Raw genomic sequence first — 576,716 nt, 5'->3', positions numbered from 1 at the left:
GATGAAGTTGTTTCTAGAATATACTGTTGCTTTCTCTGGCATATGCTAGTATGAGACAGAGGAAGGATCTCCATTTTGCTTCCAAATACAATATGGCTAGTCATGTTCCTTGGAAAAATCAGAGCAAATTCTAAGTAAATGCTGAAATTCATTAATAATCGCCAGGGAGAGGGAAATTTAATAACCCAAAGAACAAATTTTAATTTCACAAAAAATTACCGCCTGACTTCTGTGTTTCATAGCTAGTCTGTTTTATTTGAATACTCATGAATAGAAATTACTAAACAACTTTGTAAACTTAAGATCAAAAACTGTTCACATCCCTGATGGTTCTATTGAAAGCATAATGGATGCTGCTGACAGAGTCCTACATATATAAACTGATTGCATTTATTTGCATTTGTCTGGGTTGTTAAAGATTATTTGAAACTACAGTAAAAATTGATTTTAGGGACTGTTCTATGTGCTTCAGTTTCAGGAGAGATCTTGATTTTTTGTTAGCACTTGTTAGCAGATTCTTGGAAAGTAGCCTATTGCAAGTTGAAAGGGAAAAAAAGAAAAACAGGGAAGCTCAACTTTACTGGAAGCACACAGATGAAAGCAGTCTTCTGTTTTGCAAATGCACAGTATTTTCTGAGAGCAATGAATAGCTCTCTGAGAAAACATTTTTGAGAGTGCAAAAAGGTTTATCTTTTTTTTATTATTGCTATGACATTAACATAACAAGATTTAAACACTGGAAGTAGGTTAACAGGATTAACATTTAGTTTTAGGTGATTAACAGCCTATTTGCAGAGCAATCTTATTTCTGGTATGTGAGAAAAATGAAAGTATAATGAAGTCATGCATGAAACTGTTTCTCCTTGAGGAACTGATTTTTCATTAACCATTTAAATAGTAAGTGATGATTAAAATATGGTGCAATTCACTCAAAATTCCCATTTATTTGGTTCAATTAGATTTATATTCAAAAATTAAATTGGTTGCAGAGATCAGCATGGTTATCCCAGTGTCTGGCACCAGATAAAAATCTGAGTACTGGAGAGATTTCTTTGGTTCAAATTCAAAACTGAAATGAATGAGTGTTACTTGCCAAACTTTGTTACAAGAGCCATAAATCAGTCTTGTAGTGAAAGTCTGTTCAGAGTATTTGCTAGGATTTTTGTGTAATCAATACAGATTTACACATGTAAAATATAATACCTTATATGTAAGTAAAATACAAAATGGGAACACTAGATGAAGTAATGTAACTGTTATTAACTTTAAATGGGATAGAGAGGTACAGCATATATTGAAGGCAGCAAAGGAGAAACAGCATGAAAATAATTAGCACTATTTTAAAATAGGTGATTTTTTCCCTTGCACATTTCTATGAATTTTCTTTCCTGCAGTGCTTATGCCATTTATTTCCTTACAGATCTCTTACAAAGCATACCATAGCAATATGAAAGAATTCCCAGTGGTGCACTGAAACTTTTAGTTTTGTACTTTCCTTACCATCTTGAATGAAACAGAATTTGAAATATTTTCCTCATACAATTTAAAAAAATGCAGTTTTTAAAATGTCAACATAATTGTTTCTAGATTATCTGTATCTTCTTTGGGTTTTTCATATAAACTTTTGTCTGCACTTTTTTTTACAACTTAGTGCGAGATACTGTTCTTTTCTTAGAAAAAATAATTAGTCTGCTAAGCCGGTCCCAAAAAAATCATACCCCATTTTTTTTCCAAGAACTGCATTTTAATTGTCTTGAATATCTGTGAATGTCTAGAGCTATAAATGAACAAAAGCCAGATAGAACTGTCAGATACTCACTGTTCCAGCACTTTTTAAAAACTTTTTTTGCTTTGCTTCCCAGACATTTTTAAAATGACCTATACCAGTACAAAGAGCAGCAATTACTGGTCTTTTCATCCCAGTACTGAGGATGTTGCTTAGTTTCCAGACACAAAACTAGCTTTACAAATAAGAAAATAGGAGATCGAAGCTGATTGAAATGGTTGAAATAAGTGATTTTTGACTGAAGCTGATCAAAATTTTATTATGTTTTTTAAAAATTTATGTAAATCCATGATGGAGCAGGCAAAGTGCAGGTGAGGGACCTCCATAACTAACATATTTTCAAATAATGATGCAGATGGGTTCATTACAGGCTAGTTAGGCATTACCTGGAGCAAGTTTCACAGCTGCCATTAGTTATTTCTGTCAAGTTACAGAAAGGGGAAAGTCCAGGAGATTAAAAAAGTAAAGAAAGAATGGGACGGATGTGCCAAATTTTGGCAGCTCTTCTAAGTAGACAGGAGATGTCTGCTCTGAGTGTGAGAACAGCTGATGTCACCTGTGTTTATTGTCTATCACAAAACAGAAAATTTGTAGACAGTAGGAAATATTTAGAAAGTCTAACCTAGTATGCCTTGTATCAGTATAATACGTAAATTTTTGATTTTTATCTTCTGGTTATGCCCAAGATGTCCTTCTTTTTGCCAGTATGACATTTACGTACAAGAATGGAACGTCCTGTATCTATCTTTTTTATGCCTTCATGTGTGTAAGGACATATACCCTCAGCTGCCTAGTGAGTAAGTCCATGAACCCATCCCTCACCATATTTTCTTGACTTTAAATCATTTTCTGATCACACCATTATTCCTTGGTGACTTGTCTGAATGTAGGATTTTTATTGAACCTTAACTTTCCTTAACTGTTGTTTCCATAACTTTCTGTGCTGCTCCAGAGGCAGCCTTTCCATCACTAACCAGAAGAAAAGGATTATGCCATATGTCATTGTGACACAAACCTATTTTAAGTGGCCCACTGTGAGATTTGCCTCTTTCACCATGCTATGATATGTACAAGTTCAAAACTGTTATCAGGCAATCCCTGCTCCAAGACACAGCCCTTAACAGCACAACTTAGTAACTATGTTTTGAACACCATCTAAGTGTGTTTTTTAACACTATTTTCCAGTGATTTCCCATTTTTGCAGGCTTCTTTTAATAAGTTCACATTTTTATGGTAGCTTCTGAATAGCGAGATTCTAAATACTTACTGGAGTCTGAATATTTAAAGAATCCTAAGGCAAATTAGCTCGTCAAAGAAGGAAATCAGATTGCTTTGATGTGATTTCTTCTTTAAAATCCATTTTGACTATTTCCTATACAATTAAACTCCAGATATTAGTCTATAATATGTTTATTATTTGTTCTTATATTGTCAGAAAAATATAGGTTTGTCATTCCAATGTTATTCACTATCTTTCAAAGGTAGATGTGTTAGGATAGATTGCAGTCTAAGCTGTACCTAAATAAAACACTGAATTTTTTTGTGTACCTTGAGAGGTACCTGACTTTCTTATTGTTTGGCTTGCAAGTTTTCAGTATCTAAATTTAGGCAGCCTTGTAAAGTTCCTACCAACTGGAAAAAGGGAAACATAACACCCATTTTTACAAAGAATAAAAGAAAGAGCCAGGGAAGTCCAGACCAGTGAGTCTCACCTCTTTACCCAGCAAGATCAAGGATCAGATCCTCCTGGAACCTGGGCTAAGGCACATAGAAAATTAAGAAGTTGTTGGTGACAGCCCACATGGCTCCATTAAGGGGAAATGGTACCTGACGAAACTGGTGACATTTTATGACAGGGTTACAGCATTGGTTGATAAGGGAAAAGCAACAGATGTCCTTTACCTGGACTTGTGCCAAGCACCTGACATTGTCTAACACAACATCCTTGTCTCTAATCTGGAGAGACCATGATTTTGATGGATGAATCCCTTTGTGGATAAAAAATTGTCTGGATGGTCACAGACATAGTTTCTGGCTACATGTTGAAGTGGAGACCAGTCATGAGTGGTGTTCAGCACTAATCAAGGAACATTTACAACAAAAAGAAAATTATGCTTATTATTTGGAAGAGAAAAATAAGAATTTACTTCCAGGAAATAGTCCTGCAGGGTTACTGTGGCATTGTAAATGTTAGATTTGTGTAAGACCCAATAATTTCAAAGAGGGGCAGAATAAATTCATGGCAAAAAAACTCAGAGAGGACTACTGAACTGATAGAGAGCTGCAGATGACCAGAAGCTCTGAACTGAAAATGCTCACAGATCAGACAGAAGTATCACTTACTCATGCTCTGTGCTGATCCTTTTTCTGAGCCATCTCCTTTGTTTGCCATTAAAGACAAAGAACTTTGGCTAGCAGGATGGATGTTCATCTCAATGTGACTTTCCTGTTTTTCTTGGCTTAAATATTTCTTTGTGTTCAGCACTTAATCTTTTGGTAGCTGTATAAACTCCGTTAAACATGTTGGATCTCAATCTAAATCAGATCTAAGCCCAGGACTAGAATTAGATTTTCATTTTGGGAGCCAGTTAACAATTTTTTTCTCCATTGTGTTTGAATTCTATCTTAATATATCTGACATATAACTGAACAGTATAATTTCAATAAAGATCTAAAAACAGGATGGGAGAAATAAGGTCATAATTTAAAAAATAGCTTCATTAAAGAAAAGGTTTAATTAATTTTCCAATTATCCTTACCTTTTAAACATTCAGTGCTTCAAATCTGAAGAAAGTAAAAACTATCTTGTTTATTTTAAAATCTAAACTAATGCTTGGAGAAATACTTTTTTGGGGAGAATAATTTTTCTAATAACTCTTCTTTTTCAGTATTGAAGAAGCAGATATTCAGTATTTCATTCAGGTCCTTACTCTTTCCAGTTTAATTGACTTTACCTAATGTACTACAAGAAGTATAGCAGAAAAAATGTGAGTAGCATTAGGAGTATTCTTAAAGCTACTTATCATTATCTATAATTTAGAGACATTATGAGTCTCTAAATTATAGATAAGTCTCTAAATTTTGATAGTTGAAAATTAACATGTTTGTTGTAATGTGTCGCTGTTTATAGCCCAGATTTACAACTGTGTCTAACATGCTATAGAAATCAGAACAAAATATAGTCATTGATTTCCCAGGGGTCACAAAATGTGTTCATTAATGAGTATTTTCAGGATGTAAGCTAAAGTATTGAAAAGAAGAAAATAAAGTATATCCTTGCCTAAAGAAAAAGCTTTGCTCTTACAATGAGTTCTGGATACAGTGCAAACACTGTGTAAGTGGGTATGTATGTCTCTAAACATTGTTTTGGACAGACTGCAGTTTGTGCCCACCCCTGTGCTTGTGTTGAACTCCAAGCATGTCCATATGGCTTTGCATCTGCATACAAACCTCTTCTAGAACTCTACTCTTTTCTGCTTGTTGCAGATCAAGTCCAGATATTTATTCCTTACATTTAATGTGCAAAACTACTTATTTTAACATGTAGCATATTCATTAAAAGCTCAAAAAGAAAATAATGTAAAATATTCTTCAATTCAAACCATGTAATAAGTAGGTTCACTCAATTGTGAAATGGTCATTGAGAGCCCTGCCTTAAAGGAGATATTGCTTCTCAGTAATGTCCTGAGCCACCTGTAGCTAATGTAATAAGCAATCTACTCCTTTTCTACCAGAATGAAGATTGACTATAACTAACATTACAGCACTTTTTAGAAAAGTCTGTCAGATATGTACTGCAGTTTAACACGAGAAACAAGCATAGCATGATTTAAGGAAAAGTTTGTATCCGTCACTCTCAATTTATTCATTAATTTAAAAGCTGTGTTTATAGTGTACAGAGAATCTTGCTTGAGCAAAGTCTACAGGGTACTATTCATGTTAAAAAGCAAAAATAATTCAAATAAATAAGATCAAAAATATTTGACTGTATGACTTCATATTTGCTTTCATGATTCCCTTCTTCATATGCAAGCCATGCACATGCAGAATGTTTGGCAAATTCATACTTTGAGTGCATTTATTTTTCATAGGATTGTAGTATCATAAAAGTTTAAGTTCGAGGGAATTTCTCAAGGTCAGCTGGTCCAACACCCCTGCAATGCACAGAGACATCTTCAGCTACATCAGGCTACTTAGAGCCACATCCAACTTTAATCTGAATGTTTTCTACCACCTCTTTGAATAACCTGTTCAAGTGCCTCACCATCACCACTGTAAATTTTCTTCTTTATATCTTGTCTGAATTTACCCTCTTTCCTTTTAAAACCATGATTGTTCTTGTCCTCTTATTATATGACCTTGCAAAAAGTCTCTGTTCAAAAGTCGCAGTTCTTATAGGCTCCCTTCATGTAGAAAGCCACAGTTATGTCACTGCAAAGTCTCTACTTCAGGCTCAGCAATCCTGATTCTCTCAGCCTACCCTCAAAGGAGGGGTGCTCCATCTCTCTGAACATTCTGGTTGCCTCCTCTAGACTGACTCACTCCAACAGGTCCATGTCCTTCCTTTGCTGGAGACTCCAGAGCTGGATGTAGCACTGCAGGTGGGGTCTCACAAGAGAGAAGAGGGATAGAATCCCCTCCCTTGCCCTGCTGCCTACACTGCTTTCGATGCAGCCCAAGATACAACTGTTTTTTGGGCTGCAAGTTCTCACTGTTGGGTCAGTCTCTCCTCCAATATGACCTCCAAGGCCTTCATTGCAGGGCTGATCTTAACTCATTCATTCCCCAGCCTGTAGTGATGCTGAAGGATGACCCAGGTGCAGCACTTGGCCTCGTTAAATCTCATGGGGTTCCCATGGGCCCACTTCTCAAGCTTGTTCAGGTTCATTTGGATGTCATCCTGTTCCTCAGATGTGTCAGCTGCATGACTCAGCTTGGTGTCATGTACAAACTTGCTGAAGGTGCAATCAATCCCACTAGATGGGATTAATGAAGACATTGAACTGCTGGTCCCCATACTGGCCCTTGAAGAGCATCAGTTGTCACTAATCTCCAGCTGGACCTTGAGGTGTTCACCACTACCCTTTGGATGTGACCATTCAAGTAATGGAGCCACAAAATCTGACACAATTTCAAACTTTGACTATTAAGAGGATAGTAATTATTCCCTCCTTAAATAACACACGCAAGCCTGAGCTCCTGCAAGAAGTAATCATTTGTATACTTCATAATTCTGACCTTTTCCTAACACTTTTTAATGCCCTCTTCCTTTGGTTGCCTTTGATAGTACTATTGAAATGTGTAACTAATATTCAGAAATCTGATACTAAGAATACTCTTGAAAAGCAAAAATATTAATGCTTTTCTATCATGCATCATAAATCCTACTTCATCTCTATCTTATTTGGAAGCCGCATGAGAAGTTTTGAAAAGAAAATAAGTGGCAAAAGAAAACTTGATTAGGATAAAGAAATTTTCATTGAGTTAAACTTCAGTATGGGCACAGTTTATATGGCTTGATAGTTTCTTCCAGGTACACCAGAGATTTATAACATGCTTTATTAAAAGAGCAGAAGTAGGTGTGATTCCCTCCTCAGGAACTGACTCTCAATATTTCTGTTACATTTTTCACGGTTCAAGTTTTTTGATGCATTGGGAATATAAAAAGGAGACAGGCATCAACTTGGTCTTAAATTATTGAGTATTGAACACTAATGAATACTTACTTGACTCATGCAGGATGCTAGCTGCAGACATACAGCAGTGTAAACATTTTCTAAATAGCAGCCCAGCTCAGTTTTACTGCTTATTGGAGATGATAGGCAAATATTGAAACTGTCATAGTTCATAATTCCTAAAACAAAAACAAAAAAAGCAGAAGTAAAATGGTTTACATATACATTAACTGACATCCGTCACCCCCTCTCCAAATTTAAAATTTTGGAGTCATTTTGCGGTTGCTAAGTCAAATGTATTTAGTTCTTATTGACATTGATGGTTTTATTGCAACCTTATAATGCTGTCCTCTATTTTATTTCTCAGTAGCTTGTTTCAGACAAGGATTATCTTTTTATTTGAAGTCACTCATGACCACCTCTTCTATTTAACCTTTTTCTCTCTGTGGTAACAGCAGAAGTGAGAGAAAAACTGAATATACTAAAGACAGTAAGCACAGTAATTTGAAAGAAGGGTCTGGGATGAAGTGAGATGGCTCAAGAAGCTCACTCAAAAATTTTCTGCTGATCAAGTGGGTGATAGTAGGACCCCAATCTTTGTGCTTAAATGTAGTACAGGAGCAGTAGCAACGATAATATGACAATCATGCTAGCAGTACTTTCCACTGCATTGTATATGCTAGTGTACATGATTTAAGAATCACATGTGGAAGAAAAGGAATTCATCAAATGTTATTCCCTTAACACCAGCTGATAATCTAGATACAAATTCAGTTCTGATTAGATTTTGTTGGAGACAAAATTCATGGAATGCAAATAAAGATGTGTGCACAGTGAGAATTTAGCCTGATCTCCTACACAGTATAGGCAATAAGGTTTTTCATCAGTTCTTGTTTTGAGTTAGAGCATGCCTTCTGAAGAACACACTATTTCAAGAAAAATATTTATAACATTGGAAAACTTATCATAATTTAACAATCCATATAAAATTGTTTTAAAGCTAAATTATTCTCATATTCATGCCTTAGGTCAAGTTTAAAATTACTTGGCTTTAGTTTTCTGTTTCTGTTCAGTTTTCTGCATAAAATTATTTGCTATTGAAGAATGCAAAATTTCTAAAAGAGAGATTAGTAGGGAAAAATATAATTTTATGAATTCACTTGCAGGTTTATCCATGTAACATCACAATATCATTTTCTCTTCAGCATTTTCTTACTCCATACAACATGAGCTAATATAAAAAGAAAACTTGTAGTTCTTCTTACAGACAATATACCAACTTGAGAAGCAAAAATTCTTTTGTATACCTTTTTTATTTACTTAAAAGTAAAATAAGTTTTCAGCTAACCCTTTGGGTAACCTATTACAAAACAATAAATCTTCCACAAAATGATTAGATGATAATGCCATTCTGTGATCATCTTAATTTGAGGTTTTATGTCAAGAGTGGAAACTACTGCATCAAAAATTCTTCAAGAACACTTCTGTGAAGCTTCTGTATGCTGAATTTCCCTAAAGTAATCCCAGATGAAACCTCTGTTCCTAACAACAGTGGATTTTAGAGAAAGCATGATGTGGTGGTTTTGAGAATAGTATTGACCTATTTCATAACTACTTTAGGTTTTGTTAAATGTTCTAACAGATGCAGTATCTGTCAAGAGTACTTAATTTAAAACTTATTATGCTGAATATATCCAGTTGTACCAATATCGTCATATTTAGACATAGATGATTTGATTTAATACTATTTACTTCATAAAATTAAGCATGCCTTCAGTTTATTAAAATTATTCCATTTTTACTATTTTCTTTTAGTATTAAGTATTTTATATCAGCTATTTAACAAAAAAAGGAAGTAAAAAAAATCAATAAGAAAATGTTAGGTTTCAGGCTAGAATTCACATGAGTTTAATTGTAATTATCAATAATGAATCACTACTCAAAACTTTTGGAAAAGCTGTATAGCAAATTTTAAAAAGATAGTTCTGAGTATTAAGATCTCAGGAATTTAAGTATTAACTCAAATTCTTTAAAGACATCCTGAACACTTGTTCAGGTCTCAGAACAACAAAGTTATTAAGCGTTTTGACAGCAATTTTAATGGATGTAAGAAAAAACTGTCAATTTATGACTCACCTCAAACAATATTAGCGCTGTATTTTAAACTTAAAAATACTAGTTGAACAAGAGAAAACACAAGGTTTAGGAAGAGAAAAGATTAAAGTTCTTGTACTAACAGAATACACATGAACTCATATTACCCAAAAAGTAGACACTGCTACGTGCTTCCAAAGCCAGTAAAAGCAAAACAATCACCTCCAAAACAGATGAAAAATAGATGAGATGGAAGAAATATTATGTCATAATTTAAAATCTAGTGATTGATTTGTGTGAGGAAAATTCACTAGCCAGGCATCTTAGAGACTTCTCAATGTCACCAAAAGCACCAGCTCTCCAAATCCAGAATACCTTCCAGAGCAATACACAGTCTCCAATGGCCAGGAGGATGGTGGGAACAGGAGCGAACAGTGGGCCCTGAGGTATGGAATTAATTACCAACAGAATAAACAAACCAAATTAGACACTGAATAAGTTACCTTCTCGACCATCTGCTGCCATCATCCTCAAACAGCAAATGAATTCAAGAATAAAATACTTGGCAAAAAACCAGCATGTCGATGCAACAGACGAATATTACTAGTACACCTATGTAACTGCTGCAGGACAAGATTTGCCAGGTACTGATTTGTGTCTTGTTTTGTTTATGGCTTTTCCTTTTACTTAAAAAGCAATAAAGAGAAAAATCAACTGTAATTTTACAGCTATTAGGTATCAACCTCTTAAAATGTAACAACAAAACACTCCAGCTGCTCCACCTATAGTAAGATTAGCTGTACACATGCTCAAGGCTGATGTTTAAAGCTGGAGGCTTCTAGATATAGGTATAATGAAAACCTGCAGTTATAGGCAATAAATTATTTCAATGATTTTCTTTCCCTATTATTTTTAAAGCATTGTAACTGGTACAGAAACCTGGACACTGTGAAGTCAAAATTAATATCTACTCTCCTGATTTTTCTGAAAACTCTAAAATATTACATAAATTTGCTGCAGAAGTCATTCTTCAAAGCACAATTAGAAACAAAGTAAAAATGCATAAAATTTGCTTATTTTTGGCAAGAAAAAGGAAAACAATGAGTTGAAGCGAAATATCATTCAAAAAAACCCCAGTGAATATTACATACCATTCTTTTAGATAACTGGTTTTACAAAACTTTATATAACTCTCCCACCCAAAAATCACTCCTCCCCCTCTTATTTCTCCAATTTAAAAAGGAAAATATCTAATTCATCACCATGACATTAGATTCATCATCACATTTTCTATTAAATATTCACTCTTTTTTTGCTACATTGCACAGATAATTATAAAGTCATTACTGAATCAGCAACACCTAAATATAGAGCAAAATTGTTGAAATAACACAGCTGTACATCCATAAAATGATAGATTTTTTCAGTTCTAATAAACATTTAAGAATGATAACAGAATTCTCCAAGTGGACCTAGTGTAAATATAAGAAATATTTTGTCTAAACTGGAAAGAAAGCTCCTGTCTTCCACTCTCCTCTTCCTGAAGGATTAAATATTCATTTAATATTTATTAAATATTAAATTGTTCAGAGCCCATACTGGCTCACATCTTCATTCCAAGGCTATGATTTATCACATTTTCATGACATTAATTTTTACAATTATTTAGATAACATAATAATCTTGGTGTGATTATTCTATTGTGAAGAAATCTTAGCACCAATTAGATCTGTGATAAATATTAAAATTTATTTTTAAGTAAGAGCAATGAAGGGATAAGTTTGCATTTCCAGCCTCATTGCCCAAATTTTAGTTTTGGTACAGTGGAGAATTGGATCCAGTGGAGCAAGGAAAACAAGATGAAATCAAAAGGCATGATATGAAAATACTATAATACTAATGGCTATAGCAAGTTAAAAAACAGATATTGACCAGTGAAGAATTTAATACTGATCTTTTGAATTCTACAGCAGTGAATTGGTCTTGCTATAATTTCTGTTGCTGTAATGAGTTACCTCATCACAGCTTCTTACTTTCTAAGTGCTGCTACTTTCTGAAATATTCTGAGAAAATATGAAGACACTAAAAGAAAGAAAATCTTGGGAAAAGGAAAAGTAAACTATTCTAGAGACTTTTTTCCCATTTTTAGAAGTATTTATAAATAAGGTGCACAGTAACACCATGCATATAGGCCATAATAATAAATACATGCTCATATATTGTCTCTCTTATTTGGAAATGTTTGCTCTACCATGTGGGAGAGTGTTGAGCCATCAAAGTGGAACATTCTAGTTAGATTTTTATCAATATGCTTCAGCACCATAGTTTCTCCACTGAGACTGAATATTTTAGGAATGTGGAGAAAGGCAGAAGTAAATTGACTTTTTATGAGGACAGTAAACTGATATTTAAGAGGGGGAGCTTAGGACACTATTTTCGCTCCTCACCTTTTCCTCATTGTGACATATAACCATTCTGACATTTAATGTAGTGCTTGTCCAAAGCAATTCAACTTCAACAGCATTGCAGAAAAATACCAGTGTGAACTGGAAAATCGTCTGCTGTGAATAATTGGCAACTAGTTGGCACTTGTTTAAAAATATAATTTCCTATATTTCCATTGACACTATTTTCACTCCTATGAGGTTTTATTGAAAATATGAAAATAGCTTTCTAGTTTTCATGCTATTTTCATTCCCATCGTTGACCTGATGAACTGGTCTCATTTCATGGCTTGCTTTTTTCATCGATAGTTAAATTTCTTTTACAAATATTGATCAAATGTATGTGTGTTAACATAAGCCTGGATTTACTTGTGATTCCAGTGGGAGTAGGCCCTAACAGATAAATGAGATTTTGACTCTTACGTTCTAAGTACATACTCTGTTTTTTAAGTAGCAGATGTTTTTTCCAGGGCATGAGACAGTAAACTGTCTCTTGATATAAATTTGCTTGCAGTTTGCCAGGTCAGAGCCAAGAATTTTGAGTGGAGAGAATTTTATTACAATGGTAGCTACTGAAGGGAGATTGCATTTGACCAAGTTAGTCATTGTGGTTACACTTCTGAAATTAAGGTGGACATTTGTAATTTTGGGGTAAATAAAACTCTATAAGAAACAATGACTCAGTTGCTTATAGAAAAAAGACAGCTGAATTCATATTACAGTGTTAAGTAGTGTTTTGTACATTAATTTTAAAAAACATTTTAGCCTGTTAGTGGCAGGTATTTTATGTCAAATATCCCTTTTACCAGATTTACTCCAACTGATGTTTCTCCAAAGTATCTTTCAAATGAAACACAAGGACGTTCTGGGGATAAAAAAAACAATCCACAACTATTTTTTTGATGAACTTTACACTGTGTGAATTTCTTCTTTTTCTCTGGAGGAAACCAAGGAGCAGATAATGTTTCAGATTGTATTGGGTTTGTGTGGCAAGGTTGGGGTTGGGGCTGGGGGGAGAGGAGGCCTTCTGTGAGAAGCCTCCCCTGTGTCTGATGGAGACAATGCCTGCTGACTCCAAGACAGAACCAACAATGGTCAAGGCCAAGCACATCAGTGGTACCATTAGTGTCCCTAAGATGACGTGGGAAGGGAATAAAAATTGCTGGGCAACAGCTGCTGGGAAGAGGAGTGAGGCTATGTAAGAAACAACCCTGCAGACACCAGGGTCAGGGAAAAAGGAGGGGGAGGAGGTGCTCCTGGTAGCAGGGCAGATTCTTCTGCAGCCTGTGGTGAAGGCCATGGTGAAGCAGCTGTGTCTCTGCTGCCCATGGAGGTCAATGATGCAGCAGATGTGCACCTGCAGTCTTCAGAGGACCCTACACCGGAGCAAGAGGATGCATCCAAAAAAGGCTGTGACGCTGTGGGAAAGCCCACACCAGAGCAGGTTCCTACCAGACCCTGCAGACCCATGGAAAGTATAGCCCATGCTGGAGCAGGGTGGCTGGCAGGACTTGTGAACCCGTGGGGGACCTATGCTGGACCAGTGTGTGTCTGAAGCACTGCAGTCCATGGGAAAGACCTGTGCTGGAGCAGCCTGTGAAAAACTGTCTTCCAGAGGAGGCACCCCATGCTGGAACAGGGAAATAGTATGAAGAGAAAGGTGTGGCAGACGATGTGTAATGAACTGATCTCAACTCCCATTCTCCATCCCCCTGCACCACAGGAGGGGAGGGGGTAGAGAAATTGAGAATGCAGTTGAGCCTGGAAAGAAGGGAGGGATGAGAGGGAGGTGTTTGAAGGTTTTGTTTTATTTCTTATTACCCTGCTCAGATTTGATTGGTAATAAATAACGTTTAATTCCCTGAGCTGAGTCTGTTTTGCATGTGATGATAATGGGTGAGTGATGTCCCTCTGCCCTTTATCTTGGCCCAATAGCTTTTGGTTGCATTTTCTCTTCTATTCCCTGCTTAGGAAGTGAGGAATATAACAGTTTGGTGGGCACCTGACATCCAGATGGGGTCAACCCACCACATAGATCAAGTGCAGAAGTGGTTGGAAGGACATGTACGAACCTAAGAGATGTTGACTGTTACTTCTTTGTGCTAAAATTAGTTAATGAACAAGAAAAATTTGTAATATAATTGTGTTACTGCTGTCAGAGAGGACCGATATTTTATAGCCATTCTTTTATAACATTTTCTTCTCAGAAGCATATAAATTCCATTTTAATCATGACCATAAATGCATATTCACATATTTATAAACAATTATAATTCTATATTTAGATATATGCAAAAAAGGAAAAAGACAATTTAAAAACTCCATCTCTTGGCCCCTCTGAGTTATAGCTCTTTCTCTTATATAAGCATACATCTGTAGGGAATGTATTCAATTTTCATTACCACTGATTATTTAAAGCTTAGTTATGGGCAAAAATGGTTGTAACACCTACATTGCTTTCAGGTATTTTAAGAGACAAAAGTTTTCTTATTTCAGTTGAGTCTGTAATGTTATTAATGAGAAAACCTTTAATTGCAAAATACATTGCATACAAATGTTGGATGAACTTGTGATGCTTCTTTGAACTGATATGTTCTGTTAAGAAACTATTGAATTTGAAATTGATAATTCACCCAGAAAAATTGAGAGAAATAATAGGACTGAAAAACATTTATTTTTTAATAACTCTAAAATAATACTTTTGTATCAAAGCAGTTTTTGTTTCAAATATCAGTGTAATGGTCCTGCTGTACTATTTATGGCTCAAAAATTGTTATTTCACTCACATACATTTATAAAGAACTAGAAAAATCTATTCTTGTTTATGCCATAATTGCCTTCTAGTTATTGAACAGCTTTTCCTCAGTATGTGAACATTAAATAAGATAAAATCTTTGCTCACAATTTACAGAGAATGTTTGGATAAAAGAGCGCAATTTAGCATTAACTAAAGAAAATTGGCAGATATGCAAGTGTTTCTTTTCATGTGCCTTTATGCTTGCTGATGGTGGGTGGCACATGGATTTACTTCCTAAGTTTAATCTTTCAGATGTTATGACTTGTGACTTGTATTTTGTCTTTGTTGCATTTGTTCTTTTTATTTTGCAAAGATAATTTTATATACCTACAAGTTTTACAATCCAGGTAATTAAATATATTATACTTAGAATATAGAATATTTTATATTTTATTTAGATATGTTTTATTTTATATTTACAATATAATAAAATGTATTTAGAATGCAGAAAAGTGAAAATTTGAGCTAATTCACAAAATTGCAAGGAAGAAGAAATATTCAAAGAGAGTACTGAAATTTCCATGTAGACATGTAGCCAGGGACACAGTCAAAAAATATAAACCTTCATTAGGGTGATAACTTTGCTCTATGAGATGAAACTAGAATGAAAAATGCACATCCCTTTCAGCAACGTGAACTCACAGCAAGGATTATAACCAAGATAAATTTCATTCCACCCAAGAGACCAATAAAATGTATGTTTTCAAAGAGTTCTTTTTAGAACTCTTTTATAGAAATAGAACTGTTAAAATTCCATGGAAAATTATGCTTTTACAGACTAACTCTTTACTTGGGAACTATGCATTAACAAACTCTCCAGAAGATGACAAATATACGCAAGTGAGTAGGAGAAAAACTGGACTTGGCTGTATACTTATTCAGAATGTTAAATCTATTGTCAACAAATGTATTTCAACATTATCACTGGAAAAGTATTGTCACTGAGAAAAAAAATACTTTTCAGAGTTCAGTTATATGCTATTTTTAGCAGCCAGTTCATATTTTTATAAGCACTCATCAAGTACTCGTTTGCTAGTAAGTCATGTAACACTTCAGGACTGAATGAACAGCAGTGTTGCAACGTACAAACAGGCCTTCATTTCCAAATTCCTGTCTTAATACCTTTCTGAGATCACCTTATTTGCCTTGTTTTCCATCCTCAGAGTACAGGCTGTAGTGATCCTGGCTGGCAGAGCCCTGTGCCTGGAGGAGCGAGCGATCCAGAGCACAGACAACTTGAGCCATGGCAGCAGTGCTGTACCACACGGACTGTGTGCAGCACTGTGCCATGGGACAAGCTCAACCAGCTCACCAAAAAAGGACAGCCCCCAGGCAGCTTCTCCTCAGCACTAGTGATTATACCTCCTCCTTGGTCTTGCCTTTATATAACAGTGCATCAAGAACTTCTTTTGGGGACATCGTTTATGTTTGACTATACAGAGTTTCCTCATAAGAAAATAGTTTGATAGACCAAAATGAGAGAGTTCCTGCTATGAAGAGGGTCTACATGGCTTGCTGCCCCTGGGTCGGTGTCCCATTTGATGTTACACTACTTGGGGCCCCCAGTTCTAAGGGGAAATAAGATTATCCATGCTATTCTCTTCTTCCAGCATTAAATTTAATGAAAAGTCTTTTAAATAAGACTTTAGGTGGTATAAGTGACTTTTTTTACATAGATCACAATGGATCAGCACCTCCTGGGGAAAAACAGGCCCACCTAGACTTTTTTCCTTATAGTGTTTCAAAATGTGAATGCCTGTAGGCTGTCCTTTGTCTTTTCCTGCAAAATTTTGAAAAACCTGGCTCAGTAGAAGATTTTCTGATCAGAGTGCAGGTGAGCAATCTTGGGCTTATTTGGTTTGTAATGATGTCCTGGCAAGGCAGAGCTATTCTTATGCCAGCAATAAAGATGATTGTTTTCATTAAAATTTCCAACTAATTGTTTTTTCTTTTTATAAAACCTTTTCAAAGTCAAAGCTGAACCTGTGCTTGGCATGGGTTATATTCACAAAATAAATAACTGGATAGTTTATCTCATATTCATTACATAAACCCTGTTCCAGGCCTACTTAAAACTGTCATAACTACCTGTTATAAAGTGCATGTACAAAATGATAAACAAACCACAGTGGCCCGGTTTCATCCCACCAAACTCCTGGAATCCCACTGATACTGCTAATTTAAAATTTTGCCAATTTTGACTCCCTTTATAATCAGTGGAGAGAGAACTGAGAGAAAAGACATCTCTTCAGAGGAGAAGACACAGCTTAGGTGGAACGAGACAAAGGTAGTGAGACTAGGAGTTAAGTTCATACCAAGGATGTAGTTACAGTAGTATGAACGGGCAGCTTTCCCTAGAGTACCAGAAATGCCTATGGAACTGGGTACCAACAGGATTCAAAACTATAATCAGATGAAGTACTTCTAGAGTCCATTGGCTAAATTTGTTGCTGTAAAAAAGACTGTCTCCTCCAAGTGGGAGAACCAGTGTTTAGAGAGCTCTGAAGAAGTGAGAAGGCCAGAGATGTCTTGAATAGAGAACCCAGTCCCACATCTCCACCATTCTGCATAGTGCCATAACTATCAACTGTCAGATGTAGAAGGATTGTATATTCAACTATGATTTATAAAGTAGTTATGTTACATATTATTTCTGTGTTTCATGTAAAAAGTAGAATGGAAATGAGGGAGAGAAACAAGTGAATGGGTGGATAGGTGGAATATTTTAATGAAGAAAGGACTTCATTTCAGAATCTGTTCTTAAAAATTGGTTATAAAAATTGATAGATCAAACTGGAAAGTTTGAAATTCTCTCCTTACTGATATCCTTCTGATAAATGAGAATTCAGGTGTTCTTGAGCAGTACCAAAAGTTGTTTTCAGCAGCTTTGGTGATTAATTTAACTATCAACTTGTCTATCTGAAGGTAAAACTAGTCCTTCATGTGGAATCAAAGGAGCAGGAGATGAATAACCATGTATGCTGCATGTTGCACTGCACACCAATGATTTCAGCATTTAATATTCTCTTTCCATACACATAGCTGATATTTACGCTTTTCAAATTAAATAGGTACCAGATTGTAAATTTTTTTTTCCTGTGAAAATTTTAGCAAATGGAAATTTTTTGCTAAAAATATTTATCCAGGGAATTCTCATAGGAAATAAAAATATTCTGGTTTTGTTCACACCAACACATCTCCCCTCCCAGACCATAATAATTAGGAAGCTAGCACGACATACGTGACAACTGTGACTGACTCGTCCATCCCTAAGATGGAATTTGTCTGCATAATGTTGTGGTAAGTGCTCCTGAATTAGATATATATGCAGAAATTGGTGGTGCCCAAGCCATTCATGAACAGGAAAAGGCTAATCATTTTAACTAAAATATTCCTACAGCTGAAGATGTAATTTAATTTTCAGGTTGCTATTTAATTACTGTTACAAACAATTAAGGAAATTCATTTGAAGGATACCATGTGTAAGTCTATTATAGTGGATGGAAAGCATTATATGTATATCTGACTATTCAAAGGTATTGGGAATCTGAAATTTCACTGGAGTGAGTGTACATCCTGAATTAATTCAGTTTCAGTCTGTGTAAATGGATTTACAACTTCTAGATGAATATATGTTGATGTTAAACATCTTTTGTTTTCCAGATAAATTTTAGCTTTGTTCAGGGTCTTGTCACATTTGACTTTTAATTTGAATTCAGAAATTTCCAAGGGAAAAAGAGGGGCAAATTTGTTGATTAATAAAGTACCCTTATTTCTTTGGAGGTGGAAGGAATTTTGTGGAAAATGAGTCTGAGTTGGCTCAGCAAAAACATGAATTGCATCAATTGTACCCTTCCTCTGGATATGTTGTTGCTAATGTGTTTGTTTAGCTCTTCAGAGCAAGACTTTTTAATACTGATGTCTAGAGATGATCCCTGCTCCATAATATATCCAATATTTTGCTGGACTTTCATGCAGTGGCTTCAATAACAAGAATTTTCAGACAATAGCACAATATACTTCATTCATCCAGTTTACCTTATCCTGTCAATTCAGAATTATTTTTGTGGAAGGCACGCCTGGATTTCAATGTAAGCAATTTTTCATAGCATTCTGAGACTGTTGAAAGAAAAACTTTGAAGTACATGAAAAGGGAGGAAAATATTTCCCTTGAGAGGTTACTTCTAGAAGGAAAACATGTTAGGAAGTCTCCAGTCAGAGGCTTTGCCATAATTAATTTTAAGGAAATATCTAGATATTCCTGATGCCACTAAACATCAAGAATTGTTCTCTGTGAACTTCAAAGGATAGGAAGGACAAATCCCAGCAGAAAAACAGAATTGCAGCTGAGGCTATTTACATTTTGACACACAGCGCTAGTGAGGGACTTAGTACAGCTGCTGAAATACCTGATTTCTGAAATATCTGCAGATCTGAGTATTGCAGTGCATTCTGGCTTATTTTTTATGACACCATGGATATATGTAGCAAATTATTCATACAGAGGCAGCATTCTATTTTTTTTACCCTTTTTGCTTTAAAATGTTTTCCTTGCTTGCTGTGCATCATGGGCTTAGGCTTATATATTAAGTCACTGTAGCATTTCTGTCAGTATCCAAAGATGATTAAATTCAAATTGTTTTGGACTTTGGTCTTTACAAGCTTGCTCTTTATCTACGTCTGCTAGAAATTGCTTTTAACTGTTCTGCTGAGCCATTCTTCCTATCAAGTAAACACCTGAAGGGGTTTACTTAAAATAGTCAATAAAAGCAATTGACCTTTTTGCCTGTCTTTAAATGTAATACTTACCTCTTTTTTTGAAAAGACAAAGCTTTCACTACTTAACTTTATTGAATTCTATTTGCTATTGGGGAGACTTAAATAGTTTCTTTCCTCTTACAGTCTGTTATTTTTCATGTGGACAAACAAAGGAGAATGAATTTCTGGTCTTAGTATAGAAGTGATTTCAAGCAAGATTGTCTATCCAACTGTAGCTACCCAACTCTATATTCTATGAATGAATAAATAAATAAGTATGGTGAGTAGACATTAAAGATATCCGTATGGCGTGCCAACTATTGAAGTGCTTAACTCACTGGATTAGAACTTGAAAATCAGAACATTTTGAATTTGAGTTCCCTAGTCACTGGCAAAAAGTGTTCTATCATTTCAAAACGAAACAGCTTCACAGTAGGGAGACTTCCCCACTGAGATAAATTGAATTTTTCAGATACATTGTTTTAATCATACGTACTTCTAGTAAAAAAAAAAAAAAAGTTATATTTAATTTTAATGGGGAAAAAACCCTATAAGGCAAAAAGCCTTCCAATTCCCTTGTGGCACCTCAGCCACTAGTGAGCGACAATTGCATGCTTTCTTATATTTTACTGCTGTATAGTCAATCATCCAGCAGCTTGATACAGATCTCTAGGATCACTATTCATATATTAATATAAGTTGAACTTTAGTTAATGTCCAGATGAATAACTTGACCAGATCAGAAAAATAGAGTGATTATGATAGCTTCATTCCAGTGATCTGATGTCATACACCCAAGTCTAAGTCCTTATCTTCAAAAACAGTTCAGATACTTCACATCTGACCATGGAAGAGGTGGCAGGGAATCCTACTGAAGAGAAGAAACTAGAGTGCTTTTTCTTTGTATATTCTCTGTGATTCTACTGACCCACCAAGGGAACAGGGGGATTGACAAGCATGGGGTTGTTAGACCCTGATTTGGCTTCTTTCTGAAATTAAATTTCTAAAGAAGCTCGAACAGCCCTCACACTGGAATGACAGGAAGGAAAGGGTAGGCCTCTGCCTCCTTGCTGAGTACCTTCTCCCTGGGTCTTTTCTGGTGCAGTACTAAACACCTGCTCACAGCTTGCCCCTGACAAAGTGTCTTGTTCCATTAAAGGCACTTTTGCAGAGCAGAACCTGATGGAAGAACACCTGAGCTGCAGCATAAAAGCTACAAATGGCTATTTCAGAAGTTTGGAACTAACTCTTAAGCCTTACTCAGTTCCACCAGTAGGTAGGAAACAATTTATGTTTGCAAGGTAACTTTTTCTTCAGATTTAGGAATGGTATATCAACATACTTTTTCCTATCTGTCAGATCTTTAAAATTTCATTTAGAAGCATAATCAGAACAGAAAATGGTTCTATTTTCCTTACAACTAACTGTGATGAGAGGTAAAAAAAAAAAAAAAGTGTGAGCTAACTAGCCATAGACTGCAGATTTCTACAAGACTTACTTCAAAACCTTCAAGTCTGGTATACATTCATGCATAGGTAAATTTCTGAATTAGATTTCGAATAAGTTAATATTGTATTCCTTATCTTTATAAGTATATAAAAATCCCTGAATTAAGAACTTAAATTGCTAAATGTGTAGGAAATATTTGGTAGAAAAAATGCAGTGGAAAATTGTTCAGATCTGATAACTGAAATAATGATAAATGGAAATTGATAGTCAAAAGTAACCAAAACAGAGAAGAAAGTTTATTTCAGGCAAGAGAGATCTCTGCAGCTGAAGTCACTCTACAGTTGAGAATCCATATAAACCAAAAATGTTAATTTCATTAATATTATTTAGCTCCTTAATCAAATTTCAATTAAGATGTAATACTTGCATAACTGGAACCAACCAAATTTTAGGAATCCTGAAGTTATCATGGTACCTTACCAAAAGAAGCAATATATCTCAAACTAGAAAGTACTTTTATGCTATATATTTGCTATTCTTTTTAATTTAAATGATTTGGTTTATAGTATTTTTATCCCAGAGAACAATTGCAAAGATGCATGCTGCACTGAAGATTACATAGCTAGCCAGATAACTGAGTTTTGCTATTGGACAAGACATCTGTAAAATTATATCAGTAGATTCTGAAAGCTATAAAGCAGTGCCCATGTGAGTACCCACTAATCTGCATGCTATCTACACACACTTCAGTTCTTCACCACTGTACAGATGTCACACAATCACAGAATCAAGAAATGATTTGGGATGGAAAAGATCTTCAAGACCATTGATTACAACCTTCGACCAAACACCACCATAACAACTGGACCACAGCATAAGATGTCACATCCTTTTGTTTCCTGAACACCTCCAGGGATGGTGATTCCACCACCTCCTTGGGCATTGCATTCCAATATTTAACAGTTCTTGCCAAGAAAAATTCCCCCTGATACCCAATATGAATTTCTCCTGGTACAGTTTGATGCCGTTTCCTCTTGTCCTGTTGCTTGTTGCCTGGGAGAAGAGATCAACTCCCACTTTGCTACAACCCCTTTTCAGGTACTTGTAGAGAGTGATAATGTCACCCTGAGCCTCCTTTTCTCCAGGATAAACAAACCCAGCTCACTCAGCTCTCCTCATAGGACTTTTTCTCCAGGCCCTTCATCAGCTCCTTTGCCCCACTCTGGACATTCCAGCACCTCAATGTCTTTCTGTAATGAGGGGCCCAGAACTGGACACAGGACTCAAATTGTGTGCTTTTTCCCCTGTGATGAATACAGGGAAAAAATGGTCCAGCTGGTCCAGCTGGCCACAGTATTTCTGATACAGGTCAGGATGCTATTGGCCTTCCCAGCCATCTGTGCACACACTGGATCGAGTCTATCTGGCTGTTAACCAGCACCTCCAGGTCCTTTTCTGCTAAGCCACTTTCCCGCCACTCTTTCCCCAGCCTGTAGTGCTACGGGAGGTTGTTGTGACCAATGTGTAGGACTCAAATTTTGGCCTTGTTGAATGTTATACAATTGGCCTCAGCCCATTGATCCAGCTGTCCAGGTCCCTCTGCAGAGCCTTCCTGCCTTCCAGCAGGTCAACACTTCCAGCCAACTAAATGTCACCTGCAGACTTCCTGAGGGTGCAATTGATCCCCGCTTCTAGATCATTCATAAAGATATTAAACAGGACTGCACCCATAACAGAGCCCTGGGGAACACCACTAGTGGCTGCCCACCAGCTGGATGTGTCACCATTCACCATCAGTCTCAAGGTGTTGCCCATCCAGCTGGTTTCAACACAATGAAGAGTGTGTCTGTCCAAGCCATGGACTGCCAGCTTTTCTAGGAACATGGAATATGAGTTGTGTCAGAACATGATTTATAAAGCAATTTTAACCAGGGCACTGCTGCAATTTTATACGAACTTATAACTTGTAATTTTTCCCACTTTGTGAGTGGGATAAGATTCTCTAAGTAAATGCAGTGTGGTAGCTGTTGAAATGCTGCATTTTAGCACGTCAATTAATATTAGTTTGTAAAAAGATACCCTAATTTTGAATCTTAAGGGATATCATTAAGGGATATCATTACTTGAAGGCTACAGAGAAAGAAAACAAAAAGCTTTACAATTGTGGGCAAAAATAGAGAATGTTAATGATTTAAGGTCTAATTCTCAGTGCCAATGAATAGAAGACATTAAAGTCATTTGTGGACTTTAATCATATTCACTTGCTCACAGATGTTATAGCAAAGACTGCATTGATAACAGGCTAACACTGAACAGACTTTTGTTATTAAATTTTTTTTTTCCCTATAGAGTTTAAATATAATATTTAATATTTTATATTGATTTTCTTTTTAAGGTACTTATGAATAAAGCAATTTTTGTGAAAAATTCAGTTTACCTCCATGAGAAAGACTCAGCACGGTAATGCTGTCTTCTTTTTACATGATAGGACACTAACTTTTTGTCAGTGACTAAGATATGTCTGCTGAACATGTATCAGAGATTTCTCAGAGGACCTTCATAATCATGTAAAGATTTGGCCATATCTGTCTTCTAACAAAGGAGTGTGTGCTGGCTTTCAGGATGACCACTAAAAACTAGAATGAGAAACTATGAAAAATTTCTCAGGTACTTTACTTTTTTAATATCATACTAACACGCTTATTTCCTCTCTCTTTTTTTTTTTAATATTATTTCTTAGAAGTAAATAAATAAATTTCTTAGAAGAAATTTCATACTGTTGCTGAAAATTCTTTAAAAAATACAAGTCCAGATAAATTTAGAAAATCTTTAGAAAAATAAAAATAGAGTCTTAAAATAGAAAATTTATGGCAACTTATTCTTTTAGTGTCTTTCCCAGTATCACCTACAGTAATGTAAAGGCAAAGTGTGGGCAGTGTATCAAGCTTTCCTCTTACCCTAACTTTATTTTTGATTCTTCTATAAAATCTCCTATCATGAAGTAGACAAACATTACTACTTGTTAGGCTCAAAATTTCCTTTAAATCTGGAGATTGGCACATTCATGCTTCTCAAATAATTGTGCAGTTTTGACAAGTAGTTTAAAATGCATGTCAATCAACAACAAGACTTTTTTTCTCAGCTACTTCCACTGTGGACATATGGCATGGGAAAAAAAAACGGGGTACTTGTCATAAGGCTGCACCTACTGGTGTTATCTCCTAAGTAACAGAGCCATAGAACATAGCTTTCAAAATACTGTGAACTTTCCTTGTTTCCTTTTTTGGACTTGATGATCAGACAGCTGTCACGCTGTATATTTTACTCAGATTAATTTATACCTAAAATTTGGGTAATAATGTACTAAAGAGAAGGCCCTGACTTTATTAACAAGAAAGAAGCTTTGCCTGTAACTTCAGTAGACTACCTTGAAATTTCATGTTTAATGTTTTGTGAATATCAATTGGGCATCAGAACACAATCCTGCTGCACCTCCACTGAGAGCACAGTAATAAAAGACTTTCCTAAAAAGCTTATAATCTAAATCTGTCCATTATACAAGTGCCTTGCCAAAAAAAATCAGTTTTAATGAGCATGAAACTTCTCATACATATACCTTGGTTTGCAATGATATCTATGGAATAAAAAAAACAAGAAAAACAAAATATAAAAGACTATGCAGCACTAGTATGTATTGGGGACTAAATAATAAATTTTAATTGATTTAATAGGTCATTCCCATTTCGACGACAACTCAGACTTCTTGTTTTGACTGAAAGCATTGCAGGATTTTCAGGAAGGCAGATGATAACATCTGCCACTTGGAAGGAGTCAATACATATTTTTCATTGAGACAAGAAGGAAAAGGACCAAGATGAGTGCAAAGGTATTTATTTCTTTGGCTTCAGAACTGTTGTCAGGACTGAGGGTATAAAGAGGTGGTCAATGTTCTGTGGCTACTCTGAGATACATACATTTTTGCCTATAATTTCAAGGCCCTTAACTTGTAAGTGCAATTTGGTCTAGTTATAACACTGTTTTCATTTGTACTTGAACGCAGGGAGGACAGTGGACTACCTAGCTAAGGCATACATGAAAAGGAAGCTGTTCTTTTCTGTATTTTCATTTTGGTGCCAAATGCAGCTAAACCAGAACAGATACTTTACCTAATTAGATGTATTTAAAGAAATTATTTTCTTTATTAAAAGCTTTAGAGTTAAGCACATAATTAGAGTATGCTGTAGCTAAGCTTCAGTGAGTTATAGATCAGTTTGCCTATAGCTAGGAGAACTAAGAGTATTAATTTCTATATTTTTGCCTGTTTAGTTTTGTGTTTTTTTCTACAGTCAAGTCAGGATTTATTTTCATGTGTAGAGATTTAAGTAGAGAGTCTGAGAAAATAAAGAATTTCTTTGTTGAGTATTTAATTTAATTGAATTGTAATCAGAGTTGTCTGTCTGAAGGACCAGATTCTCAGCTGAACAAATTGAACTCATAATAAACGGACGTCCTTTGACATCAGATAATATTCTGGGTGCTAGGAAATTCTTAGATTAGGTAAATTCTGTTTCATGGGTTATGGGCAACTGCAAAATTATTTTCTGCTATTACATTACTGATTACAGTAGAGGCACAAAAGAAAGGACTCTATCATGTGATCTTGAAGTATTAGAAGTCCTAGGTAACATAAAAAAATAAAAAATATAAGTAACATTTAATATAAAGCATCCACTTCATACTTAATATAGAAGTATTCCTGGAAGCACGGGTCTGATACAAAGTCTTCCAAGGTGGAACCATCAGATTATAAAGTCAAATTTACCCTGCACTTTCTCTCTGATCTAGTATATCTTTCATTCCTATCTGCCTGGGGACTTGTTCAAAAGAGACATGCAGATTTCTTACACTTCAGCAGACTATTGTATGAGTAGGACATGAAGATTGAAGGTGGAATATATTTGAGAGCTTTTAGGAATAGGATGGGACTGAATCTGGGAATCCAACCTACTCAGTGGGTGCAATAATTAGTGTGCCATTCTGCATGAGAAACTAGGGAAAGAATTCTCTTTCTGTGGTCTAAAACGGACCTATTTTAGATTTGTGGGTGAAGAGCATGGTCCTGCCGTGTTCTATGGCCTCTGGAAATGCTTAATGGACTGAGCTTTTGGGGTGATTCAGACTTCATGCCTCCAAGTTTCTCAATCTAACCTGAGCTCAGACATGATCTAAGTGCTGAGCTGCTTAAGCTTGCCAAGCATAGGACAGTTCTGGGCACGTGCAGTGCCTTAATAGGTACTGAAGAGATTTAACATCAAATGTTACAGAGCTTACAGAGATTAGGTGTCTCCAGCTCAGAAAGTGAGTCAGGACTTTGCAATTACAATTTCCCCTCTGCAGCCTCTGCTTTATTCTAGTACCTAAATCTTGCACTTTAATCTGCCTTGAATGCCCTCTATATCTGAAATAAAGCAAACAATATCTATCACTATGAACTAGCAGGGTTCCTTGTTTCTGGTTGTTAACTGCAGAACCCTATAATATTCATCCGTGATCAAAAACCCGTAAGTCACATTTCTGTACTTAAGACTCTCCTGATCTAGGACACAAATATGTATCCATTGCATTTAAGTAGAGAAAAGTCTGAGATAAGTCAATGTTCAGGCACCTTTGAATATCTGGGTTCCTGTTGCTAGAACAAAGTTTAAACAGATGTGTTTTTCTCAGCACACAGGTTCCTAAATTGTCCTAGATCAACAACATGTTGACTAAATTGATTGCATCATATGAGCAGTTCACTTTGGATTATGTGCTTTAAACTACGTTCATTTGCATCCAGTAACATTTGTGATTTTTACAGTTAATGGTATAATATTTTAAAACTTGCTAACTCTTCTTGGAATCTTTTTGTCACAGTGTTAGTTACCTTAGGATCATTCAGATAAACTTTTTTTCCATCCATCCACTGGGAAGGGAAAATGAAGAGTTGAAAAATTAAAAGGATCTGAAAGTAGATAAATGGACATTTTCTTTTTAAAATGTATTTATTTTTGACTCTTTATTTTTAAAATACCTTTATCACAGTCCCTGAGCCACAGGCTATTGAAATTGCTAGCACAAAGATTCACCTGGTGCTGAATAATTGCATACAACTTTGATTCGATCTCTTCAATGTGAAGCTTTTAAGCCAGGCTGCTGAGATCATTGCCTTTTGTGCTGACCAGTACTGTATCCTTGTACTTCTCTGCAAGTCTGCATTCATCTGCTGCCTCTGGTCTTGCCTTATATTCAGTTCTAAACTTTTTTCAGGCAGTGACTGGGTCATGTGCTTCTAATTTATATATATATTTATATGTATACATATATATATCTATATATCTGTTCAAACGGAATTCTTAGTATTACTGTGGTGCAAATACCAATCAGTAGCCATGTAAAATCATGTATATTTATTTAATTGACTTTTTGTAAGAATAAAAAAATATATTTCTATTACGGCACTTAAAAATGATAGCTCTGTATTTGAAGATGATTCCAATTATTAATATTTTAAATAAAATAATCTATTTTAACATTCAGCTTTGTGAGAGTTTGAAGAAAAGGGGTTTCTTTTGCATAAGAGCCTCTCAAAATTGAAATAGTCAAAACCAGAAATCCTTTCCATACTACATGATTCTGGAAAGTGAGTACAATTAAGAAAACAAAAGAACTCAATATTTAATAATTTCTGTTTCTTATATAGTAAAATTTCAAAGGACTATTTTTCTTCAACATATGCCACATGACCTTCATTCTGCCTCTTCCAGACATCATGTAGTCACTTACCCAGTACAATCTATATACTAGAGAAATGCTTCTCCTCGTTTCTGGAAAAAACAAATTTATAGTTAGAGCCTAAAAGCACTGAAAATATATGTAAATGCTAATTGTGGCAGATCAGATTAGAACATGCCAAGTGTTACTGTCTTTGTAAAATAAGATTTGCTTTAATCTTTAAATAAAGCAAATTATTAATTTATGTACTACAAAAGGCTGAGAAGAATTCCTTCTGTTCAAATCATCTGCTATTCAGAGATTTCTCATCAGGTTATAGACACTCCACCAAATGCATCTGGAATTTAGTATCCCAAAGGTTAATTATGCCTGCAAAAAAACCCAACACAGAAGTTATTGAATACTCTCTGCAGAAATTCTGGTGCATGTCTTCTATGTACATGACTATATATCTGCATTAAATGGAATTACAGCCAGCGGAATCTCTTCTAAGCAACTTGCTTTTGTTAGAATAATTAACAACATAAATATTCCAGCATTCACATTATTGTTACACTAAAGACTCTACTGGGATATATAAAGGCACTAAAGGTAAAGTGGATAAGTCAATTTACTGTAATTTTCTCTTTCACATGTTGCATATTAGCTCTTTAAAAGGCTGTGGGTTTACAATCTGCATAAAGACCTAAACCTGCGATCTGCATGCGAGATGTAAACTCAAGCTGAGAATTAGGGAAAGCTGGCTTGCATTAATGCAAAATATTGCAATGTTAAAGAAGTTTGCTGCAAAAGTTTTTATATTGGCTACCTGTGTCATACTTTCTCTCTTATTCTTGTAATTTTCTCTAAGAGAATGGCACTCAGGTGTGAGGGTGTGGGTGACCTTTCTGTTCTCATGGGTGTTCGTACGACTATACATTTCCAACTTAATATGGCTCTCAAAACCAAACCATTCATTGCCTGAAAACTAGCAACTCCATAACTTTTATCTGTGTGCAGAAATGGGTCCAGAAGATGTCAGCTGGCACTAGGAAGCATATATTATTAATATATGCTTTTTATTCAAATGAGAAATAAAAAAAAAATAAATGGAATACCATGACAATTTACCACATAGTTGTACTAAGGAAACAATGGCACTGTAAAACCAGTTAAATAAGTTCAAGAAGAATATTCTAGTAGGGTCATTAGGTGTATTAGTCCTTTTCTTTGCAGCTACACAGTTTATTGAAAAAGGGAGGCTTGGCTGGGGTTTCTGTATCCTGGCACTTACAAAAAGTGAAGGTTTTTATTGGCAGTTAGAAGAAGTGACCTAAGCTGTTCCTTGGATAGGAAAAGAGTAAGACAAAATGAAGGGAAAATGATGCAAAAAAGAAAGCAACTTAATGATTTTTTTTTAATATATTTTGTCCAAACAGCTTCATTCCATCATCATATATTCCATCATTCCATCATCTATTACTCTTTCTTACTTTTTAATTTCATTTTATTTTAAATACCATTTAATTACATATTAGTGTAGCTACTGGTTTTAATTTCTGTCTTACAGTTCTTTAGACATGTTTATTTATTTATAAGTCAAAGCCATTTTGAGTCAGGTGCTTTATTAATCCACATGGTGAGAAGTAGATTTTGATTCTTGTATATCTATATATAACAATGATTGAGGTAAAATGGATGCTGCTTATACTAAGTTAGAAGCAAAGGAAATTCAAACAGCATGGATTTCATATCCTGTGGCTTCAGCCATTTAAAAGGCAGATAATATCTTCTAGGCTTTCTTGGTTGTCAGTGATACTTTAGATAGCAAAGAGAACTTTAATTGCACGTTGCTGCTTGGAAATGGCACTTCGTGGTTGGCATTAGCAGGCAAAATTCTTTTGCATTACCTCAAGCCAGTGAATAAGGAACTCTTCAAACCAGCTAAGGGGTTTTTTCTTGCTTATGGTTCACTCATTATTTTATACAGTGCTGGTGTGCATACAGGATCACTGCTAAATATATTTGATGACTAAATAGTACATTGCAATCCTTGCAATTCATGTCACTGCAAAACATCACTTTAGTAATATAAGCATAGCAAAAAAGCCTTTTAAAAGTACAATGAGATAATAAACAGCACCAATCCTCCTTGTTTGTACTGCAGAATTCAGTGCTTATTACTCTTCTGTGTAAAACGCTAGGAAAACAACCATTTCCAGGCTTCATAAAAGCAATGCAAATATCAGCAGGTGTATTAGTGCTATTACCATGGCTGTAAAAAGCTTATTTTAGCAAAATATTCAGGAAGAAACTCTTATTACTTGGCAATGCCGCTGGACCACAATCTTTATACAAAAGCTGGAGTCACTAACTGAAACCATAACTGCCTTAAAGCAGGTATGTAAACACAAGTGTTCTTAAAAGCTTGGTAAAACACCCTAAAGAGGAGCAGGCATCTTCTGCTCATCAGTTACAATGGAAGTAACAAACCCATACTGGGCAAAGTGGACTTCTTGTGATAAAAGCTACCCCATCGAGCTTCTTGGAGACACAAATAAAGGTGTTTCTGGATTAAAATCCCTTTCAAAAGAAGGCATTTCATAACCTGGAACAGAACTGGAAATGGAAGGAGTAAATCAGGTTCATCAGATAGGTATTGCTACCAGTCTGGACTATTGATTGTCAAACCTATTATTCCTATTGTAATCGATGATAACTGGTCTGCAGATAAAATTTTTCACTGTCTGTATTTATACAGCTGCAACTGGCTATAGTTGAGTAATTCAGACTTGTGTAATTCCACTGGTGATATGTAAGAAGTTCAGACAGAGCAAAAAGGGAGTATAGAGAGAATTGTGAGGAATTTTTTTCACTTGTTTATTTCCTTGAGAAAGATTACCTCAGTAATTAGTGGGCTGAAGGGAAGGAAAGAAGAAAAAAAAAAGGAAAAGAAAAAATTAAACAAATATTCACTAAACATGTACAAATTCTAAAATATCTGGATAAAAATATGAAGATACCACTGTGCTGAAAAATGGAGAAATATATAACACTAATTATACCAACAAGCATATTGGCCATAACTCATAGAGGAGTAAACAACATGGAGAATATGAGACACTGAACACAGATCTTTCCTTTCTGATAGTATAAATAAATGTTCACTTGGTATAAACAATGAATATCTTTTTGGCTTTAATATTTTGACCATTTTTTTTAAGATTAAAAGAAATAAAGAAAATCATATGTTAATGCAAATTGTGAAGTCTTGAACTTTTTTATTTGTTCTGAATAAGTGACGTACTGAATAAACTACTCCTGACTCAATCCTATTCCAAAGGTAAAGAATGGTCAAAGTAGTTAATGTGACTGAGAGATGAACTACATTTTATCTCCCGTTTAAATGTATTAGAATAGCATAATAAATTATAACACTCCTAATACTGTGCAATTAATCTTCAGAAAGAAAGCAGTGACTCTAAAATAGAGTAAAAACTGATTAAGAAAAAGACATTTAAAATCAATTTATGCTTAAATTGTTTTTCATTTACATTGAATATGGAGATTGAACCTTGAACCAAAACTTCAGTATTACTGAGTACAAGTAAAAGGAAATCAGCTGCCAAGAAAAAACTAAAATAAATGAATCATGATGATAATGCCAAGTTTATACTTTGCTTTTGGAAAATAAAAAGGCAACTGAAGGTAATACAGAGTACTTCAAACTGAAATCTGACAAACCACACACAAAAAAAAAAACCACCAAAAACCCTATCACAAAACACTCTGAACTTGCAAACTGGAAATACATCTGTGAACATTAGAGATGATTCACTTTGTTTTGTATTTTTCTAATAAAATAAAAAGTTAAACTACAGTTCACTGAGCAGGACAAATAAAGCAAGTCAATGCCCACTTCCAGGCACAGATTTCTCCACTGCTGCAGTAAAAAGATGTGGTGTCACCTATAATTAAATCAATAATTAGGCAGCTGCAAATTATGATGGAAAACCTGGAAAACTTCATAAGTTAACCCCTAGAAGCATCTCAAAGTTGTTAGTTACTGGATGGCTTCAAGCATTTTAATCCACGAGACTTGACCATGAATTTTACAAGAGCAAGTAATTTTGCAATGGTTGAAGTAATAGAGTATTTTAGAGACAATATTTTCAAGGTCTTCAACCTCTCTGAGTAATGGATTTTAAACTCCAGCCTGAGATCTTGAAAATGGATTTTACTTTTCTTTTTTTTTCTTCCCTCAAATACCCAACAAACAAAAAAATCTCTTGAGTTGTAACCTGAAAACCAATGCTTCTAAATTATTAGAACCACCAGAAAAGCCTTCTACCTAGTGAGAGGTAACATTTAAAAGTAAATGCAAATGGCCCAGAACATTGAATTATTTTTATCATCAGCAAACATTTGAACTTGCAGAACGACAGACCCTTGTCCTCCCTTAGGACTCAAGTAGAACATCTTAAGGTCAAAGCTGCTAAAAATGACATGATTAAGATGTTGCTACATCTTGACCCTCTATACACCAAATTCTTCAAAATACCAGGAGATAATTTTGACATACAATTGCCTTCAAGAGCTTTTCAAGCAGTTAAATGTGGTTAGAAGCCATTTTCTATCATTAAAGCATCCACAGTTCTGAGTTCTGTAAGAATTTGAAAAATAAGACCCTTATGAAATGACAGAATCTAAAAGGATGTTTTGGAACCTCAGCCAAACTTTTACTCAAATTTAATTTTATGAGGAGCTGACACATATCTGTACTGGTTTCATCTGACTTTAATGTGCTAATTTTAATGCAGTCTAATGTGCTTTCTTTACTGATACATCATTCATTTTTTAAAATACCTAATGCAGAGCTCTTGGACCAGAAAAGAAAAAGAAAAAGGGCACATATAGGACATTTCTTTAAGAAGTTGGCTCAAAATATAAGAATTGAACCTATCTGAAGCATATACAGGGTTTTGGTATGTTTTTGTGGGATTAGGGGTTTTTTATGAGTCTTTCGGCTGAGTCTGGCTCATATCTACATCCCCTCAGTGTCCAGAACAGAAGTTAAACAAGACAGATTTCAGGTAGGAAACATATGTATAGAGGAAAATTAGGGAAACAAAAAGTTATTTCCTCTATCTACAGTAAAGATTGACTTTTTCTAGTCAGAAACAGTGGAGGTCTTATTGAGGCAGCCAAAGAAATAGGAGTAGTATCAGTTATTTCCCTGTTAAATGTAAGTATTTAAACAAAACAAAACAAAACAAAAAATTAATGAAAATTAGGTTGGAGAAATTGCTGAAGTTTTTTAGAGATCTGAACAAAAGCCTCTACTCAGATAGGCATGCAGAATATAAGTTCTAGTGACCAGGGGCAATGAAGAACTCATATAATTTTGGCTTACAATAAGATGAACCAATTCAAAACAATTCTGTTTCCTTTATGACAGTAAAACAATCTTTGATGAAAAATGGAAGAAGTATATGTAATACATATTAGATCATATATATGCATACATAAATTTCTATTTATATTTTACATGATGATTTCATAAGAAAACGTTGAGCTGGATGAAAAACTGGTTTGAAAAGGAGTATTTTGATAACAAAATAATTATTTTTACAGCTCATTATGGAATTGGAGTCTCTTATCTGATGATGACCACAGAGATTTGTCTTGGACCAGTATCATTATTGTTAACAAATTTTGACAGGTTTTCAACAGTCAGTATGGAATGTGTTGCAAGCAAATCAAAGAACAAAAATTCAGCAATTCAGAAGCACTGTCCAAATTTCAAAATATTAACAAAATAACAAATGAGAATTATGAGATGTCAAGAAAAAAAAATGACTGTGGGAAATTTGAAAACTGTGTCATCTAGGGGAAAGACAAGGAAAAGCCTACAGAGGACTGAAAGGGCTGATGTTAAACAATTTTTACTTGGTCCAAAGGTCCAGCTAACTTACCATTCCTTTTGCATTTACCACTAGCCAAAAAAAAACTGCTTGGGAAAGACTATATGAAAGGAAGTAAGATGGACTGACTCCTCCCTAGTATATTCTCTGAAAATATACCGAGCCTGAAATTACAGATTTGGGGTAAATGCTAAAAAGAAACTCTTAACAGAGTTCAGGGAAGTTTCAATTCACTATCAGGAGATATTTCTGTAGCAGTAGGTTAGACAAATGTTTATGAGAGATGATAGTTGAACTTCAATATTTGTTCAGGAGATGCCACTTGAATTTAAAATAAAAAGTGAATGAAGCCCTAAGGGGAATTAAATGAGAATTCATATTTGTCTTGGGAACACATCAAAATAGTTTTTTAGGACAAGTTTCGAAGAGAATTATTTTTTCATACAATAAAAAAAGAACTTTCTTCTCCCCATTATTCAGCATATCTCTGTGCATTTTATTGCTTTCTTTCACTTACTATCTCAATAAAATCCCTCATTTTTTTCTCTATGCTGGTCTTCCAGACTCTCAGATGTAGGACCAGATACAGTATGTTTCTCCTGCATCATATGCCTTCTTGCTAATAACTGAATCTTTATCTATTAAATTAGAAATCATTTGTGCAAAGGAAGTCAGCTAAATAAAGTTACATTAATCACATTACAATTATATCATAGATGTTACCTAAGGCATGACTAAAAATATGTGATATATAAACTGAAATTATCAAAACGTTATATAGAACTTTTCTTGAGCAATTTACACACAGACAGACACCAGAGGTACAAACCTCTCAATCTTCTTGTATCAAATCATACAAGGGGCCTGAGAATACTCAAAGAGTTGGCTGATGTCAATGCAAGGCCTTTCTCAGTGATTTTTGAATAGGAATCTGGAAATCATTCGGAATGTCCTGGAAACCTGGAAAAGTTCCAGCTGACTGAAAGCAGGCTAGTGTTGCCTAAATTTTGAAGAAGAGCAAGGATTACCCTTGAACCTACAGGCTTGTCAGTGTCACTGCAGCACACAGCTGGATAATCAAAGGATCACTCATGTGATGGGTGAGGAACTCATGAGTTGGGCACAAAGGGTTACAGCAAATGGGGTGACATCAGACTGAAAACCTGTCAATGGTGTGGTTCCACAGGGCTCTATCTTGTGCTCTGTGCTCCTCAACCTCTTCATAAAAGACTTGGACAAAGGACTTGTAGGATTACTAAATAAATTTGCTTATGAAACTAAATTTTGAGGAGCTGTTGACTCCTTCAAAGGCAGAGAGAACCTGCAGAGAGACTGCAACAAGTTAGGGAGATGGGAAATGAGCAACTGTATGAAATTCAACAAGAGAAAGTGTGGGATTCTGCATCTGAGATGAGGCAATCTTGAATGTATGGACCAACTGGGAAATGAGATGCTGGAAGGCAGAGATGTGGAAAGGGACCTGGGGATACTATTTGATGGAGAATTGAATCTGAGTCAGCAGTGCCCTGGCAGCCAGGAGGGCCAACGGTGTCCTGGGGGCATCAGGAACATCACTGCCAGCTGGGCAAGGGAGGGGACTTTCCTGCTCTGCTCTGGGCTGGGGCAGCCTCACCTTGATTGCTGAGGGCAGTTTTGGGTGCCACAATATAAAACAGATGTTAAACTATTTGAGCGTGTCCAAAGGAGGGCCGTGAGAATGGTGAAGGGCCTTGAGGGAAAGCCACATGAGGAATGGCTGAGGTCACTTGGTCTGTTCAGCCTGGAGGAGACTGAGGGGAGACCTCACTGCAGTTACAATTTCCTCATGAGAGGAAGAGGAGGGGCAGGCACTGATCTCTTTGTGCTGCCCAGTGACCGGACCAGCAGGAACAGTGTGAAGCTGTGTCAGGGGAAGTTTAGGTTGGACATCAGGAAAGTTTCTTCACCCAGAGGATGGTTGTGCACTGAAACAGCCTCTCCAGGGAAGTGGTCACAGCACCAAGCCTGACAGTTTGCATAAAGTTCTCAGGCACATGGTCTGATTCTTACAGGTGTCCTGTGCAGTGTCAGGAGTTGGATTACAATGATCCCTGTGGGTCTCTGAACTCAGCAGACTCTAGGAATTAAAAAGAAAAAAAAAAGAAGATCTTAACCACCTAACATTTTACTTAGAGGAGATTAGCTGTCCTTTACAATTCCATAAAAGATGTTGTGGAATAGTAGCTTACTTTATCTCTCATTACTTCTATAATAGTTTTGTCTCCCTCCCATAATTATGGAAAATCTGATGCCAGAAAAAGTGAACTGAACCCCACCTTGACATTTATACATTGATGCTAATCAAGGCTAATCAGGGCTGTACCTGTAGCACATAGCAACATAATAGTTTTTTCTAAACAGAAGTACACCTTACAGGTCTTAATTCACTCTTTTAGATGCACTGACATGTCAAGGTTCAACTGGTTATTCTTTTATAAGTTTGATTTCCACAAAGTGAAATTTTATAACTGCATAAACTCCATGTTTACCTTAATTGATCTTCACAGAATCAGATAATCACAGAATATTCTTAGTTGGAAAGGACAGAAAAGGATTATTGAGTCTAATTCTCATATTTGCTACTTTTCCTTTGCTTTCCCAACAAGAATAAGAATTTTCCTTGATCATATCATTCATGAAGTATTTTCACTGGTGCAAACTAATTTTTGACATTTTTCCTTTTTCTTCCATGTCTATTATCTACTTTTCGTGTTTACCAGTCCTTAGCCAGCTGACAAGTAATAAGGATTAACACTTTGTCAGACATGTTACATAAGCAACTTTTTGCATATGATGACTGTTTCTTCAAAAAAGTGGTATCTGTTATGAGTCTTAATGTTGATCTTATGGCGACACACACCAGAAGTTCCACCAGGAGGTGAGGTACAACTTCTTTACTGTGCAGGTCACCATGGAAGAGATTGCCCAGAGAGATTGTGGAGTCTCCCTCACTGGAAATGTTAAAGATGATTCGGGATGCAATCCGGTGCCATGTACTCTGTGATGACCCTGCTTGAGCAGGGAGATTGGATCAGATGACCCACAGTGGCCCTTTCCAACCTTAGGCTTACTGGGATTCTGGGATTCTGTGACATAAATTAGTACAGAAATACCCTTGCTTTTCTGAAGCATGGTTTCAGACTTATTTATGCTATTCTTTCTATAGACCCAGATTCAAATGTAAAGTCTGAGGAAAGTGCTTCATGGTACTGCAAGGAAAGTAAGGCTACAGACGTTCCGTGCCTACTATAAGAATTACCTACTCAAATTCACTATGATATATCCTTATCCTATGTGTTAGATACTGATGTTGAGGAGTAGAAAAATTAAAGTGCTTTTAGAAATGTATATATTTGATTTTAAAGAGTGCTTTCATTTCACAAAATGCTTTGAAGAATTTGCAACTATTTTTTTTTCTTTTGAATAACAAGTACATATATTTACATTGATTATCTACAGTAGTTTTGAACATTGCTTAAATTTATTCTATAAATATTTTTCACTGAGATGACTGCAATATAAGTGTAAATGAAACAGCCTCAGTTGATTTCAGAGAAATCTGGAAAGGCTCACACTCTGCTCTGTATTGAGAGCTTAGACATCACTTTCCACGGAACTTATGACAAGGTGGTGGAAAATTTTAGCTATATTTTGGCTGCTGCATCAAGGGAAAAGATTACCATTGCCAAAATCAATTCTTTACCTCCGTTATCTGCACTATTCTGCCTGTTATCTGTTTTCTCTCCCCATTGTTCTGGTTGGCAAGGGAAGTGCAGGTCATTCTGCAGTGGCACCTGAACACAGCTGCACAGGCTGCTCCTTGTACTGACGGGCTAATTACGCAATAGTGAGAAATCTAAACGCACATTTCCTGGTGAGCTGAAAGGTATCACGTTCAACAGAAGGGTAGCTAACTCAAAGGGGTAATAGAATCCTTCACATTCATATCCCTTTGTAAAAGGAACTGTTGCATAAGTTGTATCTAAGGCAAAATTTGTTGAGGTCTGATTATTGAGCAAGCTGACACAATGGGAGGAAAAATGTTTTAATGGATACAAAAAGTATTCTGATCAAATGAAATACAAGCCCCATCAATAATGGCTTGAAAGGGACTGTTTTACTGCCTGCACCAAATGTGTCTGTTTTTTGAAGACGGCTTAGGTAAAGGTGAAATACACCATTCATGCATTTAATGATATATTTTTCCATGCATGACTTGGTGTACATTATAACAGTGGACTGAAAGCACAGTCATAGTGATCTGAGGAATATTTGTTATAATTTTCTAGCTAGATAATTTGAATTTGTTTCCCTAGCAGTCTGTTTCTATGGAAAAGAAAAGCAGAAAATAATTTCTCCAAATTGGAATTGATGAAATGCCTTTCTCTAAGCCACGCATACAAGTTATTACTGATTAAATTATAGATTAAAATAATGAGGGTGAATTATTTTCTCACTGCTTTTGGTTTTTTTCCATGGGTTCACTAATATTTTATAGACAGACTGAGTGATATGCTTCACTCTTGAGTATTATTATCATTCTGCTTAATTGAGCTGTCAACTGGTTAAAGAAATACACCAAAAAATCTTCTAAAAACATCTAAAGCATTTAATATGTAAAAAATTCAACTGAAAGATCACATTTCAGAAAAAAAAAATCCTCTCAAGAATCATATTAAGAGTTTTGTAAGGTAAGTTTTGCAATTTAGCAAAATCAGGTAGGTTAAATAGAAGTGTGTAGGTTCTTGTGCAGCTAACGGTTACAGTGGTTTTTGTTTGACATTCTCCATATCAAATCTGGCTTCATTTTTCCTTTGCCATAAGGTAAAAATATAGATTTGACTGAGGCTTATTATGTCTCCTCCAAGCTGTATGTATATTACAGCTGCAAAACTGTTTACCTGTCAGATGTCTTCATTCATATTTACAGCTTGTTTCAGAAGGGAACCTCTTTGGGATTTTGATTTGTCCAGATATTTCTTATACATTTTTTAATATTTCTTGCCAGCTTAGTTTTGTGATGTCAGTAAGACACAGCAGTTACAGATGTAAAGAGAAAGCTTATTTCCTTCTAAGTCCAGAGAAGATTGTTATGGGAAACTCTTGATATTTTCCAGGCATACAAGTTTCAGAGGTAATATAAAGAAAATAGTATCAAGAAAGCTCTTTTGGGCTTAACTACTCCAATAACGTAAGTGGGCAATTGGTTTGAAGATCCAGGTCCATCATGAAATGAATGATATCCATCTATATCAGAATCAAAACTGGTGTGCTTATCTTGGTCATTGCCCCTGCTTGCGGATGCTAGAGAGAGGGCAGACAGGAAGGTGACATACGTAGGCTTTAAGCCTCAGAGTGAGAATGCTCTGATATGCAGCATGCTTTCAGAGATTATGCAAAAAAAAAAATCTTACTTTTCTTTTTCTTTCTCACATTATCTTTACATATATTTTATAAAAAATATATTTCCTTTTCTTTTTTTACAGTTACTTTATGTTTCTCCCACACAGCCTTGCTTCACATATTCCTTTGTCTTCAGGAGAAAATAGCATGCTGTCCCATAAAATGTCTGGTTAGGATGTGCATTTCAGCTCTTTAAAGTATTGCTTCACACACTTCCCCATGGAGTATAAAGTTTTTCAGTCACTGTGGATCAGAGTCTATCTCTTAGGAAAACTTCATCTTACAGAGGTGGCTAGGAATTCTATTCCAGGTTATGTCACCTAAAATTAGGTGTCTTCAATATGAGCTAATTGATGTCTAATTTACCTTAAAGTGAATAGAACTCTAGGGCTTGGTGCAGTTACCTAGGCATAGGCATACAATATTGCCTGAGGTGCACTAGAGTTTGAAGTCCCACCTGCCCCCTGAAGAAGATCCCTCTTTAGATCTTGTGACTTGCCAGTGTTGTCCTCCTCAAGGGAAGCAACATCCTAGGGTGTCCAAGATGGCGCTACAGCTGGAAGCCTGGGCTCAGGCTACACAATCCACATCCTAAACAATACAGTCACTCTAGTCTCGAAAAAATCTAGGTAATTGATCCCTGCGTATTCACTGGGCTGTGAATTAATTTGTTCTGTAATTTCTGTTCAGATCTTCATAAATGGAAGCTTAGGCATATGAGTATGCATGAGAACATCTACATTAACATGTCTTCATTTCAAACTGATTCCCATCCTGATTATTTGTCAAATACCAACTCTGAGAGGCCTTACTCTGCCTCCCATTTTTCTTTTAAAAGTTTAAATTAAAACTTCTAGAAATAAATATGTGATTTTAGTATGGGGTAGAATTACAAAACCCATTTGCATGCCAGGAGGCAATTTTAGTAGGTGTGACACATTGCCTCAGAAAGATACATCTCACTTACCTTCAGTTTAACTGGTTCTTCTTAGGAGCTGAGAAAATGTGTCTCTCTCCAGGCAGCTAAAAAGCATTATTTGGCTCACAAAGAAAACATTAGCTTGCAGTTCCTCAGTTGTTTTTATCTTGTTTTGAGAAGAGAGGAATCAGGTCATTCCATGGGACATAAAACAATTAGGAATAGAGGGTTGGAGGTTGCTGAAATTCTTCCAATGTGGTAACGTAGCCAAAATTTTTACATTTTTAACAGCTTTCTAAAATAATATACAACTGCAACAGGATTTTTCAATAGATGTTTTGAAATTTAATCTCCTATGGCTGAATCAAAGCACTTAAAAATTTAGATTAAAGTCTCTCTCATTTAAAAGAATTTTTATCTCTTCAAATTCTTACCCGTTGTGGCTAAGTGAAGCATAATAATGAGCAAAATTACTAGAAATTAATGTTAGTATTTTAATCATAAGAAAAAATTAATCTTTAAAGACAAAAATCCTTAAGACAAAAAGTGTAATCCTTAAATTTGCAGAATTCTTAAAAGTGCACAAGGGCTCATTGATCAAGCACTGAAGCTTGATTAGGTGAACATTTGAATCTGCAAAGCATCCAGGCAGACTGTGAAATGTTTAGAGATCATGTAGTGGTGTTTTATTTCAAGTCATGTCTCAGACTCTTACAATGATGTGGAATAGTCTGAGAGAAATCTTTTTCTGTCTTGCAGAGATGATTTTCACAAGGCTGAAACTGGAGATAAAATAGAGTTAAGGGGCATCCTGAAAAGATACTAATTGATCATTGAGTTAATTGGAAGTGTTGAAGCCATTTTAAATGATAGAAAAACTAATCAAGATTTATTAACCATAGGTAACAAATCCATTTGAGAGAGCTCTGGAAAGTAGGATAATCTGATTTGATAATTTATTGGAGAGGAAGACTATTACTCACTAAAAGTTCTTATTTGTGCTCCCCATTGCAATTATTGCAGGTTTGTAGAAGTTCTGTGGTGTGTCAAGCTCCACTGCTTAATCTGGACAATGTAATTCTCAAATTAATTTTCAACGAACAATTTTAATCTAAGTCTGCCAATAGAGAACAGGAATGTTAGACTATTCATATTTGTAAAACTTCTCTTATCCTCTCATTATTGCTGATGATGTGTAACATTTTAATATTCACACATACAGGATTAGTGAAAAGATAATTATAAAAGCTGTTCCAGGAATACTCTCAAAAGACTGCTGCTTCCAGGCCTTTTTCAAAAGGCATTGCTGACACAGGTGACTCTAACCTATTAGTTCCTGTTCCTTCCGTCTGAAGAGAAATGGCTATTTCTTTATCATAGCACACTGTATAGATTGTTATATATTAAAAAGAATTTAAAAATATAGCCATTCAACATTATTCTGTTGTCTATCTCTACTATTACTATTTTTTTTCAATATGATCTATCTGTTCAGTTGCATTATATGACTTGCTCCTGGAAATTCTTTAGACTTCAAGCAGCTTTTTTCCTTCTGCTTTTGTAAGAAGCTTATAAGTTTCAGTTAGGCCTCAGGGCTCCCTTAAAAACCACAGGTATTTGGATAATCCTATAGCCACTATCTCAGGAGTCACAGACAAACATCAACAAGTGAATTGAAGGATCAGCTATGTGGTTCTACTTTACTCAGTGAGAAGTTCCTCATTGGAACTAGACAGTTCTATATAATAAAAATTTATATCTTCAATATTTCAACATCCAAAACAGGTATTTCAAATCATGTTCAAAGATAAGTGTGAGACAGAATGTACAAAAGGGAAAAATTTTGAAGGTTTTTTTCTGGTGTTTCATTCTGGCTTTCATGATCTTCCACACCAATTCAGTGCTTTCTATATTGATAAATCTATTTTAAATATATGATTACTTAAAATAGTAGTTATCAACCATATTAAGAAATTAATCTTGTCTCTACCATGGTGCAGCGACTGTTTTTCAGACAGAGAAGGCAATCTTTTCAGGGAGAGTCTCAGGAGCTACAGACAGACAATCTGCACACTTTCTAAATGGTATTATTATTATTTTTATTACTACTACTACTATTTTAGTAATCTCTGTACACTACTGAGCCTGAGGTGTGTTCATACAGGATGAGCTTGGTCTCAACATATGCATTTAGCATGGCCTAACTTTATCCACTTTTTCAGGAGTAATTTTTTGATGCTTTAAAATTTTTCCTTCTTTTCTGCCTTATAGATTGACTTGCAAACTGTGAACATGACTGCAAGGCTCTTACATAAACTTTCTTGGCAGCTCCTAACAAAATCCCTTTGTGCAAATGTTTATCTTCTTGGAGATGGCATGCACAAGCCATGAATTATAGAATTATTTTTATTTTTTGCATAGCCTTGTGATTTTGGTTGTTTTTTTTTTTTTTTTCCTTTCTGCTGTTTATAGTTTTCTTATAGAACTGCAGAACTGCAGAAGTTCTTTTTGTAGTCAAGTTAAATCATTAAAAAATTGAGAGTTACAGCCAGAAAGTTTGACTTTGGAAGCATCAAGATGTAATAGTCAAGATTATATCACACTGAAGCTACTTAGCCTTAGCACTGATTTACAGAAGCTGCAGACTGAACTTTTAAATTGGAGATCTAAGGAATGGTTTAGCAAACATCAAATGCTGCAGCACACACACAGACACACACCGTGTTTATGTCATTTATTCAATTAAAATATGTTCAGTAGCTAGAAACTTTGAAAGCAAGACTTGGGATATGACAAGTTGAGGAGAAATAATAAAAATTTGACAATGACAAATGACAATGACAAGTTGAGGAGAAAGGATGAAAAAACACGTTCAATGGGACATGTGAAGGGCAAAGTGAAACTAGCAGATTAATTCATCAAGAAAATGACAGAGAGAGCTACCAAAATACAAGTGAAAACAAGGCTAGAGGAATCCATCAGGGATGAAAGATATGGGGAGGATCATAAGTTTTTGATTAGGATTATTAGTAAGTGATTTCTTCTGGGTTTTGAAACATATTATAATCTGTCGAAATTTAGATTAATCTGATCTTTTTCTCTCAATCAGAATTATTCAAAAAATACAGCTACAAAAAGCAGGATGGAGAAATTTGAGGAATGTTTTCTTGCAACAAGATTATGTATCTCATAATGGGGCATATCTTCAATTTACACTTACACAAATTAGGAATATTCTTTCAAGTTCTGAGGAGACAATATCTGATGCCTATTATTCTGAAGCTCTCTTAATAAATATTATGGTATTCCATGTTCTAGATTTTAATATGATTCTAATATATCATACATATTTTTTCAGTATTAAAAAATGTAATTGAATGTCATTGTAGAGATAGCCACATAAATCAAATAATAAAGAGAGATTAAAGCCTAAGTAATACTAACTCTTGCTCATAACTTCTCTTATTGTAAGTAAAGTTATGAGTAATAGTTTAGACAAATAAAATTCCTGTGCATTATAATAGGATGAATTTACAGCTCCAAAATTATGGCTTCTCTTTCCAGCATTTAATTTGTGGAAATCTCTTTAGTCATTACATATGCACATACAATGTACATGGAGTTCTTGAATAACAGCATCTCTGTCTTGGAGAATAAATGTTTGATAATCTGGTTTAAAAATGAGTTGCAGAAGGTAATGAAAAAAGAAATGTGCAAATAAACCAATTGATTGTTGTAATAACTAAGATAGCCGACTGATTTCTGATTGTCAGCCTGCATAATGGTCTTTGTACAATCTGATTCTGGATGTTAGTAAACCAAGGTTTACTAGATTAATTTTTGTAGTCATCAAAAATGTTTGCATTAACCTTGAGGTTTTAACAAGGAAGTTTTTAAAAGTTTTTACAAATAAGATTTCTGGAAGTCTAATTTTGAACAGTCTGAACTTCATTAAACATTTTTTAATATGTCAGTACAGAAAAGACAATGTTATAATTTAAGTCAAGTTAGCCAAGTTAAGCAAGTACTGAGACCTTTAAGCATGTGAGTAGCCCTGACAGATAATAATTAATTCACGACTAAATTAGCTTTGATACACTACAACTATCTGTGGTGAATTTTAAATAGAAATGGAAAAAGAAAAATGGAGAGGCTGGACATAGCTTTCAGATTATGATTTTGCCAGTTTGTACACTTCAGAGAGGGACACTGAAGCTGCAACAAGGATGGTAATCACAACATGAGTGGCTGTAAAATTATTCCAGGTGGCCCAAGAACACAACAAGCACCTGAATAAGAGGAACAGTGTCACATCCATGCTATCACAAGTTCAAGTGGTTTTTGATACATTTTCTAAACTGGCATAAATATTTGAGGCCTAAAAATGAGAAACTGAAATAATGTGAGCCAAGCCATAGGTAAATTTTCTGTTTAACTTGATTTGAAAATTAAAAGACAAGGCATTTCCTTAATTCCCAAATTAAAATTCTATTTTTCACATATTCCTGTCTCAATATGCTGAATAAATACTTATGTTCAGCAGAACCAATATTTTGTCTGAAAGACTACCAAATTTTTTTAGCCAGCCCTAGCTTGGAAATGTCAGACAAAATGACTGATGTGTATCAAAACAGCTTTATTTAAGCCTCATCTCTTTACTGCTTGGTTTCTACTCAGTCTATTGTACCATATAGCAAATTATAGCAAATTATCTTATGGCTGTGTGTGTCTGGGGCTTGACATCATGCACTCTTTCTGCTGCAGTGTGAACACAACAGGATGGCAGCAGGTTCCCTGAAGAAGGGCACTTCAGGAGAGAATATGGTGTGGAGAAGTAGCTTCAGAGCTACTAAGCACCCAGCACTGACCAGTCTAGGTCACTTTTTGCAGTTGTCTAAGACATTGTCATGTTGGATATTACTTTTTAGTATTACTTTTTAGGAGATGCTGAGTGTTCCTTTTAAGCACATAATTTTCTTGACAGTATATACAGATGCATATATCAATGCCTCTACATGTGCAGGAGTTTTCCTCAATTTTTGAGGGATAGAAAAAATGGTAAAAGTTTACTTTTTCAGACATGAAATAGTGCAAGTTTTATCTATAGTTGCTTCCATTTTCCTATTTCCTCACAAGTAGGAAAGCTGCAAATACCTTGACATCATCGTGCACTCTATGCCAAAGGCTTCATTAGCTTATGCAGCCATCCTTTGAAGGGTCGAATGTTCATGGCATCCTTTTCCTGTCCTTATTGTAGGAAGTAGGTGAACATCCTTTTCCTTGTTGTTTCCTGTAAAAGTATTACACCAGAGTAGGCAGCTAGTCTGGCTTTTACAAATTGAAGACATGAAACTCTGCAGCTGCCTGCCCTGCCCAAGCTGCAAACTATCCCCACATCCAGTGTCTGTGGTCTCTGTGAAGTCTCCAGTTGAACGTTTGGTTTCTCTAAACCCATAATATGACAAAATGGTGTATTATCTGTAGCTCAGACTTATCCATACATGTGCTCTTCACAGGCCTGAGAATGTTTGGAAAAATCACAAATTTAATCATCCTATTATTTTTATTCTGTCTTTCATTAGGAGGACAATGAGCACTAATTTCAAAATCTCTAGTAACAAAAGCTCTTTGGTTGACTTGAAAGTATTACCCAATAGCACATGCTACTTAACTCCATGGCAATAAGAACACAAGAAAAATGTAATATCATCCCATACTTCAGGACTGAAACAAATTCATATTACTGTTTGCAAGTGTAAGTAAAAAAATTCTTAACTTTCTGCTGATCATTTCAAGGAGGCTTAATTGAAGACAGATTATCCACATTGAGGGAGTACAGTAATCTAAGCATCCTCAATCTTTGTTTCTCAAAGTGTATTGCAAAATATCTGGAATTCTGGTGATTTCTTCAAGAAAAAAATCACACTTCTCAGAATGGCAAGCACTCTTTTACCTGCATATATTACTATCTTAATTCATTTTTCCCAGTGTTTTTAAATGAATTCTCTAAATATTATAATTTTAAATGATCCAAAATTGGTGCTAATAGTTTCTCACACCAGGATGAAAAAATGCTCTGTAGGGACAATTGAGTCTGTCATTGCATTTGAAACATGTCAGTGAAATTATCAGCTACACCCATGGCAAACTAAAGTGGCCCCATCTCACCTTTTCATCCCCAGTAAAGGGGCAACCACATGTTCTCAGAAAGGAAGCTCCTGTTAGGAGCTCCCTTTTTCAGTCCTTTGAGGTCTCTAGCAAGAGACCTTTAGGAAAGGTCATATATCTCAATAAGTTTATCAAATTTAACCAAGAGGGACTTTTAAATAAATTATAGACACTGTCAATTGTTTAGGAATAGAAGGAAAAAAATTAAAAGTAATGTCATGCATATGATAACGTTCCTAAATTCAAAGCTTTGGAAATCATGTCTATCATACTTGAAAATCAGTGTGTGCACAAGGTATAGCTTCCAGTTTACAGTTTTTTTTTCCTTGAAATCTTAGATATCCCATATTTTTTTTCAGAAAATGTTGGAATTGTGCTGCACAGTAAGCACTTATTTCAAACACTTACTATAGAACTAAAATGTCACAAAAGGCTAGGTAGGAGGAAATTATGTAAGCTGATAACTGAATTCATTTGAGAATGATGTAGTGCTGTGAAGTAAGTCTAATTGGCACTATGTTCATAGTCACAGAAGAACTGTATGTAGAAGAAACATCTCCTAAACTAAATTCTCATAAGGGTAAGGCTGAGAATGCAAGCATAGTGGTGATTCCAAATCATATTATTCAAGTATGTTAGAATTACAGTGTCTATCCTTTGACAATGTCAGAAAAGTAGAAAATGAAACAGTTGACACAGTCTCAAAGTAATCTTGAAGTCACTGAAATGAAAATCCATCAATTTCCATTTTTCACAGAGATAGAACTTAATAATAACCTAAAAAATGTATTTGTTTTAAAAGTTTGACTTTGCTATATCACCTCCTTTTTTCTTTAGGTGCCTTACCAGTGAGTGATGCCACTGCTCTGGGAAATGGCACTAGAAGAATTATCTACTATACGAGATCAAAGGGCCTCATAAGAGCCACACCAAGAACACCTGCCTGTTACTGAGGCCCTTTTAGAACTTCATGGGGATAGGAATGTGGTCTTTTTTAATCTTGAAAAATATGTAAAAATTTCATAAGATCTGCTTTAGATGACTTAAAAAGTCGTAAACAGCAGAAGCACAGCAAGCATTGAGGTATGCCAAGGCTGCAAGCTCTAATGATATAAATCCCTTCGTTACAGACAATATTTTTGTTGGATTATAGATAAAGTTCACAAGCTTTGTTTGAGAAATGCAACCTGAAGTCATGACTTTTGATTTCCTAGCACTTTAGTCCTGATAGTCCTGGGGCCTTCTAAGGCACGAAGTGGCAAGGCTTACAGGTCTGTTCATGGTGTTCTCCTTCTTTGGCTACTTCATGAATTCTGTAGGCACATAATAATCTCTGTTTGAGGAAAACACTGGTCAAAATAAAAAGTAACTTCCCTGCAGAATAGAATGAAATAAAAAATTGCATCTTACGTTCACTAGCAAAAGCAACTGCTGACAGTTTTTTTTTCATTGCATAGAATGTTTTGGAGAAATATGTAATAACACAGAGGCAAATCATTTTAGGCAGGTAAATCACATGAATTGAATTCCACCTCTTATTTGTCAACATCTGTATAACTTGTGTTATCTCTAGTCTTTATAGTAAACAAGTTCACTTGAACTGTTTACAATACCTAATTTAACAAGGTTTTGACTGGATTTATTGCACCTGAAGACTGCTCTCAAGGGCATTTGTTTTAGTCTGGCATGATGTGCTTTTCACCCTGGAGTAATTTGGAAGGAGCCTCCTACTACAGAGCTACAGAGAATGGTAACAATGGAGTTATTTTAGGAAAAAAAAAAAAGTTTGAACTTATTTGTGGTCACTAATGTAAACCAAAACCAGCTACCTCCCAATAAAAATATTTATTGCAGCCTCTTAGATATAAGTTATATTGCTTGATAATTTTTTTTTTCTGAACATAAATTTAGTTCAATGACAACAATAGAACCTGGGGGATGGTTCAAAATATCTCTAAAGCATTTGCATTTCAGAAGCAAGCTAGGATTTTTTTTTTTTTATCAGAAGCTTTTAAGAGACACAAATCCATCCATAGTGACACAAAGGGCAGGGAAAAGATTGTGGGTTTTTCTTTTAGCAAGCTGGACTTTTTTATTTCCAAGTATTTCAGTAGTCCAGTTTCTATCACAATAAAAATCCTTCTTTCTTGAATTTGGAAGATCTTGGATGGGGTTTGACTGGTACACTACATAGGAAATTGCTTTGTTGATTCTCCTTAAAACTCTGGCTGACACCTTCATGGCCCATCACATTACAGTAAATGGTAAAGGTCAGTAAATAAGATTACAAGATTACAAGACTCATTATCCTCATGACAATGAGGATTCCAAAGTATATGATTCCTTTACTTTGTTGAATTTACCATCAGTTCAGGTAGTGGTAGTTTTGCAAATTTCAGATGACCAGTCGTCATGAAAATGTGTCTATGGTAATGAGATATATGAAGAAACTGACTCTATAAAGGACTCAAAGTAGTGACCACTACATGCCATAAAAGAGTATGCAAGAATTTCTGGTCTGTTATATATCACTTCTCAAAAGTCCTTTAGATAGATAAAAATTCTTCTTCCCTCCATCCTGGGAAAAATATAGCTGACATGGTTTTGTCCAAATACTAGCTTTATTGGGAAATGTAATGCTGGAAATGTATAAGAAATGTAGATCATATGTGGGGCTGAACCATATCTTCTTGCTGTAAAAATAAGCACCTGAAGTCAGCTTCATATCAAGATTTCCATATTAAACTTCCTGTCATCTTACAAACTTAATATAGTCATGTAAAATTTCTGTTTGGAAATGCAGCTAAAATACTGATTTGCTGTAAAAGAATATCTTATCTCCCAGCAGATTTTTTCACAGGCTCATTGGTTTCATTGTTTGGTACTGCATATAGAATGCATTTCAGTACTGGATCAAAGATATGTCTCACTTTGGAACAACAAAAATTATGACCTGAATTTCAGATTGAAAAGTGAATATGAATCAAAAAGGTGTAGTGTTTATATGTAGAGAAAATATTTCTATGATTAGCTAATTGTCAAATTTAAGTGAATATGGATGTCAGGGACCAAACAGAATAGTCCAATTTGTAAAATTTTATGCTTCTTAATTTGAAATGCTTTTTAAGTGGTCACTTATTTTAAAACAACAATCAAACAAGAAAATAAGTAAAACTTTTATTAAGAACATAATACTAATTTCAAATGAATTGGAGAAAATATATTCTATTTTATGGCCTATTTTATCCACTCTATCACTTAAAAATCAGAGTAGGTCAGAAAAAAAATCTGTATCAAACCCTTAAAAAGTTCCCTGCTTCTGAAAGGTGAATTTTTTGTTTTGCAGTTATGCATTTTTAATGGTATAATAATATGCAAAAAATCAAAATAAACCCAGGATATTTTGAAAAAAATTCTCAGGAAAATGCAATGCCAAACAGGAAGGTATCAATGTTAAATTTGCCTCTGTCATGTTATGAAGAAAACAGTTTGAAGCCAAAACACCTTGAGATTATAAAGTAAACAACAAGGATTAAAATGTTAATCAGTTACTGTTCTGAAATGAAGCAGGTGGACAAGATCCAAAATAGAAAATAATACTGAAATAACTTTTCATTTATGACATTGAGATAATGTTATTCCTTAATCCTTTTAGACATTTATCCCTAAATTATATCTGCATCTTAGAGTTATCTGCATCTTAGAGTTGTACCTAATGTGCCATAAAAAAATTTTCCTGGGAACAAATACAAAAATATAATAAATATCTGGTGCTGAATTAGAACAAGTGAATCAGAACACTTTGAGAAAGAGAAAAGACAATTTTCTGACAGGACTTTAGGGGCGCTAAGTAATTCAAAAATATATTAAATTACACATAAGAAAATAGCATTGGAGTCAAATGCATCATCAGTGAAATAATATTTTTCTGATTTGATTCTCTCAGTAAGAATGAAGAGATAGAAAGGAGATAAAATTTCATTTTTTTTCAGAAACCAGCCACTGGCTCTCCTTTTGTCACTTGTAACTCCTCTAATTTTTTTTTTTCAAAATGCACCCTTGGTTTAAATCTTCATCTCCAAATAAAACACATGTTCATTCCTCCATGCTTAAACTTTTCAACTTTCATTGACTGTATTAATTTCATATGAGAACTTTCATTTTACTAAGTAAGATGAAATAGGAATTAAAAATAGCCCTAGAATCTATGTAATTTTGGTTAACTCTTTTCTAACTGATATAGCTTGCATTAGGTCAAGTAGCAACTTGCTTAATCCCCAGACAGAACAGTTTGGTAATTGAAGAGAGCCTCATATCTAATCCAACCTTTTGTTCAACCTCCAAGAACACTACAGATGTTCCTCTAGGACATCATGCAAACATTATTTTACTCATTTGGCTCTCTCTTTTACAGCGCTTTATATGAGATCACCTTTTCTTTTCTCTTAAAGATTCCATTGATCTTATTTCCCCATATTTTGTTTACAATTCAGTCTGCCATCATGATCTGTTACCTTTGGCTCTGCCCAAGACAGTGAGGAATGGGCAAGAGGAATGACTAGAGTTGACTTTGTTGTATATATATTTTATAGCAAAGTGAATATAGACACAGTCTAAAAGTTCTGATGTTGGAAGTACCATAAAACTGAAGCAAACTTTGTATGATCTATTTCCATCTGCAGTTTAGAAAAGTGAGAAAGCAGTCAGATGAAACACTTTGGAAAAGTTATAAAGACTTAGAGCCTTGTAATTGAGTAAACCAGTTTGCCATGAGAACACTAGTTCAGACTGATATGGGCTTTTAGTTTAGTAAAGGACACTCTAATCATACTCAGTGTTATTTAGAGATATTATATGAAGCAAGATGGTTCATGATGGTATGGTTCATTCAGATATGCCACTGAGCAATTTCAATATGATTTTGCAGATAGTTAACAATAGTCACATTAGAGTGTTTGCGGGGTGAAAATTATACTTTAATATCCAAAGTGCCTAAAGCCCAATCCTAAATGAGATCTAGGTTATACAGACTATCCGATCACTGCAAATTTTTTAAAGACCAGCACAAACCAGCAAACCAAATCATATCCTGCCTTATTTTCATCACTTGCTCTGTGATTTGATTTGTATATAAAAGTAAATTGCTATATTTTCATTACCAATTTTCTGTTCCAGAAGTATTTTTTTTCTGGACAGCGTAATATCAATTTAAGAAACCCTGCCACCAAATCATCAAATATTAGGGCAAAAGAGTCAATTGCCTTTGAAAATTGCACAAGCTCACTATTAGATCTGGCAACAAAATGTTCTGAATACTTATGCAATCCTCCTTTGGGGGCTTCTTTTGTGCCTATAGAAGTAAATAAGGTACAGGCATGTTATCTATAAAAGAGTTAGAAGGCTAGAGCAGATACAATTACCTCTATTGCCTGACGTACAGATTGAGACTTATTGTAAGCCAACCTTTGGAAAGTTTCCCATCTAACTTAACAGTTTTGGTGTCAGGCACAAATCACTGATAAAAAATTGTTACTCTGTATCTGATGAGAATAATCACTTCTGTAAGGGACAAAGGGTTGGGTTTTTTGGAACATGTTGCTTACCTTTGTCTGCTTTATTTTTTCATCAAGCATGACCTATGTCAGCTGAAGAAAACCAATATCCATGCTTAGGAAAGTGTGTGTGCATCTGTAATTCCTTAGTCATGACCTGTAGCTTTTAAAATATGAGAATAAAGGAATAAATAGGTGTTAACATATTCCTCCGTAATTTAAATGGAACTTTGATATTTTAATTAATTTAATAAATTCTTTGTAATCAGAATTTGTTGAGCCAATGACACAAGGTGTTGCTATTTCACACCCTTCCATTCTGAAATGTCATTGACTATATTTTCACTAGCATATAGTATATTTATCATAAGAATGATTTGTGAAGTATATTTGCTGCTGAGAACCTGATGTGATACTGTTATCTAAGAGTTTAATCTCATTATAGGTATTGAATGTCCATGAGGGATTGGAGTGCATTTATCTGTTGAGTATCACCCCCAAATAATCAAGTCAGTGCAGTCTGGGAATCCTTCATGAAGCAAATCACATCAGCAAGTGGGAAAAGTTGGAATATTCCCTTCAAAATCTCGCTTATCTCCAAATGAGCATGCTTAGGCAGAGAAGCATCTTAACTTTATAATACTCATGGTAAATTAATAATCATGGATCATTCCAACAGGCTGGATTCAACACTACTCATTTAACTTTTAAACAAGATAGCTTAGAAAAACTGAATCTATAGGGAAGAAGTAAGAAGATGAGTAACACAGGTAGAGAAATATATGAATAGACATCTGTTTTTTGGGTTTTTGCATTTCTTTACTGTTAAAACAGATAAAATTAAATGCTTATACTTGTTCATGAATCATTTCTCCATAAGAAACATTTGATCATTTACCTTCAAATTTTTGTAAACTACCCAGAAATACATATGACAATAGAATGCCACCAGAAATAATCTGGTAGAAAATAGCAACTGACATTTCCAATCAAGGTTTTTGATATTTTACTTGCCAAATTATTATTCACTAAGACGACTGATGGTTGAGATTACCCTTATGCATGTTTTCACTACTACTACAAAGTGCAAACTTGATAAAAAGTTTTTGCTTCTAGCCCCAGATTTTTAAAAAAGAGAAGAACAATGTTTCTGAGTCTAAAGACCAGGTGTTTCATTTGATTTACCTCCACACCTGTTCACCTTAGTACTGCTCTGCAGTCTTTCCTTGTTTGCATGAAAACCATATGACCCAAAGCTATATCATAGCATCTCTTCAGGAAACTGCAACACTTACCTTATTTAACCTCATGAAGGAAGCAAGCTTCCTTTTTCCAGGAATCTGTTTTTGTTTGTCTATTCCAACCTCAAGTTTTTTGACAACTCTTCTCATCCCTTGTCTGCTCCAAGAGAGTTTTAAAATACCAAATATTACTTAGATTTGAAACTACTCCACTGTGGTGGGTTGATATTGGCAGACCACCAGGTGCCCACCAAGCCACTCTATGGTACCCCTACTCAGCAGGACAGGACGAAAACAAAATAAAATAGAAAAAACCTTCACAGTTCAAGATGAGAGCAGTTTAATAAATCAAAACCAAAGACCTTGTTCAGAAACAAAGGAAAAAATTATCCTCTACTTCACATCTGCATGTGATATCCAGCCAATTCCTGGGAAAAAGAGCTTGAGAACACATAGCTGTTGCTTCAGAAAACATCATAATAATGAGTGCACACAAGCCCACATCACCCCTTTCCCTTAGCTCACATTACTAAGCAGATGCCACATGGTAAGGAATATCCATTGACAGTAGTCATGTAGTCTTGCCTGTGTCCCCTCCCAAGGTCTTGGCCACCCTCAGCCTGCTGAGGTGAGGGGACAGTGTTGGAGAGACAGCCTTGGTGCTGTGCCAGATGGCTCATCAGTAGCCAAACACTGATGTGTTATCAACATCTTTCCAGCACCAACACCTTTACACTACAGCATTGTGAGGGCTGCTATGAGGAAAATTAACTCTATCTCAACCAGACCAATAGATCCACATACTGACCCATAAAGACTCAGCATCATTCATCACACTCAGAATTTGGCCAGGACAACCTGCAATTTCATGTATGCAAAATATTGTTAAAGCACTGGAGAAGTCAAAACATATTCTTCAAAATGCAGTCACCACTGATGATCTCCAAGAATAAAATGTGAGGAAAGAACCAAGGCATATTACCAAGTATAACAAGGAAAACACGCACTTCTGTACCTATTTTCGAAAAGTTCTCATAGCTTCTTGTCAGAAGCAGTCCAGAAAAGCTATCAGCATTTAGTAGGTTTTGAATTCTTTATCCTGCTTCTCAGAAGAGAGACTTTTCATTGGCTGAGGCTTATTATAATCCTGTGCACATGAGCTAAACATATAAAAATAGAACTACTTTTAGGATTAAAGTTCTCTGCCACAAAGGCAAAGATAAGGTTCAGTGTTATAATAAATATTCCTGATGAATGAGACAGCTTTAAGAGTCCTACAATTTAGTTAATAAAACTTCACAATATTTTAATTTTTAAGTTGCAGTTTGAAGACAAAAATTTTGCAACATGCAATTTCTTTTATTTATTCCCTCTACTTTATGGGAAAGCAGTCATCTAAAATAGGAACAAGAACTGAAATAGTTTCTGTGGGTTTCTTAAATTTCTTTTAGATGGCAAGTGAAGATGAGCCTGAAACTAGCATTATTTGGAAAATTAGTCATTAATAAACAGGCTAGATGACCTCAAAAAGGTTCCTTACCAGACATATTACCAAATTTATGGTAAATAGCCAAATAACTGAAGAAACACATGCTAGACCTAATGAAGGAATCATGTCTCCTTCCCTAAGACCACACTGGTCTGCCAAAGCCATGACAAATTATAATAGGGTAAAACCAGCATGAAATGCCTGTTTGCCACACCTAATTGGAACTTTAGCTATTGTAGAAGAAAATCATCCTATTGTTTCATCTTCCATGCGTTGGTGAGAAGTGGGAGGTGAGGGAGAGAGGGTGTATGAGATTAGTTCTGTCAACAGAGTGTGAATTGGTTGTGCAGCAAATATATGCATTCTATTTACATAATGATTTCCCACAGAGTGACTGCTCAAGTCAACTCTGTAGCACCTGTAGAAGCTATGAAGGCAAGATGTAGGTAGTAGTGTGTCGAAATTTGAATAAATTTGATAATAACTGCTACCACCAAGATTTTTTGATACACTGACAAAACATTGCATTTGTTACACCTAAGGCTGTACTTTTTTCACAGAAAAGTATGCAGCATGACACAGTGAGCAGAATCTGAGCCGAAATTGTTATAATGCTAAAGCTAGGAGTACACATGAAAGATGTTGCTCCCTGTTGAGGCTACATCTGTTTCAGTACAACAAAATCCTTCAGGATTGTTCTCTGACATTGAGGTTACCTTGAATACTTTCACCCACACTCATATATTTCAATTCAGTCATCCTTGCAAAAGGTCATGGTCTTGTTCTAGTTCACAGTTCATTCATTTGGGAAAGAGTTAACTGATTAGGGCCAAGTAGATGATAGCTGAGCAATTTTATGTTATAGAAAAAATGTGACAGTTTTTGATTAAAAATGTCACTCTCATAAAGGAAAATTTATGGAGACAATATGTTTCAAACCCGCAAATGTTAGGGAAACACACGCTGAAGTAAGCTTGCATCCATACTTTCTGCAGTTGCATCTATCTAGAGAAGTACACAATTTCCTGATGTGAAAATTATTTTCAAGTTATTAAGACAGACCTGTAAGATAATTTTATTTCTGAACAACTGCCCACATACTGTTTGAGTCACTTAAATCGTACTTTTATAGTCAGATAAGGCTCCCTCCTCAGGCTGCTCAGGGTCTGACACTGATGATTTTGGCCCAAATCCTACCTTGATTGAGCAGTCTTATAAGCAGAATTTCCAGAAATTGCTACATGTGCTAGGTAGCCCCAGTGAAGCAAAGGAAATCCAAATCAATATATTATCTTTGCTTCAGAAAAAAAAGGAAGAGAAAACATACACTGGACTCAGGAAGTATTGCTGTCTACTTGTAAATTTTCTGATCATAGCATCATCAGTGATATTTGAAGTCAATAATTTTTTCCAGTAGGTTTAGACAAATGTATATTCATTATAAAAAAAAAAATCAAGCTAAGGCTGGTAGATTGAATTAACAGGTTGCCTGTTTCATCATAAATCTTGCTGTTTATCCATTTAGAATGATCTCACAGTCAAAAGAGTTTATTCAATTATAAGCAATTTAATTGTATTAGAGTCTTTATTTATTTATTTTTGTTAATATAAGTCTAAAAGTAATTGTGACTCTCTTCATGTTTTCTTCCCAGGTCCCCTAGAACTGGATCAGACCTGGGGTATTGCATAAGTAAATAAATTGTTTCCCTTCTTGCACCTAAAGGAAATCTACAACCAGAAAAACTAATTTAAACCTACTTCCTTTAAACCTAATTAAATTCAGAGAATTGGATGTTTTTAAAGTACAAACAGAGTTAGGACTTTTCAAATACATGAAAGTGTTTCTCTTTCCTTCGTATTATGACATCAATAGAGATCACCTGAATTCTCATTTCAGTAGAGTAGCCTTGCCACATATCCAGACTAAAATGTCAACATACATGAGGAATATACTTAATATTATAAAAAAAGAAGGCAAAATATTCTAGAGTATACCCCTCCCAAAAAAAGTTACTAATTTGCTTTCGTGTGAAACACAAAGAAATAAAAAGAAGAATTATATATAAGAAATATTATCTGAAGATAATAATCTTAATTTTATCAATCTTCATCAATCTCAGAAAGGTTTTCTCTGAAAATATACTCCTGTCTTAGAAATGTTTCAGATTTCTTGAGTAAGCTAGAGCTACTCAAAGGAATACTCTTTAGGTCTGACCTCATGCATACTGAGTCTTTTGGGTGAAATCAGTTTTCCTCTGCTGATGAATTCATAAACATTTTACCTCATACACAAGTAATTAAGATAATAAGTGTCATGTTTATGATCTAATAGATCAGAGGTAATGCAAGAAGCTAGTATGAATAATGAAAGAACAAACTAATAATCTAATGATGACATTCTTTACCTATATCACCATGATACTGAGCATCTCAAAAGCTGTCTCACTGACAGATTTGCCATGACCTATCTTGTTTCTTTCGCCATTCTATAGGAAGCTACATGCTAATGCAAGTGAGTAAGTATGGACCCATGTTTGGTTAATCCAGAGAGAACAACGAGGCAGATTGACAAAAGGACTCCAGCTTTCAGACAGTCAATGTCTCATTTTTAACAGCAAATATTTCATCAGTGGAAAATATATAGACCTGAGTTAGCACAGTGCTGTTGAGAGCATAAGATCCTTATATGATCACTAGTCATTGTTTCCATTGATTCATTACTGGCAAATACATGTATCAGTCCATTGCTGTTTCAGTCAAAAGAAAACCACTGCCATTCAGAGCAAAGTCTGATCTGGAGACTCCATCACAGCATATGTCTGTAGACTTTTTTTAATTAATACTTTTAGACAGTATGACACAAATGTACAACATACATACAGTTGCAGAAAATATAGCAATTTTGCTAATCAAGCACTTGAGGAAAATGTTCTATAGTCTGTAAGACTGCTGAGGTGGAATGCTTTCAATAGTATTTTATATTATTGTTGGCAGCTGTAAAACATGCAGCCTTTTAGAGAGGACCATCATCTCCCTTTTACTATTTAAACTGCTCAAGTACAAGGAAGGAAATGAAAGAGATGGAAGAGTGTCACTGATGAAATGAGCATTCCCTGAAAGGATCCTTTCTGTGATAAATTCACAAGTATGCGCACTGTACAGACCAGCTTATATTTTCAAGTCAGAAAACCAAAGATGATATGAGGAATTCAATGTGTTTTAGTGTGAGAAAGTAGATAACTAGTGTTGTACTTTTCCAGAAGATATTTTTAAAATATTGTCTAGCTTAATGCTGCTTTTTTTCCCTAAGAAATTTTAATATGAAGGAATAAATAATGGAGAAAGCATATATAGTTCTACAGGGCTACAGTTTCTGCAATTATGAGTAAAAGTACCCTATACTTTTATAAGCATAATTAAAAAATAAAAAAAAAAAGAAGTCCTGAGTGGGAAGGTGAAAACTCAGAGCTAGAGAGAAAGCTATTCAACTTTTATTAGGAGTTTCAAAATAAAAACAAGTTTATTAAAATAATCCTAGTATCTATGGAGCTTCTCAGGTATTCAGCAACCACAGTAATTTAATCAATACTACTGAGAAAAATAAGTGGAGTTTATTCAATACATGCTGCCCATGTAATTAGAAAAGGTTAATCAACTTTACTACATGGTAAGACAGACAGAACAAGGTATTTGGATGAAAACAGGTCTTTATAACTTCAAAAAGCTGCCTCTTAGGGAAACTTAGAGATTCCAAATTTATAAAATTAACTTTTTGCTAAAAATATTATCCCACGACTATGTGCAAATGGAGCAAATTTTCCAAACGATTTTGTATGGAGTATGCATTCTGTTATTCTAACCACTTGTTTTTCTATAATCACTTGCTATTTTCTCATAAAAAGTTTTTCTAACATTCTTTTTTTCATTGACTACTCAAGTTTAGTAAATGACACTTCAAATAAATAAATAAATAATTCTTTTTATACTGTGCGTGATTGAAAAAAATAGCATCAGCTCTAGCAGTGAGGACCTTGTGTGAATTCATTATGACTAGATGAAAAATTTCACAGAAGGCAAATTATGAAAATAATTGAGATCTATTATAATAAAGTAGGAAAAATATCCTAGAATTGTTCTAGAATTTTATAAGCAAAATATACGTATTATAAAGCTTGAAGTGCTCCCTAAATGTATCTCTCTAAATCACAAGCCACATCTGGAGAACAAAAAGCATATGGATCATATTATTCTTCACTTAAACTTATTAAAAATATTTCTAATCCTGGTTTAGAAATTTTAAAAATAAAATACCAAAATAAAGACAAAAAAAAGTTTTTTATTGGTAAAATCCTCATGGTATATTGCATGCAATAATTGCTTCTGGTAAAATTTGACAAGTTGTTCTGATTGCTGAAATTCCACTGCAATAAATTCAATTTAAAATCATATTATCTTTTTTCTTGAGAGGGGAATGTCTATATTCTAGCATCGAAGTACTTAGGTATTAAATAAATATTTTACCACCTAAATTATAGAACTTCATCCTAACTTGAAATTGGTACAGTGTTCTGAGCAATACCAAACAAAATCTCTAGACAACTGATTTATGTCTTAGGCAAAAATAAAGTATTGAAGCTTTTCCTGTCTATATTTAATTTTATATTTACTCAAATGTGCAGCATCTTTTTTTTTTTTTTTTTAAGGTGAAACCAAGCTCCTAGAGCAGGTTAATCGATTTTGCCTTAAGGAAAACAATAAATATTCAATGAGAATTCAAAACTTTGGTATTTTGACTCATGTCTATCTTTTGGTAAAGACCCCTTCCACACAAATTTTCTTTTGGTCTTCTGATTTTGAGATTCATAATGGCTTAGATCACTAATAAATTGATGTTGAAGACAACCAACGCTGTGAAAGGAAACCTTTCCTTACAAGAAGTCATATTAATTAAAAAATATACATGCCAAAGAAGTGGGAGTAGGAAATGGTTAATTAAAAGTAATACCATTTTTCTTTTTTTAAATGGACAAAGTAACAGCTGGCTACAACAGCTGCCAGAGTTCTGGTTTTTGGACAGATGTGTTTTCCATGCAATTTTTAGTTCACAAAGACCAGATGCTTCCCGTGATTGCTTGAAACATTTTCTCCATATACACTATTCTGTGATTTTCTTTGAGCTAAGGCTATAGTTCTGAATTTTCATTGTGTTTATAAAGTTGTAAGGCAAGACAAGAGATATTAGGTTCAAAATGGGATTCACTTTGACATCACACTGCTACTTTTGATGTATTTTCAATTAGTCTCAAAGGTAAAATTATCACACATGGCACTGTACTTGCACGTATATAACGTGTACATACATAGATAAGGTAAAGATATAAAAATCAATGTTTCATGTAAACGCTTCTTAAAATTTAGACATTAATTTGCTTTAGAAAGGTCCAAGGTTCCTGGTTTCAGTCATGTTGAGGAAAATTTGAGTATATCTATTTGCTCTCATGAAGGTTGGACTACTTCCTAGAATTGTACTGGAAAACTGGAAAAGAAAACAAACTACAGGATTGAGTTCTAAAATTTTCTGGACCTAATCTTGATCTTATGAAATGCTGAGCATGCTGTCACTGATCCAAGAAAATAATTAGGCCCAGCAATTACAACGACTGTTTAGCCTCAAGGATGAGAGACATGTCTCCTTGGATTCAGCTGGACAGTTCCAATGTTTTGCTCTGAGTCCAAAAGTAGTTGCTCTGCTGGAAAGAGTTCAGAGCACCCAGCATATTGTTAGATAGACACTTAAATGAACCACAGATTGATCTTGTCCTCATGTTTAGGGCTTTGCAACTTGTTATTTTTCAGCATAGGCTGAAGTGATGACAGACAATTAAAGAGGGGTAATTGCAATGAACTCTCATATTTCATATGTGATGGGACATAAGGAGAAGCTGGGTTCCCAAAGTTTGTTGCCAGAGCCCTGGTATAGAGGTAGTTAAGACAAAAAATGTCAGACCACACCCTTCTCAGTGAGAACAGCACATCCATATAAAATTATTTTGGCTGTGCTGAAAGAAGAATTAAGCACAATCTTTTGCCTACATAGCAAAGGAAATAAAGATTAAACAATTTAATCTTTATGATTTTATGTGTATGTTTTATTTAATTACTCATTCTGTTCAAGAAATTTATAGCATGTATGTCCTCAACTATTAATAATGTCTTATCTCTCTGGTCAAGGAGTAGAATAAGAATAACAGAGAATAATTAAAATACATCAGATTTTAAATATTTAATGGCCATACCCGATGAAGAATACCTGATTCACACTGTTTTCAGAGAAGGACTTTTACACTACTAAAGTAATGGAGCCAATTAATCTTTGTATGGAAAATATATATAAGCTTCTTAGCTTGTCCTCAAGCTATTTTTATTTCTACTGTTTTCATGTACTTTGTCAATTATTAAATGTATTGTAATATATATGCCTGAATTGTATCCCTGTGACCGATATATTGCATACTAATTTTTTCATTTCCTGTTGTCTCCTAGAGGAAACTGTTTATGTGTTTTGTGCCTTCTACTGTCTTTATAGCTTGAAGGAATGGTGTGTCTTATATTTTTAGTCAATTTTTTTGTGTTTCTTGGGGTCTCAAGAATAATATCCAATGTCTATTTAGTCAGTCTGCTGACGCTGATTGGGGACAGAATCAGACAGAGTGCAAAAAAGCAGATTCCTAGCAATAGTCATGAAAAAATTCTGGCTTCCCCCATAGCAGCTTAATTCTGGCCTTAAAAAAATTAAAAATTAATTAAAATTCTGAAAGTCTATATTTTAAAGCTCCTCAAAAATTATGTTCTGCTTCCAGTTCTCTTGCTGCTTTTCATTGCCCTAACTCAAACTTACAGTCCTTGGATATATAAAAACACTTTTTGATATAATACCACTTTTTGGTTCTTCCTTTTTTTAAAATTTTAATGTGAAAGCATATCCAGGTGTTAGGTATGTACTGAGGAACAAAGGATTTATGATCTTTGAATTTTCCTCAGTGACCTTTGTCAAGAGACTTGTTATGCATAATAAGGTCTCCTGGTTAAACCTCTCTATCATTATACCCAACAGTTTTTGTGACACCTCGTTTGGATAGTTCCTGGGAATTTCTTTCACCTCTGTCTTCATTGATATCTGCTCTTCTTTCCAAATTAGTCTAAGGATCATTCCTCGAGCTTCTATTAGAAGTCTTGAGTTGGATTGAACATTTTTCATCTGGTTCTCCAGACAATGTTGTATCATAGCTAATACTTCATACATTGAAAGAACTAGGTAGAAAGTACTTTAGTTACTTTTGCAGAAAGTGCCATTTTTCATAAAAATTCACAAGGCCAAATTAGAAAATAAATAAAAAAAGAGGAAATACTTCTGCTTAAATAAGTAGTATAAGATAAATGTTTTTAAGATAACCTTGTGTCAAGAATTCAGTGTTTCAAAAGCACAATTCTTTCCCCTCAGTTCCTCTCCTGGTTAGACTGTACTGCATAATGAGACAGATTTAAACTCTCTAGAGACACTGGTTCACATAAAAGAATTTAATGATGAGATAGCCACGTTATAAGAAGCAGCAAATCAATAACAAATTTAAATATATGTTGGGGGTTTTTTTGGTTTTGTTTTCTTTCTTTATGTTTTGTTTTGTTTTCATTTACTTTTTTTTGTGGTTTATTTTTTTTTCTTTAAGAAAACCTTTTAATTAGTTTCTATTTATGCATTTTTATAGTGCACATATTTATCCTTATGCATCTAAGAATGCAAGTATAGTGAAAACGTTATTTAATCATAATGGCACCTTGATTGGAGTACAGAACTAAAAACTCGTTTAGGGATCCAAAGAATTTAAGAAAGTGGCATTTAATTTTCAAGTAGTTAAGTAAAGCAATCTAATTACTTTTTCATATCTGACTAATGACAGTAATAAATAGTGGAAGACTGGCAACTCTAGGAACCACAAGCATTGGTCAGATACTAGAATCCAAATAATGGGAGCAAAGGTAAATCCACAAATTTTTGTTAGAAGTTACTGCAGTTTTAATATGATTTTCTAAAATAAAAAAGTACTTTTATTATGTAAATTTTCTGTTCTTATATGCTTTGTTCTTTTTGTAAACAGAACCAGCACCAGAAAATGGAGAAATTTGTGTGCATTTAGAGGAATGAAGGAGTTACAAATTGTATCATTAGTGCTTTTACTTGTAAGTAGGGTCAGTGGTAATTTGAAAATTGCTAAAGGAGTTATAGACATTTCATTAGCTTCAGTTAGGACTATTTCCATGGTACAAACTAGTTGATTCTGCAAATATCTCAGTCCTTCCACCATTCAAGTTTTCCTTTTCACTTTTCATATATCCGTCCTTGATTGCTTTTTTCTTTTCTAGTTTTCTTCTTTCCCTTATCTTTTAGTGTATTAATTGAGAAGAGTTTATTAGACAAGATTAGTTAAATATATTTTGTCTTAAGATGTCTGGCTGTTCTCTGTACTTGAATTGCAACATGCAATTCAACTCTATCTTCTTACAGCACACATTGATGGATTTTACAAGCCCTAAAGAGCATTGAACCAGTAGGTTAATGTTCCCACAGACACAGAACATTAGATTAACGTTTCAAAAAGCATTACCTACCATTTGGTGTGCTCAGACAGCCATGTGTACATAAATTGGTAACTAGTATTTGGCTCAATTTATGTGAAGTAATCAAAACTGGCACATTCAATCCATTTCCTGGCAACTACAATGACTCATTAGTAAATGGTCTGCCTATAAGCACTCCAAAAGCATGGCTTCTTCCCAAAATTGTTTGCATTACCTAGATTACCTTTAAACTTCAATAGGTATTTCATAAAATACTAAGAAATGGAGTCAGGTTTATTAAGTTAATCATATGATAGCACACTTTTATGGATGCATAGTTCAGGGGGACAAATGAATGACTCAATTTATGCAATCTCAGAGAAAAAAAGGGTAGTTCATACAATGTTCTTCCATAAATCTAGAAATCTCTTTCTCTGATAGAATATACATATAATAAAATTGTTCTTTGCTACACTTCCACCTGAAGAGGACTGATAGACATTGATCAGGACACTGATCCCCAGTAGGTTAAAAACTCTGATAAACTTCACTGTCTTAGGAAACATTGTTCCTAAGTGTCAGAGGATTTAATTCTCTGACACTTCATCCTTCACCACAACAAGCTTATACACTGAAAGCAGAATTTATTTGCTCTATATACTTAGATTGAATTAGAATAGTGCTCAGTGGTATGCAGTAACTGTGGTGTGCAGTAACTGTGGAAAATTGGAGGGATTGCAAATAATTAAAGGAAGTGGCCATCAATTATGTAAGGTATAAATGTTAAGACAGCCTATTCAAACACCCTGAAATTACTCCTCAACTGAAGTTTCCTAGATTTTTATCACAATAATATATCAAATCTAGACTTTTTTACACTTATATCTATTTAACTATAGCTATAATTATAAACAGTCTATAATACACAGTCTATAACTATAAACAGTCTATAATACACATAAAATTTTTAAAATTTATATCTATCATCCAAAGCTTATCATTTACTTTGTTTTTTTCTTATTTTTCAGGGTAAGAAAGAGAGAGGAAATCTACTCTTTTGCCCTAGGTTCTAATAAGAACCTTGTGTTGCCTTCTGGGAGGGAGTGCTGCTCCTTGATGGGCTTGGAATCATGCTCTGGCATTGACTGGGAGAGTACATGTGGCCCTGGGCCAAGCATGGGCAGGAACTGTGCACTCAAACAACAGTGGGTTATTTGCACTATGCTAATAGTGATGTCAGTCAGTGCTACTAAGGCATACAGCTACTTGTGTGCAAGTGTTCAAGGCACTTTCCTGGCCCTGATTAGCTTACTAGGCACCCATAATAAACACAGTCAGATATTGGTGTCTGTTTAATTGCTTGCTTGTTTGTGTGTTTTGCTCTTAGATACCAGTGGAGCAACAAATTCTAAACCATTTCAACCTGGCCTTAAACAGAAGATGATGTACTTACACACAGAAAGACTAAATGAGAGAAAGGATAATTCATGACATTGCATGCTTGTGTTTGGGCTTAGAACGTTTTTAATAATTCCCCAGTTCATCAGACCTTCTGTGAGACTACCAAATCACTTGGCTTCTCTGTGTTTCTGTTCCACACCTGCAAAGCTGTACTTTCCATTGCTCCCAGGAGTCCTGTTAAAATTATAAGGCTGGCTGACTTTCTGACAATTGCAACTCTGTCACAGTGCACAAATAAATAGGCAGTGATTGTTCCTAGCTCTGATTGTTAGAACAAATTTAGTCTATAACTGTCTTGATTATTCTGGAGTTCAGTAGTTATTGCCATAGCAACCTGTTTTAATAACTTCCAAAGTGCAGAAAATACACTAGAATTAGGTTAATTCTGTGGTTAGGCACTGTACATAATGCCACTATCTGGATCCCCATAGAGACCACAAGGAATGCACATTCTAAACAGGAGCTTAATCAACAGATCAAAGCATCCTACTTACTAATGAATGAATATTTCTTTGTCTTTTTCTACAAAATGCTTTTATTATCTGAAACTTTTATTTAAAAGGAGATTATTCATGTTAAACTATGATATCTTAGTGAAAGCAGTACTGTGTACAGAAACTTTTGGCGTTAACTGTCCTCTCTGTGGAAAATATTATGCTCCTGGATTAAAAAGTAGATTATTCTTTTTCTACACCTTTATGTCCCACCAAATACCAGAGCACTACAAGAACATGTTCTTTCTGACAATGCTTTAAAAATTTTGCTCATTTACAAAAGGTTAAATTCTTCCATTTCAGCTTTTTTTTTACTGGAGTAGACTTCCTGATAATTGGTTTTTTTTTAAGCCTTTATCTTTTCATTTTGGATCACTGATATTTAAGTCACAAATAGTAATGTATTTGCAACAAATAAGTAATAAGTCACAAATAAGTAATATATTGGGAAGAATTACTTTGATGATTACCTACCATGAGAAATAGACAAAAAATCTCATTTGTTTTCAGTAGATGTCTTTTAAGAATAAGGCAGTAAGACATTTGTAATATAGCACAGTTATTGATTTTCGTGTGAGTTCCATCAAGGTGATTTTACAAGGAAGTAAATATTGCTATGCAGGTCTCCTGAGAGTTGTTGCTTTCAATTCAAAAGTTTGTAGATGATTTTGATTTTTGAACTTTGATGTTCAAACACAGACTGGGAAGAGAAATAGCAGTGTGGGGAGGAAACTCAGAACTGAGTATGAAATACTGGGTTCAATAAAATACAGATATTGAATTATTTTTCAGTAGTAACAGTAACATGTTTAAATGTTAATATTCATCCATCAGAAATACAAACACATATACTGCAGTCACTGGTGTTACTTGAATTTCTTTAAAAATATGCAAAAATTTCCAAGAATAGTCCAGCTGCTGAGGAGAAGGACACCTCTGTACCTGTACCTCTGGCTCATCACAGTGTTTAAATGACACCAAGCACTCAGAGGACAAATCTTGATTTTTGAATCTGTGACCAGGAGGCTAGGAATGCTAGAGAAGGCTAAGACATAAAAGCAGTCATTTTTACACCGACTGCTTCCCATAAAAAAGTGCATCTTCTCTTTTCTTAAATTTGGGCTGAGTTTGCTACTTCAAGGTGCAATTATGAAATCATATTTTTTCTTCTAGTGAGCTTAATCAAGATTTGCATGAAAATACAAGCTTGACAAGCCAGAACAATGCAAAAATTTCCTAAGTTAGTGCACCACCCACTGAGAATATTGTTGTATATCTGAATCAGACATGAGTCAACATCTAACAATTATTTAGAAGGGGATAAGGTAGCATAATGCAAAACAAAGTTCTTTATTTTCAGTAACTACAGAATTAAAAACAATATTTTAGATAATAATTTCCTTTTCACTTTCTTGTGTGATCCCAAGGACTAAGAGATGCAGTGCAATTTTTGTTTATTCTTAATTTCTATCATCAAGCTTAGATGAGCCAACACAATTCACATCATCAGTCAACAATGACCTTGAGGTTTTGTTGCCTCACCCATAGACCTAGGCAGGTGTAGACTAGAATGTTTGTTCTTACCTTTAAAAACACTTCAGGAGGTGATATTGGGCAATTACTGTGACTCTGGCCTGTCCACTGAACTTGTAATCTGCCACCTATCATGAATAAAGAAGAAATACTTCTTCTTCTTCTTAAAATCAGCTCTAACAGTCAGTTTTGGTGCTTTCATAAACGTTTTTTGAAAATGTGTTTGGATCAAGATTTGATTCAGAACAGCTCCTGAAAGAAACAGGAATAGGAAATGAAAGCGTTGATGTGTATTCATAGAACTCAAAAGCTTTTAAATCCTTTCCTACTTTTCATTCTTTCCAAGTACAGACAGGAAGGTAAATGCTTCAAACAACTTTCCCTCTCCTCTGAAGGTGATAAAAAGTTCATATTCATGCTGAGTTGTACCTGTGTTGCAGTTTTGAGCTGAATGTTATCTTATTGTTCCCCACAGATTAGGGAACATACCAATATAACTCTAATATTAATAAACATCTGTTGCCATGACATTTTATCTTTGGCTATGGTACCAAAGATAAAATTAAAAATTAAAAAATTAGGACTTATATAGATGTAAAAAATTATGCTTTCAAAACTAATTTTGATGCAGGTTGTCTGACAAAGCTCTTTGCTTATTTTCTTAGATCCACATATTCTATACTTGAGAATTGTTGACTTGCAGAGTGAGAATATATTAAAATATTTTCTATACTTCTTTTTGAAATAAGTTTTTTTTCTAATACTAGCAATATTTAGGTTATTGCTATGCAGAAAAAAACCCAGAAGTAATGATCACTGGACAGGAGATTAATTCATATGTAAGCAATAGGCTCAAATCCTAAGAAAAATTTGATGAACAAAATCAAGGTAATACATCAAGTAATTTTAAGGACAGACAAGTATGACTTTTTTTTAATTTATTTTAAAACTAGGCTGAACAACAGTTGAAAGAGACCAAAGAAAGGAGAAGTGAAAATTATCAGTTTGTTACTTAGGAGGTTAGAAACAGAGAAAAGTATTTTGCAAAATAAACAGATGAAAGTTGATCAGTGATGCATGCTTCAGGAAATATGAAGACCAAATAAAACAAGAACAGGAAAGAGGCACCAAAGTCTTCAGAACAAAGGATATTGTTACAGGAGACAACCAAGGTAGCTTGTTTGGCTAAACCTATCAGTACAGAAGTGACTAGAATGTGTAATACATATGTATAATGCATATAAAAATATGCAAAATATATGCAATATAAGCATGCAAATATGTATATTCCATATAAAAATATGTGAGACATGCTTAAAAGCTGCAAAAAGAACACAAAAAGAAAGCTATTTAATATTTTCTAAGAGAAAACAAAAAGCAAGATTTATCTCAACATTTTTAAGGATGGAATCCAATTTTGGAAAGCTGTCTTACAACATTCTCTATCAGAATGAGAGATAGGGAGAAAACAGCTGATTTTTAAGAAGAAGCTTGGTGTGTTTATGACATGACCATATGACATGGTACCCTGACATGAGAGTGTGCTAGGCACAATGACCTCTTGTAGCTCTCTGAGATTTTGACCTCCTAATGCTGCTAAGCAACATATTCTGGCATGATTATGATTCATGGTCACTTTGAATTTGAATGGTCCATTGCCAGACATAACCTCAAGATTCAGTAAACACATTTTGTATGAATGTCACCCATCTAATATATGTAACTCAGCAAAACTGTTGAAAGGAAGTAATAATAAAAGCAGAATACAAAGGTCTTAAAACACAATTAAAGCCTCTGTATATGCTATTTCTACAGCATAATACTAATATAAAATTTATATATAAAATTGACATGTTTAAAGTCCTAAGTACCTGCCATATGCATTATTTGCAGAAAAAAAAATAGCAAAGGACAATGTAGTCCCATATAAGTCTTAATTGTTCTGGTCATCTCGAAGGCAATTTGTCTCAAGCAAGGTCATGTCCTTGTCTGAAGGTAGTACCACTGTCTGGCATTAGAGAGAACAAAACTCCCCCAGTCCCTGAAGTTTCTTCCCAAGAGTAAATGCTATTTTTAATTGGTGAAAAATAGAGCATACTAATTCCATCAAATCCGTGAATGAGTTACATATGTGACTATGTTCACTTGATTAGGCTATTGCTTATGAAGACAATTTTGGGAATGGAAATTTATAAAAAAGCATCTAAGGAAATTTTGTCAGGACAGCACTATATACAGAGCAAAATCTGGAGGAATTATAGTCTCCTACCCTTGGAAAGCTTTTTATGTCAGTTTTTAAAAATTCATAAAAAGCTGAAGAGCTTCAAAAACCCTCAACTTTTTCTTAAAAACAACAACAACAAAAAAATAGTATTCCTCCATCAGAAATTGCTAAGAATTGAGAAATTATCTGTTCCACTACTTGTAATTAAAGTAAATACTGGAGATTGTGTTTCAGGACTTTTTGGTAAGGGAATAAAGATAAGATTTCTTTCATTTAAATAGAAAAAAGTAATGGGCATAGGTTAAATTTAAAAAATCCATCAAGAAAAAAATCAAATCAAAACAATATCAAATAAAACCAAAACACAACAAAACATAACCTCCTTAATAAAACAACATCAAATAAATATAAAATTCTCCCTGAAATACAAGAAGACACTATTTTACCATGAGGTTGATTAAAACTGGCACAAGTTATCCTGAGATGCTGTAGAAATTCCCTTCTTGCAGATATTCAAAAGCTATTTGAATTTGGTCAAGGGAACCTATTCTAAGCAGCCCTTTAGCAGGAGGGTTGGACAAGATAATCTCAAGAAGTCCCTGCCAGCCTTAACAATTTTGTCATTATTGTGTCTGTAATAACTCTGTACAGTTTTCTCAGATATCCAGATTGACATTTGCTTGTCTAAATCTTTTGTTTAAAGAGTAGCACGAGGATAAAGTTTGAAATTTTCAGCATACTTTTGGTTAGATTCAGAATAAGTCCTATTTTTCACTTACTAATACCATGCAAAAAGACCATATGAGCAAAAGTTTTATCCTTTATGTCAGTGATATTAGGAAAAAACCCATACCAACAAAAAATGAGGAGAGAAAATGTAAGTCAATTAAAAATACTTCTAGAAGTATAATACAATAGCATAGAACAAGCCATAGTGTCAGCTTATTTCTTCCTTCAACTAATTTGAGGTGCTATGTTTTCTGGTTTCTGAGCAACTCAGTCTCTAAGCTGGCTGCTTAAGTTAATGTGCAAATGGCTATTCATGCTTCAGTGATTCTATATCAGCTTTTACTGAAGGTTGTTTTCAGAACTATTTTTACTATGTTTGCTGACTGATTAATATTTCACTTCTTAGCAGCAATTGAAAGAAAACTTGAGATGATAAAACAAATTAAACAGTAAGCCTTCACCATACTTGGATTTCTGCCCAAGACTTATATAAGTCAAACCAAAGATCAACATATGTGGCAAACTTTATCAGCAAGATAAGTGAGCGTGTTGTGGAAAGAACTTTATTTTAAGTAAATGCCAAGATTTTTATTCATAAGCACAAAATCCCAATAACAGTGTAAGAAGATTTTTTAAGAGCAACATCTATAAAATCAACCATAGATTCAGAAGAAGTTCTGCATTTATAACAGTGCACAGGCTTGCTTTCTTTAACAAACCCAGAAGTTCATAAGAATATGCTTCAAAAGTACTGCTTGCTGCACTGACTGATCTTCACAATAGTGAGCTCTTGAATTTCCAAGTGTTGGGTCTCTGGATCCAAATTTAAAGGCAATGCTTACTTTGGTGAACAATAGGTGAACCATATCAGACACAAACAGGCAAGTCTGCTTCCATTCACAAGGCTTTGGGTGGCTCACTTCATTAAAATATGCAATTATATTGCATCATTTAAAATGCAGAGCAGGATGTAGCTCTAATTTGAATAGGATAAGGAGGGAAGGGTCTTGTGGGTAGAGTTCATTATGTGATTAGTAGCATTCAGTCATTCTGGGCAGTTGCCCCAAAGGGAAAGAAGAAAATCTAGTAGCTGCTTGGAGGTTTTGTCCCCCAGTAAATCACAACATAAGCATTGATTCTTACTAAAAAAGGCTCAAATGACTAAACTAGTAGCTACACAGACAAAAAAAAGGTACACATATGCTATAAAACCCACATATTGACAAATGCAATATCACTTGAGCTATATATTGATATAGATTATGTCCATGCATAATATATACGTGTATAAATTTAGAAGCAAGCATATAAAAGACTGCAGATGAAGATATATGTATGATTTTGAATTACTGTTTCTCTCATACCTGCATTAACAAAACTCTCTTTAGAGGAAGAAAATATATCTTTTCCTCAAAAGTAAGAATGGTGAAATGTCCATAGAACCGATGGAAAGTTCAGGTTCAGACCACTGGCAATCATGCATCAGCTTATTTGTCACACTGATATTTATACTAACTATATTATTACTGATATTCTGAACCTTATCTATGTCTGAGATGATGGACTAAACTGTTCTCTGTGAGGATGAGTATATCAAAGCAGTAATTATTATACAAATCATTCTAGAGTTATCCTTCAAATGAGAAAGGCATTGATAAATTGGTTTATAGAAACATTTTACTTTTTTAATTCAGAGGAAGGAAAGAAGAGCTAATACCAAGAAAATATCTGTGGAGTGGGTCTTTTGCTCTTTGAAGGATGTGATTCAGCTTTTTTTAACTAAATCAATAAAAATTTATAGTTTGGACACAGTTTAAATAGTCACAGTTGAAACTAACATCCTGAAAATCCCTGTTATTCTGACACTGAGCTCTGGAGGAAACTCAAGTCTTTAGAAGATGCAGATTTTTGTCTGAAAATTTCTCAGGCTCCTGAAGTTTTGCTTCTCTAAGTGCCCGGAAATGCTCTGGTTTTTTTAGATTTCAAGAGACAGGGCAAATTTCCCATTAATACCTTACAAGTATCCCAGTCTGGACTGCTCCTTACCTTTGGAGGTCTGCTCCTGCTGAAACCTAGCCACCATAAAGAAACACGGAAGAAACATTAAGCCAGAAAAAAAGAAAGGAAAATAGAGACAGAAGCTCTCACATACAGATGAGAAAATGATAACTTGCAATTCTGGTAGAAACCTAGTTTCAGTGACACTGAAGTGTAGGGCAAGTCAAAGCAGGAATCAGAGACTGATCTCATACTTTCTAACACTGTGCTACAGAGTCCCACTATTTGACTGAATGACTTCCAAGGCTGAAGGCACATTTATACCCCCAGTATTCCATACTAACTAGCTCAGATGAAGACTTTGGGCACTGTATCTACGTGCTTAACTTTTCCTGAGTCCAGTATAAAGACTTGGTGTAAGGTTTCAGGCTCATCTTCAGGGACAGACATAAGGAAGCAGGCATTTTGGTACATCCTGGGATTTCTACAGGGATTGAGACCTTTTGGATCTAATTAATAAGGAAAAGTACCATTTTTATACTGTATGCTTAACATAATAGACAGGCTATGAGACACAACTCAAATGCCCAAATTTATGCAAGTGATCTGAGACACATCTTGACCTGCTATCCAAACTGTCTTGATTTTTTTGTTGTCATTTTTAAAATAAAACAATTAGACAGAATAAAGAAACTGTGCCTATTCCTCTGATGATTTACTATCATTACATTCAAAAGAAATATATTACTGGACTACATTTTAAATACATGTTTATACATTTAGCTCATGACAGAGGCTGACTTTATAAAATCTTAACAGTTGTCTAAACCTTCCTCTGAATTTTTGTTGCTGTTTCTTCCCCTTCTCCCTCAGAAGCAGGCAAAACATCATATTAGGAAACTCTATTTGCACTGTTTTGAACAAAGTATAATAAATTAAATGATAACTGAAGAAACAATGCCTTTAGATTTGTAATTAATCACAAATAAATTAATTACACACCTAACATATATTAAAATGGATACAGTAAATTAAATTTGTGTTGATTGTTCAATCTTCAGATATAAACTAGATGATACGTAACTCATTGGATTCACTTTTCTGTCATCTTTCCCAGTCTTTTTACATAAAGTTAGGATGTGATTGCTATTCTTGTATACATGATTCAAAGGGCAGGAACTATGTACTTATATACTATAAAAAGAAATTTGATTTGAATTCCATTTCTTCCCTAATCTTTCCTATTTCCTACCTTCCATTAGGTTTGCCACAGAACATCAAGTATTTCAGACAGCTCTCTGCAATAGCCTATTTCCAATATCATCCTGATAAAGGAAAATCAAATCTTAGTGTATCCAAGTGCTTCTATTACTTGCCCTGAAAGATTCTAATCTAATATCCAAAACAAAAGCAAAGATATTTTTTACTTTTTTATAACACTTTCCCCTAAAATGAAGTTGAGTCCATGATTTTCTGATTCAAAAACTGAGATACATAGTTATATGTACCATTGAAAATTGTTAGTGATTTTTAATACTAGAAAACCCATAAATAATTTAACTAATTATGGACTTCGTCCATTTTGACTAGCCCATTTCTTTCAATAGTTATTGAAATATTCGTGGCACATCTTGGACAGCACTGCTCCAGCTTGGACAGCTTGAAATTGAATCTCTGCAGAAATAATGTTGTTGAAATTCCAAGCATGGAATTTTGTATTGTATTTGTAATATTTGTATTATAAGGACTGGAGCGATCCACGTTTAGGAATTAAAAATAACACCTTTGGTCCTTGAGCTGAAATTTGTGTTTTCAATGGGCACAGTTTAAATGAAGTGCAATATTTCTAGAGATGGAAAATCTCTATAGGCAATGGAGTAGATTATATATGATGGTTGGCATTAGCAGGTTACATCTTTGGTGACTATCTCCCCTAGAGAAGGTGTTCAGCACAACTGAATGAAAATATGGGATAAAAAAAGTTGTTGAAAGCCATTTTATTAAAAAATATCTATGTAATAAAGACAAGCTGTAAAATCAACAGTGTTAAAGAGGATTAAGAATTTCCCTAATAATAGTTATTTTAAGCCTTCTAGCATTCCTTACTGGAGTTCTATTTTTAATACCTATTAAATAAACTAAGCTGGAAAAAAATAAATAACCATTTTAAGCAGAGGCTCTGACTGAGGGAAGGACACATAAACAGAATCTAAATAAACGTGGAAGAGGAGCTCAGCTGATATAACCCAGGGTGGTTTTACCAATTCAGGAGATTTCAATTAACTGCTGTTTAACTTCTAGCAGAGGGAGTTTATTGAACAGAATATGGTCTCAGCTTTGGGTTTTAGAAGTCGAACATGCTCTCTTGCTCAACAGGTTTCAAACAAGACTTGACTGAAGATCCTTCTAGGGTGATTTATTCTGTTTAGTTCTAAGAAAACTGAATGACCCCAGTTCTAGGAGAAATAATAAGTTGTGATTTCAACAACTCTTAAATTAAGAGAGGTATGAAGGACCGTTATGAATCCTACTGCTTGACCTCTTGTTTAGCAAATACCAGAGAGCTACATCAACTGAAATACACTGAAGTGCAACCTTCATTGCTCTGTATTTAAATGCCTGAGATTCTGGTGTTGTTGAATACTGCAGTTGCCAAGAGTAAAAGCAGATAGTCTGAAGATACAAAACACAGTCACTGAGGATCTTTTCCCTCTTCCACTGTAGTGCATCAGAATTACATATGTTCTGCTGTAAGCCTGGCTCTCTTGGGCAAAAGAAAAGGCATAATTCTTTTGTTTACCTCCCCAGGGTCTTTATTAACTCACATACTTGGAAAACATTATGTTATTAGTTGATTAGTAATGCAGGAATAATTTCCAACATGAACTTGAATTTCACATATGCCAATGATGAGCTTTCATTATTCGCTCCTTATGGTCTTGTCTTTTTAGACAGTTACTTGACAACAATAATGCTTTCCTTTTGAGAAATACTGACAATTTGTTTTGAAAACTTTTCCTGTAAGGAGATACTGTGCAGGGAATCAGCACAACAGTGCATTATGGAAGTAGAGATCATCCCACTGATTTCAGAGGCTGCAGATGGGTTGTGCATATACTGTTGCCTTTCTGACCACAGCCTGATTGGGCAGCCAGCATGAATATATTCTCTAATGCCTGAGATAATCTTCACATTACATTTATAGCTGCCAAGGTGAAAGGAGGGACCAGCGCAAATCCAGAGAGCACTGACCAATACAAAGCTGTTGCCAGCTGCTGTTTCAGCTCTGGAGGACCTATGTAACTTGACTAAATTAGTGCAGTATTTTCTTAAACAGGCCTGAACAGCTCAGACAGCATTTTGAGAGCAGAACACTTGAAAAGGTGAGCTTTCCTCCTCCTCTGTACCTGTGACTATGTTTAAGTATTCCTTAACCATAAATAAGATCTCAGCTGTTTATTTATATATGATTTCTGCCCGAGAGAGTAAACAATCATGGAGTCAAGCCACATAAGAAACCAGATCCTACTTCTGAAACATTTACCTTCGGAGGCAAAGAAAAAAGGGATATGTTGAAAAATTACGCTCAGACAAAAAATATCACATGATCAAAATCCAGACTAAGCATCTCCTGCAGTGTTCTCTATCTGTAACAACCCCCTTATTCTATAGTATGCTAATTTATATCAGGCTGGTTTTAGTTCTCTGGGTTTAATGGAATAGCTCCTAATTGATCCCTGCAGAGAAACTACTGCCTCCATGGTACAGATTTTCATTCCTAGGGTAAAATCCAATTACTCTGAGTAATTTTTGGTTATTCTGTTTATTATCTGTCATCATTCTATGAGTTATTAAATCTGAATTTTTCAATTATTTGCAAAGATTTATTTCAGTATGGTCATATAGTTTCAGCCTATTAATTATTTTTGAGAAAAATGGGAATTTATCTGTTCTTAAAACATATAGTAGTATGAAAAAAGCCTTTTGAGGCAAGTACAAACATACTATGTGAATGACATTTCCCTTTAAATGGTGTGCAGCTCTACTGAGATGACTGTAGTGGTTCTTTGTTTTCCTATTGCAGGCCAACAACCTTCACTTTAGTGAGGATTCTGTGGGAGGCTAGGCCAGTGTTAAATGTAAGACTATCCATTTTGAGAACACAACAGATATCTAATCCTATATTTTTTTCAAATGAAAATATAATCCTAAATTTTTTTCATGCTTTGGATTAACTATTTGCAATATCTTCACTTCTATGGATAAAATAACTTGATATGGGTTGTTTTGAAAAGTGCTGTAAGATTTGTAGCTTTGAAAACCATTTTTTTTTCCATTTTTTATAATTAGACATTTGCAATTGTATAATTAATATGCATTAGGTATTTAGAAATTTTGCATAGGGTATACAAAACTGAATTTATGAATAACCCTTCATGGCCGGCCTATGGGAGAAAGAGATATTCTTAGGCACATTACTTGTGTTAACAGTTCTTCCTATCTGTCTTGTACCATTTTAAATTCATCTTTCCATTCTCTGTTGACTGCTTAGCATCTGATCATTTGATCATGTTTATGAGGTCTCTAGGACATAGCTCAATAATTCAGAATTTCGAAGAGTGATTGTGAGTTTGGATTTCTCAGTTATCAGATGTTCCAATTCCAGCAAGGGGTCCAGATCTTCAGAATCCATCCTCCAAAAATGAGTCTTAAGGGTACCTCAACTCTTGAAATTCCCAAAACAGCCACTACAGTCCAGAAATATTTGATAAATTTCATTTCTTCATCATTTTTAAAACACAAGCCAGAGAGAGAAAAAACTGTTAATTAATTTAAATCATAGACGAGAGTAATTTAAACTCATTATTATTAAATGTTATCACTGAAAACTTTAGCAAGATATTTCAATCATTTTAACCAATACCCTTTTTCCTTTTTTTTAGCCTTTGTTTCTGTAGAGTTTCATGCACTTGAATCATTTAACACAAAAAAACCCCATGTCTTGGTTCCTGATGGGACTTTCCAAATTATAAATCTACCTCTCCATTTGCAGGTACTAATAAGACAGATGTCAGTACCTCATCAAAATTTTGCTGTATACATTGTGGGCACACACAAAGTGGTATTTAATGCCTGTTCTCACTCCCTTCATGCTTATGTTTTCTGCACATAAAATTATTAATGTTGTCTGCCCCATAGTAATCATGTATATTTTTTGGAGCTATCTGATAAAGCTGAGAAATGCTATCAAATTCCACATGAAGATGTTAATTATTTGTTTTCTACAAGATTTATTCCTAAATTTGTTGAAAGCTACCCTGTTGTCATTATACTATCTGTTGTCCATCTGCTCACATTTAAACCAGTGACTTGTAGAATTATTTTTCATGAGAAAGGTAATAAAATACATCAGGCAAAATTACCACTTTTTAAAGATAGATTTCTGTATTTTCTTTATCACACAAATCAGAATTTCCATACAACTACTGATTCTTTGAATTGTTATGCAGAATGTAACTTGCACTATAGCATTTCTCAAAGGTGCTACTTCACTATTTCATCACAGCCCCATTTTGTGCATAGCACCTAGGGATAGGATAAAATAACTCAGAACAAAAAGGCCTTTTAAGCCCCAGAGATTCTGCTCCACAGAGGAGGAACATAAAACTATACAAAGAATGCTGGAAGGGACTTCAAGGCATTGCTTAGTGATTCTTCCTTTCCTCTCAAGCAATTATGTCTGGGGCTAGCTTGAAAGTTGTCTAGTATTAAAATTTTCAATGAGTAATGTTAATCTCTCCTGCTGCAATTTAAGCTCTTCATTTTTTTCTATTGATCATGATCATAAGAAAGGGATTCTTCCCTTCCTCTTTAAGGCAGTTTTTATGTACTTGAATGCCATTACCCTCTTTCTGTTCTGTCTTTGTTTGAAGACTCTAAGAACCCAAGAAGTCCAGTACTTTTAAAAAAATCGTGGCTTTTAAACCCTCAGCCATTCTTGACTATTCTTTCCACTTTTTCCACTTTTTCCACTTTTTCCATTATGCTTGAAGTACAAAGGTTACAGTACAGAGATTACAAATTATATATTACATATGACAGTGAAAATATACTATACGAATGCCTTAAGTATTTAATGCCTTTTTTACTAATGGATGAAAGTGGTCATTCACATGTAACATGTAAATTTAAAAAACAATTTTTACAGGCTATTAGCATCCTTCCCAAACTACTTTTGCTCTGAACTACCACCTAAATGCTGACTACCTGTCTGCACTACCACCTAAATGGAGACCACTTGTCTGTAATAAGTATAGCTTGGTTTCCATGTGTTTATATGTAAATTTGCTCCCAATGAGTAAGTTTGCTCCCAATAAGTAAGTAATTTATTTTAATAATAAAATAAGTTCTCATTAAATAAATATCAGCCAGTATACCTCCTGGACTAATGCCTGTGTAAGGTCGATTCATTGCAAATATTATTCTATCTTGAACCATTTATAGTACTTCTGGATGTGATCATCCAGCTAATTATGGACCCATCACTAAACAATTTATTTAGACTATTCTTACCATTAGAAGATCTTTGGGTGTCAGTTTGGGGTATTTGTGTTTGTTGGTTTGATTTTTATGTCAATATCTTTGTAAGAATTCTTTGTAAGAATTTAGATATAGTTCTGCTACTCTTTGTCCACTGGCCACAGAAGATGCCATGTGACAGCTATTCAGCAACAAGATGGGCCAAACCAGTGCAGGCTCTTATTTTGCCTACATTTTTTGAGGAGTTTACAGCTTGACAAATTTTCAGTATTTTTCCATATTTTTCTTACAGTTTTCTTCTCCTCCCTTGTTCCACTTTTTAAAGGGAGGGAAGTATGTCAAGTCTACAACCTCCAAAAAGCGTTGCTCACTCCTTTGTTCCTCAAAAAAAATAATTATTAACTCTGAGCTTGCTTCAGACATAATTCTGATATTAATTTTATCTAGGTTCTTGATCATAAAGAATTCTGCAGCCTTTTTTATTTTCTCCTGTTCCGGGAAACAAAATTCTGGGTGAGAATTTTATCCTTTTGATTTGTCCTTAATGGCATTAGTCAGACACATAAAACTCTTTGACATCCTCAGCATTATCTACTCCCCATTACCTCTTTACTGATTTTTTCCTTCTGTTTGTATTATTTTATATTTGTCTTCACTGTTTGAGACATGAAGAACTTGTGATTCAGCTTTTCATTTTGATCAAATTGATCTCATCTTAAACTCCTATCTTCTCCTTGTGTTTAAATATCACTTGTCTATAAGAAAATTTTACATATATTTTATGAAGCTTTATTGAACGTAATTAAGGTCCATTTTGAGAATCAAACATTCTTAGTTGGCGACTAAAAAATCTTTGGAAATTCTGTGATCTTTACTGCAAACCAAAGATATCTAACAGATTTCTGAATGCAACCTGAATGCAGGTTCATCCATAGTAACAAATCTCTTTTACTAGTTTTCTTGAACTTTTTCTTTTAATCAGAGAAAAAGTGTTTAGCAATTGAGACAATGCCAAAGAAAACTCACTGCATATCTTAATGTTGAGAGAGATGATTACTATTTCTTCATCATTTGTGTGGTATGGTTTAATTAATTTCATTGAGTGAATAAAAGAAAAATCTGTATGTTTAATATGCTTTCTGAAGCTCAAGAATGACTGGATAATCCTCAGAAAATGACATTACAATTTAAGCAGCTAATTCTGAGGATACTTTAAAATTAAAAAAAAAATTCGAGAAACATGTATTATTGTGTTCAGTATGTTATGTATATCCACTTCAGTTTCAACGTAGGAATTTTCATTAGGATTTCATTTTCTCTTCTCATCCTATATTGGTCATTTCAAGTATTGAGTTGATACTTATAATTTTATGATAAAGCTGATATTACCATCTAGTTTCTAATCTTAACAGTGAACAAGTAACCAAGCATGGTATTAAAACCTTCATTACAGGGGAATAGCATTTTAAAACAACAGTAGTATCACAGTACTAAAATGATGATAATATCCCTTCAGGAACAGTGTGCACAGTGCTGATAACTATCCCACAGGAAGGAAGTTACCTCAGAGAAGGCAGCATGTAATGAAACACAATGCGACATCCCAGAAGCCTTATTTGACTTTCCAAGAGCTGGGACTAAGTTTTCAGAAAGCAGAATAATTATTCAAAGTTATACAAATGTTGTGAATGGCTTGTACATTTTTTTTTATTCATTCATTCTAGTACGAACAGAATACTTGTCATATTAGTGAAGTGTAAGGTGGGAATGAGGTCCCTGATGATCCTATTAGCAAAATTCAGAATTTGCTATATGAGCCAGGTAGAAAAAGAGAAGCTAGAGATCTGTCTAAAAAGATGACTAACAAAGTGCATGCTGCAGCTTAGTAGGGATAATTACTGTAAAGTATATATGCTAATATAAAATATTTTTGTTCACAAATAAGTTTTAATGCATGATGTGGGTTAACTCTTCTTGTGAGGTTTCAATTCAGCATTGCCAGCCACAGGCACTCAAGTTATTTTAGTACCACACCTTGAGCCCACCCCACCCAAAAGATGAGATTTGGAACATAGCATATGTCAGGGTTAATGAGTTTGTTTGGTTTTGTGCCCCACTGGGAATGCTTATCTTGCAATTAATATTCAGTCTGGAAGGCTAGAAACTTTTTTGATTATAAATGAAGGCTGAGGTTTCTTAGCTAATAATCTCTTTTCGGCAGCTCAAATTTCAAGCAATAAAACGAATGAAACCAAGCCCAACAAATAAAACTCCACCTATTATGTGATGGATAAGAAAAAAACCTCATATAAAAACTTTTCCAATTCAACTAATGATTCCATATAGGAAAAAATAGTCAAAACATTTGGGTCTTGCAGATTTCACCAAGTACATGAAGCAAAGATGGTGTTTGCCTTTTCTCTGAAAGCACAAAGCATGGCACAAAAAGGAAGCCACAAAATTTGAAAATTCACACAGAAAAGAGGTATCTGTAAAAGGATTTTGGTATCTGTTTTACCTCCTTGAGAAGAATATGTCAGTGTCCTATGCACTTCTGACAACCCAGGAGGATTGTGCTACATACAGGACCATAAAGAGGGAATAATTGTATTTAGGACAACCCTGTCTGTTTGTTGTCTCTCAAGAATCCCAATCTGAATCTTTTAACTCTTTTGTGAATTATGGATAAGTTGGCTACTCAGCCATAAGTTATAACTTTTATTAAGTGTTGCTGATTTTGGCTGGGGTAGAGTTAATTTTCTTCACAGTAGCTTGTATGGTGCTTGTTTTGGGTTTGTGACCAAAACAGTGTTGATGTCACAGGGATGTTTTAGCTATTGCTGAGGAGTGCTCACAGAGAGTCAAGGTTTTTCTGCCCCTCACACTGCTCCACCAGCGAGGGGGCTGGGGATGCACAAGGATCTGGAAGAGGACACAGCTAAGGTTGCTGACCCCAGCTAACGGTAAGGATATTCCTTACCACATGATGATGTGCTCAAAAAAAAAAAGCACAACATCATATGGTATGGAATATCTGGTGGGGGAAATATGGAGGGGACATAGGGTCAGTGGTGTTTGTCTTCCCAAGTAATGGCTGTGTGTGATGGAACCCTGCTTTCCCAGAAATGGCTGAACACCTGTATGACCATGGGAAGCAGTAAATTTATTCCTTTGTCTTGTACACAGCTTTTGTTTTCCATAGGGTGTTTTTATCTCAAACCCGAAATTTTCATACTTTACCCTGCCAATTCTTTCTCCCATTTCAGTTGTGCGGAATGAGTGAGGGTCTTGACTGTCTGCTGGGGGTTAATCCTTAAAAAAGAATGCAGCCATTCAGCTTCCTATGCAGAAATACTCAGGGTTATCCTAGAGACTGTAGGATATTTGGGAAGTCCAGACAGGAATATGACCTGTAGTGAAAGACAGGGAGAATAACCCTATATATGGGTTTCGATGTCCCTGCATAGGGTATCTAAAATATCAGTAAAATAGTATATTTAAAGCAGTAGAGTCACTTCCTGTGAATTTTGAATCTGGTACATGTTAAGTAAACAAGTATTTTGGTACGATAAAAACATTAGAATATAACGTGAATGTATTTGAAAAACAATCTCATTGCCTACACCATCTGCACTGCACCTACATAAATACCAACATCAGAAGCAGTAACATTAGTTTTGTTGTATTTTAGTACACCCACTTGCTGTTAGCATACTTTGCTTCTAAGGCAAGGGTAATTCATAGTCAGAAGAATCCTTTAAACAGGAGATTGTATAAAGTTTATTTGATTTTTGCCCCATGTCCACTGAGATGGTAATATAAATAGGGTTGAACGAGGCAATACCCAGAATGACCTGGTCTGATTGCTATGGGACTATATCACATTCAGGAATCCCTTCCAGCCTTGAACTCTGTGATTATAACAGTACAGATTCATTCAGAACAATACTAAATTCTTTTGTCCTACTGGTAATTAATCTTATGTTCAGCATAAAAGTAAATGAAGAATTAAGTCAATCAGCCACTCTAACATAAGTGTGTGCCCCTGTACAGGAACATTCAGGTCATAATACATCTGTTCTATTATGTTCTTTGAAAGCTCTTCTCTCTTGCTCATACTATTCAACATACTAAATTGATTCTATGACTGTCTTAGCCTGCTGTCCTGATCTCTGGCTACATGAACCATTTCCAGGCTCTGAGCTTTTGACAGTGTTGCAGCAGAAACAGCATAATGTAGAAATATTTGCCTTGCCTAAAGAAGGGGTAGAAGAAGAAAAAGTCCCAGTGCCTACTTGTGTGCTGTGAGGGCCACCAGAGGTCTGTGGATTGAATTGTACTGTAGCTCCAGAACAGACCTAGCTGCCCCTTCTCTCTTAGCCTGCACAGTCCCACACTTCCCTAAACATCAAGCAAACCACCACTGTTGAACTGTAATTTAATCAACCTGTTTTTGTTTCATCCCTCACCCATTTTTCAGAGCAAAGCTGTAAGGGAAAAGAGCCCTTGAGTGATTTGTGGCATGCATTATTTTTAATTTGCTTTACCTGTAGAGGCATATATGTTAACATCTAATAGATAGCTTGATGATTCACCTTTGCTGCTGAGGGCAAAAAGATTTCTTGCTCAACTGAAGTGAAAATAGCTTGCTCTTTAAAACTTTTTGTGCCCTAAAAGAGCTGTGCTCTTACAGAAATTCTGACATTGTAAGAAATGATCATGCCTGTGATCAAAAAAAGCCCCAGAAATGTAGAAGCATCTAACCCAGCTGATGTATTAAAGATGAGTGAGGGCAAAACTCTACCTGTTACGGCAATTTTTGCTATTGTTGTAATGAGATGTAGTCTGCAAGAAATAGGACCAAAAGTACTTAACAGAATTTTCAAAATTTTTCTTCTGATGAAAGATCAAACTGACCCATTCTTGAGTCCAGGACCTGAATGGTTAATTTAGAAAAAAGGTGTATCAAGATAGAAGTAACTTGATTAACTGAATGCTCCAGAGACAATGGCAGCTGATCTGAACTATTTTTTTCAGTAAAGAATTCTGCAAGCTATATTGATTCTGACACACTGAAGATTACACAAGATGAGCAGTCAACATTTTCTGTTCCTAAATTGCAAGCCTACCAGGGGAAACTAAAAATGGCTGCTATTTGTTGGAGTTTTTTCAGGGGGATGAGAGGGGGCAGGAAGCAGTGTGTGTGGTCTTTGTGGTTTTGTGTCCTTGTGTTCTTCTAAGCACTTGCTGCTCTTTAAATTTTTCTTTAGCATTATTCAAGGAGTGAATATATAAACCAGGCATTAGCAGGTTTATACCCATATTCTGTTCAGATTTTTCATAGCTTTTAAATCTTGTCCAAGGTTATGCACATTTGTGCAGACCTGAAATGCTTTGTAAGATATTGCACTCTGTCAAAAGAGAGAAGCTAGCGGGGACTAATGTCATCTTTGTGCCATTCTTGATGGCAATTTAAAAGGAATCTAGATACAGTGGTGACTGAACACTAAGCCTCTACAAAATTACAAATTTATTCTGAAGTTTATAGTTAAGCATGTATTATGTTGACACATTCTCTTAATTTATTCATTATTTTAGAGATTCATTTTTTGCAAACTTTACTTTTTGTTTCATTCTAAAGAATACAACACTTTTTATTATTTGTTGTTTATTAACTTCAACATAGTTTTGAGAAAGTATGACTTGTCTTCATGTTACAAGATTACCACAAAAATAAAAGGCAGTTATGTAAAATACTTTAGTCTACCCTGTCTCTTTTCAAACAGTGTGTATGTCACTCACAAAGTACATTTAGCTCTCTTGGATTCAAAAAATATTCTTTCAATTTAAACTTGAACATCAAAATTCCTTTTTCAAATATGCAATACTCTAATTGTCCAAAGTTTAGTTATACAATTAGAATGTTATTGTATTAACGACATAGAACTGCATAATTGATTAAATGTGTTTTCATGCAACAAACTTTGGGTTTTTGCAAATTAATAGGAAGTTTGTCTTAGCTAATATAAAGTTTGGGATTCCACTAAAGAGTTCCACCCAAACTGAAATCATATGTACAACAGGAAAGAGTGCAAGAGAAATAAATCACTGTGCATAACATAAATATCAACAGCTTTTAGTAAACAGATACTTAAAAGGAAAAATAAAGCACATTAGGCCCAAGGAAATACAAATCACATTCCATGTTTTTTTAAGACCAGGCTTTAAATAACAGCAGTAAACTGGCTTTGTCTTTATTTCTAGACACAGCATGACAAAATTGTCCCAGGTATCTTTGGAACTGAGCAAACATTCAATAACTGTCTGTGTTTTTCTATACTAGTGATCTTTCTCGCATATTCTATACAATTCTCCCTGACTTCTGTATTCTGCTTAAGCATCACAAAGAGACAGTAAACAACATTCACATCCATTTCACCAAATGAGCTTAGATATGAGCAAGGGAGGACTAGGATTTCATATCTTTTGTTGCATTGCAAAGAAAAATATAATTACTTTGGTTCATTCTTTTCTATCTGTAGTTGTGTAGTTTCAGAAGCTCTTTGAAGAAAGTTGTACTTAAAATTATGAAGCAGTAAGGATACTTGGACTTACATAAAATTACATAGAGGTATGTAAGCATATGCATTTTGTGTGTCAAGCTGCAAGCCGATATCTTGTTATTGAGAAATTTAACATATTTAAGAAGAGAATTTCAGAGATCTTTTGTATGGCCATAGTGGGAACTTCTGTAGATCGGCATTTTTAGCACAGGCATATAAAAAAGTTTATTCTTTTTCTTAAATGAATCTTGGAACTGTTTCATAAAGTTCACTGCTATAAACTGTCAGAGTAACTGAGAATAATGGTACGAAACTAAGAAAAAGTAAATTAAGGCTGAGCATCACAAATGAATGGTGAGGAAATAACTAGAAGTGCCAGTTGGAGAGGATAAACCACTTTCATTTGAGTGATTTAGAACTTGGAAATTCATTTCCATGAAAAATCCAGCTCCTGGAAAAGAATGACCCAGATGAGTATTGGTTTCTTAGAGTCCTTTCTAAGCTGATTGTGTGGTTCACATGGTAGACTATCATTCTATCTATTTACTTCTTACTGCTTCTTTATGATAATGTAGTTGATATTATATAATGTTACAGATTCATCTCTGCAACATTTTTATAGAACTGCTCAGGCAGACAGTTTTTAATAGAGCCATAATCCTAGATGAAGAGAAACCTGATGTGAGTATTGCTCAAAGGGTAAAAGGAATCTGCTAATTATTTATGCAGGCTTTAATATTGTCTTGATATAATATAACAGAGAATATTTATACTGAACTATATCACTGTAATAAATAAGAATATTACTTAATTTGCATTAAATACTTCTCTACTTTTCATTTTAAAATGGTAATATTACATATGGATTCTTTTTATTAAAATAATCTGTAATGAAAGTTAGTATCCCAAATATCTGCACAGAAATCAGGGAACATTCAGATTTTTTTTTTATTTTTTATTTTTAAGACATTTCAAACCCACAGTGAGAATCCAATACTTTGGAACAGCACAGAGCTTCTAAGATTCTGCTTTGGTTATGTTTTGGAGGATAACAAAAACATTGTCTGAAGATTTCATAAATAATCTTTTCATTGTCAAAAAATGGTACACAGATCAAAAGATGCACTGAAAATTCATGGTGAAACAATTCCTTTTCCAGAGTAGCTGAGATGTATTACAGAAAGCTGGTGTTTAAGAGACAGGACTCTGCATTGCAGAGTTTTCTGCATTGCAGGTTCATCTCAGGAACTTCACTTTCCTCAGTTAGATCTCAAGGCTCAACATAATCACTTGCAATTCTTAAAAAAGACCTCCATGTTTCCCTCTCTCCTTGTGTACCAGTATTTCAAAGTCTAGCCAATGGAAACTCTCAGGTAAATCCCTGTAACTGAGAAAAGAGCCGTGATATCCTACAGCTGCTTCTTTAAACTATAAACAATTCAAACAAACAACCCCCAAAAAAAAAGACTTTGAAAAGGAAGATGAAAAACATGTGAACTGGCTTGTTAGATGTGTTTGCAATATTCAAATTTTGTTTTCTTCTCCAAGAAAATGTCAGATTGATAATCACAGACATAATTAATGCTATTTTTTCTCATATTCTTTAAGCTTTTTGCTGTAAAATTTTACTTTGTATAATCAGTCTGTATTACATTACTTTCCAAAAAGTATTATCCAACAGCAGAGAAGAATTATATTTTCAGCACCTGAACAATCAAAGTTTATGCAAACTTACAGATCTGGTTTGGTGTACCTAGAACTTTGGAAAGTTACAGAAAAAGAGAAGTTATTTTCTAAACTATTCTCTTCACATGACAAAAACAAGGATGAAGAAGCCATCACAGAATCATAGAATATTCTGAATTCAAAGGTACCCACAAGGATCATCAAGTCGAGCTCTTAACTGAAGGGTCTATAAAGGGGCCAAACCCACAACCCTGGTATCATTAGCACCAGGCTCTAACTAACTGAGTTACTCTCAGGGTCATGACTGTGATTTTGAAAGCTTTTGGACTCACTGACAATCAGAAATACCAAATGTTCTCTCAGTTAAAATAGATTTGATAAGTAATTTCTTCAAGTACCAGTAACAGATGCTTGGTATGTTGGAGTGAAATAAAGTACATTCTCATTTGCATACTTCTGTGGAATTTAAAAATTCAGAATCAATAGATTTCTGTCACAATTTCTAGGTGCTCTCTGATATATTTTTCCACTCTTTCATGCTATGGCTTGATAACAATACTTAAAAATGATGAAGAAATTGTTGCTTTAAAGGCTAAGCCTTATTTACTTTAATTTTAAAGCCCTTGACTCATCTTCCTCAGAACATCTCCTGAATTAGAGGATTACTAATGGTTTAGTTACAGTTTTTCATCTATGGCTGACCTCTTTCATATTATTTTAATTTCTCAGATATTATTCCACAATTATTTTAGATTTACTGATTAATCCTTATCATATGGATATTGATACATGTACAGCAATTTTCCAGGATCAGACTACACCTGGATTTAGCAAAGCATGAAGATACCTGAAATGTTCATACCTATTTTCATTTTTAAATTCAGTGAAAAAAATAGTAGCAATAACTGCAGTTTGGACTGATGACACAGAAATTAGTTTTTTCACTATACTGTCCATTAACACAGTTTTCATAAAATATCTGTTGGAGAAATCTGAACAAATAAAAATGAATTAGTAATAAAGTGTAAAAGTAGAACTCAAACTGTCTCTTTATTAATTTTATTTCAATAATGCAATATTTGAGTAAACAATATTAAAGAGCTAACCATTTTTCTAACCTCATTCATCTTTTGACGAATGAAAATTAAAATGAAGGTTTGTCCCTTTGAAATATTCATCAGATAAGCAATGCAATACTGAACAGGAAGCAAAGAATTAGAATCAGTGGAGTGTAACTATATTTGTAGCCCTTTACAAATGTAGTTCTTGAGCATTCTTATTTAGCAGAAAGTGTGTATTAGCCACATATTCAATGCTTTAGAGCCTCAACTACCCTCCTATACCTCCATGAAAAATATTTTGCATGATAGCCACCTATTTACTTGTGAGACCTTGCCATTGAAGTTTGAGAACATCATGACAAGAATAAACTGCGTATTTCAGCCTTACCACAATTTCTGAGTTTTTTAATAGGCTTATTCCAGGAGAAAAATATCTTACTGCCATGCGAATGCTTTCACAGTGAGATTCTCTGAAATGCCCTCAAACTGATCGGGTAAAGAATAATGACATTTTTCTCAGAACACTTATGCCTCATTCCAAGGTGGATAAAGCATTCACAGAGCCAGTGAGACCAGCGGGAAGCAGAGAAAAACCCAGCAGGGATCACTTCAGGTAACTTTGCATAAGCTTTCACTTTTGTCCTTTAGACTGCTTTGGTTGCTCTGTACTTTCCAGAACTTTATTGATGCTTTCTGAAAGCTGCAAATTAAGAGATCGGATGTTTTTTAGGACATGAGCTTGGATTCTAGGCCTTGCTTGACCTGTTACTGTTGATTTTTGGAAATAGGTACCATATGAGGGTCTAATTATACAGTACATGGTCTACCAACAAAGCCCCTGTGTTAGCTCCAGAGCCAGCCATTGCTTTGAGATGGAATTCTCTTTTCCCCTCAGTTTCCATGATGTTAACACGCAAAAGGTTTCCTACTTGTATGATTGTTTTTATGTAGAAAATAACACAAATTAAGCTATATCACATAAATAGAAAAAGAAATCAAGAAGTGAATGGGACAAGATTAAATATATGAAAGGATTCACCCCCAACTTCCTTCCTTCTTTCTTCCCCTCCCTCTAGAGCTACTGTGTCTTTATCCCTTTTGCAGTTAATCTTTTAATTGCTTCTGTTATTTGTTGTATCTCCTTTTTGAAGGCTTCTCTCAAGGTAGAGAATCCTTTCCTTGCTATGTCTCTTAGTTGTTTTTGTCTGCACTGCAGAAATTGCTCCAAGCTGAGCACATTCACTTGTTCCCAGGGTATTTTTTCCCTGTCTCCAGGAGACTCTGCTGTGCCCACCCACAGCAGGAACACACAACCTGGCAGCCCTTCTTCCCACCACCCAGCCACACCTTCTTAAACAAAGCATACAGGAAACGACACACACACACAATGGACCAAGAACAAACAGATTTAAAATTTCTAACATCTTTCACATAGTTCACACCCTCCTTTTACCTTAATTGCTGGATTTGGGCCTGGGCCAGTCTGGGGAGGATTTTAAAGAACCTGAAATATATAACATGAACTTGGAGGATTCTTTGTTTCCTATCCACAAAGGGATTTAGGTAACAGATTTAGGCAAATTAGAGTATGACTGGTTGGATTACTAGCATACAATTAATAGTTTGTAAAGTTTCAGCCACTGCAGTTTATCCCTTATTGCTTCCAAGTCTACACCAAGGAAAGTAGATCAATATTTACCCCTTAAAAAAAAAAGTTTAAAAGATATATGTTTGTCTGCTGAATCTTATCACTTCATTTAAACTGAAAAGTAAATAAAATTATACTCAAGAATACTTGACTGGTCTCCAAAATTTTTGAAGATAGTTTGTGAGGCTGGTTGGCTGGTTGTTTTGCTTCAGACTTTGCTTTGGAGGCTTTTAAGATCATATTTCAAAAGCTAAGAATATTTAAATAAAAAATGGGCATTTTCCCAAATGCAAGAGACACCTACTTTCTTCCGATTAGAATAGATTTTTGGCAACTGCTAACACTTGTTAGACTTGTTACCTACAGGTGATACTGCATTGCTCAGCTCACATTTTCAGGTCAATTAAATTGCCCCACAGAAAAAAACCCAAAAAAACAAACAAACAGAAAAAAACCCAAAATAACAAACAAACAAAAAAAAAACCCTGGTGATCTTCTACCGGAAACCAAATGTAATACATGATTAAATCTGTTTGGAACATTTTCTGGAAGAAAACTTTGTTGAAACAGGATTATATCAGAGCTGAAAAACTTACAGTTATACATCTGATCCAGTCAGGTTCTGAATAAGAAAAGTCTAGGTTTGAAACTCATCCAGAAAGCAAAGAAGTGATGCTTGGTCTCAGTATTTTTGCATATAAAGCAAATTCCAAATTGCCAAAAGTTTATACAGACAAGAAAAAGAAATAAGCAAATAACGATTTTTTTATTGTTACAGTATGAAATCAGAAAAAAAGAAAATTAAACTTTGAAAGCTGTTCACAAACTAAATCATCAGTTATTGCAGGGTATTTTTGTATGGATGGGCTAATCTTTCTATGCTGCAGATCAGTAATTGAAATTACAGAAAGGAAATAAATTATAGTTTTAAAAATTTGTATTACATTCAATACTTAGATTTCCATTATATCCAAGCATGTTTTTATGTATTTATAATAAAAAACCATTTTGCCTGCTTTAGTTTCAATTTGTGCACCTGGGTCCTTCCATTAATATTCAGTTAATGTCTGAAATTAGTGGATAAATTTTTAAAGTGATATAAAGGTGAAAGGCTTCTTTCTTATTTTCCATTTAGTTTAAGCACACTACAAGGTATTTTTTAATTATGCTGAAAGATAATTGCTTGTTCCAAAACTAGTGTTCTCATGGAAAACTATGTTCATATGTCTTGAGCTGAACAGAGTGGAATAATTTTACTGCTTTAGCTTTCTTGGAAGCACTGGAGATTCTGGAGATTAAGTATTGTTTCTGTTATATTCCATTCCTTTCACTGTGAACAAATAATTCAATTTCTTTCTGCAGTTTGGCACATTTGAAGCATTTAAAATTGTATTCAACTTTCCCATCTTGTCTAGTTGTCTTGGAAACTATCACAGGAAGGAACCAGAGCTGATTTTTTATATCTATTTTGCTTTTCAAAATTCTCTAGTTTAGCTATCAAGTGAATTACTGAGCACTACTAAAATATTAAAATAAAATACTTACTGGCAGGCAAAAACCGAGGGTCTTTTGCAAGTTGGAAATTAAAAAAAAAACAACTCCAGTCCAAGGAAGAAATAAAGACTCAAAAGAAAACTTGGATGCATTAAGTTTAAAAGCGACAATATTTTGTCAATGGGTTTGTATTAGTACTTCTGATTTTGTTATTTTAAGGACAGTTTAATTGGTAATGCTAATTAGTTAAAATAAATTAGTTCCAATATATAAAACTAAGGAAGCTTCAAAATCAACTTTTCATTAAGAAGTACACTTCTGACAAGTTTGGTCAGTCTGGTATTTTTGTTTAACATACATGTTTTCTAATTTAAAAAGCAGAAATGTTCAATTTCTTAGGAAAAAACTTAATATATTGTTTATTTCCATGCTTTATGCTTATAATTGCCAAGTGGGATAACAGAAATTGTAAAATTATGTACAATTTGACATTTTGCTATCCATTATATGATTTCCCTCTCTTCACTGTCATCACCAAGTCTGGCAAGTTTATTAGCATAAAAAAATAGATAATTACACACATTAGGTGTTTAATTGTGCTAAATGCTACAGCTAGTAGCAAACTGTGACTAATATCACCCAAACAAATGTTTCTGCAGAAGATATTGCAATTTAAAAAAAATAATTTGCATGTACTTTTTAAGTGTCAGGCTCCTGAACACAAGAAGGAAAATAAGGATTGATGATGAAGCTGAATGGCACTACTAAAAGTATGTTCATTGTCTGCCCAGCCTGAACCTTTTAGAAGAAGTGACTGATGTGTATTATGGCTGCTCTCTGAAGAGACAGAGGACTAAATAGTTCTTGAGCACTGCCAGTATTCCTGTGTGTAGAGGACTTCAAACTCTTTTCACAGTGACATGGCACTTACATTAAGTGGTCACAGCTTCTTTTCTTTTTATAAATTTCAGCATTAAATTAATTTTGAATCTTTTAAATTCAGCGTGAGTTTGGGACCCACTGTGTTCAGTATATCACCTCAGTTATACACTCCATCTTTGCAATTTGTAATGAAATGAAATCTAACAGGTAACAACCCAGTAAAGTTGCCAGTGAGTAATATAAGTGAACATACATGTTCACATATAAGTGAACATATATCTGGTCTGAAAGATGACTGCAATATTAAATTTATGAATCAGAAAGCATGTTTTCATAAATATGATTGTGTTTCACACACATACATTCATGAAAATCAATGCAATTACTAGCACATGAACATGTTCCATGTCTGGCTGTCTCTTCCTTTATATGAAGGATAATATTACTGATTCTAGTATTGCCCAGATTCATGTAAAATATTTAAGCAACAATGATCTAAGCACATGTTCATTTCCCCTTCTCAGATGAAGAAATATGCTTGCCTGTAATTCATAGACATTCTTTTGGAAAGGGCATTTGATCAAACCCCTGAAGAATCTCCTTCCTGATATCTGGGATATGAATAAGCCAGTCCATGACAAAGAAGAGCAGAGCATGGAAGTAAGATCTGTACGAACAGGTCCTTCAGAGGACTAGAGGTGGATCACAGAACAAATAAGAAATGAAGAACAGCAGTTTCATATTCTGATAGAAAATATCCAAGTACATAGAAATAGTGTGCTAGTACCAAACTAGTCCAGTGGCCATGGAAGTCATTCTGTACCACCACAAGTAGTTGCCAGGGATGGGAGTGAAGTGCTCTCCCTTCGGAGGAGAAGGGAGTTCCTTCGGTGGGGAGAAAACATGGTGGGGATGAGCTGGTCAGATTTTCTTGGACTTTCCATGTATATAATTTCTTTGTCTTATGCTTATTGTTATTAATACTGTAGCTGTTACTGTTCATTTTCTTATCTCATTGTTATTTCCAGTAAATTGTTCTTATCTCAACCTGTGATCTTTCCCTTTTGTGCTTCCAATTGAAGGTGCAGAGGGAGCAAGCAGTGGCATGATTTTAGCAGGGTTACTAAATTGGAGAATACCATTCCTAAACCATGACATATTTAATAAAATCCATCAGGACAGTCTTGATAAAGGAGTTGGTCTTAACCTATGCTAAGTTGAAACTTATAGATGTAACAAATACATGACACCAGCAACCAATTCCCTTTGTACATTGTGATCAAGACTTATAATATCAGATTCATCTGTAGTGTTTTTCAATATATTTGCATTGTGCTAACACGAGCAGGCTCATACAAGCTTTTGAAAGAGAGAAGAGTTCGAACACACTCCAGGAATGGCACATAAGTGAGATGTGACCTGACAGTACGGGTAATTGGCTTCAAGAGAATTGTGAGATTTGTTCACATAAGAGCACAAAATAAGAAAAGGGGAAAGCTGTGCTCTTCTGTTGAAAAATAATGAGATTTTAAGATCTATCTATCCTGTCTATTTTTCTATTGTGTATTTTTAAATTGACTCTTCATGAAAGAAAGACACTTGGTACTCTGACTCAGTGCACAGTATTATATCCACAGCAGTTAATAGTTTTTCCATCTCACAGTTTTATCACTCTGATTATTGAGTGATTTATTGTTTCCATTTGTGTCATTTTTCTTGTAAGAAAAATAAATCATAGGCTGACCAATTCTGTGGCACAAAGAACTGTGAGTGAGTATGGGCTATCTATGCTACTCAATTTTCCACACTGGCTTTTAGACACTAACTTTTTCTAAGCATGTTACTTATAATAAGTAGTAGAAATATTGATTAGACATCAACCCGGGTAGTACACATTGGTTTTAAAAACCTAATAAAGACAAAGAGTTGGAAAAGAAACATGGATATTCTAGCAGCATTGCTGAGAGTGCGAGTTGAAGATCTCATTAAAAAAATCAAATAAAAATGAGGGTACTTTTGAAGGCCAGTTTAAAACCCCATATCTATCAGATAAGGATCAACCACAGAATGGTTGAGATTGGAAGAAGCCTCTGGAGGACGTCTGGTCCAACCTCCCTGCTCAAGCAGTGCTACTTATAGAAAACTGCTCAGGCATTTGAATGTCTCCAAAGAGGGAGATTCCACGACCCCCCTGGGCAGCCTGTGCCAGTGTACCATCAACCTCACAGTAAAAAAGTGTTTTGTGATGTTCAGACAGAACACTCTGTGTTTCAATTTGTGCCTGTTGCCTCTGCTCCTGTTAGTGGGCACCACTGAAAAGACCCTGACTTGGTCTCCTTTGCACCCTCCCCTCAGGAATTTGTACACATAGATGAGATTTCTCAAAGCCTTCTCTTCTCCAGGCTCTTCTCCAGATCTCTTACTAGTGAATCCATGTCCCTTTTACTGGGGACACCAGAATAGGACACAGTATTACAGGTATGGACTCAACAGTACTGAAATAAGGGAGAAGGATCACCTCCTCAGACTTGCTGACAATGCTTCCCCAATTCAGCCTGGAATACCACTAGCCTTTTTTTGCATTCCTGGCTGTACTGTAACTCCAGAGTCCTTTTCCATTCCCATGTCTTGCTTTCCAATGGGGTGACCCCAGCCTCTGCTGGTGCACAGTCTTTTTCCTCCCCAGACAAAGGGCTTTGCACCTTGTTGAACATCATGAGGCTCCTTTCAGCCCATTTCTCCAGCTTCTCAAGGTGCCTTTGAATGGCAGCACAGTCTTCTGGTGTATCAGCTGCTCTGCTCAGTTTTGTGTCACTTGCTCAGTTTCCAAGAGTACTCTCAGTCCCAGCATTCAGGCCACTAAAAAAAAACTGCACAGGACCAGACCCCGCATTGTTTGTTGGTGCACACTTCCAGCTACTCCCCTCTAGCTAGACTTTATATTACTCATCACCACCCCCTGGATGTAGTCATTCAGCCAGTTTTAAGTTCATCTCACTGCCTGTGCATTTAGCCCATACTTCATCAACCCCTCTGTGAGGATATTCTGAAAGACAGTGTTGAAAATGTTACTGAAGTCAAGGGAGATAATATCCTTTGCTTTCCCTTCATCTATCAAGGGAGTAATTTTATTATAGGAAGTCATCAAGTTGGTCAAATATGATATAAGAATATTTCTTAATACGTCCATCAAAAGTGTCTTTTCATTTTGAGTGCTTAGTTCACATCTCAGAAGTTAAAAACATTAAAATAAGAACCAAAAAAAGTATACCTCATAAACTTTAATGATACAATTAAGCACCACCACTAAATAAACCAAGAAAAACCTTTTTTTCATCTTAATTACAGGAATTGAAATTCAAAACTTCATTTAGAAAACACCATGATAGGAACCTGGTTCTGATATAAATATAAAGCAGAGTTTTCCAGTTTGTGAGTTCTGGTCAGTTCATTGGTAACCTCAAGTCATAATATCTCAAGTATTTAAGGTGTGGAATTTATTTCCTTGCTTTCTTAATTCTCCAGAAATGGTTTGCTGATTCGTCCCCAGTGTTAAGTAAGAAACATTCTTAAGCTTGGATGATGCTGCTTAATATGATTGTTCATTGCTGTTCTCTGTGCTTTTATGTCTACACTTAAAGCCAATCTTATTTATTTTCCCCTAGACATAATTTCAGGCTTGAGCAGTGCTTTGATCAATAGTACTGTCATCTGCAGCACTATAAGTTCAAAGTATAAATTCAGTAATGGAGAAATGCAGTTTTCTGGGTAAGATTGGAGACAATGAGATATAAGTGGAGAAAGGAAGATGAGTGCAAAACAAAACAAAAATCTCAGTGCTGTACTCACTGTATTTGTACTACAGTTATTTTCTTTTAGTTATTTATAAAGCATGGCAGGCCATCAGTCTAGTAATTAATTGTTGTATTTAACTTTTGATGGAGTAATACTCATGAACATCTGATTTCAGTTGTCTAAAAAATTCTACATATGAAGTATTGCTTTGTTTATACTCATTCTAGGTGGTGATGTATGTATTGGGTTTTGTCACATAGCATGCACGTATTTTTGGAGAATGAGTCAGTTCTTGCAATTGCCCCAAATTCTGTGTTTTGTTCTTTCTGTTCTTTCTTCTTGCACACTCTATTATTTTAACCATTGTTTTTTCAATATACTCTTTGTTCCCATTGTCATAGCCAGTTCAGGAAAGTAATGATCAAGATGACTTCTCTTTAGGAGAGGTGCTTTCATTACTCAAAAAATTTAGGAACGTAGTAACTGTAGATGTCAGACTCCAGTTAACAGCATATATTCCATATTTTTACGTTTTTGTATTTTAAGTAATATTTTTTTTCCAGACACATTCTGCTTGTCTTCATTACTGTACTTGACTTTGCAACAGTTTTATTTAAGAGGAAGAATGGGGAAAACAATCTTGCTAAGAGCTTTCAAGAAAGCAGGAAATCAAGCCTGTGTTGTCCAGCCTGAAGACCCTAGCAACTTGTGACACTTTAACAGATGGACTCAATGATCTTAAAGGTCTTTGATTCTATGATTCTATACTTATAATTTCCATTTATCAAATAAAAGAAATCTGAAGACTTTGTTTTTATGGTGAGCCTTTTATAACATCAATTCCTAAATAGTGTCATAACAAACACATATATAGTGTTACTGTGTGTTAAAGTTCTCGTTAGATTATCAAAGCAGCACTACTCCACTAATTTGAAAAGAGGTGAAGCATACATGGTACAGCCCTTCCCTACACTGAGATACCGTCTCAGCCCTTTCATCCAGTCAAAACAAAATATTCTTTGCTTGATTCTTCTTGCTATCCATGAGCAAATCTTATCAGAGTAGAGCATGTTGCATTCCCTGAGACAGTGAAGCAATGTTAGTCTTCTCTAGCATATTTCAGCTCACCTTGTAATTTAGAGAGTTCATTTAATATCCTTGAGACACTACTGAAACCTTTCATTACATGTCTGAGGAGCTGAGGTCAGCAGTATTCTTTAAAATTGCATAGCCGCATTGCAATATCTGGTGACCAATAAAGTCAACACCAGTAAAAATATTTAACATTTTGTCAACTCTTACTTTAATATTTTACAACTCAAAATCATTTTTTTCAGCTGTTAATTTAATATTTTTTGCCCATTTGAGAAGTTTTAAAATTGGCCGCAATTTATTGCAGATGTCTGTTTCTGTTTATCTGCAAATAATGAAAACCTTCTCGAGCTATATCCAGCAAAGGGAGCTTATAGTGTACTATTTTTTTCCATTTTGACCAATGAAGTCAAGTAAAATTGCTTTCTTTACCTCAATTAAGTCTTTCAGGTATTCCTACTAATATCATATTATAAAAATCCCCCTTAAAGAAATTCAGAATGAAAAATCAATGAAAGATCAGTAGCCACGGCATGGTAGGATAAAAAAAGCTCCAAATGCTGTTGAAAAGTTCAATGTGAGGAGGTCTGGAGGCAACAAAATGGAAAAGTAGCTATTAACAAGATAAATTCTACATATGAGAAGGGGATATAAAAAAAAGCCAAAAAAAAAAATCTAAGACATAAAAAATCAGTAGCATCCATTAGATTGTAAGCTAAAGTTTAGAGGTTTTTTTAGCCATTTAATTTATTTCACACAGAACTGAATTTTTTTTTTTTTTCACTTTCCCCCTCTCCCCCCCATAAAATGACACTTCACATTTCTTACCTTTTGGAACTATTATGGTTTTCTTTCTCTTAAGTTTATGTTGGTATGAGCTGCAGTTCAAAAACTTCTATTAGATTTTGAAGTTTGGGCTGACATATTCTACCTGTCTGCATACATGTTCTTAAGACATAAAAAAAGGGAAAGTTCAACCAAATTGCCTTATCCTTTGCCACAGGCTAAAAGGATACACATAGTCAGATACTGTGGCTCCGATGACATTTAATACCTTGAACATTATTCCTACTGAATTAAAAACAAAATTTTACTTGATAGATTTGGAAACTCCTGTAGGTACTCTTAGCTACTGAGACACCATTTAAAGAATTTTCTTGGAATACTAACTGAGCTTTTTGCTACTTACACTCTAAGCATGCAAAGGCTAAAGAAAAAGCATGAATTTGCAAATTTACATACAGTAAGTGGAAAAACAAGTGTTTTAGAATAAATTTTGAAGAAATAAGCACACAAAGCACAGCAATACAGGTTAGCGCATTTCATCTGGGATTACTAAATCACTAAAAGTGCCTTAAATCCAGCACTGTGTTCAAGAGAGGTAGAGGTATTTGAGATATCTCTGTTCTTGGATACCTCAGGCTGAAAGTTTGTCTTTGAGAACATAGTCCTTTATTACTGTCTTTGAAAAATGACACTGATCATTCCTTTTTTTTTTCAAGGCACCACAGCACACTGTTCAAGGCATGGCGTATTGAAGTAGTGGGACATACAAATTCAGCATGTATTTGTCTTATGAATGTTTGTGGCAGAAAGAAAATAATGCTACATAAAATGATCACAGACTTCCTAGAATATCCCCAGGAGAAAAAAACATAGAGCCTGATGGTTAAACTTCTTGAAAAGGTAGAGATATTTAAAACACCTCAGCCCGAGGAAGATGTTGAATGTAGCTGGTGGATACCTTCAGCACTAGTCTTTATCCTCCAGTGCTCTACGGATGCTCCAATGTTATTACATATAACATAATATCCTCTGGCTAATGTGGATAATCTAGGCCATTTTTTTTCCCTTATACAGTCTAAAACCATACTGTATAAGGCCTAACAGAATCTGTGAGTAGGAAAGATGCAAGCAACCTGGGTCCAGTAATCGGACACTCAGATGTGGATCACAAAGCTCCTTTTGATTTGCATAGTTCTCTGTTCTAGTTTTCACCAAACAATGACCTATTTAAATAAGGGGAAAACATTAGGGCAACAGTGTATTTAATATGCTAATCATAAGAGATACTACAAAGGCCCTTCATTAATATATGCCAACACCCAGCACTACCTACCTCATGACTAGTTTACAAGGATCTTGTTCCAGAAACAAGCAACTCTTTCTGATTTAAATGTCAATCAAGCAACATTAGCATATGGTCTTCTTTCATACTTAGATAATTCTGCCAACAGTCTCATGGACACTAGAAATTATTATTTTGGAGAAAATTCCTCTTTAGTTCTCAATTTGAATATCTTCCACAGCATATCAGCCTATTCCAGTTTCTGGTATTAGTTTGACTTCATGCATAGCAATCATATAGAACTGTACCAGTTTTTCTGCATGACTAATGCTCTCAAACGAGCAGAGAGAGAGAGAGAGACGCCACACCAACAACACGCCCACTACCTTTTTGCATAATATGTACTTTACACTCACCAATCTGTTCACATACAGGGATTTTTCTTAAGTCATTGTAACCAAGAATTTTAAAGAGATAATGTAAGGAAAATGACTGTCAGTAAAAAAAAACCAAACAAGCTGGACAAAATACCATTAACCAAATGTACTGAGACCAAATTACTTCTGTTCAGAGCTATTCAAATATTTATTCAAAAAAGGTGTAGACACTTTTCATGTTCACACAGTTGTGCAGTTGCTGACTGTACCAATTTTAAGAGCCCTCAACTTCTGTACCATAAACCAATATATTCGATTCCATCTAATTTAGGATAAACTGATTTTTTTTCCATGTAATTTTAATGATATATGCCACATGATACATAATATACCAAAATTTATGTAGATTATATAAATATATATGTATAATATATTTAGATACATTTTTTTTTATAAAGTGAATAAGCACTCAGCCTTCATGAAGCTCATCAGAGCACATTTTTTGCAATTAAGCACCATGACAGAGAAATTGTATTCACCAGTTATAGACACCCTTCTTTGGAGCAGGAGTTGTGCTATGACTTGGAGAGATTTGTATGACAGACAAGTTGCTCTGCACAACAAGACAAGGGATTGGCCATGCTCTGATTCCAGCTAAAGTTACAGCATATGGCTCTGCAAAGAGAAGTCATAGAGTCACAAAAGTTTTCTGGGAATCTTACAACTTTTTTGAACTTTCTTCTTTAGCTCCAACTACTTTAATTTTATCATTAAAGGAGAGCATCAGAGGAAACCTGTTTAGTGCTATAATTAAATGTATATGGAGTTAATCCATGTTTAATTTGGGCAACATTTACTCTACATCTCATTGTCTTTCCTGGAATACCAGAAAGATAACTTTACCCAACCACCACACTACCATTGTGCACCTTGCTTCATGTTCAGCAAATTCAACCACAGAACAACAAAATATTTTTAATTTATCTCAAGCTGAGGAATTTTAATTTTCATTAGAAATATTTCTTTATTTCAGCCAGCCTGAACTGCAGTACATACCTGGGAAATTGTTGAGGACAGTGCGAAAAAAAATAAAATATTGCTGTGATTGAACATCTCCTGTAGTTGTCTATCTGTGGTCTGATTTTTAGACAGGAGGGAGCAAGATGTGCCCAGAGTGCTAGGGATCATTAAAACTCAAACCCAAGGCACATCCAGTCGTGGGAGAACATAAATCTGGGCTTCAGCCAGGTGAGGTCAGCTTTCATTTGCTGCCTGGTCTGCGCTGGGTGCAATTGAGGTTACCCCTCTGGATGTGCAGATTGCATGTGATTGGGAAACTGTTAAGAGACATTGTTTGAAAGTCAGAGCAAGAAACTTACTGAGGGGGGTGACTGAGGTCTTTCTATTTAAGTGCCTATTCCCTTCTGAGCTTTTGTGATGAACAGAGATAACCATCTGTGCTCAATTGCTAGTTATGGTTTTGTAACATCAGCATCTGCTGATAAAGAAAATAAGGGAATGTGTGCCTGCAATAGCTGAAGCCTCATTTACCACATCAGAAATCACTTTCTAATTGTTCAGTTTTATTTTAGTCAGACTACAGATGTTGTCACTCCTTCTGCCATCAGAAATTATCTAGACTAAGACATCCTTAGAATAGTGTAATTGTTAGTTTTTTGTGCTTGGCTATTTTTTTTCCAATATATTCTGGATCTTTATAGATAAATAAAAAGTTTATATATTTTTTCTTTCTTGTCTCAAATAAATGAAAAGAAAAAAAAAAAGTTGTTTTTCTGTGTAACAACATCTTCTCAATCTAAAATTATAGTTTTAGACAAGGGAGAGATGAAAGTGAATTTTCCTGGAACATCACAGAACATATGTTTCTTTTGTGCCAGCTGTAAAATATTAGTTGAGAATGTCTGCCTGTATGCTACTGAGAATTCTTGACAAATTTTAATATTGCAGCACATGATGTATTAAGTCATAAAAAATCAGCCTCACTCAAGTACGGCTCACAATCACGCACCTGTACTAAACACAGTGTGCACCATTTTGATAGAATGCAACTATTGGATACAAGGTGCTGTATTTCAGACTAAAAATCCCTGTTAGGTTTTGCAGTGAACCTAGTGGAAAATTTAACAGAATACGGTAGGATATGTTCTCAGTGCTTGAAGTATCTTCAGTTGGGGGAGTCCTTTGCCACTGAAACTGCAACAGGGCACTTGCATGACTGGGGAGAGTCGGCCTGGGTCTTCTGGGCTTGCTGGCTGGGGCTCATATCCAGCTATGTCACACTGGAGATGGTTACATGGAGAGTGATTCAGTTGTCTCTGTGTTGTTCTTCCAGGGCCACAGTAACTGAAACACTATGGAAAAAGGCCTGAACTGGCTTGTGTAGACTTGTTAGCTAGAGACCCACATGGCAGCATCTATATTTCTTCAGAGCCCAAATCAGTCATCAAAATGTTGTACCCACACTTGTGCAATGCTGTCTGTAAGCATCTGTACCCCTGTGAGCAGTCCACATGGCACAGTGAGTCTGGAACTGAATAAACTATCAATGGGTTACTGATTTATTTAATGAGAATTTTAAAAATACATTTTACATCAATCATAATCTCACTTTCTCTCCGGTGAAGTCACTTCCCATCAGGTTTTTTTTTGGAAAAATAAACATAAACTAAAGAATAAATTGAATAACTTCATAAATTTAATAGCTTCAGTGGAAAGAGCAGAGACTAGTCCTTAATTATATATTAACTATAAAATTAATTAAATACTTCAGAGATTTTGGAGAGTTATTTTCCACAAAGCTTGAAGATGTGGTGAAATAGACATGGTAACAATGAAGCAAAAGATAGATGTCAGAAGAATATCTTTGTAAAGGCATCAGCAAAAGAAGCAACTGAAGTAGAAACCTAAAATATGATTTCATAAGAGGATTAGTGTAAACAAGAAAAATACAGGATAATTTAGAGTATAACAAGAAAATCCCTTTTTTATATTATGGCATGGGCAGAGCCCTGTGACACTTATTAATGAAAATGAATATTTAAAAAAAATAGTTTGTATAGTGTTAGAAATGAAAATGTATTGAGTTTTCTGTCTCAAAACAGCATTTAAAGGGAAAACTTCAAGTAAAAGGGGTGAATATATTAGGTAATTTTAGCAGACTTTTCACCTCCAGATCTCTGTTTCTAATTACAAGCAAAAAAATCATTACAATATCAAAATTGAAATAAATTAATAAATTTACTTTTCTTTGTCCACTTGTTCCAGGTGAACAATTTTCCACATCACACACTATTTAGAGAGGATCAAACTGACTTGTTCCTGGATTACTTTTTTACTCAAGAAATTTTTTCTCTAGGACAGGATGTATGCTACCTCTATGAATAGAACTCTTCACTTGTGAGTTATCATTAAATATGATCTACAAAAAAAAAGAAAATTGAAAAGACTGGAGGATTGCAATGAAAGTCCAAAAGGAATAAGACTCAATGCATTTCAGTTTAGCACAAGGTAAAGGCTTATAGACAAGAACGAAATTGGTTTCAGGAGCATCTGTAAAAACAGTAGGATAGCTGAAAATAAGGACAAAGAAGATCATGGACACCTTAAGGAAATTTTCTTCTTTTAAAAATGCCACAGAAAAAGTAACTTCCAATGCAATGATATACAGAATTGCAGTAGTTTGGAACATTATAATGGTTTCCATCTTCTATATCCTCAGTTTGGTCTTACCCGGTCTTAGCTTAACTTGATGAAGAGTTCTTCCTTCCGCCCCAATTTAAGGTCTAACAATGAGTGTAACAAAAAAAACCCCTAAACCAAGGTGTGGCATTCCTGCTTGCATATGCATATACTGTCAAAAAAATTTGTTCAACTGAAATATTTCACTGACTGAAGCAACAGGGGAAAACTGTGTGCCACCTTTTAACTCCTTTGTTGACAGCACTTTTTATATTTTAACCCCACGTATTCTTGCAAAAGTTCCATGTAGCATGTCCAAAGAAGGGCAGTGATGCTGGTGAATGGCCTGGAGCACAAGTCTCATGAAGAGCAGCTGAAAGGGTGGGGCTGTTCAGCCTGGAGAAAAGGAGGCTGAGGGGACACCTTATTGCTCTCTACAACTGCCTGAAAGGGGGCTGCAACCAAGTGGGGTTGGTCTCTGCTCCCAGGTTACCAGTGACAAGACAAACTGGAAACTGGCTCAAGGTGTGAAAGGGAAAGTTTAAATTGGATATTAAGTAGTATTTTTTCACTGAAACAGTGGTCAGACATTGAAATAAGCTGCCCTGGGAAATAGTGGAATCATCACCCCTGTGAGTGTTCAAAAGGCATGTGGATGTGGCACTGGGGAATATGGTTTAGCAGTGAACATGGTGGTGCTGGGTTAATGATTGGACACCTCAGTGATCTTAGAGGTCTTTTTCAAGCTTCATGTTTCTATGATTCTATGTTTTAGCTTCATAGATCATTTTAATCCCTAGAAAAATTTGATGTTATAAAAGATGGCTGCATACTTAGAAGTTACATATCTCATTTTAATGTAAGGTAACACCTAAAGAAATATATTTAAATTTGAGTAAGTAGGGAGTTAAGCTATAAAACCCCCCAAAATTTAAATTAATGTCAAAGAATAGTCCTGGAACATAAACAGGATTTTGATAAGGAGTAAATTAAACAAAATCAAAAGAGCATTAGAGAATTCTCAATGCAACTGGAAGGGCATTGAGGAATAATAGTTCTGACCAAAATATACAGAATTTTCAAGAAACAACTCAAAAATCTTTAGCTATGGGTATTTACAAGATGACCACAATAAGTCTTTCCCCCACACACAATATTTTTCTTGATAAATCACCCCTTGATTGTATATCTTCAATAAATATTTTCATAGTACATATGATTGCTGGCTTAGATCAAATAATCCTTTTACGTCTTGTGCTAAACAAATGCTTCATTTGTCCCTTAAACCAGGTTTCTGGTGAAAGCATGCGACTCTGCATTTCAGCATGCATGTGTTCTTACACCAGCACTGGACTACCACTCCTTGTCAGTCTGAATCTCTGCAGCAAGGGGCAGCTGCAGTGCTGTGTTCTGTGTCTCCTCTCTGAAGTGCAACCGAGTTCCACCGAGGCGTAGTGAGATTGCAATGAGCACAGCTGAGAACAGCCCTGCACAGAGCATACCTAGACAAGGTCAAACCTTTGCTTTCATTGTGATGCAGAGACAACTGAAAAGTTTTTACTGATTTTCTGTACAGAAGAAGCCATGCCAAGAAGTGAATGTCAGAATTCTGACAAGACCTTCAGCTACAGCCGAAGAATCATTAGTGTACATCCCAACATCTGCAGGACTTCAAGCTACTTGATATGCTGTTTTATTTAAAGCAGGGAATAGCAAGCATTAGAAACATGCACCCAGCTGCAGAACCATTATAAGCTGAATCTTTTATCCAAGGGATCACAGTGCCACAGCCACTCAGCCACATTTACAGGACTTGCAAAGACCACCCACAAACACACACAATCATAGAAATACATGTAGAGAAAATGGGGAAGTGATTATTAATATAGAGAAAAGTTTCAAATGGATAGTGAGAAGGCTTCAAAATAAAAGTAACAATTTTTTTTAAGAATTGTCATTTAGATACATCCTGAGATTAAGATCTCTTGTCTCTGATGAGGGCTAGGGTGGAAGTACTAAAATACAACACATGAAGAAGATGAAACTAAAGAAATTAGTCTGAGATTGTGGCCCAAGTTTGAAAATTAAGAGCTTAGTGTGAATACAGAAATGCTAATACTCACCTCTGCTTCTCATTCTATACAATTAATCCTTTCTTATAACCAACTCCATAAAACAGTCTGGAAATAAGAGATTCTGAGATACAAGGGGCCTGTTGGTTTTTAAAGTTCGAGCATGGGCTGTTGAATTCGTGTCAGCACATGAACATGTACACTTGGCTGAAAATTTGTAATATCTTAAAATATGTTTTCTGAGGATACTTTAGATATGTGAGAAGTGGCATAGGACAGAGTGCAGCGACCTTCTGCATTATTTACCATAAGCTAAAGTCTAAACCTGACTTCAGTTTGGGTTTATGAGCTATTTTAAATTGTCCAGCAGCCTTAGAAAGGTTGAGAATACTTTCCTTCATAGCACCCTGAAAAATTCCTTATTCTTTTGCCTTCCCCCAACTTCCTTTTAAAAATGTTTGTAGAATTTACAGATTTTGTTTTGTTCCAAGAAATAGGAATCTGAGTATTGACCAAAAAAAGGCCAATAATTTTTTGTGAATCACAGTTATTATAATTTTCTTCTTTCTTTTAGCAATTTGGTAATTAATTTTAATTCAATTTATTAATGAAATTGTACAACAATATTTCTCAAATAGTTTTTATAATCCTTACTGTTCAAAAACTTTGAATGTGATTCTTCAGAATCACTCATTTATACCATGAATTATTATTCCTATTCTGAAATTTTTGTTTTTTATTGTTTTGAATAGAAAACTGCTTAAGAAAAAACCTGGTATTTACATTTCTATCGAAATTTCTTAAACTTTCAGGCTTATCTATGACTTGTATGACAATATCTAGTCATGAGTGTTAAGGCTAAAATCTATAGGCAAAAGTGGATTTCTTACAGCTTTTTATGAATACAATAGTTTTATCAAAAGTAACCAAAATATGACTGGAGGAACTCTGAATTAAGCTTCTTTTAATTATTACTACAGCTAGGGCAGAAAAGACAGCTTTTGGATTTGTAATGTTTCAGTAAGAATTTACAAATTTCAAATTTATAATAGGATGAGGCTGAAAAAATATTTTTCCCTGGGGAAAAAGGTAGAAACTAATAATTCCTGCTTCACTGTATTTTTCTTTCCAAATATTTAATTTTTTTACATGAGAAGCTAAAAGAGTACAAAATGTGTTTTGATAAAGTTCGACATTTTGCTTTCAAAGTTTGGTTAAAATTATTTTAGCCATCAGTAGGAGTACAAATGTCTCTAAGGTGAAGAAATATGTATAGTTATTATATAGCATTATCTTACTACTGTAGCTGGTAAAACATACATGTTCTAGACATTGATGAGGAAATTTTATTCTGGAGATGATGACATGGTTAAATTCAAAGGAAAACTGTTTCAAATACACTTCGACACAGGCAGATCTGAAAATTAAGCATGGGCTTACAAGACATCTTAAGCAGGGCCTGAGATTTTTATATGGTGTTTGCCCTAGTCTTTATCTTTTTAATTTCCTCAGAAATATGACATGCCCACAAAAAATATTTTTGTAGAGCATTGATACATATCATCAGCAACTACAAAGTAAAATATACTTGCAAATGAAAATGATGAAAGCAAAATTGTACGCTTCTATATGATTTGCCTTGGGATATGCTTATAGGATTCTGGAATTCAGACTTCTATCTATCACACTACTTTTTGGCAAGGCTGAGGAACAACGTGGATATTAAGAGTATTATTTTTAAGTATGCTTTTCCACCCCTGTTCTTTTCAGTAATAGCTATAGGCTCAGATAAAGACCTGTGTTTATGCCCAAAGGTGTGTGATACTATGATACTGGCTTCCACAACATCTAAAAGTTTGACAGACATATAAAGGATTGAGATCATAAATATCCAAATCCTGAGATATGCGCAGGGAAATCACACTGACATAAGACAATTGTTGAAGTAAGAACTTCGGGTTTTTAAGGTTGTTACAGTGCCAAAAGGATAATACAGGGCCTTTGCAGATGAAAAAAACCCCAGGTCCCTTTCTGGAGTATGCCACTCCTAACTACCTTGGCTCTGCAAAGTTAGATTTATGTGCATACATATGCAATAGGAATATGAAAGCCTTTGGATAAGGCACCTTAGAAAATGCTATACTATTAAACTATAACAGCTGGTGCCTTCCTCTCATTTTATCTATGACATATTTCCTTGCAATTAGCAATGTTTCAAAAAAAACCCAAAAGCCTAATAACAAAACTCCAACATAGTACAGCTATTCTGGTATCACATTTTGATGGGAAAATCACACATAAATCAGATTGGTGTCAATATTCCTAATGTGGATATTCACCATAATTCAGTAATGTAATCTGCTAATCTAAATATTGAATTGTGCCTTTTGTTTGGTCTAAAATCCATACTTGAAATAATCACATACCTAGCCAGTGTACTGCTCTGATGTAGGGTGTACATGAATGAATCCCAAACTCATTCTGTGTGCAGTGATCTTCAGAGATAATTTATGGTAAATGTCAACTGCTACTTCAGGGTGAAATAAGATTTTGAGAGCAGGCAGTACATTCCACTTTATTTGTTTCAAGACATTGATTTTATAGCAATCTTTCATTACATTAATCTTTCTTGTCTACATTATTTGCCAGTACATTGGTTTTTCTGGTTTAAAGGGAAGACATGGATGACAAAGCTAAAACAGAATTGCAACGTCTTCCTCAAAATTCTACAGCAGTCATTATGTTCACTAACCTAAACCTGAAAAATCCATGTGAAGACTGAAAATATATTTGCATCTGCCAGTAATCTTTATTGAATAATTGTGGTCTTTTTTGTTTCCACAATCAGAGAGCAAGCTTTAATATTGTGCAACGTATATGATCATTGTGCAACAAATTTAATTTTTTTTTTAAGTCTGGAAAGCCAAGTAATTAAATATTTGTATCAGAGTTATAATTAAAGGTGAGAAGTGTAGTTATGCCCACCACTGATTGCTGAAGAGATTGTATAAATTAAGCAATAGGGACTTCTGGATGGAGGTTCCACTTCTAGACTGAATATTGCAAGTATTTGGAAAAGAACCAAGAAAGATGTTTAGTCTGTGTCTGCTTTGAATGCAAGTTTTAGTTCAACAATAATGCTTTGAAACAGTTTTGATTGGATGAGACAGAAAAGAGAACACATAATTAGTGGAACAAACATATAATTTATGGAAGAGAGAGAGAACCTATGAGGAAGCAGCATGTACAAATGAGATATCCAGCAGTAAAAGGGATCAGGGAGCGATGAAGTTTTGCCAGATATGGTAGCAGGTAAAGCTAATTATTTTTAAATAGTCAGCAAATCTATATGCTAAGAAAGTAATGAGTAATCTACACACCTGAGGTTTTAGTTTAGCAGTCCTCTGTAACACACTTAATCTATGTTAATCTCATTTTCTTAGTCAAATGCCTCAGGCTTTCACTTAATCCAAAATTCCAGTTAATCTAAGGGACCACGAAGATAGCATCAGGGTGGGAAAAGCTTGGCAGGGATCTAGTTAAACATGATATGAGCTGCATACATTAATGAGTCAGCAGCAAACTTACCAGCTAGATAAAACATGTAATACTGACAGGTAGGAATGGAAAATGAGTCGTGGATCTCCGTGTTAGTACATTATCACAAATTACTGATTTAGCTCAGAAAATGGCCAAATCATTTTGCAAATCGGAGGAATACAGTAGCTTCCTTGAAATTTTTATAGACTAAGAGACATGTTAGAAAACACCCTCATCACACACACCCAACCACAGCCCCCCATTTAAAAGTTTTGAATGTAGATATATGGTATATTGTAATTAACTGAAAGAATAAAAAAAGATAGGAAAAAATTCAGAACCGTTGCCTAGAGAAAGGCCGAAGGAAGATGGAGGAGAAAGTAAATTGTCTTCTGCATAGAGGCCGTAGTGAAGTAGTATCTGAAAATGAGTGTGACAGAAGAGAAATAGAGGAGCAATTAGTTTTACAGTACAACCTCAACATAATAGTAAAAAGACTACATTACATTCTGCTGTAACAAATATATAAAATCTATGAAATAAAAACATATGAATTAAAAACTTCAGTATAACTATCAGTCTATATATACATAGCAGTAAAACTTCAGTATATAACTATCATCTTTTTCATAACCAACTCCTTGAAGTTGTTCTACTTTGGATTGATAGGTTTGGACAAGAAGCATCTAATGGAGTGAAAACTGTGAGTGTCCTCTTTTCCTCTTTCCTCATTACTCCTCCTGCCTGAACGTCTTAGATATGTGGACTTAGATTTTCCACTGCAAAACAGCATCTGTAGGCTAGAAGAACTCCTTTGTGGATGATGTAAAAGTAGGATTTCTAGTAAAATTATTTTAGATAAATCATCCCATCTGTAACCTGGAAGTCTATTTCTACCTTCAAGAGAGGATGAGATTTTACCTGTAACTTTACAACAATCAGCACTTTAGATTCAGCAGAAGCTGTTTGGCAAGTAGGGATAAAGAGGTAAAAGACAGAGTCATCTTTTCTCTGTCTTTGTAACCACCTTGAAAAGGTAATTAAGGATGTTGCTATGTTTATAGTGCTTTTGTAAATGAGATGTGTGAGAGCTGCTGTTATTCTGCTGTTCCTCCTGACTTGGTGAGGTGAAGTGACTTGGTCTAGCACGTAAATATAAACGCTGTGATGTGTGAGACATGCAGAAGGGGAGTTGGGGGATTTATTTGTTTTTAACCAACATAATGGCAGACAAATAGCATTCCTTCAAATTGCAGCTGTTCTGGACACGAGGAAGACACTTCAGGTTGAGCATTTAAATGCCTACTTTTACATGTGATCTTTTTTCTGCAGGGAAAATGGCAGGGGTTTGTTAGACCCAGTTTTCCTTGGCAGTGAGGATGGCTGCAGCAAAAGTGCACCATGACTGTGACTACTGGCCTTGGCTGGAAGGAAGTCAAGCAGTGACATTGTTGTGGCTGTGTGGGAGAGTTGCCTGGCTGGAGCTGAGCTTTCAGGGAATAACCTTGGAGACCTGCCAAGTAAAGGGCCTTTTCCTCATGCTGACTGCAGATAGCACTGGCAGGGAGAAGCAGGGCTGGACATCTGCCAGAGCAGGGGGTGCCAAAGGGTGCTGCCTCACAGAGCCTTTTTCTTAAAGCACAGCCCTTGTCTCCTCCTGAAAATCTGTCCTTTGGTGATGAAAATGTCATCACTGTCACTAGACACTCACCAAAGCTCCCATTGGGTGACACACACCAGGATTTGCTGAAAGCTGCGGCCAGGAAGAAGCATTGGAGAATAGTCTGTCAAGTGTTTTATCAATCTCAGCTTCAGAAAGCAATGCGGAAGAAGAATCATAATTTTTATCTTTTCCTGCCAGGATTCCTGTGTTAGAATAAAAGCACACGTTTACATGATATTAACAGGTACATACTTAGTACTAACAGAATATCTAGATCAGAAACACTGTCAGAAACACTGATTCATCTAAATGTTGTGTCAACACACTGAGTGAACTGACTGGCTCACAGCCTTCATACAGGGGGCCTTTATTACAAACTCAGGTTTCCTTAGGTCCCATTTTATCTGGTAGTGGCACTCTGCTCACCAAAGTTCTGACCCAGTGGTGTGAAGCTCTTCAAGAAGCAAAACACTCTTTTCTCTCCTAGCGTAGCCTGTTTGGAAATATGGAACCTTCTGCTCCCATGGTCATCTATCTGTATCTACAATTTCTTTCACTTCATGATAGGTAGGAACAGTAAAACTAAGAGGAATTATAAAAGAAATACTTTGGAAAATGAGACTGGGAACTTTATAGCAGTTCCAGTAAAAGGTGAGGTTATCTGGGGCTTAGTTGGGTTGGAGAGGTTAAGATGACTTCCTTGAGCAAGGTAAGAAGAGAATCTCTTATTGCAGTATTTATCCACATCACTTTCAGGACCACTGCACAGATTAAAATTTTTTGGTTGTTGTTATATGGGGAATAAAACTCATTTTCATGCCCCATGTGTTAGAATATTGCTCCTCACAAGATTCCAGACGTTGGTGATTTCCACACCTTTGTGGACCTAGTTTGTGTCATTTATCTTGACAGGCGACACAGAATTGGATAAAGTTAAGCAATTAATTTTGAAAAACATTTTTCAGATTTTATGTTTCACTTCATCAACAGCAATACAACAATCCATTATTGTTTCTCTTGTATATAATGCTACAGGAATCCTCTCTTGCCTAGACAAGTGGTTGCATTTGCATAACTGAAGTCTGAAAATTAGGCCTCTTGAGAGTTTTAGAAGAGTATGATGCAAAAGTAGCATCATATATTATATGTAATATAATATTTTTCGGTATTTTGGATATTAATTTCAGACACATTAATTTCTCATAATAATTGGCACTTAGATAAAGTCCTCTTTTTAATAATTCTTATAATTCATCATGCATATAAACAGTTCCAGGAAGTTCTATCACATCTTCTAAGAAAAGTTTATTATCTGAAGTGCTTCAATGATCTTCTGCTTTAGGTAAATTAAATTCAAATTTGAAATTCTTTTTATCACAGAGTCACAATTTAACTCCTATTAAACTAATTAACTAAGACTGAAAATCAGACTTTTAGGTAGAAGTCACCTTTATTTTAACTGAAACTAACAAAAATATTTAAGAATTAAGATTATTATTTCATCTTTGTTTTAGGAATAATGTACTGATAATGAAAAATGTTCTGTTTGATTACAAAAGAAAATGGAAATTAATTATTCAAGAAACATAAAATCTTTCAAAAGTTTTTTTGAAGGTATATTTCTTTGCTGGATTTTCTCTGCTAATGCTTGATTCCTTCTGCAATTTTAACTACAAGTATAGAATGTAATATTTCTCAGAGGAAACACTAACTAGGAAATGGTCAGAATACTGATTTTGAAAACAATCTATTTTATGAATATTACAAACACGGATCAATAAAACTTTAGATCAGATTGCTTTTAACACTACCCAGGCTACTTCAGTCATCCAGAAGGCAAAAGGCTCAGCAAGAGAGACAAACTTAGCACATGGAACTTCCACTGCCTTGAACACAGCTTTTTTTCTAATTAAAGTTTTCCACAAACAGTAAAATCTCTATCTACTATGTCCATATGCTACAACTAAGCAAAGGTGCAAAGTTCTAGCAAAAACCATAAGCATGAAATGATGCCACCATTATTTTTATGACTTTTTGTGTGACATACTGGCATCAGTTAACATTCTTTGTATCAAGTTACATTTCATTTCTGAAAGCATTTTTTGAAACACATGTATTTACACTTACACTCATGTCTTATGACATGGAAGAGGAAAGGATTCATAAGGAGAGTTAGAAGGATGGTTTCTTGGAAACACCAAATCTTTTTTTCAAGAGGCCTTCTGATTTTCTTTGTGTGATGGTAGAAAATTATTTCAGTCAGCTGAAAGTTTCTACTCTTCTTTGCAGAAGGAAACCATGGGGTTTTCAGGGTGCACATTTACTACTGCACTTATCTTGTGCAGGATATAAGAGCCTTAGGTTATCTAATCACTTCCATTTGCAATATTACAACACTGTATTTGTCCCTTACCACAGACATATTAGTCCACTGTGGTGTGCAAGACTTCCTGGATTTGACAGTCTTCTGGGAGAATATCTCAAAAATTTGAATGCCTCACTAAACAAAGTACTCATGAGCTGGTGCACAAAGGCATTGAGTGATAGCAAGTCTGTTCTTCCCAGACTAATAAATGGATTTGGATCATTGCTGCTTATATCTCAGGCACTCCCAGCTCTGAATATGTAGATAAAAAGCTTGCATCCTCTGGGAAATAGCTCTTTGAGTCTGATTTGTATTTGGAATTAGTATGTTAATTGATTAAAGGTTAATCTCCATGAAAACTAAGAGTTAGAGGAGCACTGACAGGCAGAGCACAGAAATGTAACTTTGAACAGGAGATTTATTCAGCAATGCCAAATAAAATTTACCAGCAGGAGATAGGAGGAGCTACCTTTGAAGCAAAAGTCAGCTCATGGAGAAGAGGTTTTCCAGCCTGAAGGAGGGTTGCCAGCAGCACAACAGCTAGCAGTGATCCTCTGTTTGCACACATAATTCCATGTTAGTTTCAATTTTTAATTTTTGCAAATGCTTTACATGGAATACCTATTTTGAAAATTAGAAAAAATTTTTACAGAGGATTGTGTCAAATTCATCTGACAAAAAGTATCTTTTTGTAACTGTTCAGCAAGAAAATACTGCAATGTAATTATATATGCAGTCTTGAGAGATGAATAATCTCCCTCATGCCTCAGCATAGGAAAACAAACTATGATCCTGAAGCATCTGGCAGGCATGAACAGTCATAAGAGAGTGCTGATGTGCTTTACACATGTGAAGGAAAACTAGATGCTTTGAAGGAAAGTGAGGTGTATAAACATTACATAACATGTCCTAGACAGCTAAATATGGCCATTTCTCAATGACTGGTATCAAGAAACTGCTGACTGCAACCCTAGCCCATATAATCAGAAAATGCTGGAAGAAAATCAGACATTGTGGAGAGGAGAGGGATTTTTGGTATCTATGATTACCTTGGAAGGTGATTTAATTAAAAAAAAGGAGAATTTTTGATTAAAAGAAACAATAGAATATATGAGAAGCTTCATACATTAACCAAATCTCTGAAGGGTGATAATTAAATAATTCTTAGAAACAGTATTAGCAGGCTAGACTTTCATCTTCCATTACAGTTCACATCTTTGAAAGACAGAGATGATGAAACTGCAGTATATGCTTTATATCTCATTAAGGAAAAAGAAGACTCATGTCTTGTTTTGCTACAAGATTAAGGCCATGATTTAATATATTGCTTATCTTGTATAATCCTCTCCTGTGTATTGTTTTACATTCAAATTTGTTAGTATATACAGGTCAAAGAGAATTATGTTTCACAATATATTTTATTTATATATATGTATATAAACTGTTCAAAAATACAGTTGCAACAAAACCATCTTCAAATATTCTTAGACATTGTTGCAGTATCATTTTAGTCAAGTTCCCAAAGTGCTAATCTACATGCAGTGTAAGAAAATGAAATTTTTCCTTTTTCAGGGCATGGAAAAGATGCATCAGGTAGGGTGAAAAGCTGTGTAGATCAGGACAAAAGGAAGATTAGTCACGTCAAGAGACAATGCCTTCTGAGTCTACGTTCTTGCCTCACCTTGGCTGATGAATAAAGGCAGGTCAGGTTGCTAAAGGGAGATAGAACATGTTCAGTTGTGACATACACATCTTTCACTGGCAGCAACGCTGGGAGCTGCCCTCACTGAGCCACTTCCAGGGTAACCACTGTGTGCTTTCCTGGGAAGGCCCCCTCTGCTAGGGATGACCAGTGACCAGAACATGGTTGCTCTGAACCAGTGGAAATCACCCGGAAGATCTTTATGGGATGAAGTATAGGTAGCCACACTTTCACTGGCTCTATAGATTTCATGATAATTAGGAATGGAGCTCACAAATCAGGACTGTTCTTTATACATTGAAATCCTAAAGTGAGAATGTGGTGTTAGGCACAACACATGCCTAGCTGTCCATTTGAGTCTGGTGTTCAAATGGGGATGGGGTATAGACAACACACACAGTAAATCTGTAAGAACAAGATCTGGCAGTGTTCCCTGATGATAGTCTTTTTATCCCAGGGCTAAAATTGTAACCCTTATGTCCTTAACGACAGGACCATAGACACCCTAAGAAAGAGACTTGAATAATATAAAAAAAATAAAACCAAAATCATAAACTGAGAATTCTAGTTAAAATTTTAGCTCCCTAGGAATTTCTGAATTAGACTGTATTAAAGAAAGTATTAGCTCAAAGTTTTCTATTTCACTTTCACTTGAGAAAGCTTGGGGTTTTTTTACTGTGCTCTGGAGAGAATTATTGGGCTACATTTTCACTGGGGAGAGGAATTGCAGACAAAGCCAGATGTCCTTCCATAAAGATTAAAAGTAAAGTTTTTTTCCTATAATCAGTGATGCAAGGTTGAAAGTGCAGTATGACTTTCAAACAAATGGCAAGTTCCAGGGGTTTCAAAATGTATTTTTAGAAGAAACATATGCTAATCAAGATATGCCCCACATAGTTCAAACAGCATGATTCACAAGGGAACTTCATTAGCCTCAAAGATGAATAGTGCTACAACTCTTGGGAGATCCAATAAAAGAGGTGATTTAAAAAAAACCAAAAACCCTGCATTCTCCTAGTTAATCCCCATGGACTTCCAAGAGGATTGGAGGTTTTTTTTCTCTTCTTCCATTACTATTTTGCTGTCACACAGAATGTAGATTGCCATCTCAAAATAAAACTGCATTACTTTCCATTCTGCCTGGAATGGACAGACAGATCATTAATGCTGTATAATAGCAGGTTGAGCATGTCCTGTCTTCAGCAAAACTGACAGGTGAGCAACTCATCATCCAAAGGGGGCTGGACAGGTAGGGTCAAAAAATGCCCCAAAACCATAAACCCAGCAGATTTAGTAGAATAAAAGTAGTCATTAATTGGTAGGTAATTTAGAATATTATGCCTTGATAAAATAATGTCTGCTATCTCTGAACTATGATAAATAGAGAAAAATGAAAATATAGAATATTAAGATTATTTTTTCTCATAATCCATTGTAAAAAGAGCAATCATTGCCAATTTATGTGATGCAACATCTATTGTATTCTTTTTTACACACAATTATGAATGAGATTTTAAAATATTCTTTCTGCTTTTTTTTCTTTCTGTATAGGAAGCTATTTTTCGAAAATGAAAATGACATGGAAAGCAACAACAGGCAGAAAAAATTCAGCATTGTGCCAGACTTTGTACATCTTGTGAATTTTTTCTTGAACAGAGAAGCCAAAGGGCAAAGCCGCTGCTGCTATATTGCTGGCTTCATTTAAATCCTAAATCAGCCTCTCCTCTGTGGCAGGAACAAATTCTGAGATACCAGAACAAATTCACTCCTGGAAAAGTTTCACAGAAGAGCCTCGGGGCTCTTGTGATATTTCATTCCTGCACCTGAACTGTGAGTAAGGACACATGAAAGCTATTCAGGAATGACTGGGAGTAGGATGAAGTCACTGTGTCTTCACTGTCAGGTCTGAAGTCAAACTGACTGACTGTCCATAACCCATTTACCTTCCACACCTCACTAAGGCCAGGCTGGAGAATATTAACAACTCTTGGCTTTCTCTAGCACACCCCTGGGCCATAGCAGAGAGGATTTGATCTGAAGGCTCTTGTGGGTGTGAGAGGCCAGTGGAGCTGGTCCCTGGCTGCTTGCTGGGCTTTGGGCCAGGATCCCCCAGTGAAGGAATGCTACAGCTGAAATCAGTTTGGCTTCTGGCAGCAAGAAATTAGCATCCGTGCATGGACCATTAGTCTCATTAATCCCATTCTCCTCAGCAGTAACTGAAGAATTTCTCTATTCTTGGACATTAAGGTACCTTTTTGGTGTTTCTGTTAGAGAATTAGCAAGGCCTTTCCCTTTAAAATAATTAGTAATAATTAGTAGGACCTACAAAGGCTTTTAAGTTTCTGCATGGCTGCTTCTTAAAATGTATATGGACATTTTTCCATGAAAACAGTTTGCAGCTGGAACCCAAACTGAAACCTTTTTGCTAATGGTAGGCATTTTTCCTGTGGTTGCTCTCCAGTGCTCTGTGATTTGAATCTTTCCATCTATAACCAGCTTGCATTAAATTTTGAAATTAGAGGCAGACAGCCATGCTACTTCTTTTTCCTCTCTTTGTTTTTCTGGAAATCAAAAGATTGCAGAATAAAACTTGTACATTTTGCTTACTAAGTGCAGAAATAATGACAATTTACACTGTCCATTGCTCTTTACCTGAGAGTTATTTTGCAGTGTTACATGTAGGTTTTCTTGTCCAGTGACTCCAAACACCTTCTCTCTAACACACATTTTGTCTGGCTTCCATTTCAACTGGCATTCTATTTCAACTGGCCTTAGCATGTCTAGTTCCTACTGATTTTCATCTTTGACTGTGTTGGCAGCTTCTGAGTACCACTTCACGCTAGTGTGGAACTTAGAAGTGCTTCAGTATTAACTATTAAAAATAAATATCACATGTTATACCTACAACTAAATGGGCTTTGCAATAGTTAAATGTACAAAAACACTAAGTATTCTCGTCCTTTAACCTGGTTATTTCACTTAGAGATAATTTTGATACAGCACATTACTAATAAAATATCTCTTGAAAGAACAGTTACTAAAAGTGTTTGCTTGTGTTTGTATGAATTTACTATGGCTGTGCACATAAACTGCAATTTTAAGACATAGAACAGCTAAATATTGGAATGAACAAATCTGAAAAGGTGTCCCTTGAAGACCCGGGCCGGGGCATGAAGAGGCAGGTGTAACACAGCACACAACAAAGCAAGGTGCTGACAACTTTGGCTCTAATCCATCAAAGCACTTAAGCACATGTTTAATTTTAAGCACATGAGTAATTCTATCAAATTTAATAGGGCTACTCATGGTTTAAGTACTGTTATAGATGATTCTACTACTAAAAGTGTAGAACTAAGAGAAGAAAATTATTGCATTGAAACTTGAAAAAGAACTTGTAAGGACAATAAAGCTTATTGGTGAAATGCGACTCATTGCAGGATATTAGAGCTCTATGGCTTGAAGAACCTTATCCAATAATCAGGTTGTTTAGAAGAGCCAGAATTTATAATCAGAAAACATCCTAAAACACACATACTTCTCAAAATGCAATTAATGAACACAAGCTAGTCCACAGCGTATAACTTCTAACCATCCATGTTGTAGGGTTTAAAAAAAATTTAAAACAGAGCAGAAACGAGTAGTTGTATTGATTTTCCCCCTGGTGGCATTAAACTTTTTATTGCAGTACTATTTTCCTTAACATTGCTGTGTGACTGAAGATTTGTTTGGAAAATTTTGGGTTAAAAGACTGTTGAGAAGTTAGCCCCATGAGCTGCCGATAACAGCAGCTGCTGCTCTGTTTACTTGTGCGTTGAAATAAAGGATGGAGTTTCCTGCTGTAGATCATGTAAAGTCCAACCATTGTTAATCAAAGGAAGCTCCTTTCCCTGATATCTGGATTGAGATCTGATTGAAATATTCCAGAGAGTTACAAAGGTTGGACAGAGTTTTAATGACAGTAATTTTTGGCAGATTTCCTCAAAGGCTCCTGAAAAATATTAATCTTCAAGGAGGAGAGTTTGCAAAGGCTGGAGAGCTCCCAGCTCACTCAGAGTGCTGCAGTTCCCCAGCTCTGAGCAGCTCCCCCGAGTCCATCAGCTTACAGCTCATTCAGGAAAGCCAGAAAGCACCAAGGGGGCTGCACCCAGGCTGCTTTGTCCCATGGAAAAGGCCACATATACCAACACCTCATCAACATTAACAATTCATCATAAAAACAACAACAATTTATGAATATATTAAGAAATGTACATATATAATATATATTGTATATTCTATATATTGTATATTAATATATATATATTTACACTAACTTTTCTAGAAGAGGAAGTATTGACTGTTTTTCTCCATATTTGTACAGACAATAAGTATCTTGTAACCCAACATCAGGAAATTGCATGTGCTACTTCTCACTCTTTTATACATGAATGTCACAGGAAGGGCAAAACAATGCCAGAGTGGTCTGAATTTAATCTACTGACTTTCCAGGAATTCTTCAGCTGTAACAGAGCTGAAAACAATTCTAAACCAGGATTTTATTCTTTTTGTTTTAGTTACTGCAGTCAGAACTTACATTTATAATGTTAAAATGATAACTCAAGAAAAGTAGAATTACATGATGCTGTTCTTGAGACCGCATACCAGTACCACAAAACACTTACTTCCATATATAAGAAATACTCTATGCAAACAGTATAAATATTCATATCAAACTGTAAAGTTAGGATGATGTTTAACATCAGTTAAATTTTATTGTGAAATAGTGAACTGTATGGGTGATTTTTAGGTATATATAAAGAAAAATAACTGTCAGACTATGAATTCACTTGGCCAATAATTGAAATCATTATTGAATCATTTAAATGCATATTGCCAATTCCTGTTTTATTTTAAATAACTTGCTAAAATAAATTTCATTTGGAAGCCCATTTTTCTTGAGATATAGATTTCTCATTTCTTCATCTTTCTCTTCTTTTTTTGCAGTTTTCTCTTCTCTCTTAATATATTCACATTTGTGACACTTTCATTTAATATATTCCTCTCCCTTTCAACTGTTTCAACTTCAGACAATGCAGTATAACATCAGAATACAACACCAAGGACTGGTGATATGCTGTGTTTATTGACACAAAATAAAGAGCTTTATTATAAAGCGCTTTATTGCCAACTTTTTTTTTAAATTTAACGAGAGACTAATAAACATATATATATATATATGCAAGTGTGTGTGTATATGTATATATATTTTTTTTTTTAAACAACATGACTGGCTTGTAGAACATGTAAAAAAAACCTCAGACCTGCCAGGTAAATGAGCTGAACAGAGGCTGCAATTGACGGAAGTGTGGGGGCTCTATAGGTAGGAAAGGGTTCATTCTTTGACGAGAGAATACACATATAAACACATCACCTTTTCTCACTGAAGAATTTTAAACTTTCTTCTGTTTTTCTTCCCTTGGTTTTCTGCCCATGGTACCTCATACAATGATTCTAGGTTAGTTATATATTTATTTTTCAGTCTTTATTTGTTTTTAGTCCTGACATATAACCAAGATCAAACAAGGTCCAGACCCAAATTTGTATCCTCTCTATATAGCAAATTTTCATTATATCATTAAGAGTCTTCCTAATTTACAAATTTAGAGTTAAAAAATATTTTTAAAGCTTTAGAAATCTAATAGAAAAAATGTGGGTTTTTTTTTTTTTGTTTATTTCCTTGTTTGTTTTTTCTGGAGTATTTTATTTTTCCTCACCAGAAAATATCTCTAATAAGGATCATGCTAAAACAGATATTAAAATCTGAAGGTATTTCAAATTCCCATTGAGAGAAAAATTATGCAGATGTTTCTGTTTTCACCTGAATGACATTACTTTGATGTTTTCCACACTCATCTTTGCAGTGCTATCCTGCTAAAACTGGGAGTTTCTTAAAGGATATGCTCTCTCTCGGCCTGTGCTTCCTAGCTCTGCCTGTCTGACGGGTCTGCATGTACCTGATTATGTATAGATGGCTGAAACTGTTTGGAAATGTAGGATATGTGTCATACAAACTCATAGTCCGTGCTTCCTAGAGGTTTATGCATTGAAACTGGAGGCAGCTGCATATGTAAGCACATAGTAGTTAGCCTAAACAGTATTTTAGGGCCTTATCTCCATCAGTTTAACTCTCTAAATATCTTTCTGGACTTTGAAGGATCTAGGCTTTGAAGACTTCAAATTTGTTTTGCTTCCTTACTTTCTTAAGAATCTCAGGTGTGTACTACTGTGAGGTCAAGTTTTCTGTCCTTCCAAGCAATAAATACTTTTAATAGAGTAACTTACTAGAGGATTTACATTATTTTCTACCTTTCTAAAATTCTAATATTAAATACAGCTTTTGAGTGATCTATGTGTGCCATGTTGGCCTTTTGCTTCTAGAGATGTGAATTTAAGAACCCTGGTTGGCTTCATTTGATGCTAGAACTAATGCGTATGCACAGCAGGCCAAAGGGAAGGTGCCTCCCCAATATCTATCCCAAAGCATGTATTCTCTGCCTATTGGCACTGCAATAAATGTCCCGCAGATTTATGGGACACTACATATGAAATAAATTTCTATATATTTGCCTGCATTTTTGTTGCTATATTTTGATATTTATATTTCCTTATTGAGTTATTGTATAATATAATATGAGTAAAGATTTTCATTTAAAATTGCCATGAGAATGATTTGATTGTTTTTATCTGTTGCTTAGACAAACTTTCCTTAACAGATGTAAGAAGCACTTATGTTTCCCTCATGTGATCAGAAGGCAGCATTATTCCTGCAAGATAAAAATGTAAGGAAGGCAGGCCTCTTCCTATTCAGAATAAGATATATGCAGAATCACAGTAATATGAGAAGATCATAATGCCTGGGAAAAATCTTCAGGGCAAAAAAAATGGGTGGAGAGAGGAGAGAGCAAAGAAATGAACTGGGAGGGGTCTAGGGTTTTGGTTTGGGTTTTTTTAAACTACTTCATTTAATTCTACCACAGAGGCAAATGATGACTGAAAAGTCTTGCCAAAAATCTGTGGCTGTCTAAACACTGTTGGGAACAATGCTAAAAGTGAGCACTTTTGAATCCCAATAGGGCCTTTCCAAAGAAGAAAAGAACATTGTGCAACTTTGGACCAGATACCTTCTGAGTGGAGCTATTACATGGCTAGGAAAATAATTTGAAGCCTATTACAGAACAAGAAAGCAATTGTTTGTGGGAATATGAAAGTACTGGCAATAATAAAAAAAACCCTCAAAACAGAACAGAGGAAACAGTCCTTTAAAAAAACAAGAAGGAAATTTACATATATTAAAAAAATATGTGCAAATTACAGAAATCACTTGGTCAGTTTGGAGAAGGTAGCTTGTAATCCAATTTGTACTCTGATACTTGTGAAACCAGAATAAGAAAATGAATTTACAATTTGTCCATTATAGTTCGGTCAACTTAACCTGGAAACAATTTCTTTTGGCAGGAAATAATGAACTAATATTTTATTGAGAGCTCTGGAGAGAATTGGGTTCTGATTAATGAGAAACTGAGACACTCAACAAGCAGCAAAGGCTTTGGATCTAGTTATGATTTTAATTACACCAATAGGAATAAGACTAATCTTTCTAATGCATTTTCCAGAGAGAAAGTCACATCACAAACAAGTCATTCAACCTTCAAGATCTACCTGGAAGAAGTCAACAGTGAACAGTAAAGAAAATTACTTACACTCACAAATTATACTACTTAGAAGAATTACTATGGAATTTATAATAAAGAATGAAGACAGTTCATTATTTCCAAAGGGCAGCAGAGAAACTGAGTTTCCTAGCAAATTAAAATTTAAATTAAAATTTTAAAAAGGATTAGATACTATTTGCACTGTTTCCATGCTCATGTAATATATTTCTCATGGATACCTTGATTATGACATCTTAACTTTCATAAATAAAATAATTATACCTGAGGTAAATGTGATAGAATAAAAATTAAGATGGTGTTTGTTTTACTCTTTATTTTTTCTTTTTTTTAAACTGGAAAGTTCCAAAACAGCCTGAAGTGATGTGGCTCAGGATGATTTTCTGGATAATATAGCCAAACTCCATAGATAGCACAGCTGGAGAACTCATAACTCTATTAAAAAGAGGGAAATTGTCACTATATTAAACATGGCCTGTGAGTTAGTTTGGGAAATATGATATGTAGAGGGGATTGTAGGGTTTTGAGTGATTTATCATCAAAAGGAGACTGCATCTTCATAATACATGAGACACACACAGCTCTTCCTTCATTGTTTTGAACTCTGAAAAAGTCTGGATGTCACAACTTTATGACGTGTTGCCAATGCCTTTTTTATTTCCCCCAGCCTCATCAGTTATTTTCTTCACATTTGTTTTTTTTCTGTGAGATCTTGTATCCTGGCCATATTGCCAAAGGCTACTAGACTGTAACATGCCCTGCATAAGAATTTCAAAGCATTGTACTCCATAGGAGAACATGAAAGAGTCCTTCATGTTCTTTGGAATAATAAACGAAAACAAAGGAAAAGATCATGCTCTTCTCTCCCGTGCTACTTTGAACACATGCTCAAAATGCTTACAAAATGAAATACTGCTGCCCAAAGGAGCCACAACAAAGAGCTGTAGTGGAACATTTACAGAAATGATGCAGAAACATCAGTTTATCAATTTTCTTCATTTTCCATGAGCTTCAAAGTCCAGCCCCTGTGACCACATTGCTCAACAAATAATTTCAAGGAGAAAGTTTACAGATTTCATTGGATACATTCATAAAACGGAAGTGAAAGTAGTAAATGAAAATAATGTATTCATGTTCATAGTAACTTGAAGTACATTCTCATTTTTAATTGCTGTTCAATCCACAAAAACATTTTCAGCATGTGCCTACTTGATTACTGTATTAAAGTTTTAAAATTAATGGTCTCATTGGGGTTTTTTAACATTGACTTCAAAGGGAAACAGATTAGGATTTATACAGATTTGGCTAGTAGTGCTGCTTGTTATTAAAACCCTTCTTTCATGTTGCATAAAAGTTTGCCAGATTTTAACCATTTAGGCTGAAATTCCGTATGCTTCATAGCTGCCTCAGGCTGAATTCTTCTGGAAAAATCCAAACAAAACTATTTAGCTCTTTTCAAGATTGAAGACTGACTTGGCAAGAAGACTGGGACAGGTAAGCCAGGGAATGTGAGTGGGACTGGGAATGTATGGAAGTGAAAACTCAGACTGGCAGTGGCCAAAATACTCTTGGACTACAAAGAAAAGCTGAGAGAGAGAATCAAGAAATTGATGTCTTTAAAAAAGGACAAGCCTGAGGAGCTGGAGATAAAATATTATGGACAGGACAATATGACTGGTACAAGAAACCATGAGTGGAAAAGATGCAGAACTGGGAAAGAGAGAACCTGGGACATAAGGATGGACAATAATGCTGGAATAGCCTGTGCTTTCACAGCATCACCTTCTCTGGAGCTTGGAGCAGAGCCCTGAGCTCCATAAACTCATAGTTCATTTCTCTTGTGGGCAAATGGCCATAAAAGACACTAGCAAAATTTCTCATTCCTCTCTATGATTTGCCCATGAAGATATTTCATCAACTTTGGTAAGCTTAAGACCTGTTTCTTATTCCATTGGTTAAAATAAAGGATTTAAATATTTTAACTTGAGTGACCCATACACATATCCATAGGAAACCACACCACAAAACTCATTTCCCCCAATTTCTTGTTCAAAAAATTTTCACTGTCCTCCTGACTCCTTTGATAAAAAGAACATTATTTTGCCTGTGAAATATCAGATTCAGCGGCAGATATTGGAAACTGTTCCCTCTTGACCATGCAATTCCTGCTGCCACCTAAACTTTTTCTGGTGAGGAATAGGAATTGTATACTAATCAGAGACCAACAGTAAAAAAACAATACAAGAGACTTTTTGCAAACCAAGCAGGAAAACTCAGGAAAATTACAGAGAACTGAAATTTCAGAGAGCAACCCAGATTATTCCTAGAAGTTCTGACAAGACTGAAGAAAGTGTGTATTATTTATTTGCTCTCAACTTGCATGCCTTCTTCCCTATCATAGAGGGTGAGGGAGACGGCAGAGAGAAGCAGAATAAGAAAGAGGAAAACCAGCAAGGAGCTGGGAGCATAAACCACTAGTAAAGATCAGAGAATGGATGTCACTAAGGTAATGGAAAGAGAAAATACCTAGGGACCAGCAGGGAGAGGTCATTTACGGCATGACTGACTGGCAGACAGACAGGAGGACCTGTCTTTAGGGACACAGTGGACAAGTAAATGTGACTTTTTTCGTTAGTATTCTTTTTCTAATTCTTTTTAACTGCATTGTAATGCCTAGTCCAAAATTAGCTACAGATCTGATAGGGTTGCTTTGATAGATTTGATTGGTTAGATTTCTTTTTTTTTTTTTTCACTTTAAAAACCTTGGGTTGCTCACCATAAGCAAATGATCTAAGCCATTGGATGAAGGATAAGAAAATCTGGAGTTCTGATATGATGATGAAATAGATGTTTCAGGGGAAATGAGTGATCTTGCATTCCTTGACTCCCAGACAGATAGAGATTCTGTAGGTGGCAGCTTGACACGTCTTCTGTCTTTCTGACAAACAGGACCATCCCATGTCATCCCTGTGCTGTGCATCACGTGTGGTTGCACTGCTGAAGCTGCATTCCTTCCCTCCCCCCCCAGATGGACCATTTTTGCTCCTGACAACCTAATGCCTGAGACTCATTGAAATGTAAATTAAATCACTGGAGGTCAGAATTTTGAACATGTACCTTGTTTCATTGACTTTGTATCAATGAGGGCTGTACATTACTGCTATGAGTTAAGTGCTGAACTCATGTTTAACGTGCCACACTAATAGAAATATTTGACCTTAAACTCCTTCTGCTTCAGCTTCCCCTCTTCCAAGAGTGACTTTAAGAACAAATTTGTAATTTCTTGTGAATCTTATGTGTCTTTGATTCCATGGATGCTTCCCACAATGAAAGGAAGGGGAATGAATAAATTTTGTAATTGTCTGCATAGTGTGCAATGCATAGAGCAGGCAGCTAGAGAGGGAAGACTAGAGAATAATACCTAAAACAGAAGTACATTATATGGTAAGAACTTTACCTGCACTCCGTAAAGGAAGGTCCTGCTGAAAAATATTATGTTAATGTGATTGATGCCTGCATATTATAATGGAAGAAGTCAAAGGAAGTGAATTCATTTTGTGAAAGGAAACTAACCCTGGCATGCTTAATTTTTCAGCAAAATTACATGGTTTGAAGGACGTTTCTTGAATAGTTTATTTTAAAATAAAAATTATGCCTCCATAATCCCCATGCAGATATAACAAAAATATGAAAAAATAGGAAACTATTTTAATTTACCAAATGTTAATCATTGAAAAAGTATTTTTTTATCTTACTTGAAAATTCATAAATCTTCTTTCATATATAGTATCTGCATACGGATAAAATGGAAAGACAGCACTGTATTTTTTTCCATATAAATGTTATAAATTATCATTTAACATAGGTTTGATGCTAAAAATGGATAAAATAATTTTACTATTAAAAAAAGGAAGTTTTAGCTTTGAAAGGCTGGGTTTCTGTACAAGTAATTGTTTGCTACTTTATACAATCCCAGAAATCTCCAAAAGGTGTTGTTCTATTTGCCATTTACTGTGTTGCCTGGATTAGATGGAAGAAAATCTTCCTGAAAGAAGGCAGAGTTAAAAACAGCTGGTCCCAGCAATAACTATTACTGAGGATCTTTTCATTCATCTAAATGGGAATGGACAGAGAATAATGAAAAGAAGACTCCTCTAGAACTATGTGTTCCGTTTAAAAATTCCAATTCTCTCACTGACTGAATGACTAAGTGATCCTAGCCAACTCCATTTTCTTCTTCTGCCTAGCTTTACCTAGGAAACAGTAATACTAACATGTTCCATACAGTATTGTAAGGCCTCAAGATGAAAGCCATTAGAAGAGCTATGCTTTCCTAAAAGCTGTCACTCAAATGGTTAGATGCAATTAAAATGCTGCTGCATGTTATGAAATTCAGACATTCACATTTTTACTTTTTTTTTTCCTTATTCATCCTCCCCAGTACACACCCACACATTATTTTTCTGTGTCTAAAACCATTCTTATGAATCTATCCCACATTCCTGTGGGTCCAATATGGGTCCCAGTGTGTACCTGCAAAAGATCTCAGCCCTCTCAGCAGGCACTTGAACATGGATTTTCTGTTCAGCTAGCATATAAGAAGGGAAGTTTTCAGAACATACCCCTAGTCACTGCTTAAAAGACCCAAGTCATGGTCACAAGTGTCAATGGCTCTGACATTAGTACCTTTCTCTCTTGCTTTTGATTTGAAAATGTTTCATGATGTGATCCTATGTTGATAACGAATGCCATGAGCACCTATTATATTTGAAAGTAATGGCAGATTCTCCTTAATTTGTTGCCACAGCCATGCATTATCTGACCATGCCCCAGATAATACATCATAAGGCAGAAAATTTAAAGTAAATGCTACATGCTCTTCCTACCTCAATACTCACAGCTCCTTTTCAGTACACAACTAAACAGAACTACAAATGTAGTAGAGAGGCTGTTGCATAACCTCTGTGCTCTTGGCAAAACCTCTGCTATTGTGTTTGAAAAACAACAGTTGGTAAACACTGGGAATTTTTGTGCAACAGAGACTTCTGCATGAGGAAGCAACAACCGGCTGTAAATCTGAGGGTTGTTTTATTCCACATGTAATCAATTCTCAGTGGTCAGCTTACCTGGGGTCCCTGACCAGCCACAGAGCAAGTACAAGTCTCCACAGATGGAGAAATGCCAGCTTGAGCTCTAAAAGGAAACCAGACCAGGGAGTGATATTCCTCCTGGTCATTGGATTGCCAGCCACATTACACAATTTTTCACCCTCTTGTGAGCTGAGAGAGCCCTTTTCTCCCTTCCCCTCCCAGTCCTAGTGATAGCATGAGAGTATGGAGGGAATTTCAGTACTGGTGCACCTTAATTTCTACTCATTTCTTTGTGGTACAAAATCCATTCTCAAAGAGTTCAAAGGAGACCTGCTCTGTTGGATGCCCGGATTGCAACAGATTTTGTAATGTAAAACTTTGCACAGTACCTTCTTATTAAAAAAATTTCCTTCTGTGGGTTGAGATTGATATGTCTAAAGTGAGTAGCAGCTGAGGAGATTAGGCAGATTTTAAGACTGAGTATTTTTCAGTATCGTACCATTTTTTCTTCTCACCCTTGTAAAATGTTGTTTTCTTAGAAATCTGCATTGCCATAACTAGTTTTGGATAGTTATTCCCAGATCAGTTTTCTCTCTAGCACTTTCATCCTTTGATGTATTTATAAAATACCTTATGCTCTTTAATTCTTTCCCCTGACAGAAATAGTTTGCTACAAATTACTTCACTGTCAATGTTCCTGCAAAATTTTACACTTCTAAGTCACATGCAAATTTTCTGAAATTTATTAAAAAAAACCCCTAGCAGCCTATGCAAAGAGAAGGAGCCCATTATTAAAATAAAAAAAAAATGTTTGGGGGAAGCTACCAGAATTTTTCCATTTTTAGTAAAAGGTCCATAGCATAGGCCTGCAAATTACACAATTTCATAAATTACTTGCTCTGGACTACTTGCATCCTCAACTGGGAGAGCATTATGCTGCATCCTGTATAAACACATGATTCTTTCACACAGAATAGCAGAGAAATTGCTTCTTGGTGTTTGTAGCATCATATAGCATTTAATCATTACCATATTTGCTGCATCAAACTTGAAATTTCTTGAAGATTCAATATAATCTTTGCTGAAATGTCAGTCCTGCCTATTTTAGAACTAAGTGTACCAAGTTCCCTGCCAGTTACATGAAGTTAAATCATGTTTCCACACTGACAACCCCTGAGCAAACCTTTCATTTTTTCAATATCTCATGGCTTTTGCAGGCTTCATGGTACAGTTTCTAAGTACATCTAGGCTTTGGCAGACTATCAAAGCAGCAATCCCAGTTCTTCTTTTGGTCTTTACTTGTCTTTTTCCAAGAATATTGTATCATTTACCAAGTTGGGTAAGGAAAGGTGTATTTAAATAGTGAGAAAAGTCATAAAAATCTGTATAAAATAGCTATTCTGTAAGTAATAAATTGAGCTTAAATTGCAGATGTTCTGCTTTCACATGTAATTTGCTTCTCAGCATGGGTGTGTATATTCAGAGATCCACAGTTCTGCAGGAAAGCAGGCTGTTTCCAATAGAGTTTATTTAATAAAAGGCTATTTGAAAAATTACTTTCCAGAGGGTGCTATCAAAAAAGCACACTTGCACCAATAATCGAACAATTTTGTTGTATAGTAAATTATCCAATTTCCATTACAACTGATGGAGTGCAGCAATTAGAGGATGTCTCATATGGGATGATATGAATTTTATTAGCTGTTATCTTTGCTGAAACTAAAGCAGAAAAATTCACAGGAGCATTCTTACTTATTGTGACCTCACACCTTAAATGAGATCCTTCATCTTACTTTTGTCAATCAGAGTAAACACAATTATACTGAACTTTCTGAGACTGAACTGTCATTGTATTGAGTCCTTCATGTGTTAAAACCTGAATAATCCATGATGAATTGCAGTTCAGTGCACCTGAACCTGCCATCCCAATGAAGTTCTGTAGAAAATTTAAAGATGGATAGGCTCTGGTAACACCTGTTTTTTGAGGTCAAAAAAGTTATACTTTTATGGAAAAGCTTTTGTTTTCTTTTGCTTCACTTTGACTCTTTAAACTAAATTCTCTTTTCTTCCAGTACAGATATTAGAAGTATCAGTAAATAAGATAAAGAAAGTGAGATCAGATATTGATGCTAAATGAGTTGCAGTTAAGTAACTGCCGGTGAAATAATTCTCCCAAAATGCTTTGCAAACCATGAGTGAGGAATATCATGAAGGAGGGAATATTTCTGTTAAAATAAATTGAGAGATCAATCCTTAATCTTTTCCTTTTCCTGGCTAACATGCGTTGTCCACAGTCCCGTCAAGCATCTTAAAGCATGATTTTGGGGTTGTTAAAATTTCATGCTTTGGTGACTAGAGATAATCAAACACCCCAGATTTCTCATCTTATATTGCTTTTTCAAATATTTTACCATACCCAGGTAGTATTAGGTCAGATATATTTTTTTATTTTTTCTGATCTATCACTTTTCTTATTCAGGGATAAGTCTTCACATGCTATTCTTCTGAGAAATACCTTAGGTCTTTTCCAGCCATGACCAGTGTGTGATGTAGAGAGAGCTGAAAGGAACAAGGGACAGAAAGATGTTTTTCCTACAGTTTTCTGGGGTGGGGTCATCTGAAGGATCCACTGTATATAAACTTCTGGAAACATTATGAAAAAGATGAAGAACTCATTTTCCCTTGCCGACAAAAAGTTTCTTTTTTTCTGTGCAAACGCAAGAGAGCAGATCAATACTTTGTGATATAAAAGGGTATAAAAAGGTATATGTCAATGCTGTGACAGCGTGTTCTCATGTTTTTGACATTTGTTCCAAGTACACGTAATGTACCTCTTATTCCATAACCTTACAAACAACTTCTGAGGATTTACTAAGCTGTGTAACTGGAAGTTCAAGTCAAACATCAGTGCACCATTTCTTTTCCTGTGCTTCATGACTTAAAGTGAATGCATAAAGGAAAAAATGCAAAGTCCTCTTTGCAGCTACAGTTTTAAGAAATGAGTTAAAGCAACTTCACTATGAATACATGAAAGAAAATTTATATAGATTGAATCAGATTTCAACCCTAATCAAATAAAACCAAGCAGCAGATCTGTCCCAAACCTAAACAGAAATAGTGAATGGAGAATTAAAAATTAAAGTTGCACTGGTTGGAAAATTTACAATTCATTGTAAAGACGATGAGGTGTACAGCTAAAAGCTAAAGCAGAAGATAGAATGAATAGCTTTTGGCTTTGGTATTTGCTTTCTCTATCTTTTGCACTGGTTCAGAAAAGAGGCAGAAATTGCTTCCCTTCTCTTATTTCATATGGTAAATTATATTCCCTTTGCATTCGTCCATTCCCCCATCTTCTATTTGGCTGTTTTAAAGTGAATACTCCTACTCTCTGAGCCCTGTGTAGTATCACAGTTCCAGTAAGAGGAAGCAGAAAAGATTTACTGTGTGCCAGGACTTTGACAGTCTAGTTCCCTAGGACCTTTTTTCTTCTCTTCCTCTCTTAAAATGCTTCATGATGAGCATTTCTGTGAGACAGAATGGCAAAAACTGGATAGGAGGGAGTGCCTTAACACTAGTAGCATGATAGATTCATGCCTAGTTCTATTTATTCCCTGGCTCTGCCAGAAACTTCACAGCTTTGAGTGACTCAATCGTCCTGAAAGTAGTTTCTTATATGTGAGAAGACACTATTTCTTTGTCTGCACAGACAGTCATTGCACAGGCAGGTAAATCTCTACATGGCTTGACATGAGTGATGCACACTGCGGAGGTGTAGGCAATATTTCTTTCAACTGCCAGAAGAGAAAGTAGTAGAGAATTCACAGATTGCTTTTTTTGTGTTGATGAAATTTTCAGTTAGGCCCTGTCCATGAACAAGTCTGGGGATGTAAAAGCTCCAAACAGACAGAAATGCCTTATGTTCTTGGAAACAATGGTGCTTTATTATAAGGAAAACATTTCAGATTGGTGTTTCAGTCCTCCTCTATCTCTTCATTATTTTGCTTAGAAGGGGTATTTTGAGCAGCTGTAAATTTTAAGGACATAAGATTTTAAGACATAAGGATCATTTGGTTTGATCTTTGCCCAACATAGGTCATAAAATTTCACCAATAATTCCTGTAGTGGAACATACCATCTTCCCTTAAATTGTAAGTGAATACTGTCAAGCCCAATAACTTGTGGTTTACTAGAGCATAAAAACATCCTGTCTCAATTTAAGGAATTCTGGAGATGATGAATTTCCTTCTTCCTTGGCAATGCATGATTACTGTCACTGCAAATCATTTGTTTCTAATTATTGTTCTGAACCAAAACCAAATACAGGGCTGCCATATGATACTGTTGAGCATGGCCTGAGAGTTTGTCACACCCACAACGAGGAACAGAGGAACAGAATATTCTGCTTTCTATCTCTGCATATGTCCTTTGTCTGCTGGCCTTTTGTAACTATGTTATATGGGTTTTATGCTGTGGTTGGCTCCAGTTCAACCCTTACTTTACTTTTACCCTATTTAATGCTAAACCACACTTAAATTTACTCCTTTCTCAGGCCTCACAAAAGTGGTCCCAGATCACAGAAAAGAGAAGGCAGGAATTATCTGGTATGTTATGGGATGCAGCAGACAGTGCACTGTGTGATGAAGGTCCTTTTTACTCATAGAAGATTATGTTTTAGGAGAAAAACCATGGCAGCACAAGGCAGCTATCTGCCTTTTGAGCCAAGCATCTGCCAAACATAAACTTACTGACTTCTGCATAAAGTACACTGGGACTTCAATTTCCAGGCACAAATTGTCATTTCTGAGCCTGCCTGACTGAATCAGATTTAGGGGATCAAAGAGCAGCACTGTCCCAACAGGCTGGATTCCAGAAATATTAGTGTTGCAATAGTGAAACTTTAAATTGAAAAAGATACATCCAAATGCAACAGTCACAACAAGTCCTTTCCCCATGTGTCTGTTTCCATACTCTTGATTCTTAAGGAAAGGAACAAATCCCCTAACCTCTCCCACCATGAAATCCTACAGATAGGGTTCCTTTATTCTCTTTATGAGTTGGTGATTTTCCATTTTCATTGTTAATCTATCTGTAATTGTCAAAATCATGTACTTGCCTCAGAAATAGATGCTTGAAAGTACAGCTACAAAGTCTGTATCAACAGTGTAGTAGCTGCATTAACAAATCAATGTGTCTAAATCTGTGTGTATTGATGAGAGTCAAAATAGTATTTTGGGAGAGTCAAAGTCTAAACAGAAGAAAAACTAAATGTTAATTAACAAAGCACATATTGAAAAAAATGGTAAGATTATTACTTACCAACATAAATATTGGTCAATATATAGTGTATAAACCACTATATTATGTTTAAGAAAAGAAAATGGAAGTAAGGTAGCTAATGCTATTAAATTCTGGAAAATGAAGAGGAAATCACAACCAAGTGTTGTGCTTTTATGGAGAAATATCAAGATATTAATCTACTCTTACAAAACAGATGAAAATATTCTTTCCTTCTTTGTCCACTGAGTTTGCTTATAGCAGAAATGTGAACTACTGCATCACTCTTTCAATATATGAAGGAGTGCAACACTTACTGAGGAATTTACAGCACTGAAACAGTTACTCAAGCACAGGACTTGGCCTTTCTCTAAATGCCTATGTTGCATAGCTCAAATATTGACTTAACTATAAACACCCTCAGACTGTAATTTTAGACATCAAAACCAAATATATGAAATATGTCTTGGAAAAGAATACTGAAGACAGCAATAGTACATAAGTGACTACTCTGTACAGCAAGGAATAATAGTATTTTTAAAGAACACTCGAGCTAAAATTCATTTCTATAATTTTGCTTTTTCAGAAAAAAGAGAAATGGAAAACAACTCAAGGTCTGCTTGTTAATGCTAAGTCCTTCCCAAAGAAAAGGGGGAACCGAATTTTTTGCATAGTAAAATAATCATCCAGATGGCAAAAACAACCCACCCTGAAAATAGTGAATGTTAAGATGCAGGCTATGTTTCTTGAGGTTATCATCAGTAACAGTTTCATAACAACTCTTACAAGCTCTCAGCTGTGAGGATACCAAAACAGTTTAGTGAACTTTGGCCAAACTGCATTTCTAATCTATTATTCTAGAAATGTGTGACTGCAATACAGTCCTGGGTTTATGATTGACCTGGCCCTGTTTGACATGAAAATACCAGAAAAGAAATAGCAGTTTATTTTTTTTTTCCATAGAACTCCTCTGCTTTCAGAATTCATTATTACATAAATATAGATAATGTTGGAAATATTTTAATGAAGACATTCCTATGTTACATAAAATCATATTCTGATTCACATTACTTTTTTCATACATAAAGAAGAGCAAAAGTTAGGGCAATTTACTATATACAAACTACTAAAAGGTTAATCACCTTGGTGAACTGAGATTTAAGTAGCAACCTCCTTCTTCAAGATAGTATGTACATCTATTTTGTGACCATTTGAGCAAAATAAAATATGAAGCCATTTAATCTACAGTTTAAAAAATGCATGAACTCAGAAGCAAGAACTTGAAATATAGCTGTTCTGAAGCAAAATAAGAATTGACGTAATATAAAAAGCATGATATTTGATACTGGAAAACATTATTAATAAAATCTGATCTGACCACTGAATAACTCAAAAAATTGCAGATATGAACATAATGAAATGTGTGGAGTTGAAAATACATAAGATAGGCAATTATTTAACATAATTTATGGAGAAAAATCAAATCAGAATGGGAAAAATGGGCAAATAAGGTTTATGTTCATGCAATCAGTGGCAATTTGCAAAAGAATTAAAATTACCATGTGTATTTTTCTGGCACTATAGTCTAATACAAAAGGAGTCCCCATTACTTCTAGGTCATGAATGACAAAAGCTCTCTACATCAGAAGGTCCCTCTCTGTGCCTAGCAAAACTTCTGAATACAGAGAGAAAGGTATTAACAACTACTTCCTTAGAGTAAACAACTTCCTAAGTAACTCTCTCCCCCTATAATCTGTGACAGAGTTGCTGGCAGGTATTATTCCTAAGAATGCACTGGTAAAGGGCTCAGTTACTTTTGGATCTTGTATACTCCAACTTTTTGCATTGTGGAACAGTTTTACATTGTGGAACAATCATCGAACAAGTGACTGCATTACTTTCTCCATAGTTAATATATGATTTATCCAGCCTCAATACCTGGGATTACACTGTATTTATAGATTAAACTGAACTTCTTGTACCAGCTAATACCACTTTATTTTAAGTGCATCCTAGCAAGACAATCACTGTGTTGTTCTTGACAAAATAATTCCCCCTTACCCAGAATTGTTACCTCCTGAAAAATGGGTGTTGGGGAATGAATTGAACATCATGAGTTTTCAAATATTTTAAAATTTCAACCAACAAGCTAGTAGAGCAAAACATGCATATAGTCATTGTATAAGCAAAACCCTGCATTTGCATGCACAAAGATTACATTTTCCCACTCTTATGTGGATTCAACTGACAAGAACAGCAAATTCCAAATTCTTGCTGTAAATATTTTTGAAAATTTAACTATATGCTTTGTTGTTAACAAAAAATTGATGCAAATCCCCTTAAATTCTAGATGAATCATAGAAAACTGACTGGAATACTAGTCGGATTTTTTCAACCTGAAAAATATATGCAGCAAAAAATGTAAGCATATCATTCATAATTTAAAAAAGCAATACACCACCCAGACATAAGTAGTTAGAGGTTCTTGTGAAGGTTTCTTGAACTAAATCTGAAGGTTTGTAAAACATATGCACAGCTCCCATTAAAATTAGTGACTGGATTCCAGTTGGACTTGTTCTGCCAGCAATGCAAGGCAGCAACAAATCTAATGTCAGAAAATCAGTCTGTAATCATCTGTCTGAAATGCTATATTTGATGTAAGGCATATTAACTATATATTAGAATCGCTTAAGTATTAGGAAGAAAATCTTGATGTTTGTACTTTAAACACTGGCAGTCCTCTCTTTGGAAGATAATGACTTCAGTCATGGACAGTTTTGTTTGAGATTTTGACATAGTATAATATATTCTGCGTTGCTTATTAAATTTAAATAAAAAGAAACAAACATCAGTAGCAAACTTCAGAATGAGACTATTACATTTTACAAAATATTATATCACAAAGACAGTATAATCTAACCCTTATACTCATTTCAAATCCTTTCAGGAAAAATTAATGGGTTTAATATATGGAAAGATCATTCTATTATAGACATTGAAAATTTAGTAGTATTTTTTTTGAACTGTGTTTATGTTGTCAGATAGAGCCCTGAGAAAGATAGCAAGTAGCAATTTATTTTTGGAAGTTATAAAGGGCAAAATAGTGTAGATGTCTTTTAAATGACATAGTAAAATACCCAGAAGGATAAACAGCACAACTGTAGGAAAAGAAAAATACTCTGTGTGTAATAATTTTGAGCATGCCACTGTTGAAAAAATACAGTCATTTATGTTCAAGGTAATTAAACTGGTGAGACAGGAAGAGATAGTCTAAGGCAAGTTTAGAGAAAAAGTCCTTTGGATTAGAAATTTCTGTTCTAAAATGCATGTTTGACTTGCACTGTAAATGAAAATGCTTATCATTACCAAAGATCTTTTGTTTTACAAAACCAGAGTTTCATGGGATGAAAATTGCAATTAATAAATTTTGGATTTTTTGTTGGTTTTGTTTGTTAGTTTGTTTGTTTTTAGCAGAATGAACAGTCACAAGAATATTAGAAATTTAACAAAGAATGCTCAGATAGGATTAAAGAAAATATATGCCACACTGTGTTGCATTGATCTTGGCTGGACACTAGCTGCTCAAAGTTTCTCTATCCCTCCTCTTAGCTGAGCTTGGGAGTGAAAACACAGCCAAAGGCTCTTGGTTTGGAAGAAAGACAAGAGCTTTCTGTTGTGGACAAAACAGAGTCAACTCATGGAAATTAATTTAATTTATTAAGTAAAATATTAATCAAATCCTAGTAGAGTAATGAGAAGTAAAACCTACACCTTAAAACACCTGCCTCCCACCCTCCCTTGTTCCCAGGCCCAGCGTCTCTCCTGATTTGGCTCTGCCTCCTGTCCCAGCAGTGCAAGGGGTCAGGGAATGGGGGTTGCAGGCAGTTTATCACATGTTGTTTCTACTTGTCCTTCTCTCATTCTTCCCCTGCTTCAGCATGGTCTCTCCCTTGGGAAGACTCCTCCACATGGGAGACTTCTCCAGTTTGGTCACAACCTTCCACAGGTTGCAGTCACTCAGAAAGAGCCTGCTGCAGCACGGGTCCCCCAATGTTCCCAAGCCCTACCAGCACAGGGCCACAGGTCCTGCCAGATGCCTGATCCAGACCCTCCAGGGAGACACTGCCTTCTTCGGATGCATCCACTCACTCTCTAACGAGGTCCTGCATGGGCTGCAGGGGAGTATCTGCTCCACTATGGACCCTCCCACGGGCTGCAGGGGAATCTGTGCTCCAGCACATGGAGCACCTCCTCCCCTCTTTCTCCCCTGACCTTGGCATCTGCAGGGCTGTTTCTCTCAGATATTCTCATTCCTCTGTCCAGCTGCTGTTGCCTAGCAGTTTTTTCCCCCTTCTTAAATGTTATCCCAGAGGCCTTGGGAGCCATGCCTTGTAGCAATCCTGGAAACAGCTGGAATAGGCTTTGTTGAACATGGTGGAAGCTTCTTGCAGTTTGTCACTGAAGCCACCCTTGTACTCCCGTCACTGCCAAAGTTTTGCAAAGCAAACTTAATGCAATCACACCAAATTATTCAAATTACTATTTGCTTAACACTAGATATAGCAGTACTTTGCTGGATTAGGTGCATGGATCTGAATCTTTCTCCAAAGTAAAGATTAGGCAATCAGAAATAGAAATTACATTACTTTGAAATACTGATTTGTTAAATTTCATTTATTTATATCCTTAAACAGTTGAAAATATGCAGAAAATAATGATTCTGAACAAGCAGAGGAATGTAAAGCCGATCTTAGCAATCTAAAGTTGCAAGTTGAAGCTCTAAACTATGAATTTCAATGTATCATATGACTGAATCTGTGTTAGTAATATGTATGTATGAATGTATGTATGTGTGCATGTATGTATGCATGTATAGAAAACATGTCAGCCAGAAGAACAACTGCTGAATGCACAATCTGAAGACAAATATATAGTCTAAGAATTTGAAGCGATAAAAGCTCTTAGGGAGTCCTCACTTCTGCAGGAAAAGAAAGACAATAATTTTCTAATTATGCAGTAATTTTTATGAACATAAATGGATAGTAAATACTGCAAATTTCTACATGACCAAGTGATAATTATGTTTTATATTTGAAATAGTCATCAAGGAACTGAAGCAGGTAATTAAATTGACTCATCTGCTTTCATCAAATTTGTAAAAGTACATAATAAAGTCAGTCAGAAACATGAATTTGGGGTATACACTGTTCCCTGGAAATTGCTGAAATGATATTGTTTATAAATATATGTGAGACAATTCGTGCTGGCAGAATCCAGAGAACTTTGTGTTAGGCAAGTCCATTCATTTCAGCAATGTTGGCCCAGATGACAGTCGTTGAAGGTCTCTGCCTAGGTTTATATGATGAACTAGCCTATGCCACCCCAAACCAGTCATACTACAGGCGGAGTCTGGCACCTTTCACCACAATATTCCTCTAATGCTGGAAAAACAGGAATGCTGTGACCAGGGCAGACAAACGGGGCATAGCACAGTGGCATGTGTGTGGAAGGACATTTCTTTGAAGAGGAAGCATTCCACTGACTGGGTGGAGAGACTTTTGAAGTCCACATAACCCAGCAAATGGGCACCCTTCTGTAACCAACTGCACAGGCCAAGGGCACTACCTGGCCCTTAAGGCTCTGCTCTAGCTGGAAGGGCTGCACTGCCTACCCGGTGGTGGCCAATGCCTGCCCTCAGATGGAGCTGCTGAAAGGAGAGGGTGCCTTGCAGATCTCAGACTCTAGGAAAAAGATGCTTCTGCTGGGTTGGGGACTGACAGCAGACCTGCCTGCAAAAGTTGTGCGCAGGCTGGGGGACTGTGGTTTCACCAGGGATACAGCCTGGAGTGCTCTGAGTATCAATGATGGATTACAGAGCTCTGGGAATGGTGCTAAAGTAATCTGGAGTACAGGCACTTTTCTCCTCCATTCTCCCAAGGGTGTGAAAGGGACAATCAAATGTGGGGAACCAACAGTGCTAGAGGACTGGTGCCATAGCCAGGGCTCAGCCACTTATACCACGGCACCAGCTTTGAGAAAACTGGGCTGCTGAGGGCTGATGGGGAACATTAGTCAGAGAAGTGGAAGATCACCTTTGGTCGTAGGCTTGCCAAGCTGGTGAAGAGGGCTTTAAAGTAAAGTTGTGGCAGGAGAGGAACCTCAACCCACCCCATCAACATCAGTTTGATGTCAGTGCCAGCAAGAGATGCCCAGAGCTTGGAAAGGGATCACAGGTTGGGCAGGAGAGCAGCACAAAGGAATTTCTGCCTCTTCAGTCAGAAAATAGTCTTCATCTAGAGCTCAACTTATATGCCTGTATGCAAGTGCATGTAGTGTGGGAAATAAGAGTAGCTAGAGATGTGTGCTTTGACCTTATTGGCATCACAAAGATGTGATGGGATGGCTCTTATGGCTGGACCATTGGAATGGAAAGATACAGGCTCTTTAGGAAGGTCTGGCAGGGGAAACAAGGAGGGGACGTCGTGCTCTATGTCAGTGACCAGCTGGAATTCATAGAGCTCTGATTGCCCTTGGACAGATGGGAAGTTGACCAAGAGATACCAAGCTCTGGTGCAGTGCACATGCTGGAGGGAAGGAATGACATCCAGAGGAGCCTTGACAGACTGGACAGCTGGGCCCATGTGAATCTCATCAAGCTGAACAAGGCCAAGTGTGCATGGTCCTGCATCCAAGCTGGGTCAATCCCATGCACAAATACAGGCTGGGCAAAGAATGGATCAAGAGTAGCCATGGAAAGAAGGACTTGGTGGGAGTGGTGGATGAGAAGCTCAAATTGACCTGGCAACGTGCAATCACAGCCCAGAAAGCCCACCACATCATGGGCTGCATCACAAAGAGGTGACCAGCAGGTAAAGGGAGGGGATTTTTCTCCTTTGCTCTTGTGAGATCCCACTTAGCGTGCTGCATCCAGCTCAGGGCTGAACACAGGCTGAGTTGGGGCTGTTCATCCTGGGGACGAGAAGGCTCTGGGGAGACCCTATAGCACCTTCCAGAACCTTATGGGAGCCTACAGAGAACTGCAGAGGCACTTTTTACAAGGGCATGGAGTGACAGGATAAGGAGGTATGGATTCAAACTGTAAGAAGGTAGGTTTCCGTTAGATATTAGGAAGAAGTTCTTTACTGTGATAGTGGTGAGACACTGGAATAAGTTGCCCAGAGAATCTGTGGATACCCCATCCCTGGAAATGTTCAAGGCCAAGCTGGATGCAACCTTTGTGCTACCTGGTGCAATGAAAGGCATCCCTACTCGTGGCAGAGGGTTAAACAAGATGATCTTTAACGTCCCTTCCAACCCAAACAATGTTATGATTCTATGAAATAACCGCCCTTCTGATTTTTGTTTCATTTTACTTTGAAATTTCACATTTCAGCTTCCTGGGTAGAATTTGTCTCTCCTCTTATGCAGGATTTACTTGAGCTGCCTTTTGTCAGTAAGTGTTACATAGTCCATATAAAATTTTATAAATTAAAACCAAATTTGAAGATGGATATGCCAACTGGCTTAATGGAATGCCAGGAAATGATCCAAAGATTTTTATTGAGTATTTTAAATTGTGGGAATTTTAAACTAAAATAAAATATTAGCTGTGACAAAGGAGGAAGTAAGGAGCATAAACGTTCATAAAGAATACTTTTAGCATCCTAAAACCAGGTCAAACAAATATATGGAAAGTGTAGAAGCAGATAAACAGCAAAGAGTGCACACAGTCTTTAATCATCTTGAACATTCTAAATTGTGAAAGAAAAAAAGTTTATTTGAGATATCAAAGTACAAACTTTAAATAAATGCTTCAAAACACTGGATTTTTAATATTGTTTTATTTTTTTAAGAAATACTCTCTCTCAACCTATTTTACCTATTTTCTTCTTAAAACACAGTGATACTCTTAAGACCTAGAAGTTGCAGGGAAGGTACAATCAACCACCAAGTGTGGATAAAGATCAGTTGAGAGAATCTGCACAAGTTCCTATGAGCAAAATAAATCTAGTAGAGTATGAGTGGAAATTAATTTTTTGCCCCACGGGTCTTGTACTAGCCTGCACAGCTGTGTATATTACTCTGTTTCAATTCTCTATCCTCTATGTAATTATATATATAAAAAAATGACTCAATAGAAATTGTAGCTATTGGTAACTAAACTCATAAGAACTCATAGAATACATTAGTCTACTCTCAGCATTCAGAGCTCTGGGCTTAACTACTTTAAAGAGTGATACCACAGAGGTCAACAGATGCAGAGTTGCGTTAATAAATTATTACAAAGATAAGATAATATATTTCATACATCATGTTTCCATCAGAAGCTGATGAGTCTAAATATTACACATTATTATTGAAGCATTCAAATAAAATTGCTTGAAAAAAATACAAAACAAAATATATTAAGGCAACTAGCATGCTTTGCTGAAAGAGAAACTATTTATAAGAGCCAGGATTAGGAAAAAAACCCACAACAAATAAACCACAAAAATTTTCTCTTTTTCTTTTTTTTTTTTTCTCTGCATTAAATATGTGCTAATCAGCAGTCCTAGCACTTTGGTCATTTTAGAAAACACATGGTTTACAAACAGGAGAAGAAAATTAAAGGAAAAGAAAGCAGTGTATCTGAAAGAATTTTACACCTTCTAGGTACTGTCTATTTTCTTACTTTGCAGGCTGTTAATTCCATTATTGCTTTGAATTTTGCAGAACTGAACTTTATTCAGAAATACTGTAATTATTTCTCCATTCAATTCTTTTAATCAAAAGTATTAAACAGATTGATCTGCAAAATATGAACATGACAACCCAGATATTATGCATGTGGTCTCCATTAGCATAGCCTCTAGCAGAGAGTTAGAAATCTTATTTAGTAACTGAGACAATTAAATTCTACAGCTTTGTTTTGGACTTATAGCAATATGCTGGAGAAGGGTTTGAGATAAACTACTATATCTTAAAGGAAAAAAATTGATTTAACCACATAGATTTAAAATTCTTATATTTTGCATTCCTTTTTTTTTTTATTTTACCTGGAGCCCAATATTTTATTAACTATATGAAGGGGATCAGTTTTAGTTGTATCCCAAAGTCCCCACTGAGGAAGCAGGATTTACAGGTTCCTGCACCAAAACAGTACAAGATGGGATTTGAAAACCTACTTGCTATATGAAAATAGTTGCTAGCTAGCTATTGGGAAACAATGTCTAGCCAGAGACTAAAATGTCTGGTTCCTACCTGTTGCTTCTGCTATACTTTTTTTTGGTAGTCATGATTTCAGGAGGCTTAAGACACTGGATCCAACCGGTGAGATAGGCAGGAGAAAGTCTTGCTGAAAATGCCCCTAGGGTTAGGTGTGAGCCTGGGATTTCAGCGTCTCGCATAAGCAGGACATAAGCAGTCCTGACATGCCTGCTGGCAGGAACTCTGTGGACTTAAACATCACTGGGGCAACTACAGGGTAACAACAGATAAGTAGGGGGTTTAAGACTCTTAAAAGCAGATAAAAGCTGCTGAAAGAGAATCAAAATTAAAAACCCATATGTGGAAGGTAACTTTTAAAATGGGACTTAGGTGTTTTTAAAAATATCATCCTGATATTATATATAAACTAAATTTAAAAATACAGCATAAATGCAATTATATTTCTTCTGTTCTACATTATCATAAAAACTATTTTTAACAAATTAAATGCTCAAGTATAACATCTTTTACAGCAGCTTCATAGCAAGGAACTCCATCTGTATAAAGCTAATGTAACAGAGCAGAAAATCAAGCTCTTGGTCTAGTTTTCTCTAGTCTCTACTTCACGTTCCTAAAAAGTTAGGGAGATGTAGGAACAGACCCAAAGACCAAAGGATACAAAATCTCCAAACTTTTGGTCCAAGAAAGTCAGAATGCTCCCATTTCACCGAGTATCAACATTACAAAGTCTAAACAGTCTGTCTTGATGTAGCAAAGTCAACAACTTTGCACCTTTTACCAGTTAACCCATTCTAGCACATAGCATTCTAGCACAAGTACACTATTAAGGACATAAATAGACACCCTTTACTTTGCTAAAGCAGTGCCACAGCTTTAATACCTTGAAGAGCTTAACTTTCAAGACAACAGGTTTACTAATTCTTATAAATATCCTCCAAAATAAAATTTTAAAAAATGCGTAACTGTTTTCAACTATGTTGACAACAGTACCATGTCCCCTGCAGTTATTTCAGAGTCCTGACTGTGTGTGGAGCTGATTCCAGTGTCAGAGTCTGTATCGTTTATGTCCAGATTAGTCAGTCTATGAACAAAGTCAGGAACAGCAATGCTGTTACTGGAGATGCCACTGCCCTTGGATGGCTCTTCATTTAAATGAAGCCTAGTTTCAACGTTGTCCTTAACATGTAGTAAATTAAATTCTTCTGTAAGAAGTTCATATTCTTTTTCCTTCTTTTGAAGCAGTGAGTCCCTGTATGTAAGTTCTTTCTGAATGCAGCTCAGGTATGAGTTGATTCTCAGACCATCTTTCATACTTTTTTCCAGCTCGTATTTTACACTTTCCAAATCTGAGGTTTCCAGTTCAGCATTAGCTGCTCCTTCTGTGCGAACAGACTCTCCATTTTTTTCCATGCATATACCATGTACTTCTCTTTCAATTTCAGCACACAGGTTCTCTATTAATTGTTTGTGGTGTTTCAGTCTCTCTTCAACCTGTAAAATTCCCTCACTTTTGCTCAAATAGTCATGCATCTCTTTTTGATCATCTGGCCTACTCCCCTGCTGCTCAGTCTCACTTGTATTGATCATTAAATACGAGTCCTGCACATAATTTTCTCCATCATTTGCCACACGATCTAGATGGAATTTTGCTTCACATTTTTCAATTTCCATATCTAGTTCCTTCATTCTAAGGACTTGTTGATGAATGGTATGATCTTGAGAAATGATCAGATGAATCAGTGTCTCCATATTATCTCTCTCTTGCTGAACACTGTCCTGCTTAAGCTTGGCCAGTTTCCGGAAAGTCTTCCTCACAATTTTCTTTTGCTTGTCTATTGGCAACATCTTCATGTAGTTTGCTGGACTGAGGTCCCACTGCTTTTCTACATTTTGTACTACCTTGGCTTCAGCTGTCTTCCACAATGGAAACGAGAGGAAAGCATCTGACTTTACCAATACAAAATTCAAATTAGCCTGCTCTTCCCCCCAGGCCTTCCAAAGTCTCAGAATCTTTGTCAAGGGAGGCAGTACTCGCTCCGAGCCTCTCCATTTTTCTACAATGCAGTAATCACTAGGTTTTCCAAAAAGGACCTTTTTCTCTCCAAATGTTGTCTGATGTTCCTCAAGCAGTGCTTGAATCACCTCTGAGCAAGTTGTGCGCTTTGTCAGGCCACATACAATCTTCTCCTCCTGGCAAACCCAAACCACAATCTCTCTTTCATTTGATGCCATGTCCTTGCTGGGAGATCTGGAAAGCAAGAAGAGACCAAGTATAAATTACATATCAATGGCAGAGACAGTATGAATAATTGCTATAATTTTGATATGACTAACACATTGTAAAACTCCTGTATTGTTGTACAAGGCAATATACTTGCTTAAATTGCATGAAGAAATGTCTTTGGATTAAGTAATAGCTTTAATTGACTACTGCTTTAATATTATTACTAGTCCAGCTGAATGAGAATCTCACAAAATGTCTTTTATCAAATCTTGGTTTTGTATACCTAGTAAGAGTGCATTAAAGTGCATTAAAATGCAAACTGCATTACACTTTCAGACTGACCTGGGACAGCATAGCTTTCAGACCTTCATATTTGTTCTCATTACAAAGACTGCCCAGACATTTCTAAGCTATTAGAAATGGCTTCTGAAGGGAAGAATGCATTCAACATAGATGGACTGAGGAAAGACGACTGAACACCACCAATGAATCTGACAACAGGATAAATCTATAGCTCTTCTGCCACACTTGCACCTACACAAGCATAAAAAAATTGTTTTCCTTTTTTTTCACTAATAAGCGTCAAGAAATTTGTTGCTCTTCCTGAAGTACCAAATAGCCTGAATTCCAGTGAATTGTGAGAGAATATCAGCTGCAAAAGAATACATACACTGGTCTGCATTTTATTTTGATATTTGAAATTATACAGAAATGAAAGAAAAGGAAAAAAGTTATTTTATTTAGTTGTTTATTTACTTGTTTATGAATTACAATGAATGTGTTATTAACCTGGTACTTCCTTATACACTGAGATATCTAACTCCAGGTGTCTGAGATCCCATTATGGTTTCTGTAGCTCCAGTGCCTAGACAGCAATTCAGTTGACCAAAGGCTGAAGTTCACTTCACAGCTAATTCTTCGGTTTACCCCCATCTGGTCCTGGACTGCTGTGGGCCAGTGTTGGCAGAGTTGCCTGGATATTCCTGACCTCAAGACTCCACTTGAATAGTTTTCTTCTTGCCCAGACCTGATGATTTCACCTCTTGCATAAAATGATAAAACAGTAAATTCCCTGAGGAAAACATGTCTTTGGATTTTCTAGCGTGCCTTGCAGTTAATTTGAATGAATGAGGTTTCACCTAGTCTGACAGAGAAAGCCTGAAAAGGAAAATAACTATTCAGACCATATTCAAAGGGTGCAATAGAGCATGTTTCCATCTAGGACTACTTATCACAGAACTTTTTTTAGTCCTCCTTGTAATAAGCATGGAGTTTTATTTGCCTTAATTACAGCTACACCCTATGATTAGTAAAGCAATCCAGCTTGTTCGTTTTTCCTAATTATTACACAACATGACAGACACACTGCAATCCAATAAATTGAACTCAGCTCTAGGTGCCACTCTGACCAGGAGGCAAAAATCCTTAAAAGAAAGGAAACTGCAAATGAATACTAATAAAACTGACAAGTGTAAGTTTATTAGTATTATTGCACAGGAGAGCTCTGTCCAAGTACATTGCTTCAGGTCTTGGAACATTCTCTGAAAATGTGTGTTTTGGTAGATGACTCTGAGTAATAGCATCATTTTCCCTCTCCAATAGCTCCCCCTCACAGATCAGCATTTTACAATAATTATTTTTTGAAACTGGTGCTCAAAAAGTTAATAATGTTTTCATAGGCTACTTTTCAAGATATGAAAGCACATATCACAGGCACAGAAAATGGCAAAGTGGCACTAAGAAAGAGTAATATTCAAGTCTAAGGGGGGGGAAGGAATGGAGAATGATATTAGATTAAATGGCATTACTGTGAAGTATGTCACACACTAAAAAATCAATATCTGTAAGTCCTCTGAGATTTACAATTTGCAGGATGCTATATTTTTTCTGTTAACAGATTGGCAGTTAAGCAAAATTCAGGTAAATGGCCAGTTGCAACGTAAGTCAGCTGTGACTAAAAATAACTCATTATTTGCTTTACGCTACAGATATGAAAAGGAAAAAAACAACAAATAATTTATTATGCATAAAATTATGCAAAATTAATCATGAAAACTACAGTGCCTCAAACCACGTTCACTACTGATGCCTAAATAATTGATTTACAAATTCAACTGTATTACTAGTCATTGAATTTAAATTTACAGAAGGACTGAAAATAAAAAGAAAAGAGGCATAAAAATATAAAAACCACCATACTGGGGACTCTGAGGCAGTAAATTCTGTCTGTATCTTTCCTGATTTCTTTTGCAATTAGGAAATACATTTCAGGAAATGAATGTTGTCTCTTCTAACATTCTTCTGAGTCTCTTAGGCAATTTATTTTTAAATCAAAACTATTCCTATTTTTTTTTTCTTGTTTTTGTTTGATTGGCATATTTTCTCCTACTCAGTATTTTCAGTATGTAACTGATTATGTGGATTAAGCAGAAGCCTACTGTCTCTTCTGGCTCCTTTAAAGTTTTCTTATGAAGCCAGTTTCTCTCTGTGCTATTAGCAAATATTCAGATAAATCTGCAGACCCCCTAGACATCCCATCATTACTGTACTGAGAAATTCTTCCACTATACTTTCTTATACAGAATTCCCAGAGAGTTCAGCGGGAGTTAAACAAACTTCTGATGGAAACACTGTATATTGTAAAGCAATCTCCACAGGATCCCTGAAAACAATATGGATGTAGAAATAAGATCTTTAAATTACTGTTTTCAACACTTTTCTAGCTGTTTATCGCCCCCTGTAATTTTTTCAGTTATGATGCCCAGAGTCTACATTCAGCTTTCTTGGGGAAGGATTGTTCTTTATTTTGCCTATAAAATGTAACTTAGTTGCACAATTGGATAATGTATGCACATGCAGGTACACAAAGAAATCAAGTAGCTTATACATGAAAATAAGTACTTACAAATATATAAGTATATAATATATATACCTACATCTTTTAATTATGTGGTCCATTTCCCACAGAAAAGGAGAGAAGAAATTAAAAGAATTTCTGAACATTTCTGTAATTCTTGGATCAAAGCAACATGGTAAAATATAAATTCTTTCCTTAATTCTTCTATGTGTTTGTCTCAATAGATATTATCTTAATTTTTATTCAGTCACTCCACTGAATTTTTGATCTTTACTTCTAAGCAAAAATAATTAGCCAGACATTTATAATCTTACATTGCCATGGAATTCTAATATATTCTAAAATATCAAAAGTGGTTCTTTATTATCTTCCACCAAAAATGGTAAACTGGAATCTTACCATGGACCTTTCAAGTAAAATGTATTGTATAATTCTTTTTTCATAGTTAATTCAGGTAGTTCCAAACAAAAATGAAGAGTTGTTGTGTCAGTCACAGAATACCGATTACCAAAAACTTGCTTTCAGTATGCAAGAAGATGCCAGTACCAGGAAATATCTTTTGTTAAACTGCACATTCCTCATAGAAAGTGAAGAGCAGATTCTGCATTTATGAAGTGGAATTCATCTGAAAGTTATTATTTTAGTATAAATTCAACATCGAAATTCCTCTTCATTAAGAGAAGAGAGAAGACTTCCAAGAAGAATCCCTACTGCCTAGCCCATCTTTGATCATTGGGGACGATCATCAGAGGAAACTATTTCTCTCTTTCATTAACTACAAGAGACTTATGTGGCCACCTTCAATCAAATAGCTCACTTTCAGGTAGTTGAAATCAGGTGAGATCAACCCAATCAGATTCATTCAGGTGAGATTAATTCAGATTCTGGTTTATCTGAGAGAAATGTTAAAAAAATGGTTACAGCAGCAGTTGATTTAGTACGGACAACTAAATGTGGGACCTACACATCATAATTTCACAACTTAGTTTAGACCTTCACTGTTCAATTTAGCCAGTAATATATAAGAAATCCATTAATTCATTTCAATACTAAGAAAGAGATCTTGAATAAATTTTGGTCATTGACAGGAATTCTTTTTTTTTTTTTTCTGAGATTCAATACTAAAAGTTTTAATCTTCAGGAACAAGATCTGCTTTTAAACAGTCATTTTAACAGAGAGGAAACCTCCTCATATTTACAGGTTCCTTGAATTTCCTGTCCTGCAGTTTTGTAAAGGACACAAAAGAACTAGCATTTTTAATAACCTAGCAGTTAATAGGAATGTAACAGCCAAAGTGTTTTTCCAGTTTAAATGTTTGGCTTTCCTGACGACCACAATAGCAATTTCTTCAAAACTAGCTAGGCAACTTATATTTTTCCAAAAATATAATGCTGCAGTAAACAGGCTTCGTAGCTTTCAGCTCTGTTTTGAAGTCTGTTTCTTTGAATTGATCACTGAAGCGTTCTGCTTATACATCTAAGATTATAAAGTCTTAATGATAACAACATGCAAGTCTATATTTTTTTTTACAAAGCCACTAATTACTTAGGACCCGATGGGAATTTAAACTTAATAATGGTCAAAACTACATTTCCCATGTTTTTGTTTGCTTGGTTTGATTACTATTTTCATGCCTTCTGCTCCTTGTTTCTCTTCAAGATGACCCAAAGCCCCATCCCAAATCACGCTCTAGACCTCACACAGTCTTAATTACATCAGCACAACCTGAGTGTTATGTGTCAGATATATAATTTGTTAATTTATTCTTCAGGCCTAGGGGAAGGTAATACATTCCAGCAATGTATAGACAAAACAAAAACATTTACTTATGTCACACAAAGTCAAAATATGAGATAGCTTAAATGCTGGAAGGGGCACTTTTGATATTCACTGACTTTAAGGTATGTCTGGTCCAAAAATATAAATATCAAACATAATTGTTTGCCTTCCTGAAACTGTCTCCCTAAATATGTAATATATCAGTTTTACAACCAATCATACCAATCAAATAAAGGGATCCCCCTACTTTTTATTGTTTCACCTTCATGTGTACAAGATGCTTTTTTTTCTAGTCAAATTTCTGCAAACATTCTATTGGAACTAGATCACTTCCATATCATATGGTTAGCAACTTAATGCAGTGTTTCTGAAATATAATGGACACTAAAAGAATATTTTCCCTTTGTTGAAAAAAAAGCATAGATAACCTTGACTCCCCTCACTGTAATAAATTATTTCTAGACTTCCCCTCCAAAAAAAAAAATTAATTCCTTTTTCTATATTACCATATTTCTTGACATACTTTCTGTGAAAATAAATCAAACTGATTAACTGATTTTAAAATACTTTGGAAACAAATTCAAACATGAGATTATGTTTATGACCAAAACTTTTACTAGTTGTCTCCTCCCAGTCATTGAAATAATTTATATGGAATAAATGTCAGTTGGTGAAAATAGATCACTCACCAAGCAATATATTAACCTTTTCCTTGAAAATGCTTAGAACTCCTAATCATTTATAAATTTTCCATCAAAGAGCTCATGCTAGAAAGTAATTTGTGTAAAATATCTTAGTCATTCTTTCACTGATTTTTTGGGAAAATCATGTTTTATTGTATGACAGCCTAAGCCCTCTCAAACAGCACATACAGTCTAATCTGCAACAAATCAGATGATAATTGTGTTTTATAACTGACAGACTGCTGTGGTGGGGTCCTCAGCTGACCAGAATATGTAGGTATGCTGCTGTTGTGACCTTCCCAGAGTGAGATCAAAATGCTTCTAAACTTTAAGCAAACCCTACATTATGCCAAGATACCACCAAGAACTGGAGAACACAAAAATGCTCTAAGAGACAATCTTGCTGCTGCCTGCTGTGTTCTTGCAATGGAGCCCTTGCCAAGAGATTCAGGATCTGCCATCTAGGTGCTTTCCTGGAGTCCACTAAGAAATGTAACACTTTCAGGTAGACCCAGGCAGGGCTCTGCTCCCCGTATTGTTCAGCAGTCCCTCTGTTCTTCCCTGAGCCGCACGCTCCCAGCTCCTCAGCAAGAGGTTTGTGCTGCATCTCCCACCTGCCATGCTGCACAGGGCCTCCCAGCCAGGGCCTCCCAGCCAGGCCTGCTCAGTGCCTGAGATACTTGCTCTCCTTTGAAAATGTTGTGACACAATGGCACATCTCATCCTGAGAAAACAAGACACACTAAGTATTTAATAACCTAGTGTTTTCAAGGAGATGGTCTTTGAGCATGCTGCTGGGGCACATACATATGCCTACTGGGAAGTATGTGTCCGTGCTATGGTCTTTGTTCAACATCCACAGATGCTTCTTCCATGTGAAGGGCTCAGAAAAAAACTTGTCTTGTTTTCCTGCAATTTCTAAAAACCTTGTTATCTCAGTGCCAAGATTATTAATCTCTGTTATCTCTTAGATCTGAGCTATAACTATCATCAAAGATAAGGTATCAATCAAAAATGTAATGGTTCTTAATTATATATCTACTTGCTGGAAATAATAAGCCAATATTACAATATTACCTACTTCACACAAACGGCCTATATTTGTAGCATAGGGCACATGTTACATGCAATTTGAGAGCTTCTGATACCAGTGACTCCTATGTGTCAGGGTATATAAGGGCAAACTTCAGCCACAGAATCACAGAATATCTCAAATTGAAAGAGACTCAAAGGGATCATTGACTCCAACACTCTGCTCCTCACAGAACTACCTAAGATTAAACCATGTAACTAAGAGCATCATCCAGAAGCTCCTTGAGCTCTGACAGGCTTGGTGCCATGAACAATCCTTGGAGAGACTGTCCTCGTACCCAACCCCACCCTCAGTGAAGAAACTTTTCCTAATGTCCAATGATTTTGTGGAAATGGTGTGGTAATGCTCTTTCTACCAAACCTCTGACCTAATATGAAGTCAATAACCAAATATGAAGTCAAAGCATAGAAAATACATACAATATCACATACCATTTAGATAACACTGCTTTTATTGTTTTTATTGTATGTATTGCTTTTATTGCATTGCTTCTATTGTTTCTTTTCCAAAATCTCAGCATGTTATCATATATATGTGTATTCATATTAGAATATGAGATAATAGATGAGAATTATGAGAGAAAAGATCAAAATATATTTTGGCTTTTTGTGATTTTTATCTGTGAAATTTGCAAAAATGTAAAGCTGTTGGGGCTGTGTTGCAGCTCTTGTGTGGAAGAAACTAACTTGATCCAAAGAGATTTTTGGAGGTGAATTTGAACATTAAAGGTATAGAGAATACACAGTCCATATGAAAGCTAGGGTCAGAAGTATATTAACCTTTCAGGAATAAATGGCTCATGTTGGAAGTACATATTATGTTTATTCAGACCATCTACATTTAAACACCTTTTCTCTTAACTTTCTGCCCCCTTCTGTAAAGTTATTCAAAAGGCAATAAAGGCCAAATCTTATACTTGGTATGCCTCCTGCCTAAGTACATTACACACTTGTGAGTTTCCTAAGGGCAGCAACAAGGAAGTAGCTACTCTCTCACTACCCATTGAAGCTGGAATTACTCCAAAGCCTTAGGGATTCAAATGAGCCTATTAACCAACTGCATTACCATTCCCCTTCACAAGTCCCTAAAAACAATATTAATGGAGGCACAGTTAATATCCATGTCATTGAGGACACAGAAATTCCATACATGACGTGTCAGAAACTTGCTTCTTCTTCCCTTTTGCATCATGTGAAAGTCAGGGAAAAGGTCACCTGAAGGGTATCATGGCAAGACAGAACCAGTACTTTAACTGTGAGAATAAAGCTCTCAATACAGATAATCAGTGTAGTCCCAATGCCACAGGAAGACTTGGAAAGAACACCACAGAACTTCTGAAAACAAAGTAATTATTATTTATAGAGAGAAATAAACTTCTCTCTGCCATCTGCTTCTGTATCCATTTAATCTTGCTCTATGATAAAACTTCCTCCTTTACAGAACTGTACACAGGCATTTACTAAAAATAACAGAAAATTAGGCATCTTGTGAGCCAGTGATATTTTTCAAACATACACATATACATGGTAGTTTGGATGCTCTAATTGAAATACTTCAGGTATTTGAAAAAAGAAAAAAAATAAAGAAAGACTATTTTCATAACTAGCTAGTTATAACACTTTTTTCCTGGTATAAATTTAATGTTAATTTTTCTGTTCTTTTTTAAAGGCATAAATTTTTAATTCAGCAAAATACACATACTGTCTGGAAGGTTCTATGAAGCATTTTAATTAGCAACAGCTGTTGCAAATTATGTCCAACATGAATTAAAATTTATTCATATAAATTGTATGTAAAATGTACTTAAAACTACAAGTAGGTCCTTCATCTCTTCTGCATAGAAATGCCATCATCTTAGCTACTGTACAAAATTGCATAACATTACAATTCAGCAACGATCTGTGGTTGAAACTCCTGTTCACCTAAACACTTTATACTACATTGATGCTCTATGTCAAATTTCAGTGGAATAACTTGGAATTGCAATGGGATAGTATTATTTTTTTATAGAATGAAAACATGAAAGGTATGACAGTTTAAAGAAAATAATTCTGATAGTTATTTTACTGCAAATAACTCATTCACACCAGACTGCTGCTGACTTGAGATGTCAGACTTTGGTAAAAATCCCATGGGAAATCATGTGCTTCATTCTAATAACTGTACTGCTTGGAAACAGGGGTCTGAACAAGGACCAACTGTTAAGAAAAATAAAAAAAAGGAAAAAAGCCCTGATAGTATTTTAAACAGATAAAAAGGAAAATAAGCAGCCAAGAAGAAGGACCAACAAGGGCTGACAACAATAATTCTATCATCTGCTAAGTGGATGGATAGCAGAGTTTGTACTACATAGAAAATAAGCCAAGAAATTGCACCAACTCAGGATACTGCACTAACAGAAGACAGCAGTAAGAGACACTGTAAGAGGAATTATACACTTTGTTCACTAGATAAGAGCGGTAGTTATGATGGATTAACCTGAACACTCCCTGCTGCTCTTTTGAATAATGACAGGACTCTGTGTCTTTGCTACAATGGCCAATATTATTTTGCAAAACCTCATTTGCAAGGGCTGAGTGCAGATGTTCAGCAAAACTGACCAAAATTTTACTAGGTCCTCCCCTTCACTTATTAGCTCTGCCCCGTACCATGTTTACACTTCCAATCACAGGCAAGTGCAAAGGCTGCAGTGGACACTGCATTTGCTCTTGCCCTTTCCTCCTGTCTTACCTCTGAAATTTTCCTCTGCCCCTAAGGGTGCACATTCTCTATAAATTACACCTGCTTTAAATCTGCCTTCCTGTCAGACTAATCATCATTTCTCCATTGTATAGTCAAAGTCATAAGGTTGGTGAGTGGATATTAGTCAAAAAAATGTTTGGAATTCCAACAAGCGTGGTGTGTGCACAAAATGTCATGACAGGTAACACGTTTATCATACCAGGCCTGTATTTGGAGTAGCATAACATAGTGGAGGGGGTGGTTTGAGAAACGAAGAGGAGAACAAGCTGGGCACCAAAATATTTTCCAAGATGAGTAACAATAACATCAACAATTTACTTTACTGGGAAAACATGCTTTGATGTGTATGGTTCAACTGCTACTGAGGAAGCAGCTGTTATACAGGAATGGAAGATCCAGGAAAAACTCCAGAGCCAAAAAAAACACTGACATATTTAGAGATAGTAATTCTTTAGATCATGATGAGGGGGATGGGAAGACAGGCATTTTCAAATTCCTCAGTGTCAATGAACAACATGAGAAGTTTAGAAATATCAATACAGTAAATGATACATTTTAATTTTGAGCAGTGGGTAGTTCTCACTAGTGAACACATGAAAATGTCACTGGTACTTTTCATCTACCACAAGAACTTTGCTACATTGCAAAAACACATTCCTTTAAATTGTTCCTGTGTTTAATTTAAGTGCCTATGCATATTTAAGCATTGGCTACACTATACAAACTTTATGGAGCTCCTATTAATAATGTACAGAATGTGTTTAAAACTCCATCAATTTCAGTAGTTTAGAGGAAGCAGAATAATTTACAGCTCATTTGGAACACAGGCTTCTAAACGATAGAGTTGCTGTTAAGTTAATAGAAATTTGTGTTATCTAACTTCTCCCATTAGATTTTTTATAACAGCCTTTTAGAAGCACCCTGCTTGTTTATGAGCTTTTGAGATCAAAGAAGTTAGGGGAATTCCAAGCATTGAGAGTATGAAGGGGTTTTTTGTTTGGTTTGGTTTTTGGTTGGGTTTGTTGTTTTTTTTTTTCTTTTTTTTTTGTGGTTCCATGAAATTTAGTTCAGGTTTTGTTGAAAGGCAAGAGTGTACTGCTTCCCTCCCCTGCCTTTGTTGACATTTTCCTCAGTGAAAAACAAACACAAAATATTCAGAGGTTGGGTCTGAGCTGCCAAAACATGAACAAAGCATACTATATGTAGACAGATGATAACAAGGCAAGTTAAATAATGGAATGAGATACAGACAAGGAAATAATAAGACTTCATGCTATTTTTCCAATACTCCCTGATCTGAAGGAGGCTGGGATAGTTACCTTCTTATGAATCCTTATACGCCGTGCATGTTTTGCACCTCTTCTCTGCTTCTGGTGGCATTCATTGCGAATGCAATGTCCTTGGTTTCTTTTTGCCAATCCTAAGGTTAAACTCAGGTTCGGGCAACAAAATAAGAAAAATACTCATTTGGGTTTTATGGTGTCAAGCAAGAATAGCAGCAATGCAAAGGAAATGGCAGAGAATGGCCAGGAGCCTGGAAAGGGGACTTAGGATTGCTCTTTGTGCTACAGCAAGCCTTTAGAGCTGTTCAGCAACTTCATCAATCATTACCCTTTCCTAACTTCTCAAAATCTAATGATTTGTCAACATGGCTTTTTTGTATATCATAAGAACCAGTTTAAGTATCTCTCTAAATTTGCTCGGAGGAAGAAAGACAGGATGGCCTTTAATATTCTCCTATATGTATCACATTCAATTTTACAGAGTGAACCACCCCACTCTGAAACTACATTGCATGATCTTTCTCATTTCATTTGCTTGCAATAAATAATTTTGAAAAACATCACCTCAAAGGATGTTCTATCAAGACTTAATTTACAATAAATTCTTTCTTTTTTTTTTTTTTTTAAATTTCTGCCTCAAACTTTCTGAAAAACAATTCAGTGACAAATGTGTTCCATTACTTACAGTATTTGAAGAGCTGAAAGGAAAAAAAGATGAGATAATGAAGTGGACTCTTATATAAATGTTCATTCTAAAGAGCTAAATTGAGTACTAGATAAATAATTATGCTAACGAGAAGAGTGGACATAATTTTTTTTAAAAGAAACCTGAAGCATTTTTGATGTCCATTATCAGACTGAGAGATTTGTGCAGCTCATGCTTTCAAGTAATTTTCTAAAATTGCCTATCAATGAATGCTTCAATATGTAGTTAGTCAGGCACAGGCTGATAGGGTCTCTGAAATATAACCACATCGTCTCTAAAGAAGCTACTGAACAAATGAAATAAATTGTTAACCTCACCAACTGTGCTCTTCCCAAGCAATGGATATGCAAAATGAGGGCATAGGAGATTGCAAAACTAGCTCTAGCCAGCTGACCAATACAGGTAGGAAAGGCAAAAAGGGATGAATTGCTACCTGGAAGCAAGTTTAAAGCTGGAGCATAATGATTACCAAGAGTAATGAGAAATTTATTAAATTAATGCAAAGAAGAAAGGTGTAGACAAGAAAGACATACAGAGAATGATGTCTTGTAGCCCCTCCACCCCATCCCAATTTTTAGCTGTAAGAAGATGAAGGAAGATGAGTGCAGAGGAAAGACATTCCATGTGATTCAGATAAAAAGCTATGTGAATCCTAAAATATTTGAACAATTGTGACTTAAGCCTAAAACCTGTTCTATGACAGACATAATGGGTTCAGATAATGTGTTTCCACCTGGGTCTATATGAAGAGGCTCATAACCATGTCAGTCGTCCATCACAACCCTCCCACTGGAGCTGAGCTTCTTGTCTGATCTCCAATGAGTCATGATGAATTAAGCCATAAAGATAAAAGCCTTGTTAAACCATCTAAGATAGCCATCCAAATGTGAGTGAACAGTTTAGGAAGAAACTTCAAAAATTTAATGCAGCTGAAAAGGTGCTAGCTTCTGGTGAGAGAACTGTGATGAACAGGGAGTGTAGATGCAGGCCCAAAATCTGCAGTGGGCACAGTGAAGCTAAGCACGGCTACATGACTGTGACCAAAGACCAAGGCAGGACTGAGAAATAATGGTGCCAGTCTTGTAAGACACATCTATGGCAGCATAGTGATTACCCCAAGCAGGCTGTGACACCAGGAAGACACTACAAACTACTTGTTGTCATTAGTTCACAGAAAGTCACAGTGAGTCAACATTCAAATTAATCCTATGTTTCCTTATTTCACATATCCAAATGTCTTTGCAGGTGGGGATCCTGTCAACATATGAGTAACTCAGATGGCTTCACAGTACAAGGAGGATAAAAAAGCCTTTTAACAAGGTACTTCATAAGCTGAGTGGTTATCACAGTGACAGGTGGATGAAGGCATGCTTTCCTCTGCCATGTGAACAGCTCTGTCATGTTGGGAGAAATACACATTTTTAGCTTTCTTTTGTGACACGTGCACATTCTGTTTGTCACTTCTGACAGGCTGGTGTGTACTCAGGTTTGTAATATGTAGATGCATAAATATACCATCTACGGAAGTGGCTATTTTTACATTTATTGATTATAAATACAATAATTTAGGGTTTCTAATATATTTTACTGTATGTATGTGACAGTACATGAGCTATACACATGCATTCTGTGATCACATCTAACACAAGCTGTCATAAATTCATTTTATGCTGAATATATGCCTACCAGGCACAAATGCTTTAGCACAAAGAAATATGTTTAGCATGCATCCAAGTACTGAAAAATTTCAGATACTGCTACTTAAGTTCAACAAAAATTAATTTGATTCAGTGTATCCATAGAAAGATTCATACACTGGTCACTTGCCTCACTTAAATCCATATAAGACACAGTACTCAGTTTTGTCAAGACACAGAAGGTACTAAGGCATTGCAGACATCAAATATTATAACTTTCAAGTATCTCCTTTGCTGCTGTAATTCATAATGCTCACTTGGACATCTTGACTTCCACAGAAAGTACTACGAAAGAGTTGAACTCCTAACAATGGGGTTTGCTGACACCAGCAAGTTCATCAGGAACTGATCTAAAGCAGTCAGAAACATGAACAAAAGGGCAGGACTTAGATGCTGTTAGATCATTTCCAAGTGTTCGCTGCATAAAAAACCAGAAATATTAATTAGTACAGCAACCCAAAACCTGATTCCCTTCTCTCCCTGAAGCTTTCAACACTAATCCTTGTCCTTGTGTTACTGTAACTTAAGCCAGTAGAAAAATGAAGCAGTTTCAAGATGAAATACTGAGAGAATTTCCATTTAGAATAACTTCACAAGACTTTCCTGAATAATGCATAATGAGGGAAGCACAAACTGCACGGTGTTCAAGACCAGTGTAAGACATGATAGAAGAACAGGGGTCTGAGGAATGTTACCAGTCAGAATTAACAAATCCAAAGTTCTTAAAAATTGTCTTAGGTGACTGGAATTTCATTTAGGCACCTTCTTAAAACTAGTCCTTATTACTTGCATTTGTTCAATATGTGCACATTTTTTATTTGTATCTTTTCTCCTAGGTATGGTACAAGCCTTTTAGAGGACACTTTTCAAAATTCAAACTTTTGATATATGTCCTTTACCATCTTGTATTCAATTGCTTTTCAGGCTGACATTACAGAATTTATCTCCACATACTCTGGTAGGGAAAGAACTCCCTTTTACAAACCAAAGCTATCCACTCATTTAAGTTCTCATTCTAACTGAATTGATATCCACAGATGTGCAAAGCAAGATATCCATAAACTTCCTTTGCTCAGCCCTTATGTAAAAAGAGTTTACAGGACACTGAACTAGCAAATGATGAGCACACAGTGAATATAACCAGTTCTGAAAACTCTGGTTTATATGTCTTGCCCAAAACTAGGTAGGAATTTTGTGGCAGGGTCAGGGAAGACATCCATGCTATTAGGATGGTTCTCCCTTAATCATAGATATCTACCTATAATTCACCTCTCCGTTCATGTTTCCCTTTTTAATTTCTAAAATGAGTGGTGCAAAAGATGGTTAATAACCTGCTCTACAAATCTGAGCATGCTCCATGAAGTGATTGGGTGGTGTCATATCATCTACCTTAAGCTATTTAAAAATGTAGATGTGCAGTCAAAGATAATTTTCTGACCTTCCTCTGTAATCAGTGGCATAAAATAGGCACCTCCAAAAGGGTGACTAATCCCATACTGACAGCCTGTCTAAGAGTAAATGAATTGCCCTCCAGAAGTGTTTAGATGTATCCATTAACTACAAAGAGTACCTAGATGACAAGATACCTAAATTTTCAGTAGGCTTAAGGAGAGTAAGATGGAGCCTGACATTTGTGTTTCTCTGTGTACTTGAATCTCAGGAGCAGTAGGAGTGTCAGCAAAAGTACTATGACCATCCACAACTGCAGTTCCAAAAATATCTTAGATCTTTGTCAGACACCTGTAGGGACTTCCATGGGTAAACAAACACTATTAGTTATCTATCTAATCCTTAAAGTACCAGGAGTCTGGGAAAGTGCAGTAAAGTCAATACCAATCCTATACTGTCGTTAGGAAACTGAATTTGTGCAGGGCTTTTCAGTAAAGTGGGATGTTAACAACAAAGTGGCCCCAAGAGATACAGGCAATAATCAGGTTAAAAAAGTATACCCAGTGCCTTAGCAATCAGTCCAGAGGAAGTCTGTCAACAGCTAATGTCCAAACAAAACAGCAGTTCAGAACATCAGTTTACCAACCAAAACAGCAGCAGATGAACAAGATCAACACAAGATCTCACATTTATAAATATCACCAAACCACTCTTTGATCAGTGAGCAAAATCTGGTAACTTCCTATGGGAGATGAGGTATACTTTAGGTCATCAAAATGGTGTCCCAGCTGTTACTCTGAAAAATGTTGTAGCTTTAAAGTGCTTTCACAGTGGAAAATACCCTCTGTAGAAAGAATTCCTTTGAATTGAAGGAGGTTGGGGAAAGCAACGTAAGATGTTCTACATGGATGATGGAACCTATTAACACAAAGCAAATTGCACGTTCAAGACCCAAGGGCAGACTCTCTTAAAAATTAGTAGTCTTCACTCAACTGCATTATTCCAGTGAGGTCATACACCCTTACAAGCTAAAGTAAAGTAAGCACATTTATATCTGACCAAAAAAAAAGGTCTATTAGAATATTAAATTTTCATAAACCTGATTTTTTCCTTGAACATGAGAATATTATGCTTTTGCATATTTATTTTAAGCTTCAATATTTTTGTGTTATTAAAAGGAGGAAAAAATAAAATCTTCTGCTTTTTAATAGAGATGATTCTATTTACCATTATGATGGAAAATCTGTAACTCAGAACTCTTTACATCAATGAAAGAGAGCAAATAAGGGTGAAGAATAAAGAAAGCAACTTAATCAGATTCATGATTTTGACCTTCGATATAAAGAAATTATATATTATATCCACAGCAAACACTGTCTCCATAAACACGTTTTTCTCCTATGATTATTCTGCAACTTACTAATTAATGTGGAAAAAAGTCATAAAAAAGCAACCACAACCCAGAAAAACAGAGGTTTACATCACCTCCAAGATTACAACATAGCCTGGCTTCTTCTAATGCTGGTGCTCAAAAATGCATGTCTAGGAACCATCTAAACTACAATTTAAATGTCTCAAACTGACATTGGAAAAAATGCACTTGCACTCAGGCATACAGGAGTGGGAATGAAACAAGAAAGTTGGTGAAAGAGAAACTTCTTCAAATAAACATCTTCAAATAAAGGGTATAAATAAAGTGCATAAGAGATGTACCAAACATATACTAAAATTTTTTCTTTCAAGTTTGATGTCTTTTGCTCATTAACACATTACATGACACATTATTATCATATTATTACATACAATTACATGACAATTTATTATCATTACCATCAAGAACCTTCCTTTCTGGTTTTTTTTTTTTTTTTTTTTGTTTCTGCAGGTAATTTTCTTTTCTTTTGTTCACTTCACAAAACCACCTCAAAATATATTAAGATGCCCATGGCATTTCTTTATTTATTTCTTTCTCTTTCTGGGACATTAAAAGCCTCCTTACAAGACATTTTTAACATTATGGAAAATTTTAAACCATTGAAAAATTCCTCAGAAAGATCACATAAAAGCAAACCTAAACAACCCACAGTGTATTCTCACTTTCCTGCATGGCATCTATGTTTAGTGGACTGCGGAAGGACTAGAATAAAAGAACTCATAGATTCTATTCTTACTTCTCCCACTAACTGGCTTTCACAGTCTCCACTTCTACACATTTTACACTGTCTAGTCATGTCCTATTTATTTTCCTGAGGCATGTAAATATTAACACCCAAATTACTGCTAAGGAAAACTATGTAAGCTTATCGGGTGTTTGAGGTCACAAAAAAATTGGTATTATCACTATTGCAACACCTGCACCGTAAGTGTATTTCTGGCTAGGTTAAACCAGGAAAAGGCAATGTGGTTAATCCCGGAGCCTATTTGAATCAAGTTCCAAAAACGTGCTCAAAAAAGTATTCTTTTGGACAAGGCTTCCTGAAACTCTCTTATCTGTTTTGTCCTGTGTGATACCTGAGGAATTGGTAGCACGGAAACACTGTACAGAAGAAGACAGAAAGTCATCATCTCGAGAGTACCATAACATGTAAGAGAAATAACAGAAGTAACAATAATAGCCCAGTTACCTATGCACACAACTGGGTCCCAGCATGTCCAACATTCAGTCCTAGGCTTTACCTAATGTGTGGTCTTAACATTTTTATATTGCATCATCCTTTCTGCCACTATTAATAAGGATTTACCAACATACTAAATATAGAAGCTGGATGGACTAATTAAGGCTTGTACAGAATATGAGATGTTAATGTTTTCAAATAATAGTGTTTCAGACCAGAGTTTTAAATTGTTATTATTACTCATATAAAACAAACAAAAAACTTTTTTTCTGAGCATAGGTAAATCAGAAGGTACTACTCTGTGATTATCACTGACTTTCATTAAAGTTAATAGAATTTTAAAAAATGCCCAACTCTGAGAATTTACTTCTGTCTACTGAATTAATGACATATTTAGCAATGTGTCTTTCTTCATGCACAATACCAGTTTTTCAACAGTAAAACAGGAAATGACCACTCACCAGCAAGATTTTTCCTATTTTTAATCTTTCACTAAAAGAAAATGGGAGTTTTGTCCGAAATGTATCTCTCAGCCTGACTCTACACTATATTAGTGTTTCAGATTAGCTTCAATTTAACTGAAGTCATGCTCTTAGGTGGTGTAGTATTACACTTCTATTACTCGTTTTATTTACTCCTTCAGGATGAAATTGCTGTCTGCCCTCCTGGAATAGTAGATAATTAACTCTTTAGAAATAAGGTTAGTGTTTTGCTAGACGAAAAGCTCTTCCTGAAAGTGAAATGAACAAATATGTACAAAGATTATTAGAAAATGTGTGCAACCATTTTGACCCCTGAGACAAAGGTTCTAAGGAAGACCAGAAAATAAATTATAATGTATGAAATCTGGCTCAAAAAAGAACAACTTTTAGAATTATTTGATAGTTCACTAATACATCTCATACTAAGAGAAAAGTTAAAAAAATAGGTAAAAAAGAATGCATTCTACCATTACAAAACAAGCACCATATTTTCAGTCTAAAAATTTAACACACCACTGATTCCAAAACTTTTATCTACCCTCTCCAACATACATACCAAATACCTTGTAGTTTTGTATCAAAAAGCACCTTTAGAGCTTCATATAGACTTTTATCCAGGTGTGCTCATCCAAGAGAAGTATTAGACATCTCACATGATCCCATGAGACTTACAGTGTGGGTCATACACAGTTCATTCAGACAAGCAGCTGATCTCCAAGAGCTTTACCAGTCCAAACCTCAATGCTGAGCATTTTCAGTTTTACTTCATCAAGGTTTAAAATGTACAGCAGCGTACTCAACCGTAGGTAGAGCAGAAGAGATGTTCAGAGCAATACACAAATCACCAGGCTAACTAGATGCAATGAGAAACTACTGGAGGGAGGGAGGGAGGGAGGGAGAAAGGGAGGGATCATGGAAATGCTAAGTCAGTATCAGATAGATGAAGTCTCTAATCTAATTCATTACCCCACACTGTAATATATAAACTGAGAGAATAATTGAATGTGTCTCTCACTGGGGAGGGACCTCGGACTGTCAGGACAGGAAGAACTCCCTCTTCTATCCATAACATGGGATGGGGATACATGGTCTTTCTTTCTACCTCTGAACCAGAGATGAGCTGATTAAAGAAAAGCAGAATTAAAGACTAGGCAAGGTAAGTCTTTCCCTCCTACAGAGAAATACTAACTTCTGTGGCAGTGAGTAAAAATGGAAAACGGTGACAATAGTAAACAATAAAAGGTAGAAAAAAATACAGGAAGGAAAAGCAAAACCAGTAAACACATTTAAATATTAACAGATTTGTAACACAGTTGTTTAATCATGAAACACTACTCCAGGTTCAGAATTGTTGCATGCCAACAGAGCGTACAAACTTTTGTAGTAAACGTAGGACCATCATGAAGTACAATGGCAAAATGTATTTCTCAAGCTGTTGAACATGACAGGACAGCCCTACAGCATCAAGATGGACTATGTGTACCCTCTCCCTTTCAGGATCCCAGCTACAACACAAATGAAACAGTAGAGATTCAACAATTTTGTCTGAGGCTTATGTGCAAAACCCAAGGAAGTGGGTGTGATGAAAGAAATAGCAATGAGGTCAGTTTTTGCACTATGGCATAGATCCTTGAAGTATTTAAATAAACCTAATGACCCATTTTCAAAAGTGATCAAATCTAGCACCAAGAGCAGAGAAGTCTTAATCCTACTGAAAATCAGTGCAGTATAAATTCCTGTTCTGCTTAGGAACCAGGAAATCGAATACAATGTGAAACCCTGGTATCCAAACACTGCAAGCATCTGTGTTCTGTATTTCTCAAATTTGGATAGGGAGCTGTTTTGTCTCTGTGCAGAGAAATGTGTTAGATCAATACTAGACCTTATGAGCAAAGAACTCAGAGCCTTTTCTCTTCCTCCACCCTCAGCTAAGCACTTCCTGCCCTCACTGCACTTCTGAAGTGTGATGTGAGCTGAGCATTCCTCTCACTCTCAAAGTAAGCATCTTTAAGAGATCTGCATAAAAATAAATCTCCTTGAGTTTATTCATGTTGCAGAGCCTTAGTCCTGCAGGAAACTTTCACTTTTCCTTTGTTGCCTTAGAGGGTACAACCTGTCCCTGCTGCGCACATTTGGGTTTGTAAGTGGGTGGGGTGTCTTGGAAGTATTGTTCTCCTGGGGGCATAGTGACAAGCACATACACATTCTGGGGACTGTGATTACTTCTGGTCGTCACAGAAGGACAAAGAATACTGTAAAAACTACTTATAGCTTTTTAAAAAGATATCAAAATATCACTATTGTCTTTCTTGCCAAGAAACATATGCTGGAGTCACAATCCTAGCGGTCACTCCCCTGAAATCAAACAAGGGCTTAAGTGGTCTACTGGCTACATGGGCTTTGTGCTGTCTCTGTGTTAGTGACATTTCAGAAGCCCAAGAGAGTAATACTGACTGAAGATCTTTCAAATACTAACAGTAGTTCAGCACAGGCTTTGTCTTTCTGAGGTTTAATCTCAGTTTCGTTCTCTAAAGACTGGTGGCATAATGGACAACGTCCCTTGCCTCTTGCTCAGACAAAGACTCAGTTAGTGTAACCTCTTTGTTTAAACTCTAAGGTCTTAGGGGCAGAGACTGACAATTTACAATCTAGATGTGAAGAGCCTACTATTAAACAGGGACCTGATCTGGAACCTCTGGGCAATGCTGCAAGACAAGCACTAATTACAGTGGTGTCATCTTGTTATCTGAGCAAATGACTGTAACGCCTTCATTTTCCTTCTGGCTCTCCTTCCACCTACCTTTGTTACCTCAACTTAGCTTTATGTCCTCATGTAAACAGAGATTTTATTCCCCGTTTGCTTATCTTACAACTTTCAGGAGTTATATTTGCATGTAGCAAATGGTTGTTGAGAACTTCCAGAGAAAAAGAAAAAAGCTGAGTTTCCCAGAAATGTGAATGAGCACTAGGCCTATTTTACAAAGCAGCTGCATAAAGATATACATTTCTGTATGCCCCTTTTTGGTCCTTCTTTACAGGTAGTTAGACAAAGTAGTGAGCCACAAGTTTTGACTCTCCAACTACTGGCCTAAACACAGTGAAGGATTTTAAGCTCCCTTCTCAATGTTTCAAATGAGTTGACCAAGATACAATTAAAATAAGAAATAATTATTACATAGCTCTTCAGTCATACTGCAAAACCATTTTACTAACTGCATAAACAAAGTTTCATTCTCAAAAGTCAGTATCAAAGCTAACATTAAATATGCAGAAATTTAAATATCTGAATAGGTAACGACACATCTTAAGAAGTATGTAGTTTGCTTTGTTCTTGACCCCCTCCCCCTACACTCCTCTGGTCACACAGGCCCCTTCTTATTGCCACAAAGCCTCTCAGCCATTAGAGGTATTTATTTATTTCTGGGGATGTGAGGATAAAATGAATAGAAAGTCCTAGATGAACCAGTAAAGGTTCTTTTGGTATTTTAATTTTTATTGCCTATTTAAAGCTTTGGATTATGACTTTCTTTTCCTGAGGAATAAAATGTCACATCAGCAAACATAATGAGATTGATGCAATTAGTGTGAAGATATTGTAAATACCCAAAAGAGAAACAATTTCACCGTTGAACACAGTGGAACTGTGCTTTGTGATTTAATCCTTATTCACGTAAGTGATTACAGAAACAAAACTTCTACTTTAAGACTAATATATTTACAGCTCTATGGGAAAGCAATTTCATAGAAAAGTTCATGTCCACCTTTCTAGATCTTCTACACAAAAAATGGCCACATGAGAATTATATCAAAGTTTTACTGTTTTCAGGCACATTACCAAAATAAGCTGTTTAATCAGTGAACTGCAATATTAATAATTCTAAAATAGTATCCAATTTTTAAACATTGACTATTACAATCTTTCTAATTTATATTCAATATAATACACTAACTTAATATTTTTACACAATCCCAGCAAATACAAGCCCCCCCCCCCCCCCAATAATTTTCAATATATCAAATGTGAAAACCAAAAGCCAAACATGGAAATGGGACGTTTTTATAAGACTATTTAGAGTTCAATTATATTCCCCATAGAAAAGTTCATCCTTTGCATTCCTTTAAATACAAAGTAAATCTTGGTGAGAAGCACTAGGCAAAATGGGGATGAGATTACAAGTGATTTTAAGAGTTTCTCATTGAGTCAGTGTAGCAGCTTGAATTCCAATCTGCTACAAGGCAAAATTCCAGTGACCTGTTTCTGTTCAACTTTAGCTAGATGGGATCAACCACTGTATATTCCATAAGGGTCTAAGCAAATTCCCTCCTTAAAAATCTAGTACCACCCTAGCACCTAACATGATTACATAACCTTCCTTCTTTTTGCAGCCCGCGTGTGGGGCATGTGGAAGCATGTACGGCGTAAGGGGCAAAGTCCCCATAAAGAAACTTCACAGTAGCAGACCAAAGGACCACAGCAGTCCCTCTGAAGAATTTTCTCAGCAAAAAAAAAAAATTTATATATATACAGTACAAGTCTATACTGGACTAAAGGCTAAACAAAACAAAACAAAACACACAAACAAACAAAAAACCCCCCAAAAATCATCATCCCCCCGCCTCCCCACGCTGAGAGCTCGATGCTCTCCTACCTCCCCGGCTGACAGCGAGCGGACAAGATAAGGCACGGGTTTGATTCGAAGGGATTGCAGGCTGCCGGTCAACCTCCCAGGTCAACGGGGCTAAGGCGCGGGGCCGACAGCCCGGCCCTCCCGTGAGAAACTCGGGGAGTTTTGTCCCGGGGCGGGGGAAGAGCTCCAGGCTCCCCCGGCCACCGGCGGGACGCGGACGCGGGGCTGCAGCCGGTTCTCCCGGCCCCGGCGAGCCTCACCTTCCCAGCGCGGGGCACCGCCGCTGCTCGCCTCGCTGCAGCCGGGGAGGGCTCCCCGTCCGGAAGAGCTACCTCCCGCTCAGGGAAAATACTGCCCAGGAGTCAAAAGAGCCAGAGCGAAGAGGGGCATGGCAGGTCCGGGGGAAGGGGGCCAGGGAAAAGCCCCTTGCCGGATGCCGCTCCCCTCCGCTCCCCCGGGCCGGCTGCCGCTCGCAGGTGAGCCCCGGAGTTCAGCTGCCCGGAACGGCACGGTCCGGATAACACATCCTGCCCCCAGAACCAAACAAAAAGTGTAAAAAATAATTCATCCATAGCGCCCTACCTTTTCCTTCGCATACCCACGCACTTTACCTGTTTTTATGCCGGGTTTTTAATAAATTCCTTCCAAAAGGAGCCATGATCCCAACGGCATAACATCAGCGATCCCAAAACAATTCGAGGGTGTTCCCTTCTCCCCTATTTTTTTGCCTGAGCGCCTTCCAGCTTGTTAATAGTCACCAAGCGTAGCGATGAGCTGGAAGTTGTGCAATTTACTGCTAACTTTGAACTCCAGCTTGTTGCTGCTGCTGCACCTTTGGAGTCCTGCCCAACTGCGAACTTGAAGGAGGTGTTTAGAAGCAGGAAAAAGAAAGGGGAGGGGGGGAATACGCACTTGCTCCTGTGATGTGGAGTTATGCACAGAACTTGCTAAACTTTCAGCCTTGTCACCCTCAGGGCAGCAGGCAGCAAATGGGAAAGAGGGGGCTTTGCTCCCGTGTGGAACTCCGTAAAGGCGCACACACACACACACACACACACACACACACGCACAAAAGCTCTGAAAACTTTCCCCGGGAGGCTCCAGCCACTTCAGGTCAAGTCGCTCAGCTTAAACGCACGTTAATGAAGGGCAAGCTACAGTTGCCACACCAGTTCTCAGTGCATAATAACCTGCCTTCTCAGTACCTCAGTACTTCTTCACAAGGTGTTGAACGAGTACGGGGAAAATGAAGGGAAAAAGACCGCTGTGGCCCCTCTGTTCTTCCTGGACTTTTAAGTAAACGAGCTATTTGCATGGAAGCCTTTACAGATTAAATGCACCTTCGAAAATGTGGCCTAGCAGAGAACAAGTGAGGCAGCAACACGAAAGACTGGATTCGGACTAAGCTGTTCCACGACCTTTTTTGTTATTATTTTAAACTGGCTTTGCCAGAAGGGAAGTGAACACACGCCATGGTTCCTGTTCACAGCAACCCTCTGGGAATGAGAGATTTGGAGTAGAGCTTCAGAAGGAAAAATCTTTTATTCCCCTCCCGCCCAGCCCACCAATTTGGAGCAGAGCAGGGGAAAGAGGAGCCATTGTGCCCAAAAGGCTGATGCCAGCGGGTGGAGATCCCAGGGCAGGTGGGAAGTCCTGTGCACAGTCCTAGCACACCGTAGCCCTCTCCTTTCTGGAGTAATTTAACAGGTACTTATTAGATGTAAGTAATTCCTTTTTCTTTTTTTTTTTTTTTCCTCTCACAGGGCAGATTCTTTGTGTGGCTGCCCAAAGGTACAGCACAATAGGGAATTGTTTTATCAGCCAGTGGCAATGATTAAATAGGAGCCTACCAGAGTAAGAGCTTATCTGAAAAAAGTATTTTTCTAAATTTCCCCCTTCCTCCCTTGTTTGAAAATTCAATTTTGCTGAAGAAAACAAAGCGAAGGCCCGTTTCATGGTTTACCTATTACTGGCAGCTCTAGGAATACCCCACATATTTTCAGTTCAGTCCCACGCCTCTGAATTCTCTGAACTGTAACTACAAAGAGAAGTACCGGAGCCTCTTAAAAGCCTTGTTTGTGTATTCATTCAAATAAGACAAAAAATAGGGAACCTGAAATAAAATAACTTTCAGCTTTCTTATCCTGCTGTCAGAGTAGGCTTGAAATAGTCTGATTTCAGTGTTATGAACATAAGCACACATTAAGTCCATAGAAGTCTTTCTTTTTTTCTTTGAATCAGGTTATATATGGCACAAAGAGGGAATTTTCCTATATCCAAAGGCCTGGGAAAATTTTTCAGTACCTAAGAGAGGTTTAGGCATATTTGGCATAAAAATCAAATCAATGTAGAACTTGCAAGGGAATAATTAGTATTCAAGTAATTATTTCTATTGGGAAGTTAAAATGAAATAGCTTTATCTACAAAATAATATTCACTTTAATTATGAAAATAAATGGGAATTCAAAGATATCTGTAGCTGGTTTTATTACTTATGAAGAATCATCTCACAATTTTAATTTATTCAAAAATTAAAATACCATGTAAATTGCTCCTCTTCCTCTAGCAAATGCAAAATCAATTTCAACCAAATATATGCAATGTGGGTCCCTCTACACAAGTAAATCAAAATGTTTGTTACATTCATGTAGTTATGCAAAGCATTGTAGAAAGGACTCCAGCAGAATAAGTAAACATTTTCCACAACTGAGGGAGAAAGAGGCCTTTCAGTCTATGCGCTTTCAAAATTAGGCTAGCCAAAACCAGGAAAAAGTACATGAGTGCATGATAAAGTCTTACAGAGTAATAAAGGAGAGAATCTTAAGAATGAGGAACATAGCCCTTTCCTGAAAAAACAAGAGCAAAGGATGTTTAGTACACCATGAAGGAGTATGTATCTACATGCACTTTCTTCCAATATTCAATTAATCTGTAGAACGCAAAGAGAAGTAACATAGGGGGCAAAAAGACCTACTTAGTTTATAGAAAAACATACAAAACCACATGAAAATGCATGGATATTGCTCTTACTAAAAGAAGGGACTTGAATTTCCATTCCCCAGCACCTAAGCTAGTTTCTGGATAGAGTAGAAATAATAGCAAAACTTTGCAGAGAGACAGGTTAATTTTGTAGGCAGTGTTGACACAACACTTCAGTTAGCTTGTCCTTAACCTTCCAAAGTGCCTCAAATTATCTGTATCTGTATGTACATGTCCTTAGTTTTCTTTAAACTGCAGCTCTGATCTTCCAGGAATATTGTACTAACATTCCAGACCAGGGCCCTGGCACTTCCCAGCATGCCACGTTGACTTAAAAGCAACAACCACTCAAGTTTTGGGTATGATCACCTTCTAATCATACTTTCTGCATGCAAAGAGCTAAAAGGTGACTAGCTGGTAACATCACATTTTTTACCCGCAAGCTCACCAAATTGTTCTCTGAAAAAAATACATATATATGAATCTTGAGATCTTCAGAAAGTCATGCCAACAATTCATTCTTGTATTTAAAGTAGAAGGAAAGGGAATTATAAGCACTAGTGTATTACCCGCCATCTTCCAAAGCAAGTCACTCTGAGTATTTTATTCTTCTCTGTGAAAATACTGCAGCACGTAAGTGCTTTAAACCCCACCTTTAATTCAGATTTAGAACCCAGCTTTAACCATACCAGTCCATAGGTATAGTTTCAAATTAACATCTTAAAGGTAACGAGGAATGGGAGTTCTAGTGCTCCCTCTTGCCCTTTCTCACCTCTCTTACCCACCACTCAGCTCCAGTGTTTATCTTAAACAGTCTCCAGGATCTCATCTGATCTCCTTGTAAGCTGATGCAATCTATGCAAATTGGAACCCAGCAAAAAAAATTTGTTTATTTTGCTTTGGCTGATTGCTGAGATGAGTTGACTTACCCCAGGATCTGAAAAGTTCAGTCAGGCAGTGTGATTTCCAGAGCTGATGCAAGGAAGGAATACTAAGACAAAAAAGAGAGGAAACAAAGGAGAACTTGGAAATAGGGGGAAGAAGGAAGACTTCCTTTGGCTGAATGGTTATGTAGCTTGGCAGCTTAGCCTGTTCTAAGAGGGGGTTCACAAGAAAGGACTTCTTCTCGTCTAATGGCTCACTGTCTTTAAAACTGAGGAGGTCTTACTACTTTCTCCAGCTACAGACTCCTGACCCTTTCCTTGTGCCAAATCAGGTTTTCAACAGGCTTTGTGCTCACACCATTCAGCTTTTTAAATGGATGGAAAACAGACTTGACACAGGAAACGAATAAACAGCTTTTTGTGGGCTAGGTAGTTAAATTGGCTTTTTGAGGTATCAGACAGTTGGCAGATCTGGTATGTGAAGACAGAAACAGGACGATGAGGCCAAGAATGTGGGAAGAGAGATGTGGGAGGAAGATGTCTTGTCTGAGCAGCCCCAAGCGGCTGGATTGGCTCAGCCACATTGTCTAACTTCATTCTGGCTGCAGCAGTGAGCAATGGAGACAGCAAAAGGTACCTTAGGAATAGGACAATTGCCCATTCCTTGCTCCGTGCATAGGGTGATTTGGGTACCTTGGCTTCCTCGTTTTAAACCTCATAAATATTGTGTCTGCTTGAATCAGCCAAATGTATGAATGAAAGACACTAGACCAGATGGTCCAGTAGTGTAAGAGGGAAAGGTCAATATTGGGATTATAATCCACTGAAAGTCAGAAAAGTTGGTGATCAGTATTCAGAGAGGTTTAATATTTGCCCTGCTCAATTTACTTGAGAAGATTTCCATAAGGAACTCAAGAGGACTAGTGGTTGATAATAAAATAGCAGATAAGGGTCATGTTGATGAGTTTGGAGCAATCTACTCAGAAGGAAATCTAAACAAACCTTTAAATTAACTGTCACATCTTGGAAATGTAATTTATTTGGAACAATTCATTAAAAGCCTTAGGTTAATGTTCTATACTGTTAAAAGCAAAGCTAAACCAAAACAAACAAAAAAGAGAGAGTTAACAATTAATGAGAAAGGAATGCAGAATGAGTTGGAAAAGGTTGTTATGCCACTGCAAACTTTCACTCTGAATCTACATTTTGAATAACAGAGCCCATCTAAAGGAAGACATTGAGTGCATGGCAGGAGGAGTCTTGACATACAGAATAGTTTCATATGTGAAAGTACCGAGATAAGACTCTTGGCTCAGAAGGAATGTGAATATCTGATTAATTTAAAAGAGCTCTATGATAATCATCGTCATGAAGAAAATAAACATGAAACAATTATTTCTCACAGTGTAAATATAAGGACCTGCTGAAAGAAACAATCATAAAGCAAAGTTAAAATAAATACACATAAAAAGATTGTACTTTTAAGTAAATGGCTTGAAGATAGAAGTGCTATCTGACTACAAATAATGACAGAACTGCCATCTGACTGCAAATTTTGGAAAGGAAGAAAGTAGGAATAGTTAAAAAGAGAGATTAGCAAAACCATGGATCCTATGACCAAAAGAATTCAGAAAAATTGCTGTATTCTGTGTCTTTATCACCTCAGTCCAGCTGTATCTCAAACTTCTTTTTCTTTTCCCTTCCTTTTCCTACAGCACACTAGCTACTGGCATGGCCTAAATACAGTAAACCTCACAGGTTACTTTTGACTTGCAGATTGGATCCACATGAAGCATCACCTGGGCTGCTCTGCCCTCTTGGCAGCTCTGTCCTCTTGTAGAGGACTTCCACGTAAAGGTTTTCCTGTGCTTGAATAAAACAGTGAACAAAACTGTCATCTTGATCCCCTGTAAGCAGGTTTTCATCCAGTGTTGCAGATACAAAACTAGTTTTTTATATTCCACAAGCCCTAAGTACTCCTAAGCACAGGCAAGGAGAAAACCCTCAGATATGAAGGAGTCAAGTTCTTTCTCTGCACAACCACAGTGGGCCCATTATTTATCCAGCCCCAAATCTCTTTCTCTCCCTGTGTTCATTAGGTGCTGGGACAATGTCCTGTGACTGGATTTACCATTTTTTTATTTCCAAAACTCTCCTCCCTTATGTATTCCTACTTTTTCTGTAGTGGTGTAAATTTTTGTCAGTTAGGTACTTGAAGAGTCTGCAATAAAAGGCTGAAGGAAATTAAGTGAGCAGAATATCTGTAGTGGGGTTTGTTAAATATAATGGTCCAAATAAGCTTTCAGGTCTAAATCTTTGAATTGCTGATTACCTGATGCTAGGAGTGAAAAAGCCTACCTGATATTTGCCTTGCTTTTGCACTCTTCTCTAAACATCAAACGCTCTTCTCTGCTAATGTCCACCTGTCAGAGACAGGACATGATGCCAGCAAGGTACTTGAGATGATCTCCTACAGCAGCTTTTCTGTTAAAGATTGGATGTAACGTGAAAATTAACATTAAATTATTTTTACTTTTGTCCCTTCTCCAGCTCTCCAGCAGATCCTTTTTTCCTGACTGTCATTTTGATAAAAGTGAGTTAAGATACATTAACTAAATTCTCAGCTCCTACATATTTGCATGTTTATCTTGGAAACAGCAGTCAGGGTTAAATGATTTACCTATACCGTATTTTACTTTTTTTTTTTTTTAATCCTCCTGTGAAGTACATAATACTATTACTTGTCATAATAGTTTTTGCTGCATGTTGCAATAGTATTTTGTGGCTGTATTCTTTGGTTCTAACTGCCTGACTTGTGGCATCTAAGTCAAATAGAGCAGTTTATATGAACTTCTGTGTTCCAAGCTACTGGGTCAGCAATGCTTGGTGACCAAGATTTGGTTTTATCACCAAACCTAAAACTGATCTGAGTACACTTCCAACAGCCCTAGCTCAAACTGCATCCATTGAGAAAGACACATTGAAAACATACTGGCTACATCAAAGAAACTTTCTATGCCTGGAAGGTTTTAGAAGTTGAAGAGACACAAAATATTTTTCTTTTTTCAGAATTGTGACAAAAATACTTTCCTGATACAAATATAGTGTAGGGTTTTGAATATCTTTAATAAAGTTTTTTCTATATAAAAATATTTTTCTTTCAAAAGTCGTATACTAAGTTTGCATAATGTGCTATAACCTACTGAAAAAAAAGCCACTTATGCTACCTACATCCAAAGATAATCAGTGTGAGTTCTTGCAGCACTAGAGGAAATATGATCACAGGACTTGTAGATAAGCAAGCTTTAAGAAGGACTAGGACCCCCTATCAACCAGACAGCCTCCAAGATAAGAGCCTTCACAAACCATGTATAGAATTTACTTCTCTTCTTGAAAGATATATTTTTAAATTGCTTCTTATCATTGTCACTGGAATTAAAGATAAACTGTTGGCACACTCACGGTCAGATACAATTCCTTAAATACACACATAGAAAGAGGGAACATTTTTCTTGTGGCTGTTTTGCAGAAGCTTTTGTTCAATTGAGCTGGATCCATTGATTCATTATTTAACTTTGGGTCATTATTTAATCTTTCACAAGAGGAACTAATTTTTAGATAATATAAGTAGATTTTACAGTATTTAGAGGAACTGACCTTTTCAATTGAAAATGATTTTCAGAAAGAAACAAGACTCTGAGTGTGCTCATCTGTTAAAAGAGAACATCTTTTAGAGGCAAACATCTGAAACAAATGTCCCCTGGAGGTGTACACTATTCCAGTCATTACAGAGGGAGTACTCATGTTCTTATTTAATGCCGGTCCCTTGGATCCTGTCAGTACCTGCACCCATTAAGCCTATCACTTTGCAACTTTACACCAAAATCCTTGATAATGTTTTCCTGTGTAAGCTTCCAGCATGCCTGTTCTCGTCTTCCTGCACAGAGAGACAGAGATCTCCCCATGTCGTCTCTCAAAAGGGCCAGACACACATTAACACACCAGCCCCCTTCCTTTGCTAGATTCCAGCCATGCATGCAAAATACTCAAACCCTACTTAAATGGTAGAATTAATCCATCCCTCCAGCCTGTTTTTCAGAGGAACAGAAACAGATTTTTGTTTCTGTTTTTTGCACTCATTTTTTCTCATCTAGGAAAGTGTGGAAACATCATTGAAAATTCCACAGTGGCAAAATGCTGCTGTTTCCTAATCTCATACTGGCTCTATAACGGTTCATTAATTACTTTTAAAGGTGATAAGGGCATAATGAAGAATAAGGAATCGTCTAATACACAACATATGATAAATTCTAGGCTGAAGCAGCTTCTAAATCATATCTCTCACTCCATTTCTAATAATAAAATCCTAAAACCAGTACGGTAGAAATCTGCACATTATGTAATACCTGGAGACAATTAAATTAATATTTTTTGTGCTTTAGTTGAAGCTTTTTCATTGAAACCAATGAGGGTTTTGCCTGATCAATATCTTCTTGCACAAATGAACAACTGCAAATGTGCTAGGAAAAACTGATATCTGGGGCAGTGAATCACAAATGGTTTGTCATCTTTAGAAGTAAATAAAAGAAAAACCAACCATAATTTCTTGAGATGGTTTTTTAATTCCTATCCAAATGAATTTCTTACTTTTTTTCTAACCAGAAAGCAGATTTATTGCATGGAACAATAACTTAAGAATAAACGTGGTTTTAACTTCAGAATGAAACAATTAAAATAAAAACAAATCGAGACACAGAAATGAAAAAAAAAGCAACCAAAAAACAAAAAACAAACAAAAACCAAAAAAAACCCCAACCAAACAAAAAGTATATTGTGCTTACTCTCCAGACAGGGAAAATATTTTATATAGCATTTTCTAACATCTTTGTCTATTTCAAGTCCAGTGATACAATCAAACTGAGTCCTTCCGAAATATGCTCTTTCACAGATTTAACTTTTAGCTCCAGTAAGGAAACCTAGGTCTCTAATGAAAGTTTCAGGCGGATTTCAGATGCCTTAATATTTCTGACACAGATGTCAGAGTTGGCATTTCAGACCAACTATAATCAGCAATATTTTCAAAGGGCAGAAAACCATGTGGGCTGCATGTTTGCATCTGACACCAACACAAAGCAGGAGAATGGGATGGTGTACACAGCAGAGGTACACATGCCAAGGCATATTTCTTCTCTTGAAGATATTCTTCTGTGTTGGACTGGGATATAATACCTCACAGTGAAGGATACTTGCTCCTGTGAAACTCTTCTGTGCCTCTTGGTCAAGTACATGTTTTTTCACTGCTAAATTGTTAATTATGACTTCAGCAAGATAATTCCCTGAGGCCCAGGCACCTAAACTCTAGAGAATAAAAGGAATGTACTCCACTGGCTTCTTCTCTGTTCTGCTAGCTGATAGTATCCTCATTCCTGAAGCAGTATAAAGGAAACAGTTATTTAGTAAAAGGCATAAAGACTTTTGACTTAGTATTGACTCAGTCCAAATCCACAAAGTTGTTTAGATAATTACCTCCCACTGATTTTAATATGTATGGGTACTATGACTTACTATCTGTGCTAAAAGATGTAGCACTGGATAGGAGCCAGGCAGTCCCTGACTGTGACTGTGGCTTATTGTGCAGGCTTGTGTGGTGGCTTCAAGGCCTTACTCCAAAAGGACCTAGTTGGCTGGGAGCATAAACCTATGACTAGAACCACTATAAAATCAGCTAAATAATCACAAAGATTATGATCTGGCAAGAAACTGCTGCTATTGAATTTTATATGCAAAAGGACATATAGCAAATTTGGATGATACCTAGCAGTAAAGTGTTGTGGAAGGGGGAAATGGAATGGTTGCTATGCATGACAGAGGAATGTCATGTTCTCCTCTTGCCTCAATTGCTGTTAGAAACACACACAGTCTTACCCTGGTGCCAGGGCTGTAGGCTGTCTTGTTAATGATGCTGGTGTCTGCACACTGTAAGAATTTCAAAACACAACTGTCCTATCACATGAAAAGATGGTGACCAGGATCACCCAGCACAAGCTATCAGATGAAATCAGAATTATATCAAAACTAGATGTTATAAACAAATGTGTAAATAATAGCCAATTCCTTATCTCTGGTCAGTATTTCTCAGGTCAGTATGTGCTGGTGTTCGCTGGGATAGGGTTAATTTTCCTCACAGAAAGAAGAATTTTCTTCACAGGCTGGTATGGGGCTGTTTTGGATTTGTGTTAAATAGGGTTGATAATATAGACATGTTGTTACTGCTGAGCAGGGTTTACATAGAACGAAGGCCTTTTCTGCTTTCTGTACTGTCATGTTAGGGAGGAAGTTGGGGATGCATGGGAGGCTGGGAGGAGACACAGCCAGGACAGGTGACCCCAATTAATCAAAGGGTTATTCCAGACCACATATTAAGGTATATAAAGTGGGGGAAGGAGGGGGACATTTGGAGTGATGGTCTTTGTCTTCTCAAGTCACCGTTATATGTGATGGGGCCCTGCTCTCCTGAGAATGGCTGAACACCTGCCTGCCCATGGGAAGCAGTGAATTAATTTCTTGTTTTGCTTTGCTTGCATGTGTAGTGTTTGCTTTCCCTATTAATCTGTCTTTATCTCAATCCATGAGTTTTCCAGCATTTTCCTTTCTGATTCTCTCCCCGGTCCCAACTCCCCAAACGAGGAGTGAGTGAAGGGCTGGATGAGGCTTGGCTGCTGGCTGGGTTTAAACCATGACACCAGATTCCTGAGAAACTTTGTTGAGTGGTAAACTCTGTCAGCGTTTACTTGTACTTAACACACCTCAAGTAATGCGTTTAGTTTTGGGCCCCTCACTACCAAAGGACATTGAGGTGCTGGAGCATGTTGAGAGAAGGGCAACAAAGCTGATGAAGGTCTGGAGCACAAGTCTTACAAGAAGCAGCTGAGGGAGCTGAGGCTGTTTAGCCTTGAGAAAATGAGACTCATTGCTCTCTACAACCACCCAAAAGGAGGTTGTAGCCAGGTGAGTGTAGTAAACCCCATGGACCTGGGTAAGGCCCCAGGGAGAATTGAATAGTAGGAACTGCTGAGACAGCAACATAAGTTCCTATCTCTCTGACCCCCACCCCAAAGCTTATCTCTGTAACCCTATAGGCTATGTTACCTAACCCTTACTATTGGTCAAGTTTGGATGCCACTTAACCCTATAAAAGAGGCATACTTTAGCCCATTCGACAGAAGAAGAGCTGTCGCTGGGACCCTTCACAGACTCCCCCAATAAACATCGCTGTGGAACGCCAGGACCTCTCCTTCTCCTCTCTTGCATCTGCTGCAGTCTCAGCCGAGGGCACCCTACCTAGCAAGCAAGAGCTGAGATCCTAAGAGAGCTTGCAATCACTAAAGAGCTGATAATCACCAAGCTTGCTAAGGGGGTTGGCCCACGGCATCGGCCTCGAGCTAGCCGAGCTTTGGGGCACCCTGTCTCCCTGAGGACTGGGCTCCCGGGCTATCTTGCACTGCTTGATAATAAGGCCAGAATAAAAGCTTTATTATAGGTGAGTGTCAGCCTCCTCTCTCAGGTAACAAGAATCAGGGTGAGAGGAAACAGCTTTAAGTTGTGCCATGGAAGGTTTAGGGTGGATATTAGCAAAAATTTCTTCATGGAAAGTTTGTCAAGCATTGACACATGTTACCCAAGGAAGTGATGGAGTCACCATCCCTAGGGGTATTTAAAAGATGTGTGGATATGGGACATGGCTTAGTGGCTGACATAGCAGTGCCAAGCTGATGTTTGGACTTGATATTGTCTTGACTTGACTTTTCCAACCTAAAAGATTCCAGGATTCCAGTAAGAGTTGAGTCTCTGAAGGGAGGCATTGTTGTGGTGGGCAGCCCCCTTCTGAAGCTTTAGACTGTAGGGAGTTACTGCTCTCTGATGGATCTGTGTAGGCCTGCCAGAGGCCATATACCATATCTCTTATTTTTTTAACTCCTTCTCACCTTCTAAATCCCCTTAGGTACATACAGGTGGTCTCTAACATTATTCTTTCTGCATCAAGACCTCAGCTGGTTATTCACACAGCAAAGGGGTCTCATCTATGTAAATAAACCTTTTTCTTTCTGTGATATTCACTGAAATAGGGTCAGAGATGTTCACTTCCCATGTTTCACCTTACTCCTAAAGGTATAGCCCTATGGAGAGAGACCGTTGTAGCTATATGAACACAAAGGTACCATTTACTTCTTAGCCCTAACAGTGGATGTCAAACTGTCTCATCAGTTACAATGAATACAGCTGGACCACTTGTTCATCCAAGGGAGACTGGTGACAATGAGGAGAAAAGCTGGAAGAAACTGAAGTTTGTGTCTGCACTAAGTATTTATTCCTGATTTTGAAAAATTTTAGTTTTACCTAAATCAACAATATGAAATGCTACAGGGTACCTTCAGGTCAGTATAATGCTCTTCAAACCCGCTTGTAATCTTTGATTGCTAAATATTTTCAGTTGAAGCCCAAAGTATTCCATAGGTATCTTGACTAAAACCAAGAGTTAGAATTCAGGCCTCACTGTTTAAATCAACAATCCATGTTCCCCTTCGTATGGGTACATGAAATTTACAGATACAGACAAGCTTAAGTTTTAGCATTTGAGTCATGCTGCTCATCTTCTTAAAATTAGGCATGTATGGAGGTGTTTTCAGGATCGGGGCTACATCATCGAGTGATTAGAAAACAGTCCCCTCTGGGTCTCAATTAAACATGGCTCCAGCAGCACAAATCAATGCACTGGGATAGTGATTTGAAGCTGAGATCATGTCTACAGCACAAGGCATGGCTGACATCAGCGTGCTAATCTGGGGTGTGAGCATTCTGTGCTCTCTGAATCCCTCTGCTTACCTGCAGTTACAACAGTGCAACTGTTCTCTTGCCAGTACAACATATTTCTGCTGGGAGGGGGGCAGGGCAGAGAGGGAGAGGAGTGAGTGCACCAAGGCTTGATGCCGTTATGATATGGATGGTGATCACAGATGTGGAACTGCTGTCAGGACTTATACCCAGGAGGATGCACTGCTCTGGATGGCTTTGATAAGGGATAAACACTGCAGCTCTTCAGCATTGCCTGAGATAAGCCTTAACAGTACAATCTAGGCTGCTGTAGGCTGCCACAGATGACAAACTTTTCTTTCTAGAGCAGTGTGTATTTATAAGCTGCATTCTAGTTTAGACATGGCTATAGTTAATTCATGTTTATGAAGCACTGAAATTGAAAGGTGTTATGCAAATGCAAAATATTCTTCAGATGCAAAGCCTCTTTTTATTTTTTAGAAAGGGTGTTTTCTTTATTTGTCAGTGATGTTTTTGCTTATGTTGTAAATGATTGGTTGCCTGTGTTTGCTGTTGTAACATGTATTCTTATTACCACTTTGTTTGTCTTTATTGGGATGTCTGCTTCTCAATCTCCAAGGAATTTCTTAAATACTATGCATGCAAATTTCAGTTCACAGATGTGCAAATCACATAAACGCTTTCCATCCCTCTTAGGTAAAAAAGCTGGAAGTTGCAGAAGTGGTATATACTTGGTATGTGCGTGCTGGCACAGTCCTGAAACCACAGTTCTTTGAATCCATATTTTGTTTCTGACTATCACTCCTAAATCCAGAACAATTAGGTTTAATGATTTCTAAATTATTTACTCATAAATGGTCAAGCAAAAAACTTTGTATATTAAGAATTAATTTAAAACTGGTGATTTGGCCCTGCTTAATGAAATTTTCTGAAGAAGAAAATTACCTAACAAACTGAAAAAGGAAAAAACACTTCTAAGTGATTCTTTGTAGTTTCTTATGTTGCAGTGGAAGAACTGTGGAAGGGTGTCCATGACTCTTTGAGGCTATCTTTATTAAAAAAAAAAAGAAGAAAAAGAATAAAAAAGAGAATAAAAAGGAAAGGCTACTGGTTGTTAGGAAATCTCTTAAGGACTCCTGGGGAAGAGCTCTTATCTGATCAAGTTGAAGGTCTCCCCATATTCTCAGTGATTTAGAGTACTAATCATATATTGCCTCTTTACTGTGCACAGAGAAAATATTCCTCAGTATTTTTAATTCAAAATCTCTTAGTGGCTGAATGATTTTAAATAAATACTTAAAGTAAATTCTCTTTTGGGTACAAGGGAAAAGCACAATTCTTCGAGAAATTTGTATAGGAGGCAGGAGAGACGATTTCAAAAGTTTCAGAGTGTGGAGTCCAATTCCTATTTATATGGCATAATTGAACCAGTGTAATATAACAGTGCATATTTATGTCTTTGGTTACATGTTCCACAGAATGCTGAAGAATAATTGCTGACAAAAACTGAATATCATGGGACAAAGAGAGTCAACCCTCTGAAATCAATTTAATTTTACTCCTTCAGGAATTGTCAGTAGTCATTGTTATCAGTCCAACAGTAACAGTATTAAGACAATAATTTTGCAACTTTTAACTATTTCATCAATTTAACACAAAATTTCAAAGCATGTTTAGTCTGATGAACAGTGGATTACATGAATATTCAATACTCAACAAAGTTATATCAGGCTTTTCACCCATGTCACTGTATATATTATACCCTGGAACCTAAATTAAAATATTCATAGCTCACTGGAGAGAAATTAAAAATTGATTAACTTAGGTATTTGGGGAAAATGTGTAATCAGAGAAATGAGAAAGATTCAGCCTAACCTGGGAATGAATTGCTGAGAAGTGAGAGTAAGGAGGAGGTGCCCGAAGCATAACTCCCATGACACACTGTGGTGGCACTACTAACTGCACTGTTTGCTTTCTCATATAAAAGGATTTTAGTAAAAGGGAAAACAAATAAAAGGAAATGGAAATTTGGAGTAGGAGTTAAGATTGTTTTCTTATGGCCTATTTTCTATTAAACAATTTCCAAATAGTTATAGATATGTGTGTTTGTGTCCTAAAATTTTGTATTTTCAGTTGTTTTAACTGTTGGTGTATTGATGCATACATGTTGTGTTTACTTTATAGTAATGTAAATATAGAATCTATTTTTTCATGAGAAGAGTTAAGAGAATTCCAAAGTTTTGGAAATATAACGGTGGTGCTTTAATGGGAAAAAAAATAAAAAGAGAAATGATACTTCAGATTATTCTGTTAAAATGCTACTTTAAAGCTTTCTGTGATTTGAGGATCATGATTCCCCAGGGTACTGAGATGGTGTTGCTATTTTGAACTCCAAAGCATCAAAAAAAAATCTCTGCCATACATGTATACCTCATATGGAGAAGATGCACAGAATGCCACTTTCACAGTTTTAGACCCCAGAACTTTAAAGCACAAAGGGTGAGCTCATTGGACATCCAGGAAGTTTCAACAGATTTCTGGCTCCTTAAAATGTGTCAGAAATTTGTTGCTTATTAAGAAATTCTTCTGATTCAGCCAATAATGTAGTTGCTGCTGTGTTTGGGTTTCTTTCTGTATCAGTAAGCTCTTTGGTACTACTCAGTCAACTTCTCAAGGATTTCTTAAAGTGCACAACCTCACAAATCTAAAAAATTGAGTCCTTGAATGACTAAAGGAGATTAGCTTTGAAGTAGAGAGGATGCTCAAAATGATCTAATGGGTAAAGCACCATCTGCCTTTTATTTTTGAATTCTTTTCTGATATCCTTTGCAGCAGAGGTGGTCTCCAGGACTTTGAACAGTTGAATACACCATCAGGTTTTGAGCATCACTGTGCTGACCAAACACAATAAACCCCCTTGACTTATTTTTAATCTCAGGAAAAGAGATGATGAGAATTCACAATGCCTGGGAAATTCTGCTGCAGTGTCTGACTACATTCATGATTTAAATGTGCTTTGAATTCCCTTGCCTGTCTGTCCTTCTGCTTTGCTTGAGCTTGTCCCTTAACCTGACATGATAGAAATTGAGTTATCAGTTTTCTGCCCAGCATGTTAACCTAAACTGCTGATGGCCAAACTGTTGTAGGGATAAAGCAGATTAATCACCATATCTAAAATCAAATTTAAGATTTTGAGTATCTTTAGCCAGTTTGCTATCTGAAACATTTTCTGGATGACCACCCCCAGAATTATTCCTCTTGGAGTTTTCATCCTTGTATAACTACTGCTAGGTTTAGCTAAAAAAAAAAATTAAAAAAACATAAAAAAATTCTGAGACATAAATATATTTAATGGCAAGATTGAGCATCTTGAATTTTCTTAAATTCATTTTGTGTTTATTTCTATTCCAAAGACATAAGACTGATAACTGTAATACTGAGAGTTCCTTATTATACTCCCCAGTACCTTGTACTGCAGGAACATTAGCAGAATTGTTCTCTCCTTCTGTTTGGTGATTACAGCTTTTGTGTTCGGTGTTATCCATATGCTATGATGGTAGTTTTATGACAAAGTAAATAGAGGTTTATGTATCTGTTCTTCCATGAATCTGCCATTTACCTGATTGTTTTGTTATCTCCAGTGCCTCACAGTTGTGAATGACCTGATTTATAGGCCTGGACAGGCCGTCTAATTCACATGCTGAGAGCAAGTAAAGATAAACTGAGCTTCCGAAATTGACTTGCACTAATGAATAGTTATAAATATTTTCTTTAGCTAAGAATGTTTAAAAATAAAAGGGAGAGAGAGACAGATCTGCAAAGAGGTTGGCTTTTCTCCTTATAGCAGCTTCTCTTCTGCATTGGGGGAAATGTGATATGAAGATGACTTGAAGTTGAGGTGATTTAGGAAATTAACTGTTGAAAGGGTTAAAATTCCTATTATACAATTCTTTGTGAAGCAGTACAAGGTACACATGTAGGAAAGAGGTAGAAAAAGTAAGTAAAGGAGTATCTGAGAAACAGATGACAGCTGAGTTCTACTGAAAAAAATATAATTATCCAAGCTCAGTTGAGCCTGATCCAGGGAACTTGAAGATAATACATCAGGAACATAAAACATGGTAAGAAAGCAAAGAAGATTTTCAACACTGAAGTTTCTGCCTTGTCAGTTTCCAAGAAAAAGAAAATGGAAACAGACAAATGGCAAAAAAATATGGTTCAAAACATACCATATATTTGTCCCTTTCATATTACCTCTGGGGAAAAAAAAAAAAAAGAAAACAAAAAAGGCAGCAATTAGGTGATCGCAGATTTTAATGGCAGGAAAAATGGCAAATAGTCTCTTCCTGAGGAAAAAAAAATATCAGTCCTTTAAATTCCAGTTACATAAGAATATGGGTAATTAGACTACTGAAGAACTCTGTGACAGAAAGTGGGCACTAGAAAATATCTATGAAATATGATTCTCATTCATAGAGCTTTCTGAACTATTGAACACCCACAGAGCAAAATTAGCTCCAGACTGGGTTTTCTATATCATGGAAATAATAGAAAATAGGACTAGAGGGAAGTGCAAGTGTCTACCTCATGTAACCTGGGTTCTCAGGCATATGAATGAGAGCTGAAACTTTCTGGTAGACTAGCACAGCCCATAAAAGTTGATAAACATGTTTGGGGGATTTGGGGGTTTTGTTTATTTTTATTTTCTCTCTCAGTAGTACAGAAGGATGTGTTCCCAACTACATGCAAAAATCCGTGTTCTTAAAACATCTAATACCACCACAGTGCACTCTATTTCATTTTTGTGTGCATTTATTTCAGCATAAACCAATGCAGCATTTGAATTTAAATTCTGTTGCACAGCAAAAGTTGTTTCAGGGAGGAAAGAATTCAGTTAATTAAACTTTTCTCACCAGGTGTTCGTTATGGCAGGATTTCGAAAATTTTGCTTGTTTCTGCGACACCTATTCAATCACAGAGGGTATGGGAGGAAAACAACATCCATCTCTGCTCTTTGCATTTTAGAGGAACATTTCTGCGGTGAGGGGAACATCCACGACAGAAGAATCTGCTCGCAGCGTGTGTTCCTGCTAAGTGTGACACGTGGATCTGTCCTTAAATGTATTCAGAGAGACAGAAATGTTCTGCATTGTATCTCTATCTGTATTCAACATATGGAGCATTTGTCTGTATCTGAGTAGAGAAAAACAAAAAAAAAAAAAAAAAAAAAAAGCCCCTCACAACAAAAGCAGTAGCGCGATGGGGGCTGACGCCAGTCTTCAGCTTTGCGTTTTTATACTCACACGTTGGAGGTTACCCTGCCCTCACCTTCGGGTCATTTTTCTGGGCTTTACGGCTCAGGAGCTGTGAGAGGTGGGAGGCAGAGAGCCCGGAGCGGATGCGGGCTCCCGGGCAGCCACGGAGGGCAGGGCATGCGGGGCAGAGACGGGGACGGGGACCCCGCGCCCCGCCGGGGGCAGAGCGCGCCCGTCCCGCCGCCGCCCGGGGTCCCGGCGTGTCCTGCTCCCTTCCGACCTTGCGGCGCTGGCACGGAGCCTGGTCCGTGCTAGTCGTTGAGGAAGGATACCTAGTGGAAAAATCAACAGGGAAAAGTACATCCCGAGAGATATGTCTCTGAGGAACGCTCGCTCTCTTGAAACCGCAGCGGGTGGCTGTGGCAAGCGCTCTTCAGAAGTAATAGGGAGTCTCGCCTGGTCGGGTCTCAATTTTTTGCGCATCTATGAAGCACTCTGTCAAGTGGCTTTTCCTGTTATCTTGCTCCATCTCTCACACATTCAGACTTCCCTTTTTGTTTCTTCCCCTCTTTCTTCTGCTACCCGTGCCCGATGCAACGCTCCTACCCACGGCCAGGGCAATATCCCTGCCGTGCCTCATGTCAGGCATTCCTGCCCATCCCCGGTTTAACATCCCTGCCGTCACCGGTGCGCGGTTCTTTCCCTTGCTGTAGGGAAAGGTTTATACAGATGAAAGAAAAAGGGCGTCAACCGCACGAGGACGGCGGCGCGGTCGCTCCCCACCCCTGGCCCCGCGCCGGGGGACGGAGCACCTGCGGAAACTTTTTTTAGAAATAATAATGGCAATAATAATAAAATGCCGGGATAGTCCCCTTTCGGGAAAAGCCGTGCCGGGCGCGCCCCGCGGCCGTGGGTGCGGGGGTTCGCTGCGCGCCCCGCGGGGCTCCGAGTGCGTCAGGCGGCGAGTGGCGTCAGCGGGCGCGGAGCGGCGGGGAGGGGGCAGCGGGACGGGGGGGGGAAAGAGAGAGGGAGGGAGGGAGGGAGCTTCGTCAGGAGGCGATGGCGGTACCGCCGTGACATCACCCCGCGGCTTATATAGCTGGGGAAGGGTCTGGGTCCCCCGTCTGGTGCCTGCAGCCGCCCGTCAGCACGCGTGCGGAGGGCGAGGAGCGGCGGGGCTCTGTCTGTCTCTGTCTCTCTGTCTCTGTCTCTTTCTCTCTCTCCGTCTCTCCCTAGGATTTATGGACTTTACTTTCTAGAGGGCGGCGCGGCAAGGATGAGAGTCCAGCTGGTGTGCGTGGTGCTGCTGGCCCTGGCCTCCTGCAGCCTCTGCTCAGGTAAGTGCCCGCTCCGCCCGGCCCCGCGGCCCCTCTGAGCGCTCGGCGCGGAGCCGCTCCCGCAGCCGTGAGCGGGACCTACAGCCGCGAGGTGAAGCCGCTTCGCGTCCGCCGGCTGTCCCCATTAGGCGCCCGGGAGCCGCCTCTGATAACGGGCTCTGGCCAGCATCACTGTTTTTTTATACCACTCCTCTAACTTTCTCCATTCCTCCTCTCAGCATCTATACCACGGCAAATAGTGTAGACTAGTCATTGGAAATACGAATCAGTGCAGACCATCTGCTTGGTTGTCATGTATTTTCATTGTCATGTATTGTCATTGAATGTCATGTATTTCCAAATTAAGATACAAATTGCAATTTCTGCAACTCATGAATAGCTGCTGTAATCCAAATCAACATGAATATGTATGCCCTTCAGTTGCTTTTTAGAAAGAGAAATACAATTTTATTATCTAGAGAAAAAGTTGAAAAACAAATCTGAAATTATTACAAAAAAAAAAAAAACGCTGAAGCACAGGCAGATCACACAGTAAGAGGTTGATGTAAATGCATCTCTTCTCCAAAGAAACTGCTTTAAAAAGATCAAAAGGAGGACAATATATTAAGATGCATTTCTTGCTTCTTTGAAAAATGACACATCTTAAGCATCTGCCATTTATGTCTAAAGTTTAGGACCAAATAGCGATAGTTAAAAAGGTGTATGCACGTAGATATGCAGCAGAATAGCCTGCAAAATCCAATCTTAATTAACTTGAAAATTGATTTTTAACTCCTCTAAATTGCGGGGTAAATTTACAGGTAACTTTATTTTTCAACTTTAGTGTTCAGAGGGACTCAGAATTCCTAATTCTCACTCTAGATGGAAGTTTGCAGTTTGTATTCCCCTGCAGAAAAAAAATGTAAACCATCTGATACCTGCATTTTATTAGAGTTTAAATATAACTGTTCTGTATATTATAGAGAATGCATGATCTCAGTGACAAAGCTTAACATTTTTTTTCTCCCCATATATTTCTAAGCTTTTTAAACAAGTTCCTCACTAGTATTTTCAGTGAAGCAGTTTCAAATTCAACTCGTTATAGAGCCTTAATGAAAGACTACTAAAGTAAAAATAAATTAAGTGGGAACTAAAACAGGTTCATAAAAAATGCCCCAGAAGCCAAACTGTGTGGGGAACTGACGCAATGGTTTATTTGCTTGAAAGTTTGAAATTATTTGTAAATGAGAAACGACACAGAAAAGCTTGTGTGATGGGGTTCAAATAATCTGTAACTAATATGGACAGTTATACTATTTTAAAAAAATATTTTTTTTGAAAATGTTTGCCCTCAGGTGTAAGTATGTACCTGTAGAAGGTAATTATTCCTTTAAAATGTGAATATATGAGTAGAAACTTTTTTTCTTGTCAGTGGAGTCAAGAATACATCAAACGGTGTGAATTTCTCTCTGATTTTAACAATAATGTGTAACCAGCCTTTTTATACATTGCTCTCTGAGAGTCTGTTCTTTTTATGCTTTTGCTCCTCATCCATCTCTTTTGACTCTGGAATTACGTGAACATGCTTCCTTCTCTCCCTCCAAGCCTTGTTTTATTCTTCACTCAGGGAATCTTGACTCCTAAATAATGTCCTCTAGATTTCTTTTTTTCCAATCCAAACGCTTCTTAATACCTTCCTTCCCATCTTTTATGCCTGCAGCTATCTTCCAGACTTGATATGTGGAAGCTACTTTCCATCCTTTAGAGAAACAAAGGTGCTAACCAGGCACGAGTGCTTTTATTGTTCTCAGCTCGTGTGATCCAGGAGCCCACAAATCATGATGCTGTCATTGTGTGTGCTCACCTGCTCACAGGAGATGCTATCATTGACAGAAATTCAACTGAGGTGATCTTGTGCTGCTAGCAGAACTTTGGCTAATGGTAAAGCTGGCAAAACTGACTACTATTCCTGCTCAAGGGGCTGAAAGGCATTAGGTTGGAAATCAGTGGTTAGAGACTTGCTGACTGGTCTACAACTAGTCCTATTTATTTTGAAAATTTTAAACATTGAATGAGACTGGTTGTAGATCAGCATTACAGCAAGTCACTTAAATGCCATTGCTTTGATGCTAAAAATAATGAATGAATCTATTGTGTTGGTAATGCAAAGGTGAACAGGAGCATCCCTACAGAGGAAGGGGATATTTGTGACACATGGAAGTTTTTGATGACCTAAATAATAGGAATAAGAAGCAGTGCAACAATACAAAATGCAGTGGCTTAGGAAATAATAGAAATTCCTCTTAGAATATCCTTTTTAAGAAAAGCGCAACTGTTGGAAATCTGAGGAATAAAAGACTATCTTGTTATCTAACCTGGTTTTTGGGGTTTTTCAGCCACAAAAGACAAACAAAACCAAAAGACATGTAAGACAGCTGCCCTCTGAAGCTAATGCTAAGCATTAAGGTGATTAAGTATTGAGGCTGCTGGACCAAACTGTGCTATGCTGTTCTCCCTTGAGAACACATCAGGGACAGAAGAGAGCTGCTCTGATGAGTTGGGGAATACAAGGCTTTTGCAAGGAAGGAGAATAGGTGAGAGTTCAATAAATCTGGGAATAGCCTTTCAATGAAGCATTTGTGGGATTTCCAGAGTGATGGTTTTTGACCAAAAGGACACAGTGATCTTGCACTTGTTTCCTAATCTTGTAAGGACACACAAAAGCACTAAGCTTGGAAGAGCAATGATTCCTCTCAATAAATACATGATGGGTAAATATTGCAAATAGAAAGGTATTATTTATAGTGTAGGAATTTATTGCAAACCATGGATACATTTGTAATTAGAAATAAATTGGACTTGAAATCAGAAGCAAGTGAATAAGCACTGATATTTAGGAGAGCTTCCTAAAGAAGAAACAAAGTGATAGTAATTGTGATATTCATTGAGATTGAATATGACTGATTTTTAAGAACATTGTAATGAGTGGCTTCTGTGCTGATAGAAACCTGTGGCACATTAGCACATTCTTGTGGTCCCTTACATGTTCTGTGAAAGGTAGTGACACAACATGGTGATGATCCCTGAAAAGAAGGCATGGGCCGAATCTATCCCCATATTCAGTGGTAGGGTCTTACATGCCAACAGCATTGATTATTGAAAGTGAGATATTACCTAAATGAATATGGAATATATTTTGGTTTAGTATGGTTTGAAATGTTAGTGCATTGTTTGGTTTTGGACTGTTGGTATTCCAGGAAAGGTAAAAGCTATGTGGAACTGTATTTCACCTAAAGGCTTAACTGATTCCTTACATTTTTTCTCTTTGAGCTGTGATTGCTGCAACCAAGGCACCAGATCTTCATTGCGATTCTCATCTTCATCTTGTGATGCTGTGTGTAGAAATGTGTCTGTGTTTTTTCTCTTTCCACAGCAATTTTTACCCTATTTATCAAATCATAAGTCTTGCAAGTCTACTGAGCTATCAAAGGTCGATTAAATCAGTAAAGAAAATCCATAGACTTCCAGTCAGAATACTTTCTTTTTGTATATACATTGTCAAGAGCTTGTATCCTAAACTGGTCAAGCTCAGTTCCCTCATATCAGTAAAAATGCCATTAATTTAATTAAGTATTCTTTATTAATAATAAAGAATATTGATTATTAGTCAAGCAATCATAACTGCAATTTACATAAATAATTACTGCTTAAATAAATATTATTTGAAAAAATATTCAATTTTTTTTCAAGGTAAGTAAAGGTTACAAATATTTATTATGAAAATAATGAAGAATATTGAAGGTTTTTAATACCGAAGGAATTGCAGGTTAATGAGCCTTTCTGCTATGAAGCTGAGATTAATGAACAGTTCCATTCAGTTCAATAAGCTTGATATGCTTTAAAAATGTGTTGAGTATTTATTTTTATATAATGTTGCTGTTAACTGAAGACTCGCGACAGTCCCTCTAGGTCACTGGTGTTTGTGTTTGTTGTTTATTTTTAAAAACCATTTAAATATCTAAGTTCTGTATACTGAATTGAAATGTCCATGATTTATGATCAAATAATAAACATATGTTTCTGGTTTATTCCCAGATTCAGAAGAGGAAATGAAAGCATTAGAAGCAGATTTATTGACCAATATGTACACATCAAAGGTAATTATTTTTCTTCCTTTACCTGACAGGGAGGGAGCAAATGAATTCTCATTACAAACCCAAAAGTCTTTGCACAAAGTAATAACCTATGGTCTAGACATAAAAGTTCAGTGTTAGGTTTTACTTTGGTGCAAGATTTTCTCCAGTTCAAAGGGAATATAAAGGTGTTGATGTGACACACTAAACATGTTTCTCTGCTGTAACACTGGTACTTTCATTAAACTGTCAAAACTGTGTTATGTACAGAGATGTAAATTTATGTGAGGAAATGTGTTTCCAATAAGATTATGCCCGATGAAAGCTAAATTAACCTTGAGTCAAATCTGTAAGTGCTATTTTTATGCAGAACCCTTCCTATATGCATATAAAATTAAGACAATCATAAAGCAAAACCAGTCAATACATATGCCAATTTTGGTTTAGGATTTTGATCATAGTGCCAGTACAGGAACATGGGGTCATGACTGTGAAAATACTAACTTTGTAAATGGCATTTCCGTGACAGGTTTCCAGACTGTGAATAATGTTTATGTTATTTAATATGAATATATAAAAATTCAGTGAAAACCTCATATTGACAGGGTGAAGCAGATAGTGTTGCACGTATGTATTGGACAGGCTGATAGACACTTTCTCAACACAATTAATTTCCATAAATGATCTAAGAAACACATGTGTCTGATATATCTTCAACAACATACAAAGAACTAACTCTGAAACAAATGCTATGGGTTTAAGGTGAATATTTTAATTTGTTAGTCCAATAAAGTTTAAGTCGTTATTTAAATGTAATGAAAAATAAAATGGGAAATGAAAAATTTCTCCCCCAAAAAAGAAATTTACATAAGCCAATGACTAGTTGAAGGTTAAAGACAAAACCTGCCAGAATGACTTCTGCATCTATTGCATTTAAGTATATGTGGCCTTTTTCACAGGATTATTTGATAGACTAGAAGTATGAAGCCAGAAAATGCATTTTCTTTAACTGGTCTGGCAGTTCTTAGATCTCATTCTTTACTGGCATGATAAGTTAACCTCAGATTACAAATAAACCCATTGGCCACTCACTTTTCTAAGGTTCAGAAAGATTTAATAACTTCTCCTTTTCTGAAATGTATTTAATGTAAGAGGCTGACAAAAATAGATTTTTTGCTCTGTGGCAAGGCATATGATGCCCTGGAATAAAACCCTTCAGCTATTGGTATTTCTGCTGCTGAGTTTAGTGGATCTGTGAACATAATTTCCATCTTTTCCTCCCTCTCACCACAGAACACAAGCTCAGGTAACTCCAAAAGCACAAATATATTGCACCAGTTAATAGTGTCACATAATGTTTGCCATAATACGTTTTTTGATGTTATGTAGCTTGCTGTTTAGCTCCCTTAGGGTATTTACCACAGTCAACTGACACTTGAAGTTGACAGAAGCAGTAGATTCATGTTGGAGACATTGCTTTCATTGCTTTAATTCTGCATTATACTGCCTTAAATCACCATCTAAAGTTCATTAGTTGAATTTATGTTGTCTCTTGGCATCAAAGCAAAACATGGTAGAAACACTAAAAACTGTGTATCAAGTCTTCTACAAGAGTAATATCACAATCCTATTAATTACTGAAATTACTTTTTTTCTGTTGTCCACTACCAGATTTTAACCCTCATTACAACAAATTATGGTTCTGGTGATAGACAAATTTGAAGACAGTATGTGTAATACCTGTCTTGTGTTGTGCCTGAGATCTGGTTCCATTTATGGGCAATTACTGCTAAATTTCACAGACTGTATTTGACACTTACTTGGTAATCAGCAAAGGAAATCCTAACAATTTCAACAGCATTAAGATGGGAAAATAATTACTGTTTATGAAAGCTGAGATCTGAAAGTGCAGCAAAATGGATTATCACTTGTGGGTTTAGTATTTGATAGAACAAAAATCTGCCTAAGTAGGCACTTGTGGACTACAGTATCAAGACTACAACCAGGGCTTAAACACACCTTTTGCAATATTCAGTAGTCTATCCAGTATTATGGGAAGAATTGCCTTATGCCTTTAACTTCACAGACTGTTGTCCAGTGCCTGCTGCCCCTTTTCAAGTTGCTCTTAAAGTCACCTATATGCTAAATCACTCTCAATCCTTAAAGAATTAGTTCATGCTTATTGCAATCTGTCTTCAACACTTAATACAGTTTGTCACCCTTCCCTGCTGTTACATCTGAACCAAGATACAAGGATCAAACGAGTCCTTAAAACGCTCTGTCTTTTTCCTAAGATAAAATCCAAAAAGCCATTTTGAAGGTCAGGTAAAAGAACAAAACCTGACTTGTCAAAATATGTGGACAGTTATCTCCCATCTCTCTTGTTTTAAATAAAAAAACTCTATTTATAGCAAAGAGATAACTGTTTCTAGCTTCCTAAACACTTGCCTGAAACCACTAGTTGCACGAAGAATATTTTTTGAACTCAAAAAGATTGACACTATGTTATTTAGAGGGGGGAAAAAGGTAAAATGAAAGTATTCCTTGGAGAATATATCAACCCTAGAATATACTCCACCTTTGGGATCCCACCCAACATCAATTTTCTGAAGCCATGGACCCATGGAGTTTTCATTGTTGTGGGATGCCTATTTATGAGTGCATTTTCCCAGAGAGTCTAGCCTCCTTGTGTGACGAGCTGTCTAGAAGTAGGAAGAACCTACAGCTATCTAGGAGCTAGTGACTTCCTGACTCAGTCATTGCATAAAAATTAATTAGGTTTACAGGCATTAATATGCACCATGGAAGAAATTCTTCTTTAACAGAATTCACTGGTATATCTGATTAACTATATTATTTCTATGGTTACAATCTGAACAAAATTCAACTGCTATCATGGAAAAGAACCATAGAGATCCTACACTAACTAGGGATTTTTACTTTGTGATGAATTTGCTTTTTATCTGCTTTTACTAGATAAAGACAAGAATGTAAAAAGCAGATATAATTTTCCCTAATGAAAAATAGCATTTGGGATGTATGGATGGATTGTAACAAAAGAAGTATCTTAGGCAAACTATCAGGGGTATCATTCAACCAGATATGGAAATAAAATACCATATAAATTGTAACTTGGAAATCTCTTTTGTCTTGCATAGGACAAGCCTCTTGTCAAAGAAGAAAATACACTTATTTCAGTTTCTTAGATGATCTTAAATTCTCTTTCAAGATCCATGAAGTGGGAGAAGTTATATATCTGATTCTTATTTATAAGCATGTTCAATGGTGGAAATACATACATTATATTCACTTCAGTATTCATATACCTTTTTAATTCTAGTTCATACTTCAATCTCCTTTTTCTCTTCAGATTATTCCCAGATATTTTTCAAGTTACTCTTAAAAAAATTTGTTCTACCTTGGCAGATAAGGGTTACTTGTTTTATTGTGTAGGTGTTTTCCAAACCATGTGTTGAGCTACTGTACTTGATATTGATTAGATCTGTGCGGAAAATACATACAAATATATCCCACATTATGAATTAATCTTAAAATTTGGATTATCATCATCTTAGACTGTTTTTTTACATATACCTTTAGGATAACTGCCTCAGATATTTTCCATAACTCAGAAAAGCAAAGTGGTTTGATTTTAATGCTTGATGTGATAGCTGAGCAGAAAAATAACATTACTGCCTTGTTTAGTGACTGGACATGACCTGGAAAACTCCACATTCAATTAAAATAACCCAAAATTCACTCTGACTGAATTGTTAATGGTAGCAGTAAGTCAGAAGCAGTATCCAAGTAAAAATACTGTGAGGTGATATATTCATGGCATTAATAGGAATGAGACTCCCTTAACAAATGAAATATTAATTAGAAGCTTGCAGTCAGCAGTGCAAATTTGTTTTCTCCTCATCTCATAAGTAGGAGCTAAGAAAATTTTCACCTAAACAAATCTGCTATTTAAGTACTTTACTAATACACAGAGGAAAGTTCCTTTATACATAGATGTGCAGAATGACGTGAAGCAGTAACTTTAGATCAAAAAGTTTCTATAAATTATGCAAGAAGGCATGAAAAATTACCCTATCCTTTACTCTTCTGTTTCTATCCACTGGAATATTTTTGGTTCTCAACTCAGAAATCTCACTTGCTCACATAGCACTACCTCTAGATTCTATGCTCCATTGCAATTTAGCTGTTGCAGTGCCAGCTCACATTTCTTTTGCATACCCAGGAGAGAGCAGTGAACTGGAGAAGCCTCCTCATTTTTCATGGAAAGCTACATGTTTTTATATTTCAAAAATATATTAAAATAGACCAAAGAATATTTTGAAATTGCCTTGGGTATTTGATCTTTTCCCTAGTTTAACTTCTGTTGATAAAATTAGATATTCTGCAAAGAGAATAATTTTATCTTGAAACTGTCACATCTTTTTAAGTAATTTGATAGACTAACTAGGGTACTTCAATGAGAAAACAGATGAGCTCAAAGTAAAGAGTGCAGAACCAATTACAAGCTTCCAAATACGATTTCAGATTTGATTTCTTAGCCTCAAAACAATCTTTTTTTTTTGTTTAACATTGTCAGGAATCTCAGAATGCACAGCAGTTTTATTAAAAGGCTAAATCATTCTTATTTTGAAGGGCACCTATTTATCAGATCTATGTTGGAGTAATGATCATGGACAAAAGAAAACTTTTTGTAACTAATGCTAAAAGTGATGCCAAATTTTCTTGTTTCTTCCTCATTTCTCTGAACTTTTTTTTCCCTCAAAAAATAGTCAAGTGTGATGAATATACATAAATCTTGCACGAAAAGCCCCTTTGTTAGGAAGGAGCCCTAAAGAAACAGGTTATGTGATTACCTGGTGTTCAGCCAAGTAAACACTACATCCACACTCAATCAGTGCTTCCAAGTATGTGTGAAAGGCAATGTCTGTGTTAGTGTCATACCTGTATTTAACTTCATGCATACAGGAAAAGAAGCAACTACATTTCAGCTCATAGGTAAGGTATAATCCTAATGTGCATAGCAAGGAAATTCTTGCAAGGAATACCTAGGAATTTGCTATTTGGCTTTCTGTTGGAGATTGCTATGTCACCAGTTCTAGTTGAAGGAAACTCAATTCTATACTCAGCACTGAAAGGAATACAGTGCAGAAGAAATAATTAGTAGTGGGAGAATGAAGAAAATGGCAAAATAATGAAAAGCAGTAGATGAGATAGGAATTAAGTTTTAAACTTACATTTTTGCAATTGATAATCAAAATGGAAGACTGCTGCTGCAACTGCTTGGAAAAAACAATACCAGTAGAAAAGTAAAAATCATGCTTATCAGCATTTCTTTAAAATGGTTTAAGAACTCATTCATAATGCAATATATTGGAAAAAGCAAAATTTGAGACAAACCATGGTGAAATTTCCTTTTTTTATCTTTCTATAACAGGTTCATGATGGGCCACATAAATACAGTTGGTCTCAGTTTTTCAGTCCAGTTACCAAATCAGGAGTACTTTGTTTTCACAGCTATGTTTTGTCTTTGCTCCATCTCCCTAAGCCTATAGATCTTCAATTAACATCTCCCAGGCTCTTCACTTTCCAGCATCCAAAACTCCTGGGGCTTACAGATTCTGTAACTTCAGACCCAGACTCATCAGATGGCTTGCCCTAAAAAAGGGATTCCTTTTCTCAGGGAATTTTGGGATGACTGGTATTTGTGCTGAACTAGGGAGGAGTGTCTAGTCAACCAAGGCATCCAGCTTGGATTCCTGAGCTGGGAATTTATCCAGTGGGTTTGATTCATTGTCCTTATTTACACCTGTGAATTTATATTATATTAATTTCCATCTGTGTTTTTGTTTGCACCTGTGCAGAATGACTATGAAATGCTGTCATTCTGGTTTGGTAGCAGCTGAGCTTTTTCATCATTTATATCTACCTGGGGGGCAAGGCTGCAAGGAAGCCGACTTGGCGTGTGTAATAAATGAGTTGTCCTAAGTTCTGCACTCTAATTATTGTCTAAAAGTTGACCAGATGAAAAGCACTTCAGAAACATAAACTTGTTTCTAACAAACGTTTGAATGTAGCACATGGATACAAAAAACCCAAAATACATTAAATGGTGGGTGTCTTTATTTTCAGATTAACAGAGCAAAACTTCCTTACTGGAAAGTGACCCTGCTAAATGTCTGCAATCTTGTCAACAACATAAACAACCAAATGGGGGAAACAGTAGAGGTAGATGAGGAGGATCTGGTTCCAGGAAGACAGTTCCCTGCCGCTCTGGATGGCTTCAGCTTGGAAGCAATGCTGACAGTATATCAACTCCAAAAAGTTTGCCACAGCAGAGCTTTTCAGCATTGGGAGGTAACACAAACGATCACAAATGCATATTTCTACTGCTATTAAACTCTCAGGCTCTGTTTTTAGTGATGTTTTAAAATCCATATCCATGTGACCTCTATCACATTGTCTGAGCTTTCCTTCCATTTTTTATATTCTCTAGTACCTCTAATATGCCTCTTTCAGTATGAGCAGTGAATTAGTGCAGTTTCTGATGACCTGAGTGTATGTTTCTTACAAAAACCCATGGATAAATGAGAACTTTTCTTAACTACATACTTTCTTCACTCTTTGTAGCCATTTCAGGTAACCAAGCAAACATATGAAAGTCATCACTATGCCACAAAATATAATTAATATCTGCCTAACAGACATGAGGTTATTATAGATCTATTGAAGCATAAATAAATATACCCAGTGTTTCTGTTTGAAGACCCTAAGGCAAACTGGATTCAAAATGCAGGGATACATGCCCAGGTGTACATACCATTTTACTAGGTATTCTGGTTTTCTTATCATTGCTAGGAAACTGGCAACAAGGTAACTCCTGCTTTGGTTTCCCTACACCTAAAGAGGGCCCTGGAAGTTGACATTGTGATTGTACGAAGATTGCTGCTCTTAAACAGTGATTGTTTATAGGCCATTTCTGATATTTAGTTTAGTACAATGATTACAGTGACTACACAGAAGCACACTAGCCACAATCCATTTACATTGTTAGATATTACACTAAAAGCTGCTTTGTGTAGTGAAACAAGATAACCCAGTGTCACTTCCCACTTTCCAGTAAAGCAAATTTCTTCATCTATCTCAGGTTCATGTACAATCTAGATGAATCCAGATATTTTTTGGTTGTTTTTTGGTTTTGTTTGTTTGGGGTTTTGTTTGTTTTGTTTTGCTTTGCTGTCATAGCTCTTTATATTCCCAATCCTCATGTTAGCTGGGGTGGTCCATGCAAAGGACTGCAACCTCTTTGAGAACCAGAGTTTTCTGAAGATCCTCTTCTTCAGTGCATTTATTGCTGGAAAGGAACTACCCTAGAACCAAATATGCAAAAACCCATATGTCTTAATCACAGTTCCCTGCTTTGCAGGAAATTATAGAATAAAATATTTCTCAACAACTGAAACCAGCAAGCAGTGCATGTAGGTGTTTAACCTAAACGTGTGATAACAGAGTGATAGTCATTAGAAAACTTTCAGTCTATTTGAGTTTTGGTCTAAGGAGAATAAACCAGCTTTCCCCTCTAGTCAAAACCAGTTATCTAATCTGTTGAAGTGGAATTTAAAAATCACTTCTGTAAGGCTCAGCTCATCTTTAGCCTGATTTTAGTTTTGCGTCTTGAGTTTCATATATTTTTTTAATTAATGCTGCAGCTACAGATTTTATTGGTGGCAAAAAAAAAAATGTTAATATTTTATTAAAATTTGGAGGAGATTATAATCTTCCTTACCAAAAAAAGTAGATAACAGTGTGTCTCTTCTTGCATCCTACAGTTACTACAGCAAGATGCTTTTGATCTGGAGAACTCAAGCCAAGAAAAAGAAATCATGAAGAGAAAAAATCCCTATATTCTGAAACGGCAGCTACATGTGAACAAAGCTAGAAGACCATACATACTCAAGAGAAGTTCATATTACTGATGCAGCAGAAGAAAACAATGTATATTTAGTTCATAGGTAACTGTGCATTATGGTTATCTTATCTAAATCTAAAATCATACTTGTGTGAAAATATACTCTGGAAAATCAAGATGATAACATAGCTGTGTCTTTTTTGCAATTGCTGTTTCTTGATTGTGGATTTTTCCTACTTGAGATAATTGGACTAATACATTTGTGAATAAAATTAGTTTTTAAGCATGATGCATTGTACAAAACTGAGATTTCGACATGCTTTCAAACAATCTTGTAGTCTTTTGCAGTTTTATAAAGCACACCAACATAACACCAAGTAAATTGATATTGTCCATAAATCCTACTGAGAATCATACAGCTTCTTAATGCAACACCTCAAACATGTAAATGTTTACAAATTTCTTGAATAATAGTAAGAAGTGCCACAGTATTTTATGTTTTGACTAGTTTAATTTATTAGGAATAGGTCTAAGGAAGAAAAGGATTAACTATTAAATGGCAATTTCAAAATGAATATTTTAAATAGTTTGCTTGTAAGTGAATTCTGAATTTTTGATTTCTAATCAATGAATGCTCAGGAAAAACAAAAAACAACAAGAAACTTGGTGAAGTGTTTGAAAGATTAATTGAAAGTAGAACATCTTAAAATTACTATTAAAAGGCATTTCCTTTCCCTCCTTCCACAAATTTGTATAAAACAGGAAGTTTCAGAGTTGAAAACAGTCTTGGAAGCTAACAGAGAGGGAGGGTCACACCATGGGAAAAAATGTTTTCAAGCCATGAGGAATCAACTGTTGCCTGAAAGTTACACATTTTCCAGTTCCATGTTTTGTGATGTGTGCATGAGATTTGGGATCTCAATGATTCTGGGTTCCAGTTTGGAGGAAAAGTCTGAATGGGCTGGGGCCCACAACAACCATAAAAGTTGAGGGGTAGTCCAAGACCTGTGAAGCCTGGATGCTCAGACCAGAAGGCAAAAGTGGGACAGACATTGTTTTTGAAAACTTACCTGTTTCCTGTTTGATGTATTTCCTCAAAGCAATTCTCCTCCAACAAATAGCCACACCATCACCCCCCCCAAAAAAAAAAAACTGCCCCCAAACAACCAAGAGCCCAACAGAAAACCCAAACACTTGGAGAATTTTCAAATCCTCTCACAAGTTTGTTACACTTTGTTTCATGGGGAGGGATGGAGTTTTTAAAGCAAAATGTATTTTAACTATATTGAAGCTAATTATATTTCCTTTTCTCACTGCAAATATTATTAATCAGTTTATTCATTCAATAACCCTTAAATGCATGCACTGACAAGAAATAACTGAGCACAAACTAATTATTACAATAATCATGACTCAAATACAGCAAAGCAATTAAGTACATTCAGTCTCAATGTTTTAAATGCTTAATGTGCTTAAGGGCTTTGCTTAAATAACTAAACTCACACCCCTTGCTTTTTTTACAAAACACATTGAATTAGACTGTAGACCCAGCATGCTCTCAAGTGATTAAGAAATACCTTCTTTCCAACAAACCTGTAAGATCCCTAGTCCTGTTATCGATATTTGCATTCTAAAATGTCTTTTGCTCTTAAATAACAAAACAGAGCAGTTTGTTCCAAAATTTGCTGCTTGCAGAACCTGAGGAAAAAAAAAAAAGAAACTTCATTTTTTCATGGGAAAACCAGAAAAATAAGAAAAAAAAAATCATTATATTTCTCTTATGTTAAGTTTAACAATATAAAAGCTAAAAAAAAAAGGGTAAGGTAATGTGGTTGTCATCTGATAGAGAACGTAATTTTTTCAGAAACAAACACCCTTCCCTGTCTCATTTTTGAGGTAATTTAGACAGTCATGGTAATGGCATATGACCTCAAATGATGATACTCCCTGTTCCATCCCCATCTAGTGTTCCACACTACCTTGTGACCATGTACTTGTTCTTTGCAGTGCAGAGCTAACAGATTAGTCAGACTGGCTGGAAATGGCATTAAATAACCCATTTCCTTTCAGCAGACTGTGAATCCACACACAGACAGCTACTTTGTGTCACTGGTGGAGACAGTTTAAAGTATGGCTGGAAAGTACTGCTTGTCAGTTGTCCCTAGCCTCTGATGAAGGTGTCAGAGGAATGTCATTCAGTGTGATAGTCTGAACTAGATGAGGAAACAAAAACTGTAATTGCAATATGGTCAGTTAAGTTAAAAAAGCCAGTGCTGGCTTTTTATTTTATTAGTCATTCATGAAAAGCGAGCATAGCAATATTAAAATACTAGAAAACACAAACCATAAAATTAAGCCAGGTGCTCAGAGCTGTTAAAGGAAATATTGAAGTCTGGGAGACTTCCTTGCTTGAAATCTCTTCTCTCTTCTAACTGTTGCTACCTCCTGATGGCCTCACTGCTGTGGAATGGCAGCCTCTCTTTAGCCTTCATTTTTGGATGACGGCAGAAATCTTATAGGCTTAGGTGTATTTGTCTCTATTTTGCACATTCTTTCAGTGAGAGCCACAGGGTACCTGCCTCACCCGTAACTGTGCATTGCCTTCAATATCCATGCTGCTATATTTGCAGCAGGAATGAGTGCTGGATGAAGTTCAGGTCAGAGAAAGCTATCACAATATGTGAACTTACTAATTCAGAAACTTAGACAGTTCCCTTCCCTTCCCTTCCCTTCCCTTCCCTTCCCTTCCCTTCCCTTCCCTTCCCTTCCCTTCCCTTCCCTTCCCTTCCCTTCCCTTCCCTTCCCTTCCCTTCCCTTCCCTTCCCTTCCCTTCCCTTCCCTTCCCTTCCCTTCCCTTCCCTTCCCTTCCCTTCCCTTCCCTTCCCTTCCCTTCCCTTCCCTTCCCTTCCCTTCCCTTCCCTTCCCTTCCCTTCCCATTTAAAAATACTATTTTGAAGACCGTTAATTTAGACTGCTACCTTTTCTTAAAGAACTCCCTTTCATATGGGCAATTTTGTTTTATAAAAGCAAATATTAGGAGATGCTCTGTCTCTTTCTATGTCTTCAAGAGAACCACATTTTTCTTATAAATTACATTACTGACTTTTAAATTAAGTTCATAGATTAATAATTACACCAATTATTCAGAAACTTCATACTTAACTATTTCTTAGAATCCTAAAATATTGGATATAGTCATACAGTTATTGCAGAAACCTGTCAGTACTTTCTAATGAAGAATTAAATGGAACTAGATTTACTTTGATTTTATATATTTTTAAGTTATCATCCATAATATTTCAAATGGCCTATGCAGAAAAAGTAAAACACAGATATATGAATAATTTTATCATCTCTGAAGCATATATTTGTTACTTTGTCTTTAAAAGAAACATTATAATATAATAGTTGCTGTTATCAATTAACAGGTTAAAGGCAGTGCTGATAAAATAAGTCTTTAGTTCTTAAATCTTGCTTGTGGTACAAGTTTTAATATTTTCTGTATTTTCTATTAGAAATTAAAATTTTGTTTTATGTTTTAGGTAGGGGTTTAATGGATGTGCTGTAAACCACAGGATGAAATGTGAATGAAATGTTGACTTTTCAGATTAAGAGAGATTTAATTTTGAAATGTATGATATTGGCTATGTCTCATACCCAACTATTAGTGAACACAAAACGTAGAAAAAAATGGTCTTGAACTTTATTATTTTCCCCCAAGATTAGTTATCAATTTGCACTGTAGAGTTTCAAATTGAAGATACAAGCTACCACTACAATAATTTCATGTTGGAGGGCAGAAAGAAGAGCAGGTTTTTATTAAATTGCCTAAGGTTCTAGATTGATCATTGATGTCCTCCACATCCAAAATCCTGGTCTGACTGCAAGCAGTGAGAAAACAAGAGTTTCAAATAATCTGCAAAATAAACTGTGCTGACTTCTGTGGTATGACAAGTCAGCACCTGGATCTCACTCCCCATGAAACAAAAAAAAGTGGAAGAGAGGGGCTGACCTCTGCAAGGAACCTGGAGAATGAGATTTTAATTGCTGCCAAATGCAAGCATTCAGAATTCAAGAGTGAGGCTGCAAAACCCTGAAAATAGATAGATAGATAGATAGATAGATAGAGTAAATATCCCTGGCCTAAATGAAGTAATAAATATATGTCAAATGATTTCAATTTCTTTCCGCTTACCAGATTTCCAGAGAGCATAAGAATCATATATCTAAGCTTTGTAAAAAAGAAGAGCTTAAACATATTTGCTTGTTAATATTAATTTTTACTGACATTCTCATCCAGCCTCTTGAATCCAGCGGGCGTCATATTACAGCACACACGAAAGCACAATACTCATGACCAGATTTCAAAATCATCTAAATCCAGGATACTTGGATGGGTCTGCCAGACCAGTCAATCAGACAGTGGAATAAAAGAACCCCGTGGTACCTCATTAGCAGGCAAGCTTTGTCTGACTGAATGATTCCTCTGAGGTAGCAATATGGGGAAATGACATGGGAGCCACCCAGTAATTTTTGGAGGCTGTCAGCTATTAAGAAACAAAGCCTTCAGGAACTCTTGTTTGCCCAATGGTCACTTGCTTTTTCCAAGCAGACGAGAGTGTACAGCTCATATCTCAGGAATTGCATCACATTCCATTGTACAGAAGGAAAAGAGGGACTATACAAAACTGGACTTGAATTACCAAGGACTAGCATTTTTCTGTTTGAGCTCCTAACGGGTTAAGTACCAGTCTGTTTTGTCACAGAAGTTACAGTGCACTGTTAGTCTGGAAACATTTTCTATTTTGCTTTTGCAAATCAGTTGTAGGAAGCTTTTGCAGGATATATTTCTCTTATGGATAGATTAAGGGCTACTCAGGTGGTCTATACATTAATTTTTAAATGACTGGCAGCAACACAAAGACCTCATCCAGGTGAAGTGTCCCAGCTGCTTAATAAAGTGTTAATATTATTAAGAGTGGATTTGTGCACCAGTGAAACTAATAGACTGGAAACATCCTAAATGACAATCTTGAAATCATTATTGTAGCTTTTTTGGATTTAAAAGTCCAAGCTGTATAACAGATTTTGTAATGCAGTATTCTAGAATTTAAGATTATTTTATCTTGTATAGGCATTTATCTCAAGGTCTAGAAAATGTGAGAAAAGAAAGAAAGAAAGAAAGAAAGAAAGAAAGAAAGAAAGAAAGAAAGAAAGAAAGAAAGAAAGAAAGAAAGAAAGAAAGAAAGAAAGAAAGAACCTAATATGTGCTCTATTGTGCATTATTTTCTTAAAGTTTTTACAAAGCAATATAACCTGGGAATAATTTTATCTGGAATGAATGGCATTGTTCCTCCAATTTTCTTTTTCAAATCTATTGTTTATATGTATTTAAAAACAACTGTTCCTCTAATATAATATTTTAAATACTTTTATTGGGATGCAAAAAGACAAATTTTTTGAATGAATAAACTCTATGCTTAAAACACAATCATTCTTGTCCTAGGAAAAAAAAAATCCTACTTTTTGACAGATATAGAGATCTTAGAAATAGTTTACTCAATAGCTCTTTCATGAATGAAATCTCTTGATTATTTTTGTGTACTACCAAATCCTTAAAGTAGTTGTATAATCATATACTGTAGAAGTTGTTGTGTTTTGGTATCTTATTTAATGATCTTTACAATAAAGAGCTGTTTGGAAAAGACAACTTGCCTTTTGTTCTGCTTAAAAGAAGGGATCAAAAAAATAACACCACACAGAGCAAAGTTACATGAGTATATACCCACAAATGAAGGGTTTATTCAAATCATTCTGAATTTTGCTGCATTTAAAGTATAACTTTGAGGGATATGTAACTGCAGAATATTATAGCACCACGTTATTATAGTATTCTACATCTGCTTGTTCCAAAAATAGACAACAATAACACAAATTTTTAAAGTATTGTTTTTAATATGGAAAGGCACTGAAGTGCTGAAACCGCAGCTATTTTGAAGATGAAATCCTTGGCAAATACTTCTGTTCTCAAAAGTTCATTTGCTGATGGTAGATTTTTCAATTTTTTTTTTGATAGTGAAGTTAAGAGTTACTATTAGAGCGAGGGAGTTGTGAAAGTTAAAATTTGGGGTTTTTTATAAATATCCCATGCCCCTCGGCTTTACCTCTGTGGTTTTAGGTTCCTGTGTTAGTGCTGAACTGAAAGGAGCTGTAAGGGAACAGCAAATGGGAAGCAAAATGAGGATAGGTAAGGGACTTAATGAAAAAAGGTGCTAAGATGTTAACTGGATATTCCTTCTGTCTGGCTCCAACCAAAGATTGCCAGAGCTGGCTGAGGCATGGGTTTATGTATATGTAGGGAGGAAAAAAGTGAGGGAAAAGTCAGGGAAAAAGAGCAAAGGGAATATAATACTGAGTTGTGTTTTGCTTTTGTAGTGTTGGTTAAGAACTAAAGTGTAGGTAGCTTAGTATAAACTAAGATGCAGAATATTCTGAAAAAAGGAGATGAGTCCCCATCAGTGTATGGGAAGGGCAATCATCTGGCTGGCATTCCCAGCACTTCCCTTGAATCAAGAAAAACAGATTTGAGCTGAGATATTTCAAATTGAAAGTTTATAGGGAGAAACTGAAACAACTAAAGAAAGCTTATCAAGAAAAGGCGGGAGTGCGTGGCAAGGGTCAAGACATACACAAATCAGAGTCAGTTGGATCATTCAGTAAGCCTGGACTGTCAGTACAAGACAGAAATACAGATTGCTGTTCATAGCTTGGGATAATCAACACCAATCTGTACAGGTTTGAGAAACCTTGCTGTTTGAACCCATGTCTCAAGCAAGTTAACACTATTTCATCACACTGGTCTCAGAGTTAGGAGACATCCCATTGTGCAGACAATAGGACCACCTTTTTAGGGGAGATGAAAAAAGAACCAAGGAAAGCTTAGAGCCAAAGTGAATGCCTTATCATAAAGCAGGAGTTCATTTCAGTCTTGAAAGGTAATAAGAAACCTACATTTGTAGGTAGCTTTTTTAGATTGTTTTCTCAGATAAAAGTTCAGAGATAAACTCCAGAAATTCATATTGTCAGAAAGAAAGTAATCTGGAACCGGTCTTAAAAAAATTAGATTTCCTTCATGTGTCTAGCATAGTTGTGGCAAATCAAACATTCTACTTCAATGCATGGTACACTGACCTCCACCTGAAATCCAGGTTTCTGTGAAATGGATGGATGTAGATTATAAGTAAGATCTCTTCTGAACATTCAGCAAGGCAGAAGGCATAAGAAGTAATGCTGTGCTAAAAGATTTTTGATGCCTTATTAGCAGCTTTCAGTAGTGTGTGAAGAAACATAATGTACTATTTGCAACACTTTCCAAGGCATATCTTGATGTGAAAGGAATTGACGTGTACTGTGATAAGTCTTTATTTAGATAGAGAGAGTGTTAAAATATCTGTAGCACGGTGCTTAAAAACCTGATTTCTGTTCACTTAAACACTTCAGTGCTTTTCTGCTAGGAGTGCATCTGACTCTTTGGCAACAGGTGTGTATAAGAAAGGATTGCTCAAATTCACCATTATAGATAGTCCTAGAGATTAATAATATATAAAGCTAAATGCTATTTAAACGGTCTAGCGTTGTGCAACCAGTTGAAATAGTTTGGGAAAACAGGGAAAAAGTCAAATAAATGGACAGTATTTCTCCTGCTTATATATAGGTACACACACACAGAGGAATAAATTCCTTACTGGGAGGATGGGGAGACACTGGAACAGATGACCCAGAGAAGCTGTGTGTGCCCCATCCTTGTAAGGGCTCAAGACCAGGCTGGTTGGGGCTCTGAGCATTGAGGTCTAATGGAAGGTGTCCCTGTCCATGGCAGGAGTAGTTGCAACTAGATGCTCTTTGCAACTAGGGCCCTTCTAACACAAACCATTTTAAGAAATTCATTCTTTTGATACACACAAGCACACATTTGTATATGGAGACACTGCTCTCTTGCCTTATCTCTCCTAGGATGCATCTCATTAAAAGAAGAGTTTTGCAGGGGTGTTACTTGATTTTCATGGCCAGAAAAATGAATTTTTTGCTTGTTTTGAGTAAAAAGATAACTTTGAAAAGTTACTATTTCATAATTCTTGCTTGTGTTATCAGATCTGGCCAAAACAATGATCCATTGCTTATCTTGTCTGGTTTGGGGTGAGCTGCACAACTGGATGCCTGATGGTCACCTTCCAACATTCAGAAAATTAATTCTGTGTCCTGTACAGTTACACTGGTCCTGAACTGAACACACACAATTTGAAGTGAGAGAAGAGGAAATGATTTGGTGATGGAGAAGCTTCAGTCTTCTAAGGGAGCAGAAGACATATTATAACCCTCAGATATTGCAAAATGTGATAGGAGGGAACCCTTCTGTAAGCTGGAAATGATGGTTGGGAAAAATAGCATAAGAAACAAATAAATGGTCACTGTTTGGTCACCACTACATGAAGAAAACCAGAACAGAGAGAAAGATGCCATGTTTTCCCCCATATAACATTTGGGCGGGCAGTCACAATATTCCTTCTAATAAGGTTTGTGACTACTACTGATTTTTTGGATCAGATTTTATACACTATCAATAGAAAATTTAGGATTTGATTTAATTCTGGAACTGGGGACTGAAATTTTATAATGTACTGTTTATGAGATGTGTAGTCCTCCTTTAAATCTTTAACATAAAAAAGGGCCCAATGGTGAGGCAGAGAACAGCCTGGAGAGAAGGAGAAGACAAGAAAGAAAGAAAGTGAATAGACAGACTGTCAGAGTAGTGCCCTTTTTCTTCTTTTACAGCAACTTTGTAAGCAGCTCTAAGTAAGTCTTAGACCTTATTGTTGCAAGACACAGCTTGACCTGTTGTAAAGTAGGGAATCCATTTTTCTCTAGTTACTAATAGGGCTGCATGTCTGGTTTGTACTTTGTCGATTAAGACTGCTTTTTAGAACATTGTACTTTCTGCATGCTGCTATTTACTCAAACAATTTCAAGTATTCCAGTTACAAATCAAGGCAGTGCATAAACTGTAAATTCCCACTTGAAATTTTTTCATTTTTTTAATTAAATTCCCTGCTTTAGTAAGGTTTTAGGCCCCATTTCAGATGTAAATAAAGCTATGAGTTAATTTAAAAAAAAAAAAAATTCTATGACCCAAGCTGTGAGGAACACTTGATTTTAAAAGAAAAAACTCATGTATTTTCCCTTCACCTTCTTTTTGGGTGGGGTAGATTAGTTTCTACAGTAGACTTGAGGAGAGGAGTGGCAATAGAAGAAGTGTTGTAGAGAATGCTACGAGTTCAGCCATACCATGGCACATAGCAGACAATTTGTAATCCAAAGTAAGGAGACCAAATGAATAGCTGTTGCTCATAATCAGTACTCTTATGGGTTTCTGCATTATTGGTGAGCACATAGATGAGGAGGCAGCAGTCAACACAGCAAAGAATAATTTGGCAGAGTACAGATGACAGACCTGGGAATTTGGGCTGCTTCATGTTTGGTACCACGGGGTAGAATAACTGTTTTAATTACATTTAGCTTCTGAGACTTTGACTTTCACATGAAGAGATGATAATTAGAAAACAGTCCTGCTTCAGGCTTGAAGCCTGTTTTTCAAATCCACGCAGCTTAGGGTGGAGTGTCAGGACTTGTGTTGAACATCATATTCCCAGGGGCCCCAAGCTCAGCCTCTGGAACTTAAGGATTAGCAAATTGAACCCTTTTGCTCATGAGTGAATATCAAGGCACTGCCTCGAGAGACACAGTGAATAAAGTACAGACAGCAGCATTATATTTTGCCTTTTAAGTTTTCCCTTTGTTAAAACCAGTAACACAGAGCCTCCATTCAGTTCAGATGCTGAAATAACAGTTTCTCAGTGGAAGAAAACATTTCTCTATTCTCAGAAGCAAATAAAAAAATTTTAATGAGGAGACCTTTAGCAATTTTTTTTTTTGCTTGTAAGTGCCTATATGTCTACATATACAGATTCTAATACAATACCACAATACTTGGAGAAGAAGTGTAAGAGTATTAATTACCTAAAATAAATCTTGAAACATCACAGCTCACATCACTCCCTGCCACCAATATCCATGGCATGTGCATGGCAAAAGCATTCATACCCTGTAAGGACTTCAAAATCCAGTGTTTCTACAGAGTTACTCAGTTGGAGGGGGCAGCAGGAACGCTGATGTGGCTTTATGCACACACCTGTCTGTTAGCTGAAGCAGTGGTTTCAGAATCAGTGGGAGTCTTCTTGTGTTGAAGCCAAGGACAATCTTTAAGCCAAAGTTAAGTCTTCCTTGACCTGATGTCAAAGTGTGTGGAACATTCAAGAGTTGCATCACGATACCTTACTAAGGTTTAAATATTTGCCTTGGAGTGCCCAGGGCCTTGCACTTTACCCTCCAGAAAGATGCATGGGTATTGCAGGTGAGACAGAGAGCAAAATACAATTAGCAAATTCTTCTAAGAAAAAAATTGATGAAAAGAGTGTGGTGAGGAATCACTGCTGAAATGGAATGGAAAAACATTACAAGACTTGATTAAAACATAATAACTGTGAATAACTATCTCTCCTACTCCATCTATTGAAAATAAAGCAGTCTAGCAGCTTAAATAATAAAGAAGAGACTAGAAGAAAAGTCATATTCCTCCTACCTACAGAAATCTGGATGGGGTCAGGTATAACTTTAAAAAAATTAGGACTTTGTTTCTGTAAAATCTGTATTGTCTCATAGGGATTCGATGTGTTCTTTTTACCTGATGATGACATTTTCTTTTTAGGCTTTGAAAGGAAAAAGTCTTCAGGAGTTGGGTTTTTTTTGCAATACACCACCATCTGGTGGAAGTAAAGAGAAAGACAAAGATTAGGAAAGTTAACCTGTCTTCATAATTGAGAGGCTTTAGTTTCTTAGTACTAATTGTCTTCAATGGGCTCTTGAGGATTTAGAGCACCAAATCACTTTAAACCATGTAATTTTCACATTTCTCTATTCAATTTATTTCCTTCAATTATTTATTTTTAAGGGCCCCGAGGATATTCTTAAAACTAAATACACACTTCATTATTTCTTAATACATCTGATCTGTAATTCAAGACAGAATTTTCCATATGGTGACATAAAATGCTTCAAAATATTTTTCTAAATATCAAGCTAGATTTATCATATAAACTATACACTACTGCTGTATATTTTAGGTATTGGTAAAATATAATTTGTTTGCTTTCAAAAAAATTGTTAGCATGATTACCTTCTTTGTTCTATTAGGGCTTTTTTTCCCCACAAATTTTTGATTAAAATCTTAGGAGAAAAGTTCTAATCTTACTGTCTCTCTACTTTGGAAGCTAAATTTCATTTTATACTGCAATGAAAATTCACAGGTTAGCAGAGTTTGCAATATATGCTGATAATATCTGTGCTCCCTGTGGTCACCATATTCTTTCTGTGACGTCACTAATAAATGTTGCTAAATATTGTGGACACAATAAGATGGGAAGTAAAATACATATCTAGAAAAATATAGGCATAAAAAAGCACCAATCAACTATGTTGATAGTTGTTTTACATTACATTAGAATTAAATATTCTGCTCTAGAAATGTTTGCCAGGATCTTCAGTGTCTCCCCTATTTTTTTTTTTTTGTCACCTGCTAGGCTCACAACCTAAATACTCAGGCATCCCAAATATCCACTGGGCAGTTATTTGGGGAATTGAGGTATGTTACCTGCCACCAGATGTTGGGGAATTTGCAGCAGAAGGACCTAAGCAGACTTAAAGAGAGGCGTCTTACACAGTCTTGGCCACCAGCAAGTCAGCAAAAGCTTTCCAGGGAATTAAGTCTTGCTGAGCTCAGTGACACGATCACAGCCAAGGGTCAGCCTGTCTGCCAGTTTCTGCTGGAGTTTTGGTAAGATCAGCCAGGAGTGTGCCAGGCCAGACAACTGCCATTTTTTTTAAATGGGAAAATGTTTTCCTATCATATTTTAACCAGCCCTAATAGCGCACTGTGGACACAGCTGCGTCATTGGCATTGTAACAGCTGCCTTTCATGTACTTGATAGAAGGATTCTCTCTGATCTCTAGAAAGCTAGAGGGAATGCAGCTGTCAGGGGAAGATCTCTGATGGTGCAGAGCTGCTGAACCCTTCCAGCATGCCAGGGAGAAAGAGATCTCAACAGTTGTATCAGGAAAATGTTGAATGTGGCATATGCTGTCAGTGATTGCCACATGGTGGGAGAGGATCTCTTTGTCTTGCCTGCTGTTTCCAGTGAGGTTGTGCTCAGGATGACCCAGTGCTTGCAGGTACCTGGCTGCTGCCCTTTGCGTGAATAGGGGCTACCTGCTAAACATGGTTCAATATCCACAGCTCTTCTCCTACCTGAGACATTCTAGATGGAGTCAGACATAACTTTTAAAAAGTTGGGACTGTGTTTTTGTAAAAACCTTTATTTTGGATAGATTATAAGTGGGAATTTTTAAGAATTTATTTTTTGTAATTTCAATTTAATTTTGAAAGACACAACTAGAATAATTTAATTGTACTATATCAAACAGATATCCCTTTTGTATTGCAATTAACCATGTGGGACAAGGACTCCAATTTTCTGGGAACAGAAGTTCATGTTTAAGCCATATTGCTGAAGAAAAAATGGGAAACCTAGGTCCAGAGGAAAGTGAAGTTAAAATGACTCAGAAGAACATACAATTTTAATGCCACAGTTATTTATGAACACAACATGAGATCGATCATACTTATAGTAATTTTGAATGGCTTTTTTAATGATTGATATTGCCAGTTTTGTAAGGAGCTGTTCATTCTTTTTCAATCACTAGATGATGAGTGTCACAAATTAATTGTGTCTTGAAACACAAATCCATTCTTGATATTTTTCAGCAGGGTAGATTTAATTTTTGTTTTTAACCTATGTTAGCTTCTAGGGAGTGAAAAACAGCATCATTGTTTGAGTGTCCTTTTTTACAAATATTCTACATTTCAACAAGTCCTCTTTTCTTTCTAAAACTATCATAACATGGCTGTATTGCTCCATTACCTTAAGCTCTGTTATGCCAGAGAAATGCTTTCTTTCTCTAAGAGATTCCTGCAGCCCACAATACTTCTAAAATTATCTCCTGGCTTTTTCAGTTCTCTCCAGGTAAACACCAAACAGCCCTCATTCAGTCCACAGTGAAGTGGGATGGGGGAACAAAAAAACAACATTAAAACAAAACAAAAAATAAAACAAAAAAAACCCCCTGGGTGTTTAAACATTAATTTAAAAAAATAATAAACCAAGGATAAATCGAAGAAGAGAGAAAGCAAACAAAACAAGTGATGCAAAGGCAATCACACTGCTTCCCTCAGATAGACCAATGTCAAACCAATTCCTCTTTTCCCTTTTTTTTTGGCTGACCATGGTGTTATATGGCATGGACTATCTCTTTGGTTTGTTTGGGTTGTCTTCCTTTCCTTCTTGAACTATTTCACACCTCCAACCTAATCCGACTTGGGGTAGAGTGAGAAATAGAGGTGGTCTTGGTGCTGTGCAGACACTGTTCATCAATGCCTGTGACATCAGTGTGTCATCAGTATTGTTTTGATCACAAATATAAACTGTAGCACTGATTGGGCTGTTATGAGGAAAGTTAAGTCTATCCTATCAGGCCATTAGTGTTGGATATGACTGATACTCCCCAAAAGTTCTGTACTATGTACAGCATCAAAAGCAGTTTCATACACAGCCTTCACCACAATAAAAATTTATTTGAGAAAAGACATGACACCTTCCATTCTGTTCTTCACCTGAAGGGAGTGCACAATTAGTCTGCAAACTCCTTTGTCGCTGCTACAAAGCTGATTTCATTTGTCTTATTTTGAAGCAAAGGTTTAGTTTCCCCTGCTTAAGGTCACAAAATTAATAAACATACCTAGCAGTCCATGATTTTATTGAAAATACCTAGCAGTCCATGAGTTTTATTGAAAATAAAACCCTACAAACACCAGCACAATGCCCCAGATTCTGGGTGGCTCAGACTAAGCATGTAAAAGGGAACTTTCAGCAATTTGGCCTTAGATGTGAGACTGGAAAAGATCAGTGGTTTTTCATCAGTAGTGTGAATGTGCTGAATGAGAAGAGTGACTGCAGAGTTTCTCCTGACCCAGCCTAGATCACCCTGCTCTTGACATGCTCAGGATTTCATCATCTATCTGTGGACCCTTGCTGCTCCTAAATGGAGCTCCACCTCTTTCTCCTCTCTTTTCTGCTTCACATGCTGGCAGGGAATGAAGTCTTCAGAGGCAGAAAATGTGCCTAGTGGGGTCAGACCCCCAGGCTGAAAATCATGAGTAAGAAGATTTTATTACCTCCTATATCCTTAAAAGAGACAGAGAGATAAGAACATATTTTTTTTACATTTCTTTGTAGGAAAGCATGTGATTCTGGAGACTGTTATGCCTCATACTAAAGAAATCCAGCTGTTCCTTTATATATGACTGTTTGCCTGCATTAATAAAACTATACACTAAAGCAAGAACAGTTGGCCTCCTGCATACAAATTTTTTTATATTTATTGATATATGTATATAAAACAAAAAGACAATTTGATTAAATCCACATGGCCAGAATGGTAGAAAATGATGGGAAATTAAGTTGTTTTAATGAACAGGGTAGCAATAAGCGCCACTGAGCAGAAGACAAAGATATGTTCAGGTAACTTCACAAAAACCTGATGGCCAGTAGGTGGTACCCTTATTCCAGATAACAAACAGAGCAGGGGGGTGGGGGGGAGAGGATAGAACCAAAAAGATGATATTTTGCTCAGTGCTGTGAATATTTTCCTCCCCTATTAGCCACTTCATCATACACTCTGTAAAGATCACTGGGCAAGCCTAATGAGAGTTTGGGCAAGGTACCTGTATGTGAACTGTGAAAGTGTCAGATTCTGTCATCAATGGTCTTGTATTGCTGGAATTAGACACTGTAGTTTTCCACACAGAATACTTTAACCACATTGTAATCAAGCTCTTATGCATTTATGAACTTGATAGTCACAATTAGTACATAAACCTCTGACCTGCAGGTTATACCACTGATTAATATAATTAACTCAATAATGCTAAAATATGTCTTAAACTTTTTGTTTAGTTCGTGAGAACATTGCAACTTTTTTTTTTTTTTCCTGAAGCAAGTTTGTTTACCAGTTTAAGCAATTCTTAGACCGTGGAAGGATGTTATGAACAAAATTATCTTACTAAATAACATAGGAAATATTTCTTTATTTAAAGGTCTGTGAAGCTGGAAGAAGTTTCCCAGGGATGTAGTCAAGTCACCACCTGTGCAGATATTTAAGATGTGTAGGTGCAGCATTTAGGAACATGCTCTTTTTTTTTTTTAAAGTACAGACACAACCATCTTCAGTTTGAAATATCAGGCTGAATACCCTTTGGGGAGGAGGTGTGGGAGGAAATTGAGCTAACAGACAAAGCTGTAGGATACACGTCTCTCCACCAGTGCACTTAACACTGAAAGTCTTGTCTGAGCATTTTGATCATCCTCTTCCCATTACATCCTCCTGTGACAGGAGTACCCTGAGAGGTACCACCTACCTTTGGCACTTAACCTAGAATGCAATGAACTGCCCTCTGGAGACCCCCTGTCTCTGTCCTGGCTATAGGTGCACCTACACTGACTACCTTAAGCCAGATACCTCTGCCTTTGGTTGCTCCAACACTGATTTCTATTATTGATTTTTATTTTAAGAAATATTTGGCCACCAGTTGTCACTTTGGAAGGCTTTATTACCTAAGATCCCTTACCCTATAGATTAATTCTGGATTTCAGATATCTCCAATACCAAATAATACCTAATAATGCCTGAAATGGTACTGAACATCAATACACCTGAAGATAGCAATTGCAAACAATTACAACATTTACTGTCTCTTATTCCCAGTTATACAACTACAACCAAGTTGAATTCATTTGAAAATGATGAAATGTTACCTTTTCATTTCTTTTTTCCAGTACCTTCTCTTAATTTTCTTAACTTTTGATTTAAACCAGAAGCATTGCAAATATTAGATATTGGGAGTCCAAAACCCTCTGAAATGTTTACACTAATATGAAACAGATATATAAGAAATCTTAATTTAAAAAAGGGACAGTAGGCTCATAACACCCAAAGAGACCAGCTTCAATAGAAAATATCTTCTGGCCCAAACTCAACTTTAGGCCTTTGATGATGCACAAAACTCAGAATTCAGCCTTCACACTGAAAATCTACAATTAATACTAGTAGAGATTTGGCATCTCCAAATCTAACTTCATTATTTTCTATTCTAGCACTAAACCAAACCAAACACCAAAACAGAAAAAAAAAACAACCCAGGAAATATATTTTTTTTCTGAATTGTTGGCTTTTTAAAATGACAGCTCTGGGAAAATTATTCATGTGAGCACAAATTTTATTGGTCCTCATTCTTCATCTCTATTTTCTGTATTTTCACCTGCCCTCCTGTATGTCCCTCCAATATCCATCCAATATTGGTCTATGCTATGATACTCTGACATCTCTGTCTCTTCTCACCTCCCAATGGGCTTGGCTGCACTAGAAGCCCTTTTTCCCACCCTTGTAATTTCTTTTTTAAATGCTTTACTAAAGGTCATAAGTTATGTGTCCAACCCTGTATAAAATGGAAAGGAATTGATGTAGTTTTATTCTTTCCAGCCTTCGAATTCTTCTCATACTATAACAAAATTTTTCCAATACCATTATTTCAAAAGCTGAAAGCTCCTTTTCATCTTGCAAACAAAAAATAACAAATGGTTTTGTTATTTTACAAAACCATGCAGCTCCAAATGTCCTTTGCAATCTTAAAAAAAAAATAAAAATCAGTGATTGTGGAAATTACATTAGAAAATTATACAAGACAATTCCAATAGAATTCTGTTTTCTATCCCTCGGTTTAAAACTATTCTAAAAAAACACTCCTCTTTTTTCATTCCCACAACATTCCTTCCACAGTGCCCTGAATTTGCATGCTCTTGCTGTGAAACTTGTTTACTGGCAATGAAGTCTGCCTCCACAGTTGTCTCCTGATTGAACCCTTTGGTGCCTTGGGTGAAGCAGGAGCCTTCACACAGCAGTGGAAACTGTGAGATATGCTGAAGGTAGACATCTAAACACTGGGATAACTCTGAGGTCCTGCAGTACTGCCAGTGCCTGTTCCCCACAACCTCATCCATTTTATTGACATTTATCAATGACATGCCATGTACATTTAATTACATTTATGCTGTTATCATGTATTGAAAATATGCATAAGCTTAGGAATTTTGGAAAAGAATTTACAGACATGTCAGCTCTAATTTGGAGACTTTTTTAATACAACCAGAAGATTATTCCTAGGTTTTCTGGTTTTAGCTTTCTTTTAATTTCTTTATTACTCATTATGCTCCTGGTTGATATTCAGTTACCTTTACCAGTCTGCTAGCAAGAGCATTCACCTCTTTGGCTACGAAGACTTAAAATACATATCTGTTATTCAAATAAGTCTTATTTATGGATTTTAAGCAGAAGTTAAATCAGTATGACTTTACAGTGTTGAAAATCTTTATATATTTTACAATACTTAGCAAAAATGTAAAAGGAATTATTAATTAAATTTCAGAGAATTTATTTACAGGAATTGATTTTTAAGTTAGATAATCTAATAGGCAATGATTATATTGAGAGGGCTTGTCTTATGGCCATGAGATTATATTTTACATAAAATTAAGCCAAAGAACTAAAATCAGAACAACAGATTTGCAGCCAAACAATGAGAACACATTGAGGTCTGGGCCCAGCTTGTGGCTCTGAAATAATTTTAATTTATGGTCTTGGTTACTCAGTATTTTTCTCCTTTATTTCATCTTCTTGGATTAATTAATTTTTATTTCTCTCCCTTAATTTGTCCTTTCAAAGTCTTTAGATCTGAGACAATAAGAAGATTATTGTATGTGCTAATACAGACACTAAAGAAAAGGGTTTAGAAATATCTCTGTGTCTGCAAACAGCTGCTCAGTCATTAACTACACAGTGTCTTCTTTCCATCTAACTGAATTGTGTTAGCTCCAGTCCCTCAACTATGCCAGTACAAATGCAAATATGGCCCAATTGTGACTGAACTAACATCACAGTTTTTGTTTCCTTCTTGATTATAATCCGTATTATATTTCTCTATTTGATTCACTATCTGATTCACTGGGTACTTGTAACAGCATAGTTCATGGAGTGGGTGGAAAGGCAGGACAGAAAAGGAGCAGCACCACTAAACCCCTATTTTCAGTGCAGGGGATATAATGGTGAATAAATTTTAATTAAATTCTGCAGAACTCTGAACACAATTTCTTTAAAAACTTCAATACCAATAGTGCTTGGTTTTCATGGCAATTGACTCAAAATGCCTTTACTAAGACTAGTTGAATTATCAGAAATAATTTCTAAATTAGGATGTGATCAAACTTCTTGAAATGAAGATGTGCAATCCTTTTGATTTCAGTGGTCTTTGGATTTTTTGGAATATTTTTAGTTACAGAATATTTTGGGATGGGAACACTAGAAACATCCGAGTCATCCTTTGCTTTGGTACCAGCTTGTCCACTTGTGACATCTGATTCCTTTCCAGTTACTATGGAATTTCTATCTTCAGCCTCAATAAATACTTTTAGCTAAGACAATTTCCCTGCTTTATCTGATTAGATGGTATGCAGGGTGCCACCCTGGACTCTCACTGCCAAAGCATGGTAGGGCATTCCAAAAGAAAGTGTTGCAGGGCTCAGAAATTTAGTCCCACTTCTTGTTGTATCCTTTCTTTTGTAGTAGTAAAAAAGAGAGAAAAAAAAAAAGTTAAATTTACCTGATGAATTGTTTCTTACAAATAGTACCCATCCTGTCTAAAAATAAAATTAAAATTAAAAAAAAAAAACACCTCAAAAAGAAGCTATTAGGATGTCCTCATTTGAATTCCAGTACAGTTGAAAAACGAAAAAAAAAAGCCAAACACAAAATATCACCTTGGGTTCATAACAGAAAATGATTGTTTAGACACTAGAGAAAACTAAAAAAAGCAGCTGAATTAGCATTTAGGAATACATATTAGCTCTGTTCTGAGGTGCTATATGGGGAAAAATATCTGTTTTCCAACAAAAGAGATTGAAAAGAAACAATTTTTCTGAAGGCTATAAATATTTTTCTGTTTCTTTGTGTCTCTCACATTTTTGTCTGAAAACTGCAGTGAACTGAAGAAAACAGTAAGAGTAGAAATAATTCCTGATTTTCAAATTTTATGTCATTAAAGACTGAAACCTGCAAACTGAGTCTGCTAATGTAATTGCATGAAACACTTAAGCTACTGTGAATGCAGTATTTTAGAACAGTGGGACAAGCAGGAGAAGCTCCCACAAGAGTTCTAATACATGCACACCCCATTTATGAAATTATTAATTTTATCCTTTGGAATTTACAGTGTTTTGGAAGAAAGGTACTTTTCTATAGCTCATGCTGAGGTAAGGAAAGAGGAAAGAGGCCCTCTGTTCCAAGTTCCTGAGATTCAAAAGCTCAAATTCTTGGGGAATCTGCTGTAGCACTCCCTTTTGTGCGAGAGAAGGAACCTTAAACTGCTGACTTCTTACTCAAAGTTTAATTAAAGATCCTTTTACCCTTAAAAGACTTTTGAGGCTATTTTAATAATCTTGGTCTATTTAATTACTATATTAAATTGAAGGAGAGAAAATAAAGAAGGAAAAAACCCAACCAAACTTTTGCTTTTTCATTAGTATTGAAAGTGCTTATTCACAGCAGTGTAATTCAGATAAGCATCTGGCTCACAAACTATGCTGGCACAGACAAAGGTTTGTTTTCTTTTTTCAGAACTAGGAATTTTTCCAAGATGTCCTGACTACTGGGAGCAGAACGTCTGACCAAAGTATGCTCACCAGATGGTAGATGTTTCCATGTGGGTAAATATTAAAAAAGTTCTAAATCTATGCAAACTGTGAAGCAAGGGTGGGAAAAGTTTGATCTTGTTTTTCAGTTTTAGCTGCCTCTGCAACTCATAAACACAAGAGAAAAAAAAAAACCTCAAACTGCAAAACAAAGCTAATTTGAGTGGAAAAAAATGATCAGTATCTTGTAATTTTTACTGTATATGAGCTATCTTTAATGACTAATTTCAGAAACTTTAGGGTTGACATCTTTCTTTTATTTTTTTTTCTTTTATTTCCTTAACTTCTTTATTACTTTGCTATTAGAAAAACCAAAAAACCAACAACCAAAAAAAACCCTTGCTGCTCCAAAATGTAGTAGCTCCACTAAAAATGTAAAGCAAAATAGTTTTTATAGGGAAGGATATGTGGGAGAAATAAACCCCAAAAAGTCTGTTTTTAAGGGCCAGCTGAAGGTTTAATTCAATCAGCTCCTTGCCTACTGGGCAGGAGCAGAGAGCAGTGTGGGGCACTGCCTCTGGCATGCCAGGTCCTCACCCTCTTGGAATAGTTAAAATACTAATAGCAAAGACACTGCATTGAGCATTTCTTCTGGCTGCACTGTGGGTGTGGAACTTGAAGCAAAGCGAGGAGAGGGGAATACCACAAGAGCTGGCTGGTGGTAGGGTTTAAACCGCTCCAGCTGTCGGCTGGCTGGATGCGAGGCACAGGCCCATGGTGCAATAATGCATGCCCAAGCAGTCCTCTAGGTGATGTAGCATGCCAGGTTTGGCTCTAGCACCCGGTCTCAGCAGGAACACAGACCTCTCTAACTTAAACAGCTGCAAAAATGTTTGCTGGGTTAATAATTTGTCCCAGATTTAAAACCACATAGACAGCTAGAGGGTGCATTTGACACCACACGGTGTAGCTCAAGGAGAAAGCAAGCTGGCTTACATGGAAAAAGATTTATAGCTGAAGTGGAATAGCAAAGAAGTGCAAAGTTATTAGAAAATTTCCAATTAAATGCAGTGAACTTCAGATTCCATATCCACAGAGACACATGAAACAGAAGAAATGTCCCAGTCAAAAGGCAGGGCAGCAGAGGCAAATGTTCTTTCTTGTTCTTGTAGTGAACTTTAAATAGCTCAGTCAGCTTCTAACTCTCTCTGATGCTCCCCTCTCTACCAGAAACCTATTGCTTACAATGCCTTTCCATTTATTTGTGTTTTCACTGTGCCTTCAGTGAGCACAGTGCTCATGAGCATGTGCCTTCAATGAGCAAGTGAGTAGTGAAATGGGGATGTGAAGGTGATGCAGAAATGCAATCATTTTCACTCTTGAAGAAAGGTATGTCTATGAAGATAAATAAATAAAAGCAAATATTATCAAAAAACTATCAAAACAAAGAGAAACATTAACCAGAATTTTACAATATTTTTGCTTTAGGAAAGCAAGATAAATGCTCAATCTTTAATAAGTATAAATAGATAAATGTTGATTAACTAATTGCATACAATCCTAGTGGGGATCTGACCATAAATCAGAACTAAAGAAATGCAATGCCTTGATGCTGGCAGAAGAAAGGAATGTTTGGGAAAGGGAATTTTTTCCAGTCATATGGTCTTAAATGGGAAATTTTTTATCACAGGGTCCTGAAAAAATGATATTCTATGTTTCTTTGGAACAGATAAATGCTTAAATATACTTTTATGGCTTAGATACCTTTTATCAAATATTATATTAAGGAAACAGTTTATTTCAGTTTCATACCAGATTAAACATATGACTCCTATTCCCTTGATCTATAATTTTTATGCTAAAGCCATTGAAAAAAACCAAATATATTTCTTCAGTTTAAAACAGAAAAAAATGAGCTTTCAAATACCAAAACAATAAATGTAATCAATAGTTTGTGGCCAGGGTAAATATATTAATTATAATCAATACTCAAGAAAAGAAGCATCTGTTTACAAAACAACTTGGCAAGTGATATAACCCAAGAGATTATATGCTATGAAATTGGCTTTAGATCAGAAGAAAGAGTGATTAACAATATAAAAGTTAATATCCAAATTATATCTAAAACAGTGGTTTCTCTCCTAAGCGAGAACGTTTAAAGTCTTTGGTACAGAAGACAGTAGATGTGGGGGATTGCAATATTTTTATTAATGAATTTATGTATGCAAATGCCACACTTACTTACCTAAAACTCCTTTCCTGACTTGTTTATTTGTTTGTTTTTCTGTGAGGAGCAGTTATCACAAATATGCTTGAGTAAACATATTTTCTACTTTGAATAAATATATTGCATATCAAACTATGAATGCAATATGTTGAACAAAACAAAATCTTGCGCAACAGAAAAGAAAGGCTTACAAACACTCCAATCAAATATGATCGAATGAAATGCAATTGAAAAAATCCCAAAAAAACCCAGAAAAAAAGGAGATTTAGTGACAACAAGAAAATGGTCTGGGAGGAAATTAGGTGCAGCGCAAAGGACCAAAACATGCCAAAAGTAACCTCACAACTGTTGCAAAAGCACAGGAAAAAGTCAAGGAGGAAGACACAACTTGGAGGGGAAGACATCAGGGACATGGCATGGATACTTAAAAAACCAAACAAACAAACAAAAAATCACCAAAATGAAAGCCATCAAAAGGCATGGCATGCCATCAAGTGCAGGGACATGGACCAAAACTTGCCAAAATTGATCCCCATTAAAATCCTGTGAATCAGAAAAGAAAGGCTTACAAACACTCTGGAAAGGAGATATGATCAAATGAAATGCAATTGAAAAAAACCCAAACAACCAGAAAATCGGGAGATTTAGTGACTACAAGAAAATGGTCTGGGAGGAAATCAGGTGCAGAGCAAAGCACCAAAACATACCAAAAGTAACCTCACAACTGTTGCAAAAGCAGGGGAAAAAGTCAAGGAGGAAGACACAACTTGCAGGGGAAGACATCAGGGACATGGCATGTATACTTAAAAAAAAAAAAAAAAAAAAACCAACAAAAAATGAGAAAAAAATCCTTCCCAAAGTCAAAGCCATCAAAAGGCATGGCATGCCATCAAGTGCAGGGACATGGACCAAAGCTTGCCAAAACTGATCCCCATTAAAATACTGCGCATCAGAAAAGAAGGACTTACAAACACTCTAGAAAGTAGATACCATCAAAGGAAAAGCAATTCAAGGAAAAAAAATTGGAAAATTTAGTGACTACAGGAAAATGGACAGGGATTACATCAGGTGCAGTGCAAAAAATCAAAACTTGCCAAAAGTAACCTCACAACTGTTGCAAAAACAGCAGAAAGCACCAAAAATATCTTCACCAAAGTGAAACCCATCATGGACATGGACCTTTGAAAAAATTTGTTGGCCATGTTGTGTCATTTTTTCCCCAAATTTTAAGAATTTCTGTATAAACTAAAACTACAACTACCCCTTTCCAAAAGAATACTATGAGTGTACAGATGGGAGTGAGTTGAGTAGGACCTCTTGATGATTTTAATATGCAATTTTGAGTGAGAGAAGAGAGGAAACATACAGAAGAAACTGTATATTTGAAAGGTAGCAGACAACCACTAGAGAGAAGACCTGTTTGGGATTTTTTTTTTCTTTTTTCCTGCCTTGAAAGTTGCTATTCAGCTATTTGGAAGAGAGAAACCTGGCTCATTTTGCAAATGCAAAGCCAGGTTTCTGCCAGGAACCATTTGCAGGAGTGATTAACAAAAACTGTTTGCTTTATGGGATTTCCATGGAGGTAAAACGGTATGCATATAATTTTGACACAATCAGATAATGCACTCTTAGAATTAGATGGCAAAAAAAAGAAAAAGAATTAGTAGGTCTCTTTTAAAAGGGTGTCTCATTAGAGCATGCTAATTGTCTTCTCAGCAGATGTGGCATTTAAATGTAGTGAGCAATGGCCAAAAGCAGGAAGTAATTCTGAGAAATAAATGGCAGTAACCATCCCAGTTTCCTGAACGGAGGTGAAAGTGGTTTGGCAATATTCACACAAGATGATGTTCATTTATGCAGTATTGAAATTAAAGAGAGAAGAAAGGAGTGGCTGTGTGTGCTGGTGAAAATGTAACATGAAAATAGAATAGATTCTAAAGTTGCAAATGAACTGAACCCAGGTGGCACGAGCGCACTGCAAGAGACATTCGGCAGCAGCAAAGGCTGGTGTAAGGGTTTAACTTACACCTTTATATCTCTGCTCTTAGTGGCGCATGATATACTAAAGAAATAAAAGCCAGAATACTTTAAATTTTTGCTCCAGAATTCAGTCTGGCAACAGTAAAACCAACATTAACGGGTAAATAGCAATAAAGAAGAAAGGCAGCTATTTCATAGTCTGAACAGAGGAAATGAACATCAGCTTTTGATGTTCAGCTTTACTTGTTAAATGTGAAATTCTTACCTAAGCCCAGCCAAGGGTTGACAAAGGGTTTAATCAGCAATATAATCCTACTTAAAGTACTTTCAAGTTCTACGTGGAATTTTAAGAACCTTTTTACAACTATCAGAGCAAAGTGGAATTTTATTTGAGAACCGTATTAGGTAGCATGACAGTTAAAAAACATCTATAAATGTGGCTGAAAAATAGTTGAATATCTGCCCAGCTGCCAATTCCATTTCATGGCAATTTAACAGCAGACTACTATTATGGATATGGTATTGAAATTATTCTTTCTATGTATTTAATTTCATTGTTAAACTTACATGCAATAAATAATTCTTTGGATTGAGGTGGAGATATATATTCCATTTTTTGAAGCTCAAAAAATTATTCTCATTTCAAGATAGTATTTATGAGGAAGACACTGAACATCCCTTCTGGGAAGAATGGTGTTGCTGATAGGAAATTACCCGTAAAAGTTACTATAAATCATGTAGTTTTATATAGATTTATGCATATTATATGTATTCATACAAAAATAGATCTATATCTTTAATTATCTAGGAGATGAATGTGCAGGACAAACCTCTTGCATGGCCTCCCATCATCATGAAGGACTCGAGCAGAAGGACTCAGATCTTAGACAAGTGTCGTACAGACTCTGGACATGGTCCCATTTCTCTTCTTTTACAGCAAAAACAGCAATGTAGCCTTCCTTTACATGCCTGACTGTTCTGCCAAAGGGCAAGCATACCTAAGTGACACAGTATGTATTTGCTGTGGCAAAACTAGTAAAAGAGGCAAGATATTGGAAAATGCCATCTGAAGATACCAAAATACACCCATATGGAGAATATCTTCATTTCAGTCTTCCAGGGTGGCTAAAACTAAAATAAAGACGATAAGACAAATATTTCTGTATGTGTACATATATAATTATTTTGCAAAACCACCCTTTCAGTTTTCTATGATATATAGGTCAACACAGTTTTGATTAAAGGGAGTATAAATTTAATAATTTTTGTCTTCAAGGACTAAGGATTGAAAAACAAAAATTAAGCCCCTTATTTTGCTTTATCTGAAAAGCTTATGGAGTGGTGGAGATGCTCTAATTAATTTGTCTTTGTATATAGCATATGACATAAAAATCATCTGTTTTCATTATGATACATGTGTATTTTCCACTTGTTTTTACAAAATGTTATACTTTACCATTTGAGGGTATGACACTGCTAGAGCTCATGACACATGATCTGTATTACAGCTCATAATTTAATACTTATTTAAATGTAGTCTAACAGAATTGCAAATTTAACTAGAGAGCAGTAAGAACTATCATTTCCATCAAATTGCCTGAAATGCTTCACAATGAAAACTGATGTCATCTGCAGTTTTTAAGATAGTTAGATATTGGGTTTGTTGCTTTAATAAGTTTCCAGAATGAAATCTTCTCTAAGGTGTCATAGTTTCCTCTTTATTTAACTTGTAGAAATTCAATAATGAACAGGTTTCCAATGTCCTTTTATAAAAGCGAAAACATTAGTGTCTTACATAGGAGAATACTGACCAGACAGTAAAACAGAGCACCAGAGCACCATATCAGATTGATCTAAAAAATATTACATTTGTATAGAATCTTAGTGAATTACCCATATCATAGTAGTTATCTTAAATATTCTAAAACTGGTGGTCCTGAAAATTGCCATGTCCTGGATTTGTTTATTCTCCAGTAAGGGCTCATTTCTTCTTTTAATTTGAAGTGAAAAATATTTTACTTCCCAAGAATTCCCTATGTTATACAATCAGCAATCCCAAAAGGTGTTAGTAGGAACAATACATGTAGTTAAGTTCAGAACAGATGCATCACTGTCCGGACCACAGTGCAATATTTTCAGTATTTGTGGAAAGTGTCAGTCTCACTTCAGTGCCTGGTAATGTTATGATGATTATTCAGGTGAAAAACACCCAAAAGATGACTCAGTCATTGGACACAGCCACTACAGCTTCATGAGAGGGAAGTCCAGGTTAACAAACCTGATTTCCCTTTATGACAAGGTAACCCATCTAGTTCATCAAGGGAAGGTGGTTGATGTGATCTTGGATTTCAGCTAAGTTTTTGATAGTGTCTCTCACAGGATTCTTCTGGAAAATAATCCAACACACAGCTGGATAAACACATCATGTGATGTGATGGGATAGCAACTGGCTCACAAAGAGTTATAATGAAAGAGGTGACATTGGACTCGGGTGACATTGGACTCGGGTCCTGTCGTTTAGTGGGGTTCCACAGGGCTCCGTTCTCAATCTTGTGTTCTTCAACATCTTCAGAAACGACTCAAAATGCAGGACTGGAAGGGATACCAAGTGAGTTTGCAATTGATGCAGAACTGGGAGGATGTGTTAACTCCCAGAACGGCCCTGCAGAGAGATCTCAAAAAGTTAGAGAGGTGGGCAGTGACTGACCAAATGGGGTTCAACAAGGGCAAGTGCAGGATTCTGCACCTGGGATGGGGCAGCCCTGGATATATGGACAGACTGGAGAATGAGATGCTGCAAAGAAGAGCTGTGGAAAGGGACCTGGGGTTTACAGTTGATAGCAAGTTGAACACGAGTCAGCAGTGCCCTGACAGCCAGAAGGGCCAACCCTGCCCTGGGGGATATCAGGGACAGCATCACCAGCTGGGCAAGGGAGTAGGTCCCACTCTGCTCTGCGCTGGGGCAGCCTCACCTTGAGTGCTGGGCCAGTTTTGGGTGCCACAAAAAGATATTTTATGGCTTCTTTTTTTTTCTCTCTTCCAGAATCTGGTAACCATTTTTTTGTGAATATGATGGATAAGATATGTGTTCAGTGAAGGAGAAGCTGGATGCCCTACAGTGAGTGCTCAAAACATTAGCTTTTATAACTGAATTGTAGGATTTGCTGGAATAAATGTATTAATTATTTCTTCAAAGCCAGGTCAAATTCAACAGTAAGAATGGTGCATGCCTCTCATTCCTAGCACTTACTAGTATTCAAAGCCAAGGAAAGCTTTCTCTGAGGGCATTTTTGGGTGTGATCTCCTAAAAGTGGTAAAAACCAGATGAGAGATCTTGCTGCTAAGCCATTGTGCCAAAGATGAGATCCATTACAAGTGTTATTTTGAAAAGAAGAGCAGTTTTGTTCAGCTTGTAATTAAAAAATACCATTTAGATTGCTTAGGCTTATGTTGAGAACATTTAATTTGTACTAGCCATTCACATTGTCTATGGTTTTGATTGCAAGAATATTTGAAATCTTGGGATTGAGTGTATTTTCTAATTTAGAAAACTGCTTCAGACATATTGCATTTCTGAATAAAAGTAAAGATTCCTGCTTAACCTAGTGTGGTGGTTTGACAGGAAATGTGTTTTTTGAGATGCTGTGTTTTTGGCCAATGGATATTCAGACTTTAATATTGGCATTTAACCTGACCATTGAGACATGGACACGCTTCTGAGAACACTCTGGGGTTAAAAGCAGAGCTCTCCCCTGGGAGGGCCCTCTTGGGTTTCCAGCGGGAAAGAGTTCGGGTCTCTCCCCCGGCCCAGCTGCTGGCTGGGCAGGGGGAGGGGAAAGCCATGAGGCCGAGAGAGGTAGGCCTGAGCCCGGGGGTGGAAGGGTGGAAGAAAGAGAGAAAGAGAGACACCGGGAGCCATCGGGCAGCCCCCCCTGAGAGACACAGAGAGAGAGAGAGAGAGAGAGAGAGACACCGGGAGCCATCGGGCAGCCCCCCCTGAGAGACACAGAGAGAGAGAGAGAGAGAGAGAGCCGCTGCCTGGGACTGTAACCTTGAGACTTGATAAACATGGGCCTGCGCCGGCAGCACGGCTGGGACGGAGAAGAAGGGGGGAGATTCAGCCGGCCGCTTGTAAGAGCTTTTAACCCCTTTTTAGAGAATGAGAACTTTACAGAACATTGACCTTTTCTAGAAGATAGAGTAGAAGATGAAGAAAGAAATGGGCCAGTGTGAGAGAGGTCTGGGCGAGTGAGAGATAGTAGAAGAATAGAGAAGAATCCTAGTGGGAAGAGATGATAGAGTGGCTTTTGCTAGACTCTTTTTGTATAGCCATGGACAGAACCATGTTCCTTGTGATACAGAGACTGCATTCTAGAGGGAAGCAATGGCCTCAGAACCAAGAGGGTTCAGTGTTGATGCCCCTCGGCCCCAGGGGGTGAAAATATGGGGGGGACAGGTGTCCCAAAAGAGAGATTGTTTGTGATACAGAGACTGCTCAGTGTTGATGCCCCTCGGCCCCAGGGGGCGAAAAAATTTGGGGGGGACAGGTGTCCCAAAGGAGAGATTGTAGGGACAGGTGTCCCAAAAGAGAGACTGTGCCTTTTTTGGATCGGGACAGAGCATCCTTAAAAGACAACCCTAGAAGCAGTTCTAGTCCGTGTTCAGTGGTGAGAGCACTGGACATGAAAAGGAAGAAGTCACGACGGCAGATGTACTCCAGGCGGTGCCACGAGTGACACAGAAACACAAGAGGCTTCAGCTGTGTTTCCAGGAGAAGCCCATAGTACAAGAAAGACTCCTCTCCTCTTGATGAACTGAAGATTGATTGTCTAAAAGGTGCTGCTAGACTGAGAGTTGGTGATTTGAAGAACAAATGTATTGGGTTGGAAATTTGGTAGGAGAGGAAGAAATACATTTGTGAAGTTTTCATTTTCCCTGTGTGTGTGTTCCTTTTTATCTGTAGTTGTAGAGTAGTTAATAAAGTTCTGGTTCTTTTTTCCCTAAGTAAGAGCCTGCTTTACTTATTCCTGGTCACATCTCACAGCAGAAACCAGGGAGAAGGTATCTTCATGGGGGCACTGGCATTGTGCCAGTGTCAAACCATGACACCTAGTAATGTTTGTTTTGGCCCTAATAGTTAGGGATCAAGGAAAATTAATGAATTACATGTTAATGATCAAGTGGATACAGAGGAGAGCTACGAAAATGATTGGAGGGCTGGAGCACTTCTGCTATGATTAAAGGCTCAGAGTTGGGGTTGTTCAGCTGCAGAACAGAAGGCTCTGTGGAGATCTTATAGCACCTAAAGAGACCCTACAAGAGAGCTGGAAAAGGACTTTTTACCAGGGCATGTAGTGGCAGGACAAGGGGGAATGGCTTGAAGCTGGAAGTAGGTTTAGAATAGATATTGGGAAGAAATTCTTTATTGTGGTAACAGCAAGGCACTGGAACAGGTTGTCCAGAGGAGTTGTGAATGCCCCATCCCTGGAGGTGTTCAATACTGGTCTGGATGTGGCTCTGTGTGACCTGATCCAGTGGAAGAAATCTCTGTCCATGGCAGGGGGGTTGGAACTAGATGATCTTTAAGGTCCTTTTAAACCCAAACCATTCTGTGATTCTATAGAAGACTGACAGCTTATTTTAAAAAAAAATGGGGATTGACTAATAACTAATTACCAGCTAATTATTTTTGAAATGTGGAATATCAATATTAAAAAGTCCTTCATAAGTATTTATAATAATTTAAAATTAGTATGTATTTCCCTTTTTTTAAAGAGAGCTTTAATTTTCCTTTTCCAGTTGAACACGTATGACACTTTAAATTTATTTTATTGAAGATATGTATGTAAAAAACTAGAGATTTAGGTATACATTAAGGAACAAAGAAGCAAAGACTTTCTTTGAGAAAAAGATCTTTTTCTGAATTAGATAGAAGCATATATCAGAAGATTTATTTGACAATATACCTTACCTCTGTATTGGACGATTTGCCAAAGCTAGACTCCAGATTTATGAACCAGGAAAATCAATTGCATTGATGTTTTGTGTAGATTTTAAAAATAATTTATCCTTCTGAAATAGACATCTTAGGTTTGTATGTACTCATCCAGTAGCTAGTTCAGTCTTTGTCAGTGCAAGCATGAAATTCTTGAAATTTAATTCTTGCCTTCCAGGTTTAACTAAACCCCCTAAATGCAATCAGATGATAAGCACAGCTTTCATGAGATTGACAGTAGAATGTTCATCTCTGTCACACTTGCAACTCATGTATTTCTTAGTGTGTCTACTGAGACAATCTAGGGAATTTCTTAGAGGAATAAAACCCCATAGATTCTCTAAATCTAAATCTATGCATATAGTGTAAATCATATGCTATATAGATTCCCTGTGTGATCCACTGGAAGCCCAGAGCTAACACTGAAGTCATATGGACTGGAGGAACCTTTCTGCTTATTGTCTAAAGCCAGGCAAAATATATTTATAGGAAATAACCAGAGGCAGTGGGAAGATGTCTACGATACTAATACAATCAGAATTAAAAAATTTAAAAAAAACCCCAAACACCCAAAACCCTCCTAATTAAGAAATATATTAATTTCTCATTGTATTAGGATTCTTAATTTTGTTTCTCTTCTGTTGACTACAGATCATCCAGGACAGACTGGAGATTACATTCACCCCCAACTGATTAACCCAGCACATTTTGCATTTGTATCATGCATGGGCAGGTAGATATGGAAGGTATGACAACCCTTGGAAACCATGCTGTAGTATTCAGCTGTCTGCAAATTTCTCAGAGGGAGTTCTCCATATCGTGAAGGAACAAAACATGTTGAAGCTGAGATCTCTTGAGATGCCTCTCTAAGAGACATATGCTGCTCTTGAGGTACCTGGGTTTGATACTGACCTTGGTAGTCAAGCAGAAGGCTTGCTTGGTGTGAGGCAATTTGAACAAGTAAGGAGAATAAATTGGTCCCTTACGTAATATAGAATCCAAGTAGTGCTCATTTCAGTGAAAGGAGCCAGGAAAAAGAACAAAGGATATTTGTTGAGACAGAAAAACAGATGCAATTATCTATTTTTTACATAATTGTCATGTCAGATTTATAATTTTATACATTCCCTTTTGACAAGAAGTTGCAATGACTAGCCACATTATTTTCTTACAGTGCTCAGAAGTAAGCTGCCAGTTTCAGGACAGATCTTGTCACAACTGCCTGGAAAAGAAACACATTACCAACTACAGTACAAATGCATACTACCATAGGATTTAAAATTTTTATGTGCATAAGGTGCAACCCAATTTCTTTTCACAACATAATGGGCATAGATTTAAACCTTTTGGCAGTTATAAGACAGATTTTTTTTTGTTCTGTATAGTCCACAAGATCTCTCTTACAGAGAAATAATAATAAAAAAAGGGTTTAAAGATCTCAAGAGAGGTTTGAGAACCTTTTGTTTTCTATAAAATTCGAAATTTTCAACAAATAAATGTTTGTATATTGCCTGACCAAACTGGTAAAAAATAAATTGCTTTACTTGTTTTGTGATTTCCCCAGATATTCTGTGTCTCTAGTGCAGAGCTGAAGTGTTTGTTTTTCTGGGGAGTGGCACCAGTTGTGACCCAGTTGATTGTATGCACCCTGTACCTTCTCAGGTCGCTCACTCTATTGATTTGGTGTTTGAGAAGTCCAGACGCTAATGCTCCTAATGATCAGCCATTCTTTTTGACTTTTAGTAACAAGTATTCTCATGCAGTTAATATCAAACAGAACTTTGTGCTCTACATCTGTTATTTCAAAATTCCCATTTTTGAACTCCCCTAGTCTCAAGTAAGTTGTACATTGTCTTCCTTTTTTACTGCCTACAATCTTTTCACCTACTTCCAGGGCCCCGTGATGTAAAATGTCATTTTGCCGATCTTCAGTTCCAGTGACAACTTTAATTTTACTGATTTTAATGGGCTTTTCAAATACAATCCCATAGAAGTCTCCAGTAGAAGGAGCTTTGCCCCAGAAGTACTCATCAATGCTGCTGTAAGCCTTGCTTGCCTCATAGTTTTCAAATACATTCATATTGGTGTGCAAGTTTGCAGGTGGGTTGTCTGGGATATCAAAGGATTCCTCTTCAAAATCATCATCCTTTAACTTATTTTCAGCTCCTTTGTAAGATGAGTAGTATCCCATGTGCTGGAAGAGAGATGGCTTAAAACGTATCACTTCCTTTTGAGCTAACAGCCCACGAAAGTGGATGAGCAACCAATCGCAAGGCATTTCTTGGTAAAACATCAATAGAAAATGGGCCAGGCGTGGTAGGTCATGGGAATGGTAAAGCTTTCCAATGTACCCCAGCTTGGAGAATTCCAATGTCACCCAGTAGGATCCTTCTCGTGAGGTAATTACTTTCTTAACAGCAGTCAAAAAATTCTTTGAGCAGCGAACATCATCCTCCAGCATCACATAATAGTCAGAAAGATTAGCACAAAAGTTTAGAAGGAAAGCATAATCTACATTTTGTTTTGATCGGAACTTCACGCGGTCCTCAGGGTCATTGTAATTTCTCTTAAGGCCATCCAGTACAGGATAGTAATCCTCAGGGACGTGAATAACTATTAATCTGCCCGCAATTATGTGATGCGCAAATTTCTGTGAAATATCCTGGACCATGCCTTCACACCAGGCTGAGTCAAAATCTGCCAGCTGTACTACCACTGCAATTTCTTTGAGTTCCTCATAGCTTGACTGCTCAAATATGGACTTGATGGTCTCAAGCAAGTAGTTTCCCTTTCTCCGTTTTACAGAGGATAGTCCAATTGTAAGATACCCTGTACAAAAGACAGTTCAAACAGAAACTGAGAATCTGATATTGGAAGCAATTTTATCACAAAGATATTCTCCAGAGCTGTGTTTATATTAAATAAACCTTGTGAATGGTGAAGACTGAGAAATTTGGTATGTGAGTTTATGGAGCTGCATGCGACAAAGGACATTTATTGCCTTTTCATTAGGAGGTGTGATATTGCGAGCATAATGGACATATGGAGACTATTGTGTTAAACATTCACTTGTTTACAGCCAGGAGTAGCACTCTGGGGACAAATGCCAAAGCAGTGTGTATGTTTATGTCTTGTAGACAAAACCACATATGCAATGATAAGGCTGTAAATCTGCCAAAAGAAAGGGGATTGTGAGGGGATTATTCACACCATATTTGGAAAGCAAGGAACTACCAAATGCAGCATTTCTATCATTTTAAGCCCTCTAAAAGTCTAGTTACGTCTCTGCATAACTTTGCAGTTTTATGAATTTTGCATGGATAGTGATTTCTCAGTGTGTTCATTTTTAGGTGAATTTGTCTAGTTTTTCCTTGCTGGTAGTTTTTCTTCTAACCCTTTTTCAGGAGTCATCAAGCATTTTAAAGGGAACACCATTCAATTTAGACATTATTTTAAAGTAGAACTTCTCTCCTTGCTTGTACAAATATTTTTTTAATGCTCTTATGTTCTTTCTAGACAGAGATATATCTTATAAAACATGAAATTTCATTTCTGGTGTTTTGTAGTCACTGTCATTGTATTCTTACCAGCATTCCAAATCAGAATTTTTTTTCAGATGTTTGCTAATATATCTCTATTTTTGTAGCTTCTGATGAAAAAATGTTAAGACTGTGTAATTGACAATGTGTACCTAAGTTGAACCTACCCCAACTTTCTTAAAATGTAGTCATTTGTAAAAGACTGCTCTGATAGTGATTCAGGGTTTCCCTTGAGGCTTAAGTCTGCTCAAATGAAGTGGTACAGTGAAGCACAACCCCCAGAAGTAATTTACACTGCATACAGAGCCATTAGATTTTTCAAATCTAATTTGAACAGACTTTATAGCTTTCTGCAACTCACGTACTATTTTATTTTACCTTCTGGGCTTGGACTTCAGGGTTTTGTTTATGTATGTGAAATGGTTGATTTGGAACCCAAAGGACACCTAGGTATGGCCATATTTCCCTTTTAGAGGAAAGTCTTGAACCATGTGTGAAGAATAACTAAATAGTCCATCTGCAGATGGCTGTGAGAGGAATCCTCCTTTACTGTCCTGATAAGAGCACAATTCTCCTTTTTAGCCCAGCTAAAGGAGCAAGGAGGTCCATTTGCAGCTACTGGGCTGGCAGGGTAATGGACCTGAGGGGTGCATCTGTGTTATGCCAAGCATACTTAAGATTGGGTTTACCAATTATACAGAGATGGTCTCAGAGGGTGGTTGCAGAACACCACCAGCATGTGCCTTGCTTCTGCTTCCTAAATCACCTTCCTCTTGCCTGGGAGGAGATCCATGGAATTATGCTCCCACAGACCATCTGGAGGCTGCCTGCAGGGCATCTACAAGTCAGGCAGAAGGTAATCAGGCTGCTAGGTCTGGACTAGAGGCCACACAAGAATGGCCACTAACTCTCTTGAGACTGTCACTGCTTAACTCAGCCCCTCTTGCATAGAAATACCACAGGGACTATATGGATTTCACACCTTTTTAGATTGCCTCATTTTGCAATATTCAAATTGCAGTTACTTACTTTTCCTTGGCAAAGGTGTTCCAGCTAGGTAGCGATAGGAAATGTTTATAGATCCTGAGAAATTAGACAAATCTTTAAAACTGTGAACATAACGCTCTGGGTTGAGCTGGTGTGTGGCTGTCTCTCTGATTAATTGCTTGTCCCCTTCCTATTAGCAGGAAAACAAAAATAACAAAAAAAGGGAGAGAGAGAGAGAAACACATTTGTGAATGTCAGTTAGAGAGGAAACATGGACAGGAAGGTTTCCAAGAATAACATTTTTCAGTTTCAGCTTTCATGAAAGCATGTAGATGTCACCTCATTTAAAACAAAAACAAACAAGAAAACAAAAACCCCGCAAACGAACAGACATTGCTGAATATCATACATTTTGACTACAGAAAATCTACCATAAACCTTCAGATTACAATAAAAGAAAAAGAAAAAAAAATACTTTGCATAAAACTCTGGAAAGGTAGCAAATATTAAATTACTGGCCAAAAAATGCTGTGGTATTCAAAAGAGGGATAAGAAAATATCACTCAGCAACAGATAGGATAACTTTCACAGATGTAAAAAAAAAGAAGATTTTTAAAAAATGTTTCTGTGATTAAAAAATATACCAAAACTGCTGCAAAGGAAAGACAAATCTAGATCCTGGTATCTGGCTCATTTTGAGAACTTTTCTCATTTTTCTGAGAAGCTTTGACTCAGATTTGCGATAAGAAGAAAGGCATGTGATCATGCAGACAGTAAAAGTTTCTTTGAATTTGGAGAACATTTTTGATGGCTTAGTCAAAATGTACATTTATCACCACACCTCCTCTTCATTCCTCCTTCTTCAGTCCTCTTCCAAGAGGCTTCCCTAGTGATGGTAAAGGCACAGTAGGGAAAGAGTGGCTTCATCAGTAGTGCCCTACCCATAATGTACCTTGGGCCTCAGGGAAAGTCTGCTCCTCAGTCCTTAAGAAAAGAGAAAATATCTAACAGCTTATGAAGACTGTATTTAAATGTAGGAATGCTTATTTAATTTATGTGGTTTGATTTTAGTCTGATGACAGGCACGTGAATGAATGAGTTTGTTTCTTCTGATGTATGCAATATGTTAATGCACTAAAACTTTGGGATCTGTCATTAAATGAGAGCATTGTGCAGTAATAGTACTGCTGCTAACTGAAACAACCACAGAAACAGTAAACAGTGCTCATATTTAATGGCATAAATATTAAAAAATGTGTCAAAGCTATATTTTATAGCACAAATAAATCTTTCTGTAAACTGATCTTACATCCATTTATAGTTCATTGTTTTTCTTGCACAGAAGTAGTAAAAAAATCCACTTCTGAGCTTAGTAAAGATCTTTGGCAGACATCCAGGGGCATCTACCTGCACTGTTATGCTCTCTTGATCTTCAGTGTCTCTTAAGTAATTTCTCTCAAGTGCTTATGTACCACTTTGCATTTGCTCATAAATTATGAGAGGAAATTTGATGATCAAGTTCAAGATTAAAATGTAACTCGATGATCTTGAAAGAAAATACACCAAAACTTGAGGAGATTTTCCATTAAAAATGTCAGGTGGAAAAGAAAAAAGGCTGGTCCAAAAACTTTCTTTTTTCAAAACCTTTCTTTAATATCTGAGAAGCAAACAAAACATTGTGTCATGGGTTCCAGAATGGAGCACCGAAATTCCTTGTTTCATAAGGTCTTGGAATGGAAGCTTATTCTGCTGGCTGAGGTTTTGCTACATAAAATTTTTAGAAATAGACAATGTCAGAAGAAAATGTTTTGATTTTAACAAGCAAAATATCTGAACTGACCACAAAAATTTTCCTTTTTGCCCTCTCTTTAATAAATGGCTTTTGTGGCTAACATTTCTTTTTAATAGCTGCTCTTTCATTCTTTTGTTGAATGATGGGCAAAACAGATATCTGGATTTTTTTCAAAAGATTAAAATCTGTTTCTTCTTTCTCTGATTATGTAGAGGTCAGTGAAGCTGAGTAGCTTGATTAACTCTTCTTGGTTTTCTTCTCTAGATTTTCCTAGAATGGTTTTGGCTTTCTTCTGTTAACTAAACTCTTACTTGCATTCCAGTGTTTGCTGGGAGATTCATGTGGGTGCCAAAGGATGAAGTGCCACAGTTCTCCACCCTTTATGAAGATGCCCTGCTCTGCTTAGGATGCTGTGTCAATTACAATAGTGTAATTCTTTGCATATTGCCCAAAACAGTGATTAGTATTCATAGAAGAGCACAGAACACATGCTTCACTTACAATCCACTTACAACTCTGAGTAGGTAGAAGACTCCCTTGTGAATATAGTGATATCTGGTATATTTTAGCTTAATATGTCTTCAAAATGCTTGATCAAATGCAGTTCATACATTGCAGATGAAACACCTTAAACTGCTTTTCTAATACACATGTATCAGCACTGCATAACTGCATGTCCTCCACCCAAAATACTTCAGTTATTTTGCCACATGGGCCCTCACTTTCCATTTCTGCAGCAAATGCCCTGCAGAAAACAGTGAAGGGATTCTCTGGATATGTGAGACCCTTTGAGGAAAACCAGAAAGTTTCTCTTCTCCCTTCTTAGGGTTTACCAAAATGAATGTCATTTTAATACTCTAACTCTTTGAAAAAGACACTTGTGGTACATCTGGTGCCAGAGACACCAGCACCACAAGCCCTTGCACAGCCTGAGACTGTGAGGAGGAACTCTGGCTCAGTTGTCTTCCCTCTAACAGTTACCTTCGTCCAGCAGGAGATTGGCTGCAGTTTAGGGCTCTGAGGACTTTCAGATTTTCGTTCCCTGAGGGAAACTGGTTAGCCTGCTGTGCTCAAAAGCTTTTCCCAAGTATATTTCTCTTCACCACAAACAGTGAAATTGCTCATCTTTTACCTCAGCAGAGAAAACACACCAGACAGGGTGTGTTTGGAGCTGTCAGACAGGGTCAGGAAGCTTGGGAATAAAACTAAATAAATAAGTTGAAAAGTCAACATCCTAACACACTTGAAAAACACTTGATGGACCATAAAGGTATCAAGAGACCTGGAAGAACTCTCAGGAGACTTGGCAAGAGACTTGGCTGAGAGCTGCATGAATGCAAACATGCCAGAACTGTGATGAGAGAAGCAATGAAAGAGAGTGAATTTATAAAAGGTGGCAGGGAGGGGGAAAGAGAAATTAAGAAAAAGACATGGAGCCATCTGGGGAGCTGGCAAATAGGCAGGAAGATTTCAAAAACAAGCCAAGAGGAACACCATTAGCAATGATAATAAAAACACTTTCAGAAACATCTGGGAGACTTTGAAGCAATTAGTGAACAGAGAAGAAACATTAGGGAAAATGCCACTAGGAAAAAAAAGTGATAAGTCAGGTCAAATTTTATCATAACCAAGAAAAGTTAAATAAATAAAAAAGTGAAATACCTTTGTGGTACACAAAGAAATACATCTGTAATGGAGTAACATGCTACAAGAATGGGCTATCTTTTCAATGGCCTAAAAAAGTACTAGCATAATATTCATATTGTAATTATTTACAGTACTGTTATAACTAATTTTATAATTATAATATTTTAAATTAAAGTAATGATGACTGTATATATGGTTCTGATAATAACATAAGGATTTTACTGCTTGTGTATTACACTTTTTGACATACTATTATGTTTCTTTTCAGATGCAAATGAGATCAGAATTCACACTTCAAAATATTGGAAAATCCATACTGTCCCCATTCAATTCAAGATAAAGACAGCACTATCTAGTCATATCACAATATAACAAATTCTGTTTAGCCATTTTACTACTTGCAAGATTCAGTTTTCCACCACTATGATTTTTTACTGGGCCCAGTCCAATCTCCAAAGAACTGGAAATTCAATCCATTAATTGAGTCTCCAGGGCTCACTTGGCATTCAGCACTGAAACACCCCTAGGTTACACATAAACCATAGAGTTGCGCTATGTTGCCAGTAGCTTATTTGTTGAAATTCCTAACATAAATATTTCCAGAATTTTTTCCAAAATCATAAACTTACATTAGGTTTCATTTGTCTAATTTTTAATGTTGTAGTACTGAACCCATCAGACTAAAATCTGAGTTACAAAAAGTAGGAAACACAAAAAATAAACTCACTAAAATGAAATTATTTATGCAAAGAGCTTAAAGTAGATAAAATGGGTGTAAATTTTCTTTTATAATTTTATTTCTATAATAGCATTTAATGCAGTGTTCAGAGGTGAGATTTGCAGCGTATACAAAACATGTTGAAAAACAGCTCACACAAATAGTTCAGATGTAGTTTATCCTCAACAATTTACCGTTTTACTAGGGGTATTTTACTGTTTTGTTTTTTCAGGATCACTTCTTTGCAACTTACCAAAACATAGCTATCCTCAATGTACAAGTTCATGAAGAGCAAGCAAACAACAAGGATTCCTAAGAACGACACTGCTGATCGTTTCCGCAAGCATCTCATTTTATCAAAATATTTCAAGTTGTGTCTCGTGAAGAACTGCATATGGTAGTGTCACCTATAAATAAAACCACAGTATTACAAGAATGGTCCACCTGATAAGCAACCTGATAAGCATGACAAAAACTAAACTTACCTTCAGATAAATCAAATCCCTTCAAACTTACATAGACTGCACTTTCAGGCAGAATCAACTTCATTTAAGCATTGTCATCCTAAGGTTGACAATGCTTAAATGAACTAAGCTTCCCTTTTTCTTTTTTTTTTTTTTATTGGTGTCAGTAAAGAAAGAACACATACCCACTGTCATACCCATTTTAAAGTAGTCTTATGATGGATGTCACTGTGGCAGGAGTGCATCAACAGTTTAGTTTGCTATGCTTAACTGTCAGATCCCAGCTTGGTGGCTAGAGATGATGCTGCACATTGTTCCCCCATGTACTTGTGTCTCCTCCCAACAACAGGCCAGGTCAACCGGCAAGGAGGAAATTATTGCATGACTCAGTGTTGTTACCAGTAGAAGAATTCTGTATGCCAGAGCTTCCAGGCACAAAAAAGGTACTTTCCCTGAAGTGAAAAAGTACTAGTAAGACTGTACAATATCTCTTAGAATTTTTCCATCAAAGTACAGAGGCCCAAGGTTAAGTGGAGGTATTATTTCCATCTTCAGAAGAAAAGTGGGTCTCCACCTCCATGAGACACATCTAAGCAGAGTATTGAGAAATCCTTTCCAACCCAATTAGATAAATTAAATAAGGGTGGCACAGAGATCATGAAGCCCCTCAATATTTCTGGTAAAGATCAAGAAAGAGGACTGTCTAGTCATATTCTAATGTTGCATATTCATTTTAGTTATTTTACTCTGGAAAACAAGATAAATGCTGTTCTTGTCCACCAAATTGTAGCACTAACCTGTGTAGGACTGTATGTGTTTGAACAAGATTTGGCCCTAAATTAAAGATCTCACTGCCCAAACTCTGAGGGACTATTAACAAAACAGCAGACTACAAACTTATTATTTATCTATTATGTTCTTACTCATAATTTGATTATTTTCCACAGCAATTCATGATTTTTCAATTGAATTTAATGTATAGAAATTATATACAAATGAAGACTTTAAAGCTAGGCTATGTGAAGTCGTAAAAAACACGACACGTGCAATGGTTAAAATCTGCACTTAAATACCTTCATTTTTGAAAGTGTTGAACATCTACACTGATACAAAATAGGAGATATTAGGAGTTCCATAAATGATTTGTCAAGTCATATAGAAAATTTTCTGTCCTAATAACAAAAAATCTAGCAAGCACAAAATCCAATGTATATTTGTTTTGCCAAACTGAATAAACACATTTAACAGTATAAAATATGAGTCCATTATACTCCAGAGAACCAGGAGGTAAATATATAAAATATTTGTAATGCAATTGGTAATTGCAAGGAATCTATAGATTTGAAATGAACTGCAGTAAATGGAGGCTGGTTGTACACAGAATGCTTTTATATTCACTATGTTGAGAGTAAAACCAGTTTACAGGCTGCATGAAGAAAAAAAAGAATTCAGTAACAATATATATTTTGGCCCTTTGTTTAGGGTGAGATGAATTAAAAAACCCTGATTATTCTGAAGCTGAAAACCCCAGCGCAGATATTTTTTAAAGCTACAGCAAAGATTTCATTTTTCTTAATATCTAAGGACATTGAAAATAAACCTCAGGAAGGAGGTGCTGAGGACATAAATTTCTAAACGCTTAGCCTCCCTGTACCCCTGCAACTCCCTGTGACAGCACAGTTGTTGCAAGTTGTCTGTGGATCCAGCAGGCTGTTGTGGAAATCAAAGGTTGCCCCCGTTTTAGAAAAGACTGTGTTACACATATGATTTGGTTTTCATTTTTATTTCATTAGTTTTTTTGGTTTTTTTTTGTTTCCTTCTCCCTTGCCCCCTCCCTTCTTCTCACAATACAATGACTGATTTTCAAACCACTACACTCTTTTAAAAACCAGTCAGAGGATCACTGGATAGTTTAAATACTGACACTTCTCATATTAGTGGCATTAACTGTTCTGACTATTGAAAATGCAGTTAGTCTGGGTTAGAGTGCTTGCAGTTGCTGTCAGCATATTACATTTCCCTTGGGTTAAAAAAACCAAACCAAACCAAACCAAAAAAAACCAACAAATCTTGGAAATAAATAAATAAATGTGTGTTTTTTTCAGTCAGGGGATGAATATATGTGGCATATTTGCTCTCTGGACTGTGGTGTTACACAGGCACCCCCTCAGGTGCCCTGAGCCACCTGTCTGAAGTCCCCAAGGGTGTGGAAGGGGCTTAGAACTATATTTCCTGGTCATACTGTATGAGATCATTCCAATGTTGGGTTGGGAATAAATATAGAGGGAATTACATAGGTGAGGCTAGAGGAAGTGTCATGACTAGAGGGGATGTGCAGAGAGAGGAGGGCACAGTACAGTCAGCGCTCAGAGCACACCCCCATTGCTAGTGCTGGTGGCACACGAAGCCTTCACATCTCTGTTTGCACGTGGAAACATCTGGAAGCACAACATCGTGCCAGGGGGGATCTTTGTTCATCCGATCTCTGGGTAGGTCCATGCCAGGTAAAGGCAGGGAAGGCAGGAGGCCCCAGGGAGGGCGGGTGCCGTCAGGGGGAGGCTGTGGCACCGCTGGTGACAACACCAGGTGGCAGCGCAGGCTCGCCCGCGCCAGCCCAGCCTGCTGCTCGCCGCTGTGCCCAGCCGGGGCTGGGCTGCAGGTGCTGCTTCACGTCCTTGCACCGTCAGCCCTTGGCTAAGAACGCGCCCAGGATTGTCCATCTGTACATGCAGGATTCCTTACATCTTCCTCTAGCATCTCTGTATCCAGTCTGTGCGTTGCATTTCTTCTTTTTTTCTTTTTTTTTTTTTTTTTCAGGTAATGTCATTCACCTTTTCAAAAATAGTCTCAGGATTTCCTGCAGTGAGACCTCTGATTTTCTTTAAGAGCATTTGAGCAGAACGTTCACCATTACTAAAAATCTTTGATATTGAAAAAAGGTTCCAATTCATAATTCAATTCTGAAGGCACAGCTTTGCTTGAAGATTTTATGCCTTCATTATTCATGCATAATTAAATAGCTATCAGAATGGTATAAATGCAATTTGTTTCATAAAGCTGGCATGAAGCAGTTAAACAAAATAATTAATAAACATGCATAAATTATAAATCTTTTCCTTTCTAGATGAGATATGTGGCTTTTCTCAGTCTCTAGAGAGGGAACTTGTAAGATCACAGATCTCTATGTACATGTATGAGCTGCTATCAGACACACATATGCAGTTTTACATGGTAATGTGAAATTATAATTCCTTTGACTTTCTAAAACAACACACAGTGAAGAGGTGGTGAGCCAAAAAATGCAATGACATACTTTTACAGTGGGTAGATGCTGTTCTTTATAGGATCTACAAAGGTGTGAAATCTGTGTAAAAGGTCAAGAATTGATTTTCACATGACACCGTGAGGTTTTCTCTTGCAGAATTTGTGACACTCAGAAGAATTTTAACTTTTTTTTAAAAAAAAGTAAATCCCAAATGACCATCCAGAAGGACTGTTTTTAATAAGGCAAGTCATTGAAACCAAAAATTGAAATGAAAATATTTAAATTTATGTCTATTAAAATTTTAAGATAAATTTTAATTTGGATTTTAATATGGCTATTCCCAAGAGGAAAAAATTACATAAAGCGAGTTTTTTTTCTCCTTATTTTTCTTTCTTCAGAGAAAAAGACTTTTTGCCATTCATAGAATAATTTCACTAATTCATGTACATTCATTCTGGTAAAAAATTTTGCATTTGATCCACTCTAATTCTTCATCACTTTCTGGTAATACTAAGGATTTGTGCTTTGTCCTGCTTTTAGAGATTATCACTTACTTTCCTTATATATTTCCTCCATAAACAGATACAAAAAAAGGCTCTGTGATGTTACTTTACCCTTAAGGATACCTACACAAGTTAAGGACTTAGCCTTACCCCTAACCAGTACAGTTAATCTGCTTGTATCTACAGCTGTACAGGCTGTAGAGCAACAAGGTCATCTTTGTATTATACTCTGGTCTGCTTGAGTGCTGTGCCCCAGCAGCTCAAAACAAGTTGCTTATTTAGAGAGGCACTGGTGGCTGTGAGAAATGGCAACTGAATTATTTTAATATTTTAACATTTTAAAATGAGACATGTAGATTTACCTGTCACTGTAGAGTCCATTTTCCAGGAGGTGGAGCTGATCTAGTGCCACATGTATTATATTAGATAATACAAAAATATCTTTGGATTATTAAAACCCTTGTGAACTTTATTGCAATCCCTGATTTGACAGAGACACGCAGAAGCCGGAGCTTTATTCCTCGGTTTTGTGATATAACATTCTATCACTTACTGAACTGCTTTACTTGCAGTTCTTAATGCTTGTCCAATGTGTTTTTCATTTTTTCTTTTTGGAAGGCTGCACACAATACCTCAAGAATTACATTCAGTTATCTTTATAAAGTCACAAAGGAAACACTTCTAAAAAAAAGAAAGGGAAAAGCCCCAAAACAAATCAGATTTTTTACATGGTTATTATTAAATTTTGCAAGTACCGTGATTTTCTTATGCAAGAATAACAAAAATGAACCCTAAATTGTGATGTAGAATTGAGCTGCAGAGGATAGTGTACTAGAGCATTGCAATGGATAGGTTATTCCATAGGGCTTAGATAGACTCCCAGGCAGATTCACTGCCTTACTGAAAGCCTGAATGTACACATAAAAATGTTTAAGGCTGACAGGCAGGATGTTCGCTGCCACTGGCAGCAGGGTAATAAAAACTAGTTTGAAGGAAAGGAAAGTTTAACTCAGAATGAGGCTAACAAATCCAGAGGAGTTCAGGTTCTAAACTAATCATAAATAGATTGTGTGGGTACACATGCTTAAATAAATGGTTTAAAGATGATTATATCGTCTGAAATCTGTGTTCTAGATACAGGAGGTTAAAAAGTGTCGCTATATTAGTAGGCAGATTACTCAAAAGTGGCACTGAAGAAAGGATGGGCTAAAGAAGTAGGTTTTAGAAGAGAATTTGAAAGGCATAATTATCCTTGATCCACAGAAATGGAAACATTATTTCAAACACTAATGTAGCGTATAGATATATACAGACCCCAACAGTTTTGGAAAAGGGATCAGAGTTTAGGAGGAGACAGATGATTCAGCTGAGTCAAGTTACTGAACAATGAAGAAAAGCAAAAAGCTTAAATTCAAAGCAGGTGTTGGTGGATGAAGTGTCTTTCCTGTCTGACAGCTTCAGAATGATATAAAATGGAGTAAAAAACTCTGGCTGTAACATTCTGAGCAAAATGTAATTCATTTCTTCTGGCATGGAATAGTCAAGTCTAATCAAGGGGAAGAGATGACTAAGAAGTATGAAGTTGCATTGACTTACGTGGTAAAGCATTATCTAATCTATCATTGGATGGATGGCTGTATACCACTGGATTTATTTTATCAAGTACTTGTAGTGTAAAATATGAGTTTTAGAAAAACTATATAGACAGTGAGTTAATGGCATGTGGAAAAAGCCTGGAAGATAAGAAAAACATAACAAAGAAATCTGAAATAACCCTGAATTTCTGCTCCACAGAGACAAAGCAAAGAGTCAAATAAAACAGCATTGGTATGAAGAGAGAAGGAGCAGGTAACTGTGACATCCAGGGAGAGTGAGATTAGAAGCTTTTAGAGATACAGGAGTGGGGTATAAGTCTGCATCAGAAATACAGGGAGAAATGCTGTGCATTGAAAATAGCACTGGGCATAAGTCAGAGGAGAGAATTTTTAGAAAGGTGAGGATAGACATTGTTACAAATATAGCCAATAGATTTTATCCATTGTCTCATCAATTAATGAAAGGAGTACATGGATGCAAGTATTGATAGATTCAACAGAAGATAAAATTTTAATGAATAGCTCTCACACAGTACATTTGTACAGTATGAGAGTACTGGGATTATGAGAAGCTACAGGCTATCAGATAAACTAAATTCCTTGAGTCTATTAGGGACCAGCAAGAATAAACTAGAGGGACAGTATCTTCACACCCTCCTCCTGGTGTGAAGATACTTCAGCTCTAGGTCCTTCACCAAAGCACAGACTCCATGAGCTGATGTGTCAGCAACACTTCCACCATGTGTTAACTTATGCCTCAGTGTCCCACAGCCTTCAAAGTTTAGAGTTGAGAGCTTCTAAAGTGCCATGGACAACCCTGTTTTAACAGAATTGCACTGAGACAGAGACAAACATCTTTTGGGGACAAAAAAAGAACAGAAATGTTTGACCAAAGCTGACTAATCTTGATGGAAAGAGTTTCACCTGATGAAAAGAGATTCTGATGAAATCAGTTCATGGTTTTCTCATCAGCGCACTTTGTAGCCTCACATACTAGAGACGTGAGTGCTTTTTCAGAGAACTGCAAAATCACAGAACGGTTCAGGCTGAAAGGACTTTTAGAAGTCATGTGTTCCACTTTCCTTGTCTGTGAAGTGCCACCTGGAACCAGGTGGCCTCGGCGGTGTCCAGACAGCTTCTGAATATAGGCAAGGAGTGAGATCCACACATTCTCTGGGCAGCATGTGCCAGTGCTCATGATGTTCAGAGGGAACTTCCTGTGTTTCAATTTGTGTCCATTAACTCTGTCCTGTCACTGCTGGCTCTTTTTTCTATTATCTATTCAGGTATTCACATACAGGGTAAGGTTCCCTCTGAGCCTCATCTTCTCCAGACTTAACTGTCCCAGCTGTCTCAGTCTTTTCCTACAGCAAAGATGCTCCAGTCCCTTAAACATCCTTGGGGGCCTTCCTTGGACTCTGTTTGGCATGTCCAGGTCTCTGCTTTAGTGAGGAGCCTGGAACTGGGTACCAGAGCCAAGTGCAGTACAACCCTTGACCTGCTGGCAGTGCTTTGTGTGAGGAGCCCAGGATACCTTTTACCTTTGTGTGAGTCAGCACAGGCAGGATGCAGGAACAAACATAAAAATCTTAACAAAATGCAAAGAGTACATTTATTTTTGTTGTTCCACCATCTGGGGGTCCTCAAAACAGGACCCAGGCAAACAAACAGAGCTGCAGGCACTGTAGAGCTTGGTCCATGCTAGAGGGTCACTGATCCTGCTGGTTTTGCCTGTGTATCAGGGGTTTGCACAGGCATAGTTTACCACTGTGCTTGATCTTTCTTGCAGCAGAGAATAAATCTCCAGAATGTTTGATAGGGTGTCTCTAAGCCTATCACAGACCTATATTATCTAAACACAGATGTTCTGCTTGTCAAACACACAAGGCTAAGCAACAATTAATATGATATATGTGTTTTTTGACACCCCAGCTGTAAGTCACTTGAGTGTGTGTTTATAATACTCCTTGCCAATTTTCTGTTATTTCCCCACAGTCTTTGCTGCAAGGGCATATTACTGGCTCTTCTTCAAATTCATGTCAGCTGTGGCTGCCAGGTCCTCTTCTGCTAAGCTGCTTTCCAGCTGGGTGGTGCCCAGCATATATTGGTGTAAGGAGTTGTTATTGGTGCAGGAGTTTGAACTTTTCCTTGTTGACGCTCAAGGTTTCTGTCAGCCCAATTCTCCAGCATTTCAGTTGTAGTACAACTCTGTGGCATATCAGCCACTCCTCCCAGTTTTGTGTCACCTACAATCATTTAGTTACTTGTAAACATGATGTGGAGCAAAACCCCTCAATTAAAAAAACCCAAAGAGCCTCCATGCATTTGCATATATGTGTGACTAATTTCAACCTATCATTAATGTAACCTTAACCCTAAAGGGGGACCTAGGCACTGAATTGTGACAATAATTCTCCATCCTTTTCCTGTTTCACAGTGTTTGTGGCTTGTAAGAATGAGCATCAACTTCCTGGTCAATAAAATAACTCATTTTATATAAAAGGTCAATAAAATAACTCATTTTATATAAAACTTAGAAAACTATGGATAGGTGTGTGATCAACAGTTCTTCAGTAAATTTTGATGAATAACCATATATAAGATGAAACAAATTCTTTACATAATGCTATCATTGTCTTTTCTTTTAATGCTTTGTGTCTTCATCTATTGTCACATCCAAAAACATATTTTTTTATAGTTTATTTTCAACAGAAGCAATCCAGTGTGTGGACAAAATACATCCAAAATTTTTCATCTTCTCCTTTGATTCTGCAGCTAGAATAACTAGCAGAAACCCAACTTAGATCTCTGAAACTGTTCATGAGTTCAAAACCCAGTAGTCTTGATTGCAGTAGTTTGGTTTTTAGCAAGAAAGAACTAAAATTATTTTTGCTGTTGAGTGCTGTTATTTATGGAATAGTCTGGTCTTGATCAATTACATTAATTGATGTTGACTGTGTAAGGAAGGAAGATTGTGGTATTTTCAGGGTCCCCCATGGCAGGAAGGAAATGATGAATCTGACTCCATGTTCTTAGAAGGCTAATTTATTATTTTATGATATCATATTATATTAAAGAATGCTATACTAAAACTATACTAAAGAATAAAGAAAAGATACTTACAGAATGCTTAACAAGATACTAATGAAAAACTTGTGACTCGCCAGAGTCCCAACACAGCTGGACTGTGATTGGTCATTAAGTAAAAACAATTCACATTAAACCAATCAAACAACCACTTGTTGGATAAACAATCTCCAAACCACATTCCAAAGCAGCAAACACTGGAGAAGCAAATGAGATAATATTGTTTTTCCTTTTTCTCTGAGGCTTTTCTGCTTCCCAGGAGAAGAAATCCTGGCAAAGGGATTTTTCCAGAAAATATGACAGTGACAGAAGATGGTTTTAGAGGTACCTAAAATCTGCGATGTTATCTTGTAGTCTAAGGCAATTTGATCATGGAAGCTAAGCAGGATCTCTAGTGGGAGGGGTAAATATCTCTGTTACCATTATCAGCACTGCTTTTGCCTTCTAAGTTAATATTAGTTTAGAGACCTTGTGAATAAATCCTTCAAAGAAAAGGGGCAGACCAGGTGCACTAGCAGCTTCCAATTGCAATGATGATGAATTCAACTTTAATCATCAGATTTCCCACAGACTTCATAAAAGTGGCTCTAGGCAGAGTGAAAAGAGCCCTTGGATGAATAGCTTCATGCCAAGCTAACAGGCATTTCAGATCCATGAAGCTGAGTAGCATGGGATCTCTGCAAGCACACCAACTTATCTAAAGCTGCTTTCAGTGAGCACGGCCATGCTACCCTTTATCTCTGTGACCTGTCAAGTAAAACTAGTTCCGTTTGAGAAGGAACATCTCTCCAAATCCTGTGCCTGTGGAAATCTCTGCTATTCAGTGAGCAGCTGAAGCCTGATTTCATTGAACTGATGCACCATTATTCAAAGGAATGGCAGAGAGGGAGAGGGTGTTACTACCTCTCTCTTGCAACAGATTAGTTTCCCATTTTTCTAGAAGATGTTTAATTCATTTTACTTCTAGCTTCAATTTATGTTTTAGTAGCATTATGTTTGGTGGTATCTATTAGGTTGTGCCAGGGATAATTTTCTAACCTAATTAAAAAACTTTCTCTCTTTCCTTTCTTGAAAACAAAACAAAGCAAAACTGAAGAAAAAAAAATCAACAAAATAGCTGGATGATAAAGCCAACCTGTCAGGTGAGCCAAATAGGTTTTTTATCCTTACCACATGTCAAACCTGATGATCAATAAAGGTTTAAATTACTTTTCCTACTATTCTATATTTCAGTTATTATAAATAAACTCAAGCCATGGCAATAAAATACTGTTAGTTACTGAGGTTTCTATTACAAAAAATATTTTAATTCCTTATTTTTCCAAATAATTTGTTAAATAATCAAAGCCTAGTAGCAGAGGCTGAATAAATCTTTAACAAAAATGTTTAAAGTTTTTTTCTTGAGTGTTTTAAGGTAAACTTCCAATCCACTTTTCCTCTGAAGAAGCTATTAAATATTTTCCCACATTAGTGACTGAAGACCCTTTCATGTGTCTTAAATCATATCAATATATAAAAATAAGATTAATAAATAAACTAGTTATTTCAATTAAATTCAATAAATGGACAGGAAGGGATTTCTCACTATATGGTCAAAAATAACATCAATAAATCTAAATGTGCACTTTCAACATCTGTTTTATTTCATTTTCCAATGCCAGCAGCTACAGTGTCATTTGGAAAGAAAAGAGAATTTTAGTTTGAAGAAATGAAAGTACTATAAAAGAGTTTCTCACTAAAAGAAATTACATTTCTTTGCAAGTAAAGTTCAAACAAGACCAACTGGTAAGTTAAACTTTTATTTGGACCTGTGTACTAGGAGCAAAGTGTAGCATTTTTAGAGAACAAAAGCAACAAGAATATCCACAGTATCTTAAAAAAAAAAAAAGAACAGAAATAAAATCTCCATGGGCAGTTAAAAAATAATTTCTTTTTATTCTATATTTTACATCACTTCTTAGATTTGCCCCTTGTAGGTACACTAGCTCTCTTGTTTTTGAATAGCTCCTGAAATGCAGAAATTAGTTTAATGGTGAGTCTTATGTAATGACCTGTTCCACTTTGCTCAAACTGGTTCCTTTAGAACACCAACCTTGCAATATCCTTCTGAATCACCTTTTGTAGAGGCTTCTCACCACCAGTCAGAGCTCAGGGAAAATGGAGAGCTCAGGGAAAACAAAAGTCTAACTCAGCACTGGCAAGAAACACTGTTGTAAACGCTCATAAAATCTCAGTACCCTATGTTTTTCTAATGAGTTACAATGTAAATAGATTTAGTGAGCCTCAAGGAAAAGAGAGATGGCATCTTTTCAAGTAAGGCTTTCAGGAATGACAACAGAACATATAATAACCTTATTGACAGATGCACAATGATCCTGAGGTGATACTTTTAGGCCACTGCTCCACTACTGATTGTTGGGTGATATGTCTATTGGATGTATGCCCCATTGTTTGAGAGCTCATTGGAGTTGTGCTTCATTGTTTTTTTAAAATGACATTTGCTTGGCCAAACACATACACCTAAGCTAGTCACACTTTGTCTCTGTTTGTAGCCAATGAAGAAAAGTGTTTCTAAACCGTGATGCATCTCACTAAAAGATTATTTTCTAAAATACATCAGATGAGTTGTGCCCCCAAAATGCCCATTTCTATTCACTGGCAACAAAAACAGTCTGAGATGTCATAGTCAGTTATAGATTCACAAAGGGAGGAATACCTTTCATGTTCCCTTAGAAATTTCTTTTGCTTCCTTTTTAAGCAGAGCACATAATCAATAAGCCACTGTCTCTATCTCCAAAACATGAAACTACAGCACAGACTTACATCTATCCTCAGAAATGTCTGAATTCTGCAATAACACAAGGCCACATTCTCCATCATCCCCATCTGTGGCACTATAGCTGGCACAGCTTGTCTGCAGCAGATTGCTACAAGTTTCCCTCCAGTAAAAATCTCAAGTGTAGTTGTCTATCCCAAGATAGTTCCCTTTGTGTATTTCACAAACCAGTTCTCTGACTTCAGGTATCAGACTCTGCAGCTTCCCCCCATGGCTCTACCCAGAACATGTTTTTGCTGCTTCTAGAGTTTCCATTGACTAGATTAATCACAGTGCAGCACACAGTACACAGACTATTAGCTGTATGACTATCAGCTGTATGGTATTAGGTACCTAATAGCTTTACTGCAGGTATATGAAAGTTGAAAGAGATACCCATTGAAGGGCTTAACAGCAACAGTGAACCCATGCCCTTAATTTGTGTTAATGGGGGAACTTATTTGAGGTGGAATAAGTTTTCTGAATGGAAGGACAGTAAGTCAGAGAGCTTTTTCCTTTCAGCGCATTATGGGGTATTCAACCCACGTACTGGTTCTGGCTGAGATGGAGTTCATCTTCCCACAGCAGCCCTCACGGTGCTGTTCTTTGCATTGCTAGCTAGAAAGGTGCTGATAACACACCAGTGTTTTTTGGCTACTGCTGAGCAGCACTGGCACAGCACCAAGGCTGTCTCTCAACATTCAGTAGGATGGGGGGGGGAGGGGGGGGGCAAAATCCTGGGAAAGGACACAACTAGGCCAACTGACCCAAACAGATCAAAGGGATATTCTGTACCATGTGATGTCAGCTCAGATATAAAAGGTAAGGGAAGGAGGAAGAGGAGGAACATTCATTATTTACAATGTTTGCCTTCTGGAACAAGTGATATGCTCCTGCATGCTGAAGCCCCGTTTTCTGGCTGCAAGCTGTGTGAGAATATGCTTTTTGATGGAAGCTCTAGAGACTATGGATGCATCTTCATCAACTGCAGGCACAATGTCCTTGGGAAAGAAATTATTCTCAGTATTGCTGATGATCAATATTTTTCAACTGTAAATATTTAGCAACTAAGTTTTATGACAGGATATTCTGTGTGTGGATTAGGGAAGTGGGACTAAACTATCTGCAAATGCAGCCAAGCAAGCACAGAGTGACTTGCTGATTTGTATATTGGAAATATGTGACTCAGACATATAACTATAGTAAATTAAAGGAAAATGACTGAATTGACTGCAAGTGGAAAATCAGACAGATATTTTGCTTCTTTTGTTTTAAGTTTACAGTTGTTAATTTTATATGAATCCTTAATGCAGATAATAAGCACAGGAAGAAAAATGAAGGGGAAAAACCAAAAATTCTGGCTTAGTTGCCAATCTTTGATTAAAATAAATATGGTAGTAAGAGAGGGTCATGTACTAGAAAGTATTTAGAATTCTTTGCTGGCAAAATTTCTGCATGTTTGTGCTTGGGGTAATTTTAATGCTTCACCATGAGTTTTGGAAGTAGACACTTCAAGAAGAGCTGTGAAGTTACAAGGAGAATTATGTGATTGCTTCCCGCTCTTCCTGGTGACTTCCAGAGCATGAAGTCAAAAGCCAGAATGCAGCTATGTTTTCAGGGCCCATCAGCTCTCAGTATGACATAGTATCTAATAGCTACTCAGGATGTATGCAGTGTATTTTTTAAACTTGGGTTTAGGAGGAGAAGTAGAAGAATTTCAATATTATTAAAATTTTTATACCAGTGAATGCTTCAGCTCTAATGACCATTGAGACTGTACTATAAAACTAACATTTTCTGCATCAGTTTCTAATACATCTGGACTGTAGCTATCAGCCTAGGCTTTTAATGTTCTTTTGACCTCTGACTGTACAAATCCCATAACATCAACGTGATATAACCTTGTAGCATCATTAGGTGAAATGACATCTTTCTGTGATTCCACTGAGCTATGTCAATACATTACTTTAACATGATACTTGAAAAGTTGGTTTGTTGCCTAAAAGAAGGGTATTCCAGCAAGTTTGTGTGCAGTAAAGAGCCTAGTTATTTTTTTTAGTCTATCTACAGAAAAGAAGATGATCAGAAATAAATTGCATATTATACATTACCTGAATTTTTCTGCTTATTTTGCATGAATATTTCATGTTCTGTAGCTTGGTAAGTACACAGTGATTTTCTATTGCTTGTTTCTGTTAAACTACATGACAATGCAGTTTGTGTTTTTATACTGGCTTAGAGTGCGCAACAACTTGTAAAGAAGTGCAAAAATATAAAATATTTTAATAATTAGATGAAATTACTGCCATGGGAAGGCACACCTTTCACTAGACCAGGCTACTCAGAGTTCTATCCAACCTGGCCTTGAATATTTCCAGGAATGAGGCATCCAAAGCTTCTCTGGCAACTTGTTTCAGTGCCTCACCAACCTCATAGTAAATAATTTCTTCCTAATATCTAACCTAAACCTGCCCTATTTCAGTTTGAGTCCATTTCCCCTAGTTCTGTCACTACATGTTCTCTCTTTAGATTATTTGTAGGCTTTTCTAAGTTTATGTAAGTTAAAAATATGGAAACACACATGCATGAGGTAATAATTAATTAATTCAGCAAAAATATTGATAAAAAATCAGCCAGCAGATCACTTAGGCTGACTATTTGGCAATTACTCTCTTCCATGTAGTTAAGTTGAAATACATTATTCTACTTCCTTAAGTGGATACAAGAGAGAAAAAAAATTGCTCTGCTGGAGAAAACTATATTTTTCAAAGAATTTGCACTTTTTAAAATTACTTTATTAAACAGACAATTCTTTCAGAGATTTTTACCTGATCTCTTTTTGCTTTGAGATCTGTATATGTTGGCTTGTAAGCCTCCTCTTTGAACATCACTTTCTTTATAAATGACTCCCTATTTTTATAGGAGACAATGACAAATATTACAACCTAAGAAATGCTTAAGAATTTGAAACATTGTGGAAAATGAAGAGAAAATCTGCAGGTGATATGTGAACTCAGTTTTCCGTTTGATGAAGTTCTATTGTATACTTAAGCAGCAATTATGTCTCCTTTACAAAAAGACATTCCTACAATGAATAACTGTTGATTTTGAATGAAAAGCAGAACATCTTTATTAGTGCATATGATTTCAACCAAGAAAAATGTCTCATGGGAGTTATTTTTCTATCATACTAGAACTGCTGTTTTAATTCAGAAATATTAGAATTAAAATAGGCTTTACACTTCTCTGCTATCTTACAGTGTAGCTTAAAATTTTGATAGCTGTGAATCAGGGATTTGATCTTAGTATTTCAAAGGCAAGATCTAGACCACAAAGTAAATGATAAGAAGTAAAGGGAAAAAAAAACATGCAATAGATTTAAGATGGAGGGAAGCAGAAAATGTTCTTTGATTAACTGAAAGGTTAATTACTGAAAGACTTCCTCCACATAACATACCGTTAATTAGAAAGTCTGAGCAATGTGTGATTTAATTTAACACTATGCAAAAGGCCAACATGGCATAGTAAACTTCTTGATTCTTCTTGTGTTTGTGAAACATATAACTTGGTGTTTCATTCTACTCTAGACTAAAAGAAAGCTGCTTTTCCTTTTTTCTTTATTTTAATAGATGAAAGACAAGGTTAAAAAAATGAGACTTTGGTAGAGCTGACACCAATTATATACCATGGATTAGTGTTTTTACCCATCACTGCCACCTCAGCTCTGATCTGTTAAGCACATTGGACACGGAACAGAACTGTTTTGTACAACAGGGTTTCTGGTCATCTCAAGAGGAATATTAGGGTGTCTTCCAGAAAGCAGCAAGTCTTGAAACTCACATTCCTTTTCTAACATTTTGAGAAAAGTCTTCTCATAATAATGGAAAGTATACTGCTAAAAGTGTTCCACAACAATGGAACTCCCAGTAGAGTGCCAGACTGTCCTGCTTATGTCTCACCAGAAGCTCCTGACTCCTTATGACTTTTGGAAATACTCTAAGCAAACCATCAGCAGCACACATGTGAAGGTACTGACAATAAGCAAAATGTATGGGAAGCCCAGAAATGTAATCAAATTTGGCATCTCCTGGGTGTGCCTCAGGGACTGAAGGACTGTCGAATTCCTGATTTACAAGGAACTATAGAAATGGATAGATTGGACACAATATTGGATAGTAAATTTGAGGGAGTCTGGGACAGACATCACAAGATTTGAGTCCCTGTTGTTGGTGGATATATACATTTAACAAGGAAATTTGTGGGAAAATTTTTTATAGGATAATCAAAAAGACAGACTGGGGTTACTATTGTAGTACCAGGCCTAGACAAGGCATAAACCCAAGAATTAATTATTGTGACACTGTCTCCCACACTTTGTGCTGTGAAGGCAGTACCTTGAAGCTGGTTGATAGTACTGTGAGCAGAAACAGCAACACTTTCAACCATTACAAAAGAATTCATCCTCTGGTTTTCGTCACCTACGCATTAGTCATAATCCATGCTGCTTACACAGGTACTCATTTTAAAGTAATCAAATGTATGCTGAGATAGCTGTTTCAGAAAGGTGCTCTGAATAGGTAAACTCTTTCCATTTACTCCACTTTTTCAAGAGTAAAGTTAGGTAAGATGACTCCTGTCTTAAGATATTGCTGTAGATTTTGAGAAGTCTAGAAATGTAGAGGCGTTTTCTCCAAATTTTATTTGAAGCAGAGTGGTAGAATCCCATCACAGTAGTGAGTAAAGGAGAAATAACAAATGCATGACAAGCGCATGAGTCAAGTAGGAGGAAAAATGCAAATTCTTCCTAGTGCTATACAATTAATTTTCAAGGATGTAAAAATCCACATTGTCACAGACTAATAATTAGAGACAGCTTATTGTCATTCAAGGACTTTTAACATGACCTGTTCTTGTGTAAAGACTTTATTGTTCATTGCAGAGTCAGGATACCCATTTCCATTTATGTTGCTTTATGGATAATTCATTAAAATCTACCCAGCACAGGCTAATATTAATTTGAAAAAAAATGGTCGCCTCTTCAGACTTAGAGTTATTTCTATTTAACTAATCCATGTTAATAGGAGTTAAATGAAGAAGAACTAAACCAAGAAATACAAGCAGTGTAACAAGGAAGATAAAACGTGTCTCAACCAAAGAAAAGGTCCACTCAATCCTCCCTGTTTGGGACAGAAGTTTTGATAGCTTTTAGTTTAATGTAAGCAAGCCCCAAACACATAGGTTAAAAAGAGTATTGGAAAGGAAGAGGGAGTGATCACTTCCTATCAATCCCCAAATAACAGGGCCTAGTCAAAAACTAGAGGTCTCTCAACAGCTTCTGTAACACACATTGTACCCACCATGGCAACTACCTGGTTAAGTACCTTTTCCCTATAGTGGCATAAGTTTACAAAGGAAGTTATAATTTTCTTTCTCCATACTTCTGTCCTTTTTTCTAGCTCCATGTGATCTGCAAGATAGTGTCATAATTGGAAAAATCAAAGCAAATGGCATACTGGCAATCAGGTCTGCTTTTGACAACAAAACTCTAAAGCACGTGTAAAAATCTTAAATAAACTTGGAGCATTGAATAAAAAAATCAAACCTTTTTTCTGGTCTGAAAAACCACATGTATTTTAATCTGAACTGACATAATACCTTTTACAGTACATCATTTCTGTTGGAGTTAAAAAGAGAAATAGTTTAGACTGAGAAAGATTTGCCAACAAGACAAACCTACAGTCACAGACATCTAATTCTCAAAGCTTTCATGATTAATATTTTATGGCCCTCACTGATCTGCCCAATCTTGAGGAAAAATGTGGCACAGCTAAAGAATTTATCTATATCAAACAGGAGGTAAAATGCAAAGTACAATAGAGATGTCATAGTAAAGTATTGAGTTTGCTCACTGTTAGCTGAAACACTGCATGGAGTGCTTTATTTGAACAGCAGGAACAACATTAGCATACACAAGCATGATGGCATACCCACTAAGAGAAAAATATCATAAATGCTATTTTAAGGGGCTTTTTTAACTCTACCTAAGCATTTCATTTTATACAGTCATTCTATAAAGTTACAACTGTACCCTTTGCTGCAGATTTCTGTAAGTATTTAAAATTTAGCCTATCAACATTTTTGATTTATCAGCATTAGGAAAAATATAAAAAGGAAGTTATTCTTTTTCTGCATTCACTGATGAACCTCAATAAGACATCATGGACCACCGACTGCGGTAAAGACTTTTGAGGAGACCACACAATTCAAATAATTTTGTTAGTGAGTCAGTTTGCCTTAGTGAAATGTGAAATAGTGAAATGTGAGAACAGAAGGACTGTACTGTTCTCTGTAATAACTTTATGAGTTATGCTGAGGTGTAGCCGGTATAACACATTTGGCTACAGCAAAGAGGAAACAATGAATTTACATAGATAAAGATACTGGTTATAATTCAATTAATACCTGCCAGTTACAAAAGGCTGTCCATGAATCACCATTTGATGATAATGTAGTTATGTATGAGGTTTAAAGACTGGCTGAAAAATTCCTAGGTTAAGTTCCTTGTTTGTCCTGCCTAGACTGTGCTGTGTGACTCAGGTCAGGAGGACACAGCTATGTAATTTGCAAACAATCCAGAGTAAGTGTTGGTGCAACTCCTTGTCAGACTAACATAAGCTATGAAAATGCGGCTCTGGTTTGTGATACACTTCTCTGTACTGTGTCAACTACATAAGAGTAGTGACCAGCTTCATCATCATCCCTTCTAATCATAGGATGTTGGTGTGATATTGAGCAGATCCTGAAAATTGACAAGTCCAAGGACACTAATTCTCCAGGAAGGTTATCCTTATATACAACCCTTGTGACAGTGGCTGTTTTAAGGAGTCACAGCATTTCCACTTCCAAGACAGAAGTGCTGGTTGAGGGGGTGGTCAATGGAGTTCATACAGGTCAATTCCTACATGGAGTCGGGCTATAACCAACACTAGAAAAGGCCAGCTCTGGCTTTGTCAAGCCAAAACTTGAAAATCTCCAAGGACATTTAACAACCTTCTTGGTACCCTGTTGCAGTGCTGCCCTGCCCTTCCAGTAGATTTTTCTTGCCCAGTGTCTAATATGAAACTCTCAGGATGTAACCTCTGACATTGGTAGGGAACTAAAGGTACAGTTCCACTACCTAGTATTAAATGTGAAAATTAAAGATGAAAAAAAAAGTCATAAAAGCACTTACAACATTTCATTTGTGCCACCAGATGCAGGAACTGAAAACTTCAGTGCAAAGTCATCTCACAACAGCTCATAAGAAAGACATGAAAACTCTCCTAGTAGAATGCCTTACTATTTGGAGATCCAAGTGAGAAACTGAAAGACAAGAAATGAAAATACATTTTTCAAATCTCACCAACTTTATTAGGAACAGCTATGGTAATTACTACCAGTGTAGATCAATGGGAAAGTTATTATATTATCTATACAACAATTAAAATGCAGGTGATATTCAGTCATCTGTACTTCAGAATCTGACAGTTAATATTACCAATTTTCAAGTAAACCCACATCCTCATAGCACACCCTCAACAGTAGTTCAAAATTCATATCCAGGAAGAAATAAGAAGTGCAAAGGGGAAGATAGAAGGAAGGCAAATCACAGCTTGAAGTGTGTTATCTCTTAAAATGCCTTATCTAAATGAATATAGCCAGCTGAAAATCTTCCTGTGAATCTCCAATGAACCAGTAATGTTTTCACCAAAAGTAAATCAGATTGCCCTAATTCCTAAAGCATTATTGAACGACTGTAAGAAGGAGAGAGTGCTACAATAAGTGGCATATTAGGAATATGAGAACATATTTCTGATTGTCCCAGAAGTTGTTCTACAATCTGCAGAAGAAAACGCTTTTAAAAGGATGTCTAGGGAAGGGTGTCTAGGGAAGGGAAGGGAAGGGAAGGGAAGGGAAGGGAAGGGAAGGGAAGGGAAGGGAAGGGAAGGGAAGGGAAGGGAAGGGAAGGGAAGGGAAGGGAAGGGAAGGGAAGGGAAGGGAAGGGAAGGGAAGGGAAGGGAAGGGAAGGGAAGGGAAGGAAAGGAAAGGAAAGGAAAGGAAAGGAAAGGAAAGGAAAGGAAAGGAAAGGAAAGGAAAGGAAAGGAAAGGAAAGGAAAGGAAAGGAAAGGAAAGGAAAGGAAAGGAAAGGAAAGGAAAGGAAAGACATTGGTTCAGGAGACTACAGATCTAGCTACAGGTGAGTAAAGAACACAGTACATTTGACAAACTGTTAATCCCTTAACCTTGGACAATGTTACAACATACAGTTTCCTACTCATTAAGACCACTATAATTCTGCTGCTAAAATGAAATGAAACAAGAAGTTTTTATCCTGTGCTGAAATGAGAAATTACAGTCTCACTTATAATTTTAGTTTTATAACTTCCCTGTGTTAGTATGAAAACAGCACAGGGATGCAGTACCAAGATAAATGATTCAGCTTGTCCTTTGCCATTAAATCCTTAGTGATGTTACCTGTTAAATACAAAATTTGAGTAGACAGATCGATTGCTTATGTGATTCCTACACATACTAAAGCACACCATGGTCTTCAGAACAAAATGAAACCTGAGTAGATAGAATAAAACTCCCTTTACAAATAGCCAAGAAAACTGCTGAAATGATAAATTCTTTTATTACTGTAGACATAAATGATGGTCAATGGTGTATTTGCTTAGACTGTGGGGAATTTAACACAACTATAAAACGAGAGCTGTTAAAATATAGATGATGATGATGATAATAATAATAACAATAATAATAATAATGCTACAACAAAGAGAGCATGTCAAACTGCCAAAAGAAAAAAAATATCAGAGCATAACTTGGAAAAGCAGAACTCATGTCTAAATGGTATGCATCCTCAGGCTTCCAACAATGAAAATCATCTCAGCACTAAGCATTGTTGGGAGTAAAGATTCTTACAGTGTCAGCTAGTAATAGCCTCATGTCTGGCCGTTTATCATGAGGCTGTGCGTGTGCACACTGGAAAAAAAAGGGAAAAAAAGCTCAAAAAAGTCCAAATCTAGAGAAGCCTCATCCTAATCACTGAAAAATAATTAATATATAATTTCGTTTTAATGTTTGACATTTTTATATTGTATTGCTTCTATTATATTACAGTAATAGTCTCCTCAGATAATAACAATTCTAGCTCCTGCTCAGGTCTTAGAAAGAAGTGATTTCTTACTGAAGAGTTTCTGCTTGTGATAGAGGAGTAGGAGCAACACAAACAAAACTGATCAAAAAGTGAATAGATAAAAATTATTCTGCCTCCTCCTTTTTTTTTTAAATTCTTTTATTGAGAAGGCTGAAAGAATGATCCCTGGTTTATGCAAATTGCCACAGGTCTACTGAAATTGAAATCACCTTTTTCTGCCCTCTCAGAAATTTTTCTTCAGTTTAAGTTTCTCTCCCCTAGAGTTATTTTTCATATCAATAGACAAAGAAAAGGAAGGTAAACCATGAATGCTGTTTCTTAATTTCTCTCCAGTTAGAGATCAAAAGCTGTTGCTGATTCTTTTTTTGATGTGTATAAGCTACTGAAAATACTTACTCAAAATCATGCCTGGAAATTATTCTTAAATATTTTTTCAAATGGCTTCAATTTTCATATGTTGCATATCCATAATATATTGTCCCTATATTTCTTTGTGCTAAGGGCAGGATTTTATGATTGACATATTATGGCACTCTAGAACAGTACTGGAAGGGAAGTCACACCAATGTTCTTTCTAACCTATTAAATAATCATAAAGGAGATTTTCCTCTTTCTAGTAGTCCTCATGGATGATAGGCAAGCCCGTCTCTGTGCCACATTCTTCCAGTCCTTATTCTTTAATCCCTTGAAACTATCAAAAGGCTGTTTTCATGGCACACATCTCCTTTTGTTGTGTGCCAGGAACGACTCCTGGCAGCTGCTCTGAAGGCCATTGATTGAACCTGCACCATTCCCAGAGCAAAGCTGTGCTAGACGTGAGGGACACTGTGCCACGTCAGCCCGTCTTTGTACAGGCATCACTGCTCTTGTGCCCAGTGGGAACCTCGAGGGCTGCCTAAGGATTTAAGGAAGAAAAGCAGGGGATGGAAAAGGGCTGTTTTTACATAGACTCATCTCTTCTAGCAAAGGCAGTTTCTGATGTGTAAAGAAGGGGATATTTTCCAGAGGGATCAATTACAACTGTTACAGGAATTTATATAAGCTTTCTCCATTTCAGCAGAAATACAAACAAGATTATCTGTCTGTCTATCTATCTATCTATCTATCTATCTATCTATCTATCTATCTATCTATCTACATATCTTTCTATCTAATCATTCAGTAGCTATGTTTATAGAACGAGCTGCTCTTTCTTATTTACTGGGGTGGGAGAAATGATTGCTTCCTGAAGACTGGTAATGTTATTTCAGTGTTAGTCTTGTGTAAATGTCAGAAGTACCTTCCTGGGAAGTGGGGTGTCTGAGAAAATCAGAAACCACTACAAACCCAATTGGTTTTTTTCAAAGTCAATAGGTAGAGCCAAGTGAAGAGCCGTAGTGTTCTGCAGTGCCATGCATCTACACATGTTTAAGCAACTCTCATCTTGACATATTGTGCTGGGAAAAGTGCCAGAAACACCGTGTAAAAATAGGTTGGTCCTAAATGAGATTTTTAATTCTCACTCACCTCATGGATGTATTGCTTTCCCCTAATTTTAAAATTATTTAAAATGGAACTGCATAAAAAATACAAATGTAACAGTACTACACAATTGCAGTTAGCAATTATTAAACAGCCAATGAGATATAACAATTTTTTTCATGCATCCTGTAAAAAGGGAAATCTTCATAAACATAGTCCACAGTAATGGAAGCCTACCATCGAATGGATAAATATAACATCTAACTCTTTTGATTTTTGTTTGTTTCCTAAACATTTGTACATACAGAAAAGAATGGCAGAGGGAAGGAAGAGGGAAAGAACATTTAAAGTTCAGAGAATGATAGAATTGTACTCAGGTTTTACTTAATTCCATTTATGCTGGGATCCATTTACACTGGGACAACTAATAATGCTCCACTAAGGCTGGGAGTAGAAAAGAAACACAACCAAGAATTTATAATTCACAGTTTTGAATTCATGGTAAGCAAAGTGCAAAAATAAGCCTTTGGGTGCTAGCTTACCATCATAAAATATAAAAGCAAATTTATATCAAGCATGGAAGAAGTATATGCTCTGCATATAATTATGGGGTTTTAAAATGTTTAATGGCAGAGTGGAATAGCTTCATATTCTTCCCTTACAAAGTTGCATACTATAGTATTACAGTATCTATTCAGATATGGTAGTAATTAATTTTAAAAACAATTAAATATGAAAGCACATATTACAAGACAATTCAGACACTTCTCAGTACTTATTATATCTGGAGAGAAATTAATTTAGTGTTACTGAATATCTGAAATGGTTTTTCACAATTTCACATTTTACAGTGTAACTTTAAAGTTGTAATATTTTCCATTTGATTCTTAAAAGCTCTCAGTCACATCAATTAAAGTAGTAAACATATTTACATTGACAAAATGTCACTGAAAATTCTTTTACTGAATGATAGCACTTAAAGTTCAGCTTCCTTTGTTTATAAATTATTTTATGTTTTATTTTCATAGTCCTTATAAAAATAAAAGTGAAAATAATTTTGTGAGAATAAAGACAGGCAGATTAAATTTAGAAGTACCATTGACAGAATAGGAGAGTTTTCATGTGTGTTAGAATTTTAGAGCTATTGATATAGCTAAATTGTAGCATTATAAAAATAATTTAATTTGATGATTTACTTAGTGATATATTTGTGGTATAATTATGATGTACAGTTTAAATAGGCAAAAAGCTTTTCAGTACTAGTGCATAAAGACTTTTGAACTGAACTTCTAGAAATTGAAAATGTTCTTTCAATGTATTGACTTTAGTAGATTGAAAGAAACCTATAACCACGGGAGGACATGCTAAGAATAAAGTACAACTCATATAAAAGATTAATGACTTGCTTTTTAATATTTTATCAATCTCTAGAAAATGTGTTGAAAGCTTACAGGTTGTAATTTTCATTGAAAGAGAGCCAAAAAAAAGTTTATAATAGTTTTAAAGCAATCTTGGTTTCCAGAATCTCATAAAAGAAAGTGTTTCTTATAATATTTTGACATTTTTGACTAAAATTCTTTCACATATAAACACTAGGTTCTCAAAAAAATGACCAGTGCATCATTTTTACATTATCACTTCAGAAGAAAAGTGAAGCAGCTTGGTAAGGAATATTTTCTTTGTATTCTCTTATGTGGCTTTCTGTTAAACTCTTGCAGTAGGAATATATTCAAAACTAAGTATTTTTTTGTTGCCTGAACCAGCTGGACATTTAATGCATCCCTTGACAAAAGAGTATATTGAGCAAAATATAAATTTTTACTGTCTACTGATGAGCCACCTTTGAATGGTTGGTTAGGCTTCAGATAAAAGTTCTTGCCATTTTTCTATTTGTAGGCAGTTCATTTCACTTTTAAAGACTTCTCCGCACTGTGCAGTCCCCAGATAGTAGCACAAAGATTTTAGCTCAAAGGTAGCTATGATTGGATCTCTTGTACAGGACACCATCTTTGAGACATTTGCACCAAAAACTTTCTTTAATTTTTTTTTTGAAGTCAATACTTAGAGCCAAGTGAACAGCTATAGTGCTCTGCAGTGTCATACGTCTAGAAGCATTTAAGCAACTGACACCTGACATGCTTTTTTCCACTATGCCCCCTTCCTCACAACCTTGACTATTCCCTCTCCAGGAAAGCTTTGGAAAAGTGGTCTTTGCTCATTTTCTATATCCCCATGGAATATCAGACACTTAGAACAGCACTGACATTCTCTCAGTGAATTTTCCCTCTCAGGCTCTTCATATAAGAGAGAAGATGGAGGGGCATCCCTGTCCCCAGCAAGGAGACCTGCTGAACGATACTGCTCTGCAAAATCCCACTCCATTGAGAGGACTGGTTCTTTGGGAGGCTTAGCACCAGGCACATCCCACACTGCCAGCTTGCTCTGTGAGATGGGCTTGCAGCCCACGTTTCATGGTGAGTTGTTCATTCCTGTCCTCATGCTGCAAAGCTGCTCTCCTAGCACAGCAAAGGTGGAAGGGCTTGGAGGGCAAAGCACAGTATATACTGTGCAGAATAGGAAAGAAGGAGAAATGCAGGGAAGATGAGGAGCTGGCAAACACCACGCATGCTGAATGCCCTGTGGGGTTTGCACAATATGTATCCACAGAGGGCAGTCACTTAGATTTGTCGGTCTCTACAGGCACAGACTGGGGTTCTTCTTTCACCTCCAGTTTGGGCTTCTCACTACAACAAAGGCATTGAGGTGGAAGAGCCTGTCCATCAAAGGACAATGATGCTGGCAAAGGGTCTCTAGCACAAGTCCAATGAGGAGGTGCTGATGGAGCTGAGGTTGTTTAGCCTGAAGAAAATAGGCTCAGGAGAGCCTATTATTGCTCTCTACAATTGCCTGAAAGGAGGGTGTAACCAGGTGGGTGCCAGTCTCTTCTTCCAAGTAGTAAGAAACAGAAAAAGAGGAAAGAGTATCAGGTTGCTCCAGGGGAGATTTTGATTGAGTATTAAGAAACATTGAGTATAAGAAACTTTAGTGTTATCTTTTCTCTGGGAAAAATACTTGGCAGCCCTGTATCTCTTACCTTTCTCTTTTCCAAAAGATATGTTAATGAAGGAAACTATACCTGTGGACACTAATTACCATTAGCAGGCCAGAAGCACAAATTCCACATTTCCTTTATGGAAAGTTCAGTATGGTCTTTTCTTGCCTTCAGAACCCTGCACATCCAACACCTCACACTGCCCTGCACCAGCACACAGCAAGAAGAAAGCACACTGGGGAGTCTACCTTCAAGCATTAGCAAAATTAAAATGTTCACCATCTTCATGAACTTTCTGTCTCTCTCTCAGCCCAGGAAAAGTCTCTCTCCAATCTAAACTTCTTAGGGTGGAGAACTCTGGCATATCAGGCATCATCCTGAGTCACCTTTAGTCCTTTGTGAACCCAGCAGCTCGGAGAGGAAACAGAGTTCACTCAGTAGCAGATCACAGTCTGCTGATGCATAGTCTTTTTAGTGGGCCTAGCAACTGAACCACGAAAGAGAGTCCAGGAGTTTGCATTTCTCTCTCGTGTCCAAAAAGACACAACAAATAGGTGTCTGGTATCTACAGATGCTAGAGATGTAATGGATGATAAATCTCCAGATGTTAGGCAGCATGGCCCTTCCTTGTCTCTGAGTGGTGTCCTCTTTAGTGCTCAGTGGATAGATGGTAGGATCTGGAGTTACAGCACTGGAACCTCAGAGCTGAATCTGTGTCCAATGGAGATATTGTGTAAACACTCTCGAGTTGGGGCACTGTACCCTGTAGCTGCATGCTGGAACCTAGGGGACAGAAGACTCCTCTGTAAAATGAGAGAGATTATTAACTTGATCTTTATACCTTCAGGCACATCATGCACTGCAATGAATAGAAAAGATCTATTCTTAATGTGCTCAGACACATAAATGAGAATGATAGGATGCCACTTGGGACTGGCAGGTTACCTCTGTCCCTCAGGAAGAGTGCCTGAGCATCAGGCAGGACAAGAGCTGGTGGGATGTGAAGGAACAGGCAAACATCAGCCAGGTCCTGCTGTGCAGAGCCATGAACCTGGAGATTAGAGAGCTACATGCAGCCAAACAGGCATAGGACAGAGAAGAAAACAGACAAGAAGGCCCAGGGCAGAGAAGAAAACAGTTTCTGAGCTCTTTCTACATAATGGGCACCAAATCCTCACCTTCTTATAAAAAGCCTCTTTTACTGTCTCAGGCAGGACAGTAGTAGGGAAGTTTTTATTCCTGAGACTCCTATCACTGCCTAGCGGACATGATTACTGAGGTCATTGCTGCAGAGACCAACACAAAGGCTCTCAATCCAGTGCCACTGCTGTCTCAATGTCAAAAAAAGCAGGACCACAATTAAAGCTGAAAAGGACTTCAAGCCTGCAGGCTCATTAGAAATAGCGTCGCTAGGACAAACAGCAGAGCTAACTGCTGCTCCAGAAACGCCTTCAGATTAGTCCTTCTGATATCACTGATACATAAGTGCATCATGAATGTCATTAAACATTCAGTCTGTCAGACAGACTCCTGAATAAGGGCTATTAACATGCACAAGAGGTGGCATATTCTGATTCATCCTGCAGTTCACAGAGTATTTGTGCTAAACTGTCTTTTCAATGTAAATATGTGCTTCATACTGGAGTTAGAAAATATAATTATTGTGGTATCCAAAATTAAGTATATCAGTATAAAACTTTTTGTAGGTGTTTCAAATTTCTGAATGCACCTTTAACAATGGAATCAATAGTTTAGTTAGTGATCCAATAGCTAGCATAGATATTTCTAAATAGCAAATATGTTGATACTCCAGATACAATTATTTTTCCTACTTTTATTACTTTTATTTTCTTTCTTACTTTAAGACACAAATAGGACTGAAGTGATTTCTCAAGGTTGGGAATATGTCTGGTCCCAACAGTCAGTAATTTACTCCATTTATATAGACAACAGGCAAGTAAGCCACTGCCATATTTCTTGACCCACTGCCATATTGCCTTTCTTGTCCAGATGTGGGGAGCCAGTAGACGTGGTATGCTTTTATTTCTGGCCGACAAATATGTAGGGAAGTCCCCTATAAGTCCCAGAGGCCCAGAGAGATGGTATTCCTGTGTGTCAACATCCAGCTGGGTCCTGTGGCTAGGACTGGATACCACAATGCAGACCTGTGTTATGAAGAGTTTTGACTAAATTATTATTTCGGACTACTTTCAAACTTAATTTCAGACAAAACCAGAAAATCCATTAATCCTGATATACATGATTTGCACATAGTTTATATTGTACTGATTAATATTTGGTCAGATATTATAGTGCTAATTTATACCAATTTCTTAAGTAGATGACACAATAATATATTATCATTGCAGATATTTCACTTAATGAGGATCATGTAGAGTCTTGCAGTTCCCAAATAACTCTCAGTGAACAGCATAATGATCTAACAACTTTCCACTAATTTCTAAGTATGAATAATTATCTATTTAGAAAGTCAAAATGCTAAATGCTTACTGCTTGAAGATAGATCTCCCTACCATTGTGAGATAGCTTTACAATTGCATTAAATTCAGAAAAAAATAATGAAAGCAATGCTATGATTGATGGAAATTGTAAGTGAAAAGTTATTTAATTGTTAGGTAAAGATCACTGAAATATATATATTTTTTTTATAAGTCCTTTTATGTGCATCACAGAGCTTCATGTTAGGAGTCTACAGTGGACTATTATCCATTTTAGTCAAATATTTAAAGGCAAGAGCTAAATAATTGATAGGAAATGATGTTAATATAATCAAAAATTTGGTAGTATTTACAGTAAAAAATTGAAGGCTTCTTGATGAGTTTCTCTAAGGAAAAAGAGATGTTATTTCTATATATAAACTGAAAATCTCCCATGTGTTTACATTAAATAAAATATATATGAGTCTTAAACCCGAGTATTTTTATTAGATAGGCGTTCTTTTAATAACAAGACAGCAAACTATCAGAGCTGATACCCATCTTGGGAAAACTGGTTTCAACAGTTATTGTCTACAAATAATCAGTGTCAGCTGGGTCAAGACACTTTACTCTGCTTCCCAGTTCCAGGGTAACCAAGGTTTTAAAGGAATCCTCTGGGTTGTTGACCTAATGCTTTACAACCATACAGCAGGCATGAGATCCAAAAGAATCCACAAGCAGCTTCACATTCTCTGTGCATCAGAAAGCACTTCTCCCATCTTAGAAAACTTAGATTTATAGGTCAGAATGGGAATATAAACTTCACAGAATGACAATATAGACTTCCTTAAGAGGAAGTGGGGGGAGATCAAAGGCACTGGTCAGCATGCTGCAACTCTGGATGGATTGATTTAGTCTCAGATACTACCAGCTGCACCTCAAATTACAGATGCAACTAACTTAAACAAATAAAGCTGCCAGATATAACTGTAAGGAGAAAAATCCTTCTTCACCTATTACCACCTTGAAAACTTGACCTTTTTGTCTCTGTTAAATCCTTTTGTTGGAAACTTATGTTGATCAGGGGTCAGAGCTCTGCAAGCAATCAGAAGCTCTAAGCCTCACAGGGGAAATATTCGTGGAATTTGAAGGGTCATGGCAGTTAGAAGGCATGCAGGCTCTTATTGTAACCTTTAGACCTTCAACACCATTTCTGAGCATAACATCACCCTCAAAAGTAGTTAGGTGCCAACATTTTGTGAAATTAAACCCTTAAGACCCCTTATGAAGCAGAACAAAATATTGAATTTTCAAGTTTATAGAAATTTCTATTTCTACAGAAAAAGAAAGAATCACTATTCCTTAGAGTTGCTGGGGGACTTACTAGGTCATGGTCAAACTAACATACAATAGAATGACTAGGTGGGTTTTTTAAAGCAAACCCAAGAGTTTTTCTATTTAACTTTCACTTTGTTTAAAGAGAGTTTTAGGTTTTAGTTTATTTTAAAATTTATTCTGGTGCAGTTAAATATGTGCATATGCATTAAATTATGCATATACATATGCATCATATGTGAGTTATGTATATGCACATGCACTTATTAGAAAAATAGGAGACAGAATTTAAGATAAAAAGCCCTTGTTTTTCAGTGCTTTCAAAGTTAATCTTTAATTAGAAATATTCTGTGTTGGATTTTTCACAAATTTTTAGTGAAAGCATTTCAGAATGCAGTCTATTATAACTGCCATGTCAGAAAATTTGAGTAAATTATCCATAATTCAAAGCCATAGTACATAATTGTCCAAGTTTCTTACAAAGAATGCTGAAATAGACTGTGATTTTTTCAGTCATTTTAGAGAATATCAGACTTCTCTGTACACTTTATCTTTCTTATAGAATATTAATGTAATTCAACAAAAAGCATCCAAATAAAAAGTTTTGTGAAATCTCAGAGAGAAATACCAATAGAGCAGAAGAATCTTACATAATTCAAAACTGCCACCATCTGTGATTAAGATACCGGAGCATTGCACTGAATAATCTAGTTGTAAAAAATATCAATATGGCTCACAGAAACAGTTACTGTATTTATGACAGGAGAATACAAAAACAAATTCTGCTAAGATGTGCACAGGGACTGTGTTTTAATCTGTTTGTACTGGTGTTGTTTCCCTGGAATATTCTAGCTAGTCTATTGAATCCAGGCATAGAATTGGAAACTAAGTTTTCCCATTGTGAAAGATTTTTCTTTTTTCCCTCTAGGTAATGCCATTGTTGTGTTTACCTAAACCTAGGCTGTGTTGCCTATCTAATTTCTACATGACAAGAAGTTTTGGAGTCATGTATTGATCTAGTATTTCCTGATGAATCTGTCCTTTTCCCCTTCATTCTCACCACTAAATTCTGATAGCATCTTGCCTGTATGAAAGTTGTTTTGAAAGAAAGAAATCAAGAATGCCTGTCTCTGTCAGTGTCTCATGGGCTGGGAGGAATTCAGCTCCATAGAGCTGTCTAGTGGAAGAAAGGTTTGTTTCTACCTCCTCTGCACAGAGAGGCCTTGTGACAACAAACTTTTCTGCTCAGTGAACCCACACTGTGTCTCCATGGTCTGTCAAGAGTCTAGCTCCACTGGGAACATTCAGTGATTTCGGCAGGAATTCTTGAAGGAATATTGGTGAGAAAGGGTAAAAAACCATATTTAATGTTATATACAGTTCACTAAATCTGAGCAGACTCTCACAAGAGACATTAAAATCACTGCTTCTAGAAGAAAAGTCACTTGATAAATCATAACATTTTTCTAATTGTACAGAGGAAATTTTGTAATAATAATCTGTAACAGAAAACACTTGACATGTTAAATATAAGTGTATGTTTTTTTAAATGTGATGAAATTTAGATGTGATTTACAGTTATGAAAACAAGGTTTAGCTAGCTTTGAATCACAAGATTATTATATTCCATGTAGCAGTGGGCCCTAAATATATATGTATGTATGTATGTATGTATATGTATATGCAGCAATTCCCTTTTAGAAACATATTATTCTTTTGTCCACAGAAACGCGTATTAAATATATATGTTGTAGCACTTCCATCTTTTTCAGTATTATTCATTCTACATAGCAATAGCTGTAAAAGAAGGGAGATTTATCCTTAGAAAACTTTAAAAAGTGACAAAAATACATTTCACTAAAACACTTGTTGTAAATGAAAAGAATACTTAAATTAAAACTGGAATACAACCTTGGCATGTGCAACAATTCTGGTATGATCAAAGACTTAACACTCCCTACTCAGGTAAAGAAATGAAAGCTCATATACAGTGTAATAGTTAGCTACACTTGAAGCTGAGAACTACTTAGCAAATGATGATAAGAAAAAAGGCTCTGAAATTTTAAGCCATCAGAATTCAAATGCCAGAATAAGTTAAACAAGTTCCTTCCTTACTGAAGGAAATAGCTGACATATAAAAGAAATAGGAATGCTACAGCACTCTAGAGATAAAAGAGGAAAAACAAATAAAAGGAGTTTGGTTCTGATTTGATTCTCAGCCTCTAAAGGATAGCTAATAGTCCCATAGGCAAGTTAAATAGTCCAATTTCTAAATATTATTAACAAAATTGCATTAAAGGTCAGTACTAGTGCTGAAAGCCAAGCAGTCAAATATTAGGAAATACCTCAACTGTCTCTTCACTCTCTTTACAACTTTGTGTTCGCCCTCAGCCTGGCCCCTGGGATAGAACTCATTCATACAATAGCAATAAAGGCACAAGTTATTTTGTTTCCATTTATCCTGAAGAAACATCAAGTCACTCTTTAATTCCATAATTGTTGAACAAGATGCCATCATGTTCTGCTGCAGATAGGAAGACTAAGTATTTCCCATGAGGAAAAATGAACATGATCACCTAAAGTATACTGCACATTAGTTTCAGTCATGAAACAGGAGCATACTATAGGATTAGTGAAGTAGTGTGATTGCTCCATCTGCTCAGTCCTTGCTTCTGTTTTGATAGTGCCACATTTGAGTACTTACCAAGTCTTACTAAGAGTTTGGGTAGGACCAGAATTTAATTTAATTTCATTAAAAAAAACATTTATTGGTTAGAAATGCTGTTTAAACATATAACTTTAAGTAGAACTAGCAACAAAAAAAACCTCAAAAGAGTCTCTAGGACTTTAGCCCAGACCACTCACTTCCTGAATCAATAAACATAGTATGGTTTAGTTTTAACTCTACACTTATTCAAAACAAACTACATGAAGATAATCAACACCCTTCATTTAATTCTTGATGCTGAGCACATACAATTGCTGATAGATGCAAATTATTGAGTTACCTTCATATTTTTGCTTAGTTTTGAAACAACTTAACGTTAGATGAACACTGAAATGAAAAAAGAAAATCAGGCAATTTTTCAAGTGATGTAGTTAGTGGTCTAGAGATATCTCAGTCTTGAAAATTGTGTTCAACTTATTTTTATCATTCTAAAGGTACTTGGAACATACAATAAATTCAACTGACATAATAACCACGTTTTTCATCTCTACAATCCCATGTAATTGACCGTTAAAATCCCATCACATCGGAAGAGACACGGAGATGGGTGTTTCAATGTTACTTCAAAAAGTATTGAGCACCCAGAGTGAAGAAAGAAAAATATTAGGTTTTACATCTATAGTCACATCTTAGCATCTGCAAACCTACCAATGCTAGCATTACTGTCACAAGCTGATATTAATGCCATATTAGAGCTAATGAGCAGCACCATGGCTTCTCATGGAAGCAGGATACAAAAAGTATTCATCACCACTGCTGTGTGGTTTAGTGTGACACTTCATGCTGTGCTTTCCCCAAATGCTACTGTAAAACACAATTCTTCTAAAATTTACCATTTTGTCTTTGATAGCCACTCATGAAAACAAGCACCAGTGAATATAAGCATGACTACTAATCAATGGTTAACAATGGTTGTCTCTGATTACTTATGTGGCACAGCTTTAGAACACTAAACCTCCAATTACACTGCCAGAGGATGGTACAGTCAGGCTCAAGCATGCTAAGTCTCATGATCATACTTTTGTCTATTCACCTTTTTGATTTGGCCTAAACATAGTGTGAACTCACAGTTTTACTGCTGGTAAGAAAGGTCTTGGGAAATTTTCCTTAATTTAATTTGTAACCAGCTTTTAATTACTGACTCATGTATTGAGAAACAAAGGCATAAGTTAAGTCCCCTTCTTCTTGCCCCACATTGCGCTCAGTCCCTTCAAACTCCTCTGACCCTGCCATTTGTGCCCACTACAAGACTTTAAAAGCCTCTGCTGTGTACTGGGCTGCAGCTGCCTTTGCTTAGGCCTGTTCCATGCAGTGCTCCTGAAAGAATACTGGAGCTGGCATTAAGGTCCTGACAGTTTTTCCTCACTCTGAAGTGGTCTGGAGCTCAGAACACAAGGCAGTGCGGACCAACACTGAACTGATAAAGAGAAGATATTCTTGTGTAGTTATTTGGTCTCAGCAAGGAAAGTTGAAGTCCCATGGGCTGAAAAAACAGTCTAAATTTTCTTCCCAATTTTTCCCCTGGATTTCCCAGGAATACTATCTTGTGAGCAAACCATATACATTTTAGACAACCCACCATTTTCTAGAAATTGCTCAGAGAAAGACAATAATTATGAACCATTATTAAAGGTGAAAGTTTTGTCTGGAAAACATATGTTTGATTCTGACTCCACTAAAGGCAGTTTTCCAAAATGCAAAATAGTAATTGCTATTTAGAAGTTTAAACTGAGGATGCATGTTAAGTGCTTATTCTTGAGCAGTATAGAGTCATTTTCAGATTCTAGGAGATAAAATATTGTCCAATATTTATGTGTTTGTTTGTTTTGTGCTAGGCTGCTTGACAGAAAAAATAACTTGGTTGTTGAGGTCTTTTTCAGCTGGTGTGAAAGAGATGCTAATGTAATCTTCTCACAGGTGCAACTTGAGTGAAAACTTAGACAGTTGAATTAAAATGTAAGTAAAAACACTGCTATTTGTATTTTTTAATTTAATGCTAAATACTTTCCTTTTTTCATTTAGTACCTAATGTCATACAGGGATTTTTATCCCTGTAGTTACTGTAGTTATGTAAGCTAATAAATCAAATTTTATTCTCTAGTCACCCCAGTCATATATATTAAATGCAAGAAATTAATGTACTAGCATTTTCCATCATGATTGTTGGAGAATTGGAAAATCTTTATCTGAAATGACCCTAAAAGTCCCTCCACTCATTAGTGGATAAATTCTATGAGACATTTGATCACAGAAACACCCATGCAAATGTGGAACAGATGCAAGGGGGCTAATGAATTTAATGACAAGAAGATGACCCTGACTGCAGCAAAAGATTCAAGTACTACCAAACCCCTGATCTTAAACTCCTTTAAAAATGGGAATGTAACTTCAGACTTGAATTCCATCTTCTTGTTGATTCAAGCCTACTTCTAGAGATACAAGATGATACAAATACAAATCTTGGGAGCCTAGCTGGAACCAATATTTAAATGTTTTTTGAAAAATGCAGTAGAATAAACAGCTCAGTATATTGTTAAAATGCGTTGATAATAATTTTTTAAGGGAATAAGGAAGCAACATGAAGGACAAAAACAAATAGAAAGAAGAATGAAACTGGCACAAGAATTTAATGCATACAGTAAGCACAGCTGGGTTATAAATTACAAAAAGGTAAGGTTTAAAACAAATTTCTCATATGAAGCCGTTCAAGATTGAGATGGACCAGTTTAGATCAGTAGTTGTAAGGCTTGTCAAGTGAAATATACTGAATTCACTGACATGGGAAATTCTTTGTAATTTAACATTTCAGTTCAGTGAGTAAAGCCAATTATAACGAGATAATATCAGCTAAATTGGTTTTCTTCTGATTTAAAAATGGATGAATATAAGAACCTGAAGACTGAAAGTTATTTTTATGAAAGGACTTAGTTAGAAAAAGGGTTGAAAAGGAAAATAATGCGCTTTGAAAAGCTGACCTCAGTAAGTCAAATATTTAATTTCTCTTAGGAAAAAATTATGCAGCAAAAACGGAATACAGTTAGCTGACACTCACTAAAAAGTTTTATGACTACAAAAGCTAATGAATTCAGCCCACAGAAAAGAGTAAACCATAAGATGAAGTATATTTGACTGTTTCAGTAGTAATTTGATGGCACTGAAATCAAAAAGGTCATTCACAAAATAGAAGTAATCATATATTACTGAAGAGAAGTATGAAGATATAGGGCAAGTAGTCATGTAAGGATAAAGTCAGAAAGGTTAAGGAGAGAAAAGAGCTACAGTTTTCTGAAAACATTAAAGCCATAGAGGTTAGAAATGATAATAGAGTGCATGCTAAGAAGAAGAGAAAAATGAAGTCTAGCTCTATTGCCTATCAGGGAGGAACAGCATTCAAGCAGACTACTCTGAAGAGCAAAAAAATTACAGGAACACTTTTCCCATAATTTTCTACAGAAAATGTTATGACCACATACTCATCAAATTCACAAATTAAAAAAAAAAAAAGAGAAACATAGTTGAAAGAATAGAAATAATTTAAAAAATAGGTTTAATCCAATTCCAATCAATTATTTTAAGATAAGGGTCCTATTTTGCCCATAAATCCTGGAGAAAAAAAAGACCCAAATTATCTTTGAATTTTTATTCTAAGGCCTTATGGAGATTAGAAAGATCCTTGAAAGAAAGAAAACACTGAGATAAGGTAAAGAAAAGACAGTATCTCTCAATAAAGGGAGGAAAACCAGCACCTGGACAATTATAGCTAAAACAATCTAGTTCTGATTTTTGAGAATATGCTAGGAAAAGTGTTTAGACATTATTTATATATTTACTTATGGGATAATAAAACTCTAAATATGGAATATATATTTCTTTATAAACAGAGATTTTGGAAAAATCTAATTCCCAACTTTGTGAGGATAGTTATCTTTATAGGTAGAAAAGGAATAACAAGTGCTACAATCCATTGACTTTTCATAATCTTGTAATATTGTCTTTTTGTAAGCAAACAGTTAAGAATTAATAGCTTGATAATAACCCCCTAATTAAAATATTTTCTTGAAGAGCACCTGTCACTGTTTTGAGCTTAATTATAAATATGGCATTATTGGAGTCTTGTCTGGCTACCTGGATTCCCTAGTAGACTTTTTTGTGTCCTTTAATTTCTGATAATTGAGGAAATCTAGTAGACTTTTTGTGTCAGCAAGTTAAGCACATATTCTATTTGTAAAAAAAAATAAAATTCTTTTTTCCCATCTGAAAAAATCATTCAGAAGGAATCCATACCTTAATTTTTCTTATGATTCATAGAGAAAAAAAGAGCAATAATTGTGTTGCATAAAAAAATTCTTGACTCTTTTAACACTATATTATGTAGGACTCAACACACACTTTGTTTGAAGATCAAATAATCATTTGGTCTTGGTTAGTTCTTACTACTAACATTCAGAATGATATGTATTCTTATTTATATAATTTCTAATTGCTCTAGAATGAGAATTTCTTTTGAATGGTTGTAGGAATAAAGTTGATAAATGTACTAATCTGAAGAGTCCAAAATTTTTTTCTTCCCTTGTTGCTCAGTCTTCAGCCTCTTTAGATTTGCCACTAAAATTGCCAGTTATGCTCTGTATATCTGTCCATGGGGGAGGCAACTGTGACTGACAAGAACTGAATATTGGACTGCATGGGGCTATTTATAAACTGCTGATATTCTAATACTTCTGAACATTGACAGGCAGCCTTGGATAAATGACATCAGACATAATTGTCATGGTCCTGAGCAATGCAATGCCAAATGATTCCTTAAAGTTGTGTGTGTCACAATATTAAATAATGTTTTCTATTCCTGAATACTGACATATCTAACCCTGCTGTTATGTGCTGGGATTTCATCTCATAGAGAAATCAATGGTTTTATTATGTACCAAAATATAGTCTCTATGGAGGGACTTCCTGCTACCCCAGAAAATTATGTGAGGTGGTATGGAATAACCTCCAGGTCCTAGCCATGCCCCCTCTGGGTTACTGAAAATAATGTAAGGACAAGCTCTGGACAGAACCAGGACACCCAGTAACAGAAATGAGACAATAAAATCACTTCAGACAGAATCCATATCCAAACACTTGACTCCTTTGTAACAGATGACATTCCTGACTGTCTGTCCAGAGATGAGGCTCCTTGTGTGTTTGTTTTCTTTGTTCTTTTATTTATTATTTCTTCTAGCCTATATATGTTGCATTGTTTATTACAGCTTTCCAGATCAATTAGGAAAGATGGAAAATTATTCAATACACTTTAAACTATAATCTAACAATAAGAAATTTGAGGAAATATTTCTGGATTAAAAAATAATACTTTTAATACTTGCTGTAGCAAGTAATAAAAAATATTACTTGCAACAGCTCTGTTACATCTCTTGTTTTGTCAATATGTTCTAAATTCTCCTAAAGAAATACCTCTGTCAAGGTTTTGGATCTCACACACTGCTGGCTAGTTTAGCTTCCAGCATGCTTGGGTTTGGTTTGCTCCAGACTTACATGCAGATGGAATTGCACTTCCATGGAGCTTGTAGGTCAAATGAGACCCGCCTACTGAGTTTAGACACTTACATGATCAGGTCATCAATAAGCTAAAAGAGATCAGTGCTTTGTATTTAGGCAACTGTTATCTGCCTGCATTCTGTTTTAGCAGTTTAAATCCTTTCCTCAGTTTTGAATATTAATCCTTATCTGTGCAATGCTTATCTGTCTAACTGGGTTATTTTTCTCTGAATTAATGGAAAAACTAAATTGTTGTGCTGCAAATGTACCCTGTTGCATATTGTGAGACCACTGGGAGGATTTTTTAATCTTTTGCTATAGAAGAATTATCACAGATAATTCTGAATTATTCTATGCATGGGAGAAAGTCATGTGAGTTCATCTAATTAACTGTAACATGGGTAAGAAGATGAGAATGTGTTACAGAAAGCCTAAACGTTTTCAACCTCTCTTTTGAAAGATTAGCAATCACATCTCCATGTGAGAAAAACAATTCAGGGTGAGACAAACCCTGAAGAGCTCTTGAATACCTAAAAAGACAGGAAATCAATAAGGCCCGTAATTATCGGCATGTAGATTTAATGAAGTGTAAAACTTTGGTGTTAAAACAAATTAAAACTCCATTAATGTCCATGGATAATGAAGAACAGAAAATTATTAAGAAAAAAACTACAATCTTTTATTTTCTCATACACTTAATTCAGATTTATTTTACTGTAAGAAATGGCTCAAGGAGACTTAAAACAGCAATTTAATGTGAATGTAGGACTTATTATGAAGCAAACCTAAGCACTTTTTAATACTTCCCAAATGAATACAGAATTTTAAACTAGCAACAGGCTTCACTGAAAAATCTTGTAATTTAATATGAAATGTATTACAAGAAGGTTAATCGGGTTCATTTCATGAAAGTGTATTCTAAATTAGCTAAACAATCTTATTTTTTTCTTGACAAAATAAAAGGTGTGAAGTTACTGCCATTGAGCTTGATTCTGAGATGTAGAAGAATCTGACTAATAGCAATGGGAAGTGGGAAGCTGGTAGTTTACACATGGATCACAGAGAATTCTCAAAAGCATTTGTTGTCCATGGAGAATGGATCAGACAGCTTTGACAAATATTTGCAGTAGAATGAATGTCATTCTTGTCTTACTCTATGATTACTGCTGGATAAATCTTAAATTTATTAAAGATCTTTTCTGTTTTCATATAAACTCAGCTTCAGAGAGAGATAATATTATTTCTTGTGATACTGTAACATGTTTCCCTTTTATTGCACTAAAATTTTGCTAATTAATTTAGTTGGATGCATGTTAACACATTGTAGAGTGAAAGCTACTAATTTTGAATAGAATATTAGTCACAAATTTATTTATCCATGCATCTCCTCTATACAAACAATCAGTCTGCATGCACAATGATACCTAAATATTGTAGAATTTAATTAGATAAAGCAATCTGGTACATTGAATTAGTTACAGACCTTAGATTATCTAAATACTATCTAAGAAGAGAATGGCACAATCAAAAGACATGCACATTTAGCTATCAATTTAAGCATATTGCAATGCTAGGGAAACATTAGTATTTGTGTCTAGGTAGAAAATATAAGCTCTTAGAATAAAGAATATGAAAACCCTCAGTATTTAAGAAATAGGTTCTAGAGGGTCTGCATAGACTTCACATAGGAATGTCACCTCTAAATAGTTAATCTATGTCCTCAATTTTGATTCAGGACACTTTCCTCAATTATCATTCCCCCATGTGCTGAGAAATGCCCTCCTGGTGATGGCTGCTGTCCATGTCTTTCTCAGTAACTGCTTGCTAAGCCCTTGGCAAAAGAAGCTTATTTGCCCATTGGAGGCTTGATTTTCTGTCAGGCTTTAAAACAAAGCAAAAGAAAGCATCACTTGGGCAGCTATTTTCCTTTACACATGGGAAAAAGGCAGAGAGAGAGATAAAAATGACGATGAGCTGAAGCTGATCTAAAGCCAGGCTGGAACATGTGTTTGATGGTCTTCCAAGTATATTGAGAAGATGGCAACTAAACACTGTAATTATAAAGATCAATGTTCTTAGAATATCTTTTTAGTTATATGCCATATTTTTGACATTTTAAATACCTAAAATAATTTAAATGCAGAACCAGAAATCACAATAAAATGTTTGAGGATATATATAGAGAAGCCATTCTTCTTCCACCACCTCTTAATCAACATCTTCTGTGGGGTTAAAACTATTTGATTCTGACAGAATCCTGAGGGATATAAGAGATGGGAGAGAAGCCATGCCACAGGAATGAACCACTGCTGATCCGAACAAAAATCTATTCCTGTGACAAACTTAACTTTTTTTTCCCCAGAAACATAGGCTTTGTGGATGGAAATTGCCAAACCAAAGGGATGTAAACTCTAAAGTTATACATTGTGCAATTCCTATCAGATTTAAAATAGGAATAGTCTTTTTCTTGTTTAGTTGGAATATTCACAATAAACATAAGTCTGTTACTTTTCTGAAGCTTTTTACTCCAGAGATAGCATTGGATATCTCTATATTCTATACTATGGTAGGCCTCATAATATAATTTATATTGATTTCATAGTGTAGAAATGCCAAAAGATTTTTTGGTTGCAGTTGTTATTGTTGTTATATTTCATCATTCTCAACAAACAATTTATGGCAAACTACAGCTCAAGAAAAATTTGAAATGGCAGACTCAGACAGCAACTGCCTATTATCTAGAAACAATAAAAAAATAGACTTTATATTTAGTTATTTGAAAAACTTATTAAATGAAACAATTTATTCCCAGAATTTTGCTGGAGAAAGGGGGCACTTGTCATATGTTAGATAATCTGTCACTATGCATTTCATTCAGAAATTATAGGTAATTTTATGGAATGTAATTTGATAAAAAAAATTAAGGATTCAGAACAATCAATAATATTGCTATTTAGATAAACATATAAAATAAGAATAGAGCTGTGTCTGATTAACAACAAAGGGATTGGATGAATATAAAAAAATTATCCAGCATAAAACATAAGAAAGTATCTGTCAAAAAGTGTCTGACTCTGAACACATCCTGACCAGTCTTTTCTCTCTGACAGACAGAGAAAGTTCTGACAAGTCCATCAATAGTTATTTTTCTGCAGGAAAAATGAAACCATTTCAAATCTTAGCTTATTTTTTCACATTCATATTATTTATCCTAATATTCCTGGCTTTAATTTTTTTTTTCCCAACAAGCATGAAAACTAAATATTCCTATTTGTTTTCCAAAAAAAAGGGGCTTTCCTTCTATTTCTCTCATCCTCATGGGTATTATAATTACAAAGTATACCAGGGAAGATGTTCTAGCTATTTATCTGCCATTAATAAAATACAATTATATTAAAGAATAAAAAAGTACAGAGCAAGTCAGTTTGGAAGCCAAGAGAGTTTTGGAAGAACAAACACTAAGGTTCATAGATGTTCTTTGCCAGAAGTTTTGTATGTTTTCTTTCTCCTTTATTTTGTCTTCATTGTGTTTGAGACATTTGCTTCCATGTGGGGTCATGAAGAAGCACATTCATTTCCTAGCACATACAGATGCATTTTTAATTGATTTAAAAGCAACCACCACTTATTCGCCTTCAGTTATTTTGGTTGATTCCTATGTAAATATTTTATTGCTGTTTTCCTTTTTAATATACTAATCATAAAAAGAGAACTTGTTTTTTGTTCCTAGGCTGCCTGTGAGCTTCATCACTACATCTTTCTCAGTCCCACCATTTTTATAGCTGTTCAAGTTTTGCTATGTATTGTCCTGGGTGCATGGCACTGGCACTGGAAGCTGTGGAGGCCTTTGTGAGGAGAAAACTGAGGTGGAAGCTCCTCAGGGAAATGTATTTAGGTTTTTATGTAGAAATAACAGTAAACCATTGTAGGATCTGTTTGGAGACAGCCTCTAAATATATAGTTATTTTCCCATTGATATTCACAAGTCCATAGGATAGTTTTATAGTCCATAGTCTATTATTTTTTGAAATAACTATCTGCTAATATATTTGCACCAAATTGTTCTGTGATTCTAATGGGGAGAAAGATGTGAAGTCCAGTTCAATAGCATGCTTTGCTAGCATACAGCAACATAAATAGGTCAGACAGTGGAAATTTTAATTTAATATATTACCAGACATTGAGATCAAGGGAAGTTTTATCTGAAAAAGGCGAATGGGATTATGTTCTTAAAATAATTTTTTTTATATGGGTTTTCAAATGATGAAGCTTAATAGGTGATCCATAATAAATTTTCATTGTAAAGCATACAATTCTAAATAGGATATTCTTTTCTTTCAGAGTTTAGTCTATAGTTTACTACCTGTCAATTTCTGACTGCTTCTGAAATGCCATGCTGTTAACTTGCCTTTCCCCAGATACAAAATATGCTAATCTTGACCTATTCCTAGTTAACTTTAATAGTTTCTTCCCATTACTCAGTTTTACCTTTTCTTCATAATTCCTGTACAATTGCACACTACCCTATTGCAACATTAAAAATGAAGTAATCAAATACATTTCTACATCTGCATTAAGAAAAATTTCTCATTGTTTTTTTTCTTGATGATAACATATCCTTCTCTTCCTTGTTTTTTCTTCATATAAAAGTAAAATAAGTGGAAAAAAAAAATAGGCTTCTTCCCTGTCAGATTATCATTACCATCAGTGACATAACTGGAAGTTAGCTACACAACCAGTGGCAATATTTCATGACATTCCTGGAAGTGGATGACAGCTATTTCTCCACAGTCTTTTCGATACAACTCATGATCAACCAGACTTCCCATTTTTTATTAGGAAACCCCCAGGGCACAGACAGAAACATTAAAAAAAAAAAAAGTATTCTGAATACTTTCAAATAGCAAGTAAAGAAATAAACTAATTAAGTCAATGTGCTCATTTCAGACACACTTTTTAATATTATTATCCTAAGATTATACAAGTGAATTTTTAATAGGGTTCTTTCTGCCATTGTGAATATTGTACTTCAGTAAATGTTACCTTTATTTTTACAGACTACCATAAAACAATTGAACGGAAAATTGCAACAGTCACAGAAGAATCTGATTGATACTTATTTGGAAACACACCTGTAAGGCACATTCTTTCTTTTATAACCCTTCCTAGATTGTTAATGCTACCACCAGTACATTGCTAATGTACTACCACCAGAAAAAAAATCTGCAGAGTTGTAGCAGGTTATGACTATTCACACTTTTTTACCTTTGCATTGTATAGCAGATCCAGGATGACTTTAGGAATAAATAAGCAAATTTATTCCTGCACATACAGACTTAGTATCAAGACAGCCCAGGCGAGACTAAAAACGAAATCAAGCATATAAATTGAAGTCAGAGATTTAACTCATTACAACTGAACTGGAAACCATAAGCAAGTTTTTAAAGGTAGAGGTCTTCATTTAACACAAATTTTCACATGAAGGCAGCTGATACTGCTTTTAGTCCAACCATTTGGTAACATGAAAAAATTATTTTCCATAAATGCAAATAAAATAGGATATAGTTATTATTTTCAAATGGTAAACTTCAAGACATCAAGAATGAAAACATGACATTCTTTACACTGTATTAAAGCAATATTTTACCAAAGAATACACAAGATATGTTTCAGGCAACGGATCAGCTTGGTGTGAGAGTAGGAAAAGGGCTCTCCTGTTCAATAACTTTGAATCCTCTCCTCTCAATTTAAACATTCTCTGACAACATTCAGTAAAACCTTTATTCAATTTTACTTGCAAAATATCATCATATATGTATATATTTAGTAAATGATTATTAAATGATTTATCAATATGTTATTTTTAAAATCAGAGTAGCATATAATTGTATAATTCTTTTAAAGGACTGAGCTTCTTAAAGCTTATATTAAAAATATACAAAATTCTTCCTGTTTTTAATCTATTTATCAATGTTACTTTATCATTTTGTATCAGAATTGATTCAGAATTCTTTAAGTAGTAAATTTTCCAAGGAGCAGACAAACAATGACCAGCTTGATTTATTTTTTAAAAAGTCATCATAAAAGATCCATTCCCTCTTTTGTGCATATACTGCACTGCCAGAATGGCTAATGGGAATTATTCATGTTCATACCAAGAAGAATATTCCCTAAAGCATTTTAGCCTTCTTTTATGGAAGTACATAAAAAAGACTTGACTCTTGCAACCTTTTTTTAAAAGATGACTCTTTGAACCTTCCCAGAGCTACCATGCTCACACTAATAACCTACTAGCATGCCAAAAAAAAAAAAAAAACCCACAAATAAATGAAAAAAATATATCTATTGAATAGTTACATAATTGCCACTGAATGGCAATGCTAGGTACCTGGAGCTAACTGTAGATTTTGCCATTCATTTTGTGTGCTGTTATTAAATTTTTAAAATAATCATTGCTATAAAAATTTCAAACACAGAGGAGCTGTAACTTCCTATTGAGATTTTTAGTCATGTCTCAGAATACACATTACTCTTTGAATAAAAGACCATTTTAATATAAAGAAAAAAGTATATTTTAGGCATTGTACTTTTTTTTTCAACTTTTACAGGTAGTTGCATTTCCCTTCATTTTATAGCAGTGCCCCATGGCTTCAGGTGTAGTGAAGGAAAAAAGGATTTTCTGGGAAGTATGTAGGTAGATATTTTGATCATGATAAAGTGTCTTGTTTAAAAACTGTTGCTTTTTAGTTTGAATGGTAACCATCTCCAGTTTCAGAGAAAATTTATATACAGATATTTGAGACCACTTAAAAAATTATTGTATAGTTGTTTTAATTCATGAATTTATTGCAAATTTGTTATAAAAATTTACTAAAATCAAGTCATGCTTAATTCTAAAACATTGTTCAGCACTAATTTTTGTTCTTTTTATTCAAATCCTGCCTAACTAAGTCATTCCTAAAATACCTCAGCTGGACAAACTTAGTAGAATTAATCAGCAGTTAATAGATTTTATCAAGATTGTGTAAAATTCATTAAAATATTGGTTACATATATTACATACTTTCATAAACATTTTGTGATCCCAGACTATATTTTTCTTTTCCCAGCAGTCTTCAGGTGTCAGCCTCTTTTCACTATTCCACTAACAATGGAAGTCCAGTATAGGAAAACCAGAGTACTTTTGGATCTTCTCTGACCACATAAAGGAAAGAGAATTTTTATTCCACTTAAAATAGAATGTAAAATTAACTGTCTCATGACACATCATTTCCTGTGGCAGCCAGGTTTCCAATTACGATATAGATAGGTGTCATAAAAATAAGTTATATCTCATCTAACAGAAAAAAAAAGATGGCTAATCATAGGCAAAAATTGTATTTGGAGGCCTAAAATATTTATTACAGTATTGATCAAACTTCTTCATAACTTGAAGTTTTTCTGGTGTAAGAAAAATATACTGGGTTTAGCTCTTAGTCCACTTGCTTAAATTAAGTGCAGGAAAATGCCCTTAGGGAGTGCTTGGGCATCCTGGAATGCAGAGGGATCTCTCTGGGGCTGTAAAGATGATATTGAAAATTTTTCATGACATGTCAGTTCTAGTTGTTTCTGGAACAAATGCCAGAGGTGAAGAAAGGCAAGGTCTCAGTAGCCCTTCAGCTGGTATAAATTAGAAACCATCTCAGAACTGGATCAAGTTGAAGAGTTGGAAAAGTCAGAAAAGTTGAAAGTTTTCTTTACTGCTATCTCTGACTTTGTGTTTATTTAAGTGGCACCAAGAAAGTCTTTAGCATCGAGAAAACGTTGGGGCATGTCTTCAGAGGTTACTTAATACTTTTATTAATTAGTAAGTTTAAGCATTTCTATCCTGGCCATAGCACTGTGGGTTAGAAATCATTAATGCTATCAAGTACCGACCTTTACTGTGAGAGTTAAACTGCAGTCTGATTGTTTGGTGTTTTCTGATCCCAGAGACTGGACAAAAAGGGTAAGATTTTGCTACATGTACTATCCAGCTCCTACATGAAAATAATGAAATTCTAGTCCACAATAATTATATATATATATATATACATATGATATTATTAAAATAAGATTTGTGTTTATGCTGTACCATGTAATCCCTTTGCCCACTCAAAAATTCTGCTCATCATTTCATGTACAATAATAAAACATCCCATAGCTGCCTGCTATGGTTTCCAAAGTCCTTTAGGAATAATGTCAGAGGGCATTACCATTTGATTGATGTTGCTAGAAAAACATTGCTCCTTTTTGACAGTGTTTAATGATTCAGGTCACTAGCCTGTGCCATACTCAGTAGCTTTATCAAGTACACAAAACCTTGCTTCAAAGAGAGTATAAAAATGTAGGCTATTTCTTTTGAAGGAAAATAGGAATCCATCTCATGCACTTATTTTTCATACCTGCACAGGCCTATATCAAAACAAAATAAACCTACAATAATCAATTCAAAACTGCTTTTTTTATTTGTACTCATAAATGTTCTATAAAAGAAACAAGCAAATAATGCACTCAGGGGAATATGAAGAAAACATCATAAAAAAGAAGAATTCACTACAAATCTTTTATGAATTAATTTTTACTGAGGTTCTACAGTTGAACACATAGAGCTATATTATTAAGAGTAAATGCCATTATTATGAGTGGAGAGTTATCGAGGTATTTCTACAATTATTAGAAAATCAACAAACCCTAATTGCAAAATTAGCTATTTCTTTCTCTCTTAAATAGTAAAATGTAAATATCTTGCTTTCTAAAAAATATTATTTCATAATTGAAATTACTATCTTTTGCTTTCTACATTTTGAAGAATTAACTAGTTTAAAACAATTCTGAGGCAGGTCTTTCCAAGAAAGATTTTGCACTCCTGAAAGATTAAAAAACTATGTTTTTGTATGCAAAAGGTGTTAAAAGAGTTAAGTGAAAGACAATTCAATTTTTTTCTCTTGAATTTTAAGGATAATTGATTCTGCCATATGACAGATTACATTTTTTAGTGTCACAGAATACAGATTCAGACAACACTGAGTGCTTTTGTCACAGCTCAGTCAGCTCCCATATGATCTAAATCAGTATCAAAAACACTAAAGCTACGTGTATTTACATCTGCTAAAGATCACATCTTTTTACTCACCAGGATGTCTGTCCCGTTTTCTAAGCACAGCTGCCTTCACCTCAGGTAAAGGAATTCCATACAAATTCACATATTAAAAAAAAGTCTACTCCAAAAAGCTCATGACACTGAGATTTTTCTTACAGATGAAGATGTCTGTGTGGATATATTCACATGGGAATGAGAGATCAGCTCCTTTGTACATTAGCTAAATACTGTCAACTGAAAATCACTCAAGAATCTTTCCACCTGCCATGCTGTTGGGGTTTTGCTCTTCTACAGGTTCTGCACTGCGTTTGCATCCAGGAAGACATTGCAGATAACTTAGAGCACCTACAATGACACAAGGTGCCTTCTTGAAGGGAAGATGTCCACATGATATTCAACATAATCAGTGATGGTTAAGGAGCAGTTCAGCCAGCAACAGTTCAGCAGTTCAGTTCAGTAAAAATCAATTTATGATATTCCAGGTATTACAATTTGGTTCCATCTTTGACCCTTTGAGAAATGTGAATCATGCTTATGTGGCTAAAAGATTAAATGTTAAACCTACAGACTCTCATCTTTTTGAAATGAAGAGTTAATTGGGGCCCAAGAGCATGCCTCATAGTGCTTACAATGACAGCAGATGCCTCTGGGAAATTCAGTCCTGTGTTTGAGTGGCTGATCAGCTAAACAGCTTTTGAGATTCTGCTTGCAACATTGACAATATTGACTAGATAAGTAGATATCCATTTGTGTCCCAATCTGTGTGCAAATCCTACCCTGAGTGATGATAGTAATTTAGCCATCATTTTTTCAAAACACTTTTGACTGCTTTAAAATATTTTTATTCTGGATAATAGGCAAACTCCATAGCCATTCACAGTTCTCTGACTATTGCACTTTTTATTTGTGAGGGACATGATCTCTAAACATGTATGGGACCTCAGCTAATCTGCACTGGCAGTACTCTGCTTATTTTCAACCTCAGGTCTTAACTGAAGGCCAGGGATACCTGAGTAGGCAGTTCATGTGATCTTTTTCATGTGACGATAAGAAAATATTTTGAATATCCAGAAAATCAGCTATTTCCATGGTTCAAAACAGAAACATCTGTGCAAAAAGGGATGTGAGGCATAAAGATTTCTTAGAAATATGTTTTAGAAAGTGTGCCATTGAGGTGTGGCAAGCTACCATCCCTCTGTTCTGCAGAATCACTGCATTCAGTGTTTCTCCTTAAGAGGTGTTCATCCTTCTACAGCTGAGCTATGGCTTGGTAGCTGCAAATAACTGGCAAACACAAAGTCAAGTATTCTTGTTAACATGTTTCATTTAAGTAAGTGAGCTGTGGTTTGGTTATGTGGAAGACCAACACAAAACTGTATTCAGAATAACCCATCTGTTTGCAAATGCAGGTAATCCATTTATCTGTTGTTAAAAAGCGTGAGTGTGGGGAATCACAGGGCAGTCTTTCATCTTCATAGTTATGATCTTTACAACTATTGAAGAAATATTGCAAGAGGCAACTCAAAGGTCAGATAACACGAAATGAAAATTTTTCTCACAGGAATTCTTCTGACAAAGCCAAGTTTCACTAAAAAAATAGTGTTTCATTAAACTCCAGAATATTTTGTCTAAACCTTCTGCTGAATTTAAGGCAGCATTTTGAGATTTTGTGTAGGCTATGTACGGAACTGTCTCAGAGTAGGGGATTCTGGAGGATGTCTGTTAATAGCACAGGGTTTTTTGTATCCAGCACAAAAGTGAGCACCTTCAACACACCACAGCTTGTATGTGGAAATAACATTTTACAGTCATTTGGCTAACAGCAGCTAGCCAGTTGCTGGGATGAAATGAAATTAGTCAAAATGGTCTAAGAAAATTCCAACTTTGGAAATCTGGAAGAAAAATAATTGTATGTAGCTTTAACCCACTTTGGACCCTCTGCATCCCCAAGTATTTCTTATATATCAAACCCCCTGTTTTTCAGCTGAAATAAATGCAATAAAGAATAATGTGAAATTTAACCAGAAATGCATGTTTGTCTTTAAATAAAGAAGAAAATACCAAATGTCCTTTTTTTAATATCATTACAAGTATCCCCCTTTCTTTTAACCAACAATGTACCTGAAGACAACATAGTGCATAGATATAAAGGCCCAGTTGTCAAAAGCAAAATAAATTTTATATTGGCAATCTTGTATGCATTAACAGTTGTTGACACAAATTACAGCATTTAAATATGTAGCTGGATGACTGAACCTGAAAATTAACTATCTCAACAGTTGCAATGAATACAATCTTATGCTTTGCAATTATGTGGCTATCCTGTTGATTCTGGAAATGACTGCAGGTGCAAAATTGAAGCCTGGGTTATGTCTCCTTTTAAAGCATGGTTCTTAATGTGATTTGCCTTTTAATATGCATTTGCAGCATATATTGTAATTGTTTCTCTAGAGCTCATATCTATGATTTGAATATATAATATCCATAGCAAAAATTGTGTATTTCAGCTCCAGAATATCAATCGTAGCTTAAAATGCCTATTGATTGGAAAGTCATAATTTGTATGCGACACGCAGAAGCTACTGAAATGTTTTGGCATTATTTTTGCATTATAAAGTTTAGTCATTTGTATTATACATCATCCTTACTAAAGTTAACTTTAATGAATATCACAGAAAAACAGGAAAGTGCATCCTAAAATTCTTTTGCAGATATAGCATTTTTTAAAAAATAGTTTCCCTTCTTCCTAAGTGTTTTCAATTTTCCATCCATAATCTATAACGTTTTTATAAACTTCATCTTTACCAAGCTGCATTTAAACCATGTGATGTTACAGTACTGTAAATTTCTTACCAGTTTCCTTACTACCAGAGCCTAAGTTTTTTGGTAAGAAACAGAATACCTGACAGTACTATTATTAATAGGACAGGTAAAAATAAATCAGTTCCAGTGGAAAGAATATGTGTCTATTTGGGCAAAGTGTGCTGCAAGTGTAATGACTGAGGTTTTGTTGCAGATGAATAAAGGAAGCAGAATATTTCTTAGGTTTTCACTGAGGATTGGCCTTTTATTTGTAAGAAACAGTTGCTTTTGACATCTGTAATGTGCCTTTTCACGAGCTATCATGGCACTATCAGGTCTACTCACAATTTAACTATCAAAGAATTAATTTCCTAGACATAAAGTTTAGTTCCAGTGCATAAATATTAGAGTCTGCTTGAAAAATCAAACTGCAGTTACAATGAAAAAAAAAATCAATGAAGAATATTATGGGGGAAAAAAACCCCAAACACTATGATAAACCAAATGGGAACGCAGTTCTTTAACGAATGGCAAATTAAAATTTTTATTTTAGCTTCACAGCTATATTGATGGAAAAATCTTAATCCAATATAAAGCAGTATGGATTAGGTATGCAAATGTGTATTTCCATTACATTTATGGCCATGTCTGCAACACCACTGCAGAGCAAAAATAACTTTATAATCTATTAGTATATTTATAAGACTTAAAAAATACTGCTTCTGACTGTCTCTGGCTACTTAATAACATAAGAGCCTTGAGGTTAACTTTTGAAAAACAGTTTTGTAGACAGAAACTCATTAAAATTTTTTAATTGCCAGTCTGGATAATTTCTGAAGTATATATTTGTGCCATTATTGTCTAAATAATTTGAAAATATCTATGCTTCTTCAGCAATCTAAATTATGTAGAATTTAAAGTACTGTTTGCCAAATACAACCAAAATGTAACCCAAACTTATAATTGCTTATTTAGATAAATATCAGTAAAGAGTTCAGAGTGTAAGCTCAGTATATAAATTGTGAATTAACAGTAGAAAAGTAGGAAAAATATCAAGGGAGGGAGGGAAGTCGTTTGAGATAAAATGGAAAAATGGTGGCTTTTTAAACATTGTTAATAATTATCAGCATATGCAGACTATAAATAGATGTACCATGTGAAAACAGGGACCCCTTCAATATCATATGTCACAGCATGAAATCTGGGTGTCTGGTCACTGAATTCTGATATTCAGTATTTTCATTCAAATATCTCTAAGGTTGATGTGACCTTTTTCTGCCAACACTACATGCAGCTATAACTAGTGAAGATAGGTGAAGACCTTGAGACACACCAAGCACCCTGAAGAACAAGTACTGAGTTTTATTAAAGTTTGGTTCACTTTTTGTCACTCTTTGTTGCTGTCAGGGATCATTGAGACCACAAACACCAGACAAACAAAGAAATCTATTTCTTGCACAGCCTCCAGGATGTGGTTGAAGTTCAGTGCAGCACTGGTCACTAAGGACCAGCCTGTGTCTTACAAATGTACATCCAGTGCCCTGTGTTTCACAGCTGAGAGTAGGAACAGGCTGGAGTCAAAGCTCAACTCTGTGTTACATTTCTCTCTGAAGACAGGCTCACAAGGGAAGTCAGAAAGGGACAATACCATTACAAAACCTCTTATGTGTTCATTTTGTTTTTCAGTTTTCAGTTCAGTGAGAGTTGAAAATTTCTCCTGGTTGCCCAGAAATACATTTTCAACTGATGTGTTAGAACCCAGTTCATTTTATTGGAGAGAAAAAAGAGCAAGTGAATGTTGACTCAATTGTCTTTTACAATGAAAGAGTTGATGAGACCAAATGAGCTTTTTTCATTGCTGCACTTTGTAATATTTAGTGACATAGTGACATTTATTTATAGCTACCTGTTTAATCATTACTTTCTGGGGTTTTTAGTACTGATAAAACTGTACATGATTATATAAGGCATGTATGATAATTACTTAAACAAAAGCCAAAAGAAAGATTAAGGCATTGATATGGTCATTTCATTTTTATATATGCATACATATACAAAACTTGCTCCTGAAAAAACATGAAAATAAAATAGGTTTTACACCCCATCTCCCCTCAACCCCATGAACTTTTGTGTTCAGTGACTCCTTTTAGGAACCAAGTTTCAGTAAGGTCTCACTAATGATTTTTTTTTTTCTTGCTTAGTTTTGAAAATCAAAAATCAGGTAAAAATGGACAGAATAGTTTAAAGTGGGTCAACAAGTGTGTTGCTATGGGAAACTGAAATACTAAAAAATCTCTCTATTTTTACTACTTGAGAAAAATATAAGTTGTTTTTTTGTGTGCCTCCCATGAGGCTTTTCCTGAAGTGACATACCTTAAATTACATTTTATTTTTCAAGACAAGATGCCTGACAGGGGATATAAATATATATCATTTATTAGTATGGAAAAAATGTTTACAAAATGAGGGACTGCTGTTTGAAAAATAGTAATTTTTAAACCCAGTTCAGTTACTACTAGCTGTAAATGAAAAGTATACTGGTTATTTGGCTCCTCTATTAAAAATATTCATTTATCTTTTACATAATGGCTTCTAGAAATATGGGTTTTACAAGGTGAATTACCTTAAATGTGGACAACCATCTTTATGGGCAGTGGAAGTCGAATACAAAAGCCCTTTTTACTTCCTTTTTCTTTCCACACACCCTGCCCAGAGCATGGTGGAGAAAGGGAGAAAGGATAATTGCAAGAATAATGATATCAATAATCTTGATAGTTTAGAACACTGTTTTTAAAGAATTGGTTTGTAGAGCATATACCATATGTGTGAACACTTTATAAAAGTGTGTCGGGTTTTGTTATTGATCTACTTTGCCATTTTTCCAATTTTTGAGGCTTAAAAAGGAATTTAAATTTAGTTTTAAATTACTAACCATTTTATGGATGTATGTGTTTGATGTCCTTATACACATTATAAATGACAGTAGAAAACTGTCAATTGATCTATTAAGCCTCAGAGAAGTTATATGCTTATAAATTTGCTTTAGATATATTCTCGGTCTTGATGCTTTCTGAAGTAGTTTCTTGCTAGAACATGAATACTTTGAGTTTAGACTTTTATAGACAGATGTCTGTCTGCATTGACCTGCCTTCAGGCATGTTAGTACAATCTTTTGCCTCGAAGGCAGTCATATTGACTACTGCTGCTGGGAACAGCAAAGTAGGAACTTTCATATCGTTCATGGACAAGCTGTTCTGGTTATGTGCCTGAAGGCTTAAGCTGTCTGCTAAGTACCTCTGTATTAACTTCTCTGGGAGGCTTTTTCAGAGTCAAATTACATTTCCTTGTATGTAGCTTCAGAGTTCTCCCCAGCAGGTCTGAATTGATCCTTCATGGTAGAAAGTTTGACTGACTGCTTCCCAAGAATAGTAAAACTTTAAGATTCCCTTAAAATTTAATGAGAAAACACTAAATACAAGTTTTCAGGGAATTAATCAGAGTGCAGTCAATGAGTACATGTAGTACATAAAGTGTACCAAGGTGTTTGTTAAGACAGTACATTCGGGTCACTGCCTTCTCTTCCTACTTGTGCTATGTGTCCTTAGAGAAAAATCAGCAAGTCACTTTGGGAATATGCATTTGTATTTTGAATGATACATTGGATTGCAATGAAATACTAACCTTGCTTTCCTTGCCTTCCTCCTCTCCTCCTTTGCTGCCTCCCACCATGAGTTTCAGCATTTATGGACCATACTTTACAGGCATGACCCCAGAGGGTTACAACCTTATGAAGAAGAACTAGGGTCATAACTCCTTTTTTTCTTTTTCTAATAGTTTTTTTATTATTATTATGGGGAAAAAAATAATTATGATGATATTTCCCATGAAGAAGGAAATTATTTGATGTATATCCAGCCTTGCTGTTTTTCAGGCACATGGATCAGGAAAAATGATGTGAACCATCATGCTGGACTTTTGCTTTAATTAGGGTTTATGAACTCAATGAAAGCAGATAAGAGGTGTTGAAAACCTAGAAATTTCCTGGCAGACACAGAAGAAATGTATTATTCTGCTTCTTTGCATTTCAGCTGCATTAATGAAAGCAGTAATAGTTGCCGACCCCATGCCATTTTGCCATGTAGTCATGATTCATCCTTTCACAAAAGAAAATCAGAAAACTGCTGAGTATTAGAAATATTAATGGTTGTTAGAAAAGTGTAATAAAGGTCTCTTCTTCTAAAGCACTGCCAGGCTTTTATGTCATTATTCATGAGTGCCTAGTGCATTCACAGGATAGTAGCTCTGATATCCAAGGTAGCAATGATGAGCAGCAGGAAAAAAGGGTGAAAGAAAAGGAATTTTTCATGTGACTCAAATAACAGGGCTGCTATATATGAGTTGTACAATAGTGAAAATTAATTATTTTTCATGAATATTAGGAGTAGCACATCATTTGGAAAGAGAGAAAGGTCAAACCTGTATAGTAGTTTAAGTATCTGAGGGTGAGGGATTGGAACAGGAGAGAAAAGTAGAAATAGACCAGAAAATAACAGACCAGACTAGCATTTGGAAAAAGCAAAGTAACATAAAAGCATTCTTATATTTTGAGCTATATTGATGGTACTTACTATTTAAGCTCACAATAATATCACATTATTTCACACCATATTTAACAGTGTTTTAGAAGGATATTACAACAGAAGACATAAGCATCAATAATTCAAGCATAAGAGAAAAAGTTAAAAAGGGGTGTTTCATGATTTATTAGCTAGACAATTGTTGAACTGTGTTTGTTTAATTACTTCATAAATCACCAAATATGTTCCAAAAATCACAGTCCCCATTCACTACTGTGAAATAGCTGGGAAATTATGTTGAAATGAGCACCTAATTGTGTGCCAGTGATTGCTTCTCTTCCTTATGCTATCAGATGAGATGAGACATAGTTTCTATTATAAATAATTTTAGATTATAAAGTAAAAAACAAAATCAATCAAACAAGCCCTAAAAATTAAATAAAAGAAAAAATAACACATTTTCATTCAACCTTCATTTCCTAAAAATATATAGGATTAAAAGTCACACTTAGTTACATTAAATAAGCATTCTTGCATTTTTTAATTTAGTTCTTAATCTAAACTCATGTAAAGTAATCCGTGTATTTAGGTATTTGGAATCTATTTGTATCATTATGATTTTCATAAGGTCAAACTGATAATATGAAGAATATGTAAAGACCATAGTCTAGAGTGAACTTCTTTTTCTGATTAATAAGAATTATCTTTGTTATATTTTATTTAAAAAAATAAAAAACATTTTTTATTAAAAACAATAAAATATTCCCTTAGCATACTGTCAAAGGACAAGAAAGGCTATTACAAATATACATAATGCTAAAGTTGGAACATTTTGTCAAATTCATATTTATACAAGGAAGAAATATTCTTGCATGTCTTTCAAAAGGACACTTTCCAGCTAGATAATACTGAATGTGAAAAAAAATGTATATGAAAGACATGAGAATATTTTAATAAACATTATGTAAAACCATCTAATGTTATTAGTGTGAATGTTTAGATGTATTTTCTTCATTCATCTTTCATTCTTTTTTTAAGCCTGTTTTTTCCAACACATTTAACTGATAGTTTATCAGAAAGTAATGTTTAAAGGTGGAGGCACAAATTTGTAAACAAGTAATCTGTTAGGCAGTCTCTGGGGGTAAAATTAGATATGGAACTTTTCTGGCTATCAGAAAACTTTATTGTCAGTACAGAGTGCAACATATGCATTGTGTAATGTGTTACTTAATGAAATCACCAGTTTATTAGTCAAGGAAGGAATTACAATCCAGAACATTCTGTAAAGGGTTCAAATGGCCCCCTGTCCTGTCTAGTTCAAGAATGCCCAAATGTAAGGGACAAATGCTGAAGCCATCTTCACTAGTAAACATTTTCAATAGGAAGCAAGAAATTTAGATTTAATGCTGAAAAACTTTTTAAATAAAAAAAATTTTTGATTTAAAAAAATTAAAGCTCCAATCAAGAAATACAGGTCTTTAGAGAATGACACAAATCTACTAAAAGCACTTTGGTTCCTTTTTTGGAGGTTTCTCCTTGGAGGCACCAGCCCAGGCTGTTTTTGTGTTACTGTAGTCTGAATAAATGACACATCTCAGACTTTGATATGGAAAACCCGGGGTTAAACTGCTCAGGAAACCTGGTGTGACTGTGAGTAGGGTGTGTGGGGCACCTGTGGTTTCATTGGAGCTGTGGAGGGGCTTTGGTCCCAGCAGTGAAAGGCTCTGGTGCTGGGAGTGTGACTGACAGAGAATCTCATGAATGCTCTGACTGGGAAGTTTCCTTAACACTTTAAATATATGTTGGAATCTCCTGTTTTCATGACTTTATGTTTAAATGATGAAGGTGTATCAGCTAAGTTGTACATCTATTTCCACAACCATCAAGAGGTTTTTTTATTTTTCAGGACTCTTCATTTTTCTCTCACTGATCCTTTTTACTCACAGAATAATTCATAGCATGTACCAAACTGTTTTGCTGATGGAATGGCTGACCAGTTCTATCTGTATTTGCTTTCATTTTATAATATTTTGTCTTATTTGCTTTTGATCTTTTTTTTTCTTTTGGTTATGGTGGTTTTTTTTACCCATATAGCAGTGTAAGTGGTGGTAATCTGTATACATAGACTCTAGGCTGAGAATAATTTCTTATCACAAAGGTCACTGCATGGTAGAAGCTGCTGTGGCATTGTTTACAGGAATTTCACTGCTGTTTAGAATCAGAATTATGTCTATTTGCTGTTTGAAACTAAAACCACTGCATTATTAATACCAGTAAATGCCACATATTGATGTCCAAATGGGACTTTTCTGGTTATATATTACATGTCCTCTCAAAGTTGTCACATTGATGATGTACTACATAACACTAATAGCTGCTACTCCAATGATGTATACCAAGTGCCATCACTCCAGCTAAATATTTCATCATAGCAACAGAATTTGTGCTAAAATACTTCAACAGCATGGCTGTAAATACAAAATACATGAACAGACCAATCATTCTGAAATGTTCTAGAGAATTATTTATCCTATATATGCAAGAGTGTGTGTGTGCATAAGCATGTGCTACTGTAATCAGAGAGTTTTCTGTTTTTAGGATATGCACATTGTTCTTATTTATTAAAAGCCTGATGCCAAATTTAATACCTTTAACATAGCCAAAATCTCTAACCATATTCTTGCTTTGAATTTTATTGATCATATGTTTCTATGACTTTGGAAAAACAGTTTTCCATACCTGGAGTCTCACTCCAATACCCTGGGTTATCAAGTATCAGTGTTGCACTTAATTAGTTGCCCTTTCTTAATTATGTCCTTTCTCAATTATTTCACTTGTCTTCCCTTTTATATTTCCAACTGCTCTTTTTCTTTAGGTCTTTTCAACTCCACCAACTTTCAAAATTAAGTTTCACTATTCAGACCTGTCCCTAGTATTTAACGACCTGCCAAGTAAATAGTGGTTTCAACCCAAAAGAAAATGAGCAAGTGCCAAAAATCATTAAAAAAACCCACCCCCAAACTAAGACAATGTAGAAAATGCCCCCATAACTAAACAACCAGAACCAGAAGAAATCAGCTAAAACACTATCACAATCCACACTTTTATTTCCCTAGCTCGAGTCATGGCCTGACAACAAGAAATGCAGCAATTAAACTCAAATCACTCCTCCGTTGTTGCCTGGAATAAAACACAAACCTTTCCAAACATTGTTAAAATGATAATATAGAAACAAGTCTTTAAATGAAAGATTTCAGGTGCACAATATGGCAATATGCAGTGATATTTCAAGACTTTTATAAGGTTAGGTAATTAATATATCTAGCAAATATTGTCCAAGCAGAAGAGCAGCTGGTTAGGAAATTTCCCCCAAGGTTCTGCTCCACTGGAGGCCCCCCCACCCTGATCTTTCAGCTGCACACTTTATTGTGTGTATGATGTGTGGTGCAAACCAAATTGCCTTGCTAGACTCAAGGCAAGACTAAACAGGATTTAAGTATGTATTGGTAAGAGTTTGGTAAACTATGGAGAAGGCAGGAAAAATACCATAAGTTATAACTATATATGAGCAGTCTGCAAAGTTAAAAGCATATGAAAAATGTATAAAACCAAAAAATCTCTAGGCATCACCTTCACAATTACACTAAGTGATTTTTTGGAAATGCTACTACTTTCTTCCTAGGATTCTTCCTTAAAAATATGGGAAGAAAAACAGAAGCAGAATAAAGTTTATATGTAGAGTCTATTCCCAGGATAATTCAGGCATGAGGGCCTCACAAAGTCCCTAATCCAATCTACTGCTCAAAGAAGGGTCAGCTCTGAGGTCAGACCAGGCTGCTTAGGGCTGTATCCAGCTGGGTGTTGACTGCTCACCTCTCTGTGGAACCTGTTTCCTTGTTTGACAGGAAGACTTTCTCTTCACTTCTGGTAAGAGCACCCCTCAATTCTTTTATACCCATTGTCTCTTGTCCTCCCACCATGCACTGTGGAAGCTCTTTTTCCTCATACACCTCATGGAGAACCGCCAATAAATTCTTTCAAAACCTTTTGTTCTCCAGAAAAAACCAACCTCAGTCCCTCAACTTAGGGTGCCCCAACTCTCAGGTCAGGTGCCCCAACTGCTTGATAGTTTTGGTGGCTTCACGGAACTCATTCAGTCTGTCAATACCTTTCTTGTAATGAGGAGGCCTGAAATCTGGACATTATTATTATTATTATTATTATATCAAATAATACCTATTAAAAGAGAATAATTAAGGCAGTCTAGGATGCCACTGGTCTTTTCTGCTATCAGGACACACATCTGGCTCATATACAGCTTTCTGTCTGCCACAAGCCCCAGGGACTTTTCAGCAGAGTTTCTCGCCATCCAGTCCTTTTGTCTGCCACTGGAAGCTGTTATTCCTTCCTCCAGGCAGAGGATTTGCCATTTTTCTCTTCTTTTACTCTACCACACAAGCTCTCAAGAAGTTGTCATCTGTCCTACAAAGGTGCTCCACACATCCAACCTGCTCCTTCTGTCTGAAAACTTCTTTATATTAGATGGTATCAAGCTCAGGAGGAACTTGGGTTCTGTCGCAGCGGTGCCCTCCCTTCTGCTAATTCAGAGCAAGAGTTTTCTACTCCTGTTCAATGTTCTGGCCTCCCTTCCCCTGAGGGAAAAACTGGAGGAATGCTCTTCAATTAAATAATTAGCTAGTCTAGCTTTTGTCACTCTTGACTACACACCCTGCCAAATCATATTGAATGCATTTCATTGTTTTGCACTATTTTTTTACAGAGCTCTGAAGTCTTCCTTAGATCTTTCTCATTTGTCATTTTTCTATGTTTCAAAAAACTTGCTTCAGTATTCTTAATATTTTTAAATATAGTTGTCTGTCTTTCTATTTATTAAGTGATGAGTTCTCATTTCTTACAGATACTGACATCGTAGCATTTAAAGTGTCAGTAGAGTTATAGTGTATAGTCTTTTTAACCTAAAAATTGTCTGCAGGACAATAAAGTAAATTTCCACTATAATCATGCTTTCTTATTAGGTTGTTAGTAATAAATCGTACTCAAAGATATTTAAATTTTCCAAATTGTTGCCATCTACTGTAGATAATTCCTGTAGACAGAATAGAACAGATTACTGAGAGTTGCAAATCTTATTCTGTCCTATAGTCATTTTTATGATATAAATATGTATAAATATAATTCTATTGATTGCACTGAGGTAAGATGCTTTACAGTGCTTTTTGCATCATTTTTTTAACTTTTAGTTTTTTATGGTTTTTTTCAGTATTTCAAAATACTAAACTAAAATGCAAAGCATTTTCTGGTTTATCCTTTCTTGCCTTGAATAATTTATCAAGAATGCTGTAAAATATTAAGCTTTCTGTTCTCATTACTTTTAAAATTCTTCAATTTTTTTAATCCTGTTCACAAATCAGATCAGCATCTGAAAGCATTATTTCAAAGCTTATATTTGTATAATTTCTGTTTCTGGAATTGCAGTTTCTGTGACTTAAAGATTTGTAATTTTTTTCTTTGGGAAATTCATTCATATTTGATAGTCACTCTTATTTATATTGAGACTCCTACAAATCCCTCCCAAATAATTAGTATTTCATTCTGTATTCTTTTTCTTCACCAAACCATAAAATATTTCCTTTTGAGATATCTTACTAGTCTCTCATTTTTGATCTCTTTTTTATTTTCACATTCCTCAAGACATGACTGATTCTATAAACATGTAGCTTGCAATTCATTTTACAGACAGGAAGCTGTAGAATTGTATCCTCAAATAATCCAACTCTTCATTTTCATGGTCTCTGGTGTCTCTTTTCAGTATACGCCTGAACATGTCACATATCAGCAACATCTGAAATCTCCACTGTAGCCTTCTAAACCCTTACTTTCAGCCTAATATTCCTTTCTGTATTTTAGCTTTCACAAAGGTTCTGAGTTTTACCTGTAGCTCATCTGTTTCCCTTAGCTCTCCGTCACAGAGAGTTTTTTAACACCCTTCTAAGGCAGTGGTCTAAGCATAAACTTCCCCTGAGGTTCATCTTGTTCCTGATATTACTCTAATGTCAGAAACCAGTAAATGCATGATTAAACTGCTTGATAGCAACAAGTTTATGAAATACATTTCCCTTTACAGCCATAACTTTATATATGCTTAATTATTCTCCTTATTCTTCCTTTCATTATGTTATAACAACACTCGTTAATTATAATTTGCTTTATGTGGAACCACTTTTTCAGTCACCACCAGTCATTTCAATGTTTCAGTGAGGCATATTACCTCACTGAATTTGTTATTTGTTACTGCTCTTCATAAAATACTTTGTATTTCAACTTCTTTTCACAAAATATCCTACACTTCATTTTCTGTTCTTCCAGAAGGAGCCTTTAAGATCTCTACTTTACCATTTTCTTTTTATCCTTTGATAAAGAATTTCTTCCCTGATATTGTCAAAACCAATAACTGCTGGTAATAGGGTATCATTTATCATGAAGCCTAGTCCTATTTCATGCCTGACAGTCCTTTCTCTCCTATAAAACAATGTGCATTCACTAACTCAAAAGATTCACATCCCAGGTATCTTGTGAGGGTGTGACGTGTATGCAATGCTTTGAAAGCAAATGGCAGGGTCAAAGTTCTATTTATGCTCTAAATATTCCATGTTCCAGTTCCCTGTCCTTTTTCTATGTCTTCTAATTCTATCCACCTGTTTACTTTTGAGTTCAAAGTTGAGATTTTTAGAAGGCTTGCTTGGGATATTTAAGGAAAGGAATAAACTTTAAACTTTAATAAAAAAGGCTGTTGATGCAGGTCAGCAAACAAATGAAATATTCTGCCAACAGTAGCTGCATCTCAAGCCACTTGGTCACTGCAGAACCGCAGCCACTTTAGGCTGTGTGCACATTTCTTGAAGACTATAAACTGTAAGATTTCAGTTAGCTTTCAGTCAGATTCCTGACTGAAATGTCAGGAAAAGATACGTTTTAGTAATGGTACTGAAATACCTGAGAATGATAAATGAGGCAATCTTTGATGATATTTCCTAATTTTGAAGGCAAAACATCTCTAAGCTGAATATACATTGGCCTCAAAAAGTTAGAACATTACCTTTAAATGATAGGTAAATTTATTCCTGATAATAAGAAATATCATAAACTCAAAAATATGCATCATTTAGGTTAGCAGGGAAAAAATGCCTGAATGCATAACCAGAGTAATAGGATAAAAATAAGTATAATGGGTACACTTAAACATCCAAACCAAATAAAAGAAAAACACAGGCTTTTGTTTTGTGGCTCTGAAATAATATTTTGACAAAATACATAACAGCTGGATCCCTACAAATTTATGGGGCTTGCTGGGATTCATCCAAGAATCCTCAAAAATCTAGCTGTTGTCATCACAAAGCTGCTCTTAATCAGCTCTTTTTGAGTGGTCTTGGGAACCTGAAGAGGTCCCAGCTGACTGGAAGCTGGTGAATGTTGTCTTAATTTTAAAGAAGGGCAAGAAGGAGGACCTCAGAAACGACAGGCTTGTGAATCTCACTTCAGTGCCCAGTAAAATTATGCTTAAGATCATTCTGGGAGGTATTAGAAACACTTGGAGGACAATGCAGTCATTGGTCACAGCCAGCACAGCTCCATGAGGGGGAAGTCCTGTGTGTAAAACCTGGTTTCTTCCTGTGACAGGGTATCCTAGGCTGCTGGTCTAGGAAAGTCAATAGATGTAATCCTTTTGGAACTTCAGCAAAGATTTTGATAATGCCTCTCACAGTATCCTTCTGGACAAAATATCCAATGCCCAGCTGGATAACCAGGTTACATGATGGGTGAGCAGCTGGCTCGCAGGTCAAACACAATTATAGTGCAAGGGATGACACCAGGTTCCTACCTGGGCACTAGTGGGGTTCCAGAGGTGTCCATCCTCAGCTCTGTGCACTTTAACATCTTCATTAACACCCTGAATGTGGGACTCAAAGGAATATGAACTAAGTTTGATAACAACACTGAACTGGGAGGAGCTGTCAACTCCCTCAAGGGCAGAGAGGCCCTGCAGAGAGACTTCAATGACTTAGAGAAGCAGGCAGTCACCCATCATGTGTAGTTTAATGAAAGCAAGTGCCAGATACTGCACCTGGAATGGGGCAATTCTTGTTGTATGCGTAAACTGGGGAATGGAGAGCAGCACTGTTGAAAGAGACCCGGGGGTCCTGGTATATGTCAAGTTGAACATGTTCCAGCAGTGCCCTGGCAGCCCGGAAGGCCAGCCCTGTCCCGGAGTGCATCAGGCCCAGCATCACCAGCTGGGAAAGGGAGGGGATTGTCCCACTCTGCTCTGCACTGGGGTGACCTCATCTCGAGTGCTGCAGGCAGTTTTGGGGGCCACAATGTAACCAAGACTATTAGAGAGTGTCCAAAGGAGGGCCATGAGGATGGTGAAGGGTCTGGAGGGGAAGCCACAAGAGAAGCAACTAAGACACTTGGTTTGTTCAGCCTGGAGGATACTGAGGGGAGAACTTATTGTGGTCTTCAACATCCTCACAAAGCAGGCACAGATCTCTTCACTCGAGTGACCGGTGACAGGACTCAAGGGAGAGCCATGACATTGTGTCAGGGGAGGTTTAGATTGGATACTAGAAAAAGATTTCTCACACAGATGGTGGCTGGACACTGCAAAAGGCTCCACAGAGAAGTGGTCACAGCGCCAAGCCTGACAGAGCTCAGGAAATATTTGGGCAATGCTCTCAGGCACATGGTGTTACTCTTGGGGTGTCCTGTGCAGGGCGAGGAGTTGGACTTGATGATCCTGATGGGTCCCTTCCAACTCAGAGTATTTTTCTGTGCCTCTATCAAGGCCATATCTCTCACCTCTTACAAATTTATATTTTGAATTAGTAAATTTTAAATCATGATTTTACACAAAAAGTATTAAAGGATGTCCAGGAACACTTAACAGAATCTGGGAAAGGGAGCAAATGAAGAAAACATTGTCACTCATACAACAGAAATAATTGTGAATGTATAATTCTGCAATAAGTGAAAGAAATATTTCTTTTCTGAAATGTTGGGAAGAGATACCAGCATTACTCCATGGCAGGAGTTCCACATAGATATGGCCTGAAAAATAAATGCAACCTATTCAATAAGAGACAGAAAAAAGCATACATCAGGAACTAAAAAATCAGATTCAGAAATTCAAGAAATTTTTAAAAATAGTAATAGTATCACTTCATAATCACTGTGGAAAGTAGGTGATTTCAAGTTAATGGAGTATTTTTAATTTAATAAGCCTAAGGGAACATTTTTATTTATGCAGGGAAAGTTGAAGGAAGTCTTTGAATTTGGCATTCAGGGGGAATTCAGAAGCAGTATCTAACAGAACAAAGAAGAAGCCAGCTAAAAAACTGATTATATTTTTAGTAAAAATATTCATTAGGAGCTGATACAGAGTGCCATTTGATGATATAATCACAGTTAATTATAAGCTTCAGGGGATGATCCTAAAACTGTTATGTTAGATTATTACATTTTCTGGTTTTAGTGGTTTTTAGCATTTCAGGTATACATTACATTGAAATTTATCATGGTGCATCCAATTAGAAATTATTTGCATGAAAAAATAATTTTCATTTATATTTTTTGTCTGACTTTATGTGAATTTAACTCATTAAGATAAAAAATTTGCATTACATTCTAGTTTTAGAAATGGATTCTCTTATGCTATTAACAAGTATGTTAAAGCAGGTCATAATGAATAAAAATCTAACAGAAGAATGTATTTAAGTTAATAATAACATCATTCCACTCACCACCTTATTAAGATGTGACTTCATTAGCAAAATTGACAATTTATTTGAAACCATTCCTCTTGTAAACTTCAAAGCAGAAGAGAATCTTCATAAGAAAATCAGAAATGGATATTAGCTGTTCTTCTTTGCAATCATGTTGTAAATCTCCACAGACAAGTAGTTAATTATGGACAATCAGATGAAAAACATATGCTTTTTAGTACATGTTTTTTCATATATTTAGTATTTTATATAAATAAGGTGTTATATTCACAGTGAAAAATATTAATAAATAGTCAATATATAAATACATCCATTTATAAATAATTACACAATAACAATATTTATGCAAATACTAATATGACTATATTGTGTATGTGCAAGCAACTACAAATTTATTCTTATTTTGTTAATATGGATACTTGAATATTTATTTATGTAAATATAAATATATTTCATATTACTAGCCTCAGAGTACTCTTAGAAGTCTAACTATTTCTTTTCAAAAATGGGTTGATGCACATGGAAGCTATACAAATTCACATAAAAAAATAAGTAAGAAAATGGACTGATGAAGGCATATAGGCCAAGTCCTAAAAAATAACTCACATCATGGAAGGATCCTTCTTTTCTTACTAACTCAGAACATAGACAGGATGCTCTCCCAGGGAAAACTCTGAGCAGAAAATATTTCAATGATAAAAAAATACTGAACAGCAAATCCTCTAGGGATAAATTGTTATATGTTGTTCTATCTATACGTGTGAATCAGAAATTCTGTCCTTGGATCTATTTTTCTGTATCTGGTTCAAATTAATCTGCTTCCTTGGATGAATGGTGACTGTGACATCTGTTATTGCTTTGCTTTCCTTATAATCATTCATATTTTGATTGCTGTAGAAGTAAGTTTAAAAAATTAGCTTGGCCTACTTTTGGTCTCTAAAAATTTTAAAATATTTTCAATGGCAGGATATAAAACATTAATAGGTACGACCTAACAGCTAAGTGCTTCTCCTATATCAATAATCTATCTCAAACATCTCCTAGGAATGCCAAAAAAATTACCCACTTTTCTTCAATGTTCCTTGGAATTGTTGTCTTATTCTATCTGAAAGATTAAATGCCTCTAGTGATTTAAGCATTGTTGCCCTCAGCATGGAGGGCAGATTCAATAAACAATTACCTTGCACTGTAGCAGCTCTGACAAAGAACCCTTCCAGTCATCAAAAGAAAGTTAACACAAAGAGGCACCTGCCACTATAAACAGAGAGACAGGGGAAGATGTGTCCTTTTCTTCCCCATTCATCCAGAGCTCTGAGTAAATAATTTCCACAACTGAAATGTTCTGTACGCATTTTCTTCCATTTTACTCCTCATCAACTGCCAACAATCAAACAAAACTCAGCATTTCCTAGGGCTTGGGGGACACATGCTGAAGGCATGTGAACACTCTTCCCACTCTGTTTTTACTGACACACACTCTGCCTTAACAGCTGCGTACCATTCCACAGGGAAATTTTTATACTAGTGACAGACTGAAGAAATCACAGTCTCACAGACTTTCAAGATGTTTTCACTTTTTTGTTGATGACCTAATATCTGCTGCCTTCACCCTCTCCCTTCTGCTCTGTGGCAGACTGGACAGGGCTTGGGAGAGTTCTGAGAGGCTGAAAAACTTGTATATCAGGACTGTTTGTCTCCCCTCACCCTAGATTCTATTTTCTTTCACTATCTGTGACATGACTGCATGACAAAATTGTTGGGGCTCGGATTTCCTCTTAGGGTCCAGTTTTTCTGTTAGCTCGCAGCCACCACAAAGTCTCTGTTCCAGCATATCTTGGCTTCTGAGTGATTCCACAGTCTAAAGTTTAGGGGTCACCTGCAAGATATTTACATCCAGTAATCACACTAGAAATTTGTGCAGGCCCTGATGGCTTTGATATGGGGAAGTGGAAAAAAATTCTGCATCTGATATATTGAAGAGGAGATTATGGACTATAAAAAAATCCATATAATCCATCTGAATGAAAGAATATCTGTGTTTAAAATATTTAAGTCAATTGAATATTGCAGAAAAAAAGGACTACTGATCACTAAGAAAACATCCAGTTTGACAAAAAAGCCCTGACAAGGAATGGAGGAATATATTCACAAGGAATTGGAAAAAAATCCTGGTATGGGACTTGTTGCAACATATCCTATTTCAAGCAGGACAAATAAAAAGGACTGTGTTAGAGCACAACAAGACAAATAGTTATTAACAATTCAATATCATACACAAACTATGTACTGGTCACACATTTCATATACAATGAAGGGAGTTACCTTAGTAAATGTAATGGCACCTGTAAAAGGGAGAGATGTTACAGGCTTGAGACAGTAATGAGAGAAAATGTTTGCATGCAAATTACCTAATCTGAATGAAATTGTTTGTGTTTCAATGCTATTCTGACAGTAATGCTGTTCCTATTGTTCTATCCTTGCTTTCTTGAATTTTCTTAGAAATAAGAAAAAAATTGATAATTGGAAGGGTAAAGTGCATCTTGTACTCTGCCAACACATCAGCTTATAAATGCTTGTTTCTAAGTGAAAACTTCTACTAAAGTCCATCAAAGACATATGAAATTATTTATCTTATTAGCAATTTTAATGCAGTTTAAAATATTTAAATGCATATTTGATTTGAAATATTGACATGTCAAAAGGATAGGGAGTTGACAGACTTCACATTCAGAGGGATTAGACACCAGTAACTATAATTTTTTTCCATATTAAGAGAATCTCTTTGCATTTTACTTAGCTTTTTGTATTCCATTATAAAGAAATAAAGAAGCTGAAGTTGTGCCTGTCTTCATCTACATTTGGTTTCTAAACATTGAGCTTAATATTTCTGCAAATGGTACTTCACCTCTTCAGAAAAGATGAAGAGTATTTAATGTATTTGCTTTCTGTGCAGTTGTTTCTTAAATCTAATATAAGAACACAGGAAAAGCATTTTCTTTATTCCATCAGATATGAGATGTCATTCTCCCATATTTAAAGGAATAAGTGCCAGGTGTTGTGCAGGCTCTAAACACTAGAGAAAACAAGGGCTATCCATTAAGTCTCTTGTTTGTGTGGTGCCATAGCAGCAGGGTTTTCTCTTTGCAGAAGATAACAACAGTATCTGTGAAATGCAAGTAGTAAGGCCAAGAAGATATTAAATTGACATTCTAGTACTTCCAGATTTTCTCCCCAAGCTCAGTATGGAAATCCTGTGAATTAGCTTAATAAAAAGGTGGAAAAAAGGAAATGACCTTGCTGGAATTATTGTAGGGAATGAAAATCATTTTAAGAGACCAACAAGTTATAAGGAGGAAAGGAAATTAGGAAGTCTATAATTTAAAAATTGTGAGATAGCTTTCATTTAACCTTTGAGAAGAAAACAAAAAAAACCAAAAAAACCCAACATAAAACTGTGCATTAATTGCAGTTCTTAAAGGACTGTGTTCTAAAAGAAAAAAGTGAGCAAGATGCTGATGATTTAACTCTTCTACCATCTTAAGATGATTGAAGGTGAAGTTAAATATGTCAATTAAATGATTCTACAAAATAGGAAATATTAATAAAAAACCCACCATCTTCACTTGTTACTAGCCAGCTATGAGAAGGAGTTCTATTACATAGGACAACTTGTAATTATAAGGCAGAATCATCTCAACTCTAAATATCCAAAATGTCAAACCAGAAATCTAAACTCTAATCAATGGTTAAAGATGCTACTTCACCATCTTGCCCTGGAAATTGAGAAGATTATCTCCTTGCCTTCCTGTTTGCAGAGGTGTGATGAAAGATTTCTGATGCTTTCTGCAGAAGTTATGTTTTAGCATTTTTTGGCCTGTAGTAAGAATCAATGAATACGCTTTTGATTTCCAGAGCTAATTATCATTGGCTTACACAAAATATCAACAAAATGATGTTTGTATTCTTGTGTCATCCAATTACTAAGACATGAGAAAAAAAAATTCATATTATTTCTACTAAATTTTTTATAAGATCAGGGTCAAAACCTTCTATAGTAGCATATAGGTGGAACAAAGCAAAGTTTTACATCTTTATCTTTTTACCCTGTTGAAGCAGTATGTAAATGCAATATGTAGGAAACATGTCATAGAAAGAAAAAATTAGAGCTGACTAGTGGAACACTTCAAGGAAGTTGCCTATTTTATTTTTCAGTTGTATGTACAATTAGTTGTATATTTTCCTTTCAGCTTTTATGTTCACTTTTCTGCTTTTGCACTGTTTGGAATTCTATTGGTAGATACAGAAAAAGACAGATGCGGGAATTATTTCAGGATTTATGGAGTAGGGCTTAAGCAGAAATCCTCTCCAGGACGGTGGTAGAAATCTACTTTGAGATTCATCAAGTTGCATAGTGCTGAAAGACATCAGACAACTGGAAAAAAATTGGCCTTAATGGGACATTATAAGGCAAAATAAAGAAGCAAAAAGGTACCTGCAAAAGTATTGTCATTCTGGCTAACTGAAAAAGTTTAAGGCAAATTTTTGAGGAGTGACCTGATTTTGAGTTACTGAGTTTTGTAGAAGACAAACTTAAATTCCTGTTTCTTGATTATTGTTTGGATAATGGCGTGGGTAACTCTTAAAGACCTAAGGGGCCATTTCTCTTCTTAGCACCCTGGAAAATGTAGACTTGTGCTAGGTCTTGTGATACAGCCATGAGGACTGAATGAATCAAGGTACAACTATGAAAAGTTATTCTACAATAATGTTTAGATTTTGTTATTTCACTGCTCAGGTGTTTACAAGTACTTTTCTTCTAGTGATGTCCCACTAGAAAAAAATAAAGAAAACCAAAGTGAACATAAACCCAAACCAAAAATCCACTCACTCAAGAACAACAACAAAAAAGATCACAATAAATACTCAGCATGAGTTAGGAGGATTATATCACATTATTTCTCTCATAAGAATTTGTGAGAGAAAAATTTATGAAAAGCTGGCATGTTCCAATGATCTTTGTTACCTTATGATTTCTTTCTACTACAACTTTTGGTCTTAGTAAATTAATTTAACAGAGAATAAAGAAGAAATTTTATAAAGATCACTAGATTTTAATTTTTGTGGAAGAAAAAAAAAAGCTATTTCAGGTTTATTGTAGTACCTGAAAATAAAAAACATACATGGAGAATCCATGCTGTTCACAGAAATCTATTGCAACACAGAAAATGACATTTATACAATTGATCAACAGGGCTACCGGGTATGCTTCAATGCAGGAGCTGCTGATCATGGGGGTAGTGTCTAACAGTGTGCATGTGGAAGAGATGCTGTTATATCAGGCCACTGAGGCTCATTCCTCTCCATGTTGCTAAACCAGTGCCTTTTTTCTCTACATAAACTCAGTTCTGTGACTCTTCCTTAAGAAACTCTAGATCTACCTGTCCTTTCAGCACAGATTTCCCTTGATGCCTCTGATGGGCTTTCACCACAGAGCCCTGGAAAATCCTTCCCTGTGAATTAGATTAAAGGAAACATAAACCAACTGAATAACTTCACATTTAGCAACAAAAATGCATAAATGAAGAAAGAATTTCAAAATTTTTGTGATATCGGGATTTTTGCCCTGCATCATGCAATTTGGCCTGGAAATGTGAAAACTACAAAGTAATAAAGTGTTATAGAATTGCCAACATAGGAGCTCTTTCTAGGCATTACCTAAAATCTAAGGTGAAGACTAAATCTAGAAACATTTGTGCTGACAGTATGATGTAACCCTTGGTCCAAAATTTTTGATAGCATGCAGTCAGATACCCTTCCAGTTAAGAGACTACCATTTTTTTTAATGATAGAGTTTCCAACAGCATCTATTCTTCATCAAATTGGAATCAAATGACCCATGTCTTCTGGAGATAGAACAAAGGTCACAAAATCTCGTTTCTTCCATACATAACACAATTCTATTTCCCCTTATTGAAATTAATATACTTAAACCCTTTCTATATATGTTGTTTAGAAAGTTATTGGTATTATAACAAATACATGTTAACACTTAGAGTTGACACCATAAAAAATTTCTGTATTACAATATATACTACGAATTTTCTATATTCTAATTATTTTATTATTACTAAAATAAATGATTATAAAATACAATGCCTGCTTCCAAAACTATTTCTATTGCCAATATAACTACAAGGATTTTCTTATAAAAACAATGTTCTTCATTTATTTTTAGAGATAAAAGAGGTAATATCTTAATATTGTTTTATTCTACAAACAAGAACACACGATAAGATTTGCATAAAGTAAAGTAATTGAGCACATTCTTCAACTACTCATTGAATCTGGGGAGAACAGATGCTGCTTACTCTCAGAGGTGTGCAGAAAAAAGGGGAAGAATACATTATACGCTCAAATATGACCCTCTTATTATTACAATTTATTATGTCAGATTGCAATTGCTTCTTTTCATTTTTAGAAGAAAAAAACTTGCAGTTTTTTCTTACAGTAAAAATTACTGTAAATTACAGTAAAAATTACTAGGAATTAGAATTTCACTCTGATTTAATATTTACATGACTTTGGATGTGGTTTTTTGTGAGGGTTTTAGGTGTTGGGTGTTTTGTTTGGTTGTTTTTTTCAGTTATTCAAACTATTTCCTATGCCAATAAAAGCAGCTACAGTAAATCACCTTTCTCGCTAATTGGTTGAGAGGGTTCCATGTGAATTTAAGCCCCATGGGTAAATGGATGAATGAGATCTAACTGCATTTATCTTTAGATGTCTATCCAGTGAGCCTTTTTAAAAGGTTGTTCTTTTTTTTCAGGCTTTCACATGTATATAGAGATATAATTTTAGAGTCTATGGATATCTTCAGACTGCGTGTTTCTTATTCCAGGCACGCATGACACTCGATCGACTGCCTACTTTCAAAAAAATAACAAAACTGCAGTGGAAAAGGTTTCAATCTTGCCTTGTCACAGAAAAGACAGGTATTAGAGGACAATGTTGTCATTCTGATGAAATTTCATCATAAATGAAAGTCCACAGTACATAAATCTTTGTAGTATGGAAAATCAGAGATCATTACTCTATTAATTCGCATAGACATTAAATATTTTGTATGCATAATTTCTGTAATTACATTAATATGGAAGATGACCAAATCCTGAATATTAGCACTGCAAGAATGGGTTGCTATGGTATAAATTAGCCACAGTTTCACAATAAACTTCCAACATTATGTCAAATGAATTTGATTATCCAAACAGCGGAGCAAGTAGATGCAAACAAGCTCAACATAAGACTAAGTGGTGTGAAATCAATGATCCAGGTAATGGATATGTATTTTATGTGTGCCCAGTTATTTACAGCCCATGGTAAGCAAGTCCATATGCATATTCATGGCATCTCGTTATTTAAATTTCTAACTTATTTTGTTTAAAGTCACTTCCCCCTTTTAGAAATGTATTCCCAGAAAATTCTTATTGAACTGCTCAAAACATCAAGGGTAGTTCTCAAAGAGAAAAGCCTAAAACAAGGTAATAATTTTACCTGTGGTTTGAAATCCCAGGGTCAGAAATCAGACAACTACAAAATAATGTATTCTAATAAAACATCTCTCCCCTGGGAAAGTGTAACACATTCTTGCTTTCAATATTCTACTCATAATTCAAAAGCTTCGATTTTTAAGTCAAAAGGTATCATTGTCATCTTGCTGCAGAAAATTAGCAGCAGTTAAAACGTACAATGTTAGACCTTGATTCCATACACATATCAGAAGAATTCTTCTGCCTAGTTAAAACCTATAATGTTTGAGCTTTATGTTCCACTATATGTCTGAAAATCTCACTTAATGCTCTCCATAAAAATAATACAAATAACCCAAGCAGAAGAATTCTACTCCTTTGTGAACTTAAGTGCAGTTGGCAACTAGCAAAAAGTGTTTAAAATTGGGGAAAAACACAACTTAGATATATCTTTATTAGTATATTAACCCACAACCTTGGCAGGTCCATACATCTTCAGCTGATGGATCACTAAGCCTCTCTTCCAGTTTAGTTCTAATTACACTCTCTTCTGGCAATCAATTTCAAGGGATTACATTATAACAATAATGTAAAAATATAAAAATACCTCACTTGTACCACATACCACATGTCTCTTATGATATTTTCAGCATATGCTATTCAGAAGGTAGAGCAATACATGACAGTATGAAGCCATGACTTTGGTACTGAATTTACTGAAACTTTCCATACACTTCAGACTAAAAAGTATCTCTAGATCATATTAAAACAAACAACGCCCCCAAAAAACCACAAAAAAAAACCAAAACAAAAACCCCAAACAAACAAACAAGAACCTAAAAGAAACAAACAAACACTAGCAGAAAAATAAATTTTAAAGAAATCCCGATTTTTCTGACATTTAAAGTCATCAAAACTCCTTTTTTTACTGCACCCTTCCAGAAAAGAAATGCTAACCCTGAAGTGAGGAATAAACTCCAAAATGAGAAACTAAAAATTAACCTGTTGCAGAGGAGAATTATAAAAAACAACTAATAAATTTGATTGTAGAAGGAAAGAAAGGTGGAGAGAACCACAATGTTAAAAGTTTACATGGCAGTTATTCCACACTCTGAGTTATTTTACTGCGTAAACAAGATTTATGTAATTAAATTCTCTGCATGAAAAAGAGATGTAACTTCCCTATGGACTACTGAACTCCAGACTGAATATTCATGAAATATAAGGTTTTTTTTTCTGAAGAGTAGTTCTACTTTTTACCAGAATGACACAAATATTACTGAGAAATATAGTCAAATGGGGTATTGGCAATATACATTTCTCCACAGTATGTAATGTACCTATTTCTCCTACACCTTTTCTCAAAATCTTGTTCTATAAGTGTAGTCCTGCTGTGCCATATTTCTTTGTGGCAAATTCAGACTACTGATATGATATATATAAGGGCAAGAAAATAGTTGATGTTGTAAAGACAGAAACTGAGGAAGAGGAAAACACATTTCAGTTTGCTCACCCTCTGGTTCAGCATGGCAATCAGAATTTGACTCTGACACCCAGCACAAGGCAGATCAGTAATATGGTTGAAAACCTTAATACTTAGTTGACTAAATATTACTCCCCTTAATGTTTGTAATTCTCATCATCATCTTACAACTTTGAGATTTCAGTATTTGATCAGTAATATAATTATTTTCTACTCCTGGAATTACTACATCTCTGCCAAAATAAATTAAGCTTAATCAGCTTTGGACTGCAACGTGAAACAACAAAATCTGGAATATAAAGCACCATAAATAAAGACATTTAATAGCTAAGGTAGTGTGCAGTATTCAACACGATTTTTTTAAAAGGGTGTTTTTCTAACTATTGTTCCTTTGTATTTATCTTGATATCTAGTAGTCACGGTTATGTCAGAATTGAAACAACTTGCTTTGGACTGCTTAAGTTTTGCCCTTTGGGGAAGCTATTAGTATATGACATCAGATTACATGAAGGATGGCAGTCAGAGAAGAATTTAGGAATCTAAAACATATGTAGTTAACTAAAACCTGCAGATGAAGAGGTATAATAGGTTCAAATAAACTTAATCTGTTCATTAATTTATTTCCTGAAATTCAGAGACATGTCAAAAACAGGAAAGAAGAAACTGTGTCACTTAGAGGAGACCAGTCATGTAAAAAAGCCAAAGTCAAAATGCCATAACTATGGTTTTATTTTGAGATGCCTCGTTCATGAAAGTGCTGTGGAGACTGTTGCAGACATCTTTTATGAAAAATCCTTTCCTTGGGATTTTTTCTCCTGAGAAGCTGAGAGGCCTCAGGAATAGAATGTAGACATTGATTATCTGCTGCTGTGGAATGCAACAGGTGGATCTTTGATTGGCCCATGTTGGGTGTTTGTGATTAACGACCAATCACAGCCCAGCTGGCTCGGACAGAGAGCCCGAGCCACAAACCTTTGTTATCACTCGTTCCTATTCTATTCTTAGCTAGCCTCCTGATGAAACCTTTTCTGCTATTCTTTTAGTATAGTTTTAATGTAATATATATTATAAAATAATAAATCAAGCCTTCTGAAACATGGAGTCAGATCCTTGTCTCTTCCCCCATCCAAGAACCCCTGTGAACACCATCACAGGAGACATGGGATGTATTGTCTGCTTTTGCACATGTTTATTGTATGATATTTTTCTTTACTAGGATTTATTATTGCAGAGGGAAAGATGATTTATTTGCCTTTTCCTGACACTTGATCTGTGGGTCTTCCTGGGCCACAGAGGCAGAGTGAAAGCAGATATGACTGAGTGGCGTGGTGGTGACCTGGGAAACTATACCACTGAGGGGCTGAGGGGCTGAGGGGCTCCTGAGAAGCTTAAGGAGAGATCTACGTGTCCTGCAAGTTTGAAAAACTGTTTGCAGGCACCTGGAAAGGTTCATGCCAAACTTTTCACAATTTACACAACCATCGAAAAGATTCTGGTCCAAGGAAGAAATCTGGGTTAAAGGATGCTCATTTCAAGAGCACAGTAGGCAGATGACAACAGAGTACAGAACGCTGGCTTTTAACTCAATGTCTCCTCTCCTTTAACTAAAAATATCTTGACATAACTTGTAGCCTGATAGAACCTAATTTCAAAGGTGCACAACACTTCTGGTGTGTGTAGGGTTGTCACTGCACATGAACCTCCCCCTCTGCTTTCTCTCTCTCTCATGTCCCTTCTAAAGGTTACATATTTATTGTAAAATTGGTCTTCTGCAGAAAGAGTACCTGGGAAGCAGTAGGCCTAGATTTAACCCTCCTCTATCAAACGATTTTCACATCCAAATCTATGTTTTGTTTTTACAAAGGAAAGTCTGAAAAGCATGCAAAACACATAGTTTGATTTTTCATGCAATAGCTGTGCCACTGGTAATTTCCAGGAAACTGAGAAAATGATGCAACTAATTTCAAAAGCTAACCCCAGAACTATACTAAAATACTGTCACAGATATGTCCATTATGCAGCAGAGAACAAAGTATATTATAGACTGAACTTGGAGAGAAGTTCCTGGATTCCAGTACCTGCTTATGCATTTTATTAATTAATTGCTTGATATAAAGAAAGTAAAAAACTTTTATATTGCACATGTAACACCATAATCAGACAATGCTCCCATACTTCTTCCCTAATTTCTAGAGGTCACTGAGAAGAAAAAATTATATGTCTTGGATACTGGGTAAATTTTCATAGTAGTCCATTATTCAAAGGTTTCATGTGACTTAACAGAACATGTATGCCTTTTCTTCCAAGAAAGCTTGCTTTTGAGTTTTACAGCTGCCTCTCAACACTAGTGGAAATTGAAGTCTTCAAGAAAGGAATACTGTACTGTCCTCAGGAGTCATAATTACTTACATGTCAACAAATTTTGATGGGGGAAGTCTCAATAAGAACTATAGCATGATATCTTCTAACAGCTCAGAGAGGAAAATGATTCCTGCTTGCAGGAACACCCATAAACATTTCTTTATGAGCTTAGGAAGCTTTGGATACATCAACAGAAGTTCTGTCGCATCACTCCTCCCCTGCTTCCTAAAATTTCTATATGAAAAAGTTCCTCAGTCTCTTTGTCAGATATATTTCCTGCTATAATTGTACCAGTGTAATTTGTGTTATTAGTGAAATAGCTGAACAGTGTTTTCAATAATCAACTGGTAAGCTGTGTTATATATAATTGTGAAAGAGCTCAAACGGTGCAGACACAAAAGAAAATATACTTTAAAAAATATGAGGATGAACGAACCTCAGAGAATCAAACTCTAAGGCAAATTTAATACAAGCTATAATTATTTTGGAAAATAGTTTTACTTACTAAGGCTTCACCTACAAAATGTGGTTTATATATTACTTATTTCCAGAAGCATAATAAAATACCATCTCTATCCTGAGAGGTTCCAAACTCTGCTATTTAGGATAATAAAAGACCATACATTAAACAAACTATTATTTTGATGATCAGGAAAGTGTATTTTGCAGTGTAATTAATAATCTGTAAAAAGGATTTCTTTTTAAACCCTGTGATTAGAGCCTCTTTAGAAATACCTCTTTCCTCCACAGTTTTCTACATTCTGTTAATTGTATCTATTTGAATCGCTCTCTGCAATTTTCCTGCTTATCAGAAAATATGTGTAATGCATTGTGATTAGCCCATTGGATTGATATTCATGATTTACATTTTATGAAAGAGATTCACGCTGTTCTAAACAGTTCTTCCTTTATTATATTTTCAGAGTATGCTAATAAAAAAAGAGACACTGTGTATCTATTCTTGTCACTGAATAAATGCACCACATTGCTATGTGAAATGTGATAGAGCAGGTAGCCTTAAGCAGAGGTATATAAACCAGCCAAAACTGGATCAAAAATACACAAGCAAAGGCCTAACAAAAATCTGCAAGATGGATAGGTTCATACAGGTTGCTGAAGATCACCCAGAGTGAAAAGGCACTTTCTATTCAGCCTTGTATGTAGAACTTTACCATTAAATGTACATAAGAAGCTTTCTTTCACTTTCTGAAAAAAAAATATTCCCTTGCTTCTTTCAATCAACAGAGATAAGCAATGTGTTTTTTACCCATATGACTTACCTATTTTTTTAACTACATAAGTATTAAATACATTAATTTTATTTTCACCCCAAATTTCCAAAATGTTTTGTTTTTCCCACGCAGCTTTCTCTTCAGACTTAAAAAAAAGGAGTGGCTCAGCAGAAAAGTTTCAGGAAAACTCACCTGGAGAGAATATATACTACATTTGTACTGCACAAAAAATAAGATGTGCTGCACGGCATTTCAAAAAAATTATTTAATTATTACATATTCATTGTGTATTTCATCATATATCAACCATATTAAAGTATATGATACCAATATTTTATCGCAGGACTGGTAGCCACTTGTGAATTGCATTGATTTCCCCCTTTTCCTTCAGATATTTAATTTTTACTTTAAGTTTATAGAATGTTGTGAAGAAATAATGACTATTATGGGGGAGAGGGGTGAATCAGTTATCATATACTCCAGAAGTGAGATATGTTTGCCTTCAGTCACCTTGTGCTGCCACATGCAGATTTCAATTTATCATCTGAGCACTGGATTAATTTTAACTAATTGTGAATTGTTCCAATATTGCAAAGTCTATATTTTTTTTTATTTTTTCCCTCAATTTACTAGATGTTGATATACCTGTGCAACCGAGCAAAAGCAAAATGCAAATGCTCACTGATACTCATAGCCCAAGCATCAGAATTAGATAAGCACTAGAAATGCTTTGTGGTCAGGAATAAGATATTTTGTTTAGGTGGTATTTGTTTTGTTTTGCATTTAAGTTGAATACAAGAGTTTTCATTATTATTTTAATAATTCAAAGTAAAAGTAAACGGAAAATCCTCCCACAAGAACATTCTGAAAACTCTTAGGAAACTGGGTTCATGCAGAGTCAGGAATATGGGGTCATCACGAAAAGTTTAGATGTTAGACATCTGCTTCTATGCTGTAGCAGCCATGAGTTTTATTGGCAATTTCCTTGTTTGTTTTATAACTTAAAGATGAAAAATAGAAACATTGATAGGAGTTAAACTGAATAAGTTCCATATTTTGTGGGTTTTTCCCCCGTGACATTTTATCCTTTTTTTTTTATTTTTAATTTTTATCAGGGTATTCCCAAAACCCATTTTCCTTGTCAACCTGAAAGTTATCTTCCCAAAAGGAACCAGAGGGAAAAATGTCGCTGTAAAGTATTTCATTTCCAAGTTGAGGAGCAAGTAAAATGCCAGCAGCCAAAGTGCAGATGACACTTTGCTGCAAACAATGAATTTGTTTTCCAATTTATTTCTCAAATTTTCCTCCAGAGATTCTCACCTGAATTTCCTTACTCCTCTCTAGCTTGGGAATAAATGTAATGTCAGGAAATCTATTTCACAAATCTTAATCCCAGTAGATATATATATATATATATATATATATATATTTGAAGGCTCCTTTTCAATCACAATGCTAGGGCAAAAAACGTAAACATGCTGCTGGATTGCTGTGTGAATAGCTTGATGTCCTCTTACAACAAATCAAGAATTAAAGCTACAGAATTATTACAAGGTGACATTTATAACTTTTGGTCCCTAAATTTCACTACCAGAACAATACTCTTTGGCATAGGAGGTGTATGATTTTGATACAAGGTAAGTTGAACACTGAAAAAAAAGGTGAAATGTTTGATTTTTTTTTCCAACTGGTGATGAAAGAATACTGGAAATACAGAGTATTACTGTTCATCTACAATTTTTTGGGATCCTGTGAGCAGCCGTGTTGCTTATGGTACTTAAAATATTTGTGCATTGCAAAACCCTGGAATTACGTGGTCTCCTTGGTTTTGAGTATTGATGCAGTAAAAGTTAATGCTCAATTCTCTCAATTTCAATGTGTTTAAGATAAAAAATATAGAGGAGTTTCAGAAAAAAACAGTATGAAGAGTGGAAGACTCTGGAATAATCTTGCTGTAGAAGTCATATGACTTTGGAGCATTATAAACATACCAAAGTTTGCTTATTATATAATACAGTGGAAATCTAGCTGGTGGAAATTTGATCAAAAGTGAGGCTCTGTGATTTAGAAATAATTTCCTGGCACACTGTGATAACAGAATAAGAGGCAACTGTCACACCTGACAACACATTTCTGTTTTTTTTATTTGAAGCATCTCTATAAACACACACTTCTAAAACATTTATAGTTTTCTTAATACACCAGATACGTGGTTTTGGTTTTCTGTTGCATCAAAAAATGTAGAAGAAGAGGACTTCCTGAAGAGAAACACACATCATCTAGACTAAATCCATTTAGCAAAATGATGATGGGCAGTGACTGGAGTATAGGCTATTTATTCAAGCATAGCAATAACTCTCTGGAGGGAGAAAAACAGGAGTAAAAATTGGATATGTTGTGATATATTTGATATATAAGGGCAAAATACAAAAGAAAATGTTTACCACAGATTTTAAATCTCCTAATGTTGGAAAACACTACTTCTTCACTGCCTTTGTAGTGAAAGGCAAAACACATGGGAAATCCTTACTATGTAAATAATTTGGAGATCACTCTAAACATGCAGTAGCATAGGTGACCTTTCAAAACATGAGTTAATTCAAAAACATATGAAATAAGATTACTGATTAAGTGAAAATAAGCTACCTGAATAATATTTAAGTTGTATATGTGGATTTATAAACAAAAAGGGCCCATACACATATATTCCAGGTTCAGTTCTGTGTAGATTAATTTTGTCTATGTAAAAAAGTCCACAGTATGATGCCAACATTTTAGGAATAAATAGTTATTTGTGGAGGGATAGAATGTAAGAGAATAGTGCAGAAGGCAATCTCACCACTGAGGAGTTACAGCTGTACTAATCACCAAAGATAAGGACCAGGCCTGCCCTTAATAGGCCATAGCTGTGTCCAATAAGAGGACAAGTGCTACAAAAGAGTGGGTTAGGTGGGTGGGAACATAGTTGGAGTTTGTTGGCTGTGCTGTGAAGAAGGAGTCAGTGTTGTGAGGAGCTGCACATGAGAAGGTATGGGACTCTTGCAATAAGATGACAACAGTTATTGTGGCAGTCGTGGAAAGAAGAAGCAAAGGGAGAGAAGTAGAAAGAGCAAGGGCAGATAAAAATATTTCATTGTCTTAGTAGGTCTTGAATTCTCTCTCTCTCTCTCTCAGCAGCATTACTACAATTTTCAAGGAATGAAATTTTTTCTAGGAACAGAGAAGCTCAGCCACACAATAGCAATAATGCATTTCCAGTGGCTACATGCCTGGAAAAAATTTTTCAGAATGAGTAAAAAAAAAAACTTATGGGGAAGACAGTTTCGGGACAAAAAAATATACAAAGATAGCAAAGAAAGATTAAAAAGTGAAGCTATGAAGGAAGCACTAAGACAAAACCCAATGACAATGATTCAGTATTTTTTTCTGTAAACTTCCTTGCTTGAGTTATTACACTTCAGATGACTGAAGCCACTGTTTTCAGATCTATTTAAAAACTACATGATTTTTATAAACAAAAAGGCATAAACCTGATGCTATAAATACAAATTCACTATTACATAAATTCTATCAGATGGACTAAAATACTCAACTTGCTTAAGCCACAGAATATCTATAAATGAAGAGAAACAATTGTCTTCCTCCATAGGAAATATTTAAAAATATTTTCTTGAAACATATGTATGCAAAATTAAACAGTTTTATAGATGAAATAATCAGAACATTAAGATGATTTAGTCTTTAAGAATTAGAAGGTCTCATATTCCCTCTAGAGAGAATATAGTTAAAGTAATGGCTGAAGATCTGTTCTTGAATGACAAACTAATGTGGCCGTACAGGCAGAGTTATCCATTGCCTCTTCTGCTGATTCTATCATGATCATGCAGTAAGTGGCCAAAGAATAACCTTTGTTAATTTACCAGCTAGGGCACCCACTCCTTCCTAAATGTAGCTGTTAATTATATCCTGTTATGAAGAGTGGGATTTTATATCACCACTTTTAGGTTATTGCAACAAACAATTAAGTCAGACCTTTGATCTCTTATATGAGCCTGAAATCAGTGATAGAAACACTGAAGTACACTTTACAACAGGGCGGAAAAATCAGATTAGTTCTGGTGAAATTTGGTAATCAGTTGTCATTTTGTTCCCTTCAAATAATAAGGCTCAAGCATTTAATATATAAAAGCTATATAGTTTGGGATAATTTGGGGATAGCCACACATGGAAGAATTCAGAGCTGATTCAAGTGGCATTAGTCATGGGCTACAGATCAAACAGAGGTTTAAAGAATTGTTAATGTAGCTGGGTTTGATTTAATTGAAAAGAAGCAGGATCAAGACAGTAAACTGTTATCAGCATCTTGGATAAAGTCATGGAGGAGCTTGACTTTGTCAGCTTAAATATTTAGCCTCTGCTCAACAAAAAAACATGTGCCAAGAGGATAGTGAACATTAGTTTATTGCCTGAAACAGCAGCAGTTTTAATTGATTGACAAATGAACAGAAAAAAAAAGTAAATGAAAACACTGCAAGAATGGGCAGTTTTGTAATTGGAAATTGTAAAGGTCACTGAACATGGCTTATTGCTATCTGTTTGAATGGAATAATTGCTTTGTGGCAATCTTGATGTGGAGCCTGGATATGGGCAATATTGAGTTTCATAAAATAGGGGTGCTTTTTATTAATACTTTGAGCATGAGTGGACATAGCAAATATGGAGTCATGATGATTCTGTAAAAGTGTCAAAACATTTATACACCAGTACTAATGTGCACTTTTGATTCAGTCTGAGATTACGCAAAATATTTCTGGGGGATATTGTTAATCTGGGTAACAAGAAATGAAAAAGAAAAAATAGGAGATTAGGAATAAATCTATTAATTTAATTGAAAAATTACCTTTTTACAAATAAAATAGACATTTATTGGTCCTGCCTGACCAATTTATATGCATTCTAATATGGAGTCACTAACTAAATCAGGGAACAAGGGAAGGGCTACACATGTCATTTATCTGGACTTTTGTAAACTCTTTGACCCAGTCATCCATATCATCCTCCACTTTCAATTGAAGAAAGATGGATTCAAATGGCAGACTGTTATGTGAATCAGGAACTGGTGGGATGGTCACATCCAGAGAGTCCCCGTGGGTGGCAGTAACAAGTGGTGTCCCTCCAGGGTCCATATTGAGATATTAATCTTTATTAATGACATAGGCAAAGGGATTGAGAGCACCAAACTGAGTGGTGCTGTTGACACACCTGAAGGATGGGATGTCATCCAGAGGAAGCCAGACAAAGACAAGAAGGAAGTCAATGGGAACTTCATTCAGTCTAACAAGAGCAAGCAGAAGGTCCTCTACCTGAGTCAGGGCAACCCTCATTACCAGTACAGGTTGGGGGATGGACAGATGGACAGCAGCCCTGCTGAGAAGGACTTGGGGGTGCAGGTGGATGAGAGGCTGGACATGACCCAGCAATGGCACTCACAGCCCAGAAAGCCAAAGGTGTCCTGGGCTGCATCCAAAGCAGCGTGGGCAGCAGAGGAGGGAGGGGATTCTGCCCCTCTGCTCCTGTGAGACCCCACCTGCAGGGCTGCATCCAGCTCTGGGGTGCCAGCAGAGGAGCTGTTGGAGAGAGTCCAGAGGAGGACATCAAGATGATTAGAGGGATGGAAAACCTCTCCTACCAGGAGAGGCTGAGAGAATTAGGATTGTTCAGTCTGGAAAAGAGAAGGCCTAACTAGAGCCTTCCAGAACCTGAAGGGACCCTATAGGAATATGGAGAGGAACAATTTACAAGAGCATAGCAAGGATAAGGGGGAATGGTTTCAAACTGAAAGAGTAAGTTTAGACAAGATATTAGGAGAAATTCTTTACTGTGAGGCACTGGAATTGGTTGCCCAGAGGAGTTGTGTATGTCCCATCTGTGGAAGTGTTCAAGTCCGTGTTGGATGAGGCTTTAAACAACCTGAAATATTGGAAAGTGTCCCTGGCCATGGCAGAGAGGTTGGAACTGGATCATCTTTAAGGACCCTTTCCAACCCAAACTACTCTATGATTATATGATTTATTATATAAAATGAAAAAAAAAAAAGGTGACTTGCATAAATTTGTAACCTAAAATCCCCCTTTCAGTGCTTCTGATATTAGCAATATACTATAAATATCCAAAACACCACTGTTTAGATCATTATTGCCCCAAACCTGACATCAATACATGAAATTATTTTCATTGGGAAAGCATTCAAGTTCTTCAATCTCCTTCTGAAGTAGAGATATGATTCTCCACTCTATTTTGGTATGAGTGTATATACAGACATATATGTAAGCATAAAAAAAACTCTTCAGGAGTTAGGAAAACCCCCTTCTTTTTGGGGTTAATCTTCAGCTAAAGACATACCTTTTTTTCAGATCTTTCTTTTTTTCCTGATATCTAGAACATTTGTTTCAATCCATAGCCTAAGAGCAGATGATAGATAAGATAGCAGATGGTAGGTATTCTTTCTGCTTACACATTTCTCAAGAAAGAAATCTATCCTTTTCCCCCAAACACCATACTTTTGATAATTAAGATGTGATGTAGTAGTTTAAATTTAACCTAGTTTATTTGTTTGAAAACTTTCAGTGAAGCTTCTTTCCACTGATTCAAATTTTATTATTCTGTTCTGACTCTGTCATCTTATATGACAGTGAAATCACCACATCCTATTGGAGTAGTTTGAAAAATGATTCAATATGCAATTTAAAATGCTGACTGTTCATTGCAAATTGAGAAACCATGTCAGAGAAAACCACTGTTTGAATGAGAACAGTGTATGAAAACTAAATAAAATCTTTTCAGTCACAATTTTGGAGTTCTGTCACTTTATCTTTTGTAACGTTAACAGAAGCTAAACTAAGCTTTCACAACAGAAAGTTGCCATGAATTATCTTTAGCTTGCCTCTTGAGGGATAATTATTTTATATCACTTGTGTGTCAAAGATGGAAGGTTTCAAATCAATCCTGAAATTGGTTGTTCTTCCTAATGAAGTAACATTTGCAGGGTTCATTACCCTGTTACGCGTTTCTCCTAAACCATACTGAAGGTTTAAAAGAACAGCCCAACAAGTAATTTGTTTTTGTACTATATGAAATGCTTTCTGTCATTTTAATACATTGCAATGTTTTTCTTTTTTTCTGCTGTCCTACAGCTAGTTTTGACTTCACAGGAGTGGAAGAGAAATAAGCTTTCTGAAAATAAGTTTTCTATTAAAAAAATTGAGAATCATTTCACCAAACACTTCACAGAGTAGATATTTACATTGGCCCTGGTGCTCCAAATTTTTTTAGTGTTATTGGGGAAGATGGCACATAAATCACTTTTAAAGGAGTGCCTATTTTGTCCACTTTAGATTTAAAGGGAGTTCAGATGTTCAGTACTCTTGTTCAGCACACAGATAGCCAATGCATGGAGGTACTCTCAAGTACCCCACTTTGCCTCCCTCCAGAAGACCCCAGGTTCAGCATCCAATATTTCAGGCCTGTCCCAGATATCTTAGGGTAACTCACGTGCTTTTGTGCTGTCACAATTTCACAATTTATGCCGTGATCCAATAAAGCAGCTCAAAGTAGCTCCATGTATGGCTACCTGGAGTGGGATGCAGTTCAAGATTATCAGCTCTCAATGTAGGTTCACTGTGTGCATGTGAGCTCTTTTGTAGGCTTCGTCATAGTCAGAGGTGATCTATGGCATTATATGATTCCCACAGAGGAAGCTAGTGCCTTTTGAGGTTACCCTGAGGTATTCTAGGGTATCTGAGAAGTCTTCAAAGGGCTACAAACTAGGATAAATTCTTCTTTTATGTTCCTCTGGATTGGCAGGTAAAGGCCAGCTCCTCAGAGATGGCTCAGGATATCTCAGGTATCCTTGGGTGCCCAACTGATTTGTACTTAGGAAAAGCAATGCATCTTTCTGAACAGAGAATCTGCTCAGACTGTTGTAGACACCTGGTGTCTTCTCACTTGAATAGTTTCCTAAGCTTAATTGAATGAGGGCTTATAATTTTGTCTAAACATAACTCTATAGTGACATTTGAAATTACCTAGTAGTTCTTGTCCAAGGGTACGCATAACATTATAATTCACTACCACCCTCTAAAAAACCTCAACATAAAGGTTTTATTTTTGTGAGATATTCAAACTTTTTTCTGAATTGTGAAGGTGAAAGTCATTGTAAGAGTCCCTTACTAATTCTATGCTGTTAATTTAATCTATTTTATTATGTTTTCTCTAATACTAATTTTACCATTGAACAGTCATAAGAAACTTTTATGTTTATTTTTAAGTCATACTCTTATTTGTCTGGAAAATAATTGATGCATATGCTTGTCAATAGCCTACTTTTCAATCCCTGTAATATTCCCTTTCCTCTCTCCTTCAGTCTCTCAGAGGTCCTTTTAGTTTTCACATTTTGCCAGTGTTCTTCCCCACTGTGAAATATTGCAGAATTTGGACTGTTTTAATGAGCTACCTACCATATTAAACAGCTGTAACTGTTTAATACCTCACTATACTGTGGGGACATTACTTAAATTTAAGTATGTGAAAGTATAACAGTGACCTCAAATAGCTATTTCTATTTTTATTTCTTAACTTCAAATTTTATGGGTCTTTGATATATTTTCAGCCGTGTACTGTTTCACTCAATTGAACATACTCCTTAGACACTGAGTTTACTCCCATCACCCTCCTTTTACACTTAATTAACTTGATTAAATATTTATACTGCTGTCACAGCCTATGTCCCTATCAAGATTGAGGTCCTGTTCTGTTAACTGCTAGGTACAGTACAAACACAGAAGTCCATCATATTAGTTACTTATGAAAAATATTGTTAGCTTTCCATGAAGAATTACTTGCTATAGGAAATATTATTCATTTTTTTTATTAGAAAATAACCTTCCTTAAATAAAGTACTTTAATTTGAAGGAAAAATGATATCTTTTTTTAAACTTAAGAATTAAGATGGCTGTCTGATTATAGCAGCAGTAATATCTTGACTAAATTATAATTATGAATATTATCGTTGTTTTCAATCAACATGACCATCAGTACTTACTGCAAGGTATGCATAAATGACAAATACAAATAGCTTTATAGAAAGTAGCAATTCATATGCATTGTTAGTGGCAAAATAGACCATAAAGCAGACGTTTGCATTCACAGGAAGGAAGAGTAAATATGGAGCTCATACATTAGTTTCTAAAGGAGCTCATACATAATGTATCTCACATCTCTCAGAAGCAAAGCAGCAAAAAAACAAGTTATCTAAGAATGCACACAAGAGAAAATTCTAATCCTTATGCATATTCCACTACATATACTAAGCCTGTATTATTTATGACTAAGTTACTGAGATGGCAAACCAAATGAATAAGTTCATAGCAGGGACTGGTAGGGCAGGATAATAGTCTAAGCATGGCAAAATTCCCAGTTTTACCAAATTAACAGAAACAGCAATAATCTTGATACAATCCAAATTTAAGGTTGCACAGTTTTTATTTAGACTTGCAAGAAAATGAGAAAGAGTACCTGACAGTTATTTAAGTGGTAATTACAGATCCTATAATATTTCAGAAATTAAATATGCTAGTGTGTTCAGAGAACAGTTTATATGAGATGCCAAAGAATTATGACTACTCTGACCATCACCTTGTAAGAAGCACATGCTCATAAAACCTCTTGGTATCACAAATTTTGGTCGCAAATCTCCTCAGATATTTATACTCTGAGTTGCCTCAGATTCAGGAACCTATTGCCATTTGCAAATGTGTTTGTAAATTCTGCCTGTACACCTAGGTGCACTCAATCCATAAGGTATACTCTTCCTATTTAAAAATAAGACCAGTGCACATCCTAAGCCCATCTGAGACAGAATGGGTATAGGAACTGTAATGGAATATGTTTAAGCCTCAAACATGACTAATATATCTTGAGCAGAATTAACAGATTTGGATCCTATAAAGGTTATGTGAGTGTGACCAATTAACATTCATTGATAGACTGAGATTACATGATACGTCTCTACTACAAGGTTTCTAAAGATAGGATAATAATTATTTCAAGGATCTCCTCAAATGGAAAAAGAGCAATAAATAGGGCTACTGGATAGAACTTAAAAGGGAGGGATAAGTTTTTGTGTATGTGAATATACCATCAAACAGTATGCAACCAGTGTAAAACAGCAGCACACAGTATTTTTGGCATCAGTCACAAATTAGTAATTTTCAGCATTTACCTCTGTTTAGTAAGTAAATAGCTACTATATCTGTTGGAAAGTAGCATGGGGACCAGAGCTATTAAGACTTCCAAGCTGAGATACATTTATAAAAAGCATGTATCCCCAGTGTAGTGACAAGGTTAAATAAGTATGTGTTCCCTTAGCTATTCTGAGATCTGGATAAAACTAAATACCTCATCCAAGATGATAAGTAAATAGATTACTTTTGAAATTGTCTGTATTTAATGAATTCCCTGCTTAAGTAAGGTAAAACAAAACACAATTAATATAAATCAATCTTCAAGTGAAGAGCTTAAATGTCATGTTACTTTTGGGAGAAACAAAAAGCATTGCTAGCTACAAAATTCTGCTTTGCAAATATTTCTTGATGTCCTGATTTTTATGTTTTTTAAAAGTGAAATATTCACCATACAAAACTGAAATAAAACTATAATAATAGTCAATTTGTAAAATATTCAGAAGGGCTTTGAGACATAAGAGACAAAATGTCTTCCACTGTCAGTGTTGTACAGATTTGAAAGACCAACCCTTCATCTTCAGATATTAGGAAAAATTTTTTTCTTTTAATATTGCTGAAGCGTGTCACTTAGAAAAGGGAGAATTCCCCATTCAGCCTCCTATCTGAAGATGCATATGTCTGGCAAAACAGGGAAAGACTGTTTAATTTCTGAATGGGTTAGAAATGCTTCCTACAGACAGGGATGTCTATCAGGATGATGTGGCACCTGTTTTCTTTCTCAACTGCTAGGCCTTCAGTCTATCTGTTCTTTGCACTAGATCGAAAGAGAAATTTGCAGCTGAAGGACATCTTTGGCATTTGCTTGAGATTTTCTGATAGCCTTGCTCCTCTAGTATCCAACTTTACTAATCCAAACTGACAGATCAGTCAGGTTACAGAAATGTGTGGTCACATTGCTCTGGCCCGCAGTGAGCTGAGGCCATGCAGCACCTCTGTGTAAGCTGCCTGCTGCCCCCCCATGGGATACCTTGCTGGGCCTGAAGATGAGGCTTAGCAGTTCCTGCCTTTTGGGTAGACACCACCTACCTAAATTTCTCCAAGGTTTTCAATTGTTTCCCACAGACTCCTCCCAAAAACAACAGATGCATTATGGTCCAGGTAGGTGGGGATCTGTCTGTCCTGGGGCATCCAGAAGGGTAGTTGTAAACTGTTCCTTTTTAAATGGCATTCTGCCACTAGTGGAGACCACCAGTATAGGACCCAGTGCTGTTCCATATCTTAAGAAGTGATCTGGAATGGGATTTAATGGATCCTGATGAAGTTCGCTAATGTCAGTAAACTGTGCAGGGCAGCGGCCACTCGGAAAGAGAGAGTCACTCAGCACTAAGACATGAATAGTCTCTGGAAGAGCAGGCTAACAAGACCCTTATGAAGCCCAACAAGGAGAAATGAAAGGTCCTGCAACTGAAAAACATAATCAAGGAATAGAGCATCTACCCACCTGGGAAACAGCTCCATGGAAGGGGAACTGGGAGTGCTGGTGGACAAGCTCAGTGGGAGAGATGCGGTACAGAAAGCCAGCAAGGTGCTGGGCTGCATCAACAAAGGCATCACCAGCAGAGATCATCAAATCCCCATCAGATCAGATGATCCCACTCTATTCAGCGCTTGTCAGGTGACACCTGCAACAATGTGTTCAGGTTTTGATCCCTGCTATTCAAAATAATTGTGGTCATGCCAGAAGGGATCCAGATAAAGGCCACAAAGATGATCTGGGAAGCCTGCCATGGGAGGAAAGGCTAGAGAACAGCATTAGCTCAGCCTTGAGGAAAGAAGTCTGAACACTATGTTCTAGTATTTAAAGGGTCTCTAGAAAAAAGATGGAGACTCCCTTTTTAGATGGAATCACATAGGAAAGGTGATGGAAAATGGGTACAAGTTACTCCTGAGGAGATTATGATTTTTCACAATGAGGACAATCAGATATTGAAATAATGTCCCCAGGAAAGTAGTGGATTTCTCAACATTGGACACTTTTAACCTGGAGAAGGTGCAGGCTCATCTTGTCTAGACCATGCTTTTTTCTAAGAAAGTGAACCACATGATCCTTAAGTAACTTCCAACCTGTTATTCAATGAGTCTATGATTCTATTAACAATTATTTGGATAGTCCCAGTAGAGAAGAAGCTGGAATGGTATGGGGGTGCATGATACCAGGTATGTGTATATATATATATGTATAGTATGTATCTATATATAAATATGTGAATATGTATGGCATATATGGTATATATGCTCTCTTTCATCCAAAGATATTAAAGGTGAAACAACAAATGGAATGGCTGGTGTTATCAGACTACTTATAAAATTTTATTGCTAAATTTTACTTAATTTTCTGAATTACAAATAAATAATCTAAATAGTTTCCTCAAATATTCTGAAGTACTTTCTGGTCTAGGTTATGTATTAATAGTGCATTTCAGTTTAATTTTCAATATTTGTGCACAATCCAGAGCAGATTGCTCCCAGCTTTCAGCTTTTCTTTCATTGTAATTTGACTCTAGCTGACTTTAGAACTCTGTGCACATTAATATTTTGGGTTTATATTAAAGATGTTTTGAGATTCACTGCAGTAAATTGACACTTCTTAATTCCTAATGTGATTTTCAATTTGCAGAGAGCCCCTCTGGAATGAGGAGAGGGGATAGAGCAAATCATCTAATTTTAGAAGTTTCTCCATCAAAAGTAGAGAAAAAAGAATAACTGAGACTCTACATATAATAAAAACATTATAATATGATTTATACATTATATAATACACAAAAACCGGACATGGTTAAATGAAAAGATTTTTATTTCGCATTATTTCCTCTTTATCTAAGGTGGAATCTCTTGTCTATGTATTTTGTTGGCCATTCAACAGTAGTAGTGAATTTTCACCGTTGATTTGATTCAGCTAACTCCAGTTCTAAGAAGACACTACAATAATACCTAAAATGAGAATATCTTTACATTGTGCAGTGATGTTTACTGTTCTTGCTTCTGTCTCAGAAAATGGCAGTACATCTCATTATCCAAGTACATTATTTATATTTATTTCAGAATCAGCATATTTCTTGTCCTGACTACACAAAATATTTATGACAAAAAAAAAGTAAGTATTGATATATATGTAGCTGTCAAATGTAAACCCTTCAAGCCATTCAATTTCAGTGACAACCCTAATAGCTCTTTTTCTCTAATGCCTTATCAGCCCATACTCAGATAAGAATCTGCAGTACATGAAGATCTGCAGCATTCAAGAAAGAGTCTACAATTACATTTTTATAAACATCATCACCTGCTCCAGACAGGCAAAAATTTATACCTTCTGCCCAGGAAAGTGGTAGAGTCACCATCCCTGGAAGAGGTCAAAAGGTGTGCAGATTTGGCACTTGAGGATATGGGTTTGTGGTGAGAACAGTCATTCTGGGTTAATGGCTGGACTTGCTGATCTTAGACATCTTTTACAACTTAACTATTCTTTGCTTCTGTGAGTCAATGATTTGTAACTATGACTCACAATCACTTAGCAAAAGAAAACAAATACCTTAAATTTTTTGCTGAACCTTTTACTGTTCTAGCAGACCACTGAAACTTACATTCCTAAAAAATTCAACTGCAGATTTTATCAGACACAACTGAGTAACAAGATACAATTTTACCTTGTTTAGACTGCTGTGATGAGAAGACTGGAGAATTTACTCATGAGACTTCACTGAAAGAATTATGTAACAGAATATAATTTCTTTTTAAGACACATAATTGTTCTGTACAAAAATTATCCTACTTCATGTTTGCATACAAGATCAGATTAGACATGTCTCAGTATTTATAAATTCACTGGTGTTAAGGGAATTCATTCTTGTTAGGATCAGCAAAGTCAAGCTAGACAAACAGATTCTGTGGACTGGGTCCCCAAGGAGCTGTCTCCAGCCAGCATGAGAACACTATCTGCAATTTTCAAAGATGTTGTAAAGGAAATATGAACTGTGCCTTCTTATGGCTGGAGTGATCATGAGATGCATTTGGACATGCTAGATAAATAAATGACTATGCACTTTTAAAATCACGGTTTTATGCATTTTAAAATAATATTCAAAGTATTAGTATTTTACATTTATGGAGATAATTGGGCAGAAGATGTCAATTGTGCTACATTGCTACAGTACTACTTGGAAAAATTTGCATAAAAATTTAATATCCACTATTTTTACATTTAAGAAGTATAATTTCACAATAAAATGTAAAATAAAAGACTCATGTCTTTAAAAAAAGGGACTTTAGAAAATTAATATATTTTGAGGTAAGAAAATCCTAATTTTCATTTTTTGAAATAAAAAATTTTCCTTTCTCAAAAAAAAATAAATAAGAATGTGTAGTATAAGTTTACATGCTTTCTTTCAACATTAGTGTGACAAGTGTTTGTCTGATCATCAATTTTAAAAAATGTAAAATTAAGTCATTTATAGAAAAACATTGACATGGAAGAATAAACATCTCTATGACCTTCCTGGTCTTTTAGCAATGGAATGCTGATGTGCATTATTTAAAATCATATAATGTGGGAAGTATTTCAAAGGCTTCCTGTAGAATATGCTTCAGAAGAATCATATATTCCAGTATTGACTGAAAATATAATTATGGATAAAAAAGGAATTTAAATCAATTGTTTTCATATAATGTAATATTTGAAGGGACCTTTTCGCTCATTGAACCCTGCTCCATACTAAGAAATCTACACTGTTAAACTGCTGCTAGACATTTTTCAAGCTTTTTTGTTTTGCTGAGGGGTTTGTTCAGCCTTTTCCCTTAACACAGAGAAGTTCTTTCTACATTTGCTTTCTGTGCTGCTTATGAAAACAAACATTGCTTACAACTGTGCTTGTAAATCCTTGTACTGTTCTATTAATTCACTTTTTTGCCAACTTGCCCTTTACTTCAATCCAAGCACTGATGCCTTAATATCTTTACAGAGAGGGACTACCAAACTTCTTATCCTTTGGTTTTGGGCAATATAATGTCCTGTTTTGAGGGCACACAAATGATTAGGACTCATGTTTGCAGAGCTGTGAGGTTGGGAAAAATGGAGAAGGGCAGATTTTTTTAGCACAGGCTGAATACATACCTCAGCTACACTTCAGTTTGAGAAAAAAACAAACCAAAACTCTATACAGAACTCTAAATTTTTGAACTATTTGGAGAAGTCAAAGTTGTTCCCACAGTATGTGTACCTTAAAACCTGTGTTTGACAAGACTATGGAATTCCAACATTATCACTGTAGCGTACTCCATCAAGTACACCATGATTGTTCTCAGTTCTTCCTATAAGGACCAAATAAATGTACATTGTAACACCAAAGGCAGATTGTTGCTGAAATAGTTTTTGATAATATGCACATGCACAGTGGTAGAACACAGGTTTGAAGTTTATATTTCATGGTTTTATATACACTGACCAAAGTCAAGGTTTACTACTGTTTGTTCAGAACCAAACAATATATTTTTGATAAAGAATTAAAGTACAATTGAATTCTGTGATTTTTAGGTATCATAAAAACAAACAATGGTCCTCTCCTTTGTCATTTGACAAGTAAAACCCAGAAACATGGGCAGCACAAGGTAATTGTAAACTTTGTACAGTAACATTTGAGGAGCATGCTGGAAAAAGAATACAGCCCTGTTTTCAACAATTGCATTTTACACAAGCTTTTTAAAAACATTCTGAGAGATCATTGTTTCTTTTTTCTACAAGCAATGTTGATAAACTAAAATAATTTTTTCTTAAGGTTGAATTGATTTCTTGTCTATTAAATAGGGTATGAATAAACTTTTTTATAATAAAATTTTATTTATAAAGTATGATCTATCAAACTAAAATATTCCAGTAAAGCAAAACCATTTTTATTATATAGTATTGTGTTATATTTTTTTTTTATTCATATACTAAACAGGAAAGTTAAAAATCATTAGTTTCAGTATTGTCAAGATACAGCTGGATTCTAATACTTCTTAGAGTTGGATTATAAGATTTCAAACATTGACATGATTTAGGTTTGAAGTTGATGTGAATTTCAGAATCTCAGAGAAGTTATCCTACCAAACAGAGATATATATTAAAGAAAAAGTCACAGGAAGCACTACTGCATGAATATTTTTACCTTAAGATTTGGGAGAGAACTCTTCCATTTTGGAAATGGCAGGTCAGAAAGATACATCAATCCCATTTCAAGTGACAGATATCTACAGCTGTCTTAGAATGCTCTTGAAAGCAGATCTTAAACTCTTTAAAGTAAAATCAATAAATTCCTGATTGCATCAGGGAAATGCTTCTTATCAAAATTATCATGCCTTCCTGATCAGATTTTTTTTACCCATAATAAAAGCATTAAGCATAAATCAACCTACTACGTTATCTCTCTCTCTTTGACACCTTAGAGCCTTAGAATCTCCACTAGCAGAAATTGGACCAAGCAGACACACTCTGGGCAGCTTGCGAGATGAAGCAAAAAGGAGTAGGGCCATCACTCCTGCTACATTTGTACTACTTTTGTAGTAAAGGACATCACTGGAAAGTATACCTGTATCAAATAATTGCCTTTCTACTCTGATTTTCCTTCCTTAATTAGTGTGTGAAGTGAGGAGAATGTATTAGACTATGGGGGAGATTATTTTCTCTCTTGAATGTGTTTGCACAGTAAGCAGTGTCATTATGGGTAAAGAGCACCAGCATCTCTGTTATACTGAATACCTCTGAAGAAACAAAAGAATATCTAATGATCTAACTTAAAGTTTTTAGTGCTTCAGATAGCCATATTAATTAGGTCTAATACATTAGGTATCTGGGTTGCTTATAAAGCAGATCATTCCCCCAGAAGCATTTTAATTTATTCTCTTTGTGAATAATTTGTTCAGGAACCAGGAAGGAATTATGCTTCTGACATAATGGATTAATAAGACAGTATTCAAACAACAGAGGAAATTAAGTACAAAGGATAGTAACCAAGGATGAAACAAATTTTTAAAAATACATAACCCATTTCTCTGAATTTCTACTGTACTTAATAAAATTTCCCTGAATCCCTGTGACTCCCTGTGATGAACTAGTGTTTTCTTGAATACTGCAGGAGGCTTTTTGTTGAACAAAGATAAACTTTACATATAATTTATGCATAAATATATGTATACATGCATATTTACTGAAGTATAAGAGTTGCTTTAGGAATAGGTGATTCTTCTGTATAAGGTTATGTTTGGCTGTTTGTCGGTAGGTGTGTACAAGTGCACACACTAAAGGAATAATTTGTAGAGAAAAAAAAAAAAGATTAATTCAATTTTGATGAATATCCAGGAGATTAAAACTTTGTTCAAGTTTAATGCATATATTTTCAGCCTGGAAATGATTGGTCCCTACTAAGTGTCTTTTACACAGGTTAATTTCTTCATTTACTGGAAGAAAAAATAGAGCATGGGAAAACTATTAGGAAAAAAATCAAAATACCACAGCTTTTGATTAGAGATTGTTTTGAGGGCTGTTTATGAATAACATACTGTTTACATCCAACATGAACGATGGAAAGACCTCAAGGTACTTGGAGACATTAGACTTTTTCCGTAGCTGGGAAGGAATTCACCTATTTTAGTTCTGTGGAAAAAAAAAATGTATGTTAAACAAAAGTGTTGGATGTAGTTTGCAACATTCTCTGCAGCTCTGCCTAGTTTTTGTTTTGTTTTTTCCAGATGCTGGAGTATAGGAGGAGCAGTCATGCAATAATGAGAGAACTGACAAATATCTCTTTTTGGTTCTGTTCTAAATGAGCTACTGACAAAATATCTGTGGTTCACTCTACAATTGGAAAGGAAGATTGATTTCTATTCAGTATTGAAAAAAATCTGCTGGTTTCTAGTTCCCATGAGGTTTTGCAATACCATGACAGTTAATTTTCATTAATTCTAACAAAATATTTCACCCCTAGCTTATCATCATACTTTAATAATCAGAAATAATTAAAATTACTTTTACATTAAAACTTTCATAAATACATAGAAACCTGTTAATCGATTCATAGTGAGATAAATGAGGACAGAAAGTCTCTTTTTGTTCTGCATAGCAGAGAACGAAACTCATTTGGAGTCTATCATGGGACTCCTGGGCTCTATCAAAACACAACAAATAAATTATAACAGTAGAGGAATGCAAATTCTACAGCTACAAGTCTGTGTTGTAATTTTTAATGATGTGTGTGAGCCTGCTGCACTGCTCATAACAAATATTCTCACACAGTCTTATGCCCATGTACTCATCCTGTTTACAATGTTTCTTTCCCTCTTGTGATTAAAAAAAAAAAATCATTATCAGTTTGTTTCAATCCTATTTCATTTTCTGAAGTTTGTAAAATCAGTTTAAAACCATTGATACAAATCAATGAGTCAAGTTTATTTGGTTAGGGGTGGAGAGGAAGAGTGTTGCAGTATTTCAGGAACTCCCAGTGGGTTTCTCAGTCATCTGAATGACTGAGGTTTTCTGGTTATAACAAAACAGCAACATGGTCTGCTAGTTAAGACAGCAATCACACTGAAGTGGAGCTCTGCTTCTTGGTATTATCAGAATGCAAGTTGTTCTTCACTCTGGTCCCTGGAAGACTCAGGCAAGAACTCAGATGACATAGATGATACTCAGAGTCACAAAATACAAAGAAATGGCAATGAAAACAAGGACTAAGAGGTTGCATTTCTACTTTTCCCTGGCAATAAGTGGTCCCTCTGTATCTGATTGATCTTTTTAGAGTAAAGGGAAAGTCTCTGCATCACCACCACATCAGTTGCATAAGGCTTTCACCAAAACTCTGGTGATACATACATTGGTGCATTCCCCTCACACAAGTTCAAGCAACAAATCAGATCAGTTAAAATATATATATATAATCTCTCCAGTGTTTAACCATTTGGAAGTACAGTTTAAAACATTTCCCATTAAGTTGGTAATTCAAATCTTTTTTTCCCACCATTGATTTTTGTTGGGGGTTTTAATTTGTGTTTTATAAAGAAAATTACTTCATAATCTATTTGCTAGCAAATATTAGGTAAATCTTAAATTCACAAATGTCACACAACTGAAGTAAAAGTTTGAAAACCTGGGCTTGGTGTGTCCTTCAGAAAATTGCCAACCTTCTGGACACTCAGCAAAGCAAGTAACCAAAAGTAATTTAGCTAGAATTTCAGAGACAGACTTTAATCCTTACTTCTCTATTTTGTGATGTAATATGGCCAAAGAGAAACACCATTTTTTATTACAGAGAACCTTCTTTTTGTGTTTCTCAGAACATTTCTCAGACATTTTTTAGTCCTTAAAATATCCACATAAATCAAGAGTATTATCTCCACTTTATTCAAAAAACATCAGTAGGTCACACACCAAGTTTAGTCAACTACCAAGTGATATAATTGATTTTTGGACTGATAAGGACTAGAACAAAAACCCAAGCTCTCCTGAATAAGGCCTAGTGGAAGTTGGTGTTGGCACACATGAAAGACATAATTGATTTAATTAATAAAGAACAGTGTATTTCTATATCATTGTAGTACAAAATGGGTCTGTAAATATGACACTCAGAAAATCAGTTTACAAAATTCTCAGGACAAATAACTATGCTATTTTTCTGTTTCAAAAGACAGAATGAAGATTCCTTCTTCCTCTATTACCCCCACCAAAGTTTTCATTAATGTGAATACTACACAGAATAGTGAGGTAAGAAAACTATGGTCTCTTTTGATCCATTCAATTAACTGTTTTCTTTGATTATGTGAAAAGATTTAGAAACACATCAGCAGAAAATTTTAAGGCAAAACCCAATCATATTCTCATCCAAGCTATCATTTATTCCAGCAATATCAGTTGTGCTTTTACTACAGCAGGTCACATGTTCATGCCTTGAATGTTTGTTTGGGTTTCACTTTTCCATGTTCATTTTAGACTTAATGAATTCATTAAGGCATATCTTTTGGATTTCAAAGTATTAAAAAAAATTTGTTGTACTGTAAAGTTCTTTTAAGTAATAATTATTGTGCTGGTTTTATTTGTCAGCTATATATTTATGTTTTAAAAGGAAAACAATGTGATGTTACAGAAGCCATTACAATTTGAAATGTCAGTTCTGCATGGGATTAAGCCTCCATGGCAGAAATTCACTCTCTGCTTTTTGTCAGGTATTAGATGAATATATCCATGTTTGAAAAACAGCTAATGTCTATTTTTTGTTACCTAGTAGCAGAACAAAAAATTATTTTAAAGTGTTTGTATTGAGTTAGACAGAAAGAAACTGTTCCTCTACATGTATTTGTAGATAGTGAAAGAGCATAAAGGACCATTAGGCATTTCTGAGGTATTCTTTTTTCTTGTATGATGTTTTTGACAATAAAAATTATGGAAACTAAAACAGATAATGAAGTGATCCACACTCAGCAGAGGAGAAGAATAGAAAGAATTCCTACATTCAAACTCAATTCTTGTTTAAATAGCTTCATTAGTAATGTGAAATTGAATAACCCAACTCCTAAATTGAGGTTAAATCAATGGAAATGTGTTAGCTAATGAGATACTGGCTACATAAGCATTATAGGTTCATTTCTAGATCTCTCTTTCAAAGACAACGTCTAACTGATATATCCGAAATTAATTTTCTTGCAAAATGACATTCTAAACTAAAAGTTCCTTAGAAGCATGTCCTTATTATCCACATAATCTATAATATTTGTGCTAGAATATCCTACAGCCCCTAAACATTTAATTATTAGACTAAAAATAATGTTTGCAGGACTCAGAGTCAGAAATATAACAAAAATACACAACTTACAACTCTAGTAAGAAAGCAAACTATACTACTAAATGGAAAATTCATTGATGCAAGAACTTCAACTTGCAGTCAATACCCTGTATACCACAATTTATTTCACTGCATTTAATCTGTGAAGAAGGTCAGAGAAATATGTTCTTGAACTTCTCTGCTATATAGAAAAATGCCTTCTACAGAAAAAAACCCAAAAAACCAACAATCCTGCGCTGAAGTTCATTTCCAATGGAAACAGAATTCAATTTTATTTTCAGCTTGTTCTGATAAGGAGATGAAATCTTCCCATTCAAATAGAGTTTATGGCCTCTAATTCATATTTCAACATTAATGGAATACATATTCTGCTTTCATTTGGCTGGCATAATGAATCTAATATTCAGGAGTCAGAAAAGAACTCAGTTCAATACTATGTTCAAAAAATGGAAATGCATTAATTTATTTTTTAGCGCATGGTTTAGTAATATCTCAGTTCTTAAACCTTCAAAATAAAAAATGTTCATATTCATTGGGACACTTTGAAAAATTATACTCTTACAAAATTTTCAGCTTCATATAATTTTAAGAGTCACTCTGGATGGCAGAAGATCAGATTTCCCTTCACTATTTGCAATGTGTTACAAATGTCTAAAAGTTCAGTCTGGTTGTGAAATGTGATAGAAGTGAATTTTGAAAAGTTTGAGTTTTCCTGAAACAGGTTTTTCAATCACTAGTGAATTAGAGATGAGTTTAAAGTTCTGTTATCAAATCAGTGCAGCTGAATACTACTAGTTATGGTACAATGGTTAGGGCTTAAGAAAGCAAGGATTTTCATCTTACCTGATGAATGGAAAAAAAAGTCCCTTAGGTACATAATGTGAATCTAGTCTAAATTGTATAAAATGCACAAAATTTATAAAATTAGTATAAAATACTTTATTTCATTTCTGTCTCAAGGTATGCTAATGTAATATTAAATTTTGCCACTATCCTGTGAAATTATTTGTGGTTATTTAATCTAGACAAAATTTGACACTTGTTTTAAAAATATTTTGCTTTATCACTACTTAGGATAGGATCTTGTGTAGGACTAGGAGACTAAACTGGTCAGAATAGCAGTAATATAAATAGTATATTAAAAGAAAAATATAGCTATATCATATTACAATAACCTTATGTATATTCTAGATTAAAAAAAAATTGTTTTACCTTTTCTGATTATAAAAATTTGCTGCAAGTAACTGATTACCACTAAATGTTAGAATAAAAATATATATTGAGGTAGAGGGATGATTTTTTTCCTTGAATCTAGATGGCACTCCCCATCTTTCAAAATAGTCTTTTCTCACACATACAGCTACACAACTAATCTTCTCACCCTGAACTCATGTACAATAGCTGCTAACTTAACTCCCAAGGTCTACCATATGCTTAAAATATCCATAAATTCTATGTTAAGCTTTCTATTTTTCAGTTTGTAGCTGCATTTTCAATCTGTGATATTACTATAATTAAAACTGGCAAAAAGTTTTGAATTGCTGTTCTAGACTTCAAGGTTTGCAATCACTACAGGAAAAAACCCAAATCCTGTGGACCTGGACATTCACTCTTTATTGACTCTTTATAGTTATTGGACTAAAATGTCAGTATATAGCAAATAATAATACTGTATAAAGTATTTATAGTGCATAAATGCAACCTAAAGTATTTCTATGGGTTCAAAACCATGCCATAGAAATTTCCTGATCCCTTGAGCAGCAGCTATACAAATATGTCTTTCTTTTAGAAGATTAAAAAAAGTAAACCTGCCCTTAGCTGAACATGTTCCTGTCTTTGAGCAGTGCACTGCCATGTCACATGCTAAGCATTGAGTTCACTGTTTTGATCAGGATCTTAGGTGTGCTGCCAGGAATCTGGTTTCCTGCACTGATTTTATGCTGCTGCATTTCCACTATTCCTTATCACCTTTTTAATCTACTACAAAACCAAATGTATTCATTAAAAATTAATTTTAAATTTAATAATTTCTCAATTTGTAAGTATTATTGTATCCACCTGGCCTTGTATCAAGTAAAAATCTGTAATCCACTTTGCAATGGCTCAGCTGTATGAGATCCAAGGATTAGTTTAGTGCAGTGCAGCTGAATAAACTTTAATTTTTCAGAGAAAATTTTTACTAAACTAAGATATAGCATATGGAGCACCAGCAGCCTCATGTCTGTCAAGCTGTTGGAGTCTACACCAAGAGCAATGGGTGGTGGCACCTTCAAACTCCAGAATACATTTTTAGCAGAGGCCACCTGGGTAGTCAACACCAGAGGATCTGCCAGTCAGGCTGACCCTGCCTAATCAAAATACTACATACCATAGAAACAGATAAAGTTCCCATAGGGCACATTAAAATTATGCTGGGCAAAAAGGTTTGGTAAAAAGGATTATTCCTGCCTCAGGCAAAGGTAAACCCATCCATAGGATTACTTTTGCTCAAGGACTTGGGTGCACTTCGTGGGAAATGCAGGAAAAAGGGAAAGTCCAAGGTGTGCCTCAATGGGTTTTGATTTTGGGGGAAAATAGCCAATGAATTAAACTGTAATTAATAGCTATAGTTAATAACTACTCCATACTGTGTATTACTGCTTCTGTGATGGCTATATGTCCATCATCTCACAGCATTGATCTTAACCTCAAGGGTTCGGCGGGTCTGAGCCTGACTTTCATTTGACAATCACACTCTCACTAACAAAGAATGAACTGTGGTAAAACTGAAGAAGTGCAGCAGTACTGAAGTTGGAACTAACTCAAATGTGCAGCATGCAACAATCCAACACCTCACACCACCTCTCCTCCTTGAAAGACCATATTATCATCCACAACTATTACTGTATTTTACTTTCAGTTATTAAAGTTTGATTATCTTAACGTAGAAGTTTTACTTTGATTCTCCTCCCCATTTCACTGGGGTGGGGAGCAGAGAGAAAGGGGGCTTGAGTGAGAGGCTGTGTGGTGTTTAATTTCCAGAGGGACTTAAACCACAACAACAAAACAGATTAATTGAGAATAAAATTAAAGAGTATATAATCTGAAAACCACATAAGCTTGAAGCTATTACTCTTATCTACTGTTTTTTACTTTCAACACTAGTAAGTTGCACTGCAGGAAGATGCAAGTTCAGTCTTCTTGCAACATTGCAGGAAAGCAGGATGAGAACCAGCTGAATGCCAAAACCAAATCACCACGTTGGGATGGCTATATCTTGCCTGTTGTAATAGAAACCTTGTGATAGAAATTATTACCCAGCACCAAGAAAGCCACCTGTCTTTTGCTTAGTTTATAGCATAATATAATGAGTCCTGCAGGGACATGTCAAATTTCTCTTAGCCTGCAAAACCATAATGTAACTGAGGCATTAAATAATAAAAAATAATAATGAAAAATCAGATGGAGCAGATCTCATTTAAAATTTTCAATCAAAATATTAAAACCTGAGCCCTGGTAGTTTAAAACACAGGAAGAGGATCCACATGTGATTCTGTCTTGTATTACATATTCTTTGATAGATGGAACATAGAGGGGATATTAGAAATTCATCCAGAACACTGTAACTTATAACAGGATGAGTGCAAACTATTTATCTAGTGCCCTGGAAGACTGCTAACACATGAGATTAAAAAATGGTATCTGTAATTGGAGGTCAGACAGAATCCTCAATAAAAATTGTACAAGGATAAAAAAAACCCCAGGAAATTACATACAAAGCACACTGACAACCATGTTTATGACAGTCTCTGCTTTGCTTCTTTGTGTAAATGTGTCTGACTAAAGAAAACAACTCAGCACCTCATTTACCATTTTCCCCTATCTTGAAACACCTGTGGTCCACACGCTCCAAGATGACAAACACTAGAATAATCTGAAGACCTGATCATGAGACAGAACAGAAGGAATAGAGACAAGTAAGACTAAGTTAATAGAAAAAAAAGTTAATAGAGTTAAAAGTCAATAGAGAAGGAGTAAAGAGAAGAGAAGTGCATTTGAAAATGAGAAAAAGAGAAGGGAAGTGCATTTGAAAAAGAAGTGCAAATGAAAAGAAATAAGCTTAAAATAACCACAGATTAGTAGGAATAGTTAGCAGGAAAAACTTGTTTTCAGAACAGATGAAAAACTTTCTTATAGATGTGTATCTTTTTTTTTCCTAAGCCATCTCCACATGAAGTGGACACTTGTGACATCATTGCTAGCCATGAGGCAGACGGAAGCTTTAGGAACCCCACGTCACCAGCCAATCTGCATGTGCCAATTGTGCATCTGGCTTCTGCCAGTCCACGTACAATGAGATTCTTCTGCCTTTCAGAACCTCTGCATTCTGTAATTTCTTTTAACAGAACTTGAAATGTTCTTATCTAAACTTTGGCTTTCTCTATCATGCTAGGTAAAAAGTTCAAAATTATGAGGAGGTGGGGAAGAGAGTGGGCATTTGTCATAAAAAGAAGCCAAGTAATACTTGTTCTCTTTGAGGAAGGAGATGAATTACAAATAGCTTACTTGGAGTACCTTAGACATCAATTAAATGTTTTTCATTGTTTGTAGCTGAATACTGAATTTTGAAAGTTAAGACAATGTAAGGTTGAAATTAAAAGTTTGTAGATATGACTGAGGGAAGTGAGATTCATGAATGAATAACTGATTAATTTCAGAAAGGAGTATGCAAGTCTGTGCCTCTGGGCATGTTAAATTGAATTTACCCACACTTCTACTTTACACAGTTGGAAATTCACATTTGTACAAAAGTTGGCATTACATAGGCAATATTTTCAGGTGACCAAATTATTTTTGTAAACCTGAAGCTATATTGCAATGATACATGTGATGAGATTGGAATATCTTATACCTTATAAATTCTATCAAAACTTGCTGCTGCAAAAGTCGACAGTGCAGTGCTTCAGAAATACATAACCATATTACAGAAGTTGGTCCTTACTGGGCCATCAGAGTGCTTTCACATCTGCAATCTGGCACTGAACTGGAAAGCAACATCAACAAAACTCTTTCAAGACTGCCTGAATTACCTCACTAATCTTTACCAGAACCACTACACAAGTTTTCATAGCCATAACATTTCTATATTATAAAACATACAATAGTCTATATGATGTTATAGTCTCATTAATGCTTAAATCAAATTGCTTTAAAGAAACTAAATTATATTTACCAGTCATTGTCCTTCCCTTTTTTATTGTATTCTGCATGTTAACAGATTTTTTTAATCATAAAGAAAACCACAAAGTTTTAGCAAATGTGAACAAAATGAGAAAAATGTAGGCGAACCGTGAATTTAGGAAGAATTTGTATATTTGTAGTCAGTCAGTGTACAAGACAAAAGTTTGGCTCACACAGTGCTGCTGAGAGCACAAGTACTACATGAAGCAAGTGTCTGTCGAGTTCTTGGCTCTGAGTGACAGTTCTGTATCAGTGAATCTAAAATTATATTGACTCTAAGTAATGAGTAGCACTTCCAGGCTGCATATGGATGCATCCCTGATGAAACCTAGACAAAGGGAAAGCCATGCCATGAAAGAAACACCAGGTGTGTTTGTCATTCCCCTGTTCTAAATGGTCAGGGAAAGGGGATCACCTCTTGCATGTTGACACTGATCCATCTAGCCAATATTAATTCCTGATCTCTAAGCCTACAGAATCAATGTGCTTTATACAGCTGCCGGAGGCAAACCATAGAGCTTGAAGCAGTGTAGCTTTGATAGACACTGGCCTGAAATTCTACCAGTCTAAGGTATTACAGAATGACAGAATGGGTAAGGTAACCCACCACACTGGGTTGTCTGGTCCCATCTCAATTTTTCACGCTCAATAATTTTTATTATATTTCTAGTTTGTTTGGCCTGAGCAAAAAGTAACACTGGTACTGATGGGTCCTCAAAAGATTAAGGACCACAAAACGACATAAGAATTCGGGTTGGAAGAGACACCTGGATGTTCAACCACCCTGTTTACGCAGAGCCATTTGAAACTGATTTCTCAGGATCATGTCCAAATGGCATTTGAATATCTCCAAAAAGGGAGAGTCACAAACGCTCTGGGAAGTACCAACGCTCAGTCACTTTCACAGTAAAAAGGGTCTCCTGATGTTCAAAGGGAACCTCCCACATTTTGATTTGTGCCTGTTGCCTCTGGTCCTGTCACTGGACACCACTGAATAAAAGACCTTTTCTCTGTTCTCTTTATACCTTTCCTTCTGGTACTTATATATACTGATGAGATCACCCCAAGCCTTCTCTTTCCCAGGCTGAACAGTCCCAGCTCTTCAGTCTTTCCTCACAGGAGAGATGTTCCATTACATTAATCACCCTTGTGGCCCCTCATCAGACTCTGTCCAGTATGTTCATGTCTCTCATATCTGATAGCCCAGAACTGGACACAGTATTTCAGGCATGGCCGTACCGGTGCCTGAGAATCCCCTCATAGCACCTCCTGCTGTGGCTATGCCAGTAGGTAAACATTCTAATCATGATTTTGCAATTGATTTAACATCTTGCAGAAATACTTGCAACATTTTGTTAATATTGTGGAATGAGTGTAACACACAATTATTTTTAAAAATCCTGAAAAACCCAAAAAACACTTACACACGTGTTGGTGGTGGTGCACTAAAATATGTGATTTTAAAGCTGTTCATTTCGGTTTATGCCCTTAATCCAATGGACTTTCATTGAGGAAGGCAGAAACATTCAGTAGACTTATGAAAACATGCAATGGTTTGGGCTGAAAGGACCCTTTGAAGATCACTTAGTCCAAACCTCCTGTCACAGGAAGAGACATTGTTCAATAGATCACATTGCCCAGAGAAGTTCCAGAGAACTTCTGGTTGCTCCACAGTCCTAAAAGCATTCAGAGCCAAGTTGGATTGTGCTTTGATCAATCTCTTCCAGTGTTTTACCACAGTTAATGTAAAGAACTTCCTTATGTTCAGTCTAAATCTATTCTCTCTCCATTTACAAATGTTGCCCCATGTTTCATCACTACAGACCTTGCTAAAAATTCTTGCTATCCTTCTCATAAGCTCTCTTTATGTACTGGAAGGCTGCAATGAGTTCTCCCCAAAGTCTTATTTTCTCCAGGCTCAATAACCCCAGTGCTCCCAGCCTCTCTTCATACAGGAAGTGCTCTAGCCCTTCAGTCGTCTTCTGTACCCATTCAAATAGGTCCATATCTTTCCATGTTCTGGCACCCCAGAGCTGGATGCAGCACTCCAGGCAGGATTCTCATAAGAGCAGAGTAGAGGGAGGAAAAACCAAAGTAACATCCCTTGACCTATCTTCTTTTTATGTAGGATTCAATTGGTTTTCTAGGCTGGAAATAAACTTTTAGTCAATACAAAACCTATACAGAAATCAACAGGGAATTTTAAAAGTCAATTTGAACTCTATAATTCTCAAGAATCTGAGTTTCTATACTGACAAATTTTGCCCACGGCAGCGCAAAGATATCGATATTAAGGAAATACATACATTGACTTTTGTCAGAGAAGCATTGGTCAGAGGGCAAAAGTGGTTTCATATTGCAGAAAGAGGATGTTGCTTTTTGTAGTCTATAACTTCAAAAAAGGTGAAATCAGGTGAAGCAAAAAGAATTTTTTTTTTCCCTCATAACCCAGCACCAATTTGTTTGTACCTAAAAACCTGACTACAGAGAAATATGACCACTTTAGAAAGCATTCCCCATTAGTATATCCCCAGCCAATTTCTCTCTGAAGAGACCAATATATTTTAGGACATCTTTACACTTAGCTAGAACTTACAGGTTTTTCTCTGACAATAGTTGCTTAAGAAAATGTATGAGAACTAATGGTGGTTCCTAATGTGTGCCAAAGGCTCTTCCCTGTTCCAGTCTGAATAGTGTAACCACAAATCCTTATTCAGGGAAAGACACCAAATCAGATATCTTCAAACAGTCTTAGTTTACTCTGTCCTTCATAGAATAATTTTACTAATTTATTTTAAGATTTAAAGAGTATTGAAGTAGACCTATAGGCAAGGAAAACAGACCACCATAGGAGAACTTACACCAAATAAACTACTAAAACTATTTTTTTGTAATTTAAGCAAAGACTTTAAAAGTGACATCAAAACATTGAAAAATGAGGATGAGCAGTATGTTCTCTGAGTAACATTTCTTATCGTTCATAAGGTCAAAATCAGGCAGTCTATTTTAGCCAGAAAAATTAAGTATTAGACCACATAAAACATAGGTGGTTTGTGAGCAATAATGCTTACCTATCTTAGATGCTCTGTCTATACCAGTTAAGTGTCTTTGAGTGATTGTTAAGGAAGGCTGTGTGCTGAACACAGGTCCACATCAGGCTTTCTGCAAACACTACCCATGGGGCAGTCTGTGTTTTGCATCACTGTCCTAGCTCCCAGTTACCCAGATCCAAATAACTATTGTAGCACACAGTGGAACACAGTCTTTCCTCCAGTGGGGAATGAAGGATGCAGAGGTCTCTCATCCCAATGTGGACAGAGGACATAGCCATGATGTGCACACAAAACCTATGCTGTGCCCCAGGCAATGCATCTGTAATGCAGTGTGTTCTTTGGAACATAATTGCCCTGGTTCTGCAGCCAACTCTGAATTGTCTGTATGTTTTGTACTAAGCAGCCCCTGAATAAAACTCAAAAATAATCCAGAATTTGTCATTAATCACAGTACTACAGCTGTAAAGCTACTTGACTTCCTACATAACCAGCATACCTAATTTCATGGATTGCTGTGGTTGCACAGTATCCCAGATTCAACTGGCTGGGTGAGAAGAGGTTTGTGTCTGCTGGTGAGTGCTTGTGATATGATCCCACAAATGCAACTACATAGATTTCAGCTCCTTCAGACTGAAGTTTGCCTAGAACTCAGGTGTTTAACATGTGATTTAATTTCAGGATTCCTGTCATCATGTTTGAGTAAAAGAACATAACTGCTTAAAAAGCTTTAACTTCAAATGCATACTGTCCCTGGGATATACCATAGAGCACATTATATAAGAATGTGAAAAAGAAAAGAAAAAAGAAAAAAAAGAAATATTTATTCATTTATGGAATGCTTAATTAAAAAAAAAATCCAAGACATTAAAAGTAATGCACTTTCTAGTGCAACCAAATAACTGAAAATAAGTAAGGCTGTGCCAAGAAGAGGATTGATTCCAGTACAAATGCATGGAGTTTTAGTCTCTGAATCCCTCTGGAGAAATGGAGCATGTGGAACCTAGTCAATTAGCTCCTCTTATCAGTGTGATTAGAGTATGGTTGTTCATATAAATGATGATACAGTTGTCTGTCACAATTTTTTGTGACTCTTGAATTTCTGAAACTCTTAGCAAAGTCACTGTAGCTATTTCTTTTAGTGGAGCTCTCCTGGAGCTCTGAGAATGTACTGCAGTGCCAGGGTGGAACACTGGAAGGCTCAGAAAAAAATTCACTGCAGGTGTGCAAGAAACAGATCCCTCCTTTCTGTGTCTGTCACAGGAAGGAAGTTAACAAGTCTTAAGAGGATTTTGGTCTGTTTATTCTGTTCTCTACTTCTAACAGAATCAACTTAGAGGTCTCTATCAGATATTAGGGAGAAATAATTATGCAGCTGGGAATGACAGACTTAAGTTTTAGAATTTTTTGGCTAAACCAAACATAGAAATTCACCTTTTTAGAGAACCACAACCTTCAGAAGTTTTATTGCTCTGGAATGATTTCAATGAATTACTAGTACTTCTGAGAACCTGTAGAAGAGGATTTGATAGATAGCCTACTTCAATGTCTTACTAAATCATACTCCCACAAGCTAAATTAGTACATAGGAAAGAGTAACTGTAAAAATTCAAAAGATATACTACAGCACAGATGAAATGTTTAGCATGCGTCTGGACATGCTTTACAGGCTGTGTCCCCATAACACAATGTCAATGAAAAGTAATGCTTCTATGGTTCATCCTACATGGCTTTTCTAAAACCTACAAATTTCCAGTTGCTTCCCAGCACCCCTGTGGAAGAGGGCAGATCCATTTTCCCATGACATCCTCAACTGATAAAAGTGGTCAGAGCTTTAGTAACACAGTGTTAATGTCCATACATTTAAGAAACCTAGTGTTTTCTTGAGAAAATAGGCCTACTCTTCCCCCCACAGAACTTTGAATGTAGTAGCAGACACCAAAAGTAGACATCTGGGGGGCAATTCTGTAGTGCCAATTAAAGCAGTTCAGATTAAGCCATCTCTTAGTCCCCGTGCTCTGTGTTGAGGAAAACCAAAAGACAGTGAGAAAACAGCTCTCCTGGCATGCTAGAGACAGTGTTTGATTCTATCAAGTTGGCACAAGTCAGTACTTGCTTGTCCTGCAGGGAGAAGAATGGCTTAATTTTTACAAGCATACGGAGAGATAAAAAGAAATCTTAGTATAAATCACTTAAGTAGTTAATTAATTAAGGGACACAAACCCATAGGAAATCAAGCACTCTTTCCAGGGATCATTAATGTACTTAGCTGTTGCTGTTGTTTTTTTCCTCCCCATGGTTCTATGAGAATTAAAAGATGAAATAATGAAGCAAAATGCTTTAATTCCTACTGTTCTTTACACATTGGTTACAGCAACCATGAGAACTGTGGCATTAAATAGATTTCTTGATACTTTTGGAGCTATGCTAATATTCAGATATACTTTCAGAGATGAATAAAATTTAGGCAATCTCCTAAATAGTCTAATGTTATTACCTTGAGAAGGAATCTTCTTAGATATTTTATATTTTTAATAGTACATAATGGGGTTTTTTTAGGTTCAAAATTAAAACAAACTAGACACTACACATTTTAGAATCTGGATTTGTAAACAAAATGAGGACTTGGAAGTAAACCAGTCTTTTCAGAAGTGATGCAGCATTTCTAAAGCATTTAGATAAAAATTGAAAACTGCATTTTGCTAATACAGTAATTCATGGCAAGTTTTAATCCCATGTACAACTGGTTTTGTTAAGTTAAACTTTGCTTTCTTGAGATGTTGCTAAGCCTGCTTTCACTTTACCATGTGATTCAAATTGACCTTCTAGAAACTAGATCAAAATAAAATGCTACTTTCCCGTAGATCAAAAAACATCCACAGATATTAAAAAAAACCCACAACAAAACCCCCAATCCTATTAAAATCTTCCACCACTGAAAATCATGACCTCTTTGTGCTATTATTTTCTGTCTAGTCACTGAAAGATAAGATCGAGATGTCTGTTCTGCCTTATAACAGAAAACAAGAGTAACTGAGAGAATGACTTCCACACACCTCTTGTCAGTGCTACAGACCATTAGCAATACTATAAATAGCATGATCAAATCCCAAATTGCAGATTCAGTCATAAAAGTGTCTACATTTCATGCTGATTCAGAGGGGCAGCAGCACTAACTGCAATCATCAAGGAATGTGACATCTCCACAGTATTTTCTACAGCTCACTGGACTGGTGACAGGACAATTGTTACAAATTAATGGGGACCATCAGACGTGGTTAAGTACAGCTTGGCAACTATGAAAGCTGCACTTCTCATTTGAAAGTGATAATGTAATATTATTCTATGAGGATAGATTGTAATAGATTATGCTTCATTCAGGTAACACTCTTCTGAATCTTTGAAATTTTGGCCAAATTATTTTGTTAAATTGTTAAGTTTATAAGGAATAGGAAGAGAGAAGATGTTTTACGTTGTTTTCTTTCCCAAGTAAAAAAGTACTCTTCACCTTCTGGTTTTGCATTATAATCCTTTACTTCTCAATTAGTTAACATTCTAAGAAATTCAAGATCCTAAAACACAAGGTTTATTAAAAGATTGATTGTGGTAGTTAAGAAAAGATTTAAAGCTGTATCCAGTAATTCCCAGATACATGTCTGAATTTAAAAGCCATGGCACAAGTTTGAAATCTTATTATTTTGCATGCCTGTATTTTTAAATTGCAACCAGGTATTCAACCAAAATCATGGGCCCAACGAATGATTATTAAATACATTGTGTTGGTTTTTTTTGCATCAGAGCAGAGTAAATTGTTACACTGTTCAGAAGATTCTTAAGAACCCCTGCTTAGAGGCTGAACCAAAAAGGATGGACTGACAACTGAAAGGATAAACTTGTGACCATTTGTTCTGAAATTATTAGATTCTAGACACCTGATGGTGTTGTCAAAAATAAGGCTAGACAAGTGACATTTTTTTTGTCTATGCTCAATACTGTGAATGTCTGAGGAGTCCTAATGTTAGTATTGAATTATTCAATTAGGGAATTGAAGATTTTCAGCAGAAAAAACTTGTGTGCGCCTTCTTTTAGGAAGAGGGAAAAAAATTATCAAGTTGTAATACTTCAAAAATGTGCAGTGCATGTGAGAAATAGCTAGAGTCTCCAGTTATTTTGACAGAAAGTAAGGAAATGATCAGGGAGAGGAATTATAAATTCTAAGCATGGGAGACAATGCTTGAATGAATGTAAGAATGGAGCATGCTCCCCCTGTTGTTAGCCATAGATGTGCATTTCCCAAACCTCTACATTTCTTGCAAATACCAATGGACAAGATCACCAGCAAATACCTGTAGAACCTCAAAGTCCTGCACCGAGTGCTCTGGTCAGCACCCTGCCACTGCAGAGATTAAGTCCAGAGTCCATCTATTGCAGAAATCAGTAACTGTGACTCCTATGTGCCACAAATAACAAGTATAGTTATTTGTTCATTTATGATTTATGTTATTTGTGGAATTGAATATTACTCAAATCTAGGAGACCTTAATTAGTCAATATTTAAAAATCAGAAAGTTCAACAAATAATTGAAAGTTTGAGTAAGTTGTCTATATGCAGTGAATTTTCCCCTCCAGAGAGTGATTCAGCTCATATATCTGAAATAAATATCTTAATTATGAGATAGATTTGTTTTTGGAGATGCCTCTTTCTCTCCACAGATTAGAAGAGGAAACTTCCTGGATAAAATTAGCCAAAACTGTTATCACTAAACCATGTAGGATTGACTCAATGCATTCACAATGTCATACTTGTGTGGATATACACAAATTATGGAAAAAAAAAAAGCACCATGCTATATGTAAGCAAAAGATCAAGACTAAAGTTGCACAACTACTTTAAAATCTGAGTTTTAAGTCCTTGATCATAATCATATTTTAGCACAATCTTTATTAGGTATCAGGGCATCCACTGGTCTTAATTTAAGATTCAAAACAAAAGTGAAAAGGAAAAAGTTGTGTCTGTACTGTGTCACAAGCGTGTGACGTACATTACTGCTCCTTTCATCATCCAGACAGGTGTCCTGTTGGAGGATATCCAAGGTGTGTTCTCCACATCTGTCCATCTGGATTTCTTTCCAAAGGAAAACAATGACTTGGAGGAAGAGATACAAATCTGCATCTCACTTTTTCCTCTTCAGAAATACTCTGTGTAATCTCTGTTGCTTTTGAATTTATTAAGAGAAAAATCTAAAAGAAGAAAAAAAAAATCTCCTCATCACTACCTAGATGAAAAGGATTTTTTTTTTCTTTTTTTATCTTGGGTAGTGGAATATAAGGATAAAAATCTAAGTGAACAAAATAGACTTTCAGGTCTCTTTTGGCACACTTACACATAAAGGACCTCACTGATGAACAAGGAGGATGGCCGCAGCACAAGGTTTTAAGACAGTTTTTATAATTTGGAAGATCCTAGAGAAGTGTCCTTGTACTCTGTCTTAGACCAAAATGCTAACCCATGTACCAAAGTTTGGAGTACGAAAGAACTCCTCTGTCTCCTGTACTTATTGAAAATGGATAGAAAAAGAATGTGCTATTTCAATACTACTTTAATTTGTATTTTTCTAGGGATAATGCTTTCCCAGTTATAGAGGGAGAAGGATTCTTCTCAATTTGTATTTTTACTACTAGAGGTGTGGATAGTTTTTGAGAAATTGATGTTATTATCATATTTCTGCTTAGCTGGCACCTTTATTATCTCTAAGAAATACTAAATGCATTGAATTTTTGCAAAAAAACCCAAAAACTCCTTTTGTCAATTTTTCTCAAAATTACCTGACAAGAGAAGAGAGTATCTTGTGTAGGAGCAATGACTCAAATCTTCATTGTGAGGGCTATTACCTGATTTCATTGTCAAAATGTTCGAGTTGACTCATTCACAGAGAATCAAGCAAAAAAAATGGCCTATGCATACAATCAAGCAACCTCATGCTAATTCTTCTTTTAATACAGCAGGCCATTGATATAATATGGACTTTAGGGAATAAAACCAAGGAGAAGACTAGAGGGATTCTTTTCCAAAGAGTCATGGTCAATCTGCTAGGCAGTCCTTGGGCTAGCATTACCACTCTTATCTTTATTATTTTAAGGGAAAAAAAAAATCACAACACTATTTTTTCCCCCAAAAAAAAGTTTTTCTACAATTTTTTTCTAATAAATTTAGATTCTAATTAAAAAGAAGAAAAAAACTTTATATTTTTTCCATAAAATGGTGTACCAGAAATTATTTCTCTTCCTTTTGAAAGGTTAAGCTAAAGAAGAAAGTCTCATTTCCTAAAAGAAGCTGATTGCTATCTGTTTGGATTATCATATCATTAAGTTTCCTTGGCTTGCTTAGTTCCATGATTACTATCTAATAAAACAATGTGCATTGATACATAAAAGAACACACTTATTAAAAACAGTCTTTGAATGCTTTGGATCAGAACATTGTGAGTGTGTAACAAATCAGGCTTACATCTATGTTATATGCATCACACTTTATTTTAGCAGGAATAACTGATAATTTGTTTATATTTCATACTAAACTGAGTAGGAACAGAAATATTGGGAGATCTGATATTAAGCCTGGTAATGATGCATTGATAAATTACATGGACCTGTGCAATGGGTAGGTATGTAACTGAGGGACAGGTGAAAACACTTTTTCTTTAAATTAAAAAGTATTAAAAGCATAGCTGCAAGATTAGCATAAGATAAATTCAAGTTGAATAATTATCTAAGCAATAAGGGCAGAGTAGTAAAATGCTAAATACTGCTCTCCCTTATAGGCCATGGTCATCTCACCTAGGAAAATTTGCTAGTAAAAAGACAAGAAAGAATAATAAAGGCTTCATCTTAACAAAAATATGTTCTTCTAACAGCACCCATATTATAGACATGTCATTTAATAAAAGCCTGGGATTGTTTGTCGCATTATTATCCAGAGCTGAATTAACAATGGTAAGTACCAGAAACAGCACAGACAGGACTGAACTAGTAAAGAGCACAAAAGTGTAATACAGCTGAGAAGCCCTACTGTCTTAAGTGGTGTTTGAGATGAAAATAACTATTCTGACAGTGACTAGAGCAGAGATAGTCATAGCTAAATTGAATGACAATATATCTCAATTTTGCAAGCACTTGTAATACTCACTACGTATGTCATTATTTTAAACTTTGTATTGTAGAATCATGGATTGTATAATCATGGATTACTGAAAAGATAGAGTTCTTAAGTGACCTAGTGAATTCTAATCACTATAAAGTAATTATCATCAAGCTTTTAAATTAACTGGAACCTGCTATTTATTATTTCCTATTAGGTACACTATTTGACTAGTTAAACTGGTTATTGGATTCTTCTTACAGTAGCCCCTGAACTCCTTCAGTCAATTAAATTCTTTATTGAATCTGATTTGTCAATGTCAGTGTCACTTCTAATCTCTTAAATCCACATTGGTTCAGAAGCTTTAAAATGTACTTATTCAGTTGCAAAACTAGAAAGTTACACAGACAGAATCCTTCCCCTCTCCCTCCTCTCTCTGTGCAAGCCATGAACCTGCCAACAGTACAAAAGATATAAACACTTGTACATACACACTTATGTAGCTACAGAATGAGCTGCTTTTTAAAATGAGCTACAGAGCATAAACAGGAAAAACATATAAACAAAAAACTCTATTGGGTGTTTTGATACCAGCATGTTGTATATTGAACACTTTTATCTTTGACTCAATTTCTTATCACTTTAGATTACAGAAATTAGCAGAACAAAGTAACTATAGCTAATTCCAGAACTGGGAACTTTAAAACCTTGGTAATACTCTTCACAGGTTCTGATTGATATCTGCAAAAGTAGTCCAGAGCATTTTTAAACCTGTTAAAAAATTAAATTCCCTCTTCTTAAATCTCCCCGATTCTCTGCTCATCAACAAAAGCTAGATTTCAAAGGAAAAACACAGGTGGCGAAGGAAAAGAAAGGAAAAATACAAGTATTAAATAACTGATCTGACCGATGTTCTTGTCAGCCTAGTAACTCTTTGGTTCACCTGAAGAGCAGCACAAACATGCAGGCTATTTATTTCCATATTGCAAAGTAGAGTTTGCCTGACACAGACTTCTTTTTCCTTTAAAACCATTCCCTTTCTAAAGGATCTCCTTTTTGCCACTAAAAAAATCTGCTTTTTACATATTGTAGGCATATAAGCCTCTGAACTATGAAAGCAATTCCCCTCCCAGGTTAGGCGCATCACCTTTATTCTGAAAGAGAAGGCAAAGCACACCAGGCTCTTACCAGACACAGGGAAAACAATTGCTTCAGCTGGATCCAGCGGCGCCGTGTGCGAGCAGGCAGCCTGAGCGATCCCTGGGCCTCACACAAAAGCGAGATAATTGGCTTTGGCGGAGGAGCGGTAAACATCCATCACGGCGGGCTGGGGCTGGGGCTGGGGCTGGGCGGCGGCGGGCGCTGCCCCGGCCGGCCGGGCTGGGCGCTCCCCGGCGGGATGATGTCAGGCACAGCCCCGGGCGGGCGCTCATTGGCTTCCCTCACCTGGACCGGCCCTTAACCCTAAACTGCCGGCCGCCCACTGAAAGGTGGCTCTAATCCTTGCAGACATACGCACAGGTGGGAGCTTTCTGGTTTTCCTCTTTTTTTTTTTTTTTTTTTCTCCCATTTTTTTCACCTTTCATTTATTCTCTTTCTTCTTTTTTTTTTTTTTTTTACCTTTCCCCCCCTCTCTTCCCTTTTTTTTTTTTTTTTTTCCCTTGGAGGAAATGAAATTGCACAAGAAGCTCCTGCTTTGGGGATCAGGTGCTTGTTGTGGTTTAGCTATTGAATGTAGCAATTAAATAAATTCTAAAAACTAATTTGCCTAAATTATTAAACAAGACCCTCAGGTAACTGCATTTTCATCATCTGTTTGCTAAATGACAGTAATCATCAAAATATTGTACAGAAAAGGTATTAAAGGAAAGGTTAATGCATGCAGCACCTGGAAAACTCATATTTTTAATGATTTTGCATTGCATCCTCTTCAGGCATGAGATTAATAAAGGCACATGCTGGAAAAAGGGTGTAAACTCAAGAATATTTCACTATTGCAATGTTAGGTTGATTCTTGTGTCTTTTTAGGTATTTAAAACTAACAGAAAAAAGTATAGGGATGCAAAAATGTACATGCAGAGTTATTCCTTGAATGCTAAGTAGCAGTCCAGATATTCTGTAGTAAATGAGGCATGAAACACATTGCCCAATGTATGATGTCCTAAATATAGTGACACTAAGTATTTAGCTATGTTAATGGCAATATCATAAATCATGAGAACTCTAAAATGAGTCCAAATCAGTGCTTAAATAATTGCTTTTTCCATAAATGAGTATTTTGATGTCTCATCTTTGAGTGGCAAAAAATCCTTTTACTCTATAGAAAAATGAAAAAAAAAAAACCTGATCTACCACATATTGTATTTGTATTTTTTGTTCTATGTCAACTTTTTTTAATCTTGGGAAACTCATACTTTCTTGAAATGGATAGGAACCCGATCCCAAATGTATTTACAGTAAATGATATAACACACCAGTCTATTTTTGGTCTGCTATCCCTCAAAAAAAAAGAAAATATTATTGCTCAGTTTTTTTCTCTGGGGGGAAAAACAAGACCAAAGAACCAACTACACCAAGCCAAAAAAACCCAGGAAAAATGAAACATAATCAAACACAATCTAACTTAATCTAAAAGATATGTAAGGTAAGATTTCAAGAATAAACTTGATAAAGAGCTCTGTCATTTTCTTGTGGTTCTTTCACGAGTTTTAGAGACTCAGGAGATTAAATTCTGGGGACTTAATAACACCAGTTTTGTGTGGGGATCTGGAGGTTAACCTATTAGTCAAAACACTCTTTAGTCCAAAATGAAAGCCTTTGTTCACTTATTTCTGCTCAGAAAACATGGTAGTTCAGATGGAAATAACTATAAAAAAGATTCATTGCTATGCAAAGTGACAAAACTGAATTCCAGGTCAGAAAAGACTAATTTGGACAATGGGAATGTCAGCTTTGCTTTTGTAGGATTAATGATAAAGGTAAGACGTAGTATCATGAGTTATAAGGAAAAGAACTATTGATGAGATAAATTATGCTTAAATGTATCATATGCAAAAGTTATATTCTCCTGAATATTTAATGGTACATATAGTCTAGACCAAACTGACACATTGTTGCCAAAATGTTACTACACTGGTTGATTCAGCATGAAAAACACCTGGATTTCCCATATCTAGTTAATCTTAAAATGATGAATTAAAGTTCTATGCATTTTTTATTCTTGTGTAGAGTACACTTTATACCTTTAAAGAGTGTATCACTCACAGACAACCTGCTAGACCATCTTTAATGGGAGAGTGCCATACTTTTACAAAGTTCTCACTGTTCACAAAGTTTGTTATTCTCCAGTGATAATGGAGAACCTATGCTTTATGAGCTAAGCAGTAACTTAGAAAATTTACTTAGTGAAGTATCAATGCTAATTTGAAATATTAGTGTAGAATACTTTTTTAGTAAATGACCTGCAAAATTTGACATTTTCTTTACAAAAATCTTTTTTCTACAGTAATATGTAATTAATGAATGTCTTGAAATTGAACTATTTATGAATTTATTGATAAATTACCAATTTTTCCATGCTCCTTGTTTCAAAAATTGTCTATTACCCATATATTTAAAACCATGGAAGAATTTGGAGATCCAGGCTAAACAAAGTTAAGAGTTGTAGATAACAGAGCAGTTCCATGATCCTAATCACGTCACACAGCATTTTAAACCCTTTGATATGCTGTCACACATGGGTTATAACCAGTTTGAAATACAAATAATGAAAATATATGATAGTATTTAAATCACACCCTTTAAATATGCAATAGTAGCAAGTCACTTCAGGAAAAAAAAGAATAAGCTGTACGGCCATTTCTTTAAAAGAAAAATCTCTTCAATGAAATAAACATAGGTTACAAGAGCTCAAAGCAGACTGTGTATGAAACCCAGGAACACAGAATTCATACACTTCTATCACTGTGCCATGAGTTCCATATCTGAAAATATTGGCTTGTCCCACCTAGCACAGACAATAAAGGTGCCGTTGGCAGTGTTATTTCTTGGCATTTTTTAGTTGCAAGTTCAAATCACTCAGAAAAAGAAAGAAAAGAACAAGAAAATAAAGGAGAAGTGACTAATGATTTTCAATATCAATCTGTTTTTCTTTCTATAACCTAATATTAATTGATGTATGAATAATGTTGAAAAATCTAACTAGAGGGGATATTTTAGTCCTTGTGCAAAGTGAAACTCAGGTTTATTAGTATATATTTCCCATGAGCTGAAATCATTATTGCATTTAATTGCTTGACAATTATTTCTGTCACATCAATTTAATGGTTAAACCAATTATTTATATTACAAAACATAGTTCTGCACCAAATTCTAATTGAAAAACACAAATGGTTTTTCAGTGTTGCTTAACCTATACATTACAAATATTGGAAGGGCTAGGTTTAAAGATTTTTGGGGAAATTAGAATCAGTCAGATGATGAGTTTTTAGAGATTGATTGTGTAAAGTCAAAATTACATCTCTCATAATCCTGTACATGAGATGAATATCAAGTCAGGTAGACCTGATGACTATTATAAACATTTTTTTTCCTCCGCATTCAGACAACAAGAGCTACCAGCTCTTAGGAGATTTTTATCCACAAGATGGCAGCTCTGTTTGTGTGGTCACTCCTTTTAGCAATGTTCAACTTGAAAATCGTGGTATTTTTTTTTAATTTTATAGCAGAGATGATTTTCTCTCCCCATAGGAATTTTAAAAATATCCCACAATAGATATACATTGATTACCCAAATATCAAGGTAAAATTTGCTAAGTTAAGAATAAGAAGAACATTCAACAGTGCAATCTTTAGTTTTAGAGTTTTTTAAGAATCTCCATTAAGACCCATGTTTTTCATGCTTTAATTTCCAGGCCATCAAACTCAGCATTACCTTTAACAGATTAAATTTAAATAGTATGAAAGTTTTTACTGATAGAAAAGGAAGTTCTTGTTTGCCTAAAGGAAACATAGGTTAATAGGTTTCCTCTCTGGGTAATTGTTGTGGTGTGAAGTATATACCAATAGATAATGATCTATTTTAGTTTGCTTTATACCTAAACTCATCAAGAATACTTATTTATGTTACTAAAATCAAATAGATATCTTTATTTCTATGTTAAGAAATGCTGAGATATTTATGTATGGATCAACCACAGACATTTAATAACCATGTGTGCCTTGTGAAATGGATAAAGTACAGAAAAACATAAATAACAGGGTCTAGCTCTTTCCAGGGGGTTCACTCACAGCTGAAATTATTAGCAAGAATAGATGTGAAAGCATTTTCTCCATCAATGAGACCCAGTAAATTAAATGAAGCTTTACTGAAACAATGCATAATTTAACATGGAAACAGTTTGCCCATGGGATAGCCATTTCAAAGGAAATTATTTGGCCTAGCTTCCTGTCTGCATGCAGTCTTTGATGGCACTTCTGGAGTGGAATCACTGATCCCTCAGACAGGAGTAAGGAATTTTGAGTTTCCTAAAATTTATCATTGCCCAAGACCCTTTACGCATACAATTATAAATCAGTGCGCAGGAGCTTACAGGCTTGTAGAAAATGCAGAATTGATTGATGTAGCTTCCATCTTAATGAAAAAGAGATGAACTCTTTTTCAGTAGAGGGGGGCAGCAGTACATGCATGAATGGTTTCGATGCATCAGCTAATGGGCAGTAACTTGTTAACAAGGCAGCAAGGCCAAGATCCATGGCTTAAAGGCACATACCTGCTCTCTCAGTGTTTTACACAATGGAAAAAACACAACTCTGAGATGTGAAATTCCAGAGGACACAATCATGTTTGGCAACCTAGCTCACATCAGCATTGCCTGGGTTGAGGTGAGCAGCAGAAGAGAAGCAGATTAAAAGAGTCTAAAGAGAAAAGGTGATCTGATAGAAGGAAAAAGGCCATTGGAGATCGTTTAGGCTGCTGTGAAGGTAAGGCAAGCTGCCCAATGCACAACATGAGCCTGAACTCAGTTATGTCAGAGCAGATGATTCAGTACAAATTACAACCCCAGAGTGAGTGGTTCATATAGCCAACTGTAACAGCACACTACTTGTCAGAGTATTGTCACAGCAGAAGTGCCAGTCTTTCATCAGAGAATGTCAAAATACATTTATGTCACAAAGTTACCTGTTCATTCCATATACTCAACTGCAAAAAGTGTCAGGAGAAAATACTTTCAACTTTTCTGTGCATGCATATGTGGAGGTGATGTTCTATGTCAGCATAAGTCGGCTGTTATTTTGGATCTACGGTGTGAGGGTCTATTTTAATACACTTTTAAAAAAACCCAAAACCAAACAATTTTATATGGATTAGATTGATGTAATAAAGCTACCTGAGCAGTATTCTCAATAAGAAAACATGAATGTGAAGTTTGAATTTTTACACTGAATAGATAAATTTTCAGAAAAAAAGCTACTGAAATGTGGAAATATTTTCTACTTCTCTGATGATCACATCACTGCAATACTTCAGCTGGTCACAAGGTGGTCACAAGCATCTCCTTGTTAACTGGCTACAATTTTTCTCCAACTGGAACTTTCAGAGAAACATTTTACAAATCTGATTCTAGAGCTGAATGGTATTTATACAAAAACTCTGATGAATTTTCAGATCTCAGAACTATTGGATCTCTGGGAAAAAAGTCTAAGACAAAACTGATGAGAACACAGTTGCACAAATTTTCTACATAAAATAGGATAATTTTGTAAACCACCCGCTTAGCACCTAGTTTCCATAATTGCTTTGGAAATGTTTTGAATATTAGTCTATTATATTTTGATAATTAATTACTTCATTATTGATGGCTAAATAAGGCATTTAAAGTATCAAAGTTGAAATATTATTTGTTAAGGGCAAACAGTAGAGAAGAAACTCATAATTGCTTCATACACAAGAATATAACCTGAGTTATAAAATACAAACTTCACAGATTTTTTTTAAATTTAAATTTCCCTTTTGATAACATTACCTGTGAGTGTAACCCCAAATAGAAAGATCAAAAGTACTGCTGGAAGCTGTGATTGCTTTGTAATATAGTTTACCCAAATTAAGGGTCACAGGGGTAAAATAATGAGTAGAACTTCCCGAAAATTGTGGTTTGAATACTAATGTTCATTTCAACATCTTGACCTGTAAGATAGTTGACCATTTTGGAGCAGAATTTTCTGACACTACTGTAGCGAGGGAAGCTCTGTTAACATTTAAATCATCAGACAAAGGCAATTTTTGTAGACCCAAGTCTGAAATGCTGGTCTTTGAGAGCACCTCTCATGATCACTACAAAATATGATACAGGCATCCACTTCTTGAAGTTTTCCAACATTGGGCATGCCAAATTCCAGTTTGCAAGGGATACTAAAGGTACTCAATATTAATGACAGTCTACAAAAGACATAAATTATGTCATAAATTCATCACATGAGATAATAATTTACTAGCTGTACAACCCTTTCTCCTTCACACTGGGATTCAACTTGTTCCTGAGTTTCATTCTCACATGACAACTTTTTCAGCTGTTCAGTTGAAAGCTTATCAAAGAGGAAATTATTCAGAATAAATATGTCAGTGTTTGGTGTTTTACCAGGAGATTTTGAACCAGTATGAAATGAAGAGCTTGTTTCTGCAGCTAGCATGACAGTGTACAAAACCATGTCACACTAAAAAGGCAGAGGTGAATGATTGAGGTACAGTGTTCTGCTGACTGACCAAACAACCTTTCTGATGTGCTAAATGTTGAGATAAATTTAAACTGACAAATAACTACATTTTTGTTATTTATACACAAAAAAGGTTATTTTCAAAAACATTTATAGCAATATCTAATACAGTCATTACATTATTAAAATAAGCATTAAAAATACATAAAAATACAGAGAAAAAATTTAAAGAGGATACTAAACAAGGTATTCATCTTCAGTGTTGATTGTTAAGGGAATACTAAATACAAGATGAAGATCTTGAGGACATTGACATATGAAGTGATTTAGTCTTGAAGACATTATCTTCATCCTGACATTGGCTTGAGAAACAGAAGTGAAAAAGACAGCTTGCTGTCAGAGGTCTCTGCTGGTGACTGGTGAGATGCATTTAAAAATTGCTGTTATATTCATATTAATATATAAAGTTATATATGGTGTATGTGGCATGTCATGAAATGCATTTAGGCATATTTTAAAGTAGAGTTTCTGAAGGTAATAAAAGAAAATAAGAAAAAAATATTAATAATACAAGTTTTCAATAAAACTTGCTTAATAAAACTAATTCCAGGGGACAGTAGTAGTGATAGGAGAAGAAAAATATTTTTGAACTAAAATATGGTAGACTTGGATTGTGTATAAGGAAGAAATGATTGTGGTGAGAAGCACATTGCCCTGAGATGCTGTGAATGCCCAATCATTGGAAGTATTCAAAGTCAGCTTGGATAGTTTGATTAATGTGACCTGTTGAAAGTTGTCCCTATCCATGGCTAGGTGATCTCTGAAGTCCCTTCCAAACCGAAACATTCTATGATTCCATGACTTTTTGACAAAATCATAATTATCTGCCATCACAGATAGTGTTTTGAATGTTACAACACTGAGATGCAATTTGAATTATTATTCAGTAAAGCACATATGCAGTTTCCTGTAGATTGAAAAGCACATACAAGATACAATACTAACCACTACTTTATTAAGCACAATCTATTAAAATGATAATATCTTAGGTTTTAGAACAGCTTTAGTAATTAAAGCTGGTCAAACCATTCTGCACAAAATAGCTGAATTTTGGGGGGAATGTTCAATTAGCCTGCTAGATTAAATCTTTCTTGGTTTAAATCTGTCTGCATGATTTAAATTAGGAAATCTCTGCTATATATGGAGTTCAGTTTTAATTTAAAACTCACAAGTTCAGGTATCTACACGTGGGTTATGTATCTTATCTCACTTTATAACCATGCAGAGCTAATCAATGCAAGCATTGGAGCCTAGAAATAATTTCATTTTGCTTTAAACTAGGTATCTTTGGACAGATACAGTTGCCTAAACACAACAGTTGTTCTAAATAATGTTTAATATTTTTTGAGATGGCCAAGGGTATCTGAATCATCAACATGCTGCAGTACTTCAGCTGGTCACAAGGCGATCACAAGCAACCTAGCTCACATCAGCTAATTCAGCCACTACATGCCAGTGCAGCTGAATTCTCCGTTCTGAAAAGTGAAGGGTAGACACAGGAGTTACAGGAAACCTGCACCCTCCTCATCCAAGGTCTCCAGGCCAGGCAACTAAACAGCAATTTGCAAAAAACCAAAAACCAGTTTTGCAAAGAATGTACGTTTTACTTGTTTTCCCTTTTGATGTGTACTTGAAAAAACTAAACTGTGAGGTAAAATAAACCCATTTATTGTAATTCTATGGAGTGTGAGCATAAATTGCATATACATCTTGCACTTTTAAATGAAGCACAGGAAGAATGGTGATCAATATTATGTTTTATTGTCTCAATATTACCTAAAATACACCAAGGATGGAAAACCAAAAGTATATGGCTATTTTCATCAGCAGGATTGTGAGAGTACATGTGCTCTCTGAGGTAGGACTTCTCCATTATGTGTTTGCTTTTCAATTGTGAGGCTGAGATTTTAATAGATTTATTTTTGTGATTTTTTTTTCTGAAGTAGACATTAGGATATCTAGAGGAGAGTGTTTGTTGAATCATTCTGCATAAAACTGACATTCAATGTTCTCAAAAGAAAAATCTGAGCAATACGAACATGAAAATGTAGGAGTTGCATCCTATGCTAGACCTTTGCTGTAAGTTTTTTCTCTTGTTGCTTAGTTCTGAAAGTTACATCAAGGAATTATATGTGTACACTACCACCTGTTAGCACAATATCTCACTGCATTTGCAAATTTGTAACACTTTCTTTGGTTAAATGAAATTATATAATCCACTGCTTCTATATTAATTCTATTGTGTTTCTCTTGCTTGTAATTAATTTCAGGAAGTAGATTTTTTCGTTTGTTTGTGTCTAGTGAATTGACCCTATCTGTATGCCAGGCACCCAAAAAGACCATTCTATTACTCCCCTCCAGAAACTGACAGGGGAGAAAAAATATAACAAATGGCTCATGGGTCAAGGTAAGGACAGGGAGAGATCACTCACCAATTGCTTTCCTTCGCAAAACAGTCTCAGCTTGGGGATATTAAATGAATTTATCACTAACAAAATCAGAGCAGGGTAATGAGAAGTAAAATAAATCTTAAAAACACCTTCCCCCAACCTGTTCCTCCTTCTTGGGCTCTACCTCCTCTCCCAGCAGCACAGGGAGACAGAAAATGGGAATTATGGTCAGTTCATCACAGGTTGTTGTTTCCACTGCTCAGGCAGAGGAGACTTTCCCCTGCCTCAGCTTGGGATCCCTCCTGTGGGAGACATGACCAGTGTAAGTCCATCCCAAGGGAAACAGTTCTTCACAAACTGCTGCAATGTGTTCATTACCCATGGGGGCACAAGTCCCAGCAGGAAATCTGCTCCAGCGTGGGCTCCTCTCTCCAGAGGTCTGCAGGTCCTTGACGGAAGCCTGTTCCAGCATGGGTTTCAGAGCCTCCTTTCATGCATTCAGCTGCTCTGGCGTGGGTGTTCCCCATGGGCTGCAGGTGGGTCTCTGCCCCGCCGTGGACATCCATGGGCTGCAGGGGCACAGCTGCTTCACCGTGGCAGCATGGACCACGGTGGAATATCACCTCTGCCACCTGGAGCACCCCCTCCCCCTCCTTCTCCACTGACCTTGGTGTCTGCGGAGCTGGTCCTCTCACGTATTCGCACCTGCTCTTCTCTGGCCACAGTTATATCTGAGTAATAGCTTTTTTTTTTTGCCTTCCTAAATGTGTCATCACATTCCCATCATTGTTGATTGTCCCAGCCTTGGCCAGCAGCAGGTCCATCTTGGAGCCACTGAGGCTCAGCATGACATGGAGGAAGGTTCTGGCAGCTTCTCAGAGAAGCCATCCCTGCAGCTCCCTTCTGCCACTACCCAAATAAAGAATTCCCGCCACACAAAGCCAATAAACTCTGTAAAGCATTTCTTTCTTAGATATAAACATTTTTTACAGTCCTCTCTATATATTGCTTGGTCAGTGAATCTTCCGCTTTTAGAGGATATGATAACTATGTCACAATGACAAGTTTTCTTCCTATTTAAAGTGCATGACAGAGGAGTTGCTTCAAATGATACCAAAACAGACCACTATTTGACTGTGCTGACTTCATGGGTAGAGGCTTTCCCCCACCACCCCTGCTAAACCAAAACAAAGACTCATGTTTTCCACAGTACCCTTCTTTTAATCTAAAAAATTCCCAAAATTTATTCGAAAGTATACCTTGTGACATAAGCTTGCTTTGGATTCAATTAATAATTAGTCCCTTTTTTGATTATTTTCTGTCTTACTTTAAGTTACAAAATTATATAAATATTATCTGTTCTGAGTTTTCTTACTGAAGTTAATGACTCATATATTTCACTTCATCTGCTTAATAAAGTTTGAATCCTATTTTATCTTTTCTTTTCTGAAATTAATAATCTGTATGACCTTTGCAACCTTTCTTTGACTTAATATTAAATCTTCATATCTATTTTTGCTTTCTGTGTCTTGAATTGATGAATCTAGTTTTGTTTCATTCAATAAAATTTTTTCCTTTAATCAGTTGATCTTAATTTTTATTTAGATGAGAGGATCCTTTATTACAATTTCCTTGCCATAATTTCTTCATTTCCATGAAAGGTATAAAAAAATAACATATCAAGAAATATTATTTTAAACAATTAATCTATTGCTTTAGTACAGAGTTTCTTTCACCTCTGTATCCTCTTCCCATCCCCTATGTGTTTTTTTAGTTTTTACCAATTTTATGTTTTATTTTTATTTCTTAAACTTTGTTTCTGTTTTGTCTCAGTAAGGTGCACTCTGAGCCTCTTGCAGCACAGCTTTCCTCCCACATGCTCTCTATGCACAATCAAATTTGCAGTCTGGCTGTAATTCATCCATGTGGCAAAAGGTAGCAACAAAGTCCATGAATTGTCTAAGTCCAACGGCAGCCTTGAAATAGACTGTATATTATCACTGTGCATACAAATGAGACTTGTGATTAGAGTTTCCTCTGTCAATTTATTTGCTACTATTAGATATGTACAGCCCAAAAGAAGCCCTCTGGGGAAAAAAAAACCAAAACAATGAAAACCAGCAATCTGAACATAAACCAATCAAAACCATGACTTTTATGAACTTTCAAAGTTGATATAAATGATATCTCTTATAAAAAAATTAATTTTCACATTATCAGCATTCTTATTGACAAGATGGATGTTTGAGGGTTTTTTCCCTTTATGTATTCAATTGGCTTGGAATTATTAACATGAACAGAACTTGACAGCTGAAATAAATGTCCTTTATGGACTCACCAAAAACTGAAGGTGAGTTCTGTTTTGTAGGCTGGTTGAAATGTTTACTTACTTCATATTCAAAACTCCAAGATATCATTTCAGACCTTTGGTTAACCTCCATGCTTAGGATCTTTTCATCAGTCATTATTTCTGTTGCCATGTGATCCCTAAGCTGTGATTGAAGTTTACATTTTTAAAATCACATTTTACATAAAAATAATTTTAAAACTACATTACCTAGATGTTTCCTAAATAGTTAAGAATCAGAGAATCACAGACTAATAGGATCACAAATGAGTAAGGTTGGAAAGGACCACAGTGGGTCATCTAGTCCAACCTCAAAAATAGCAAGTACTACATGAGAATCATGGAATCATATAATATCCTAATCATCAATGTCCAACTCCTGACCCTGTACAGAGTGACCACAAGAATCACACCATGCACTTGAGAGGATTCTCCAGATCTTCAAACTCTGTCAGGGCTGGTGCTGTGACCACTTCCCTGGGGAGCCTGTTCCCATGCCCAACCACCCTCTGGGTGAAGAACCTTTTTCTAATATCCAACCTAAACACAACTTCACGCCATTCTCTCAGTCCCTGTCATTGTCACCACAGAGAAGAGATCAGTGCCTGCCCCTCTTCCCCTCACAAGGAAGTTTAGACTGTGATGAAGTCTCCCCTCAGATTCCTCCAGGCTGAACGGACCAAGTGACCTCAGACACTCCTCATGTGGCTTTCCTTCTAGACCCTTCACCATCGTCACAGCTCTTTAGAAGTTCTCTAATGCCTTAACATCATTTTTGCACTGTGGTACCCAAAACTGCACACAGGACTCAAGGGGAAGCTGCACCAGTGCACAGCAGAGTGGGATGCTGGTGAAAAAAAAGTTAGAAAGAAGGTCTACCAAATGAAGGCCTGCTTCTAAATCTATAAAACTAGTATAAAATACACTAGTATACTAATATAGAAATTCTCAACCTTTTTATTTAGCTTTACCTCAATGTGATAGGGAACACATAATCAATAACAAAATGTTAGTTATTGCCTTCAAGTTAGGTGAGGCTGAATATCCAGCAGATTTATTTAAACTAGTGCAACTTTTAATTGTTGAAATTCAGTTGCGTCTGTAGATTAAATGAGGCTGTGCCAAAATTTCATTTGAAACTTTCACTGTGTACCAAAACATCTCTTATGAGTGAAATGTCTCTGTGGGTTAATTTGGGGTCATTTAGAAGAAATTTAAAGGAAGATATTTCTAAATTCTTAATCACAAAAAATATGTTAATGAAATGATCCTGTTCATTAAGAAAAGTTCTTTGGGATGTTATCAGGGAGGAATGATAACTACTTTTAATTATAACACCCTGTCTAGTCTGAATAATTTAACCACAGAGCATTTTGTGTTACAATGAGTCATTGCTGCAGCCTGTGATCCTTCATTCTCTCAAGCAGCTCTTTTAGACCCCTCACTCTCATTCTCCTTCTGTTTGCATTATTCAACACCTTGAAGCACTAGTTAGAAACACTCATAAAGAGGCAATGATTGTGCTTCAAAAGCTTAAAAAGAAGGGAGTTCTTCTTGGTATTTCTTATTTTCCATTGTGAAACACTGTTTTGTACTTGGAAGTAGCCTTGCTTTGTATTTAAAGAACTGTTCATCAAGATTATTGTGTTCAAGGATGATATTTTTTGTGCACAGTAACTTTCAATGATAAATAATTTATTTCAGCTGCGTTCAAGAACCCCACTCACAGACATGCAGGAAAACAGTAATTCCCTGTGATGGCCAGGAGTGAGTACTGCTGATACCAAGAGAGGAAACATGTTCCAGTATCCTTTAAAATGAAAAATATCTTCCTTGCAGTCCCCTGCTGGTTAAGCAGAATGACTGTTTACTCAAAGATGACTGCATGCAGATGAGGAGAGATATCATGGTTTAGATATGATCTCTCAGTAAAGAGATGAAAATGCCATCATTTTTTAATAAGTAATTTGAAATATTTAAAGTCAGATTGTTTGTTTTGTTTTGGTTTGGTTTTTTTTTTAATTCCTTTAGCAAAATTTCAACAGCTTCTCATTCAGAATGAAAATAATTTGCATGATAGAAAACAGAAATCAGAACATTCATTTCCTTCAAAAAGTCTCTTAGAATATATATATTATTTTCCACTACATGTAATTTCCTACAGTGTGTCTTTCAGATTGACAGTAGTGAGGGACAGCTGCTGAGAGGAAACATGCATTTTCCATTGTAAAACTGGATTTTAGACCTAGTTAGAACATATTTCTTACAGATGTGTTAAGTCCTCCTTGACTTGTTATCCTCCTTGTAGCTTCAGGGATAGCAAATGTTGAAAATTCATGATGTTCTTTCTTTACACAAACAACACCCAAGAAAACAGTTTTTTAAAAAAAAGATGTAATTTCTACTTACACAGTTAAAATAAAAATAAAAATTTCCATCTGGGTCTTTTGTTCTCAGATGGAAAAGAGCAAAATGCATCTAGAGAAGTCATTGTAAGAGACTACCTAAAAATAATTAATAAGAAGATGTGTAGAAACTGTCATATATACATATGATTTAAAATAAATTAATAGAGGTTTACATTGCTTTCATTGTTCTCCAGAATGAGTGCTATTCAATTCTATTTGACCTTAATTAGTGTAATTGATAGTAGTTTTAGAGCTGCATGCCATTTTAATAATGTAGTTACAGCTTTCATGACAGAAGAAAAATGAAATAGCAGCTGGGAGTTATCTATTATTAGTGAGAGAGCAGAAAGGTAAAAGGAAAGACTCTTCTCTTGTAGGACTGCAGGGCTTTTATGGTGTTAGTAATGAATGACTAATGTATTCTAAGAGGAGCACACTGACCCCCAAGGATGTAATGAAGGGCATTAGGAGGTAGGATCAATATGAGTTAGAAATTTTATATCATTAGGAAATCACATGGCTACAAGAGTACACAGATAGAGCAGTAAAAATGCCAAAGCTTGTGAATACAAACCATGTGTATACATGCATGTATGAATGGAATTACCTGGGCCTGTGCATTTGGGGCTCAGACTGTGTCAGAGAGAGTGCTTAAAAGTTTTTTTGGGAAAACATGCAGTGTTAAATCTGGTCACAAGGTTAGAGAGAACAACAGGACAATCAAAAATTACTTTGGGATGGATTTGAAATAAGACCAGGGTATAATGAAAAAAAAAAGACAATGAATGAGAGCTTCTAAGTTGTGAGCAAAGCATTCTAAATGAGTAGGTGCATTCATTAGCTTCAAGTGGCAATTTTTTTCTTGAAGGTTTCTCCTATCACTGTTAATGACACTCAGTTTCTGAAGCTTGGAGGCTTTACAAGGAAAGAAAACTTGTTCTACTCTCTCTTTCTCACAGATATGTTTAAAAAAAGCAGCATAAAACAAAATAAACCTCTACCAGTGGTACTTAGTGCATATTATACTGCAAGAAGAAGCAAGCATGTCGAGCTAACTGCCAATTGTATCTAAATCTGTATTCCACTAAATTCCTCTCTGGCACTACAGTTTGGCACAGTACTTATACAAAAAAAGTTACAGTATATAATGACTTCATTCACAGAGGCTTACTATATTTTTTATTCTAACAATTATTTTTATTTCTTTAAAATAAAAAGAAAAACATGAACACAGAGTTAATCAAAAAATATGGCAAAAGATGGCTGAATGGAAAATGAAAGACTCTGGGGACATGTACTAGTTTGTAACTGTACATGTAACTAGCAAAGAACTTAGTTCACTTTAGGAAGACTAGCTTGCTCATGAAAATAAATAACAAAACATAGCTCTTATAACTTCAGCAGAATCATACCGATTTCAAAGACCAAGCAAAAACATCTGAAGTGAGGTAATGACTACGTTATTGATAAAATATTTTTGAAGTTTCTGTCATGATGGAATTTATATACAAACACACTCATTCTTGCAGACATGTGAACACCCAGATGTAAGAAAGAAAAATATTTCTAAAGATTTGTAAAATAAATTCTCATCCAGCTTTTTTTCTAGTCTTGCAGAATGATTGTCTTATTTTTTTTCCCTTGTGTTTTTGCTGTCCTGTATTCTTAAACAACAAAATGAACTTTGATAATAGGGATTTTAAAACTTTCATTATCTAGGAAAAATGAAAAACATTCACCCTGTTGTTAACTCTGTTGTTGTTCCAGCTAAGGGTATATTGTGGCTACATGATGGACAAAGTTCTTTTTTTAGATCAATCAGTGCAAAGAAGGAGGCACTTTCTTTTTCTGTGTATATTGTTATGACATATTTTAATATTGGTATTAATACTTAAGGGTCAATTAGATCCAGAAAACAATGAACTCAAGGTTAGACACAGGATTCTACCTTTGATATGAAAAAATATGCACAACAATTGCTTTTTTTACATAGTTTTATGAAATGGATGCAGTATTAGATGACTTTTCCAAAAATTTTAACTGTGCATATTTAGTCTTGCACTACTTAATTACTAAACATGCAAACATTATTTGCTTTCTATATCTTCTCCTCTGTTTTAACTCGAGTCCTTTAGCTGTAGCCACTATGCACTTTAGAAAGTGAAACCTTTCAATAAAAGGACAATGTACAAGAGAATAAGAGGTGATATTTGAAATCAGGTCTCAGCTCTGATGAGGCACAGCACCTTGATTTCATTATGGTTTTCCCTTCACAATTATATAAATCATGAAAAATAATTAGCATTTTTGATTCTTCCTTTGTCTTATACACTGCTCACAGTCCAAGTACAAATTAAAACTTCAGAGATTTACCTAAAATTTATTTTCTGAGTTTCTTCTAGGTATTCAACTCTACTTATTAATCAGTGAAAAGCATAGCATTCACTCTCTGAAAAAATGGAAACCTCTTTTTTTGATTCAAAGCCTCATTTTGGTCTAGGTGATTTAATTTACTGGGGGAATTGTAGCAACATCAGTATCATCCTCCAATCAATAAAACCAGAACCATCACAAATCCCCAAGCATTTTTATCTATATAATACTTAACCATCATCTGTAAATGTTTCTCTGAATGAAACAGTGTGAGTATCCTCATGGATAGTTATGCTGTTATGTTCTTGACTACTCTGTGTATTGAATCATAAATTGAACTGTGCAACAAAATCTGCTTAGCATGAACAGGTTTGTAAACTCACCCACAAACTCCCTAATTTACTCTACTTTCTCCTTCTGGTTAAGGATGGAATTATCTTGTAGGGACTTGAAAAAATGATTGTGGCAGGGTATTTGCTATTTTATCCTGAAATAATCATGAGCCACTTTAGACATGTAAATCCTGGACTTAAGCTCCTTTGGGTTTTCAGAACATCTTGGTGACTGAATTAACTAAAGCTTAGAAACACAAGATTTTTAGCTTGTGAGTATAAAATAGGTCAATTCATATTTCATCTTTCATATATGAGGACATTTATTACAACAGTGGTATTTTTTTACAACACCTCGTACTGTGGCAAGCTGGGGTTGTCTGAGACTGACTTATCAACTTACACGGCAACATGAACAGGATTTTAGCTTGTCATTGAGAAAGTGAAAGTTATGTAAAGAATTTGAATTTTTTGTTGTTTTTTTTGTTTGTTTGTTTATTTGTTTTAATTGGCTGTCTATAGTAATCACGAAATATTTTTTCTCTGAAAGGTCACATGAAGTATTTGTTTGCACAGTACATCAAGTGGCTGTTCCTGAAAATGTATTTCAGCCTTTCCTGAGTGTAATATATGAGGATAAATACTCTCAAATATATAATACTACGTTCTTAACTTAGCCTTCTTAAGCAGTAATTACATCAGAAGATTGGGGTGAACAAGAAGCAGAGTAAGCAAATAATCCATTTCTAAGATAAATATTTCATATAACTTGTGTTAAAAAAAAAAGCTAAAACACACCCTTAGACATAGAATAAAATCAAAGTTTTCCATTTTCAATCTTCAGTTTCAATTTACTGAACAAACAGTTTGGACATCTTTCTTTCTTTTTTACTTTCTGGCCTGACTCCATTTTTATCAAACATTAAGTGATTTGTAAAAACCCCTCATATTTACATAGTAATAAAGAAATGACATTTTTTTCCATCTTACATCTAAAAAACTTCTAATTTTATGTCTCAGGTTGCAAATGCGAGATGTGGCCGGGGGTATGTATTCTTCCACCACTGCCATCTGTTAGAGGTGGGGCAGTTATCTTCTGTTAATGGGCCACCTGTTAAAATCAGGTGGGGCAGTTTTCTTTATCTCTTCCACAACCCATCCTCCCTCTGAGAAATATCTCCTGTTCATGGGCCCTTGAGTCCTGCTGCATGACTGATAAAATTACATCACCCCGTTGTGGGATGCTCTGCCCAGGGGGAGGAGCCAAGCATTTTCCTGACTATAATCTGAGATTTGGAACACCACAGGCAGCCTTTTCCCACTGGATTCCCAGAGGAAGATAAGGCCCATCTGCACCACCACTGGACCTTCAGAGTAAAATTACACCCTTCTTCAGATCACTGCTTCAACAGAACCACATTTGCCACGCCAGGAGGACTGCAGCCACCATTCAATTGGACTACTACCAGCACTCTGACCCACAGGGTGTCAGGTCACATTCTGACTCTGTCAGTGTTGTTTTGTATTACTGCATTTTTTTTTTTATTTTTCCTAATAAAGAACTGCTATTCCTACTCCCATATCTTTGCCTGAGAGACCCTTAATTTCAAAATTATAATAATTCAGAGGGAAGGGTTTACATTTTCAAGAGAGACTCTTGCCTTACTTAGTAGACACCTATCTATTCAAACCAAGACACTTTACTATACTATATATCTATATATCTGTATAGATATACATCACTGACTTTGTTATTGAGGATAAGAAATTGACAACTGCTTCACACTAGGAATCTAAATATAATGATCATATTTGGCCAAAGAAAAACCCAGTTTCTTCTAATAAAAGAAAAAGGGAAGTAGAAAATTGCAGTCTGTAAATGATATTTTATGATACAAGTTATAACACCAGTAAACCAGAAATTAAGAGTTTCTGGTGCTTGGCCAAGTGTAGAAGTATTGCCTTCAAAAATAAAAAAATCCACTCCAAATTATTTTGTCTGGTACACACAATATTAGCCATCTGAATAACACATTTTCCTAGAAACAGAGATTTGGATCCACCCAATGATTCAACATGTTTAAAAATTCTCTCATTATCTCTTTTAACTGAACAATCGATAGAAGGAGTTATAGACACTCACTGCTGTTGAAAACCCCTTCACCCTGATTGTTAGATAAAGATTCCACATTTGGAGCTGGGCATGTTAAGAGATGTAGTTAGCAGCATAGACCAAAAAAAGTATTTTTACATACTTTTATATGTATTTTATATATATAGAGAGAGTTATATCTGTATCTTCCTTGCCTCTCTTTCCATCAGTATTTTACTTTCTTTACAGGTTCTTCCATATGAAACCAAATGAACAAACTTTTGCAAGTCTGAATACAGCATGTTCCTAAATTTCTTTTTTTCATTACATTTTTGACATCTACAATTTAAATGAAGAACTGAGTGAAAGATGTTTAGTTTTGTTTTTTTTTTTTGTAGACAACATATGTTGTCTGTGTTGGCTATGTTTCATTATTTCATGATATTCTAAGTCCCATGTTTTAATTATTTTTTGAACAGCAAGTTGTCACATTTTGATGTAAAGACTTGACTGGTTTAAAATGTCCCAGAGAAAATTTATAACATTTAATGATAAAATATGTAGCTAAACTCATAATTAAAAGAGAACAAGAGGCAAATGGACATAAACACAGGAGACTCCACTCCATCTTAACATGAATGGAATCAGATGGAAAACCCACTTGTTTTACTGTGTAGTGATTCTACACTGGCACACACTGCTCAGAGCATTTGTGGAGTCTTCATCCTTGGAGATCTTCACAAACCAGCTGGACATGGTCCTGAGCAACTGACCTTATGTGGCCCTGCTTGAGCAGCAGGGTGGGATCAGGTGGCCTGCAGAGGTCCCTTCCAAACTCAACAATTCTGCATGATTCAGTGAAATCAGTGCACAGCTACAATTTTAGCTTAGTAAACATTTGAGCCATTTGGCTGCTTAGAGTAAGGGACTGTATCTTTCTATTGTCAGTTCAGTCACTGCAGAGTTAGGTTTTTTTACACTTCTGTGTAGATACCATCTGGAGTGGTGACTTTCTGCTTTTGAAGTTGTTGGTTTACTCCAAAAATGCTGTGACTGTCAAGTCAGTCTCTGAGGATTCTTCATGTGAAATATTAAACAAGCCAGGTCCAAACTGCTGCATTGTGGTGTTAAGAAGCAATCCAGTTCTCAGCATTGTCTGCATTTTGTGTAGATGTTTCTTTTAACCCTTTCATATCGCAAACCAGTCTTCTTCCCCTTCTTAAAGAACAGGTTTTTTGCAAAGCATCAAGATTCCATTTTGGTATTTCTGATTTTAATCATAAATCACTAAACATTCCTCTTATTCTCCAGTGAGCATATTTCTAGAGGAAATGTGATAGGGCACATGTTATGAAAAAGACATGGCATGTGTGTGTACATTAGCAAGAGCAGAGCATTTTTCCTGGGGACTAGTGTATAACGATATTAGACCTTGTGTTTGTAACAGCTTTGTTTTGAAGTACCTCATAGGCATGAACATCAGACAAAGTACCTCCTTGATTTCAGAGACTTATAGTGACTACTGCTGAAAACTATTGTGGGGAGCAATACATCACCTAGTAGGTATCATAATCAGAGTTCTTTGAAAGACAAAAAGTACCTTTACCCCTCTTTCTATGAAAAAAGTCCAGCTGGTGATTTTACAAGAGGAATGTGTTTTGGGCATGTTTTTTTCAGAGTTTGGCAGGGGGGTGGAGGGGTGGGGAGTTTCCCCTTTAATTTCCTTTTTGTTTTTCTCTCTCCTATACACTTGTAGTTTCTCTCAGGAAATGGAGTCTGCTCAATCCAGATTATCAGAGTTTAAACTAAATTGCCACATAAATTTTCTAAAACACTCTTCTGCTTCTTTTCACATCACTATGATGACAGCTAGTCATCCTTCTAAGGAACTTACATATTCTTCATGCTCTAGATCTCCCTGTCTAAATATGTTAGGGATAGATGGATGATTTTCCCTAACTTTTCTTCCGTTTGAACCTGCTTGGTCCTCCCTTGTGGAATTGAAAAACTGGTATCATTTGTTAGATCCTCCATGCTTTCTTTAGTCTGGATGTTAGTAGAGAGTTAATTAAGTGCTCTATTGAATTCATGAAACAGGTTTTACTTTTGATTCCAAGCAGGCAGAAAAACATCACAAAGTCATTGCATTTCCTAGTAAATTGAAGAAAGAAGATAGGCAAATGGTATCTTCTTAGCAAAAAGACTTGGAAAAACTATACATTTCTAGATTTTATTAAAAAAAGAAAAAAAAATTAAAAATAGAGTTTAGTCTTATAAAGTATGCTGTTTACTACATAAATAAATAAACCATCATAGAAACAACATTTCACTTGTTTGAAGTTCAGACAATTCAAAGACCCTTGCACAGTATTATTTCAGTAGTCTTTGGTAGATGCTTTGTAATGTGACCCTTAGCTACATGACTGCAGTCTTATTATAGCTTTAGCATGTTCAGATCCAATGTCTTAGTTGTTGCCTTCTGATGAAGTTTTCAATCAGTTTAGTTTCCAAACTTGCCTCTCTCCTAGTTACTGCTGCATACTTGCCCATGCCCTATCATATAGGCTGACTCTATAAATCAGACTCATTCTCCCTGCTGAGAATAGAAAACTCTCCTAAATTTCAGAAACTTATGTTCACATTCAAAATAATTTCTTCTCTTAATTTAGAGACATAGCAAAAACGGGCTTCTCTTAAAAAAAAAAAACAAAACCCAAAAACTTGACAAAGGAGGACAAATATTTCCATACACACCGTTGAAGCAAGAAGAGATCCCACAACTGATGGATTACCTAGAAATTTTATATTAAATGCAAAAACCTATGTTAATTCTATATTAAGCATGCACCATTAAATCTCAAAGTCAACCAGTTCAAAGGTGAAGAGTTTCACGCATCAATAGCATTAACAGAATATATTTAATAGAAAATTGAATTAAAAAAATGAAGCACGCAGAATAGAATCTCCAACAGAGAATATATGGAACACGTGGCATAATAAGGTAGAGAAATCAAATAAAAAAAGTAACTATATGAAAGAGCAATTATATCGCTTTGAAACAATAAAATAAAATTTTAAAAATGTACTAAACTGTTGAAGTTAAAGAAGAAACATCAAATAAAATAAAATTAGTATTATCAACAAATTCTGCAAGAAATTTCTTTTCATTCTCTAGCAATGGGAATATGTGACCACATATACATCATTCTTATGGACTCCTCAGATTCTTCAGAAACATTTTACTTAAAAGAATGGCTTCAGGATACAAAGGCAATTATCCTAACAGCTGAAAACTTTAGTTTTCAGTGTTGATCATAAAGTTTGGAAAATGTAGCAAACTCAAAGCTGAAACCTTCTTTGTATTTTCTGCTTTATATTTTAAAAAATCCTACCATTTAAATGCACTTGTAGTTTGCATATAACTATGTTTATATATTAGCTTCAATATTGTGACACTGTGACTGCTTTTATAATAGAGAACATATGTCTGATATTTCTCCAGTAGGCAGTAGAATTGCAATATGTGATGCCCCAATTTGTTTAAGTCTCAAAGTATATTTAGATTAAGTAATTAAAGCTAACACTTGACTATTGATAAGGTTTTCATGAATTCAGGCCATTTTGGTAAGAAATGTTTGACGTATGCTGTATGTTAAAGTAGTAACATTAATGGGACTATAATGCAAACAGAAATCAAACAGCACTGAATAGATACAATAAAGATTTTGTGACCCCCAAATTTGTTTGTTGTATCACAGATGCCATAAATAGATTCTTAATCTATATGTAAATTAGATTATTTCATACTAGGAAACTGCATTAAACAACTGCTGGAGTGTCTTTAAAACAGCATTTGGGTGCCTGTAAAAATAGATGGCTTTTGTACATGAGCTATGAACCACAAGACAAAACTTTCTCTTTCTCTTTAGTCTGGTTTAAACTTTCTCATGTTATTCATATTGGGATATAACTATAGACTTTAGGTCCTCTGAATGTTCTTAATGAAATAATGCTTGCGTCTGTGTTTCAAGACTCACAGATCTGAAATATCTGCTGTCACGCCTAAGCATCTACCTTTAGAAACACATGAACGCTTTTGCATTATCAGTGAAACCACTACTGTACTTCACTGGTATTTCAGAAATTGTTTTTATAGTGATTAACAGGCTTTTACAACGGTAGAAGCACACAACAAGCAACAAATTGTAATCCATTCTTTCTACTGTGAAGCAAACTGTCCCTCGCTACTGCCTGCATTTCCTTCAGCTTGCTTTTCAAGCTAGACTCATCAGTAATGACCAGGCCAATCTCTCTAACTTTCCTCATGTATAATACAAATATCACCTTCTAGCCTCCTGCCACAAAGGTGCTAAAAGGAAGTAAAATCTTTAACTGCTCACCAGTCCTCCTGTGGTTTTCCACTGCATATCTGAATCTAGCCGTGGGGAGCTGCTGAAAAATATAGACTGCATTGCATTAGTTGTACTACAAAGTTCAACTCTTGATTCTTTGTTTTTCAGCACATAAAAGAGGAGAAATTTTGTCAGTTACAACTGAGCAGATGTAATCTAACCCTCCCCTGTCCGAGTGGTGATTTCAGGTAACTTCTCCCCTAGACAGGCATTTCTGCTACTTACAGATATATCTGGTGTACTGAGCTTCTGAAAATTGAGTACTTTCCTCCTGCTATGGGAGCCCTTTGAGCCTGCTGAACACTTATGGGTCACATTCAAATGAATGTGTTTGCTCTTAAACTATTTGAACCATGTCCCCCATACAGGCCATCCTGTCAGTGTTAGGCTGGAGATTCAGGGTAATATTTTTAAAGGACAAAATATTTATATATCAGTTGCATTCAGTCATTCACAGAGCAACATTAACAGTAAAGAACTGTGTTTGTTAGAACTGTAAGCCAAACAGGATAGATTGCAAAGAAAAAAAAGGTACAGCAGTGTTTTTTCAAATTTCCGAAGCTAAACAGGGCTGAATTTTTTAAGCACAGTTGGTTAAACATTGTGCATGGACAGAGGACAGACAATCTACTTATATTACAGAGTGTGTTAATGACTGAGTACTTAAAAACAGAGAGACAAACCACACGTGAATACCCCTCCAGCAAACTCTTCTATGTCTAAAAGAGGACTGAAAAAAACCCAAACAAAAAAATCCAAAAAACCAACAGCCAAAAAATTACTCTTAAGATCTGGCATGACAGCAACATGAATTCTAATTTGAGATCTAATTTTGCTATTTGCATGTATGCATTTGCAAGAAAGCATCAGAGGAAACAGGCATAACTGTCTGAGTTATAGTTTAATTTGCCAGTTATTTCTAATCACATCTTTCTTGGTAGGTAAAAATTGTCATTGAGAACCTGCACATGTACCAACCTTAACTGATTGTTAGTCAGCACTGACAGTTTGCCTGCACAAATGAAGCCTGAAGTTGACCTGTATTACTTCTGCAATACTATCAACATGCCACATACCAGAAACTCTTCTATAGCTATATATTTTAGACAGTAATATTTCAAAAGGCAATGAAACAGCAAAACAACAAAAGATGAAATTAGAACTGATTACTTAACTTCACATGTAAATATTTTAACAAGATTTCTATTCAAACACTATGAAGTTTTCCATATATAGATTAAGGCTTTATTTTAACTTCTGACAGAGAAAGTAATCAAGATATCATCATGCACCTATACAGAAAACCACTAGCCTTGGATTACACCTGTGGCCAAGGAAAGAAACAAAACTGATAGATGAGTCTGCCAAAGCTAGCCTAGCTTATTGAAAATAACCCATCTGAACATAAATTTAGAAATATACAGAAATAGGGTGATATAAGACTTTTACAATAGATGTTTTCAGTAAATGGTGCATTTTTGGAGCCATACATTTCCATTCTACAGTTAATTTTAGTTTTTTTCTCCAATACATCTAAGGGCTGTCTGCCTGGGTTGTATATTTTATTCTACTATTTCTTCCTCCAATCACAAAGATATGTAGAATATAAAGTATATTGAATATTAGGGATATAAAGCTTTCAAGATTTCAGCTTCCATTATAAATTACAAAGGTAAAAAAACATAAATGTAAGTTTAAGTTCTATAGAGTTGAGAGAAATATATTCTCTTTTGAATAATCCTTGCCCTAAGGAGGGCATAGACTACCTAGATATTATTTTAGTTTTTTGGTATAGATAAAAGAAATAAACAAACTTCCTTATATACATGTTCAATTACAAATTACATGATCTCATTTAAAATATTATATGAAATCATTTAAATTACTTTTATTGTAAATGGAAATAATCCTACATGTCTTGAATGTATCTTTTATACACGTGTATTGAATAGAATATATAAAGAAATAAGTAGCTACATATACCTAGTGGTATACCAGAAGAGCAGGGCAGTAGAAAAGATGCAAAATGTTGTTACCCTTACATCAACAGTAGCATGGTATGTGTTCTGTGTCCACCAAAATTGGTGAATTTATGAATCAAGAGTAACCAGAGAGCTGCATTATAAAACCTCAAATCTAACAATGGTCTTGGAATGATCACTGTTTTTTTTAATAGTAATTTTGTGAAACATAAATAACTAGAAAGCTTCAAAGAGCCCAGATGAACTCCATTTACCTTTTCCAACCCTTTCCTATCATATCTTAGTCTAAAAATCATTCCAGTCTACGCTGTTATGTTGACAACTATTTCTAGTCACTGCAAAAACTAGATAACCATGCAGCTTAATAATATATTCCATATTTGGGGACCAGCAATGTAAACAACATATATCCACATTTATGATCTAAAGTCCTTCCACTGCATTGTTCTTCTCTCCATAGTATTTTCTTCAATTAATATAAAATATCATAATTAAATTTATTGAATTTTTCTACCAATCCACATTTGTGAAAATGGATACAAGGAGAAAAAGATGGTCTTACACCTGAATGACAACTTCAAGTACTATTAGATCTATTAGATTTTTGAGTAAAAATCATTGGTAGACATTGTAGGCATATTCCAGGTGAAATTTGCTTTCATTATATATAGATAGAAGTACCAGAAAAGTGGTCAAACAGGATAAAAGGCAGGACTTCAATTACATTTCAAGGCAAACTATGTTCATGAATATCAGTATCTGCCTTTCATGAAAATATTATGTCATTAAAAATTGCTGGAGAACAAACCCCCAACACAAAAAACAGATGAGAGATGTCCAGCACTCTGACAACTCCCTCAAGAGAACAGATATTAAAATGAAGCCTAAGTCATATTATTAATTACTTTGTAATTTCAGTAAGTGATTCATGGTATGATTTGATCTTCACAAATTCCTTAGAGCAAAAATTATGACTTTGTTCAGTTCCAGGAAGTAAATGATTTTGCTATTGAAAAGGAAATTGTTTCAATTAAGAACAATTTCCCAGGCTGAGCTACTCAGCACAGACTTTCAATTGTTATTATTTAGCTCCGTTTTCTTTTATACCTGATTTAATAGATTGACCTAAAAATTCAGATTTATTTTTTCATTTGAATGCAATTTCTTCTGCTTTTTAATGACAGAAGATTGTCTCCTGTTCTGTACAACAACTTTTTAAGTAACTTTACTAAACTTCTTAGTTTAGTAAAATGGCAGGAATGTAAAAAATATTTATAAATACACATGTAATAGAATAAAATTAGAATAGAATTCAGATTAAGATTGATTCCACAGCATTAACCCTCCATTTATGATCAATCATAAAGGTCATTTATAAAAAATATTTCATTCTTTAATGTTTTGATTTTGTGAACATTACTGGGAATATTTTCATTTTAATATCCAAACACCCTGAGAATATTAAATATGGTTCCCATTACCAGCATGTGTGTAAAACCCTCTTGTATTTATAATGCTATTGGAGATATTTGTAGATATCTTGCCTTTAAAGGTAGCTACTTTGTAATGTAGTTATCGATAAACACAGAAATTTCTTAGAGCTTGTATGTCATAGGTAAAATGAAGAATATCTCGTAGGATGGGAATACTTATATATACTTACGCCCTTTTCTCTTTGGCTTTCATTTGTTAAAAAAGTGATATTTTGTTGGATTTTTTTCTTTTTCTGTTATGCACAATTATTTATACAATTAGTAAGCAAAACCAAAGATGTACTGTATTTCTATGCAACATAGAAACATGGTCATATTCACAGATATATTTTCATCTTCCTTAAATGTTTTGGGTTTTTTTCACAAATATCTGATTTCCATTGTTTGCAGCACTTATTCCTAAGAGCAAAAATCAAAACATTTTGTGTTTATAGTACCACCCATTATTCACAATTTGTATGCAATCGAATAATTAGCTGCAAATTCAGAAATTGACGCCAGCTACAGGAAAACTCAACAAAACATGTCATGTGTAGAAGACAGCTGCTTTAGTGTATGTGAGTCAGAAATGTGTCACTGGATCTTTAGTTCTGCACCTTTCCCTCTGATTTGTTTCTTTACTTACTCATTTAAGATGCTCGATGTTTTTGAAACAATTTTATACAATGAAGCATTTATTTTTGTTTCATCAGCTTCCTTGCTAAAAATAAATAAACATTGCCTCTTCATATTCTCCAAATAAATTTGACTTTTTAATGAAACCAAAACATTGTGAGCATCAAGAGGTGATTTCATGATAAGAAGTGTTTGGTGGAAATACCAACTGAAACTATTCCATGTCCTTTTTGTAATGAGGACAGAAGGTGGGATTACTCATTTTAAAACCTGAATCAGTTTGCTGTTCCCACTCACCAAATGACTCTACCAGTAGCTGCTGCCAACAAATTGTGGCTGGTTAAGGAGCCACAAGCCGTATGGATGGAACAGCAAACAACAGTGGTGTGGAATGGAAAGAAAAAGTGGGAGCATCTTAAACCAGGATTACTGGATACTTCGGACCAAGTAATTACAGCAGACAACATTTGATATTGTGAACAGAACAAAAAATATTTGGGGTGCAAGAGAGGAAAAAAAGCTACTAAGGTTTTCCATGAGTACTTTGATATAGAGTTTGGAAATGTCTGACTCAGCCTTGTTTTCTGTGTATGATGAAGCCAGATAAGTAACTGCGCTTTTCCACTGGAGTTCATGGTTTGTAAAGCTGTCACCGCTGACACTTGCCTGATAGCACTGGGGAAATGACCGCTCACAGCACAACAAGAATGCAGATTGAATTGCTTTGACTATGGGTGTCTTGGGACCTTGCTAAACATTTTATCCAGGAACCAAGTCCTGTCAGTTCTTAAAACAACTGGAAAAACTGCCCCATGATACAGATCCTACTCTCCATATCTTTTAGACTACTAATCTCAATGCCATTTGACAAAAACAATGGCATCCAAACCGACAGCTCTACTTGCTGAAAGTATTCTTAAATTAATTTGCATTATGCATAATTCAGTGTTGGAAAAGACAAAACTTGATTCTAGAATTAGTTGAATTAATGTGTAGAAAATAATTAAGAAATAATGAACTTCATATCTAATTTTAGCTTTAGTTTGAATGACCTTTTGCACATAAAGACTTCTTTGGAAATTTTAGAACAAGTTAAACCAAGTTAGAAAGACTCACACTGTTCCCTAAAATATAAGTATTTAGTGTTTGCATGTTGTTAGCCCAAAATTGGAGGAAGGTTTCTGAAAATTTAAGTATGCACTGGAAATTAAATCTTCTGGTTCTCCATAATGTTAAAAATTCACAGTCAGAATATTTTTATAGTGATTGCCTGTAGAGAATATCCACAGAGTAGATGTCTGAGAGACTGAAATGTTATGGTTCATGGCTTAAACATTGGTGTGAAGAACTTTTGAAATCTTTATAAAGAAGCTGTGACCACTGAAGCCCACCTGGAACCTAAAGATGCCTCCTGAGTGAAACTTTGGACTGTGAGTTAAGACATCTAAGGGAACTTAGGGTAAAGGTGACACTATTCAATCATTTCAGGTCTAAGAAAAAGCAAACAAGGCTGAGGGAGAAAAATGTATCCACAAGAAAGCCAAACCTGTAGCTGCTCTGAAAATCAGGTCTAGCTGAGTTCAGAGTGGGGGAGGCCATAGCCTACAGACTCATCTGCTGAGGCCAGGTTTGCACGCACTCCCACCAACCAAGGCGGGGAGAGGAGAATTTTGGATGTGTGTCGTAACCACTGATCAGAGGCAGTGAACACTCATCCTCCCTCACACAAACTGTCTGAGCTGTATACCTTGCTCCACCCCAGGAAGGCCATATCCACGGGACATTCACAACAGAGGCAGCATAGGAGGTGTCATAACCCATCAGAGACCCCTCCATGTGCTTCTAGATTCCAGAGACCTTGCAGCACAGGACTGTGCATGATACAAAGTGAAAAAACAGATCTGCTTCAGAAGTCTGCTGCAGGAGACTGTGTCAAAATTACTCCCCCTCAGGAAAGGTATCTGGGCATTCCCACCTGGCTTATTAATATGTATATTAATCCATTGGCCTCTGTGGGTTTTTTTTTTTACCCTCACTGCCAAGAAGACCAGACAGAGAGGATCCACAGGACATCACTGGGATGCACTGAATGGTGATATTTTCCTTAGTCTGTCCTGTCACTATTTTTCTTTCCCCTTATCTCTTTTCTATTTCTTTCTCTTCCTCGCCCTCCCTCCCCCCCCCCCCCACCCCGTCTCTCATTTATTAAAGTTTTAGTTCTCTTTTTTAACTTTCAAAGAAATGCATGGGAAAATCATCACTTCTAAATCTCAAATAATTAAATAATTTTAAAATATTCTTTTTGGATAGAGGATCAAAGCAAAATATCTACCAGAATTAGAACTAAAATGGGTTTGAATTCTGTAGTCCCTCCACAAAACTACTTATTTGACTTTGATTATATTAAAATAAAAAGTATGCAACTCACTTTTATATGATCTAATTGAATAAATTATAAATAAAGGAAAGAAAAAAGGAAAAAATCTAACAGTATCTCAGGGATATATGCACGTCTGTGGTGATGGTGTATTCCTTTGATCCATCCCCCGGTTTGGATTTATAATGGCAGTTGCCCTGACCCAGGTGTAGCTCATTGCACTTGGTCTTATTAAATCTCAAAAGATTCCCATGGACACATTTTTCAAGCCTGTCCAGGTCTTTGAATGGTATCCAGTCCTTCAGGTGTGTCAACATTACTCAGCTTGGTGTCATCTACAAACTTGCTGACGATGCACTCAGTCCCTTCATCTATGTAATCAATAAACATATTAAATAATACTGGTGTGTAGGTGTATATATACACACACACAAAATAAAAGAAGCAAACAAAACCAAAACCAAACCCTCAATAAAATAAAGAAATTATACAGTTCATTGAGAAGACACTGACATATAGTTATCACTAGTGCTTTCCAAAAGTGAGAAATTGCTCAATATTATGCTCAAAAAGTTAGACGTCATTTCAATGAGCGACTTAGAAAAACAATTCTTAACAATTTTTCTCGAACAATCCACTTCCCAGTCAAATGTAGCAATGTGCAGAATGATGTAATACACAAAACTAAATGTCATATTTTTTTAGATTTTCATATACCAGCTTTATTCTGATTAAATAATACAACTTCTTAAAGTAGAAGCTTCCATTTTTATTATTTTTAATGAGTTCATGCAGAAAGATGAAAAAAAATAGATTTTACTCCTTGGTGATTATACTCACAGAATGTTATTTATATTATAACAATTTTTTTCTAAGGTAAAAAAAGGAAAGGGGGAATAATTGGTCATCTAATCGGACTTTGCATTTATATTTCACATAATATAATGTGTGAAATATTACCAGAGTACCTGAAAGGTAGATAAGCAGACAAGTGCAGAAAAGTGCAAATTCAAGTCTATAGTTGAAAGATTTTTTGATATCTCAATGGTATAAAATGCAGTAAAAATGTGAAAAAGAAATCAAGCATTTTTAGTATTACAGATTATGAATAGATATATTTGACTGTGGGAACCTGAATGAAAGTTATGGGCCATTTGAAACCCACTTGATTTTGAATCAAAGTCAGATCAGTGGTGCCGTGATATGCTATTTAAGAATGGGGTAACTAACGTGAAGAGTAAAAGTTTTAAAGTGTTTTCATGTAGCTTTGAAGAAAGATGAATGTTTGCTTCAGGTTTGGATCTATTACTAAAAATAAGATACTTCTAGCACCTGCTGATATGATAGAGCTAGGATTGTCATACCTGCCATACTCAGTCATTTATCAAACACTACATTATGTATGAGAACAGCTGATTGCTTCGGGGTTACAGAGAATACATGGAAACATGGAAAAATGCATGGAGAAGCCTTTGAATAGTGATCTAATTCAATGTTTTACTATGGGTAGTATAAACAGAGTTAAAATACAAACAACGTAAAAGCACATGATTTTTCATGTTTTTAATTCAGTACTACATAAACCTGTATATCCATAATATGTAAAAGAAGTTGGACAACAGGATCTGGTTCCTTGCATATGAAGAGTTTATTCTGAGTATAAGAGTAGACTTTGAGAATTTAGGGAGATAAAAGAAGATTAATCATTTTGATTCTTTATATACAAAATGGGAAGACAAAATCAGGGCAAGACAAAGCTATAATGACACAAAAGAAAGAAAAAAAATCTTCAGTTTTTCCTCACAGATGATGTTATATGACCAAATATGCAAAGTAGGAGGTTCTCATAGAATAAAAATCATTGTGAGTGTGAAAAAAAAATATTGTGAAAGTTAGAGTTTCCAATAAAGAATTTCAACAAATTCTTCCAGGACTGGGGCAGTAGCATCACAGGGAGAGCTGGTAATGAGAGCTGAAAGGACATGGGAACTTGGGCCTTCAGTCATATCTGTAAGGAATTATGAATGTCTTTTCAGAATGTGGTATCAGAATGCCAAACTGACTGTCCAGGGCTACTTAACATTTTGGAAAGGAATAAGTAATCTAAAAGAACATATGGATTATCTGGCACAGTATAATGTACTCAGGTGGTTATGTCATGGAGGTCAAGCACAGGCACTGATAGTGAGATTTTTAAATAACATTAAGAGAAGACTCCTTTATTACTTGCTAATTTATTGTTAAATGTTAATTTCATATTTGAAACTACATTATATACAGTATAGCCACAGAATTTAAGTGTATTATTTTGATAAAGTACGGCTAAAATAAAGATTATTCTATTCTATTAAGTCAAGTTGGTAAGAACTTTTATATGGTATCTATGATTATATCCAGCAACTCACTTAAAAGTTACAGTTGCCAAAAAGAAAAGTTATTAATTTCTTGTGAGCTAGGTCTAAAGAACATTAATCCTACTTGGAAGTTATCACCAGGGAAAATTTAAGACATTTATGTTCAGGTCATGATCAATATCCTTGATTTAACTAACAGAGACAAACTCTGGCTCCCCAGAGTTGTCTTCTTTGCCAAGGAACTTAACCTAGAGAAAAAGACAAACCTTACTCTCTCATTTTTTACAATTATAACATGGTTTAAAAAAAGTTTTAAATGCGAGGCTAATAACCAAGGGAAAAAGTAATTTTACCTAATGATTTATAAATCCCAAGGTAAAGGTAATAAGAGTCACCGTTCTTAATTGTCGACTGAATATACATGTAAATGTTGACATGCATAAAGAAATGATTTGGAAGACCTGAGAAGTAACTGAAAAATTATCATAAAAGTCAGGTTCAGTAGCTCTTCCTCTCTGAGGATTTGTTTATTGAGACAGTTTTCTTTAATGAAATTAGGGTTGATTTGCCCTGAATTTTTGTTACAGTTAAATTTAATCATCAGCTGAGGAGGAACTTTTAATGTTTAGAAGTCCATTTTCATTTGTGCTTCCTAATGCCTATCTATAAAATATTTCTTCACCTTTTTTTTTTCTGTACTATATTATTCTCTTGCTGTATGTTTTTGTAAAGAGGATAGGAGGTGAAGGCTACTTTTAATAAGTAGAGAGAGGCATGATCAGACTTAGAATACTACAAAAATATACTCCTTTATGCAAAGCTAAAATACTATGGACTTAAGTGAGGTTAGAATTATCCCTGTTTGAAAAAATTCACGTGTCATGAGAAAATAAATACTAAGAGGGGTGGCACAAATTGCATTGCTAAATGTAACTTCAGACATGAACACACCTCAATAATGAATAATAGATGCACATAGAATCCCATTTATTTCTACAACTTCAAAACAACTATGGAATAGTATGAATTCATACAAAAGAGGTTGGAAAAAATCAAAAACACACATGCACACATCCTCTTTAATTCATGTTCCTTCCAACGATGTCACATTTGCCACAAATTATGTAGCTATAATAAACAGGTAATTTTCCTTCACTCCATTGGACAGCATGTGCAACATACCCTTACCGTCCTGTCAGGAGGTATAAACTTAAATATCTCCATTAATCAAACTTATTGTCAAATTTAATAGTGTTGATCAGGTTCACTCTGCAGTACTGTCAGCTGTAAGTTACATGCACACTGTAAGTTTCAGTGCAAGAGATTTCACAGCAAATAATGAGAAAATTTTTGTTTCTCACGCGTAAATTAGACCTTGGGTCTTCTAGTGTTTATGATCATCTTGTTTATGATAATTCAAAAACTTCAGTACTTCAAGAGCAAAAGCATTTTACAGAAGTGGATAGTATTTGTACAAAGTCTTTGTGATAGTACTAATGTCCATCAGGTCATTTCTGTTCACCTTTTTCATGAACAGGTATCCAAAAAATTGTGAAGAATCTTTTAGGTATGCTAAATGTTACATCAGATGGTTTAAGTAGACACTGTTAAGGAAGAAGCTACAAACACTCACAACAGCATCTTGTCTTCTACTCACTGAATGTCAGCTATGATCTCTGAGTTGAACCAAAATCTATCAAGTGCCATTAAAATATAGTATATGTGGCTCTATACTGAAACATACTGCACTCTAGTAAAGCGCAGCTCCTGCCAAGCAAATAGCAACTGGGAATTTCTTCAAGACACTATCATTAGCATTACTTGTCTTACCAACCTTCTTCATTGTCTTAAGAAAATTGGAATGTAACTGATGGGAATACCAGTGAGTCCAAACATTTTCGTTCAATCCCTTTCAGCTGATGACCAGTCTACTTATGGAACTTATTGCAATAGCCCTGTCGCAGACATCTTTTCACTAAAAATCCTTTCTTTAGGATTTTTCCTTCTGAGAAGCTAAGAGGCCTCAGAGACAGAATGTATACAATGGTTATCTGCTGCTGTGGAATGCAACAGGTCCACCTGTGATTGGCCCATCTTGGATGTTTATAATTAATGGCCAATCGAGGACCGAGCTATCTCGGACAGAGTCTGACAGAGCTGCCTTTGTTATCATTCTCTGCTTTTCTATTCTTAGCTTCTGAGAAAACCTGTCCTTCATTTTCTTTTTTGTATAGTTGTAATGTAATATATCTATATCATAAAATAATAAATCAAGCCTTCTGAACATGGAGTCAACATTCTCGTCTCTTCCCTCATCCAAGAACCCCTGTGAACACGGTCACATAGCACTGATTGTAGGGCTACATAAACAGACTGCTTTGGGTCTCCTTCTCACTAAACTGCCTATGGGTTGGGTAGCAATGCTTGGCTCTTAAATTGTTCCATGTTCCTGTTTCCAATAGATTAGAGTGTAGATTCAGGCAATTGCTTATCTACCACCAGACACCTTTGCTCTGTGATTCTCCTTTGAATTCGTCTTCAATATGTATGTGGTGCAACAAGGAGGGAGAGAGGAAAAATAAATGGAAAGTTGTGTCAGCAGAGATGTGAACTAGGCTGAGTTATGCCATTTTTTAGACTAAAGTGTCTTGATTTATGGATGCGTTGCTGAGAGTGAGGGTTTGGCTGAGGGCAATGGTTTCTATAACTATAATAGAAAAGAGAATTTTATTATAAGAACATTGAATTAAACCTTTGGATGGATAGAAAGGATTGAGAGGGTCTTTATTATTTTCTTATACCCTCTTACATATCCATTACTCTTACTGGCTTCAGCTAAAAATTTTCCTTTTCTATCTCATGTTAGCTTTGTAAAATTTCTGCAAGTCTCATGATAAGCAAAAGATCTAGAAAATAAATTTCTTGAATGGGCATTAATCACATACATTTATATTTTTTCTAAATTCTTTAGCAGTTTGACATATAACTTAACTAGATGAGGCCATGCAACTCAAAAATTGTTGTGTCACCTAGTCATTTCAAAAAGGAATAAACTCTTAATATGACATCAATGCTTAGTGAGTAGTTCTCTGAATTATTTTAGGCAGAAGAAACAGACATTTTCATTGCAATCTAGGACTTCTTCAAGTCCTGCCAGCATTACCATAATTTGTTTTATAGTAAGAAGCCAACCTCTTGAAAAAAATTTCCAGGAATGCATTAATTTAAAGAATTATAGCCAGTAGTACTGTGTGTTAGAGGCATATCAATATTACAATAGCCTAGAGATGGATGAGAATTTGATTGGCATCAGTAATGAGAATTAGGAAATTGGAAAGTACACAATAGATGATAAGTAGGGAAAAACAACTACTTAGGGAATCTACCTATTAGCTTACAAGAGCTTTGACACAAAATCAAAACAATCACAGCAAACTTGCATGTTTCCTGTTATAATGTTCATTTAGTCACTCAGTCCACAGCCAGTGAGACTTCAGGCACACTGGGCTCAATGCTGAAGTGTGAGTGCTTTGCTCACACATAGTGGCCAAACACAGTGACTTCTGGAAGATGCCTGCAGCAGCCTGGGAAGAAGTTACACAGAAATCTCTGTCTGCATCCATAATCATACCAGCACGACAATGGATTATTGGCTTTTACTGACCAGAAATATGGAGTTAATCACATCAGACCAGTTATTCTATGTAGCAGAATGATACAGAACTCTACCAAGTGTTATCCAAATCACTAGAAATTCTCCAAATCACTCTCTTCAGTATATTTGCTTATTAACCTATATTAACAGGTAGCTATTATACAGGATGGATTGGCAAAATAACACAGAATTAGCACTTTATAAAAAATGTTCATCACAAAGAGAATTAATACTCACATTAAAATGTATTAGTAGTTCACATCATTGACACATTAATGTAATGCTTCCTCCCTGTATTATTTGGACTATTCCTTCTGGCATTTTGCATTGTCAAGCAGTATGTTCTATGCCCAAAACACTGTTGTCAATTTTAGTAATCTAAATAGATATCTGAAGAGCCTGTATTGAAAATTACTCCCTGGAGAAGATAGTGTTTATCAGTGATGATGAAAGATGTGACAACACTATATATTTCACTAGTTTGGCAATAAGCATAGTATAGAATTTGCATATCAATGATTTTCAATATTTGCTTATCATTCATGCAGGGCTTGTGTTATCAAATTAATACATGCATTGGAATTGGTTTTTTTTTCTAAGTTTTCTTCTACGGTTTCAACAATTTTAAATGAATGCTTTTATATATCATCCTTGTTATTACCTCTCTGAACTGTATATATATATATATATATTTATATATATGCAACTTAGTGACCTGTAAGTATGAGTCACTAAGCCAATGCATCCACATGATACAAATCAATGAGGTTTCCCCCATGTGTAAAAATCATATTTATATTAATATATCTATCTCTCTCTATATAATTGTTTTAATAAATAAAATAATCACAATTCTCCCCGAAGTACATTGAAAAATATTATAACCTACATTTAAATTGAAAAAACCTTCTAGCTTGAATCTATAATTATTGGTTTTATATGAGGGTGTCTACTGACTGTAAATTTACTGAATCACATAGGTAGAAAGCAAAATACTTCATTTTGGTAATTTAAAATGTAGTTACAAGAAAAAAGATTAATTTCTATTGGACATTGATTTCTAGGCACTTGCAAACTTAAAATCTTAAAATATATTTTGGGATTAGAGAACTATATAATCAATACATTTCAGGATATATTCATCCTTACAAGAAGCCTTTTTTGAATGACCATGAAATTTGAAGTCAACAGCACATTCATTAACTCGCTGTTTGCCCATCAAGACAGCTAAAATTTATCTCATTATAGCTTCCAAAAATATTGAAATGCCTAAATATAGCAATGTATTAATTTTGATAAGCAAAAGTGTTAATATCTCTTTAAGTTAAGGTGTATTTTTGGAAGTACATTCTGACCTAATTTATGAGGTGTTGTTCTAGTAAGATGTACACTTGCCCAGTTGAAATAGAGATCTTCTAAATCAGGCAGTAAGTATGTGCTACCACATTGAACAGTTAGCACCTGGCTGAAGAAGAATAAACCAAGAACTGGAATAAATAGTTGTTTTAACATTCCTTGGTGACCTTTCAGGGAATCTGTGCTTTTTAATATAATCCTAGATGTATGATCTGGAAAAGGTATTAAACAATGATGTATACATGATTATATTAAAATTATTTAGAAAGGTTAAAGTTGACAGCAAAGAATTGCAGAATTGGTTTATGATACTAAGTAACTGAACTATAAAATGGCAGAAGAAATTCAGTGTAATCAGTGTAAAGAAAAAATATGGGGAAAGTTTTTTGTGCATATATTTGAAAATGGGTCCTCAACTCATGTCTTAGAAAACGCATTAAGGTTATTAAGGTTAATGTTATGAAAACAGTTCCTAGCAGCAATCAAAATTGTGACAAGAAAAAATATACAAGAAAATTATAAAGCATTACTGCAATGTTTCACAATTGTGTAATTCCTGTGTATCTTAAATGCTGAAGATCTTTCAGGTCTCCCTAACTAAAAGAAAAAAGTATAAGTAAAAAAGAAGCATGAAAAGACTTGTGTATGAAGAGATACTAAATCAACTGGGATTCTGGAAAAAAAAATTTATTGGAGAAGAATATAAGATTGCAGCCGAGAGAAATAAGTGTTATTCATCATTTCCCACAATATTAAACTAAAAAATAATCAAAAGAAGTATTCAAGAACTAGTCTTGAACTAACTGAAATTTGTTTTGGTTTTTTTTTTACTCAATGTGTAAATGACTTGTGAAACTTTATTGGCAACATGCTGTGCCAATATAACTGCTGTTGCAGTTATTAAGTGATATCAAACAGAAGGATGTAGAGACAAATTCCAGTTTAGAAGGTATTAAACTACAGGATGTCAGTAGATGTGAGGTTAAACAGAGTGAAGCATTAATTTATTCTTGCATCCACAATTGACCACTATCTAACACAAGATCTTGAAGTAGAAGTCTTTCATCTTGCCCATTATCGTTGCTTTTATGACCATTTCACAGTCTGATCAGTTTCTTGAAGTAAGAAAGTTAAGTATTTGACTTGTGCATTTTTGATATGGTCCTGTGCATGAGTAAAATTAATGAACTGAAACCCAGTAAATTTGGATGGCTCTATCTAGAGACACGCAAAGAACTTGTATCTTGTTTTGGCTATTGTTAATTGGATGAGAATCCTAAATAGTCATAGTGCTGTAGACAGTGATAAATAGAGATAAGAATGAAAGACAAGGCCACATAAATGATTAGCAAAATCCTTCCCTTTAGTAACAATCTGAGTGCAAAATCTTGATTTTCTTAATATATGCCATTCAAAAATTGCATATATTGTTGTGGTAAGTACTTTATTCTGGTTTACATTTTAAGAATATCACAAAGCTATTGAGCTAGGAGAAATTCAAATTTCTAGAAGTGGTAGATTTTTTTTTTCTTCCCAAAACTTGCAGAAGAATGACAAAGTACAGCTTCAGAGTTTCCTGTGACTCTATTCAAAGAATTCCTGCATGTTTGAAAGGTTTCAGCCTGTGTAGCTGAGAAAGATAAACTAGTATAGACTCAGGTATTCTGTAAGAAAAGGGAGAAGTAAAAGACCTATAAGATTGCTATGGCATTTATTCCAGCAGTGCAGAATTGTTGCCTGATGCGTATTTCAGGCATTGGACTAGTTTGCCTTGAAAGACTGAGCAATAAGTTGATGTGCTGCTTATTACAGCAAATACTATTTTATGGTTTAAAACCATTACCCTAATTTACAGTACCATTTCAGTCACATTTCTCTTGGAAATCCCTCCTTGCATGTTCATCAAAACCATACAGATTGCTATTCTGGAGGAAAAGAACAGCAACAGATATTTTAAAAAAAATTAAATGTTTCCTGTATCTTTATATACTTCTCAACTCTTAACCTTTTAGGAGGAGTTTTAACACATTATCTTCCTTTTCACTCCTTGTGCATAAGGGATTATGAAATTGAATTTTAAGTTAAGTTCTCTTAGTATTTATCTTACAGTTATTAAATCTGGTTGAAGAGGTACAGGAGTATAATGTTTTGCTTTTTTTTTTTAAGCTAAAGAACAAAAAATGATGCTTATATTATTAAATTTATATGTGCCAATCTGATTGCTATATCTTCCCCAGATTGATGAACACCAGAACACCAACTGGTTCTAGCCTATTGCACCTTGCTCTTCTTCACATGCTGATCTGATAAGAGAAAGTAGGCTTCATATATAATAAAGTCAATCTTTTGTGGGTCTCTTTTCCTATAAACAGCCCAAGACAGAATTTAATTTTAAAAAATCAATCATCCAGAATAATAGAACTCCTGATTCCCAAGGACCTGATCTAGATGAGACAAATCAATAAACCAGTATTTCCTCCAGCAGCATGGAAGACAATAATAGTCACGGTCTTTTCATAAGCAATGGTGTGTTCAGTGAACAGATCTTTCATATGATTTCTGGGTTTGACATCAGATCTGTAAAGTTAAATTTTATCAAAGGTTGTAGTTTAAAAAATTTTGTGGATTTTCAAATTATTATTATTTTCACATCTTCCTTTGTAACACAAATATGAAAATTTCCCTCAGTAGAAATATGTTAAACTTCATTTTGGTTTAATACATTTTCTGCAGATTTCCTTTGGTACATGTGGATTTTGAGATGCAGCCAGTGCCTCAGACAAGAAAAGTACTTTTCAAAAAACCTTTAAGTCTTCTATAGGAAGATATCTGTGTTTCAGTTTGCATAGAGCAGCAATAGAGCAAAGTACTTTTTACAGTGGCATATAGTTATAGATCAATTATTTTCCAATATATTATAGAATAGTTATACATACAACAATTCAGAATTGTTACACATACAACAATTTGGAATAGTTTTATAATGGAACTTCAAATTAAAAAATGCTCTTAACTACTGTCCTTGAAAGATCAAAGAGGGTCACAGAATAATATAATTTGAAGACAACTTCATGGTTGTAAGCCATGCAAAAGATAGCACTGAATTGAGATATATGTACATAATGGTTGGATTCAATGATCTTGGAGGTTTTTTCTAATCTTAATAATTATAAGATTACTTCCAATCCTTATGATTATTGAACATTAATTCTGGCATTCCCAATAGCCCATGAGATCTGGATAAATTTTCTTCTGGATCTAAATTCCTTGTTAAGAGACAGTGTAAGTATTGTGCTTTTTATTAATGATCTCTCTTCAACACATCCATAGGCTGTCACCTAGAGATGTGCATTGCACTGTGCTGCTTGCATTAAGAGTGTCTTCAAGAGTTAATAATTAATGGGTTCAGGCACAAACATTTTCTGCAGTTTTCACCTTATGCCCAGACTATTCAGTTTTCTGCCAGTTTTAAAAAAGTTCATACACCAAAAAAAAAAAAAAAAAAAATCAATATGGTGTAAGATGCTGAATTCATTAATGCATATTTAGAGGATATATGGAATAAATAAATATGTTCATCAATGGCCTGTGAAAAATCCAGATTTTATTTACTTATTGGAGTCTTATTTATTCCACACCTAAAAATTCAACATACAAATTCTAGGCATGCAGAATTCTTCAGAGAATTCTTAAAATGCTATATAGTTTGCACAGCATATCTTTGTCTATACAAATACTGATTTTCAGATCAAACAGAAGGGAGAAAATTTTTTAAGCTGACTTTATTGCCATGCCAAAACCCTCATCTCCAAGGCCTTGTATAAAGCTGAACTAGTCAATTTGTAATTAAATCTTATAGGATACAGCAGTGATACTCATTAAAGAAAAGGCCTTTTATAGTCTGCATTCTTATTTTCAACTAACAGGATGACACAAAAGTCACATTTCACAGAAGTTTTATGTCTGTTATTTCATGCTGGAATAATGCTGCACAAACTAATTAGCCAGTATAATAATGTCAGGGTATACTCAGAGAAAAAAATGGATCTGGCAAAATACCTCTGACTTTCTAATATTTATAATGACCTGTGTATTACTGAGACAATATTCTTACACTTGAAGGGTTAGTCTTTTGCAGTGATAAGAAATAAATCTTATTTAGTCTAAGGCACTCAAAATCTCTCAGTCTAAGGCACTTAGATTATACATAATTAATGTAGGATGGTGTAGCTACCATTTCACAAATCAATTTTTTTTTACCATTAGAAACAATGGTCACAGTTCTGGAAAAACCAAAGCTGGAAAAAAGCTAGTAAAATTAAAGACAAATATCATTACAACATAAGTCCTTCAGTTAATTCATCCATTGAGGTAAATAGAATGCAAGAAATGAGATAACACGATAAGTTTTTCAAGCAATTGAATTAAAGCAGCAATGCACTACGAGTAGCAAGAAGGTTTTTCATATCTGTTGAATGCTTTTAAGCATGGCATGTATTTTTTGGTGGGGTTTTTTTTTGCTGTTGTTATTTGGGGTTTTGTTTTTTGATTTTTGGTTTTTTTGGGGTTTTTTTGTGAGTTCTTTTGTTTTGATTTGATTTGGTTTAGTTGTTTTTTGGGGGGGGTTTAGGGTTTTTTTTGGGGTTATGTTTATTGGGTTTTTTTTGTATTTTTGTTTGAAAGACAACTCATTGAGGAATATCACAGAAAAAGGTAGGAAAATGGAAAAGAAAGAAGATTGAAAGAGTAATGAAGGATTTGAAGGCAGGTGAATTTACTGCTTTAAATTTATCACAGAGTTCTAACTCCCAGAAAACCTTTTTCTTCAGATTCTTGTAGATTTGCAGGTAGCTAAGATATGTATAAACTTTTAGAGGCATGATGAATCTTTGTAAAGCACATCTATCATTCAAATAAATGAATAAAAATGCTACTGGATTCTCAGAAAACCACCAATTCTTTCAAGATCTACTAAAATGAAGTCATAATATTGGTACATTTTTACAATAGCAAGTGAGTTTCAAAAATTAGAAAACTAAATAAAATGTCTAGGAAACTGTCACATGTAAATATTTGTCCTGTGACTACATGACTTTTCTAGGGAGTTGCAAAGCTCTTCATGTTGCTGCATCCCTGTAAGCAATCTCAGTATCTGTAAGTATGAATGGAAAAAAAATTCACACAGATCCTGACTACTAGCTCCTCTTTTGTAGTCAGTGTGGAGAACATTTTCAGTCCAAATCTGTATATCATTTGGATATTTATATTGTTGCTCTCTTATCGTGATGAGGAACTTTAGACTTTTATCAAAATATCAACATATTTATATGACAATTTCTGCTACTAGAGAGCAGTGGCAACTTTTCCCTTTTTAGATATCTGATACTGTTTTAACTGGATGACTATTCCAGATTCACATTTAAAAAAGCTGTATTTTTTAAGCGTTCAGAAAACATAGCCAGGCATATTAATTAATATCAAAGAAGATTTACAGCAGGATATAAATGTTCTTTTCAACAGAGGCCAACAAAAGAAGATGTAAAAAAGAAAAAAAAATATAGCTGTTTTTAACTATAGAATTATGAATTATGGAGTAGGCATTTTACTTCATTCAGCAGGAGGTTAACATCTTCATGTCTTTCCTTTCTTAAAAAAAAAAAAAATCAGGCTTAAAGAAATTAGAAAATTGAAATATTGCTGTGAAATTACCAGACAGCCCATCTTTCTAAAAGCTTATGGAGCACAAGAAGAAAATTGAAATTAGTCAGTGAAACATTAATTTCTACAACTAGGACTGAAATTGTAATTTCCAAATCTACTGCTGATGTTCTAAAGTGCTCAGAAAATCATGTACATGTTTTAGCTTAAGTAGTAATGTAGTTAGAACAGATTAACTCCCTTTGCCTTGTGCCCAGTTTGCTTTACTTTTCATGTATTACATGAAAATTAACACAGCTGGAATAAAAAAAACAACAAACCATCAATGAAAGAGAGAAGCATTGAAATAATATCTGTGATATTTAGGTAACATGCCCCAGATTAAAAATGGAAGTAAAAATGTTAGCCAAAAATGTTTTCATCTTAGAAGGAAAAACATTATGAATTACTGTGTATAGATTTTTTAGTATTCAGGAAGTTTATAATCTTTAGCAATACATGCTCAAAAGTCAACTAAGACAGAATGCATAATATCTCTAAAGGAGAAAAAATGTTGGCTTTTCATGTGATGCAATTTCCTGTTCATGTTTGACTTGCAAATCTCTAACTGGAGACGTTTCAGTTTTGTGTTCTTGAAAAAGAATTATGAATTTAACAATTTAAAAATAATTATGTCTCTATAAATGCTTTTAAATTTGTCACCAGTACTTATTAGATAGAAACAGAAGGTTGAAGTTCTAGTTTAACTTACAGATTTTTCATTTAAATACTGTGAATTCTAAATTATTGATTTAATAATCTATCTTTCATAAGGCTTTGATAAGTACTGATATATAAAAATATTATAATTTAACTGTGGAAGTGATGGGGAAAGAATAATTCTTAATCCATGCAGTGTAAGGTTTTTCATTTGGTCTACAATATACTGTTATTTTAAAGTGGAAAGAAACTACTTCCATTTGGTTTGTGCTTCATCCCTGTATAGAGCATGAACTTCTCGACTGAAAAAACCAATTAATTTCTGGACATATTTTGCAGCTATAAAGACTGTAATAAAAAATCATAATAAAAACCCCCAAACAAACAAAAAAAACCCCAGAAATATTGATCTTATAATATATTTTACTTGTCCTTTATTGCATTAATTTCATATCATAAGTTGGGAAATAGAAGCAAAATAAAGCATTTTCTAATACCCCCACTAGGAGAAAAAAAGTAATTTGCAACAAAAAATATATTTTGAGTCAATGTAACCTTTATCCATTGAGAGCATGCTGATTAACTTATAGGAAAAAAATGAATTATTTTCAAATTAAAAGATTATTCACTTCCAGGGATCAGGACTTCAGGAAGTTTTTAGAACAGATTTCAGCTTGAATAAGTCTACACCAAAAGGAGTAGATTTATCTCTGCGGCTCTGTAGCACATCCCCCTGACCCCAAAAAGAGGGCCTAGTGACAAAGCAAGAAATTGAGTCTATCTTTAATATATAGTAATTGCTACAAAAAAGCTTTGCTAGCGGATACAAAAAAATTCATTAGGAGTCTTGACGGAATAATTACTGGGTATTCAGTGGCTGCATCAGAGGTAGAATTAAACTATCCATTGAATGACTTTTATCTATCTACATGATATTAAATAAAGATCAGCTTTTCCAGAATAATATTAGAAAAGATAATCTGGTATAAAATCTCCTGAATAGCTGGAGATTTCAGATACCAAGTTCTTGATAGAAACAGCCTGTCTGAATCAAGCATGTTCCACCCAGGAACATGGTTCTGATGACCCCTGAATATGACCTACTCCCAGTGGAAAGCAATTTAATGCTCTACTGCACACAGAACAGTATATACCAATACTGGGGGGTTGGGGGAAAGCCCAAACAGATTAATTACTGACAGGTACATTTGAATGTGACTGCTTCTTAGCCACTTGTCTGTAGCCAGGCAAGATTGTTTCACCTCAGTTAGAGAAACATGGCAGGCTGCCTCTGCAAGCTCTCATTAGGCAAACGGCCTCCATTGTCCATTAGAGGAAAAATCCCCCTATTATTTAAGGAAATGTGACAACAGTGGAGCTGAAGGTTTGGCAGGAAATTCATCAGTGCATTACAAAGCTTTTTGCCTTCTACAACTTTCACCAGCCTCTTTCCACTCTTTTATCTGACAGCTCAAACGCCTCAGGGTTGTGGTCATGGCAAAGGTCAAGAACATAACAGCAGGACTGTAAAAAGATTCTTTCAGGGGGAGCAGCTGCCATACGCAAACAAGGTTATTGAGCACAAGACAATGAGATGAAAGTTCACATCTCAAAAATATATCTAATTAGTTACCATTACTTCTGAAAACCCATTAGGAATATTACAAAATTATTTAGAGTTCTTACATACTCTCTGAAACCTAATACAAGTAAGGAATATGAAATTATCCATTATAACATAAATATTGGAAAGCCTCATGTGTTGGGAACAATTGTAAACATGCATAAATAATAAGTAGTCTGAGTTTAGAAAAAAACCCGACACTTGCAAACTATTAATTTAAAATATTAATAAAATAATGTGTTCCTTATACCATGATCACTTAATTCATATACAATTGTGTGTTTTACTGAAGACTAATTTACTTCAGCATGCTGCTTAATTAAATAAGAACCTGAAAATGTGTATTAAAGTAATTTGCAATGTTATAGTGGTTGAGTTTAAAGCTAAGAAGTTTGCTATGTCTTTAATTATTTATCATCAGGGGTAGCAATGAGGTGAATTTGAATTACATGTCACAATGTCCAGTTGTACTCTTTTCAGGTCAAGGAGCAGGTTGACTATCTGTTTAAAAAAGCCACAAAGACAAAAGAGAATCTTAACTTCCTATTCTATCAAACATTAATTTTTAAACATCCACATATTCAGTGTGTGCAAGGAATAAAGGAATTTAACAAGTATGAAATAGTTTTCGTATGTACATTCATTCAGATATGAATTTGACAATGGACCAAAGTGTCTATCATCAGTACCTGTTTCCTATTAAAATGCACACCTCAAATAAAAACATACTTGAAAGCAACTCACCCAGTAAAAATTGTTAGGCACAAACACCAATGGTTTTAGGTAGAGGTGTAGTTATACCAACATCTTCCATTCTCCAGATTGTATAATAAAATGTGTGATTCAAACAAGAATGAACTGACCTCAGAGAGATAAATAGTCTTTATTTTTAAACTGGTTTTATATGATTCATTTTTCCAATTAATCCCCACACATATAGATACCTACCAAATATACTGCTGGATGAGATAAATAACATCACATTTAGAGACCTGGGATTCTTCTGATCTTCATTTTTGGATTTCATACAGGTATTCTAGTCCAGGTGAAATGTTTAAATTGGGAAGCTTGGATGAAAAATGATGTATGATTTTATAAACATACATCTGTATTGTTCTGTATTGTTATGACTGATATTAAGGAGACCATCTATGGAGTATATCCCATTATTCCATCTTTATCTAGTCTACATTCAGAGCACAGATAATAATAATAATAATAATAATAATAATAATAATAATAATAATAATAATAATAATAATAATAATAATAATAATAATAATAATAATAATAATGGTTTTTTAACTATTAACAATGACTCTAAAGTTTGAAATATTGTCATAAGCTATTTCAGGCAAAATAGCTGATTTTGCAGAGAGAAACGGAATTATTTATCTTGAAATTTATTAGCAAGAATTGATTTCTACTGCATTGTCTGCAAAATTTGTTACCTTAATTTGATATGTAATGCTTCAATATCTGTACAATCTAAATGAAACTCTTGGAGAGCAGCAGAGATACCATTACTGTTAGAATTTGCTGAAAAAATGCTTATCAAAAATTTAGTTACCTTAGACTTTACCATCACTGATGGCACTGTGCAGATTGATTAGGCCTATCTAGTTGTAAAACTTACAAATTCATGTTGCTTTCAGTGCATTTATCTCACCTGAAATATCTTACAAAAATTTTTTCACCACTTTAATTTTTTTGTGGAGCTGATCCTTTCTATGAAATACTTGAATAAAACACAACACTAATACATGTTCAGAAATTCCTGGAAATGTACTTCAGACATTTCAATATTCTAAAATTAAAAAATTCATGATGTACCTTGCTTGCCCTTGAGTTTCATTAATCTATTTTCACAGTACACATTTTATGCTGAATAGACTAAAATGTGTTTAAAGGACAAAGTATAAATGTTTATATTTGTTAGCATTTGTACATATAATACAGATATTTATATATCCCTTAAACAGATTTTATTTTGCCATATGTGTCATATAACACACCTTCTTACATTATATAAGTGAGATCCTTAGTTTTATGCCATGAAATATTTTGGGAGTATTCCACACTAATAAATGCAGGATATTTTCCAGCAGATATTGTATATTATGTGCATTTCTGTATCTGTGAATTGTTCTACCTCTGTTTTTCTATCTTTATATTTGTGCATGTAGAAACATAGGTATGTATGTAACTAATTTCAACAGGATGTGCAAAAAGCAAGGGAGTAGGTCCTTTTCCTGTCATCATTAACATGACTCAGAATGGCACACAGTTTCCTGATGTGCACTCTATGCACACTCACTCCACTCACTGAAGGTACTATTACCAGCTTTGGAGATGCCTGAAGCTGATTTCTTTGGGCATCACTACATACTTATGTGGGTTAAGCTAACATGCCCTAAATCACTCTTTTATGTGGCCAACGGAGAGCAGATAGCCTACACTGTCACTGACTCAAGAATTTGAATATTTCCCCCTAAATCTTGGGTTACCAGAAGACAAGAAAACAATAGACAAGACAGTTTTTTCAAAGGTAATCAGCAAAATGGAAAAAATGGCAAGCAAAAAACTGAGAATCAAGAAGGGTTCTCCTGGAAAGAGAACATGAAGGAAAAGGCAGCAGAGAGGAGAGCTGGCAGGGAACCTGATCCCCTGACTACCTCCAGCATAAATGCAAGGAGAACTGGTCTTCACATCTCGAAGATAACAATTTCTGATATCTTATATTAGTGATGCAATGAACTATCCTTCTAACATATCCACCAAAGGAAAAAGTAAAATTACAAAAATAACAAAATAAATGCCTGTAAACATCCTCAGTCCCAGTGAAGGGAAAATACACCTAAACCTCTAAAACGTAACTTCTATTTGAGCAGTCCTACACCAGACAGAAGCATTTACAGTTTGTAGAGAAGTGTCATTTCAAGGACAGAAAGTGTTTATTTTATTAAAATAAAACAAACATAGTCTAAGTATTTACAATATTATGCTTTCATGACTAATGCTGAAAGCATGGCTAACTGTAATACGTACTCTAAAAAAGGGTTAATTCAAACTTAAAAGTCATTTAGGAAATATTATTTAGATCAAAATTAAGACTTAAAGAATAAATCATCATTAAAGTGACAACAAATTGTATGATATAGTGAGGTAATTCTCCAGTGATTTTAACATGTCCAATAATACACTGCAACTAAAAATAAGACTCAATTATGAGAAGAACTGCTATTTGTAGGGAAACTTTGAGCCTATTTGAAGATGCTTTAGTACAATTTTTAGAAAAAATTAAAGATGACAGAGTCATAAAATACATAAGCTCTGGCAATTTGTTGGAAGAGCCACAATTTTTTATAATTGTCAAATCTTTATTTATATTTCTGGCAATACCATCAATCATAAAGATTCAGTTTGGTATATTTACACATGAATAGGACTTGTTATCACAATTATTTTCCATTTTCTGCTAGCTGTTAAAAATTAATTTTGGATAAATGTTGTAAGAAACATGTATAACAATACATAAACCAAGATGAAATCTAATTTTGATGCATTTAAGGTGTTGCAGGAAGTCACATAAGTCTCTGCCTAACAGGACGTCATTCCTTAACTAGGAATAAGATTTTTTTCTATTTCTCAAAAATAAAAACCTAATTTTATATTTGAAAAACATAGATAAAAACTAAAACTGGAACCAACATATCCCTGAAAACATAATTCTAGGGTAAAAAGGAACTGAACTAGATTCTGTATTGTTGGAAAAATATGGTAGTAGAAGTATTTAATTTGGGGAAAAAAAGCCAATGTGCTGGATTAAATTTTTTTATGGATAAATATGGGAGATGCCAAGGACATCATGTTAATTAAACTTCACAGACTAATAATCCATGGCTTCATGTTGGTGAACACTCTTGTTATAATACATGAGGTATCCATCTGCAAGAGGATGTGAAACTTTTCTTAATATCAACTAAAGAGCTGCTGATACTTTGGTTTCAAAGGTCTGAATCTTATCAAAAAGCATACTAGAAGGTTGTGATAACAGATGAAATTTAAGCTTTATGATGATGCTTCTCAGGGAACAAGAACAACAGCACAAATTTGTGCACATTAAGAAGTATTACTGTTCTCTATCTTTCATACCCTTGTATCTTGTAAATTCTTGATAGTGCTAAAAGAGTTCAGAAAGAGGTCTTGAGGGTATGAAGAAGCATAACTCAATTTCTCACTTACGTGAATTCTAATATAAATTTAAAACATCTCAATTTCAAAGTTCAAAAAATAAATGAGGCTATTTCAAGAAATCTAAACAAAAAGCAGCAAATAGGTAAAATGCATATCTTTTACTCTCTCCCAGGCACTATATTCTGCTGATATATTATGAGAAATTTATTTTGTCTTCAGATAAAGTTGTAAAGTCAACTAATTGTCACATCGCTTTTTTATTCTTACACATCTGAATAAAAGTTTGAGAAGAATGACTGAAGAGTAGCATTTCTCACACAGGAAAGTAGAAGAAATATAGGCCTTCCTCCCCTGATTTCATTGCTAAAATTTGGAAGACGTAAAGCAGAACAATGGACTGTCATTTTTACAAAAATCATCGTTCAAAGATAGATTGGTCTAGTCAGTCTAAGCAAATTACAAGAAACTTGATAGTGTTAAAATGACAAGAGAAATTACTTCTGAAGATCTCAAAGTGGGTGATCAGGCTAACTATACTTATCACAGTTCTTTCTTGAACTATCTGACTGACAAATTAGTTTTGGCTTCATATAGAGCATTTCAAATATGATGATGTTTCTCAGTGGTTTGAAAGCTTTATTTTTGTATGAGTGCTTTGTAAACACTGATGTAAGCCGCACAATCCCAGTATTTCGGGTTCCCCTCTCTGCACTACATGAAAAAATAGTGTTCTGCTGGAGTGGGTTTTCCAGTTAATTTTACTCTGAAAGTAATCTTGCTTTGACTTGGCAGTCACAACCAAACACAATAAATGAGGAAGTTCAGAGGGGTTGTTTCAGAATTGCACTACTGCTCTAAACCAAAATGCTAATGAAGATTGATCTTGTGTCAAGTATAAATGTGGGGAAAACTAGAACAAGTGCTAGACAAACATCCTCATCAACATGACTTTTCCCTGCATTTCTTGTAGGGCTGTCCCTAGAGAAACTGTGGACTCTGATCATCTTCTAAGAGCATGGAACTTCCATGCTGTATTCAAGTAGTAGCAACAGATACTGTCTCAAACTCATGAAACTTGGAGAGCACAAACAAAGAATATTCAAAATCAGGAGACCTTAATGTCTTATCAGATACCATAGAACTAGATCATTTAAGTTCAGAATGAGATGAATGCAAAGGGACATAAATGATCTCAAATATATTAAAGAAGAAATAAGTGATTACCCAGATAGGAAAGTTGCAAAATTGAGACCAAAAAATGCAGTAACTTTAAAAAAAACTATCTTATCCACACAATGAGATGTATTTCCTATTCTTCCTATTCTTTTGCTACTATTCAGTTTTATGTCAGCAGCATATTTATTTATGAATTTGCATTATGAGTAGCATACATATGAAGAAAAATTACTGTTTCTCTAACCTTTTTCTTTCCACTTTCTGATAACAGAGCAAGACATCTACCAGGATAGTAATTTTTAAAAATAGCAGGTCTTTTTTTTAAAAAAAACAGAAGCACAGATCTATAAACCTAGCACTTATAGAACTACAGACAGGGGGTTTTCTTAGTGATTGAGTATGAAAAAGGCCCACTTCTGTATGCTTTATATCATTTCTGAAAAATATGTATTTAGCTGAATATGAGACACTTTCTTTTCCCTGAAAAACATGAGGTAGTTATCTAAGGAAGTACAGACCTACCACTCCTTGACAGTAAAGCACAAGCAGATATATATATATTCTTATTAAAAATTAGGAGAAATCTCATAAATAATAAAGACAGTGTGGCTTTTTGAATGTCATTCCCATAGTTCCATAAGAGAAATTATATCTTGAAAATTCATACACTGGCTATTTAAATGTTTGAGGTTACTTTACTTCAATTTCTCTCTGAAAACTTTCTCTTCTGCTCCTCTGCCCAATAGTTAAGTATATGTGGGGGGACAGTGGTTGGAAATGGAAAATTGGTGAGAAGAAAGAGAATTAAGCTGGTTTTAGAATTTTTTGTGCTGAAATAGATACCCTGCATCTGGGAGAAGCTAAAAATACTCACTGTGGAAAATTTCACATGTGTGTGTTTGCTTTGGGTTGTTTTCTGCTGAAAATAAATGGAAGTCTCTCAAATCAGATAGCAGGATGCTGTTAGAGACTTACAAGCATTTTTCCCATAGACTTGGCCCTCCTTGTAAGGAAGGAAAAGAGATGAGAAGTTTGGAGATTGTAAAACACAGACTTGTGAAGGATTGTGCTTGTGTCAGACCTTTATTTTAACGTGAGGTTGGGCAGAGTGCTCGCACTTTTGGCCCCTGCTAAGTTTGAGTTAACTTAGCAGTGCATGTGTCCCCAATCTGCCAGTGTAGTGATGGAATAAACCTACTTTTTACACTTCAGGTGTGGATTTTGCCTTTCTTTGTTACCTGCAAATATTTGGATCACACAGTATATTTTATATTTTGTTACAAAGATTGTGGCTTTTTAGAATTGGATTACACAATAATCAGCATTCTGCTTCATGTACATTTGAAAAATATTTTGCAATGAAAAATGTTTTCAACGTGGGAAATAATATACAGGTGATTGCCTAATGATTTTTAGAAGACAACGGTATCAGGCACAGTGTTATGTATTTCCTAATCAGAAACAGAAAGAAGAACATGGCTTTTTATCACTGTCTCCATTGTCCCTTATTGTTTCTAATGATCCCCTCTTGTGTTAGTTATGACGTCTAACAGAAAATGTAATTTAAATATGTAACACTGATCAAAGATGGATCCACAGGTGTCTTACTTCACCACCAATAGGTGTAAAAATCTATTTTTACATGGAACTCAATGTTTTCAAAATCTTGGTGTTCTGAAGGGAACAATAGTAGTGCTCTGTGCTTTCTGATGCATCTCTGAGAATCTTTAAAAAGTCTTATAATTGTAATTTCAGTTAATGGCTTCTTGAAAAACTCTTTTTGTATTACTTAAATTACGTAATAACAATATTCCTAGTTTAAATGTTAGAAAATGAGTTGTCCATACTGTGGTAAAATTTGAACCAAAATATTATTTTTCTGAATCTAAAAAAAAATTTCTTTGTTGCCTAGCTGAAAAATGCAGGGAATTTTTATAATAGAGGGATCATATGCAGGTATTTGTTTTACCTGTCTATTTACAGTACTATCTTTTCTGTTCAGATTTCCAATGGACAAAGAAAGATGTAATTTTAAAAATTCTACTGAGCAAATAATTTTAGCCAGTTGCATGAGGGAGGGGGAGTGAAAAATGTCAATAACAATAATACTTGTGTAGATACCAAGAAAGATTGTAAATTAAGTAAAAAAATGTTCATCTTTAAATATATCTATTTAGAGACAGTACAAACATTCTGATTCTAAGTATTTTACTTTTTCCATTAATAAACTAGATGTCTGTCCTTATATTTGGAATAATTTTTCATTTTAAAATTATTTTAATATCTAAAGCACATTAGTTATTTTTAGATCAAAAATAAATAAACAAAAATATAATATTTTTTCTGTTCTCCAAAACTGCCAGCAAATTGATAGATGGAAGCAGAACTAGCCACAGAAATTCAAGAAAAACTACTACAGAACAGGTGCTTTGAAATAATTTTATGAGATACTCACTTTTTTGAGAATGACTTTTGCCTAAGGAAATGTCTGCTTTTCAGCCTGGGGTTAACTACGACTTTAAACAGACTCTTGTGCTTAATGTTGCTCATTAATTAACTCCAGGCATACCCTGTGGGAATATTAGGTACCTAGACTCTCATTAGTCAACAGAGCGAGGGTAGAGTATTTGGTCTTCAAACTGTTTTGCAAAGGAGGCTACTTCTCTTCCCAGAGCAAGATTATTGCCTGCCTACAAAGAACATCTGCTTTCTAACAGAGTATACAGTTCCCTAATGTCAAACTTTTGAAACCTAAAATAGAATACAGCTTCCTTTATACTGCTGAAAATTGAGAAAATTTAACATTTTCGTATTGAATTGCCTGTACTTTTCAGAAACATCAAAAATCTTTTCCCACTCATCAAATTTATTCTGCAATATTAGTGTATACAGAAAAGATTTATTAACATCCAATCCCAGTCAAATATACTTGTAGGGTTTCAGCCAAGCTGATGGAATATACAGATTTGTCTATATTGCAGACAATTTTTCAAAATCCTCAAAAATTATCTAAACAAGAATTACAGGTATTAACAAAAAATATGTGCAGATAATTCAGAGATGATGGCTGTATTTCTGTACATCACTAGCACATTTTCTTATAAACCGTTAATGTTCTAAATTAATTAAAGACTCATTTTGTTAGTTTTATTTCTGTATAAGAAGCTTTTTGTATTCTGTATTCAAATCCCAGATGGAACAGAAGAAATTCTTAAATCTCAAAGCTTACTGGACATGAAGAGAAAATAGCACATCTCACACAACCAACTAGAATGATGTGGATGTATTTATGCAAGTAGACACAGATGATTAAATATATTTATCTATCTAGACATCAGCTTCATCTCACATACTTCCAACATTTTAATTGGAATCAAGACACATGAGACTGTGCCTTATTGATTCATTAACAATTGCATCAAGAGTTCTGTCAAGCATAAGGCTAAAGTTGGCATACTTCTAGCCTCCTGAGAGATTTATTTTTCAATCACTTCTAAAAAACTCAGTGTAGGTCATTATTACAATATGGCATAGAATTATTGCATACATCCTAGAGAAATAACACATAGCAACAACTTTGGAAAGTCTTCCAATCATTGAAAACAATCCTCAGAGTGGAAGATGGCAAAGGATAGAAAAAGTCAGGTGACTGGACACTCAGAGACACAGAGCTGGCAGCCCCCAGGTTTTAACAGGCTTAGATTGTGAGGGTTAAAAACCACATGGCCTTCCCTAAAGCTCTGCCTGGGATTTTGTAAAGATCTATCACTAACTAACTGTGGACTTTTGGACTCTGCCATTATTTCTGTTATCCCCTGATGTCTAATATGTTTATGTCTCCCTGTGTTCTCATTTAACACTCCCCTATTTACTTATTACTCCCTTTTGCATTAAAAAAGCTCATCAGTATCAGACAACCTCAATGAAGCAGATTCCTTCACCTATAACATTATTTTACAGCCTTTTTTACTGAATTCCAGATTACCCATCTGCCCTTTTGACTTCCACCTATTAAAAAAAAGCTCAACACAAAGCCACAAAAGGAAAATAATTTTTTTGTTCAGCAGAGGAGACAATTGCTTCTGTCTCTTCATGAAAAACTAATGACCCCATGACCATCCACCCAGTTATTGTTCCTGTTTTACTACCTCTCCACAGTTCATTATTGCTTTCTCAATACTCATACCCAACAGACATATAGTCTGTTAGGCTTTCAATCTGTTATGCAAACACTGACATTTATCATTGGCTAACTTACTTGAAAAACAAAGAAAGCACCATTTTTCTCTATTTCTATAGATACTTTCTTATATCCCGTTAACAAGCTAATTCCTTCTGGATGCCTAAGGATCAGACTTAACAATTTCAGTTTTCTGCCTAGAGTTCCTTTGTGCCTTTTTCCCTTCACATGTGTCAACCATGGGCTCACTTAACGAACCCCTTCTTTACCTTATGTCATCCAGACTTTGTATCGCCTTTCTGAATCCAAGACTTCTGCTTGAAATTTCCTTCACTTTTTGAAATATTTTTATCTAATACTTTCTCAAATTACCTTACCCTTAATTTTTTTCTTTCCAACAGGAAGGATGTTTAGAGAATACCACATATAATCCATGAATTAATGCAACAAAATACACTTTGCAGAAGAGGTATTTTGATTTAGTTATCTTTCAGTAGACTATTGTCTGTTTTATTAATGCTGTCTTTTTTACTCTACTGATTTTACAGGAAAGCCATTTCTCTCATTGATTTGACAAATCAGTCTTGAAACAATGCTTTTAATTACTCTGTTTGAAAGAAAAAAAACCTAAAGTGTCTTTATGCAATAACACAGTAGAAGCAACACGTTGAACGATAGTAAAAAAAAAAGTAAAATCACTGAAACACTGTTTGTATAAGGAGGTAACTGTATAGCTAACATGAAAGTAATTTTGTATTAGGAATTGCAAAATTAGGAATGCCCTGAGTAAGGCATTCTGAAATTCATATCTTAAGTTATTGTAGAATGATTTCTCTTGTTGACATGCCCCAGTTTCATATCTTTGCTTAGGAAGAGCTCCAGGGCTTGCTTTGTTTTACTTCTTTTTAACATCAACAGCTACCATAAGAATGATAGTTCAGCTAACCATGTTCATTCATTTCTAGGTCTGGGAGAAGGAAAGGATATTTATGCATCTGGATCCTTTCTGTTATTTCTTCCAATCTTGGTTTTATTCATCCCATCAGACCTCTGTTAATCAAACACAACATCCATCTGGGTAGCATACTGAAATTCTCTTTCTATGGCACCTCACATATAAAAAAGTAGGATACCATGGGTACAGCTTACTTGTTGCAGAGTAAGAATGGCAGCCAACCTTTATTCACTTAGCTCATGTGAAGTGAAAGTCAGAAATAATCCTAAATCCTGCAGCTAACTGTAGTTTTAGAGTTTTACTTCTCAAATTCCTTAGCTGAAAAGATATAATAAATAATATTTTCCTCCTTAACATTAAAATTTTATGAACACAAAAAGATTATAAAACATTTGTTAACAAAAAATTGACGGAGTCAAATGTAATATTTTTGATACTGTTTTATAGATATTCATGTTGGGCTGGACATATGACATCCAGAGAAGTTTTTATTTTATCAGTAATAACATATGGATTTCAGACCAGGCGAGCATTTATAATGTTGCTAGATACGTCCATACAGTCAAGGATATTGCACTCAGTGTCTCATGGATCAGATGTCATAGTCACACATGGTTGAGAACACAAGTGTTCCTATAAAATTGGAGCTTAAGAAAAAAAAAAAACAAGCATGGAGTTTAAGAAAAAAATTGGTTTTTATTTATTATTTTTTGAGGCAAAGGAGTAAAACTAAGGAAACACTCTGATCATTCTTATGTGCACAAATATTCCTGAGCATGCACAATTAAATATTCTTATCAATAAAACATGTTACTCAAGTCACTGAATATACTACATTCAGCAGTACTGCAGTCAATAATCATAGATATGATTCACAGTTATTGTCTAAAATTTTGACAAAATTGTGAACTAGAGACATCAAGACAAAATTAATGTGCTGTTTTGTTAATATTACTTATTTCTCTACTAAAATTATGCCAACCATTACTTGATCAACTACTCTAGCTTTCTAAACTGTGTTGCACACTTTATTATAAATAGTATAGATTTTTTATATAGCTCTTTAAATTTTCTGTAATCCCATTTCCAAATGAAAACTGCAAATCTCTCTCTGCTTTGAAACTTGAATATGCTTTCAAATCAAAGTCAGAAGTCATAGTAATGCAAAACTCAGATTTGACATTTTCACACTACAAAATGTGTATTTGTTAAAGCTTTCCTTGCCCTGTCATAGGTCAATACCAAGGAACTTCTAAAGACTATCAATTTTAATGTCAAGAAATGGTCTCTTAATATTCAGGAAAATATAAAGTTATAGAACCAAAATTCCATATTTTATTTGCATATTCAATCAGGAATTTGAGTCATAATCTTCTTAAGAACAACAGTTACTATGTAATCTGATTAGCTTCTGTTTGTTTGTTGGGGTTTTTTTAAGTTTTCATTTTTAGGATTTGGAAGAATACTCTGATCTTTATTTCCAAATAATCCATGAAAAAACAATCACAGCAATGAAAGATGCAGTAAAAATCCATTTGGCTAATCCTTCCACAATCCTGGCATTGTTAATAAAATCCATCAGTTGCTTGTCTAAGATACCAACTGGGTAATAATAATAAAAGTTCAGCATTTGGTCTGAGTGCTGTATTACCACATCAGCATAATGATTCTTGCTAGTCATGACAGAAAATATGAATCACTAGAATAAAGGAATAAGCATAGTATTTATAAGTAAGATGAGGTTACTTCAAAGAATGGAACTTACAGTTTCCATTTCACCTGTTGTGACACTTCACATAACACTTTGAAGAGATAAGGAAAAATAACTCATTTTCACACATATGCCAGTAGAATTTAAATGGTTAGCATTGAAATTTTTCTTCAGATTTTCTCTTTTGTCAGAATTATATTCAATAGGGATAAAAGGGTCAGGTTAAATTAGAATAAACTGTTTTTTCCCTCCCCATCCAAGAAGGTCTAAGTCTTAATATTTCTCTATATCCTTTGATATATATCCTATTTAGAAGCACTGCTTCTTAAGAATCTGATGCACTAAGGTTTTGTAAGGTAGATATAAGTGGTGAAAGCAGAAGAAACACCTCAAAATATAAGCATTTATGTAAGGATTTTATTAAATCTTATAAATATGAGAGTTACTGTACTCTACATCACCTCAGAAACCTTATCAATGGTTTGGAGTTTTTTCTGGAGAGGAAAAAAATGTTTTAAGATGACTGTGGCATAGTTGGTAATATCTGTACTGAGGTTGCAGCACAGTTTTGAGGCAGAAATGTCAATGGGCTTTATGCAGATATGCAGATATGTATGTGCATGTATACATACCTATAGATATCTTGGTATATGTACACATGTTTCATTATAGACATATAGAGACATGTATAGGGTTTTGTTTTTGTTTTAGGGATTTTGAAGTCTTCAGATGTTTTCATGTGTGGCAGTTCGGTTTGGGTTTTTTTGGGGGATGGGGGGAATTTGTGGGGTTTTTATATTGTTAATTGGCTTCTTTTTCAAATAAGTGAAATTGTGTACATAGTGATCCAGAGCTGCATTTAGTGACTTTAATGAGGTTGTCAGATTTACTGGGTGATACAATGAAAAAAAGGACCTTAAGAATTTTTTCTGAAATGCAAGAGAGGCTGCTATGATAAGACAGTCACAGTCAGGACAATGTGACTGTTATAAAGAAAATTGATAATAAAGGCTTGGTCTTAACTTTCTGTTCTCACAGCTTACTAAATGGATACCAATAAGAATAGGGACCAATGAAGTGGGAGGCAATACTCCAATGTTAATGATGCCATAATTTGCAAATACAGGATAGAGGATTTATGCTGGTTCTATTTTGCTTGTAAGTGCATCTGATTGACCCCAAAATATATGGTTATCAGATACCTAATGGTCACCAGAGACTTGACAACCTAAATTGCTTAGTTCTAATGAAGATAAATAGCATTCTAGACACAAATACATACTACATACTGAAGGGAAAATGACACAGATGTTGTTGCTAGGCAACTCATCAACTTATCTCCCCATGTAAAACATACATTTCCTATGATTTTACTGTATATGTAGCCAGAAAAAGATGGGGATGGAGGGCAGGGGATACACTAGTATCCTCTTTCACTGAATTACTACTGCACAGTAAAATATCAGAAGAAAAAATATATTCACTAATTTTACTGTGTTCTTAAATATAAGACATTAATTCCTTTTTATGGCTTTTGTATATAAAACAGAATAAGAAAGCACAGTCACTGCTTATTAGTTTTAAAAAGTTATATTGTACATTTTTAATTGAATAATGATGCTCTCTTTAACAATTTTTGTTGGTAGCAATTGATACAGCGCCAATGATTTTCTGTAGTTGGATGAAATTGCATTTTGTCTCAGTTCAAACAGTAAGAATAAAGGATTCAGCTTTATCACCATTTATTCTGTATGCAGCCAATTTACGACAGATTTTTGTATTCTGTTTTACCCTCTTTCTCCTCTTATAGAAGAGGTCTTTGATTGTTCTTGTTACACAGAGGTTTTCTAAGTGCTATACAAGTACTGCATAAGCTTCATAATTGAGATTTGTTTCCAAAAAAGCAAAATTGAATTACCATTAGGAGAAGTGTCCAGAGCTAAATGATATTCTAGTAAAGCTCAGAAACCTATCCCATGACAATCATTTTTCTAAGAACCTGCTCTCTAAGATTTTCTCTGTCGCCGATTAATGCAGAAGTAGAATGAAGATTGTTTACAGTAAAAGAAAATGCCATTTTGCAATTCATTCCACTTTGATTCTTTGTTTTAGAAACCACTTTAATGTACTTTGCTCCTGCATTCTCACATAGCTACTTGGTGACAAGAATAAAGCTATAGAAAGATATCAGCACGCTTACTATAGTGTAACAAATACAGTGAATTTAAAATTAGTTCAGCAGTGTACTTGATACAAAGCTGCATGTTCTTTGATACTGGCCCTGACTGTCTTCTAGAGAGTCTTCTATGGCAGCTATAATAAATATTCAACATTTTTAAGATGCAGGAGGAATGTTTCTTATTTTTACATAAACCAGACTCAGACTCGGTTTTCCTCACAGCTAATGCTGGGATAGGTAATTGGGAAAATCCTAATTTAGTAGCCTCCAGATCAAGCAATGATACCACCCACATGCAGTTATATTTTCAAGAATCTTAAACCTAAAACTGAGATCAAGCATTCAAAGAATTATTATTTTTTGATTCATTTTTACATTCATTGCTTGTCATCATTTAGGTGACTGAACAATTAAAATTTTATAATCACTTTAAAAATAAAATACTGATCAAAGTTTGATTTAATGCCGTATCCAACACTGAACAGGAGAATATGTAGAACCTGCTGTAACTTAAGTCTCAAGGCTATACATTGTGATATGGCTCTCTAAGATAACTAATTTTTTTCCACTTTTAATATGAAAAATATAACATTCTCTATGTTTTTTTCTGTGATTTTTTCCCCTCTTTTGCATCTGGCTTGGAACTGTGTTTAATAATGTAACTATAACTTCTTATGCTACATTTTGCTGCAATGCACAATGCCCTTTATAGCATGCTTTATAGCAGTGCTGTAGTGATCAGAGAAGTAGAATAAATTATCCTTGTAGGTCCCTCCCATCTGGAACTATTCAAATAACACACATATTGCATTGAAATGCCATAAAAAAGTTTATCCACTAAAGTTTATCCACTAAAGCCATAGGTTCTGCATCAGAACTAAAGGAAAATATGGGGAAAACATGGTGTATTGCATTGACTCTTCCAAGCTGAAAGCTGTACGTATTTCTTTCGTTTCTCTGCTGCTTTCAAATAGAATTCTTACTGCCCTGCTTAGGAGTTACCCAGGGCTCAAAATGGAAATGATATTTTTTTCAGTTGTCTGATTCCATTCTTCTGTAAAATATATTTCGGCTTTGGACACTAAACTCAGATTGAGTCAGGTATACAATATCTGTCACAAAGAAGATTCAGAGGGTCAATTTTTTTCTTAGTTAGTGCATTTCAGAGAGTTAAGGCAATGGAGGTGGAGTTGGTTCCCCCTATGCCAGTGAAGGCAGGAAATCTATGCCCCTTTACTTTGGTGGAACAGGGCCTTTTTGAAGGCATGAGTTCTTTTGTTTTACTCAGTTTTACACAATGGAAAGAAATACATTTTGACAGGATTCTCTGCTGCCTTTTGCTGAGGACAACATGAGGAATACTTAGTGCTTTTCCAATATCTCAGTTTTCATACCAGAGAATATGTCTCAATGTAGCAGAAAGGCAAGATGGGCAAAGCTGAAGAGCAAAGAGGTTAACACACTTTAATCCAGTAAAGATTACTTTCAACTGTAAAAAAAGGTCCCATCATCCTGGACTTAGTCCTAGTATGAAGTGGTCACTGGATACAATACAAACAGAGTATCCTACAAGTAATGCCTTTTCCTCAAAATATTCAGTGCTATTAATTTCTTTAAAAATTCCTTAGCTTTTGATTTTATCCTTATAACATATGCTGATGAAATTTGTTGAAAATTTTGCATAGTGGGGTGCAGGCTTCATCATATGATAATCTTTTATTTCTAATATGCATTTATAATCAATGAGATTATTTAAAGTTAAAATTCACAATTATTACTGGAACCACTAGGTTCCAGTACTGGGTACCACTAAGATTAAAGATCAGGGGTTTTGAATTATGTTGTATTACAAGTAATTCAAGAATTTACCAATGGCTCTATCTGCTTTCTTTTGCTGGCTAACTTAACAATAAAACAGGAATTAAGAAGAGCTACTTAGAAGTGAAGTGATTAGAGTGTCTTTTAAATATTTTCATGCTTAATTAAATATATCAAGAATGTTCAGATATTAAAGGAATAGTCACATATATTTCTGCTTTATAATATTGACATGAACTACAGCACACCAATACAATGGAATTTATACACTGAAGAATGGCACAGAAGAAAGAATGCAGAAAACCTGAAACTTCTGTATCTTTGAATTTAGAGCTAGGCTTTGTGGTTTTAGGTGGATTTCAGCTGTACCTTCAGAAAAAGCTTATTCTTTCTGTAGTAGGAGATAGCAAGAGTAATTATACAGGAATAAGATATTTTTAACATTTTTATTGCTGAGGCAAGTAGGTGACATAGTTATGTTAAACAATGTAACAGTACTGTGGAGAAAAGACTTTGTGAAAAACTGCTTCATTTCTGTGCCCACGTATGATAATGGCCCTCTGGAGGCTACAGCCTTACAGGCAACAAAAGATTTGGCACATATAAATTCATAACATGGTAGATATATAGTCAAAAGTACAACTTTAATAAAATATTTCCCATATGAAAGATTTTCATAAAACCTAGGTTTAATTTATTGTATTGGTATTGTGGTGAAGCAATGTAATTCATAACTAAATATTTTTTTTAAATATTTTTTTCTTTTGTCTTCTGCCTAACATGTAATTTGCTAAAAGTTATCTTATAAAGTAGCTATAAATATTCCAAAATAAAAAAATAGATCATCAGTATGTTAAGTATATTATTACCATTGCACTATTATTTAATTCTTTAATTTTTAAAAATTTAAAATGTCAAGTATTTCTCAGAAATGGTAAAGAAAATAGTATGGTGGTATCATAAAGAGGCTTGGACTGTTAGGCATATTTTTATAATAATTTTTAATAAAACAGTCTTTAGAACATCTGTAAGGTCTTAACAGATATTTAGCCACTGAAGGTTTTAACAATTTTCTTGTAGAAAGTTGAAATGGAAAGTTTATATTATACCCTATACTCATTCCCTTTTCTGTAAACATATCCTCTCACCCCCATGCATTGAAATCACACATTTTTCTCTTTAAGTCTTCCAAGAACTGTTTCTAGGAGGAAAAAATTAAAGTGAAAAAATCTCTTGAACTGTATTTTAATAGGGATCAGTGTTTCTGACACGGGAAAACATGTTTTCTAAATATGCTGCTTTAATGTTCCAAAATCAGTTCAACTGGAACTACAAGAAAATAAAATGCCTTGTAGCACAGTTTCACATTGGCAATTGCAATTGCCTAATTGTTGACAAAAAAATTATTTTTAGAGGCAGACACATGAACCAATTAGGACACAAAAGAAGATAAGCCATTCCATGAATTTTACTGAAAAGAGAATTCAGATCAACAAGTAAGACAATAATTTGCTATTCAGTTACAACCAAAGATATGTAGATGCTGATGTCATTAACACTGCAGTGTGCAGTGTATCCTAAATTATTCAGCAAGTTTTAAGAATGATTTTGAGTCTGGGGGGAAAGCCTTGGTCTCACACTATGTATCCTAAGTTCAAATATTTGAAACTACCTTCCTTTTATTAGACTTTGCTTGCTTGTATGTTTGTTTGTTTTAATTGGAAGAGAAGGCTTAATCTCAAGTAATTCATAAAACTTCTACTTGAAAAAAATGTGACGTTCCTTCTCTACTGGTATGCTGTTTCTTAATGGGGGCTATGTAGCCTTAAATATTATATGAACTGTCCCATTGGAGGATTCAAAAACATCACTTTGAGCACAAGACCCAGTCTTCAACAATTACAAGGGAATAAAACATATGGAGGGTCTTCAGCTGGATTCTTTGTGGGAAAATCTATATTGCCAAGGGGATGCTTGTAACTTGATGATCATAGACTAAAATAAGCAAGCTAAATATCCTTTTAGTTTACTCAATATTTCTTCTGCTTGTGTTAATAGAATTTGTCTTCCCTTCATCAAAGCTTATGTGCCAGAAATCCTTCACTGAGGCATGCTTTACAGATAAATTCTACAGCTTATATCTGTATAATGTTAAAACAATCTATTTGGAGTCTGTTGTTGAATCCCATCATGTAATTGTCCACATTTTCCTTAAAATTGCTCCAGGGTTAAGGTTCCCTGCTTTGTTGAGGGTGTAGAAATCTGTGTTGTCAGAGAGATTTCCAGTAAGCAAACTTAGACGTATTAGAACTCTTCCAGCTGCCCAGTAATCACAGATCCTTGAGCATAGAAAAACCCAAGAATTTTCTTTTCCTCCATTGTGACCACTGAACATAATGTCTTCCTGATGCAATTGGCTGGACTAGGCATGATTTCTGCTACTGAAACTCCAACCTTTTTCACTGCAGGCTCATTCCTAGTTAAAGAATTATGAGAATGAATTTTGTCGGTCACTAAGAGATCCTATATATACAATTAATGAACAGGCCAGTAATTAATATTTAAACTTTCAGCCATAGGAGATATTGCAGAGTCAAGAATAATCTGAAACATATAGCTTATGTGTTTGCAATAACTATGTAAAACTAATTACAATATTTCAGATATTCTTACAGAATCTATTCCAGCTTTAATAAACCTTAAATTTGTTTTGTTCCATGATTTTAATGCTTGAATTTAAAGTATTGCTTGATGGCAAAACACTATGCAAATACCATTGTGCAATATACATTACAACTTTGTTTGTCTAAAGTTGACATCACTACATCTTTCAAATGGCAATTCATCATACTGACATTTCATAAGACATTAACAATTCAAAAACTACTGTATGGCTCACAAGTGAAATGCATGCTCGACTGATGGCTTTGTAAGAGATGCAAAGGCCTATTCTTCACTGTGATGATAACAAGAAATAGAAAAAGTTTGTGTCATCAGTAACTAATTGAATCAGCCACAAAAATTATTCTTACAGCTATTGTAAAAAATATCACCTTAAGAATTCTGTAAAATTCTGCTTGGTTTATAAATAATATTTTTTCTATTATATTCTATGTCTGTTTGTATACAACATTCCAAATATCATTTGTTTGTACTGCTTCTCTGATATTTTATTCATTTTAACCTGTATGTATTTAATTCTGTCATATTTTGTAAATACAGTATACCAAAACAAGTTAAAAGTCAACAGTTAAAACCAAAACAATTAAAAGAAAATTAAATGCTTGCACTAGAGGCAAAATTTTTAGTTGTCTTTAAATCAATATTTATGGACTTGCCTAGTGTGATACCAGTTTAGACCACATAGAGACTTTTGAGAAATAAATAAATCACATGATGATGGCTATATAAAGCTTGATTTTCAACTTATTTCTGGAGAATCTGGTTTCATTCCCTTCCCCTTTCAAACTTAGTTAAAAACCTTCTCAATCAGCTCTTCAACACACAGGCTAGAATACTTTTGTCCTTCCTAGACAGATGAAGCCCATCCAACCCTAGCAGGCCTAGTGCTGTAAAAAATTGCCCCATGATGAAAGAAACCAAAATTTCACTGGTGGCACCAGCCCTTAAGTCACTTACTGATAATGTGGGTTTGTTTTCCTGGTCCTTTCATGATTCATCCCTGCTGCCAAAGAAGCTGAGCAGAAGAGCACCTGTGCTCCTGTGCCAATCAACACAGGGCCTTGAAGTCCTTTTAATTACTCTGGTACCCTTCTTGTCAATCTCATCATGGCCAACCTGGACAACCAGCAGTGGGTAATAATCAGAGGGATGAATTAGTTCAGGGAGTGTCCTGGTAAGATCTCATACCCCAAGAGGGCAAGCGCTGCTCGATCAGCTCCTTTAAATCACCTCTAAATGACCCTCTGACCATCCCCATATCACCTGAATGGCTGGCAAGAGGGTGGATACGAAATAATTTTCACAAATATATAAAAACTCTAACAGTTTCCATGGAATCAAGCCATCTTCAATGATGAAAGAAAACATTCTGAAAAATTTCTGCATTCAAGTATTGGGAAATGGCATCAAAGCTAAAGGTGATTTTTAAGAAGGAGCAACTTTAGCCCTTGCAAATGTTTTAATAATGAAGACCCATGACCACAGCAATAGCAACAGCTGGTATACATGGCATAAGAACACTGCAGAAGTGTGGGTCTGATAACTTGGAGCAAATGAGTACTAACAAAATTTGTTAAGTAGCTTTCTTTTAAATTGTCACATGTTCTTAAAAAAATTATGATTTGGATTTCCATGGTTATTGTCTATCATTGACAAGTATAAAGGGACAATATAAAATATATTGCATATGTAAAATCAGAGTTGATCCTATCAACATAAAGAACATTTAATTCAATTAATGTGTTCAAAGAACATCCTTATTGACAGGCCAAAAATACACAATTGCATATATTGCTCTTTCCATTGTTTTTCTAGTTATTCAATGGAAAGGAAGATATTAATAGTGCATGATTGTGAATTATTCAATGCAATAATGACATCTGCTAAGAATCCAGTTGCAGTATCTCAGTACTTAAGGATTCCTGAACAATCTCTTTGCTAGTTTTGTTACTAACTAAAGCTCATTCTGTACTAAAGAAATTATTTATGGACCTAATTGCTAATGCATAAAGCCACATCTTTTTTCATTTACTTCAATGAGTAATAGATGTTTGCATTTTGGGCTTTGACATTGTATGGGAAGATTAGCAGAAGTGTTGACTTTCACAAATCATATCTATTAAGCTTTAACTTAAAGAACCAACTGTATTATGTCTACTGCAACAAGTCCATCCTGAGCTCTGTTTATGGAAAGTAATATAGAAACTAACTTCAAAAGAAATACAATCGCGTATCACGTATCCATCTGAATTTCTAATTGTTTTCCAATGTCTTTTTTTCAAGTTTTTATTGCTTGTGCTAACTTAGGTCCAATCTGTTCTAAAGATATTATCTGTGGACCTAACTAACATTTAAGCAGTTTAAAAATTTATATTTTAAACATTGATCATTTATAACAGGGCAATTTTGAAATATTTACAAAGGCTTCTCCCACAAGCCCCACAAAAGCAGCAACAGAGATAGACAATCCCATTGTTTGTGCTTTCCCAGCATACAAAATTAATTAGGTAACTGAACACTGGTTTTCTGTGCTTTCAAAGTGTTTATGTGGTGTAGAATCTAGGAATTACCTTTCACAGAATTATAGAAACAATTTTCAACTGAATTTGAATCTGTTTTTTAATTCATTACTTTGAAATTTAATCAGTAAAGAAAGCAAATTTTTCCAATTTAAAGTTCCTATTTTTATTCTGAATTAGGAGTTTCCAATTGAATTTTGTATAAATTTTAAACACAATTACAGCCATGACAATTCCATTATTTAGAAAATGCATCCAGAAATGTAACATTTACTTGGATAGCTGTAGCACAGCAGAGAATTCAAGAGAATCTCAGGATATGCTGAGTTGGATGGGACCCACAAGGACTCCAGGAGTCCAAGAGCAAGTTCCATTGCCTAACAAGCCTCTGGTGAAAAGCCTTTTTCTAATATCCAACATAAACCTCCCATGACATAACTTCAGGCAGATTGATTGAGACTACTTTCAGTAAACCCGTTCTTGGAAATTACAAAATATCATCCAAGTTAGATTGAAAATAGAAACAAAAACACTGCCTCAATTACTTTAGTAGAATTAAGTGCTTCTCTAATCTGATACTCTTCTCTAGTCTGACGTTCTTATCGACTCATATTCTAGCCTATATTAATTTTCTTCTGCATTGTTAATGCTTCATCTAGGTTTATTATATTTTAAATAAATCTTCAGACAAAGACAGAAAAAAAAAATATGAAACCACAGCCAAAACTGGATATTTAGTGTAGTTTTTCCCCTGTTCTTATATCAGTTACCAAACCTGAATTCAGGACATAGAGAGAATTCTGAGGAAGAATATCATGTTGACAGCAGAATCTGGAAAATCCATCACTTCTAAGTTTCCTGAACTTTATTGCATTGCTAGGATTTTTTTTAAAGCTTGATTTTTTCTCAAAAGCTCCAGCATAGCAGCCTGAAATAAGTTTTGAAGAAAATTTAGCTCTGTAACATTGCAGCTTAAGTATCATCAAAATCACTGACAGTTTCAAATAATTTTCTCCAGATAGTTTTCTTGGAATCAATTTCATTTTTCCAAGGGGCTACAAGTGCAATAATTATTGAACTGAAAAATGAGGAGGAAAATGTGAGATCAGTCAGGAGAATTTATGTTAAAGATATGAAACACTCATATTTCCTATGGTGGAAGAGAAAACTTAAGCCAGGTTTTTCCCCATGCTAGATGCCTAAGTTTTAAGGAATGTGACAAAGGCAATGATTGCAGTTCTAGTCATTCTTCTATTTTTCATTTCCTCTATTGTTTTACTTTGGATATTCCACTAAACCTACAGGAAAACAGGGGAAAAAATAAACCTAGATATATTTATTTGACTCTCTTTTAATCAAAAGCAAAATCTTCCACTCTTTTTTTTGTATGCAAACTCAAGAGAGGATTTAAAAATAATATAAAAATGTAAAAGTTCAACTAAAATGAAATGCTGAAACCCACATTTTGTATTCTTTAAAAAAAAATTATTCCACTATTACACACATAAAAATACAAACTTATAATCTGAGTGCATGTAGATATTTTCACACTGTTTTAAACTCAGATTCTGTAAAGTATCATATATCTTTTGCATGACACCTCTGTTTGTAAACCCTATAAAAATGTTAACTTTTGTTTCCCATCATTTACCTTGAATGAATAATTTACTAAGAAAAATGTTCTTTGGATAGATAAAATCTTTTGCTAGCGCACTTAAAGCATTATATGTCCCATATTATATGCCTTTCATAAAAAAAAAGAAAAAAAAGAAAAAAAAAGAACCCTTATAAAATTCCTTTTGCAAAAGCAGGGGCGTATATTATGTATTGTGACCATGAAACATCTTTACAGAAGTTATCAACAGAGGCAGCACCTTTCATGGATGTATGGCAATACAGAGGTTTTTTTCCAAAAAATTATAACTTGAAGTGAAAGCAAATAAATTACTGGTGTTTCCTAGAAATAAAATATGTTTTGAGAGACCAATTAATTTACTGTGACAAATAATCTTCCATTACTTCGTTTAGTATGAGAACCACAGTGGTTTCGAAGATGTGTTCCTATAAAATAGTTCAGATTTTTCCTCTAACCTATTTTAGGTTCATCTTGGCCAATATACTAGTAAGACTAGAAAACAGCAGACCAAAAGTACCATAACTTGAGTAAACTGTCTGGATCTGACATATTTAGGACATACTGAATAAAAGTATTTGAAAATTGAATCTATACTCTGACAAGAACCATCAAAAGTCACTTTTAATATTCTTCATTTGGTTCAGATATTTTGTATTTCCTGCCCTGTAATATGCTCTTCATTTTTAGAAGAAGTTTTAAAGAAAACATATAGGAGAATAGAAAAAAATCAAATTAATATAAACTAGTACTTTTTCTTATTATGGCTAATAAGAGATACTTTTTGTGCTTAATGAATAGAATCACCTTTCACCCATAAATGCACTCACTGACTACCAATGCATCACTGATAATTTATCTATGGCACAATAACTGTGACAATCCAGTTTGCTAACTGAAGACATGAGAATTCGATGGCTACTTCTTCATCATCAAAACAGGTCTTTTTAGGTTCTCCCAACTAAAGCAGATCCATTCCAAATTTCTTTTTGCCTCTAAGTGAAGGCCCTTTATTGAAGCATTACAGTCTTCTAATACTCAAAAATGGAAGACTGACATATTTTTATTTATTTTGTAGCCTTGTTAAAGATTTTGTAAGTCTTATGGCAAGACTCCCCCTCTAAGCTTCTGAGTTTTTAATCATTAAATTTGATTAAAAGTTGACCCCTCACACAAAGTTGACAAGATACTCACAGACCATATTTAAAAAGAATCAGAACACTCACTTTCAAAAAAGAGAAAATCAATAAAATATGTAAAAGAATCTATATGCAAATAAAAAATGTGTTACTCATTATCCTAATATAACATGAATGATTAAATTCTAAAAGGCATAAATATGTAAAAAGATATAAAAATAGAAATAAATGTGGATATTTTTCCAAACCCAGTGAAACATTAGTATTCATCTTAATTTAAAGCTGTGCTACCAGAAAGTTATTTAAAACTAAGCTGAATTTCAGCAGCAGTCCGAGAAATGGAAGGAATTAGAATGAGCTGTTAAAACTTGAAAATCAAGTATTAGATGCCAGTTTCCTCACTGACATGCAGAAGACAATGCAATAGGAACTAGGAGGCAGAGTAAAAATTTCAATTAAATATAAAAAAAAGACTGGATGTGGCACTGAGTGTCATGGTTTAGTTGATGAGGAGATCTGAGATTGTAGGTTGGACTTTATGATCTCAAAGGTCTTTTCCAACCTTTCATGCTGTGATTCTGTAAAGAAAAACCTCTTTACACCATGAGTCATTAAATATGGACCGGTCTCTCCAGAGATGGAGTGAAATCTTGCCCTTAAAAAACTGAAAGTTCAGCCGAAAAAGACCAAGGGAAATCTGGCTCTAGCTCTGAATTCAGCCCTTCTTTGGGCAAAAGGTTGGCCTAGATGATCCCCCAAATACAACAGCAAGATGTATCTGCCTGCCATAGTATTTTTATGGTTCTAGACCTAAAATGGTGAGGTTAATCCTATCTCAGTAATATTTTTTATTCAAAATGTAAAGCTATTGTCTGTTTCAGAAAAGCTGATTTTAATCAAATTGCACCTAAGCTAAAAGAGATCCAAACAAAGCTGTAACTCATGCATTTGTCAGACAGATTGGAAAAAAAATAACTTGTTGCAATGATTTATTGATGTTGTTTTTGGGAATAACAAAACTGGAATCAAAAAGATGGGTTCAGAAGAACAGATAAACACTATGAAAACACCAAATTCTCAGAAGGAGAAAAAAAGTTTAAGATTTTATGAACTCCAAAAGAGATTATATGAGGTTCAGAAACTGTAAGCCCATGTGCATTTGACTTTGATCATATACTAGATTCTGCTCAAATGTATTTGCTTGTATCTACATAAAATCATAACAAAGTGCAGTGCACATCAAACAGATTTCGACCTTCAGTTCACCTGCACCTGCTATGCAACAAAGTGCTTTTTCAGCAGCTTGCAAATCCAGATTTTTTCCAAAGATTTCAACAATGCTTCATGTGCTGAAGAAAGAGACAGACAGTCATGTGTGTATAGGATGCAAAAGGCCTACAATCTTAAAAATTTGGTGTAAAAATTAGAGCCCTAAAGACTGCATTAATTATTCATTCATTTCCCCATCCAGAACCAGGCATGATCTCAGGGATGAAAAGTGTAGTACAAAATTTAGACACATCTTTCAAGTAGGAAATATCTGCGCACATGTAAGAATTTAAGGCAACTTTAAAATCACAAAATCTAGTGTGACTCAAGGTTTTAAATGCAGTGCTGAAATAGAGATGCTAATTTCAGCTCATAAGTGACCTCTTGCTAACATACATCAAAGTTTGATTATGGCCCTGGATCACAGCACGTTGTACCTGGACACCTTATATAATCACATCACTCTTGAATTTATCAGCTCTTCCTCCCTGTCAAGTTCTAAGCAGTTCACTTTATTTTTTTTTCAGTATTTTCTCAAAAGCATTTAGGACAGTGGAAAGTTAAAAAATAGCTTTGATTTGTCACTTCTCTTTTAGTGAACAATGAAGCAAATTGAACTATTTTCCCAGGGATTTGTGTTTCTACCTACGACACATCTGCTTTGTGGCGTCTTGTTTACCACTTTGCTTCTTGCCTACCTTGTGTGTATTTCTGGTTCTTCCTATGCCCTTTTCCCACCTATCACCTTGGCAGGAGTGAACAGGAATTGCCAGGGTTCAAGTCAACCAAAGTCATCCTAGAATTCAGAAAGAATAAATAATTCCTGAGCTTCTGAAGAAGCTTTTCTTTCAATATGGTATACATTTTTCTTTCTACTTATTTGTGAATTTTAAAAACTCAGAACCATATATTTGTTTTGAGCTCTGTAGTTCTGTGTCAAATTTAGTTTAAACTGACCAGCAGGTAAAGGGTTATTAGAGAAAAGGGAAAGACAGATGGATAAGTGGTTGCACAAACTCTTCTTAATGAAATTGGACTAAAAAGAAGAAAAGATAAAAAAACCTCTACATTTTGTGGACATTCAAAATCATATCTTCAGCACTCAAACTCCTAGATACTTTGTAAAATGTCTTTTAAAATTATCTTTGAATAAGAAATACCCCCTTTCAAGCCATCTAAAACAGTCCCAGAGGACAGAATTCAGTTTTATGAATTTCTGTTGTCTGAGAAATTCAAGCATGGTTTGCCTGCAATTGCTCTGAGAGTAGGGTCTTTTAAAATCTTTTCAAAGTAAAAAAGGAGAAGACATGGGAAATTAATATTATCTTTAAAATATTTTTTATAAATGTGGAATTGGTTCTGACTTACAGTTTTGAGTTTTGAGGGTAAAAATTCAGTGGTTTTTCCTGCAAAGATGAACTGAAGAAAGAAAATAGGTAAAAGTAGGTAATGAACTCAATTCAAATCCAATACTAAAGATACTAAACCTGATAAATGTCAAATTTGGATGCAAAGTAAGCAATTTTCTTATGCAAAAATTCCCAGTAAAAGTTTCAAATTAACATAAATTTAAGTCATCACTTTTAGAGTCCTTTTCTTCTTGGAATCAGGCAATGTTCACTCCTAACACTGCCTTTCTCCATTTTTTGGAAGTTGATATTTGAATTAGAGTGCTTCTATAAATTCATGGAGTTTGGAGTTGTACGTACTAATCAAGGATGGATTGTCTTAAGCTCTGAAGATGAGAACATACAGAGGACCTTCAGGCAATAATTTAATGCAACTACTATTCCCATTCCAAAATGTGATTCTGCTGAACTGAGATATTTCTCTGAAAAAGGAGAATTCTACACATCTTTGTCCAATACAGAGGAAATTCTTCAATTACTACAGATCTCCAGTTTAAGATTCATAAATGTCATGGATATACCCAGAAGCTTATTAGCAGCTGTATAGGACTAACATGAAACTAAATTCTACCAGAGATAAAGCACATTGTTGAATACATTTATTAATCTTCCATGAAGATAACTGCACTACCCAAAAGCAATAAAAAAGTTATTGAATGCTATAGTTAGTTTGACTAAAATCCTATTTAAGAAAAAGTTTTATCTTACTTGTCTGCTGTTTTTATAAATTGAATTTGAAAATGTCCTAGACAGAAGTAGAAAAATCTTCCAGACTAATTGCTGCACCTCCACTTTAAGGTCAAGCTCTGGAGAATATAGGCATCTTATTTTGTCACAATTTCTTTTCAATCATATCTAGTCAAATACTGCCATAACTTCAAAGAGAAAGAAAATGATATGTTAATTTATTCCATCACAGACATACTGGACAGAGGTTTCAGACTCTAGAGGTTCTTCCTGGTGATGAAGCTGTCAAAACCTTGCTAGAGTTTCTTCACTCCTAAAGGAATGAAGATGTCTGATAAAATCAAAACATATTTGTAACTGTATAAACTTTGTTAAGGAAGAAGAAATGTTGGTGTTTTTTTCAAATTTCCATCTCATCATTCTTTGTGAAGAGGTATGCAATTATTTGTTTGAATATTTATTAGCTCCCAAAATAATTGAAAGAAAGTCCAAATTGGATATGAAAAAGAAATCCAGCTTTGAAAACTTGGAAATAGCAAAGTAGGTCTGTCAATCACTGTCTTCAAGTTCGTTAAAAATACAGTACAAAAGTCAACAGTGGCTGCTTTTCATCTAAGAAAAATTTTTTTCCAGCACTTACCTGGCTCTGAACTTCTAACCAAAGAATTAACTCAGTACCAGAACTATTTCTTAGCTTTTATTTGACTTATAAAATCTGGGAAGCAGCACAATTCTGTGATAACTCCGGCTGAAGAGAAAAAAAAGAAATAAACCCCCCAAAATCCTGAATAACTACAAGACATAAAAAACCCAGATGAAAAGAACAATAACAAAACCAAAACCTGATTCTTTGGTCATGCCTCTGACAATAAGAAGACATGAACTCTCTGTTTTGCACAACAAGCTATGGTTTTGTATGTGCACACATCACACAGCTACTCATTCTGTTTAGAAATTAGAATGCAACCAATATTTAGATAAATATCATAGGTTTGCTGGCATCTTTCTCAGGCTGTAAAAGGTTATTAACATCAGTAATAGTACAACATATACATGTAAAAAGTGTATGTAAAAATGCAAAAACCTTTTTCTACTCTTTTGTTTTCCAATGCTGATTCTAATTTGCTTCCTTTTTTACTGTGCTGCCCCTAAACCATTGGTTAATATTCCCTATAATTACAAATACTGTGTCCTTCACTTTTTTGAATACACCAGAGGAAAACCAAAACTCTATAATCAAACATAAATATATAAGTGTATGAAGAAAATTTGCAAAGCTTAAGCAGCCTTGTTAGGCACATGTCATTAAAATGCTAATCTAAAAGAAATGGTGAAGTTAGGATTAAATGAAGTTGCTTAAAGCATGAATTATGCAGTTTGTCAAAGTCACTGTAAAGTTAAGAAATTTCACAGGAGTCGGTTTGAATTATTAATAGTATATACTTGACTTCAGCAGTTGTCCAGGGAAATAGTGGTTTTGGTCTGAATGATTCTGACTGTAATTTATGGGTTTCAGAAGCAGACTGTCCTCAGCATATTCTGAAGTTACTGACTTATATAATACATCTAGGAGGGTGTTCAAAAATCTTAAAGGCAGTGTATATGTTCTATGGCTGTTGTTGATCTACTGGAAATAGCAGGGATATTAAAAAAATATCTTCAGTAATGGCATTCAAAGTCTGTCTATTCTTTTCATTAAAAATCCATGTATGTAAATCAGAAGTTTTAGAAAGACTGATAAAAGTAAAATGTCAGGTTTGCACATTTTTTTACAGACAGTCCTTTGGAAGAATGAGGATTTCAAAGATGATAAATGATGACTATTATGAATATGGGGTTGTATGGTGAATTTCCTGACGAAAATTAATTTCCCGGATGATAGTTACTGTAAATGAGTAGCATAAACTGTGCATCTTCAGAAATATGACTTCAAGGTGTGCATGAAATTAGGAAGGAGTTTTATGCACATTTGGAGTAATAGGACAGTGCATGCTATTTATGCCTTTCTCAAGAGGCAAAGACACAATTTTAACTTACAGGAAAGTATCATCACAATAGCAAATGAAAAAAAAACATTGAGGACTTGAGGTTAGCCAAATTATAGTCTCACATGTAAGTTATGTCACAGACAGTACCTTTCCTGGTTGAAAACTTTTATTACTTTATCATCTACACATTCTCAATAATGTTACTATCTCAAATGAAATGCTTTGTGAAAAATGCTACATTAGTAAACTTTGTGATTAACACCCATCTACTCAGAAAAAAACCAAATTCTGCAATATTAACTTAATTTCAGAAATGATAATGCCATTGAAGTGAACTGTCACGGGTTTACACTTTTAAGTTTTGTCACCAGCCCCCTGTTGGAAAACTGTTGACTAGAAGTCTCAGACTGAAGATGGGATATAGGTGATTCATGAAGGAATCAGAAATACAGCTGCGTGGCAATCAGTCAGCCAAAGAAACAACCAAACAGATAGTAAAGCAGCAAAAAATACTGCAGTTAAACTTTTAAAATGAATTTCAAATATTTCCCTGTTAAAATGAAAATTATTGAGATGGAGAGGTATTTTTATTTTTAATCAAAAGAGCAGGGAACTGAATCTTTTGTGATCACACTGAGCTGTCTTTCAATCATTTCTTTCTTTGGGTGTAAGCATATTTTCCTGTTGCTAACTCATGTAACTCGAGATTCTTAGTTGCATTCCAAAGTTGTCTAATATACAGCAGTATTTATGTATTTATACCTTATTCCTTAAGGCTGCTGGGTGATGGGGCTCCTTTTCATTCAGACTGAATAGAACAGATGGTGATACACTTAGATTTATTTTATTTTGGCTTTTAAATGACCTCAGTATAATAGCAGTTTAGTTTACTAGGAAGTGAATTTATGATGCATTCAAATTAATTGCTAAATATACGTATTTCTGTTCTCAATAGATAAAATTTTCAGTAGGTTTTTTTTTCCTTTAAGTAAAAATTTTGAGGATTTCAGCTATTTAAATTAATGGGAGTGATTCAGAAAAAGGCACTAATGTATTCTCTTGCCTGAAGCATGGCTCCACATTATGAAATGATTGACCAAAGTTCCAGCTTAATGCATTCTTGCTACTCTCAGTCTCTGTTATGAGACTGCTGTCTGAGAAGCACTTGCCTCCATAGGTTTTTTTTCAGTCTGCCTTTTAGTTGTGTACTTGCTTGAAAAACCCTGGAAACGTGACATTCCACAGATAGTACTAGCATATTTCTCTAGGGAAAAAGAAAAGCCCCAAACCAGACATACTGAAGCCCAAGTACTCTTAATTCATTGTTTTCCCAAACAAGGATGCTTGCTATTCACCTCTCAACAATGCTATCTAGCCAGGAAAGCAAATAAGGAGGCTGAAAGGAAGAAAAACAATACTGTGCAAAAATACTAGACATATTTATGATTGCAATGTGGAGACAGGATCAAGTGGAGGTGAAGGAGATAGAAGGTTTTGTGTTCCTTCCTAAGGTCGGTTCCAAGCTTATTTCGGCATTTTTTGTTAGACACCACAAGAAAAAGAATAGAAACAAAAAATTGGTTTCTAAGTGAATGAATATCGCATCAGTAATTTCAGAGTGACCTTATTTTAACAAAATGATACTTTCAGGGAGTGGTGGCTTTTAATTTGAGAATAGTAGGGTCCCTACCCACTAGATCTTCAAGTATAAATCTTATTTTATACCTCTATTAAGAATAGCTAAAGCAGATATTGGCACCAAGCCTGTCACCACAACACTGAAACACAAAGCTTTAACTGAAATATAAAATCTGCTGCACCTCTCTGTTGAGATTCTCATCAGATTAAAGTGACTTTAGTAGTTGCTGGCTTGATTATTGAGATGTTAACTATTTTACTGACTTAATTTTAATATATATTAATATATTAAATATATAAATTATATAATTCAAACATATAAAAATAAATTTAAATATACTATAGACATATTAATATATTTCATATATTTAAATAATATAAATATAAATATATAAAATAAACATATTATATAAATATATAGGGATATAAATATAAAGTAAATATAAAATAAAGAAATATATAGATATATTTAATATATATTAATATCCCATCAAATGAATGAAAGTTACAGAATAGCTCATGTTACCTTATAGAAGCAGCAGAATTAAACTGCCTTATCTTACTGGTTTTTCAGGTAGACAGTGAATTGAAAAAAGTCATCTTAATTAAAGACAGATCTGAAATACACAAGAACAAAAGAAACAAAATGCTAGTACTTTCAATTTCAATTGGTGAGTATTTCTGAGATAGGAAACTATTAAAAAAAATTAACTTGTGGAAGATTGACAGAATCACAATGGGAAGAACACATTTTTTTCCTTAATGCTGTAAATAATATCATTATTTCCTCCTTTTTTAAATTGTGTTTTTGACTGAAGAAGTGGCAAAGCCCCTCCCAGCTACTAACACATATTGCTTCACTTTAGGGCAGACTGAAATTAGATATGTTTCTTCGGTAAACAGGACAGGACACAGAGAGAAAGGCATTTCCCTCTTGGATAGAATTAATTAAGTATCCAAGTTATAGATATGCAGACATTTCTCTGGGGAGATTTATGTTGATCTCCAAGTCACATGAAAGACAAAAGTTCTCTATCTTTGTTCAGAGAATGCAGTTGCTCACATTTGCTCATGTCTGAAAGCTCAAGTTAAGAACACCTAGGAAAAATGCAAATGCTTAAACTGTTATCATAACAGTAAAGTTACTTCATAGGACCATGTTCCTGTGTTAAAGAGAGTCTTCTGATTAAGCAGCATGCAGAATGCCCTACTTCTTAATTCTTAGTAAAAATGTGTGTGTACGGTGTGTCCCTCTCTCTGTCACAAACAGGAAGGTAGACATGCATCATTTGAGAATTTATATCATTCATGGAGAAAGAACAGTGAAAAAAATCATTATGTACTGTAATGTCTCTTGCTGGTTTGTGTTAGGGAAATGCTGAGAGACAAATAGAACACAATATTTATAAATAATTCCTCAATGCTTATTTTTATTTTATTTTATGGTAGATGTTCTAAGACATTCCAGGCAGAATTGGACTATATGCTGCTAGGTATTCGATAGATTTATGACAAAGAGCCTTCCCTGTTGAAATTTACAATCTAATTATGAGAGAAAATAGATGGGTACACTGTCCTGAAACAAGTAAATTGTGGTTACACAACTATGGATCTTGTTTTATTATGCCTCCTGTCATAATAGGTTTCATATTTTTTCTCAACTACATGTCTTAAAAGAAATAAAGTTGTAATTACCCTGGCACAAAGCTACTATTTAAGAGAAAGGACAGAATATTAATATGCAGCTTCTTGTTTTGATTTGTTCTGCTTTAGTATCAAATTTAATAAAAAAGAAATAAAGAATTAAGAAAGGTAAAGGAAAACATAGGAAAAGGAGGGATTCCTTGAATGAATATGTGATTCAAAATCAAAGGGTATGCTAAGAAAAATAAATGTTCCAGGAATTTCTACTGGGAGAAGAAAAGACACATAAAAGTTTATTTTGGATCAAAAATAGATCTAATTTTGCTTTCCTTTATGACATTATCAAAATTCAACAGCCTTCTTCATATATCATTTCAGCATGGATTGTTCACCAGTCACTGTCTTAAAAATTATAAACCCAAATCCAAAATAATCCCTTATTTTTTAATAAAAGACACAAAAATTTATTCTTAATAAAAGACAATCATGGACTAGCTAAAATATTATCATGTTACCTATTCTTGTTTGCAACCTGCATAATCAATTGAAAATTTTAGGCAAACTCACATAAAGTAAAGGTTTTTTGATGCAGGATAGCATTCCTATATAGAATATAGAGCTTTGGAACTGGAAGAACACCTTTTAAAATGGACTGTTTTATGGTTTCATATGATAGTTATTGACCTTGGGAATAAAAAAGGCAGCAAAAATATAAGTCTAACACCAGAAAATAAGGGGTTGAGTGTGTATAAAAACCCCTTATTATTAAAGGATTTCTGTAATAATTCCTTTACTTCCTTTTCTCTCATATTTGATCTGGAGTAATATTTTTGTTGGTGCTGTATTTTTGGTTTTTTTTTTTTTTCCCAACATGTAGGCTACCTTCTAGTTTACAATGTACAATGGAATTTATGTTTGCAGTCCACATATGTTTTGCAAGAGAGTAATTACTATTTTTGTATCCTTAACAATATATTCAGTACAAACATGGAAAGGGAAATGGAATATAACACATCAAACACCACTTCTGTGAAATGGAGAAAAGAAGACAAGTACTGAATTAAAATGGACTTATAGATCAATCAAAACTTTATGTGTACAATTTTATACAACAATGTATATTGACAACTTGTAAAAATATTCAAGATATCCAAAATGGAAGTAGAATAAGAAAAGGGTTTGTTACAAAAAAAGAATGAAGATTCTTATTAGAATAATATGTATTAAAAAATTAATATTATTTAGAAAACTATATGTAAATTATCTAGATAAAAGGAAAAAAGTAAGACACTTTATTCTTATAGGAAAATATCATAGATATATTTGGTCTTTTATGAAATTCTCAATTCTCACCAGCCTCTTTCATATGATTTGTTCTTTCTATGGTATTTTAGTTGTCCTCTAAAAGTTTTAATCTAAATATCTAATTTGCATTCAATTTCATTGAATTGAAGAGTGATTGCAATTGAAAACAGTGCAAATGGTCTTCTTCCTTTTCAATGTTATTAGGTTTTGTGATGATAATAATAAAGATATAGAACTGTCAGTTTCAATGAGATTTTTACTTAGATTTCAGGATACAATGATCCAGTGATGATGTTTAACTGAAGAACTACCCATATAGACTGTTCTGTAGTAGTATTATTTCTACATTATAAAGTTTTCAAAACATTTCCAGAGAATTTTTCATTTAAAAAATGTATTCTATTATGATTCTTCTAATTAAAAAATATTCACAACCCTCCTTCTACGACATAAGAATTTTCTTCTGTGACAGAAGATTTTTCTTTCTAGTTATTTTAGGAGGTACTAAAGACACAGCTCAGCCTGCTTTCTACAGCATTATGGGTAACATTCAGAGAATGTCAGTTGGGACATCTAAATTTGCCCACAAAAAAAAAAATATGAGAAAGAAAGGTACTAATGAGCTTTACAAAAATGACCAATATGTAACCAATGTACAAGATAGATCCTACAATAAAAGAAGAATATGAAGAGTATCATTTTTTTTTTTCCAAACAGTAACAAAATAACCAATGTTTTTTGTGCTGGATAAAGCACTGAATAACCATTTTATTTTTACTGAATGACCAATTATTTAACCTGGACCAGCACTAGATTCTCTGCAAATGAAAATGCAAAATTACTTATTACATTCTTTGAACAACTGTGTGACATGCATTTTTATAAACCAGATCATTAGAGGGAATATAGTTTTAGACATGTAGATTAATCTTATATTAACAGTGTTTTTTAAATGTTTATAAAAGTACTTGAGAATTTGGAAAGGCTAGCAATGGAGAATATTAAATTTAAAATGGATTAGCTTTTAGTAATTACAAATGAGACTGTTTGCAGACAATTAGGTACTCTGAACTTCAGGGAAAAGTGTATAAACCAAAGATGGTTGAGTTGCAGTCCTCTCTATGATGAAAACTTTTAAAAATCACTGCTTAATCTAAAACATCCATGTTAGTGTATACAAAACAATAATTGGATCATCTAATGCAGAGACAATGAAAACAGCAACATAAACAAAGGTAATCTGTCTTCCAAACTGTATAATTACCAAGAATGTCAGTGCTTGAGGTTTGAATTTATCAGTGATTGCACTTTGTCTCTCATTCATGGCCAAATGATGCAGAGAACCTGTTTACTGAGAAAATTATTGAAGTAAGTGAAATGAAAACTTTATTCCAGCTATTTTGCAATAGGAAGCACATACCACTGTAGTTTTTCTAAACTTAAAAAGCACTCAGGTTTATAATTCAATCATTCTCCTAGATGAATGGAAAATGAGACATGCAATATTCTGGTTTATAAATTTAGGTTTTCCCCATATGCTAAGCAATCCCCTGCTCTATGAATTCAGAGATTCATAATTCTTTTATTATTCATAACTATTCAGAGGTCTAGATCTATAAATCACAGCATGTTGATCCATCATCATATGGCTCCATCTAGACTTGCATTGCCTCTCTTGTTGGCAGCACTGCACCATTGCCTTTCTGGTGTTCCATTGAGAGCTTTCATAAGGTGCAGGGGAAATTGTCTCCTTAATATAAAACTGATTGCAGAATAAAGATGATATAAAATCAGCTGAAAAATTTTTGACAAGAGTTTCAGAAAGAGATTAAATGGTCCATAGAACTAAAGCAGAATTGCAGTGCTCCTTGCATCACAGAAATTTCTGAGCCAGTTCTCTCTTCTGTCATCCTTCATCTTACCTTTCTGACTTGTATTTTCTACTAGGATAATGAGTGCTGTGTGCATTCTAAGGTGTTTGGGATGTACTCATTAGAGTAAGACCTTTCAAAATATTAAAACCTTTTGAAACCTTTCTATCTGAAATCTCTGTACTCTGTCAGCCTTCCCAAACAGTCAGAAAGAAAGCTAGACAGGAGATCATCATGATTGCTTTGCCTGCCATGCAAAATGTAGATTAGTGTTTTAGTTCATACCAGGAGTGAGGTATTGCAGTAGTCATACCCACTTAGTGTATATTGGTTCAAATTTCAGATGTGGATATAAAGCCTGGATTTTGAGTTTGGTTTTGATAATGCAGAACCAGATTATGTTTTCTAAAAGCACAGCTAATGATGTCAAAACTCTCATTTAGTCAAGAGGAGTAAACAAAATACAATATAAACTAAAACCACGCAACATGTATGTAGTAGTGACCTCACCTCCATCTCCCAAAAGAGCCATTTTATTGGGCTGAAGTAGAGCACCTTGCAAGTACTTTGATGAGAAGGAATAATTTCAGACTGAATTTTAATTAAAAAACTGTCCTGGTTGAAGTGATATTGTGGAATGATTTATGGCAAAAGCAGTATGTCCCTTCAGTTAAAAATATATTTCCATAACATATGTAACATACTGGAATATAAAGAAAAGCATTATTTTACACCTTATTATTTTAAGATGATCAGAGACACAATTCTCAGTTCACATATTGGATGGTTTCAAGTTGTGGAATTAATTATCAAATTATGTCAAACAGCATAGATATAACTCTCAGTTTTACTTTATCTAAAATCCACTTACAAACTTTAAAATAAGCATGATCACTTGAGCATGATTGGTTTTTTAACCAATCAGGGTTTAATTTCTTCAGTAATCTATATTTTGCACAGGCAGCTAGTCACCAAAGGGAAAGGAAGTTAATTAACAAGAATTGTTCCCAGAGCTCCACAGATATAATTAATAATGTAGGTATTCACAGACACAAATGATGAAGAGGAGTACTGAATTGTCTTATATGAAAAATGAGGGGTACAACCCTTCAGTAACAGTAGTTTTGGCAGAGAGCATCCTACTTTGTAAAAGAAGCTCTTAATACTTTTACACCCAGGAGAAAACATACAATGCTCTATTCAGGTTTTGGAAAGTTATTCTCACACCCACACAATTCAAAGAATGGCACTTAGAATAAGGTAATGGTTTTGAACATTAGCTTGTAAGTCTTTGCATCGGGTAAACTACAGGATAGTAATTGAACCTTCAATAGCTATTGATCTGTGTCTAGCGCTTGTCCACACACAGAATTCTACTCTCCCTCATCATTTAAGTGTTGTATTAGGTAAAGATGGATGAGGCAGTTCATCTGAGATCTGGACACTGCTTACTCTTTAAATCACTTCCTATTCCTGGTAAGAAATCTGAAACTCAATATATGCCTTATGGGGTACTTGGGTTTTTTTTCACTTCTGTAATAATTATGCCAGAAGTATTCTTTACTTTAAATAGCACAAAGTGCTTTAAATGAACAGTCTTAGGTAAGTGGGTTTGCTAGTCTCACTAGGCTAGTGAGCTAAGGCATAAGCAGTGCTGATTATAAATCAACCTTTCAAACAGCAGCAGGAAAGCATTAGCAGGTGCATGTATGTGAACACATTGCAGCCAAGACAGAGTAGATCATGTGGTGCTATTGCTCCTGAAATGATAAAGCACTGGAGTGATGCTCCATTACAAGCATCAGACTAAGATATAACCTCAATCATCTGAGCAGCTACTCAATCCAAAAGATATAAAACATACCTTGTGCAAAATGCAAGCTATTCCAGAAAATGTGGGGGTGCTGTTGTTATTGAGCATCAAAATTGGCAGCATATTAAGTAGTACTAGTATTTCAAATTCTTTCTTATTCTGAATTGCAAGGAGAGCAATTTAAAATGTGTGATACTTACAGGTAACTGCTCATGAAGGTTAAATTAGAGAATTGGAATAGAATGTGTCCCCAGAAAGGGGCCAACCTCTGATATATCTGCTGACATCATACAAAAGATCTGTAGCTTGAAATCTGGAGGTAAAAGAAAAGCCATTTATACAGGAAATGAATATATAAGTGACATGACAGCAATCTCTTCAGGAGAGCCATGTCATTAAGGTAACAGAAGTGACCTTGGCTGTAGGTATAATAGAAGGAAGACATGGAACTGCTAAGGCTCCAGCCTGTTCAGTTTTATGTCTACATTTTGGACAAAAGGGGAGAAATTTCAGGAGAAAGAAAACCAGAGTAAGATTTCAAGAAAGTAAAAATTGTCCCTTGTCAATAGGAAACTGCAACCAAGTAAAATCAGAGCTAGATATGAGGAATCTGTAGGTCAGAAATTTTGGAAAAAACCAAAACTTTATCGTTTCTATGCATCTTATAAAGAAAATGGATCTACTGAGATATTGCCAAAATTATTTAACTTTGCCTGCACAACTGAGACGGCATATGAAAATTAAAAGTAAGCATTTTTAATTGAGATCATGAAATTTTCAAAGGTGAAGGAATTTTAAAAGTATGAAATACAATCTAAATTTTTAATGTTCAAACTTTTAAAATTGATTTCTGATATTACAGAAAGAAAATTGGCTAGACAAAGAAAAAAATCTATAGGAAATATATAGCAAGAGCAATGTGTGAAGCATAAGACAATCTTATCTTCAGCCTGTGATAAGTAACTTCGTATTCATGGACCAAAGCTAAAAAATTATATATTGTTGAAGTAACGCAGTACTCAAGCCACACCAGAGGTGTTCAAGGTTTATTGGAAGATATCAGAGAGGAAGGTTTAACTAATTTACAGGATATTATGGATGCTTTGTATCAAATAAAGGGTGAAATATATTTCCATCAAGAGTCAGGAGAGAAAATGTCTTGCCTACAAATAATAATAATAAAAAAAATCAGACACAATTAAGCTACACAAATAAGTTATATTGCTACCACATCTATTGAAAAACAAGAATCACCTAGATCTAGCTTTTCCACACAGGTGATGTACACTCTAAGAGTTTACAAGTCCTGTTAACTTATCATTCCTTTTACACTAAATAAGTACCTCCTTTTAGGTTATCCGATTTATCCCTTAAGCACAGCAACAGCATCCTTATGACAGGTTTGACACATCTCCAGTTATAGGACCTGAGGGAATGGCAAGAATCTGTGCCAGGAGAGGTTTAGGTTAGATGTCAACATAAATCAGAAAATGGTTCTTCACCCACAGGGTGGCTGGACACTGGCACAGGGTCTACAGAGAAATTGTTACTGCCCCATCCTGACCGAGTTCAAGAAGTGTTTGGACAATGCTGTCAGGCACAGGGTGTGACCCTTGGGGCGTCCTGTGCAGGGCCAGGAACTGGACTCAATTATCATTGTGGGTCCCTTTTAACACAGGATATTCTATAAGTTATTCAGTGTAACAAATATGCCAGGGTCTAAAAGAGAGGCCTTGCTGAACAGGTTTAGAAATACCATATTGTAGGGAAGATGTCAAGATTGTCAAAAAACAGCTCAGGATCAGGAAGAACTTATTCCTTGTATTGAGTCTTTTTTATTTGCAGAAATGAAAATACATTGACATAAAACAATTTCTCAAATGTACCCAGGCAGAATGAGGACTTAGGTTTCAAATATTGTAGAAAATTGTACATGTGGTAGCATTATATTTATGGTCATGTACAATATACACAAACAACATGGGTACAATGTGGTTGGTTACACCCAAAGAGGAAGAGGACTCAGACCTTGGTGGTATGTAAATCATGGCATGTCATTCCATATAAACATACTGCATTAGAGTTTGATGTAATAATCTATCCATAATAAAGACATTATATATTGCCTTATATGGTTGCTGGATCAGAGCACAGGAATAAGAATTTCTTGAATGCTGCAAACAATTTCTAAATTTCACTAACTTCTTGAAGCACGCGTATTGATCTGAGTTAGATATTGCTTCGGCCTTCCATAGTAATAGTATTGTAGGCTGCTCTGCTATTATTTGTCGGGTTCGGCTGTCTGTCTCTGCCCCGACACGGGTAGTGTGGTTCTTGGGTGGCACGCGTTTCAAAGGACGAGTCTGGACTCTTCAGCTTTTCGATCTTCAGATTGTTTATTATTTCTTATCTACAAAATTTTCTGTCTGCCCAACAGAGGTCTGATCTGCAAGCAGTCACAGGCACTCTCTGCCCACCCACGGGGCGGTCATGTCTTTTTATACTAATATCTACGTACACAATATTTACCTTTATTTTCCAATACTTTTCACCCATGTTGGCAAGTGCACCTTCTCCATAAACCAATCCCCAAGTGCCAACATCACCACAGGAGATGGAAGACAAGAAGAAGAAAGAAGAAGGACGAGACACGCCCTGATCCCTCCATCTTGTCTCCATAACCCCCCTGTACCAAAAACCTTAAAGTCTATATTTCACCCTCTAAATGTGTCCCTTTTACACCCTTCACTCTAAAGTGATTCTCTTGTCCTCAAACTCTTGTTATTTCTGTGGATGGATCAAAATCAAGCCACCAAACACTTCTGGCAACATTCCAGGATTTTAGAGACCCCCAAGTGTTCTCCTGGCATCTCTGGACATCGGGAACGATGTGCTGAGATCCCACAATTATTCTATTTTATTTTTAGAAACTTAACCCCACAGGAATAAAGGAAACTTCATTAGGATAAAATTGCAGTGAAAACATAGATTTTATTGATCAAAATATCTCAAGATACTTTTTTTTGTTTAATAATGAGGAGTAGAAGAATATTATATCCTTCCTATTATGTTGGTTTTGAATAAGACAGTAGAGGAAATTTTTCTTTCAATTGGAGTGGTGAGAAAAATTCTAAAGAAGAGAAACCAGAACACAGTTCTAGACATATTGAGAGGAGAAAAAGAGAGAGATATGTAGTGAATCACAAATCATTGTCATTGACTGGCATAGCCGGTTATTGATGCAACACTAGTTCAATGGAATGAAAGCATTTGAAAAATAGAGGAAAATGAACAATTTTACCAATAGAAATTGTGAAGTACTAGAAGATAACAGTGAAGGAAAGGTCAGAATTAGAAAAAAAAGAAAGTCAGAAACTATGTCAAAGAAGTGGATCTATAGGAAAGATGGGTGAACAACAATGCTAAAAGAGGTAGAAATAAACAATAGCAAGTATGAAATAGAGCTGAAAGAAAAGTAGGCATTTATTTTGTTTCAGCACTTCAGTTTACCTTAAAACATTTAGCATTCTACTTCAATGTAATGCCTGACAGCAACAATAAAATAAAATGTCATTGACCCACATTAATTGACATAATCCAGTACAGCTGTTCTGTCAGCAATGCAACCACTATGATTCGTACCTGTGTAGGGTGACTAAAAAATGAAAGGAGAAAGCTTCAGCCTGCCTGTCACAATATTAAAAATATGCATTTCTACCCTGCCTTCCTTACTTTCCCCACCCTCTCTCTCAGAGAAATTATGTTCCAAGATTTTATTAGGTCTCTTCAGGTAATCCAAATGTAATGAAATAAACAGAAAAAAGATGTACAATATGTGTTTTAATCATGTATCAATCGAGATAGTAGATATTTTTGTCGGGTATTTATAAATCTGCTTTTTCTATTAATCCTTTTCTGATCATAAAACTTATTCAAATACATTTATAGAAGCACCGTGGCTGTACTTAATGCGAAAGATTATTTCATCAAACTGTAACGTGCACTTTGCTGCCCACTGCAACCTAGATGATTGAAAAGAACAAAAACTTTAATGGACTAGAACTAAGAAGGATTTTGTACCACAGTCATGTTCTTAAGGACATGTTATCCTTATTTCTCTTGATCAAGCTGCAAATAGATTACATATATTTCTAAAATTTTGTAGACTGTCCTTTCAGCTGTTTACATCTTGAGGGCTAGATCTTGCTTAAAGATAACTGGTCACATATGCCCCTATATCAGTATTCTGTTGGTATTCTCAGGGGATTTTTTTATTCTTCTATTTTTATTTTTATTGTTTAGTATTCTAAAGCTATTGTGATATGAGCATTTCTCAACACAAAAATGAACTCACATCAGAAGAAAGAAACTGGGAAAAAAAGCCAAAGAGCAACAGGAAGAGCAGTAGGCAATCCAACCACACATACACACACAAAATGTCCAAATTATTTTTGCAAATAAAATCATGTTCTCGGCCATACAGTGAAGTCTGGGATCCCTTAAAACTTAATTTTCAAAATTTAAGAGCGGTTGTTTGGTTTTTCGTTTGTTTTTTTTTTTTTTTTTCATTTCTATTGGAAAAAAAATACAAAATTCACAGCTATAGTCTCATTTCTTTAAGCTGACTTCATTTTGAAAAGAAAAATAAAATTCCTTCATACATAAATGGAAGGACTTTGCAATATAATTTTTTAACCTTCCAGTAAAAGTGCCACAAGCTGAAGTTAAGGGATTTTCTTATTTGTAAACTTTTCATATTTAAGTGCAAAATACATCAGTAATAAAAAGGTATCATAAGAACATCAAATTCTTTCTTTTCAAATATCCTTGACTATAGGACATTAGTGTAAGGGAGATTAATTTACTGCATTTAAATTATTCACATTATTTTCGCTGAATGGACTGGATTAAATCTAAGAGAAAAGAAAACTTTCAGTATGATAATGAAATAAAAGAGCAATACATATTGGAAGCACAGTGTTTAAACTGAAGACTTAATAATAATGTTTGATAAACTGCAGTCATGATGGATTTTCTGAAGTATTAAATAATTTCCTTTTGAGTCAATCAGATCAAGATATGGATGTACAGAGATTTGAAATATGATGGTTAAGACCCAAGGTGAAGCTCAAACACTATGTCCAATCTTGAAGAAATTAAAAATAAAATAAAATTAAGTTAACAACAACAAAAATCAGAAAGTGTGAGAAGTTAAGCTACTGTTGATTTAATCAAACCTTATTTATTTCCACTGGGGAGTAAGGCAGAAGATGAACTGATGCAAACTTCAAATATTTTCATGTAAATTATTATGCAAATTACCTGTAGCCCTCTAGTCCCTGAAAAATTGCCAGTGTGGCTTTTTGTATGATGGAGATTGTCATCCATTGATCTAGGCAACAGGAGAAGACCACAGTTTAAGTAAAAGCCAGAAAGAGCATTTCAGCAATTAAAACCAAACAAATTAGAGAAACAACAGCATCAGAAATGTCCTCTAGATAGGCATATTTTTTCTTTCATTTCCTCATTATGCTCCTCAGTTTTTTCTGAAGCACTCAAGTGACACTAGAATTAGGCATTAGCTCCTCATTCTGTTTAGGTCTTTGTATACTGACAGAAGTTTCTTATGAAGAAATTAGTCAGATTTTATCATTACATTGAAGTATTTCGGCAAGACTAACAGCATACACTTGGCTCTTTCTTCACCATAGTTGTTGTACCTTTTCTTAACCCCGAATAGAAAATTGTTCCCATGCTATTGTCAGTTAAGTCAATTGCATTCCTGCCCTTTAATTACCTTTATTAAAAAAAAAAGAAAGAAAAATGTGTATATATTTTTGCTTCCTTCTTTCTTTTGTGCTTATAAAACACATTATAAATCAGTGAAAAGGATTTCTTGCTGCAGTTTATCTCACCTCAACCTACTTCCTCCCTTATCCATGTGCATGAAGGCACATGCTCCTTCACACGCCCATTTCCCAGCCAGTTAGTCATGAGGAAGAAGATGAAACTGAACTAGAGCAGAAGAGAGGGCAAGGATGGAAATGTGAAGCCAGAATGTGTAACTGGAAAGCTAGCAACCAGCTGAACATGCACACAAGTTATGTCACTGATCCTGCTACCTGAAGATACCCCTGCCTCTGAGACTCACCACTGACAAAGCAAATGGTCATAAAAGGTTCATTGTCTGTTCATGAATTTCTGTGTGCTGGGCATGAAACAGAGACTTTGCTTTTGTGGTTATGGCAGTTACTACATGTGGTCCCCCTGGATGATTTGGCCTGAACTTGCTGATTGTACTTTTATGTCAATAGAAGGATACAGATAGTAATTTTCTGAGTCTTTGCCTCATTAGATTTGGACTTTCTATGACCAGAGTATGATCCCTGGAAACAACTTCATCAACAGATTGGTTTAATTTCCTTCTCTTTGGAAAGAGACAGCCTCTACCAGCTCTTGAACCTTCAAATGCAGAAGGGCGTGGTTGAAGCCTTCTGATATAATTATTTTATACAATTTTGCGCAGCTTTATTTTAAATAGGAGTCTTTAAGGATCTTTTAAATGTAGAGGAAAAAAATGACTAGGTGGAGCTTTTAATCCCCCACTAGCTATCAATTAATGAATGATCAGTTAGAGAGGACACCTTACAGATTTCCTCCTTGATAAACTATTTGAGAGATATTGATGACACCATCCAAATATGGAAAGCATATCTCCTCTCATTGCTCATCTCTTTTCTTCTCTGTGCTTTCCTGGTGTGGGGGTGGTGTTGACAAGCTCCAAATTTCAGTGATGAGCCCACTCCAGGATATCAATGATTGCATAAAGCACAGTTTTTGAAAGGCTTCCCAGAAAGAATGCAAAACAGCTGAGTTCTGTTACTTTGCCCCAGAATCAAAGGAGATGATGACACCTTTCTCACAAACATTTTCATCCCCAGTATCAACTTGTTTAGGGGAGATACTATACTCCAGCAGCACTGATGATAGAACAGATGATGATAGAACATATTGTGACATTTATTTGCATGTCACATGGCTGTAAAACATGATTTTGATTGCCCAAGCGCAAAGTGACTTCACATAACAGATCAGACACCAGCATTTTCAGTATTTTCTAATTATGGGTGCCAGATGTTTCGTGCACAGTCTCTGGTGAAATTTTCTATTCAGACCAGAAGTGTAAGGACCCAGTTTTCTCAGGAGCTATATGGTCAGATATCCACATAATCTGCAAGGAGTCAGGGTGCCTAGAATAGCACTCCATTAAGTGTGCTTTCAAAACAAGAAATAATCTGTGTGTTAAGGAGATTAAATAGGATGAAAGTAATGTAGCTGTACATCAATGTCTTTGGATTTTTTTTCTTTCGATAAAGATTGATGAGCAACATGTTCCATTTCCTTGGAGTCCTGTGACATCACAGTAGAATGTCTTTTTGAAAACATCAAAAGGGGAGATCAGGGACAAACAATCCTTTCAAGAAGGGGCAACTGAACATAGGGCATGTAAAGACAAAAAAGAATACTGAGACAAGAGGAAGATGGGATCGATGAGGAAAGAACAAGAGGAGTTACTAAGGAAATTGAGTGCAACAGCAAATATAAAAATGTATGAGATGTGTTTTATATCACATAAGATGAACTCCAAAGTGTGGGCTGAGATCCTAATTTGTTCAAAACTTTCTGTCAGCACATATGAGCTAGTGCATTCTGGAAAATTGTGCCCAATCATTGATCCATTTTTTCCCCCATTAAAGAAACTCCTGATTAGCTCTCACCCTCTGTTTTCAGTCAGGGGAATCTACTCACCTGCACAAAGCCCACCCACAACCCAGAAAGTGGACATGAAAATGGGTCCACTACAAAAGCATACTACTCTGGAAATGCATTGACACCAAGCACAATAACTGCTAGAAATTTTACATATCAGGAAAATATTTACATAGGAGTAAATGACATATAGCAAAATATAGAAAAAGTCAAATGGCACATTTTTTACACATGAAATTCATTGAAGTAACTGGTCTTTTAAAATCTAAATGGAGAAATAAGTTTATGAAATATTGGCAACTTTACTTTCTAACACAAATAATTAAGATGCCCTAAAATTAGTCTGACTTACACACTTGTGGCAACAGATACTCATTCACTTTTGAGACCAAGGATGCTTATCTTAAGTCTGAGCTAAAGTGCTAGATAAGGAATATATTCAAGCAATGCTTAGAAATTATTTGAGTTAGTAACACTAGCTGAGAGAGAACTCATATAGCATACAATTAGTAAATGCAATTTTCAACAGCTTGATTTGTTATGAACACTAAATTTACATAACTTCAAAAAAAGTCTTGCCTTGAAAGAAAGTACGTTAAAAAAAAACTTATATAGTAGTCTTTCCTTTTAGTGACACAAGCAGATGAACTAAAATTTATTTAAAGTGCACAAGGCAGTCTAAATATCATGTTTAAACTACAAAAAAACCCCGCCTTGCAGTGAGTAATAGTAATTACCCTTTAGGTATAAATCACATTAAGAAAGTAATTGATTATTTTTGTTTTATGTCAAGTGTTGTTTTCTGGTTTGTTTTGTTTTGTTGTTTTTTGGGGTTTTTTTCTGCTGGGGTCAATTATTTATTCACAGTGGAGAAACTAAAATTTGTGCATGACTTGAAAAGATTTGTGGTCTTTCTAGATGAAAAATAAATTATTGTTTACTTCTACATAAGCAAAATTTCACTTTTTTCTGCATTACTTCATGTGTTAATATTTCATACTTTAAAAAATATTCTTTAACTGAAACAATAGTTTTCCCATTACTTATCTATCTTATATAATGAAATTGGGCAGAGATCCTTTAAATTCCAGTTGCAATAGTGGTGGAAAAAAGGTTGGGGAATAAACTTTAAAGGTATTTTTATGAAATCTAGTTCAAATGCAAACATTCTAAGGCATAGAGATATCCAATGAAAGAACAACAGTTTGTCCCTACATCACAGGAGCAGTGAATGATTTGGGGTGTTAGGGAACATAACGATCATCTACTTCGAATCCTTCTTCTGTGGACAGGGATGCCACCCACCAGACCAGGTTGCTCAGAGCCCCATCCAACCTGGTCTTGAACACTTCCAGCAATGGGGCACCCACACCTTCTCTGGGCAACTTGTTTGACTGCCTCATCAACCTCACAGTAAAGAATTTCTTCCTAATATATAATCTAAGCCTACTTTCTTTCAATTTGAAGCCATTTCCCCTTGTCCTGTCACTACATACCCTTGAAAAAGTCTCTCTCTACCTTTCTTGTAGGTTTCCTTTAGGTAGTTGAAGACTGCCAACTAGGTGACCTTGAAGCCTTTTTTCTTTTCCAGGCTGAACAACCCAAATTCTCACGGCCTGTTGTCATAGGAGAGGTGCTCCATCCCTCTGAACACCTTCACAACCTTCTCCTTGACCTGCTTTAACAGATTCATGTCTTTCTCCTGCTGAGGATGCAGTACCCCAAACAGGGTCTCACAAGGGCAGAGCAGAGGGGCAGAATCCCCTCTCAACCTGCCGGCCACTCTTTGGCTACAGCCCAGGATGTGCCTGGCTTCCTGGGCTGTGAGTGCACACTGTTGGCTTTTGTTCAGCTGTTCATCTACCAGAACACCCAAGTCCTTCTTTACAGGGCTGCTCTCAGTGAATTTTCCCATTCTGTGTGCATGTCTGGTATTGCCCAGAAGCAGGTGAAGCACCTTGTAATTGGACTTGTTAAACTTCGCAAGACTCTTATGAAGTAGCTGCCTTTGTTTCCCTGTTCATCTAACCTAGTTAGCTGTTCTCGTTTGTGATTGGTCTGTAGATTAGGGTTAGAGCATGTCCATTTCTGATTATACAATAGTGGTAAAAACCCCTGTTTGGATTTTATTTTAAAGGAGGAAAAGAAAGGTTAAATGTATCAAACTTCAAATACCTCTGGTTTTCTTTTTGAGATTTAATCTGACTATTTTTCAGCTCATCTCATGTTGGTCTCCCACTATGTATTTAAGAAAACAGTGCATTAATCTTTCTTTTCAGAATGGTCACAATAAAGCTAAGGAGATTAGATTATAAATGAGGAAAGAGAGGGAAAAATTGACATTGCCTGGCAAAATCTTTTTATTTTCCTGAGAAAAACCTTGCAAATTCATTTTCTTGCCAGCTTGAATGATTTTTTAATGCCCATGTCCAGATCTTGTTTTTGAAGGCCTGGGAAAAACAGATGAGTTCACAAAATACTAAGGTACACAGGAGACAGTGCTGGGTGCTCAAGCCTGTCTGATCTCTACCCATGAGATTTACTATGATGAAACGACCTAAGAAAGAATTTATTGCTGCATACTGTAGCATTCTATGTATTTTAGAAAAAAAGGAGAATAAACCAAAACATTTTGCTATCTCAAGATATGAAAGAAGTCTGATATTTTAAACAGTCTTTGGAATGAAAGTACATGTAAAAATTTAAATAAAATGATACCTTCAGTTTGTTAAATTGCCCTTCACTCGTTCACTAAGTTATCTGTGAGAACACTCAGAGATTTATCTCAGAAACACAATGATATTTTATTTACATTTTTATTAAATGTGTCATTTCTCAAAGATATTTCTAAATTCATAGAGAAACAGACAGCCTATCTTGTAATTTACCCCCCTCAACATACAAGGTTGATGAGGTTATTTATCTTTCCATGAAAAAAAAAATAAAATATTAGTCTGTGTGTAGTGTTGCCACCATTTGTGGTGAATGATTTCAAATATGACCTAAAAAATATCAGAGATAGAAAAATGAAAGATTATGCAAAGTTAGGAGGATATATGATACATTGCAGCTGGTTGTCAGAGGGCTCGGTATGCACAGTCCATCTCACCTGCACTATTCTTTTTGGAATAAGATTATCCCTGCAAAGAATGCACTGCAACGTTATATAAAAGAAGTAGTAGCATTTTAGGGATGCATGTGATTTAAGTGTTTTGGACTGTGATAATACATTTAAAACTGTGCAATATCCAGGCTAGTCTGTGCCATTCTAAAATCCTCAGTGATACAATACTGGTGTCAAACAGGTCTGAGTAACTCACAGAAATTCTAAATATCATCTATTCCACAGAAGTCTGCAAAACCTAGATAGCCAATATCCATTATGTTTCAGCCATTCATTTTTGACAGAGTAGTCCTACAACAGAACATGAATTTATTCATTCCAGAAAGTAGAAATAACAAAGTATAAAAATGGAAAATCAAAGTATTTTTCCATATGTTCAAGTAGAAATATCTTTAAAGGAAACATTGGTGCTGACCCAAGGAATATGAATAAGCATTCCCTTTTCCAACAGGAATTTGGAATGCAAGACTTATTTAAAGTCCATTTTATATACTTGTGTCTTTAAAATTTTAAAGACCAATCAGGTTTTTTTTTACCTAAAATAATAATTTTTAAAAAGTTTAATACCAAATTTAATGTTTAGAAGAATCTTAAATTTTGTCTAGGTATATATTTTGACATTCTAAAATATCCAAAGGAAAGATCCCTTAGTTTTAGACTCTCTTTGTGTGTCTTGATTTTGTCAAAATCAGACATTAACAGACAACAGTTATACCATGAAAGGGATGGAAAGTAAAAACTATCACCTACAACACTGACAATGACTAGATATCTTCTAAAACACCTATTTTTAACCCCTTTTTTCCAGGAACTCAGTTAGTTTTCTAATTAAACTCTTAAATACAGAGATATGGATAAGGATAGCCAATGTCCCAAGTATTGATTTTATTATGTACTATGTATTAAGAAGCTACTTGTATGAAGCCCATTTAAAAACTTTTTAAAATGTACTTAATGTATGGACTGATATAAAATACTGTCAATGTAGTCAAGTTATACTGAAAAGTACTGCTTGAGTTGCTTATGAAGGACCACTTGTCGAGTCTAGAAATTGTTATGCTAAAGTCAAGATCAGAAGCTGTAATCTCCTCTGACAAAGGAGTATTTTTATATGTATACCTAAAAGCATGAAACAAGACTTAATTTGGTTCTTTCTTTGAAAAAGTATAGATGCAGATGTGCTTGGGGGAGAAAAAAATACACTGGATTGGCAGAAAAGTGTGAAATATATTTCTGTGGTTTTTTAGAGGACTCCAAAAAGTATGTAAGCTGTGCAAACAAACTTCCTCCTGTAGAAGAAAAGTGTATCTGATATCATCTGATATGTGGGATATATGTACAGAGAGGATCCATGGTGAGGTGTTTGTCAGAGAATAATTTATCATTAATTAGTTGGTTTTAACAGAATAAGACTTTACAGTTTTAAATCAAATGTAAATAGATGGAGTGCTTTTCCTCCTATGTTTTTATGTATTTTATAAATATATCAGCTTACGCATATTTTGATAAGTGCTCTTACATGTCTGTAATCTTAATTAGCTGAAGTTAAAAGTCAATTACAGCCTAATAAAAATTGTTGACAATGTCTACAGGGACATGTTTTCTAGTGGAAGGTGTCCCTGCCCATGGGCAGGTGGGTTGGACTTGATAATTTGGAAGCTCCTTTTCAAACCAGATCATTCTGTGCTGCTTTATAAGGACTCTGCATAAGTATCACTGCATATCTAGAATGTTTTCTTATCTTCTCACTATACAAAAATGTGAAGAGGAGAGAATGAGATTGTTTTGACCTACTATACCTATGTTTTGATATTATCATACAGTTGCTGACTTGATAACCTCAGGGAAAAGGCTGCCTTAAGTGTTGATTTTGGAAAGATTTTTGAGAATTCCGTATCTGTAAGGAATTTGCTATTTTCTTCTAAATAAGTAGCCATCTTTCCTATAATAGGATTTCTGCCCTTTAGTTTAAATATCCTTTTTATCTCCTCAAATCATGTTTTCAGATATCAAAAATCCACCCTGCTGTTTTATATAGAGCAGCCATGATTCAAGACAAGACAAGAAAATTAAAAATTCCAATAAACCCACTCAGAAGTAAATTGGAGAGATTATTCACAAACAGACTTTTGGAAACAAGTAGGGCCAACATAAATTGTGCACACATGATCTGTTTGAACAGAGTGCTTGCAATATTGAGAAGGTGAGCTAATTTGCAATTAGTTTAACTGAAATACTTTTTTTCTGGAGGCTAGAAGTAAAAAAAATAAAACATAGTAAAGAGAAAGCCAGTCTCCTGCCCTTTGTTTAACAAAAACTAACTCTCTTAATTTCCTCACTGCATTCTATGTAAATTTTTATGAAAATAGGTAACCATATATTTTTTTCAGATTAAAGTGGCAGTAATGCAAATTACGCACATTTGTGTATTCTTTAAATGCACTGCATTTGTTCATTATTTTAATTTAATTTGGTAATGGCCACACACTAAAAAACTGGTATTTAGAAATAATTACCTCTACAGAAAAGCTCATTAACTGAAAAATTTGCCTTGTTTTTGCTGTAGCAATATTCTCAAAAAGGTTTAAGTGGTTTAAGTGGAGTAGCAACTTAGATAAATTGCAACATAAGAAGTCTATTAAAATGACAGATGCTTAATTAATGTAGGAAGTCAATATTTCCACCATATATAAAGGAAAGTAATAGCATTTATAAGAAAAATTCAGTGTAATGATTGTGTTTTGTATACTAATTATGCATCTAATTATCTTACAGTAACATATTGCTGTTACTACTTACAGGGATATCTTTATGCAAAAGTTGTAAAAATAATCTTAACTCTGTAAAATAATCTGAATATAATTATCTACTTTTGAAAAGTTCAATTGCCTTGAATACCAGTTTTGACTAGAATAGAATTTTTGACATAGTTCTACCATCATTCAAAGCAAGGATTCTATGGTATGTTCATTTCTTAAATGATTTCATCCCCCACTCTAGTCAACCTAGAAAATCTCTCCAATAATTTAATTATTTTTGGCACAAGATTTGTCCTAAATACATTCTCCCAACATCTTTATTCTATCTAAGATACAGCTCTGATGGGAAGAGTTGTAAGCTTTGAGCTACAATATTCTACTCCTCTATCTTCCTGTGTCTTGAGACCAACAAATTGGAAATGATTGCTAAAATCAAGCCATGTAATTAGACAGCATAACATCTAATATACTCCTTTTGTCAGCTGGCCAGAAAGAGAATTTCAGTAAATGATACATTACACCGTGAAAAAACTCTTTCAAACAAGCCTGTTAATGATGATAAATAAAGAACTTGTGCAAAACCAAGCAATTAATCCTTTGGAAGCTTTCTATTGAAGTTGCTATTAAGGCATCAAGTAATGCAAGCACATTACATAAACAAATCCTGTGGGATTATTCCACTTTAGGTTAGTGCATTTTCATGAAAACCCATCTGTAGTTAACTTCTTCAATAGAATTTCTTATTCACTAAAATATTGTCTTTATTTTAATAAAGGAATGATCAACTGCCATTCATAGTGGGAAGAATCAGTTAAAAAATACATCACAAGATGTAAGAATTTTAAATGTTCAGAGACATTGCATTTTATTTTCAGAGAAACAATATTGATTTATTTACTTGTGAAACAAGGGTATTTTTTAGTTTTCTACAGAGACAGAGCAGATTGCAATATTCTGGCATTAATAATGCATTGGAAATAAAGGGGAATGGTAAGCGAAAATTTATTCTGCAGCTTGTAAAAAATGTGAAGTGTCAAAAGGTTATGGAGAAATCCTCCCAGTAAACACTATTTCAAATTACAATCTTGTAAAGCAGTTTCTCAGGATGCAGGCAACTAAGTAGATCAATGTCTCAGTACATGAGAGGATGGTGTACATTGGTGTTCTCAGTATTTTTTTTTCCTAGGTCCACCAAATTATTCCCTATTCATATTATGAGCTCTGGCTAGAAGCATAAAAGAAAGTAAAGAATGGTTTAGCAATTTTTTACTCTGTAAACACAGAACTGTTCAGATTCCATCTTATTATTAAATATGTGGAAAATCCTTTGTATGTTTGGTTTCAGTATAAATCCCATAAAATTAAAAAAAAAAAAAAACAGACGTGAGTATCACAATGAACTATGGAGGATTTTTGCTATGTCTAGCCTAAGAGAGATATGGATATCAGACAGAGAGGAGTGGGGCTTTTTTTTTTGTTTTGTTTTTGTTTGTTTGGGTTTTTTGTTTGTTTTTTTGTTTGTTTGCTTTTTTACCAAAATAAACTGTAAGCTTATTCTAACAAATGTAATTTTAAGTTAAAATGTAAACACTTTTTCAGGAATGGATTGTATCAGTAGCCTGTCATTGACTGTTTGCAGTTTAAGACTATTTTCTTCATTTACAAGATACCTTTCAAATAAAGAGAAATGCTAAACCTGGTGTTTTTTCCAAATTAAATAAAGAACAGTAAGAACAAAATAGATAAATTGGTCAGTTCTATTATATTGCAGCAGGAGTTGTAGCAAAACCATAATAAAAGTACTTAGAAGAGGACATTGGTCATGACCATTGGAGATTTCCTCTTATCTGTAAAGACTGATAATGGAGAATATGGACATTGAATAATTATTTTTCTCTAAAGAATGCAATTGTGTAGCAAAAAAAATAACAGTGAAAATTCCTGAAAACACTGACTCAAAAAATCATCATATTGCAGACTGGTTGAAGTTGGAAGACACCTCTGGAGGTCATTTAGTCTAAACCCCCTGGCTCAAGCATGGCCATCCAGAGCCAGTTTCCCAGGACCATATCCAGGCAGCTTTTGACAAGAAGAATAAGACTCCATTCTGGTCAGCCCTTGCCAGTGTTCAGTTACCTTTGCAGCAATATTTTCCTGATATTCATGGTGACCCTTAAGTGTTTTTCTTTGTCTTTTGCCTCCTGCCTTCTCACTCTGTCTTCTTTGAATTCTTTTAAATATTCAGTGGAAAGCTGAACATGAATCAACAGAACCATCCCATCCAGGAGGGCCACACAGGTCCTGGGGGACATCAGGCACAGCTTTGCCAGCCGGGCAAGGAAGGGGATTGTCCCACTCTACTCGAGTGCTAGGGGCAGTTTTGGGCACCACAATATGAGAAAGAATATTAAAGTATTCTAGAGCATACAACAGAGGGAAAAAAAGATGGTGAAGGGACTAGAGGGGATGAGGCATGAGAAGTGTCTGAGGTCACTTGGTCTGTTCAGCCTGGAGAAAAGGAGACTGAGGGGAGACCTCAATGCAGTCTGCAACTTTCTCAAGAGTGGAAGAGAAGGAGAAGACACTGATCTCTTTTCTCTGGTGACCAGACTGGAAGGAATGGCCTGAAGTTATGTCAGGGGAGGTTTATTTTGGATATTAGAAAAGATTCTTCACCCAGGGTTGGTTGGAATAGGCTCCCCAGGGAAGTGATCCCATTATTCACAGAGTTCAAAAAATGTTTGGACAATGCTCCCTGGTACATGGTGTGACTCTTGGGGATGGTGTTGTGCAGAGCTGGGAGCAAGACTTAATGATCCTTCTGGGTCCCATCAGCTTATTCTGTGATTCTGGGATTCAGACATTTCAGGCTAAGATCTCTCTTGAGCCTTCTCTTCTCCAGATCAAATCATTCCAGCTTCTTAAGCCTCATCTTATAGGAGAGATGCTCCAGTCCCTTAATCATCTTTGTGACTTTCTTGCTTCACTTTGTCAGTCTCTTTTGTACTGGGGAATTCAATACTGGATACAGTACTCCAGATATCTCTTCAGATCCAGTGCTTAGTACAGTGGATGGATCCCCTCCCTCAACCTGCTGGCAGGACTCCCAAAAATATTATGCAGTCCAAGCTAATGTTAGCCTCCTTTGTGGAAAATAAGTATTACTGGCTTCTGACAAATTTGGTGACACTAGGATTTATGGGTCATCTTCTTCCTCTTTTTAGTTATCAAATGTAAGATATTTATTGCTATTTTAACACTGCTTTCTATTGGTATCTTGTGGTGACTGAGATGCTGCTATATAGTAAGATGTGGGTCAACTAAGTGCCATTGTGAAATACATGACCTCTGTCTGCCTAGATGGAAACCATTATAAGGTAGCTGTTATTTTCTGTAAATATTATTCATTTAGTGTAGCTAGACTAGAAGAAGGAAAGTCACTAAGTGGAGAGTATCATAATGTATTCACTCAATGAAATATCTGTTAATACACATTTAATTATCCAAATGATTAATAAAGTCAATATTTATTCTCTTTGTTTTTATTAAGAGACCAATCTTCCTGACACATCTCTTACACAGACTGATACATACAAAATTAAATTCCTAACACACTAAAATTGTAAATAATATTAAACCATTTCTAACCAGGGAGCTGTACTGTTGTGCTTAAATCTGTCTTAATATATTATGCTAGTTTGCATTTAAGAGAAATGGCTTAAATAGAACAAAAGCAAAAAGAAGACATCTCATCATGTTCTGTACTACATAGCCACAAGCATAAAATCTGAGTGCCTGCAGAATCTACTGTGAAAAAAATATACCATGCTGTGTCAAGAGGGGATGAGTGTGTGCAGAATCTACTGGGAAAGATATATACTATGCTGTGTCAAGGTGGGGGGGATCGAAACAGTGGAAATAAAAGTGTTTAAATTTGAAGGGGAGAAATATTTTTGCTCTGACTCTAAATTCAGTAAATTTTATTGGTAAAAGGAGGCTGAGGGAGAGAGGGAGATTCACATTAAAAAAAAAAAGTGTGGAAGTAAAGCTATGTCATCCTTGTCCTTTTTTTTCTTTTTTGGTGCATGGAGTAATGACTAGCCTTTCTACCCTCTTTCCACAGTAAATGCAGAAAAGTACTTAGCAGCCATCATGCTTCTGTACAAGACTATTTTAACCACTCTTTTTTCTGCCAAGAAGTAATATTTTTCTTCACAGTCTATAGGCAGATTTATTGGGAGTATTTTCTTTCTCAAACAACTGTTTTAACACCTGGTCAAATGACAAATGTATTCTCCCAATACAAGTACTTCAGCTGAGAAAGGACTACAGACTGGAAAGTTTAACCCTCAGTGGGGATTGATTTAGACACTCTGTCTTTCAAGTTTTTATTATGTCTGTGAGATAACTACTCATCTTGGGCTATTGTGAGGAATTCCATGTTTGGGGCTCAAAAAAAAAAGCAGCCAGTCAATTGTTTTCATATATCAGAAATAACCTAGAGGGGTTGACTCATTTTGGCAAGGATGATCTGCTGGGGATTGCAACAGAAATTCAATCTGCTTGGCAGAAATAAGAGACATGGTTTACCTTTAGGGCCCATATCACAACATTTATCACTTTGAAAAAAATAGAAAAAGTTTTACTGTGATTGTTGCACATCCTCACTCATTATTATAAACTCTGAAAAACTATGATAAACCTAGGATGCCTGACTGGTGTTTCCAAAAATAAGATTCCAGTTATTAACATTGTCTCTGGAAGGGGAAAAAGATGCTGATCTTGATGCTGACTTTGTGATAAGTCTTAGAAGACTTGTGTTTCCTGATTATATAGAATAGTAAAGACACAGATTTTTTCTTTAAATAGGAGTCCACTATCCCTCTCTGATCCCAGCTCACCACCATTTTGACTTGTTCTTTTTTTCTTGAAGAATAAACCAAGAAGAGTCATTTGAAAGGTAAACAGAAACTCCTCCTAATCACATAGATGTTTTCTACTTTCCATTTCTACTGGGGAAGTGATTTAACATCTGATTCTCTGGACCTTTGATGTACATTTTCCATAAGACATTAGTGTATATTAATGCTTTTTATCTCTAAATTTGCATTTTCTACAAGCAAACACCCTACATTTGCACGGATAATGGTCTACATACAATACATATCCACACAATGTGGGTGAAAATGTGCATTTTACTTTACTGGGTTCAATCTGTTTAGATAGTTCTAATCTTTCTGGATGAATTTTCCAAGAAGGTCCATGATTCCTTTTCATTGTCATTTTATTGAAGTATTTCTTTGAATGCATGAGGGTATTCATTTAATTTAATTTTTGCAAACTTACACTCAAAATATAATCATTACCTTTTCATTCCAATGTATAACCTTGAGGATAAGTTTACAATAGTACATGCTTCCAGAAATTCTGTCTGGTGGAGGCTGAACTAATTTACATTTTTTGTCTCAGCTGAGTGAAATCAGTGTCAATTTTAATGTTACTTTTATGTCAGGGAGGAGATGCTAGCCCTATCTGAGAATTTTCCTACTAATACAGTTATGGAAATCAAGGATCTTCTAAGAGCAAACTATCATTTAGACTTATAGTTTCTTCAGGAATTTAGATAATTATGTGAAGACAAACATACTGGACAGCATGAGAATAAAATACACAGAAAATTACTATTAAATACACTGAGAATCTATAATAAGAAAGATCTTAGATATCCCTCAGTTCTTCACTTCAATGCTTCCTAAATGTATGATGTCAAAATGCAAGTACGAGGCTGAAAGGATATGTAGAAGTGTCTCTTAGGATAATTTTGAGTGTCATCTGGATTTCCCTGAAAACCAGTCTCTGAAAGTGTACTCATTTTGCTTTTCTTTCTTCATTACTTGATCTACCTAACATTTTTCTTAGGGAGATCCAGAGCTTGCAGATTGCAGTGCAATTAGCACAGAAAACAATGCATATCTGGACAATTCTTCAGATGCAGATTAATTTACTTCCAAAGCCACAAATTTTGTCCTAGCTAAAACCCATACAGGAGACAATTTCTTGCAAATAGCAGATGCTTTTTTTGGTCTTTTGGGGGTTTTTGACATTTCACTAAACACACTCGTAGCTTAAAAAGAAATTATACTTTTTTTGATTAATGGATAATAAATTTTTCATTTATTTCATTGACAAAAGGCTTTTCACTAATAAAAAGCTTTTATTAATTACACGTCTGTATATAACCAGATGCATCTTATTTTTCTATCATGTTTTTCCCTTTATCTTCTAGTTATTAATTTCTTCTAGTGAACTATTTATACATTAATTTTTCAAAGTATTTTGTTTTACAATCAGAAGCATTTTATAGGGTTGTTTTTGTGTGGAGATTCCTTCCCTGTTACATGAAAGGACAAACAAAAAAACCACACTAATGGGTGTTTTGGATTGTTTAGTCATTTTCAGTCTCAATGGCATGTTAAATGAAAGGAGAAAAAGAAAGAAAAAAAAGGTAAAATTTCTAGTTCATGAGAAATTGCACAATTCTCTCTTGACAGAAGATGAGATTAAGGAGTTCCTGCCCTTCTGCAGTGCTTAGAGACACTCATAGGTTTCTACCAGAGATTTCACTTAAAAAATTATGTATTGTCAGTAATTGTATTAGCTATGTGTGAGAGAGAAATTATTTGGATGAAAAAAGAGCAGTAATAGGACTAAAGCATTGTTCCTAACTTGTGCCATGCTTAACCTTTTTGAGACAGTCCATCTACTGTGCCAAGTCCATGATACCTTAACTTAAATTCTTTTTCAGTTTTGTTGCCTTTGGAGAATAAAAATTAAATAAAATTAAAACCAAATATCTAGTGGCATACTTGTACTTTCTGTTTTCTGTTTTCAAATGTGTTCATGGCTTACCATGCTCTAATGCTGTATATGAAGTTAAGAAATTATAAAATTCCCCATGTATATCAACTAGTCCAAATATTTGTGCATTTAAGTTGTGCCTCATCTTGCAAATAATTCTAGACTTTATGGTCTGACAAACTCTCTAAGTGGGGAAAGATTCCAAATACATGCACAGTTTCCAGATTCCAGAGGGAAAGGCCTGGGGGCTTTTATTGTCCTTCAGTAACCATTCCTGAAAGCCAAGAGACCTTGACCATGACTGAATTTAAGGGATTTAAGATGGAAAAACAATTGGATGGCAGACTACCTCTATTTTAAGAAATTATGCCACCGATTACATTTTCTCTTTCCAGGGCTCATTAAGTTGGAAAAGATAAGTCACAGTGGTGTCACTATGGGTGGAGTTGTATCTACACCCATATCATACAATTACTGCCATTTGATAAGTGAGTAGGAACAATATCAGTACTTTGTGACTAATTCTGGTATCATTTGCAGTTCTTCATTAAACATTTAATTTGTAAACTCTACTGTAGAAGAAGCCTTCCAATGAATCTAGAATGGGGTTTGATGCACATAAAAAAATATATCTTGAATCATATTTTTGTTGCTCTAATTATTCCATTTATATGAGTTAGATAACTAGATTTTATCCCAATTTAAAAGCACATGTTATCTTTGTAATATGGGCAGGTATAAAAGAATATAAAATATTACATCTTTGAGAAAATATCTAATTAATCATGTATATATGAATGAAAATTTGCCATGGTTCCATTACGAACATATGTCTTAGTTACATTCTTTTACTGTCACGTGGATAGAAGTTGGTATTTCAATTTTAATTTTATTTTAAAAATAATTCTGAAGTCAATGATAACTCTACTATTCCTTTTTACTAAGCCTGCACAAATATTTTTGTGCTTGTGTTGATATTGCATTTATACTTCAAGATACTCTGAAATAAAGATAGAATATGAATGTATCAAGTAAAGATTTCACATTGTAGCTTTAAGTATAGAGCAAATCCTTGACACATATGGTAATTTTCTAAAGATTATTTAGTACTATAATAATACATTCTTATATCTAAGTATGTTGTCAGTGTGGGTTGAATGGCTTTCATCCAATCTGGCAATTATATGTGATGTTGACGCTCTATACTTTTACAATATTTCTCCCTTCTTTCATGTACTAACATTTACAGAGACTATAAAACGATTTTGTATAAAAAATTTACATTTTTAAAAATAGATTGGTATTGTTTGTGCCTGTGTTAAGCTTATTATAAAGTAACCCTTAGCCTCAGAACAGATAATTGAAAGGGTAATAAATGCACTAAATTGTGACTAAAGCATGTGAGAAGTTCTGAGTGAATTAATTTACAAATGTTGTACACTACCCATCCTGCCATAAACTGCAACCCATGGTGTTCATATAGTTAGGAGTAAAAGAATATGACAGCAATTATAAACCTCTTGATATAACATATCTTATTAAACACATGCCTTATGAGAATATAAAAACATACATAATATCTTTTCATAGATATTTAATTAAATTGGAGAAAATTACATACATTTGTGGGAAAAGAGTGGCTTTTAAGAAGGGTTTATCAAGTGAATGATGCTATTATTTAGACTGTTTAATGGAAAGAGAATTCTAAAAACTTCACAGACTTTATTTATGCTGTTAAAATTTTTGGTATTTGTCTTTTGGCAGTCAAATAGAATTTAAAGGAATAGTAGATTAACTCAAAATCTAAAGGACAACAATATTTTACAAGTATTTATTTTATTTTAATATCAAGCAAAAAAAAAGGTATTTCATTGTTTGGGAATAGAAATTTCAGTACTTGTTAATATAAAAGTTAAAGTGCTCTCCCTTTTTCTCTTTTGAAGGTGATGTGAATCTTCAGGCTGAATTTAAACCTATTACACTGCGGTTTTTTGGCTTAGAAGTATTTTTTCAATTTGATAAAGCATTTTTTAAACAGCTTTATAAAAAATTTTAATTGGCAAAGCTCAAATTAATAATCTTATCTTTTAGATAATTGAATCAAAGTCCTTAGATTTCTCAAACCTCTGATTTTAAGTAGAGTGAGATGATGTGCTAAAGAACAAATACATTTGTCTGTACATCACTTTTTTCTTCAATTAGATGACTTTTGCTGAATTATTTGTGACTGCTCTTCAAACACTAGCCAGTTTTAATGAGCACAAATTGGGTATTTTTTCTTGTTTATTCCCTGCTGTCAAGCTTGAAAAATTTGTACTTAAGTGCTGAAAGAGTATTTCAGATATTTTCAAGTGCTATATAAATACTTGTGTTCTAAATGGACTATTCTGCACTACTTGATAACATCTGGAAATAAATAAGGTCTTTAGGGAATGAAACATGGAAAAAGAAACTTCAAAGAAATATATATATAAAATAAAAAGATAAGAAAATATTGGCATATGGATAAGTTTTTATAGATTGATCCTGAATTTGTGCAGCTGAGACATCCTTGTTTGCATTGATCAAGTTTAATTTTATATTTTTTGCATCAAGTTTTAAAATCTTCTTTGATAACGGATGTTGGTTTAAAATCAATAATCATGGAAGCAGTGGAAGTCTTGAGGCATATGTTTTCAGTTTACAGCTGGAGCCCCTGTATTAATATCTCCAGAACTCACCAACAGTCTCACTAACAAAGTTCAGTAACCTGCAAACCCTCACCTGGTTTTGATGGCTGTTTTCCATCTTCTCATACAATTCAGTATATTGTGATAAAGTCTTTAGAAGCTGTTTAATGTTTTAAGGTAAGGAGGATTTTAACCTCGTGATGATGGGAGAGGAAGACAGTTGAGAACAGCGCTGTGCGAGAGAGGCAGACAGGATTGCTGAGCAGAGGGTCTGAAATGATGTGAATGGAAGGGAATGAAAAATCAGCCAGAGATCAGGAGAGGTCACCTGCAGCATTTGCATGCAAACAAGTCACCATTACAGAAAATGTGCCAACCAGATTGCCTCTGGGAAATCAACAGACTGAGCTGTCTCTCTCAAATGCATAAACTTTACCCCCAACTAAAATCTAATTCAACCACACCTGGAGCACAAAATCTAAACTGGATTAATTTTAAACATTTAACATAAAATAGAAAGAGAAGTTATCAGAGGTATTGTTATATTATTTAGCAGACCACCCTCAGTCATGAGTAAACATGTAATATTACTTCATATTGCAGAACAAATATATATTAAAGACATAATTGTTCAAAGCACTAAACCTGCCTTTTATGACGTTAAAGAAGTTAGAAAAATATGTCTCTGTGCCTACTAGACAATAATATTCCTTTAACAAAAATGATAATCACCACTTGATTACAGAAACATTATAAAGTTAGCTTTTTTTTCCCCACTGACTGCACTTATTTGTAGATCTTATATGAATATACAGCCATTGAATAATAGTTGACCTTATCTGTGAAAGTGTAAGAATCTGAAATGAGCTTCTCCTTTTCAGTGTGTAATCCAACCATTTTGCTTTTGCTGGTTTCTAAGCTTACACAAGTTTAAAAGTTTTGGAATTTTTTAAGTTATTCCTCAATTTAGAGCGCTGTATTTAGTCTGTTAAAATATTAAATTGTGTTCTCTGTTAAGGCTGGCTGCAGTTGAAGCCTTAGTAAATGGTCTTCTTTCATGTGAAGAAGGGAGAAGAAAGAAAGAGTGCTCTAAATTGTAAGGTAATGGAGCATAAAATGTTCATTATTTAGTACTCTGAATGATAAAAGATTAGTCATCGTAATTCCATATTTTTATATTGTCCTACAACCTCAGAAAGACAAACTCTTTATAATGCACTCTTAAAGATTATTTGAAAATGGGCTTTCACTTAAACAAGTCTCATATAGTGCCTTTTGAAAATCAGATTTCTTCAGCATATTGAATACCAGCATTATTCTTTTTGGTAATATACACAACTACATGGAAGCAGAAACAATAATACTGTTTCATCTTAAAACAATGGAATAAAAACTTTTCCATTGAAAATGAGAATAAGTTTTGGAGAAAGAGGCATTATTTTAAAATAATTATCATATATAATTGAGAAATGCATAATTTTTTACACTCTCAATATCTGAAAACACAGTAATTTCTCCCTTCATCAAATATTTGCTTTTATTTACAATGTCAGTCTATTTATCATGGAAAAACCTTGATGCTCTTTGTATGTTTTATGACTAAGAATTATCAGATTCAGACTCAGATTATTTCAGAAGAAGTAATTAACTTGGTTAACAACTTTTAACCAAATTACCAATTAATAACTTCATTAACTGGGTTAACCTTTCAATTTCTGTGGGACAAGATTGAATTAGAAGTGTAAAAATAACAGTAAAAAAAAAATCAAAAGAAACAAATACTTGAGTTTTCCCATCCCAAAGTTTCTGTACTTCACTGGTAATTAGCAATACAGAACTAGTAAATGCCATGCTTATTCTAAATTGATGGAACACTTTTTAAATTTACAACAGAACTTACACATTTATTTTTAAGACTTTATGACTAGCCTAACAGCCAAGCAAGATAATTTTCCTTGCTTCTCCAAGCAGCCACATGAAGACTGTTGCACCATAGGCTCCAGGGCTCTAATTCTACAATACAAATCTCATTCACAGAAAACCCATCGGTAAGAAGGAGGTAGAAAATAACATAATTAAATTAAACATAGGGATATTTATATAACCATAGAATGGTCTGGTTCCAATACTGGAACTTTCATCTACTTCCAGAGCCCCTGCCATGGGCAGAGGTGCCAACCACTAGAGCAGGTTGCTCAAAGCCCATCCAGCCTGGCCTTGAAAACTTCCAGGAATGGAGCAAGTTCTCTGGACATGTTACTAGTATAAGAATACTGTAGTTGGGTATAGTTTGCAGGCATAACCCACATTGGTTATGAGAACCCTTTGGAGGTGGATGATGCATCAAGCAGAATTTGTGATGGTTCTAGATCTGTTCAATATTTTAATAAAATACTTGTATAATGTAAGAAGAAATATCCTATTTACAGACAATTTAAAACAATGAAGCATGTTTTAGGGCATGTGAGGAGACAAAATAGTTTTCAAATATGTTATAGGCCAATAAGGAAAAATAAAAAAATAGCCTTCTTTGTAACTGAGATTAATAGAAAAAGAACTAATATGTGGATTAAAAAGTTTCAAAATGTGAGATTGTTCTTATTTAAAAAAAAATCCACTCAAAGGAGGTCTACTCTTTAAAACTGTAACAGAGAGGTACAATAGTTGGCAGACAAAACCTTCATGTAATCTTAGAACGATTCACTCATTATTAAATGTATGATCTCCTTTATAGTTTGATGGTACTAGCCAGATCTTCAACAGTTACTAGTTAGTAACCAGTACAATACATCTGAAAATTGCCACCTTTATCTTAAAGACAATTTGTTAATCCCAATGCACCAAACCCAGTCAGTCGTTACACTTTGTGTACAGGTATTCTGGGTTCTGGAGCTCAAGTTTTCACACTTTTTTACTCTGTTTTGGTGGTGTTTTGGTTTGGTTGGTTGGTTGAGTTTCTTTGTATTTCTTCCTGATTTGCAAGTTTTATTCCATGCTCTAATCAAAATTAAATTTTTGCCAGGTCACTTGGAAGGCCCATTTTCATGTCACTTTACTAAGCCTTATTGTTTAAAATACAAGATAACATTTCTAAATTAAGTTCAATGATTTCAAAAGAAAATTTCTCCCAGCAAGGAAGGTAGACTCAAAGTCCTATGCATATATTAGTACAAAAACTCTGAAAAACCTAATGCTGCTTTTCTGCTGGAGTTCTAACTAGTGCTATAACATTTATTAATTAAAACTCACTACTTAAGTGAGAATAGTTGTTCGTTTTATCAACTATTGAAAATATATGCAGATCTTAGTGATCTATTTCTTTTAATAAAATATTTTTGTCCTTTCACAGCTAGGCATAAATGCACTTCAGAAATTAGAACAATCGAGGAAGAACTTTGGAAAATTGAAATGAGAAAGCATAATATAAACAAAATACATTTTAAAGATCAAATTAGAGATAGTAATACTTTACTGAATAAGTAATTTCCATTTAAATTAAAATATTAATGAGAACTTCCCCAGGGACAAACTTTCAAGAATTTTGAAATAATTGTAGGCAAGGGGTGATAATGATGATGGTGTGGTGGTGATCTTTGTCTTTATTATTTAGGGAAACATACATCTACAGGCATGGTAACAGCTGAAATTTTATTTACTTGCACAATTGATTATTGATTAATATCTCTTCCACTTCCCAGATTAGTTCACAATTAATATCTCTTCCACTTCTCAGATTCCATTTTCATTGATATATCTTGATGAAATAGAAATCATCATGAAGGCAATTGATAGAAATAATAAAATTATAAAATGAAATTTTTTAGATCTTCAGTAAGTATTCAAGTCAACAAAACAGTAGTACAGTATTGTCTGAGGCAGAAAATTCTAGTAGTGTATATGTTTAGTGACTTAGTGAATATTTGCTATTTTGCACTAGTAGCACATTTCCATAGCACATGAATAGATGTAATAATTACTAGGAAAAAAAATGAAATACATTATTACATTTTTGTTGTTGTTGCTAAAAAAATCATGATTAAACAATAGTCATGTTATGAAACTCTGAAAATGTAGGCTGTTCTTAGTATATTAGAACGACTGGAATTTCAGGAAAGCCAAAGGCTGCTTAATCTAGCATTGAAACAAAATATATTCGTTTGACAGAGTTGAGGAAAAAAATCGTCAAAAAACCCAACAAAAACCATCCAAACAATGAAACAATCAAAAAAACCCAAACAAACTCCCTCACAAAAAATGAATTGGTGGTGCATTCCAGTGTTAAATACGTTTAGTCCTAATGGTTGTTGCAAAACAAGCAATTCTCACATCTTTCCCATTCCTCTTCCTCCCCGCTCCTGCCATAGTGTTGCCTCCTCAATTCTGTCATTAGAGTGACCCCTCTGAGATCTGAATATGCAGGAAATTTTTATTTCTTTTTCCCCCTATGGTATGATCTAGGCTTACTAGGCAGAATTAATTTGTGAAGGGATAATATGTGCACATTATGGAGCAACAGAGCTAGAAGTAATATTCAGCTGAGAATAGAAAAGGAAGTAAGGAAAAGGGACTGATATGTTGAGATTTCCTCAGCTATATCACCACTATGCAATCAGGTAACTTTGGGGGGTCTCTGTGTGTGTGTATATATATGTGTGTATATATGTGTGTGTATATATATATGCATAGCTTGATTTTATGCTTGATATTAATGGAGGTTGTATATGACATCAAAGAGGGACAATAAGCATTTTAAAGCCATTAGTTATTGCTTTTGTTATTGCTTTTAGAGGTATTTAATCTATATTGGCTGTCTGTGATAAAGAGAATAGAAAAACAACAAGAGAACTTTCAAAAATATTTAAATCCTTTTTAAGAGATTTTTTTTTCTTTCTAAAGAAAGAAAAAAATAATCTTTTATTCTTGTATATTTTGAAAACCCTCCAATGCACCACCAGGAAAGTGCTCATCTCCTCAGTAGGCAAAAAGAACCTTACGATTACAAGTTGTCTTTTTTCTAAGAGGAGCTTTAACTTCTTCATTTCTTCCTTATTTCTACAGTTCCACACAATTATTTTGGAAACAGAAAGCTCCCCAGAGTTCCAATTCTTTTTATAGAATCTGAGAGCACAAAGCCAACAGTAAGAGCCACAGAATATTAAAAATAAAAAGTGACAAAGATATTAAAAGCCAGAACTGGACACCAAATTTATGACAGTTATGAAGATGCAAACTGCAGAGAGAATATTTCTTGCTCAGATTAGGAAGCTGAAAAAATTGCCATTAGACAATTATGCTGGCAGTTGTTCTACCATATTCAGAGTTTGGTAAACTTAGCCTGATTTATGTCAAAGCCTTTCTAATATATCAGAAATTATGCAGTTGCAATTTACCCATTACATTTCACCCTTTCTTTGCAATTTCCATCATAGTATCAGCAATTAACCTAATTGTACAATCACTGCCAATTTTCATTCATATGTAATAGTTACAGGCCAGGAAGGTCAGGCTCTTTCTACATAGTCATAGAAATTAATAAAGCTATGCCATTCCCTTCATTTTTGAATTATCACAATCTACTTTCTAGATCTTTGGTTGTTTTTTCTTTCACATAGATGTTGTTCTCTCCTCTTGGAGAGATAGCTTTTTTATATTATCTGTAATAAAAATACACGTACCCGCTAAGAAATACACTCTAAACCCCACGTTTTATGATCACTTAGTCTTTAATTTCTTTCACCCTTAAGAATGTTTCTGTTACTGTCTTCATCTACTGTCAACTTGTTCCATGTTACTTATCTCTTCACTCCAGCAGACCAAGATACGCCATTCTAGGTTTCAAGGGTGTAGTCCTCTAGCAAGGAGAGTTCTTGCTCAGGACATAAGCATGGCCATATAACTCCAGGTATCATAGAGGAAAAAAAAAATCTTGCTGATTTTTACTTATGCAAGATAGCATTTTTACTTTAAAAATAGCATTTTTAAAGATAGCATTTTTAAAAGTTACTTTGCCATATGATGACACACAGCATATCAAAAAATCAACTGAGACTGAACTGAATATTCAATTACTTTTTCAATTTAAAAAAAGTTATAAAGAAAGTTCCTGTAGGCAGGCAACCATTTTGCAGAGTATTACTGTTCTTTGCAAGAAAAGTATTATACATATTTTTCTCTGCTCATTGAATGCATTTTCCTGCCACTAAATAACTCAGCTTAATTTCTCAATGTCAAATCATTGCTGATCCTGCATTCCTTGCCAGCTTTCAAAGCAGACTATTTGTTTTGCAGAAGCTGTGTACAATATTTTACTGAAAGGGCAGGTTTGTTATTCTTTCTACCAAATTCAAAAAATTAAAATATTTTTAAAGTAATAATGCAACATCTCTTTATGCAACATCTGTTAAATAGAAAATTATCTTTTGGTAACATTTCCCTTTCTCTCTGACACATTTTAAGAAAACAATTCTTCACTTCCTAGTCTGCTGTATCTAGTGACAATTACTCCAAGAAATTTATGTCCTTCTACTAATTTATAAGTGTAGGTGTGGTAAAGTTCACATTTATTGCTTGTTTTGTATGTGATAAAATGTCTAAAACTTACTCTGAGATCTTACAGCCAAAGAATCATGTTAACAGATAAGATATTTTGGGGTAATTTCCCTTCCCTAAATAATTCTTGCAATGCAATTCTTTAATAAAAAGCCCTAGTAAACAGTTAATAAAAATCGAATCTGCAAAACACAGACACAAAAGTATTTAAGACAATTAAATTGACTTCTGTCTTGTTTGTCTCCTTGAATACTAAGTAAACAACCGAAGAACTAAAAAAAAACAAATTAGCATTACTAGTACTGTAAGATTTGAAATATGAGATTAGATCCTGATCTCAGAATTTCCATGTGTTCTCATGCAATTTTTCCATAGCACTTCTATAATTTCTCATCTCTATCAATTCTTTTATTATAAAGTTGCAGATTGTTTTTTTAAATAGCAGATATCATCCAAAATAGTATAAAGGAGTTTACATTTGCATAGGGAGTTTTAGGTTGGGGATTCCATCTGCACACAAGTTGCATTCAGTAGTTGTAGCAAATTCTCTGCAAACTCTACACCTGAAGCAGATGGAAGAAGATTGCATCAGGAGATCAACCCTTACAAATTACAATACTTTGTGCTGCTCATCTGCATTTTAATCAGATATAAAAGATTTACTCCTGACATACATCAAGAAACACTATTTTCACCTCCTGAAATACATCGGAGAGTTTATAGTCAATCAAGGAAAATATCTTGTGCATTTTTACTTTCTATATCTTCTTCTCTTAGGTATACAGTATTACATGCATGTAGGTTTCAATGATTTTATTAGCAACTATATATAAGCTCATCAAAATAGAAACCAAGAAGTGACTGCATATGTCAAATCCTCTTTGTTAAGGATTTGACTTCTGAGCTCAACAAAAAAAGATTAATTTATGGTTGCATTAGAAACATTTTATTTTCTGCAAAATGCAGTGCAATGCAATACCATGAGACAGATAAAGCAGACCACGGTAGTTAGACATTAGGAACACTGTTTGGTTTGAAGGTATAGAGAATATAGACTTGTCATGTTTCTTCTTGTGACCAGAGGAAGCATAAATTGCAATTAGTTTTGTCAGGTACAAGGACTGAACTGCAAAATTCATCATCTGAATAAGTTTATCTCACATTCTTGACAAATAAGTACCAAACAGATATTGCTAAAATATTCTTATACTGACAATTATTTAACGAAAATAGTTTTCTCTATTAAATTATAACTTTTTTAATTAATAAAAAATAGTAAGTCAAATTCCAGTGAAATTCAATGAACTACATAAACTGCGTGTCAGCATATTGCTAATAGTGATATTTAATTCAAGTATTGAAGAAAAAATTTTATCAATATTAAGAATGTATTTTCTAACAATATTATCTGAAGAATGTGCTACTAATAATAAAAATGAAGCTTTTTTTTGAGAAGTAATACAGAGTAAAAACTTGTTGCCATCACCTCATTAAAAAATTACCTGTATTGGTGGCCACAGGCACTAGAGGTGGAATCACTGATGATACCCATTAATCCCTAATGTATGCTTGGTTCCTAAGTGATCCTTACCTTTTCTTAATCTAGCAAATTATTTTCCACTTATTAGCTTGTTTTATTTTTCTGGACCATAAATATAATGATTTAAAAGTCTTATTAGCTTCTGGGCTCAGTTCTGACAGGAGTTTTTAACATGTACTTCAAAAAAGATATGAAGGTAAGTGGAATAATTAATTTACAGTAGTCTGGATGGAAAAACAAGCATCATTGTATAGATCTTCCATTAGAATTTCCTAATATTTTGATACAGTAGGAATAATATTTTTCTTTAGAGACTTTTCCCCAGAATTTATCGACAATAATATTAATGTACAATTAGTCCTTTTATTATTCTAGGCTTTAGTATGTCATTATGATGATTTTTACTCTGCTTATGAGATTCAGACAAAAAACTTGTTTGATTATATTCCCTAAAATTCCAAGTATAAACTCTCTTTCCAGACACACAAGAGAAATATAGAGTGCTTTTTGTTGGAAGGGACCTTACGAGACCTTCTAGTAAACCTACCTGCCATGAGCAGAGATATCTTTCACTAGGTCACATTGCTTGAAGCTCCTCCTTCTTGACCCTGAATATTTCCAGGGATGGGGCATCTACAACTCCTCTGGGCAATCTGCTTCAATGTCCCACAACCCTCAATATAAAAATTTTTTTCAGTATGTCCAATGTAAACCTACACTCTTTCAATGAAAGTCATTGCCTCTTGTCCTTTCTGTGCAAGAGCTGGTTAAAAACCTCTCTCCATCTTTCTTAGAACTGTTCCTCTATATATATATTAAAAGACTGTGATAAGGTGCCCCTTAAGTCTTTTCTTCTACAGACTGAACAACTGCAACTCTCTTAGCCTGTCTTCACAGGTCAGGTGTTCCCTGACCTGCATTATTTTTGTGACCCTCTTCTGCACACTCTCGAAAAGATCCATGTCCTTCCCAAATACAAGAGAAAAGCCTTCTTTTAATAAGCAATATTCCCTGGAATATGTTGCATGTAACTAGCCCTGAAAGCACGTCTTACTGCTCTCATCAGAAGCAAAAATGGTGATTCGTAAATTATTCATAACCTCCTTTCTCCTTCAGGCAATATCTGACCCACAAATATGTAAGGGATGAAAAATGTCTCTCTTAGAGATAAAAGAAATGCTGATTTATATAGCATTCATTTAATTCCCCTTGATTTAAATTAATGTTTTAAGTGAGCATTTTACATATTATGTTTAATGTAAAGAACTGATTAAATAGATATGCTTTCTCTACTCTGTCTAGTAAAATAGCAGAATAGGTATTCTTGATGACACTGCTTTTACTGAATCTTATTTCACAAAAGACATTCAGCATCATGTAAATGACCAAGACTTGACAAGTCAGCTTTGTTTCCTGTGTGCTTAATTAACTCTTTCCATTCCACTTGATTATTTCAGTTACACTTGGCCAGTTGTTTTTTTTTCTGCTTTAGAAGAAGAAAAAAGAAAAACACTAAAATCCCCAAACAAACAAAAACATCAACAGTTAATTACATTTGTCTAATATGTACATGACAGTTTTTATACCCTTTTTTCACTTGCCCTCATGTCACACCTTGATTTGAAAACCTGAATTTTTGTTTTAATGATACCAAGTTAAATAGAAGACAATATGTTTGCAATTTCACTTCCTTATTTCCTTCATGTAGGTGTTTTATTTTAAACTTATAACTTAAAAACTACCATGAGAAATTTTAAAAAAGCAATAAATTTTGAAAGAGACTGCAAAGAGCCCCTTACAGTACGGATGTCATTCATGTTAATGCCTAATATTAATAACAATGCCTACTAAATACTGGGGCTTCTGTTTTCTTATAGTGATTCACTTTAATAATAAATATTTAGCATTAAATATTTCACTTACCTTTGCCAAATATAGTAGCTATCTGAAGAGCTTGACACTAAGGTGTAAGGTCACACAATGAAATCCAATCTATGGCTGCTTCACTTAAAATAATCTGTAGAGAAAAAAGAAATCCATGTAAATATTTCGGAATATCTTTTCTTTGTTTTTCTTTTTTACACAGTGGTTTACTTTATAAAATCATCCTATTGCGTACAAAATAGCTAATCACCTTTCTTAGGGTGACATTCCTTACTTTTTATGGGTTGGTCCACACACTGACTGTGTAATTCTTGAGGGGAAAAACTTTCCAGAGATAAATGGATATTCTAAGGACAGAACCACAGAATTTGCATTCCTTACATGTAGTGACTGTTCGGGGAGAATTCATACACATAGTCTCATAGACATTTCCATATGCAAAAGTGCAAGGCAAAATTTGAATGAGCCTTTTTTCAAGCTAGAATAGAGAAGAACAACAGTTTCTCATCTGTGTGATGAAGTATTTCAGTAGTGTAGTGGAAAAGCAGTTGTACACAGTCCATTTAGAATGACAGAATTAGGATTCTGACTTATGAATAGTTTGGGTTAGAAGGGACCTTCAAAAACCTTCTGGTTATTTCTTGGCAAATTGCCAAATTTTAGTTTGCTTTTAGAATTAGAAATTACATTTGAGATGGGTTTTGTGGACAAAAAATACTTCTGCTGTATTGTAGAGAAGGACTTGGATTCTGGAGTCAAAAAGTTGTCACAGAAAGTTATGAATTAAGCTGCTCTTAAGCGCTTCTCATATATCAGTAGTTGTATGTCTACTGAAACAAGATTGCTTAAGTTAAATATATCATGCAAGCATACCATAAATAATGCCATACAGAAGCCATGGAGCATCACCATCTTCTCTTTTATAAATGTTTTCTAAATTACAGGGTTTGGAAACTGTATTGAAAGTTGGGGGTGTAATGCACAGAAACTTCATTCCATAAGATGGCATGCAATTCAGGGAGAAATGCTTTTATTTCCTATCAGAAAATTCAGCAAAAATATTTAGCTAAAATATTATAGTTCAGCCTACTACCTCCAGTGATTGGACACATCTAGTTCTATTTTTCCTTTTGGGAACTCTTAACTGAATAACATTGATTTAGCTATAAAAGTGTACTTCTAAACGTATAACAAAATAATTTCTGTAAATATAATTTTTAGAGGAAATATCCCTTTATATTGCACTTAGATATGTCTTTTTATGAGATGAAAATTCACCATCCAGCAATGAAAAAAATCTAAAATAAACAGACACTAAAATATAGATAAGTGATATAACAAAATTGACAGAAGGTTTTAGTACTATAATCAATCTATCCTATTCTCTGTGACAGAGTGCTCTAGGTTGGTATTTAAAGTCTAGTTAAAATTTTTGTTATGCATAACAAGAGAAACTTGTAGGAAAAATGTCTCAAAGCTTGTAAAAGACAAGTTAGAGATAATTCATCAATTCACAGTTTCTGAGGTACTTTGAATTTGGGTTTCTCACAAATTCTCTTAGAAAGTAAGAGGGAGAATTTTGGTGGAGAACTTAAAGCTCTTATTCCCTGTTGGAGCTAACAATTGATACAATGCGCACAATAGACAGAAGCACTTTCAGCAGTTCCACTATATATCTGTAATAAAACAACATGGATGATTTGTTAGCTTTCAGTTCTTCTGTTATGTCCTTTGTTCAGCTTGCATATTTGATATTCTGTTTCAGAGAAGAGATGTAGTAAACACTCCTGAATACCTGATAAATTAACAGGAACCATTATTGTTTGAGTATGCCTGCGCTTAGCCCCTTCTTATACTCTCTCAGATTGTGGGGAATATAAAGTCACTTACCTAATATAGGAACTGTTACCAGAAAACAAGGCAAAATAACTGATTGTGAAGATGATGTGTATCAAAACCAAGCATTTATTACTGCAACACACTAGTGGAATGTGTGCATAATTCAATTGTTTGTTTCATGTTTAAACATGCATAAAATCCCTGACACTTTCTCTGTCCTACAGCTTCCTGAACTTGTGGAAGAGACAAAGAACTTCAGACTTTTACTTCTGCTGTGACAAAAGTTACATAAGGTGTTCCTCTTGACCTGCTCAGCTGAAATTTTTTTGAATAGTACCTTACTATTTTTGTCTCCACAAAAATAGAACAGGTCAAATTTGTCCAGCATTCACTCACCCATTAGTTCTGAACATAACATTTTGTGTAGAAAATATCCTTGGAAATAACAGACATGGGCTCATGTGACAGTATCAAATAATATAAGCTGCTACACATTTCTTATCAAAGTATACAGCACAGAGAAGGATCACCAGGTAATATGACAAACGCTACGTAGTACTAAGGCAATCATGGTGTTGGAGTTTTGTCTTTTTTTTGGTTAAAGTACAGGAAAGAAAAGGGACATGGTCAAAGTGAAGACAAATTCAAAACAAAAACAGTATGGGAGTCTCTCAAAGAAACAGCCTATACTTGTACCAGTCCTAATACAAGTTTATCTACAAAGGAAAAATTTCCCCTCTGAAACAAGATATTATGTTCAAGTTCAAGATTTGTGAGCAAAACAAAACTATGATCTTTTTCTGGATGAAGCTGCATTAAAACCAGAACTCTCCATATTCTTCAAAACATCTCTCTCTGTATGTATGTCTATACAAAAAATAGCAACAGGCCAACTTAGGTAAAGTGTCTCTGTGTCACTTGAACTTCTCAAGTTTTGAGGGATATAAACAACTCCACATGCTTTAATTTATAGCAGTGTGCTGGTTTTAGCATGGAACTTCCAGTGAAAGGATTTAAGCTTTTTTTGTTAAGACACTTAAGAAAACATATGCATTAAAAATTCACATTATACACAATACTTACTAGATTTCCAAAAATAAAAAAGGCACACAAACTAAAAAACACTGAAAACTGCCTTACCACTTTCTTTGCAGTGGAATACTGTGAGGGAAGTATTAGTATATATAAAGTCAGAAAATACACTGAAGAAAATCTTTGAAAATATTAGACCAACTCTATCTACTAGCTGTAATAATTTCTATGACTGTAAGGAAAGAAAATATAAGTTGGAATGAAAGAAATCATATATATGAAGTACAGACGGATAAATTAACATTAAAAATCTTTCTTTCTACAAAATAGGTAGGAAATAGGGTTTATAGAAATAGGTTTATTCTGACTATGGAGAAACCTATACATTTAGAAAATATATAATATAGCACCTACTAGGCCAGGTACTCTTGCAAGAGATGTACCATACTAGTAACTTAACCAACACTGCAAAGAAGCTAATGCTAATATAGGTGTTTGTTTAGCAACATTTGTCCTTCAATCACATATGAAAGAAGTTCTAGTTATCCAATACTGAATTATCATCAAAGAACAGAATTTTTGATACTAAAATAGCACTCAGAAATAACAAAAACTTAAGTAGAAAACAGGGATTGTTCATGGCAATGTCTGCACAGAACAAGAGGGTTTTTTGTTGCTGTCACTGAACCGCTGCTCATCTGGAGACATGATTGCCAGCCACCTGGTTCAGAAATTTAGAGACATATGGTACAGTTATTAATACTGACCCAAAGTTATTCCAGTGAGCATATTCCAAGTTTGAAAAAAAAACCCTGATAAATATTCATTTAAATATGTAAATAAATGTATTCTATTATAAATTCCATTCTATAAACACACATGCTTTCAGTGCCAAATAAATATCTCCTAAATGCTAGGAGTTCACAATAGTTTTTGGATATCCAATAAAATTAAGTCTTAAGGAGAGCAGTAAAATAAAAATATAACAACATGCTGATCAGCATTCAAATGCAAAATGTGGCTAAGATGTGAATTAGCATAGCTGATTTGCAAATACAGCTATAAATCTTATCGTGGTCTTAAGCAACAAGCCAAAATTAATGAATGAATGTATTAGGGAAAAAATGGTAGAGATTGCAATCCTACTGATCAGAAAAGGAAAACCCAGAACTAAATAACAGTTAGAAAAACAACTCAGTTGTCTCTTATGCTTATTCCATTTAAATCTCATTCCATATTTTCCATTCTGTGCATGAGTGCATTTTTTCAATAAGAGTTTCCCGAAACAAATCATTTTATTGAAATGCTTGTACAATTTTCAGCTGTGCTTAAATTATACAGTTAACTATTTTAATAAAGTTACAGGCAGAATTATGCATCAAAGGTGGGAAAATAAATAAATGGGATTGGTCTGAGCAGGGGGCATAAAGTACCAGTAAGGATTATGAGCCACATGCAGGTATTAAGTTCTTTCTTTTCAGGTATTTGATTTTGGTTCAAATGAAAGGAAGAATGTCTCTCTCAAACTTCGCATGATGAAAAATATCTTAGGCTTTTCCAGTTGCTCTTTCTTCTAGATTTTTGCCCAAACCAACAGATTTTCCAGGTTAAAGTGTATAGCTCTTCATCAAGAACCACTAAAATTGTTATCATTTTTCCTTCTGCATATATTGGTGCCAGCCCAAGTTGCAAAAGCAGGTGCTCCAATATGAACACATGATGGGAGAGTATGGAACAGAGAGTCATACTCTCCTCAGTGGTGCCCAGCAGCAGGACAAGAAGCATTAGACACAAACTGAATTCCATTTAAGTATGAGAAGTGACTTAACTGTAAGAATGGTCAGGCACTGGACCAGGTTACTGAGAGAGCTTAGCCTGTGGTGTGTCTGTCCTTGGAGATATTGGAAGCCTGTTATCTGAAGCCCTGAAGAACCTGTTCTTACTGACTCTGATATGAGCAGTGGGGCTGGACTAGAAGATGCCCAGAGATCAGTGCCATTCCCTGCTGTTCTGTGATTTCATGGAACAGACCTAGAAGTCCTATAACATGGTCAGTGCACCCAAACTGTGGCCCTTGTAATCCTGAGAGTTATGCTAGGAGGCAGTTATTGCACACCATGGCCAGGATTCCATTCTCTACAGGGAGGCTCCTCAATTTCTGGCAAGGCATCCGGTGGTCCAGGAAGAGTGGCCTGTCTAAATGTTATTCTGAATTTAAGTACTCTGCAAATCATTTTGGGTGAAACTCTTCAAAGATGAAACCAAACCAAATTAAACCACATCCTAAACTGCTACACTTTAGTTTAAACTTCAGTTAATGAAGCTGGTATGTTGTTTTGCAAATAGCAACTATGTAGGAATAAAGACAGAACCATACGTTTCGTAAAACTAATCAAACTGAAAAATATTTTGGAAAACCCAAAACACTTTTCCTCCAACCATCTGCACTGCCCTTTAAAGAGTACTTTATTATTTAGTAAAATGTATTCCACAATATAGATCAGTGACGTGATTTGATTTATGCTATCATGCTTTTCTCAAGAGCCAAAACAAAACTCGTATGTCCTGCATACAAGTTTCTCAAGTACATTAACAGGTAATCAACAGACAACCTGTTTTAAAAAGAAAACAGCATCTTAACCTTTTATATTCAGTACAAAAAATTAGAAATATTTCACATGAGTTAATGTGAATGTGTGTGCTCATTTATAACCAGTATTTTTGGGGGTAATGTTTGTGGAAGAAATACATCATCTTGTAGGAGATAATTTAGTTTTCAAACTACACAGCTGAAACATATCAAGGTCCTATAATCCTAAATTATACCTTTTTAATAGCCAAACTGCATGTAAACTGACAAGCAATGCAGAATTCCATATTTTACTTTTCACTCTTCTCTTTTTAATCTGTCCTGCTACTCCTTTTCTTATTAGCATAACTGCTTAACTTTACATATTTCAGCAAAGATAACTTAGTCTAATAAGCCTATTACAGACTCATTAATGTCAGGCCTCTAAGGAAAGATGTGTATCACTTGTCTTTTATCATTCTCCTTTCAGTTTCTTTCTTATTCTACCTCAAAACTCTTTTGTTAGGGTGAGAGACTGCATGAGCACTTTATTCATTTGCTGCCTGTCCACTGACCCCTACCATCTTACTTTTTAGACTCTTGCTTTCCCAGCTCTGTTACAGGTCAGCTTTATCTTCTATCCTTCACTTATCTTGGAGATATTCTTTTGTTTCATGAAAAGTTTTTATACAAGATATTTAACTTCTGCTAAATATTTCTAATCAACCCATATCTTCCCCATTGTGAAAGTTATGTCACTTTTTTTGCTGCAACTGTCATAAGATTTTGAGCATCAGCCCCCTCCTACATGATGTTCTCTCTGATCCTGAGAGAATGCATTCAGTTTTGATGCAAACAAAAACTGGCAAAAATCTTCCTTTGAATTCTTTACAGACTATGCTCTTCCTATCACACTGTAGCCCAAAAAAACTGGTGGATAGATATTTGTGCATCAAAACACCAACCTGTCTATTCTTCACATGGATCATGCCAAGTGTATGAAAATGTCAACATGGTTCATAAAAATAAGAGGTCTCTGAAACCCTCAAATAAAAGTGCTGTAGTTATAACACGTTAGAGTGCCTAAATGACCTTTATATCTTATTTCTTTTATATGCAAAAGTATGGCCCTAATTTAAGTTTGGAGCTCAGTGCCATTTTTATTTCATTGTATTTCTACATCTGAGGGTGCCTAGATGATTCACAATGTTAAAGCTTTCCTAATGGGTCCCAGAGAGCAAGGCTGATAAAGGTACACATTTATCAAAAATTCTACTTTAGCCACCTGCATGTTCATCAGAGATGACAATACATTTCTAGTAGGGGCTCTCAGGAATTCTGGATGCTCATTAAATGCACTACTGAATGACAATTGTATAATGAAAGAAAAAGGTCACCTCTTTGTTAATTTGTTGTCTATTTTGCATTAGAAATGTTTACATATCTTTCACCACACTAAGTGCCAGTCAGCAAAAGTGAAACATTTATCTGGATCCACACTGTTGATTAGCTAGAGATAGGTATAGATAAATACCTTGTGTTAAAATATCATATAAAGATGCAAATCAAGATAGGAAACAAAAATTATGCTCATAGAAAATATTTTCTTTTGGTATACATGAAGTGTTTTGAAATTTTAAAAATTTACCTTGGAAGGACATGTGAAAGTCTTTTAGTGAAAAGGAATACTAAATTTATTAAAGAAATAGTAAAATAGGGTTTAGCATATTTAGGAAAAAATTGCCCACAACAGTAAAGGAATTAATTTGATAATAAATAAGAATCCTTCAGTGCATTAGTGTTCCAACATCTACTATACAACATAACCTGTTTTGTAAGCAGATCCTCACCAGCAAAAGATGAGATCTTACATTCTAAAACTCTGATAACTCTGTAAGGGTCTTAGAACTGGGCATAAGATTCAAAAAGGTTTTTACATTCTGACTCTTCACTGCAACAGAAAAACAAAGCCAAGATCCCTTCCTTGCCAAGGGCTTGCTGAAGAAAGACAATCCTGATGCCTGGCAACATAGTGTGAGTTTCCTGGTTTTAAATTATTTGCATTTGATACAGTGATCATTATTAAAATATTACGGTTATACTCATAATCAACTTCAATACTTTAATTTTTGCTTTGATGCCAGTACATTTAACACAAAGAGAGCTATATGACCAGACCAAAAAAGGTACTTAAAGGTGCCAGCAGAGGAGTATAAACAAAGCATCTCACAGAGTTAGTTTAGTCAGCTAAATCAGGCTTCCTTTGTGCCCTACAATTGCTGAGGAGCTGAGCTTAGTAAATCTGCAGTAAGCTTTGTTACAATTGCATGTTCAGAGTGTCAGATATCTTTTCATAAAGATCTACAGTTAGTGATGGTGGTTTTAGACATTTCATGGTCCTATCCCTAATGCAGCACAGATCAAGGCAAAGAAAACAACAGAGAAATAACTACAATAACCTGACACATGTTTGAATACATTACATTCAAGTGTTGCACTAATACAACACTTTTTTGCATCAAAATAATTTGACTAATATTAGGTCCTGGGAAACACCTTGAGTTAGATGCTTCAGGTTTATTGATCTCTGATTCATTATCTCTCCAAGGTCTAAATCCTCTTTTCCAAGAGTTAAATAAAGGCTTAATATTAGCAATACACTATTAATATATAAAAATGACCTACATACTTAAAGACCAGGAAAAAAGAAAAAAAAAAAGGAAAACAAAATTCCATAAAGAAGTACTTAGGCCATCAAAACAATAAATTTTCTTTTCCCTTCACTGAGTTAGTTGAGGAGATCTAGTCATAAAAAGATGTTCATACAAAGAATTTTAAATATTCTTAGAAGAAAGTCAGTCATGCATACTTGACAAGCTGCTTGTCATCCAACAACAAGTAAACAGGATGCTTTATGCATAAACATTGGCATATAATGAAAATACATTGCTGAAATAGCATGCTGAAAAATTTCCATTATCCTAGAAATCTATATTGCAGTGTAATGAAACAAATAAACAAAACCTAAAGCAATTATTTTTGTAAACATCAATTATAGATCACAGACTATTTAACAAAATAATCACTAAAAAGGAAAGACATTCACTGTGCTACACAGGCTGTGAGATGTGAAATTAGAGAAAATGGGACATGACGAAAAACAATGACACTAAAACAAAACCAGGTTTGGTGACATTTCTGGGAAAACAAAAAAGAATATCAAGTTGTTAAAAGACAGAGGGTTTGTATCTTAATTCTTAGATAAGCTGCAGTAATTATTTCGATACTAACAAAGTTTTCATTACATGGCACATTTGTTTACTCGTGTCTTCATGTCATAAATTATATGAGAAGCAAAATTTTCTGTTTATTAGAAATATGAACAAATCTGAAAGTCTTTGGAAGAACATTCAATTTCATGCTCTCAATGATATCACAAGTCTTCCTAGTTTTACTACAAATTATATATACTAGACAAGGATAAATTCTTGTCTGTTAAATCCCCATAGATATATAAGGTAATAACATTATTTTTACAGGTTTTTTTTTTCAAAATCAAGACCTAGCTCCCGTGCATGTTTCAGGTTTTCATGTTGCTGGAAACATTTCACATTGTAAACTACTCCAAGAATAAGTAAGGCAGAAAAAATAATAAAATAAAAAAATAGGCTCTTCAACACATTAACCTATGTAGGGGTAGTTAAGCAATAAAATACAAAACAATTACAAGTTTTATCAAAGTGTAATTTTATATATTCATCTTAAACTTTTATATGTAAAAGAATATACATATAAAAACAAAATATAAAGAGATTTATGTTTGAAAAGATAGGGGAAACAAGAAAAAAAAATTAATTTTTCATCAAATTCTTGTTATCTATATGCAACTTCTTTCTGACATAAGTCCTAATAATGGAAACTTCCTTTTGACATGTTTAGAATAATTTCAAAGCTGTGAAGTTTCATAAACCCAAAGTTACTGACAGTAACGGTTGGTGACACCTTTTATGGATATTTCTCTTTTGTATGTTTACTTTCTAGATGCTGTGTCTCTTTGGTGTTTTAATGAAAGTCAGTCATGAATTCACTCTGAAGAAAGTGAGCCATATCATATCTGAAGCTTGAATGAATTGATCCTTAAAGCTTTGGTAAAATCCATATCAAAATTTCAGTAGTTCTCACAGTTCATGAAACCCTGTATTTCTGTAAAAAATCTTAACGCTCCTAAATTGAGGGTGTACAAGTTATTCATAAAACCAAAACCAGAAACACAGTTCCAAAGTTTTGAAACTTTACATCAAGAATTTTCTCCTGGTTGGGCTCACATGTTCACTCATCAACACATGCCACAGCAGGATTTGGATAAACAGTGCACCCTGTAGTTTCTCAAAAGCATTTAAAAATAGACACACATACACAAACACTCCCCTTATTACGGAATTGCCTAAAATGTAGTCTTAAACTGCCTTAGATGTCTTTAAAATTGTTTTTGATGCATGAAACTATTGAAACAACAGTCCAGATGTACTAGAATGATTTAGAAAAAAATCACAGCAGTCCTGGGAATGATTTTGGGATTATTTGAGCATCTGTGTTCTCAGAGTACACTATGTGGTGAAAAAACAAAGTAAAAAGAAAATAAGAAATTTGATTCATCATCAACTATGTTTCTCTGTGACTTGGGGAATGGAGTGGTGGTCAGTCACCCCTCAGACTGACAGGTTTTTGAACCCCCCATCATTCAGTGATTGACACCAGTCCCAAAAGTGAAATCTTCAAGAAAAGAAAATTGGTCTATTTCCTGAAAATTAGGGGGGAAAAACTCAACATCCAACAAACCCTACTTTAAGGTGTCTTCGTCATAGATCCCATAGATCCCTCAGCACCTTGTCATGTAGATACCATGGAACAATCATAGCAAGGAAAGTTTAATGGAGAAGCTAAAAGAAATAATTTAGTTTCTTTTCCTATACTTTTCCTCTCTAGAACTTCATTGGGTGTAAATTATGAAGTCTGAAGGGTACCAAGAAAATCTATGTTCATATTGCCACAGAATTACTGAAAATCACCACTGAAAAAATAAGTATCCCCGAGTGTATTTGGGTTTTATTTTATTTACTTAACTTCTCTTCCACATTATTCAAAAGTTTCTGCAAGAAGCTGAGCAATTCTTTGGACTTTTAATGATGGTAAAAGTACTCAAGTCACAAAATTCAAACCCCAGTGTCTTTCATAGATTCATCAGGATTTATAGAGGAAGATCTCCAAGACATTAAAAGAGAACAAAGCACACAAACTTGAAATACATTAAAAACCAAAAATGTTTTAAGTCAGTGTCACAAGATTTGCCCATCTGCTCCTTAGTCATCAGACTGGAAAATTGAAAAAGGCAGTCTCTGATAAGAGCTATATCTGAGGACAAAATTTTAATTAAACTATGCTTTTGAGCTTTAAACTTTAAAATATGCTTTCTGTGTTTTGTATTTTAAAATTCTGTACACAGATGTGATGAAAATCAGATTTTTGAGTTACCTTCTCAACAATGATAAAGGCAAGGATTTCCCAACACCAAAACTAACACTGTAGCAAATACTAAGTGACTACACTTTACATTTAGGAAAAAAGAGACAGAGATTGACTTTTTAGTAATCCCAGACAAGATGCATTTTGGTAGCAAAAGGGATTTACCGAAACAGGAAAGGTAGCATAACTGTATTTGTAGGACTTTCATTAATATGTTTTGCGATATTTCAAGTTATTTTTAAATTGGTAACAATCTTTGTCAGCTCTGGAGAAAAAAAACCTACAAGTATCCGTAAGACAAGACTCAAGCCTACCAGGCTGTGTAACACCACTCACAAAAAGACAGATACACTCACAAATACAAATTGATACTTCCATGGAATTATGGCCTGGCTCTTAGTGCCTGAAAACCTTGCAACTGAATGAATTTCTAATACCAGACACTCTTCTGAGACTTCCCTTTTAGCTCATACCAAATCCCTGTTAGACTTGATTCCAAAAAAAAGTTTAAATGCCAGCAAAGCCTGCAGACTTTATTGACACTTGAAATAACAAGACTGATTTAATATCACTTTAAGTTTCTACCATCTATGAGAGAACTCTTAAAATTATTTTCAGTGATTGCTAGTATTTTGCTAAGGGGGTAATAAGAAGCACTGGGCATTTAGGGGATTTTGAGAAGTGTAATATTAGCAACTGAATCAGCTTTTGATGTTTTCCTTTAAGTAGATTAGGTACATTTTCCATTTAGTTTGTGGGTTTAAGGGTCAGAAAACTAAAACTCAGTTAAGAGACCACATTGAGTGAAAAGTGAGAAGAGTTACATTTTAGGCAAGTAATTCTTTCTTCAATACAATGAAATCATAAAGCCTATAAAGGCAACCAGTACTAATATATTACACAGTCTGACCAGCTTGGATTTTGCAAAACCTTGTAAAGGGAAATATTAAAACATCTACTTGCTTTTATAAAAAGTTTTACATCTACAATAAAAGTCTCCAGTACCAAAGTGATTTAAATCTATCATAAATTTCTGAAGCTGAATTGTATAAAGCCCTCTTTACTCTTGTCCTAGGAAACCTTTTTTATCAAATAGAAGAAAAAATGAGTTAATTTATTGCCTGTTTGTTCATGGTTTTTTAGTTTTGATTTCCAGAGAAGTAGCAGCAAGTGCATTACCTTCCCAAAAGAAAAGCTTGCCTATATTTTTTTTTTAAACCTTTGTGTTTAAAATAAAGCTGTCATGATGTACAAGGCTTGTGTAGTGTGTAATGCGAGGTTCAGCATGTACAGACACAACGCTTTCTGTGTGCAAAGCAAATCTTTTGTTTTCCTCAACCCTCTTCCTGTCAGATAAAAGGTCTATTATATTTCCAAAGGTCTTGACTGGAGGAAGGTGAACTTGGTGTTGTTTTTCAAAGTCTTAATCCTGAGGTAAATTGATCTTCATTAGAACAGACACCTGTATTTCCTTTGAGCTTACTGTGGATGTTTTCCTCAATTCAAGGATACACAGCTGCTGAGGTAGCTAACATCCAATCAGACAAGATATCAGTGGTAACAGAGTGCTGGATGAGACAAAGAAAAAAGTGGTTTACTGGAAAAGAGTGATATCAGTTCATCTAATGCTCCTGCACAGCCCATGGAATTCCTACTTATGGCAAATACTTCCTTTGGAGAGTCAAGCCATCAAGCCATCAAAAGTAAAATTTTCACTGAGTATAATCTATTTTTAAAAAAAACCCAAATCCTTACAAATTGCTATTTTTCATATGCAACCTAATTATGCAGGGTAAAAATGAAAGAAGTAACTTACCTGGAGCAGAGACATGAGTGCTATTTCTGGCTACATGTAACCACTTCAGAATTGGGTTAGATGTTCATTTTTTTGGGGTGAATTGATTAAAAGAAAATGAGGCAACTAGATGTGTTATTTAGCTTTTAACTTTCAGCATAAGTTACTGGACTACAATGGCTCCTGGTGTCACTCTAAGCAGGAACATATTCACATGTTTCAGCTTTGGGCTTCTACCACTTCTTTAAAAAGTTATGTGTATGCAATGCTGTAGAATAATCATCAGCCATTAAGTATGACAACTAAATTATCTTTTATATCTGGTGTATTGAATACATGCTACAGTTCAAAGAAGGCAGTTTATCTTCCTTAGTGAAAAAAATCTACATAAAATAACCTATTCATTATTTTTTTGTACTATGAGCTACAAACCCATAAGCACAGCAAGGAACATGTGATTGAACACTCCTGGTGCTTCTATATAGGATAAGAAAAAACGTGAGATGGTTTGTAGGACTTCAGAGTGAGTGAAGGGTGAAATGATAGACAAGATGCCTCCAGCACTAAAAAACCCTCTGAATGCTTTCAATAATTAGTAATATAATATTATAGTAATATAGTATATTACTACATATTACTATAATGTAATATTATAGTAATGTGTAGTAATATAATAATGATATAAACAGAAACATATAAATATTTGCTAGCCTGCAACAGAATACATTTCTTCAGAATAACTTCATTCCAGTTGAAAGACAAAAACTGACTGCTAGATTACAATCAGTAATTTCTTACCCACAAGGGATCCCGTCCAATTTGTATTAAGTTCATGAGATGTAATGAATATTACTTTAAAATTACTATTTATGGACTCACCACTGGCCAAGCCCATGAGTGATAGTGGCAGTGCCTCAGTGATAATAGATTTTAGAAAGGGTTAAAAAATCCTAAGGCATTGGAAGCGGAGAGGTGAGTGAGAACATGTGGGAGACACACCCTGCAGACACCAAGATGGGTGAAGAAGGAGGGGCAGAATGTGGTCTGGGAGCCGGAGCAAGGGATTCCCCTGCAGCCCTGAAGACTGTGGAGGGGCAGCTGTGCCCCAGGGACCTTTGGCTGTATCTTCTCTCACCTCCCAGCAGAGGAGGGGAGTGACAGATTTGGTGAGCACCTGATGTCCAGCCATGGTCAACCATGAAGTTACTTTCTTCACCAGTGTCGTGGTTTAGGGCAAATTTGGAGGAGAATTTCCAAATTAGGGCTCCTCCAGTAAGCAAACCCACACGGCCCCTCCCCCCAACCGGTTCGGGAAGGATTCCTCGGAGAGGAGTGGAAAGAACCTGTTTATTTAACAAGCACAGCACCCCCCAGCACACAAAATGAACAATACCGGATGACACCGCTCTGAAAAAAGGTGACAAATTCAGAAAGTCTCTCTTGGGGGGTGGTCGCTCTGTTCTCAGTCCCTCCGGCGCTGGGGCTGCTGCTGCAGGCCGCAAGGTGCAGGATCTTGGTGTTTCTCAGGTCCCAGTCCGGAGCAGGTTTGCAATGGTCAGAAAAAGGAAAGGAGAAACCGTCCAGGAAGAAATTGAACAGTTTAGCTAAACTAGCTAAAGAGCAAAAGCAAGCAGAAGCGAAGCAAGCAAGAGCGAGAGAGCAAAAGCAAAAAGCAAAAGCTGCAGTCTCTGTGTCCCGCCAGGCTGATAAGAAAACCCAAACAAAACTTTCCCTCTTCAGAGCCGGTCTTAAAGGCACAGAACATAATATCCAACATTAACAGAACACATGAATGGGGATACAAGCATCATAACGTCACCCTAGGACAACCAGTGACATGATTATTGCACAGAGTGTGTCTGTCTAGGCTGCAAAAAAATTGCAAAAAACTGCAAAATACTGAGGAGTATTCAAACACATGTATAAGTAGCATTAAAAATTGAATATATATATATATATATATATATAGTTTATTATTATATATATATAGTTATTATAGTTTAAGTTTGTTTACTATTCAAGTCCAGTTTCAAGGAACTCAGTCAACTCGGTGTATCAGGAGCAATTTCATGCAGTCTTTAAATACCTCTCTAGGGAAGAGAAATTTCCCAATAGGGAGCTCCCAATCTATCATATAAAGTTATGATAAAGCATCAAGCTGGAGTAAACTACAAATACTGCAAATAAAAGAGTTTTTATAGACAATAGAAGGTCATTTTTCTTCAGAACAATTAAGTAAGGCTGAGCTAAATTCTTCACAATGGGAATTTTTTAGATCAAGATTTTTTTAGATTATTCAAAAGCAGTATGAAACATATAACAATAATATGGTCTTTGTCTCATTATGCAAGAAATAAGGTTACATGATAAGCATGAAGTTTTATGACTCCATGAAGCCACTGAGAAAAAAAATAAAATTCTAAAAATAGACAAAAATTCATCAATTCAGCATTAACAAATGCAGACTGCATGGTAATTTTTTCATAATATCTCATCTTTAACATAATGCTTACCTTTTTTTTTTTATGATGTATTTTTAAAGATAATTAATTAGAAAATATGAGATATATGTATGTTTGCATTGGGTGAACCTTCCAGTAAATGAAAACAGGAAAATCTTGTCATAGGAATTACGCTAAATGCAATCAAAACTGTTGTATCAGGACCTAAACAATGCACAGACAGGATGTTATCAGTTGGAAGGGCCCTTAAACAATCATTGTGTCCAACCCTAAAGTGAGCAGCCTGTACAGGGATTGAACCCATAACCCTGCTGTTTTCAGCACCATGCTGTAATCAACTGAGCTAATCTCAGGGATTTAGTTCTGTGGTGGTTTACTATAAAAATAATTCTTTTTCTAGCCAATTAGAGAGAAAAAATTGCTAAAATCTTGACTTTCATGTGATTTAATTTTATATGTAGTAGGAGAGGTGACTTAAAATACAAGGCTACTGAAGAAACAGTCCAATGCAGTTCTGAAAGGTTCCCCCTCCTATATGTTAAATTCTAGTTTGTTCTTATCAATGCCCTTTCAGCTCCAACTATTTTATAGGAGAGCAGGGAAAACAGAAAGAAAAAATGATGTTACCCATACTAGTATTTTATTTTGCAGCCTTTAGGTGGAAGTGGAAAAAAGCATTGCTTGCTATCTATACTCCTTATATTTTAGAAGAGGTGAATTTTTACAGCTGTGCCAAAAGCAATGAAAATGTTCTATGTTCTATAAACACTTTGCTAGTCATTTTACAGCTGTTAGGCCTTAGCTTAATAAACTCCTTTTTCCACAAAAATGGAAATGCTCATAAGCAAAAACTCACTGGGGAGTTGCTACATAATACTGAATTTATTTAAATTTTGTTTACATTTAGAAAAGTGTTCTGCCTGGTCAGCAACTTTCACCACTGCTTATATTTAGATATAAACCCAACATATAAGGGTAGCTTTGGAGCCTCTTTGACTGTTATTTTTTTAAAACAAAAAACTTTCACCTCTTCCCTCAAGTTCCATAGCAGTCCTCCTTACTTTAGCTAAGATTTTGACATGTCAATTTCTACACACCCACCTTTTTTTCTGCCATTTTTACTGCTGTCCATCGTATACATAAACGCACTCTGGGAATATCTCAATCAGTCTCTGCCTGAATTCTAAGTTTCCTTCAGAAGTTTCATTTTCTCTCATTTCTCAAACTTCTTCTAAAAAACAAAACTAATAGCTATGGAACAATAGCAATATCATCCTATAGACAGATCCTAAACACTACAGAAATTTTAGTGGCATATATAATAAATGCCAGAAATGTTTAATATCACTTTATACAAGCACAGTATGTAACAATAGAATTTCATTCAGATTTTACTGCTGTTTAAATTATATATCAAATGCATAATTAGATGAGATATTTTTCATCCCATTTGATGTTAGAAATATGTATTTTCACTTGGTAGAAATCAAGACTGTCCTCTCCCACTATATCTCAGAAGAAGATATAAGCTAGTAATTATTAGCATAATATAACTATATAGGTATACCTATAATTTTTATTAGTATAATTTTACCCTCCAGGCAACACTAAAAAGCATAATTTCAAATTTAGCTTAAAGGCAATCATCTAATTCATTTTCAGTCATATGTTCATTAATAAAATGATCTGGAATTAAACCTTCACACATTTCAAGTGCATATTGAATAATTAAAATCAATATTTAATTGCTGCTTATGATGTGTTGGAAAAATCACGGTTTGCACCTAACTTTTTTTTCTCACTTTTAGCAACACTTGCACATCCAGAATGTAAATCTAGTTAAAAGTTCTACTTTGTTTTCCTCTCTGCTATCCCTTTTTCTTCATGTATATATAGAGAGAAAATATCGAAAAGGTTTGTGAAGCAATCATTGGATAAACAATGGTTGTTCATCTCATGCTGGCAGATCTTCAGTCAGATGAAATACTATTCATATAATCACATTGAGACTCCAGCCAAGAAGTTCTGAAAGTCCTGATTATAGGGGAAAATTAAATTATATCTCCTGGGAATGACTGCTTCAGAGGAAAACAGGCAAATGGGACTGAAGATGAAACTATTTCATCTGAAATAAAACAAACAAAAAAATCCTGAACACGAAGGAAAAAAACCCAGACAAAACCCAACAGATCACACATCTGAATTCTAAGGTGCTATGAAGCTACAATTGGAGTTTTAAAGAAGTTTCCTCTTAATCTATTAATAGGATTTCGTGGCCGTCTTCAATTCCAAATGAAAAGATGCATATCCAAGAAAAGATGATGTCTGAAGAAGCTTGTAATCCTCCCTCAGGATCTACAGGACTTTCATTGCTGTGATCTTTTCAAAACAGAGAAAGCTGATTACTGGACAGGCTTATTTTGGTAACATCAAAATTAATTTCCTTGAAATGACAACTAACATAATTATATAAAATTTTTTAATGAAACTTTTAGATATAATTCTGATTATCTTTCCATAATGCTGGCATTCCATGAGCTCCAAAGCTGAAATAATCTCTAGACTGTGTCTGTGTGAACAGAGGTAAGAATGTTGACTCTTTTTTCTCCTGCCATTTGTCAAAGATTCTAAATAATTTTGTTTTCTGAAAGCAGTTCTAGTTACAGAATACTTTACTGACATTAGAGATTTGTCTAGAGAGGATTAAGAAAAAAAGTTATAGGAGATCATTACATTATTTGGTTAAGCAGCTGAAAAAATTCAGGCAACTCACATTAACACTTGAAACACATGAAACACATGAAAATTCAGGGTACTTTGGAATCTCAGCCTGACAGTTGCTCTGCTGCCAAAACACATACTTCTGTTTACCTTTTCTTTTTCATTAAAAAATGTCTGCCAGTATAAGAAAAACATGGAATGTAAGAAACCAGGATTAATTGCAGAAAGCATAGCTCTGTCTTAAGTCCCTACCAGAAACATCAGATATGTTCTGCCTCTTGCAAGAGCGACAAGGGTGTTGTATTATTAATTGATATCTTTGTTTCTTTAGAATATCTGACAACAGAAGTGATATTTGCAATTTAACAATAGCAAGTCATATTAATAACACTAGTGGATTAATAGTGATTGGTCATTGGATTTGATTAAGGAAGGTACATTTAATTTAAACTTACAAAAAGGCATTTTTCTAGGGCAGAGATATATTCTTGTATTTTTTTCCACTTAAAGGGAATCTATAACTAAACTTTAGAATACTTACTTTATTAAAATGAGTTAATAAATATAAGACATTTATACTGATTAGATAAAGCCAGAATTTATTTAGCTTTCGTAAGTTTTCACTTAGCTCTTGTTACAGAATATTAGACATGAATAACTGATCATTCAAATTCTTTCATCCCATAAGAAATCTGAAATTATTGCACCTCTCTCTTCAAAAGTTAGGGATGAAACTAGTCTTATTAAAATAATTTTATGAATGATAAAGACAATAATAATAACAAATTTTACAGTCTGATTCCTTTAAATTTAAAGAATATATCTTGCATTTCTAAGTAAAATAACCCAGACTTTTCAAAAGACTTCAATGAGCAAAAATCACACATTTTCATTTATTGAGACATCTGGTTAAGAGAGACTCCTGGTATTCAAACCAAACATGTCCAATAAGATAGTGATTTCTGGCAATGCAATCCTTCCGAGAAGTATTATTATGTTTTACAAGTTCAAAGAAAGAAGAAACAATAAATTCTTATGTAGCTATACTTCATGCCTTATACATGCCAGCAAATTGTGTTAACAATAGAAAGTGTTTGCCCATGATCATTTTATTAAGAGAAGCTGAAGAACAATTTACTGATCTATAGTGTAGGAAATGCCTATTTACTGCTTTCAATTTTAGTAATGCCTGACTCAAACCAGGTGAAACTGGCAATGAGATTGCCTTCCACACTCCTCAAGTGTATTATGGCTCAGGCCCACAGGAACTCATGCCTCTGTGGAAAAATATTCCTCATGGCACCCTGGGCAGGGGAGTGCCCTAAGAGAGAAAACCTTCTTCATGGAAAAACTGGCCGCTCTGTAAATGGCTTCTTACAATCTACCAATTTACACCATATAGCCAAAATGATGGAAAGTTTTTGGATTTTCGGGTCAAAAGAACATTTTTCATTGGGTTTCCTACCCCCCAAATCATAGATAACTTTGCATTTCTCAACACTGCAATGCTCTTTGCAATTTGAAGTAAGACACTGAGTTTCTGATAAACAAATATTAAGTCTGAATAACTCATGTATCCATTTTTAATTTAATTTTAAAAAATTGCTTTTAATCTGATAGTAATTCTAAACTTATCTGTTATTAATCAATTTTCTCTCCACTTTTTGGCTTGTGAGCTTAGCACTTCTATATGTGTTTGTTGATTAACTAAATGCTCGACATGAAATCTAAATTGGACCGCTTACATTCTTCCTTTTCCCACTATTGAAATAAAAGTTATAGACTTCAAATTAAATATAAATCCTTAGCAAACCAAGAGGTTCCACTGAAGATTTTCTATCTCCACCAAGGTTTTTCTTCATTGTTTTTTAGGCTAAGTTTAAGCCTGATAATTCATAAAGAAAAGTTGCTATTAAAAACTAAACATTTTTAGGGTAGAGCTAAATAAAAATAAGTTTCATTATTTCATTTATAACTGAATTTAAGAAGTACAGGGTGAAATTAATTTATTTGGTTAACACACCACTCAATAGAAAAGCTTTTGCTTTATAGAAAATGGTAAATTTCTTTCATAAAAGACAATTTTGGAATAAATACTCTGAGTCCTGGATTTTGAAGAAAAGCTCTACAATGTGTTTAAATGTGGCGCAATGCCACTTCTCTTCTGCATCAGTAAGTAAAAAATCATTTGTACACACAGTGATGGCAGGCTGAGAAGGGAAAGAATAGAAACAAGTAGTGGAAAAAAATCAAGACCAAAATAACAAAAAATATTATAGATCAGAAATAGAGTGAGAAAAGCCTCACTTCAAGTACATAAGAAGAAAAAATCATTAAGTTTTGTAATCACCATAAAGTGCACACAAATTATGCTTGTGACATGATTTTAAAAATAAATTACCTGAAGGTGAGAATTCAAGTATAAGGCCAGACCATTGGTAGACATTGCTCATAGCTTGTCATCTTGTTCTCCTCAGATAGGTAGCAAAGGAAGAGACCAACTGATCTTACCAAGTTAGTGTTAGATATATTAAGAGAAAATATACAAACCATACTTGTATAAATGAAAGATGTTCAATTTTCAAAAAAGAAATTAATTCAGAGGCAGTAAACATCTTTTGATGAAGCGCTCCTGTGTTTGTAAGCACATTGTTAAAAGCAACAATGCACTCCCTTAAAGCTGAGTTCAGCCTCCTCCTTCTTGAGATATCCTCAATTGCAATACAATTGACTTCTTCACAGAACAAACTTTCCTTGACTTTATGACTTGGTCATCCCCTCACTAATCCTCTTCTCTCTAATCTCTCTCCTCACCTTCCTTCTTTACCTTCAGAATTATGCAAATAATCCAGAGGTTTTGTCTTGATCCCTTTCTTCTTACCTGTATTTTACAAATACATGAACTACTATGACAGTATAACAAATTTTTTGCTATCAAACCAATCCCTGGCTGGGCTCCTTTTCCTTGTACTGACTGGCCATCAGCTCCACTTCCAACGAGTCCAGTGAAACTCTGACCATTGCCTCCTGCTTTTTCATTGTCACTTAAATGGACAAAACACCTAACTGATAATTAATCCTACTTATGAACAGATAATATTAATTTTATATTGCTTGCAATGAATAGGCATGAGTGTCATCTTTTCATACTGTGTTTTTCTCTGAAATGATCATTTTCATGTAACAGATTTGGAAATTTTTTTTCAGTATCTTCTGCTCAATATTTTTTTTTTACCTTCACACCAATGCAACAATGAAACATAGGTGTCTGAAAAAAAATCCTTTGAATTTCTAATAGATTATTGAAAAAAAGTATTTAGAATAAAATTCAATTTCAAGCCAATGCTTACTGATCCAAAAAATCTAACTGTGCATAAGATTTTTTTTCTGCTTTTCAAATTGAAGCTTTTCAATGTACAAATGAAACCATGCATAAGGCAGGCCAATAACTAGATAACATTGATATGGGTATGAAAGACCAATCAAATTAACTAAAAAATCACAGAATTCCACAGTCTGAAAAAAATTATTGTCTCAACTTTAGGAAGAAACTTCATTCTGCACTTCCTGCTTAAATGCAACTATTCCTCACTTATATTTGGCAGCTGAAAACAGAGGAATAAATTTGAAAATATCTCACATATAAGTAATATTTTGCTTTCAAAATCTTTTTAACTATCCCTAAAAAATTTCATATGGGAAAAAAGTGAAGAGATTCCATTAATCAAATTTGTTTTCTTTGGTTATGGGCTTCCTAAGCAGAAAATGAATGTGCTTCTGTGAAAACTGGATATGCTCTGGCTAAATCTACAGAAAATAATTCAGAATTTAGTTGTGAAAGGTTTAATTAATTAATTTTATTTTAAAATATTATTTTTTCAATCTAGGCCCAGTTCTTAATTCTAAATTACCTATCACTAGCTTAAGATAGCTTTGTCAGTCATTGCTTTATGAGAAAATTCCTCTCTTTTTTTTGGTATGACTTCTGAAGGGTAATAGTTCATATAAAACTTTTTTTAAAAAATCTCTTGGCTATCTTTTACTGCAGTACACTTTCTAAACCTTCATCTTTTCTGTGGCTCTTCTGAACACCCTCAATCTTTTAATCCTCTTTTTGAATTCTGGGTGCCAGAGCTAGACAGAGAAATACACCTGAAATTATATAAATACCTAGTGCAACTCTTGGTTTTGGCCATATTCTTCACTGGGAATCCAATGTTATTTATGTAATGAAGTCCTTTTGTAGTCTGTTGCTTATCTCCCATGGTCTAAGTTTTTTCCCAGTCACTGCTAAGATGAAGATGCCTGCATTTTGTGCTTCCTTAGATTTCTTAATTTCTACACCAGTCAGCTGACACCAGGATGCAGTGATGCATTTGTTGCCTGTATTAATTCTGTCTGCTTGGCAATTCAGATAACTGTCATGTTTAATTGCCTACACTTATACCAGTCTTCATCTCACATTCAAATTTTGTCAGTGACACTTCTGTGTTCCTTATCAACAAAGAAATAAAAACTAGATTAATACCACAAAAGCTATCAGTGATTTCTATAGAAATAATATAGAAAAACATCAGCCAGCTACTACCCAGGAAAACATTTTAAGATGTATCAGATGGTCTCCAAATTGTGGGTTAAATATGATTTTGCTTTTTAGATGCTTTACCATGTGAATTCCAGCGTATCAAAGCAGCTTAAATAAATTTCTATCATCAAAATTGTAGCAAGTTTTTATTAATAAAAAAATGAAAGTTAATGAAATTATAATTCTCAGATCTGTATTAATCAGAATGAATTATTTTAAACATCTGTTCATTGTTCCCCCTTCTTTAACCTGCTAATATTTGCTTGTTCACATAAGTATATTACTCAACTTTGATATCAAGCATGTTATTTCTCTCCCTCTTTAAAAAGTTAGTTTATTTTTGCTTAATTTCTGTTGATTTTCTCTGCTATTCTAAAATTTATGGACACTAACACAGGAAGACTTGGGAGTCTCAAACTCTTGGGTACTGTCTATTTCCATTCACTGTCTTATCTAAATGTCTAAACCCAGTGTCACTTAACACACAAGATTTTGCTGTGTGTAATGAAAAAGAGCATGAAATAGGAACATTTCTACACAGGTGAGGTTTTATAGTCATAGGAATCACCTTGACTTTTTTACTTTATTGAAAAGAATATACTGTAAACCCAGTTCCCATCTTCTAACTTGCATACATCACCTTCTCACTACTTTAATTGAAATCCATTAATTTAACTTTCTAGTCATGCAATTTTTCAAGAAAATTTTAGGAATACGAATTAATTTTAAATTCCACATTCACAAATAAAATAAATAATTATTATTCTTATATTCTTCAGACTCCCTGAACATGTACATATGCAATTAAGAATCCCTTTTCATTTCCAGTTGTATTTATTAATTTTTATTATTCATAACCTGGTTTTCTGCTAACACTTCAGTTCTTTGACTTTTGGCTTAGTTTTATGTTCCCTTCCTCTTTTTTTTTTTTTTAACCCTTGCATTTTGTGTCAGTATACTGAATTGTTTTAGCAGTCAGCATGTTAGGTCACTGTGAACAGTGGAGCAGGTGGTCTATAAGTGTCTGCAGTTGATCCAAACATTTCAAAATACTTGAGTTGTGTTTTGTCTTACTTTTTTTTTTTTCAATGTAGAAACATAAAATATAAATACCAAGCAGGAAGTAATGCTTTTTTAAAATACATAAGGCATGCAGTTTTATGATCACCTCCAAAATTCTGGGGTTATTGCTGTTGAACACTGCATGACATGAGAAACTTTCAAGGATCAACAGCAGAAATTTTGGTTTTAAAAAAATAAAATATACTTTGTAGTATAAAGGTCCTAATTCATTGCTAATCCATGCAAACATTCCAGGAATTCAGTTACTAATTTGAATGAGTCTGAAAATCATACTTTTTTACTCTCTGTGTGTGTGGGTAGTTTTCAAAGAAGAAAAAGCTCTGAGCTTGTACCTTAGCCTTTCCCTCTTTCCTTTTTGTAGCTCTTCTGAATGTTATTTTCCTTGCCACAATATGTGACTTCTTGTGGGTTACAGAGACACATTTTAAGGACCTGTAAGAAGACAACTTTATTCTAGCAGAACAGAGAGGAGGAGAGGGAGAGCAGGAAAGCTCTGTTGTGTGTTGTCTACACGGCCATCTTAAAGGGAAACCCATCATTTACACATACATAAATATCAGAAATATCACCCTCAGAGTATTATTTAAAAGCAGACCTAGAAACCAAAATATGAGCACACTCCATTAACAAAGTATCATAGCTGCTCAGCTACCTCAAAGCATATTGGCAGCATCTAGAAGATAGGGTCCTGAGTTATGAACAGATATTTTCACAAATCTATTAACACCAGCAGTGCTTCAATTTTAAGTGACAAACATATAGTGACAGATCTGTCATTTTTGCCATTTAAATTCATGTTGGTTTTCTGCATTCCCAATATGTTTATTTTAAAAATTTCAGGGATTTGGACGTATTCCTTATATATTTTACTAAGGAAGGAGTGCTTAATAGAATTTATGAAGTCCTACTACAGTTGATTACCACAGCCATTTTAAAAGTCAGTCAGTCTATTTTTCACATATAGGAGAGAATTATTAGCACTAGTCTAGTTCACATGTTCCACTCTGCTCAGCTGTGCTACAAAAGGGAGCCTCTGAACACCAATCACTTTAAAATTAATTCATATTTAATAACACAAAATGAAAAGTAGCTAATTTTTTATATTATCTTTTCATATAGTATATAAACCCCTATATTTTATTAGAATTTTGATGCAGACTGAATTATGTGCATGTCACCTCAGGTCCTAAGATAGAAAAACTATCTAAGATATAACTCATCACCTACCACAAATGTTGCACAATACTATAAAGAAGATTAAAAATAATGTCCAATTAGAACATTTGTTCATTGTTTGCAAGAAGAATTTGCATATTTTTATGCTCATACTTATTTATTCAGTGCATATGCCCCTTTTCCTGCAGTATCATCCAGCCTTGTGTTGAGGAAACTTTCCTGTCTGACCATCCAGGAGCCACCCTGACAGACTCCCTTGCACCACCTGAACTGGGACCAAGGCCCCTTTGCAAAGGGCTGCTACAGTGAGACAATGGGTGCCTCATTGGCTCCCTACACACTCCACATTGACACAGATGAAATATGGGAAACCACACAAGAAAGCTTTAGATTATTGTTTATCTCTCTGGGTTTTTATCCTGCAAAGAACTAGTGTAGAAAACTCAATAGTTCACAGGACTTAAATCTCAAGACCTGTTGCAAAAGAGCAATAATTTCAGGGCTTTTTACAGCTTATAATGGCAAGTGAGGAAGTCTCTGAACACTTCATAATCTAAATTTGTGCCTGTTTTGTGAGAAAAACCAATACATGATTAAATACAAACAATTGAATTGTTACTCTTCAGCTTCTTCAAGAATAAAGAGAATCCCCTACAGTGACACCATTTCGATTTGTTTACAATGCTTCAACATCAGCCACAGTTGTGAATCGCAAGGAAGTCTGAGACAAGAAAATTGTAACATTTGAGCACAAAGCAGGAGTAAGAAGCAAGTAGTAAACTAAAGATGTAGTTTGGTTTGTTTAAATCTTCACAAGTAGTTTTATTTCCTCATGTGGTTCTGGAAAGAATGGAAGGAAACTACGCACTAATGCAGGAGTGAATATCTCCTTTATATCATATAATTTCCAAATGAAACTTGTTAAACTCACTAAACTAATTTAAATAAAATCAAATTCAATCAAAAATCTAAATATCAATCATAGTCTCAACTCTAAGTCTGCTCAGAAAGCTGACTGGATTTTCCTAGGATAAACAGATTCTTGCATGTTTTGTAAACCTTGATGAAATAAAAAGAAGTTCTGTTGGAAGTGTGTTCGGGGCTATGGTTATTTAGTAAGTAAATGCAGAGATATAATTCTGATGGGGGTTTGTACATGTCTTTGTTTTGAATTGCTGTTGAGTTGTTTTAGGCTTTCTTCTGTAGATCAATTTCTTGTTAAATATATTGTTTTGCCTCTTCACAAAAATGTCCCCCTTGTTTCTATAATGACTTTGTTTCTAATATCCCTAATTGTTTTCTTAATGATCTCTGGAGGTAAAAATTATGTGTTTAAAAGCCACATCTGCAATAAAAAGCAGCAGAAGGAAAGAAGGAAAGCAGCTATTTGAAACTCCAGCACTTGTATTTGTACGTGACAGTATGGTTACGTGCAAAAGAAGTCTGCACTCATATGAGTGCTACAGAAGTTCATTTCAATCACATTTAGTTTATTCATTCTGTTTCAGTCTGAAGGAACAAATTCATTCTGATCATTTCATCTATGGCTGAGAAAATTGAACTCTAACAGATTGCAGTCCCTGAAGAAATTGCTTGGTGTTAGAGCTGCAAGTAATTGTTAAACTCCCACATGCCTCAGGGGCGAAGGCATGTCCTTGATTAGAAAAACAAGTAGGGGGAGGGAGGGGATGGGGGAAAGTGTGCTTGTAGTTACTGAGTATGATGGCATTAAGCATGAAACACTCTGGACATAAGTTAAACTAAATAAACTAATAAACTGATAAACTAAATATAACTAAGTTATATTTTCTGCTTTTAACTTGAATAATATTTCATATTTAAAGTAAAAATTAATATGAAGAGGTAGGGTTTTTTTCCTATTTAAAGGTATCTTAATCCATTTAAAAGATACTTTTAATGAAAAATTAGCTGTTAGTAAGCAGATAAACACACAGTGCTAAGATACCTCCCATTCATTCTTATTCTCATTAAGTTATGTATTTCTGACAGCCCAGCATTGAAGACATGTTAGTTGCTCTATCTAAAAACATAGATTGCTGAAAATCCAACCCACGACAACAAGAATATTTTCATTGTGAAGAATATGAGTATTGAAACTTACGTGAAGGTGAATATTTTTCATGTTTCTGATTATATTCCAAGTAAGACTCATTTACACACCAACCATCATGAATGACAGAAGCAGAGTTGGAAAGGCCTAAGTTACTTCAAGACTAAAGGTTTGCATGCATCTTTCTTTGGATTCAAAATTCTAAGTTATGTATATACTGTGACAATAGTGTTTATTAACTATTTTCTTAAAAGCTATTTCATTTTCATATTGAAATTTGGGAACAGTGCAATTATACTAGATATCTAGAAATCTTCATTACTATTGAACAGAAGGAATATAGCATAAATGCTCTGGAATTTTCAGATTTTGAGAAGGTAGGTGAAGGACATGAGTAGAAGGGGAAGTAAATTCATGGGTGAGATTCCCTAGTTAGAAGCTTACAAAGCTTCAAATAAAAACAGGTGAAGATTCTCGCACAAATAAGGAAGATTCTTTTTTACCCTAGATCACTAAATCTTGGGAACACTGAGAAACTGATATCTGTAGTTCTCAGAGGAACCTCAGGTTTTGTTTCAGAAAACATGGAATATTTATTCCTAATTATTCCTGTAGTAATTAGAGCTTCTAATGCAAACTTGTTTAGGGCAGTTAACTATCATATTCATCCCAGCAGCAGGAATTTGGAGCTATGGGGTTTTCAAGCTTGACACAGGGTCTATGTTTTTCTTAATATCTAATAGGCAGGGGAGTCCTTTTGCATCACGAAAGCCTCATTTCTTTTCTTGCATTCAAGGACAGACTGTTTTTCAAGCCACAGTTAGAGGACAGAAGTGTACGCACACAAGAATCAAAGAATTCCATTCTCAGAGGAAGCCTTCACAGATTAATGCAGATACAAGACATTTATATTTTATTCTCTCCCTAGCCTGCTCAGATCATGACTCACATTCAGAAAAGTGACTCTATTTCTTGCTTCCCTATAACCTGATGGAAAGAATATTTTCCAGCAGAGCTACAATGAATGGACTGAACTTCCAGAAGCCCATTAAAAGCCAAAAGCCTAGACATCCCCTACCAAGACTGCAAATTAATTTATTAAAATGTGAAAAAAAACCCCACTCATTCTTTTTTTACATTTCCTCATATAAAGAATTTTCTGAGTCAATTCAGTTACTTGAAATATCTTGCTCTTATCAGCTAATTCTATGTAGCTCCTTCCTTCCTTCCTTCCTTCCTTCCTTCCTTCCTTCCTTCCTTCCTTCCTTCCTTCCTTCCTTCCTTCCTTCCTTCCTTCCTTCCTTCCTTCCTTCCTTCCTTCCTTCCTTCCTTCCTTCCTTCCTTTTTTATTCCCAGAATGTTCATTATAGCTTTTATTTGTGAGGCACAGATCCAGATTCCTGTAGGTAAAGGAAAGTAAAATTTCCCCTAATTGAAACCCATGGTCCTGAACTATTGAATATACGGGAAACATCACATTTTTCTCTTGTAGTTTTGCAAATCTTCATTTCTTTAGATATTTCAATCAGGGGTATTAAGGTAATCACTTATCATTAAGGTAATCATTAATAACTTAGATAAACTACTATTAAAAACTTCTCTCACTAATTTCTTAGCATGAAGGCCACACTTTAAAAAGTTTTCACTTTAGATATCCTAAAATATCTGATGCTTTTCAGGAGAAAACTGTTAGCAAGTCAAGCACCACATAAGCAGTTTCTAATATATCCTAAAAGCAGAGACTGGGACTGCATTGATCCATTTTAACATAGCAGAAAGGACTGATCTAAAAACTTTAATTATAGGTACTGCAGTAAGGAAATCAATAGCATCCTCATTTGCAAATTGCTGAAAGTATTCAAAGGTTTTTCAGTATTCTTGGGATTAAGCACAGTACACCTATTTCCAGATTTATTTCTAGCATTAACTCTCTTTTACAGAGATAAGGAAAGAGCGTCACAGGTGAGAAGTATAACTTGCTTATTGTATTAGTTTTCTCCAAATCTACCAACCATGTAAAACAAGTGGAATTAAGTAAAGTAAATCAATTAGTAAACAAGCAAACCCAACCTCTTTCTAACCATTATGCTGTTAGTAAACTAATAAAAAATATGTTATCAATAAACCACTTGGGTTCATTAAGGCAAAAAGAAGAACATTTGAAGCCACATCACGAGGACACTGAAAACTAACCTCTTGCATTAGCATTCCAAACAAACTTTAATGCATTTATATTACCTTCTCTACAGTTTGGAAATATTAATTGTGTTATAAAATTACTTCAGAAATGCCATTTGTTCTCCCAGGTATAAGTCCAAGATAAAATCTGTAAATTTATGTTCTTGAGAATAACATGGTTTCTGTTTGTATAACTACATTATATTGTCTGCAGCCTTTGAAATGCCAGCCAGAATATCTACATAAACACTGACGGCCTTGGCCTGAATATGTTGATAATTAGATGTATATATCTTGATAAAATCCAATAAAATTTTAAGTTTCTGATTTAAAATTTAATAAAGTGAGTACACTTACTACTTGATTTTTTTTGGTATTTAACAATAACACAAGTAAAAAATGAAGAGCACTTTGAATATTATTATTTCAACTACAGACTTAATTTACAAATTTTTTTTCAGAATTGTTTTACTATATTTTCAGTACCTGCTTATACACAACCACATTTCTGAAATCCGTGAAAACTGTAGCATGATAGTAGTAAAGTTCTCTAAATTTTTAATTCCTAATCCAGAATTTTGCATCTGATGATCTTCCTTGGAATTTTCTCAAATATTGAAGAAGTTCAGTCTGTTACCCAGGAGAAACAAAAATGCAGTTCATTTTTACAAGATTTAACACATCAGATATAGTGTTATTTTCAATAGTATTTGTGAAGAACTAATACTTAGTAAAATAATCCAGCTAACATTCATGGCAAAAATGTTTAAAAAGCAATTTTCATTAAACATATGGAACTTTAAATGTATCAAATAATTTAATAAATATTTCTATAAAAGAATTAATCTTATTTTTCTGCTTAACTGCAATGACTCCTACTCTATTTCAGTAGGTATTGAAATGTGAATCAATTTCTGCTTTCATTGTAAGATTTGAGCTGTACTGGTATTACAGATTCATGCTGATGTAACTCAGAAAATAGTATTCCAATGAGACTTTTCTTAAATAATTATTCTAAAACTTGATCTTCATTTGATACAATAATGTATTAATGTATTATCAGGTAAAAGAAAAGAAAGACTATTTCTATTTAACTGAAGAAAAAAACACTACATCATTATCTCAGATCAACAGCAATACACAATGCCTTTATTTAAAAAATCCCCAACAAAATAAAAACTCAGTTACCACCAGTCAACAAAATATAAAAATGACTTTTCAAGCTTCCCATATTCAAAGTTTCAAAATAGTTTCAAAATAGTTTCAAAATAGTTTCAAAAGTTTCAAATATACTAGAGCATAGAAATAGAGAGGCTTCACTAAAAAGGATATTGAAATTTCTGTTCAATTTGTCTAGGATGCAGAAATCCTACAGGCACATCCTCAAGGGCATTCTAGATTATCTAGGCAGCAAAAAATTGGTTCACCTTCTATCCAAATAAGCAACAAAAGTATTTCTAAACCTTCTCCTATTCTTATGCAAAATACATATCAAGACAAAATGCCATCATGTTGTGAATCACTTCTGTATTGTTTTGTAGAATGTTTTTTGCTATGAATATTTGTTTGAATCTGCATGTAGATTCAATATTTTAATATTTGTTTGATACTTCATCTCTTTGCTCTATAATGTACTCTTGGACCTATATGCCATTTATATCACTCATATATAGTACTACTTCCTTTGTATTTCATTTACATCAATCTTACATAGTACTGCAGCTTTTTTAAATACTGTGAAAAACTGTTTTTTAGTTTGATATGCTCTTAAACAAATGTCAGTAATATAGGGCTAATTCTTTCAACAAGACTAGCAAGGAAAATTATTTATTCATAAAGTATCGCACAAAATTCATTAGCACATCTGTTACCGCCTGCACAAAGAATTCCAAATGAACATGATGGGTCATAAATTTAAATTAAAATTGATTATTAATGCAAATCTTAATGACTGCAGAAACAGGACTGTGTAAAGTCATGACATTGTGTACAGTATTCCTCTCTCATGAGTTATTTTAAAATATGGATATTTTAAATCATGGATAGTGCCAAACTGCCTCTATGGAGGAATGGAAGAAATGAGCCCAGACTCACACATACCATTAGTGGCAAAAGCAACTGCCTACTGAACTCACCTGTTGGTGAATATTTCCTGCCAGGAGGAGCAGCCTTGTTTAGCACTCTTTCCAGGGCACTTTTGGAACATGTGAATTACGTTTCTCTGCTTTCATTTTCATTGGCAGTTTAGCTAATGCCTTTAATGCTGTTAATATATTTACTTAAATGCTTAATATCTCAAATAATCTGTCCATTTCCAAAAGAAATAAACATACTGACAGACTCGGGTAATGTGTTATTCTGCTTAAAGGTGCTTTTTTATATGGATATATACTTTTCAATCTCTATTAGAAATGTGGTTGGTTAAATTAGCTTTATAAAAACATAGTTAAAACCTACATATTTAGCTGAAAGCCTACTGGAATACTAAATCTTGTCTCTAATTAAAGCATCCTTTGATATGCCTATTAATTACATATTGCATTTCAAACACTTCCAGAGATTAGAGTGAGGAGAAAAAAGTACATTGTAAAAATAGAGACTGCATTTTGAATCCATGGGTTTTATATCCTTTCTCTTATTTTGTTACTGAGGCTGTTATACTTGCCAATCATACAGATGCTGAGTTCTACTTAAATATTGCTTTATGATCTGTAAACCTCCATTTAATTTTTACAATTAGGGTCTAGGTCATGATTTTGAAGCCACATACGAATGTTCAAAGCAAGGGGTTTAATCTGTCTCTGTTATAACTATAAGGTCATGTTCATGATCTGGAAGAACTTTATTGTGGCTAGTTTCAATGAAAGCATACACTGCAGGCTCAAATGAATAAGACATTGCCTTGACCTTGCAGCTAAATGCCACAGAATTATTTCTCTTTTGAATATACACTTGTGATGGACAGTACTTAGTTACATAGCAGACTGGAACAACTCAAATTCAAGAAATGAATACAGAAAATAAATTTGAAATAAAAAAAAATTTTAAAAGCAAGTTCTTTTTGCAAAGTAGCCTGGAATTTTGATAAATGTGGGACAACTGGGCAGGATGTATGAGAAGTCAGATATAAAGTGGAACAAGCATAGGAAGAAATGCGATAAAGAGGGGAGTGGCATATATGTGGAAAAGTAGGGGGAGGAAAACAAAGAGTGTGTTATTGAGATAGAATGGCAGTAGTAGGGATGTGAAGAAGTATAAAATAATTTCTTATAAATGAGTAAAAGCTGCATGACTATGTAGGGATGTGAAAATATTCTATAGATCTAAAAAGGAGAGGTAAGCATAAGCAATTTGCAGATTTTGTCACTTGCAAATTACATGAGTCATGTCAGAAAAGTGTTGATGAGAAATCTATCCTGCACAAGAATGCAATTCTTCATAAATCACATGTTTTACAGAAATAAAGATTAGGATCAGATCCACTTTAAAGTAGATTTGGACTGTTTTATATCTATATCTATATCTATATCTATATCTATATCTATATCTATATCTATATCTATATCTATATCTATATCTATATATGTGTGTGTTTATATAACTAAATATATATACTTTTATATATATATATAACTAAAACTAAGAGCAATCCAATAATTCATCTTGTGATATAGAAGCTCTATGCTGACTTCAAAGAGGGTGGAAAATTAAAACAAGAAAATACATAGTCATCTGTAAGTCTTCTACATTTCCTGAATGAAATTTCTGTGTTCTTCACATCTAAAATATTTTGGTATTGCAAGATTTTGAGAAGTTATGTTTCTCCTAATAAATATTTTCAGTCATTTGGCACCTTGTCATCCATGAGTCTTACGCACATTTTTACTGCAATCTGTATCTCTAATCTAAGGGATAATTTCTTAAATTCTTAAGCCTACATTTCTATGTTTTGAAGAAGACATTTGATTAGACTACTTTTTCTTCTTCTTTGTCAAAATAGATGAGAATTTGGATTAACAATAAATGTACAAACCCACAACTTTTCAATTCAAGCAACTACCCTGTGAGTAATGGCCATGGGTATGTATATGTTTAAAACTAATCTTAAATTTTAGCCCTTACAAAGCTAAGGATTGGAGGCAAACAACATCAACAATATAGAGAAATAAAATAATCAAGAGACATTAATTGAAATTATTAATTAACCAGTGAATTATGATTAAATAATAATGTCATTTAAAGTAGAAGGCAATTGAACAGGACACCTTTTAATTTAAGTCTTGAAGCAAAAGATAAGGAACAGTGAACAGAAGCCTGGCAAAATGTTAGAAGGAACACTAATAAGAGAAAATAATGCTTGCATAGGAAAGTTCACTAATGAACCTTTATAAGTTAAAAATTATGAATTAATAGTGACAGGTAAGTAGTTGTAGATAGGTTACTGACAAAAGAAGAAAAAGAAATTAGGAAAAAAAGAGCAAAGGAAGCTCATTTCATATGAGATGGTCCACATCTTGTGCATGATTCGCTACTAAAAAAATAACTGAGTTTGGCTAATAGTGGTGTTTGAAAAATAAATAGACCCAGAATATTAAAAAGACATCAGTGTGTTGGAAAAATGTGCTTCCCATGCATGTAATCAAAACTACTCTCTCCTGATAGAGAGTAAAGTCCTGAGCACCTAATGCCTATGGCAAACATCTGAAATATAATCATCAAAACCAGGAATCTTAGCTTGCTTTTAAAACCTTATTATAAAATTAAACTCTTAGTCTTCACTACAACATTTTAAAGAGAAAAATCTACTTCAACTGAAATGATTGGGTGGGAAAACAAGGGGTTATTTTAAAGTTATTACTAATTAATATATCTCAGGACATATTAATAGATTTTAGATTGACTGAATACACTTGCCTCTTTTTTAAAGCCTTCGCTAGGTTATATTTTCTGTATTTGATATCTTCCTTCACTATTTTTAATCCACTCTCTTTCCATCTTTTGAATTACATATAACTTTATGGTCCTTTATAGTCCTATGTTTAGACTTGGAACCACCTCCCAGAGATTACAAGTATTTCCAATCTGCTCCCAGGTCTGCTGGAAATATATCTTTCCTCAGATGCATTCTATCCTTGTGATCTTGTTGGACTTAAATAGTAAATTTCTGTGTACAGTAAATCAGCCTATATTTTTCCCTCTTATACTTTTAGACTGCTCGTGGAAACTAACAGTTTACATCATATATTTTGTAACCTTTTGGTATTTCTCTTTCTTATGACTGGCTGAGAAACAAAAAATTTCCAAAATTTTGACATATGTTTTTATCCACCATTTCTGTGTAAATAAACAAAGTGGATAATTTTTTGTGGGAAAGGAAAATGAAAATAACAATTCCTGTAATGTTGTACTGAACAGGCTGATTTCTTCTGGATAAATGAAAGTTCAAGATCTCTCTCATCCTATTAAGAGAGAGACTCAGTTGCTGTAAAGGTATCTACCTCTCATGTTGCAAAGGTATCTACTTCTTCTTCTTGATGTTATTTTCTTTATGTTATCAAATATTCCAAAGGTGATAGAAAAGCTAGAAAAAAATCACAAATCTTTTTTATTTTGGATTGGAATATCACAAAAGTGAACCAAGGTGAACTCATTCCAAAAATTGGAAGAGGGAGGAGGGAAACAGAGAGAGCAGTATTTTTGTCTAGAACCCCTACAGACAGAAAAGATTCCTTGTCATTGTCTGCATGCAGATATGACAAGACATTCAGTCTCAGGAAAGCTTCCACAACTTCTACAATTATTTATTTTATTAAAACAACTTTTTTTAAAATGAAAGGATGTATATGGACTAACCTGACATTTTTCTATTTTACTTAATAGTTCTCAGCTGTACCTCTGACATAAATCAAGTATAAAATAACATAAAAGCAGTTAAAATTTATCTAAATTTTGATTACCACAACCGCACTATTTGACTAAATTTTCATCTAAAACTTGCAAACAGAAAATCTTGTGCAGTATAGTAAATACAGAATAAGAATTTATTAATAGCAGATCACAGTCAAAATATTAATTTATCTTTTTACACAATGTGGGGAATAATCTTTGAAATCCCCAAAAGTAGTAGCCTTTCAGTTTGCAAAGAATGATTCCTTTTTCATAAATAAAAAGCTTATTTCTAATTGCTTAAACATATATTTACGTATACCAAAACAAAATCAAAAACAAGGGAATTCTGTGCAATTACTCAGGTAGGTTAATCTATTTGAAATTATATCAGGAATAGGCAAAATCAGTAAAACATTGCTGGAAAATAGACTGTACTTAGGATTCGTATCATCTTCTCTTTGAAAAGTTCTTTTTAGCATGTCTGGGATTGTTTTTTTCTGTTTATATTTCTTTTTAATATTTATTACTATTGGAAAAAGATACAAAGTAATAGAAATAACTGATTTTATAAAACATGTTTTTACAAAAACCACCAAATACGGCTACAATTGCAAGACTATGCTTATTACAATTGACTAGTGGAATGGAACAGGTAGTTAAGTAGAAAGAAAAAAAATCTTTCAGTTCATGAGTTACTTACCTCAGAGGTTGAGTTTTTTCAACGATGATGTAAAAAAATAAATCTTGAATAATAAGAACTCATTAACACACTTCCAAGACTCATCTTTTTCACAGCATGTATTGCCTCCATTTTCAGTCTTTAATCCATCATTTTGTAGAATACCATGGCATACATATTTTTATATGATACTAGTTATGACTTTAGTTGCTAATCATACTAATATTCTACCTTGTATATTCTTCACCTATTGCTAAATCAAACCATAGAGCTAACTCTTTTTCTCTTCACACTAGTCCTCTGCACCTTCGCAGCCACACTTATAAACATATGCAACAAGTCCCCTATTAATTGTGATAAAATTATCATGAGGGCACATCTGCAGCTCTTCTCAATGAGAGGTGATCATCACTTGAAAATAGGGTACCTGCAGTGTCATTGACAACCGTAATCAGAAAATAAATTGTTCTTTCTCCTTTTATTTCCTTTTTTTCACTTCAAAGCATGTGTAATGAATTGAGTCATGACTGACTCATGCATTCTCTCTGGAAAAAAATTCACTGGTAAATGAAAACAACTATAGGGACAGAAACAGAAGCTACAGGATCTGTAGACAAAACCAGTATTTTATCTGGAGCTCATCTTAAGATGCCAAATGCCTTAACTAAAAGGCATCAGGGAAGTATAGAATCATAGCGTCGTTAAGAATTATAGAAATGTAAAGACATCTAAGATCACATAAACCATTACAACCATTATCACAGCACTCTCCTGCTCACCATTAAACCATGTCCTCAAGTGACACATCCAGATGATTTTTAACACTTCTAGGGAGGAAAATTCCACCCTTCTCTGGGCAGCCTGTTCCAGTGCTCAATAACACTTTTAGTGAAGAAGTGAGGTCTTCACTAAACCTCCTCTTCTCCAGGCTGACCAGCCCCAGCTTTCTCAGCCTGTCTTCAAAAGGGACCTGCTCTAGTCCTCTGATCAACTTCTTGGTCCTCCTCTGGACTTGCTCCAAAAGTTTCATGTCCTTACTATCTTGGGAACACCAGAACTGTAGGTAGTACTGCAGGTGGGGTCTCACAGGAGCAGAGTAGAGAGGTAGAATCATCTCCTTCAACTTGCTGGCTGCTCTGCTTTTGACACAGCCCATGATTCTGCTGGCTTTCTGGGCTGTGAGCACACACTGATAGCTCATGGAGTTTTTTCATCAACCATCGCCCTCAAGTCTTTCTCTGCAGGGCAGCTTTCAATCACTTCTCCACTCAGCCTGTGGTGTGCCTGAGACTGCCATGACCCAGTGTAGGATATGGCACTTGGCCTTGTTGAGCTTCATGAGGTTCACATGAGCCCACGTCTTAAGGCAGACAAGGTCCCCCTGGATGGCATTTCTTCCCTGCAGCCTCTCAACTGCACCACATGGCTTGGTGTTATCAGTGAACTTGCTGAAGGTCTGCTTCATCCCAGTGCCCATTGCCAACAAAGATGTTGGACAATTCTGGCCCCAGTACTGACCCCTGAGGGCTCTGCTGGTCACTGCTCTCCACGTGGACAATGAGCCATTGACCACCACTCTTTGTGTGTGGCCATCCAGCCAGTTCTTTCTCCACTGAGTGGTCCATCCATCAAATCCATGTCTTATTTATACTTTTAAATTCAGTAATATGCAGTAAAAATTTGCAAACTGTAATGCAATATTTTAGTAGAAGGTTTAGTTCTCTTCTTCCCCAAGTCATACCACTAAATAAATTATTTCTTATTTTATACCTCTGTGATTTTGCTTAACTGCATGGTATTCTTGTCACAGGAGTTAATGAACTTGTGAAAAAGCAAGACTGGTACATCCATATCACATCATTCCTGAAAAAGACCTTTCTTGCAAATAATCCTATATACTCATGCACCTTATACACACGCACAGAACATATGAACTCCTTCTTCAGCAACATCCTATGGAATTATTTTCCACACCACTAGTTTTTATCTTAGAGAATAGATATGATTCTTGTAGCTTTTGTATTTTTATGCCTATTCAAAGATGTCAGAACTGTTGGGTTTGCTTTGGGGTTTTTAACAGGGAAACTATTTATTATTTCTACTTATAAAAAAATATACAGTAAAGATTTATAAAATCTAATGCAATATTTAGCTAGATTTTTGGAATGTTGATACACAAAGGCCTGCATCTAAAACTCTGATAATCGTTACACCAAATGTTAGCTTTTGTTTTTCAAGGTATTTAATTTTTTTTTTAATTAGTAATTTAAGTGAGCATATATAATGTTTATCTACAAATTCTAAAAAAACACTAGTAATTTATTCTGTCCACTTGCCTTCAAATAGTATCAACTATGTGCACTAAAAATGTTTGACCAATTGACTAGCTCAATTCCTGTGGATGGAAACATATAAGTGTTAAAATAATTGTTGTGAAGAAAGACAAGGTCTTTATGGATCATGTGCCATAGAGTCACAGGATAGTTTTGGTTGGAAGAAACCTTTAAAGATCATCTATTCCACTCCCTCTGCAATGCACAGGGACATCTTCAACTAGATTAGGTTGCTCAGAGCCCTGACCAACCTGAATTTGAATGTTTCCAGGGATGGTACATCTACCACCTCTCTGGGCAATCTGTGCCAGTGTTTCACCACCCTCTCTGTAAAAAATTTCTTCCTTATATCTAGTCTTAGGCTACACTCTATTAGTTTAAAACCATTATCCCTTTTCCTGTCATTACAGGCTCTTTTTCTTATCAGCCTCCTTGAAGTACTGAAAGGCTGCATTAAGGCCAACCCACGCCTTTTCTTCTCCAAGTTGAACAACCCCAAATTTTTCAGCCTTTCCTTGAGGCACATGTGTTTCATCCCTCTTATCATCCTCATGACCCCCTTTTGGATCTGCTCCAACAGACCCATGTCTTTCCTGTACTGAGGACCCTAAGGCTGCATGTAGTGTTCTAGATGGGGGTCTCACAAGGCCAGAGAGGCAAAATCCCCTCCCTCAACTTGATCATGCCTCTTTGGATGCAGCTCAGCATACAGCTGGCTTTCTGGACTGTGAGTGCACTTTGGCAGGTCATGTTCAATTTTATATCCTTCTCAGTGGGAGTACTCTCCATCCTTTCATCCCCAAAGCTGCATTTGAATTCAGAGTTGCACTGAACCATGTTCAGCACCTGCATGTCACCTGAAATTTACAATTAGAAATGTTAGGATTAAGAAAATAAATTTATTGACTAAAGAAGCTTATTCCAAACTGAGGGAGTGGTATTTGAAAATATCTGGTCTTCTGAACCTGAAGCAATTAAAAAATAAGAATAGATGATGAGTGGATTTGTCTAGCATGGTGTTTTAGGATGTTTGACAGTGCCCTGAAAAATTGGATCACTGGTTTACAAATTTAGGGAGAAAATTTAAGGGTTTTTTTGTACTGAAGTTTATTATGTTAATTCCAACATTTAAACCGGAAACATATAATGTACACAGAATGTACATCTTCATCAATATCAAAGCAGGTAACAAATTCATATTCTTGGAAGGAACATTTTCAGACAACATATTCATTGGTTTAACAGCCTTTGATATTTTTGAAATCTTTTTAATTCTACTGTACATCTGACAGTACCCATGTATTGATCCTGGTGCTCAAAGCACAAGAATTGCTGTTTTATTATAGCCATTTTTAGGTAGTATTACTTTTACACCAAGTAAGAATTCTCAGTTTTGAAAGGCTTTCTCTGACATTTGAATTCATACATTCTCTGAAAATCCTCAGAATTTTCATGTTTGTATTGATGAATTCAGTCTCTAGAGGAGATACAATTTGTTTTGCAATTAATCATGTTCTGTTAAAACTGTATCTGCATTAAATTAATGGCAATTCTTATATAAATCAGAGCAGGTAAATACCTTTTCAACTACTATCACTACGAAATGGAATTATACAATTGATTTTTCAATCTGACAGATTAGTAGGACACAGTTCAAACAAACTCTAATTGAGGCCAAGAATGGAATGAATCTATTCAAGCATCAAGAGTAAAACAAAATACTGATTTAGTTTAACAGCAAATTAACAAGCTAGGGGACCTGTCTGCGGATCACATTTCATATAAGATTAATTCCTGGTGCCCCAGAATGGATTGAAACATGCAATTATAATAATTAGCAGCAATTTTGCCCCCTACTAGGACTCAAGGGTGGGAAAGTTACTTTATGAAATGATTACTCTCAAGAGAACCTATGAAAATAAATTCAAGGAGGAGGAAGCACATAAAGCTGCTCACTGCAGAAATCCAGGGTTCTTTGCCACTTGACTGACAATGCATACAAATGATATCTGCTCATGCCACTACACAGTGTTTATTACAAATCACTGCTGCACTCAGAATTCGTGAAACAGACAGGATGAATCAAGAAAACAAACTCATACATCATTTCTACTACATTTAAAGTTAAAAATATCTGGGTATAATTTTTTAATAGATATAGATATATAAAAATATCTATATCTATTAAATATATAGATATATAATATAGGTAAAATTTTAATAGAGATATTCTAAATATAATCCAGATAGGCAACTATGCTACATTTATCAAAACATAAAACACACAGAAAAACTCACAAAAATTTTGTGGAACTTGATAAAATTCCTATTTCATTGGAAATTGTTAGGAATTTCCTTCTGATTCATAAGCTTGGTGTTTCATCTTTGCCTAGCAACCCCACTGCAAGAAAATTAACTTGTTGTCTTTTTACACCTAACACTGCATTGAAATATTTTATTTGGTTTTATGTTTTGAGGTTTCTTACATGTAAGTGAATATGATGACAATTTTGAAAAAAATTCAGAGGCAAAAAATCCTTGGATAAGGTAATTTCAAGCTTTATGCCATCATATCAGAAAAATACAGTATGGGCTGATATAACATGACATGAGAAGTGTGCTAATATCTCCCAATGCAACTGAGTTAATTTTTCAAAGAATAAGATAGAAAGATATTAGAAAGATATTAGAAAGATACTTATTAAACAGTAATAAAATGAGATAGTAGTTAATATCCAATTTACTGATTTAGGATTTTTCTATTTTTAAAAAATATTTGTAAATGAGGAACATTTCACTCTAAATCAGCTGAACAGTTGCATGTGGAAAGCATTTACAATGTGGAATTGAACTAATGAACATAATCTTGAGTATCACCTATTATTACTGAAAGCCTAGATGTTTCATTGTAAAGACTGGGAGAGCAAGTGTTGTGTGCAATAATATTGAAAAGCGCAAATGCAGAGAAGGAGATGGACCAAACTCAAACCAACTTCACCATCTGATATTGAAAATTAAGTGTATCCATGCTCTATGTACAGTGCTCCATAAAATACATTTTCCAAATGAAAGTTTCTGAACAGAAATAAGAGTAAAATTGAAGCTTCCATAAGCACACTAGGAGAAAATGAAAAGTATTTTGGGGGGAAGTGGAGGGCTGGATGGGGGTGTGTGGGGATGGTGGAAAGGGGAGCAAGGAGGGTAAAAGAATGATGTTTTTAATGTTGGTGCTGTTAGTGAAATACAGATCTGCATTATTTGTGTTTCATATCTCTTAACCAAAGCGTCTTCATTGGAATAGTGAGAATTTTTTACGTGTAAGTGTGGTCCTCACAGCAAGTTTTACCTTTATCTTACATAACAGAGGAGAAACACTGTTAAAATAACTGACACTTACAGTTTGTGCATTTACTACCTCTCCTATGATACACATTACTCATCCTCCCAAAAAAACCATTATAATATAGTTCTTAATACTCTCAGAATTGGTGCAGTGTACTTCAATTGAGTATTTAAGGAAAGAAATTCATCACATTGAAACAGCAAGTGTCAAAACAAGCTAGAAACAGTACATTTTTTTCTCTGGAGTACCCAAAGAATATGATTTGTTAAATCTTATCTGTCCTTCACCAACAGGCTTGAAAGCCTCTAAGGTCCAAAACAGATCTAGAGTTGAATCCACCTTTCAGTGAAATAAATGGCAAAACTCCTATCAAGACTGGGCAAGTCACTTAGAACTCCTAAATAAAAGATCCCATAATCATAAAAAATATATTTCACATAAGATTCTTGACAACTGCCAGAGAAAAAGGTCTTATGGGTTGTTTGGTCTGCTGAGTTCTATCTCAAAATTGTACAGAATTTTTTCTTTTTATTTCCACATTTTTCTATATTTCCCAGTTATTTCATGAACATAGAATAAGAGATGGTGCACATCAGAATTTGTTCTTGATATTATTATCTTTCAGCACTTTTATGATCCTAGAGGATATAGGACTGGTGCAGAAGTGCAGTATTAAAGTCATATTTAGACTGGGGTTTTTTGAGATTAAAAAAACTTATTTTATGTTATTTGACATGTTTTTAGATCTTGTAAAAGAATGAACAATGCATCACTGAAGTGCAGTTTGGATTAGTTTTTCTTCTATTAATAAATACTGCATTTATATGTGGTTTACCTCCTCACAGGCAATAAGAAGTAGGAATCAAAATTATATTATCATAACAAGGGGAAAAACCGGAAATCATGTCTCAGAGGTGTTAAAAGCATAGTAAGAAAAATAATACTTACATCTCATATTTTCTAATATAATGATGACTTAAATTTATAACTCTTCAACATTTTCAGATGGAATGTCTCAAAAATTATGTCAGTGAACAAGCATAAAGGCAAGCATCAACAGTAACTCAAAATATCTCCAGCAAACTTTCCCACTTTCAGAGAATTTTTATTTTCAAAACATAGAATATAATCATAACATTAAATCAACAACTCATGCAATGACTCAGCATTTGCTCACGGGCTTCTGAACTTTGGAAGCTTTTAAAAAATATTTCTAAGCCACAAAAGCTTTCTGAAAACTTAATTCACACTTCTTAAAAGGTTATTATCTACAACAACAGAAAAAAAAGTAAAAATACATAATATTTTCTGTACACAAATCTCTAGATCCTTGCATCAGGCTGGATTTTACTCTTGACTTGCTACTCATTTGTTTGGTAGATAAAAAATAAAAATAAAAAAAAATTATAGAAGTAACTGAAGGAAATCTATCCGAAAGGTTGATAAGTGATAAAGTAACTTCCATTGATAGATTGTATATATGTATGAAACATCTACAACAATTACTTGACTGAAATACATGGGGGCAGATTTTTGGGGTTTTTTCTTCACTTTATCCAGTGGTTTGATTTTGATTTTATTTTTTTTTTAATCACCTGAAGGATCATGGAGAGGCTTATAGTCAATGTACCCATAAAAACCACCACCACAAAATCTGCATATCTACATGACTTCCTGTGTCTTTTTGTTTGCCCATGACAGAAATAACAATTAAAAAAACTAACAAGTCTTTTTTACATAAACCTTGTAGAAAGTAGGCTGTGTAATGTTTATACCCTCACTATAGCATGTTATGGTCCTGAGACAACTTAATGTGGATTCAATACTCCAAATAAACATAAAAATGATTTTTTAATGTACATCAGAGCAACTCTTTTTTAATGCAAAAGGATAATTTCATTCCAGCTGAGAGGAGTGCCTCATTAGTGTGATTACAGTGGACTACGATTAACAAATCTTGGCAGAAAAGAAACATCCTATTATTATTTTGTCACCACATAGTACTGTGTAAAGACTATTGAAAAATTCATTCTTTGATGTGAAGTTTTCTTTTTTTTACCTTTCTTTTAAGCAAATTTACTAAATTTTTCCCTTGACTTCTTAATGACAGGTTAAGAATAAGGCAAATATGTAGAGTTGAGATGAAAGTCATGTCTACTCACTGTTATACTGTTCATAAGTATAGATGTATGCATTTCTGTCTCCCCTTAGGGAGTTAGACTCCATGCACAATAATACAAAATCAATTTTTCCCACATCTTGCAAAGTTATTTGATATTTTAAAACTGTATACTCACTTTATACTTTTCTTTTTTACCTAATTAGGAAAAAAATCCAAGGTACTGTGTTTCAATGTAGGTGAATATAGCAAATTCACCGAAATTAAAAAAAAAAATAAAAGGCAGGTGAATGCCATGTATCACATATTTACCATCAGTATCCTTGTTGTATTCAATCCAGAGACAACCCTAGAAATATGGGAAAAAATAAACTGTGCTTCATGGATTTTTTCTCTGCGTTATTTTTCTGTTCCAATTTAAATGTGAGGGAAAAGTGCTGCTACTAAAACAAGGCCAGTTAAAAAGAAAAAGACAATGTGCAACATTTTTGATAATATTAATTTTTCATTTGTTATTTAGTTTATATTCATATTAGCCAAAGATCAAAGTAATTATAAAGTCCCTTAACCAAACTACACAAGATACTTCAGAAAAAACTTGTCAAGGCAAAGAGCACACCTACTGTACACCACTTAAGTACTTTTGAAATAAATATTCAAGAAGCAATAACATTTTAATTAGAACTAAACAGTCATATTTACACTCACTTCAGAAAAATAACAACAGAAAAAACAAGTCTGCAAGTGGTGCCTTAAATTCAAGTTTTCTATATATCAAGAACCAAAACAGAGATTTGTCATGAAGTTAGTCAATATCTAAATGAGGTTGTTGCTAATAAAATTAATTGCCTTTCTTGTAGACAAACTTTAATGCACCAGGGAAGGTCTTAAAAAAGAAGTTTTTCTGCTCAATGCGAAATATTGGTGAGCTCTCTGATGAGCAACTCTTCATGCCACTAAAATAATCTTTTCAGAAAATAATTTTATTAAGCTATGCCAGGTTAAAAATAAGTTTTGTTGCCATGCTGAGGGTCCCAAATTGAAATACATGACTTATGCAAACTGACTGAAAGCATACAGTTCCAAGACTCAATTCAAGAAACATGAGGATGTGAAGCTGCAAGTCCTCAAAAGGTTGATACTTGAGGGATGGCCAGAGGCAAAGAAAGAAGCTTCATGCTTAATTCATCATTGCTGATCTGTTTGTGATTAACTGATGGTTGTTAGCAGTTATGAAAGAAAAGAAAAACAGTGATTTAAAGCTTCAGGAGGAAAGGAAAATAAAAAGTAGCTTTCATGAAGAACATTAAAGTATTGAATTATTTAATAAATAAATTCATTAAAAGTGAAGGACTTTTTCTCCACTATAAACAGATCAATTAAACAAATTGATGCTATGATTTGAGAGTATTCAGACAGTCAGGTGTATTGACTGAAACAGTCCAGAGAACCATCATATTCTCAGCAAGTACTAGAATAACCTTGGTGGAACAGCACTAACTATTTTTATATCTTAAGGAAAAAAAAAAAGTGTAACACTTGGTGGGACAGTATACAGACATCCTTGATCTAAGAGCTACAAAGATGTTGTATTGACATGGTACTGCACAGTAGAAAGCAATATTTTTTTTTTCTATCACCAATAAGAATATTCTTGTACAAAACATTCCACAAAGGAAGAAAAAAAAATCTTGGAAAATTCCAAGCTGATTTTTCAGTAGGTAAAATTTAAGAACTAAAGACACAAAGATAGGTTAGGAGGAAGATATAAAATGAATACTGAAAATTACATGGGACATAAGAATTAATAAGTAATCTGTCAAGGATTATGCTCATATTGAAAATACATCATCAGAGCATAATCAATAGACCCATCTATATGCTATATGGTGAAGTTGTTTCCAAATGAAAAAAGGTACCTGGCACAAGAAAGACAAGTATGTAAAATAATTACTAAGCTGCCATGTCGAAAATTGTACTTTTTTGTTCTGTCTTCTCAGCTATAGCAGCCATATGATTAGTGGACATGATGGGTATTCTGGCAACAATGTCTATTAAAGTCAAAGCAATTTACTGTGCAAATGATGATTAGCAGCACTGGTGAGCTGCTTTGAATTCTTGGAATTCCTTGGTTCCTTTTCTAGAGATGGAATAGGGAGCATAAATGCATTTAAATTGAGAGTTCCTTTTACTAGCAGCAGTGACAGCCATTTCTCCCATCAGACTACTATTCCTTATCCTAAGAAAGGAAAATAGCTATTTTTTTTTCATTGTTCTTTCACTGTTACCTCAGTGATGAACAAAGCTTATGTCAGGACTTTTAAGTTATGTGTCAAGAGGTGTCTGTAAATGGCTGCTCATTTGGTAAAAGTTCAAAAGATTTTTGATTCTAATGCAATTTCCAGGATGTATGTCATCCATTTCCTGTAACAACTTTAATGTCTCTGAATCCTTTAAGTGCTGCATATGAAGCATTCATCCTAGTAAGTTCCACCATGATTTTTTAAATTAACTTCAATAAAGCCAAAATTATATTTACAGTCTTCCAAGAAATAGACTGATAATTCTTGCCAAAGATTCTCACATTTACAAAGTCACTTATTAGCTGCACTGCTATGAAATGAGTCAAACAAGGTTAAGAATAATGCTTTCTTCATTACAGATTAATCATTGAATAATCACCCTTAATTGGCATTGAATTAACTTTTCCTTCCAGTTTATAATAGCTCTGAACTTATTAATTTCAAATACTGTTCTTTGGTCCCACTCAGGACTTTTATAATGGGTTCAGCTGGCCCAGATAATGCCTGTGACAACAGGGATATCAAACAAAACTCTTTTCTAAAAAGTGTAGTTGATGTCCCTAACCTTAGTAAGAAGAAAGAACCCAAAGCAGAATGCTGATATTTTTAGAGTTTTTCTCTTTCTGTTGGAAATATTACTAGAAACCATTTGAGTGTGTGATTCTAAGTCATATCAAGGTTGCTTAACTGAAATTAATTAGAAGTACCAATTGCAAAATAAAAGCACAGAATTTTGCTCCCTTTGCTATTTATTACAAACCTCTCTCAGAAAATATTTTAGCAGTAAAACCAAAACAAAATAAAAATCCACAAGCTACATAGGCAGGTATTTTAGAATGTAGCTAAAATCAGACTTTCAGTTAAATTTAATAAAAATATAGACTGATTTTCAGTCAGGCAGACCGTTTATGTACTTTCACAGAAGATAGAAGCATTTCTTGGTACACAAGAGAGGACTTTCCTCCAAAGACCTTCTTCATCTTTTTTTCATGGATTTAAAAATATAGAACATAAACTTTGATAGAAAATTAATTTCACCAATATTGTATTTGGAAGATCACTCAAATTCTGGAATTGTACACACATGAATAAAGTTATGCCTTCATTATTTAAAAATAGAAAAGAATACCCTGTTACTAAAACAGTGACCCAGACTAGGGAACTGATTTCTTGACTGACTTATTTTCAAAAGATGGCCAGAATATTGTTTGATGGCCATAGATTGTTTTGCAACTACTTTTTGCATTATTCTATTAATTTTCAATTTAAAATATTTTAAAATTATTCATGAAAAAAAAATCTAAATTATTTTTTTTAAATACCAGCTAATATTTGGGAAGGTAACACATACTTTTATTTAACTAGAATTAAGGGAAGAAAAGAAGAAAAGAAACAAAAAACTACTTATGGAACACTTTCCTAAAAGCAATGTTCTCCTTGACTGAATGGGCACTGTAATCTACTCAGACAATAAGCCAATATCAACAGCTGGGGATCCTGACTTTATCCCCCTTTAAAACTTTCTGATATTTATTTTGTTTCTTTGAGATATATATACAATTCTATAAAAAATATCTCCTTAATATTCCAAATCTGCTAAAAAGACCATCTGTTCCAAATGACAGATTATCTCTTTAAGGTAAATACAATTATCATAAAGTGTTGTATAAATACAATAACATGACAATTCCTGGTTTGTTTTTTACAAAATGAAACATTTTTGTGAACCTTTTTCTTCTTGAATTCTAAGTATAAAAGACATTTGATATATTTAAAATTTAAGAAATTACTATCTACTTCAAAATTCCTTTTAAAAGTATCAACTTCCTTTGAAAATTAGAACTGTCTCAGTGGTGAGCTGTTTATAGCATTTCTCTTCTTTGGTACTGTCAGAAAGGCTCTGATTTCTCTCCTAAGTACAGGTAAACAGGGAAAGTACAGCAGCATTATCATGCACTCTCCTCTTCAAGAAAAAAGGAGAAGAGATGTTTATTGTAACCTATTGCAGCAGCAGTATGGAAACAAAAAGAAAGAAGCCCTGCTAGAGTCCTTGGTTTTCTTTCTGATCCTTGTCAATTTGTGTCTTTGATCTGCAACAAACAGCTATTCTGTGAATTGTAGAGGAATAAAAGATGAGAAAAGCTCCACTTCTAGCTACAGAATGCTTTGGAGAGATAGATTGTTTTGGATTTTTTTTCCTTCAGGTCCCTTTCTCTGAAGCACTTTGGAGGTTTCCTACAATGTGAGGCTATAAAATAAAAGACGTATGCCAAAATTTATTTGAGGATTCTTATAAAGACCCGAATTTTTAATTAAGAAATTTAAAAAATCACTGTGTTCCTCTTAAACTGCCTATTACAGTACACCTAAAATAGTTAAATATCTATCAGTACATGCATATGTATCATTGCTGTCCATTAAATAAAAAAGACATGGTAAACCAAACTCCAAATTTCATCAGGACAAATTGAAACAAACAAATAAATTAATAAAATAAAAGGGTTAGTTCAGTTTCTACAAAATTATAAGTCATGATTTATGCAGATATTTTCAAGCTCATATGGTACAGAATTCAACAAATGAGAAGATACATTTTACAGTACAGTTCAAAAATCTCTGCAAGATTTGTGCCTATCCTTCCATGTATGGAGAAAATGACAAACACAGGAAGATCTCAAGGGCTCTTGGAGATCTCCAGGATGCAGACCAGAAGATCATTTGGCTGAGGTCTGTGATAAGAGGCCAAAGGTACCGAAACAACTGAGTTCTAGAGCCAGAGGAAGGTTGTAGTTATAAAAATCATATAAGTAAATAGAAACCTGCATTCTCAGAACTGATGTAAAATATCCTTAGGTCCCCTCTTAGGCAAAGCCTCTGTTCCTACAGGGATGCTTTTTGAATCCATAACCAATAAATCCATACCATGCTTTCCAGCAAGGCACATGATGTTTTCCTAACATTAATGTGTTCACAGGACTATTCTCTGGGGGGAAGAAGCTTCACTAACATAAATGCAGCTACCTGCCCACAACAGAAAGTTTAAAAGATACACTTGAAACCTCAGCCAAATACTAAGTCCTGAAACATTTTGTCCTGTCATCACTGAGACCTGCTTTTCTACTCCATTCCAAGTCAGGCTGTCTAGCTGTGAAACCATTACATGTTGCTTCTGCACCTCGCACAAAAAGAGCTCACTTTGAGAATAGCACATTTAATATAAGACCTGAACTTCCACGTAGAAGCTATGAATAGAGGAGAAACTAATTTTAGGGAAAGTTCTGACTGAAAAAATATATTACTCTACAAACCCACAGCCTATACTCTCAGTTAATTAAAAAATATGTAATTGTCATACAGACTGCTTGTTGTTATATAATTTAGGCTCTTAATAAGGCCTTTCTGTTTTATGAAAGAAATTTCCTTTTCTTCTCAACTTGAGAAATAGAACCACGATAGGACCATACTTCATATTGATACAAACAACAACTATACATCATCCTTGTTAGGGAAGTATTTATTAACAATGAATACACATAAGGGTAAAAAATAAGAGGGGTGTGGGAGAAATGGCATCTTGCAGACAACTGTGAATTAACTAAGATTTAGAGTAATACTCTTTACCCATGCAAATTCTACTGCTATTTTCAATTAATTAATGTAATTCATAACAGTTATAAAGATATCTGGCATTTTAATCATGCAGATATGTCTTTTGCTGTCAGAAGAGAAAATTAAAACAGCTAGAAGCCCTTTATTTGCAGAGTTAGTTGGAGAGGAAATTCAAAAAGAGCTGATAATAAATGAGTAATACATTCAATTTAAGAGATCACAGATGTAGGTCACAAGTTAGAGGACTCAGAGAGGGTTCATGACCCTAAAACCATGTTTCTTTCCAGACGTAAATGGAAACATAAACTAATGGGCTTGGTAGATCATAATGCTACAATTAATAGAAAGATTTACAGTATATTTAATGTCATTATCATTAAAGAACAGTTAAGATACCGAAGCAACCACTGTACAAGTTACACTTCTCATAGGGATTTTTTTTTTTCATTTAACTTCATATGCAGAGATTCCATTTTTTAAAGGAATTTTGTATATTGTTATATAATTAATACATCAGGTACTTCAAAAAAAAGAAGCAATTTTTAAATTAAGTGGAATATGAGTCATGTTAAAAATTCAAGAAGCTCTGATCACAAGTGGAAATGGAAAATTTCATATGCAGAGCGAGACCTGAACTGGGTATTTTCCTCTGACCATTTACAAAATCCAACAGTACAGAATAATTTTGTCCCCCCAAAATAACCATCCCTTTCTTTAGGGAGACATCAAATAAACACTGGAAAATTAAGAGATAACTACTCTAAAGGAGTCACTAAAATCGTGGATTTCCATAATATATATGCCTAGGTCTTTTGGGTATTCTAGTTCAAAGACAGAATACAGACAAATGTTCCTCAATACTTTACCAATTGTTTTGTGATGCCCTTGATACAGAAGCCCTCTTGCTGTTTGTGGATAATTTTCCGACTCATAGTAGATGAAATAGGCGAAGCACTAATCTCATTCTTGAATGACATAATTCCAATTAATTGTTTTCTTTCTGAGGATATCTATCATAAATCCATTCATCTTCTGCATTGTCTATTACTTTTTCAATTAGTAAAATTAAAATGGTGTGTTGTTTGGGACTTACAGAGCAGTCACCTGGTTTAGGTGCCAGGCTGCAGAATTTTAGGTAGTTCCTTAGCAACAGAGGGGGCTAACAATTAGAAAGAAAACTCTGGGTAAATTTCCACTGTGACTTTTCTTTTTCAGAAAGATAGTGAAACCTAAAGAGGTCTTGAGGTTTAAATCAAACATAAAATCATGCACTGCCTTTTCTGAAGGAATCCCATGTTCCTCAGGGTGTTCTGGCTCAAAATCAGTGAGAAATACTGTGTGGATATCACACAGACTAACAGAAGGCTAGCCAAGACTTGTGGAAAAATTTAATAATGAATGGACATATGTGGCCATCAGCAAGTATCACACACCCCAGCCAGCATCCAAATTGGTAAGATAAGTTGAAAAATTCAAAATAAATGGAAGGAAAATAATATTTTTCTTTTTTTTTCCCCACTTCAGCGGTCACAGATATGAGTCACAGAAGAATACACAAAGAATTAACTTGCCAAATAAAATGTCTCCCTGTTTCTCCTAGAGACACCCTGAAACTGAAACACTTAGTTTTCTGAAATAAGCATTTCTGAAATCCTTATTTTGCTCTGTGAATCATATGATAGTTACAAAGGAAAAAGAGATGCTGTTTTTCAATAGGAACTGAGAAAGGGAACACTTGAGGCTCTCATTCATCAGGTTGCCTTTCTTAGCATGCTTGAGGAAGTGATCCGTATGTTCTGTTGTACAGCATCTCCGTACGTACTTCCCAGATATATTTAACATTCCAGTGAGAAATCAACTAGATATTTATTAAAATAAGACATACTGAGTCTATGCTACCACCAACAGACACCTTTCTGGAGTTAATTTAAACCCAAAATGCACAAAAACCATCAGTAGCAAATTTCCACCTACCTGCACACAAGAGACTGATTAGCTACTTATTGCTTTGCAACTGCAGAGCCCTGTCAGCCACAGAATCTTGGTGCTGGAGAACAGTGTTTGAAAACTTAATTGTGGTCCTGCACTATCATACTGATGACAGCGAGATTTTGTGACTTTTAGGACTTTTATTTCATTGAAATATACATATACATCTTTGTTGCATATTGTACCGAGAGCCAACATTTATTACAGCTCCATATTGCTATGTTGAATTTAGAAAGGTTTGAGTTTTTTTTTAAAACATTGCTTCTTTTATCAATGAAACTTGAAAAAGAGAATGAAATCAGGTAACACCTGCATATCTGATTTTAATAACATGAAATGCTTTTTTTAATAAATGGGACAGAAATAAAAAGTAAATTTTATGTTTCTATAACTTATAAAAACTTATAAAACAATAACTAAGATAGACATACAAACATACACACACATACAAAAATTAAAACAAAAAAAAAAAGCAAAGAACCAAACAAACAAGAAAAAAAAACCCCAGAAAACAAGACAAGCTATCATTGTCCTAAATCTGGTACACACATGTACTCCTATTAAAAAAAAATCAATTCTATAGAAAGACCTTGAATGTGCCTTGTAAACACTACAATAGGTATTCACATTATCTTTTAAGAAAAAACTCATATTGAGTAAATCCTTTTGGAAATATTGTTTAGAAACAGTATTTCAGTTGAAATGGTAGTGTTCTTATGAGGCTTGGGGCTGACTTAGCAGATATGTCTTTTTGAACAAATGCTCTATGTGCGTGTAAGCACAAATACAGTCATCCTTGTGCTTTCTTAAGTTTAGAATCTAGCAAATCAGCCATAGCTGAAAAAAAAGAAGATAGCTGAGATTCAAATATCCAAAAAAAAGAGGATTTTATTTAAAATCTAGAATTTGTAGAAAATCAGACTGAAATAGAAGAAAAAAAGTAAAAAAGCCAATGCCCCGCAGAGATTTATTTTGACTTAATTTCTAGTTAAAAAGCATGGAGGGGGGAAAAAGTGAACAGAATATTGCTGGAGGGCAATAGTAAAGAATAAATTACAAGAGAGGTGTTTTCAGAAAATATTTAATTCTATGACCCAAAATATTATTTTTTAATCTTTAAAATCAGCAAATTTAACAATTTCTTTCTTAATTATTTTTCTTCTTTTTTCTAAGTTAGATGAAATAAAATTTTCCCCATTTAGAATGTAATTTTAATTCCTAGCTAAATGTAATAGTCTCTCCCTTTGAACTTTTTCTTAGTCTGAATAAGCACAGTGGTCAATTCATCAAGGCAAAACAACTACAGTGTGGGGGAAATGTTATCCTTTATTTAAGGATATTTCTTCCTTGTAGTGATAGATAGGCTTGTAAGAGTCAATGCACTTCAAGAGTGTATTAGCAGAGCTCCAAATGAGAGATTGTGTGATATTATTTACTCTGTGTGGAAGCATAGGCAATTCTTAAAGAGATAATGGAAAACTTTCATAAGTGCCAGAAAGGAAACACTCAATATCTTTTGAAATTCAGGATCCTAAAAAATATACTAAATAATGGATGTTTAATAAAGATATAATTCCAACAATATCAAAATGAAATGTTATTAATGAATTTTGTATCATAAAAAATTATGCTGCAACACCATTAACTGTTCAAAGTAGCTTTAGTAGTTACAGATTTCTTTTCATTTTAGACTGCTAGAATAGGTGATTGTTATGCATAGATACAGTACTTGCTTTCACCTGCTGTGACCTGAATGCAGGATGCTGAAGTAAAGTGTCTGGCAAGCAACAAGACCCTTCCTACAGTTTTAACCAGCTTTGGACTCTCTAGGGAGGTTTTTCTAAGCCCTCTAAAGCAAGCTGATGTACACATAGAAAGTACTTTTGTTTGTTTTATGCTATGAAGTATCAAAGTATCTACAGTGTGTTCCCTCTTGTAGAATGTTTGCTGAACTTTGATTACAATGCCACATTTTAGGATATCAGGCAAAGAAGCCATTCCAGGATATCAGCCAAATTTCACATCTCACTAGTGGATGTATAAAACGTAAATACCCCTGTAACATTGAAGAGGCTCATATTTAATTCAATAATTCACTTTGTGATTCAAAAAGTCAGGAAAACACGAGCAAATTACCAAAAACAAATTGGACCTTCCCCCAGGCATCCTTAAATTATTCATCAATCTTTTTAGTAAAAATAGTTAAACATCTTTTAATCCATTTAGAAGCTATTTCATGTATTTTTGCTCTTAAAGCAAAAGATATTAGATAAAATTTCTGCTGGTGTAAGCAGAGATATTTAGAATTGACATTCCATTCCTAGATAAATAAAGGATTCTTTTGATACTGCTCAAGCCAATATAAGAAAATATATTTTTTTAATGTTAGAACATGCATAAATTTCTAATCCAAAATTAAAATGAGTTACAAATTATTGGGAAAAAAATAGGAAGGGAGAACTAAGCAAGAATATACTGAACAAAAATATATCATTTAATAGGTAACAGAGTGGAATATTAGGCAGGGAGAAAATGCTGTAAGGAAGAAAATCTCTTCAGAAGGAACATGAGTCAATCAGGAGTGACCACTCATGCAGTAGCAGATACCCAGAGTGGAAAACAGCAAGATAAACTCTGCCACTGTATATCAAAGATACAGCATATGCAGTGTTTAAGCTAAGAAGAATTATCATCTGCCCCTGAAAGTGAAGAAGAAATATTGTATATAGTTGTTAGAAAACTCGAGGAACTCATAATACAAGCTGTATGTGTTGCTTAAGTGCCATGTATCCAGTTCTCTAAAGTAATGACAAAATTTTACTGGCCTACTGTTGTGGGAAATGGCTGGATTCCTATTTTGCAATGAGATTTTTAAGTATACTTACAAAAAAATAATTACTTTCTTTGGTTTATAAATCTGTTCTATACATAGAGAGAAAAATTGCAATAGAAAAGGAGAATAAAAAACTCACCTGATACCATAAAAATTGTAAGATTATATTTTTTACCTTGCTTAGAACTTCAATCCACAAGCACAAAAAAGTGAATTGTACTCAAACATAAATTCCTCATTTATTTGCAGATCAAAAGAGATTATTTTTTCTTCCTATAGTTTGTCTTCTTTTTTTTCCTTTCCTAAGCCTTGATTTATATCAGTCTATCTTTAGTTAAATAGAGATGCTTATAATGCACAAATCTTTCACATTTGGTACTTTCACGTGTTTTCCACCCTTTCAGGTCAGGTTTATCAGTATATCCTTTTTCCATTAATTGTTCTTTCCTATTTTTTCAAATACTCAATGGTGATAGACTCCTGCAATAACTGCTGTATTAACTGCAGAGTCCTAAATCCAGGAAATCAATGAAAGTGTTCATAAGGATAATTTCTGAAACATAAAGCTTAGCATGTATTTTCCTGGCTTTGTTGGTTTTGTTGTTGTTTTTAAACAGAGCCATTTATACAGAACAAGACTGGCAGGAAATAAATCATGATAGCAATGGTGTTAAACCTCACTGGCCACTGTTAGTCTATGTGAAAATAAGTAGGTGGTATGTGTCAAGTTAAAAAAATTATCCAGACAGAGTAAAACTCCAGGGCAATCTGCTTTAACCACTAGAAAAAATAGAGTGAAGGAAATAAAGTATTATCTTATCCTGATCCTTATTTATTTTTTTTTAATTATGTAGAGTCTCATCCGCCCCTTTAATATTACTATAATGGCTTATTTGTGTAAATAAATTTATATTTTTCTCTTTTTTCCACAATAAAACAATAATGTATTTACACACCATCTATAGCAATATTTTCCATAGCATGATAATTAAGTTGTCCTTCAAAATGAAAAATCCTAGCTACAGTCAAACCTTGGAAGGAGTCTCTCTCTGGAAAACTTTTCACTCTGAGAATCTCCTTGTCCAAATATGAAATATTCTCAGCTGATTCTTATATCCATAAAATTTTCTATACATGGGATAAGTTTTCAATTCTAAAACAATTATATTCTGATATCAGTTCAATATGTTTTAGCTACAAAAAGCTAGGTTCTATTATTCTGCCAGAATGGAGTCATTTTTCTAAGAAATGAATATAAGGAATCTACCAACTGTTGTACTATAAGACAATAGCATGGTCCTATTTTCTATTCTGTTTTACATATACCAAGTGTCATTCCAATCTTCATGAATTCCTTTTATTCCTCTACAGTTCAATAATCCCTGTGATGGAATTTTCTACTAAGGAAAAAAAAAGCTTAGAGAATGCTGAAATTATTTTTTCATTTCTATTTTTTGTGGTTATCAGGAAAAAAAATCATTACTTCTTAAACACATTAAAATATTTGGTAAAAAAAAAAATCAGTATTTCACAAAACAGTTTCAGTGAAAGAAAAAATGCTACTTATAAAACACATAGATACAATTACTGAAAGGCTCATTCTTAGTTAATTTTGATACTAAGTATAGGTAAAAGCAGAAGACAGAGCTAGCCCAAGATGGCTCTGGAGCATAGGGTATACCTATACCCTAAGCAGAGATTTATCTCTGAAAGTTTTCTTGCAGAAAGCTTGCAGGTTGCTGCTGCAAAAGTTTGTCTAATATGTGAACAGTAGTACTAAAATTTTCTGTGGAAATTGATTCCCTTAAACCTCAACTTACTTAAATTATATTTGAAAACAAATCTTTGAAGGAAGGAAGGAAGGAAGAAGACTTTCCTGCCACATTTGTACTGATAAATTGTTCTCTGGCTCCTCTGCAAATGATATGGCCTGTTCATATCCTCCCTATTCAGTATTTGCTCTGAGAGCTCATCTGAGCTCAGTGTGATCACAGAATCAGAAAACCTCAGAATGGTTTGGGTTGGAAGGGGCTTTTAAAGATCATCTACCCCAGCCTTACCTCTGTGGGAAGGGATACATTCCATTGGATCAAGTTGCTCAAAGTCTCACCCAACCGAGTCTTTGCAAAACCTGTTCCAGTGCCCCATCACCCTCATCATAAAAAATTTCTTCCTTATGTCCACTTTAAATCTACCCTCTTTCAGTTTAAAACCATTTCCCCTTTTCCTATCACTACAAGCTTTGGTTGATAACCTTTTTCTATCTTCCTTATAAGTCATCTTTATGTATTGGAAGGCCACAATAAGATCCACCCAGAGCCTTTTCTTCTGCAGACTAAACAACCCCAGCTTTTCTCCATAGGAATGGTGCTCCATCCCTTTGACTGTTTTCATAGAACTCATCTGTATTCCCTTTAACCAGTCCATATCTTTGTCGTACTGGAAAACCCAGAGCTGGATGCAGTATTCCAGATGGGGTCTCACATGAGCCGAGGAGAATAAACTCGACCTGCAAGGCACACTTCTTTTGAAGGGCTGAAAGAGTATACAGTGCTGGCTCATACCCATTTTTCATCCATTTTTACTCTTCAATCCTTATCTGCAGGGCTGTTCTCAATCAATTCATCCCCCAGATTACATAGAAATTGGTAATTGCCCTGACCCAGGTGCAGAACCTTGCACTTGGCTTTGTTGAACTTCATGAGGTTTGCACGGAATGTACGTGTTGAATGTCCAAGTTTGTGACTTAATGCTATGGAGGAGAGATTGAGATTGCTGAGAGAGGTTGGATTAATGTGGGGACAGTCAAACAGGATGCAGGTGTCTTCTCCAAACATAGTCCTGAGAGTGGTGGTTTTTACCACTTTTCTCTGAATGCCTCAAAGGAAATTGTTTGAGAAAGCCTTACCTGGAAACTACACAAATGGTGTTTTAACTTTTGAGTACTGCTTGATATGTCATCCAGGTGAAGGATGAGTGCACATCATATAACTTCAGGCACTTAGTCATATACTCTAAAGATCTTAGCAGATACCTTCTCTACTCAACAGAGAAGGCATTCACTGCCTTCATGACAATTACAAGCAGAAGCATCTTAAAAATCGCTGGTATAGAACAAGGTAAGATTAGCCTTCTGTAATCTAATTTTCTAAGATGTTGTGACTGTTACAAATTTTTTCTTTCCCTCTATTATAAATTACTGAACAGAGGTGGTGAAAGACAAGTTTTACTTAATATTAATTACTCAATTAAAAATTAAGGACTGACAGAAAAAAGGTGAAGGAAGAAAGAAAGGAAAAAAAACCAGTTAACACAGAGCACATTCTGCTGAGGAGAATATCTTTTTCATTAATTGGATAAAACCTAAAACTTACCAAGTATTCTCATATTCAGAGGCTGATGCTTATAAATGTAAAAAGCAAAAGGTCAGTTGATCACTTAGAGAGATGAATAGTAAAGCAATTTTCTATATACTTTCTGACAATTATGGTTCTTTAAAAGACAATCAACAACATGAGCATGAGCATATTCAAAAGTCTCAATTTCATACATTCTATCATATAGTAAATTACAACTTAGACATTTGCCTATAGAAGAATTACATTGCATAATGTGAGATGAAGTCCCAGTTCTGCTCTGAGTATTAGACATAAAGTATTTATGTCTGTGGATCTTTTTACTGAAGGCCTGTTTAATAAGGATTTTCCTTAAGTGGTACAGGGCTACCATGCAGCCTCATACATTACAAAGCATGTCCATCTTTGCAGCAGGAGCCCTTGGAAAAGTCTGCAAGCAGCACACAGAGAAAAAAATCCTACTGCCTGCACAATAGCTGTTTGCATGCTGTTGTAGCAGAGTCCATTAGACATTTGCCATGAATCGCATCTACCAAGTACAGGAAAGGACCAGCTCCACAGCTGCAACTTCCTATCCACCTGTTTAAAACAATGCATTTTTCTTATTGTTTCAGTGAAATAAATTTTGAACACTACCACATGTTGTATTTTACAATTGCAAGCAGGAGTCTGATCATACCCAGCCCATGCCAAGAACATGGTGTGCTGGATCACAGCAAGAGGACTCCCGCTCACTCAAATAAAATTAACTCCAAGAACTGAGTACCATCTGAGGCAAAGTACAGGAGAACTCCCATGACGAGGAAAGAGTGGACCTCCAAGGTGTCCTTTTCACCGGCATTGTGAACTGATAGTTCTAGGTGTCTAGATTTTGAATACTATAAAAACTGAAGGTAGCTTCTTCCCCCACCTATTTACAAGATTCCTAATGTGGCAATTTTAGAAGATTCCCAAAACAGGTGATTGTCTGAAAGTTTTGGCCGAATCTTTTGAGACAGATAATCCAATATTTTCAATTTTTTTGTAGACGTTCATTGAAATCAATAACACTCATTATAATATAGATTATTAAGGGTCTAATACAGTGTTCATATCCCCTAACTTCTCTATGGTGTAATTTCTGCTTACCATGGCTGAGATAATTACAAAGACAGCTCCTAAATTACTTTGTCAATTTGCCTGCAACAGATTTTTACTTAAATGATACACTTTAGTGCTGTATATCCATAACATTGAAGAGGGTAATGAGGGAAGATTTCTTATTTTGCTTGAAAAAATTATCTATCTTGCAATAGAGCCGTGTCTGGACTCTTTGAGGTTTATAATTATGTTCATCTCATAGTTTCTTTGGGTTTTCTCCTTTTTAAGAGAAATTCTGATAATGTTAGAGGTTAAGTATAAAAGTATCAACTGGTTATTATTTTGAATATTATCAGCTTTCTGTCCTCTTATTCTTCAAAAACAGACTTATTTATCTTCCTATTACCAGTTGTCATGGGCTTTTTGCATTTTGGAGCAGTTGAAAATTTACCGGTCTGCCTGCTACATACACACACATTTTGGTGCTTGTGAGTTTGTGCATTTGACTGTGAAAATGTGCATAAGTGAAATCAGTTTTGCTTTAAAATATAAAAACCACCTCTCCCTCCTTCAAAATCTTTCACTGAGATTTTCTACAATGTTTCAGTTTTCGTCCCTACTTAGCTGTCTACACAACCATTTCTAACAAAATTGGTTTCTCTTGTCATCGTCTTTCACAGCCTCTCTTTGCTTACTGTCACACATTGTTCTTTACTATATTGACCATGTAGAGGAGAGTGAGTTCCAGGTATCAGTTCCAGGAGAGTGAGTTCCAGGTATCTGCATTTTAAATCCTGTAATGTTAAATTCCTAAATGGTAAGTCTGAATCTATTCCTAGATCAAAAAGTATAATTCCATATATTTATAGGGTTATCACCCAATCATCCTACCATCAATCTCATTAATTGCCACTCATATTCAAATTTTCAAAGAAGGATCAATCAGAAGAAGGAGAGATAGGTGTAAAAACAAAGGCATATGAACACAGAAATTTTTAGATAACAGAAACTTCAGTACTTGTCATTAGTAAATCAAATTACTTTTGGTCTCTTAAGCAGTGTTGAATGTCACTATCCTGTCAAAGCCAAAAATAAGACAATGGAAAGTAGGGAATTTTGTGGTATTATAGTGGGCAGGAGGAAATATAAAGACTGCAAGATAATGCAGGTATGAGGTGCGGCATGATTTTGATAAATGCTTTTAGAAGCCCACCAAATTACACAAACTGAACATTCCTGCTCTGAATTTATACCCATCTCTGGATTTATACCCATCTATAAATCCTTAGTAATAACCAAAAAGAACCACAGACGCACTTTTGAAAATTATTTTTCAAGGAATCATAAAAACATTTAGAATGTTTTAAGTAGGAAGAGACCCTAAAAATCATGTAATTTTCACTACCTTACTGTGGACAACGAAACCTTCCACTAAACCAGGCTGCTCAGAGCCCCATCCATCCTGGCCTTAAACACATCCAGGGATAGGGCATCCAAAACTTCTCTGGGAAACCTGTTCCAGTGTCTTACTGTAAAGAAGATAACTTTAGCATGATTGTTTTTTTCTCAAGGATTTCGAATCTAGTCCTAAGTCACTTGCTAAAAGCAGATATTTTCTCTTACAATAAAAGCAATTTTCACTTCCTAATTATATTTTCTGATGTAAGTTAGCTAGTCAGCATCATAATAGTCATAGAATAATTAATTTTAATATTGTTACTGATTTAGGATTATCAAAAACAAATAAAATCTGTAACTCAGATATTTCTCCAATATACTCATTCCTGTTCCTCTGCTTGTTTATCTCTTCTGAAGTGTCCAGTCTCTTTTTTACCTAAATCTGTCACTGCCATTTCTGTACAAACAAGGTTTAATGTGGATAAGAGAAAATATCCCTCACTGGTACCTTATCTATCTTGGTTACTCCTCCAGGTCCGATTTAAAATATTAAATTATTCAAGAAGGTTTCTGGTGCCTGCAACATTTTTAATTATGGTATCAATACCAATTGTTTTATTTTTTTAATTGTGTAGTGATAAATTATTACACAGCACCTGTTTCATATTTTAAAAAAATATGAAACTTATTGCCAGAATCTTATTTGCTCTTAAGTGTTCCTTTTTGGAAAACCACTTTCCCACTCACATTTTCTTAAAAATGAAAGATCAGCTATTGCCAGGGAGAACTGGTGGATATGCAACCTATACAATCATTTCCAGCATGAATTGCATTCAGGTACAGGAAAGCAGCAAACTGTAGCAGAAACACCCTACATCTCTTGCAAATACTGATAGTTCTATTGACTTTCTAATGATAAATACTAGTATCTGGCCCAAATTAATACTCTGCTTCATACATTCTTTTTATGCAGTATTCCAAGAAGAACAATCAATGATAGCTATTTCTTCAGAAGTTAAAATGCAGGAGAAAAGGAACTAGGAAAACATTATTGACTGTATTTCTTTAGTAGTGTACCAGTTTCAAAGATGTATGGTTAGCTTGTGTGGGAAATGGAAGCACTTTACAAGTCTCGTATGTGGCCTTATCCCTCATTCTGGCCTGAGCTCCATGACAGGAGAAGATTTAATTTTGCATTGCTCCTCACATCTCAGTGCTAAGGAAGGCCCGGCTTTGGTTCTAACAGGATGTTCAACCTTTGCCCAGGCACGGAGTGCAGAGCCCAGCCACCTCCAGTGCCTGTGCATAGCCTCACCCGTGATGGCTTCAGGGGGCAACAAGGACCAAACTGAAGAGTCAGAAGGTCAGAGCCTGGAGCCTGTGTCCTTGTATAGCTCAGCTAGGTATGGTGGGACTCGGAGGAGAAGAGAAAAAGTGGAAGAAAACAGAACTGTGCAAGGGGACAATTCAGAACATTTAAGATATCTTAAATGAGATTGTGTGAAATTCACCTAAAAGAAAAAAAGAAGGTATCTTTACTACTGTTTTTTGTTTGAGGACTGCATATGATAGGTGCCAATATAAACAAAAAAATTTTAAAAATAAAGATAAACCAAGTCTGGATACTTTTCTTTATCTTACCAAAAGAAATTATTAATAAATAAAGCAATGAAGAAATGAAATCAGTATGTTTTGTCAAATGCAATTACAATCTTGATTTTTTTAACCACAAAAGCCTCAATGTAATATGATAAAGAAAACCTAAAAAGGTACTACGACTTCTTTGTTATGCTATTAAAAAAATAAAATATGCCTCTGTCTGATAATCTTTCTCTTTAACAGGGATACACCTTGGTATTCTATGGCAGAATAGAATTTTCTTTTGTAAAAGAAATATTAAGAAGCATATCATTCAAATGAGAAATTACAGAGAATTCTAACATAACATACAATAACCTCACTGATTTGCAGTTATTAAAAAAAAACAACCCTTGAACTTTAGTTATTGCAAATCTGGGGCAGTTATGTTTGCTGGTTTTAAAATTAAATTCACACTGCCAAATTTCCCCTGCCAGAACCAATATTTAAAATAATCTTTTTGAGTGTCAGGAAAACTATGATATTCTGGGTTTGGAGGATGCTCTTCAGCACTTCTAGTTGTTAACATATTCCAGATACTTCAAAGCTTGAAACTTAAATTTTCAGCACTTTTCTACTGGCAGAGTATATTAGAAAGAGATAACATCACAAAGTAATACTGCAAAATCTACCCATTAATGTAGGGTCTATTGAGAAAAATGCGAAAAGATTGGGTTTTTTTCAGATGTTTATTTCAGCAGTTCTACATAATATTACTTTCTATTCACAAAGGGAATTAGGCAATTACATATTTTGAAAATGACAAAATAATGTATTACTGAATGAAAAAATAATTTACTTAGTAAACAAGAAGTGGTATCATTCTTTAGAAACAATAACACTGGAAAAATCTTACAGTGAAACAACCATGTATCTGTTTCAGAGCACTCAACACAAACATATCTCAAGGAAATTTATTAAATTTCTTGTTTAAATTAGTTGCAACAATAAAGTAAGAGGTATTAATAACAGGAGATAAAATTTAAAAAAATCTCAAAACACATAATTGAATCATTTGCTGAGAAAATGAATACAAATGCATTAGAAAGTGCTTAAATTACTTCCTGTTATGATTATTCTTTGTGCTAATTTTCTTCATTCTAGTATCAAGAGAAAAACTGAAAAAAAGACTACTTTAGATACAAGACATTAATCTAGATGCAAACTACTTGTCATTCAAGCAATAGATTAAAGAAACATAAATTTAACCTGCATTTTCTTGTATAGAGCAAAAGCTTTTACCTGTCAGTTCAGTTAGTCTCAAAAAGTTCTGAAAACACAGCAAGTCATCATTCTTCTCTGAAGTCATAATGATATTTCTCAAGATCTTCAAAATGTATCAGAAATATTTGCTGTATGCATCCATGTAAAATGCAAATTTTTTAAATCTTTTAAAAAGGATTCAGTCCTGTACTTGGATATAATCTTAATAGGAAGCAATTTCAGATAAGAACTCACACTTTAGAAAGCCATGTTGAAGAACTATAGCTCTTTCTGGAAATTAATACCTTATTTTTGACCAACACTTTGTTGAAGTTAACACTTCCAATTTATATTACCTATAAAAACTTTTCTTACCTTAACAGCTAAATATTTTGAAATTAAAGTAGTTCTGCAGATTGAAACTTCATCTCTTAGAGGAGTAGTGGTTGCACAGTCACACCAAACAACTTACTGCATTTGTCATATTGAGTCACTGAAATAAGCTGTCTTCACTGAATCTTGACCATTGTTATTTTGACTGAATTTTCAAGTCTGACTTTTAAGTTTCTGAAATTCTACACCCATAATCCATGGGCTAAATCACCTTCACTAAATAGGCACTTTTCTGCATTGAAAACTTGTGCAACAATGGTTAAAAATCAAAATTATAAAGAAGAAATAAAAATCAATATAATAGCTGTCTTTGACCCTTTCATCTCTTGCGAATGAATCATATACGGCAGTATAAGCACGCACTTCTCCTGGTAGTTTTATTTTGGAAGAAATACAGGAAAAATATTACCATTTTGAAGAAAAAAAACCAAAAACCAACTGATTTTATACTGTTTTTGTCCTAAAAAAACTCTCATTTTCTTTCACTGACATAGGTTTTGTCACTGCTGTTTGTTGAAGCATGTGCACACACTTGCAACAAAATAATTTTAGCATTCCTTTATCCATCTATGTTACCTTTTAAATTAATAGAACCACAAAAATCTCCTTAAAGCACTCATGTTTTGTTCCCTGCTCCTTCCATTAGTTTTTTGAGTGACAATAAATTTAGAACAAACAGGATTTTTCTTTACTTTGAACCAGAGTCACTTTATTCTCAATGCCAATGTCCACAGTACTGTGTGAATCCTGGAAATACTAAGGAAAGTTCCTAACTTATAAGGGTTTGAACATCCTTTGTATGGTTTGGATTACAGACACATCAACTCAAAGGCAATGAAGGAGTCTTCTTACCATAATCAAGATCTTAATTTTATTCATGTGTAGAAGCAAACAATTACTTCATTTTTCAGATATCATTACAGAACAAGAGAATGTTTCCCATTAACACTCTGTCTAAAATTCCTTGTAAAGATGCATTCACAGTTTCATCTCTCCTGAGAAATACTGGAAAAATGTCTACAAATGAAATTTTTCATACATTTGTGAGTCAGTCATAAGTTTGAGATGAGCATTTTCATCCTACTACCTGTTTTTTCTTCATGTAGGTTTGACAATAGGTAGTAAAAGGTGTTTAAATTAGGTTTTACCAAAGCACAGAAAATAAGATATTGAAGAAAATAAATTAAATTAAGTATCTTATAAGCAATTGTAACCATTCCAATGGTTTGTTGGAGGAAATGTCGTCCTCTTGATTCTTTCTTCCATTTCAGAAACATTTTTTGATTTACAGAGGAATAATTTCCATGTCTCTCCTGCAAATCTCAAATAAAGTTTCTTGTGCGTGTGACTTTCTATCTGAAAAACTACTCTGCTCCTTTCAGCAATCTCCCACCTATTCCAATTTTTCAGACTTTCTTCATGTTCTGTACATGTTTCACATAATACTCTAGAAGTTCTCCTGAAGTCAATGTTGTGTATTCTCAGGGAAGGAGAACTTTCTCCTCTATGAAAAATTGCTCCTGTTTAAATTGGAATCAGTGAAAATACCAAGTCAGGGAACATTCCTCTCTGCTACTTGGCTACATCCTTTTAACCAAAAAAGCACGTATACAAGAAACTGAATGAGCAAGCTAGGCAGTTAGACCATCTGTTAGCACCACAGAATAATTGATTACATGCCATTTTGCTTTCTCTAATTAAGTATTTACATTTTGGGACATTGAATGAGCAGAAATAATTCAAAATGCTTCAAACCTTAAGTGCTACTATCATTGTCAGTCTGCTAAATAAGAGCAGAGCCCTTATGTAAAATTCCATGTTGTAGACTTGGCTATAGACTTAACTGAAGCATAAAAATGCAACAGATCTGTGTAACACTGGTAGAATTATTGTTGGCTGAAGGAATGCTATAATTTTTCTTTTACTTTGATCAGGCCCTGGATTCATCATTGACTCTTATACTGTAACATGCAGTTAATTAATGAAAACTAAATTTGTGGATAATGTTAGCACTTAAAAGCTCTGGAGGAGTCTAAAATTTATCTATTACCAAAACTAATAGGTTTACTGACACACTGTCCCTTAAAATCTTAGGAATTGCTTAAAATAATGAAATTCTATTATTGCAGCAACTAGGAAAAATGCTGTGCAAGTAATATCAATTTAGGCATAGTGTTAATATTGGATTCTCATTTTCTCAAAAATCTCAGTAATGATAATAAAAAAAACTATTGTGAAATGAGGAGCAAATAAGAATTTAAATTCAGATGATTGAAGTGTATCCAAATTAATAGAAGTCATTTGAGGAAGAAAATCTCTTCTAATTTTTATAGATACTAGCAGCATAGCAGTACAATAAGACTGAAAAAATGTACTTATCTGGTACATTTCTAACAATAGAGTTTAAAAGCTGCTCTACCATGAATATAACTATAAATGGAAAGTATTTTTTTCCTTCTGTATAAGTTGAAATACTACACAGAAATATTTTATCATGCTAAGGATAAAAATACCCCAAACAACCAAGGGTCCTTTTTGTTAAGTGTGAAAATTATCCACCCCTATCTTTATGGGCTGATACATAAGTATATTAATGAATTTAAACAAGCAACTTGGAAATTTGCTCTCTAGAAGAGAGACTGCTAGGATTTGACTGGAATGTGATCTGCCTAAGAACTAGCTGCTAAAGGTGCGTAATCAGCGCATAAATCCCCAACTGTAGTCTTGTCAGCTGCTGCCAGGGAGAGAGAGACACTCATTGACGTGACCCTTGCTATTTGGGGACTGTCTGAGGAAAAACCTCATTGTACATGTGCACATTTTTTACTACTGAGAAGATTCTGGCTCTCCTCTTACCAGGAATGCCTGAATAACTCAGAAAGGATTCCTGTGTCTGAGCACCTAGCAACAAGACAGGTGGGCATTAAAGAACAAAGCTCTGCCAAACTCCACAGTGATACTCTTTGCACTGGCACCTAATTTAGTATCTGTTTTCATATTTACTTTGAAAACACTGAAGATTTTGGTAGGAATTTGGATAAAGATAACTAAAAGGAAGATGAGATATTAATGAACTAGGCTACATAAAAATTATTTCGTTGCTTGATAAAGCAAGCAGTAGTAAAGACTGACAATTCTACATAAGTATTTTATACTACACATAACACATATGCTACACATACATTCTATTTGTATAGGTAAACACTTATGACAAGATAATAAAATTATCTGTGCTTGAAAAAATGCTCTATATTGTTGTGGCTCTTTTTTTTTTCCCTTCTAAAATAGATATTTCCAGAAAAATGTAACATCACACCCCTAAAATTGAACAATTATATTTTCTATTGTCAGAAAATGTATCAAGGATCTTTTACAGTTCTGATTCTGTTACACATAATTTTTCAGCTGTTTACCAGAATAAGATATTTCTTTTAGGATATGTCTAACATTGACAAAGGAAGCCGTTAGAGAAAGTTTTTTATTTAGCTAAAAAAGTAACCATTCTGTATGTGATATGGGCTGATTATAATTCATCATTTCTTGCAAGAAAGTCAACATCTTTCCAAATAGTCGCTTTCCCTACCTAGTGACACTTTAATATTATTCTATGTATATTCTAAGTCAAGGCAAACTATCACTGTTCTGAAAAAATAATTTTGACAAAGCTGTCTATTATCTAACAGCTTATGCAGAGAATGAATCTAAATCACACAGTCAGTGATTCTCAAAGATCAAGCTTCTTCAGACTCCAAAAATATATCAAGCCAAAAATGACAGCCAAGAAAAGGCGACAGACATTTACAGGTGAGTAAGGAGAACCTAACAAAATTTAAACAGAAATGGAAAGCATACAAGAAGTGAAATCAGGGCCTGGTCACCAGAAGGAATATAAAAGGCACTTGTCCAAAAATGAAAGGGATCGTGCAAAGAAAGAAAAAGTCCACCTGGACTTGTGAACCTGCTGAGGTACATGCAGGGAAAGAGGGACTCCTCCAAATGTATCATCAGCAAAAGGAAGGTGAGGGAAAATGAAGGCCCACGATCATCTCTGCTGATTAGAGAAGAAGAACTGGTGACAAAGAACATGGGAAATGTTGAGGTATCATATGCCTTTTTCACTTTTGTCCTTGCTGGTTATATATGCCTTCAGTGATCACTGGCCAATAATAGAGGCAAAGGTTTTTTACTTCTTCATTAATGACATGGAGGATTTTTAAAAACTGTGCAGAGTGTCAAGAACGCATGAGATGGGTGCACTGCCTTACAAAGGGACCACAGAGGGACCTCAAAGCTGGGAGAAATGTGCACATTGGATCATGAAGTTCCACAAAGGAAAACACCAATGACCTGTGTGCAGGGAAGAACAACATCAGGCTCTAATACACACTGGTGGTCAGCTGGCTAAGAATCAGCTTTTCAGAGAAGGTCCTGGAAGTACTGGTGAACAAGCTGACCATGAAATACCAATGTGGCCTTGCAGCAAAGGAGTCCCAGAACACCCTGGAATGCATTATTAAGAGTACTGCCACCAGGTTAGGTGATCCTTTCCCCCTTCGCAGCCCTGAGGAGACACACCTGGAGCATCCTGTTCTGGATTCCCCAGTCTAGGAGAGACGTGGACCTACTAGAGCAAGCCCATCAACATACCAGAAAGATAACTAAGATAATTAAGGCTTTGAAGAATCTTTCATATAAAGAGAGTCTGAGGCCTGGGTCTTTTCAGCTTGGAAAAGAGAGGCCACCTTATCCATGTTCAAGAGAGCTGTGAAGAAAGCAGAGCCAGGCTGTTTTTTGCTGTTATTTAGTGACTGGACAAGAGGCAAATACAAGACATTCCTCTAAAACATAATAAAGATATTTTCACTATGAGGGTGATCAAACACAGAAGATTTGTCATTTATTTTGTGGCATCCCCATCCCTAGAGATGATCAAAACCCAACTGGACACAGACCTCCTTAACCTACACTAGCTGGCCATGCTTTGAGAACATGAGTAGGAGCAGATGATCTGCAGATATCTTTGCCAACCTCAGTCATTCTGCAGTTCTGCAACATTGGTTCTTTGTTCTTTGTGTTTACACTCTTTTAAAGCTGTATACATGCTCAAATAATTTTATTACATAGACTCAGAGGCTTATAGATTAATTTAGGGAGGAAGGATACACAAATGACATTTGACTTAACCTCCCCAGTCAGAGCAGGGGAGGTTATATGGCTAAACTAAAGTGATTGTGCCACCAGTTCTTCAAAAGGGTCTGGAAGAAAACACAGTTATTTATCAAGGTGCCCATTTCCTTCAGGTACTCCTTCATATCCTTAGTTAGAATGTGTTGTAAAATATTATGTGGCTGATTCAGTTTTATAAAAAACACAATACTTCATACAAGTATGAAGTTTCCAAATTATTGGCTTCCTGGATAGAGATATTCTTACGAAAAGAAGTGGTTCTGTTAGTTCTTGTCCAGCATCACTTTAGCTCATTCCAAATAAGTATGTGGGATGATAAAGATAAGAAATTTTGTTTACTCTGTCCTTTATCTTAAGTCATTGAGTTATAAGAAACTACTAAACTGAACAGATAAAAGAATCAAAACATATTTGATATTTGAAAAAGAAAGTTTCTGAAATATTTTACTTCTTCCAGAAAATCTCTCATCCAAAATACAGTGATATTTAACTAAAGAAATGGGTATCAAGAGCCTTGGTACCTTTTAACAATGTATAATATAAAATATTTATAAAATAAAGTTAGATTTTTTTTCATTTTTACATCTTAAATAAAAAGCAAATTTTACAATACAGCTTTAAAAGCACAATCTTGCCATGGATTGATAGTATTTTGTATTTTTCATATATTACTCTTTGAGTGGCCATTATAAAGATTTGGGTGAAAGCAAGGCTGGAAGGTTGCTGCATCTCAAAGCTCAGCATGAATTTCAATTGTAGATTATTTCACATAGCTGTAGCTTACTGAAGTAATTTTGCCAAAGATGACTTGAAATAACACATAGGATTGTCTTCTGCTTTATTTCAAGCACTGTTTTTCTCCCATGTATATGGACAGCCTAAGAAATATAAATTGCTCCTGACAAATGGAATAGCTTTGTCTTTTTTTTTCTGTGTTATTCACCTTGTTTTTGTTCTTTCTCTATAGCCCCAGAGCTTTATGCCCTGCTGAGTGCCTGAAGCTGATAAGTTGCCTCAAGTAAGCAAAACAATTAAGCCCCAAATCAAGTTATGAATTTTCTGTCAATCACTGTTTGATACTGTGGGTGACACCTGCCTGACACCATCAGCTCTGGTTGACATGGATTTCATGTTAACATAAATCCCTTGACTCAATGATCAGATACAAAGCGATGAGTCCATCAACTCCTACACACAAAAATATTTTTTCTGCTTCAGTATGATTGTTAACATGTCTATGCTAATGACTTGGGAAGAGAAGTTGTCATTCACTGCACTAAATTATTACTAGAAAGCCAGATCCTGTATTCTGATGGCTTTTGAGGAAAATGGTAACAGTTCAAGACATTACTTAGACCTACACTCAGTAAAAATAAATATTTATCATCTCCAAAATCTTTTTTGGTGAAAAAATTCTACCCTTTTGTATAGGGAATAATTCTAGGGAATTTCATCATATGAAATATGTTTCCATTTAATTTTCTGGCAAAAACTTGCCTAAATGAGCAGCATGAATTTCCTCATGGACAAATTTTTGTTTCTTTTACATTTCTGACCTGTTCAATTATGCCATATCAAATTATGGCAAATTACAGGATGTCATATCACGTTACATAGTTTACATTAAAAGTCAATTCAACTTGACACAGTATGACCAAGTAATGCAATATATCAGTTCTATAAGCACATTCTTTAAGTAATGAGATAACATTTCAGCAAACAGACCAGGGTACCTATTTAGTATTAAATATCCATCATCTGCTTCCACAACAGCGTGTGGAGCAATTGGATCTACTGAAAGGATATATTTCTGTTGTTTTCTCTGCTAATTGATTAAACAGTGCTGTGTGAGCATTCTGTCCATATTGTAAAAACTAATTTCATTAAAACACTCACTCTACATGTCAACACTCTGGGAACAGTACATATTTCATTTGATAAATCATGTGCTATTGAAACATAGAGCTTGAGTTTTGAGCAGCACAGGTCTTCATTAAAACCATGAGTGAAGCTGGTATTTCAGTAATAAAGCTTCTGTTAAATGTTAAATACTCATGCAAGATTGTGGTATGAGCAAAGTGTTTTCAGGGCTAAAAATTTAAAATAAATTTTCTCAGTAAAGATATGCCAGTCAATTGTTGTAGAAATCTGTATAAAATATCTGGCAGGAGTGACCAGACTACTTGTCCCTGTCTCCAAATACAGCAAACACTAAGCAAGATGCTGGTCACATTTACATTACCTCACCTCTCATGTTCTCAGGATTCACCTGGACAGCAAGGGTCCAGTAACAACATTGCATCATTAAGGAGGTGTGATATATGTTTACATTAAGATTGCCATGTGAAACACAGGTACTTTTAACTTGGTTTGGTAACAGGGAGGAATTTGAGCTGTGATGTGGGACTCCGTATGAATTTGAATGGTAACCTACTCAATTTCTGGAGAGCGACCAAACCTCCATGCTACAAAATGGAGTTTGTCCTGGTTGCACTGTACTACATTAAAAAGAGAAGATGTTTCTGTCAATGAACCACTCAACAGGAGAAACCCTTACAAAGGTCAAAGGGCTTTTAGTCACTGCCCCTTTAAGCATCTGCTATAGTGAAAGGAAAAGAGTGAAGAACAGACAGAATGCTAATGAAGCAGACTATTTTCAAAGCCATTATCCCACAAGTTTCTCCAATTAGATGGCTTAAATGGAAAGGAAAAATATTTCTGAAAGGCACTTTTTCTTTGATATTTTCAGTTTAGTTAGCCATATAGCCATCTGTACATCCCTTTTTGCCATATTGATAGGAGAAGCAATGTCAGGGGAAAATCTTGAGAGACAGAAGGCTGCCCAACCCAGCATCTTAGAAATTATGTTGGTGGCTGAATTATGATTCAATGAAGAAATGGGGGTATATGGAGGAGAAAGGACAACAGACAAGTGTTGCATGAAACAGACCAGTTAGAATTTCAGCAATTTTGCACTAGAAGGTATAAATGCTTCTATATGTAAGAAATTATTTCATCCTATCCTTTGCAAAAAAAGGCTTCTAGGGAAAATGAAAACTTTTTTATCCATAAAATTATTTTTGGATCTTATTCTTGACTCCCAAAAATGTACATTGAAATATATTTCCACTTTTCAGAAAAAACATTATTTAGGCAAATAAGTATAATTTGTGTTTTACAAAATAGTCTGTTTAAGATTTTTGTAAATCATACCAGAAATCTCTGAAAAGTAAGTCTTTTAACAGTCTATTATATAAAACAGTTATCTCTCAATCTAAGAATACTAATCAGAACACAGCTAACCAGTCTTTTAATTGCTAAGTAGAGCATCTTATGTTTCAGATAGGTTGTTTAATGTTTATATGTAAAGTTTACAGAAACAAGAGGTTTGCATAGTTTTATATGTAAGATTGTTGTGAATCTTGAAACTAATTTTCAAAAGAAATGAAAATGTTCCATTTACATTTCAAAGTCACAAGATATTATTTTTCATTACCATATTACTATCTATCTATCTATCTATCTATCTATCTATCTATCTATCTATCTATCTATCGCAAGCATACACACAAAAAATTCTTGCCATCTAACATTAGAAGCAAGTCTATTTTGGTCACCCATTTTTGTTTGTTTCCCTTTTAAATAAGAATGGAGCCTTAGTTAAAGTAAGAAGGCAGAAGACACAAACTAACAGCTCATAAAAGATGCATCATCCTTTGTCATAGATATTGAAAATAATGCACTTTAAAATAAAGTTAGAGACATAGTACTGAACACACCAATTCTATATGGTAAATTTGTAATATGTTCTCTAAAAAGTGTAACAATTTTTTTGGATTAATAGTTCAATGACAAGGAATAAAATTTCAGGTTGTTACGTTACTTCAATTTGGCACGATGTACTGGTAAATTTCAGCAATTATGCTTTTCAATTTCTTTGCCAAACAGATTTTCTCTTTATGATGAAGTAGTGTTTTGTATTGCATATAACTAAATCTAAATTAAAAACAAACAAACAAACAACAAAAAAATCTACACAATTGAAAACTAAAATCCTTTTTAAGGCTTTTCAAACATCTGCATGAGCCCTTGTGTATGTTTTACTTGGGTAAGATGGGTTTAATTTGAAGCTGAGAATTTTGACATACAGTACTGGCACTGAACCAAGGGTGTTTACTTGCAGATCTTGTATCTGTGCCTGGGAATGGCCTGTGCATTCTGGAGATTCTGCTACACCATTTGACAATACTGGAAAATCTAACTCCCCATTACAGAGCAGGTAGAGAACCTACAGGAAATCTCAAACAGAAATTTCTGGGTATGGAACAAACTTAACATAAAGAAGATCTAGTGCTATTGAACATCTTTTTGGGACACTCACAAGAAAAGATTCACTCCCTCAGTTAAGTATGCCTGAGGTTGGGAAGTTTCAAGCTATTACAAATAAACAAATTGCCCTTATGTGTTCATAAAAATACTGGATTGGAAAAGATAACCTACAGATTTTGTTCAGGAGAATAGTCACTTACCTGCATGGAATTGTGGATTAAGTTTTTGAGCATTTTTTAAAATTTTTCCTGAGTTTGAGTCCTGACTGAGTCTACTGATTTAGCAAAACAGAATTTCTTTTTCATAATAACTTCTAGGAAAGAGTTAATAGGTTTCATCTGCATGTACTTACAAGACTGCTGTTGCATAGAGAGACCAAGAATTTCTCCAAAATGACCTGGAAGTCTGCCATTCGTATACTATTAGAGATACTGTTTGCAGTACTTTTATTTTGAATAAATGCACCACATGCAGTAAGTGATCTTTATTGTCTCAAAATGTAATTGCTTGCTCTTTCAATCCATACACCCTGGCATTTTTCTCTACCAAGATCATTGTCAAACAATGCTCTATAGTGAATGTTGCCATGTGTTCAGTATTTCTGCTCACATGTTTTTCTGGGGTTCCTATCCATTTATTTTTCTGCGCTCCTTCATTTCATATGTAGAGATACTTCTAGTATGGAATTTGAACTCTTTCAGTTAATGTAAATGTTTATCAAGATTTAGACAAAATCAGTGTGAGAAAATATGTCAGTGTTATGTTTATATATCTAGATAATTTTAATTTTAAATAAGAATTTTTCTTTCATTTATGTTTTTTAATTTTTTAAAATTTTTAAAAATTTTCTTTAATAATAAACTAAATGAAGCAACTAAGATAATTATATGTACTTATATGTGATAAAATTCTGCTTTGGTATCTTCATAGAGGTGAATGGTGCTACATCAGGCTGCGAGATGGTCACTAGTGAGGTTTCACATGGCTCAGTTTAGGGTCAGTCCTGTTTAATGTCTTTATCTTTACCCCTCAGACTCCCTTACTGCAAAGCAGACAAAGCCAAAGTCCTTATCTGCTGCTCACAATACATTCCCTCCAGCCCTTTCATCCATGTCCTCTAGAGGCATTAAAGGACTCTCACTCCTCAAATCGTGGGGCCCAGAGCTGCACACAGTGCTCAAAGTCAGGCTGCACTGAGTGCAGTGAGATAATCACCTCTTTTTCTCAGCTGTCATGCATTGTTTGGTGGACCCTAGAATGCATTTTGTCCTCTGGGCTGTGAAGGACCACTGCTGACCAGTGTAGAACCTGCTGCTGAACAGCATCCTCATATCCCTTCCTGCAGGGCTGCTGTCCAGCCGCTCCTCTTGCAATTTATACTAGAGCCAGGCAATACTCTGTCCCAGGTGCAGAATTACAGAATTAGTCATTTTAGACTTGTTAATATTCATGCCAATATTCATAGCTGAGTGCTCTAATCTATCTAGATTCCTTCACAAGGCAAATTCTTCAGCATCTCCCTGTTTGGTATCATCAGAAAACTTGCTAATAGTATATTAAACTTCAGCTTGTATATTGTTGAAAAATATATCAAATAGAACCATCACTAGAACGGAACCCTGAGGAACACTGCTGGTGATCACTTGTGACATCATATTTCTGCAGAGGACCTAGGAATCATTAACATAAGACAAAAGGGAACAAACAGCTTGATTTTCTGATTGAAATCATAGTTCTTAGTGTCTTAATTTTTAAAATTTATTTAGGAAAATGAATTAAATAATGAGGCCTGGGGTCCTCAAAACAGTTTTAGATCTATATATAAAGAAAGAAAATTTTATAGTCTTTTTAAGCTATGTATTATTTTATTTCATCAAGGGAAGTACAAAGTCATGTATCTGGGGAAGAGCAACCCATGCAACAATATATGACAGGAGACACACAGCAGGAAAGAAGCTTGGTAGAGAAATACCAGGGGTCTTGATGGATACTGAATTAATCATGAACCAGTAATGTGCCTTTGCCATAAGGAGGCTCCCAGCTTGCATGAGGCAAAGCACTGTCAGTACATGGAGAGAGGTAATGCCTGTGCTCTACTCGGCACTGATGAGGCCATGCCTGGAATACTGTATCCAGTTCCAGGCTCCCCAGTACAAAAGAGATACTGACAAGTTGGAGACAGTTCAGTGAAGATCTGCAAAGATGATGAAGGGACTGGACCATTTCTTCTGTGAGAAAATTCTGAGAGAAATCGGACTGTTCAGCTTGGAGTAGAGAAGCCTCAAGGCAGATTTTACTAATGTGTACAAATGCTCAAAGAGATGGTACAAATAAGATGGAGCCAGGCTCTTTTCAGTGGTGTCTACCAACAGGACCAGAGGCAATGGGCACAAGTTAAAGCACAGGAGGTATCCTCTGAGCACTGGGAGTCACTTCCTTATTGTGAGTGTGACACGAGCACTCGCACAATGTTGATGTAGAGTCTCTACCCTTGCAGGTATTCAGAAGCTGACAGCACATGGTGTTGGACTTCAGTTCTAGGTCACCCCAGAGAGGCTGGACCAGTTTACCTCCAAAAGTACCTTCTCACCTCACTCATTTTCTGATTCTGTGATTCTGTTTTAGTGTATTAGGAATTCCACTCAAGACCTTTAGTCTAGATGCATGGAAAGAAAGATGGTCATGATCAAGCTAAAGATTAAGATGCAGCAACACACACTGTAAGAACTTGGAAGCTCTTAAAACATTGCCCATTTAAAGATGTACACACAGGTTTAGTTTAGTGTGCCCAGTGCCTTTGATCTCCAGCATTGTGGAAGCCACAAACAAAGAAGAAAAAAAAACATTAAAAAACCAACAAACCAAATAACCAATCAAATCACCAGAATTTGAAGTTCTCACAGAGGGCTGACAGATCCAAATTACAAAAAACAAGCAAAGAAGTTTTTAGAAAAACTTGCTTAAAAAAAACAACACAAGAAACAAAACCAAAACAAACAAAACAAAACAACAAGAACAACAAAAACACAACAAAAACCAAGAACAAACTACTTCACTATCAAGTATGGAGTGAAGTACTTTTATAAAACTGATCAGATCTTGGGTTTGCTCCACTAGATCAGGTAAACTGTACAGATCTTTACAACTCTTAAAGATCCTTATTGACTCAGTAGTTTGACTAATATTGCAGCAGGTGTTTTGGCGGCAAGGGAAGTATCAGAGCTCTAGGTGATTTCAACTGGCCTGTCTGGCTGCCAGTCTGCTTTTCCCCCGAGAGGAACACACCAGAGAAATAAGTTCTTTTTTGAAAGTGAGTTTTTCCTCATTTTTCCTCCACTGACACTTTTTGACCAGAGGTAGGGTGTAGCAGCATGTGGCTACAAAGATGAGATTGTGTCCAAGGAGGCCATAGCCTAAGGCAGGAGAACCAGATGAGACAAGTTTCTTCATTGTTTAGCACAGGAGTCCATTTTATTGTAGGGGAGACAAGCAAAGAGTGAAAGGCACTTTTAAGGTGAGGTTAAATGTCATGGTTGTTGTAATTTAACAGTTTACTTCTGCAAAAAAATAGGGAATTCCTCCTTCCACCTCATTACTCTGACAGCCTCAGTCTCCCTGGTATTTTGATGCTGTGATTCAGGTCTCAGATTCATCAGATCCTTATGATTCACATTACTAAACTATTGAAAAACTATTCAGTTTTTTTCTACAAAGCTATTTTTTTATCAGAGTTATTCTTACTGGCTGGAGGCCAGAGCTTCAGAGTCAAAGCCATTCCAGAAGAGGAAAGGCCTAGCATGATATTTCTTTTGATGTTGGCAAGATGCTGAAGTGGCTGCTGTTGCCTCATACTCATGCACAAAGTCATAATATTACAATAAACAATAGTAAAGCATACCATATGATGATTAACATAGATTTTATCATAGGAGGGTGGGAATCAAGTGCTGAGTGTGAAAGGCCATTTATGGGAGTAATATTTCAGTAATTTCAAAGTGCTAAAAATCATCCCTAAATTCCAGAGACTGTGCTACATTATTCGCAAAAGTTTATTAATATCCTTGAGAATACAGAATACAGAACAAAATATTTTTCCTAGTCTCTTAAAATATTTTGTGAATCTGTTTTTTCTTATTGTTGTTTGGTTGTTTGTTTTTTTATTTTGTCCATTTTATCTATTCTCTATTCTTTATGACTGCAAGCAGAGAATAGATAAAATATGAACCTCTTTAATTCCTACACTGTATATGAACAAACAGGTAGGGAAAGCCTACTGGTCCCTCTATTTCTTCAAAAATAGTAGTCATAAAAAGTAAAACCTCTTAAATTTGAGTTTCTCTAACTTTTGTCATATAATATCAGAAAATTTCAACCTGAAAAATGAAAGTTGATGAAACAGGATTAGAGGGGGAGAAAGGAGGTAAATCTTCACTAAAGACAGTTAGCAACTCTTCCTTTTTTTAATAGTGTAATTTCATTTTACAGAGAATTCTTCTATTCTTCCATATAATGTTTGACACATTTAAAAACACAAATTAGAAATGCTTTTTGTTTCACACAAAAATTTGCATGCTTACCAATCTCTTTTAAAGTTAATTGCTGCTCTAAAATAGCCAAATAAGAACATTAAAAGTGTTTCAATACAAATTTTTGTGATCGCAACACACCTCAGAAGTGTCCTTCAAACTATCCATATGAAATACACATTTTACCCAAATAATGAAAGTTTTGGGCATCAAGGGCAATAAGAAGTAATCAAGGAACTCTTCACAGTTTTTGAAATACAATTTTTTCATCTGCCTTAACTTCTGATCAAGTAGTTTTCAAAATTTGAGAAGCTATGGACTGTTGAAAAGTATTGCCAGTCTTCAGCAGCAGCTGGAAAAGCAAAGCATAAGCAGTTTTATGTTCAAACAAATAATGTACCTTTCAAAGCCTTACTAACAGACACAATTTAAGATAGAAACTTCACGCTGGTGGATATTTAGGGGCAACTGGAATACTTAAACATATGGAATCTGAATCCACTGTCATTTATTCCATTGCCTTCAATGAAGTGACTTACAGAAGTGTAAGAAAGAGGAAAATTGGATATTAAATGACACTCAGAACAAGATCTATCACTATAATCTCTTCAGTAATGTTATTTATCTCTCTATGTCATACAGTAATTGTAGCGACAGCATTAAGTAAGAAAAGCAATATTGAATCCCCCTGAACAAACCAAATTTTAATTGCACCTGAAAATACATACTGCAGAAAGTTTTGCATATTTATTGACAAGAAGAAGAGACCAGCCCAAGATATTTTAGAATAACTTCTATGCTCATCAATACATAAAAGAAAGAAAAAGTGCAAGAAAAGATTAAATATATTCTTACTTTTTTAGTCATATTTACTTTCTACTGCATAGCAAGATGGAACAAGATTCAAATTTACAGTAAAAAGTTTCTTTTAAATGACCTTTGAACCGTATACTTATAGATTTTCTTGCTCTAAAATTTGGGTTTTCCAGAAAGGTAATAGGGATAGTTATTACAGATTTTCAAATGTGTTTCATAGCATTTCATTGGTGCAGTGTGGGTGGGGCACACAAACAGAAAACCCCAAATCTTTGCAATTGTTGCAAAACAAAATGCTTTACTTAAAATATGTTAAACTAAGGTAATCATAGAACAAGAGAATTAGTGTACACTTTAAAATTAACTTAAAAATACATAATCTGAAAGATATTACCTGTAAGTCAAAATTAATTCATTTAATCACAGACTTGTCAATATTTTTGTGAGGCATGTCCCTTTCAACCGGAATACCAGCTGCTTTACACTTTATCTATTAGGACAATATAAGTCATGAAAATTGTGCTATTATTTGATCTGAATTCTCTTAAGAGATGGAGACAAAGTAAATAAGCAGAAGTGAATTCCGGTGCCTATTTATCTTTAAAAAATTATTAGGGTATGAACATATATATCTACTCAGTCAAATATTAATGTTTACTAAAATTTAATATATCTTGCATAACAAAAATAATGGGCTAAAAGATACAACACAAAACTTGTGTGAGGCCTTGGACTTGTCCCTGTAGCTAGGCAAGGTAACCCACAATTTAAGGAGCTGGATCACACTTTGAGAGCATGCTGAAGCACTTCAATCAAAATAAGACAACTTGTCAAATGTGAACTAGCTTTGTATCTTCTTTCCACCACTGTTTCTTGAATTTCTTGACAATAATCAAACATGATTCTCAGGGAAAACCATCTTTTCACTCTTGTTCACTCAAAATTATGAAATTGTGTGTGTGAAAACACAGATTTTCTGTAGGTCATCAGGCTACTTAAATCTTAGCAGAATTAACATATAATTGAATATGTTCTCTAGTTAATGGCCTGTGTAAATGATACATATGAAAGAAAATACTTGATTTAATAAATGCTTAAACAGCAGCAAATCAGTCCTGAAACCTAGAAAGACATACAAAGGGAAGAAATAAATCAGGTCATAGCACATCCTAATCTTGCAAATACCCAGGTTTTGCCTGAGAACATTCATTTTGTCATTATCCATGCCCCTAGGTCTTTCTTCTTCTAAGAACTTGTGGTGGTTTGACAGGAAATGTGTTTTTTGGGATGCTGTGTTTTTGGCCAATGGATATTCAGACTTTAATATTGGCATTTAACCTGGCCATTGGGACATTGGACACGCCTCTGAGAACACGGGGTTAAAAGCAGAGCTCTCCCCTGGGAGGGTCCTCTTGGGTTTCCGGCGGGAAAGAGTTCGGGTCTCTCCCCCGGCCCAGCTGCTGGCTGGGCAGGGGGAGGGGAAAGCCATGAGGCCGAGACAGGTAGGCCTGAGCCCGGGGGTGGAAGGGTGGAAGAGAGAGGAAGAGAGAGAGACCGGGAGCCATCGGGCAGCCCCCCCTGAGAGACACAGAGAGAGAGAGAGAGACGCTGCCTGGGACTGTAACCTTGAAGCTTGATAAACATGGGCCTGCGCCGGCGGCTGGGACGGAGAAGAAGGGGGGAGGTTCAGCCGGCCGCTTGTAAGAGCTTTTAACCCCTTTTTAGAGAATGAGAACTTTACAGAACATTGACCTTTCCTAGAAGATAGAGTGGAAGATGAGGAAGAAATGGGCCAGTGTGAGAGAGGTCTGGGCGAGTGAGAGATAGTAGAAGAATAGAGAAGAATCCTAGTATTTGGGAAGAGATGATGGAGTAGCTTTTGCTGGACTCTTTTTGTATAGCCATGGACAGTACCATGTTCCTTGTGATACAGAGACTGCATTCTAGGGGGAGGCAATGGCCTCAGGACCAAGAGGGTTCAGTGTTGGTGCCCCTCGGCCCCAGGGGGTGAAAAAATATGGGGGGGACAGGTGTCCCAAAAGAGAGATTGTTTGTGATACAGAGACTGCTCAGTGTTGATGCCCCTCGGCCCCAGGGGGTGAAAAAATATGGGGGGGACAGGTGTCCCAGAGGAGAGATTGTGGGGACAGGTGTCCCAAAGGAGAGACTGTGCCTTTTTTGGATCGGGACAGAGCATCCTTAAAAGACAACCCTAGAAGCAGTTCTGGTCCATGTTCAGTGGTGAGAGCACTGGACATGGAAAGGAAGAAGTCACGACGGCAGATGTTCTCCAGGCAGAGCCACGAGTGACACAGAAACACACGAGGCTTCAGCTGTGTTTCCAGGGGAAGCCCATGGCACAAGAAGGACTCCTCTCCTCTTGATGAACTGAGGATTGATTGTCTAAAAGGTGGTGCTGGACCGAGAGTTGGTGATTTGAGGAATAGATGTATTGTGTTGGAAATTTGGTGGGGGGAGGAGGAAATGCACTTGTGAAGTTTTCATTTTCCCTGTGTGTGTGTTCCTTTTTATCTGTAGTTGTAGAGTAGTTAATAAAGTTCTGGTTCTTTTTCCCTAAGTAGGAGCCTGCTTTGCTTATTCCTGGTCACATCTCACAGCAGAAACCAAGGAGAAGGTATCTTCATGGGGGCACTGGCATTGTGCCAGTGTCAAACCATGACAGAACTTTTCCCACAAGTTACCTGCTAGAGTTCAAAGAACTCTATAAAATAAGGAAGAAGGAAGAAGAATGACACAAATAAGAAGCTGCCTTTTTTGTATCAGTTCAGTATAATATCCTTACATTCTAGAGGCTCACTCTGGGAGAAGAACAAATACTAACCTCAAACAGATGTTATATAAGCACAAGGGAAAACCAGAAGCATTGCATAAAATGGTCCTTTTGTTTTTATGATTTGTGTAGAACACAGCAGAACAGGAAGCAGTAGAAGCTAGGGTATCAAGGAAGGAATAGAGTCAACATATAAGCTTACTTCAGCAAAATTTGGCACAGGAGATAGCCAGTGTTGGCTAAGGATTGTCGAAGAATGTAAATAAAATAGGTGTATTTGTTACATTGCTGTAAATTCTTATGCATAACTATTATTTTTTTAATGAACTTAATGTAGGAAAGAAGAAAGAACAGTAAAGGTGGAACAGGAAGACTAGTGGAACCAGGAGGGGCAGAAGACTACAGACTATAAATTTAACACTATAACAAACAATTTGTGCTTCAGCTTTCTTCCCAGACTATTTTCATCCATTTATGCTATTCCACAATTTGTAATACAGTTCTTTACAAAAATAGTCTAAAATGATATCAGAAGGCAGTAGAAATATCCACCATGAGAATGCCATAATATGTGGGTACATCAGAATTCTCTATCAAGAGAATGGGGGAGAACTATTACTGCACATCATGATAGGAAAAAGGAAAAGAAACCAAAATGCAAAGGTAAAAATGGAACATAAAGCTATTAATCTTCATTTATTTTCTATTCTTTAATATCACCCTCCCATTTAAATCTAGTTTTAGTATGTTTCATCTTGCTTTAGAGAAAAGATCAAGATACTTTTTTGTTGCTCTTGGTTACTCCCCAGTCACATATATCAGAAACAATTATATTTAAAAAGCTAGTGGTTAAAGTAGCCAAACATTTAAACATATAATAGAACCCAAAGAAGACAAAATGGAATGTGATCTGGAAAAGCTAGTTTTTCATATGAGCAATATATAATAAGAATAGCCTGTATTACCCTCTATGTTGTGACATTCAGAAGTGATTGCACAAAATGCTAAAATATCCATGGATATCCAAAAGCATATTATGATGCCTCTGTATGTTTAAGTGAAAAGTTTGAGAGACTGGGGAAAAGACAGCTATTGCACACATTTCCTCTAAAAAATATCTTACTGATGGTAGGACCCTCTAGGGAGAGCTTAATGGAAGCCTCTTTTCCTGAGTCTTTCTGAGGTCCATAGGAAAGGAAGTACTTTAAGGGAGTTCATTGGAAATGCAATAGAATCAATCTCTCCACTTTTTTCTTCAGCCTTTCCAAGGCACTAGCAGAAAGGAACTTTCAGGTGTTACATACAGATGCAACATGTACTACTGTAATTTTTATTAATGCCTTGAACATACTATATTCCTTAAACAGAGGAAGATAAACATACTAGAAAATGCTCTTGTCTCACATTTACTTCTTTTAACCAATATGGGCTTTTGATACCTCCTTCATACCCCAGCTTTGTATTTATTTCTACCTTATTGCTTTCATTCAGCAGAATGTTCAAAAATATGACAAACATCTGTCTTGTGACTAAAAATCCAGTTCAGCATATCCACTGCACTATCAAGTACACCACAGACAAGCTCATACATCATTTACTCTTGGTAGCATGACAGCAGCCCAGCCAGTGCACTGGACAAGAAGCTACAGATAAGCATTTTTATTTTCTCAGGGCTTAACTCCTGCTTAGCCCTGCACCTGCCAATTTGTACTTAAGTCTCAGAGCTTGCACTCAGGTAGAGTGCCAACTTGGAAAGAAAACAAGGCCAGGACTTTAACTTAAACGTGGCAGTGCTTTTTCCATCTCTGCAGCAACTCCCGCGCTTGGAAGAGTTCAAAAATGTCTGACTGCTTCTGCAATTTAGAGATCTTTCATTTTCAGGTCAGGCTGCCTCACAAGCTACAGACATGCAGTAAGCAATTCAGATTAAGAGGAACAGGCTGGAATTAATATAAACACAGAAGTTTAAAAAGCAAGAAATTCTTTACAGATTTTATTTTTAAATCTCCAGTTATGGTATATAGTCCTTATGCTTTTCTAAGAAGCACCTGGAGTGTGGCAGTACAGATGAAACAACAGACTTGTGTCACATATCTGTCAGAGATTTTCAGAATTAAATATTGTAACTCCCCATGTGAAAGGTTGGAACATCATAGTAAACAAGCAAATATCTAACTCCAGAATTAATCTGTAGTACTTTAAGGGGAGTTCTGCATATATCCAGGTTGGAAAATATTTTGCAAAATTAATACTCATCTATAACAAATTTAAAATCAGACATATGATTTTGCTATTGATTATTTATTGTTTCAGAAAACAGCATTCTCTGGACAGTCAGCATAAACTTGTGGCAATATTATATGCAGCACAATGGATTTTTGCTTTTTTGTTTAAAGGTTAGGGATTGGTTTTGCTTGGGGGGATTGCTGACAAAGCACTTGGCAGCAGGTACAACACATCTACAGTAAGTAGATCAGAGTATTTTACCTGCAAACATGCTGCAATAAAGTGCCATCATTCAATCAATACAGACTACTTAGTTAACATTTTTCTTAATGTATCTGGATTACCAGTTCATTAGATCATTACCTGATAAATAGTGTGGGTAATGAATTGAGAGAGTAACTACATACCTTCAGGAAGAACCTGCCCGATAACAATAATCCATTAGGAAAACTGGCAGTATCCTCTGATCTATTGCCCGCAAAGCTATGACTTGATGGAGAGTTTCATTCCCTCTGCTCAGCACTCCAGAAGAAAATCAGCACAATTTAAATATTTCTCAGGATGTGACAGCTCTCTAGATCCCTGGCTGCTTTCTTTTCCCAGGGGTTGACAATCTGGTGTTCCAGTGTGCATAGAGCAGTGAAGATGAATTGAAAAAGCTTGAGATAAATTAGGGATGGCTAAGTTAAAATTGTCTCTGCTCCCGAGTCTCTCATCTGCAGTCTGCAAGCCTATTTTGCTGTGAAAAAGCTAGATGGCAGGCTGCCTCAGTGAGTTCTTCTTAAGCGACAGGGAGCATTTTCAATGAAGAAAAATTCTCCCATTATCTAAGCTAATGTGACTGCAGCTAAATCTAGTCTTAAAAGTGTCTACTAGCATGAAATTATTCTCACTGCTGCTTTCTTTCAAGCCACAGGTTAAAAAAGAGAAAGGAAAAGAAAAAAAACCAAACAAAAAAACCCCACAATAAACCATAAAAGCACCACCCTAGATTTTTCTATATGAAAAAAAACCCTCAAACTTTTAAAAGTTGATAAAAGGCAACACATTTCATAACTATGCCCAAAAATACAAGTGTTGGGAATTATCACCATTTCAAAAACTTTATCTGTTTGTACTCAGTTCATTCTTCCACTATCTCTTTCTATTTTGTTTTTAATACGTATCATGTTGTTGCAATTTTCTTCATTTTCAATGTTCTAAGAAAGGAAAGAGCAGTATTTTCCCCTTGTTGGCAAAAAATGAAGGGACAGCTAAAATTCTGAACAATCACCATCTTTAGCCTTAGTAGTTAATCCTAGATAATCCTCCAAAAAAAAGTGATTGATATTTTGCCATACCTCTAAAAAAAATTGTGTAACATTTTTTTAATTATGAGCCACTTCTCACCCTATTTCACAAAAAGAGATAGAATTGAAGTTTTCTGAATATCACTTTTGTGCCAAAGCTATTTGACAAAGTAACTAATATCTGCTGTTATGTAAAAAGTTTTTACATTGAAAACACTAGGGCAGGGGTTTTTCATTGAACATATCAAATGAAGATTTTTATCCTCTAAAACACTGGATACAATGAATAAAAAAAGATTTAATTTCAAAGAGTCGTGCTCCCTAGTAAGCAGAAATTTCTGCAAATCCTCTCTCTAGTTTCAACTGATCTAGTTTTCTGAAGCCCTAGATATATACCACTAACAAGTTTCTCAGACTTGATTTCTCAATATCATGGAAATTCAGGCCCCACCCTAAGTTCTAAATAAACAGACATGCAGCTGAATACATATGAATTAGTGTCAGAGCATTTTGAGAATGATAGATAAATATACTGCCAAGTAAAAGATATAAACCCTGCTTTCATCAAACAGGCATGAAGAGACTGTAAATCCATAGGACATGACTGCAGACGCCTCATTTTTTTCCCCATGCCCTGGGGTAAAACATTCACTCACATTAACAGAACTCTACCAGGTGAAGTGAAAAGGCATGATCAACACCTACAAATTTCCTTGGAGCTTAAGTTACTAAAGCCACAGCCCCACAGAGCCTCTGTGTTTTACACTGAAGGCATTATGCCCAGCCTATGTTTTTTTTTTTTTTGACAGAAGCTCCTTTGGCCTGTGTCCTAATTACCACGCCTTGAAGCATATGCAAGCACTTGACCAGATCCAATTGTTCAGTACATACAATGCACCTAAATATACCCCAAAGTAACATATAATCCAAAGGGATTAAGAATTTCCCCATGCTGCCTTGCTCTAAGATTATTTAGGGTTTTGTAACACTCACACTTCTAGGTGACAGTGGCTGTGTTACAGTTCCTGTCATTAATATTTGTACATTTTACACATAAACAGATAATACCACAAGTCATAGATATACCACAGAATAATACCACAGAATCATAGAATGGTTTTGGTTGGAAGAGACTTTCAAGATCCTCTAGTCCAAACCCCTCAGCTCTAGGTGGCCCTGTTTGAGCAGGGAATTTTGTCTACGTGACCTCCAGAAATCCCTTCCAACCTCAATAATTCTGCAATTTTCACTATTGTTTAGGAACCACCAAAATCCTCAGTTCACAGTTCCAGTGATGTTCTGTTTAAATGTTTCCTAATTTTGTTAGCCTTTATTTTTCAAAACATCTTCCCTTAATTATTTTAGATTGTTAGATTCCTCTTTTCTCCTGCTCAAACAATTACATCATCTGCTGCTGAAACTAATAAAACTGCTGAGACCTCATTGTGCAGCAGCCCAGCCCTAAATTTCCCAATTTCTCATCACAATAAAGAAAAAGCTGAAAGCCACCTGCTAGCCTTAAAGACAGTGCTGGTTTGTGTGCTATTTATTAATTTTAGAATAACTCATGTCTCCCTGCTCTCAGCATCTACTGCTTCAGCCAGCGCCATCAGTGCCAATCTGCCTCATTTCTTGGAGCCTCAGCAACTTGGGTCAAAGAGCAATACCAATGTCTCAAGTTTTTATTCATAAAAATCTACTATCTTGAACAAGTTAAAAATATATAATAATTGTCATTCACTATTTCTAGTGGTATTGTTATTTTAGAAGGTATGATTCATTCATATTCACTGGTTTGAATAATTAACATTGGCATGTCAGCTTCTAGGAGGTTTCTGATGAATTTTGGGGAGTGACATGGAAGGAAATAGAAAACCAAATTAGCAGCAAAACACAGTAATCCAAAACGCCTCAGTAAAATTCTGACCTTTGACTACATATTCTTCTCAGCTTCCTTTTTTTTTTAGCATCAGATGAAGAAAGGGAGAATGTAACAATTTTTTTTTTCCCAGGAAAAAAGGCTTAATAATCCTTGAGGATGTTTAGGGATTTGGTCCAAGACACCCAGCAAAGCATACTCACTTGGTTTGCAGAGTATTAGAACAAGACATAGATTCACAAGAATTTCTCAGACATTTCCAGGACAAAAATTTATAGGACTTGGTTTATTATTTGGTTAATTATTTTGGCTTGGTTTAGTTTTGATGGGGTTTATTTTTGTTTGCTTGCTTGTTGTTTGGGTTTTTTTCCTTTCCAAGTCATCTACTGGAAGTTATCTAGTTTAATATATTTTTGGAATCAATCAGAGAGACCCAGATGGAAGCAGAGGTGACATTGTTGGCTTAGCATGCTAGATATTTTTGGTGTGCTGTAATGCAGTTATGAAAACTTGTTTCAATACCTCAAAAGACAGCAACATCCCAATGAGCAGTGGGTGAAAAAGGTGATGGTGGAGTGGTACATATTGTAACACTGCGACAGAATTTGTAATTGTGGTAAGAGTACTTTAACCTGGGTACCTCAAAATTTTAGGAAAGTTGATTTCTATAAACCACAGTTATACACTGTGCCTATTTAATTTTTAAACTTATATAGTAGCATGACTTCCACAGTTACAAGGCAGATTTCTATAGAATATTGAAACCTCTTCTATATAATAGGACGCACCAAAATATATATATTTGGCTAAATCTTTAAAATGACTAGTCTCCTGCAATTGGTGATTCTTACTAAGTAAAGGAACTCAATCTACTTAAATGTTTGTATTACCTGTTTCTCTGTCATTCTTCACTGCAGACAAAATACTGGTTCATAAATTCAGAATATATTCTCCTAGCTTTACCCTGACTGTCTTGCATTGAATTTCATAAGAGAGAAAAACTTCTAATGGGGAACTCCAGTGGGATTAGAGATATGAAATTCAAAGATGAAAACTTCAGTGACAGAAAGTGAGACTTTGTTGCTACTGTATATTGTATTTTGCATACATATGTAATAACTGAAAAAACTGAAAAAACATATGCAATGTGGATGCATATAAACAGTTAACCTTTTGAAGTCTCTCTTTCACTGTTGTGAAATGAACCCTGGCTTAGTTTTAGATGTGTCATATGTTTCTTCACTGTTTGTTCTTGGAATACCTGTGGTCAGTGTTTGCATGTTTTTGGGCCATAGCTTGCTGCTATTTTTTCTCTCTTAGATTAGTAGAGGAATATGCCTGGATGAAAATAAATAAAACATAAAAATATTTTGCCTAATCTTAAGAGTTAATAGTTGAAAGTGTTGGGTTCTATTATGAGTGCACCTTAATGCCCTTCTCCCAGTGGTTTTCATACAGTAACCACTTCTAATAGGGGAAATGAGATTCCAGATAGAAGTATGTAAATTTGAAGAGAAAATTGAGTCCTAGATGTGCTATTTGGGTTCCACTTGCCAAATTCTGTGGGAGAATTTACTCAAGCCTCTCTTCAAAGTTGTCTTCCATGTGGTTTCCAGAAGAAATTGAGACTTAGTGAGGGAAAGAAGGATGAAAATAGATGACCTTAACATGCTGATGTTTATTCTCCTTCTTGATTACTGTAAACTTCCTGTTTTCTTTCCTTCCTCATTTTGCATTTTAAAGATAATAGAAAGAAAATCAATAATAACATGCAGAAACATGTACTGTTAAACAGTAAGGAGACATATGTACTTCTAAAATTTCAACATTCGATGAAAGGTTCTTCAAATTTCCTGGAATCAATCTTTTAGCTAAATATTTGTTCCCTTCAGCTGTTATTTGCATTATAGTGAATGGGGTTCTACTTTGAATTATACATCAACTTTCATCTCAAAAACTCAGGGCAAGTTTATTACTTCTCTCTTGAAACCCACAGAACTTGTGTTAATGCAGCTCAAAGAGTCTCAGCAACTCTGTGTGAACAGAGAGCAAAAAATTAAGGTACTAAAGGAAAATAAAGCAAAACAAAAGCCCTGTTACAGAAGACAAATGGGGGAGGGCATTTAGAAACTACTATAATATAATTAAACAGTTAACGACAAAAATAATGTCTTAAAAAACAAGATGGAAAAAAACCCATAATATAAACACCATGTACCCTGTGGGAGTACACTGCAGAATTCAGAGCACGTTCAAGCATGTCCAAGCCTTTTAGTTTGTTCAGAAAGCTTTTTCCTTAGCTCTGGGGTACTGTTGAGTGGTTTTATGGTGATAAATCTAGATAAACCTTCCCTGAACATCCTGATTACCAATAAAAATATAAATAATAAATATATATATTAATAATAAAGATTAAAAGGGCCGTAGGTTGCTACTTGTTTTATTGAAATGGAATAATTGTCTTTAATCTTAAGATTACCTTATGAAAAACATGTAAGGAATAAAAACAAGGTGTAAGGAGTAAAAATAAGGTGTAAGGAGTAAAACCCCCTCATTTATCTTGTTTTATAATTTCATATTCATAATCACAAGCGGATTGTTTAAGGATAACGTAGGGAAAATAATGGGAGAGTTCAAATCTTTTTTCCAGTACCCTCATCAAAACAGAAGAATGAAAAAAAGATTATATATTATACATAAAAAATGACTATTTCAGGCTTTTATTCAAAACTTCAAGGCATTATTCTTCATGTTTTGTTTTACATATAGAACATAGACAGATATGAATCATAAAAACTAAGAAAAAGTAGAGTCCATCTTGATTAAAAGCTCACATTGTGAATTTATAGCAAATCTGTACAAAATTTTGTTGTGTTTGAGGTGTCTGTTAGTAATGGTTTCTACATGGTCAAAAACTGTGGCTGGTACAAGTGTAAGTGACCAAGTCGAGCCCTCCAAAAAGGATGTGTCTGTACAGACCCATCCGTGCCCAGAGTGTTTGAGCTTATCGGTGGCTTCAGGGAGTGTTGTGGAGGGGACCTGCCTGCGGTGTGAACAAGTGAACGACCTCCTTTCACTGGTGACTGAGCTTAGGGAGGAAGTTGAAAGGTTAAGGAGTATCAGGAAAAGTGAAAGGGAAATAGACTGGTGGAGCTCAGCCCTTCCATCTTTGAGGAAGGCCTCTGACCAAGAGACTGAGGACTTATATGCCTCCCGCTCTCAGGCAATAGAAGGGCACCCGGTAGATGAAGAGTAGTGGAAATGGGTCCCTATTCAGAGAGGTAATAACAAAAACTCCTCCCCATCCCCATCATCCAGACAGGTACCACTTCACAATAGGTATGAGGTCCTGGATCTAGAAACCCAAGTAGATGATTTAGGAGAAAATTGTCTGCCCATGAACCCCCCAGTTATGATTCATCTGTAAGATGGATCACTACCTCTAGCATCAAGAAGAAAAGAAGGGTAATCGTAGTAGGTGATTCCCTTCTGAAGGGAACTGGGGGCCCCATATGTTGACCAGACCCATCCTACAGGGAGGTCTGTTGCCTCCCTGGGGCCCGGGTACAAAATATCACTGAGAGACTTCCTGGGCTGATTCAGCCCTCTGATTATTACCCACTGCTGATACTCCAGGCTGGCAGTGATGAGGTTGAAAAGAGGAGTGTCAAGGAAATTAGAAAGGACTTCAGGGTACTGGGTCGGGTAGTTGATAGGGCAGGAGCACAGGTAGTGTTCTGCTCAGTCCCTTTGGTGGTGGAGGAAAATGAAGAAAGAAAAAGGAGAATCCGCATCATCAACAAGTGGCTTAAGGGTTGGTGTCATCGGCAAAATTTTGGATTCTTTGATCATGGGGAAACTTTTACAGCATCTGCTCTGCTAGAACCAGATGGGGTACATCTCTCTGTTAATGGCAAAAGTTTTTTAGCTCATGAGCTGGCAGACCTCATTGAGAGGGCTTTAAACTAGGTTTGAAGGGGGAAGGGGGAGCAGCTGAGCTATCTGGAAGCAGGCCCAAGGGTTGCAAAGCTAAGTCAGGGGCAAAGTTAGTAGCCCAGCTGAGGTGCGTTTATACCAATGCACAGCTTGGGCAACAAACAAGAAGATGTTGTAGTGCATGGTGCAACTGCAGAGCTATCACGGAAACATGGTGGGATGACTCACATAGCTGGAGTACTGCACTGGATGGATACAAGCTCCTCAGAAGAGACAGGAAAGGAAGAAGAGGAGGAGGGGTGGCCCTTTATATTAAGCAGACTTTCGATGCCATAGAAATTGAAACTAAGGAAGATGGAGTTGAATGTCTATAGGCAAGAATTAAGGGGAAGGCCAACAAGGCTGACACCCTACTGGGAGTCTGTTATCGTCCACCCAACCAGGAAGAAGAGGTAGATGACTTATTCTGTAAGCAGCTAGGTAATGTTTCAAGATCATCAGCCCTTGTTCTTGCGTGTGACTTCAACCTACCAGACATCTGCTGGGAACTTAACACAGCAGTAAAGAGGCAGTCCAGGAAATTCTTAGAATGTATGGAGGACAACTTTCTGTTGCAGCTGGTGGGTGAACCCACCAGGGGAGGGGCTATGTTAGATCTGCTGTTTGCCAATAGAGATGGGCTTGTGGGAGATGTGGTGGTTGGAGGTTGCTTGGGGCAGAGTGATCATGAAATAATAGAGTTCTCAATATTTGGTGAAGTCAGGAGGAGCACCAGTAAGACTCTTACATTGAACTTCCGGAGGACAGACTTTGGCCTGTTTAGGAGACTTATTCAGAGCGTCCCTTGGGAAACAGCCCTTAAGAACAAAGGAGTTCAGGAAAGGTGGGCATGCCTCAAAACAGAGATCTTGAGGGCACAGGAACAGACTGTCCCTGTGTGCCAAAAGATCAGTCAACAGGGTAAACATCCAGCCTGGCTGGGCAAGGAGGTTTTGGAGGAACTTAGGAATAAAAAGAGGATGTATCAGCATTGGAAGGAGGGTCAGGTCTCTAAGGAAGTATTCAAGAAGGCTACTGGAGCATGCAGAAAAAAAATTAAGAGGCCAAAGCTCATTTTGAACTTAGAATGGCGACTTCTGTAAAGGATAATAAAAAATGTTTTTACAAGTACATTAATTCTAGAAGGAAGGGTAAGACCAACCTTTGTTCTTTATTGGACAAGGGAGGGAACCTAGCATCTGCAGATGAGGAGAAGGCAGAAGTGCTTAATGCCTACTTTGCTTCAGTTTTTAGTGGGAAGATGACTTGCCCTCAAGACACCTGCCCGCCTGGAATGGTTGATGGTGTTTTGGAGCAGAATGGTCCCCCCATTATCCAAGAGGAGGCAGTCAAAGAACTACTGAAATGCTTGGGTGTTCATAAATCTATGGGACCAGACGGGATCCACCCCAGGGTGATGAGAGAGCTGGCAAATGAGCTTGCAAAGCCACTCTCCATCATTTACCAACAGTCCTGGCTCACTGGTGAGGTTCCGGATGACTGGAAGCTGGCCAGTGTGACACCCATTCACAAAAAGGGTGCAAAGGAGGGTCCTGGTAATTATAGACCAGTCAGCCTGACCACAGTACCTGGCAAGATAATGGAACAGTTTATATTAAGTGCCATCGCACAGAATTAACAGGATGGCCAGGGTATCAGACCCAGTCAGGATGGGTTTAGGAGGGGTAGGTCATGTTTAACCAACCTGGTCACCTTTTATGACCAGGTAACCCACCTAGTGGATGCAGGGAAGGCTGTAGATGTTGTTTATTTGGATTTCAGCAAGGCCTTTGACACTGTCTCCCACAGCACACTCCTAGACAAGCTGGCAGCCCATGGCTTAGACAGGAGCACTTTTTGCTGGGTTAGGAACTGGCTGTTTGGCCAGGCCCAGAGAGTGGTGGTGAATGGTGCTGCATCCAGCTGGTGGCCAGTCACCAGTGGTGTCCCTCAGGGGTCTGTGCTGGGGCCAGTTCTGTTCAATATTTTTATTGATGCCATGGATGAGGGTTTAGAGTCTTTCATTAGCAAATTTGCAGATGACACTAAGCTGGGAGCGTGTGTTGATCTGTTAGAGGGATGGAGGGCTTTGCAGAGGGACTTGGAATGGTTGGATGGATGGGCAGAATCCAATGGGATGAAGTTCAATAAGTCCAAGTGCCGAGTCCTGCACTTTGGCCACAATAACCCCCTGCAGCGTTATAGGCTGGGGAGGGTGTGGCTGGACAGTGCTCAGGAGGAAAGGGACCTGGGGGTGCTGGTTGACAGTCGGCTGAACATGAGCCAGCAGTGTGTCCTGAGAGCCAAGAAGGCCAAAGGCATCCTGGCTAGTATCAGGAATAGTGTGGCCAGCAGTAGCAGGGAGGTCATTCTTCCCCTGTACTTGGCCCTGGTGAGGCCTCACCTTGAGTATTGGGTCCAGTTCTGGGCCCCTCAGTTTAGGAGGGACATTGAGATGCTTGAGCGTGTCCAGAGGAGAGCAACGAGGCTGGTGAGGGGCTTGGAACACAGGCCGTATGAAGAATGACTGAGGGAGCTGGGGTTGTTCAGCCTGGAGAAAAGGACACTCAGAGATGACATTATCACTCTCTTCAGCTTCCTGAAGGGTGACTGTGGTGAGCTGGGGGTCGGTCTCTTTCTCCAGGCAACAACAGACAGAACAAGAGGACACAGTCTCAAGCTGCGCCAAGGGAGATACAGGCTGGAATTAAGGAGGAAGTTTTTCACAGAAAGAGTGGTCAAATACTGGAATCATCTACCCAGGGAGGTGGTGGAGTCACCATCCCTCGATGTGTTTAAAAAAAGACTGGATGTGGCACTTGCTACAATGATCTAGCTGAGGTGTTAGAACATGGGTTGGACTCAATGATCTTGAAGGTCTTTTCCAACCTAGAAATTCTGTGATTCTGTGAAATAGCAATACTGTGACATAAGAAACTGGTCTAATGAAAATATTGGAGAGGTGATGAGATATCCCTGGATGTATCCATTACTGAGAACTGTCTAATAATTCTTTCATGGACAAGAATTCAGGATATAAAACCTAATTTCTTATATAAATTATCTCCTATTATACACATTTTTCAGAGGATTACATTATAAAAAGGAAATTGAATGAAGGTGGCTGGATTTCAAAGAAATCTTTCCAAATAAACCATTTTTGCTATCATTGAACACAGTTCTCCATGTTCTGTGTACCTGGATTTGATTCTGAAACATGTTTCAGAGACTTGCATTTCAAATGCAAAGTGCCAGGCTGAGTTTAAACAGAACACATGTGAATTCTCAATAGACCTATAATTTAAGACAAATCAGAATAAATGAAAAAAAAAATCAAAACAAGCTTCATTTCAGTTTCCTTGTCTTTGTCTTCATTAGAAAAACACCTTTATACAGTCACAAAAGCACAGCTTTCTATGCATTTGTCATGCCAAAAAGAAATTATCATTTGTTCCAGTAATGGATATGAAGGTGCCTTAGTAAATCTTATTTAATGCACTAATGCATTCTCATATTGGAGAGCTCTATGAGCACAACTAACTCTGTTGCACAAAATTCCAGTGATAGATATGCTCCAAGCATGAAGAATACATGCATGTTTGGAAAATGAAATAAATTTTGAATGCAATGAATTTATTTTTAATCAAATAAAAAAAATCAAAAAACCGAAACATCAAATAACCCTCTTATATGACTCTATAGATAAGAGTAATCAGCTATAGAATATATGTAAATGGTATGTTGCACAAGAATTTCAGTCCAAAGAAATCGATAAAAAGACCCAAAAGCAAAAAATCCTCAAGAAAGCAAAGCCATTGAAATTGACTATATGGGTCCCAATTCTCACTTTTCAAAATTTACACAAAATAACATTTTTGGTTTCTAGGAGATCAATTTAGGCTTCAAAGAAGGTTCAAACTTCTATTGTACTAAATGGAGGTTTTAGTCTGAAATCTGATAAATGTGATTTCTAAAATGGTCTCTATGTTGGAGTAGCAACCAGCTGGAACTCAGACTTTGACTCCTGGACTGTGTTTTTTTTCGTACAATGGCACACAAGTTTTTGATAAGGGAAAACCAAACTCACCAAACAAACAAATAAAAAAAAAAGTTTTCCTTAAAATGAGCTTGTCTGTTTCAAGATATTTCTGAAAAAATGGAACCCCAGTGCATGTGAGTCAACGTGATGCATGCAGTGGGCAGCATAAATTTTTTCTTTAATAGAAATTAAATGTAATCTGATTCCTTTTTCTTTCCCCTAAGAATTGTAACATGCAATGAGACCTAAAATGGGTCTCAGAAAAACTGAGCAGACCTAAAATAAATCTTAGTGATTTGTGTCTTGTTGCCAATTCATAGCAAAGTCCTTATTTGTGGTGACAGGCTACATCTTTTAAGTGAATGAGATGGTCAAGTCCTTTAATGTTTGCCTAAAGTATTTAGGATTTCTATCAATAAGAATTTAAGCAGGCCTGTTGTACATATTTATGCAGGAAATTAGCTTGATCAGTCCAGTTGTATTTTATGGATTTTAGAAAGCAGCCAATTAATTACTTACAGGTCAGTCTCCCTCTGAGACTGGCATGTCTCTGCTTAAACAGCTGCTAAGGCTTCCTTTACTCATCCTGATGGCTGATGGTGTGACAACTGTTGCACTTACATCCTTTTCATTTTGATGCATTGTTTTGCATAAAAAGCAGACCTCTCACCATCATAGTACCACCAAAAAGTCTCCCAGATGTCTAATTCAGGCATATTTTAATTGTTCTGCTGTAGTATGTCATCATCTGAGAAGGGCAGTACTTACACAACTCAGTCTCAAAAAGCCTCCTGTACACTGAACTGCAGATTTGATGTATACTGGTTATGGTTTTGTAGACACTGATGCACTCTCCAAAGAATCTAGTGAGTGAACTTAAAATAATTTACAATACATATCTTTACCTCACTATAAGAAGAGTTCATTGGTCAGAATCTCCCTCCCTCTTTGGGAGGTAAAATGAAAAATTTCTACATAATCATTGATTTTCAACCTTCATTGTAATTAATTCCCTCACAAATGTCAGCTTGACTATATAACTTTTTCCCCTGTACCAAGTACATTTTTATGTACCAATTTTAGCCTTAATGGAACTCTCTTTGAGAAATTTGGGGGGACAGGAGAGAAGAAAAATAACAACAAAATATATACATTCTCCGAAGAAACATGAACATATATTCATTTAAATCCAACATAGAGCAAAGCTTATTTTACTCTCACAGTGTCTTTTCTACTGTGAAATAAATTAATGTGGCAGTTTCCTTCTCAGTGGTGAAAACAATATTGGTTCTTTCATAAATAGTTCTCATACGTAAAAAGGAACTAATTCCTTAGACAACGATTTTGTTTGTACTTGCACAGATTTTTTAAAATACTTCCCCACCATAACTACTCCACAGGTCTTATTGCTCACTGCCCTGCCCTTCCCCACCCTACAGATTTATTACTGGGCTATTTTTAGAATCATGGTCTTGACATATTTTTAGAAAAAAATTTCTTATAAACAAATTGGTTTTTAGGCAAGCAGCTGTACACAGTTTGGCAGCAACTTCTCTTTAGAAGCATGTTCATGCTGGCTGTTGTCTGTGGGGCACAAAGATGATGAGAGCAGGACAAAGGTCTTCCTGGTGGATATACCACCTTTCAAGGGCTTTTTTCAAAGCCCAGGGTGTGGATCCCAAAGCAGTGCCAGAGACTATGGTCTCTTACAAACTCCAGCACACAGCATTCTCAGACCCCAGTATCCAAAGGTCCAGACAAGTGATAGGCTTAGCAGTGTGCTCACTTTCACATTTCCCAAAGTACATCTCCTCTGGGGTCCAACTTCCAGCCAAACAGCTTTCACCTTTCTGAATCAAACACAACACTAGCATCCATCAGCAGTGTAGAAAGCAAAACTGAATAAAAGTTCTGTGTAAGTTGTGTTGTTTTTTCTCTTCAGCACCCATCTTCTGTGTCCTGGAGGCAGCTGCTTTATTTAGCACTAAGCTAATAGCTACAACATTACAGGTAAATCTATTCTTTCATGCCTATTTTTTCTTTCTTTCTTTTTTTCTTTCTGGCACCTCCCTTTTCCCTGTCTTGTTCCTCTGGACAATTTCTAGTATAATTTGGAATGCCTGCACAAAATGCATAAATGAAAGCAACTAATATTAAGCAACCTTATCTGAAGACATCCAACCATTCCCTTTGAAACAAAAAAGAAATTTTCCTTCTTTTTCATCTCTGGAGTACCTTCTTATCGGTATTATTAAAGAAAAAAAAGAAACAGAAAACCAAAACAACCCCAATAGGCCCTAAGCTTTTAATGCTACATTTATTATGATAGTCTATTTTAAATATTTAAGAGCAAATATACTGTATTTACCATAAATTCAATGAAGTTACATGTGTGATCATTTTCATTTTATTAGCTTTCATTATTCTGAAACCTTTCATGCAGTACATTTTCATACAATAAGCCACAGCAAGTTATATTCTTGATGCATTTAATAGCTTAGATTATTACTATTTCAAAGCAACTTCCCCCCTCCCCCATTTAGTTACAGTTAATGCAGCATGCTTTGTGTGGGAGATCTTCTTTTTTCACCTGAGTGCTAATGTATCTGATAAATCAAATGTCATTAAAGCTGCTAATCATATTCCAGCCCACATGGTATTTCTTAACCAAATCTATTCATTTCCAGATAATATCAGAGATTATGTCCCCAAAAGAAATATAAATGTAAAAAATTTAAACCAGACATTTTTTATAGGTAGATGTAAACATATCTTAGTGTTCTTGAATGCTTTGCAATTGAGTTCTTTGGGCAATAAAGGACTAAAATAAGTACATGACATTGAATAATTTATTAATTTTTTACTTACATGTAAATGCATCTAACTGGATCATATGTAATCACAAACAAAAAGAATTCTACTGATGCTTTCCCCATTCCACATTCTTGCTTAAAAATATCTGCATATGCAGATTTTTAAAACTAGGTAATATTCATTTGAAAATGTCTCTTGTTGCTCACATACTTTTCAGCAGAAGGAAATCTACAATGCAGTGGTATCTTGGAGTTAACTTCTAAATCAGGTACAGTGCATTGAGATTGAAATGGAAAATACAGTACTCCATGTAATTAACCTTTTTTGGGTGGTTCATTTCAACACGAAACACAGTGGACAACAGAATTTACACCAATGACCAATGAAGATTTCTTTATTCTTCCTTTTTGCTTTACTAATATTTACTCCTACTCATTTAGTCAGCAAAAATTTCTAGGGGTAAGAATGGAGCATATATTTTTGGCTGTAACTTATGCCACAAAATATTTGACATTCCATTACTAACACATACATATAAGTCATTAAATTTAGAAATGCATCTTTTGAAGAAAAAAAATATGAAATAAATTTTCAGCTGGTACTGAATTTCAATTTTCTTTTTCTCAGTCCATATGTTACCTTTTACTATGATTCAGGGGAAGAGTATTAATACAATGTATTTAAGCTGTGGTATATACTGTATAGCATTTGATTAACAGCAATTAGAAATATTTACTGTAGATTATAGTCAGTATAAGGCTTTCAGTATAATAAACAAAAAGAACTACATTGTTTCTGAAAGTATTTTAGTTAGGTATGTACTATTGAAAAATATTTAAAAAAACATATTGCAAGTTGGAACACTACATTTCCCTTGTATTGCACATCACAGATTATATACCAGTGCATTATCTAAACTTAGAATTTGTTATGCTGGGAGTACCTCACTTAAAAGTAAAAAATAATTCTAGAATAAGAAAATAATCACCTGACTGATCAATGTGTGATTTTACTCTTTTTATCTCATCAGGCTTGCTTTGGGGCTATGCAGCAAGGTCACTTTCTGAATGACTGTATTCTCACCTAACTTATAAGTTCTTTGGAAAATATTGTTAATTAATGCATTTGGAATTACTTTAAGATTATTTTATGTTGTGCAACATCCAGCCAGATCTTCATTGTCTATAGCAAAGCACAGATGTTTATTTAAACCCTTTGTTCCACTATGGGGTCAGATGCACCGAGGACAATTTTGACAGTTCCTAAAACTGGTATAAAAATTTTCATTCAAAAACATGTCTTCCAGAATTTTCAGATTCAAAAAGTATTTCATGACTATCTGACACTTCCAGGTAGAGATCTTGCTTGTGGCTAATTTCTTAGGTAGTTAAACGTTCCTAATTAATTATCCCCAAAATAATGTGTACATAGAATGAAAATGAATCATTTAACTTTGTTACTATTTCTGTGCTCTCTGGAAGCCCAAACCCATGAAGGCAGAAGTAGAAAAGAAAGGTTCCATCCACCCACTCAAGTTGCAGATGACACTGAGCATACCATGACCATAAGAATAACTTTGGTACTTGCATCATTTGCTGAGATTTCTGAGGCTGACAAATTTTTTCCATATGTAATCTTCTTTGGCATTTTGATTTAAATCTGTGAACCCACATACACATTCTTTCCCTCAAACCCATTTCTGAATGTAAAAATAATGGAATTCACAGCAGCAGCAACAAAAAAATACTTCAAGCTGATCCTTTTGTTAAACATAAACCATTAGATATTTTTATGAAGCAGTCTTAAGAAAGAGGAGAAGAAAAAGGAATGTTATGCAAAAAGATGCAACTTGATGATCATACAATCCTCAAGGGAAGGTCACTCAGTTTGAGGATGGTTCCTGATCACAAAAAGTGATGACAAAAAGAATGAGAAATTATATGGGTGGGAAAAGAGAACAGGTGATCCTGAGTAGAGTAGTGAATAGATACACAGCCAGACTTCAGGGAGGTTGAAAAGACTTTTCTTGGACACCCAGAGGTACCTGCATAGAATTTCCTGCAACCACAAAAATCAGTGAAGGTTGCTGTATGAAAAGCAAGACTGAAGGAAAAGAGCAGTACTAGAAATGCACAAGTTCAGAAGGACTTATGAGTTACTTGTTACATCTACATCTATTTTAGTAATTCCCCACATGTGTAGTTCTAACTGAAGTTAGCTTTAGTGCCTCAGAAGGTAACAGAAGTAAAACTATTTACACCAGCACTTGTATACATTTCACTTGGGATGTCACTCAAAATTCTGCTTGAAAATGTAAACAATGCATATAGCACGGTGAATAAAAACAAGAGATTATCTTAGGGCTCAATCATCATGTGGCAACACACACTGTTATGAATGATTTGTTCTCTTTTTTCCATTTTTCCTCTCAACACACATGATCCATTACTCTGACATTTTTATTTTATATTAATTTCCTCTTCTCATTATTCCTCAGAGCTACCACAGCTCTATTATATCTTCTATAACAAGAAGACTGATGCTAAGTAAAAGTTGGATCCAATTAATCACAAACTATACACCACAAATTATTTTGTACTCACTCCGAGATGGGGAAGATAATGTGCTTCAGGTAGTGTTTGGCAAGACTTTGGCATTATAAAATCCTCTATTTACAGCAGGCTCCCTATTGCTGTCAACAGGAAATTACTGTTGGTAGAGTAATTTTGTTTTAGAAATGTCACCCATAACTATGCACTTTCTACTGGGAGCTGTCCTGGTGTGACTTTATGATGCTGATCTGTATCCCCATTCGTCTGTTTAGCCTAGAATTAAGTTTTGCAACTTTAGAACTAGATCTGAGAGTGAATGAGAGGGAGAAGAGAGAAGTGGAATGTCTGAGGTGGATGTAGTTAAAAACATAAGAGCTTCATCTCTCTCTCCATGCATGTTGTCTGCAGCACAGACAGCACAAGAGAGCTCACCTTTGCTTTTAGTAATTTTTTTAATCTAGCTGAGGCAGAGAAGTTCCCCCGGTTGTGAATTTTCTTTTTCTTGGAACTGATTTGCCCTGCTCTGGACTTAAAACCCAGAAAAACAGCAGCAGCAGCTCACACCTGTGGGTGCACCTGGATGTGGCATTTTCCAGCACCAAAGAGACTGATAAGAGACTGAGTGAGCTGAGCTATACCCCATGAAAAGTACTTTCTGAATTTGCCATGTCTTCAGAATAGCTAGAGGTACCATTGTTTAATATTACTCTTTTTTAAAATTCTTGTGAATACTTTGCCTGTTAAACAAACAGTTTTTTCCACTTTTCTCCAAGGAAATATTTTCCTGAACCGGCTGGGGGAGGGGCCACTTGAATCTGCTTTCTGGAGGGACCCCTTTGGAAGTTTCCTCCCAAATCTGCCCTAAACCAGGACAGGAGCAAAAGCAAATAAAGGTTTACCACAAGTTTTGTTGAATTATTCAACAGTTGCTACAAAGCATGTCAGTTAAACTCAGTGCTCCTTAGTAGCTCTGACCACTTCTGGTTTATTATTATACTGCTTCATCCTTGCAATTTATGCATAAGAAGAAAAAGAATAATAGTAATGAAAGAAAATAATGGCAAGTAAGTACTCATTCTTCATTTTCTTTAGCTCCTCTCAACACTAAACCCGGCTAGGCATATACCTGTATCTGTATGACAAACCTTATATTTGTCAAAGCTCTGAAATTATGCCAGGGCATGCATCCACATCTGTATTATACTAAGATACTAAAGGCAGCTGTGAAATGCAAGTTTTTGAAATGCATTTCAAAATAAGATGTTCAGCTGTCATGGAAATTCAAGACTTGGACACGGAAATATTTAGGTTGATGATTAAATTAACATATACAAGGAGCTCTAGGAACATCAAGAAATTATATAAACTGAACATATTTATTACTATATAATAAATATAAAAAAGCTGATTCAAGTATAAAGCTGATTCAACTTTTTTCCACCTGATTGCAAAAAAAATATTATATAGTACATATATATTGTTTCTAGGGGATTGCATATTCCCATGAAGCAGAGATAAAGTGGGAGAAAACCAAGGAGATAGAATGTTCCTGCCCAGTAGTCACTTTATCATATTGCAATTCCACAATATTACCTATACAACAGACCTTTCAGCTAGCCATGGTAAAATCAATATCATATATTCCGTTTATTTTCATGAAGTGAGCTACCATTTATCAGAGACTGGAAGATCAGCTGCTAGAACAGTAAGCATACCTTAAAGGCTTGTGTTTGTAGGCTGGAATTAGCCAAGGTTTTGAGATACTACCTGTTTCTCAAAAGGAATTTACACTTTCATTTCTTCCTCCACTAACAATTAAAATTGGTGTATGGGGAAGGGAAAGGGAGTAGGGAATAGTTGTGGCATTCTGTGGCTGGCATCTCACACACCACACTTGATTTTTCATGTAGGCAGGAAAGTTTTAATCCTGTCTGGTGGTCTGCAAGAAAAAACTGACCAGAGCTCTGGAGATTTCAGCCAAGAGGAAGGAACATCAGTCTTGGGGGAATACTATTACACTGAATGATGTCTTATACTGTGAAAAACCTGAGAGAGGTAGCCACAAAAGCCCACTTTGAGGGTGCTAAACTATTTAGGCTATAATGTACCACTAAAAATAATTTGTTTGTACTACTAAAACTCTGGGGAAATCTGGCTCAGCAATAAAGCCCAGCTGTTGCTATTCAATATATTTTGATTTTGGACTTCATGCAGTTCAGATAATGTTGAAGAAATGCAGCTGGGAGCTGCTCTGATTAGCAATAATTTGTACCTGGGGTGATGTAAAAGTGAGTTGAGCTGCTACAATTTTTTCTTTCTATTTATAATATCATTTGTATAATTTTATAAGCAAAAAGTTATTAACATTACTCCCAAACAGGGAAAGTTGGTATGAGAGTTTCTTCCCTGTTCTCCAGCTGGCTGTACAAGATAGCTACACATAGAACTTGATCTGACACAAAGTATTCTACCTCTACATAAACTCCACAGTGAGTCATTTGAAAAGTCACAATGGAATAAACATATGGAGTTTTACATATTTATTTCTAATATCTTGCCTTACTGATTTCCCATGTTTTGCTGACACCAACAACTGAGACTAAAATCTTTGTCTAGTAGCATGACGACATAATGTGGTACTCTACAAGCCAGTATTTTACGTTAATTTCAGTGTTAATATTTCTAAGTATTGCAGACTTTGCCAGCTGCCAGCAGGAAGAGCAAGGCCATAGGAGATATAAAAGAGAGATAATTAATTAAGAAGACTTTGAGTGAGTAATTGGTGAGTAAGAAATAAAGGAGTTGTTCGTCCAATTCTCCCTCTAGAAACTTCTACAGGATAGATCTTAGCAAAACTAGAACAGTTATTAAATAACAGTGCCACTTAGGCATTGGACAGATTAATCAATGGACAGATTCAACAAGTTTTGTCCTAATTAAAAAAGATTATGCTTCCTTCTACCAACAACGATATTCTCAGACCAGAACTAAAAATTTTATTATTCTGCTATGGATTTTCACAGAAGAATTACAAGAGCCTTGTGTAGTCTTGGATTATAAGAGCCTTGTGTAGTCTTGGAATTGTATAAATTATATGAAGTCACAGAAGTTTAATTAACTGCCATTTCTTTAATCAGAATTCATCATCAATATCTGTATCAGACTGACAAAAAACCAGAGATACTTCTGGTGAATCTCGACTGTGGACTTGCAAAGAGAAAAGCAAACCAGACACAAACACATAATACATAAAATATCCTCATCATTCTGCACTAATTTTCACTAATCAATCAATCTGTCCAGACTTCACCCCCAAGGGTCACAGAAGAGAGAGTGAAAAACAGCCAGCTTACCTAAAGGAAGCAAATAGATTCTGCCCACCACAGGGAAAAGCCTCTGTAATCAGAAAGACTGAGTGATGGGGTGAACTGAGCACGAAGGACATTGTTATTCTGTGTGGCATTTGTTTTGTAACAGGTAAGCAGTACATTAAAATTGTTTATCTATAGAATTACGCATGTCATTGTTTAAGAACTGATGTCCACATGATGTCCAATTCAGGGGAGTTAAACCCTTACAAAAGTAGAGTATTTCTAGTATAAGACCACTCAGCAGAGGATAAAGAATAAACCTCTGAAAGGGGTTTTGTATTTTAGATATTTAGTGACACAAAATAAGTTTATCAAAACTAATTTGAGTTTTTAAGAACCATTGGGATTTTTTTTTTGGACTTTTTTGTTTGTTTGCTTTTATTTTGTTTTACTTTTGCTTTTTTGCCCAGTAATATGCTCTCTTTTTAAAATTTACTTCTATAAATTAGTCATTTTGAGAGAAAATAAAGAAAGTAAAACTTGCTTTTCTTTTACATTTAAATAAAATATAAACAATTACTTAAAGAATAATATGTTAAATTTACTAGCCCACATTTTACTTTTTTGGATATTTATAAAGAAAAGGAAAGAAAAGAAAAGAAAAGAAAGAAAAGAAAAAGCATTATTGAAATAGTTTTCAGTCATGTGAGATGATTAATTTTATTTTGATTCTGTGGCCTCGATTTTGCCTGATAGCAAATTCTTTCCAGACCCATCCTCAAATCCTTTACCCACTTCAGTTTCTTTTCTCTGTAAAGACAGCCAGCCTGCCAGCTATTACATCAATGGCCTATTAATGTGATTTTTTTTTTAAAAAACTCTTTTCTTCAAGGGTGCATTTGTTGTCCCAAAACTTTGAAATTAATCTGGGTAAACTGGCTAAAGTTTAAAGTACAACATGGCTCAAGATGAAGTTTCTGCATCACCTGCTGCTACGGCTTCTGTCACCTCTATTAGTATGTGCTCTGCCAACTTTTTCAGGCGTATGGTGTGGTAATCTATTTTTTATGTTTTCCCAACAGACATAATACAGCCTATACAGAACAGCACACTAATGTAAGAGAAATCACAGGCAAAAATAAAAAGCTGTGTCCTTTCTTTGCCCTGAGATACAGGTACAGAATAAATACATATATTGAGTTATGACCCTCAATAATATCTCGAAACAGACCTTGCCACTTTTCTGTTGGCACATTTCCTCTGCATGAATTGACACGTAACAACTTGTTTGATCCCTGCTGCTCCCTACCTTAATGGAGGAGTCTGCTTTCCAACTACAAGGAATTAGTTTAAAATAATGGTATCAAAACCTAATATTGTGTTCAAGTAACATGTTGATGAAGATGTAGTAGTTTAATCTCAGCTTTTTAAGTTATCTGTGTGCAGAGTTTCCATTTTCACCACATCTTTCTGTAGACTGTCATTTGGGTTGTTTTATTCTGGTTGGTTGGTTTGTTTTGTTGTTGTGTTAATTAAAAGCTGCCAAAAAATACAGGGCGGTAAAACACATCGATGTATCTGTAATATTTTTCCTTTTCAAAATATCTCCTCTGTAGTCTAGAATTTCTACCTCACCAGAATAATCACATCCCTGAAACTTTAAACTTGGCAAGTTTTTATCCTGGTCTAATACTTATTCATCCTGAGTATGACCTACTTTTTTGCACATATATTAATAACTTTTGAACTAAGATGTAAAAAGCAGTATATAAGAGATGAAAATGACAGACAGCAAAAGAGTAACATAGCATTTCTCAGATACTTAGGGAAAAATTCAAAAACAGAGCCCAGCTGGAGATAAACCTAGCAAGGAATATTAGAGATAAGAATAAAAAGGCTCTTGCAGTTAAACTAATTGCAAAAGGAAGTTCAGGGAAAAGGTGGTTTGCTGATGGGTAGGGGAACTAACAAATGAGAGATGGCATGGGGCAGGCTAAAGAACTCAATGCCTTTATATCTTGATCTTCATAGGCATTGCCTGCTTTCACACCTCTGTGTGTAACAGCTTAGTCTGAGGAGTGAGACAGCTATCATCTGGGAGTAACACCTTAGAAGTACCTAGAGAAACTGGATATATTTAAATTCACCAGCTTGAACAGCAGGAACATTTCATCAACTATTTCAGCGTGAAAGTGCTGAAAGTGTTGGTGGATTGTGATTGTAATGTGCCTGTATGTCTTCAGTGAAAAAGAATGACAGCTGGAGGAGGGATCCATGACTGGGAAAAAAACTTCATGTTATTCCCTTCATTAAGACATGCCAGAAGGAGTGCCTCAATAACTGTGGGTTGCACAAGCTCTTCTTTCTCCTTGGTGGAGAGCATGTCACTTTGGAATATATATCCAGGCATGTGCAGGCAAGTGAGTAATCAGGAATACTCAACATAGATTTAACAATGGCAAATTATGTTGGATGAACTGATTGTTTTTTCACCAAGACTGGCCATGTGGATAAAGCAGAGGGCTGAAAGGTCTATAGTTTGACCTCTCCTGGTCTTCTGACACTATGTCCCACAATATTCTCTTTTGTCAGATAAGAAAATATGGCCTTGATATAATCAACCTGTTGGAGTGAGTCCAAAGGAGTTTAAAAAAATTAACTTTCTTAAAGACTCTGGTAAAAATCTTAGTATAAAACATCCAGTATTCTTTTATAGAAAAATATTTTTCCTGAAAACTTAAAATAAATTTGAAATCTGATATGTGCTTTCATTTTAATCAGTGTTACTTTGCCAACGCGATCATTACATTAGCATTCTTTTTACTTGCAAATTCTAAGGTCATTAATGGCAAAGTATAAGGTCATATTGTATGTCTGGTGGCATAAAGTCACACATTAATCCTCTTAATTAATTTACATACCAATCGAATAAAGGCTTTTGTAGCCTCAGTCTAAACGTTACTGTAAAAGTAGTCTTTAAGCTGTGAAATTATACTGCTTCTATTGAAAAGGAACCTAACTAAAACTGTCAGCAGTACAAGATTATGTGACTTTAATTACATTGTAATTTGAAAATAAATTTAATTGCCATTAATTTTTATAAAGGTGTAGTTTCTTTTACAAAGTTCCAAAATGTCATCTTCATTAAAGTTCATCTTACAGGTGAAAGAAATTTTCATTACTAAGAAAGAATTCATTACAGATTTGATTAAAAATCTGAAGGATTCAGATTATATTTTCAGTCCATTTTAAATTCTTTATCTTTATACTGCATTATTTTTTTAAGAATAGTAATGCTGATAGAAAGATTCTCATTGGGTGCTGATTTGTGCATGTTGCTTATTTCATGCAAAGGGGAAGGAAAAAAAGATGCACACTCTTAAAGAAGAGAAGTAGTGAAACAAGCCACAGGCACCATTAGCTCAGGGAATGGCAACATCTAAAAGAAGATGTGAACTAAGTGCTCCGAAAAATGCTCTGGTGCTAAGACATTTCATCTGTTTTTCCTTTGCTTCCCATTGTGTTTGGAGAAATAGCATTTTGTGCCATCTTTGTAAACAGGATTGCAATAAAGAAATACCATGTTTACTTTTGCCTCCTAGTGGAAAAAAACATAACTCCCCAAATGTGGCAAAATGCTGAAGACAGAATGGAACATTGCATTCCAATCAGTTTGATTTGCCTGCTAAGTGAAGGGAAGAAGCAGTGTGGTATCTGAGACAGAGACAGATTGCATGTTTAAACTGCTCATACTGCATAAAGGTGTCTCTGCAAGCAGAATGTACAACTCTTGCTGAAGGGACGAGGGATCATGCAACACAAGGAGGAAACAATCACCACCCACAGGGTTGAGAGTTGCTCTTCGAAAACTTCTGAAATTATCATTAGTGCTCTGTACAAAAGAAGTCAGAAAATAACTGTAAGTAGATTGTTATGCATGATCACAAATTACCAGTTTCAGAGAGCAAAATTCCAATTTCTATGGCATTCATATGTGGTAGCTTTCTGTAGAAAATAATTGAGAGAAAAGAGAAAAAAGTAGAAGGAATATGCAAAAACTGTCACTGTGTTATATATAAATGTAACTGAACATGAGCTAGCAGTGTATGCAGAAGTTAGTGGGATCACTGACCCCATCAGAATAGTGTGGCCAGCAGGACTAGGAAAATTATTTTCTCCCTGTACTCAGCATTAGTGAGGCAACACCTCAAATCCTGTGTTCAGTTTTGGGCCCCTCACTTCAAGAAAGACACTGATTTGATGGAGAGAGTCCAGCAAAGGGCAACAATGCTGGTGAAGCATCTGGAGCACAAGTCTTATACAGAGTTAATGAAAGAAGACCTTATCCCTCTCTACAACTACCTGAAAGAAGGTTGTAGCCAGGTGGAGTTTGTCTCTTTTCAGAATTATCAGACAAGAGGAAATGGCCTCAAATTGTTTGAGGGGAGGTTTAAATTGGATATGAGGAAAAAATTCTTCACCAAAAGAATTCTCAAGCACTGGAACAGGCTCACCAGGGAAGCCGAGGAATCAGCATCCCTGGAGGTAGATGAGGCACTTAGCAGCATGCTTGAGTGCTGCAATAGAGCGACAAAGACACTGTATGACAGGTAAGACACTTTCAAAGTGGCAAAAAGCCTCTGCTTCAATGTTACAGCCTATTTTTATACAGTTTCAAAATTATCATGTTTAATTCTACTTGGTTAGTAATGTTTTTGCCACTCAATGCATTGGTTAGAAGGTGCTTGTGTGTACGTGCTAAGGCTCTCTCTTTACCCAGATGTTTACATTTTTTCCTTGTGGATTCTCATGGATACAATCATCTTCACAGATGTGAACTGTTTTGGTTTTTTGTTTTTAGAAGAATAGATTTTTGTATGAACTGATTCTCATTTTTATAATTCTTTTCTCATGGGAATTTAACAGGTTAGCTTAGCCAAAATTGCAAGAGCTGAATTATGTTTTACAAGGCCTTACTATTCTAAGGATTTACCTATATGCAACTGTTGAGTGATGAGCTAGGCAATGTTAGGTTTACTATTAGACTCCATTATCTTAAATAACTTTTCCAATCTAATTGATTCTACATAAAGCTCTGATTCTATCTTAAATGATAATGGCAATGTTTTGGTGTTTAATGCTTTTACCAGTATAGTTATGCCATGTCTGCCAAGGGCACCACAGACCAAGGAGTTTTGGTGTATTAATTCCCCAGAGTTTTGGGGACTGTTTGTTAAACAAATACCAGGACACAGTTGCTAATAACATAACATTTTTGTAAACCTCAAAAAACAACTTAAAATTGATTGACAGTGGAATTAAGTATTTTACATTCGCCTATTACTCATTTTCAGAACATATCACTGAGTAAGACCTTAATACTCTCTTAAATGAGATCAAAGACAAAATTACTGTGAAGTAAATAGATGTTTGGTGTACTTGGGAGCCTACAGAGTGAACTGAACTGGGAGATTGCCTATTATGTTTTCATTTGAAGCCAAAAGATATGACAGATCTATCGGCAATGCATGCTCCTCTTCTAGGCCTTCCGTGTAGCAGTCACTCCACCTCCCAAGTACAATTTGAAATGAAGCATCAAAAAAAAAAAAAAAAGAAGAAACCATCAGTTTGTAAGTAGTCACTAAAAATAACAAACTCCTGGGAAGTAACAGTATTTCTCCTTTGAAAAAAAATGACAGTAGGAGTCTGACAATCTGTTCTGCATATCTTCACTGACAGAGGAATCATCATCAAACCACTTGATTCTGGTTGCTACTTAGTCATAGGCACCATTATTAAAATTGATTCAATTCATCATGTGCCTTATGGGCAATTAATTCTACATTTTAAACTGGTAGAATGCTTTCAAATCATTGAATAAACAACAGTAAAAGAAAACCAAGCATAATTTAAACTTTTACCTTACCATGAACATCTGTCAGCTTCAGAAACAGCAATGATAAGCATATTAATTTATATTATAGGCGATTGATAAATGTATTGCCAAAACACTCCAGAAAAAAATTGAGATATATTACATGTCTCTGACTGTTTTATTTCCAAACATTTAAATACCTAAGCCATTTCATATTTACTGTAGAAAGCTGTCAACTAAGTCCAAAAATGCCTTCTACTCCCTATGACAGTAACTATGACAGCACACTCGTTCAACAGCATAAGCAGTATGGTGTAGCATTGTAACATAGACTTGAATGGGCAGAGGGATGACCTGTGCCATACCCCATGCAAGAGATGGAAACGCTAGCCATTTTTGACTTCAAAATTACATCTGTTTACTAGATTGTATCATTTTATTCCTAAGGTGGATGAATGTAATAATCTCCTTGCAATTAACATCCAATTTTATTAGCAACTTAGAATATTTTGCTCACATGATTTTTTAGTGCATTATGCCAGTCTCCAATATATTCTGTTTGTTCAGTGTCTCTGAGAGAGTAGGGTTTGTTTTCCCATGAACTTCCAATGGTCCAGCTTTTCCTTCACTATTAGAGAGCATTACTAACCATAAGGATTCTAGTAGTTTCCCTAATGTTCTGCAGTATCTAACTTTAAACAAGGTTTTCTCAGAAATTACTTGCTACAAAACACATTATGATGATACAATTCTGAGGCCTTTACAGGTACTGCATAAAACTCAATGGAATTCGCAAAAGTATGGACTAAGAAAGTACTATGACTTAGAAAAACAATGTAAAATAATAAGTGTAGTATAAATTCTCCAAAATGAGAGAGTCATTATTTGCATTCTGAAAAAATGAACATAATCCCTAGGCAACTTTAAACTTTAGGAATTCCCTATTGCCTAAAAATTTTTCTGATGGGACAACACAGAAGATTACTAATATGAAATGAACATATAGTACTTTTTTCAAATAAATAACCCACAGTATTTAAATATTTAATTACAATTTCCTTTGGACTGGATGAGCAATAATAGCAAAATAAAATAGGACAAATAATTTATATTGGCCACAGCAAGAAGTTGGACATCCGACAAAAGTATCTTGCCAAAGAAAAGTTAGGTTTATCCACAACAAATATGGAGAACAGGTTATAAAATAACTAATTATCAGACCTCTGGTTTTCCAGTATCTATCTTTAACTTTATTTTGATGTAAAGTCAATGTTTAATCTGTAATTTACCTGAATAAATTATATTTTCTCAAAGCAACAAGTCTGGTCTTAAACTCAGTGAGAACAAACAACTCAATGCTTCTTAAAGAACTGTGAGCTTATCTTTAAAGAGATACTGAAAAAATGAACTATCAACAAGTTATGAGTGGTCTCAACAACATGAAACAACATATGTCTTCTTTCTAACTGCAGGAGACAGTTTTCCAAATTTTCCGAATTCCAGTATGCTGCTTCTATGTTGCTACTTCTGCTGAAATGTAGTTTCATAAATTATGAAGCACTCTCCCTTTGTTGTCCACACTTATATTTCTTTTCTTCATTGACCACCTAATTCCTATACAACACTTGCCTCTTGCATAATCAAATTTCTTTTCAGTCTTTGAAAAAAAGTCACAACCTCTTCAGAATCAAATAAAAAACTTATATGTAGCCTCTGCTGTGTCTGTCAACACTACAGACTGGTAATGAGGAAATCTCACTGTATTATAATAACTTCCAATATTTTGTGGAGCTCAAAGGTCAATAGTCATGTCATTCTTAAAACGTTGGTATTTATGATTTTTCCATTACTTCAGTGGATGATCACTGAAAAATGAACAGTACCAGAGGATGCTATGTTGTCCCACTTAACAAGTTCAGGAAGGAGACATGACCTTTATAATTTAGAATTCAAACACACTTGAGAAGAGCTATTACTATAAAATTGTGTTCTCATCTAACTAAGTCAAAAACAATTCTACTGATTGTAAAACATCATCTCTGCATTTTAAATAATATATGTAAGTTTAAAATAAATTAAAGTATTAGCCATCTGACTCAATATACCAATGAGCAACCAGAGACAAAATCAGAATAAGACTAAATAAGATTATTTATCTTAGGGTTGTAGATGGCAGGTCTCTGTCTATAGACACACAATCTGTACAGCTCTTTTTTTCAAAGTAGTGAATTTGTTTTTATAACAGGAAAAAAATCTCTCATACCTGTTTTGAGAGTTCTAAGTCCCTGCTGGAAATACATCTCTACTTCACTGAAAGGCTTTCTTTGTTCTACATTCTTTTACTGTACCATATCTTGAAGTCTCATACTGCAGAGTGAATTTTGAACACTTACATCTCTCTCTGCATTTTTTAAAGGGTAATGTTCACTCAATAGCACAACACCAGAAGTACATAATTATAAAGGGTGAAAGAAGCTGCATTCAAATTACCCATGAGTTTAAATGCTTGGCTCTGTATAATTACTTTCAAATTATTTCTGTCAAACACACGTTATAGTTGAGTTAGTAATTTATATTTTAAAAAGAAAATTAAGAAAATCAAGGAAGAACTTATTCAGAATTTTTAATAAGCACAGCTTATTCTTTAACAAAAGGTATCAGGTTTTTAAGCAACTTATTACT

At 35.2% G+C, this 576,716-nt stretch overlaps 3 protein-coding genes across 9 annotated transcripts; 1 reads left to right on the top strand and 2 right to left on the bottom strand.

Moving 5' to 3' along the window:
- Positions 1-139,605: 139,605 nt before the first annotated feature.
- On the bottom strand, positions 139,606-166,020 carry RASSF9 (Ras association domain family member 9). Its single transcript, XM_066549932.1, has 2 exons — positions 165,858-166,020; positions 139,606-143,318 (listed from the first exon to the last, which is right to left on the bottom strand). The coding sequence occupies exons 1-2, from the start codon at positions 165,902-165,904 to the stop codon at positions 142,043-142,045; spliced, it is 1,323 nt and encodes a 440-aa protein (XP_066406029.1). The 5' UTR covers positions 165,905-166,020; the 3' UTR covers positions 139,606-142,042.
- Positions 166,021-184,286: 18,266 nt separating this feature from the next.
- Positions 184,287-196,861, top strand: NTS (neurotensin). Its single transcript, XM_066550133.1, has 4 exons — positions 184,287-184,533; positions 188,608-188,669; positions 194,796-195,020; positions 196,493-196,861. Exons 1-4 carry the CDS (start codon positions 184,473-184,475, stop codon positions 196,637-196,639), a joined length of 495 nt encoding a protein of 164 aa, XP_066406230.1. The 5' UTR covers positions 184,287-184,472; the 3' UTR covers positions 196,640-196,861.
- A 25,572-nt stretch (positions 196,862-222,433) lies between these two features.
- On the bottom strand, positions 222,434-549,000 carry MGAT4C (MGAT4 family member C). Of its 7 annotated transcripts, XM_066549702.1 has the most exons (8): positions 548,708-549,000; positions 465,266-465,359; positions 425,967-426,057; positions 372,436-372,484; positions 254,382-254,512; positions 235,675-235,828; positions 231,307-231,454; positions 222,434-229,567 (listed from the first exon to the last, which is right to left on the bottom strand). In XM_066549702.1, the coding sequence occupies exons 6-8, from the start codon at positions 235,813-235,815 to the stop codon at positions 228,411-228,413; spliced, it is 1,446 nt and encodes a 481-aa protein (XP_066405799.1). In that variant the 5' UTR covers positions 235,816-235,828; positions 254,382-254,512; positions 372,436-372,484; positions 425,967-426,057; positions 465,266-465,359; positions 548,708-549,000; the 3' UTR covers positions 222,434-228,410. The 7 variants fall into 7 exon arrangements, with proteins under 7 accessions (XP_066405799.1, XP_066405800.1, XP_066405803.1 ...); XM_066549703.1 differs by lacking the exon at positions 425,967-426,057 and having other exon boundaries at positions 372,436-372,487; XM_066549706.1 differs by lacking the exons at positions 254,382-254,512; positions 425,967-426,057.
- Positions 549,001-576,716: the final 27,716 nt, after the last annotated feature.

The sequence above is a fragment of the Molothrus aeneus genome, chromosome 5 (assembly GCF_037042795.1).
Source record: "Molothrus aeneus isolate 106 chromosome 5, BPBGC_Maene_1.0, whole genome shotgun sequence".
Taxonomy (NCBI): Eukaryota; Metazoa; Chordata; class Aves; order Passeriformes; family Icteridae; genus Molothrus; species Molothrus aeneus.
Note: the sequence above shows the minus strand (reverse complement) of the source record. Positions and strands in the feature narration are given on the sequence as shown.

Excerpts from the sequence above, each read along its gene's own strand:
- MGAT4C (XM_066549702.1), bottom strand. The coding sequence starts at position 235,815 with ATGCAGTTCTTCACGAGACACAACTTGAAATATTTTGATAAAATGAGA. Across the intron at positions 231,455-235,674 it reads TTGAGGATAGCTATGTTTTG|GAAGGGGACAAGCAATTAAT; the intron begins GTAAGTTGCAAA and ends TCCTGCTAATAG. Across the intron at positions 229,568-231,306 it reads AACACCTTTGCCAAGGAAAA|GGTATCTTACAATTGGACTA; the intron begins GTAAGTAACTGC and ends TCTTTTGTACAG.
- RASSF9 (XM_066549932.1), bottom strand. The coding sequence starts at position 165,904 with ATGGCTCCTTTTGGAAGGAATTTATTAAAAACCCGGCATAAAAACAG. Across the intron at positions 143,319-165,857 it reads AAAACCCGGCATAAAAACAG|ATCTCCCAGCAAGGACATGG; the intron begins GTAAAGTGCGTG and ends CTTGCTTTCCAG.
- NTS (XM_066550133.1), top strand. The coding sequence starts at position 184,473 with ATGAGAGTCCAGCTGGTGTGCGTGGTGCTGCTGGCCCTGGCCTCCTGC. Across the intron at positions 184,534-188,607 it reads CTCCTGCAGCCTCTGCTCAG|ATTCAGAAGAGGAAATGAAA; the intron begins GTAAGTGCCCGC and ends GTTTATTCCCAG. Across the intron at positions 188,670-194,795 it reads CCAATATGTACACATCAAAG|ATTAACAGAGCAAAACTTCC; the intron begins GTAATTATTTTT and ends CTTTATTTTCAG.